The sequence below is a fragment of the Struthio camelus genome, chromosome 2, assembly GCF_040807025.1.
Source record: "Struthio camelus isolate bStrCam1 chromosome 2, bStrCam1.hap1, whole genome shotgun sequence".
NCBI classification, from domain to species: Eukaryota; Metazoa; Chordata; class Aves; order Struthioniformes; family Struthionidae; genus Struthio; species Struthio camelus.
In genome coordinates, this window is record NC_090943.1 from 50324532 (window position 1) to 50871649 (window position 547118).

General features: G+C 42.8%; 16 protein-coding genes, 3 long non-coding RNA genes and 1 other non-coding gene across 54 annotated transcripts; 9 read left to right on the plus strand and 11 right to left on the minus strand.

Moving 5' to 3' along the window:
• Positions 1–2477: 2477 nt before the first annotated feature.
• CDV3 (CDV3 homolog) lies at positions 2478–20633 on the plus strand. Of its 10 annotated transcripts, XR_011139724.1 has the most exons (8): positions 2478–2720; positions 4652–4731; positions 6246–6382; positions 7489–7648; positions 7939–7986; positions 8856–8905; positions 9037–9121; positions 9288–9507. XR_011139724.1 is itself a non-coding variant. In XM_068935626.1 (7 exons), the coding sequence occupies exons 1-7, from the start codon at positions 2478–2480 to the stop codon at positions 9302–9304; spliced, it is 735 nt and encodes a 244-aa protein (XP_068791727.1). In that variant the 3' UTR covers positions 9305–11161. The 10 variants fall into 10 exon arrangements, 8 of the variants coding, with proteins under 8 accessions (XP_068791727.1, XP_068791728.1, XP_068791725.1 ...); XM_068935626.1 differs by lacking the exon at positions 9037–9121 and having other exon boundaries at positions 9288–11161; XM_068935627.1 differs by lacking the exon at positions 9288–9507 and having other exon boundaries at positions 9037–9179.
• Positions 20632–47122, minus strand: TOPBP1 (DNA topoisomerase II binding protein 1). Of its 3 annotated transcripts, none has more exons than XM_068935608.1 (28): positions 47050–47122; positions 46623–46710; positions 45662–45796; positions 44942–45085; positions 43971–44152; positions 43619–43812; positions 41736–41915; positions 40541–40710; positions 39906–40069; positions 39150–39397; positions 38543–38862; positions 37573–37745; positions 36047–36258; positions 34528–34823; positions 32900–33073; positions 31809–31918; positions 30610–30733; positions 29927–30076; positions 29334–29442; positions 28572–28764; positions 27444–27670; positions 26271–26437; positions 25204–25318; positions 24520–24683; positions 23493–23633; positions 22230–22319; positions 21623–21784; positions 20632–21281 (listed from the first exon to the last, which is right to left on the minus strand). In XM_068935608.1, exons 2-28 carry the CDS (start codon positions 46701–46703, stop codon positions 21138–21140), a joined length of 4569 nt encoding a protein of 1522 aa, XP_068791709.1. In that variant the 5' UTR covers positions 46704–46710; positions 47050–47122; the 3' UTR covers positions 20632–21137. The 3 variants fall into 3 exon arrangements, with proteins under 3 accessions (XP_068791709.1, XP_068791708.1, XP_068791711.1); XM_068935607.1 differs by having other exon boundaries at positions 46965–47104; XM_068935610.1 differs by having other exon boundaries at positions 46896–47050.
• A 1572-nt stretch (positions 47123–48694) lies between these two features.
• On the minus strand, positions 48695–56204 carry LOC104152487 (C-C chemokine receptor type 5). 2 transcript variants are annotated; one of them, XM_009687829.2, is made up of 3 exons: positions 56048–56204; positions 52900–53093; positions 48695–52240 (listed from the first exon to the last, which is right to left on the minus strand). In XM_009687829.2, exons 2-3 carry the CDS (start codon positions 52913–52915, stop codon positions 51168–51170), a joined length of 1089 nt encoding a protein of 362 aa, XP_009686124.1. In that variant the 5' UTR covers positions 52916–53093; positions 56048–56204; the 3' UTR covers positions 48695–51167. The 2 variants fall into 2 exon arrangements, with proteins under 2 accessions (XP_009686124.1, XP_068791735.1); XM_068935634.1 differs by lacking the exon at positions 56048–56204 and adding an exon at positions 55825–55979.
• Positions 56205–65473: 9269 nt separating this feature from the next.
• Positions 65474–75928, minus strand: LOC104152489 (C-C chemokine receptor type 5). Of its 3 annotated transcripts, XM_009687831.2 has the most exons (4): positions 75814–75892; positions 73694–73951; positions 69693–69807; positions 65474–69048 (listed from the first exon to the last, which is right to left on the minus strand). In XM_009687831.2, the coding sequence occupies exons 3-4, from the start codon at positions 69706–69708 to the stop codon at positions 67976–67978; spliced, it is 1089 nt and encodes a 362-aa protein (XP_009686126.2). In that variant the 5' UTR covers positions 69709–69807; positions 73694–73951; positions 75814–75892; the 3' UTR covers positions 65474–67975. The 3 variants fall into 3 exon arrangements, with proteins under 3 accessions (XP_009686126.2, XP_009686125.2, XP_068791734.1); XM_009687830.2 differs by lacking the exon at positions 73694–73951 and having other exon boundaries at positions 75814–75928; XM_068935633.1 differs by lacking the exon at positions 73694–73951 and having other exon boundaries at positions 69693–69841; positions 75814–75846.
• Positions 75929–77183: 1255 nt separating this feature from the next.
• LOC138066350 (uncharacterized) lies at positions 77184–93035 on the plus strand. The gene is made up of 4 exons (XR_011139730.1): positions 77184–77425; positions 78218–78289; positions 88276–88387; positions 92916–93035. It is a non-coding gene; the product is annotated as an uncharacterized lncRNA (long non-coding RNA).
• On the minus strand, positions 91644–109414 carry LOC104152486 (C-C chemokine receptor type 8). Of its 2 annotated transcripts, XM_009687828.2 has the most exons (5): positions 109379–109402; positions 108667–108746; positions 101842–102199; positions 95842–96050; positions 91644–93596 (listed from the first exon to the last, which is right to left on the minus strand). In XM_009687828.2, exon 5 carries the CDS (start codon positions 93585–93587, stop codon positions 92532–92534), a length of 1056 nt encoding a protein of 351 aa, XP_009686123.2. In that variant the 5' UTR covers positions 93588–93596; positions 95842–96050; positions 101842–102199; positions 108667–108746; positions 109379–109402; the 3' UTR covers positions 91644–92531. The 2 variants fall into 2 exon arrangements, with proteins under 2 accessions (XP_009686123.2, XP_068791737.1); XM_068935636.1 differs by lacking the exons at positions 101842–102199; positions 108667–108746 and having other exon boundaries at positions 91689–93596; positions 109379–109414.
• Positions 109415–126175: 16761 nt separating this feature from the next.
• Positions 126176–133868, plus strand: XCR1 (X-C motif chemokine receptor 1). The gene has a single exon (XM_009687827.2). The coding sequence runs from the start codon at positions 130175–130177 to the stop codon at positions 131201–131203; it is 1029 nt and encodes a 342-aa protein (XP_009686122.2). The 5' UTR covers positions 126176–130174; the 3' UTR covers positions 131204–133868.
• A 7950-nt stretch (positions 133869–141818) lies between these two features.
• Positions 141819–198556, plus strand: FYCO1 (FYVE and coiled-coil domain autophagy adaptor 1). Of its 3 annotated transcripts, none has more exons than XM_068935637.1 (18): positions 141819–141891; positions 151406–151590; positions 153139–153245; positions 154349–154474; positions 158030–158136; positions 159029–159172; positions 159952–160045; positions 160750–163380; positions 164465–164557; positions 165674–165792; positions 167221–167388; positions 167828–167977; positions 169463–169668; positions 170053–170197; positions 190611–190706; positions 192550–192760; positions 194118–194227; positions 194673–198556. In XM_068935637.1, the coding sequence occupies exons 2-18, from the start codon at positions 151536–151538 to the stop codon at positions 194746–194748; spliced, it is 4638 nt and encodes a 1545-aa protein (XP_068791738.1). In that variant the 5' UTR covers positions 141819–141891; positions 151406–151535; the 3' UTR covers positions 194749–198556. The 3 variants fall into 3 exon arrangements, with proteins under 3 accessions (XP_068791738.1, XP_068791739.1, XP_068791740.1); XM_068935638.1 differs by lacking the exon at positions 141819–141891 and adding an exon at positions 142686–142995; XM_068935639.1 differs by lacking the exon at positions 141819–141891 and adding an exon at positions 143260–143281.
• Positions 174993–181501, minus strand: CXCR6 (C-X-C motif chemokine receptor 6). The gene is made up of 5 exons (XM_009687824.2): positions 181166–181501; positions 179773–179886; positions 179555–179633; positions 178272–178336; positions 174993–176519 (listed from the first exon to the last, which is right to left on the minus strand). Exon 5 carries the CDS (start codon positions 176494–176496, stop codon positions 175462–175464), a length of 1035 nt encoding a protein of 344 aa, XP_009686119.2. The 5' UTR covers positions 176497–176519; positions 178272–178336; positions 179555–179633; positions 179773–179886; positions 181166–181501; the 3' UTR covers positions 174993–175461.
• Positions 198557–200489: 1933 nt separating the features above from the next.
• Positions 200490–224258, plus strand: LOC104152482 (uncharacterized). 4 transcript variants are annotated; one of them, XR_011139731.1, is made up of 3 exons: positions 200490–201175; positions 209800–210034; positions 219736–224207. It is a non-coding gene; the product is annotated as an uncharacterized lncRNA (long non-coding RNA). The 4 variants fall into 4 exon arrangements; XR_011139732.1 differs by lacking the exon at positions 200490–201175 and adding an exon at positions 201781–202124; XR_011139733.1 differs by lacking the exons at positions 200490–201175; positions 209800–210034 and adding an exon at positions 215878–216125 and having other exon boundaries at positions 219736–220196; positions 221061–224207.
• On the minus strand, positions 203348–210478 carry CCR9 (C-C motif chemokine receptor 9). The gene is made up of 3 exons (XM_009687959.2): positions 210382–210478; positions 207180–207239; positions 203348–206186 (listed from the first exon to the last, which is right to left on the minus strand). Exons 2-3 carry the CDS (start codon positions 207195–207197, stop codon positions 205023–205025), a joined length of 1182 nt encoding a protein of 393 aa, XP_009686254.2. The 5' UTR covers positions 207198–207239; positions 210382–210478; the 3' UTR covers positions 203348–205022.
• Positions 224259–226117: 1859 nt separating the features above from the next.
• Positions 226118–236974, plus strand: LZTFL1 (leucine zipper transcription factor like 1). Of its 5 annotated transcripts, none has more exons than XM_068935643.1 (11): positions 226170–226281; positions 226611–226747; positions 227841–227965; positions 228467–228661; positions 229149–229209; positions 230061–230129; positions 231563–231628; positions 231752–231829; positions 234481–234654; positions 235130–235233; positions 236021–236974. In XM_068935643.1, the coding sequence occupies exons 3-11, from the start codon at positions 227889–227891 to the stop codon at positions 236037–236039; spliced, it is 843 nt and encodes a 280-aa protein (XP_068791744.1). In that variant the 5' UTR covers positions 226170–226281; positions 226611–226747; positions 227841–227888; the 3' UTR covers positions 236040–236974. The 5 variants fall into 5 exon arrangements, with proteins under 5 accessions (XP_068791741.1, XP_068791742.1, XP_068791744.1 ...); XM_068935644.1 differs by lacking the exon at positions 226170–226281 and adding an exon at positions 226322–226376; XM_068935640.1 differs by lacking the exon at positions 226611–226747 and having other exon boundaries at positions 226118–226281.
• A 6750-nt stretch (positions 236975–243724) lies between these two features.
• SLC6A20 (solute carrier family 6 member 20) lies at positions 243725–256959 on the plus strand. The gene is made up of 11 exons (XM_068935645.1): positions 243725–243943; positions 246982–247122; positions 247334–247425; positions 248286–248513; positions 250146–250256; positions 250436–250677; positions 251023–251185; positions 251888–252092; positions 253392–253551; positions 254899–255064; positions 256176–256959. Exons 1-11 carry the CDS (start codon positions 243823–243825, stop codon positions 256323–256325), a joined length of 1779 nt encoding a protein of 592 aa, XP_068791746.1. The 5' UTR covers positions 243725–243822; the 3' UTR covers positions 256326–256959.
• Positions 256960–257555: 596 nt separating this feature from the next.
• SNRPD1 (small nuclear ribonucleoprotein D1 polypeptide) lies at positions 257556–264306 on the minus strand. Its single transcript, XM_068935646.1, has 4 exons — positions 264068–264306; positions 263414–263490; positions 260228–260419; positions 257556–257732 (listed from the first exon to the last, which is right to left on the minus strand). Exons 1-4 carry the CDS (start codon positions 264079–264081, stop codon positions 257656–257658), a joined length of 360 nt encoding a protein of 119 aa, XP_068791747.1. The 5' UTR covers positions 264082–264306; the 3' UTR covers positions 257556–257655.
• A 1462-nt stretch (positions 264307–265768) lies between these two features.
• On the minus strand, positions 265769–297354 carry SACM1L (SAC1 like phosphatidylinositide phosphatase). Of its 5 annotated transcripts, XM_068935651.1 has the most exons (21): positions 297005–297129; positions 295404–295442; positions 290132–290229; positions 288358–288432; positions 285978–286105; positions 284605–284754; positions 281851–281910; positions 280192–280225; positions 276815–276916; positions 275892–275977; positions 275608–275694; positions 275085–275153; positions 274923–275002; positions 273022–273120; positions 270547–270685; positions 270246–270315; positions 270084–270156; positions 269576–269669; positions 269382–269474; positions 268640–268697; positions 265769–267868 (listed from the first exon to the last, which is right to left on the minus strand). In XM_068935651.1, the coding sequence occupies exons 5-21, from the start codon at positions 285999–286001 to the stop codon at positions 267732–267734; spliced, it is 1455 nt and encodes a 484-aa protein (XP_068791752.1). In that variant the 5' UTR covers positions 286002–286105; positions 288358–288432; positions 290132–290229; positions 295404–295442; positions 297005–297129; the 3' UTR covers positions 265769–267731. The 5 variants fall into 5 exon arrangements, with proteins under 5 accessions (XP_068791752.1, XP_068791748.1, XP_068791749.1 ...); XM_068935647.1 differs by lacking the exons at positions 295404–295442; positions 297005–297129 and adding an exon at positions 297227–297354; XM_068935648.1 differs by lacking the exon at positions 295404–295442 and having other exon boundaries at positions 297005–297269.
• A 269-nt stretch (positions 297355–297623) lies between these two features.
• Positions 297624–297696, plus strand: TRNAR-ACG (transfer RNA arginine (anticodon ACG)). Its single transcript has one exon. It is a non-coding gene; the product is annotated as a tRNA-Arg (tRNA).
• A 1419-nt stretch (positions 297697–299115) lies between these two features.
• LIMD1 (LIM domain containing 1) lies at positions 299116–340665 on the minus strand. 2 transcript variants are annotated; one of them, XM_009687956.2, is made up of 8 exons: positions 339159–340665; positions 327311–327412; positions 312255–312322; positions 310852–310914; positions 309274–309404; positions 307611–307662; positions 306846–306914; positions 299116–305877 (listed from the first exon to the last, which is right to left on the minus strand). In XM_009687956.2, exons 1-8 carry the CDS (start codon positions 340525–340527, stop codon positions 305740–305742), a joined length of 1992 nt encoding a protein of 663 aa, XP_009686251.2. In that variant the 5' UTR covers positions 340528–340665; the 3' UTR covers positions 299116–305739. The 2 variants fall into 2 exon arrangements, with proteins under 2 accessions (XP_009686251.2, XP_068791756.1); XM_068935655.1 differs by having other exon boundaries at positions 306842–306914; positions 339159–340527.
• Positions 340666–351307: 10642 nt separating this feature from the next.
• Positions 351308–445650, minus strand: LARS2 (leucyl-tRNA synthetase 2, mitochondrial). Of its 6 annotated transcripts, none has more exons than XR_011139737.1 (23): positions 445472–445650; positions 442160–442415; positions 440152–440280; positions 427749–427840; positions 424413–424473; positions 417084–417173; positions 413136–413279; positions 401545–401652; positions 400385–400544; positions 396830–396934; positions 393972–394087; positions 392670–392953; positions 389976–390074; positions 387074–387211; positions 378099–378202; positions 376909–377091; positions 373275–373444; positions 372120–372197; positions 370394–370505; positions 362888–363015; positions 356078–356446; positions 353794–353840; positions 351308–351580 (listed from the first exon to the last, which is right to left on the minus strand). XR_011139737.1 is itself a non-coding variant. In XM_068935654.1 (22 exons), the coding sequence occupies exons 3-22, from the start codon at positions 442391–442393 to the stop codon at positions 356267–356269; spliced, it is 2715 nt and encodes a 904-aa protein (XP_068791755.1). In that variant the 5' UTR covers positions 442394–442415; positions 444282–444522; positions 445472–445620; the 3' UTR covers positions 355272–356266. The 6 variants fall into 6 exon arrangements, 2 of the variants coding, with proteins under 2 accessions (XP_068791755.1, XP_068791754.1); XR_011139735.1 differs by lacking the exon at positions 351308–351580 and adding an exon at positions 353263–353510; XR_011139734.1 differs by lacking the exon at positions 351308–351580 and adding an exon at positions 353263–353510 and having other exon boundaries at positions 355866–356446.
• A 53049-nt stretch (positions 445651–498699) lies between these two features.
• On the plus strand, positions 498700–499957 carry TMEM158 (transmembrane protein 158). Its single transcript, XM_068933816.1, has one exon. The coding sequence runs from the start codon at positions 498855–498857 to the stop codon at positions 499779–499781; it is 927 nt and encodes a 308-aa protein (XP_068789917.1). The 5' UTR covers positions 498700–498854; the 3' UTR covers positions 499782–499957.
• Positions 499958–500026: 69 nt separating this feature from the next.
• LOC138066351 (uncharacterized) lies at positions 500027–511593 on the minus strand. Its single transcript, XR_011139738.1, has 3 exons — positions 510432–511593; positions 509781–509908; positions 500027–501873 (listed from the first exon to the last, which is right to left on the minus strand). It is a non-coding gene; the product is annotated as an uncharacterized lncRNA (long non-coding RNA).
• Between the last annotated feature and the right edge of the window lie 35525 nt (positions 511594–547118).

Genomic DNA, 547118 nt, shown 5'->3' on the forward strand with positions numbered 1-547118 from the left:
ATTACCTTACCTGCTATAAAAGTTGAAGGAAATATTGTCTGCTTAGTTGCATATCATATCAGTGCTGAGCCTGCAAGTCACGGCATGGTGCAGTGCAGAGGTATGTGAGCTTCCTGGACAGTAATGGACATAAATGCAAGGGAAGCCATTGCTTCAACAAAAGGAGTGTCAAATAGTCTTCCCTACTGAGCTGTCCAGTGTCATGCTTTCCATGCATCCCCTTTCTATCAACTGAACAGGACAATGTGAGTAAGAAGAGGGCCCAGGTGCCCCTAAAGAGGCACAGACAATGAGATTTAGCCGCTGAATTTGCTCTCTATTCAGGCAACCATACCTGTCACAAAATAGAAAGCATCACTAACCATGCAGTGTTTTCAGCATTACTAGATGAATTGCTCGGCTTGTGGTTTTTAGTTCTCAGGACCTGCTCTGTGCAGGACCAAATCCTGTAAATGTACTGAATGTCAATGACAACAATAAAGAGAAATACAGGGAGATCACAGCATGACAGTCATATAAAGGGGACTGTATTAAGCTACTCAGAAATACAGAACACTTGACTACACTGATTCCGTTACTACAACTACAAAGAAGCTTCACCAAGAAAGATGTAGAGTTACTTGACTCTCTGTAATGTGATATAGACTCCTACTCTATTTCTTCAAAGAAACTGAGAATTATGGATGGAAAACACTTATTAAAGAATAATAGCATTTTCATGGGCACAAAACAAGAGACTGTCAAACATTATTCTCCAAAGTTCAGGAACACTTTCAAGCTTATATTAATGTATGCACACATACCTAATCCTTCCGAGAGAAAATATTGCAAAGCATAAAACGATATTAAATAAATCAGAATATAAACATCAACACCTATGCTTATTTGATAGGTAATGCTGGTTTGAGCTCTCACTTCAGCAGCAGGTGCACCTCCTTTTGATGGCTTACCAAAGAACAAAATCATTCTTCTTAAATGATGTTTCATATCATTACTCTTTGACACTTTTAGGCTGCTTTTCAAAATACCCTAACTCAAAACTTCTGACAATGCATTCTGAAGTCATAGTGAACATTTTTTTGGTTTAAAACACTGGTTGTAAGTCTTGTCAGAGCTGAATTTCACTACACTACCCAAAGCTAGTGATGACATTGTGCATGGAGAAGACTGTGAAGTCTGTCTTCCCGGAGAATATTCCCTAGGCTTCACTACGAGCCGGGAAAGCAACTACAAAGTTCATGCCAACAAGTGTCCAGACGTCCCAGGATGATTCGTGTTTCATGTCTCACCAAGTTACCACATCGCTTTCAAGTTGACAGAATTTACATTGTCTTCTTGCGCCGTATACAGTTACAGTGTGGATGTATCTCCCTTTCTAGTGGGCAGCCAGACAAAGGCCTAGTCATCTCTCAATCCAGGTTAACAGGGAAGGCCGCTTCACCTCAAAGGCCAGGAACTGGGTACCAACCGGGCTGCACGTGTGCAGGCGCAGACGCCTCCTGAGCCGGAAGGGAGGCCGAGAGCGGCGGCGGCTCCAGGCTCCTTCCGGCCGCGCCACAAGCGGCTGTCGCCGCGCTCCGGGGTGACAGCCCACCCCCCCCCCCCACCCGGGGTGCCGATTCTGCCCCTCTGCTACTCCGAGGCCGGCCCTGAAGGGAAGAGCCTGCCGCCGCAGTGTAAACGGCCAACAGTCAAGGACCCTCCGGCAACGCCAGCCCGGGCCGGCCGTTAACGGCCGCTGAGGCGCGGCGCCCTCTGGGGGGAGGGTGGCGCGTGGGCGAGGCGGGGGGGGAGGGGGGTATCCCGGCGCACGCGCACGCACCCTCAGCGCCGGGCGCGCGCCAGGCAGCCCCACGCGCCGCCGGCGCTCCGCCCCCAGCGCCCCGGCGGCCCGCCTTAGCGCGCACGCGCCGTACCGCCTCGGCCCTCCCACTTCTCCACAGGGCAGGGGCTCAACCGAACCCGGCGCGCCTTCCCCCGCTCGGCTCGGCCAATCCCCAGGCCCGCCGCTGTCCCCCCCCCCCACCAACCCCTCCGCTCGCCACGCATTCTCACGTGGCGACGTCAGCGCCTTGCCCCTGTAGACTTTTTGACCGGCCGCCAGGCACTTCCTACCCCGCGAGCTGATTGGCCGAGGGGCTGGGGCGCATGCGCGCGGGGCGCCACAAGGTGGGGGTGGCTCCGCCCCCTTCGCCTCAACCAAACGCGGCGCCTCCCTCCCTCTCGGGCCGTGTCAAGCGGCGGCCACCAACGTGGAGAAGCGGAAGCCGCCTCCCTGCCAGCGTCGGGGCGGCCGGGCGCGCGCGGGCCTGCCGAGCCGCAGCCGTTAGGCGGTGCCGCTCGCGCTCCGCGGCCAGGGGCGGCGGGCCCCGGGAGGCAGCGTCGCCGCCGCCGGCCGGCCGGCGCCATCGCGAGGGCTCACCTGTCGGCCGCCGCCCCCTCCGTCCCTGCCTGCGCCGCGCCCGGCCGCCGCCGCCATGGCTGAGACCGAGGAGAGGAGCCTCGACGACTTCTTCGCCAAGCGGGACAAGAAGAAGCGGAAGGAGAAGAGCAGCCGAGGGGCCGCCGCTGCCGCCGCCTCCGCCGCCGCTTCCTCCTCCTCCTCCTCCTCCTCCAGCGCCGCAGCGGCGGCCGCCGCCGCCGCCTCCGGGGGACCCCGCCCGGCCGACGGCAGCGGCTCCGGCGCCGCCGCCTCCGCCGCCGGCTCGGCCAAGACCAAGGTGCGGCGGGGAGGAGGGCACGGGCCGGGGCTGGAGCCGCGGTGGGGGAAGGGTCACGGCTGCCTCCGCCCGGCCGGCGCCTTCCTGCCGGTAGGGGGCGCCGCCGGCCCGGCCCGGCCCGGCCCTGCCCGGGGCAGCGGGGCCGCCCGGCCTCGCGGGTGTGTGCGCGGCGGCGGGGCCCGGCGCGCCGCCTCCCCTGCGCCCTGGGCGGTGGGGCCGCCGCTCAGCGCCGCGCTCGGGCTGCGGGGTCGGGCAGCGAGCGGCTGGGACCGGGCAGTCGCGTCAGGTGCCAGCCCTGAGCCGCCTGGCTTTGCGGTGCGCGGCCTGTGGGCCGCAGCGGCGAGAGCCCCCCGGCGTGCGCAGGCAAAGCGCGCCCGGCTTTTTGCCCTTCTGTCCAGAAGGGTTTTGCTGCCGGTAGTTCTTGGTACCGTGTCGCAGCGAAACGGTTAGAACGCAAGGGAAGCTTAAGGGCTGGTGGTGCCGTTAGTGCCGGACAATTGGTCGTACCGTGTATTTGAAAACGAGTTTTGAGAAATACTGTGCCGTTTCCTAACATCGTTCAACACGGGGAGCTCAACGCCCTCAGGAGATAATCTTTCAGCCACTCTTCTTTCTCGTTCCTTTATAAAACAATATCTCATTTTACTGAAGCTTCTACTTAAATTAGAAATAAAGATCATAAAATTAAACATGAGAGGTATGTTAGTTTGGAAAATAATGGTGTTGCCCAAGAGGAGGTGATGTAAGACATATACAACGTTTTAGAGCTGTGGAGTTGCATTCTTCGCAAAAGACTTGATTTTCAGCAGCCAGCTCAATAACATGTGATTGCTCTCTACTTATGCTGTTACTCTAAAGCAGGTATCAGCTTCTAGCAGGAGAGCTTTTAATGTAGGTTAATGTCATCCTAGGACAGTACCCCTGAAAGAAGTTGTTTCCCCATCTGTTGAGCAGGAAGGAGATCATACCATTGGCAGGCCTTGCTTGCAAGGGCCTCCTCTTCCAAGTAAGAGAACTGCCTTTTGTGTAAACTGTAGGAAGTATGTAAACTACTAATTGGGCTGTGTGTGTCTTAAAGCTGCTTCTAGGAGCAAAAGAGGACTCCTTATCTCTTCAGGTCCATTTTTGGCCTAGTTTAATAACCTTTGGATCTGCTGCTGATTAAGCAGTAGAACAAAATTGGCTCCCATTAGGTGGGCCCCTCTTCCCCCAAACACTTTTTCAAATTCCCAGTGACATTTATAGCTTTATGTGTTTTTAAATAGTGTTTTATGACAAAATGTATTTTAAAAAAAGTTAGTTTCACAAATACAGCAGTTTTAGTATACAAAAACAGTAGACAACTAGCCTGTGGAGTATGTTTCTGTAAGTTTTAAAACGGAATTTGATAAAGTTAAATATACTAATATTAATTTTTGTCGTAAATCTACCATAAGCTACTCTGAATATTCCTTTACTATTGGGCTCATATGGAGTAGGTAGTTGAGAAAGCTAGGCTAAAGCTCGCATGTGCATCCAAGCGGTCGTAAATGCTCATTGTCAATGGAAGCGAGAGGTCTTGCCTCTTTCCTTGCTCTTGATTGCATGATCCTGTTCCTTACTTTGTGTTATCTCTCGACTTTCCTCTGGCTTTTTCCTGAGCTGATTTGTTTTTTTCACTTGAATGATTTTTTTTTTTTTTTTTTTTTGGCTGAGGCTTTTTTTTTTAGCTGTTCCAGTGAGTTAAAATCAGCTCACAAGTGCATTGTAGATGACATGCAGTAAGCTAGGGGAGGTGTAAGCTGAATCCTTGCCCCTGTTGGCAGTGATGCACGATAACTGATTTGCCTTAGAACTGCAGCTTCTCCCTTTGTATTACCTTTGCTACATTTTCCATTCTGCTTTTGGTGTAAAGATGGTAACAAGTTACAATTATTTTTTTTTCCTTACAGGAGGAGGATGATTGGAAAGAGTTTGAGCAAAAGGAAGAAATTGATTATAGTGGTCTTAGAGTTCAGTCCATGCAAATAAGGTATTACTTCTGTTTGTTTTTTATCTCCCAGAATAACGATCATTAATTCTGAAGGTAGTTTCTTTCTTGGTGATCTACCTCCATGGAATCCAATTAAATAGTCGTTTATATGTTTCTACCGATATAGAACTCTTTGCTGCAGGGTAATTCAGATTTTACATTTGTCTTCAGATGTTTTTATTTCCTGAATCTCTCATGCTGGTATTTTGGCTCACTTGCATGCTCTCTTTTCACACGCGTACATGCATACACACACTCATATATATATGTGTGTGTGTATTTGGAGAGGGGGGGAGAGTACTTGGGGAAGTAAATGTCTAAACAGTTGCATTTTTATTTCAGGAGTGTGAAAATGTAGTTGGTAAAACCAGTGACCTCTGACAAGAACCCTTAGGACTGCATTTATGAGTCTCATCCAACAGATAATCGCATGTCTGAATGACACCTTAAGCAACAAGTGGGGTGCTTTACTAACTTAGAGGTCAAACTTACATTGTTTGACTGAAAAGCAAGTTTCCAGACAAGAGGCCAGCATTTTGAATGCTTTTACTGCTGTAGCATATTTTCAGGCGTGTGGAACTTCTTGCCATAGGCTTTTATAGCTGCTTAGCGTTTGTGGATTCAGGGGGAGACTGGACAAGTAAATGAAAGAAAAAAAAACAAAAACAAAAAAAAAAACAAACCAAAAAAACAAGTGAGGGTTATTAATTAGGCAGACATCATGCCCAGCTCAGGAGATCTCTGCTGAAGATAGCTGGACACTGGGAACACAAAGAGGAGGGGGGGAAGATTGCATATGCTTTCCCTGTTCTTGTTGTTCTGTAGACATCTGCTCATGGCTGTACTTTAAAATAGGTTATGATGTGTTTGTGCCCTTGATCGAGCTTCGTATGATTGTTCTCATTACTATCAAAGTTAGTTGTTAGTTTGTTGTTATCAAAGGCCATTTAGTTTTCAGAAATGACAGGCTTTTTTTTTTTGTAAGACTGTTCTCTGATCATTGCTTTTCCAAAAGACTTATCCATTTTTGATTAGTAGGATTCAATGCTGTGTAATTTTCTTCTGTATTCAGACATGCTGCAGCTCTTCTGACCAATGTTTTGGGTTATTTAACCTTACCCTCCTGTACATCCTGACCCAGCCTGACCTTCCATGTATATCCTAGTATACCACATAGCTTTCTAAGGTAGCTATCCTTGGCTAATTATTTCTGAGTATCTGACTATTTCTAGTAGGGGTGAAAGAAAAGCTTTGACTCCTGTGCCTTGGCCACCTGGTACAGTTTGAATATGTCTCTTTTTTTTTTTTTTCCTTGGTTTTTCCACTTCATTTTCTGAATTGTGTGGTGGTGTGGCAAAATTGTTCTGAGGGAAGTAGTAACATGGTGGTTACAGAACTAAATCTAGTATCTTCTGTACAGTAGCTGTGAAGTCTGTCCTTGGTGATTGTGTAATCTCTGGCAAGTCTTTGACCTATATTTTTGTAAAGTGCTACTTATCATTTCTCTTTTGTAGTGAAAAAGAAGATGATGAAAGTGAAAAAAGAGAAGAACCAGGTGACAACTGGGAGGAGGCTGGAGGTGGTATAGACAAATCATCTGGTCCTTGGAACAAGTCAGCTCCTGCACCAGCACCTGTTGTTGAAGCAATTGGTAAATTTAAGTCAGGTTTTGGGGGGGGGGGGGGTGTCTGGTGTTTTCTTCAGTCCAGGGATTCATATCTGATTGAGTTTCAGTTGTTCATAGGCAACTGCCTAAGAAGCAGTTCCTGTCCTGGCACCTCGTAACATCTAACGGCTTGCTTTACACATGTAGAAGCAAATGAGAGAACCTTCTTTTGAAGGAACCTGAGGAACTGAATCAATAGTGCTGTCAGATACTAAAAATAAGCATGCATGAGAAGTTTTGTTTTTTGTTTTTGTTTTTTTCCAGCCCTCAAAAGTAGAAAAAACTGGTATGCCTTCTTTGAGTGAGATCCCTATACTTTGCCATCTGCAAAGAATCTGTTTAAATGTTTCTGCTGATCTAAAAATACTGCTTTGACAATAAGCTGGTGTTCAGTCGGTATCCAATATCTAATATGGCATTTCTTAGGCTGGATTCAGTAATTGGTACACTGTGGATTTTTTCTCTTTCCAAATCAGTTGTGGGGTACAGGAAACAACATTGCAAAATGAGGGTTTTTAACGGGGACAGAACTTCAGGTTTGATTAAATACAATTTCATAATATTACTAGAGTTGAGGTAGCTGTGGTCCGAGTTCAGACTAATCTCTTCCATTGAGTTAATAGGTACATTATTTTTTTCATTAATCAGTGTTATTTCATTGTAGATTGCTACCTTAAGCATAAACTATTTGGATGTTCCCCTCTACATCTGTGGAGGTGCTGTAAATGAGATTTGCAAATACAGAATTATTTGCAAATACAGAGTTATGTGTTAATACCTCAAGTTTTAAAGACAAGCTATTAATAAATTGTAAACAAGATACAGGAAGTTCTGTTCAGTGGTTCTAATGCTCTGAACTTGATGAGGCGCTACAGTAGAGCCATACTTTAATTGACTAATAAGCAGTTGCTAAACTAGATGACACCTGACTTCTTGACTAGTCTAAAATGTTTGCCTCCAGAGCGTTAGAAGGTGCGATAACATACTTATTAAATACAAATCTTAATATTTTCATACTTTTATATCAATCTGTGCTTTTTTGGGATGAGTGCAGACTGACTGACTTGTCTAAAATTCATTCTTATAAATAGTTACAGAAGCACCAGAACCAGTGCAAACTGGTGGTGTATACAGGCCGCCTGGTGCCAGGGAGGGCAGGCCGCGGAGAGCACAGCAAGGACCACCAGAAATCTATAGTGATACGCAGTTTCCATCACTGCAGTCCACTGCCAAGCTTGTAGACAGTCGAAAGTAAGTACATTTCATTAATCCCCTAAGAGACATTTTAACTGTATTCTCTGCATTCTTGTTCTTGTTATAGAGATAAAGCTAGTGTCTTTCCACGTGGGAAAGTAATATATGAGATAGATTATTCTCTATCTGGCAAAGAAATGGGAGAGGTCTTAACTGTATTTTCCAACTCTGTGGAGGGCTTCCCATGAAACCACTTTCACGGGACGTAGCCCAGTGAGATAGCCAAACAAGACTGACAGCTATCTTATCCATTTAATTGACATACTGAAGGATTTTTCCTAATCTAGAGTGTTTCTGCTCCTGTCAACATGCCGTTCGCTGAGACAGCAACCATGGTGAGGCTCTGTGCTGTTACCTATTGGTAGAAATGAACAGAATATTTTGAGCCTTCTTGTTAGAAATACAAAGGTGACTTAAGTGGAAGGATGTGATTTTAATACGAACATAAATTCAAAAACTTGCTATGTGAGCCCTAGGTTGGGAAGATGAGCCCTCCAATTTTGCTGAAGCCTGCCGTATTTTCTTGCGTGCGAGACTTCTGTCTCACACTGCCTGAGAGTCCTGATTTTCCTATAGTCTCATTCCCTACAGAAGAGATAGCTAGGCTAATACCCAATTCTTTTGTGTTTTATGACTTCTCAGTGTGGTATTGACTGACACGTTCTAGCAGAAGCTTTGGGTTTTTTTTTTCTATTGCTGGTCTAGTTTTGTCTCTCTGGTAAATGAGACATGCTGTCGTTGATGCTTTAGGGCTTGAATGGTGTAAATTGGGCTAAGATGAAAATCTCTGAATGCTATTTTGACGTAGCACATTAAGTATGGTATACCCAATTACATATATTCTTCTGATTACTGACTAGCAGTCTAGAAAGTGAATGGACTTCTCTCTTCTAAAACCTTTTTTCATTAAAGTGCTTTTAAAATATACGTTAGAGAACATTAATATTGAAATTTAGAACATAGCCTGAACTGTACAGGAAGATGAGCTTGATTGTGGAGAACAGTTTGTGTGTGTGTTTTTTTTTTTTTTTTTTTTTTAAACAAGATTTGCTTGGGAGTGTTTGGCTATTCTGTTAAAACTCTAGACCTTCATGTTTTGTGTTTGTAGTAATGTTTTTGTTGGGATGGGGTGGAAATTGGCTAGAAATTCACAAATCACAAGCTAGTGATAAGATATTTACTGATTACATTTATTTTCCCTTAGGGATAAAGAAATGGAGAAGAGCTTTGAAGTAGTAAAACACAAAACTAGAGGTAGGGATGAGGTCTCAAAAAACCAGGCACTTAAACTTCAGCTAGACAACCAGTATGCTGTGCTTGGGGATCAGTAGAGCTGCATACACATTACAATTAAGGAATGCTTTTTTGGTAACCCTTCTACTAAGGTAACTAAACTACAGCTAACGGCTATGATGAACATGCCACCTTATTTCTGCTGGATCTACTGCAGCAAGTGCAGACTACTTTGACGTAAGTGATTGGTTCTCCTGCACTATGGAAGCATAATATGTTACAACTTCTCCATTGGATATGGGGCAAATTAATGTAAATGATTGAACAAGAGTCATCAGTGTTCTTTAATTGCTCAGAAAGATACCTACAGCCAGTGGTCATTTCAAAATCTTTTTATGTTCAGATACTGAGCCTTCGTAAAGGTTGACTACCTCAGACTTGCTGCACTCATTGTGGACACCATGTGGATCACAACTTCTGGAAGAGAAGGTTACAGCTGTTTTAGTGGCCATCTGAAACTTGAAACCAGCTCTACTGGATTCCTGTCAGAAATCCTGCAGAAGTCAGCCATTTGGTTCCAATTTGCTATAACAAAGATTTAAGTGACCTTAATGAGAAACCTATTCTGTTCCCCTTCTGAGGAATCCTGTTATGTGTAGCCATAGCCTACTAGAGACTTCTGGAGCATACCATACCACTCATACTATCCAAGTACAACACAGAGCTGTAGTTTGTTTACCTTTTTAGATAGCTGTACTGAAGTAACTGCAAAACAAATTAAAACTCATTCAAAATCAGATTTGAGGAATTATGGGTTTGAATGGTCTGTTTGAATTAGCCATTTTCACAGTTGTCTGTTTAAGCATTTTTCTGTTTCCCCACAAAAATGCCTTCCTTGTTTCTGGTATCAAATTGCAGCATATTTAAGTAACAATGTGAGATGTTATAGTGAAATAAGGTTTATTTTGTGTTTGTTTCTTTTTTTTTTTTTTTTTGTCATGAGCTTGGTCTTTCTCACCCTAAAGCACTAAAGACATATAGAGCTTTGATTTAACACAGAGATATCCAGACTCTGACTATAGTCTTCTGAACTTATCTTTTTAAAAATGCAAGATACATGGCAGTAGCAATACTAGATAAAACTTCTCCAAAAATACATATTTGTTTGAAGGGCAATGGTTACTTTATAACCAAAATGACTTTGTATACTACAGAAGGATAACTAAAGCTTGGTAAGCCATGTTTGTTTGGCTACTTTTGTGAAGCATGCAGGCTGAGGCAGAAATCCTCTAAGTAAAACTCCTAAATAGTGTTTTTTCCAAAGTCAGGAGTATTGGTAATAATAATGGAAGGCAGTGGCTTCTTTAAGTTAGTCTCATCTCTGACTTAATTTTGTGGAAGTAGGCAAAACGGCACTTATACCGAAAGTACAGGATGTTGCCCATAGCTTTGGTTCAGTGAACAAAACCTGACAAGTACCAAAAGTGTCCTGCTGTAACTATTTTTCTCTTCTCTAAACTCTTACACCAGAAGCGAAATGAAGTGGCGTGCTCCAGTGTTGAGGTTTCTCAGAATAAATGCCAAAAAATAAGAGTTCCAGTGGCAAGAAAAACAAGGGAACAAAACAAAATTTGCTCACTTGTGTGGGAGTACTGTGCATCTGTAGAAGATGAGGATAGTGCGGGAATTGCATAGTTGGGTTCCTTGTGACTAACTGCTCACTCGCTTTCAATATGCTTCTCTGAGGTCAGTGGGAATTGTTGACTTCAGTGGGCCTGGGGTTTCACCTGGTTCTTTTATGCACAGACTAAAACTGGCCTTGCCCTTGCGGAGTTAACTGTCTTTAAAATTTCTCCTGGAAGCTGCTATTAAATAGAGGGCTCAAGAGACTATCCTTAAAGTTGGAGACTTCCTTTGGAAACAAAACCCCACTGAGAGACTGATACCAATATTGTTGACTCTGAGCCATGTATCTTCCTTGAAAACACATTGTTGCCAGCGAAACTGTTGGTTTGTCACTAAAGATTTCTGTGGAATTCATGGTAAATGGACATGTCACCTGGTGATGTAGTAGAAATGTGAAATCTTAAAACACTTCTCCTGATGTTTAAAGAGATTGAAATTGTCAATGCACACGAATCAAGTTTTAATCTACTGTATGAAGGGTAGATGAGACTGTCCATTGTACCTTCTTTGAGTTTTTGGGCATGACTTCTGGCAGTTCAAGAAAACCCTGTAACAGTTGCAAATCAAATAAAATGGACATATACATGGATCCTGGAGTCTAATGAATCTTTACCTTTAGTTCCAGTTTATGACCATGCAACAGCTGAGCAAATGCAGGGTATTTGGATCTCTTAGGGACAGACCATGGAGTGGGTAGTCAGCTTTATAGTCAGGTGAGCTATGTGTAACAGCTTATAGCAGTGCATATTAATATGGCTTTTATTTGAAGATACTTAGTTTATTACCTGTCAGTGTGATTTCTTAGCTCTGCAACCATATAAGACTGTTTTGAGTCTGACTGTTTTGAAATATGGATGAAGCTTTGATTTGCTTTTCACTGAAGGTAGCTCTGCTGAATTACAGGATGAAAAACTCTGGAGGGTTTTTGCTGTTTCAGTAGCTTTACAAAAGTCCATCTGCTGCTGGTAGCTAGAGATTGTATTTTGGGGGGGACTTTGCTTAATTGCATCATTCCAATTCCTTATCTGAGGCTTAAAGGAAAAAAACCTGAAATGCAGCAGCTTTCCATAGTACAGAGTGTCTTTCACAGGAAAGTTGCACTGTTTTAAAGTGTTTTGGGGTTAAATACACCAATATTTATATACCAACCATAGTTCCTGGTGCCAGGAACTATGAAAATACCCGTTGTCAGTATCTTCCTTGTGACAATTAAATGTTCTGCATGCCTGAAATTTTGAAAGTAGTTTTTGAAAGCTCAGTATGCCTTTGAGACTCTCAAGTCCAACTTTATCTGGGTGGTAGTTACGTTCATCTGAGGCATGCTAAGAATGCCCATTCCATTCCTTCCGAGGCTCGTTTGAAGCCTCGTTCTATAAATGAAAGATCGTCAACTGTAGAGATGAGATTCTTGATGCCACTCAGTGAAACCTAATTCTGTGCTGTATCAGGTAAATTCCTATGCTGTAATATAGTTAAGTTTTTATGGAGACCTTGTTGTTAATTTCTGATTTAAAGGTTCAGTATTACTTTCTTTGGCCTCAAATGCAAGCATAAGATATAAAATCAAGACGTTGCTAGTGGAACATCCAGGTGCCCAGAACGTACTGGAAAGGAAGGGTTTGGATGTGTTCTTGATTTGTATGGTCTGTATCTAAGGAATCTTTAAATGCCAAAAACGAGGTAATTGTTACAAAGTTGGACTTTCGGAATGCTGGCTGTAGGAATGGCAGCTATAATTGCTAGAGTTTGTGATAAATCTAGAAGAGCATTAGTTTTTTTCCATGGCTGTAGCTTTGTCAGGTTTCATCTCGTCTGCAAGTGAAGAGGAACTGACAACTAACAGTGACGACCCTCTCTTGCTACTTCAATTTTTTCAAGTTTTTTTCTTTGTAGCTAGCTTTATCAATCATGTGCAAGGTAACTGTCTTCAGAAAACTTATGAATAAATGGAGTTTGTATTAGAAGTCTGTCATCATAGGGACTTGGTTTTTTGGTATTGGACTGCATCTTTTGGCTCTTTTACCACAGCATGGCTGAGATTTCTATGCTGTTTAGGTCATGGAAACACAGTATAAGATTAATAGGACCGTATACTTAGGAATTTGCTTATCTGAGCATTTGCAATAAACCTTTTTTTTTTTTAATCCTCCTAGCCTGGCCGAGCAATTTAAAACTCGTTAGTGGCTGTCTTTCAAATGCCATAACTAAAATGGAGGCACTCTTTCTTATTTAGACTAATATGGTTTCATGTGATAAAAAGGTGCTTGTTTATACTCTGTAGGTAGTTACATTACTCTTTTTAATACTGAAATAGTCACAGAAACCTCATATTTCACATAATTACTTTGCTATTTGTCTCAAAGGCCCAAGAAACTCAACTTTTAACTGAAAAACCTTGACTTCTTTAAAAAAAAAAAAAAAAAAAAAAGACCTTGTGAACAGCCGTGATCCAGGTTTAGTCATCTGACTGTAATTTGCTTTCTAAAGTGCCCCTTCCTGTTCTTCAGCTTTTAATTTCACAAATGAGTTTCAATTGTAAATACATGCTGTGTTTGGGAGGTTAAGAAGCTTTTTTTAAATTTCAGGTATATAAATTAGGTGCATACAAGGAAAAAAGTCCAACACGTTTACTGATAAATTCTTCAGGAATAATTTAAAAGCTTGCCTGGATCCAGGTATAGTGTGAGAACTTACAAGGTCTAGCAGATGGAAAAAGAAATGACAGCAGAAAAGAAAACTGAGGAGTTTAATCCTGCTTTAGATAAGTAGTAATTATTGTGTATTGTGTTTTTGAAAACAAACAACAAAAAAAGGGAAAGTGGCAAATATGCAAGTAAAACACTGGGAAGATGAGAGTGGGAGGGAGTAGGAAGGCCTTTTGCTAAATGATGGTGTTAAACGTACGGTCTGAGGCAGGGAGTGAAGTGTAAGTTGGAAGGAGGAAAAGTACTACAGAGATAACAAGTACTGTTCCCAGCAGTGACAGGTCTGAGTTTAAACCAGCAAAAATGTTTGAAGTTCACTAGTTGGGGAAAGCATCTTATTGCCTCTTTTTTTTTTTTTTTGGCCTTTTAGAAAAATAACAAAAGGGCGGGGGGAACTCTCCAGAGAGAGGGTAGAATTTCTTATGGGTACAAAGCAATCTAACCAATTGCTGAAAGAGAACCAAGAAAGGACAAATGATAAGTTAGACAATCTCATTATGAAATAACTTATTTTTTTTATTTAAGAGTTCTTTTCATTTCTCTATGGTAAAAAGTGAGACACTGATTTAAATTGCTTTGAAGACCTTTCCTTTTTTGGGAAGCAACTTCTGATGGTACGTATATCTTGATTTTATGTTCAGTTGCTTAGAATATGTATTATATAGCAAGGTTAATGAAGTTCAGTGGGCTGCTTAGCCAGAATATAGATGTACCACAGTATTAATAAATCATGAAGAAAAAGCAGTGGATTTGAGTACTAGATTGAAAAATATCATGTAAAACAGCTGTGTGCAGTGAAAAGAAGTGTGCGTGTTCCATAGTAGGAGCATAGGACAAGGAGAGTGGGATTTTGCCTTGCTTTTTTCACTGAGCTTCTGTGTTAATGTCCAATAATCTAGTTTCACTTTGCCTTAGTTTCTCTAGCTGTTTAAGAATTATAATAATTAAAAAAAAAAATCCTACCTCACAGGGTTGTTGTGAGGCTAAAGCTGTTCTTTGCCAAGTCCTGGGGCTAACGGAAGGTGCAATAGAAGGACAAAGTCTGAAAACCTTTATAAAAAGGTCTTTACGTTAGCTTTCATTATGATATTTTAATACTACTTTGGGGAAAGCTTATTTCTGCAGAATGTAATATACGTTCTGTTTAAGTACTATGTAATTAGACTGTATTTTAATATGTATGGGCAAGGACAACATTCAGGCTGAGCACTTCATCTGGCATTCCTTCTTTTTGTGATCAGCTGTGCAACCCGAGTGGTGTATTAACATGAGGCTTTTTGTTTTTATGTGGAATACATTAAGATTAATAGTACTCTATTTTGTAAACTCCATGACTGAAATAAAAGTCTGCTCACAGTTCATAGCCATCTGTTATAATGTGGCTGTCTTAAAGTTTGTTTAGAGTCTGTGAACTAGTGATACTCACTCGTGATGAGCGATCATGATTATCTACTGGATGCAAGTAGATAATTGTGTCAGGATACTAAGTGGTAGCTTCTAGTAGGAATGTAGGTTTCTTCCCCTCTCTGCATGTAAACAAACATTTGTTTTACTGTTTATCCCTGTCCTTATTTAAGATGAAGTAGCATCCAGGTACGATGGAAATGCTGGGGAGAGAGTAATCTTGTCTTAAAATCAGATTTAAAAAACTTTCAAGTTAAGCTGTGGAGGAAGAGGATGAAAGGAGGAAAACAAGACAAAGGGGAATAGTTGTATTTGAGGTTTCTTTGGAACGTTAGGATAATGGAAGGGAACGCTCAGAAGATAAAGCTGAGGGCAATGAGCGGAGGGATGGGTAGGAAGGGAGGGAGAGGAAGGAATAACGATGCAGAGAGATGGTTACACTGTTCACTATTGTCTGCTGTTCTATCAGTTAACTGCAGCTGGAGGAACACAGAAACAATTTTTATGAATATGCCCTTGTGTGCTATTGCTCTTGATTTCAAGGTTCATCCCTCGGACTTTGTAGCAGGCCTCCAAATAGAGATAGAGAACATGATGGCATGGACGCAGACAAATTAGAGCTCTGGTGGGTACTGGACAGGAAGAGTGATGAGGCCTGGCAGTTAATTTCTCTTGCAGATATTTCATCATTGCAGCACTTCTAAGATGGTTTTTAAGATGTATCAGTCATGACAATTCTCTGTCAGAAATGATTACTGTTAAGTTTCAACAGACTGTTGCAGTTGCTTTGTAGGAACTGTTTAACTAGCTGAACGCTGAGCATTAAAGAATAATATAGGGGGCTTTTTAGTCTATTTATGGTGATAAGTGATGTTTTTCATGTAGCAATGATATCAACAAACTAGTAGTTGGCTTAAAATGACCTTGAGGAATGTCTTGTTACTTGGCTGGGTGAAGAAAAGGGTCATAAAGTACTTCTAAGATATCTATCATCTATTCCTTTTTTTCTTCCCCTTCAGAAATAAATTATCTTGTTCTTACCATCTTTCCAGCTATGAAGAGCTGCTTCTGCCACCTCTGATCATTTTCCTCCCTGTATTTTCTAATATGTCTCTTTTCTTAAGGTGCTGATGAAACAGCAAATATTCATTAAGGATCCAAGAGAAATACGTGCTGTAATATTTTTCCATATTGTTCTGTCTTTAATACAGCCTAACATCTTATTCGCTTTCTTGACTGAAACTACACATTGAACAGATGTCTTCATCAAGCTGTCCATGGTGATGCCTAGATCGTCCCCTTGAAAGATCACAACTAATTCAGAATCCACCAGAGCATGTATGAGTGGTTTAAAGCCTTTCCAGTATTCATTGCCTTGTATTTTTTTTTCTTTTGACATTCCTTTGCCATTGATTTGCTGAGTTTACACAATTAGGTAGCTTACCCTGGCAATCACCATCTTCCCCTGTGCTGACACATCTAATTTTCTCTGGGCATTGGCTTTTGCCATCCTATATACTCAGTTTTTCATTTCGTGTATATAATTCACTCTCCTTACCAGTGATTAGCATGGCATGCTCCTATTAACTTTTATTTGGATCTGACATTTTCTATTCTACTTCTTGTCTCCTCTCTTCTGTGCTGAATTTTATTTCTAGCTCAGTTTTGATAGCATTGAAGTCACTGAGTTATAACTGTCTGCTCTATTTGAAATAATTTGCCTACAGAAAACTGTTGGTTAAAATGCTGTCATAAGTTTTCTCTTTTAATTAAAACAAACCACTTATTTTGTACCTCTTTCAGAATATATACAACCATAACAAAATGATTCAAACCATAAAAACAGGCTGATAAAGACAACAAATGCATTGAGAACCAGGTAAAACATGCATGACTCTGATCTCCTATAACCTCACTTCATTGGTTTCAGTGGAGTTATTTCTTGTTTCTGTCACTTGAGATCAGTTTCATTAAAACTTGAGATCTCATTAGAATTCTAGCTATAAACAGCCAGAGTCAAGCACAAAAAAGTCCCATAGCAAAATCTCTTTAAATTTCTGCGTTATTCTCTTTGAATCTGGCAGAGATGAGGCAGATGTTGTATCGGACAAGCAATCAGATGGGCTCAGGCATACTTAATCTCGCATAGCTGTAGTAATACTTGACATTCAAATTTTAATATTTGAGAAGGTGAGTGCAGCAACACTGGGGCCAGGCTTAGTCTTTTTGTGGTTTGTTTCATCTCTCTACATTCTCATCTTATACTTTTAGAGATGGTACTTCTGTAAATAAGATTAAGCCTTTAAATGTTGATTGCATTGATGAGTAATGCCTTGTTTATAAATACAAAGAAGGTGTCTTAAATGGTAAGCTATACGTCCCAAAAGGCTTGAGTCCTCCTTTTAAGAGCTGCGTTGTCTCAGTATTGGAATATCACATTATACAGAATAGCTGGGTTTGGTACTAATAATGGTATGTGGTTGAGAGATTATTATACCTTAGATTTTGCATCCAAATAAATTATGTTAGGTGTTCTATCTGTAGCACTTAATTGTTTTTGACAAAATCCTAATGTGGCTGCTGGGGATTTGTAAAGGTTGCAAATATGAACAGAGAGGTGGTTTTTCCCCCCCCCCCCCCCCCTTCCAAATCTTAATTTTGGGGGTGAGGTTAGAGGGGATATGAGAAACTTTACCCTGTACTTGTCTGAATGTGGGATTTTTGTACCCTTTCCCCTGTGTCTTAAGACTCAGCTATGCTGCTACCACTCACTGAAGGCCAGTCTTGCCCCTGTGTAAATCCTTTCCCCGCTATATATTTACTAACCACGCAGTACTCTTTGAGACTGACTAGTTCTCTCTGACTGAGGACTGTGTGTTTAAACTGGGAATTAGGTAAAAGGCTAATTGGCTCCTCAAGCCAATGTGACAGTGTTTTCTAGCTAATTGGCTCTGTTTGTATTTTCTGCAACTCAGAAGCAGAGCAAAAATTATTCACTAGCTTGAGCTGTGCACTGTTAAGTATTGGACCTTTCTTCACTCCCTGGTATTCCCTTGTTCTTTTGCTCATCTACATTATTACCATGCCAAGGATCCGTTCAAACACAGATTGTAAAAAGCCCAGTATCCCATCCTTCCCCAACAGGTCACCAGTTCTTTAAGCAAGTTGCTTAAGCAAGAACAGAGCACTGCTGTGTTCCTTCGGTCAGGGCTCTAGCTTCACACACCTGGTGCCATTTCTGTTGCAAAATGCTTAGCAAATAAATGTAAGTAATTGATTGATAACCCTTGATTTTTTTTTTGAAGTACACTCGTTTGTTACATTTCAACCTAGATTCTCGAAAGCTATTCAAATGCCTCATTCCCACTGGCTTTGAGCACCTTGGGCTTAACACTGCAAAATGGAAGCAGTAGCAGTGGTCTCAGTACACCACAGTTCAGCAGTAGACCCCTATTCCTTTTCACAGGTGGAACCTGTTAGTGCAAACACAAATGTCTGATTTAAACAGCAGCATGTACCTAGACTATAGGAAACCTTTTTTTAATGACTATGAGATGACTGGGTGAAGCAGAGTAATAAGAGGACACCTCTATAAAATGAATTTGCTTCTAACTGTATACTGGAATGCCTCACTACCAAAGTTAACCTGAAGAAGTGATGCGAAAGCCACTGGACTGCCTACAGTAGTAGGGGAGACTGATACTGTCTGTCTGGGAAAATGTGGCCAGGAGCCCATTCAGTGTAGCAGAAAGTGTTTCAGCAAAGCCAAATACAGTATGATCAATTTCTGAGAATCCCTGTGTGGTCCCCACAGTTTACACAGGAACCTAATGGTGCCTGTCTATTTATATAATTACATATGTTTATAATTTAAGTTCAAAACCTTAATATATATATTTTTTGTCAGTGGATATTTTTTACCCTGGTTTACCTATCATGGCTTCTGCATATGACAACTTCTAAATGTGCAGTAGTTGTTCTTTCTCCCCATGTTAGAGTAACTGTATGAAACTCTGTAAAGCACTTTTGTGATGTTGCCTGTGAAGAAAGCTGAAGAAAATAAATTTATCTTACAGCAGCAAATGAATTTATACCTCCACAGTTGTCTCACTGCTTTGTTGTGTTTACTAATCTGCTCACAGTGATGCTGAGCAATTACAACGGTTACTGTGCTTGAGTGCAGCATGCTGGCTTTAAGCATGTTGTTCTAGGAACAGTGTGAAATCTGCTGGCTGTGGCCTTGTGCTCTACATCTCTGGCTGTAACAGCTGCTTTCTTCCTCCTCTGCTTCCCTGCTGGAGTGCTCCCAAAGGCCTCTTTTCCTTCCCTGTATCTGCCTAATGCCAGCCTCACCCCTGCATTACGACCCAGGCTCTTTCTCTGTTGAAGTCCGCTGGGGCAGGAGGCAGTGCGCACAGTGGGGTGTTTGAGACTACAGATGTATGCATACACCAGTGCTGAAACACTGGTGGTTCCACTTCTGTCCTGTCACCGAGTCACAACAGCTGCAGGAGCTGCATGTCTCTTGACACACCTCCTTCTCTAAAGCTTAGCTAAACAGTCTCAGCCTAGTCAGTGGTTTCTCCTCTGTAAAACAAGAAAAGCAGCGCTACCCCCTCTACCATGGCATCTGCTGATGACAAAGAGCACATTGATGCTTACTTATAGCTCACCTGGTAATACACCTAAACCAGAGAGCAAACGTAACTGTAAAGCAACATTCTGCAAATAGAATAGGAAATTAATTTTGTATTTTAATGGCAATTAAAAATGTGATTTAAGGCATTAGCAACAAGATTATTTTTCACTGTTAGCCAACCTCTAATATCATCAAGCATGCTTTTAAGATCAAGAAAAGCAAAGCAAGGGTAAGACTTCACAGTCTAGTCTTTACAATTCAACAGTGACACTCCTGTCACTAATGAAGCCTAACTGCTGCAGGACCACAGGTTTCTGGGGCAATGCCTTTGAAAGAGAATCGACTTCCCTGCAGTCATTGACTTCTCTCTATACTTCCTGACAGCCCTGTCAAGGTCATCTGCTTGTCAGTGTCTTTCAGAGCTCATCGTAACCCTAGACACAAAAATAGCCACTGCATTAAAGGACGAAGCACATGCACAAGAACTAGCGTCCTGTACATAAAGCAAGCTGCATTCCTAGTCTTTTTCATGTGAAAAGGCCCACGTGCCTCAGGCTCCTTGCCCCTTCACACCCCCCCCCCCCCCTTTCCCCTCTAGCAAAGGGAGAGCTCTTCCCCAGGTTAGAGCAAGATCTGAGCAGAGCGGGCTCCAGGTCACACTAGGGCTTGGACACTTGCTTTCTTGTTTCCACCACGTTAGCGATGCAAAGGTTTTCTAAAATACACATTATGTAGCAGCTAGAAAAAAAATAGAATATGCCCTCTCTGCCCCATATGCACAACTTCTTGAAAACAAGCAACTGCCAAGCACTTTTGGTTCTCAGAGGTTTAAATTATTAAATAGATTTTTAACTGTTACATACAGTCCCCCAGACAGTTCCACTTGCCCATGCAACTTCAGTTTTTTTCTTCCCTGTTCAAACAGGCTGCAGCCATTACAGCTGCTTAAACACAGGCTGTTAGAGAAGACAGCACTTCTGCTTTAATAAGCACACAGATATGCACTTTCACCCAGGCTAGCATGGTATAACTGACATACATACAGAAATTTCTCAGTGAACAGAGACCCACATCCCACAGTTACTAAAGATTAAATAATTTGTCAAGTACTGTGGTAGCCTAGCAAGGAGCAGTTCCACGTGTTGAAGACTAACATCATTGTTGTGCCTCTGTTTTCTGTTGCAGACTCAATCCACCAGGAAGCATGGTCAGACATACTTCATCTCTGAAGTAGTCTCCTCTTTGTAAAATGGAGTTGGTTCTATGGTTGCTGATCAGATTCATTACCATTCAAAGGCAGAACCTCAAGCAGAGCATTTTATAGAAATAATTTATTACAGTCACTATGTACACCCATTATTTGTACCAAAATTTATAAGCCAGTTACTGTTGTTGTCTTTTTCCCTGTTTCCCAAAATTAAATACCAAAAGAAGAAAAATTCATGTAAAATCTGTCTGTTATTCTGTTGCAAATGCAAAAGTATTTTTACTACCTGATCAGATATTCCCTGCAACACACAGCTGGAAGATGTGTTAAGCATCTCACGTTTCTTAACTGTTATAGGATGGCGGCCCTAAACAAGTCAGTAACGTGACAGTGATCATAACACTGTTGAGACAAAGTTTTTTTTTTTTGGATGAGTGCTTGCCAAGTTTTTAGATACTACCAATAACCAACCTTTCCTATTAGTATTACGGGAAACTTATTTTAATCTCAAAACAAATTAAAAATGAAATTCAAAGCTTTTAATTCATGTCGTGAGAATGAAAAAATATAAATATGAATAAAAAATGTACTAACTAAAAACAGGGAATTTTCTCAGTGTATTCTGGATCGTTTGACTCTGCTCATTTCTCCCACTGCTTTTCTTTTCTGGGATAATCCAGTTCCAAGTTCTTTGTTATTCTGAAGGCAGGACTCAGCTTCTGGCAAGCAGTAAGACTCCATTGGAGGTGGTGGCTCCTTCAATAGGGGGGAAAAAAAAAAAAAAAGTAGTCAAATTTTTGATGGAAAGTAAGAAAAAGCACATTCCACACCAACAGTTTTGAGTACATTTTTACAAGCTCCCTAGCCTGCAACAAATCCCATTTCCAACACTGGAAACAAGGCTGTCACCTTATGGCAATCAGCATTTGAAACCAAGGGCAAAAATACTCATAATTACTGGCAAGACGTCACCAGCATAGCAGTGGTCGGTTTCAAAAACCTCTAATGGCTTGGGTCATTGCAGGCAATGGGCACAACCTGTTTCATCTCTGCTGGAGGTGCAGAGTACTCCCTGAGAGCGCCGTGGGCATGCACACCTGGATGAGGTAGTCAGCGATGTACTCTGGTTTCAAGCAGTTCACTCCTTGGGCTGCTGCCTCTGCTACGTTAACCCTGGTGTCATCTGGTTTCAGCTTACTGAAGTCAGCAAAGAGATGAGTAGCTTCTTTAAAGAGAGACACAGAATGACCAGAAAACACCTGCAGATTAAAACATGACAGACAAAAACTAGTTTATTTTTGTGTTTCTTTCCCAGGGAAGACAAATACATTTGTTGGCCTAGAAAGTCACTCATCAAGTTAACTAACAAACTGATAGGAAATAAAATGCCATTCACAGCTCAGTTCTCTTACTATCAAATACATTTCAAGAAGGGTGATCCTTCTCATCAGAGCAGGGCCCAGATGTTCTATCCTAAATTCCCTCACCACTACTGACTTGTGTGTGGCATGTGCAAAATGAAGACATCATAGCTTTTTTTCTCCCACCCATTGACCATGTCTCAGCTACTCTGTGTAAGCAATTTTGTTTAAGACCTTTAACTAGCATGGACAATGCTCAGCACCCAGGTTAGAGATTGTACCAGTATCTACAGAAACAATGTTAGACAACATATTTAATTAGTTTTTAAGAAAAACTACATACTTTTGCTCCTCCTGACTGAAGAAGGCGCCTGAATCCTGCTTCCTTGGTTTGATCAACATTTAGGATCACTTTCCAGCCACTGAAGGCCCCCTAGACAAAAGATTCAATTTAGCCCAAAGGATGTCCGTGCTATAAAATGTTTAACATACCTACAATCTACCCCTCCCAGTAATATCTGGCAGATCAAGATTTGCTGTCACCTAGTTCTGTCTTTTTAAATGTAAAAGGCAGACAAGATGCAGAACATACAAATGTTGGGCCACCACCATAGAGTCAGGCAGCTTGCCACCAAACCAGTGCTTCTGCCTTTCAACTGCTTAGCAAGATGGACAAACCAATCCATTCAAAAACACTTGGCAATGGGTTTTCTAGTACAGCAGACACTCATTTACTGAAATACATCTTCAAGAAAAAGTTATTTGAAAACAACTTTTTTTCTTTTTTCTTTTTTTTTTTTTAAAACTTCATACACTGTACCATCTACTCAGTTACAGTATTGTAGTAGCAATACAGCATCTAGGACCAATTGGTTGCCTCATACAAGCACTTACTGCTGTTTCCAAATAGGTAAGGTGTACAAAGGACTTGTGTTACGAGCATTCATTTAAAAACATTATTGTAAAATACATGCCAATCAAGTATTACCCGGATGTGATTGAAACACTGGCAGTGTTTCTGCTTTCTATCGAATACTCTACCCCTTTTGCAATGTCTGGTTTGACAGAGGAGTTAAAAAGGACTTTGGGAGCCCAAGTCCCATTTTCAAAAATCTCACTGAAAGGCTATGGAACTTGTACTTTAAAAAATCACACAAGGTGCTTTTGGAAAGGAATACACTTGGCCAGCTGAGTTGTTTAAAGTACAATAGTATGCTCATTGCTGGAGTATACCAATGCTGTCCAGAGTGCCGTACTGTCACAGCACCAGATTTGGAACTGTTGCCGCCAGTACCAGTTGTGGTCCCCCCCCAAAAAATGAAGTTTGAAAATCAGAGCTCTGAAGCATAAAAACCATCAGCTTAATGGCTGGAGGACATTTACATATACTAGCAGCCACATTCTAGCTTTTCAATCACGAACAGTGGTTCAAGAGAAGATTAAGACTTTTACTACTAATATACCAGCACCAAAAGCCTTGCTATTTTCTTCTTAATAAAAAGGCAGATCAACTTTCCCTACCAGTTAAGTTTCTGGGTTTGCTGGTGACAATTCCTGCACTGCCCACCCATACCATACCACTTACTCTGCATGAGTGTCTAAATACCTCAACAATACCAGTTTCTTGCCTCCCTTTATGAATTTTCTTCCTCCATCTCATGGCTGCGAGTGCTAGTTTCTTCTGGTTTACATTGATTCCAGACAAAACATTAAGTATGGAATTACTTCCCCACTCATAATCTTCTTCCTAGAGCAATCATAAGCTTGAATTACAAAGGAACCTTGCCAAATTCACCAGCAGAAAATTAAAAAACAGAAAAAGTTGCAGTTCACTCTAGCTTTGTATATTGATTCTACCTGGCTAAAGCAGCTCTACTTAAAATGAGAGATATGGCTCTTAACTGAATATATGCATCTCTTCCATGAATACAGAGACTCTGGCTTTCCCTCCTCCCAGTTTTAAATCAACTCATGTTTTCAGTGACATCAATCACACTGTACACAACCAAATTCCTCTTGCAGTTACCTAAAACAAAATTCAACAGTGAGCGCAAAGCAACTCACTACTTTGAACATCATCTAATCTGCATTTCGACAGTTTCTTCCAAAACAACGGAAGTTGTTTTTATACATAAAGATATGAATCAGCCTACTGGCATTATTTTGAAGTTAGCCTGGTAAATGTAAAAGAACTGCTAGACCCAGGAGAACTGTGAAACAGTTATGCAGGGAGGTCAGAGATTGGAAGAGATAATGTTCAAAATGCTTATGTACCCGGTTATAGAGTTGTATCATTTAAAATGATTACGTTCGTTAACTGAAGAGATCAACATTTAGTTTCAATATTTAGTATGAAATCCACATGACTTCAGTTGACAGTAGTGACAATTTACCAAAGGTGCTTAAACTTCAATTTTCAGAAGAAACTCCTGAGTATGGGTATTTCATTTGTCCTGCACAAGAAGGTTGCTCAAGAACTGGTTTTCAGAGAAAAGTTGGCCAAAAAAAAATCGCACCCTAAACTGCTAATCACTTTTGAGAAGTTATTCCTTTCCTAGCAGTGCAAAATGAAAAAAAAAAAAAAAAAAGGTGAAAGGTGTAACATATCACTGCTCAATAATAAGGTCACATGCCTGAACAAAGCAGCCAGCTCTTCTACATGCCTCCAGGTAGGAACGATGAAGTACCCACTTCCCAGCTGCCATCGAGGCCAAGAATTTTTCATTTCGTAGAGGATGTCCCACAACAATGTGTGTACAACTTGGATCAAAGCACTGTTTCTCAAGCACTATTCCACCTTGGAACAGAGGAATGAATTTGATTCAAATTAATTAAAGGTCAGACAGTACCTCAGAAAGGATCCCGCAAAGTGGGAATTATTTGAATTTAGACAGAAATACACTTACTTAACTCAAATTTACACAGAAAATATTATCATTGAGGTGACATGGGCAAAAGCTGGCAAGGAAGGAGTCAGGAAAAAGTGGCTCTGTTAAAAAGTGCCACTGTAACAGAGCTAGGAAGAGACATCAGAGCATAGTAGTTCTTAGACACTTCTGCAGTAAAGAATGAGGCTGCTGTGGAGATGACTAAAAGAAAGTGCCAGAAGACAAAACCAGTGCTGTTTTATGACAAAGCTGGTAACTCACACTAATAATAACAACATATTCAAAGAATAGCTCACAAGCACAGAAAGCCATAAATTTGAGACCTCAAATCTGGTGAGTCATTAACAGAAGCCCTTTCTTTTCCTAAGAGTCACAGCTGACCAGCTTACAGACCCACACTACTCTGTGCATTTCACAAATATCTGGTACCTAATTCCTCAATCAGATGGCAGTAATCAAATCGTTCTTGAGGATTAAGAGAAGACAGCTGAAATTTACGCTGTTTTTCTGGTTCTTCATCAGCCTTTTCATCTTCTGTAATAGTCTGGAAATACAGTAACAGATTTTGAAAATATGACAGAAAGATCAGTTTGACAGCTGACTATTTCTCTGCCAACTTAATATAAAAATAACCCAGAATGTTTTTTCTTTTAGCTAGGAAAAGCAGAACCAAACCTGCCAATCACTTGACAAAGGCTTGGATCTTATCAAATCAACATCAGGCTCCTACTTAACATCCTCTTGGTTCCCCTTTTCTTCAGGGCACAACTACACCAATCTGTCATAAAAACTAATCCTTCATTCATATTGACTGAATGCCTAGTTAAACAGATGAAAAAATCATCATCCATCTATCACATTGCCCTGTTCATTCAGTCTTCCTGTAAGTTTGGAGGCCTTTTATGTATTTCCACCACAGCTTATCAACACGATACTTTATGCCTCTGAAGACACACAGCTGCTCAAGGTTTGAGCATCAACTGATACAAAGTGAGCAAAAGACTAAAAACTCATTTTCCTAGCCCCTTCCAAGTTCACTCTAAGATGGGATCATTTTAAACCAGGCTTTTGGCAGAAAGAAATTCAGTTTGCACTTAAGCACAAATTCCAAGTATCTCTGAGGAAATTAAGGCCTAATCTTTTTTTCCATCATCATAATTTGGTTGAAGGAGTTCTGGATAATACAGACAGTAACTCTCCACTCCACAGCACACCTTAGCATCCCAACAGGAACTATTTTGGTTACAAAATATTTTGGGGACAAAACGCATAATGAAGTAATAAACGTTTCAGTCCCAAAAACATTATCTGTTCAAAATCGTGGGCGAGGCAGGGGAAGGTGTCAGAAATAGAACTGCATGGAACTAATCCACCTAAGTATTTTAAATGCAGATATTCACCTATTACACATTACTTTCAGGTTCAAAACTTTTTAGAGAATAGTTACACCTCTCAGAAAACACAAACAATCACAAACATTTCTGTATATGACACACCTTCTCTTTGGGTTGTGGTGCCACAGGAGGGTTAGCCAGTGGGAAAGCAATGCTGGGGGCCTGTGGAGTGGGAATAAAGTTATCTTCTTTAATGGGTGTTTCAAGATCTCTACATACAGGATTCTTTAGACCTTCAATCAAATCTCCATCCCCAGCCTCAGGAACCTCTGTGAACAATAAAGTGGTATTGCATGACTTGTCTTTGGCTGAATATAGTTACGGGTAAAGCTGAAAAAAAGGCAGCTATCCTAAACGGACAAAAAACAATTGCTGCTACGACATCCACATTACTTTTCTTCAGGATGCACTTCCCTGTTACCACAAAGCACCAACCGAAATATTGCAGCCTCATGTTCTTGCATGTCCTGTTTTGGAAAGAAGAAAAAACTCAAATGGCCTAATTTCTTAGGCTAAACCGCACTGATTCAGTTAAACCAAAAATCAATTGAATACACTTAGCTGATTTTCCCCCATCTTCTCTACAACAGGGTCAGTTTTCAGGAAGACTGTTGCTGCAAGCAGAAAGGGAATTCTGGGGCAGGGGTCAGAGGATTCCGCTATCTCTCAGCGGGCAGAAGTGGGAAGAAAGCAAAACCAGACACAAACAACACAGGTGTGTTGCTTCCTTAGTCCTGGCCACAGAATAAAGATTTCAAAAAGAACAGGGAAGATAAATACAGGATCTTGACTGAATCCTGACCTAAACGTGCACATGCACTCTGGGATGCGTTTTGGGGGCTCATGGGTATCATCTTACTGTCTCCCCAGTCTTCACCTATGATTATTTCCACTACAGTTAAAAAGATTCTGTTACAGGTATCCCTATTTGAACTCCACTATACCAGCCTGAATCATTATCTGGAACCCAGCTGGGGTTCCAAATACAAGCCTGAAAAACATTTCCTAAAGCCGATGCAGGCTATTTTTAGACAAACACTGCCTTGGTGGCAACCAGATAGGAAAGCTTCTCTTAAAGAAACAGCAACACATAACGGAGCTCAAAAAAAGATGCAAAGTTACATTTTTGTCATTCAAGAAATGCCAACAAAGCTTACTCTAATCTTTTTAAAAAATAGAATTCTGAGCCATAACACACACCATTGTATTTTAAAAGCCCCAAAGATCAGACTGATGCCGTAGCAGAGAACAAGTCTGTTGTATTTCTGATTTTACCTATACCAGCAATCTCGGCATCAGCTAAGGAGCCTTTGAAGGCAGACTCATCCACGTTCTTATTGGCGTTATTCTGAACTTGCTCAGTGTACTGGGAAGGACTATTAGGCCACTGAAAGTTGCTGACAAGTCTTGCTCTCTCCTCCCTTGCAGTAGGATCGTCCCAGATGATCTGCTCACTCTGTGATGGCTCTGTGTTTATGTCGGTAAGTGCTTGCCGGGACTGCCTGTGGAATAAAAAGAATGGATGCCTTAAATATTCCTTTACTTTACAGAAGACTGAAATACCTGAGGACAATGTGTTAACGATCACATCAACAGTAGCGTCCTCATGACTTTATTATCAGAAAGCATGGCCAGGAAAGGATAAAAGCTTCACTATAAAAGCAACGCTGGCAGCCTGGCTTTGCGGGCCTAAGCATTAGCACGGCTGAAAAAAGGCAGTCAAAGTACCATTACAGGATATTTATATTATGCTTCATGCTGATAAATTATTTCATGATCAGTGTACCTTACTCTTTACTGAACCTATTAATTTGCCAATAAAAAACAAGCTAAAGGAATAATTTTGCAATATTTCAATTACTCCCTCATTGGAGCTCAGCATTGTCAGAAAATAACGCTTACAGGAGCTCAAATCCTATTCTCTGCATTTGATTTAGAGAGAAAAGAAAGAACAAATATGCACAGGTGCGCTTTGCAGGAATAACTATTACTTGCATACGACCTATGCAATGAAATACTGCTACTGAACACTGCAGCACTGTTTTCATCAAACCCATAACGAAACCAGCTAATCTCAAGTGGCAGGGGGAAGCCAAGGCAGTTGGCATAAGTCAGTTCAACACCAAAAAAGCAACCGCACTATTTTGTTTGTTTGTTTTTAAGCACAGAAAAAACAAGGTAACAACCCAAAAAGATACCTACCAAGGACTAAGATAACATTCTCATTTTAACTAGGAGGTCTAATTAAACATTCTGAATTGCAAGAGAATAAGGAACCGAAGCACTTCAGCGGAGAAAGATAATATAATACTTGAAAACCTTGGAGACTTACTCCTGTTTCAGTGACTGTCTAAGTAAGGGCAGGTAGGACAAAATAAGATACTTTGAAATGCAAATCAATACCTTAGAGCTTCCAAGACCCTACTGCGGCCATTTCGCACAGATCTCGTGCCATCAGGGGTGGTTGGAAAACCATCAAAACTGTTCCTTGAGAGGGATCCTCTTTGTCCTTGTGGTTTCACTATTGATGTGGCAGACATGATCTCCTGCAGCTGCCTTTGGAAATTCTCTCTCATTTCTAGGGTTTGAGTTAACACTTCAAGAGAAGAAACAAAACCCACAAAATCAAGACTGTCGCATTGTAACGAGAGAAGAGTAATAGAAAACTGAGTCAACTTTTCTCCCTATCAGGGCAAATACTTTAAGGAGAAAACAAAGGTCTAGAAAAATTTGCTTATGCCCTGGGTCACCAATTCCTGAACACAAGCAGGAATTCACAGTTGGATCACTTTCAAATTTGCTCGGGTACAACTAGATCTGGCTTATACCCATAATTCTCCTGTAACACGTTTATCTACATAACACGATAACTTACACTCTAAAATAATGTTATTGCCATGTTTAAGATGAATTTCAGTGTTTTAAAAACAAAGAAGTAACAATGAGTAAATTGCAATGGATGACCACCATCTTCTCATGGGCTGTCAGAGTCTTTAAAATAGAGAGCAAAACCTTTTTCTCACTTCCAGCACTAAAGAAAGATATCAGTATGATAAGTAAAGCTTCCAGATCTTAATATACAGAATAGCACCTGAAACTGTAAGAGGCTTGTATAGCTTGACATTCCACAACTATTTTGAAAACTAAAAAATGATTTACATTTACCTCCTTTGGCTTCACTTGCTACAACTTGTTCTCCCTCCGTAGGGACCGTTTCCTTTATTTGGTCAGTAGTTGCATCATCTTCAGCGTCATCTTCACCCACTGGAATAATCTACAAATAATTAAAACGAGTAAAATTCTCAAATTAAGGCTAGAATTTGTGGGTTTTACCTTGTTCAACACTTGTGCAAATTCTGAAGATTAATGAGGTTGCCCTAGAATGATCTAACCTTTCTTTTACCACAAGGACTGTAAGACAATGAGTAACAGCATCAGTGACATCTATTCTGCAATGTAAGTAGCTACTAAAAGACAGTTCACATACTGGATCTCTTGTTCACCTGCAAGAGAAGGCAAAGACAGGACGACACTGTTTCAAATTTGAAAAGCTCTTCTAATCTTAGAAGGCCTGGGTTTCCCTCCATCCCCCTAGAATAAGAATATTCCACATGCAGAAAAAGTGCAGGAGCATCTGGGATAGCTACTGCTAATTAGTAGCTAAACCTGATTCACAGCATCACTGAATAAGCATCAGCATTATCTACTATTATATTAACGTAACAAGTAAGTGAACTGAATAACTCATAACACTATACCTCATTTTCCTTGGCTGGTTTTCCACTTGATGGAAGTATACTAGAGGAAGAGAATCTGGCATCGTGCACTGCACTGATGTCCAGGCTCATTTTGGGATTGTAAGTGTGAGGAAAGAGAGATTCGGGAAGCCGTTTATATTCTTGGGCACTCTGTAACAACATTAATTAACATAAGATAGATAAGAAACTGGGTGAAAAGTAAGAGAAATTCTAGATCTAAACATGGGAGAAGTGTAATAAAGACATCACTGCAAGAAGTACTTTACACAAGAGAAAAATAGGGCACACATTCTGAGAAACACGTAGCAAAATGCTAAAAGAAAGAATATTTTTTCCTCAAGGAGAAAGTCTAAACGTTTACATTTGCCAATGGGACAATATTCATTAAGCTACCATTCAGAGAAAGCTCAATCAAAAACTGTTGAATTAGTAGCAGGGTTTTTTTTTCCCCCTCCTCCTTTTTGTCAGTTTTCAGCTCCAGTCTTTTATGAGGCAAATCGGTGAAAATTAATGGCTCAATTTAAAAACTCAAAGCAGTATGCAAAAACATCAATTTCTCTATGCACTCAGTAGAAACTCAAACAGAAATCAACTGCCATATAACTGGTTTTAAGTTTCCATTTCCATTCAAAAGGAAATGGCAGCTAAGTAACACTTTTGAAAAGGAAACTTCTGCTCCATACCTCTAAAAGCCAGTGTTCTGAAACAATGTGTATACCCCTTTCCTTAACAGATCTGTACTCCTTGTTGTTGTCGTTTTGTCCTCCCTTGTAGATGAAGTGCGTCACTGTTTCATCAAAGCACCATCTGGGAGGGGGGAAAAAAAACCCTAAGTACAACTTAAAGATATCACTTCCGACCAAAAATTGTAAGAAAACCCTCACAGAAATTGTTCTATTCCATATTCATGTTAAAGTATTGTTTTGCCCACTTTGTTATAGCTAAATATAGGACGAGCCTGATTTTTTTAATCCAAAAAGACTGCGTTCTGTTTCAGCATAGTGCAATTTCAAGATTTTTTGAAAGCATTCCTGAAGTAAAGCATTCCTGAGCTATTTTTTTTTTCTTTTCAAGTAAATGGAGTTCCAAATCTAACAAGAAGATATGTGACCTAAAGCAAGGTAACTTTTTCTTTTATTGACATATTGAGCTGCAACTGGACTACTGACCCTTCAAGCTCAAAACAAATAAAATGTAGGCTTCTAACACTTAAACCGATTTAAAAAACTGTATTTGTTATATAAAGGAATAAGCTGTAACATTTCTAGGCTGCTACCATACGTGAGGACAACATCCTAATCCATGAGAACACTTATCATGGAGTCAGTGACAAACTATTTAAATCAGATTCAGTGGGAGCAGAATTCGGTCCTAAGTCACAAAGGCTAGTAGTTGCTAGTTTCTCCTACCGAGAACCATTTTTCTTTTAAAAAAAAGTTTTTGTTTCTTTGCTTAATAAAGATTTAGCCATGCTTACAACTGGTAAAACAGTTAGGTTTGAGTAAGAGGTTCTCCCCCAAAAAATAAAGACAAAAATCTACACTAAAAGTCAATTTTAATCTACTCAAAACTCAAAGAAGTTTCATAGCTTTTCTTCCTTTCTTTTTCGAAGAACATTTTTCTGCAATTCTGGAAAACTTCAGGACAAACACACTTTCTAAGACAGACTTATCAGGAACACAGAGACAGGAGAAAAGGCAGCCTTATTTTGCATTAGAAACAGATGGCCTTATTTTGCAATAGAAGTTGATTAACATGGTGAAACCTGAAGTTTAATTACAGCGAAAGGTCATCTAGATAAGGATATTAGAACGCCAAGACTCTGATTTATTAGAGGTCACATCAGGCCAGAAGTTCAGAAGCTGTTTGCATCAGTTGATACCTGTAGTCTGCCCCAAGAGAAGCTGCTACCGCATTCAGTTCACTTTGCTTCTTGCTAAGTTTTTTACTAACACATATAACAACATCAGCCAAAGGCTTGGAATCTTCTTCCTGTTCAAGTAGAAGAGAGAAATAGGAAAGAGTCACATCTGGAAGACTTCTATGCCAATAGCTTTATATAACAACAAAACTATGATAAACAAGTTCTCCCTGTTTTTGCTGCTGCAGCCTCCCTGGTCAAAAGAAAGCACTATTATCACTCCATGCACTAGGAATCAAAAGACAAGAGATGCATCTCAGCCAGTCTCCCCAGAACACATTCCACTCTTTCCTTGCAGACTGAGCCCCAGAAACGTGACTGACCAAGTCTGTGCTGGCGTAGAAAGGATGAGATTAAGGAGCTACAAAATAAGAAGTAACAGCCTTCCCTTGCTGAATGCTATCTGCTTTCTTATTCCTCCTCTATAGGATACAGTACATTAACATGGCAAGCAGTACATAAACACTTCCATTTCTTCTGCTTCTTTTTTCTGTTTTCTCTCATTAAGATAGGTTAGGCATTCATACAAGAAAGCAAGCAGATGAGGACTGACGGGGGCAAGACAACTACTAAAAAGATGAACATAACACGCTTTATAAGGGGGTAAGCAACTGACCCCCTTGTGCCTGCTAGCAAGCAGAAAAACAGCACCTTACAAAGGATAGGAAAAGATGCATTGAAAATGAACTCTTAGTCTGAGACAAAATATTTAGTCCTGCTCACCTCCCATCCAGATACTAACAAAATCTATACAGATACATATTTATATATCACAATTCCTAGCAACTGCTTAACATCGAGGATAGTAGAACAAATAGTAGAATAAACTTTTAAAATTCTCCCTTGCCTTCCAGGAGGAAATTCTTCTAGCTTACCTTCCTTTCATTGTCACTGAAGAACACAGACTCACATGGATTTTTGTCCAAACAGGTCGTAAAGCAGTACAAAGATTATCACAATTTGCAAATTCCTTTATAACTTATAACCGCAAGATTACAGCATTTTCTTAACTAAGCCTATGTTCCAAAAACTCCAGAAACAAAACTTCCTACCACTTCTGGTTGTGCAGCCTTCAACCGAGGACTGGTAGTAAGAGCTACTGTATGCCGTGTGCTGTTTGCTAGTGCCAATTTCAAGTTTCTGCCAATGACTTCAGAGAGAGGTGTACTCAACTTCCTGGATTTTTGACAGAGACCTCCCGGAGTTTCCAAAGCTGCCAGAGCATCCTACCAAGAAAGAAGCAACCAACTGAGTTACATGAACGCACTAGAACATTCTCACTCAAGAACAAGTTTCACATCTATAGTCTGTGTTAAGTTTCCATACTCATAAAGCACAACTCTGTATTACAGTAAGCAGTCAGCAAGTGCAACTGGAATCCCATTGCATAAAAACAGTACAAGACAATCTAGATCTTACAGTGTGAATAAGCAAAATAGCAAGAGGATGGGAGGAGATTATTAGTATCTCTCCATTATGTGAAAAGAAAACACAGACGAGCTCGAGCAAACTACCTTAGGTAGAAAAGCCAGCAGGCAAACCCAGGAATTCCTAGACCCACACCAATACGTTACCTTTTTAATACCTCCCCCCAGAAAAACTGCACATGAATATGTAATTATATCTGCACCTTTAAAATGCTGAGAGCTATCATCCTTCTTTTTTTAAATCAGAAATTTTGGTCTAAAATATCTTGTTTTGGGAAGTTATCTATACAGGGTAAACTGACAGATATCCAAAGGGAGAGATCCGTTTTCATGAAGCAGAACTAAGAACTCTTAGGATTTCTTAGGCTTTGTTCTCATGACAGAACTCATGTTCTGTTTCGCTGAGGAAAAAAACTCCTTGCAGAATTCAGTACTTTCACCTTTCAGTTAAGGCCTCCAAAAATGAAAAACAAACTGAAGACTTCCCATGCACACCTGAGTCATTCAAGAGGTATTCCAGCACAGACATTTCTAGTGTCAAGGATTTTTTTTGCCTTTTTTTTTTTTTTTTTTTTAAGGCTAATAGTTTCTTTTCTCTTTCTGAAGCCCATGAAAGGCTAAAACAACTCAAACACCCAATCTGTTTTTCGACTTGCAACCTATCTTTAAGACAAAATAGATTTTTTCCACCTTCTCACTACATCTTTCAGTTTAAAAGTATGAAAGGGAAAACATCCATGATTCTCTCAGTCACTGACCAATACAGTAAATGAAGTCTAATAACAATCATTTGCAAAAAGAAGAATAAGGGAATGTCTAGGGAGAAAAATAAGCATTTTGTAATCGCTATAAAGCTATTAAGTTAAAATGTATTGTGAGAGAAGTACTTCATCACAAAACAAATAAGCATTTGTTCCAATATCTGGAGGAACCATAACTCTTCTAGTTACGTTTCTCAGGCTTTAGATGTAAAGAGATAGATTGTGCTGCATGTGAGGTGTAGAATGCATGAGCATATGTGGCAGTAGGCACAAAAAGAGAAGAAGAATATTATAGCATCCACCAATCAATGTAGTCCACGTGTCATTAACTAAAGGTATGTATAAATAAATGGAGCCAGTTTTCCTGGCTTTATTCAAAATGGAAAGGCTACACGTTAACAGCATAAAAAGGCTAAGCGTGGGTTTCTGTGCTGTTTTAAGCTTATGCATATCTTTAACCCTACGGGCTAAAAAAGCTGCAAAGAAGTTCACCTTTACATCAAAAGAAGGCTTGAATAACTTGTCTTTGGAAAGAAATTTGGATGGTGTATCAAGGTGTAAAGATGGTTCTTTCTGTGGCAGTACCCCTTCTGCAAAAGGGGTTGTCTTCTTCCCAATATGATGAGAGATTACAGTTTGGAAAGCTTTACTCTGGAACCTGTTGATATCAAGAGGGGTCACAGCTGGTTTTTTTCCAGCTTCAAGGAGATAGGTAGGTTGTTCTGGAGAATCTGGAGATGGAACAGTTGCAAGTGTCTTGCTAGGCCGAGTAACAAAGCTCTCCTTATCTTGAAAAGGAAAAAGGCGAGGATAAACATAAGCAAGTAATCTAATTTTCATTTTGAACACAGATGAAGACAGGATTGTATTTTAAGAGTCAGTATCATAAATGCCTTTTCTAGCATATACTAGTCTGAATTACATTGCTACCGAGCTTGACCTTGAGCAGCTAAAATGAAAGAGCAACCTCTGTCCCACTCATACTATTTCTAGCTCTGTAGGTACATATACACACACAGAGTCTATACAGCACCTATCAGAACAGCAATTGGTTACAAGCTTGGTTACATCATTTTACAACTACTGGAATGTTATTATACAATAAACCCTTCCCTCTCAACTTAAAGATAACTCCTACTCCCTGGTTCTTTACTTTTCATGCAATATAATTTTCCTTTATACTCATGATTCTGAATTACGCCCCCTTAGGCCACCACATACAATTCCAACTTCGGATCAATGGGACCAGATTTAGCCATGAATCAGCTCTTAAAGCTTATGCATTGCAAACACTAATAAACACAACTCATCTTTATGGCTTGTTCACAAAATTAGTTACAATGGCTTTTACATTTTACTGCTCAATCATTTTTCTCCCCACTTTTTTCCTGGAAAAGCAGTATATAGGCAAGACATGCTTGTGTCAACATAACCTTTTATTCTCTGATAACCCATGTAATTAATTCACAAGCACACTGGTAAAACTAATCGGCTAACATTCAATATTCATCAGTATAGTCCATTTCTCAATATGAACAGAAAGTTGCCAAATGAAAGGCGTGAAATAGCCGGCAAGGGGCAGAAGCATTAGTAGATGAAGCAGGCGTGAACGACGGAAGGGAGGGGCATCATGTAATTGCAAATGATGAGTATTAAGTTCTAAAATGGATCCAGCATCAATTTCCACACAATCTGCAAAGTGGCATATGGGTCAAAGGACAAAGTCGAGTCACTGAGCTTGATTCACAACTAAATGATAACCACAAGTCTCTGCTGACTCCAACAGACTTACAGCCAACGTGCAGTATCATTTCTCTAATCACAGCTCAGGGAAAACAAAAACAAAAAAACCCAAAAAACCACCAACAACACACCCAAACCTTAGAAAAATATCTTTTAGTTTTAATATTCTGAAGGTTTTAGGGATGAAAAACAATTACAGTGTACTAGCTTTCTTGAACAGATTGCACAATCATACATGATAATTTTCCCTTACTTGCTAATAACCCACCTTCAGCATCTGTGTTTTCGACTAAAAACTTGCTTTCATCTGCCCTCTTTCCTCTCCTTGCAGACTGCAAAAGCCAAGCTACAGTGACTGCAGGCAAATTCCACTTCTTTGCAGCTTCATACTTGGACCCATCCGGCTCTTTCACCACCAGATGAGTACTAGCAAACATTCCCTTTTTTGCATTGGCTCTTCGCACAAAAAATTCTTGTACTCTAAAATCAGATCAATAAAACGTTGACTTAGTCATAAACACGATTAATCTAGGGGAAATTTATAATACTATAAAATACATTCAAACAACGGAAGGAGAATCAGTAGAATTATCTAAGACTATGCACTTAGCTTTTCACAAGCTAATCTACAAGCAAAAACAAAAAAAAAACCCAAACAAACAAAAATACGCCCAAACACTCCAAAAATAACAACAACAAAACCCTGTTGAACAGTAATGTTGTGCTTCAATCAATATTGAAAAAGTATAATTTCTCATACTCTGGATGTCCCCACGCAGGCTCAGCGTATGAATCAGACATGAGAATACCATTCTTCTACAGGAATGATGGGACAAGCTAGATTCCGTTCTTGAGCCAAAAAGCATCATTTCCAAACAAACAATAGTTTTCTTCCTGTTTAATTGCAATTTTCTCCTGTGATGAGGGAGCTAGCTAATCCTCCAGATGACAGCAGGACTGAACACAATGGCAAAGAGTTTAGTTCAAACAGACTGCAAATCAAATGATACTCTGTAACTAAGTTGCACAGTTTTTCCACTCAAGAATGTATTAAGTTGGGTTTTACTAATGTTTCTCAGAGATCTTGCAGAATTAGGAGCAAATAATTCACCATCCCAGCTTTTAAGAAATGGTGCACTATCTCTAGTTATGAGGCTGGACTGGAAATTACTGAACTCGAGGAACAATAAATGGAACTCCTAGACCATTCCATCTAACCTCCTGCTACTTCAAGCAGCAAGATTGCTCAATACCCCTTTCACAAACGTATCGCCTCAAACCACCTGGCCTTCTCATCTCAATTACATACAGCTTTAGGAAAAGACATCATAAAAATAACCCTAATTCCTTAATCAACTGCTTGGCTCCACTTCTGCATCAAAAGCACAGTCTGAGATACGCGGTCCTTGTCCAGCAGCCTAAATTCTACCTAAATGCCTGCGATTAGTTCAAGGAAAGAGCTCCATGGCTTTGAAGAGCAATTCAGAAGGCCTGATAACTAGAGGAGAGCAAACAGTTACGGAGGGTCAGACAGCGGGAAATACAAAAATTGGGGTATTTTGGTAGAAATTAGGCTGTGCGAACACAAACTACAAGTTTCTCTAACGGAGAGGCAAATAAAGAACCACATGATAACACCTCACTGCTTCACCACTGGGTTTTGTGAGTAAATAGAATCCAAAAGAGCTTTAACTCTAATTTTTGTTAGTTCTGCAAAAGAAGAAATAAAATGAATAAAGGATTTAGTCACAGTGGCTGTCAGAGAACAAGACTAAACCGCAACAGGAGACGTACCTTGCTCCTAGCAATCCTGCCAAATACACCAGGGAGTCTCTCTCTGCACCAGTGAACTGGCTAAATGAAAGAACACAATCTTCCAGGGGAGTGACTCCTTCCATTACTGGGACTGGTGTGAACAGTGGACTGGACTGGGGATCTAAAAGGAGCTGCTGTTCCACACATGTTATCTTAAAGATGACGAAATAAATAAAAATGAAAATCAAGCCAAATAACAGCAAAACCTAGCAACGTTTCAGCAACTGCATCCCAGCATTTATGGACTTAAGAAGAAGCAATCCTGTTTCTACCATCACACTTGAGACAAATTATTTCACATACAATCAGAGAAATTCTTTTCTAGATAATTTTAAGGTTTGATGTACTACAGCTTTATTCACACTTTTCAGTTAATGCTCTTACAACTCCGGAGGCTCCCTTAAAGTCTCTGAGGGTTTGCATAACTTAATTGTTTTTCAGTGCTAGATAACTGACTATGAACTAAGTCACTGAACAGTTTTTAGTCTATGTCAAATGCATCCTCTTGCTAAATATACTTAATTTTTTTTCCTTGATTTTGAGCTGGAAAGCTGACTTGCTTTGCTGTCACAAGACAGAAAAATCTGTGGAAAGCAGGAAGCATGAAAAAGTAAGCACAAAGATATCAAAAAAAAATCATTATTAGTCAGCTGCTCCTTCAATAGCTCATTATTTAGCGAAAATGCTGCCAGGGCCTCATACGAGAAGCCTTTGTGCCATTAAAGTCCTATTTAACAAGCCTGTACAAAATAAGTGAAACAGACAAACGATACTTTAAAGAAGCAGAGGCATTAAAGCACACTTTCATTTAGTACGTTTCAGATGACATGAGGCTAATTTCTCAATATCTCATTTACATATAAGTAACGAGAAACTCTTCAGTCTGACAAGGCATATTTCTAATGCAGATACTCATTTACTTGCTGAACTGAAGGCTTAACTCTCTTACCAGCCATGTATTAGTAACAACCTCTCCAACAGTTGGCTTCACAGTGCACCCCAACAAGGGTACCACAGCATAGTCTGCAATGGTTCTGCTTTGCGGCGACACAATTTTCCCAGCATTCTCCTTTATAAGATCTGCAATGCAGGACTCCTCCTCTTCACCAAAACCCAAAAGAAGAAATCTCTTTCTGACAAATAAGTGTCCTTCAACCGCTGCAGAAGCCTCTCCCAAGGAACCATTATACACAGAAGATTGATTCTCTTCTTGAATAGACAAGCGAGTAACATCTTTGAAGTTACTAGATGTTAGTTTTTCACCTTCAACTGAAAGAAAAAAAAAAAGTCTGAAAAAATGGCAGACAACTCAAAAATAGTTTCACAGAGAAAACAGAATTTTAGTATTTTGCTGTTTTCAGCTAGGCTTTAGTTAAAGCCTGTTCTACATGGGCCTCTTCAAATTTGGTTTCTAAAACACAATACAGAAATAAACACATTAAACGCAGCTAGCTTTAAGGAGTAAACACAACAAAACTCAAGTTTAAATTGCTATACAAATAAATTCTAATTATGAGCAGTGAAACTTTCTATGGCATACTTAGTCGAGAACCTACCTAACGTAGAATCATTATTTACATATTGAGAGAGGAAGTCATCTTCATCAGCTTTCTGGTGTTTTACAACGTTCACAGCTTCTTTCTTCGAGAGACTGTTATTTTTGGGAAGAATTGATTTTATTCCAGGTTGCTCTAAAATTGGATTTTCTATCATCTGGTAGTTTAGAGGAATATATTGCTCCACTGGAAGTAGAAAGCCTTTACTGAATGACTCCAGTAACCATTTTGCTGTCACTACATGAGGCCTACAAAATAAAGCGTTACACAAATAAGTTACAGCAGGTTTCAGAGCTATGTTTCTTCTTCCCCACTCTGCAAGCTACTATTGTATTTAGGAAGTTTGCAACTCCAATACTAAGCAAGCTTTGTGCACTCTACAAAACTGAAGACTTCTTATTTCTTTTAGTCTGAGACCACAGAATTTCCTACAACATAATTCATATCTGCTATTGCTGGGTCACCAAATCCTTCCTCCACAACATATTACATGATACTGGGGACAAAAAGAATTAACATATGAGAATATTTATTTTCTATTCTTTGAGATGATTCACGGCTAGCAAAAAACTACAGCACTCAAGATCACGCAAGAATAAATAGGCGAAGATGTCCTCGTGAATGCAACTTTAGCAGCCTCGTCATTTAAGTCAAGAACTGCTTAGAATTTTCAAAACAATACATGTTTTCTTGTTTATGGGAGCGAGGGAAGACAGACAATGCAGAAATGGCCCTGGGGCAAGACGCTTAACAGACCTGTGAGTTGTCTTGTCCAAGAAGCGTTTCAGCTCATCCTTATGTTCCCCTAAAATGACATGGGTGACATCTTCATTAAGCTGATTAAATCGAAAACCACCACCACAGTTAATAAGTCTTCTCATCTTATCTAACTTCCTGCCACCAAAGCCACACAGATAGATCTACAAAGAGAAACAAAGCAACAAAGAAAGGCTTTTAATTTTTTTTTTAAGTAGGATATTTCGGTATAATTCGTTATGCCTGCTGCAGAACACACCCACAAAAGTGATGTAGCTTCTGAGACACAGCAAAAAACAAAGTAATTATTCCAATTCTAAACGTTTAGCTTTGCACATAAACAAAACTTGGACATCTACTAAGCCCCAGCCAAAGGTTATACATGGAAGTTGTATGACATGAAAAAAAACAAACAATTCTTGAATATATTCACTATAGTATTTAAAATATATACATATAGACATAGGTACATACATGCATCTTGAGCTACACTGTGTGACTTGAAATAAATCATGCATTTGCTACTGATAAAGTAAACAACGTAATTTACTCTAGCAGCGACTGCCAGTGCCTCAAAACTAGCTGCTTCCATAGGGTAAGAGTGAACATTTCAAAGTGTACATTGTTAAACATACTCGACACCCATCTAGTAAATCTTCAGGGGCTTGAAAAGAACTTATATCCAAGCTTTCCAGCTCATCGGAAGAAGGATCCAGCCTGCTGCTCATAGCAGAACTACATGCAGTTTCATTAACACCACTCAAATTGATATTGGAAATGTGGCTGACGTCCGAAAGAGTATGATCTTTAAATAAAATTAAAATAAAAGAGATTCATTAGTTTTTGCTTGTCTCTCTCCGCTAGTTAACCAAATAAAATACAAACTGTCACATAGGATTTTGTCATGCTAGAAGGAAAGGCAAAAGCTGAAAAACAAAATATTAGATAAGTATACCCTTGGTTAAACCAAGGGTTTTATTTACACAGACTCAATAGGGTTTTATTATTAGCAATTGCGCTTACACAATTTCCATTTCTTCCCAAGTAGATATAATCTGTGAGATAACAGCCACCAAGACTGGCCAACTGCAAAAGCTTTTATTCCTCTTATCGAGTGTTTTGTGCCCACATATCATTAGAAATATTCATTTCATATAAATAGGCCTCGCTAGTAAAAAAAAAAAAAAACTCAACTTGAAGCTTATAGATTAAGAGAGTTTCTGTAGTATCTGGCTTGAATTCCTCATGTTCTATCGGTAGCGCTAACACAGCGCTGCCATGTTGGCTACTTCCTGAAGCAGTGGTCCAATAACAGGTGTTTGTAAAGACATACTTTTAAACCTGTCAGTGTCTTTTACGCTACCACGTTTGTTTAGAAAATGGTTTTTAACTTTCCTGTTATTTGCAGCATGCAATAAATAAAAACAAATAAATAAAAATCAGCATCACATTTTTTTCTTTCCCTTTGCAGCAGGTGTAAGATTTAATAAGACAAGCCACTTGTTTTAAATTGCAAAGGTATGAACAGTCCTACTTTTTAGAACTTATTAGTCACAACCACCCACCACTGATTCCTAGGCAGACAATAACATACCTAATTCAAGCACACTTTCTGAAGTTATTCACATGCTCAAGTCTACATATGTTGGAATATTCGACACCCATAAAATCAAGCAGATGTGTTTTAAGCATAAGCAGAATCAGAACCCAAGTTGTCAAAATATCAGCACCGTAAAAGCAGGCAGCACCCCACAAATTTGAAATAATTCTTCCTTTTTACCACAAAAGCTTCCCACCTTCCTTTCATCTATTTTAAAAAGTCTTACTTACTATCGGGCTTGCTGGCGTGACTTGTAGGTGTTGATGTACTGGGTGTACTACTTAGTTTTGATCCAGCCTCTATTTTATATATTGTCTCATCCTGACAGAAGCCTTTCTCAATACTGTCAGAAAACCACTGCACAGACACACAATGCACGTTCCATTTTTTGGCACATTCGTATTTCTGACCTTTCAGACAAAAAGAAAAATCACAAGTTACTAGAACATGAATGCTTCAAAATGATCGCTAAAGGATAGACAGACACTTAGAAAATTAAAGGTTCAAATAGAAACTGATTTTGGAGAGGGCAATTACCAAATTAAGTTTTGATTCTAGTTCCAAGTGGCAGCTCATACTGCAGTCATAAAGTTAGGACAACGTGCAAAGTTGTATTATCTTGTATTCATTTGATGAGCTGTTGGGTGTTGTTCGTAGATTTTTATTACAATCTGCATTTGCCAAAAATCAAACTACGCTAATTTGTCTAAAAAGCAGCTGGTTATTTACTGCCAGCAAAAACAAACCCAATGGCCACACACAGAACTAAACATTCAAAGATGCTGCATTCAACTATTTGTTGTCTACTCTTTGAAAGAACTATCCCAGATCTCTAGTTTCCATTTGAAAGACAAAAAAAAGCAGCTGGCAGAAGAATCTGCAAGATGTGCATTTTACTTGTTTTCTGTATTTAACTAACAATAACAGCAATAGCACCACTTCTCATTTACAGAGGATGGTATAAACTCTTTCAGTAACATATTTCACTGCACTATTACAGGTCAAACAAACTGCTGTGCAGAGTCTACAGTCTTACGGTTCTAGAGCTGGTTTTGTTTTGTTTGTGTACAAACACATACTCTCCTTTATTCACTGTTAGAGCAAAAAAAAAAAAAAAAGTAATGATAGCTAGCTCATGGGTACAGTATCACAGGACAGTGAAGCAGCAAAGCACAAAGGAAAAAAAAAACCAAGTTACAATTTTTACAGCCCTTTAACCAAGATTACCTTTCCACTAACAATATTGCTAAGGGTATCTCATCTTGCCATACGCTTAAGTTTAAACCCACCTACAAGAAGGTTTTACTAATACTGCCATATCAAACAATTAAATAAATCAAAAAGGGCAGCCCGCATCACCACATCTTAACATGCAGAAGTCAAATGCAACTGTCCTGTCCCAAAATTTTCTTTCTGCGAGGCTATGAAAGACAGGTATTTCATACTGTTCTTATTATGATACCCAAATACCCGGAAGATCCTTCAACTGAAGCGTCTCATTTTTTGATGCACTAGAAAGCTCCATAAAAGAACTGTGCCAAGTCCTTCTGCCATTAAAAAAAAAAAAAAGTGACCGCATGACATTTAAGGGCTTTAAACCAGAGGGAGAATTAAAAAAAAAAAATCAAGATATTATCCCATAGAGAAAGGGACAGAAATTGGAAGGGGAGGGGGAAGTATTCCCATTCTTCTCAAAACACAACTACAACTCTTTATCTTTTCCAAGAGGAAGGAAAGGAGTTTTCATTCCATTTTAGCAAATGGGAGCTCAGGAGGTTCAATAAATAGATAACTTTAAAATCATAAGTTTACAACCCAATTTCGATCAAAAACTTGTTTTTCTTTATTCTTTCATCCCTTTAGGCTTCTCCCTTTTTTCCTCCCTTTAACACCATCTGGGTCTTCATTTCTTTCCTCTTTTGCTCTCCTTTCAAATGCCTTTAGAGCACAGTAAATATGCAGTGTTACTCTTCCCATTGACAGTATTTCCCTAAACAGAAACAGTAAAAGCAACACTGAAACAGACACAGAGATGTTCAAATCCTTACACTTAGGCATAATTGCACTGCTTCAACTCAAGAGGGGAACACAGTATTTTCTCTTTAAATTCTACCTTTTGGTTCTTGAACTATGAGGTGAGTACATTCATTCATCTTGAGCTGCCCTGTATACTGCCCACCATGTTCAGCGGTGAGGCGCTGGACTTCCTTCCTGTCTGAACTACTTAAGCCAGTTACGCAAATTGTACAGCCAAGGAACACAGGACAGGCGTAGTCTTCCATGTTAATATCAGTATATCTAATTATGCTAAAGGAGAAAAAGAGGGAAAAAAGAGAGAAATAAAATATCTTTTTCTTCAAAGTAAAATTACCTGCAAAAAAGTCCCTATCTTCATAAGAATTAGCACCAATACAAAACAATACAATACAAAATAAGAGGGTTTTTTTTTTTTTTTTTTTTTTTACCTTTGTTGAGACTTATCCCACAGTGTCTTAATCCAAGAAGGCAGCAAAATAGGTTTTTTTAGAGAAGCAGCTACTAAGTATTTCTTACTACCAACTTCTCCAGCTATAAGGTGAGTTACTGACACATTGAGGTCTCTGTACACACGTCCACCCATCATCTGCACATATTTATGAACTTCTTCCTGGGTGGGAAAAGAAACTATAGAAAATCTTCAAGCAAAAAGAACCTACATCATATGCAGGCTCACCTTAAAAAACAAACAAACAGAACCCCGTCAATTTCAAATCTCTATGGTTTCTCCTAAAAATCTGTTTGGAAATCCAAAAAATCAATATTTCGGGAAGCCATTAAAAATACCAGACATTAACTCCATTTTATTCTTGATAAGCTGAATATAAAAGATACCCTTAATAAAGAGGCTACAACCATATTATATCAGTGAAAATGTACTGATGGTTGGCATTTTAGGTAGTATAAATTAGAAATAGATGTTGGAATAAATAAAAAGGAAACTTTTACAATGAAGGACGTGAATTAAACTACTTGAGATAAACCACGGCTGACTAGATATTAAATCTTTACCGTGTAGTTTGAGTAACCAGAAATAGAGTACTTTGTCTGCAGCATGACAGCCACAGACAAACTAGCAAGCTAAGTGATCCACCTAAAGATGAAGTCAGCTAATAGAATCCCTAAAACATACAATTAATCCTACAGTAGCAAGACTAATGTCTTACAATTTTATATGCATTCTTATGTAACATAAATGTACATATACACACTACAAAGACATGTATACATACCATATATATAGTAAGCCTATATACAAAAATTTACACACCATCTACAGAGCCTATATATAAAAACAGGCAGACTTTTACGTTATATAGTAAGACTATTGGCTTAGCAATAAGCCATCTGAAGCAAATGTCACAGAAAAATTAGCTGAACAACCATTATGGGCCATTACCCTAACATCTTTTTCAAGGCTGGTACAGGATACTGTTACATCGGCCATGGTCATGTTATACACAGGATATTCAGCTCTTGGGACGCATCGCTGGGACTGCATACAATATAGGACTGCCTGTGGTCCAACAATTCTACAACCGAGCTGCGGTAAAATCAAAGAAAAAACAAAGATTAGCAGAAAGACACACCGGTATAAACAAAGCTTTCCTTGTCCCAGAACACTGGGGAAGGAGAGGTCATTGTCTGCCCTCCTTTAGCAGCTCCAAGTAGTTGAACATTTTTTTTCATTTTCTGATGCAGATTCTCAGTACCATCCTCTCACGTTTTCTGGCCTTGGTTAAGGCAGTGGATGCTACAGCTGACATGCCACAGAATTCTCGCGAGCCTAGCTTTGTCTGCTGGCATTATTTCTTGGAGGTCAAACAAAATTACATTACTGGGGGAAGCAAAAAAACGCGAGAGCCAGCTCACTGACTACAGCAGAATCAGAACTGATCACTGTATTTATTTTTCCATTTGCTTCAAGATGATTGTTACGCTTTGTCAGCCCTCCTCTTCCCTAAATACAAATGCATTGGAATTTTTACTATGGACTACTATATTCAGTAAAGAAAGAGAAAACATGCAGAGTATAATTATCGACATGAGCATTCCTACAAAAGACAGAGTATTCCTACAAAAGAGAGTATAGTTAAAAGTAAATTGATGAGTAGCAGACCTTTTTGAGATGACTGAAAACAACGCCTCTAAAAGGATCGCAAATGTAAAGGGATTTATCATTTTCGTTTATACTGAGCGCTGCTTCTTCTTCAAGGATCTGCAGATGTTCTTCTGACTGAAATTCTTTTATGGACTGCAGGAAAACAGTGCACACAATTACACTTATTTAATTCACAAATCACAAACAGTTAAACCTGTGGAAACTACAAAAGCTTGTCTACTTAAAAGAGCTTACAACAAAACTATATAAGAGCATATTAGTAGAAAAGAAGGCTAAAGATATCTCCTGTTTTTTTTTCCCCAATTCTTCACAATATTCAGAACTATATGTTCAGCACACAAACCTTCAGGACCTCATCCTGCCAGACAGTGCCTTTAACTCCCACTAACCTCCAGGAGGAGGAGAAAAATGAACTGTCCTTACTAAATCTTCAGTAGTCTGGATGAGTGACCACCATTTGGATTTGCCAAGCTTCCAGTTTACTTCATTAAACGTTAAGAGGTTTTCAGAGGAGGCTAAAACCGTTTATTCACTCCTCCCTCCCCTTACTCCCTCCTCCCCTCCAAGAGAAATAGTACTTCCCATGGTACTATTTGCTGTACTGGACAGTTGCTCTTTGCAGAGCTGATCTCCAAATTTTAGGCTCCTCAGTACCTTTAGCAAGACATTAGGCCCACAGAATCCCTCTTCTGTGAGAATCTACAAGATGTAGAAGAGTTTTCTGAATGGAACTATCACATTACAAGTAATAAATAAACACAATGAAAAAGAATTGCTTCTTGATCTAGGAATAATCATGCAAAACAAACTTTAATAACAACACTGAGCATCTCTATCACTGAAATGTGTTATCTACAGATGCGTACAAACGCACTACATCCCGAGACAACCACAGAAGACGCTTACATAGAAAATAAATACGGCAACCTCACTGAGAAAGGTCATCAAACCCACCTACCTCAAGAGCTTTAAAAAAAAACTCCGAGTTTCCAGAAGACTTTATGAACTTCACAAAGAACGGCTCCTTACTACCTTTCATCCTTTAACTGGAAAGCAAAACCACACAGGTTTCATGACTCTGCCACCTTCGTCCGGAGAGACACCTAACGCCTGCAGCCAGCAGCCGCCAACACCTTCCCCACCCCCGCCGCAGGAGCTGCGCAAACCGCCTCGGCCCGGCCCCGCACCGCGGCCCGGCCCCGCACCGCCCAGCCTCGGCAGCGCCACCAACCTCCGCAGGGGGCAGCCCCTTCCCCACAGAGCCTCCCCTCCCCCGCCTCACGCAGGCCACTGGCACTACCGCCGCCCCAAGCGCTCCCCGAAGGCCGGCTCGCTCGGCGCTGCCGCCCCGCCGTTGCGGGCCGCCGCCGCCGCCCGTCACCCACCCCGGGCCGCCTGCGCGGCTGGCGGGAAGCGCCGAGCCCCGCACCGCGCAGGCGCAACATGGAGCCCGGGCGGGGCGGCGGGGGGGTGGAGGCGCACGCGCCGCCGGAGGGGAGGAGCGGCGGCGGCCGTTGCGCGGCGTCACGTGCCCACGCGGGCCGGCCGTTGGTGGTGTTGCCGGACGGGCGCGGGTGTGGGCTGTGTCGCCGCCGCCGCCCTGTGGCGGCTGAGGGGAGGGGGCCGGCTGCCTCGCGCGCCCCGCGCCGTGGCGGCCCCGCCGCCCCCACTGGCGCCGCGGAGGGGCAGCGCCCCCGCTGGCCCTTGGGGTTGCTGAGGCGCTGCCCGGCTCCCGCTGCCTGGCCTCTGTGGAGGGCCGCAGCCTCGGCCTCTGCCGGCCCCGCAGCCTGGTTGTTTATCCGTGCTGTCTAGCCAAGGAGCGCTCTGCGCTGCTGTCCCCTCTGGTTCACGCCAGGGACAGCTGGAGGAGGCCTCTTCCCGCTGCTCGGGGAACGGTTACTGCCATAAGAGGTGGTAGCAAAGGCGGCTTCCCTAGCCCTAGCCTGGCCCATGCCTGGCATCTGCCCTCCAGAGAGGGTCAGGCCGTCACTCTGTTCGCTCTGAAAAGCCTTAGGGTGCTGGTGCTGCCACCTTGTGCTTGAGAGCGGCGGGGGAAGTACGGCAGCTGCCAGGAGGGCTGAGAAAGGTTGGAAGCGTGCTCATCCCAGTGCCATCTAAGTTGTGCTTCCGGGGGAAAGAGCGTAGAGAGGGTGTTCTGTTTCGTTCCTGTGACTTCCAAGCTATGCATAGGAATTTGAGGTGCACGCCTTCTGGAGCAGAGGACAGCATGAGCATGTGGAAAACTTGTTCAGAAGCTAATCGAGCTTCACTCCTCCCGTATCGTTCTGTATTGTTCTCCCGTATCTTTCAACTGCCTGAATCATCAGAAGCTGGCAATGCCCACTTCTCCGGCAGGCCGCTAGTCCTAGGTGCTCTGAGTGTTTTCTAAGGCTTGCTGCTGTCTGTGTAATATTCATGCTGCCTGTAGTGGAGGAAGTCATTTCGATAGAAGAGCATCTTGAGAAGAAAAAAGTTTTGGGAGAGGAAGAACACCAAAACCACTGATGAAAGCGAGTCTTTTAAGTGGCAGTATGAAACCTTACAGTGTGGCCACATGATGGCACCGTAATGTTAAAAACTGAAGGGACTCTGAGTAAGCGTGTGTGCAAGTCTAATTGTTGGAGGTTATCTCTTCAGTGCCTTGGGATAGATACTAAACATCTTTAAAACTCTTTCCTATGCTTATGTATTTTAAAACACTTAGTATTCATCCTCTTAGGGTCAGAGTGAGTTATGGGCTAAACCTCTTCCGTGTGTAAAAATAAACAAAAACAAGTGTAGTATCAACCAAAATAGGCTATTTAATAGACAACTAGTGACAAGCAGTTAAGCACAGGGATCATGTCTTGATGGTCATGTGTTATCTGATGATGTTGGTTCTTTGTCCAGTTGTTAAACTCTCATTTTTTTCTGCCTGCTTTTTCAGCATTATAGCAACCTGCTATAAAGAGGAATTTCTTCTTTCTTTTTTAATTCTATTGGGCTATCAAAAAGAAGAGGGCAGAGGGGAAGAGAGAGGATCAAGAAATCTAACACACAAAAGTCAACCAACTTTAATGGATTGTATAATACAAAATATTATTACAGTCTGTTGGCAGAGTCCTTAATTCAATGTACCAGCAGTGTTACTGAGCACTTATTTGATATGTCCCCTCGAAGCATGGTTCCCTGCTTACTACAGTGAGCAGCTTGTTCTCGCTTGCTGAAGCATGGTCCCTTCTCAGTGAAGTGAAGTAATAGAAACTCTTGAGAGCTGCTCGTTCACCGCTGATCCACTGGACCACAAAACTCTCAAAGTTCCAACTTTGCCTCTTGGAAGTTGCTTGTCACTTGGAAAGATTCTTGCTATAGGAGATAATACTGCAAAGGATCAGGGCTCTTCTTTGATACACCTCTCAAAAAAGCATGCCCCTCTCCTCTTCCGTGTTTGATTGTCCTTTTCTTCTGCAGGGATGGTTATGTACTGTGTATGGCACTGAAACCTAGAAAATAATTTCTTAAAGGCAGTGTGCCTTGGGGTCCAAATGAATGATTTTGTCGAGAACAGAATAAATCACAAAAAGATTTTCATAAATGTGATCTAGAAGAAAAAAAAAAGCCAGCCTGACAAAAGTTACTGCATGTAGCTTCCTATCCCTTTAAAAATGAAATGCATATATTTTGCATTTTATGCTGAAATTACCTGATTTCTACTTATAGTGATATAGTTACCTGTTTTAAAAGCATATACAAAGTCCAGAAGGTGACTGATGCAACAATGCCTTAAAAAAGGATGTGCATCTCTAACGACTGTGAATTAGAAGACATAGTATAATTTTCTTATACTTCCCATGTGGATGTAGTCCAAAAGTGGTGCTTAATACGATAGAATAACTTGAAACAAGTGGTCTGATGAGCAAAGATTTCCCTATTGCACTTCCTGTTTTCACAAGCACTTAGCAGTGTAAGATTTCTTTGGGGCTGTTGGAAACATTTGCTTATTTGGAAATATTATCTAAAAGGATATTTAGAGGAGCTGGGAAACAGAAATAACCCTACCAGATAAGAACAGCAATCAGAACATTGTTTTTTTATATTTCTATTTCCAGAGTTGGCCAAAACCAAGTGTCTTAGGGGAAATGTAACAAACACTAGGAAGGACAGTTTGGCATGAATCAAGTAATCGTGCAGATAAGGTATGACCTTAAGCACGTTAGTATCCCCATTCTTCAATTTTTCTGTGTGTTCAAGTGCTCTGCAGGATCTGACCTTTAGCAAAAGCCCAGTCATAGATGGCCGTCAATCTTACTAATTAAGAAAGCTTTTATTATCTTTAAAACTACCAAATGGCATAAAAATGGTCGTATCATTTTTGGTAGCCCCCAAATGATACCTACTTGTAAAACCAGGAAGTGCCCCTTGACTTTGTGGATCAGTGAATTCTTTCACTTGTTCCTATGTTTTGATAACTTAAAAATTCATGGCATATGCTTATCTCTGTAAACATCTGGGTCAACCCTATTTAGAAAACGTTTCCACACCTCTAATGCTGTTGTGTTTTTGCAGCCACTACCACTGCATTAATTTCATATTTTAAGTTTTTCCCTATAACTATGCTGGTTAGCAAAATGGCAAAAAAATCACTGCACTGAAAAAAACAAAACCCTATTGACTGATAGTACACATTTGATCTACCCTAGTTAAAGCTCCATGTGTAATACTGTAATGTTTAAATGTTGCAAACACATTGCTTTGCTGATCAACGTTAGTCCATTGTATATTTGATTAGCTTTTCAATATGAGTAACATATAAAACAGCAATTGATTGAGAGAGCCTCCTGAAATACCCAAACTCTTGAGTAACTTAGGTATTGACATCGAATAGTTAAGACTAACATGAGAAAAGACCCAAAATATTGGTACTTGACTGTACACAATGAAACAATACCTTGAAATATTAGAAGCTCTTTTAAATATATAACATTTTCCCTTATCCCTTCTAAAGATTCTATATCACAGACCTCCATAATTTAGCGTTATCTGCACAAGTACACAATTAGGCTGGTAAAGCGTGGAGCTGACACTGAGTTTAAATGAGTGAGATATCTTGTGTAAGGTCCAGTCAAGAGATGTTTCCAAAGAACCAGTATCGATTTCTAACCTCCTTTTGAATTAATTCAAAAATTCTGTGTATGAGCCTGCTAGCTTAGTGTACAGAGAAAGCCTCCAGTCTTTGGGAGTTTTAGGTCCTTCAGGATAAAGCTATGCTTTTACTTTCACAAAAAAAGAGAATACTTCTTTCCTTGCAGAATCCTACATTTGCATATCCAGCTAGCTAATTTGATCCATCCTTTTCATTTATGTACAAATACCCATATGAATGAACAAGTACAAGGTTTGGTAGGCGTATGTGCCGTGTTCTTCTGTGGCCACCTTAGAGACAATATCCAGACAACAGCTTTCGAGGCTTCTTTCACAGAACTGATTTCACAAAAGTTAATTCCACTTTTTCACTAGACACAGTTTACAATGCAGCAGAAACTTCTTGCTCTCCAGTGGACTGTGTGTAGGTGGAGCTAGCCCGTTCAGCTGTGTCAGCATAGAAAACTGGACAATATTTAGAGAAGCGGGTTGCAATGTGCTTTCGGAAAAAGCAATGAAGGTACTTCCTAAACTTTTCTCCAGCAAAGGCATAGATCACAGGATTGATACAACAGTGGATCATTGAAATTGTTTCTGTCACTTGGATGGCTTTCCCCAGTTGACCATTGATTTCACAAGTATTGAGGGATAATGACACTTGAAAATCACGCAAGAGAATAGTGATATTGTATGGTGCCCAGAAAAAAAAGTAGAAAATCATGATGATAAAAATGAGCCTGACTGCTTTATGTTTCTTCTCATTCCTACATTGCAGTAATGTCTTTATAATTTGTGTGTAGCTGCAGATCATAATGAGCATGGGGACAATAAGTCCCAGTATGTTCATCTTTAAGGTCAAGAACTGCTTCCATGCATTTCTTTGATCTGGTGGATAATGAGCACTGCATGTATAACGTGAATATTCCTTTTGGCTTTTGTGAAAAAAGAAGCCTGGGAGAGAGACTGAAAGAGCAACAACCCACGTGACAGTGCTGGTGAGGATGCCATAGGTAACTGTCCTGGCTTTTAAAGCAAACACTGCATGCACTATGGCCAGATACCTGTCTATGGTCAACAGGATTATGAAAAAGATCCCACTGTAGAAGCCAAGGAGGTAGACGCCTGAGAGAATTCTACAGAGTGCGTCTCCAAAAATCCACTCCTGGGCGGCATAATAAGCCCAAAAAGGGAGGGAAAATATAAACAGCAAATCAGAAATTGCCAAATTGAGCAGGTAGATGTCGGTCATGCTCTTCAGTCGCTTGTATTTTACCAGGATAAGGACAACAAGCACGTTGCCGATGAGGCCGAATATCACCACCAAGGAGTAAAGCGGTGGCAAAAATTTTCCTGCAAAGTGCCTTTCCTCGGTATTCTTGCATGCTGTTGCAGCACCATAGTCAAATTCTGTTGTCAGTAGCAAGCTGTCTAAGTCGGTCGTGTAGTTTTCCATCTCTAGAAAGGAAGAAAAGGAGGTTTAGCGGCAGGAAGCTCCATAGCCTTGCGTTGAAGGGAATGAAGCACGTTGCTGCCCTCATCTAGATTACTTATGGCTCTTGAGCATATAAGCCTTGCTTATGCTAAGGTCTAGAAGAAAATGGAAGTTGCAGAGCGTGCGCGCGCACACGCACGCACACACGCGCAAATCTCTATAGCCATGAGTCAAGTTGCTGCATGTTAGAAGTGTGCTACATGCTATTTTCCACATGTGCTCTGCATGGTCCGTTTTTCCTCCCCTGGAGAGCGTATCAGGCTTCGGAGCCAGCTGGAAGCAGAGGAACGATGAATTGAACACTAGCAGTGGTTAGTTTGGGGCCGTTGCGCTCAGCAGTGGCTTTCAGAAGAGCCAAAGAGAGACAGGAAGGGGAAAGCGCAGTGGCTGGCATGCAGCGCGTGGCCGTGCTTCTCCTCAGCAGCCCGGCCACGTTCACATCGTGCAGCCCACGCTGCGGCCCTCACCCAGGGAAGGCCGGGCGCTGGCAAAGGTGCTCTGGCACGAGTGAGAGCTGACTGACTGCTGGGTTGTCCATGCCTTGCTGAGAGCCTTAACGTCAGTGGGAATGAGATCGCTGGTGGTGTAGAAATGATCTTGCTGCAGCACCAAGAATACTCACCCAGTGAATCTGCCATCCTGGCTGCTGCGGAGCTGGCAAGTAGGCAGTGTTGATCTGGGATGAAAAGGCAAATGTTGCACAGTTCAGGTCAGGCGGGGGCCATGAAAATGTGCTGCTTCTAGGTATATGTGGAATGAAAGCAGGTTGCAGTCATGTCCCCTGGGGAAGACGCTTGGCGTTTTTCGGCTGATGATCTGCATGGAAATTCACAATTGAAAGAACAGGTAGGCAAACAGCTTCTAAAATGGCATAGAAGATTTCAATTTCTGTCAGCGTGACCTATAAATCTTCTACCCAGTAAATGGACAAGAGGTAGTGCATTTTTAGCACACCCAGGGTTTTATTTGAGCGTACTGTTCAGGGTTTTACCAGAAACTACTCTTTCATCAAGTTCTGAATTTTATTTTCTTTCAAAAGGCATTTTTTTTGACTGATATCAAATGTGGCATCTTTCTGACACTTGAAACGTTTCCTGCTGTGCAAGCATATGCCATTCAAAATGCTGGTGCCCCCCTCTTAGTTTGTATCACAGAGGATAACATCATAAAACCTAAGCCTGAGATCCTGGAGAAGGGACTGGTTCTTGGTAGGTCTGTGTCTGCTTGTTTATGACCTTAAAAAGGAGTCAGTCCTGACCTGCCAGCTCCTGTGGAGTTTCTTTTGCAGCACAGTGCAGCTGGGAAGCTGCACAAAAATCAAAAGATTTTATTGGATAAACAAAATCTGCAGCTTTTAAACACGAAAGAGATACTGTTTTTGCAAACCTTTCCCCCACCCCTTCCCTGTTTTCTTGCAGAGTCTGGCTGTTAACTCTGTTCCCAATATCTCAAGAACGAGAACTTCCATGTTCTGGTATAGCTCTGCTGTATTGTCTTTTGGAGATCAAAGAGTAGGGGAAAACTGGCAAGTTTTAACAGTTCCAGTCTCAGCTATATCTGAATACAATTTCTTGGGGAAAATAAAAGTGCAGTCAGACTCCTCAAAGAGGATTGCCTTTCAGGAAGCTCTGACCACCTCTGTGAAACAGTTTTTTCCATAGCTGCACTAACTACATAGTCATTGCAATACTGAAATCATGATTTGGTTGGTAAAGGAAGTGGCTGTGGCTCAGGTATGCTGACAGTAAATAAGCTAATTTATAAGCTGAAGTATCTAAGGGGTTATACTTTTTTAAAACTCTCAGCAATTCTCTTAGAAGAAAGTACCTTGATAAAAGAGACATTGGTCCAAAACGTTAACTTGTTCATTTCACAAACATATCAAGAGTTGGGCACTGCACGAGTATTTAAAATCCCCTTCAGCTAGATCTAGATTGCATGCTCTGACATTACCAGGTGCTGGAACTGCCTATAGCTAAGTATCCCTATTTGTGATGTATCAGCCAGTACACTGGCACCACAGGATGAGGGATTGATTGCAGCCTCAACATGTCCTGGGATCATGGCCAGTTTGACCCTCCTTCCTCAGCTGGCTATTCATTCGGGAGAGCACCAGTGGTTGCTGAAAACCAAAAGGTCGTCTTGCTCAGCAGAAGCAAGTTCCTTAAAATAGGTGTTCTGCCAAGGTGGAAGGATTTGAAGCCAAAGCCCAGAAGAGCAATTGCAGCCACAAAGCAGGCAGGAGGCCATCTAGCACATCAGCGGGCTGGTAGCACATGCTGCACCCTGCAGTGGGTATGAAGGGTGTTGCCCATCTTGATAACTCTGTCTGGATCCTTTTGTGCCCGCATGATGCTGATATGTAAACATGGTTATAAAAAACACCTGGGCCATAAATCCAAAGTGGGATTTCGTGAGTATGCAACTGTTTAATAGGATACTTGCAAATGTTATTGCAGAATGCTGCCTTGATATTATTGCAACAATTTCTTTCATGACAGCCCCTTCTTCCTGCTAACTGCTGTCTCAGTGCCTTCCCTCCTCCTTGTCCTTTCCTCTGCCCTCTTGGAATAACTCCCAAATATTTTCTGCACCTTATCTTCTTGCTTTCAACCCCTTTTGCATGCTTAAATTGTCATCTTCCCTCTGAGTGGTTCCTCCCACTAGCTGAGCCCCATTCCTCTAGCCTAGTCTTTGCTTCAGAAGCCTCTGTCTGCAAAAGTACTTATTATCCTGAGTTGTGTACAGTATCCAGTGTTTGGTGATAATGGAAAATCTACAGATACTAATTTAGAAAACAGATAAGGGAGTCGTCAAGTGTTTATGTGCTTTATCCTATAGTCTCGCTATTTTAGGAAACAGATTTGGCCACTGACTAGAATTCTTCACTGGATTAATAGACCTAGAGTTGTATTGTTAATTAGTCCCCTGCTGGGCTTATGTTTCCTGATCATTAGGGGAAAACCAAAGATAATCCTGAAAGATCTCTGAAGGAAGAATATTTCAAAAAGAGGTATATATTGTTCTGAGTACAGCTTAGATATAGTCAATTGTTCTAGAAATCTGCAATCTCCAATACTAATTTTGTTACTCTGGTTGAAACTAGCAGTCATTCAGTTTTCAGGTCAAAAAGCTCTCCATAGGGAAGTTGAGCAAACACAGATGTTAACTGTTTCATGCTGAGTTTCAGGTCAAAACTCTCTGTTTTCAAAGAGAAAAAGGTTTTATTAAAGTGAGTGTCAGCCACAGTTCATTTGCACAGCGCTGTAAAATGGTAAGAATTAAGAATGTGTAGTAAACAGAGCTAAATGCTATGCTATGTAGCATGTAAACAGGTGTCATGAGAAAGAGTGTTTAAATTGCATCAGATTTTCTATAGTCATCCTGCAAGAGGAATAAGTACTCTCCACACAGATAAACTACTTTGTCTTTGCAGTAACAATTTTAAAATCAGAATTTCCATCATGATATATCGTCTTCAGAGAAAAATGTTGATGTATATATAGCCTGTTAATCAAAGAGACATATTATTCCATTGCATTCTTACCCAGATCACCCTCTATGAATTTGTTTTCCTGCTTGAATCTTCTAGAGGTTCTGTCCTTTAAAAGTAGTTCATTCCGTTTAACATATCCTATGCTTTTCTCCAGGGTACTTTTTAAAGATGAGTGTGCTGGCAAGATTCCACAAGTGTTTTTCTCGTGCAGCATTAGACTACATAAAGAGCTACTAAATCCGCAGATGAAAAAAAGAAGGCAAAAATGACTTACCATATATCTTACAGTTCAAGTGATATCTTAGATTATCACACCAAGAGTATCGCTAAATCGGTTTGTTACTCAGTAGAAGAAGCTCAAAAATACCTCTTCCGGCCTGAAGAAGGGTGTACCAGTTTGCAGACTTCTAGCAAGCAAATCTGTTTTCATTTAAAAAAAAATCAAGGAGCAGTTCTCTTTTTTCTATAAATGGGTCATCAGATGTTACTTTTCTAACTATGTGAGATGTGCAAGAAGATGTTGAAATATGTGGAGGATCCTCCTAGTAGCTGAACTCAAGGTTTCACAATCTACAGCTGTAGCTATAGAAAAAGATTTTATATTGTTATTTTTTTCTTTTTCTTTTAACTAACCTCTTTAAGACAAGAATAGTTTATGTGAGGTCCATCCTTTTACATTTCTCAGCCATATTTCTTCTATGCTATTCATCCCTTAACAGAAAGTGGAAAAGTTAGCTGACACTTTTATTAATTTGTATCTACAGAATCACCTGTACTTTGTGTTCACTTGCTCTGCATTGCCGTCCTTGAATCTTAGGAGATTTGGTTGATTCCCTCAGTCTCAAACTTGGTCTTTTGGACCATTTTGCTTAATCCCTTTCACGATTCCCTGACTGCAACTTAGTCTATACAGTGAGTCTCAGCTTCTCTTAAAACAACACTGTTGCTTGCTGGTTGGAATTAAGCTTCAGAAAAGCCTAATAGAATCTGATTTCTGATCGGTTTATTTCCTATAGTTGACTCCTGTGACTTTCAGACAGAATTAAACTAAAGCTGCAGCATGAGCAGAGGTCCTTCTTAGACATCCAAGAAACTGCATAGGAGGTAGGAAGAGCACAGAGAAAGAAAGCAAGTGAGAGCTGATGCCTTACCAGATGCCTGAGAATCCCTGAGAGGGAAACACTGACTATGACGCCTAATAACGTGCAATCCCCTGTCCCCACTTGACGCATCCATAGCATCTTGCTTTGGAGGATTCCTGAAGGGATGTCTTTCCTGTGCTTAGCCATCTATTTTCACAAAAATTAAGGAAACTTTGTGCCTTTAAAGGATTTTAAAATGCTAAAAGGCATTTTAAAATGCTAAAGGACATATCTTGCTTTAAATGCTGCCATTCATTAATGGAGGTCAGGGGAATCACAGCTTCTGAGTTACACCTCAGATCTGGAGGGAGAGAGTGAAATGGAAAAACTTAGCCTGTCTCCCTTGTCGGTTCTTGTTTGCCTGAGGGGCTAACCAAGGTCTTTATTCTCGAGGATAAATAAATTTTCCTCTTCTTTTTTGATCAGCTCTTCCAATGAGCTCTTCAAGGGCTGGAGTCTCAGCATCAAAATGAATGGCTGCTGCAGTTTATTCTAAGGGTATATTCACCCTGTCTTTCTTGATGGACTGTGTTAGGTTCACTGTACAGTCAGTGGAAGGAGCTGCTTCTAAAAATGGTTCCTGTGCACCTAGATAAAGATCCTAACTGTTGTAACTTGGCTGACTTGAATCACGCCTGAAGAATCATGCCTACATCTCTCTACTGATGAAACAGTAGTGGGGAAGATGAAAGAAAAATGTTAATTTCCTTGCTGAACTATTAGAGCTTGCAAGACTAGGCCAGATTTTCAGATTATGGTCCATAATCCTGCCTCTGATAGTGGTGAAAAGTAGGTACAGGAAATGCTGCCTGAGTTAGCTGAAAAATATCCTAGCCACACAGAGAATTTCTTCCTAAACCTCAGTCACTGTAGGTGGGTTCACATTTCTCACCTTGAATTTATATCCATTCTAAACATTTTTTTCTTAGTTTCTTATTTTACTTATTTAACGTAGCAGTAATGAAACACAGAGAAATACACAGTTCAATGTTTGTGTCATAACCACAAGGGGGCAGATTGTATGTGTCACAGTATCATGTCAGTTATCCAGCTCCATGGGGATCTCGGATTGAAATTTTTTTAACACAGGCCTACTACTCAGTGTGTGAGCCGACAGCCACCTGTACGGTGTGAGAGTGCGTGGTTACCATCAGACTGTAGCAGGGCTTTACAGCCACAGTGCAAGCTGACACAGGAGCACACACCGCACTGACCAGATACCACTGGGCTAAAGCCTCCTTAATCCTCTCCAAGTAAATCTGTGACTGCATAGCTACTGCAGTTCATCATCTGAGCTGATGAACATGGTATGACAGGAGTTCATGACATGTCTTCAAGACATGAAGAGGCAGACCGTGACCTGGAAAGAGGGAGATTGCTCTGGTGGGGGCTGTCTGGGTCCAGAGGACATTTATTTCTTCGTTTCAAAAAACTTAAGGAAGGACATAATTTCTTACGCAAGTTACAGATGATGTCAAGTGAACTCAGCCATTTTTTATGTCCTTAGCTGAAAATAAGAAAATGCACATAATTTAGCTGGGCTTTCTGTTACACGTTTTCTATGCTTATCCACCTACAATCCCTCTCCTGGAGGCAGGAGAGCAGGAGCAGCTCTGCCCTACAAAATCCTATGGGCTGCTGCCAGTGAATTTGGGACAGGACAATTTTAGAAACAATTGTAGCAGGCAACATCAGGCTGTTACAAGGCTTTGCTAGCAGGGAGATTCTTTCACCATTTTGCATCTTCAAATTGTTTCCTTTTAGTCTGTTTATCCCCTCTTGCACATTGTTTGGTCCCCATCTCACTTCACAGTTCCTTGTTTCTCTTCTCTAGGAGAACCTTTCAAGTTATTCCATTTTTGTTTGAGTTCCTCTTTACGTAGTGGCTGAACGGCGCACAGGAGCAAGATATCCCATCTTCCAGAAATACAGTACAGTAGAGACTAACAGGATGTATATACACCTATATTTTTTGCACACTGTTGCACATAAAAATGGGGCTGGAACTTATTTGCCTTCAGAGAAGTGAACCGTCTAGTTAGTTTACAAACCAGCAAGGCAAAGACTCTTTGCCGAGGCTTTTATTTTCTGGTTTTGAACTGGAGCTCTGCAGAGCAGTTGAAGTGGAGCTGAGTATGCAGATTAACGGGAGATGGAGGTGAGGAAGGCAAGCAAGTAAGGGGGATGCCAAATGGTCCACAACATTTCTCTGTTGTCCCCAGTTTGTGGCATGGACACTCGGTCATCACGGCTCCCAAGCCAGACAGGCCAGTGTTACCTGCAGCTGTGCAAAGATTCTGCACTGCATCATTCAGGTGCATTATTCAAACCTTCGGGTTTTTTTTTTTTTTTAAGTAAAGCTACATATATGGCTATAAATATTAGAACATAGCATGCATTCACATAAGAAGTAAGGTAAGGAAACAGCAAAGATTATGAGGCCGTCTGGATTGTGGCTGGGCTCTGCTAAAAGCACTTGTGAGTATTTATTTACTCTGATGAGGTATCAAGCTGATTTTGCATAGCAGCTTCTATCTGCTCGTGAGTTGTCTCTTATTATAGAAACAAACTAGCTTGCCTTGTGACATTAAAACATGGAGCATCACTTTCCTACAAGCACTTACTATGTTAAATTAGTGGTTATATTTGTATTACAACAGATTAGCACCAGCCCACACTTTGCTTCTAACATAATCTTTCCTAAAATTTCACAAAAACCTGCTCTCTTATCATGAATTCTTATCATTCTCAAATGAAGTATTATATCAAATTGATGTTTTCAATGATTCCTAAACAGTCTACATATTGAAATAAACAACATTTGGGGGATTTCTTTCTGTAGTGTGTCTCATAGTTCTCCTCGCTTAGTTCTCCCCACGCAGCGTTGTCTATTACATGTTACTTAACCTACCTTTCTTGAGCTCACTTTATATGAAGAAGGGAAACAAACTCAAATCTGTTGTTGAATTTGCCAGTTTCTTGTTAGACTTTTCTTTCTGAAATATCACAAAAATAGTCTCAAACATTTCAACTGAAATCAACAACTTAAAACTAAAATCTGTGGTAAGCTAGTCTTCAAAAGTAGTCCTTTGTCCTGCAGATTCATTGGCTTTGCTAATCTGTTCAGTTTCATTACCACTTCTTATTCTCATACCTCAATTTTATCTGATCAGCGATTGTAACTGAATATTTCATTGACTGATTACCACCGTAAGACTGCAGGGAGTGTCGGACAGTGATGGAAGGCCACTGCTGTTCATAAGCTGTTGCAGCTGACTGAGGGGAACAGTTTTGGTCTGCTCACCAGCTGGGTCTTAAAGGAGATGGGCAAGAGACTCCCCACAGAGTGAGTAGCTATAGTACTTCAGAGCACAAATGCAGGGACATGCTATGGTACCAGACACCTGGGCTGTGACTTTATTATCAGCACCTACAAGATAGGTTCAGTTGACTCTACATCTGCTACAGATAAGCTGAGCTGCAGTAAAGTCAGATTTGATCAGATCTTGCACATTGCTGTAGGCAAGTTAGGGCCCCTCGTGTTGTTTCCCAGCTGCTGGGGCCATATTGTGGTGTTGTGGTGTGGCCTGGTGCTGTTGGCTCACAATTTCCTTTCCTTCCCTTCTCAGCTCCCCTACTGCCCTTTGCCGCTCCTGAGACAGCTCTGCAAACCCTGCAGGACTCATCGTCCCATCCAGCCAGGGGCTTTCTCACATCTGCTGGGGATAGGCCACCCCCACCACCACATCTCCTCCTGGTGCCTTAAAACTGCCTCCATCTAGTGTGTGTCAGCACTGAGGTGGGGTCAATGCAAGTAACAGTCTTTGTTACAAGGTTAGTTTTTCTCAGCCCCTTGCCCAGCAGTTCTTTGAAAAAGTGCACTGCAGCCATGCACACTGTCGCGTCAAACTGTGTTCATCAGTCTATTCTATCCGATGACTAATTTTATGGTTCATCTTAATAGCCATCAGGCTCTCACGCTGCGGCATCCAGTTGCTTCATAGCTCAGTGGTACAGCACTCCCGCAGGGACCTGCAACCATTTGTGTGGAGCCTACACCAGTACAGAGGTATCCGCTGGAATGCGTACTAGATGCACACATACCACTGTGGTATATAAATGTCATCAAGCAAATTATGGGTACAGAAATTGGAAAATGCAACTAACAAATTCCATTCTATTTGATACAAATGAATACCATCCAAAAAAGGAAAACTGGGGGAAAAAAAAGTTCTAATACAGAATGGCAGGTACCTTTTGTAGAGATACACAATATGATAATGCATAATATTCTTAACAAGGGCTATAGCTACAGCAAAACAGATCATCCTTCCCATCTGGAGAAGGGGTCTGATGAAGACATGTAAACATGGACCTGACTCATTTCTTGTATAGATGCCCCCAAATACATCCCATTTTCTTTCCTGTTTTATTGACAAAGTCTGCTTCCAAATTAGGGTTGTACTGGCATATTCTTGATCTCATTAGTTATATTTAAATATCTTTGTTTTGAAGAAGCTGAATTAAAAGACATCCAGCTGAAACTGCTTTGTTGCTTGGGATTTTTATCTTATCAGTCTTTTTTGGCAGGCGCTCAAGCTTTTGTGAGTAGTCTTTTGCTGCCACTGTACAACCACAGCATCTAAAAAATCAGATAAAGTATATCTAACCTTGCCTAGAGCTATCAGTGGGGATCACCAAAATATAAAAGTAACAGTGTAAATGAGTGAAGGTGAAAGGTGGGAAGAAGGAAGCCAGCAAAGTTCTTAGGGACCAAAGGGACCAAAATCCCTCTTACCCCGGTAAGGTATATTCCTTTGAGGGAAATAGAAGAAGGTAAGTTATTTACCACATCCTAAGACTTCTGTCATGGAGACTAGTGAAAAACAGTTTTACACATTTCGCAGCTTGGGAGAAGCTAGGTTACAAAAACAAACTCTGGAGTATTCTCTGGAGTATTCTCTAGAGTGTTCTGTAGAGTATTCAAGTATTCTTTATCTGGATTAATAAACTTCTTCACACAATTGTTTATTGGCAATGAGAGCAGGGCACAGGGGTTCCCTATCATTCTTCTGTTTTCTATTTGTTTCTCTCTTTTAAATGTTGTACGCACGTAATTATCTATTACAGCACATATTAATTCCATTGCCATGGTATTATTTTTGTTTGGGCTTTCCCCAAGCCTCTCTTACTCAACTAGCAGCGCTCTCTGAGGCAGTGAGGAGGAAGAGAGCATTGCTCCTTCTGCTGATTTGTTCAGGCTTCTGATGTGTGCTGCCTTATTTTATATATAAGAGATTGCCAGACTGGAATAGATTTTACTTTTGGGCCATAGCCATGGGATTCACAAATTTTCAGCTAAGAGCTCCATTTTTACATGGGCCTTTAAATCTCACTCTTTGCTGTTTTCAGTTGCATTTGTATTACAGCTTCTAGGTCGATGTGTGCTGTTTGTGGCTGTCTAAACAGTGAGTGAGGAGTAGTCCTCAGGGTGTTTTAAAGTTCTTGTCCCCTGATCAGCCAGCCTGGGAAAATTACACACCAAATTTCTTTCCACTGAAAAATGTGTCACAGAAAGGCTGGAGACATTCTGCACAATGGCAAGGTACATGGCAGGACCCAGGAACCAGAAAGCCCTCCTAGATGCTAAAGATCAGATGTTATATATAGCTGTCCATACCTCAAGACAGCATCCCTGTAGGTAATACCCAAACGGCTCCTTCACTTCCATCCACTTGCTTTCCATTCTGTTCAGAAAGTGTGATATCAGGATAGATTCTGATGCTAGCATCCTACTGTCTACTGGCATAGCTTCATAGACAGTTCTGCGAAGCTGATTCTCAGTTGAAGGTTTTTCCAATTTTGCACGTTGGCCTGTTTAACCAATAATGTTACCCTTCTCCAGTTCAGTGCTGTGGCCCTACCTTCCTTAAATCAGTCATTTCAGATTTCAGACACTCAAACCAGGATTGCCCTCCCTGTCATAGGAACTACAGCACTGGTTGGCAGTTCCATAACAAACTTATACAACTTTTTCCCATCATTCCACTTTCTGAATGAAACACAGTTCCTACTAGGTAAGTGTCACTAAAGTATGGGTGCAAAGCAACGTCTTCGCCCCTTATCCTAAACAAACATCCTTCTTTGCTTTGACCCGACTGTTTGCTGTTGATATTCTGAATGTGCCTGGGTTTACTGGTTTAGTTCTGTTCTTAATGCTGTCTTCACTTTTTTCATTGCAGTAGTAAGACCTAATGCTCCTCAGGCCACTGTAACCACAACAGGCACTAGGAGAAAGTCAGTAGGCATCGGTGATTGAAAGCAGCAGTAAAATTAAACTTCAAAAGGCAGCAAGTGCCTTTTGTGCTGTTTAATCTGGTAAAGTTATCCTTACTGGGTAAAGTTATCCTTATGTTCTTTGTGTTCAGGACTGTTCTAATTTTCACTGGAAGGGGTGATATTTATTTCTGAGCTACTTGACTGAAACAGTCTCTGCTACTTGCCTAAGTCTTGTAAGGTTAGGATTAAAGTACCTATATGTTTGCACTCTGATCTCTCCATTACTCCACCTATTTATTACTTTATTAGCCTCTGCTAAGGCTAATAAAGTCATTCTCCCAATTCTTTCCACTACTTTTCCGTATTCATCTGTTTTCATCTGCTCCCCTTCCTATTTATGCCAGCTACCATTATGTTATTTAAAGTATCCTCACATAAGGTCACAGTTGGGTTAAAAAGAAGAATGTCTTCTAACAGGAACATCCCCGTGCACTGGTTACCAGAAGTTTCACTATTTCTATTTTGTCCGTTATATATATACCACAGAAAAACCAATGCCAGTGATTATAAATCTGGTGGTTCTTTGTGGGTAACTGCTCAGCATTCACTAATACCACATATGTACTTTTCTTACATTTCCTTTTGCCCTGTAGAAAATATCTGCCAGCGACAGTCTGCACAGTTATCTTTTGCTGTGTGAGGCATTCCTCCCCAAATGCTTCTGAATATGTGGCAGTGGCATTTCCTAACATGAAAGTTTGACTGCATCCTGTCCTGTGCATAAACTCATCCATTTGACTAGTTTCTAGGCTGTGCACAGACATTTATCAACGGCATGTGGACATTCTTTTCATAAGCATGCTATGTGGGTTAATAAAATCCTGTCAACTCGCTTTCCCTTGAGAAGTTCAGTGTTGTAAACCAACAGTTTACTTGCAGCATTCACAGGGGTCTTGCCTTGAATCTTGTTAGTTTTCTGGTGTTACTTGCACACTCTTTCTAATGCATGCTTTCATTTCCTCAGTCTCTTGGCAGAGAGGTTCAGATGTCTCCCAAGCATTGCAGGAGTTCTTAGGTTCATTTTGCTGTAATTACAGTCCTGGTGTGCCCTGCCATTTCCTTGACTTGCGTTCTGGTTCATCACACAGTTTCTGTATCTCTACCTGCTTCTCTAGCTCTTATGTACACACTGTATCTTCATCTCAATACTTTTCCTTGCAAAACCTGAGTTGTGTAATATTTGCCTCCCATACATAAACGTTTCCTCCATCTTTCTGGAGAGCTGATTTGTGTTGTCTTTCCCAAGTCCTGGGGATCTTGTTAAACCTTCCACGTGGGTTAACACCATCTCACTGTGGCCAGACTGCTACAAGTCCTGCTGGTCTAATTTAAGGCTACCTGACCTGTATCTGCACCACGCTGCAGCCACATCTGACTGACCAAGACTCAGAATCTGCCACAAAGTCGTCTAGAGCCCACTAACACTTTACTTGGCTCAGTGCAATAACTACAACAAAGACCTAATCCTGATTGACCAGTAACTGTCCTGGCTGAGCACATAACATAATAATAAGCTGATCCTTTTAGGTTTGATGGTTTTATTTTTCCTGCCAGCACAAAACATACGATGAAAATTGGAAAATGAAGCACTGCATATATAATCTAGCTCACTCTATGGTAGAGAGATAAGAAAACAGCGTGCAGGGAAGAGGAGGAGACCAGGACAGTAACCTGGGACAAAGGGGTCAGGACACTGGATCAGGGAGAATGACACGTGAAAGCAGAGGCATATTTCCATATTGAACTTTGAATGTTTAAACCTACCTACACATAAAACGTGGGAGGTAAGGCATGCCACTTGTGGTCACTCTGTGATACACTTGCGGTACAAGGAGATCTGAAATCAGCTATCTTTATCCCAATGCCAACAAAGTGTCATCTTTTATTGCTCTTTTTTATTCTCCACTTCCTCCTATTTATAACATATACAACCCTATTTCTGCTACCTGTCAAATTTCACCCATCTTAAAATTTGTGCCTCCAGACTTTTCCCAAAGTCCATCATAATGCCCTCTTCTTAAGCTTCTTGGTGGATAAAAGCCATGCCAACTGCAGTAGCGTCTAGACTGGGCAGACAGTTTTCTGCTTGGTAGGTTTGGTTTGCCTCAGAGTGTGGTATTCAATGGTTTTAGGTCTGTGGCTGCATCTTTTTGCCACCTCCACTCTGGGATCAGAGCTGATGCCCTCTTACTCACAAGTAGAACATGGGCTATGGGGTATACATTATATTTCAGACACTGATTTTATTAATATCACTGCATTAACATTAAAAGAGTCAAGAGTTCAAAATAAAATACAGCAATAGAAATAACCACAGTTACAGCAGTATTTGTATCACACTGAGCTAATTTATGCTTTAATATTAAAAAGTGCTTTCCCTTTAGTGCAAAAAAAAAAAGTACAAAAGAAAGGAAAAGGTCATTTCCAAGCAAGAAAGTTTACTGCGAGGATACTATCTTTCCATTGGTAGTTCTTCAGCTATTAACCTCATAGGGGAGTTGCCAGAATGTCATATCTGATAGGATAATAGATAGCAACTTATATGAGCAGTGCCTTGAATTTGGAAAGCTAAAAGGAGAATAGTATTTACACAACCCAAACTGAGGCATGTGATGCCTAAATTAAGAGGCTGTTTTTTCTACATTCCTTCCATGGTCAGAGAGGTAATCTTCCTGAGAGTCCATTTAAATCAGGTTTCTGCTTCTGACACAGACATTTCTTTCTCTCAACTGACTGCTGAAGGACACTGAAGAGATTTGCTGCTAATGTAGGCGTGTAAGCTGCATTCCTAATCCTCTCTTCCATCCTTAAATTGCATGCAGGTTAGTTGCCCTGCCCCTGCAGATTTCTCTAAGAGCGAGGCCTTACATATCTGAGTGGTGCCCTTTGAAGGCAATGGTAAGAAAGTGAAGGTAATGGGAAAAAAGCAGAGGGACAGCACACTTGCATAAGGAGCGCTTGCCTGCACTTCCTTACAGTTTAAAGCAAGGACTTCTCCCCCAAGCACGTCTCCTCTTTGCTAACATCATGTCCCCAGAATAGTGCTTTCTTTTACAGGGAAATTCCTGATAAAGGCATAAATTTATGTCCATCAGACACTTGTAGAACAGAGGAGAGACAGTTCTGAATGGTGAGATTCTAGCTGAACGAAACAGTTTAAACCATGTGAACCTTAACAATCTTTTCTAAGGGACACTGTTATCCCAGCCTCTGTTTTCCTCATTGCACGCTCCTTTAGTCCTCTGGTAAGCGAGGCTTCAGACCATGCCTTCAGTGGCCACCTCCAGGGGCCTGCTGGAGTGCAGGACACTCCAGCTCGTGCTGCTACTAATGGCCCTAAGTCTTCAATAGGATTCATTTTTGATTGTGGCACCAGTGGGTGATGGAAACTGTTCTGGGAAGGTGGAAGGGAATATGTCTGTTCTGCAGTTAGTTGCTTTTCCGAGTTCAAGGCTACTGTCTGCCTGGCAGCCTATCTCAAACCTCAGACTTATATGCTCTGAGCATGTTCGTATCATGCGGAAGCCTAGCCTGATACAGCCATCGCATCTGCCATGCCCTTTGCACATGCAATTTATCTGTCCAGGACTAGAGAGGCCTCCAGTCAATACTGTGTTCATGGTCTCCAAAATCCTTCAGAGAGTCCTGATGTAATTTTCATTTTTATACAGAATCATGCATAGCAAATACCAAGGCAATTTTCACTGCTTCTTTGTGGAGCTTTGCTGATGTTCTTTTCCTTTATTGGCTACATGCTGTTGTCCTCAGAGGGATATGATTTGCCAGGAAAAAGCTTGTGAGTTTTTGGGGTGCAATTTTGTCTTGTTGTGCAGTCAGTAGCCTTGGTGTGTTCATTTACTTGTAACCTTGCACCCACAAAAATCATAGTGTTGCTCATTAAAAGCCCACTTTGGAAGATATTAGCAACTGAACATTGATATGACAGGCATGAAATTACAGAGCTAAATCAAAATGCTGTAATTTAGCCTGTAGTCGAAAGAAAAAGATTATGTTTAAAAACAGCTACACTATTAGATAGTAGATAAAACATTGGGTGAAATGGCCCAAGAAGAAGGTCAGTCATCTCTGTCGACAGAGGAGAGATATTCGTATATCTCATATTTATCCTCAACCTCATTTTAATGGAAACATCTTTTATTCATGCAGGGAAAATAAGGGGAAAAGGGGCAAAATGAAGAGAACTAAATGCTTGCAAATAGCTAACTGTGTTACAGAACGAACACTGTCACTTCCAAAAGCCATCAGGATTTTAGGTTTCTCATTAATACTGAAAACTGAACAAGCGCATGAGTCCCCAAAATTTCCTCCAAGTGTTTATCTTACATTGTTTGCATAACTGTTAATGGCTCTTGTGCCGTGACACATCACTCCTTAGTCTCTTCAATATTATATTCCCTCTACGTAAATCTCACTAGTATTTATTCACTGGATAAAATGTGGGTCAAGCACCAGAATCATACTATTCTGGTTCCCATTCAAAATTTGAAGTGATTCAACTATGGCATTTTTCCTGGAGAACTCATCGATTCTCTTAGTTTAAAAAGGAAGAATGCTCTAATCCCAGGGAACAGTTAACTACAATAATAGGGGGTCATCCAGTTTTTAGTAGTGATTGCCATACAGATCTTAAATAATACCATACAGCCCTTAGGGCAAAGAGGGTGATGCAAAGTTTACTACCTAACATTTCAAGGCATTTTTTACAGTCCAGTCGAGATGTCATGCTCTGCGGTAGACGGTGTGAATGTGGAACTAACTCTTTCTAATTTTTCACGATAAAGAGCTGGACATTTTTTGCAGATGTGGGATGCAACATGCTTTCGGAAAAAGGCATAAAGATATTTCCTAAATTTTTCTCCGACAAATACATAGATCACAGGGTTGATACAACAATGGATCATTGAAATTGTTTCTGTCACTTGGATGGCTTTCCCCAGTTGACCACTGATTTCACAAGTATTGAGGGAAAATGAAGGTTGAAAGGTATACAAAAAAGAAGTAATATTAAATGGTGCCCAGAAGATGAAGTAAAAAATCATAATCACAAAAATAAGTCTGACTGCCTTCTGTTTTTTCTCATTCCTGCATCTCATTAACGTTTTTAGAATTTGGGAGTAACTGAAAATCATAATGATCATGGGGACAATAAGTCCCAGTATGTTCATTGTTAAAGTATAGAAGTATTTCCAATTTATGTTGTCACCTATTGGATAATGAGCACTGCATGTATAACGTGAAATCTCCTTTTGGCTTTTGTGAAAAAAGAAGCCTGGGAGAGAGACTGAAAGAGCAACAACCCACGTGACAGTGCTGGTGAGGATGCCATAGGTAACTGTCCTGGCTTTTAAAGCAAACACTGCATGCACTATGGCCAGATACCTGTCTATGGTCAACAGGATTATGAAAAAGATCCCACTGTAGAAGCCAAGGAGGTAGACGCCTGAGAGAATTCTACAGAGTGCGTCTCCAAAAATCCACTCCTGGGCGGCATAATAAGCCCAAAAAGGGAGGGAAAATATAAACAGCAAATCAGAAATTGCCAAATTGAGCAGGTAGATGTCGGTCATGCTCTTCAGTCGCTTGTATTTTACCAGGATAAGGACAACAAGCACGTTGCCGATGAGGCCGAATATCACCACCAAGGAGTAAAGCGATGGCAAAAATTTTCCTGCAAAGTGCCTTTCCTCGGTATTCTTGCATGCTGTTGCAGCACCATAGTCAAATTCTGTTGTCAGTAGCAAGCTGTCTAAGTCGGTCGTGTAGTTTTCCATCTCTAGAAAGGAAGAAAAGGAGGTTTAGCGGCAGGAAGCTCCATAGCCTTGCGTTGAAGGGAATGAAGCACGTTGCTGCCCTCATCTAGATTACTTATGGCTCTTGAGCATATAAGCCTTGCTTATGCTAAGGTCTAGAAGAAAATGGAAGTTGCACACGCACGCACACACGCGCAAATCTCTATAGCCATGAGTCAAGTTGCTGCATGTTAGAAGTGTGCTACATGCTATTTTCCACATGTGCTCTGCATGGTCCGTTTTTCCTCCCCTGGAGAGCGTATCAGGCTTCGGAGCCAGCTGGAAGCAGAGGAACGATGAATTGAACACTAGCAGTGGTTAGTTTGGGGCCGTTGCGCTCAGCAGTGGCTTTCAGAAGAGCCAAAGAGAGACAGGAAGGGGAAAGCGCAGTGGCTGGCATGCAGCGCGTGGCCGTGCTTCTCCTCAGCAGCCCGGCCACGTTCACATCGTGCAGCCCACGCTGCGGCCCTCACCCAGGGAAGGCCGGGCGCTGGCAAAGGTGCTCTGGCACGAGTGAGAGCTGACTGACTGCTGGGTTGTCCATGCCTTGCTGAGAGCCTTAACGTCAGTGGGAATGAGATCGCTGGTGGTGTAGAAATGATCTTGCTGCAGCACCAAGAATACTCACCCAGTGAATCTGCCATCCTGGCTGCTGCGGAGCTGGCAAGTAGGCAGTGTTGATCTGGGATGAAAAGGCAAATATCATGTAGCTCTGGAATGAAAGTTGGTTGCAGGTCTTTCCCCTGCAGAAAATACCAGACACATTTAACTGGTGACCTGCATGGAAATTCACAATTGAAAGAACAGGTAGGCAAACAGCTTCTAAAATGGCATAAAAGATTTCAATTTCTGTCAGCGTGGCCTATAAATCTGTTGCAAAAGAAAAGGAAAAAGAGGTAGTGCATTTTTAGCACACCCAGGGTTTTATGTGAGTGTACTATTCTGGGTTCTACAAGAAACTACTCTTGGGTCTTGGTACTTGATTATTTCCAAATTTTATCTTATCTTCTGTGAAAATGCAAATTTTTTGACAGGTATCTGTGGGGCATCTTTCTGACAATTGATACACCTCCTCAGTGCTGTTTTGATTAATTGGTTTGGTTGATCTTTAACAGCCCTGATTCAGTAGCTACAAAGTTTACTTTTGCTCAGTGTCTTCAAGGGAGAAGAAAGCTGAAAGGGGAATTTAGCCATCACTGTGAGGAATATGCACTAACATATCCTCACATGTGTCTACTTTTTGAAGTAGTCCTTCATCATTTGTAAGTTACCGCTTCCAACAAGAGGACATAGTAAATGGGGATGTATAGGAGTTACCCAAAATCTCTACATCTCCAGTTTTTGTTTGTGGACGGTAGGAAGAAATGAGTTTCCCTGGCATGAAAAAGTCAGTGTGGAAGGTAAGTAGCAGGGCAGAGCTGTGAACGCCTTTGTGCAACTTCTGTTATGGTGTGAGCAGGTAAAGGGTTGAGAGTTTGATGTAAACCCACATCCCACCCCACCCCAAACCCACTGGTGGGACTATCAGCCAGATGCAGAAGCATAGCTTTATGTAATTTCATCTCCAAAAAGTAAGGAGAAATTTCTTTTCACCAACTCCTGGAAAAAATGGAAGAACTTCTATGGGTTCTGTGGGAAGCAGGGAATAGGATTTTGTGAAGACAGGTGGAAGAGGGACCAAACTGCTTCTCAGTCACTTAATGGGAAAGTGAAAACAGTGCATTTGGTAGCTACTCAAATAGAGCAATTTGCTGAAATCTGTATTTCTGTCTGGGAAAAATTTGCTCCTTTTTCCTCCATCAAAATGACTGCTTTTATCAGGCATTGTATTTTCATGGCGGATGGATGGCTGTTCTCTTGATGAAGGCAGCAGACCGCTTCCGACTCAGGAGACTTCAGGCACTAAATTTGCCCCAACTTGTTCTAGGATCCCTGACAACTCATGTAATGCAGTAGTGCTTGCTCTTTTCCTGTTTGCAGCCCCCTAAACACTTTTTCAATGGGGTTGTATACCCTGTACAATGCACTTATTTTTGCAGACCTCTTTGGCAGAAGTTGTTGCTAGGTGGTTAGGAGTTCAGAGGCCACTTTCTCAAAACCACCATGTCACTCTCTGTCCACTTGAGTTCTGTAAGACTAAATGTAGCTGAAAAAACTCAGCTAATAATTGAGGTGACATACAGGCATGCCCTTAGCCTGTGTTTTGGTAGAGGCCAAACATAATAACCACAGTGGTCTATTTTGATCTACAGCATGTAAATTTTCTGAAGCATCTCAGTTTATGTCTGGCCACTCAGCTGTTTGAGGAAAGGACTATTTCCTGCTACGTAATTATAGACCACTCATGACAGGGAAAACCAGTCTTAACCTAATCTGCGCCTTTATCTCAGTGGGGAGAGAGATACGTATATACACACACACATATATATATCATACAAATAATCTTAATGAACAAATTTTACTGATTGCACAATGTTAGGTACAGTTTTCTGTGACCCTGTGTGTATACACACGCACACACACACACACACACACACATATATTTTTACACACACACACACACACACACACACACACACACACACACACACGCTCATTATATACATAAATAACAAGATAACAACAATCTTTATTACCTGGTTTGGAACTTAGTTTGAGAATTACAATCCACAACAAAAAAAACTGTAGGAGTAGCAGAGCTAAGGGTAACTGATTTCCTACTGATTTCAATTCTTTGCTGCCCAGATCTTTCACCGTCTCACTACTAAAATCAAGCTTCTTCCCTGTACAAGCCACATTCATGTGGCTCAGAAACACATCATGCGCTGTGGTTGTTTTGTTTGCTGCCTGTGACCTGATGGGAAATCTCTGAGGATCTGGTTGGAGTAGAAGTCAGATTTGCTCCTTTACAACAAACACAGAATAGGAAAATATTTTCTAAAGTGCTTTCTAAAAACTTCCTTATCTTACGCACATAAACATAGTTAATCATGAAGAACTCCAGAAAACGGATCTTGCTAACAAATTCCATAGGAAACCACTGTTTGCATCTGATTTTTTTAAATTTATCTTTAATCCTCTTTCCAGTTTTCATTTTCATGCAGAGATGAATGTTTTCTGCTAAAACTGCAGACCTTGACAAGGAATCTGGTTTGGCTCTAAAATAATCTAGGTATGAACCTTCAGAAATAGGTGTGTTAGTAAAGGAACCTCCAGATTTATATACTTTCTTGTGCTGTAAGTATATACAGGCTTTTTTTGAGGTGATTCTGATTTGGGGACTAGCAGTTATATGGCTTATTTACCTCTTATTTTTCTTCTGAAATTACAAACCAGTCTTTGGGGAATCTTAAGGATTTTCACTTGCAGGGCTTTCTTGCTGGCTTTACAACCGCATGAGGCTATCAGTGCCTCACAGTCCTGCCCACACACCCACAGTTAGAACATGCACAAGCTAGCTTTGGTTGCTAGCAGAAATTCTGGGCATTCCTTCTGCCGTAGGGGGCAACCGAGTCAAACCTAAACTAGAAACTTAAGGGGAATTTTCTCTCCTTTCTCTTCTAATTTATCCTATATGTTTATCATGCAAAAAAGTCTAAACATATGACGAGTCCAACAGACAGCCCCTCTCATTTCCTCACAGTGGACTGGTTATGTTCTGAGTGTCCAAGAAGTTCATTCAGTGCACTGTTGCATGGCTTAGGCCTTTAGTCCTGTTTGTGCGTTGGGCCTTGCTGGGAGCCAAATGCCTGCACCCTGTGAAATAGCTGCAAGGCAGACCAAAAAACTGCTCCAAGCCTGCCAGTGTTGCCCATGGCTATAAGAGCACATGCTATGGCCTTATTTTGATATGCCTCATCTATCATTCATCTGGTCATATACTCAACGTTCCCCTTGTGATGGCAATCCTGATACCTACTGCCGGTCTTCATAGCTTGTGTTCATCAGTACACATACCTACAGGGCCATAACAGTCCCTCCCACAAAACAATAGATTAAATTAGAAATGTTGGCCAAATCTTTCAGTCTTCTTTTCTGGTCCAAATCATTGTTGAACCTCAGGGATATTCTTTCTTGAAACCTATTTACAACTGATTGAAATTGGAGAGATGAAACTGAAGTTCTTGCAGGGAAAATTTGAGGTTACGGCTTCGAGGGGAGAAAATGTGAATTTCTTAACAAGTTTAATGCTTTGAGCCAAAATGGATTTACTTGGATTTCATTGCGAGTTATAACAAAGCTGCGCTCACTGCAACATCAGAAATTCTTGTAGTGAAGATGTAGCATTGAATCATGACTTTTTAGATTTCTGCATTTGGACATTTGGGCTTCTTTGAGAGATGTCTTGTTAGCTCTTGAATATTGGTTGATATCTACAGGGTATCATCTTTTTCTATAGGCATGTCTAAGGGCTGATATGACTAAGAGACATTCCCATATTTCTGTAGTTCAGTCTCAGGGACCCAGAGGTGCCACACTGACTCATTCAGGGATGGCAGTCATCACAGCTCATTGCTCAGTGAACCTGCTTAGCCCTAAAGGGGTTCTGGACAAAGTTTTCTCACATAAATCAAGACATTCAATAACTACAAGACAGAAGAACAACCACACATTAATGGAGTCACTTACCTCAAAACTGAATGACCCCAAAAGTTTCCTTTCCCTTTTCAAGGTCCAAGATAAAGTTTTTCTTTTCAAATGTAAAAACAGGTAACACAGAGCTATCCCCTGCACTTGCTCTCTTCCTTTTCATAAATGGCAATATTTGTCACGTAGAAGAAGAAATGACTTAATGACGTGTAGTCAGTTTAAAAGTATGTGTCAGTGGCATCTAGGGCACTTTATGAAGAGATATGGACAGAATGCAGCCCAGAATAAAACTGAAACCTAAATAAAGGAAAATAATACCGTAATAGCAGATGTTGCAAGAGAGATGCCAAATGTTTCCTGCCTATATCTCTGTCCCATTAACTTTGCCTTGGCTTTTCCAGAAGGAGTCTCTGGACAGGCAGAACTACAGAAGAGACTATGCATGGACCAAAGACAGCTTGGGGACCAAACATTTGCTCACGCTTTTCTTGAGTTACCAACAAAGCTGAAGGAAAAGATAGAAGTATAAACTAAATGCTGTATGTAAGACTCTGAGGTGATATTTTTCCTCAAACACATCTTTTTATGTGGTACAAACCAAGCCTTTCCAGGATATGGTTAGGGAAAGACAATCCCTTCCAAAATTAAACCTCCCTTTGAAAACCTCTTCTTCTTTCATAACAGCTGGGCTTTAGAAACACCTTCTCTTCAGATTTGCTTACCTCCCACCTGATTCATTTTTACATTGCTGCAGAACTTTCAGGGAAAAATATGTTTGGGGCTGGAAAAAATACAAACTTAATCTTCTGTAAACCCTTAGTATCCTGTTGTTTCTGTTCCCATCAAAAGCAGAACAGCAGTCTTGCAAAAATTCTGAGCTTTTCTGCAGTTGAACAGAGTCAGCCTATGTCATCACAAGACAAAAGAAGTAATGAGTATTCTTATCTAAACAAATGTAGTGTAAGATAATGGCATAAAGCACTTGAAATAAGCACTCTGAGAAAGAGAAACTGAGACAGAAAGACATTAAATTTCTCTTCTCTTGTGTAGGCTAAGTCCTGTGCTAGTATTGCTGTTCAGTTTTTCTTCAAGCAACTGCTTCAAATAAAACGTTGAACTCGGAATAACTCAAACAATAGTTGTACTCACAACTGTTCCAGGGATGAACTAGCATATAATAAAGACAGATAATGGCCTGCAGTGGAGATTCCCAGCATATGTCATACGGCCGTGGCCATCCTACCCTTCTTGCTATAAGTGTCTCCGCACAGAGAAGTTTGATTCCACTGCTTTGGCTGTGTGAATTGTTCCTGGCAAATTACAGTGGAATTCTGCTATGAAAGCAAATGTTGCTGCTGTCGCATATTTGATATACTGCAAAATAAGATTCGTATTCTTAGACTACTACAGCTTTTTTGGTAATACCAAAGTGGCAAGTTTCATTTATCCAAGCAGGAGAACTCACCTTTCCATGTGTGCAAGAATGGTGCAGTTTCAGCATAGTACTGATGGATTTTATTAATCCTCACTAACATGAAATTGCAAGCCAGATCATGATAGGCCATAAAACTGATATTCCTAGTTTGGATATGGACTACAGACTTTCTAATGTGATGGCCCTGACACTAAAAAAAAAAAAAAGAGGAACGAATCCCAGAGCACCCTTCACACCAAGATAATGAACCAGCACTTTTAACGTATTAAATGCTGGAATAATACAAAGAAACTAGGCGAGGTTGTGATGGGTTAATGATGAAGGACATCTGCCATCTGCATCTGATACAGCTAGATATGACTTAGATTTGCCAAGGTTAGATTAAATGCGAATAATTTTATATCTAAGTAGTTTCTATCCTTAGAGGAAGATGTTTTCAAGTAACTGACCTGGAACAGTTTCAAATCCAAGGTCCAGGAAGTTTCTAGTACAAAAAATTTGACAATTTTCTACACCATTTGTCCAGTTTAATTCTCAGCTCTAACACTTACCTTAACCTGGGCTCTAAGCTATTTACAGAATCCAGTCATTCTTAAAAATAGTGTCTGTGCTTAAGTGGTAGCTCTCCTGCCACTGTAGTTAGGCATATGCACTTCCCCGCTTAATTAATCTATATCCATATGTAAACATTTACATGTAAAAGAAAGAAAAATGAACTACTCACTCATTTACCAAGCCTGTTTTATCTGACCATGTCTTCTCTGTGACTGAACATGTAGTTAAATGCTATCTTTCAAAGTAGGAAATAGCACTTCCTGTGTGATGTATTACAAAACTTTTACAAGAAGCAAGAGCATGGTTCTTCTTTTCTGAGAACGTTCAGTTTCCAGGTTGAGTTCAGAAGTGAGGGATGAAGACTTTATTATAGACATCACTCTTTCTATTCCAGCTGGAATTTAGTATCTAAAGTAGCACATTTCTCTTCAGAGTTAAGACCGTTAGGTTCAATTCAACAAAATTATGTCCTTGGATCTATAAGTATTTGTAACTACTCTGGATATTTCTGCAGCTCAACAGAAAGTAATATGAAATGTTTGACATATAGAATTTGTGCTTTAGAAATTAAATTCAGATCTTCAAAATAAGTCCACCACGGAATTTTTCATATTCATGGTTTCTGGCTGACTTTGACATAATCTGAACCTATCCCTGATTCTTTCTTTCATCGTTAGTAGTAAAAAAGAATCTGCAAGCAAAATTAGAATATGTTTATACCCTGCAAAGCAATGTAACAGCATCACACTTGCCTCTGATGTTGTAAAGAGAGACAAATCAAAGTCCTGAAAGGAGCTCAGCTATATTAACATAGAGATGTTTCAGCACTAATTAGGTCTAGCAGAGCACTGTGCTGATAAAGCTATCTTCCTTGCAGTTATGAGATCAGCTCATGCAGTCTGCACCACAACTATAGTGCATGCTGTAGGCCCCTCCTTGAACATCAGTATAATTTTTGCAAAGGCATTTTTAATGGTTTGGCAGTTCTAAGAAGCTGTTGTATGCGGTAGGCTGGAACCACAGTTCATTATCTTCCTGATGTGGTGACATTGCAGGATTGAAAGCAATAGAAAGAGATGAAAATAATGGAAAGTAGCTAAAATATATTTTTGCTTCAAAGGCAGGAAGTGTAGTTGAGTGTACAGACTGGTATCACACATTTGTTTTTTTTAAAACAGTTGCCTCACCAATGCCTTTGGCACTCCGGCTTTGGCAATCTCCAGCTGTTGGAGTGGCAATTGATGCTTATATAAATGATCATTATAAACCAGAACTGGTGAATAATTTGACCATTTATCTGCTGCCATAAAATGTTATAGTAAGTAATAGCAAAGCCATATTTTTCAATTTTGCCTTTTTTTTCATCTGCAACTATTAACAATTTTCTCTAAGACTGGCTGGTGGTTCACTGCAGTATTCCTGGAATAACTGTTAGGCTGGCTTTTGCTACACTTAAGCTGGGTTTTGTCATTTCCTGGAAAATCTATGTGGAGTTTCTATAAAACCAATGATATGTAACCATGTATGTTCCAGATATGTAACCGCGTATGACCACGTATGTTCCGGGGAGTATAAAAAAGACTTGCAGAGCTGTGAGCTGTAGCAGAAGAGGCACCTGAGCAACAAGAGGAATCTCTGAGATGACTGAAAGAAAATAAACATTTCCCGTTGATTTGGGAGGGACTGGGTAGATTTTGCAGCAATACAAACTGCAAAGCACTGGAAGGCTTCAGTATGGGAAATCAAGCCTGAGCAGAAAGGACCTTCCCTCGAGGGACATGGTGGGTAACAAGAAGACGTAACCCCCATTTTCTTTTTAACCATCCCATCTCCTTCTGAATTGCTGCCTAAATTTGAAAATTTCTTTCTTTCACTGTTTAGGACAACTCTTTTTACTCAATGTACAGGTTGCTAGTTTGGTCGCGATAGATTTTTGCACATTGATGTTTACAAGTGTAAACTTTGTGGACTGCTATGCTTGATAAAGAAAAGTGTGGCTTGCAGGATCAAAACTGCTGCCTAAGGCACCCTGCTTTTGCTGCCCTGTGGGAAAGAGTGGTGGTTACCTGTGGAAGGTGGTTGTCTCAGCTCTCAAGAGCCAGACTCCTTTGGAGCCGATTGCCTGGGGCTATGGGCAAGTGTAATTGTCAGGGTCTACCAAAGGGTACCTTACCCCCTTCTCTCCCTGTGCTATGATGCCCAGGTTTACCTCTATGTTTTTTGGAGACTTTCCGGAGTTGCCAATCATCTCCTTCATGTTGCTTTATCTATCAGTTTGCCCAAGTAAAGAGCAGTTACAGTTAAAACTGGCAGAGCTAACATGCAAATGACATTAGAATTTGGTTTTGGAAACTTAGCAAGTGCAGTACTTTGGGCTTGACTCCTTCCCATGCAGAAGGAGAAAAAGGCCTAGTTGTGTGGAGAGTAGACTCTGTAGATGGTATGTTAAAGATATGTGGAAAAGAAATCTATACAAACCTGTAAGCATCCATTGATTGGGGATATAACTGCAATAAACTTTGAAATCTCTTGGGAATGGATAAATTCGCATTTTCACTTTCTCTTTTACCCAGACCTGTCCTTGGAAAGAACACAGAAGAGGTCATCCTTGGAAGACTTATGTACTAGTTTCATGACTCTGTGAGGTAAGCAGATGTCTTGGGTTTGGCATAAGACATAGGGCTGATCCTTGCGATGTGGACTGGGTGACTCATGGTTCACTTCTCATTTGAGAAAGAAAGTACACTTTTGCACATGCTGTTTTGAAAGAGTTCTAATTCTTTATGCCTCTGATGTGAGATTGAAAACAAGTGGACAGTGTTTTCGGGCTGCCTGAGCTCCCATGGCTCTGACTCATGAAAATTTCCCTCCCTTCCTCCCTCTCTCTCTCTCCTTCACCCCCTTCCCCCTCCTTTTCTATAGCTGTAAGGGACACTTCCAAATGACATAATGTAAACTGTGTAGGTTTTAAGATATGTAATATTTTACATATATAATATATATAAGACAGTATGGGATATGTATTTGTAAGGCTAAGTAAATACTGTATTATAATTGCAATGATATAATATTGGTGAACAAAGGCTATATTGAATTAATAAACTGTGGCGTCCTAAAGTTTTTCATGAGGCCACATGTACCATGCATAATTAATCAATGTCTATATAAAGAAGATAGCTTGGAGATTAAAGGTATTTTTCAAAAAAGCTCCTTATGCTGATTTCATATTGCTTCTGCTGTGCAGGATTGGGAATATCAAAGCACTTGCTGAGATGTTTTGTTCTTAACACTAATTTTGATTTTCGTAGTAGTTTGCATCTCACTTGGCTTTTGCTGTGCAAACAAAACTCCCTTTGTGCATGTTTAAATGATTGTTTAGAGATGTGAACTTCACTGCTATAATAAAGCTGAGAAGCCTAAATGATGCGTTTGAAATGTTCCTGAACAGTGCAGAGCTCTGGCTGCGGCTGTATGTATTCTCTTCCTCCAGAGATCCCAGCCATAACTGAAAAGTAATTGCACCACATCTCTGGATGTAGCTACAATAGCCATTTGCGTTGTTTCCTGAAACAAAGCAGTGCTTGCAATAATAGCGGCCAAACTGCTCACATCCCAAGAAGGAGCTCTTCCAGTCTGAAACCGTGGCAGTAACAATGGTCTCCAGGTCCTTGGCTTGCTGTGGAGCTGGAAGAGTTTTTTTGTTCCTTTACAATAAGCCTTCTGACGTACGAGTACGTGACTCAGCAGAATTGGATGAAGTTCAGGAAGACTAAGGTGATTTATACCCAGGAGGCCAGCAGATGTGGGACAGCTAGTCGCGCCTGCCTCTTCTCTAACGAGCTGTGCCAGAAGCCACTGTAGAGCCCTGGGATTCCGTAACCCCCTGGTCTGGGCAGTTCCTCACCACTGCCAAAGCACAGACGACAGCCGGTCCTGACTGTGGCTGACCAAGGCCCCAGATTGGGCAGGATCCATACTGTCCCTTCGCCACCTGTGGTCTCACAAGGATCCAGCCTGTTGGCAAAAGGAATGGATAAAAGCCATGCCAACTATAATAGCCTCTGGGCTGGGCAGACAGTTCTCTGCCTGGTAGATGTGGTTTGCTTCAGAGTGTTGTACTGCACAGGGTTAAGTCTATGGCTGTATGTTCTTGCCACCTCTTTCTGAGATCAGAGCTGATGCCCTCTTACTCACAAGGAGAACCTGGGCTATGGGATGTACATTGCTTTTCAGATATGTTTTACAAATTCCATTGTATTAACATGGAATAGGATGCCAAGATTAAGGAAAAATATATTGCTTTGTCAGCATCCATAAATTTTGACTGCAGTTTAATCAGCAAACCACTTTTGGTTGTGACGTGATTTTAAAGCTCTCTGTAGTAATATATGTTAATACTGATTGGCTAACTTTTACTGTATGCTTTTGTAGGGTTAATTCAGGAATTGTCTGGAAAGGCTTCCTGAAAAGGGATATGAACCCTGATCTGTCCCTCTGTGTCTGAGGACATAGGCAGCAATTCAGTCTGGGCTGCCATAGGGCAGAAAGAAGTCAGGTTTCCCTGCCTTTTTTCTTGCCTTCTTGAGCATGTCAGTGTGTGTGTTTAAGTCTGGGATCTAAAACGTCTGCTTGAAGGGAAGCAGAGATTGTTGCAGAAAGGGCTGTAGGAGAGGCTATTTGGGAACGGACAAGAACTTGACAAGTTTTGTAGTTTTTCTCAAGAAGTAGGAGGATTTTCAGGAAAATGCAGTTTCATGCCAACCAAAGCTGTTTACAAATTCAGGTCAAATAAACTGTTCTCAAGAACACAAGAACAAAATGAAGAGCTGGATTCATAAAACAAGCTAAGGCAGCTCCACTTTTAACTAACCACACAGTAACGAAGTCAGTCACCAAAAGCAGGAAACCTAGCTTCAAATTCTTCTGCTACAGGACATCAGCTCCTATGCCTCCAGTATGCCCATAACCATCAGGCTGCAGCAGAAAGTATTCTGGGATAAAATACTCTTTCTTCTGTTGATGCTAGTCTCCTTTGGATAGGACGCGTACATATTTATAGGCCTACTGACAAAGAGCGAAGGAGCATGATTCTGCAACAGAATTACCCCAGTTGTAGACCAGACTCTGGATCCACCCCATGAGGAATTTCTGCCTAGGTTCCACTGGGCCCCAGCCATGTCTCTTGCATGTGAAATCTCACATTTCTTACCATTTTTTAGGGCACCATGGGGGCTGGTGGCTCCCCAGGGCCAGTATCGGTGGGGGCTCCCAGTGGCAGCAGAGCTGGGCCTCACAGACAGGGCCCAACTCACTACTCCACAAGGGAGCAGGGCAGCTGGGGGCAGCTGTGGCAGCCCCAGCCCCAGGCACTGGGCACTGCTGGGAGGAGAGGGACAGGCTGAGGCCAGGCCAGGTGGTCGCCAGGTGGGGCTGGCAGGGTCCATGGCCGGGCAGGGGCCAGGCTGCAACGTGGTGGGGCTGTCTGGGAGCCTCTCCCCATGGTTCCAGCAGGAAGAGGGCAGCCCCCAGGTGATCTGGCTCTGAGCTGGCCCTAAACCCCAGCACCAAGCCCCCTGTGGGGGGACATGCTCAGGGCCCTGACACCCTTTTCCTAATTTCTTGAAGAAGTCTCTCACCTTTCCCTGCCATGGAGAGAAGGGGAGAGCTGGAGACTGCATGTGAAAATTTTTGTAAAATTACCAGGCGTTTCAGTAGAAATAACTGGGCCTTGCTTGCATGCCCCTCAGGCCAGGGTGAGGATTAAGTGGTGGCCTTGCTGTCTATCTTGTATTCAAGGCTCCCACATGGAAGGAGAGATCCTGGTTTCGGTCCCTGCACCAGAGCATGTTTGAGGATTTCAGGTAAAGTGGGATAGCAGTAGGAGGAAAGGTGGGTCCTGATGGACCTCCTTCTCCCCTCTCCATTACCTCTCCATCTCCCCTGGAGCCTTTCTTTTTACGATGAAACTGAATGAAGTAGGTGTTTTGTGTTGAAAAAAATTCAGTAAACGTGTTACCAAGTCTTCATGCATGAGAGTCCTCATGAGAGTCTTCATCCCCAGTAGTCCTCAGCGGACGTTTCACTGACTCTCCTCAAACTCACAGAGACGAGTGTGTGGCAGCTTCAACTGAGCACAAGAAGGAGAACACAGGAGGACGTTGCAAGGTCCTTTACGAGATAGTGGCCCCTGTTTCAGATTTACTGTAAAATACTTGTTAGTATTATGTTGATAATGAAAACCCTGTACTGTTCTTGCCTTGTACAATGTTATTCTCTAAACCGCTGTTGCGTTATTTCCACATGGACATGCATGAATCAGCTACAAAATTTTATCTTGAGATCTCCAACAGCTAAAAAGTGTTAAAGCAGCTACAGATTATAACAATCTTTGGAGAGCCCTGTTGTCAATTTTTTTCCTGACTCTCACAAAAAACTTCCTTGTATATAGTTCTTTCCCCTTTTAGATAAGTGGGCTGGGCTACTTGCTGAAAGGGAAAACAGGGACAGCCATCTCACCTTTGTCTGTTTCTGCTTTCCTTTTCTTTATGCCAGACTCCTTCAAACTAAAATTTGTAGGTAGTAGGAGTCAGCTCTCCCACCTTTAGCTATCTGTAGCCTACTGACTAGTTAAGGGCTCCCTCTGTAGTCAATGGACAGAGGTAAGTATTTGCAGAGGGTAACTACCTCTGCCTTAAGCTACTCCACCTTAGGCTAGAATGAGTCTCTTTCTGGAGGGGTCTCTGTTCATCTCTGTAGCTATAGAAAGAGCCTAGGCAATGAGTTCAGACTGCACAGCTAACACTTAGGCTGATAACATTGGGTTAGATGAGTCCCATTAAAAGTTTCAAATAACCTGAATGAAATCCTTGGAGCTTTTGGTGAGGAAAAACAATTATTTATTTTGAAAAAAAAAATGGTATTTGCTATTCCTTGGGGCTGAGGATGGTGTTTGCAGCTGAGCCTGATAATTGTGGCTACATCCTTCACTGAAGAGGAAGATACCCATGCTTATATCTGAAGGCCTCAGTCTCACTGATGACCCATGTGGGTGCAGAAACAGATTTACTGACATACTGTGAGGACTATACCCTGCTTACACTCATGAAAACTGCATGTTCTCCAAGTCGTGTCACAGAATTGAGGCTGTGAAGGCCCTCTTCCTATTTCCCTACATCCTCAGAGCCATGCAGGTGTTCTGAAAGGACACATATGTTTTCTTACTATGTTTTAAAATAATTAGGAAGATGCATAAAAACGAAACAAAACCCAGTTTCTATTAATGGAATATGCAAGTTGCATTATGCTGGGACAAGGTTCCCATCCATTAGAACTGTACCCTGTACTTCCTATTCTTGGTTTTCACCTTGGGCCCTGGGACATGAGGACCTCAGTCACAGAGGCCACCTATGAAAAGCTGAGTTTAAGTGGAACAGGAAGCTGCCTGATTTACATACTAGAATTAGATGCTTGAAGTCAGGTAGGATGAACTGAGGTATATGTGCCTAAATCCCTTGGTGGATTTTGTGCCTTTCCTATGCTAGGCTTGCAGATTCCAAAATTATTTGTGACATGGTATTAGGCAGCTCTGAAATGTAAGTTTTCCCCAATTTGCTTCCTGAGTACCTGCAGGGCTCTTCAAGGAAGCTGAATATTAAAGGTGCCACCAACCCCAACTGTCTTTCGTCTATTGAGGGACTGGTCTCTGTTTGATTCCTCTGCCCTTGTCTGGTGAGGCCAGCTTTACCTGAGAGAAAACAGTACCCCTGTGTGAGGGGTTAAGCAGCCTGAAGCCAACCTAGTGGCCATGCTACACCGAACTATAGAAATACTGAATCTGACCCTAATCATCTTCTGACAGGTTTTATTTACATGGTGGAGACACCATTTCCTTAGCAGATTCTGTAGAGAAAAATATAAGAAAACACTATGCTTTAGGTAAGTCAGTAAAACCTGCTTTCTCACACTCTATGGCAAGCTAACCACACCACAGAATTTGTAATACCACAGTTTATGCATTCTGCTCTCCATCCCCAGCAACTGGGGATCACTGCGGTATCTTCTGTACTACGGCACAGTAAATTTTACTGCGTTCTCTCTCTTATTTTTAATCACTACTAATCTGCTGTCCCATAGCAGGAATGGAAGAGCTGGTTTGCAGCTGTATGCACAAGTGAGATATTTTACAGCAACTCTGTTAGCTGAGCAGATGTGGATAAGTTGTTTGTGCCACAGTGCAAAACAGTATCAGTGTTAGCAAGTACGCTATGAAGGCAAATCCGTATGTATTTGAGAAGCTCTCAGATTACATTGCAATCATTGTTTTGTGCAGGTTTATTTAGAGCATGCAAACCAGCTTGCAGTTCTTGGAAGAGACTGTGTGTTGAGATGAAAGCAAGCCACAAATAAGTGATAAAATAAATTAAAGAGCTATCTGAGCAAGAGAATTCAAAGGGAAATGGCATTTCTGGCCAAGTTGTAGTAAAGTATGCCAGGATTAAGTCTTGTATAAAGCTTTAAGTGAATCTTAGCAAAACATTTATTTTGCTTTGCCTGCAGTGCGCTTGGATTCACCTGAATCTCAAAACCAAAACTCTCTCTGGCATGTTTCTTTGGGAAATTAATAACTTACACTGATGTTCCTTCTTACAAGGCTTTAAGTCATAATATATTTTCAATACTATTAGCAGTTGTCTTTGGATAATGGAGAAGTTTACTTACTTTTTTTACACTGACTAGAGGCCATTTCTTATCTCCTAAGTTGTTCATGTGTTAAATGCATTAAACATTGAATACCTACATCACAGATGCTTCCAACTGCCAGCCAGCCTCCTTCCTCCACCCAGTTCATCCAAGAGATAGGCCAAGAGGCAGGCCTAAGCCCCACAAACCTATGCTTTGTCACTGAAATAGGGAGTCTCTCCTGAGATATATCCAAACATTTTCTCCATCTTAGAAAAAAGTTTAGACAAATGAGGGCCAAAAGTTCTGGACACCAGCCACAATCTGAAAAAGCTGTATCAGAAAGCTGTAACAGGTGAAAACATAATTTATTAGCTACCTTGAGAATCAGTGAAGGAGCAGAAGAACAGGACCTGTTAGGAGAGGAGATAGACTGGTCAGCTGCCACAGATGTGCACTGGGATGGGTTAGAGAGGACACCTGGTTATCTCCTCCGGCTGAGGAGAAGGAAAGGAACCAGTGACATAGAGAAATAAGGCAAGCTTGGAAGTCATCTAGGGGCCACCAGAATTTCAGCAGACATCTGAGATTTTCAAGTCCCTAATGAAAGCTGAAGTCAGGCAAGTTAAGAATTTAGTGGCAAGTATGAGGTCATTTCAGTAGAAAATTGCAAGCCTCAGGAAGTTTTGTATCTCACCTCTGGGATCATTTATTAACGCATTTGAGGTTTATTAGAATGTATTTCTAATTATGAACAAAACCCACACCAGATACCTGAAAGAGGACAGTGAGGTGCATTTCTGTAGCCAAAGTGGTAATGTAGAACTTCAAATAGTTATAGTGAATGGCCAAAAATGACCGATTTCATTGGTTTGGCTGGTCCAACTCTTCTTGCTTATATCTTTATCTTTAATAAGAGTTAAAGGACATAGATGTAATGTCAATCTTTTTAACACTGATGGCAATCCCAGAAGAATGATACACAAACCATCAAGTCCTGCCACACCAAATTCAGTGGTGGATCCCAAACAGACAGAACCTGACTTTAAACTGATTATCATGTACAGATCTGTCAAATCTCAGGCCTTCAGGGTAAGGCACATTCACTCATACCTATCTTGGGTTTCCCCAAGGTGGTGCCATATCTCACACAGTTGCAGTGCAGCAACCCAGCCTGTTTCCTGGGATACTGGATGCTGCTAGTTGTCGTGGTCTGTGGGGGAAGTGTTATGCTCAAAATCCTATTACAGGCAAAAAGGAAACACACCTTATGCATAAAGCTAAGAATTTATTGTTAGTGTAATTGAAATCTTAGCAATGTAATCCAAGAATCACTATTAGTCCAAATCTAATTATTACAGAAAAAAAGGAAAAGGAAAAAAATAAATAAATACTCTTGGACAGAAAAAATCTCAATAATCATACTGATAGTAATGGCAGTAATGCTAGAGGCTCCTGAAACTGGGGAAATAGTCCTTAGCGGTGGGAAGACTCATAAGTGCTCCAGAGGAATGAAAAAGGGATAAGGAAAGTGAAGGCTGAAGAGTGTATTACACAGAGTTGAAGTTTCTGAGTAGGAGAGTTGCTAAAACAGTTCCTGGAATTAAGAGCAGTGCCAAGTCATAACTTCTTGTTTCCTCCCTCCCACCGAGAGATGAGTAGGTTGATCTTTTATCATACAACAGGCATACAGACTATATGTAACACATGGATTTTATGCACTTTAAATGAGAAGGGCAGCTGCAATAGCATTAAAAGAGAATGTGGAACAAATGGGTGGGATGTAAAGGTGAAAGCACAGCACCTGAGCTTGTAGAGAGGCAGGAGGGGAACAGAGGCAGGAGCTGTCATGCTGTTTGCAAGCAGGGAGAAGCCCAGGGAGATCCTGCCCCTGGAGGGACAAAGTGGCAGCAAGCTGGGGTAAGGCCAGACCCAGAAATGAGTATACATGTGCTATGTTGTATTCAGGTAATTTGGAGCCTTCATTTTGGAGCATATGTTCTACTTGACAGTGAGGAAGGCAATGATTCCAAAAAACTGCCCCTGAGACTTGATGCTGTTCCCGTGACAGGTCTAAGGAAATAGATTTGAAGAAGGGTAATTTTTTTCCCCTCAGAACTGCAAATGCTCTTGTTGAAATTTGTATATCTTTATTACTAGCTGCCCTAGAGACATGTAGCATGGATAGAAACACTTAGGTAACCACCTCTATTCCTGTGTTTGTTTGTGTGTAAGTATCTGTGTGTGTACTGCCAAGTCTCTGCTCACACCAGCACTCTGTGGTCGCATAGGAGTTTGACAAGGGACTCGGAGCAATCTCTGGTTCGTTTTTAGCATGCCCTTGGTGTAACAGCCACAGGCCATCTGAGGTTTGACCTGAGTGCACTGACTTCTTGAAGCACCTACCTAAGAGAACAAGTTGCGTATTTCTAAATTTAAGAATAAATGTTATTTGTGTAATTAACCAATAACTACAAGGCCTGTTTTCTTCATATCAAAATATGTATGTATGGTTTCACTCCTTCCCAGGTTTGGCTCTTCCTTCACACGTTCCTTTTGGCTGCTCGGAGGGGAGTGATGGCACCCACAGGTCACGTGTGACTCCCCTCTCCGTGAGCTCTTCTCCCGTTTTAGGGAAGTGGCGACTCGACTCTGAGCCCTTGGTGGTGACAGCATCAGATCAGTCTATGCACCAGTTGCATCTGTGCGTCAGTGCCTGCAGTTTATTTAGCATAGATGCTGGGCACGTACCACTCCCTACGACCCAGCCAGCTCAGGCAAGTCATTCTGAGGGCGTACCACAGGCTCCTGGACTAGCTTCCCTTTTCTCTGGGCCAAAGCAAATGTGGCTCCCAAATTCATTTACTTCAAAAGCAATTTGAGAGGTGGCTCAGTGGTTGCCAGGAGCCAGTTTCTCTCGCTGTTGTTCCAATTACTTCTGACATCCAATGTTTTATTACCATACCCTTTTTAGACACCCTATACTGTGTTCCCAGGCAGCTGATGGGACTATCTGGCTTTGTCCCATCTAGTAAAAAATCTTCTGTCCCAGCTACGCAGTCAGGGCTTTCTTCACATCTCTCATGTCCTTACTGTTACAGACCACTGATATCCATGTCCCTGAACCACCAGCAAATCTGAGTGACTTCCCAAAAGGCAGTCCTCAGGACATTTTTGGTGCATAGTTCCTAATAAGTGGAGAATTGTGTTTACTTTGTGGAGTACAGAGACATACAAGCTAGGTCGAGGAGCAGCAATGAACTTATTAGTCATAGCACTCAGCTGCTAATTAGCCTGAGCTCAGCAGTATGCTTTTTTGACTTCATAGTCAAAAAAGTTTGACTTCATAGTGTGAAGTGATCTCCCTTTGTGATACTGTGTAGGCACGTTTCTCATTTTGAAGGTGACTTTGTTTTCTCTTCATGGCTCTGTACTGCCCATTATCAAAATTGCACTGGAAAAAAAAGCGATTTCTAGCACGTAAAGGACACTTTTTCTAGGTCTTTACTGTCTGGTATGTGAGCTAACCTTGATACTGTCAAATAATCTATAATGTCTTCAGAGTTTCATAAACTGGTTGCCAACTATTGCAACCTGTTGAGAGTTTCAGGGCCTGAAACCTGCTTGGAGCTGTCAGTGACAGGAGTCTGTCAAGGGGCCAGTGCCATCATCATCTAATTGGCAGCAAAATAAATCTGATGGGAGTGAATGAACTCTTTAGCTTTTCAGAGACAAATAGTATTGGTTTCTCAGACTCACTGAGAACGCTAGCGTAGGTAATTTAGTATTATGAGAAGAAGTTTAACGTGATTTTCTTCCAGAGCTGTATCATCCTGAAGTATCTCATCATTTCTGATATTGCTTCAGCAGGTAGTTTCTATGGGTTGATTCCCCCTCTTTCATATGCCTTAAGCATCTTAACTGAAAGTCCTACCTGTGCTTTTCTCTTTAGTTTTAGTCCAGCAGCTTGCGGAGATGCAATCAGAAAGCTGAATACGTGAAATTCCAATATTTAGTCAGAAATGAACATCCAGTTTTCCTCCCCAAAACATGGAAAAACTAAGGTAAGTAAACATTTTCTACAAACTCTGTGAGTTGTCTCCCTTGTTCTTCTGTCACTGTTCCGGTTCGGAGGCCATAGCTGCTTAGCTAGGTCACAGAAGTCAATGCCTGCTGGAGTATCGGGGCAAATCCGGATGAATATAGAACAATCCAGCGCTCTTCCCTGCTCTCAAATGAGGTACAACTCTTCATTCTTTCCTTATGGAAAAAGTGGGGCTTCATGGGGCTGAAGAGAGAGAGCAAGAATGGGCACAACCTCAAAATACCATTCTGGAATAGACAGAACTTAGCTTTAAGATATTTTTCTTCCTGGAGAATAATTTCCCATGTTCACTCTTTTTTATCTCCTGAGAGGTCCAGCTGACTTACTGAGCCCTCATCAAAACGTGTTTCTCATGACCTCAGCTTGGGGAGGTGGGCCAAATGGACACATCTGAAATTCAATCTCCCTTCTTCCTGCGGTTGGGCTGTCCCATAGCAAGCCAATATGATTGAGGAACATTGCAAATCCTGTGAACCTTGCATTCTCAGGCTGGAGAAAAGCCAGCAGTATGAGGCTTCTCTTTCCTAGTTCTCCTTTGCACCGCTAAACAATTTTCTTACACTTTATTTATTAAAAAGATCTGGGAGGTGTTTTTGAGCAGTCACAAATTTAGGTGTTTTGTTGTACGCTGCCAAACGGTCTTGGAGAAGAATAAGATCAGACTTTCCTGTCAGTGTCATAGGCTTTATACTACAAAAGAGCAGAGAAACATGAAACAGGAAAGTGAAGAATTATGAAACATGTTAAATGAAAATCAAGAGGTAGAAAGTTCAAGCAGATTCAGACACACTTTAGAACTAGCTAGCGAAACGTTACCACATATGAAAAGTCATACTGAGCACTTTAGCTGGCAATCTGATACCACTCAGGTACGCAGTAGGTGTGACAGCTCAGTTCTTGGAGAACATTAATTGCTGTAGTTGTGCAGCATCTAATTAGGAGATTGTTCTACTCACAGCAGTAATTTCCTCATTCCACCCCCTTCCCCAAAATAATCAACTTTCCACTGGAAACAATGGATTGAGATTGGGCCAGATATCTTTGGCATATATATTCACGTTACCACCTGCAAGACCAGGAAATCCATGATATCAAATTTGAAAGTTCCTCAGTGCTTTTGCAGTGTTATTTGCAGATGCCAATATCTCAGCACAGGAAAACTAGCTGATTCCAGCAATCTGATTACAAGTAGATTACAAAATTCTTCTACTAATTTTGCTTTATGTCATAACCCTTTAAAATGAGGAAATAGCCCTTCTGCTACCTGTTTTATTCCAATTGTTTCAGGACATAGAAGTGCAAAAACTTTTGAACTTTGCTAAGCATCTACCTAGGTTCTTTACTTGCTGATGATAAACAAGAATAGCATAAAATCCTGTGGACTGACAAAATTAAGAATTAGATTGCCCATTTAAAGAAGAGGCACAGTGCTTCTGAGAGTTCTGCTCTGTATGAGTACTTTTGGTGCTGATGGGTGTTTTTGTGCCTCTGCTCTGGTAGCTCATACAATAAAAGGAGCAAAATAGCTACTTGCATTACTCCTTTTTGCAGCCACATTAGACACAGAAAGACCCTTCTGAAAGGAAAAGGCCTAAGAATCTGTCACCTTGAGAGACTAAAGATCAAGGGTACTGAGCTGTGCTTGAGCAGAGGATGGGGGTTTCGATCTACCTTTGGGGATTCTTAAATACTGGTGCTTCAAATGCCACAGTGGAGGAGGAGGAAGAAGAAGCTCTACAGTGAGCTCAGCAAAACCTCCTTTTTGCCTTCATCATGTAAAGCTTCACCTGTCGTTTAGGCTAAATTCTGCTACTTCTCCCCTCCCTGCTTGATTTCAGTGGAAGCTATACAAAAGAGTAATAGAAACCAAAGAGTTTGGTCCTTGTCTTGTCTTTCCTAATCTAGTGCTGGAAACACTGCTGTTTTAATGATGCAAGAGTGTCTGATGCATTTGAGGTTCCCACTTGCAAAATTTCCTGATGGCAGTGCCTGATTCTGTTTTGGTTTTTGTTTTTGGGGGGGGGGGGGGTTGGTGCAGTTCTTGACAAATTGATCAGGGTAAATTGTTTGCTATTTCACACCCGCTCAATTTCAATCAGGAAAAAAAAACTGCCAAAAAGCTGCTATTTAGGACCCAATCCCTTCCTAAAATCTAGAGGCAGGACACTCTCCACGGATACTTCATATCTGAAGGCAGCTCGTTGGTCCGGTAAATCCCATGCAATCCAGATAGGACCAGCCCCCCCCTCTTTGATCAATGCTACCTTACATCTTTTCCAGGCAGCCAGGTAACAAAACTTTTGATTGCCAAGCGTTTGTGGTAAATAAACTGCAGTGACACAGCTCATCAGGGTAGTGTGAGTGTGTGAGAGCTGGCCAGAAAACTTTTCCATCCTCCCTTCTTCCCCAAATACCAAATAGGAAAGAACATAGGTAAAACTTCTGTTTCTTCTCCCTTCCATTTTCATCTAGAACATCAACAGATAAGACAGTAAACTTCACTACACATTTTAAACAGAAATATTTTTGTCCGAACACCGAAAGAGTCACAGGAGGAAGGTATCTGACCTGAGATCCTGGCCTCGGTATCTTTTTAATCATTAAAGTGCCTGCACAGTAAGAAAAGCAAAAATATGTCAATAGAGGGCTTCATTTTCTAAATACCTAACAGTCTTCAGAAAAAAAATAATAAAAAAAGATAATTAAGTTGCAGTGCATTTCTTATGCATTTGGGGAATAAAATTTACAAATGTTAACCATCTGTTACAAATGAAAGAAGTAAGTCCTTGCTACCTTTCTTTATTTTTGAAAGTCTTCGGAGTCATAAAATAAATGCACTTATATTTTCAGAAGAAAGGTAAACCTTTTCTTACCCTAGAAAATACAATCTTTAACACTACTTAGGCTGAGTATTTCCCACAGTTTCAGGTACTCTCTTGTTCAACTTCTAAAACGTTAATTGCAGGAATATCACCCCAACATAAATGTTATTTTTTCATTGTGAATTTTTGTCGGTATTTTGAGAACAAATGCTGCGTAGCAGGAAAGTGGAAACAAGACTTATTTTACTGGAAAGCTCCAGGGTACCTCTCAATTTCATCAGATGTATTTTACAGGATACAGCCTGAAAAAATCAGAAGAAGCATCCTTTCTTTATCTTAATCTAGGATTGCAAGTCACTGGAAAAACTTTCAGCAGCCAAAACGTACAAAGATGCAGTCAATATGTTTTATTCAAGAAAATATTTCCAAAATGGCAGAAAATAACATATGGAGAAAGAGACTCTGAGCTGATATGATACATGCTATTTTGTGATATTTACATTTGACAGCAAATGGTGAGGGCACAGAACTGGAGGACCACCTCTGCAGACAACACAGACTTGCAGACTGTGTTGGTGATGACATATTCAGCTTATATAGGCTACAAGTGACTGGTGTAGGGGACACACTGGAGGTCTTGATCTGCTCTTTTTGAAGGCATTGCAGTGAAAGGCTGCTCTGGGCAGCAGTGGCTTCAGGGACCCCCAGCCGGGATCTCCAGGAGCTTTCCACAGAGAAGTGACAAAGGCTTAAGCTAAGTCACCCCTTTATTTGGGAGCTGAGGCAAAGGGGGCAACTGGTGATGGTGGCTGAGGCGATTCTCTCTTTGCAATACAAAGTAATCCCATATCTGTCCCCTTCCCTGCCTCCCGGAGGGGTGTCCCATTCCTGTCACAGGGATGTAGGGATTCATGTATGAAACAGCTCCTGCAAGTCAGAGCGTATTTGGGAAGGAAAAGCAAAAGCAATACTTTCATCAGAGGAGAAAATAAGTACTAGAGGAAGCACCCTGTTTGCTTAAGTATATTAAAAATCATTAATTAAAAATTAACTAAAAATCATTCTTGGGCAAGCTTGGAGGGTCATCATTTTACAAGTGCGCTGGTGGTCATAGAAAATTACCTTTGTGGCTGGCTGCGCAGTATTTCACAGCTCATCCCAAGAGGAAGCATGTGCATGCTGGGTCATTCCAGGAGGATGCCACAAACATGGTATAGCGTACAGGGCTGCGTCAGTGCTTAGGGCAACTATTCCCTCCAGAAGAAGGCAGCTCAAGGTGGTTTACAGCACCCCTGTGCTGTCAGAGCAGCCGGAGAGCTGGTTGGGTGCTGAAAAGGACTGACTGGATGCAATGCCTCCAGCAGGACTTGAGAAGAGACGAACACAGGACTGAAATATTCCTTTAAGATGGGCCTTGAACATCACCCCAGCAAACGCATAGATCACGGGGTTCAAGCAGCAGTGGATGAAAGAAATGGTTTCAGTCAGCTGTAGGGCCAGGGCTATCCAGTAGCTTGCTTTGCAGTCATTGATGACATACAGGCTCTGCAGGGAATCTAGGAACAGTACAATGTTGAAGGGAGCCCAGAAGAGGAAGAAAACAATGACAATGATGAAAATCATCTTGATGGCTTTGATCTTGTTCCGATTTTTGCATTTTTGCAGGTTTTTCAGTATCTGGGCATAGCAGTAAACAAGGATGCTGAGGGGAATCAAGAGGCCCAAGATATTGGCTCCAAACTGGGAAGCGACCTTCCAGGTATTGCCACCCGGGGGGTATGTGGGGACGCACTGCACAGACTGCTCAATCTCCAGCTGCTGATTGAATACAATGTTGGGTACAGAAGCCAAGCCAGCCACCAGCCACAAGATTAAACTGATAATTATGCCACAAGAGGCTGTCCGTATCCTCACGGCATAGACAGCATGGACAATTGCTATATACCTGTCTATACTCATGAGGGTTATAAAGAAAATACTGCTGTAAAAACCTGTATAATAAATGCCAGCTATTATCTTGCACATGGCATTGCCAAAAACCCACTGGTCTGAAGCGTAGTGGGCTTGGAAAGGGAGAGGCAAAACGAAGAGCAGATCAGAAGCAGCAAGGTTCAGCAGGCAGATGTCAGTCATCGTGGTCAGCCTCTTCCTGGTCAGAAGAACCCAAAGGACCAAGGAGTTTCCCAGAAGGCAGAAGACGAACACAAGGCAGTAAAGGATTGGCAGGAAGAGGGATTTAAACCTGTGAAAACTATTTCCTTCATTGCACGGAGCAGTGTTTTCATCATATGCATAGTCATATTCCGTTGTGCTGGGGAACTGGCTCGTGGGATTCATCTCTGACACCTGTGCAGGAAAGAGTGAGAGGGGAAGGGCTGGCTCTCCTGGCACGGGGCCTCCCAGGGCGCCCTTCAGCCCCGCTGCTCTGTGCTGCCTCAGGCCAGCAGGTCGGCAGGAGGGGAACACGGAAGGTGGTCTTGGGCTCACTGGCTAGGGCAGTCCTACCACCCAATGGCTCCACTGCAGTCACTCCTGTACATGCATCAGCCTGAGCCCCAGGATGCTCTCGGTTCTCCCAGAACTGCTGCCTTGCCAGTGGGTTAGCCCCTCCTCATTGTAGTGATGGGGAACAATTTTTTTTTTCCCTTGAATAGTCATAACAGTGCAAAACGGTACAAAACTTGCGTCTGATCTAAGAATCTGGGTTTCCTTGAACTCGGCAGGGGGAACAGGACTTTCTTACCTGTACCACAGAGACCCTTATAAAAGTCTCCCTCTCCTGACTACGGTAGCCATCGTCCGTCATCGTAACTGCAGTTTTAGCTGAGCTGGTCAGGGCCAGCTGCCAGGATTGCAGGGATATGTACGTTATTTTTCCATGAGCTGGTGCAGGAGGGCGTCCAACAGCAGCTGTGGCGGTAAAGGAGTTCACGGGACTACATGGCGCTGCTTGCAGAGCTGAGCGCTGTGCTGCCGAACGAGCATGCTATTCGTCTCCAAGTTAGCTGGTGTATGGCTCAGCTACGTCTATCGACAGCAGTTTCTAGCTCCTATCTCTTTTGCCCAATTTCAGTTTTCTAGTTTATAGAAAACCAATACAATTTGGGGGAGGGGAGGGATGTCTTGCTTTGTAATTTCCAAAGAATACAATGAATACAGCTTTAAAATATTCTGACATGTTTTCCAAAAGTGAGTCAGTGCTTTAGCCACCCTTTTTTCAGATGGCACCTCATGGCCACCGTAAAAGGGGATCTGATATGCAGAGTTAAGTGTTTGCGTTTTAAGAAGTACTGACTCTTTCAAAAGACAGAATTTCAAAGGAGTTTTGCTTCTCGCTTCTAAAGAATTTTCATGTTTGCAGTGCATTTCACCTATGTTACGCTCGCTCTTAGAAGAACTTAAAATACCGGCAGACAGAGAGAAGCATTATTTTCACAGAGTCTTTGGTAATAATTGTTGTTAGTAGTAGCAATAACAAGAATGAGAGCGATTACTTCATTAAATGTAGAGCATGTGCTCCCTTGAGTTAAAAACTGCAATTAGACTGCTCAGGTGAATGAAAAGTGAGATAACAGTGAATATGATCTCACTCAAAACTCATTTTCATGTTGAAAAGGAAGGAATCGGAATCCACCCCTTTTAGCTGGGCTGAGCCACCTTGCGCAGGGAAAAAGGAAGATCCAGATACGCAGGAGAGGGATGCTGGGCCCAGTATTTGTTCCTGCTCCGGGAACTGATGCTGCTCATGCTGCACTGAACTGCCTCAACTTTCCCTGCGGCACCAGGACTGTTTCCACCAAAGTCGGTATGCAGTGCAGAGAAACCTGTTACAAATACAGCCTTCAACCCTACAAAGTTCTTCGTTTAGGAATAATGATGTGTAATGGGAGAAAAGCAGTGCTGCAATCTACATTGAGAATATAATCCTGTGTTCAATTTTCAGCTATACGTTAAGCGTGTTATTAACTTCAGTTTTGTTTTGATACAAAATCCCTAAATATCAAGATGTTGAGTCACATGATAATGACTGTTTATACAGCAACAGTTACGGGTAGAAAAGTACTTACTGCTAACGCTTTTCATCTTTTTTTTCCATGCATGATGGCCATATACACTGCGACTGTAAGCCTCCCAGCAGTAGGCTTGCTTTTCTGAGTTACTTGTCAGAAATCCCTAAAAAGCAGTCCATAGGTTCACCAGCAAAAATTCAAAAATGATCAAAATATAATGAATATTGATATATAGATGGAATAGATATATATAAATCTATAAAAGGTGCCTCTGAGTTTGGCATAATTCAAAAGTGATTTTCCTGGGCTGCACAGAGACTGGAGATGCTCCACCTCAGACTTTCAGAGTGCCTTCACGCTGTTGAAGACATCTCTTCCTTTGACAGCTTACTCCCAGAGCACAGTCTTTTCCATTTTTCCCCTCTCCACATCAGCTGGCCAAAACAGACAAACTGAAAAAGCAGCTATCCAAAGGGTATCAAGAGGGACGTAACTGTTGCAGGTCTCTCTGCAGATTACCAAAATTACCAGAATTAGCCAGTTACTTTCAAGGCAGCACATTAAATACAAATGGATGTTACCTTCGACTTGGCAAGATGCCGTCACTCTCTCAGCTGGTCCTGGTCCCCTCCTTCTCCCGTGTCTTCTGTCACCCTCTCTTGGGCTCGGGTATCTGCACGAGGTTTATTCCATTGCTTGTGGAGGTGGTTGCGATGTGGTGATTTGCAAATGTTGAATGGGCAGCTGTCAGTTACAGAAGAGTTCTTGAGACAAATTGAGGGCTTTATAGCTGAGGTAAACAGGAAAAGAGATGAAAGGGCTTATAAACACATATGTGAAACAAAAATCAAATAGGATTTTCTTTGAAGACAGTAAAGATAACACGTGAACAGGTGCTCTCCTTTTAATGTAAGTTTGCTTAAAACCTCCTTCCTCACAGCCACCCCTAATTTAAGTGACAAATAAATTTAAAAGTTCCTTTGTCTCCGTCAGAGAACATGTACGGCTGGCCACATGTAATGCTAGACCCTAATAACTTTGTATAGATCCATTAAGTTCAGTGGCTTTGCAATTTTTTTCAGCAGCTAGTACACAATTTCCAAGAAGCATATTTTGGTTTTTTCTTTTCTTTCAGCTGATATCAGCCTCTATACTGTAGTGTGGTTATATCCATTTCTATTTGTACTGCATTAACTTTCTGAGCAAACTAAGGACTAATGGCTACCTATACGTCTTTCCAGTCATATTTTGAACAGACTTTATTTAAGTGGATATATTTCAGAGTTTCTTTGCTCCTTTTTTTTTTTTTTTAAATACCTATTAGTGCACTTAGGACACATGGTCAGGGACAAAATATTGAAACAAAGACAAGCTTGAAATTTTTTTCTTTTCTATAATTACTTGAAATTATTTTATGTGATACTGGAAATTATGATGATGATGATGATAAGTCAGCCAAATGATATGCTTTTCGTACATCAATCTCAATAATTGGTAAGCATCATTTTCCCAATTTGTAGGAGCACAGAGAACCCAAGTGATTTGCCTAAGAGCTCCAAATAAGCATGTGGCAGGTCCAAAGTATGACTGCTATTAGTTATTAACCGGTTCTCTGGTAGCAGCTAGCAGCTCCAAACAAAAGTAGCTTTCCAGCCTGCTGGATGTTGCATAAATGACCAAGAACAGAAGAACGAAATACTTCAGACAGATCAAAAAAAAAAAAAAACAGTGAGAAAATGGACTGGGAAAAAAAGAAATAACTAACTTATGAAGGACCTGGCACCAGTCAGTAGCAGTGTCAGAAAGAGAAGCCTAGTCCTTTGAGATACTCAGAAAGTTGCCAGTCACCATGGCGGTGTCCTGCCTCCAACCACCCAGTTAGTTTATTACCTATGAGAGACCAGTTCTACTTTTTTCTTTTAATTTTGTGCAGAATTAACATTTGGAACGTTGTTTTATCAGAACTTTGTTTTATTTTATTCTCTGTTGTGTGATGAATAGTGTGCCAATAGTATGTCCTGGCATACAGTACCGTGTAATGTAGCTACATTATATTTACACTTACGTTTTAAAAATCAGTAAGGTCAGCTGTCTTTATTTCTTCTTATGACTGAAACTTTTTATTTTCCGGTTAAGGATGTCCCTTTTTAGTTGCTTTTGGAGGCTTTGTGCATTAGTTTGGCTGGCAAGTTATTAACACATATGAAAAAAAATTAAATGATAATTTGTCACGAAGCCTATGAAAGTTTCTATTAAAGCTATATCTGCATGTTAAAGCACTTATACTTGTTATAAATTGAAAAAATCTTATTTTTTCTTGAATTATTTTTACTGAATTTATGATTTTTGCAAAAAGATTTCAGTGTAATCAAAACATGCTTTTTTAAATCAGAAAAAATTCCAGCCATGTATTTTCACCAGCTGCACTTCTAAATGGCTGGGCAAAATGGAGCATGAAGCTGTAAGAGTAAGTAGGGGTAACAGCAGAGGAAATGCTATGTGTGTTGGAGAAAGCTGGAGCGAGTGAGAAGGTGGTATGAAGGAGATACGCAGGACCGTGAAGGCAAGGCAAAGCACCAAACTAAAAGTGAAAAAAAAGACAAGATACGCGTGAAGATGGCAACTGCCATGGCTGGAAGAAGGCTAATCACTGTACTTTGGGCACACCAGAGAGGACTGTAGTATGGGTACGGGTAAGAATTTGGTCACAGGGAGAGGAAGCTCCTCCAGCAGCTCCTGGGGGACAAGCCTCCCTCACCATCGTGCCAGAGATATGCTGCAGAGCCCTGTGGCTCTCGGTGCACTGGTGCCCCATCCCACTTGCCTCTCTACCGTGTGCCGAGCCCCAGCCCACCCCCTCCCACAGGCATCCTGCATGCCTCCTTACAGCGGCTGGGGGACGAGTAGTTTGGGGTTGAGCCTGGGTGCACAAAGTAGCGTTGGGCCAGAAGGTGTTAGCGATAAAAAAAAACCCCACCAGTTTGTTCGCAAGTGTGGGTGCTGAAAGCGGTAGGTATGCTAAACTTGCCCTCAAAGGCATTGAAGAGGATATTTGAGGTGGTGGGTGCACGTTTCTGATTTTTTCCACTATAAATCAGGCTGTAATGACCTAAATCCCTGACAGTTTTTTTAGTCTGAGTGGTATTCACAGTATACAGAGTTACAGAAGGGCCACCTAGGCTAACAGGGATTTCTACTGAGCTGATAAACAGCCCTTTGAAGTTCATCTGAGGAAGATAAGAAAGCAGAAAATGTGGTAAGCCAGTAAGAGGTAAGAGGTGGTAAGAAGCAAACACAGAAGTTAAAGGTTGCCTGTACTTGAAAGAGATAGATAAACTCAAACGGAAAGAGGTGAAAAGGGAGGTGGCAGGGCAACAGGAAGTGTAGAGCCCTTTGGAGAAGAGTGGTAGGGAAGAGCTTGGTTCAACCTAGTAAAGCAAAGCTGGAGAAGGGATATGTTTGCTATGCACAGGCAATCCAGGGAAGACACAGCCAGGGGAAAAAAGGAGAGACACTTAAGCTGATAGAAAGCATTGGCATGACAGCAATATTAATACAATAAGCATTATTACAATAGAAGCAATATAGGTTGTCCGTGAGTGCCCTTGGACGGACGGTAGCCTGCTAGCAGGACGCTGGGGCTGTGGAGCAACCCTCCTGCCAGAGGAGAGCAGGCCAGTCGGTGTAAAACGGACCTTCATAAGTGTGTGAAGGGGATGCCTAACCAAGGGCTCTTACAACAGGGGATGGGACAGCAGGCACCACTCCCTGCCCGGGCCTCGGGGTGCTCCTGAGGCGCTGGGTGGGAGCCTGAGGACAGGGAAGTCTCAGATCTGCTTGCTAAAGCCCACCTGAAATACACCTTAGTGCACCCTCCTGCAGCAGCCTTTGCCGCTGCCTTGCAGCCTCATTCTAGTTGTGCTCAGCTGACACAAGTATCAGTATTTGCACCTTCTCCTCATACTTTTGAGGGCTTTCCTGTGAGACAGAAACATCTCAAAGCAAAGGCAACCAAGAAATGACAGAGACTCCCGTGCTGCAACCTGTGGCCAGTTTGCATGCAGGATCCGTGCTGCATGCCGTGCTCCTTGCGCCCACAGCCAGGTGTGTAAGGTGCAGGAGGAAAGAGCAGTGCGACATCACCATTTTAGTGAAACACCCAGTGCACAAGCATATAGTCACAAGTCGGGCTGGACACAGGTTAAAAGCACAGGGGAAGTTTCACTGTAAGAGGAGCCTTCTGGTTTGTCTCAGGCTTTCTCAGTATCATGAAAGCCTGAACCTCTGGGCAGGCTGCAACAGCCACAGCTGCCCCAGGCAGCTTTAGGGGCAACGGCATCTGGCGCCATGTGGCTTTCTGCGCCACGGTTCACGCTTCCCCTTTAGCTGTGCCTGCTGCTCGTGCCTCCGCAAGAGTTCATGTATTTAAGCCTAAGCACTTTGATACTACAGTTCTGCTGTTTTATCTTCTGTCAGAATAGTCATTTCAGTGGAGAAAACCCGCCACACACAACACTTCGTGTAGCTGAAGACTATGCCTGCCTACAAGTGACCACCACGTCACAGTAATAATACAAACTTCCACTCCTCCAAGCCACTCCGATGCCCAAGGTCAGAGATGTGAAGCAATATAGGTTGTGATATAGATGTGATGCTCCACCGTAGCCCCATTTTAAAGGGAAAGGTTGTGGCATTTGCTGAAACAAATCTTCCAGTGAGGGGGTTAGCAGGGTTAAGTCCTCAGCTACTACAAACAGGCATATCTACTGACACGGAGGGACCACGGGTGCACACTAGCTCTGCCCTTGACATTACTCCGAGGCATTTTTTTACCTCATGCCACCACTGCAACTCCTGAGCCCTGGGGTGACTGCCAGCTTAGCTGCTGCAAAAATGCTATGTCTTCTTTTGTCGAAACCTCTCCTTCCTCCTACAGATCATGTAGGCAAGCTGAGCTTGAACGCAAAAAGGAAACTGTGGTCATGCCAGAAGACACTGCCAGCAAGAACTTGTTTGTGGCCTCCGGAGTGATTGCTTGCAAGCCCTGGTATGGCTCTAGCTATTTGGTCAGGCTATTGGGAGGCACCTTTCTGACACCATGGTCATACTCAAGGGCTGGTTTAGCAGCAGCTGGGAAAAGACTAGAATAAAAACAGAGGAAGATATCCTACCCTGTGGGGGATTTCCCAAGACAAGACTAAGTATTTCCCAAATCAGCCTGCTCTCACAGCACCCAACAGCCCTTGAAGCGATGCTCTGCTGTCACCAGTCTCAGAACAGTGGTAAAACAACCCATTCAGGTGCTCTTGTCCAAGAATAGCACTTTCCTCTGCCTTTACTTGACAGTGTACTGAGAGCAGCTTCTTCGTCAAAATGAGGGCTTTCCCTCTTAAATCAGCTATCCTTTACAGCTCAAAAGGCGGCTGAGGGCTTTCTCTGTCATATTTGAAGAGGAGTGAAGAGGTGACAAATATGTCAATGGAGGGGAAAAAATCAGGATTAACCACAGTTGGGGGGTGTGTGATGTTCAAGAGCGCTGGGTGGCTCAGCTAAAAATGGGCTGTAAAATTCCAGCAGTCTTTCCTGATTACGGCAAGAAAAACGTTGACATTTTGGCTTTGCAGGAGAAGGCAGAGGCCGGGGGGGTCGGACACCAGCGTGTGCTCCGCGTGGCAGCAGCGTGGCAGCGCCGTGCTGGCTCAAGGAACGGTGTGTTCACCCGGGCACATCTCCCATCCCAAATTCCTCTTCCCTGCCATCTCTCTCTGCCCCAGCACCCGTCTCCCAAGGGTCCCTACGGCTGCCGTGGGCCAGCAAGCGCCCTTTCTTGGCAGAGGAGGCAGCAACACCCAGGACTGGCAGTCACCCGCAAGGTACGGGAGGAAACTCCGCCTGAGGAGCTGCATTTTGGGGAATCATTGCCTATTTCAGTTAGCAACACAACACTTGGCTCTACCATCATCAGCAATTCGACATGCAGGGTTAGTATGACGGCATCATTTCAATCGGAATTGTTTAATCAGCCCAATGCCCAGTGTGGAGGTAGAATTATGTACAAATATGCCATACAGCAGAATGGCTTATTTCCCTTTCTTAAGGAGGATAATTCATATCTGTGCACAAAGAAGTGGGAGAGATTGGGGGGGGGGGGGTTGGGCAGTGGTGGGGTTTTTTCCTCAAAAGGATATATTTAGACTGATTAAAATATTTCTGAATGTACCAAACTGTTTGGGGGGAATCTCCCCCTTCATGTTAGAGGAACAATTATGAAGAAGTCGTAACATTTTATTCTGACAAGTTCCAGACAAAATTTTGCCATTTTTTATTTTTAAATGTGTCATTTTAAAATATATCAATTTTTTATAAATAACCTCTTCTTCTAACCTTTCTTCCTCAAAAAGAAAGAGACACCAAAACTTCAAAAAATTTCCAGTAGAACTAAAATGTGTCTGTTTTGCACTGATAGCAGATAGAATTTTTTTTTCCAGCTTTGTCAGCAGAAATATTGACCTAGCTCCAGTGTTACTTCAAGTGGAGTTGTATTACTGTAACAGAGTACTTACGTGTGCAGATGAAATTACCTGAAAAGAAAACCCTATTTGGCATTTCTCTGCCTATCTTCACGGCAGCAGATGCTCAGTGCAGAGAAAAAGGTTGCAAGCCAGCCAGACGTCCAAAAACTGTCCCTGAGTTTATTTGGGAGAAGCAGCTGGAGCCGCTTTGTTTGGTTTGGATCACCTCACTCTGCTTCCCACTCTGCCTTCCACTGCTGGCACCAAAGCCTTGCGGATGACGGCCTTGACAGCTGCAGCCTTGCACAATCGCTTAGTTTCACCGAAGCAGAAATCTGTGCGTTGCAAAACTTCCAGCACAGTAACTCATTCATGATAATGCGAGCAGAGAGCAGGATTTTCTCACTCCTGTGTTATGACAGGATAACTGTGGAACAGAAATAAGTGAACAAATACATCCCTGGTATGTGACATCTCTGAGAATGAGAATCTTCTCTATTCATCCCTAACCTGATACTCCTTTTCTCACACTGAAGCACTTAGGTTTTAAGCTTCTGCTCTCCCGCATCTTCTGTACCCCAGTGCATGGGTGCCTCTCAGGTTAGCATCTTGCACAGCTTTGCCTAAGGGTGGAGAACTGTGAAGGACGCAAGCAAGAAAGAATAAAATAGTGAAATCATAGAAAATGAGGCTGTGTGAGACCTCATGAGATCATGTAGTCCATTCCCTGGCTTGAAGGCAGGGTCAGCGTCCCCCTGTCATCCCTGCCACACGGTTGTTAAACCTGCTCCTGTGACCCCTGGCATTGAGCGTCATCCTTACAGTCCATCCCAGTGTTTTTCTAGCCTCACTCCTAGAAAATTTGTCTTAATCTAAAACTCCTTTGGTATGATTTAAGTCTGTTACTTGTCTTATCCATGGTAGATCAACTGCTACTCTCTTCTAGCTACTTCTACATATTTGAAGATCATGTTCCTCTTCAATCTGAAGAGCTCATGTTCCATCATTTTTTTCCTTTTAGGTCATGTTTTCTAAATTGTTAATCATAGCCATTGTTCTCCTTTGGCAGCTGTCCAGTTATCCTTAATCTTTTCGTATTAGAGTGCCCAAAACTAGACACAGAGCTCCAGCTGAGGCCTTAGCCTAGCAAAGCCGACTGGAAGAATCATCTCATTGTGGGAGCTGGCTTTTTTTGCAATAGCCTAGCACCGTTGATTCATGCTTCTCTCATGCTGAACTCCAGTCCCCAGATCCTTTTCTGTAGAAATGCTGCCTTCCTCATCCTGTATTTGTGGTCTTTGCTGAACATGCCCAAGTGCAGAACCGGGCATTTGTCCTTAATGAACTGCAACCCATTGTTTCCGAGCTATTTAAATTGTAAGGTTACTTTGAACAACCATCCTGTCCCCCAGTATGTTTGTCACCAGCCCCTCTCAAGCTGGTGACATATCCAAATAAATCAATAAACATATGCACAGCCCTTCACCCAAATAATTCCTGACCAAATTCACTAATACCAGGAGACAGTGCAGCCCCAACTGCAGAATCCTTTTCAGTGCAGCTCTCCCATCTGGCAGAGACCGCCGAGAAGATTAATTTTCTAACCCCTTGCACACCTACCTGCAAGTTTCATTCAGGTAACTTATGAAACGGACACATTAGAAACACTCAGAAACTTCACTAATTCATAGATATATGAGGTCATTGCTTTGCCCTACTGGCATGAAGATGTAAATTAGACTAATTTGACGTAGCTGCCTCTTGACAAATCTGTATTGGCTCTTACTCTTTTCTGATTTTCTTGCAGGCTGTTTACTCCTTCTAGTGCTTTTCAGGAACTGAAGTTAAACTGACTGGGATATAATTCCCTACTTTTCCCCCTTAATCCTCTTAACAGTTACTGTTTGCATTTTTCCTACATCTCACATCGAGGGTAGATGCTAACAGTTTCAGCATTGCTTCAGCCAGCCATCTCTATGTCCTACAGTGAATTTCTTCAGGCTCACCTGATGTGAAAACAACTAACTTCCCAAAATACTGTCTTTCTTTTCCCCCTCTGTCATAAACTGCCGTTTCACTGCCAGACCGTCGAGGCTAGCTGTGTCAACGGGCTGGCCAGCACCCCAGAAGAGCATGGTAATGGCCATACTGGCGCAGAGCAAAGGGCCACCAGGCCCAGCTCCCTGCCTCAGGAGGGGCCAGCGCTGGTTAGGGAAGAGTGGGAGAGCTGAGCCCAGGCAGAGCGAGTCTCTTCCCGCTACGCCTGCCAGCCCCTGCGCCATGCGTCATCAGCGAGAAGGATGCCCTTTCCTTCTCACGCCAGCAAGGGGTTGTGCAAGGCTGCCCTTCACCCACATGAGGAGAGGACAGAAGAGAAGGGTGGGGTGTACTGCCTTTGCCTGGGTGAGCACCGGCTCCGTTCAGGCAGCTGCTTGGTGAGCTGAGTGCTCCTCGCCTCCAGCGGCTGCTTCCCAGACGTGCCCTGTGCTCCAGCAGATCTTGCACATGGAGCGCCATCGCTTTCCCAGCCGCAGCATGGCTCTGCCCTGGGCTTCTGGGAGGTGGCGTTGTGGCACATCACGCTTTCAGTCATCAGAGACCACTGAAAAAAATAACACGCCTCTGAGACTCAGCCTGCCCGCCAAAGCTCAGTGCTTTCTTCTCGGGGATTTTTGACCCTCCAGATGTGAGGGGATAGGAATCGGGCAGGATTCCTCCCACTGCAGGGACGCCTCATCCACCACCAGCTGTGTAGCACAGTGCAAAATCTTTTGGCTACACAGATACAGGTCAACCCTACAGAGCTGGGGCCGGGGTGATGGCACTCAGTCATCTGCATGGTTGAGGACTGGTTCCTGACCTGGCTTTGGCTTGGTCCAGCCTGCACTCTGCGCCCGGCGGGAGCGCCCACACGGTGCTGTGCCGCGCCGCAGATCCCCGCTGCGTTCCCAAGAGGCTGCTGCGCCTGCCCAGCTCTGCGCACAGTGCCAGCGGCCTCTCCGCGGAGGATTCAACGCTGCGCTGATGTGATTATGCGGCTTCTGTTTCCAGGCCTGCCTCGAACCTCGCTCACCCGGCATCTCTGAGGAAGGAGGAATCTGCCATCCCGCAGGGCTGCCCGCTGGGGTGCCCTTGAGGAAATCCCCCGGCCAGACAGGCACGCTGCCTCTGCCCACAGCTGCCTTTCGGGCACCGCTCCGCTCTGGCCAGAGCAGCCTGCTGGGGAAGCAGCTCTGAAGGTTTGTCAGGTCATAAAAGGAAATTGCTAGGGTTTTAATGTATGAAACCATGCTCTGAAAATGGGGAAGGTGGGTGCAGTCTGTGGCTGAAGAATTGCCCGGTGATTGAAGAGACCTGGAGTCAAACCCACTCTCTGCCCCAGGCAGCATGTCCCTCTTGGAGGGGCCGCAGGGGCTGCAACGAAGCCTCCCCAAGACAGGCTGCTCTGCTGCCTCGGTTTTGTTGAGCAAACCTCATGTAGCAAAATGTGGGGAACGGTCCCATCCCATCTAGACTGCAGTCACTATGATCCCAAAGGAGGTGTGTGCATAGAGTTGTCCAGCCTTTCTGGTCTTCTCTGAGGCCTCTGCACTCCTTGGGGACGTGAAGAACAGCTTTAGGTGAGTGACACACATGCCTCACATTGCTGTTGTCCGAAAGAAGATGTAAGGAGAAGTTGATAACACTGTTGTTAAATCTGTGCCTGAGCTGCTGGTAAACAGGAAGTTGCTGAATAGCTATATTCTTTTTCTTGGTTTTTAGATTCTTTTGGTCTGTTTTTCTTAGCTTTTCTTTTTTTGCTTACTTCATCTCAGGAAACACATTTTCTGCCACCTCTTGCAGGAAATGTGCAAGATACAAAGTGCTGAAAACCTCACGGTTAGCTCAACCATGTACAAGAGAGCTGGTGAGTGAGAGCCTTGCAGCGAAAGCACGGCAACCGTATCAGCCTAAGTTAGAAGCCCAAGGGTCAAGCTAATAACTCAAAGTATAGATTTGGCTGAGCAGAATACAGATGCGTATGCACTTTTATACTATGATTATACATTACAACTCAAGAGCTTTTCACCAGTATCAGAAAGAGCTTTCAAATCTTTCTGGTCAAGAGCGTCAGGGACACAGCTCTGGTTCCAGCATAAGGCTCTCGGGAACTTATTTTCAGTGTCAAGGACCCATCCAGAAGTTTGCTCTCAAACCAGACTCATCCACCATCCATACTAACGCACACAGGTGCAACTGCTTGAGCCCATGCTCAGAGCTTGCTGGGGAGAGGGGTTTGACTGGACAGATTAGCAAGAGGCAAGACAGATTTTGCTATTGCTTAGCAGATACCCTAGGCTAGTCTTTTCCAAGGCCCAGCACAGGGTTCTCACTTCGTCCAGGCTATAGACAGCAGTGTGGGTAGAAAACCTGCAGGCATCAATGTTCACCATGTTTAAACCTGCTCCTGATCTTGTGTTGTGCGTCTTGAGAAAACCAGCCCCTGCCGCTTATGGGGAGTCCCTCCAGGGCCTGCAGGCAGTGCGTGCCTTCAGTCCCCCGTTATCGCCGCAAGGGGTGAAGATTGCCAACATCCAGCCGAGGAAGTGGGAGCGAAAGGTAGAGCCGGCCAAGCTGGTACGCTCCAGCTCAGAGGAGCATGCTGGGCATGTAAGCAATACCTGCGTCATAATTACGACGCAGTTACGATTCGGCATATACAGGTTAAAGTAAGGCGGTCTCATGGCTGGATATGATGAGGTTACACTTTCTCTGCACCTTACAGGTCCTGACCCTGCGAGGCTCTGGCCCCAGTTGGGATGGGGTGAGACCATGGGGCCGGCCAGCCTCCCACCAGAGCTGGGCTGTGAGGGCAGCTTCTCCACTGGCTGCCACAGACTAGCCTGGGGTGCACAGGAGGCAGTTCAGTTCACCTCTCAGCCTTTCCTACCCCTTGTTCGCCTGTGCACTGAGGAGGGTCGCTGAGGCCAACGAGGGCCAAGCAGAGCTCCCACCTGCACCTCCCTCCTCTTCTGCTGGCATGGGCTGGACATGCACAGCTTGGTTAAAATTAGAGATAAGGCCCAAGATGTTCTGAAAAATACCGGGTCTGACAAGAAGTCGGTTTGAAGAGGAGGAAGGGTGTGTTTCCAGGGCACAAATGCCCGGGGCAGGTTTCCTTCTCATTACCAAACTTCAGTTTCAAGTTTTTCTTGTGTACTGAAAGCACAAGAGGGGTTCCTGTGGGTTTCAGATGAGTGTGACCAAACCGAGGAACTTTTGCCACTGAACAGGTAAAGTATGTATTTCCTTTTACGAAACAGAGAATTCTTTTTTGCTATCTAGCTCTTTTCAGATATGCCCCAATAATTTAAAAAACCATCAAGGTTTCTTACCTGCCCTGCTCAGAAGTTTATAAGCAGAAGAGTTAAAAAGTCAAAAGTTGAGTTAACCTTTTGAAACCGCTAGTAGGTGTGAATGTGTCTTTCTGGCCAAGACCAAAACCACCTTTTATGTACAAGATTGATAGTAATATGTTCGCATTTCTTGCCCATAGCAAAGGATATCCAAGAAATCTGGAAACCAAGAAACGAACTGCAATGCTTTAGGCAATCTTTGAAGAAAAAACAAAGTTCTTCCTGAATCGGTCTCAAACAGTATTGACTATTCAATAATAAATAGTGCATAATGAAAAAGATCTGATTTTGGTTTTTGTGCTTCATTTACTCAAAATGCCATTCTATGGATTTCGTCTTTCTTCTGTCAAATACGAGCAAAGCCAGACAAGTTCCAAACTCTGAAAAAAACCTTTCTAGTGTGAAAACAAGACCAGAAAAGCTCCACTATAATACACTAAAGTAGTCCAAGATAACAAAGTGAAATCACATCGCCAAAAAGATGCACAGTGTTTTGGGGTTTTCTTTGCCTTTTGAAATGGAAATGGTTATTTTGATAAGAATAACATCAGACAACTGTTTACCACATCTACCACAGAAGGTTAACATTTAATGTACTTCCAAGTAATGCATGCTATTCAACAATATCAGCGGGTCCCCAGCATGCATTCATTTATCTTCTCAGCATTTTACTCTCCCAAAGTACAAGAGGAGGAAGCAAATGCATAGAGAAATTACACAGTTGTTCCCAGTCTCTCTAGAAACCTGTGACAGAAAAGGGTAATTACTCCACTTGTCATGTCAAAAATTTAGCCCCTTCTGCATCTGGGAATCATTCATTAATTCATATCCAGACATGCTTTTAGTATAAAGTTGTGTTTTGGAATATCTTAAGTCAATGGTTCCAAACTAAGGTCAAAGGATGCTGCAGGCCAACAAGATCATGTAAGTGGCCTTCGGGTGTCAGAGAACCGTGTCAAAAGTAGCCATTACCATCTCCCCGTTAAAATGCTGATCCCAAGAGTGCTTGGCAGTCCTCCAAGAAATTCTTACAGAAATAAGTTCACATAGCTTTTGGGGCATGCAAGCAAGCAACAAACCGACTCAGAAGCTAACTAAGGAATTGGGAAAGCACTCAGACAGTTTAGCCATAATTCCAACTAACGTAACTACTGCTTTTAAAGGGGCACAGCATGGGTGTGCTGCTCCGAAACATGCTTTAGAAGGGGCACAAGAGAAAGGCATGTCTGGTCCAGCTGATATGAAAAGAAAAGGCATTTAACCTGCCAGTAAATGAAAAGTTTTCAGCAGAATCAGCAAAGCGCCTGGCTCACTGTATGGCGGTACAAGCAGTTGGGCTGGCACCAGGCACAGCGTAGGGATGGGCAGCACGTGGCAGGGAAGAGCAGGATGTCCCTCTCTGGTGACTGGGCTCACGCTACCTTACACTACCCAGAAATCACACCCCCCAGCACGTTGCTGCAGCAAAATGCAAGGTGGGCTGAAAGGCAGAACTTACCTGCGACAAAAGTTCAGCAAGATGGGAATTTCCATGCACAGAGAGAAAAATCATGCTCTCCTAAAATGTGTCCAGCTGTCCTGGCAGGCAGGGATACGCAGGGTTATACAGAGTTCCCAAGTTTTGTCTGAAGCATTTCTGCTGATCTAGCTAGGTGAGAAATAGTAAATGCTTCGGCTGTGCTGAAGCGTGAACTTGTGCTGCTTGAGCTGCAAACGTCCCTTATGACTGTTCCCTCCCTAGCCTACCTGTACTTCAAACCCTCCTTTATCTCAGGCGCAAGCACTGGGGACTGGAGTTTATGAAAGGTGACAAACACCGAAGCACTGACAGATTCACCAGTTAATTGTCACTAAAAGCCATGGGCACAAAACCCCAGGGATCAGCTGAGAGGATTGGGGACAACTGAGTTTTGGTGCAGCTGCTTCCAAAAAGACCATGAATGCAGCTATGAGAGGAGGAGACTTGTAGCAGCAATTACGTTTCACAGAGTTCGAAAAATCAAAAGAGAGCAGAAGAAGGAAAATGACAGAACTAGCACGAGGCTTTTCTGAGGATAAGATACTGCCGCTCATCCCTGGTCAGTCCGCTTGTACGTTAGTACAAGGTGGTAAGGGGTTCAGGCAGCCCGGGCTCGGACAAGTTTTTCCCAGCCCTGGGCAGGTAAAACAAATTTCCACTCCATCCACCCCACTATGGCAAGGCTACCTACCTCCGAGCTCGGTTCTGCTTCAGCCTCCTCCTCCTCCTCGCCTGGCCAATGCAGGTTTTGGCGCTGCCGGAGCCCCCGCCGGAGCCACGCGGGAGCCCCCGGCTGCCCGGGGCTGGTGGCCGGCCGCCAGGGCCGGGAGGGGCTGCCCGCCAGCAACAGCTTTTCGGCTTTCCCGCGCCTGTGTGCCGGCAGCAGCTGCTGGCTCCTGCAGCGAGCCGGGAGGGCTGCCTCGCGGGGCCGTCGGGCTGCGTCGTGCCAGCGCTCCCCCGGGATGCGGCCGGCGTCGGGGCGGCCGGGCGCCTGCTCCGGGGCAGCGGGGGAGCACAGCCTGCAGGCACGCGGCAGGTGGCAGCCGCCCGCCCCCACAAATATGAGGCAGTACTCAGATATTGGCCAGTTTTATGGGAAGAGAGCCTCCATACGTTTCTATATGTGCAGGCTGTTGTCTGACCGTCCCCCCCCCCCCCTTCCGGATGCACATTTAAATCCAGGTCTGATCCAGGCCTTGGACCTTGGTCTCTCTCTGCCTGGAAGCGAGCACCGACCTGCTGCTTGTCGGAGAGCCCGGCTGCAGGGAGCTGCCGCCAAACGGCAAGGGCTGGTGCCACCGGGGGATGTCTGGGCGCGGGTGCCCCAGGAGGACAGGCAAGGGAAGGGATACAAGAACAGGATGTGTTGATGGCATCCAGTTGTCAAGGCCTCAAAACCTGCATGTGCAGCTTTTCAGGAGCTGCAGATAGGGGAAGGGAAGGCTAACGGGAGGGAGCACCTCCATGCAAACTAAAACAAGGACTCAAACCATTTAAAAATGAGGGCAGGAAGACAGAGAACAGGGCAGGAGCCTGAAGACAGCTAGATAAGGAGACAAAGGCCAGTGAGCAAATCCCAGAGGTGGGACAGGAAGGACAGACAAGAAATCTTAATGACTGTCAGCTCCTGAAGGTACAAAAGGTGCATCCAAAACCAGCATGTGGTCCTCAACATAATAAAACCCCAGAAGACATGAGGAAGACTCAGCAGCCAGCATCCAGTACCCTCCATGTCATTGCCAGGAGTCAAGGGAGATCTGGATCCAGTACCCCTGGATACAGATGTCTTGGTACCCACATGCTGGACATACTCCTTGGACACACATCTTGGTGGCTGTGGCTACATGGGCCTGAGAGTGTGAGGGAGCAGGAAGGTGCCTGCCGGGATGGGAGGCATCCCGGGGTGGGGGAGGCTGTCAGGCTGCGCTGTGGACATGGGCACATCTCAGTCTTTCTTACCTCTGCCTTTTATTCGCCCCCCTCCGTGCCACGCGGTAAGGCCGAGCCAAGGGAGCTGAGATATGCTGACAGGGATCTCACTGGATACAGCAAGGACGATTTGCAAGTGCCTGAGGCACAACATGCCAGAAAAGCAGTTGTCGGCAGGAACTTGGATGGAAAGAAATCTTGCTTAGCCACAATTCTTGCATCAGGTTTGGAGTTTTCTCATCAAAGGACCCTCTCTCTGCTCTTTAGAAAGTGAACCTGGCATGAAGTGAAGAGCAACTAACAAGAAAACAAGGCATTCTCCTGCCTGTGCTGCACGGGGCAAATGTAGCAGCAGACAGATGCAAGACATGAAGTTGTCTTCATCAAACCTACCTTTTCTTCTTAACAAATCACAGAAACCAGCACTCGGAAGGAGTTTCCTAGGTAGCCTCAGCAGTCAGTGAGGACTGAATGGTTGCAGGAACCCTCCACTGCCTCGTTTTCCACCTACGCTGGTTGAGAGCAGCACAGTGGCGTGGACATCTGTCATCTCAGGGAGTTGCTGACCCAAGCAGCACTGAGCACTTTTGGAGGCATGAGTGACCTTGTCCTTGCAGGGGAATCGGCGTCCCACGGCGTGACAATGAGCTGAGTGCCTTTGCAGGAGGAGCAGGGTGATGGGCTCAGATCCTCTCCTGCCTGGGACTGTGGTGACCTTTGGCAAGGCTGATGGGAAGGAGCAATCCCAGCCTTCAGGAGTTTGAAGAGCAAAGGCCAACATCCAGCCAGGACTGTCCTCGGGGTGGCCAGTCGATGGCAAAACGCAGCTGAGACCTGCCTCTCCTGTCTGCGGCTCTCCAGCAAGAGGCATCTCTGCGGCACTGGGTGATATCCTAGTGAACACCGCAGTTCCCCATGCCAGCCCATTGCCCCTTGGAGAAAAGAGGGTTTGCATGCATACACCTACTCAGCTGCCTAGATTAGCATGGGTTTAGCAGAGGAGCCAAAGGTATCTTAGCTCCTGTTTTCAATCATCTGGTAGAACACATTTACCAAGAATTTCAGACAATCAATTAAACACATGCAAACAGCTGAGACAAGCAATGAACTTGAATTGCTAGGAGCACAAGATCAAGGCACAGCGAGGGAGAGGTCCAGAGATGAAAGGAGTAAATGTCATGCAAGTCCTTTAGCCCTGGTCATGTTTGAGCTCCCCCCTCCCCCCACTCCGTAAGTGCTCCAGCTTCTTCAGCTTCTTTCTCATCTGCTGCACTGATTTGATCTAAGGAGCCAACCCTGTTGCTGGTTTCACCAGCTGAATACAGAGGTAGTGTTCTGCAACTGACTGATGCTTAACTTTACCTGGTGTAAACTGAGAACAGAATCCAGTCTAAAAGCATCAGGTTCTGCTTTGTGCAAAGCTTATTTGAATATGTGACTCAGTTCCCACTTTTGGCATCACAGCTGTGTAGCTATCCGGCTTTGCAGAGCACTTGCTCCCCGCAGCCGGTGGCTGTACTCCTACACATCTTTTGCTGTGCTACCAGCTCTCATCAGCTCCGTCTCAGAGGCCTTGCAATTGCTGTTCCATATCCCTCCAGAAAAAGAGAAGAAATTTTCCAAAACATGCACACATTCTCCTACCACCCTGTCATGCTCCATTCTCTGTCTACTATCACCAAAGCTCTGTAGGTAAAGTACTCTAAAGATCAGGCTTGCACATGAATCATCCCCAGCAAGGATGGAGGACCTGGATCAGCAGTCTCAGATGGGTCATGGTAACCAAGGGATAATCAGTGCTGTGTGACTGGCAGCACGGAGCAAGCCAAACTCTTTCCTTCTGCTTTGGACCTCAGTCTTTGTCTCCTGGCCCTGCACCTCACTCCTAGCCAGTCATTTTGTAAATGGCACCCTTAACACATGCTGGTTTCTCCATGCATATGTTAAAAAGCAAGCCAAAGTACCTCAGGAAGAGATGAATTAAGGATGTCTTTGCATGAGCTTTGCTTTCTGGAAACAGTTTCAGCTCATGCCTCCCCCCAGGGCCCATGCACAGCCATGAAGAGGAACAGGACACAGAGGGGCTCCAGCTGTGATCTGATTTCCAGGGGCACGAATTAATCGAGGAGGAAGAGATGGGAGAGCCTTGGGCAACTATAGCTACACTGTGCTGTTGAACTCCTCTTATTTTGGAGAGTCTTCCAGAGAGCCAGCAAAATTCATTTTCCAAGGTAGTGCAAAACAGCTGGATTTGGAGCCAGCAGCTGACCTGACATCTTGACATCAACAAATACCCTTTAAACATCCTGAACGCTCACCGTCACACATTAGACCCTGAATGTTATCTTAGGGCTTTTAGTGTTGCTGCACACAGTGCAACAAGGAGCAGAGGTTACAAAATAGCATGTATGAAGGAGACTTCCAGCCCTAAACTTGGAAGTGACACAGTGGCAAGAGGAAGACGCGTTAAGGCTCAGATTCGCTCCGCCCACCCTGCTGTCTCTTCTTCTTTCTGTAAAAGTAAAAACAAAAAATATATTTTTGATTGTCACAGCAGGACTCAGAATTCAGTCCTATGTATTACCTTCTCCATTTTCATTTTTTCCCCTTGCAGCTCAGCAGGGTGGAGACCCAGAGGGTCAAATTTGGTGACATGGGTGCAGCTCCACTGACCACAGTGGGGTTGCTCCAAAAAGCCCTGGATGAACTGCTCCGTTGATCTTTCTTTCTGCCTTATTCCATCTGCCCACCCCTGATGCAGATTATTTATACTGAAACCATTTGATCTGAGCAGAGGGCTCTTGGGGCGACTATTTTCCTGAAACAAAGTCGCAGAGTGGAAACACAGGGAATCTGGGAGCTGCCCTGTGAACTTGCTGCATTTCCCCACAGCAGAGGCAAAGGCAGGCTCATGGATTCGATTCGTGTCCTTAACCCACATGCAGAACCCACTGCACCCCCAAGGTCCTTTAAATGGCAAGTGATCACAGGTGAGGCTTCAACTTTGACGTGTTCATTGGGAGACAGTGACCAGCTTTCCTTGCTGAGGATTGCTTTTGTTTTGCAGTCTTTTCAGTGGCGATTAAAGTGTCCTTCGTGTCCTGTGATCCCAGACCCCCAGTTTTTGACCGGCTTGCAGAAGAACAGAGGAAGACCCTGTGGTGAATCTCATTGCTTGAAGCATCTTCTGCAGCCCTGCTTGGGGAGGTCTAGACAAACCCCCAATGTCACTCCAAAGGGACTGGCCAGGCGCTCGCCCTGATGGCCTGCCCCACAGGGAGCAACTCCAAAGGACTGGGGCTGGTCAGATGCACAAGCCCTCAGCATCAGCTCGTCCCATCCTCTGCCATGGGCTCCGCAGGCCTTGGACAACCTAGGCACTTCGGAAAAGTGGACAAGTAGGATAAATGGGGCAATAATAACATTTCACTGGAGTCTGATGTGTGGTTTCACAATATGTTCATTTAAAGTGCAAGAAGCAAACAAAAAAGTACCTGTCCCCACCCCAGGAACATGTTGTGACACTTTGACTCAGTTCCTAGAAAAGATGACTAAGGCACTCTGTCTTGAAGTCTGCTTAAAAGCAGATTTTAAAGAAACTTGTATGCAAATGGTTACTCTGAATCTGATTTAAATATAGCTTATATTAATTCAGCTTGCTTTGATGGGAGGATATGGAGTTGACAGATAAGTGCATATAAACAGACTTAAATCCAATTGAGATTTCACTTGGATGGTTTTGAATTGCTTTAACCAGGTCAGCTCGCAATCACCCATTTCAGGCTCAGGCAGACAAATCTTCACAAATTTTTCTGCAGCAGTTCACATTACTGCCTCCGATCTGTGGTGCTAAAGCAACAAAGCAGGGTGCTCGGCGTCGGCGGGCAAAGGTAGGCGCTAACTTCCAACCCACCTTCCTCATGAGTTTAAGTGGTGCCACCAGACCAGCACAGCTGTGTCAGAGGCACGAGCACACGTTTCGTCCCACCGTGGGATTTAAAGCCTCTGGCCCAGGGCTGGCCACAACCGGCCCGGCGAATGCAATGTCCTAAGCGCTCCGCCGTGACGTTGCATGAAAGCTCCCAAGAGCCAAACCTGCTATAGCCCTACCCTGTTTCTCTCTCCTCACGCAGAGACTTTGCAAGAGAGCTGCAGAAAGCTTTGTGTTGCGTTGTTTGCTTAAAGGTTTGGGTCTATTTTTGTCTAGCTCTCTGTAGAAGCAGCAACCTGGCTGCTGTTTTATTAGAGTTTCCCTGTCTTGCTTGCTCTCATCTTAGAAATACCAGGATTGAGAAGTCCGGCTGTGGCAGCAGTGCTCCCTGCTTCCTCCGGCTCAGGGCCTTCCCGGCCCTGGACTGGAAAAACTTTCACAACTTTAACAAGTAGGTTTTTTTTATAAGTGTTCCTTTGGCATTTGAGGTAGAAAGATAGTAACAAAATCAAGCTATAAACATGAAAACCACTTCCCATCTCTATTAGTCATACTACGTTTGCTGGGTATCGGAACGTCTCAGCTGCAGAGTATTTCAGGAAAACCAGAAGACTCCAACCTAATACGTATTGTGAACACAGGCAGATTTTTTTCCCCTTGTTTTTTATCTTGTATTTAAATTTAACTTCCTAACATATCACCGAGATGCAAATACAAGCCAGCGCACAAACATCATTTTTCTCCCCGTCATCACTAGAAACAAGCAGACGTTGCTCTTTCAGTATGAAAGGCCAAAATTATACTGTGTTGCCCAGATGCCTATGGGAACTGTCTTATAAAACCCTAGATGAAGAATTGAAACAAAAATATCTAAATTTCAAATAGTGCTTTTTTTTTTGCATTACAAATTGAGATCAGTTGTGTAGCGATAGGATCATAGTAAAAAAGACCTGAGCAGTTCATCTAATCTCACTTCCATTTTAACTCCAGTTAGCTGTAGCAATGTCATGGCACCATGACCCCCCCATAGCCCGTCCTCGGTGGAGAAAGCCTTAATGACTGCAGTTCTGACAAAGTCATTTTACCGCCTTTTCTGGTTTCTGCGTCCTTCTTCACCCACCTCGCAGGGATATTTAAGAATAGCTGCCGTTAGCGTCTGTGAGGAACGGGGGTGCACCCAGATGGAAGCCAAAACACTGCAAAGTATTGCTGCATCTTGAGAAAGAGCACGTGGAAATCTGGGCGCATCCTATCACATCAGGGGCTTTTTATCAGATAAAGTGTGCAAGCAGCCGTAGGTGGGAGCGGGCTGGGAAGCACATGCCGTTTTCTCATCTAAAACTGGGGTAAAATATAACACCTTTGTGTTCAGACTCTGCAAGTCTTTTTGGCGGTGCCACAGCAGTGCCGTGAGCTGGGAGACGACCCCAATGGGCACCCTGGCCCCCGAGGGGCTGCTCTGGCCTCCTGCTGCCCTCTCTTGCCGGGCGCAGCCCGTGCCACACCGTCTGCAAGCAAACCGCAGGGATGAGGCTGTCCCGCGGCTTCCCTGTGGGTCATGTCGGTCAGCTGGCGGGGAGAAGAGCCAGAGCAGTTTCAAACCACCTCTGGTTTTCTGTGGGGCTGCCATGAAACCAAAACCCCAATAATGAGCTTTCCTAACCAAGGCCACCTGCTCTTCTCCCCGTCTGAGCAAAGCAGAAGCTCACATCCCCCCAAGCAGAGCGTGGCGAAGCAGAGCCCCGGCTTGATGCTCACTTTTAAAGAGCCATTGGAAAGTCCTTCTGCCTCAGGTAAGACACTGGTCCCAAATACATGTGTTTCTCTTCTCTTCTCTTCTCTTCTCTTCTCTTCTCTTCTCTTCTCTTCTCTTCTCTTCTCTTCTCTTCTCTTCTCTTCTCTTCTCTTTTTTCTCTTTTCCCTTCTTTTCCTTTCCTTTCTTTTCTTTTTTCTTTTCTTTTCTTTTCTTCTCTTCTCCTGTTTTTTCACTTTCCCTTCCCTCCCCTGCCCTCCCCTTCCCTCCCCTTCCCTTCCCTCCCCTTCCCTTCCTTTCCCTTTCCTTCAATAAACAAACCTCACGTATTTCCATTTCAAGTCTACCTGAAAATTCGTTGCTGTGGCTGAGGTTTTAGTTTAGCTCAACAAACTGAGCCACGAGTTATTCCCAGAGGTGAGGTCGGAGCTCAGAGCCCGCTGCGCGCTTTACAGGGCCCAGGCGAGACAAGGCTGTTCAGAGAAGACCTCAAGGGAGGCGACGCAGCGGGAGGGTGGCCTGTCCCCAGCAGATGTGAGAAAGCCCCTGGCTGGATGGGACGATGAGTCCTGCAGGGTTTGCAGAGCTGTCTCAGGAGCGGCAGAGGGCAGTAGGGGAGCTGAGAAGGGAAGGAAAGGAAATCGTGAGCCAACAGCACCAGGCTGTAACACCACAACACCACAATACGGCCCCAGCAGCTGGGAAACAACACGAGGGGCCCCCGACTCGCCTACCGCAACGTCTCTTGCGAGGTCCTTTCTGGGCAGCCCCCGGGGAGCAGCAGCCGGCAGCCCGGTCCAAGCGTGCCACCTGTCGCCGATCGCACCCGCTGCAGCCGCCCGCCCGCCCGGCCCGCTCTGCCGCGCCATGCCGCCCATCTCGCATCAGCCCATGTCGCTGCAAGAAATAGCCACATCTCTGGGCCCGCAAGCCCTGTCGTTTTCTCCAACTCTTGTTTATAGATCTAAAAAAAATCCACACGCGCTATAAGTCTGCCTGGCTGCTTCTTTGGCCGTGCAGACACGTCCCACCCGTGCCTGCCCGGGGACGGGCAGTGCAGCTGCCGAAGGGCCCACAAGCCGGCCCGGCACCTTGTGGGCCAGGCAGGGAGAGGGGGGCTCCGGCGGGCTAGTGCTGATCCACCCAGCTCTCAAAGCAAGCACAGCCTAAAAACCTTGACGGGATGCTAGAGGCTCTACTGCAACGTGCAGGTGGTCTAGGGAAGTTCATCACTACTTGATGTCCAGGGAAGCACCGTGCCAGCTGGCTTTTACACTTCGTATTTTTACAGACACAACAGGCAATGCTCTGTTCTCAGCAAGCCGCACACCAGGACAAGAGGCGAGAAATAAGTATTGCAAGGAATTGTTTTTCCTGGGGGAGAACCGCTGAGTTTAGGGCTCACATGGTGCAGGCAAGCACCAGCGCCGGCTTGTGAGAAGGTTTTGGTGACAAAGGTGTTGCCATCACTCATTTCTACAGAATTGTTTTTGATTTGCGCCCGATTCAAGTGACTCGACTCCCTGATTTTTTTTTCCCAGCACAAAGATAGCAGAATATGAACATCATCATAAAAAAGCCAGTTTGCCAGCTGCTAGAAGTCAGAGTAGCTCCACTGAGGTCAGTAACACGCTACCAATTTACATCGGCTGAGAAGCCCCTGGTAACTGCCTCTTAATGGAGAAACCGCCTCAAAGTTCCTCCAAAAGCTGCAGTTAGTTACTACAGTTAGATCCATCCTTATTAATTTATTCCCTAATCAAGGCTTAATTTTTTTGGTCCTGGCCAGCATCTTCCACAGGCTGACAAAGTTTTTATTAACAAGACTTTACCGGTAGCAACAGGTAGTATTTTTGGCTAGAACAAAAGACATCACTGGGAAAAGAGAGAACAGAGTGCCCAGAGAGCTGAGCTCTTTGATGTCTCAAAGACAGAAGAGGCCTTAAAACCAAAGGACTTTTTGAGGTTTATCTATAAAGCAGGTAAGCTCTCCAAGCATCATGTTTTTTCAGTCTACATTAGCTGGTCTTTAAAACTTCCCTCTGCCAACCTTGCCTTGCTCATATTAACCACGGTAATGGTATTGCTAGTTTTATGCAACAAAGCAGCAGCAAATTGCAATAGGATTTGGCAGAAGTCAGGCATTTCTGTGCTGTGGGACTTTCTGAAGTAATAGAAAATTGCATTTTGTTTCAGAAAAAGAAGTAGTAATTTGTGGCAAAAGAGGGAGGGAATGCAGAAATTACTCTGAAATAATGCAGGTTTCAATTCCGGTTGTTGGGAGATCAGACTTGGTTCTGTGGTATTGGCTTCCGGGAAGCCAGAAATCCAGAATCACTGGGATCCAGAGCTGAACCATCTGGAGCTTGGATGCGCAGGGTCCTGAGGCTCAGCATGGGTGTAACTATCATGAGAACTGAAACAAAGCTCAGAAGCACTTTATAAAGTTTTTTTGTTTACTTCATTTCATGCTACCGTGAAAGTGTGCTGGCATTCGGCTGCATCTTCAGTGGAAGAGAGGCCGCCTAAGAGCCGCAGGCACAAAGTGCTCTGCGTTGCACATGTCTTTCGTGCACAACTGCTTCGCACCCAGCGAAGGAGCTGCCTCTTCAGGCTCGCCAGGCGGTTGCACAAATACACGCTCAGTTGCATGGGCACCACTAGCCCTAGGAAGTGCAGGCTGGCAGAGAGTGGTGAAAGCTGGTTCATTACACAGTCGCCCTGACACGGCCTTGGAGATGGGGTGCAGACAAGTGTGGAGGTACCACATGTCCCTCGGGGTGCTGGCTAAGCTCTGTGGCAAAGTCTGTGAGCAAGGTCTCTGGGTTTTAAAGTCTTTGCTGGGGAAATGGAAAGCCATGGGCTTCCCAGTTTAGTACACGTGGGGTTGTTCCTTCGCACAGAGAGAGGGGCTGGGTGTGAATGCGCCCAGCTGGTAACAGTGGGTCCTAGCTCTGAAGAACAGCAATATATTTATTAATTCTGTGTCCCACACTGATTGTGTCAGCCATGGATTTTTAGCCTGAATCTGCTTCCTGATTATCACCTACAAATGTATTTAAAGTCTGGCTTAAGTAAGGAACAATTTGAAGATGGTAAGTGTGCAAGCAGATGGCTTTGTAGATCTTCGGGCCTTTGGACAAGCCTGGAGACTGATGCTAACAGCTACCCAATTCCATTCCTACCTTTAGCCTCTCAGATTTTTACTTTCTGCCCTGTAATTTGGGGGGAAAGTGCTGGCCAGACTTCCTAGCTCACAAACCTGATTTTCCTAGTGTGAATCAGCACTGGCTGTTTAACATGGCCTGCTTCTCTGCTGGTCTTTTAATGCTCCTGGAGAAGAAGGTTATCACTGAAGAAGAACGATATGCCTCTGTCAAGTGTATTGAACAGGATAGATGACCTGAGAGGCTGGAGCTACCTTAGAGTCCTCATAATGTGGTCCAGGACCTAGAGAGCAATTTTGGGGAATAGCATGCTACCCCTTGTTGCATAAGGTTTTGTTTGCCATCTCTGTGTTTACAGCAAGATCTCGCCAAAGGACAGATGGCCGGAGATGTTATGAAATGTTTCAGGAACTGGAATCTTAAGATTTTGTCTCGGTTCATCCACGCTTTGCGCACAGAGCCCCTTATGTTGCCTCCTGCTGTGGAATGTGTGTTACATCTGACTTTTTGCTAAATAATGGCTTTTCTTGGTGGACTTTTGCCGCTGTTGGCCACCTGCTTGCTCATACTTTATTGTTGAAATATATGTGCACATGCATGGCATGTCAGATGGAAAAGTGCAGATGTTTTCTGCCAAGTGCCCTGGCTGCACAGGGGTAATGCATCTTATAACAATGGCGAATCTTCACTATAACCAAATAAGCAAAACATTAGAGGACAAGGTCTGGGAGTGTCAAAGCAAGCCACATCTAGCTGGTTTTTATAGGCCAGTAAGAACAGCAGGGCTCAGTCTGAATGTTTCAAACCACTGTATTTCAGCCCAGACCTTTGAAAGGAGCAGCTGTGCTCATAAGAGGAGCCAAGAGAAAGGATTTCTTCTCTGAAAAGTCTATTGAAAACAAATACTGAGTCTGTCTGCTCTGAGGCAGGTCCAGCACAGCTGCCCACAGCAAGTGCAGCTTAGTGCCACCTGACAAAATCACCACAGGATCAGCCGAAGAAGCCGCTGTTTCCACACTCATTCTTAAGAATTGGGGGAAAATATTTAAGGGGATGGGTTCCCATTTTCAAATGAAGCTTTTGTGCGTGCACCTTGAATGGCATGTGTCTATGGCCTGCCTTTCACAGCAATGAGCGCACATGCCACAAGAAGAGGAAGTGCTGGATTTTGAGGAAGTAGCAGCTAAAACAGCACAGAAGGGTTTGGGTTGTGGTTGAATTTTTCTAGTGCAAGTTATTAATTGCCTCATTGTTAACATAAACAGTGCTCAGAATGTAACTATGGTGTTTTTTTCATTAAATTAGAAGTTAATGTGGTTTATCTTGCTTTAGCTCATCAGCCCATCTAACAGTGAGTTGAGCAAGAATTACTTTGCTCTGGCAATGTCCTAGCACAAGGAAATTCCTGAGTTCTGCCTTTCATTTGTAGAAAACTTAATTTTGACTTTGAAAAGCAGAATCATGTTTTCCCAAGGTCTGATTAAGCCCCAGACCCCACACCCTCCCCATCTGAAATGCCCTGAGATTTTCAAACCGGCAAAGCTTCAGGCCATTTCACTTGCCTGCTGCACCTTACAAATAGGTTGTTCTACAAGCTGTTCTGCATTTGACCACCCTGCATTTTTCTCTCTTCTCCATATCCAAATGTATTTTGACCACCTAGTGAAGAACATCGATCTTTTGGTACTCTCCAGAAACATATGGCCATTTTGTGCAGTGAGCATTTTTTTGTACAATACTATCTTCTGCAAGACGCAAAGGAAACGAGCGGTCAGTGGTGGGCACAGTGGTTTCTCTTTTTTGTTTTTTATTGTTTCATCTGGTTTTCTAATGTCGCCCTCTTAACTGACTGTAACGCTGAGCAGTGACTTTGTGGGTCCAATAAATGAGTAACAGGTGACAGCAAATAGGGTCACCAGAGCGGCAGTGAAGTGCCCTCAGATGCCCTCTGAACCCACAGCGCTGGCAGGCCTTCAGGTCCGTGACCTCAGGTGATCTGCACCAAAGGTAGATAGTCGCCTTGTCCAAATCTCTGCCAGACCACAGAGCAGCTGCCACCCTGAGAGACAACCGTGCACACACGGCAACCAGCAAAGCTAACCCCCCGGTAGGCGAACGCCCTGCCATGACTTGCCCAACGGTCAGCTGGTTTCTCCCTCCCTGCCGGCGAGAGGTTGCTCTGTGTTAAAGCGGGGCCTTGGCAATCTCGGCCCAGCTCAAGACTCAAGAACTTGGGCGTGATCCTGTGCAGAAGTGCTGGTGGGATGTGGATGATTTACCCGAAGCTTTAGGTCTTGGTCTTCAAAATAGCCGTGGTGTCTCCATTCAAAAGAGTAATTAGCATTCAGGCTGGCCATGATACAGTGGGTGGAGAGGAGGTAATGATGATGCTTAATTAAACGTCCTTGAGCCACTGATCTGGCTACGATCCCTCATTCTTCTGCCTTGCTTCTCCTTCTGTAAGGGGCTCCCTATCGCTTCGTCCCCCTGCTGCAGGCACCAAACGTGCAGCACCGTGCGCAGCAGCTCTCCTGCCCTGGCTGGGGCCACGAGCCCTTTCCTACCACCCCCAGCGTCCACTGGGAGCCACCGACTTGCACTGCAGTAGCCGGCCTCAGGGAGCTCCCGCTGTTGCCTGCACGTGGAGGAGGCGGCAGCCGGGACCAGCAAGGGCCAGTGGTGCGAACGAGACAAGCTCGTTCCCACCCCACTCCATGGGAGGGGTGTGGGATCCCCCCTTGCAGCCCATGGATCACACCAGTAGCCATGGGAGCAGCTTCCCCCTGTGTCAGCACTGGCCCCGCAGGAACGAGCCCAGCGGCGACGCTGGAAATCCCAGCGCAGCCAGCGCTCCGACAACGTGGCGCAGCCATTCCCTCGAACTCAAACCTCGCGAAGCAATTCAGCGTAGGCCCCCGGATAGCATAGCAAAAGCTCTCCCCACCCAAGAAGTTGTACGCAGGTCCTTTAGCCATCTTTTTTGCTAGAAAAAAATATAAATTGGGTGCTTACAGCTTAACCACACCGGTAGCAATGGAATCATATAGAAAAATACAGCTGTGTTCTTCAACTTGTCCAATAAAAAGCCATAAAAATTAATTCATGAACTTTATGTGGAGGCGTTAGTTTTGCTAAGCTTAAAAGGGAAGGCACGTAGTTATTTTTCCCAAGGTAACATACACTCTTCAGTCTTGATCGTCGTCTTATATCATGATTGTAAGAATTTGTGAGACAATATATAGAATGAGCTTCTCCACACATGTTTTACTTTAATAGACTTTTTACATAACTTTAAGACTGCTAATAGAATACATGATATGGTGTTGGGTGAGTGCTTTTACGTACAACCCTATCGTGCAATATATCATCGGGTGTATGTATGTGTATCTCCACAACTAGAGACAACATGTGTGGGGGTAGCAACATTTTATTGGCAACAGAAATCTGCAGATACGTTCTGCTTCACTCATAAAAAGACGTTGATTTGCTTGATTTAAACAGCCAAAAACCCTAGCTATTAATAACCAAAGTGATCTTTTTGTGGCTGAATAACAGAGGATTTATATTCTCCATGGAGCAGATGGGAAAGTGATATGTCATGGCACCACTTTCTGGCCAGCGAGAAATTCTCGGTATCTGATGTGTTGTCAGAGTCTCGCTACTAAGAGAAATCACAGACACGTCAGACTCACACACTGATGCAATCTCTTTGTTGCAAAATACCACTTAAAATCTCACTTGTCCACTCTGGAGAAACAAGCTGACATTTTCCTCATGCAGAAAACCTCAGAGAGCTCCAGTCTGCGGTTTCCTCGCAGCAATGCAATATCAGAAGGGCTCCTTCTCCTCACCCCCAGGGTGCTCACTGGAGCAGGGAGCGATGCTGCTGTTTGCAAATCTCGGCCAAATTACGGGGCTTGACCGCTCCTTCCCCGTAACCAGAGGGAGTGCGGGCCATGCATGGGACGCTGACGCAGCCTGTCCCAGGTCCGGGAGAGAGCTGCCCCCATCTCCGTGCAAGTCTGTTCAGCCCAGGCTGCTCCAGCCTCAACACTTTGCTGGGGAGCTGCTGCCGCTGCGGACAGTCTCAGCACCAATAAAACCTACTGAACCAGTAGGCACAGGGAGCAGTCATGGTTGCTGTCGTAACACACCATGATCCTGCAAACCTGATGATACCCAGCCACTGCCCTGGCGGGATGGTGGGTGCCCTACAAGATGGACCTGCCAAAAGGCCGCGTGTCCTGCTGATACGCAGGCGAGCTGTGGGATCATTTTTATTTTATTATATATCCCTTCTGCCCAGAGGCCCGTTTTGGCTTGGTAATAAAGACAGCAACCAGTTCAAAACCAGAGTGCAAATACCAGGTTTTTTTCCAGAACTCTAGAACAGAGGAAGCTACTGTGAAACTGTTTTAAAGGGCCCCGAGGGTGTATTTCTACATCCTAGGAAAGGAGAAGTTGGAGAGGGAGAGAAAAAAAAATAACCTCTTCCTTATTAAAACAACTGACTTCCATGCTAATTTTACCCCTGCGGTAACTTTGGATGAGGGAAAAGCTTGCTGCTTCAGCAGTGTTGTGGCAGCCCTTCAGCTGGGACTAAAAAATATCATTCTTCATACGGCAAGTCCCACAAGCGTTAATTCTGCGTATCTACATATATACCGTAAGCTGTTCCTGCCTTAGCTGTAGTGCTGCTCGGTGTGTAAATTTGAATATGTTTAAGTTTCAGCAGCGAGGGTCAAGCTCTCAATTAGAGATGCTTCTGCCTCCCTATGCTTGGGTTTTGACAGGGCTGACGGCCGGGACTGAGTCAGAGCACTGGGGGGAACAGGGGACCACTGAGGAGCCGGGTTTACCACATGGGTTGTAACTACCTTGCTAAAACTGTGCAGCGACAGTCTCAAAAAATGACCCCAACTCAAGAGCAGATTTTCTTTAAAAATAGGGCAAGAGTTCTGATGACTACCTAGGCTTCTTGGGTCTCTGCAAAGTTGACTTTGATGAGGGAGATCCCACTGACTTTTCATGGGAAATAGGCTGAGATTTGTAAATGATCTTGGTGCTCAGAGGAGCGATGGGAAAACTGGACAGGCCAGTACTCAGAGATGCTATGGCTTGCTCCCCATAAGCTTATGGAGGAAGGTCAGCACAAAGCTCAGGTAGGTCCCGTAAGACGTTGTCTGAACACGTTCTAGGTTTCTTCAGAGTACTTCACTCATGTCCTAAAAGGATTTGTTATCATGTCGAAAACTTCTCTAAAACAGACAAAAAGTCATGTCACCTAGCAGCGCAGACCATACTGTCAAGCGTGCGTTTGTGCTTTGAGGCCTAGAAATTAATGCAAAATCATGACCTAAAAGTACAGTTTGGCCGAAGTCTACATCCTAATTATGACTTCAAAGACTTTCCTGTCCATCTCCTACATATGACTCCTCGGGAATGCTACTAGATTGACTCCAGTGATAGTTAGGGAAGAAGAAGTATTATTTAAAGTATTTTAAATTCCTTTAAATAAAAAGGCTGGCTCCATAAACCTGTCTGAAATACTGAAATCTCTTCCTGCCAAAAAACTCACATTTAGGATTTTTTTCCTGTTCCAAAATAAAAAGGCTGGCTCCATAAACCTGTCTGAAATACTGAAATCTCTTCCTGCCAAAAAACTCACATTTAGGATTTTTTTCCTGTTCCAAACTGGAACAAGTGATTGTGAAAAGGATGGGTTTGGGGGGATACTTTGTGGGAGGGCAGGGTGGGGGTAAGCACAGGAAAGTAGTTACCAGAAAAATTCTGGTTCAAGAGAACCAGAGTAGATTTTCTGGCTCAATCTTTGCCTGCCTAGGTAGCGAAAGAGCAAACCATCCGGCAAAGCCAACTAACTGTTTTGTTTTGATCTGTTTGGTTTTTCCTGAGAAGCCTGGAGAACAAGCTGTGAGGCTAGGAGGCTCTCCAAGCACGTGGACAAGGCACTCCGGAGCTGGCGATGCCCTGCCACGCTGGTTGGCAAGCAGGAGGTTGAACACAGTGAGCCAAAAACACCCCAGAGAGAACTCCTGTCAGCACACACCTTATCGTAGGGGGCTTCTCTGAGGGCCGCTCTACTATCAGCCCCTTCTACCTCATGGGATTGGACCTTGCGAGGCGTCTCAGCAGTCTCTCTGCTCGGTGAAACGGCCAGCGTAGGCCACGGCGAGGAGCCCCGTGGCTCTGCCGGGGCCTTTCTCCCTTTCCTTTGGCCGCAAGGGGAGCGTATACAATTCCTTCTTGCCACTCTTCAAACTTCTCAGTTTAAAAAAAAAAAAACTGATGAAACATAGACATCTCTAGCTGACAGAGGAAGTCGAGCTGAATCTTCAAAGAAAAACAAAACTGACTTAGGACACCTCTAACAATAGCACTTCCACATTTTTGTATGAAAAAACTTTTTCCATGATGCTCCAAGACAAAGAATGGTATTGCTGAAAATGACAACTTCTGGAAAAGCAGAAGTTTCTTATGGCAAAAAGTGAAATGAATTTTGTATGCCTTGCTGAGTGCTCCTCACAACGGTAGGGGTAACTTTAAACTGTATGGTGTATTTTTGTTTTGTTCCTATTTGGCCTGACAACAAAACTAAAGGTAATTTCCATCTTCCAGCCAACTTCTGCTCTCAGTTGTACCATTATATGCTGAAAACAGTTGCATAGTTTGTATTATTTCCTGTGTGAGGCTAACATGTTCTTAGCCTGTTGATTCAATTACATCAAGTATTTATCTCCCTTGTACATGTCTTAACTGAAAGTCCATGCACAGTAATGCGTTCTTATCGACAGAGTAGAAAGAGCAGAAAGGGGAGAGTTAATGTACAAAAGAGGAAAAATACAGGTTTTGTACCCAGGAGTTTTGTACTGTACGTAAAACAAGAAGGAAGAAGTCCAAGCGCCTTAGGTTCCTGCAAGGCACTCCTTCTGGTCACTGGCCTGACAGAGGGCTTCCCAGAAGCTACAACAGCAGTGTTAGACATCAAACCACACGCTCATTCTCGACCAGCCGTTTGGGAGGTCTGCTGCTTTGTTAGGCTGGAGCTTTTGTCCGTAATTATGAGCAGAAGTAAACTATTGTATAGATTAGCTATGCAGTGCAACACATGGGTCAAACATGCTGTGCAAAGCTGGATTTACTCTGTGAATGATAACACATCTCTGAACTACCCTGTGGAAATCCACCGTGAGCTGGCTGAATGCCTTCTGCATCTGAAATGAGAGGCCCCACTCACAAAGGTTGGCTCAGAAAACGCTCACGACTGGAGACTGGGACAGTTAGAAGCAAGGTCTCTGATGTAGGCGTCCCCTGCACCGAGAGCACAGTGCTATGGTACTGCATGCCAGGGAGCCTACAGCCAGCGTGAACAGCAGTAGTGTAACACCCGACTGTGTCTGCTTCCATGGTGAAAAGAGAAGAGGAGCTGGCATCATGTGACTTCAGATTCCTCAGCGGGCAGGAGGTGATGACCACAGCTGAGGACACGGTTCTTCGAAAGATGCAGAAAAGAGTGCAACGGCAGAGGGAGGAAAAACAACAGCTGAGGTAAGTGGAGCCATTGCCACCTCTCAAGCAATGAGCTTATGACGACGAGATGTGACCAGGATGACTAACTGCGGAGTCAGTGGGCCCTCAGAATTTGAGGACACTGCAGTCCACCTCGGCCTTCCCAAGGCTCCTCAGATGCCAGCAGGGTGCTGAGATCTTGGTAACAGGGACTACATCTTCCAGTGTAGCTTTGTGCAAATGCATGGTGGCTGTCCGCTTGACAATAGACTTGTCTTTTTCTGACTGCTCGAATGCCTGCTGTCCAGATTTATTGCTTTGGCAGCAGCACCCTCAGAGAACATGACTCCAGCCTCAGTGGGCGAGAAATCCAAGACAGACAAATAATTTTGTTTTGTGTGTCAAGGCATTAATCAAAAGCTAACCTTGCAGCATTAAGAGGCAATTGTGAACAAACTACTCTGTAGTTATTCACAAAAGCATTTTTCCACTTTCTCAAGAAATGCCTAGCACAAAATCAGAGGGAAGACTTTGAATTTTTTGCGCTGACCCCATATAACCGTTCCTCTGACTCCTCCCAGAGTGCAATACTGCACTGTGAGTGAGCTGGGCAAAGTTCCAAGGTACAGAGAGATGCAGAGCTGGAAACAGCTGGAGTTCATAGGAGGATTTTCAAACTCAGCTACTCAACTGCCTATCCGACTCGTGTGCCTGCACACTCAGCAGCAGTGGTGTCAAGGACAGTGAGCACAGGCAAATGGAGTCTGTTCAGACTTTAGAAACAGTTTAACACCTCTTACACGCAATTTGGGACAAAAAACAGATGGGTGTCATGTCCGCTTTTTTAAATTTAGCACTTAACCTTTATCAGACATTGGTCTCAAAATACCTTTGAAGACTGGCTCTCTGCAAGTGTGGCTCAGCATCGGATGGTGAGCAGGAGGGAGAGCAATGCTCTGCAGCACTTCCTTGGTCTCCAGACATTGACTGCCCTTCCAGAGGGATGTGAAGAGCAGAATAACAGAGAGTGAAGAAGGAGCGGGTATGCACATGTCCAAAGGGCTCCCAGGTAAAGCTGAGCAGAGACCTTCGCTCTGAGAGACTATCTGGGTACAACAGCCCAGCAGAGAAGTGGCCCCATCCAGAAGCTCTGATGGGCATGCAAGACAGGGAGCTCTAAGGAAACAGGATTTTGTTTCCAGACATGTTTTGCTCTGGGTTTTGTACATTTTTGCTGCTTGCGTGTGAAACAGCACAGCAGGAAAACAAAAACCCTGCAGAGAGAGTGATTTACATTCAAACTGCAGCTGACACTGAAGCATCCTTCTTCCTATTTTGTCCTGACCTTGTTGCAGCCCAGGGATAGGAGCAAGCTACTAAATGCTCGAGTAAGCGACGAGGGAGAGATGAGGGAGGCCTTTGTGAAATGACTCAGGTGCCAGCAGCAGGAGCAGAGCCAAAGAACAGCCCTGCAGCCCAGCTCCGGGTGGGCGAGTGGGCCTCCTGCACACAGGCTCCAGCAGTGGATGAAGATGGTGGTTAGCACAGTCATCCAGCGGCACAGAGGGCCCTCACTTTCAGGAGGAGTCCTAACTCTAGCCCTGTCTGAAACAGGACACGATGATGGTCAGGACATCCATCTATTCCACGCGTTGCTTAAGTGTCATCTGCGCTGCCAGGTGCAACCAAAGATGACCATGTCCTCCGTAGGGAAGTTGTTCTGCATGCCTGAAGATGGCAGCATGGTGTAGTCAGAGCACCACAGGCACAACTTCCAGCAAGGCCTGCGCCTCCCCTGATAAATGAATCATGCCAGGGCCATTTGCTGTCACAGGCAGCCAGCTGGTACCAAATGCCACACCTCCCTGTCTTCCAAAACAGGGTGGCCACATGCAGACTGATAGCTGCTCCCTGGCCTGTGCTGACCGAGCCAAGCTCTAGCTGGCCCAAGGCACCTACCAGCGCAGACGGGATTAAAAGCCAGCAGCCGCAATGCTCCCTGGCACTGCTTGCTGGTGTTGGCATAATCTTTCCGTCCTCCTACAGAAGCGTATCTTGTCCCGGTGTGGCAAGCAGATTCTGCTTTTGCTAATCAAAAAGAAAATGTTACTAGCACAACCTTGGCCTGAGTCGTAGACTTGCTTTGTTGTGATTGTGCTTCCAAGGAAATTAGTGGCAGATTTCCCACTGGCTTCAGTCAAAAATGTAGTGCTTCAGGTAAGCTTTCATCTGGGGTAATGTTAATCTGGACTTTGAACCACTGGTTGGAGCCTTTATTAATTTTTCTGCACCCGTATTTTAGCCTAATTTCATAAAGAAGTGAGATTATTTGAGCATGCTGCCCTTGGATGTTTATCTGACTGTGTGTCTTTTTCTGAGTCTCAGTAACTTTTGACACTGTCAGCCAATTTCAACCATCAAGTTGGGATTAAGTTCCTACCTGTAAACGGGGAGATAGGTAACCAGCAGCAACCCTGAGGAAAGGGTGCTGTTCTTATTGCGCACCTGAGCATCAACAAATGATAAGAGATACATAAGCACCCAGCATGGGAAACGCTTCCACCCAAGCTAGCAGATTTTTAGATATCAACCAATCTCAAGACAAAATTCTGTAGGAAACACAGCTTTTTCCGTTTTTCATTCTCATACTTGTTAATATCGGTATTGCTCAGCTTTTTAAGTTTCTGCAGTGCTGAAATGCTAGGACAAAGAATCATATACATGGTCAAGTGTTTAGAAAGTGTTTGGTAAAAAATACCATTGCAGACAACCTAAAAACTAGTATCAGCTTTGATAATCCTGAGATACTTAGGTTAAAAACCAACGCACCCTCCACCTTGTCGTAGGTAGAGGTTTAATAATTAGCAGTTGTCACTGACCATATTGTTTTAAAAACCTCTCAGTTTCTGAATTCTTAGTTATTTAAGATCTCAACATTGCTTTGAGGGTAAATCTTTAATATCTACCTCTGGATGACGTAGTCATAAGAGGATACGATCCCTTTGTTTCCCGAAAACAGGAGAAGAGTTAGTTTCACTGCTTCTTTTCATAACTTCAAACAGAATCATCCAGAGTGGAAGTCTAGTAATTGTGTTGATTTTCACTAAAAATTTGCTTCAATCGCTGGTTGCGTTTCTTTGAAGCAGCTGCTGGGGAACTGTGTGAGGTCTGCACAAACAAATGGATGAAGAACATTACCCACCCGCTTCAGATGAGAATTATTCATACGGATACTCTTTTAATGAAAGCAATGTCTGTGAAATGGGTAACTATTTTGTATTTTACACCCATCTGACTACTGTCCTCTACACTCTGGCATTTTTACTCAGCCTGCTAGGAAACACTCTAGTGCTATGGATCCTATTCAAATATGAAAACCTTGCATCTTTAACAAGTATCTTCATCATAAATCTTTGTGTCTCTGATTTAGTCTTCTCATGCATGCTGCCTTTCTGGGCAGTGGAGCAGTCCTTCGGGTGGATTTTTGGTGAGTTCCTCTGCAAAGCGGTAAATGCTGTTTTCTCTACTGGCTACTATAGCGGTGTTTTCTTTTTGACTCTCATGACTATTCTGCGGTACTTGTCCGTAGTGAATCCCCTTTCAACTCTGAGATCCCAGACACAGTGCTGTGGTTTTCTGGTGAGCTTGGCCATTTGGACTTGCAGCATATTAATTGTGGTTCCTGAGGTGATTCACACCACTGTGCAAGAAAGCTTGGACGGCATCAAGACCTGTGATTACGCTGACTGGAAATGGAAGAAGATGGACATTTATCTGAGAAATATCCTTTTCCTGTTTTCCTTTGCAATTATTGTGTTCTGTTATGTCAAGATATTGATCATTCTGCTTGGAGCCAAATCTCGCAGAAAGCACAGGACTGTGAAACTCATTCTGATTATTGTAGTGGTTTTTTTCCTGAGCTGGGCACCTTACAACATCCTCAGTTTTTTGATTACTTTTCCACCACCTACCTGTCAGTATGAAAAGGATGTCAACCTTGCCTTTCACATCAGCCGTAAAATTGCTTTCTCCCACTGCTGCCTCAACCCTGTGCTCTATGTATTTGTTGGAGTCAAGTTCAAGAGGCATTTGTTACACTTACGCAATCAATGTTTACCATGTGGCATCGGTCGAGCCTCCAGCCCCGGCATCTGTTCGCAAGGTAAATTCCACTATGAAGACGCATCCAGCCACGGAAGCAAGGTCTAACTATTAGTGCTCCTCCTGGATGAACTTTCAGATTTTAAAAGCCATGGATAATCTCTAATTTTTAGAGACTCTTCCCTGAGCAACAGATAAACAAGCTTACTCTTTGCAAACATGTTGAGTATGGAAAATAATAAAAAAACGTATTTGCAGCAGGATGGAGTAGCTGAGAAGCTACTTCATTCATCTGTAAGTCACTTTGTGCTTTTTGTATTCCGTGAGATGGATTTGCTCTCATTGATTTTTCTTTTTAAAAACAAAACAAATTTTATTTTTAAACAATTTTTAGCTTTAGGTGCTAAAACATCAGGCTTTACCATAAATGGTACTGCATGTTGCTTTCTTGTCTGACTTAAAATACTTGGGTTATATATAGCAATGGATACATATGTATTTCTTTAGCTTTTAGTGCTTTACAGTGGTGAATATCAGAGCCGAACTCATCAGTTCCCTCTTTTTGGAGCTCTGAAGACTTACTGGTCTGACAATAGCTACAAGATCTCAGAATCTTTGAAGTCCTCAATATAAATGTTCTTTTAACTGTTAGTGGGTAAATGTATATACTAGCTTAATATAAAGGCAGTTTTCTGGCTCTGAAATGGGATGTTTGGGAGAGCCGTGAAAGGAACACAAGTTGTAACGAGATACTTTGGTTGCTGGGTTATTTTTTTTTCTCCTGTCACTGCTCCTGCCCCAGGCACCTTCCATTCTCTGAATAATGTCCCTTCAGGCTGTTGCAGTGGATCTGCAGCCACTCTTCTGCGCAAGGCAGGAGCATATTTACCCCTATTCGCTGTCTCCCTCCCTCTCTCCCTGTGCCATGGCTCTGAGAAGAATTAAGCTTTATAAAAAGGTTACAGTGCAGAACAAGCGGCTTATTTCAATACCCGCATAGAAATAGTTGCTTTGTTTGTAAAATTAATGTTTGGCCTGTTTTATTAGGAAGCCAGAACAGCAGATTTTAGCCCATATATTTGCGTGCTTGCTCCTTCACCACTCTTCTTTTAATGGCTTCACAAGGATGTTGAAATCTCTGCTTAAAACCTGGTCATCAAAGCCAGACATGTGTTTGTTTTTGACCTGCCTCATGTCTAAATACCAGATATGCTCATACCTGGCCTAGCCAGCTTTCTGGGCAGATGCAGTTCTTTCATGTCATGGATGCATTTTATCTGCATAGGCAAGTGGGAAGTAAAGTGCAAATATTTGCACGAACTTGATTTTGAAAACGTTGCTAAAAGGCCTTGTTGTGATAAGTGCAGGAGTATTTTTAAATGATTGCTAAAATATGATTTCACAACTAAAAGCAAGCTGAGGGAATCCAGTTCAACATCTTACATTATTGCAACAAATCCAAAGACATGGTGATTGCAGCAGTCAAAAGCAACATTTTTTTCTCTGCAGGAACTGATATTCTTCATGATAGCTCATGAAAGTAAAAAACATGTACTGCCCACTCCTGTGTAACTAAATTAGAAAGCCTCTGGAAACTGTAATATTTCATTGCCTTGTGTTTGTATAGAAAGCCGAGGCAGCTTTGCAATGGCACCAAACTTTATTTTTGTGCTAGGTAGCAATTTGGTTTTTGTAGACAACCATCTTGGATGGTCTCTGTGTTTTTTCTATACTATTTCATTTGATCTCCAAAGATCACCTGCAGCAAATAACAGATTCTTCTGAGCTGCTATGCAGATTGTAAGAAAACGGAAACTCAGTAATGCCCATACTGAAGCAGACTAAGGGTCCGTCTAATCCAAAACCCTAGTTTCTGATAGAGCTTGCCAGTAGTTTCTAGTTGTGCTTCAGCTCAGCTGCCAGAACAAAATGCTTATATCTTGTCCCTTATCATTAGAGGCACCTTTCCAAACGAGTCAGTTCTGGTATTATAATACTACGATTATTGCCTATAGCTTATTAAAAAAAAAAAAGTTACTCATTAATCACATAAGGAATGGACTTGTGTTCAGACAAACCATGGAACGATGGAACTTGTCACCAGTCTGATTTGTGGTGAAGTCCAGCCTCTGGCTCTTGTCTCTTGGTAAGAGGTAACAGACATGCAAAATGAATGTGATTCCTTCCATATAGTTCAAGAGACTTTAGACTGGGGACTCAATACCTTCAGCTATGAAGAGGCAAGCTACTAAAGGATATGAATCCCAGTTCTTTGGATGTTTTGGTAAATCAGGAGCACTTCACTGATGCCGGCAATGCTCTAGAAGAGAAAAATGCCAGGAAGATGGCCAAAATAAAGTCTCATGCATCCATATCATTTCAACAAACTGTCATTCAACTCACTGTTCTAGATCAACATTACTCTCTAATTTGTACTGTCAATACATTTCACATTTATCTAAAAGAGTCAAGCAGTATAGCAGAGGCACAAGAGATTTAAATGATCCTGCTCTGCTCAGTTGTTAGCAAGTTATTTAAAACTGTTTGTAGCTTGAGCGTATTTCGTTAGAGTATATCTGAGCGTGTAAAGGGAATGCTGAAAGGAATTGCTGAACATTACCCAATTGTATTGCTGCCTACTCTAACCAAAGTAATTCAGCATATGGAGATTTCCCTTCCTGGTATGATGAAGCAGTACTAATAAACATTCAGAAATTCAATGGAATACTACGCTGTGACTACTGCTCTCTGTCTTTGATAACGACCTATTAAAGCTGAGGTATTTTCAATTGAACAAGTAATTGTAAACTTTCATAGACTCATTTAGATGAGAAGGGACTTCTGGAGGCCATCTTCTCCAACACCCTGCTTAAAGGAGGTCTAACTTCCCAGGCTGATCAGATTGCTCAGGGCCTTCTCTGGTCAAGTTCTGAAAACCGCCAAAAATTGAGATTGCACAGCTTTTCTGGGTCCCTGTTCCAGTGCTTAAACTCTCAGAGTAAATGTTTTCCCTTCTACCCGAACAAAATGTCCCTTGCTGCAACCTGTGGCTGCTGTCCTTTGTTCTTTAAATGCACATCTCTGAGAAGAGTCTGGATCTGTTTTCTCTATACCTCCCCATTACATGATGGAAAAGAGCAGTAAGATCTCCCCTGAGCCTTCTTTTTTCCAGACTCAACAAACCCAGACAACCCAGTCTCCTCATACGTCACACACTCTGGCTCCCTAACCATCTTGGTGGCCTTCCACTAGGCTCGCTCTAGTCTGTCCATGCCTCTCTTGTACTGGGGGCCCAAAACTGGATACACTACTCCAGATGTGACCTCATGAATGCTGAGTAGAGGAAAATAATCATTTCTCTCAACCTGCTGGAAACGCTCTTTCTAATGCAGCCCCATATGCAGTTAGTTTCCACTGCTGCAAGGGCACACGACTGAGTTGTGTTCAGCTTGCTGCCCACCTGAACCCCCCAGACTTTTTCTGGCAGTGCTGATCTCTAGACAGCTAACAGCCTGCACTGTTGCAGGATTTTGGCCATCCCAGGTGCAGGACTTTGCATTTGCCATTGCTGAACTTCATGAGTTCCTGTCAGCTCATTCCTCCAGCTTACTGGGGTCTCCCTGGATGGCAGCCTTGCCCCTCCATGTATCGACTCCTCCATCTTACTTGGCGTCATCCATGAACTTGCTGAGAGTGCACTCTGTGCCATCATCCAGGTTGATAATGAAGATGTTAAACAGGACTGGCCTCTGTACTGGTCCCTGAGGAATACCACTGATAACTAGCTGCTCATTAAGACTTCAAATCAGTGACCACTACCCTTGAGCCTGATGGTACAGTCAGTTTTTCATCCACTTTGTAGTCCACCTGTTCAGTCCATATCTCCCCAATCCAGCTATGAGCCTTGGTCAAAAGCCTTGCAAAAACCAAGGTAAATGACGTGCACTGCCCTCCCCTCACCGCCAGAGCCAGTCAGCTGATTGTAGAAGACCGTTAGGCTGGTCAGGTACCATTTTCTCTTGGTAAATCCGTACAACCCTTTTTGCCCTGCATCCCTCTGGTAACAGCTTCCAGGAGAACTCTCTCCACAATCTTCCAGGCAACTGGGATGAGGCTGACTGGCCTGTAGTTCCCTGGATCATCCTTCTCGCCTTTTTTGAAAATGAGCACGACATTTGCCTTTTTCTAGTCATCAGGGACCTCCCCTAACCTCCATGGCATTTCAAAGGCAATAGACAGCACTTTGCAATGACATTGTCGAGGTCCCTCAGCACCATCACGTGCACCCTGCCCAGTCCCACAAACTTCTGCAAGCCCAGACTAAGTAGACCCAAAGCAATCCTCCTCTGCCATGGGTAGTACCTCTCTCCCCAAACTCTGCTAGTAGGCACAGAGACCTAAAAGGCACTTTGAGCTATATCTACTGTCAGGAGAAAATATTTTGGCATAGCTTCCGTCTTTGTTTATACACACAAATCATTAGATATGCACAGAGCCAAAGCCACAAGATTTGCCCAGTGCAGGTCTGTGGACAGGCAGTCTGTGCAGCTCAGCAGTTTCCTCACAAAACAACCAGCTGTGCTGAAAAACTCTTTCCTTCTGGTAGCTCCAGGTGCATGGAAAATACAGGCTTGCTATGCTTAAACCATAATGCTCAGGGGACCTTGAATCTTTAATTTCACTCATTCAGTCAACTATTATGTGGTCTGAACAAATGCAGAACTGAGACAAAGAACTCTCTGAAGTGAAAAAGGAGAAATTAATTGCTTTTGGAAACCACAGTCTATTGGGGGTAGGGGAGCAGCTGAGTAGTCACAACATTACAACTGCTGTAGAGCATCAGAAGTGCCTTTACGCCAAAGGCATGCAGGATGGCACCTGTAACCTTCACTGCAAGTTACAGTTACACGGACGTGCTATTGTTGTTCTGATTACGTTCTTATTAAGCGCCGCTCAGGGGGAATGGGAGAAAAAACAGCTTCTCCTGGAAGCACTTAGCAGGACTGGGTCTGTCTCCCTGCCTGTCTCCTTACCGCAGATTAACACAAAGCAGAGCATTGCTGCTGTAAGCTGTCAGAGCTCCCGACTTCCAGGCAGCCATGGGAGTTATATCAGTCCATGATCGGACAGTAGGGAAAATCCTCACTGGCAAGAGGTGAAGCACCTAATCTTTTCCATTGCTAGTGTACATTGTCTTGAGTAAAACAAGAAAACTTAAAATCCACATATTTAAGAAAGCACCCTGTTCTCAGTGAAATCAATGATCATTTTGCTTCTGATCATAATCGGAGCAATACTCAGATTCTAGAGTCAATGCAAGGTATTGGACAAACCATAGCATGCACTGCTTATCGCCAGGAGCGTTTTCATCATGAAACACAATTCCTCTGTCTATAACTCAGTACCCTGAAAACACCAACAGTGTTATTAAAATTATAAACATAACTCTTATTTCGTTTTCCCTTATGGTTACTCAGCAGATCAAAGTGCTCTTACTCTTTAGTATTGAAATTGGAAGGGCCCGTGTTAAATGGAGAGAGGTTCGACTGATGTTTGCTGTACTATTTTCACAGCTGCTGAGCACTAGTGTAATTGCATAGAAGCCCCGAAAAAGCCCACATGTTCTTCAGGAAGCAAAACTAAAGTGAGTACAAAAATGAGAAAGGAAAATATTCTGTTAGTTACCTGTCAGTCAAAATGAGAAGAGACAGTGAGAAGTACCAGTAAAGATGACCTATGAATACTAGCTACATATGATCAAAAAGGAGGAACATAAACACAGTAGTTTACATAGCAGCCCAGCGCTGTTTGTGAGATGAACTCATCTGCTCCTAAAGCACACCAAATGTTGACAGTGAACCTCAAGCCCATTAACGCACATTAAGAATCCTATCCATGTTTAATATACAAAGAACAATGAAGTCATGTCACAGACATCACCCACCCATAGGACAGGAGAGCAGCTAGCAGTCTTCCTCTGCATTTCACCTTCTGCATATAAGAACGTGACCATGGTGAAAGGTTAGGGAACCCAGTAAGGCTAGCTAGATGGCAGACCATGTGGGGCTTGCAAACGAGACCATTGCTTATTTCTTATTTTATTTGCAAAGACTTGCATCTAGGATGGAAAAACAACATAGGCTGGGGGGCAACTGTCTAGAAAGGAGCTCTGCAGAAAAAGATCTGGTGACCCTTGAACAAGTGCCCTTGCAGCAAAGGCCAGCCACATCTCAGGCCGTATCAGCAAGAATGCAGCCAGCAGGTCCAGGGAAGATATCCTTCCCCTCTATTTGGCAGCGGTGAGGCTGCATGTGGAGTACCTGACCAATCTACAGCTCTCCAACACGAGAAAGACATAGACGTACCAGAGTGAGTCCAGTGAGGGCCACAAAGCTGGCTTGCGGCAAGAGCACACGATATACGGGGAGCAGCTGAGAGAGCTGGGCTTGCCTGGCCTGAAATAAAGAAGGTTCTGGGGAGCCCAGATTGCTGTCTGCAACCACTTAATTAAAGGAAATAGAGAAGACAGAGCCAGATTCTTCTCAGAGGTGCACAACAATAGGACGAGAAAAAATGGACACCACCTGGAACATGAGGTATTCAACTAGATTTAAGGATTTTTTTTTTTTTTAAACCTTGAGGGTGATAGTATACTGGGACAGGGGCCCAGAGAGGCTGTGGGATCACTGTCCTTGGAGGTGTTTAAAACTCAGTTGGATACAGCTTTGAGCACCCTGATCTGATTAGACCTGCTTTGAGCAGGAGGCTGGACTAGAGGCCTCCAGAGGTCCCTTCAAACCTAAACTAGTCTATGATTTTATGACTTGTGGCCTGAGCAACATTAAACCAAGTAAACATTGCTGAAAGATTGCTTTAGGGTAGAACTTAGCCTGAAGAACACAGTCTTCTAACAGAACCCAATTCAAAACTCAAAATTGAAAAGTTGGGTTTTGCTGTCCAAAGCCTTCACTGAACTGTGCAATTAGCATGCTATGGATGTGACTTCCTATGTGAGATTATGCCTGTTAAAAATGGCATAACTTAAAAGGTCTCACGTTGCTGTTGTATGCAAGTATGGAAATGGCAAGCAGGGAATACAGTTGCTGGAAGGGTTCATCCATAGCTAGCTAAACAAGAAATACCTGCCGCATATTAGACCAGTATGCTTTATTGCAAAGGTTCAGTACGTACTGTATGCAGGGGAGAGCTTTGGAAGGAAGCCAGCTCCTTCTGAAAGATCATGGCTGTTTTTAGAAAGAAGTTTTAGTCTCTGTACATGTCCAGTGTATACATATATCTTCCGTTTTTAAATCAGAAGGTCAGTTTAAGACTGATGATCCCGCTGGAGTGAACTAAAGAATGGAGAACGACAGGGAGAAGTGCAGGGAGTGGACTACTCCCTCCATATTCAGGAACCTCTGAGATACTGAATCTGAAATACTTTTGATCAGATTGTTTCAATCTTCCAAGCAATGCTGCTTTCTGAGATTAAGTTCTATTTCCTGATGGCTATATCCTTCCAGACACCTTAACCAGCTCCTAATCTCCAAAGGCTTGGTATGCTTTTCATTCCTCTGCCATACATCCATTTGTATCCATATGGGAAAGACTCCGGATCATTTAAAGCATACAGCCCAGAGTCTACATTCTGGCCCTCCCATGTGATTGCTGTTTCAGCTGACCTAGCAGTGAACCAGTTCAAAATCTTGGCACCTCATTTCATCCATGTAGGTGTGAAATGCAGGCAGCTCTGAGCAGCAGCAGCTCCTAACCCCAATGCATTCAGGGGGAGTCAGTCTCAGAAGCTGACCTTAATACACAGAATATTCACCTAAGCCCCTTAGCCACCTTGCCCAAAGTGCCACATTTGCATTTTTCCAGAGCTCTGCTGGTTCTTTTTATGTTGCCTTTCTCTAGCTCTATACCTATTGACAGTTATCTTCTCTTTGTCTACCTATTCAAACCAGAATGCAAAGCAGAACGCAAACAAATGCAGAAAAGTGCTTCCAAAGCTTTCTCCCCACAAACAGTCACATAAGGTCTCTGATGATGAACGACAGCCTGTTGTTTGATCTAGCTACAATGGTATGTTAATCCGCGGAGGGTGACCAGGGAAACTGGGAGCTTGCTACCCTCATAAAATTCCTCAGGTGCCTAGTGGAAGCAAAAACCTCTCTGGTTATCACATACAACCAATTACCTCTTTTTAACTCTTTCAAAAGTAGACAACTAATGTAGCACATGTAACGATAATATCAGACAGATAGAAAGAATGCTTTCTATGGACACGTGGTCAAAACCTTTTTCGACTTTGAAATATTCGCAGGATATAATAGCCATAGGAGAAATCTCTTCTGTTTTTTGATGGAGCCCAGTTAGCTAATAGGGTTTACTCAAGACCTGCTCTAGTCAATGAGGCACCGAATTATTGTTAGTATGAGATAATTGCCAGCAGCATTTTACTTCACAATGAGCTAGACAGAGAGCATGTAGATTAGCATGTCTGAATAGAAGAAACGGCTCCCAAATAAAAATAGAGCACATTTATGCATCGCAATAACAAAAGTATTCTATACTTATTTGCAAACTTTGTACAGACATGGCTTCTACTGCCCCTGAATTGCAAAAAAAAAAAAAAAAAAAAAGGAGGGAGAAAAATCACATTCAAACTGAACTTTCAGAAAAGCTCTGTCTACAGGAACTGCAGCTGGCATTAGATCTAAGCTCAACTTCTGTTACCAGAAGTTGATTTTACCTTTTATATATTTTATCTTGGCATACATTCTAGTAATATGAGATAGAACCTAAAGGACAGAGCATGATCTTGATCTAAGGAGGAGTGTAAGTAATTTTAGTTGATTGTCTACCTTTATGGAGTATGTTTATGATAGCAATCACAAGGGCAATGTTTCATAAACAAGTCAAAAGATTTTTCCAGGTGAAGGCTTTCCACTTGCTAGAATGACTGACATTACCTTTTGTGCGCTAATAAATTTGACAATAATTCCCATCCAGCTCATCTTAGTTTATGAAGAAGTTGATTAATAGCTTTTGCCAGATTAAAAAAAAATACAAATAGAGCAGAATATGCATTTTGTTCTAGCGCAGCTTCGAAAAAGTAATCTTGAAACTTTTGCTGCTAAGAAATGTGACAATAAAGAAAATTCTAAGGAAGTGTTGGTCAGCTGAAGACTTATTGGAAACAGCATGTTTTCTCCGTAGACACTGATCTCTATAAATGCACAATAATACAATAATTAGTGTCAATAATTAAATATTTCTGAGTTTGTCACTACATAATTGAAAGAAGGAATAATCCATTTTTATTGATTAGTTTTGACTGAGAAATAAAACCGCATAAAGATTTCTTTGAAAATATCTTTTTAAATCTACTGCAGTCAAATTGTGTAGACGTTGGTAGCGTATCGTTATTTGCAAGTGATGACACTGCTGTTACTTTTGGAAGACACTCAGTTTTTTACGGAACAATGAAAAATAAACATTTGTTTTCAGCAGATGACCCTGACCCTGCACTACATGACAGAGCAAAGCACGCCCCAGAAAAGTCATCCTGACGGTTGCTTCACAACTTGTAAGACATCTCATCTCATGTTGCTGAGTCTTGTGCCCACAAGATGGTTAGCCCTATAACCTACACTTAATAGGGTATTACAACGTTTTTCAGTTATTTTAAGCCTCACTTAGGTGAAGCTTATTCACCGAAGTCTGATGGTCACCCAGTCATTCTTAGGTTTTGAGGATGAGAAAAATTAGGATGATGGAGACATGTCAGCGACGAAGTAACTGTGTGTATTTCCTCAGTCTTAAAAATAGAGGACACTTTGATGCCTAAACTGAAGTTTATGACACCAGTATAGCCAAAAGCAAAGAATGATGGCAAAATGTTTGGTCACGAGTTCTAGTCAAAATCGTTTATCAGGGCAAAGCAGAAAACAGGCAAAGGAACGTCATCGGCTTCCAAGCCACGCTCCAAACACGAGACCATCGTAACCAGTTCCAGCCGCTATGGAAAAACGCTGTCTTTTCAGAGACATTACGGAAGGGTTAAAATTGAGAGGGGGGGAAAAAAAAAAAACAAAACGGAAATAGCTTGTTGGTAGCAAGACCCTTGGGGCTGGGGGGGGGGACGGGAGCCTGCGGCAGGTAGCCGCCCTGGGAAGCGGGCCAACGTCCCAAGTTTCGCGCAGCCTCGAAGGGCGCGCGGCCTCCATCCGCCCTGCCGGGCCGGCGGCCTCCTCGTCGGACACCGGCCGCGCGCCAGCTGCGTCAGGCCGCAGCTCCAAATTCCCTTGCGGGCGCCCCTGCAAACAGGGAACTTTCTGAACTGAGGCTCCCCGCACCGCCCCCACCAAAAAAAAAACCATATATATAAGTACCGAACTGCACTAAAAGCCATAATCGGCACTATTTTTAAAAAGTTAGGCTTCCTGACGGCTGACCTCTGTGCTTGAGGGCAGCAGAAACAGCCCTCCAAAACCACCCAAAGCCTGAGAGGCGCTTACGCGGCTCTAGAGGGAAGTAGCGATTATCCCCGCAAATATTGTTAAAAAAAACAATATTGTTTTTTTCCACCCCTTTCCATCCTTGTTTCCACCCCATTGCTCCCTGCCCCCCCCCCGCCCCCAACCCCGCCAGCCCGGCCCGGCCCGGCCCGGCGGCCCCCGCGGCGGTGGGGGGAGGGGGGCGCCGCCAGGGGCCTCATGGGAGTTGTAGGCGGCGGGCGGCCTCCCCACGACATGGCCGCCGCCGCCGCCGCCGCCGCCGCCGCCGCGCAGGTAAGGCGCGGGCCGGGCCGGCCGTGGGGGCGTCGCACTTCGCCGCCGCCCGCCCCGGGGGAGCGCGGCCGAGCCCGGCTGGGTCAGGCAGGGGGGAAGGAGGAGACGAGGGGGAAGAAGAAGGAGGAGGAGGCGGCGGCGGCGGCGGTGGCGCAGGAAGGGGGGGGGAAGTAACTTCGGTGGCTCCCACTTGTTGCCGCTGTGCTGCGTCACCCCCGCCCCGGGGGCAGCCGCCCGCCAACGCCACGGGAGCACACACACACACACACACACACACAGAGCCCTTGGTGGGGTGACAGACCCCCCTCCCTCACAACACACACGCATCACACACACACGAGGCGGGGTGACAGACATCCCCCCCCAACCACACAGAGGCGGGGTGGCAGACCCCCCCCAACACACACACACACACACACAGAGGTGGGGTGACTGAGCCCCCTGCCCTCACAACACACACACAGGCAGGGTGACAGACTCCCCCTGCCACAACACACACACACACACACAGATGGGGTGACAGCCCTCCCCAGCACACATACACCACATGCACACACACAGAGCGGCCTGCTGGCCCCCGTGCCTCGGGTGGCGCTCACTGGTGTGCTGTTGTCACCGCGTGCCGGTGACATGCCATGCAACTAGTAACCGGACCCAGTGAGCAACTACGGTTTTTTGGAAGCATCAAAATTGTCTGCTGTCTCCCTCCCCCCCGGCCAACCCCAAATAAACCGTCCAATGCCCCGGCCCTTGGACAGAGGTCAGCGCGGTGCCCAGCGTCGTTTGGACAGTGCTAGAAAGCAGAGAGCCGCCTGCGTTGGTGCCCTCGCCGGAGAGGCATGAAGCGCTGACACATAAATATTTGCGGCGGCCCTAATCCTGCTGCCCTTGTGTCGGCAAATCTCCCGCGGATGACGGGGAGAGCTGGGCTGGCGCTCGGGCGGCTGGGTCTGTCTGCAGACCAGATGCCGGGCTTGCAGCTGCCCCTCCTCCAGCTTACGCTGGTCCCTGTAGTACACAGCGAGCAGGAAAAAGCCGAGTTTTTATGAAATGGTCGTCGGCTTTGCGTTTGGGATTCTGCCTGGGTAGAGAGGTGTTGTTGCGGTGAGTCTGTGAGCGGAGGGGCTGCGCTGTGTTGCGGAGGCTGGTGGATTCGTCGCTGCTTAGGCGACGCAGTCGGGATTTGGGGGCCTGAACCTTTTCCACGTGAGTGCAAAGCCCGTGTAGTTCCGCGGAGTCGGCTGTGGGCGTTTGTTCGGCGTACGGAGTTGGCGAGCGGTAGGCGTCACGCTTTCAGTTCACCCTTTCCCTTGAAATGGAGTTCGTTTTCACGTGTGAACGATGGAAGAGGAGAACCAAGCCTTTACCTACTTCGTTTTAAAGAGTGAAAGTGGGTGCTTGATTTTATCCAGCCCTGATTTCATGCGCTCGTGGAGGCAGCCTGTGATTAAACTTTCAGGGCAAAAGATGGACTCTTGTCTTGCTGGACAAGGCAACCTGTTTTCTGTAGGTGTTTTTATTGTTGTCAGTTGTGATATTTTGTAGCAGGATGTGCAACAGAAAGGATAAGCCCTCTTTGCAGTAGGGCGTGTTATATTTTCAAGATATGATTGTGTACAAGGCAATTTCTTGAAGTTTTCCAGTGGTCCTCGTGGGAGCACTTAAATTTAAAAAACGTTCCAGATGTTCCAGTGTTTCCAAACATTTCTCTTTTGAAGAAGAATGTACTGTTGTTAAGTTATATCTGAGATGGCTGTGGCTGAAAACAAGTAGAGAGAGATTTTGCTTTTCTTCTTGTCATGTATATATTTGAGAGCGCTTCATGAGAGTTAGTTATGGAGCCTGATTTTTGCGCATACAGGAGCCTCTTTTGTACAATATCTGACAACAGTGAAAGGGTGTATTATATTTGCAGTCACTTTCTCCACTGCTAGACAGTTACATAAAAGGAATGGGAATCTGTCCTAGCAGCCTGAAGGCCTAGATCTGCTAAGTCTTGGGCTGTGAGGGATCAAGACTTAATAGAACAACTAGTGAGAGAAAACTTTGAACATCTAAAGAAAAACATTTGTAAAATTGTAGAAGTTATCAGGGGAACTCAAGGAAAAATAGGGCTGAAAATGATTTTTAACTCGGATTGCTATTTGTTTGTTTTCTTCACATTTAAAAAATTGCATTCACATTTAAAAATTAGCATTTATTTTAAATATAACGTTAACGCACATTTAAAAATGAACAATGTCCTTTTGAAAGAACATTTAAAAATGAAAATGTACCTGAAAATGAAAATTAGGTGAAATGAACCCTGAAGCTTTTCTTTCTAGTATTCTTTAGATTTTGTTTAGATTATTAAACTGAAGGGACTTGTAAAAACCCAGGTGGTTTTTATTATTACATATTATTTTGTATTTATATACCATGTGTTTATTCGTGTTTGATTTTGCCAATGGGTAACAACCAGTGGGGGTTGTTTGTGCCCAGAAGTGCCATAATAATAATAATAATAATAATAATAATAATAATAATAATAATAATATTTTGTCCACATATATTCCAGAAGAGGCTTTACATTTTGAAACATTGTTGCAGGTACAGACCCTTTTAAATACGCCATCCCAATCTCACAGGTCATAGTGCTTGGGAGCTGTTGCTGCACACAGTCTTAACTCTTATACCTTTCCCTTTGATTTAATATTTTTGTCCATCACAGTATTTTGTGGTTGCTGATGGTATAGTGGGCTAAGCAAAGCCACTTGTAAACACCAGTTATTCCCAGAGTGTGTCCAGCATGGCATTTCATTTACTGCTGGGAAGGAGGATGGGTGCACAAAAGGCATTGCTACTGCTGCAAGGCAACTTAGGTTTTGAAAACAGACAGGCTGGATCGGGGTATCCCTGGATAACTGGGCTCAGATGATGCCCGGCTTGCATCATCTGTGAGCCTGTCTGTTCCCAACAGGCTTGGTGACAGCAGTCTCAAATAGGCCTCTCTTCCAAACACTTTTTACATCTTTGGGTTTTGCCGTTCAGATGCTCCTTCTTCTCCCCAGAATGGTGACCTTCACTGGGAAACCCATGGGAATACTTGATATTTCCTGCTATGGAGGAAAGAAAATATGAATTCTTGCTCTTGACTCTGGAGTAGCATGATTCACTTAATAGCTGGTCAGTTTGGGTTGTCTCAGCTTGGTCTTTGCTTAGAGAACTTGCCTGCTATTTGATCTGCATGTGCGTCACTGGGAACTCCATATAGGCCAGGAGTTGGCCAAGGCAGCTACCAGTGCTGTCAGCTGGATAGAGGACAGCTGGAGCACTACGCACGGACAAATCTCAACCCTCACCTGCTAAACTATCAGTTGGAGGCACCCCTTACTTCTGGAATCGCAGCTTGGAGAGAGAGTGTGGAATGGTAGACACACAGGTAAAACTCCCGCTAAGGAGAGCCCCATTCACATGGAGGCAGTTCAGAATTATGATTTAGTGATTGTGGGTTTTTAACTATCCAGAAGTCTCAGGAGTGCCTGAGAGTCAAGCCAAGCTTGCTGAGGAGGTTAGCACAGCTTCCGTTTCTCAGAGACCAACTTTGGAAACCTGAAAAGCAGGTGAGTTTTGGAAGACTCCAAGCTCATACAGTGAGTGAGCAGAGCATGATGAATCACTAGCGCTCCTTTGACCTGGAAGCTCCCCACTGTGTCTACTTCTGTAGGCATCTTTATGGCACTCCTCAGCGTGGTATCCACGCACCAGGTCCCTGGCTTGAGGAACATGTAAGTGATACATAAATAGGTGGGTGAGTTACGGAGAAGAAGAACAGGTTTTGTATCAGGAAGGGTACCTAGAGACACAAGGAAAGTGGTTTGGAAGAATGAGAGTGCGAAGGTGAAAAAAAAGTTCTTTTGACTTTTGGTTGAAACTTCTCTCTTTAGCTCACCGTACAGGCACTGCGGTGGCAGGGGTACGTGTCCCCAGGGGAGTGAAATAGGAGGGCAGAGGCTGAGTAGAGGGAAGTCTCTGGGAGAGTTAGGGTTAGGTTAATTTGGAGATGTTAATGAACACCGTGTGGCATTCCTGACTTGGGGTAAGGAGAAGCGTGTCCTAAGAAAAAAGGTTAGATAATTTTATTAATAGTGATACTAGTGCAATTCCCGTTATCAGAAGAGCTCTCTTCCCTTTGTGAACTGACTGCTTCCTCAATAGGCAACTTTCTCATCATGACACAGGGCTGTCTTTGTGAGATAAATACAAGCTCATCCCTGTTTTGTTGTTTGCGTAAATGGTCATTTCAGTTCATGTTTAACTTTTATTAGTATGAGGAATATCAGAGACAAAGCAGTGTATTCACCAAATAAAGAAACTGAGTCTCTGATCTAGTGTAGTCTTGCCCTGTTTGGCAGAGGTTCAGTGTACCATTTTAAAAGGTTTTAACTTGGATGTTGGTGTGGTGGCCTGATTCAGTAGGTGCAGCAGTAAAAAAGAGTTGAGTTGCTCACTTTCCCCGGTCAGTGTAAAAATTAACTATATCTCACACAGTTCTTATCATACCAGTTGTATACTCATATCTGTTGCTTACTTTTGATCTTTTCCTAAGAACAATTTGCAAATACGGGGAATAAAATAGGGGGAGAATGCAGGCCTGTCTTCCACAGGATAGGAAGGCTTGCATAAAGGTTATGCAAAACTTAATTTTATTGTGACAGTCTCTCCTTTCAGGTTAGGGTTGCAAACAGGATTGTGGGATTGTGGGAATGTCATTAGCTTGTGTTCTTATGCTGTACAGCGCAACTATCCCTAGAGTGCAAGGGCCTGTCTACAGAAGGGCTCCACTGTAAGGAATCATGAGCTGTAAACATGCTACTCTTCTCCCAGGCATCTGGAAAAGATGTGAATGTTTTTGTCCACTTCACGTAGTTACTCTGTTTTGCTATGCTGTGTTACTTAGTAATTTTTTTTTTCTGGATGTGGAATTCTGCAAGACACATTTTATTACAAAAGGTGTGTATGCCTCAACACTTCAAAATGAGGTTTGTGTGTATGTGTGTGTAGGAAATTCAGTATAGGTGTACAGTTTGGTCTCCTGTAACCTATGTGAGGTACTAAAAGAAGCAAAAAGTCCTTCAAAAAATGTATATTTGTAATTGGAATGTGAAGATCTCTTGGTGTGGGAAACTAAGGGGGAAAACTCACTTAGTGTGAACATTTCACCTCTCAGAACAGAACCAAGCTTTAGAACTCAGAGAAAGGAAACCTTAACTGACAGTCAGGCTTAGCCTTGCCTTTTAATTGCAATTGTCCTGTTTCATGTCATCCAGTGTGTCTTCTTAAGGCTCACATGTCTTTATATACTGTGTTAAAGCACAAAGGACTGAGTTGCCTACTAAAAACATGCATGTGTGCATAAGAGAAGAGTTGTAGTAGTGTCTCTTTCTCAGTTCGGCTGAAATCTTTAATTGCAGGAAACAATTATTTAGCTTTATGAATGTACAAGTAGTTGTACAGTAAAAAATGAGACAAGCTAGCAGCACAGCTACAGGAAGATCTGCTGTGGTTGTGTGTTTCTTGCAACATCATACTCCTTTTTCTAGACAATTACTGGAGCGCAATTATTTAACTAAATCTATGATATTACAGCCTTGAGAGGTATAGACTTCCTTCTTTCCCAGTTCTTCCTTCAACTTTGCAGTGAGATTTGCATTCAGTTTTTTTTTTTTTAATCTGTTTCTTGTAGCTATTTTATGCCTGAGTAGGTGGGTTTTCTGTGTTACATTCCAAAAGCAGCCATCACAGTTATCGGTTAGTATCTACTTTTAGATACTTTCTACTGTCCCACATGACAAATCGTGTTCACATTACTCAAGGGAATAATACAGTTAAAATTAATGTGACTCTTGTGGACATAGTATTTGGCTCTGTATCCTCCTTTGCCTGTTTTTTTTTTTTTCACATAGAGTGTTGTATAACAGGTATATAATTGCAGGCATTAAATAATAAAAGGTCTTGTGATACCAGTGAGGAACATTTGATAAAGTGTCCTTGTTTTGTACGGCTAGAGCAGAATAGTTATGTTACTGCAAAATACTTCCATAAGCAGTAGAAAGTAGAGGAGCTTGGTTTCCAATGACTTTTTCTTGCAGATCTGAGTTACTTTTTAACTGAATTGTGCCAGGTGTGCAGTGTGAGCTCTGTTCTTAGTAAATGCCAAAAAATGCGCTCGGCTGAGGAATGGATTCTCTGATATCTAGTCATAACTGAGGTCCTGGTACAGAGTGTTTCTCAGCAGCTGTCCCTTCCTCTCAGCTTCCTGTTGTGATTGCACATGGAGGAGCATAATGTTTTCAAGACCTCTACATTTCTGTCAAAGTTGGTCCAGTTTGACTAGTGAATTCCAAAACTGTAGCTGTTGGAGATGCCAGCAAGCCCACAGTCACACAAAGAGAAATTTTGTGAAATCGTATTAAAAATATGTCACTGCAGCTTACCCCACTAACCAGTCTAATTACAATCATTAGGTTTGGTTTACTGTTTCTTATATGTCCCCCTCCGTTTCAGGTAAATCTTTTCTTTTCCAGTGTGTGAGCGGGCTGGTCCCTCTCTGCTGCTTTCTTTAATCTCCAGGATATGCTCCTCCATAAAGCAGATGGTCACCCACACCCTAGTGTTTATGCCAGGAGGAAAGGGAGGAGCCACCTTCAGACCACAGCAGGCACAGCCCCAGGGAGCTAGGAAGGACTGATGTTATGCCTTGTCTTGCTTTCTGTGTCCTACTCTGTGCCAGGTACTTAGGGTCACTGCACCGATTTCATTGCATTGTTGCAGTTTTCTGGTAGTTGATGCCATTGGCCTTAGTCAAAGGCCATTTTATAGGAGGTAGTGCAGCGTCACATATAAAAGCTTAAGGCCCGAAGCAGGACACTCATGCCTGACACATGTGTCAAGGCGTTTTGCTGTTCTCACAAGGCAGATAATTACAGACTTACATAACAGGATAGGAAATGGCAGAGGGAGCAGGGCAGTGCCCTAAACAATTCTGGGCAAAATGGTCTGTGGTCCGGAAGGACCAGAGAGATATTTACAGAAGTTCTTCCTGCTTTGACGCCTTGGGGAACCAGTTCAGGTATGCTGATGACTCTCTATGGCATAGTAACTGAGAGCTCTGCACCCTTCCGTGGGCTGTATTCTGTTTTCTTGCAACACCTCGGGAAGGACTAGGGAGGGGAGGAATACCTTTCTCCCTGTTTTGCAGAGGAGAAGGTAAGCAGAAGTTTCAACATGTTCTCCCCTTGTGAAATAGCCCAGGCTGAACGATTCCCTTCACTTTTGGGAAAAGAAGGGAGCAGCTGGGGAGCTTATGGGGTGGGGGCTGATGCAAGGAAGTGAGACCCTGCTCCCACTGAAAGGGGAGATTGGGGAGGAGAAGGAGGAGAGCAGTGGGCTGCGCAGCTATGTGCCTGCAGCCGAGTTCTGTGATATGGGGGTGTCTGTGCAGGGCTCCTGTACTATGCCTGGGAGATCCTGGCAAGAATAGAGGTGCATGCCTCTGGCTGCTTTGGCAAAACAAAATCAGCCCGTTGACAACATGCTGCCAACCCTAACACTGTGCCATTGAACTGTCATCCACACAGTGGATATTTATCTGCGACTTCTGGGTGAGTGCAGTAGCCTGCACAGCACTAACGGGGGAGTAGAGAGGCGCTAAAGCCTCCTTAATCCTCTGTCCCAACCCCAGTAAATCTGTGCTTGGGCGTTCCGCCAGGGACTAGCACTTCCGCAGTCCCCTGTTGCTCCTGGCTGCTGTAGGATACTGCTCCCCACTGGCTGCTGCAAAATAAGGGCTCAAGGTCAGTGTCCTATCTCTGCCATCTCTTCCAGGCCCTCTGTGCCAGCCTGCAGTTGGCAGTTTGCTCGTTTTCAGGGCATGCCTCGCAATCATAACTGCTCTAGGTGTGGGTCTCGCATAGTCTTTGTGCCTCCTGAGTCCTGGAAGTGGGACTTGTTCTGGCCTTCAGGAGGGAAGGGCAGGACTGCCTCGTTGGCCCTTGTTCTTTTCTCCCCTTGTGTGAGGAGCAGCATTTGGTTTGGCCATACGTTTTGACTAGCCATGGCCCACATTACACAGTCTTGTCTTTTGACTTCTGCTGCTTCCCATAATGGTTGCCAAACCGAACGGATATGGCTGATATTACTGTGTGTGCTTAGAAAAGGAAATGTTGACTCATTGGGTTTGTTATTACTGCCTTTTTTCATTGGTGTCCAAACTCAGCAATTTACCAGAAAATGTGATATTTTGTACGAACCCTCAGTAGTATCAAGACAGGAATCTTGGGTATGTGATACTGTTGATTTAAGGTGAAAAACTGAGTTTGACAACACAAAAAAGTCCTCTGCTCTGTTCTGTGCTGGCCTTCTCTCCCTAAGGCAACACAGGTGTGGAGGGGATTTTGCAGGCACAGGCCCTTGTCCAGACAGCACGTGTCGTAACATGCAACTACTGCCATCAAAATATGTAAATGGGACTAGCAAGTAACAAAACATGGCTATTAAGAGAAACACACTAGTAAGCCTAGTTTCAGCCTTTTCTTTCTATTTAGTACCTTTCTGCCTCTCTGGTTTTGTTAAGGTTTTGCTTGGCTAAGGTTTTGCTTTAAACCTTTGAAGATTGATAAATTCCCTATGGATCGTCTATAAGGTTGTTTTGCAAGTTTGTTCCCAGGTTAATATTTGAAAGTTTGGATCCTAGAGCTTAGGTATTTCAGAAAAGTGTTTTGAGGCTCATTTATTAATGAAAAATTCTCCGTGTGTGTGAGGTATAATTCACGTGTCGTTGTTTTGAGGGAGGGAGCTGGGTGCTCTAATGCGCAAAGTATATTTATCCAGCCAGGGATACTGTAACAGAGCTTAAAATAAAGTGGTATCCTCTTACATGTATTGGGAACAGGGGGTCCTGAGGAAGGAATGAGAGATTTTTCTCATACTAAAACCAGTCTCAAGTACTGAATCTCTTTGTAGTTCTTATAAGTAAGAAACATCCTCCAGTGCCAGAGAATCAAACCTGGATCATTTTTTGACACCTTAGCCCATGCCTCGTCTGTGTCTTGAAACTCTCTGAAATGGAAACATCCTTGTATCATTTTTCTCTGCAACTTGTAAGGAAGGATTGGGCAGATGGTTTTGGTACAGGAAAGTCCAGTGTCATCAGAACCTCCCTCACAGTCACAAGATCAGTTGCATTAAATCACAGCCTGAGCTGGGCTATAAGACTAATTGTGTTGTAACTCCCAAGAGAGAAGGAGAATTGCTATTGAGATTGACTCAGTAGTTTTGAAAGGTAGAAACAGAAAGGACTGAAATAGAAAGTGAAGGAAATTTATATTAGAAGGAAATATAAATAAGGTTTCTGGAAAAGAGTTGACATTATAGGAATTCATTACTAAGCAATATTTAAAATGCCAAAGCACCTCTGTTAAATATGTCTGTTCTGAGATGATAAACCCATTCGTTTTATTTTTATTTTTTACAGAATTGCAGGTGTCACAGATAATTCTTATCTTCATCAGCCCAAGGGTCATCAAGGATATGAATTCTGCTCTTTTTATCTAAATGGATGAAAAGATTAACAGCCCAGACTGGGAGCTCCTTTGGTTTTCAAGATGGCAGCAACTAGTGGTGAAAGCCAGCTACAGCGGATTATCAGGGACTTGCAAGGTACACTGTCATGCTGACAGATTCATTTTGTAGGCTGGGCTGCATCCTGCATGTTTTAAAAACAGAGAGTGGGAGCTGTGTTTTTAACTGTTTAATACTTGTGTATAGCAATTGTAGCAATGCAGTTCAAGGTCTGCCATGTGCTCCATCGAGATGTGGCTGATTTTTTTCTGTGTGAGAGAAGATGTGCTGTACCTTTTGCAGGATCTTAAATTCTTAAGTCCTGCAAACTTAAATGTACAGCGTTAGGAATTGGTCTTACAATTTAAAGACATTTTCTGCAGGATTGTTCTCTTGTAGGATTATTCTCTTGCGCAGTATGAGCTAGAACTTTTTTCACATGAGTAGAGCTGTGCTGTTATAAGACTTCACATGAGAGAAGGAGAACATCTGATCCCCTTCTCCCCTGAGCTGGTGTCAAACTGCTTTTAATGTGGGAACAGGCAAAACAGGAGGCCAAACTAAACTGGAGATGGAGAACCAAAGGAAGAGGACTGGAGAATTGGATCTGCTCCTCTTGCTGCAGTGGAATGTGCTTCCTACACACCTGACTTGTTCTCCACTAGCAGTAGCCAGCCTCATTTTCCACAGCTATGTTGCAGGCAAAATTGGCAGCAGACCTATAACCGTTTTCCTGCTGTGTCTCTGTCCTAAACAACTGCCTTTACCAAAAGCCAGGCATTTTTCCTTTTCATTTTTGTTGAATATAAGGTATAGTATGCACCAAAGCTGGGAATCTGGATATTCCTGTAACGTAAAAAGGAGACCTATGTGCCTGCTAACCAGAAGAGATTTTTATCTGTAAAGTGGAGGAAGCAGTACTAGGAGGTAAGGCTCACTCAGGCCCTTGGAAAGAATATGGAACTAGGTGGAACCAGTAACTTCTGGTGCTGAGAAGAGAAGTATGCTCTTCTGGGTCAAGAGGGCCCAGGTAGAGAGCAGAGTGTGCTTTGACATGGGATGTCCTCACCTACTGTTGGGACTAGGTTTTAGGGAAGAGGAATTGCTGTATGCTTCTTGTTATGTGATTTTTTTTTTCCATTTGCATTTTGTAACCAGCACAAGATGAATCTTCCAGAGTAAAGCATGGAGAAGATAAATGTGCTGACTGAATGACTCTTCTTGTGTTACTGATCCCCTTTAGCAGATTATATGTTCTGTCCTTTCTAATCAGAATTCTCTTTGGCTGGTTGCAATAGAAGACCCTTAATGGGCACATGAGACAGTGACAAGTTATTTCTCTATCCTCTAATAAGGATCAAGTTAGCAATTGTCTGTTACCGCTTTTTTTGCGGAGTTTCAGGAGAAGGTTTTGCTACTTTTAAGGAGAAGAGATAATAAATCAGTATGACAACTTGACATAGTTTGAGCTCCAGTTTTTGTTACAGGTGTTCTTAAATTACAAGCTACTAGCAAGCTTTTGCACTGCCATTAAGACATTTGTACTGGAAAAAACCAAATGGCAAAAACTGATTTACTTAGTTGCTTAAGGATTCAGTGCTAAATATCTCTTGCATTAGTTATTCATTCTCATGTCTTATTTTAAAGATGCTGTGACTGAATTAAGCAAAGAATTTAAAGAAGGAGGGGAACCGATCACAGATGACAGTGTCAGCTTGCAAAAATTCTCCTACAAGCTTGAGTACCTTTTACAGGTAAAAAGTGATATGTGTTATTCATAATCCAGTATCAAAGCTGGGCCTTTTTTTTCTGTTGCTATCCCTTCAAAATGTGGGGTTTAATTCAAATGGTAATGATAACTATCCAATTAAGTCTCTCTTACTTCAACAAGTGGGCTGAATGTGTGCTCCTTAATGCATATATTTCAAGTGAAAGCAAATAAATGTAATCAAAAGGCAGTGCTGGCAGGTTGGCTGGAGAATGTAAGGCGTTTCCCATTGATCTGGCTTGATTCTGAAGAAATATACTCCTAAATTATCCTGGAATAAATGTGATAATGAGGTCTTGACAGCATTTCAATGCAAAATGAATACCACTAAGTAGCTCACGGTGCAAATACAGCGGTCTGAGTAATGTACAGACTTCATTGTGGAAATTCATTTTTATTGTATGGAAAACTTAATGCAAAAGGCTGAATTTGAATCTAGAATGCTGCTTTTGGCCTTCTCAAAGTTTAAGTAAAAGAAGACGCTTTGCTGGGCAAACTGGAATTCAGTTTGCGCAGTCTGTGTCTATACATATTGTAGTCATGTCACTGACTACAACACAGACATCCTAATCTAGCCTTAATCTAGGCAAGGTAGCTTTAAGTGAGTTGCACAGGCTTCAGCAGAAGCTGAAGAAATCCTTTGGGATTTGAGTGGTCCAAGCTGCACTCCATACCCTTGCTGCATCACCACTCTGCACATGATCTAGCTAGAGCAAGTTGTTCTGGTATGAACATGTGCGCTAATGGCACATTTCTGATTGCAGGTCCCTCCTCAGGGGCTTGCAGTTCCTTGCTATTGGTAAAGAGCTGCTGAAACTGCTGTAAATCTTAATGTTTCAGAAGTTTTGAACGGATATCTGTATTTTAACTGAAGCAAGAACATTAAAGTCTTTTACTGTTTGTAAAGTAACTTCTGGGTTCACTGAATTGCATTGATGCAGTACAGTCTCTCCCACCTTTGTGAATACGTTGCCTAAAACTAAGAGGAGTCATGGAAGTTGTGGAAGAGGAACAGAATTCCGCACTAGCTATGTTTAAGTATATTTATATTTAAGTTTCACTGATGGGTTTCTGTTTTCCTTGTTTAAGTTTGATCAGAAAGAAAAAAACACATTGCTGGGAAATAGAAAAGACTACTGGGATTATTTCTGTGACTGTCTGGCAAAGGTCAAAGGAGCTAATGATGGAATCCGCTTTGTTAAGTCTATTACAGAAGTAAGTATATCAGTTAAACATCACAACGCATCCTTTGTGTTTTCGTTTGTCCTTTGAGAGAGCGGTAGCACCAAATTACGTAAGGTTAGATAGCCTGAAGTGTTATATGGAGAACACTTACACAAATGAATGATCTTGTTTGGTCTCTGGGTTTGCTCTGCTTTTCCATTAAATCCCTGACATTTGCTCTAAAAAGGAATGAAAAATTAAGTCAAGGACAGAGCCGGCCATCATTAGCACTGCTTCCTTTAAAGCAGGACTTGCTCTAAGAGAAAAGAATCGCCATGTTTGACCTTTCTTAACACTTTCTCAGTTGTCAGTAGAGTTGAGGAGGAGTCACTGAGAGCAGAACTTCATCTCCTGTCTCTGTGTTGTTCCTTGATGTCAAAAAATATGATGTAGTGGTTCAGAACGGTTGCCATTGTTCCCTCAAGTAGGCTGATATGAACAGGGCAAAAAGCTTTATTATTTTTTTATTAGATTTTAGTAATAAAATCTTAATCTCATAACAGCCATGTTACATCTGTAACTAGATTAGTGGATGATATAAGTGCTGCAAGAAGTTTACTATGCTGATCCTGGCTGAGTCTTTATACTACCCAGAATCATTTGAAGAGGAACTTCCCTATGGGGAAAAAGAGGTCGTGGTTTGGCAGGGCCAGGCAGTGTTGTCCTGATGCCCAGTTTTGTTATCCCTGAGCAATGCTAAGTTGTATTAGCAAGTTACTATTTACATCAGATTTACCTATTCTCTGAGCAATTCCTCCCCCACAGCTCCAGCTAATGTTATCTTGAGCCATCTGAAAGAGAACCATGAGACTCTAGCGCAGGTGGGCTCTATGTTCCCTAACTCACTTTCTCCTCTCAGCAGTTTAGGCAACAGTGAATTTTGCTGCTCCAAGGTGGACAAGCCATGGCAGACACTGGGAAGGGAAATAGGGGAGAGCCCTGGCAATCCGGCTTTCCTTTCCTGCAACCCCTAGGAAGACCAGAAAAGTAAGGACAGTGCCTGCCACTGCAGAAAAGTTCCTCTAGCAGTAGTTACTGGCCCATAAACTCTCAGCCGCAGTAGCCAACCTGACTTCTCTGCAAAAACAACCATGCTGTAGGCATCAACAGTCTATTCTGTATGGTAACACCATGCGCGTTACCATGTGTTAAGGCAGCTCTGCTTTTCGTCCTTCTTCAGTATCTGTCACCATTTAATGGTTTGCATGCTACCAGAAATTATGGTTTGGAAGAAGAAGAAGAAGATTTCCTGTTTCACTTTCTTTGCAGCCATAGAATTTGGCTTGTGGAAGATTTCTTTTAACTTGGTTTGTTAGCTTGTAGTTTAGGAATATGAATTCAAAAAAAACCCATCAGTCAACCATTTCAGGTAACTGAGCTGTCAGTTGCAAACCTAGAAATGAAATGGAAATTGCAAAGAAACATATATTGGGTTGTTCCCCTTCAGTACACGTGGAAATCAGCAGCCAGTATTTGAACCTAGCTGGATAGAATTTTAACATTTCCAAATATCATTTGTTTATTCACATAGTGGTAGATGTTGACTTTCCAAGCTGGAAGTGAACAAGGAGGAAAGAGCAGTGCCAGTCAATCTTTAAGAAAGGTCACTGAGACTTTTGCTTACCTGCCGCGCTTTAATATTAGGGTGCATGATATGCTAGAGAGGTGAAGCAAGATAGCAAATAGGAGTACTCTAGAAACTGCCCTGCTGTCAATTAAACAGAGAGCCTTGTCCTTGATGGCATGAGGTGAGTTGTGGTCATTTCTCTGCACTACAGAAGTGATTACACTGAAAACACATCATTGCAAGTCTTTGCAGCTGCATATTCTGTTTTTAAAAGCTATGCCCAGCCATACTTCACACACACTACCACCTTAGCTACAAAGCCTGCAGTCAACATGGAGCCTGCCTTGTTGAACTCTGGTAGGCTCTGGAAGGAGGTGGCATGGTTTTGTTCCCAGCTGAATGCTCTTTGGCTACTTGTAGCTGCACACATGTAAATATTTTCCCCTTCTTCTGTTGTCATGTATATTTGTTCTAGTATCTCTGTGCATAAAAGAAACATGGCTGTTTCGATTGATAAACCAATGGGAATAAGGATAGAATTAGCTCAGTAGCTTTCAGGGGGTTTCTGGTTATTCTTAAGGGATTCATTAAAAACCCCCAGTGAGGAAAAACACTTGTCAGTATGCTTCTGTGCACAGGACTGGGATTGCATCTCCCTGGAAAATATCCAGGGATCTGCTTGCTGAAAGAGGATGAAAATTGGTAAACAAAAGAAATGGGCTGGTTCTGGGCTACTTACCCCTTGGGGGTCATGTTGTTTCATACTTTCTGTCATGTAGAATTCAAAAGAGGAAGCAGTAAAAAGTTTTGCTTCCTTTGCTTCACGTGTCTTCATTCCATTTGTGAGGAACATTTTTGTATATAATGGATTGCTGAGATTTAACAAGGGACCTGTTCCTTGAGGGCAGAAGCCCAGGGACAGCAAAATCAAGGAATTTTAGATATAAAGCATTGCCCTTACTTCATGACTGTGGAGTATTGATCGAATGGAGAGACAGCTTTTGTGGCCTTTGCACCTTCTTCCACACTGACTTTTCAAGGAAAATTTAAAGTAGCCAGCTAATTTGAACCTCAACCCTCTGATGTTTTCCTGGCCTCCATTTTCTCATGATGAACAGATTCCATTTGTTAAGTAGATAGGCAGTTTGTTAGGATATAAAAAAGCATAGCTGACTGGTGAGAAAATCTTTTCATCTCTTTAATTTTCCATTCCTGCATTACTGATTTTGATGCCGAGTGGTAAGAAAACATTACTGGTTGCCTTATTTTGAAGGGCAGCAAATAGCTCAGATGTAAAAGGCAAAACAAAAGAAAACATCAATTCCTCAACTCAGTAGCTGTAACAAAATTCAGTGCTGAGTTTTTTGATTCCTCTTATGTTGATTTATTAGTTATCTTCATAAAAAGACCTACTGATTTCAGTCATGCAGCTGATCTCGATATGAAGAAAGAATTAAGTTTTATCAACTTAAGGACTGAGTATAAAGAAAAGCTTTTTGCATGGCCTAGAGTTATTGTGTCCTTGGGGATATATAAATGTATATATGTACACCTTTGTGCTATGGATAGATCTGCCTTCAAGCAATCCCAGCTGTGGCCAGATGCAGCTTAAAGTGCCTAAGCAGTCATCCCTGGCTTTGCCAGGCATACTGGGATCTTGCCTTATATTGGAATCGCCCTTAACATAGTCTGTACCCACATACTAAAAATATTTGAAGATGCGTTGGTGTTTTGATGCCTTCTGTATTATTATAAAGTGGGCAACAACCAGCTACAGATGTGAATTCATCATTGATAAACGATTCCCCCCAGTAACATACTGGGAGAGGGTGTGTCTCAGTGGTACTTCTTATTACTTCCTTTACACCTAGTGGCTTACTGTGTTTTTTGCATATGTATGTAGTCTACCCTGGTCATATCTCTGTATGTGTTTATAAATGGTGCTTAGAATTTATTTTCTCGTGGTTTCTCCCTTCCAGCTACGAACATCTCTTGGGAAAGGAAGAGCGTTTCTTCGTTACTCCTTGGTTCACCAAAGACTAGCAGACACCTTGCAGCAGTGTTTTATGAACACCAAAGTGACGAGGTAAATAGCAAAGTACCAAGGGATGATTGTTCAGTGTGAACAAGCAACGAAACGAAAGATTGACAGAGTGGCCATTGGAAGAAATTGAAACTCTTCCAGAGGTTGGCTTAGAGGGCTGGTAATAGTATATAAATAAAAACAGACCTTTTGGCCTGGGTTACTGGTTCATACCTATCTCAGACTGCTAAGTGTTGAAAGTTGTTACAGTTGAGCACATGTGCATTGGGTGGCTCATCCAAGTCCTGATGCTCCTGTGTGGGTTATGAAGATAAACTTTTCATAAACGTTGAAGATCCTGGGTTTGTCTTAGGTGCTGTACATTATAAAGGAAGGTGAATTTGGTTGTGTTGCACAAAGCCCCGGAAAGGGTTTGCTACTCTGTGGAATATCACGCAGAGGAACAGCTTGTCCCTGGCCAAGGAGCACCAAAGACAGGTTATAGTTAGTTGGGAGGGACATAGGTAGAGCTTTTAGGAAAAGCCAAGCGTTTATACAGTGTATTTTAACTGCGGTTGCTGCTCTTGATCTCTCATTCTTGAGGTACTAAGTGTGTGCTTCATATATTTACTGTGTGATTATCCAGTGTATGGCAAATATTTTGTCTTGCTAATCTTTTGCCCAAGCACTTGAGCAAAAAATGTTTTGTGCAGGGGCTTCCTGAAAGATATTTTTGTAGGTTTCATTGAATCGATTTGCCTTCATTCATATCAAAGGAGTGAGCTCTTCACTGACGGGTTTGGTTGCTTTCATTTTGCATTTGGAGTAATTTTGCTAGGGTAGAGTCAATGTTTTAGAAGAAAAGAGCAAATTAAAATGTTTTATTCTCTTGCAAGTGAAACCCCTGCTCCTTTTTCACTTATGAATGAGTACTACTTTATTTTTTGTTTTCAAGTGACTGGTACTACGCGAGAAGTCCATTTCTGAATTCCAAAATGAGTTCTGACATTGTGGGTTATCTCTATGAGCTCACTGACGTTCAGTTTGACCTGGCATCAAGAGGCTATGATTTAGATGCTGCGTGGCCAACATTCGCCAGGTAAGATGGAAACAATTTGTTGCTTTGTAGTACCATGGCCATGGTACCTACCTGCAGAATTTGTAAAAGCTTTTGCTTTTGACGGTAGGAACACTTGTGTTAGAGCAGGCATACAGTTTCTCCATGTAATTAGTCTATGACCAACTTGGCCTTTTTTCCTTCGATATATTGCATATCAGAGATCAGTTTTGATGCTCACAGAAGATCATAATAGAGTCCTTCCACTAACTGCAGTTTGGGCTCAAATCCCAAGGTATGTTCATCTTCACAGACACAAGAAGAAATGTTCTTGGCCCCTTTCTTCAAAGATCTCATGCCCCTAATGACTGAATGGCCAAAGAGTCTGCTTCACTCGTCGCAGAGGTAGACCTGACAGTGTGCGTTCACTACAGGAGGCCTGATCCCATCTCAGAGAGGGGAACAACAAACACTGCTAGGTCTGATCCAGGTCCATGTATATCCGTGGAAGATTTCCAGGGCTGCTTGCTGCCACCATGTGGTTGAGCACTCAGCACACAGCAGTGCCGTTTTGTAGATCAAAACTGCCTTGGATCTTGTGAATGTGGGAAGTCATGGATACCAATCCCATAGTCTTCTATCAGCACCTTTAATATCCCTGTTTTGTTTTCCATCAACTTCAGTGACTGTTGGCCCAGACAACAGACGCAGTTATGTCTTCTTGTTTGTGGTAGTTATAACTAGATAAGACGTAAAGATAGGAATAGAAAAACAGGTATGTATGTGCTTAGTCTTCTCTTGTTCCTTCATGTGACTGATAGGAGAACACTATCCTCCCTTGGATCTTCAGCTTATTTATGGAAGCCCCCAAGTCGCAGTTCCAGCATGAGCAGTTTAGTGAGCAACTATTTGCAGGTAAGCAAATTCAAAATAAGTGTTTGAAAAGAGCTATTACTTTCTTCGCACAGTAGATCTTTAGTTAATGGCATAGTTTCATAGAGCTTGATAGTTTTATGATGCTTGTGACTCTTATAAGAGTAAGGTACGAAAGAGATTTTTAATTAAAAATAAAGAGGATGATCCAGTAGCTGATTCAATTGAACATGCAAATCTTTTAAAGGAAAAAAAAGATACTTAAAAGATAGCATAAAAAGAGTATGTGTTCGTTTATGTTTTGTGAAAATAACCCTTTTCTCCTTTAAGTTCATGTTTTGTAGTCCTATGTACACAAGACACAATGTCACTGTGCTTTAAGAAGCTAAATTCACCCAGTGATGTCATTTGAACAAAGCTTATAAATGCATGTTTAAGTTCTCTTGAAGCTGTTACTAACAAATAGGAATAATTTAAAATCTGAAGTGCTTAGAGATTAAGGTGGTACGAACTATAGAAAAGCCCATAAATCAGTCAGTCAAAGAGGATATCAATAACTCGAATTCTTAGTTGCTTTTTTTAATCCTGACAGGATCTCCTCAATGTTCTTATCATTATTATCACCAGTAGCCAGCAACAAGAAGCTAAGCCATCCTTATTTCTGAAACTTTTTAATTTTTTTGTTTGAAAAATGCAACTCTGAATTAAATTTTAAACTCCCTGCTTTTCCCCTTCTGTTCATTTAGGCCCAAGAGTTTCCCTCCAGCCCTGATGCAAATAACTCGCTAAATGTTGAACACATTGAGGGCTTTGAAGAGATGCGTGTAGAACTTGACCAGGCTGAGCTGAGACAGAGAGAGCTTCAGGATCGAATTCACCAGCTACAGATGGAAAACCAGGAGCTGCAGGCAGCCATCAGCCTTCAGAAAGCGCAAGCACAGGTAGAAAAGGAGAAGAGTAGTAACTACAGCGAGGAGAACTCCCGGCTGACAAAGATGATCACAGAGTTACAGAAGCAGTGTGAGGTCTCCCATTCCACTCAGAGCACTGTTCACGATCTGCAGAAGTGCCTGCAGTCCCTGGAACTGAATGCAGTGGAGCAACAGAAAGAGTACTCAACAAAGCTGGAGCAGCTGGAGACCAGCAAGGAGAACTGTGCCTCAAAGCTGCAGTTGTTGAATCAGGAGCTGGAGGCCTCTAGGGCTTTGGTCACTATGAAGGATCTTTGCATTGATGAACTTAAGGCCAAGCTGAGTTCAACGAAACAGAAGAACATGGAGCTCCTGGCAAAAGTTGATGCCGCCTTGGAGGAGAAAGGACAGCAAGCCACAGCCCACTGTGACTCTGCCATACAGATACAAGGACTGTTGGAGAAGCTTCAGGAGAAAGAAAAGGAAAAGGCAGACATGCAAAAACTCAATGACGAACATGCATCTCAGCTAAAAGCAGCAAGAGAGGAGCTACGGTTGAAAGAAGAGGTGCAGAAGGAACTGGAATCCAGATACAATCGCCTCACTGCTGACTCTAGGGAAGAGAGCGAAAAGCTGCTTGGGAGCCTGGAAACCATGGCAAAGGAAATGGAAGCGCTTCAGAAGGCCCTGACCCTGAAAGGGAAGGAGGTGGCTGATCTCCAGACCCAGGTAATGGGGTCGCTGGCTCAGGTGGGGTCACTGGAAAAAAATCTTGAGGAGGCAAGGAAAGAAAAAGAGAAACTTGAGGAGGAGTGCAGTAGGAGGGAAGGAGCACTGAAGCACAAAGCCCACTCTCTGGCAGAGCAACTTGAACTACAGGAAGGTCACTTAACAAAGGTGAGTCACACTGTGCATAGCCTTGAGGAACAAAAACAGAAAATCTCATCTGAAAAAGAGCACCTCAGCCAGAAAGTCAAGCAGCTGGAGGAGCAGTTGGAGCAGCAAAACTCTGCAGTGAGTGAAAAGGATGAGGAGAATCAGAAGCTGAAATCAGAGAATGCAGATTTGCAGCAGGCCAAGAAAAAGATGGAAGAGAAGTTGAAAAATGTGGAAGAGTCCAAAGCCTCCCTGGAAGCAGAGGTGGCCAGGCTGAGAGCCTCTGAGAAACAGCTTCAGAGTGAGATAGATGATGCCTTGGTGTCAGTCGATGAAAAAGAGAAGAAGCTCAGGGGCCAGAACAAACAGCTGGATGAAGACTTGCAGAATGCCAGGAGGCAAAGCCAAATTCTGGAGGATAGGTTAGACGCTCTGCACTCAGACTACAAAGAACTGAAGCAAAGAGAAGAGGCAACCAAGGAGTCTTGTGCTCTTCTTGAAGGACAGCTGAAGAGAGCCAAACAGGATTGTTTACAAATGGAAAAGAGCTTGGGCTCCTTGAAAGAAAGCGAAGAGTCTCTCCGATCGCAGCTCACAGAGAAGGAGGCAGAACTGCAAGGCATGGAGAATCAGTACAAGCAACTAAGAGCAGAAGCTGAAAGACATAGGAAGAAAGCAGAGATTCTTGAGGTGGAAAAGCTTAGCATGGAAAAGACATGTCTTCACCAGACAAAGCTGATTGAATCCCTCACAGCAGAGAAGAAATCAGTGGAAAAACACCAACTACAGCAGACAGCTTTTCTGGAGAAAGAGGCAAAAGAGCTGGCCTCCAGGCTGATTGTGAGTGAAGAGCAGCTGCAGGTCAACCGAGGAGAAGTGTCTAGGCTGCAGGCAGAAGTCCTTGACCTGCGAGTCAAGCTTCAACAGACCACTGTTGAGAGAGAGCAGATGAGAGGTGAGCTGGCAGTCACAGAGACTGTCTTGGGGGAGCAGAAAGTGCATGTCCAGCAACTGAAGGAGGAGAGTGAGTCGCTCAACAGAAACCACATGCAAGAACTGATGCAGTATAAAGAGAGAGAAGAAGTGCTGAAAAAAGAGCAGGAGAGGGTGGCCCATCAAAAAGCTGAGCTGGAAAATAATTTGCTGAACCTGAAGGAAGAGCTATCCAAGGTTAAGCAGTACTTGGAAGCTGTTAAAATGGAAAATGAAGAAAACAAAGATCTCCTCCACAGGACCAACACTGATATGGCTGAACTGGGTATTCAGATTTGTGCCGTGACCTCTGAAAAGGTAAATACAGAAGAGAAGTTAGCCAAGGCCACAGGGAGGCTCAAAGAACTGGAAGAACGGACTGCGGAGGAACAGGAGAGGCTGAAGCTTGACATCTCTGCTCTCAGGCAGGAGAACAAGAGCCTGCAAGAAAAATTGGAGGAAGCTCAAGTATGTGCCGCGGCTGTCCCGAGTCTGCAAATGCAGCTGGAGACAGCAAAGAAACAGGCACAGAGCTTCCAAGAGACCAGCCAAGAAGAGCTGTCCGCAATAAAATTTCAAATGAGCACAGAGATTCTAAATTATCAGACAAAATACAAGGTAAATTAATGTGATCGTTTATACCTCAGGGAGCTGTGCAGCATTTCCCCTGCTTCATCTTCTGCTGCAGAAATTACTGGGTGAAATACTAAGGTTTGTGTTGCTGAGGCTCTGAGAATAGCAGATCACAACTAGCCTTAGCCTGAGAATCTGAAAATGTCTCTACACTCACAAGCTGGGTGACTTGAAGTAAAATAACCCTCTGGAGTCTTTTGAAGGTGTGTAATGTGGCCCTGTGAACACAGTGGAGGGGCATGTGGTATGGAAAAGGCAGCCAGTAGTGGAGAGGGTGATAACTTTTTATTTTGGCTTCACCGCTAAAGGTAGCATTTCCTTGAGTTTCACCCTCAGATCACAGTCTTGATTTTTTTTTGTTTTTGTTTTTTGTTTTTCTTGCTATGAACGTTGTGAGACCTGGCCCTCGCCATGGCCCTAACACTGCTTCCCCTGAAAACTGATTTTGGTGAAAGCAAATTTAGACTGAGACCATATGCTTTTGCAGATAATTCCCTCATGTATTTTTGTTTTTGACTGCTCAAGGTAACAGCTGAGAAGATCAAAGTTTTGCTTCCACAAAAGCATGAGTCAGCCCTGTGTATGTGAAGCGGCACACCTGAAGGCTAAAGATTTTAGTGTGTTTGTTCTGCCATTCTGAGATAGTATCTAAGACTGGCAGCTGATCAGAGGTTTGTGCCACTGGGTATCCAGAAATCCTGTGAGTCTAAGAAAATTGTGTGCATTCAGTTGTGTTTCTTTTTCATATGCACTTAAACCTTAACATGACTTGGCCTATCTTGCTCTTTTGAGCCAAAGCAATTAGCAAGCAGCACTTTCTTTTTGTTGAAACCTATAATAGCCCATAGCAAGTTTCAGTAAAACACAGCTTATCTGCCACCACAGAAGAGAATTTTCTTGAATCCATGAGTTGGGTGCCTCTTTAACTCTGTCTTTCATGAGCTTGAAAGGGGTGCTACGTTTATCCCATATGGGACAGTAGAGCACTCATGATCCACAGCTGGCAGTTTCTTAGATGAAGGGCTGGCCACTAGAGGAACGCTAACTCCTGCCTCGATCTCTCTGCTAGGCTGTCAGTGAGGAGTGCAGGAAAGTACAAGAGCAACTTGAGGAGCAGAAGCGACAACGGTGTGCTGCAGAGGAAGAGATTGCAGAGTTACAAGTAGGTGCTTGATCCAATTAAAAGGCAGAGGTGTTTGTGTAAGCAGACACTAGTGTTATAATCAAGCAGGCAGCTGGCATTTTTGATCACTGACTGTGAGCCTGAGATTGTCCTTGAACAAGTACGGGTGCTGCAGCCAAAATACTTGAGAACGTAAAGTTAACCACTGAAATGGAGATGATCAAAGGCACAAGCAGCACTTAGGATTTGTCCTGCTTTGAAAGCCAGTCAGGTGTTGTCTAAGACCTGGCTGTGTGTACGCTTCTTAAATGGGGGCACAGTTTAAACAATGTCTGTCTTAGGCCCTGTATTGCTATCCCATACAATCCCGCATGTGGATCCAGCTGTTTGTAGACCGCAAGAGACACTGAATAAGAACTGATATGGCTGAGAAATAGCCCAGCCAGAAAAAAAAATATGCGTGCGTACATACATAAATGTATGTATGTGTGTGTAGATATATATATATTTTTAATGCATTTATCAAATAGTTGGGTTAAGAAGGCGGAACTGAGGTGTCAATAAAAGGTCGGGAAAGCAGAAAGTTAAGGTTAAGGAACCTGGCCCTGCCTGCTGATGGAAATACATACACCTTTAGAGGCCTGAATACAGTTTAGGTGCGTTAACTGAGGGTCAGCATTTGGCAGATTTGTCTGCAGAGGCTGGCTGTGGAGTAAGTTTTTGTTTCCGCTGTCCATCATGTTCCGTATAGCTTTAATGAACAGGTCAAAATCTGGCTATTTAGCTCTTGTGGTTTTTTTTTTTTCTTCTGAGGCTTTTGGATGGTGAAAAAATCTTCTAGAGCTTATTCTCTTGCCATTGTCCTTAAGAGATTCTCCTTGATAAGGAGATAAAAGCTGTTTACATGGGCTAGTAAGAATTATAGACACTGTTTAATGCTATCTTACTTTAGAGTTCATCCCTTATTCAGTGTGACAGAAGTAGTCAATCATCAGTACACAAATAATTAGTGTCCGCTTGTACAATAAAATCTTGATTGATGGCTTGGCTTTAATTGGCTCTTTCAAAGCATTGTTTAGGTGCCTCAATAACTATGGAATACTTGGTAAAGTGCTGTTTTTCGATGCAAGTAAATATAATTATTTATTTTGCTAGGCTGCAAACACAAGTTTGTCTAGCAAGCTGGATGAAGCAAGAGAGCAGCTGGCTGAATCTGAATCTGCTCGGCTGCAGAAGGAAGAAGAGGTGATGTCTCTGAAAGGACTTTTAGAAAGGTGGGAATTTGGGTTCTCTTACACAAGCTGTTATCTAGAAGCCAAGTGAGGAGCCAGTATCCAAAGCCTTATCGCAAATTGCTATGGGATATGAAGCAGCATGTGCCACAGGATTTATGTAAGGGAAATCGTGCAGAGGCGCTCTCTAGGAAGATCAGATTGATACCTCAGAGGAGAAATATGTAAATTACGCAGCACTCATGAATTTGGATCCACGGTTTGGATTTTACTGCTTAATGTCGCTGATGACTTAAATTCATTGTCTCTCTTCCTTTATGAAACTGCAAGGCATTTCATAACCTCCTATTACCCTTATCGGTTAGTCACAAGATTTAAATAGCAAAACTGGCTTTTGGTTTTCTTTTTTTAAATAAGGAATGGAAAATTTGCAGTTTTTTAATTTTTTTTTCTTTCCTGTCCAGGATGTTTCAGGGGCACAATAAGATTTGTTTGAATGGGACCACATCCTGCATGTCTTATTCAGCAGATTTCTTACCAGTTTTAAGCATCTAACTCAGGCTATGTTTCCAAGGTCCATAGTGTGGATCTGTACACTGCAGATTATCTAGCAGTCCAAAATAGCTCTTCATGAGGCAGGAGCACACACAGTACAGATGAGCTAGCCAAAGCCTATGTCACATTTATGTTTTTGTGCTAGTGCCATCTTTCTTTGTGGGAAGACAGATGATGCTTGATCTACAATGAAAGTTGGCAGTAAAAAATTTAACTCACCAAAACATTTGAATTCAGCTGAATTGGCTGAGTGCGTTTAGAGCAGCTTGGCCCTTTGTGTTCTTTTGCCTTAGTGTTGTTCACCCAGTGCTAGGCCTCATAGTACTAAAGTTACAGTAGCATACAGTACCAGGACCTACATTCTGTGAAGTTTTCTGGGGACACTTACGTCCTTGCACTGATTGTGCAGTGAACTTTGGTTCTTAACGTCTACTTTTTGAATTGCATCTGTGTTAGATGTTAGAAGAATATACTGAGAAACTTCTTTCTTCCCTTTTGTGAATATGAAAGCTGTGGAGGAATATGTATTAAATGGCCCTGTGTAAAACCTGCAGATGCTAGGTAACTTGCAGCTATAGGACCTTACCTGCTAGCTCAGTTTGCAGCAGCTAATGGTCTTGGCTTTGAAGGACACTAATTTTATTTCCAGTGTGGCAGCCATCACAAGCCTAGCTGTAAGCAGGGGATCCAAGAAGCTGCTGTTTGCTGACTGGGTTCACTGGATAACAGATCTGTGTGTAGTTGCTCCGATGCAGAAAACTGAAGAGTTTCTGGTTAGCTATGAAAATACACACACTAAGAAAAATTTCATTGAGGCTACCTGTTTATCACAATGGATGACCCCATTCTCCCTTAGAGAAGACTTTAATGCAAATGAGTTTTAAAAGGTTCTTAATTGCATTTGTGTTTGATCAGGACCCAAAAGGAAGCTGATGAAGCAAAAGAGCAAGCCCTCGAATACGGTGAGAAGCTCGGCAAGGTGGTAGCAGAAAAAGATAGCAGCGACCAGAAGTTGTTTGCCGAGCTGGATGACCTGACGAGAACAAAACAGTTCCTTGAAGAACGTTTGATAGAACTTATCAGGTTAGCATCAAAACAAACAGCAGGAAGAAATTAAAATCCTGTCTTAGGATTTTAAGGCATACTGCCTAGATGTGCCTAGATACTGCCTAAAATCTTATATGCCTGAGTTGAAGGTACGGATAATGGCCAAGTTCATCAGCAGATGAAATTTTGCTTTTCCTTAATGCAGTCAAAAATATAAGACCGAAAGTGATCTCTTCCTTAATTTCCTGTCTCTTTTGCAAAAGCAGTGTAGTTCTGTACATGGCATGCATTTTTCTCCCTCCTTCCCAACAGTAGTTTTCCTGACCCATCTTTATTCCTGAAAGCTCCTTGGAAGTTACAGCAGTGCGGTTTATACTGTGAAACTTTCACCAGTGTTTAGTTTGAGGTTGGTTAACAGCAAAGCAGTATCGATACTTCCTATGCATTTTTCTTCCCTTTAACTGTGTCTCTGCAGAGATAAGGATGCCCTGTGGCAAAAATCAGATGCTCTCGAGTTCCAGCAGAAGCTTAGTGCAGAGCAGAAGTGGCAGGGAGACACAGAGATTAACCATTGCCTGGACTGCCAGAGAGAGTTTTCGTGGATGGTGCGCCGACACCACTGCAGGTCAGTTTGTGGACTCTTGATATGCTATTCAGAAGGAAAAGCCAGTATGCCAGTTTACGTAGAGAAAATACTTCTTCAAGTTCACAGCCAAGTTGTCAAAAGCATTGATACATGACAACGTAGAGGGGAAAAGAACAGGTGGGTTCAAAAAGGGATAAAGACACTAATGGGGAAAGGTCTTTTGACATCTATTAACACAAAGGTCTGGATGCAACCTCGGATTTGGGGAGTCTTATCAGTTTCTGATTTCTGGAAACCAAGAGATTATACTAGAGAAAGAATCACTCCTTACACGCCATGTTTCTTACAGTCTTTCCTCAAACTGACCACTGACCTGTGCATACTGTAAATAACATTCACTAAAATGGTTTTGTTATTGTGATTAGAATATTCAATAGGTATTTGGAGAGATAATTACCAATTGCACAGTAATCTTTAAAAGAAATAAAAAGTTCTTATTAAATTAGTTGCTCTACCGTTAGCCTGCTTGGAGTCATTAATTACCTGACTAATATTTCTTCAAATATATTTAAGTTCAGATAGGTACGTTTCAGTGCCTTAGTGAGATGTTGGCTTTGGCTCTTTACTGTGCTTTACCCTCATTACCTAATTCATCATGTAAGGCATGTAGAGCTGGGACTGTTTCAATTGCATGTTAATGTAGGGAATGTTCTGTGGTGATTAGTGAATAATGAAGTCATTTCCAGCAGCAACTTTCAAATTACTCATTTCTACTAAAACCTGTGAAAACTGTTCATGTTTCCAGCAATACCTACTAATAATTCAAATAATTATGAAAACAAAAACCACTAAGACTTCACAAATGGCAGTAATCCCTGCTGGGTGCTTTTCTTCATAAAAATGTGAATGTGTTCATTAAAATGTATTTAACGGGTTTAATAATGACAGGCTGTGGAGGGCGGGGAGGGCAGGATCAATGAACATACATGTATGTCTCCGATATTGACTGTTCTTCCCTTTCTGAAGGGGGTGCAGGGGTAATAGAGTAAGTAGAGGCATAGAGGCTTGTTCTTATACTCATTTTAATCAATTAGAGTTTTGCCCTAGCTGAATATGAGATTTGGCCTGTGTAATATTATTAAATGCATATTCTTTATATGTATTCAATATAAGTATTGTTTATTTGTATTGCATGTTTGTGGGTATTTAATTCTTTTTATGTATTTCTGTATATTTAAATGCCTAGTCTTGCTTTTTTCCAATATTTTTATGTATTTTCCATTTTCCCTATTTATTAAGAAAACAAAGATCGAACGTGCATTTCTGTTCCCTGTTGACAGTCAAGAAAACTTGGTTAATCTCAGAAAGCAGCACAGTATGTATTATGAGTTTCGCCATGGATGTGATGTTCAGGCTTTTACAGTGAGCAAAACCATTATGACAAAGCCCCAGGTTCTGTCACATACATTAGATCCACCTATAAGTGGTGACATACTTACACCTTTGTTTTTGAATCATTTCTAGAATGTGTGGTCGCGTTTTCTGCTATTACTGCTGCAACAACTACATGGTGACAAAGCATGCCGGGAAGAAGGAGCGTTGCTGCAGAGCTTGCTTTAATAAGCCCAGAGTGGTTGTGGACTATACAGATGACTCTGGGTCCAGTGCCAACCGGGAAGGATCACCAGCTTCATTGGAATCGCCAGTGTCACCAACAGAGATGGCTTTTGGTTAGTGTACTGTTTCACATTCTGCTGGGAAATAAGTAGAGTTCTTGGATGTTCTCCGAGAAACCGCATGGTCACCTCCTGCTTCATGAACCTGCATGCTCATGGAGTGTTGTCAGGGTGGAATAGGTCCCATCACTGGATTTTGTTAGTATTGCCACAAATCTGCATGTAAATTAAATGAGGATTAATCAGCCTGAGGATTTTAATTGATTCTTAGTAGTTGCCTAGCGCTTCTGTAAAGGGAGAGGAACAGCCCAGTCTTCCTTCTTAAGTGTTTTCTGTTGGTGGTGGTGATTCGTTGCTTGTTTTTTGGGTTGTTTTTTTTTCCCATACAACCACAGATACTTACGCCGATGTTTCTTTTGATGTTCTTTTATGGCACAGTTGCAAGTGAAGCCTCTAAACCACCAGATGATGCAGTGTTTGATATAATCACCGATGAGGAGTTGTGCCAAGTACAGGAATCAGACTCGCTCCACAATGAAAGTCAGATGGAGGGAGAGTCTCTGGATCAAAGTGTGACAGATCTGTGAGTAAACAGTGTTTCAAGGAAAGGAGACTCTTCTGGGTTTCCTTTAGTGCTGCTTTTTGCCCTTAATGGGGATAGCCAACTTCTATATGAAAAGAAACCACTTCTGTTCCCAGCCACATGTTCCGTAGACCAACATAAAGTAATCTTGGCTGTTTCCACAGTCATCATCAAATCTAGTAAATCCAAACAGATCTGTCCTCTCCCTCTGCCTGCTTCTCCACAGTACAGAGAATTAGTCCCGGTTCTATGCTGTCACCACTAAAGTCAACTCGCAAGCCAGAATAGTTCACTGGTTGTTTGCCCTTAATCTGGGGTAGGAGCTAACAGGTACTCTCCATCAGACCGATTATTACTGTGGGTGTCAAAAAGAAGCAAAAATCCTTTCTTTCTTATGACAGACTTCACTGAATTGAATGTGAAGTAACTGGTCTATCTCTCTAGGATTCCTTACCACTTTAAAGAAACCGTTAACAGAACAGAAAAAGAACAGCAATTGCATAGCTAGATCTGCCACAGCTTCACTTTTTCATCAGAAAATGAGAGTAAATGCAGATTTCAGTCTTTATTTTAACATTTGTTTCTACATAAATTAGTGATGAAGAAAAACCAGAGTCTACTGAATACTTGAGTTTGCAACCTTTATGTTGTACTATTACAGTTTAATGCATATCTGTGTTTATATAAAACTTTGTTTTACTTTCATTCAAATATTTTTAAAATTCTCTTCTGTAAAATGCATCATGTTCCAATAATGAATAATTTTTGCTAACAGTCTTACTTGACAAAGCTGCAATTTTAATATATTTGAAAATGAAGAGCAATTTCACCTGAACTCTGTACTTGTTTTTGCTTCTCAGCACAAAAATCAGGGTGATAAATATAAATGCTAAACTGAAATTAGCTACAGGGTAACCAGCCTGCTATTGAGAAAGCATAGCTAGATTTTTTTTGCCCTGAGTAGGCCCATTTCCTGCATGAACCACAGTGACTTGCTATTTAGATAGAAGGCAGGCTGTACAGACTTGTTTATTTGGAAAAAAAAACCTTCTCAAAACTCGATGTTTTTTTTCTTGGCATAAAAGTTCTAGGTGTTCTGCCTATTTTGTATGTCATCCACACTGACAATACATTTGTGCTTATCGTGCATGGGGCAGGCATGAACGTATTAAGCTTCACAATGCTTTTGTCAAGTTAGTATTACCTTTGTTTTACAAAGATCCGGATAGCTTGAAGTCAGGGATTTTTATTTTTTTTTTTAGAGATTGTATAATGTACTGCTACTTTTAGTTAATGACTTAGGAGATTTCATGCTATCTGCAAAGGTGACATCAGAGGAGAGTTGTCTCTGGAGCCTACAACCAGGAGAAAAGAATGTGTGCCTGTGACTAATTTTTTGAGGGTTTTTTTAGGGTTGGGCTGCATTCATCTTGACCACAAAGTATTCAGGCTGGAAGGAAGGATTGCCACTAACACTGGAAGACTGTCCTTGAAAGGCTGCAAACTTTTAAAGGTTATCTCTCTCCCCTCATTCGTAATACATAAGCAGCAAAGCCAGAAAATAAGTGTTATATTTGGTTATTTTACCCGTTTTTGGTCTTGATTCTTGAGTATTGCAAGCAAATCGTGAAGGGGTCCTAGTATAGTCATCCTTTGGGCTTGGGCATACTTTGCAGAGAACGCAAAGCGTACCTGCCCTTCCCCATGGCAGTTGTGAAGTTTGAAAGCTCTCGTAACTCAAACACTAACCTACCATGAGAATGGCCTTCTTGCCGTGCAGATGACTCGAGCATTTTGTGATGTTTGTGTGGTTTTGTGATACAGGAGAGATGCTGGGATTGATATATGAGTCAGATGATGGTGTGACACCTGTGGTACATGCTTAAGAAAAAAAATTACGAGCAGTATTGTCTATTACAGCACCGATGTTTTCACATTTTATTCTGTGGTGAGGAGTGTATGTGCGCCCAAAGCCTGAGTGTGGCTCAGGACATGAGCAGGTATGCAGCATGTGATATACTATGGGTGTTTTAGGGTAAGCACGCCAGAGCCACTGCACTGGGTCTGAGCAAAGGTTCAGCCAACCCCCTGTCCTGTCCTTGACAGCAGCCCGTAGCATATGTGCTGATAATTTGCCAGTATGTTCTCCCCCCTTCCAAGGATCTGCAGTTGGGGGACTTTCTGAGCTACTGGTTTTGGTTCTGCAAATTTCTTGGCCATACTAGGCTGGCAGGCCACCTTGACTTCCCACAGACCTTTGATAATTTTTTGAATAGTATCCAGCTGATGCTAGTTTGGAGACTTCAAGTAGTCTTGAAATACAAGTAATAAACCACCGTCATTCCAATAGTGTTCTCTTTGCAAGAAATTCAGTATATGGGGTGGAGTTTGCTTTGCATTGTGCCTGGGAAAGACAAAAAGGATCCAAGATCATGCTTGCTGGCTGCATGTTTGATGATTGCGTAAAAATAAATAAGTTACTAGGCCAGACTTCTTGACTGGAATTCTGCTGAAAACAGTCCAAGCTATCCATTTTTGACAGTGATTTGAACTAGCTGGTCTAGCTCTGAAAGCGGGGGAGAGGAGTGGCCAGGAGAGGTAGGGGAAGGCAGGCTGGCCACTCCGGATTGACAGTGAGAAGGCCTGCCATAGGCATCCTCTGTTGACAGAGTTTCTTATGGCCTTACTCTGTCTGAGTGCCTGGGTGAGGTGGTGGCGCTGGCCTTACCTAATTCTGGATGTGAGTCCTTGCTGGACTGGAAATGGGAGCTGGTACTCAAAGTGATGAATTTCTTCAATGACATTCTGATTTCTGTCTGTCCTCCTGTACTACTTATTATGCTGTTTTATTTTTGGCTTGTTTTCTTCACTTAACTGTGCCACTGTCATTTTTTCCTTGAAGTGACATGAAATGATTACTGTAGCATTAGTTCATAACAGCAGATTTTGAGAGACTGCCTTTATTGGTGCAAGTCCGTTCAGAATCGAATAAAACTCCTCTTGGTCATGAGCTACACAGGTATGTAGGAAGGTAAGCTGCATGTGGAGCCCGCATTACCCTAACTGACGCTAAAGCAGCTCTTTCCCTCAGGTTAGGAGTAAGTAACAGTCTCCTTGTGTTCTCAGTTCTGTGATGTGAGTTTGGAGCAACCTGGTTGAAAACTTAATGTGAGAAGGTGAGATAATCAGTTTTTATTGTGGTTGCATCGCATTACTTCAAGGCTGATGGATTCTCTTTTCAGGTGTTATTTTTAAACTGCTTTTATTTCTAATGTGTTCACATTTGCAGATTATGTCCTAAAGCAAAGGTCGGGATGCTGTTTAGCACTGTGTCAAGGGCCCCGGAGTAAAGCAATACACCGTGTTTTCATTTCAACATACTATAGAAATTACATGCCTGGAATAAGTGCTGCAGCAACAGAATCAAGATAGTAGGCAGTAGAAGTGTAAAAAAACAAACAACAAAAAAACACTACCATTGTATGAGGAGCAAAGAGTTTGTTCACAGTTTGGTACTGCTGTTAGTGGTAAGGACATCTCAGCCTGTCTGCGCTGCGGTCGCTTTGGTTTGCGTTCTTTTTTTCCCTGATGATTCATGACATTCTGTCCTGACCTAATTACAACTCAGGTGGCCAGGCTGGTTGTCACCATAGCCCAAAGGGCAAACTGTGTAGCAATACACTGCATATGGTCTGAAGCATTTGCTGCTTAGGCAGAACCAGGTGAGAAGAGTGGGGACGGGAGCACCTCTCAGCACCCACCCGTGGCAAAACCTGCCTCTTGACTATGTGCTGAGACGGCAGTTTTACTTGCCACACAAACATGAAGGTAAAGTGCGTGCCTTCCTGGTTTTGTTTTTAAGGCTGTTGCACCATTTCATTATGCGAGAAATAAGAGCGGTTGTGTAGTAAGGGGAGGACTGACTAAGCAGCTGTTTTCCAAGGGAAAAAAGTGACATGGGCATGATGGTGGCAATAAGGGTCAGGTGCCACTGAGCTGGAGAGATCTGATCGGAAGGCCTGAGTGTTAGTAGGGAGAAAAGGAACATACAGAGTGACAACAGTTACTGCTAAAATGATTTGAACAGGTCAAAATCGGTATTTCAAAGCTGCAATGCAAAGGACTTCCAGCCTGTGGGCTGGACCCAAGCTAACTTAATCATAGACAACCTGCAGCCACATAAAGCCCTCCCTCTGCCCATCTCCAACCTCCCTCTTCCTTTCCTTTCCCCATTCCAGTCTCTACCTGTGCTCTGTTTCTCTCTGCAATAACTTATGCACGCTTTTTGCCTCACCCTGCACTGCTCCCTGCCCACCTTTTTGCCTTCCACCGGCAAGTGGAAAGGCCAGAGCTGGAAAGCGGTGGCAGATGCAGGAAAGGAGAGCAGTGCAAGGATCCATGACTTTGTGGCACTGGGAACCCATGTGCCAAGGGGGTGCCAGGAAAAAAGTCTAGAATTCTTTTATGCTGCAAAGACTGTGTGGGAGGTAGAGGGAGAGAGTTCAAATTTCAGGAAATACTGCTGAATGTGGAGAACCCAGGTGTGGTATTATCTCTTGCGCTGAAATAAAGTCTAGTCATCTGGCAACAAGGGCTCTGTTTTCCGAGGTGAGATATACAGGTGTGTATGGGAGATGGAGTCCATGGACCTGATGTTTGATGGGGGAAGGCAGATGAATATGCCGTTTTATTACGGAATTTTACACCACCACTAAAGAAGTAGGAGGAGTGTGGAGACCTTCTACCCAGCATGGAAAAATACAGAAGGAAAAAACAAACAAACATGAAACCCAGATTGAAATTTGTACATTTTTAATCCAAGAATTCTCATCAAATGAATGAGCTGAACTAACATCTGTAATGTCTTTGAAACAAAACTCATAAATGCTTTTGTTAACAAACGCCCCTCATGGAAAAGCAGCAGGCCAGAGGTTTGACTGGAAGTGCCTCCAGCTTCTCTGGAGTCATGAGGTCCAAGTCAGCTTTATTTCATGAAGAAAGGAGTTTTATGTCATTGTTGTCTATACCTGTTGAAATACTTCTGCATAGTTAACTCAGTTACCAGCTTTGTTTTAGGATCAGCTCTGGATCCTAGAAAAAGTAGGAATCACTGAAGTATTATGATTAAGATACATTGCCTTGAAGCAGATCTCACATCTTTGCTAATGGGACTCTCTGTCCCCTTTCATGAGTGCTAGCTATCTCAGTATTAACAAAAAAAAAAAGAAGAAGCTGCAGATAGTTGCCATATTCTCTAGGCAGTTTTATAGCGGATACATGCTTGTTGCATCTGCATTATTTGAGGCAGTAAAAGTTTTAGAGCCTTCATCTTCAGTGGTTTGCCCTTGTCTAGCAGTAACTTTCCATTTGATGCATCTTGACTTTTTAATAATTTTCTGGAAATTCTTCCTGAATTTCGCCCCAATGAAGAAATACAGAACAGGGTTGAGGCAGCCATGGAAATAAGCAAAAGCTTCTGTCACGACGATTGCATATTCAAAGTTGCGGTTCAAGTTAAAGCTCCAATCTATGATCTTTATCAGTCTCAAGAAAGTATAGGGTGACTGGGTAAGAATAAATGTGCCAACTACAGAAAATATTTTTTTCAGAGATTTGTGCTTCTGAAAACTCCTGGCATGCAGTAATGTTTTAATGATTAGTGAGTAGCAGGTGGTCATGGTTAGCATGGGGATGAAATAGCCAAGGGTCACTTGGATTACTTCAAGAACCAGTTCTGTGCGATGGTTTGGGTAGTTTTCCTGACATATTGCCTTATCAATACTAAATGCCTCACTAAAAATAAACTGTGGTGTGGCAAAGGCTAGTGAAATCACCCAGATCAAGATGCAGATTAATTTGCCCCATGTCATTCGTTTGGTTTGGCACGTGTGTGCTTTGGTGGCAAAAGTAATAGCAATAAGCCGATCGAAGGTTATAGAGGTTAGAGTTAACATTGATGTGTACAAATTCAGAGTATACAAGCCCCGTATAGCACGACATGCCACAGTGCCAAAAACCCACTCCTGAGTGGCGGAATATGCCCAGAATGGCAGTGTCCAAAGAAAGATCCAGTCAGCTACAGACAAGTTCAGCAAAAACACGTCTGTCAGCGTCTTCAGTTTCTCATAGAAAACTAGTATGATAAAGACCAAAGCATTTCCTACTAGCCCAAAGATAAAAACAAATGAATACATACAGGGCAGAAAGATTCTTGTAAATATGTGAAAACTGTCACTTCCAATTTCATTGGGATCAATGGCTGAGAAGTTATAAAAGTTATCAGCGTCTGTAGTTGTCATGTTGCCTTCTTTTTAAAAGCAGCCTGTAAGGAGACACATTGAAATTTTTTTTACTCGGCACATAACTAAATCCTAACGCATCCAGGAAATAGACAAAATCCTAAGTGCCAGCAGAGAGGAGATGTGGGTGTAAAACACCCACAACAGATAAGCAAAAACAAACATATTTGCTGGAAGACGGGTGTCTTGACAATGAAGACCCAAGCACAACAGCTGCTGGATTTAAACGCATCGTTTGTTAGTAGATTTATACTGATGGGGACTCAAAAGCATAAACAAGACAATTACAAAGAGGCTTCTGAAAACATAAAATATGAATTAAGCTTTCAAATACATCAGTCTTTTAGAATGTTTGGACCTAGGGATTTTGGAGAAACCCATAAAAAAAGTAGGATTCATTTTGCAAAATTCAGCCTTGCGGCTCAGATTTCACACTCCCTAAGCGTCGGAGTTGTTTGTGTTGTGCTTGGGTAAGACCTATCTCTAAAAGTGGGGTTTGAATCTTAGTAAGCGTACATTTTTGGGGCTTGTGGTTCACCCTGAGCTTGTTAACGTAGACCTTAGCTGCATCAGAGGGTTGCACTTCTTCCTGTTGCCCTCTCAACTGACTTATTGCAAACGTGGAGTATTTTCATGAATGTCTCTTTTCTATTTGATTTTAAATAGTCTGTTTCAAACATTTGTAGCATTGTCATAGAAGTGGCCACTTCTGTGTCAAATCCTCTCCATCACACCCTTTCTCTAGAGTCGATGCAGTATAACAGAGTGAACTCTCCAAGGCAAAAGAGCCTGTTAGCTGCCATGGCTGTTGTCAGTACCTATGAGTAACAGACTGCAGTAACAACCAGATTTGCAAATAAAGGGCCTGACTAAATGTTGCTGCTGTTATTTGTAGGATTACATTACTTTTTCTGTTTGTGCGTTTGCATTACCTGAACGCTTGGCCAATTTTTATCAAGAAGATTTTTCTCATACCAGAACTGCACTGTTAATTACTTGTTTTTCAAAAAGCAATTTAGTCCTATGCTCGGAAGGCAGAAACCATGTAAAAACCAGAATACCAGTGAATACAGTGAAAGCGTACAGTGTAGGCCGCCTCCTACAGGGGAAAGTGCCAGAATGGGTAAGTGCAGAAGGGTCAGGCTCTCGCTGAGACTCTTCTTGGTCAGTTTAAACTCTCTTCTAATTTGGCACATCTGTGACTGCCTTTGAAAGTGCTTTCTGTAGTCTTGCCTGGCTAGTTTAGCTGAATAATTTGTAGTCCCTGGTGTTAACAGGCTGTTAGCCGTGTAAATAAAATCCTTTGCGAGGCAGCTTAATAGGGTTTTCAAATATTTAGTCTAACTCCAGATGTCTCCTCTCTTGAACCACAAAGAGCGTGTTTCTGTGAGACTGACTAGTCCAACTACAAGATATTACTCAGCATAAGGTTAGCAGAGTGCAGCCCTGAATCATTTGATCCCTTGGGCGGGCTGAAAGGCTTCTCCTGTACGAGCTGTAATGTACAGCAGAGTGACTGTTACCAGAAAACGTAGTTTCAGCAATGAGGCCGAGAAACAAAGTCAATGAAGTCTACTAGTCACCAGAGAGGTAATATAAAACTGTGCGCCCTGTTGAAAAGTTACTGGTTTTTTATAAAATCTTTTATTTTTTAGTTCAAATGATGGCTAAGCACGGGATGAAGATAACCAGCCAAAAAAAAAAAAAGTTAGCCTTACCAAGGTGAAGGCAACATATACTGAGACAAATGGAAAAGCTTCATTCAGTTTACATACTTTTTGCGGCAGCAGTCAGCTGATGTTTCTTGCCTCTTTCTTGGGAAGCAATGCTTTCCTCTGAGCTGGAACAAAGTAATTCATCATGTACTCAGTTACATAATTTGACACCATAATACCACCTTAGTAACGCTGCCAAGGTAATACAGTTATTTCTGGTATCTAAGCTTCCTGGAAAATAGTCTTTAGGAGAGTCTTTTCGACTCGTCTAAAAGAAGTATTTTTAATATTTGCTTTAATTTGTAATAGTTTTTTGCCATAATAAGATGCAGCATTCACTATCTGGGCAGTCCAAGATACTTAAAACCTAACCAACTTCTTGTCATGTTACATTAGTGTTCTTTGCTGGCATTTCCAAATTCAGGCACTAATACCCTAATATGGTTTTGGTGAAAGCAGGTGGGAGTTTTACTACTGTTTTAATGTGGAGGCCAGGCTAGGATAATTTTTGAACTCCAGATGTGAAAGATTTTTGTTTAAGTACAAATGGCTTTCGCTAGTCTTGTTTCCTCCACGCGCTGCCTTTGTACTGACGTGAGCACATCTGCATGCTGATGGAGAACAGATACTGCAGAAGAGATCTTTCTAAATTAAAAATGTTTTTTAACATGCCACGCTCTTTACGTTTTTCAGTTGGGCTCTTAAACTCAGGGTGTACGGATCATGTTTTAGCAGAGAGGCTGGGTGCCTGACACCTGCAGACAGATAGCAGAGGTTTAAGGGACGTCCTTTACTTTCACTTGATATTTTAAAAACTTTTTAACTTTCATTTCATGAAAAGGCCTTAAAGACCTTAGTGTTCTTTCTTTTCCGTGTTGTTCCTGTCTGGATGTGGGCATTTAAGTTCCTTCTCCTTCAGGAGAAACAAGGTCGTAAATGCCTGGCTGTTTACTATGCCCCCGCAAAAAAAAAAAAAAAAAAAAAAAAAAGGCCTAAGTGCATAAAAATAGGTTAACAACTGTACACTAATTTTTGAGGTGAGGTCAAAGTAAAAAATTCTAAGCCAAATCTCTTTTTTGCTAGAGAGCAATAAGGAGCTGTGAAAGAGCTGCTGAAGCTGAAAATATTTTTTAATCTCCACCATTGTGTTTCTTATTAGCTGAAGTTATAGTTCTGAGTTGTTCAGTAAGGCTCTCCTAAAGGCTGATCCTTTGTTAGAGGCTGAGCTGTTTCTGGATCAGTTCACCGTCTCTGACAAGTATTTCCAAGCTTTGCTACTGGAAATGTGCTGCAAGTATGTATAAGCTGGTACTGAAATGAAAAATGGAGGAGCAGATCCTTACCTGGTGCAGACCAGCCTATCCAGTCCAATGGCATACAGACCAGTAAGGTTTTTTTATTCTTTTTTTCAATGAATGGTAACTTGTAAGAGAAAGAAAGACTAATAATTTATGGGCTTCATAAAAAATTTTCTTTGATTTATTCATGATGCATTGTTATTATTAGAGCTGATATTTTCTTCTAGGCGGAAACTCTTAAAGTAGTACTGCCTGTTACTTACACAGCTAAGTTAGAATCCACATGATGTGATGTCTCAAACTTCGGCGTTGCTATGCCTTGTTGAGGGAGGTGTTTCAATTTTCCCCAGAAGAAAGAACGGTAGTAACCTTTCTACCTGAAGTGAAATAGTGGAGAAAACATTGTATTAGCTAGATAGGGAGGGAGGGGGAAGAAAATTTCCATGGTCGTGAGGACAGTGAGCAGGATGAGTTTTTTTGCAGGAAAAGTTGTTGCAGTCTGTTTGGACAGAATTGTGAGAGTAGCAAACGGAGGAAGTGTTGCTTATGTAGGTTCTAAAAGGATCTGAAATTTTACTTTAAACTTTCTTTGGATAGGAACAACATAATGGATAGAAAAGTATACTGAGGAGAGCCATATAATGTCCATTGTGTTAATACAGAATTTGTTTTGAGGTCTGGTTCTATTACAATTAACTTTCAAATTAATGAAATGGAAATGCAAGCAAGTAATGGAGAGTCAGAGCATGCTGCAGGTTATCCCTGGCATAGATAGCTCTACTGTCACCAAAAGAAGGCTACTTATCATTTCCAGCACTCTGAGCATTTAAAGTACCTGGGCCTGAGGAAGCCAGGAGCAGGTAGGCTCACTGTTAAAGGGTTTTTTTGCCATTTGGTCTCAGTGACGTAATTTCTGTTGTGCTGGTCAGCTATCCTGCTTTAGTAGCCTCATCTGAAAAGCAGGGTGTAAAGAACAGTAATGACCTTGCCAGTTTATCATTTCTTTTTTTTTCCACAGGGTTCCAAACAGAATAGCTGATACAGACCACTCTTTTTTAATAAATGAAAATAAAAAATATTTTTAGTCTATAGTGTAAGAAGACAGAATGATTTGCCATGACTATAAACATAGACTATATACAGAAAAATGGTCAAATAATGTTTGTCAGCATCCTAGGATGTGCCTTGCTTAAAATCATCCATTTTTACTGCAATTGATTTTGAAGATTTTAATCAGAAAAGGGGAATTTATCTCATATATATATATATATATATATATTTGTTGGAAGAGAGAAGAGGTTTTCAATAAGTACTAGTTGGAAAAACAGATTCTTGAGCATAAACAGAAAGAAGGAGATAATTAACCTCTGAGTTCCAGATATCGAAAAAATTTATCTAAAGGACTTTAACAAATGTAAACCAAAGAACTCCTGCGGTGCCAGGGCATCCAGAAAGATTTAATAACAAAGCTAATGCAAAAACAGCATCTTCACTAGTTTGAACAAAAAGTGTATCCTTTCTCTTAAATTGTACCTCAGGATGGAGAATATCTATAATACTAACAAACTCTTTTCAAGCTGGAGTGTTTTTAAATGTTAAAATCTTTTTTTTTAACCCTCTACCTATTCACCTAAAGTCAAGAAAACAGTCACTTACTAGAGGATGTCACATCTTGGGGGAATGCAGCCATCTATCTTTCAGAGGAAATCTGAAAGCAGCAGTTTGTTTCATTTATCTGTGATGAAGCCTGTGCTGTTGCATCATGACACTTGTAGATGTTGACGAAAATAACATGATGTGAAGTTACTCCTCTGTTTTGATACGCATTCTTCAGTGATACTGCTACAGAAATGATAGTACAAAGAAGTTGTGCTCCCAAGAGCTGGTGGAAAATATCTGTGTTTCTTTTGCATGTGTTCATTTTACTGAAATGGCCAGAATCAAATTGAATCATTTTTTGAAAAATTATTTACAGATTTAAAAATTAATCTATGTCTACCACTTACCATTTTTTAACCACTTGTGCATGTTTTGTAATAGCTACTGGAGAATACTGTTTTTTTCTAAATTATTTTTCTAGTTTTTCTTTTTTTTCTGGTGGAAAAATATTTCAGTGACAGTTTTCTCTCAGGTTTTATTTTTGCCCATCTGAGGTGAGCAGAACAGAGACGGCTAGAAATATATTGTGCTAGTGACTGTCCCCAAATGAGTTTTTGATCAGGCCTAGTTAAAGTTAGTGCGCGCTCTAAATTTTATTTCAGAGATTACTAAAGAAGCTGGGAAGGCCTCCATACATTTAAAATGTTTCCTAGATATGTTTATCTGCAGTGCTTGCTCCCTGAGTGAGCCTCACTGCTCATGATACCCTTGGGAGACTCCTCTTCAGAGGAGGGCAGTTGGGGAAAAAAGTAGTAGCCTTTCTCACATACACATTTGGAAAGAGAGGATGACAGTGCTCAGAGCAGCTAGCCCGTGCAGTTAGATCTTTGCAGAGGCTGGTGATATACAAGTGCTCAAGGGCTTCTGGGGCTTGATCCTGTAGAGCCATACACTTTTAGATATACCTCTGAGTACTTGAATTTGATATCTGCAAATGTGTATAAAAAACAAGCAACAAATATGACTTAACCTTACGGATCATCTCCTGAAAGAATACTATTTGCACAAGACATGCGTGGCCTCATAATTTTTTTTAAAATCATATTTAGTTTCTCCTTGCTCTTCATAACATGCGGTAGCAATTCCTCTGTCTCGGAGAAACAAACCTGCAGCAGGGCTCTAAATATGCACAAAGTGTTCCCATCAAAAAGGAGAACAATAGGTGGTAACACCTACCTGGGTTTTATCAGTTATTTTCAGATGCAGGATAGCGTATGACCGCGATAAAGCAGTGGCTAAGTTACGTGGTAACATTTGTACCCCTGTAATGGTGTGATTGTCCTAGTCCGCCTAGAGAAAAGAAAAGCTTCCCACCGTGTTGCAGAGGGCCAGCAGTCAGCCCTTTCTGCTAACCAGGCCCACTGAAATGCCTTCAGAACAGAAAGTGCTCCGAGTCCCTTTTGAAATGTCTTAATTGGGCACTTAGGGAGACATGATTTGAGCTAATCCGTCAACTTAGTTTACAGTAACCATGTTGAACCTGGTGGCCCCAGAACAAGCAGAGATGTTTCCTTCTCAGACAGTATGCGCAGACATGGCCTTCCCTGGAGAGCAGGGCCTTCCCTGCCTCTGCTCGCCCAAAGCCATACATGAGGCACCCTGGGATCAATCATCTATTTCCCTGTAACTGCTAATAAAGCCGTTACCGAAGAAGAAAGCAATATCAGCATAACATCCAACCTTTGAGCATATGTTGGGAATCAAAAGAAACTCAAAGATGCCGTATTTCAGCCAGTTAACCTAACGATAATTTGACCTGTTTCCCACTATGTTTCATAAGCTGTGTTTCCATAACATATTTTTGATGGCCTACTCTAAGATGCTCTCTCCAGGTAAAAAGCATGGGATAAATGAGGGCTGCTACCATGTGCATCTGCATATTTATGGCTCTGTGAGACCGGGTGACCTTCATTGGTTTGCCTGTGGGATTCCCTAGCATGACTGAATTATCACTGTAACCCAGGAATTTCAGTAGAGCTATGGTTGAGTTGCAAAAGATGATCTCAGGGAGAGGACTGTGGAAGTGGCTGTTGCAGAGGGATCAATCATTACAAAGAGTATTGAGTTGTACCGTTGTAGGGTCCCTGCGCCTGGTGCACTTGCGAGCCCTGGGGATGGAGCAGCCCCCACAGAGGTCCCGGCTGGGCAGCAGCTCTGCTGCAAAGGCCTTGGGACAGCAGGGCAAACCTGGGCCAGCAGGCCCTGGCAGTTGCCTCTCCTGTACCTCTCCAGTATTTCTGTCTCCGTGGTACTGTAATGTTCTCCAGAGAACTGGGTAAAGAGAAAATTCAAAAGTATTGTGGAGAAATCAGCCCACTTTTAAGAGCAAATACCTCTCAACTGAAGTCAGCTGGGATTACTCACAGAGATGGCTCTAACCTCGGTGACTGTGTAATATTTAGGATCTTTAGGGGCTTGCCTATGTTTTGAGTGCTGATCTCATGTTTGTCTGTTTGCTGCCTCCTACTGGGGAAGGGGATCAGAGGCACCCTGATAGAAACTCCCAAGTTGCTTATTTTGAAACCTGTTTTCTGAACCTCTTGAGAGTGCAGCATTTGGCTGACAGTTGAAAGCTGTCTTTATCTCAGAGCCTTCCCTAAACCTCTTCCATAATCACAGTACCTACTAAAAAGTTCTCAAAAAATTATGCGTGCTGGCACTTGGTGCACAGAGATACCCCCTGCCATGACTGATTGTTTACCCAGCTTTCTCTGTATGCACCAGCTGCCTGTGGTCTTACAGATGGATTGCAGCCAATTTTAAGGCAGGGAACAGCCTTTTGCTTTGTCCGCACGTGATGCAGTGTAGTTAAATCCTACAATTTTACTGAGAAATAGCTGGGATTTCCTAAGTACCAGTACAAGAGTCACCCACAACACATACTAGAGGTTCCTCCTGCCCATCCCTTCTTTTTCATGAGGGATCTGCATGACGCTTTCCATCCCCACAGGGTCTGTCCGAGAGCCTTCCACCCCCCTCCCACTCATGCATTCTCTTTCATACAAGATACCCAGTTGTACCCTGCTACAAACTCAGTGAGCTCTGTTATCCCCCCCGCTCCATCCCAAATCATGCCTCTCTTCCTGCCCATTTCAAGGGCTGGCTGTGCATCCTATCTTCCAATCATCTGCTGCTCTCTTTCTTTTTGTGGGGTGGGGAGGAGGGGGCTGACCAGTTTCAGGTGTCTGGGATGAGACTGACCTGATAGGTAGCAGGAGGGCCCAAGGAAGCATTTGTGCACTCTAGCATAACTGCTTTGACTGTTTCTTGGTATTAGAGATGTTTGCAGAGGTGCTTGCTGGGCTAAGCACCTGTTAGGGGCTCCGTATAGCCTCCAGTCTGCATTCCAAGTTTCCAGCTCTCACAGAGTTAAGTACAGTTCTGACCCTGGATGACTGATGTTCTGTTCAAAAATGGTTGTGCTACTGGCAGGCAGGCAGCTTATGAGCTTTCAGTGCTCAGCCTGTTGAAGCCAGCATCTCGGATGCTTAGCTATGGTGGCCTGAGCTCAAGTGCTTGGGAAAAAAAAAAAAAAAACTGCAGAGAGCAAAGTTGAACCAGCTTTTTTCACATGAGAGTTCTGAAAGGATCCTCTTATTTCTAACCCCCAAAGCCTCTCGTGGTGTTCATCCTATTTTTAATATCATCTATCAGAAATGCTTTCCATATGTAAGAACAGCCAGACTGGGCCAGGCCATCCAGCTGAGGGACAGTGACTGACAGCAGGTTTCTGAAGAAGAACATAAGAACAGGACAAACATTAAGTGATACTCCTTCAAAATGCTCTTCCAGCCTCCAAGAATCTGTCTCTCAAGGACTTTCTGAACCAGAAGTGCTCTCTTCTTGTCATAGTGCCTTTTCCATGCTTCAGTTCTTCCTGCTTATCAGGCTTATGGTCTCTTCATTTCATTTAAACAAAAAAAAAAAAAGCAAGAAGAGAAACAGTCTGCATTTTCTTAGCTGTACCTGAGGTGTATATAATGGTGCATATACAGTCTAGGGGCCTTGTAAGCCATAGGAGCATTCTTAATACTGTACAGACCGCCACCTAGCATGAACAAATGCCAGAATAAGTTCTCCTGTCAGCTGGACTCAAGAACTCCAGTTAAATCACCAGACTGTGTTTCTTGTGCTTTTCACACATGCTTCCAGACATCAGTTTAGACCGTAGGACTGAATAGACTATCATAAAGGAAAGGAAGATTTGCTCTATTATTGTAATGCACTTGGATTTAAGAGACAAAGTAGGAACTTAGCGTTCCCTTAGCCTAGGGGGATTAGGTGCAGTGAATTTGCTGGTTAGGGCAGCAAGTGGCAAACTGAAGAGGGACTCCAGCTCTCTGGGACGAGCTCTCTGGGCTGCCCTGGTCAGAGGGAGTTGGGGCTTTTGTTTCAGGTGGCTCCTGATTGGGTGGGTCAAGCACCCTTGTGAGTCACTGCTAGGCAGAGGCCTATATAAGAGCCAGGCCTAGAGCGCAGCTCCCAGAGCGCAGCCAACAGAGGCAGTGAACAGACGCAGCGGTTCGCGCAGAAAGGCACCTCTCCATTTTGCACAGTGGTGTGTCCTTCCCTGGGGCAAGGTGATGACACGCCACAGAGCACGTTCCCCCGTGGCTGCTGGAGGTGCTGCATTGGCTGTGTCTGAGGCCTCAACCCAGACAGACCCTCAGACAGCAGATGCAGCTCTGCAGGTGTCAGGCTGCAGGGAGTGCCTGGGGCCTCTCTGTGATGCCTGGGCTGACAGTCAGCTCTCCTGTGTGAGGTGTGCTGTGGTTGACCAGTTGCGTCACCAGATCAAGGAGTTACGGGAGGAGGTTAGTAGGCTGCGTAGCATCCGAGAGGATGAGCGGGAGATTGACAGGGCGTTCTCGGAGACTGTTCAGCTCCGGGAGTCCCCTACCCCCACTGCAGCGGAGTTGTCAGAGGGCTCAGCACCGTGTGTAAAGGTGCATCATAACGCTGTGGAAGAGGGCTGGAAGCTGGTGACCTCTCGTAGAAGGAGAAAGGCTCTTGCTCCTCCTCAAGACTTACCCTTGAAGAACAAGTTTAGCGCCCTCCAAGCCGAGGAGGAGCTGGGCATGGCTCCAAGGGAGGCAACTGGCCTGGCAGACCCTGTGCCGTGCAGGAACCCCCGGAAGAAGCGGCGAGTGATTGTTGTGGGTGACTCCCTGCTGCAGGGGACAGAGGCACCTATCTGCCGACCTGATCTCTTGTCCAGAGAGGTTTGCTGCCTGCCAGGGGCTCGAATAAGAGATGTCGTGGAAAGACTGCCAAGGCTTGTCCACGCATCGGACTACTACCCTCTGCTGATCTTCCATGTGGGCGCAAACGACATGAAAGGCAAACTGGAAACCATCAAACAGGACTTCAGAGCTCTGGGAATGGTGGTGAAGGGTCTGGGAGCCCAGGTCGTTTTCCCCTCAATCTTGCCTGTGAGGGGAAAGGACAGGAGGAAGAGTAGACGAGTTTTCCAAGTTAACAGCTGGCTGCGCCGCTGGTGTTGGCAACAGGGCTTTGGTTTCTATGGCCATGGGACCCTGTTTGAAGATCAACAGCTGATGGGGAGCGATGGGATCCACCTTACCAAGCGGGGCACGCGTGTCTTTGCCAACAGATTGGCCAGCCTGGTACGGAGGGCTTTAAACTAGGCAAGATGGGGGAAGGGGAGTGGTATAGTGGCAGGAGAGTCAGTAAAACACCGCTCAAGTCAGGATGCCTCTAGCGGGTGCATACAGCCAGGGGAGACAGCATGCAACATGGCTATGGAGGCTTCTCTTGCACCTCTCCTGGGAAGCTTGCATGCTTGACTGGCTCTCTGAAATGCCTGTATACCAATGCACGCAGCATGGGGAATAAACAGGAAGAGTTAGAGATCTGTGTGTGGTCGCAGGGCCATGATCTCATTGCAGTGACAGAGACATGGTGAGATAGTTCACGTGACTGGGATGCTGTCATGGATGGCTACGTGCTTTTCAGGAAAGACAGGCCAGGAAGGCGAGGTGGTGGAGTTGCTCTTTATGTGAGGGAGCAACTAGAATGTATGGAGCTCTGCCTCGGGGTGGATGAAGAGCAAGTTGAGAGCCTATGGGTAAGGATTAAAGGGCAGGGTAACATGGGTGACACTGTTGTGGGGGTTTACTACAGGCCACCTGATCAGGAGGAAGTCATCGATGAGGCCTTCTACCGACAGCTGGAAGCAGCCTCACGATCACAGGCCCTGGTTCTCCTGGGGGACTTCAACCACCCTGACATCTGCTGGGAAGGCAGCACAGCTAGGCACAAACAGTCAAAGAGGTTCCTGCAAAGCATTGATGATGATTTCTTGACTCAGGTGGTGGAGACACCAACGAGGAGAGGTGCAATCCTAGACCTTGTACTAACAAACAAAGAAGGCCTAGTTGGAGATGTGAAGGTTGGGGGCAGCCTTGGCTGCAGTGACCATGAGATGGTGGAGTTCAGGATCCTACAAGGAGGGAGCAGGGCAATGAGTAGGATTGCAACGCTGGACTTCAGGAGAGCTAACTTTGGCCTCTTCAGGGACCTACTTAGGGGAATCTCATGGGGTAGGGCCCTGGAGGGAAGAGAGGTCCAAGAAAGCTGGTTAATATTCAAGCATCACCTCCTCCAGGCTCAAGATCAGTGCATCCCTCTGAGGAAGAAGTCGAGCAAAGCGGGCAGGAGACCTGCATGGATGAGCAAGGAACTGCTGGCAAAACTCCAGCAGAAGAAGGAAGTGTACAGAATGTGGAGAAGGGGACAGGCCACTTGGGAGGAATACAGGGACGTTGTCAGAGCGTGCAGGGATGCAACAAGGAAGGCTAAGGCCCAGTTGGAATTAAATCTGGCAAGGGATGTCAAGGACAACAAGAAGGGGTTCTTCAAATACATCAATAGCAAAAGGAAGACTAGGGAAAACATGGGCCCGCTGCTGAATGGGGCGGGTGCCCTGGTGACGAAGGATACAGAGAAGGCAGAGTTATTGAATGCCTTCTTTGCTTCAGTCTTCACTGCTAAGGCCAGTCCTCAGGAATTCCAGACCTTGGAGACAAGAGAGGAAGGCTGGAGAAAGGAAGACTCTCCCTTGGTGGAGGAGGATCGGGTTAGAGATCTTTTGTCCAAACTTGACATCCATAAATCCATGGGCCCCGATGGGATGCACCCACGAGTGCTGAGGGAGCTGGCGGATGTTATTGCTAGGCCACTCTCCATCCTCTTGAAAAGGTCCTGGAGATCAGGAGAGGTGCCTGAGGACTGGAAGAAAGCCAATGTCACGCCAGTCTTCAAAAAGGGCAAGAAGGAGGAGCCAGGAAACTACAGGCCTGTCAGCCTCACCTCCATCCCTGGAAAGGTGATGGAACAGCTCCTCCTGGAGGTCCTCACTAAGCATCTGGAGGACAAGAAGGTGATCAGGAGTAGTCAGCATGGATTCACCAAAGGGAAATCATGCTTGACCAATCTGATAGCCTTCTATGACGGAATGACTGGCTAGGTAGATGAGGGCAGAGCAGTGGATGTTGTCTCCCTGGACTTCAGCAAGGCTTTTGACACTGTCTCCCATCACATCCTCCTAGGTAAGCTCAGGAAGTGTGGGCTAGACGAGTGGACAGTGCAGTGGCTTGAGAACTGGCTGGATGGCCGAGCTCAGAGGGTTGTGGTGAATGGCGCAGAGTCAAGTTGGAGGCCTGTGGCTAGCGGTGTCCCCCAGGGGTCTGTACTGGGTCCAGTCTTGTTCAATATATTCATCAATGACCTGGAGGAAGGGACAGAGTGCACCCTCAGCAAGTTTGCTGATGATGCTAAACTGGGGGGAGAGGCTAACACACCAGAAGACTGTGCTGCCATTCAGAGGGACCTGGACAGGCTGGAGAGGTGGGCGGAGAGGAACCTCATGAAGTTCAACACAGGCAAGTGCAAGGTCCTGCACCTAGGCAGGAATAATCCCATGCACCAGTACAGGCTGGGGGCTGACCTGCTGGAAAGCAGCTCTGCCGAGAAGGACCTGGGAGTGCTGGTGGACAACAAGTTGACCATGAGCCAGCAGTGTGCCCTTGTGGCCAAGAAGGCCAATGGTCTCCTGGGGTGCATTAGGCAGAGCGTTGCCAGCAGGTCAAGGGAGGTGATCCTGCCCCTCTCCTCAGCCCTGGGGAGGCCCCACCTGGAGTACTGTGTCCAGTTCTGGGCTCCCCAGTACAAGAGAGACATGGCACTCCTGGAGAGAGTCCAGGGGAGGGCTACCAAGATGATTAGAGGGCTGGAGAACCTCTCCTATGAAGAAAGACTGCAAGAGCTGGGCCTGTTCAGCCTGGAGAAGAGAAGATTGAGAGGGAATCTCATAAATGTGTACAAGTATCTGAAGGGTGAGTGTCGAGAGGATGAGGCCAGCCTCTTCTCCGTGGTGCCCAGCAACAGGACAAGAGGCAATGGGCAGAAACTGAACCACAGGAAGTTCCATCTGAACCTGAGAAAAAACTTCTTCACTGTGAGGGTGACTGAGCACTGGAACAGGTTGCCCAGAGAGGTAGTGGAGTCTCCTTCGCTGGAGATATTCAAAACCCGTCTGGATGTGATCCTGGGCAATATGCTCTAGAGGTCCCTGCTTGAGCAGGGAGGTTGGACTAGATGATCTCCAGAGGTCCCTTCCAACCTAAATGATTCTGTGATTCTGTAAATATCACTTAAAGAAGCACTAACTTATTTGGAAACTCTCAGCATTTCTTCACTAGCTCTCAAACTCATTTCTCCTCTCTGCAGCCAACCTCTCTGTGCCCCAGGACTATAATTCGTAGTTGGTGCTACTTCACTGCACACCCAGAGTTTTCACCCCTTTCAAGGTAGGGAGTGGATGGGAGGTTCTTCCATTTACTTCTTTCAGTCTCCTGGACACATGATGGTGGGGAGGAGGCATGCAGCTTTCTCATCCTGTAATAGCTTCTGCAGTGTACTCCTATTTGAATCGTCCAGTATTTCTCATATGAACAGAAGATACATGATAGTGATTCTACAGCCATAATATGGATTCATGGATCAAATCAAGGACCAGCGTCACATCCCTGTATGGATTTTTTATTAGAGAAGAGCCCAGACTGTGTTTCTTGTGTCAGCTGTCCATCAAGATTTCTGCCTGTCAGGGAAGCTTTAAAACCTGGCAGCATCTCAACAGGGAGTTCATTTTGAGACTATTGGAGAGATGTTCTGAATGTGTGTATTTCTCTTTGCTCATGAAACCAAGATAGAAACTGTTATATATATTTGCACAGCAGTTAGCAGAATGGGGCTGCGGTTTTGCCCAGGGCAATTTTGTCACTAGAACGCACAAAATAAATTCTAGAATTTGGCATCATGACTACCAAAGCATTTCTGTTTTGGGAAGACATCAGCAAGTAGACAATATTTGATCACAGACTACCCAGAGAATAACAGCTTTTCTTTTCTCTTGTCCTAGGAACAGCACATGTAATTCTTCAACCTTTGATGAATCAGAAGAGTGGCAAGTTGCTCAAGATGCTGAGATATGCTTGTTGAAATCAGGAGAAATCATGTAAGCAGAACAGTTTCGTCACTCCCAGGCTGAAAGAATAAAGGCTGAACTAAGATATCAGCTATGTGAGCATAAGTCTTGCAGATTCCCACAAGAGCTGATTACTTGTGTCCAATGGCAGAATTTCCTCTGAAGAGCATAAGAGAGATTGAGATCCTTGGTCCAAAAAAGGAGAGAGCAGAGATTTTGGATCAGAAAAACTTCCTTCCTGTTGCTATTGCAGGAGGTGCCATGAACGAGAAGGGGCTTAGGAAGAGGACTGTGGACTTGTAGTAATCTCTGGAAGCAACTGCAAGGGGAAGTCAGGGAGTTGTATGCTAGTCATCGCTCTGCTGGGAAGGGAATTCATAACCTGTTATTTATTAGTGGCCCTCACAACCTCACAGAAACTGTTCTGCCTGCTCTGGTTGATGTGTGCATCAGTGGAAAATGTTCAGCTGAGCCTCAGTGGAACTTCTGTGAACTGTGTGCGCACAATTCTCTGCATATATACTGCTCAGAAGCTAACAGTTGTGTGCAGTGGTGAATCAGCCTGTCACTTGCACAGCCACGGGGACAATCTAACACACCAGAACTCCCATGACTTGGAAAAACTCCCCTGTGTCCTTCAGGCCTAGCCTTGGATTTTCGGCGTAATCATGGGCACTCATGGGCTTAATCGTTTTAAACTTTACTGCGAGGAGATAATTGGTCCTTGTTTCAATTTTGTTGCTGCTGTTCAGAGAACCAGGCAAATGAAGCAGAAACTAGAATCATAGCCAGGCAGTAGGGCAAAAACAGGGGTAATCATTAGTTTACCAAAGCCAAAGGTCACCTGAGACATGATAGCAGTCATTTCACCTAAGCAGAAAAACTAATGAGATAAGTAAAACTTCATATAAAGTTTCCTCTTTGACCAGAGTACAATAATTATCCTAATAGATCAACTTTAATCCCTAAGCACTGCATGGTAATGGCTGGAGACTGAACTCGTCCTTACTCTAGAACAGGAAATCATCATGGTAGCTGTGCCTTATCTTCTGGCAAATGTGTGGATTTTTGATAGCTGCTGACAAACATATCGCAGTACTGTGATTTACAGTGAGCTCACTGCTGGGGAAACAATGTATCTGGTCTATAGAGTCATATGTTATATAAGTTTTAGTTAGGGTACCGTAGGTGAGATCCTCCACTCTAAGGAATTGCAGGTTTCCCCTGAAGAAGGCAATTCTCCTGTTTAAGTGGCTCACTGCAGTCTGAAACAGGTCCTCCAGTTGTGGAGGGATAATAAAATGCTGTGGGACTCAGCAGTGTCTCGGCACTGAGAGCTTCCTTTTTAATTGGAGGTGCTTTGACTCAGCTTTTATGCAGCTCACTTGGGTAAAGCAGTCTGAGCTCTAGCATTAAGTGCTCCAAAAAATCTAGAGAGAAGTGCTGTTCACATTCAATCCATCTATCCCCCTTTTCCCTCTGCTCCCTATTTCCCTACGATATCTGGAAAGGTAAGTAAATTAAGTGACAGCAGTTTGTGTTTGAAAAGAACAATAGAGGGCAGCAGATTTTTTTTTTTGTCATGGTAACTCTTAAAAAGCTTAAGTCAAGCACTAGCTTTTTCTAGTCAAAATGGAGTAAATAAGTGAACAAAGTCCACATTTTCCAGAGCAATGAAATGCTTGGTATCAGTCATATTTTCTGTCGTTCTTGCCTTCATCCAAGGCTCACTTTTGCTGCATCATGTGGCCTTGCCTCAAAGTCACCGTAGAGTCTGCCTTATATAGATGGAAAATAAAAAGCAACGTTTATTGTTTCTGCCTGAATAATTAGGTTGGATCTCTTCAAGTGATTGTATTTTTCTCCTTTACAGGATGAAATTGCCCCTTACAGTGGAAGACATCCTAAATTTTGGGGAAGGCAACAGAGAGCTGTTCATTAAATCCAGCACTTACAGTATCATTCCCATCACTGTGACAGAGACAGGTCTAACAATTAGCTGGATATTTTCATCAGACCCTAAAAGCATATCCTTCAGTGTTGTTTATCAAGAATCAGAAGAAGCACCACTGGATCACTGCAAAGTAAGGCCTTTATTTCCCTGTGGGTTTTTTCTTTCCTTACTACCGTGAAACTGTAGCACAGTACAATCAGGTGCCTGGTGGAATCAATCGGTATAGCTAGTAGGTCTCCACAAGAGTTCCAGTTCCTATTGCATCTTAGGAAGTTGTTTCTCCAGTTAAGTTACAATTCTCCTGAAGGCAGAGATACATTTAATCGTTTCATGTTGCCTGGGAAAGTTGAGTTGAAAAGTACTCTAGCTTTTGTTGTTCATATTTGAAATTCACTCGCTATTCTTAAGCAAAAAGAAATGTCCAGGCTGCAAAAATCTTTTTCCTCCCTCAATATTACTTAGTTTGCAAGTTGCTTAAGGCTGATCTTACCAGGCTTTTAAGCAGATGCCACAAGGAAATAGATGAATTGATTGGGTTATGTATGGTTTTTACAGTAAAGCACATATTTAAGTGCTTTGGTGGAGTGCTCGCCTGTTGCAAAATCACCCTGCCGGGGCCCAGGGCACCTTTTTTTATATGCATTGCCTGTATTTCATGAGAATTGTGCATTAAGTGAATTTGCATTACTCAACTCATTGCAAAGTTTTAGTGGAAACAGGGCAGCTGTTGGTTCGATCTGCCATGTTAGGGGGTGTTCTAAGGCTGTGATTTCACTCAGGGGAAAAGGTCATTTGTACAGCATGAGCTGATTCACTGCGGGATACCTAACTGTGTAAAATCTCTGTTTTCTTCATGTGAAGGCCTAATGCAGACTGAATAATGGTCTATCTTGAAGAATTTATTTGATATAGCTTTGAGTTGTATAGGAGTGACCTTGATCTATGTCAGCTGTTGTGCTGAGGTGAACACCTCCTGGGTTTTGTGCTTAATACAGTTTTACAGCAAGTTAGCCACCCTAGGTTACACCCAGTTTTGCTATAAATTTCGACAAGCAGTTAAGATTTGCTGAGAAAGCTGGTTTTTATAGTACAGGGAGTATAAAAGGACGTCATAAAAGGCATACTTAGCTAGATTCTGCTCTTGGATATACTTGTACAGATAGATCTAATGTACCACTGCTGATGTTAGTGAATTTGCATTGATAAGCAACATAAAAAAGGTCAGGACTTGATTCTCTCTCTCAAGCTGAGATTTATAGCCATAACTTAACATTGGAAGAAGGTTGTCAAAGGAAAATGAATGTCATCCTATGAGACTTTAGTTTGGGTGGATTTTTAATGCTAATCAGTAAAAATAAATACAGTTTTGAAGGCATTTATGCACTTTGGGGGTTTCAAGATGTCTCAGGTGTAAATATTTTTTTCAAGGCAAATGTCAACTTCTAGAGCAAATTACAAGTTTCATCTTGATTTGTATTTAATTCCAGGTTCTTATTCCTATGACTCGCTGCAGTTCACATAAGGAAACTATCAGAGGCCAGGTGAAAGTCAGAAATTCTGGCATCTACATGCTAATATTTGACAACACATTTTCTAGGTAGGTCCTAGCTGAGTGTAAAAGGTGAAATAAGCTTTGTTTTACAGACTGTGGAGCTGATGAGATATATTGTTATTTTTACTGCTATGGTTTACTTCCATTAGGAAGTAAGGACCAAAGGACCTTCAAACCAGCGTTTGGGTTCTTGTTCTTGTTTTTCCTTCCTGCCCCCATCATAGCATAATTCCTCTCTTCAGTCTTGACCTCTGAAAAGGTAAACAGAAGTAAGCAAGTAATTTGTAATTCTTTTCAAGTCAAATTAGTCAGGATTGTCATTTTATAAATAGCAGACCTGACAGCCCTCCTGCAGGCAAAACTTTTCTTCAGCCACAAGCAGAGGTTTTTGCCTGAGTGTAAACTGAAAGATTGGTTACACTGTTAAGACTTTCTGACTACTTGACTTCAGCTAACATGATCATCTCATCCTGTTTTTTTTTCTCAACAGATTTATCTCAAAAAGAGTATTTTATCACTTGGCTGTCGAGCGACCTGTCATCTATGATGGAAGTGATTTTCCATAGCCTTGAATATACTGTGTTATTTTTAATTCAATTTTTAAGAAATGCTATTATTTATGTATATGCAAGCAATATGACTACCACTGTGTTTGAAGACTTTGAAACTATGCAATAATTATAATGCGCTTAGAGAACATGTACACACTAGGAAAAAGAAGCCGTTTTAGGAACACTAATGGTTCTGTACTGTGTACAGATTGCTCAAAAGCCATGTTGCTTGATTTAACAGGTCAAATAATGTTCCAATTAAATTTTTATTCAGTGGGGAGAAAAATAAATGAGGGGCTGTCTAAATGGAAACTCAAATTCTCTACTCAAAACTGAATGACTTTTCTTCCCCTCAAAAAACTTCAGAAGGAAATTTAAAGAAAAGTGCTTATTTTAGTTGACCTCTTCAGTGGAGAGTAGACATACCTATTTCTGTTCTGCTCTACTGCTCGTAGTGTCAGAACAACTATGCAATACTTCAGTCTTTGCAGGCATATATTGTAATCCATCTAGAATTTTTTTGTCTTTTTCAAGTTTTCTAAACAGCAAATATAGGGGTTTTTTACATTTTCGGCTAAGATTTCGTATGTCTTAACTGGCTTTTACCAATGCTCTACTGTTCAATACCAATTACAAAACAATAAAACATGAAGCACCAACTCCTTGCACTGCTGCTCACCATACTCTGTAAGTTGATCCATTGAAATCAGCACTTAAAGTGAATACCAGTGGCAGAATCAGGAGTATAATTTGCAGCATAAAGTACCACTCACTGTGTGATATTAGGAAGAGGAGCATTTCTTTTTCCTGCTTTAGCACCTTAATCATCGGCATTCACAGGAAAGCACAGTCTCTAAGGAGGTCTTCCTCTAGACCAAGTGGAAGGTAGCAGTAACGTTTGAAACAGTCTCAAAAAGTCCATCCAAAACTGAGTGCATATCCAGCCCTAATAAGCTCTCCATCCTGTATCAGTGTATTTTGCCCATTTCTTAAGCCTTGTTTTCATCTCTGCTTCTCAGTATTTGCTGGGCCATAGCAAACTGCTAGCTTCCCATCTCAAATCTGGGGACAGAGCTGGCTGTAAACATATTGCCATTTGAGGGAAGGAAGACTGGATTTCTATTTATATAACGTTTCCATGCAAACTGTCTGCTTTCTATATAGAATTTCAACTTTTTGTGACAATATCTGAAAGTAGATTTTCTGTTAAAAAATTCTGTTTTCTGACAGAAAGGCAAAACATTTTGGCAGGAGAAAGGAGAAAAAGCACTTTCTCCCAACCAGGCTTCATCATAATTTTAGATATGTCTGATTTCCCGTGTTGTTCTTCTCCCAAGGAAACTTCAGAACTTCAGACCCTGGGAGGTTTTAGTGCACCAATTGATAGAAGACCAGCTCAGCCTGCCAGAAAGCCTATAGACCCTTGGTGGCAGTTGTTGCTGATATACATACAAGGGTCATGGTGGGACACAGAAAATAAAACATGAAGGAGAAGAAGAATAGCAAGTACATGCTGAAGCAAATGATTGAGGGATGAGGAAAGGAAGTGCAGAGGCAAGCTCATAAATGCAAAAGCAGGGGCAGGGAATGGAGGGATCAGCTCAGCTCGGGGAGGAAGTCTGGAGGATCCTGCTGATGTTTATATATTGCTGGTCCAGTTCACTACCCGTAGGGGATCTCACTCCAAAGCAATAGCCTGGCTGTTTAAAAGACAGAGATCACAAGATAAATGTTTGACATTTAAATATGAACAGCTGGGACAGAAGGAGATTTCTAATCATAGGAGAGAGAAGAAGATAATGACTGCAGATAAAACTAAATGCTAGCAGTCATTCGTGCCAGTCACTAACACGATAGAAATATTCTGATCTTGAAGAAATGGTGGAAGAATGACTCCCCTTCGTGGGCTGTGTAGATTTTAGGTTGTGTGTATGGGGCTTTCTAACAGAACAACTTGCACTCGGGGTGGCACCAAGCTGAAGTCAGGGGGCCTCCCCAGCTGAGATGTCTGGCCCGCCAGCGACTTTCTCTTCCCTTTAGATGCCTCTTCTCCGTATTTAAGAGGTGCTGTGCAGCATCTGCCAAGCAGAGGTGTGCTCTGGAAAGGAAAGGTGAAAGCTGCTTTACTTCTTCTCCTGCGGGGTCAGGACGCAACACAGTTAAACCCTACCTGGCTGCATGTGTTAAAAGGAGATGGACAAGAGACTAAGTGGGCAATAAACAATGCACTGATCAGTTCATGAATTATGGCATATTTCAGTGTTGAAGCTATGTTTTATATTTAATTAGGCAATCAGAGATTATTTATTGCTTAAAAATGGAATACTGTGTACCATATGCTATGCAATTTCACTGAACCGTAGCTGAACTGAAGGCTGCTGCAGTTTTCCTTAAGCTTTTAGGTGTGATTTTTGAAAGTATTTTGCTGTTGTTTTAGTTAGAATACTAATTTCACTAGGATATCTTTCTTGAAATGCCAAATGTAAGTTAAAGGGACACTGTCAAATATGTCAGGTCAAAATATGACATTTCTGCTCAGAAGTACTTGAATTATCTCTACTCAGAAGTGTTTGACAGAGTTGCCTCGGGGCTTCCTCTCTGCATCCTAGCTCTTAACATTTTTGCATCCTGTGGCAAATATGTTTAAGCTACGATTTATGTAATTCTTAAAGTAATTGGCTCTGTCCTGTTCAGTACGCGGGAGGGGAATAAAAACACTGAGTTTTTTTTATTTAGCCTTTGAGTCTTTAGAGTACCTTTTCCTCAGATTTTCCTGCCCTGTGAGAGTAGTTTTATGGTTTCTTTGCTTTCTGAAAGAGGACTAAGATTGAGAGCCAGAGCCTGTACTTTAAAAACTAAAAGCAAATACTTGCTTCTAAACAAGGAAGGGAGTATTTAAGAAAAAGTTTCAAAAGAGGAAATATTTGAAATGGTAAAGCACAACAAGCGAACAAGAGTCGGTGAAGAACTTGTCGTTGCCAACCGGCCTTTTTTTTGGTTGTCCCAAACCATTTACTAACGGAGCGGCAGGAGCCCGACACGGGACTTACCCCAGGGACAGGTTCCTACCAGAACCGATCTCGTTCAAGCGCCTTGTACCCCAGTTCAGAAAGAGCGTGTGCACGTGAGGTGTTCCAGTGACACTAATATATCCGTTTACCTACGAGTGTTCGGGTGCTCTGTTGACCTGGGCCCTTTATGAACTGACCATCCCTGGCAGTGCGAATAAGAGAAATATTTTAAATTAATCATGACATTAATTTAAGGGGATGTTACGTTCACGTGGCAGAGAGAGTATATGTTGTGGGCAGCACAAGCGACTGGGTGATTTTTCCTGAGAGCTAGAAAAGTGGCGGGTAATAATTTTTGGTATTCAGAGGTTTATGCAAAGGAAAGAGCATAGTTGCTTTGAGAAAATGACAGTGTTCCTTTAAATTTCTATGAACGTTACTCCACATCGGTTTAGGAAAAAATCACTGGCATGTATTGCACGAGAGTTTACTGCGTTACAGAGTAGCAAAGCTGCAAAAGCCTGACTTTGCTCTCTCTTTTTTTTTTTTAATTTAAATTGCACTATAGTTTTAATAATGCTCAATCATATATATCGTAACTTGTTCAGAAACATCTCTTGGTCTTACTTGCCAAAGGATTGCACAGCCTGTTCACATCAAACTTCATGTTCCAGAAGGGGGAAAAAGGATTTATGTATGCCAATGTTTGTACAGTTACAGGGATGTAGATGATTGTGTACTGGGATGTTTTTTGATGGTTGTTTTCCTTTTTTAACCTCAGGAATTAAATAAATAAAAATCTGTATCATTAAGAGTGCGTGTCACTTTTCTGCCTTGTAGAGATAGCTTTGCCTTGAACATAAATCAGGTGATTGTGTGTTCTACTTCCGAGCAGGAAAAAAGTCCTAGAAAATAAGGATTATTCCTCTGGTTTGTCACGCCGGTGGAGTAACGAAGGGCACGTCTATACAGTGCAATTCAGCAACAGCAGAGATCCTTCAATCAGCGGTAGGTGAGCTGCTCCCCGAACTGGAGGCGGCGACGCCGCACGCTCGCGGCAGGCTGGGGCTGGGCTAGCTGCTTCCCAGAGGCAGCGCAGCGCTGCGGTCCCAGCCAGCGCCTCCCCAGCAAGCTCGCGTCCGCGCGGCTGCCAAACGCCTTCTTCCCCTCTGAGCTAGAAACAAAGCGTCCCGGCGGGCAGAGGTTACGCTCTTCCGTGATGCAAGCAGCGTTGGCCTTCCGCCCACGGGGATAACCACATCCACCTGCCTTTTTTTCAAAGCTTGTCCCGCAAAGAAGTGGACACCCAGCTCTCCCTCCTCCCCGGCACTGAAAGCCTATTTAAACGTGCAGGCTGGGAGTTAGGGCCCTGACCTGATTTTCCCCAAACCTTTCCCTCGTTTCCTTATAGAGCAGGGTCTCCTCTGCGTCCTGACAGGGCTCATACGTCCCGTCTGTCCTGAGCGGCTGTGGGAAATACGTCAGGGCTGCGTGAGCCACGGACGCTCTTCCCTGGTCACACCTGGCCCCGGGGCTGCAAGGGAAAGCTGGATTTGCCAGTATAGTCGCAGCCCCGCGGCACGTGGCAAACGTAGGCTAATCTGAGCTTCTGGGCCCGTCCGAATGGGGTGCGCTCTGTCAGGAGTATAACAGGCTCTGTCACGGTGGGTCATCACGTCTTTTTTTTTTTTTTCTCACCTGCTCCTTATTTCTGTTTCCTCGGAGGAGTTTGCTGCTGGGTGCGGGCTGGGCCGCTTCCGCTCCCCACGCTGCAGCGGGAGCAGCGCTCCCGACTCCCCGCTCAGGACAGCTGTCTAAAACAAAGTCTTCACTGAAGTCTAGCCTGGCATACAAGGGACCGGCAAAGACTGAGTTTTGTACTGCCAAATACGCACGTGTAAGCGGCTAGACTTTTGCTGCCCGCAGCTCCGCGAGGGAGGTTGTAACTTGGAAGTCCGTATCTACGTCTCCAATAACTGACATATAGCCCTGCTGATCAATACCTCTGTGTTCCTCGGTGTTAGGGGCAAGACTCTCCCAGCTCTTGTTCCGTCTTACATGGGGTTTTAACCCACCTGTTTCATGGCGTGTGCCCCAAATCCCGACCCTGGCACGCGCAGTAGGGCAATCTGCTGCATGGACTGGGCACATCTAAGGTACGAAGTGCTTTCCCCCAACTTTTCTAAGCCCTTACTCCTACCGCAGGGTAGCAAGGTAAGTGGCTGCATAGCTGCTATGAGACAGCAGTAGCCTCTCCATTAGTCTCTGAAACGTCACAGGGACTATTCGTAGTCCAAATCTAAGCTTTCAGAATTGGTATGGGCCGAGAGGCTTGGAAGAGACAGGCAGCCATCAGGGCACTGGCACTAAGGCACCCGATCAGTTAAATCACGTGTAATTGTTCTGGAGTGTGCTTGGACACGATGGGTTTATGCACACCAAGCTCAGCTAGATGGATCTGGTTTCAGACCCAATACACCTAGGCTACCATGTTTACCGTGACTTTGCTGACGCTTGCAGCATCCATAGCAGTTCTCCCACACCTTTCCATAGCTTTTCTGCCGTTTGGAAGTGGTGCTTTTGCCCAGCACGCCCGCGTTTCAGCTCATCAGTTAAATGGGTTTGTCTGCAAAAAGTGCAAGTTTCTCAGTCAGCTGTCTTAACTTCCTCCTCCCACACCGCAAGCAGGTCAGGACGGTGCTACGTGACTGCGAGTCCCAGCTGCCTCCGCGTCCTGTGCAGCAGCAGGGCCGAGGGCAGCCGGGGCTGCTGCGGGGGTACTGCCCGCGCCGGCAGCGTTACTCCCTCGTTCCTGCCGGGCTGTCTGGCGTAGAGCGATTGAAGCGTCGAGAAGCCTGTCGATGCTCCTAGGTTAGTGCTAAGAAGTTCAGCAATAGGAGCCGCTGACTGACCTCTCACGCCGTGGCCTCTGCAGTCCCCTCGGGCCTCCCCCCTTCCCCACCAGCCCGCAGCTGGCAGAGACGGGCTGCGGCTAAACAGCCTTTAGCAGGAGCCAGGTTTCCTCGTGCTGTCACAGGGCTGCGAGCGGGGTGGAGAAATCTAGCATTGCTTTATTCAACTGGCCCGCACTCGGCTCCAGGGGTGCTACCAGGTCTCCAGGTGGAGGGAGCGCCGAGTAGCCGAGAGGAGCTCCAGGGAGCCCTACGCGTAGCTCTGGGGCTCAGCAAACTGCACCCGCGGTGGGAAACACAGCCGCCGTTTGTGACCTGTTAGATCTGAGGCCAAAGGGAGTCGGGCCTCAGTGCCGGCGTTTTGCACCTCCCTCCTCGCGCACCCGGAGCGAGTGGCGCCGGGGCCGGCGGGAGCACTGGGCGCTGGTGCTTGCCCGACGGCAAGAGCGAGTTTGCCGTGCCCTGCTGACCCGGCCCGGAAGAGAGGACGCCGCTCTTCCCCGGCTGCGTGGCAAGCCGGTAGGTGCTGAGAGCTTTCCTAAAGCCTTTGGGCAGAAGCAGGGACCCGCGGCTGCAGGCTGGGGACGCCCCAGGGCTGCGCCGGCGGGAAGGGGGAGGGCGACTTCGGGGGCATCCGGGCCAGATAGATACGTGGCAAAGCGCCCGGGCGGAGGGAGAGGGGAAACCCTCGCAAAGGAAAGCCCTTAGCGCAAGGGAAAGAAAGAGGTGCTACCCAACGGGGGCCAGGTGGACCTCCCCCCCCCAGCAGGTCTCGATTCAGAGAGGCTGAAGCAACCGCCCAGCCCGTTGGGCGCCGTGCCGTGGCTCGCCGCGGCAGGCCCGGCACCAGCCCCCAGGCTCGGGGTAAAGCACGTCGGTTGCCCCCGGCGCGGCTTTGCCTCGGCCGGCGCGGGCTGCCGAGCCCGCTGGGCGAGCGTGACTCAGAGCGGGACGCGCGTGACCCGCTCGCGACCCCTCCGCCCGAGCCTGCGAAAGTTCATCGCCGTTTCACAAGCCTCAACAGTTTCACTAACCAGCCAGGCATGAAAATTTCCCACCGCGTATCGCACAGCGAAGCAGCCTTTACCTTTATCTAAAAGGCGCTGAATTTCAAAGAGCGGGAAGAGGAAAAGCAGTATTGAAAGTCAGACATAGGGCTGGGGGTGCTCCAAAGTGCCTTTTTTTTTCTTTTTCCCCACTACATAAAGCTCAACCGTGAGGAGCAACCCTTCTCCCAGGGCCTCCTGCCCAGCCCGGGTCGCTCTTCCGGCGCGGATTTTTCTTTCTTTTACTTATCGACGGTCATTTTTGGTGTGACCGGTGTTAAACGCCCGCTCCCTGCTCGAGAGCACGGCGGGGGGGAGCCGGGGGCTGCGGGAAAGCTGCGCGGCGGCGCGGCGAAGAGGAGCTCGCCGCCGGGACCCGGACCTCCAGGCCGCCGGGGCTGACCGGCGGGTCACCGACTAAGGTTGGCACGCTTAATTCGGGGGGCTAGCAGCTAAGTACGCAGCTTGGAGGGGAATTAAGGCTTCTGTTTGGAAGAGAAATGGTAGGAGAGGGGTGATTTCCCAGTTCCTCGTCTCTGTCCCTTCCCCTCCAGGCAGGTAAGTTCAGAAGGGAATTTTTTAGAAGACTCTGCTCTACATATTTGAAGCTGTTAAAAACAACCTGAAACCCTAGATGACTGTAAAGGAGCGATGGGGTTCGCACTGGGCGGGGAGCAGAGTTTGGCATCCAGGCGGCAGGACTGCCAGGCCAGCTCCGCCGGCACGTTTTTCCTCCCCCAGAGGCAGCCTGGACCGTGGCAGGATCACAGCCCCATCTCCCTCGGTGGAGGTCTGGGGCAGGCCCAGGGTCCAGCCGCTTCCAGCCAGGGGGACGCGCCGGGGCTCAGCCGCCACAGGGAAGCACCTACCCAAGGGCTCCCCCCTCCTCCTGCACCCCCAGAAAGTGGCTCCCTCCCAAAACTGTGTCCTCCCCTCCTCGGCAGCCGAAACCCGCTCCGGTGCCTGGGAGGCCCTTTGGGTGGAAAACGAGATTTCCCCAACCCAGCCTTAGACGTAGTTGGTGGAAGAGCATGGAAAACCCTACTAGCAAAGTTTTCCTCTAGTCTTTTTGGTCCAAGGCCAGTTCTGTGTTTGCGTTTGCCAGGTGTCAGGGCCACGCTCTTATGCCCGCACACGAGGCAATCACATCATTGCACCGTCGCGTGCGCTTTCGGCCTTCGTAGCTGTGCTGGGGTGAGGGAGAAGGCTTTGCCGCAGTGCAGGCTGGCTACAGATACGGCCTCCAGTTGCAATCTCTTTCCTGACATTTAAATTCACCCTTCCAGTTCCTTTCAGTGACGGGCTCAGTGAAGGTTAAGAAACTTCCTGGGAACTGTAAAAATAAGAAAGGTCATTTGCTCTTTCCAAACATGGATAAAAACAGGTTATGTGTATGGCTGCTAGATCTAAAATGGGAAAGGAGAGGTTGGCAAGAAACAATCAATTCGTCCCCTCAGTACGTGTACTAGTGCCTTTATTTGTTGGGATTTCAACCTTCATTCAAACAGAGCTTGGCATAAGTCTCAAAAAAAAAACTTTATTGCACATATAGTAAAAAATACATGCAGCTTTTAGCATTTCCTTCCCTAAGGAAAATGTGAAAAGCAAAAATCTTAATAAATGTATATGAAACTATAGCCCCTTAAATACATCTTACATATACAGATTTAATGTATTAGCGAAAAAAAAGTGCTAAACCTAGTAGAAAGCTCATGTCTACCAATCTACTTTAATGATTAATATACAATGAAAATAATTTTTTCTCAAAGGAAATAATTACCAAATGCCAAACAAGATTAAATTGTTTTTTTAAATGGAAGCCTCCTTTATTATTAAAACTACCAGTGCAAGTCCCTGAGGTGTAGGGTCCGGTTCGGCAGCACAGGCAATACAGTTTCCTGAACACGGGAAGAGAGATGGGCAACGACCATGCAGTGCCATTGTGGCCTGGAGTCATTTGTGACGTTATGGCATGAATATTGGCCCGTCCAAAGACCTAGAGAAATTGCTGGGGGTTTTACAGCACTCCACTTCTAAGAAACTCCATCTTCACTAATCTGAAGAGGGAAGTCTCAATCAAAATTTAATTACTGCTAGGTCTGACATTTAATTATTCTGTCTTACTGGTCCCAGGCTAACCATACTTTCCAGCCTTAGCAAAATGACCAACTTAAAGTCAGCGTTCATTCGTTCACTGGTTTGGATTTTGTGTTTCGGTTTGCTAGGGCTGCTCACCATAGTACAACAAATCTCCTTGGGACAGAAAATTCAAAGCATCTGATCCCCTTGAATTTTTATTGTGAGGTGTGATTAGCTAATACAGAGACCACACAAAATTCCAGTTCCAAAATACATGCTGCGGCATATAAATTGTACCTGGTTTCACGTTACATCAAACAGCTAAAGTTGGACAAAAATCAACCTAGTTCTACAACAACCACTTTATGACCAGCAAAGATCAGCTTTCCTTTGCAACAAGAACTCTCTCTTCAGCAGAACAAGACTGTGCCTGCACACACATAGAGAATATCATTTGCATATCAGAGACTGAATAAAATATTGCAAGAGCTAAAGGCTCTTCTTGCTTACGTTGGAGGACATCTGGAGCCAGTCTGGTGCATTGAGGGGCTATTTTGAATGTTAAATGATGCAGCTGAGCACTGGTCTGAGGTGATTATGGAGTTGATCGCGACTCTGACTAGACTCAAATGCAGACTTTTTTAGAAGAGACCCAGTGAAAGGACCTCAGCATTCTTCATAAGGAAGCAATGTAGGAACGGGCTTTTGAGTTCAACCACCTCTGGACAAGACCCTGATTGAAACAGCAAATTAAGGCAAAACTCTTTCCTGCCATTTATTATGGATGGGACTGATGGTTCATCCTGCCTGATGTGTGGCTGTTGCCATGGTAGCCGGGCTCATCGTTTCCATGAGAGGCTTGTTATTTCAGGTTGTGGTTCAAGCCACAGATGGGTTGGGTATTTACAGCTGTCACAAAGATAGCTTTTATCCTCTTATCAGTTCTGCTTACAATTAGTATCTCTCCGTTTTGTTGCTTCGCGTTCACGGTTTCACTTCCCTTCAGCTAAGAATCCAGGGCTTGGTCCTGCAAGGCACCAACGGGGCGTGCGGGGAGCCCCGAACGCCCTCCGCTCCCGCTGGCGCCGGTGGAAGGCCCATGTGCGCTGCCCCTTGCAAAACCAAGCCCTGAGACAGGGTGGCGAGTCTCTCCTCTGAGAAAGTCTTCGGGGTATATGTATGGTGTCCAAAGAGCTGGTCTGGGTACTGCTCAAGTGGGGAGCAGGGGGTACTAACCTAACTTACATGAGGGCTTGGCAGGAGGGGGGCACGACGGAGAAGTTCAAGTGGGTGCTCAGGGTCAGAGAGCTTCTTACCCGTCGTCTCCCCAGCATCGCAAAGGACCAGTGTGAGCTCTGCTCCTGGCTGTCGTATGCAGAGGAGCATTGCTCTTGGCCCCTGCTCAAGCAGCAGACAAAGCTGTGCATAATCCTACAGAGCGCTTTCCTGAACCGCTCCCCAGCAAAGACGTAGAGGAAAGGGTTGAGGCAGCTATGCAGGAAGGCAAGGCTCTGGGTGACCTGCAGCCCGATGTCCATCCGGTCGGCAGCCTGACAACTGTACGTGACGCTGGTGTACGTGTTGATGGTTTTGACCAGCAAAACACTGTTGTATGGGAACTGAGAGAGGAGGAAAGTGGTGATAATGGTGGTGATGATCTTCAGTGATTTCTGCTTTTGGGATCTTTTGGCTTGAAGGAGGGTGTTGATGATAAGGGTGTAACAAATAACCATGACAAGGAGCGGGAGGAAGAATCCTATTGTGATTTTCAAAGCCAGGACAGTAACTCTGAAGGTCCTGTTGATGGTTGGTGGGTATGTCATTTTACAAGCTGTTATGTCACCAACTCGCTTACTTTCACTGTACACAATTTCTGGGATGCACAGGCTCACAGATGTCAGCCAGACGGCCAAGCACATGAGCTTGCTGCGCAGGAGCCTTTGTTGCTTAGAATTTTTAGCTTTTTTTGCCTGGACAACAGTGATGTACCTGTCAAAACTGATGCACGTTAGAAACAAGGTGCAGCCATAGAAGTTGATCTTATACATGCTGTTGACAATTTTGCACATGAAACTCTTAAAGACCCAGCCATCAGAGGCAGCTTTGGCCCAGAAAGGGAGGGTGAAAAGCAGGAGCAGATCAGCAATGGCCAAGTGTAGCAGGTACCGATCTGCAATGCTCTTCCTGAAGCGGTATTTGCAATAGACAAGCACGACTAAGGCGTTTCCCACCGTGCCCACAGAGAAGACAAGCCAGAAAAATACTGGCAGGAAAGCTCTAGCAAACTGCCTGACCTGCCTATTGTCACACGTGAAGTCTGTGCCGTTGAAAACGTTTCCAGCCAGAGACATCACAGTGCTGTCATTCTTATAATAATCCAAGCTGGTCCTGTCATGGTGGGTGACCTGTAATGGTGCATCAGACAAATTTGTGTTGAAGAAGTGGTTCAGTAAAGCCTAAATGTGACCCTCTCCATCAGAAGTAATTTAAGATCCCCAATACATCCTATTTTAGCTAGAAAGGCACAAAGGCTCCTGGTAAAGTGTAGTGCATGTCAGACTGCTTGAAATGTGCCTGCACCCAACATCTAAACATCTAAAACTTGCTCCAAAGAGGTCGAAATACAGCTTGGTCTTTCTCCAGTAACAACAGCAAACAAATAGAGAGTCATCGCCTGCTGATACAAACTGGTCTGCTTCACGGCCGTCAGCAGAGTTGGGCCCATGCAGCAGGCCCGTGGAGGTCGCAGAGGTGTTACGCCACCTCCGCTTGCAAACTCACGGTGCGGCCTTGTGGCCTGGGGCCTGCCGGCAAGGGAGCGACGCAGGCTGCGAGGGCGTCAGCAGGAGCCTTTCCACCAGCACCATGGGCTGCTGGAGCAGACACTTGGTGGGGAGCGAACTTTCTACCGAGCTGCTACAAAACTCGGCCTTAGAAACAGCCACATGCTGTTTTCACCTCCGACTAAAAATGTTTGAGTTTGGCTTCCGGGGTGGAGTCCGATGCTCTAGTGCACTGACTGTGACTGCTATTACTGACGCTCATTATTCATCTGCTGCTTTGGGTTTGTTAAGTAACAAACTCTTTACAAAAGAGCTGCTCACCACCTCCAGCCCACTTCAAGCATGAAAATAGCAGGTGGTGATAGCCTTACCTGTGTCAGACCATTTGCAAGGCTGCTGGCTTGGCAGCTCGATTATGTGTTTTCCGTAACAAAACACATAATCCCATCCATCATCTCATAATCTTGGAACGAGGTGGGGAAAAGGCTTTGTATTACTACTACAGCAGAACTGCATTGTCGGCTCAGGAGAGCTAGAAAACTGATGAGGGCCAAAAGGGGGGAAAGAAAAAGTAAGATTACACAACAATACAAGCGCAGAGAAGTGTATACTCACTAGGCTTGTAACTGCCATCTTTAGCCAGTCTGCGCTCAGTCTTGAAGAAGGCACGGTAACCTAGAAAGGGAAGATGGAGGGAAAACGAGTGATTTGAAACAGCTCTGAAATAGAACTGTGACTTCTTTTTTTTTAATGTGAAACCTGAGGAGGACTCACAGCAAGCTTTCTGAACTGAACCTTTGTGTCAGCTCCCATGCCCAGACCTGTCCCTTGGAAAAGAGCCTGGCAGGCTGAAGAACGAACCAAACTAACGCGTGCCGCTGGTCTGAGTTACTTAGATGTTTCCATTTTGCTAATAGGCTGGCAGAAAATATCCTTAATGTATTAAAGTTAACATCTAATGACATGATCTTCAGCAGCTTCTCTATGCGGTGCTAATTAAGTCCTTTGACTTTGGCTAGAGTCACTGCAATTTCATTTTTAATAAGATGTAGAGTCCCCAGTGCACACATTAAAAAAGAAAGTCATTTGAAAGCACCAAAATTTTCAAAAGATTCACGAGAATAAATAAAATATATCTCTCAAATTGTCTAGCAGCTAACAAGGAAAAGTACCTGTCTTCAGTAGGAATTTGCAGTTTTAAAATAGTTGCATCCTCCACAGTGGCTGATTTTCTCATCTGCTCTGTTCTGCCTGCAATACCTCTTTGCTATTTTGCATTTAACCGCCACGTCCATCACTGCTGGTCGGCATAGCAGGTCATTAGGCTGCAGTAAACAAGAAAATCTGGGTTTTCTTTTTTACTGCTGCGTATGACTTTGAATTCAAGCCAGTCTGCCACCATAAGAGGTAGATGAGCCTGCTGGACATGTTGTTAAGTTATACACTCATGCGTATTTAACAAGCTGCGCACCAGTTTGCCCGTGCCAATGGCTGAGATTCAAGCCCAAAGAGAAACAAGATGTCGGCCCCCATCACTGCTCTCAGGGAGCTTCTCCAGCGCTTTCCCCAGCCCCTGGCAGCGAAATGCCTGGATTCGGGCAATTAGCACAGGACTTTCCCATTTCATTTGCACCTGCATCTTTGAAATCAGGTCAAATAACCCAGAGGTCGCCGTGCAAAGCTGAACCTCTCACCACAGCGGCAGTTGCACTATGAACTTCTTCCAAGGGGAAATGGCCAACGTTCATGTTCTGGTTTCCCTTCAGTTTCTCACGTGCACTGACTAAAAACACCTTCCGCCAGTGTTATTCGGGGTACGAGTTAATCCAGCGTTCAGTTCACCTCCACCTCCTACGTTATTGTTAACCTGTTAGCAAGTTCACCAGTCCTGGAAGCAGCTACTTTTAGGGATAGCGAGCGTGTTTGTAGATGTGTGTTTGTGCGTTCGGTACCCTCTGGCCTGAATTGCCTTGTATCTCTGTGCTTGCTGTGGGTGCCGAAGTGAATGTTTGCAGCAAACGTGTGCAGTGTTTTGGAATCCAGCAAAAAATGTTAAAGTAATTGTTTTCAAACATTCAGAAATGATTTTATTCCAAAAGCACAACTTTGGGGGGGGGAGGGGGAGGGGGCGCTAATCCTTCCACTGTTTATCTTCAGGAAGCAACTTTAATGAATATGAATTATTTAGGAGTAAGGTTTGCAACACGAGTCCTTTGCAATAAAAAAAAAAAAATCAGTCTAAGCACAAACTATTTGCTTAAAACTAAACAAATAAAAATAGTCATAAGTATGTGCGCTATTAATTTTTAAACTTTCTATCAAGATACAAAACTATATGCAGAATTATGTCGGTCTCTGGAGTTTCAAGTACAGATATAAACGCAGTACTCTGCTTTTAGCATGACATCTGTACACTGTGCATAGTAGTTGAATTTGTAATATGCAAAATTCAAAACATAGTTTCATTTGTCTTCTTTTGAAACAAACGACCAAGGAAAGTAAACAGCCAAACTCTACTAATGCTACAGCGCGGCTCGGCAAAAATACGTAAGCAGACTGAAAGAAATTGTATAAATCAGATGCACCACAAGTAAATCCTAAAACGTAGAAATTAAGGGCAATCACAGCCACGAAAACAGCGTATGCAAAGGATGTTTGAGAGTTTGTGGAAACCGGTGGAAAAGGCCCCTCTGTCAAGCCGCCGGTCGAGGTGACGAAGCCTGGGGCAGCGATGCCCCTGGGAGGAGTTTCCTCGCCCCCGGGGCCCCGCGGCTCCCGAAGGGGGCGACCGAGCCCCCCGGACCGGGCACTGCGGCAGCGTCTGCCCCGACCGCTTCGTAACACCCGCTCTAAGCCACATCACAGCAAATCCAAATGCTGCCGAAAACGCGAGCGAGGTGTGTGCCGCTGCGAAGCACAGCGTCACAAAATCCTGCTCAGTTCAGGGGGTGCCGCACGCGAACCACAAAGGCATCGGCGCTTTGGGGTTTTGCTTGACTGTTGTCTCTGCAGTTGTTACCGGTTACATTAACAATCACCCTAATTTGATTTTAGATGGGGTGGTCTTTCATTTCAGATGTTCTAGCGAGGATTTGATTTTTTCCTGCTGGGACCTTGACAGCGCACTAGAAGTTGACAGGCAACAGACTGTCCTTCGAGACACGGAGGGACAGTTAGTTAACCAGAATAAATCTGATCTCTTTTTGCTTCTCTTTTGGGAATGACGTGGTTTAAGGAATCAGTGATGAGCTAAGGGCATGAGACTCGTCCTTCTCAGCTGCGAGGCAATACCAAACCCGACAAGCTCCAGCTGCTGTAATTCGTTTGGTTCAAAAATTCCTCAGCGAGCCAAAGTCTCCCTTGGGAACCGTAACTGTCACAATTACCCTGCGACAGGCAGCGCCTCAGCTCCGGCACAGCAAGGCAAAAACCATCCCCTGAGACTGAGACCTATCACCTACAACTGAGTGGTGAGTGCAGCCAGCGGCACGCGGTTATCTCAGTACTGGTTCGTCTCCAGCATCTCTTTCCAAAATGTTATTGCAAAAGCTCGCTGAAAGGTGCGGAGCCAGTGGTTTTGGGTCACTGTGAGAGCTTTGCACGCCTCCGCAGCACTTAGGTTATTTTCTTTTACTCTTCAGACCCACCTTAAATTGCACTAGAAAAAATTCAGGCTAGTGGCATGAGTTTAATGATGGATGAGCTATTTTTGCAAAAAAGGCAATGTGCAAGCTGGATTTCTTTCCCCTGAAGCTGTGTATGGAAAACAAATAGGGACAGGCTTTAGGTTTTGCAGAAGAGGGAAGCAGGCACTCACCGGGGACCGTGGCTCCAGGGAAGTCAGTCCAGGTGTCACTGCCGTGGCTGCACCGCTGCACAGGGCGCTGTTCTTTGCACCGCTGGTTAAGGTTTGGGTTTTTTGTAGGCTGCGGTGGGTGTGGGCTCCCAAGACCCTGGCCTAACTAAACCTCTGACAGCCTGTTTTCTCTGTGGTTTGCATGGTTTAGGTGTCTCAAACACAGATGGCAAAGTTATCTTTTTAGTTTCTTTCTTTTTTTTTCCTAGTAAGCTATTTCGAGAATGAAGGGGAGACCTCTCCGATTCGAATTTTTCTGCTCACGTGCATGGGCTAGCACAGGGCAAATCAGAGGCTGCTCCCAGTGTGGCCGCGTCCCACTGAAACACGCTTCCACTGGGGAAAAAAATCACAGAACAAAAAGGGGGTCTCTCTGGGAGCTGGCAGCATCGGCGGGGGAGGCTGAGAAGGGAGCGAGGAGCTGGCACCCTGGCCCTGCTGCCTCCGAGCTGGCCCACAGGCGTAGCCCCGCGGCTGCTGAACACAGGGATTTAATGCAGCCTGGCGGTGGTACTCACCCACCAACGCTGCAGCTCCAGTGCACGTGCCTGGAGTTAGAGGGGCGGCTGCGTGCGTACAGGATCGGGCGCAGGATGCGCTCCGTCCCTCCGCCACCAGTTGCAGCATCATGAGCACCTGCAGGTCAGTGGAGCTACTGGGGTCTACAGGCTGCTGCGGGCCTCAGCCCGGTGTTGGCTATGAGCCCCGGGGCAGCGCTGAAGGCCCATAGCAGGGTCAGAAAATGCACGGCCAAATCCTTACTGCACCGCAGCTTCCCTACACGAACAGGCCTTGGGATTGCAGTGTGGCTGTGCGATGCCCCAAAACACTAGGCGCCCTGCAAGCAAAAGCAAAGCAGAGTGGTGGGATTAACACCACCGTTGTGGTATTAACAGCGGTTCTGCCGTGGATGTACAACCGTCAAAAAAAAAACAGCGGGTCCTTCCCCGTGGCAGCCAACTCCACCAAGTCCTTGCTCCAGCAGAGTTACTGCCTCTGGAGGCTTAAATCTGGCTGCCCAGAGTCAGGCTACAGCTTCTCAGGAGTTTAAGCAAAATCAAAGTATGGCACCTTCAAGGCAAAGGGCCAGACTATTCCTGCCTTCCTGCCACAGAAACTGAGGGGGAAAAAAGGGCAGGACTGAAGCTAATAACTGTAAGTCGTTGCTGGTGGTATGTCTCATGTAACAACCAACTAGAAGAGTGCAGCAGGAAAACTCTTGAAGAGGAAAGCAATGAGAATTTATAATACATATATTAACTTGCACCTCATAGTCTTCTTCCTGGCAGGCTGACATGGAAATTGCAATGATTTAAATTCCCTTCTCTATAGGAAGTCAAAACACCATGTTTTTTGTGTAACTGCCATTCAGCTGTGACTGGCGCTGGTCCGACTCAAACGTCAACATTATTTCAAAATCACAGTTCAGGTTCAGTTCTGATTATCAAGAAAATAATGGTTCAGACCAGGTTTTGTGTTGGGTTTGGCTGTCTTTGGCACAACGCTTCAACACTGGTAGCACGGTATTGTGGCTTCAGGACTCAATGCAGCTGAGGGAAAGGAGTCAAGAATTATCTCATGCCACTTCCACATTCAACTGCAAAATCTGCTCTAAGATTTCTGCAATAACCAGTTGTCATTCTGAAACTCTTCCTGAAACACGTGCAGATTTGTATGAGGTGTCTTTGCCTTGCATGTGGTCTCTTAGGAAATGGAATATCTTTTTCTCTTATCTCTAGAACTGCCGCCAGAGTTTTTACACCCGATACGCTCCTGCTCTCTAGTTCTTTTGTTTCATTTCCTAGAAGAAAGGCACCAAGGGTAGGAAACATGCTATTATTTTCTACCCGTGCTTTAGTTTCTTTCGGTGGTGTTGCAGGGATTTGCCAGCCTTCTGTGAAGCAGAGCTGGTGGTGGAGAGGTGGGTACGTACTTCTAGAAGAGGCTGAGGCCACGTCGCCGTAAGCCTGTCCCCGCTGCTCGTTCACTCCTGCCCACCGCAGCTAGCACGGGTTGGAGCCAGTGTGTGGGCCCCGGCGTGAGAGCTGGGCACAACTGTCCGTGCAGGCAGATCTTTTCACTACAGCAAATATTCCCCAACTATTGGGAGAACCCCCAAGTATCCTCCGCCTCTGACAGGTGCCACCAACCCCTGAACTTTTTTCACTAATTCATTCTCCACATATTTTGTTTGAACCCTGCTGGCCCTGACCTCTCCAGTCTGCTTTTGATGCCCTCTGCAGAAATAATTTATGTATCTCCTGGGAGTTGTTCCAGAGTAAAGGAACATCCTCAAGTAGAGGTGGGTGACATGCTCTCCAAGGCACCTCCTTGTGACTTGGCCAGCCCTCCCGCACGCTCCCCTGCTGTACAGGAGCCCTTCGCAGAAGCTGGTCTGGCCGCGAGCACTGCGTGGTAAGACAGAGCTCCCTGGGGAAGTGAGGAGCCTGGCCCCGAGCAAATCTCCCTCCTGCTCCTCACGGAAGAACACGCTCTCAGCTCTGCAAGTGTCTCTCCATGGCTCCATGAGCACCTCAATGCAGTCACCTAACTAGAGCAGGAGAGAGGAAAAGCTGGCCATGAGACCTTCCATCTCACCACAGTGCTTTCACACACAAAATTTAGCCCCACATCTCTCACTCCCATGAATAACTACATTAAATCACTAAATATAAGAGATAGCAACATTTTTATAGCAGGTGCCTCTCTGAACACGGTGGCACCCACCACCATGGGCTGTGCTCCAAAATGCTGAGAGCACCCTCTTCAGTGAGGAGCAGGAGGGAGATTTGCTCAGGGTCAGGCTCCTCACTTCCCCCGTGAGCTGTCTTGCCAGAAAAATCCAGGTATTCCTAAATCTATCTTGCATTGTTATTATCAGATATTTTCCCTTTTTAAATGTTTTATTTTCTCTGTTCATCCCATCTTTGAGTGGCAGCAGTGACTTCCAAAAGGGCTCTACCAGTGTTACAATTGTAATTGATTTCAAAGCAAAGGGGAAAGCTTACACTACTCTCTGCAGCTCCTACAGGAGTCAAGGGCAAATTTCATTTTGCTTTGGCTTACAGAGTCGGAAGCCTCCTTATTAACTGCTCAGGGACACAACCTCAGCTCCCTCAGGTCTGTAGAAACGCACTGTAATAAGGCAGGAGGTCATGCTGGAGGAGCTGACTCCAGCTAGGCAAAGCAGTTTCTGCTTTTACACTACACGCTTTGCAGAGTAACCCTGACCATTTCAACCACATCCAGACTCAGCTCTGGGATTAACTGGTTCCTCCAGGCTTTTGACAAAGCGCTACAAAAATCAGCCATCTGCACAGAGTGAGTAAAGCAAAGGGCGATGCTTAAACCTTGGTGCGTTTGCAAGGCAGTGCAGAGCTGACCTTCACAGGAAGAATGTCACCCATGGGAATCCCCCCAGTTTCTCCCCCTCTCTGGAGATGGAGTGATGGAGTCCTTATCCCCGGGTACACAGGCTAGGGGAGGTACAGCAGACACTGCATCAGCTCCTCCTTCCCATTTTGAAGGCACCAAGTGAACCCAGTGGAGTCAACAGCACATTTACTGTTTTTTTAGGGCTTTTTTTTTTTTCCCTCAGCGAAAGCCTGGAGTGCTGCCAGTCCATGCACCAGCGGCCTCAGAGAAGCACCTTTCAACCTCCTTACCCCAGACACAAATGTATTCTATAAAGATGAAGAACTTTCCCTGCAGGTGCAATGATAGGTTACTTAATTTATCTGATTCCTCTTCCCAGGGGCATGTTGGAAAATTACTTTGAAACAACAGGAGATGTGAACTGGAGAGGGGTGGGGGTGTTCCCCTCTGGCCTCCAGTTACTTTTCTTGAACTTCACCATTTATTTTGTTGCCCTGGTTGGAACCTTTTGGACTGTCGGAAAATCAATCTGTTTGGCCTGCGGACTCTCTGTGCTCAGGGTTTCTGAAGACGCTGGTGCTTCAGTTCTCCCTGTCCTCCTGCTGTGCCCCAGCATCAGCAACCCCTCGCAGAGGGAAGGCCTCCCCAGGCTGGGGACTCACAGTGGAGACAGCGTTCAGAAAGTGTCTCTGCGAGGAAGAGACCTAGGAAGGGGGTTTCCACAAGTGAGGATTTGCCGTGGTGTAAGACAGACTCTGTTTGTATGGCCATAGCAATCTGCTGCCAAGTGCATCTGACCCCAGCAGCTGGCAGATCAAGCCCTTCAAAGGGGCTTGAGGAGGGCTGCGTGTTTCACGAGGATAGCTGCAGTTCCCAGCTGAAACCCAGGGCTCCTATTAAAGGAAAGCATTGCTGTAAAAGCACACATGTAGCCTCTGGGCTCAGGCACGCTACTGTGGGCTAGCAAATGACTGCCTGTCAGCTGATTCGTGGTAATGATCCCTAATTCGAGTTTGCTTGGCCCTTAGTGTAAAGCAAGGTAATTCAGAGTTGGGAGAACTAAATTAACCGTGGCAGTGTAAAGGCATGCCCATGGACAAATCCTCTGATACAAAATATCTTGATATCCTGTGATATCTTGTTTATGAATCGGGGCCCTGGGGTTCTGAATTTAAATGACCTTAATTAGATTTTGCTTAATTCTCCTTAGAAGCAAAGTAGTAGATATAATTTAGCCTACCTGGCTTGCATAGTCTGTTCCATTTTCCAAAGGGTCCCCAGGCAGGTGAAAGCTCTAGAGTAGAACATAGGTGGCTGTTAATCCTGTTAATTACTTTTCTGCCATGTGCCATGTATGAGGGGAGTGTCCTTGATAACAATGGCGTTCTTGCCCACACCAGTGGGAACAGAAGCAGGATTACAGTGCAAACATTACAAATCTTCTTGACGAATTACTGCCTGCTAAATTATTCCCTGTTTGCATCCATGCTTAATGCTGTCCATGGTTAATTAATTTCAAACCAAAACTAAGACTACAGTGTGGTCAGTTCTTGGGATTCTATCACACATCGTGCAATAATTTATGATTTCCCTCTAGCTCACATAATTATGAAATTGAGTCTCTCTTTTCCTCGCAAATATATTTCTTTCATGCTAAGAGAACTAAAAAGTGTAAAACTTACACTTTTAACACAAGTGGGAAAACAAAAGAAACTATCATTTCTTATGCCTTTTTTAATATCAAGACATTTAATCTAACGCACAACTTAGAGATGATTTTTTGAACTCCTCATTTAGTCCATGTACTAATGGCAGAGATGTACTTGCTTTGACGTGCTAATCAGGTGCTACAAATATTTTGCCGAAATAGAATAAAATCTCCAGTTACACCCTCTTCTGCGGCTGACCTAGAAGTTTCATTTTTTACAGTGCTTGCACTGTGTTTGCACTAAACCTGACCTAAAATATACCCCCATCTGGAAAAAATACTTATTTTCCCCTTTACAAGTAAAAGACAACATTAATCTGCATCTCTCTGAGCAGGCTGTTTTTGCAGATTTAACAATGCCTTATTTGGTCGGCTTTGGAGAGGATGCAACTGCGATTGGTTTGCCATCCTCTGTGAGGAAGATATTTGCAATCTGTGAGATCAATGTCCTATTGTATGCAACCAAGTTACGTCATCTAGGAACAGCAGACATCTGCTGTATGGATCAAAATACATGAGCCAAGTCGTAGAAGTGTAGGACTGGAAAGAGGCAAAAAAATCATCTTGGCTATTCTCTTATTCCCCCAAAGTGAGGCAAGACAAAGTACCTGGACTACTCCTGGTGAGTGTTCTTCTATCTTGCTCTCCATTTAATAGGATCTTATATCTGAAAGAGAGAAAAGCATCTTTTCTCTTTTCTTTTCTGAAAGAGAAAAGATGACTATGTAATATCATTCCCATCCTAGATATTCCCAAACGCTTGGGAGTTCCCAAAAGCATGATTCTGTAGAGCTTTTCAGCATTTCTTATTTCCCCCAATAGTGCAACTTCAGTCAGATTACTTGCTTAAGTAGACTATGCATGTGTTGGCACAGTCCATGGAATCTAACGCTAGGATTTATTTTTCTCACCAAAATCCATAATTAATCCAAATGATTGATTGATTAATCCAAAGAAAAGAAAGAGATCTAATGAATAATGAGTCGTACTAGGAGTCTGGAGACCTGGATTCTGTGCTGTCCATTGCCTCTTTTATTTTCTGTTTGATCTTAGGAAAGCCTCTTCATTTTTATGTGCCTCAGTTGCCCCTGCCCCTGTAACGCAAGAAGTCTACCTCTGCATCTGAGCACTGCACCTGGTTCATAGCGCACACTCTGAGCCTTGAAAACAGCAGTGACTTTCTTTGTGAGTGTTTCCTGGGATGTCCTTACCATGCAAACAAAAGGGCAGTGTTATTCCCACTTTTCAGCTGGCGTACAGAGTAATGAAAATGATCAAAAAACGTTTGTGAGATCGGACATAAATTTTGAGATGTTTAAGACGTGCTCGGTTCTTTTTTAAGGGTACATCCTGTTTTTGTAGCTCTCCTTCCCCCCACCCCCTCCGCAATTGGGTTGGGAAGCACACTCAGTGTTCTATAAATCTGGTTCCAGATATCACAGGCTGAGTCTGTAGAAAACAAGATATGTGCAACCAGAAACCACTTAGAAACACACTAGTTTGTCTCTCTCCCTAATTCTCACAGCAGTTTGCTATGATAGACGTGAGGCTAGACTCTCCTACGGACAGCCGGAGCTGCCCTGCAGTTTCTCTCTCTGCCCTGCAGTTTCTCTCTCTGCCCTGCAGTTTCTCTCTCTGCAAGCCAGCATTTATTTCCAATTTTTACTACAGATGAGGCAAATATCCTCCTGTCAGGGCCACCTCAAGGCTTCTCAGCAGCCTAGGTGAAGCTGACTATTTTCTAACCAAGACTGAGGAGGAAACGACAATAGCAGCAGGCAATCTTAGCCCCCTAGTACTTTCCGCTCCTTACCGGCACTGAGAAAATGTGCTAAGCCAAGGCTGCTCTGTGAGGAGGAGAGAGAGGAAAGGATGGGAAGGACAGGCTGTTTTCAGCTGCTCACTGTTCAGCCAGTGACCTGCAGGGCCTCCCTCTACTTGCTCCCCCAGGACACCCTCTGCTTTCTCTGACACAACAACCTTGACACAACTTGACACAAGTCAGCCTTGGCACCTTCACCTGCCGGCTTCACGCACTGCCCACCTCAGTCCCTCGTATGCACTGAGTAAAACAAGAGTCTTGTGGGAGGAAGAAATAGGTTATTTCATCCAGCTTTGTTCTGAGCTCAACTAGCACCTTTTTAAATAGAGCAAGTTGAGGATTCAGTGTGGAATGCCATCTCAAAGTGTTACTTACTGAAATGTCCAAAAGAAACACTTTGACTAATTCAGAGCTGTATTTTCACTGAAAAAAGTCAGTCAAGAAATGTACCCTGACTGACACTTTCCCTGGGGAAAGTTTTGGTTTACTCTGAGCTTTACTCTGAGCACTGTCATAGTATGCAAATATGCAAGAAGAAGAAGAAGAAGAAATGTCCTCCCTCTATAGTATATCAGATCTGGCTAGTGTCACTGTTGAAACCTAGTTTGTATGGTTGTTTAGTAGGTAATGATCCAGATCTGGTCATATCTTTCAAAGTAAGGCTGTAGAGAGGCGATAATTTTACTAACAGCTGTGCCATCTCCAGCTGTTGCTCGCTATTCCTCTCGCCTTGCCGTGGTTTTACTTCTGGAAGAGGTTCCAGGAGCAGTCCCTGTTTTCAGGCCAAGACAGCCAGTTTAGATTAAGCTGCCATTGCAGGTAATGTGAGCTAGCTGACTCTTCCTGAAGCTAAGGATCACTTTTACCCTCCTTTATCACTCTTATCATCCTTACACCATTAGGGCTGTATGGAGATAATCCCTGGGCTGTGACTGTCAACAGACAGGTCTACTATCATCCCCAACCTCCAATGCTGTTACCAGAAAACAATATTTGCCTATGACCTAAAAATCTCTACCTTCTTTATTTTTGCTTTTTAACACGAAAATGTGGGACTCCTCGGCTGAGAACTAAGTTCAAGAAGCCATCTGATGACTCACTTCAGTTGTTACCACTTTTCCTAACGCTTAGTCAGAATTGTACTCCTCTGCCTCTGCCTGTGCTTTTGACCCCTGAAGAAGTGTTTCCTAGGAGCTCGGACCACTATTATGTCAACGAGTAATCAGATAAACTTTAATTGAAAAAATAAGTCAGGTCTCAGAGAAGTTCAGCGTACAGAGACACAGAAGAGCACACGTGTTCAGAGACAGCTTTGGAGGTGCAGGTGGTGCCCTGGGTGAAGAGGTAGGTGCAGTCCTCTTTAGGTGTTATGAAGCATCATAAAACCATTCCTCTTAGTGGGACCCCTGCCAAACCTCATGGAAGATGTGGTGGCAAACAAAATAGTTTGACTGGAGGCTTGTGATAGGATCCCCAAGGAAAGACCCAGCCCTGACTCACTGATCTGCACCTCACAGCAGTTTTATGAAGGGATGCCTTTCAATCAGTACAATACTGAGGTGGATGGGGAATGCCCCATGCAACATTTAATGGGAGCTATCTCCAGGAGAGAAAGCGTTCGGCCTGTAAGAGAGCACACCTAGCAGGAAAGCAGGCACTGCAGCTGCTAATACGCCACTTCATAGGATGCTGTGGGTCACAGTGTGTCTGTGCCTTCATGCAGTCAGGAGTACGAATAACCAGAATTATGAGGTGGTTTCTTGTTCACACTCGCAGCCAGTTAAGAACTAACATCAGGGAGGGAGGGACATCAAAACACAGATTTGGGGGTGGGGGGAGGTTTTCTGCCCTATCCCTTAGAGCAGTTACTTTCACTAGGACAGAGTACAGGCCTTTGGTTTTCCTCAGTGATAAACCATATCATTTAGCCTTTGTGTAAGACTTAGGGAAGGTGTCGCAGGTGGGGGGTACCTGAAGGGGCTTTATCCTAAATTTATTGGCCCTGTCACACTGTGAATGATGAGCTACTCATTTTCTGAAGGGCCTCGTCTTAACACATTAATGCTCAGACTGTGATCCAGACTGGCAAAGAGCTCATAGGCTCCTCTAGGAAAAGTCATCCTCTAGATTAGAAAACATGTCAAAATACAGGACCAAAAGCCTTTTGAATCCCAGAGAGGGGAAAAAAGGAATCACCAGAAAATGCTGTTAAAGTAGCTAGTATTATGAATGCAAAGAACAGCATATTTACTTCAGGTAGCTGAAACCCCTGGTCGGATCAGCCCAAGCTTCCCCACCCTTGGCTGCTTGCTCCCACTTCCATGCCACAGTTGCCCTCTTATTTCTTTTTCAGAGAAGCTGACACTATAATCCAGATCACCGAAATAACCCATTATTTTTCTCTTTGTAGTGTTGCTTTTATGAGAGGTCATCACCTTCTCCTCTAGCCACAGAAAGAAGTAATTGAGGTGCTTGGGAACTCCCAGATAAAAGGACTGAGCAGTATCAAGAGCAAAGTTTGATCTGTGGCTGCAAATGGCTGTAAGGGCCAGCTCATTCTGCAATTCATCACAGGTTCTTCTGTATCCTCCACCCGCTACAATAAGCCACACTGCGGTTACAAGATACAAAGCTTGTGAAACTCCCTGTGTTACAGGAGGGAGAGGAAAGAGGTGGAAGGAAGAGCCCCATTAACAGACGAAGTGCTGCTTGTTCTGTTCACACCATCCTGCAGATCCCCAGTGTATAAAATCGACATTTTGCTTCACAACGCAGAAATCTTCCCAAAAGCTTCTCTCTTGGCCCAAGGAAACAGGCCTTTGCTTCTTAGGGTCCCCAGGAATTTGCAGGACAAGCAGTATGGCTTCCCAGGTACATCTATATGTGTATCTACTTGTGCCCATAAACATTCTTTAGTGTGCAAAAATTAGTCCGCAAACTGTAAAGGCAAACCAAAGAGCCAAGTGAGACTGGACTGAGAAGTGAGCTCTCCTTAGGCTGTATCTGCAGGCTTGTTGCCATTCTTTTTTAACATATCTAAATCAGGCTAAAATGGTATAGGAGGATTGTTTCCATCTATGAGTGGAATCAAATTTGGCATCCTATGCCATCCTACCAAACTCACTGTAGCGTCATGGGAACAATCTCGCCCTGTACGCCACAGATGGCTGTGAAGAAGTTTCCAGTGGAAAGCCAGGGAGAAAATGAGCAACGTTTTCACAGTACTAGAAATAAGTGGTACTATTTTGACTTCACCCTCTTAGCAAGCAGTACTTTCACAAAAGGCAAAGCTATTTTGAGCTCTGAAATAGAAAGAGAAATCTACTAAAGAAAACCTGTTGCTTCCCAGCCACAGCGGGTTTTTTTCCCCTCGTAAGGAATTATGTGACCACAGAACTATACAGAAAGACTAAAGCCTGAATACGACTTGCAGCGGTGTTGGCCTAAATGGAACACGGCTGATTCAGGCTAGGAAAAGCTCAGCGGATTGCCTCTGCCTGGTTTACAATAATAAATCGTGTCTTCTGGTAGCTTTTCATCATTTGCATTGGCTGTGCTTGCAGCTGAATCAAATATGGAGACAAATGCTTTTGAAAGAAGGTACTGTGGGTATTGTTAGGCAAGTGATTAATCGGGGTGAGGGTTGCAGTTTTTTTTCTTTTTTCAGCTTGTATTGTTCTGCTAAAACCGTTTACTGGCTTTTAAAATGGAAACTTAAGGTGATGTGTCTTACAGGTCCCAGGACATTAGTGTGGGGTGTGGACCCTAGCGAGTGATCTGTGCTGTGCAGCTAGCTACCTCCATCCAGCCCTACTCCAGGAAGCCTCTGCGCATGCTGACATTGGACAGAGCCAACCTCTGGCAGGCAGAGAGTGTGTTTCTGCCACCTGCACGGGAAATTGAGGGTGGTCAGGAACGGCTCAGTTCAGGCTAAATCTCCTAGCAGTAGCTGACTGACACAGACACAAGCTGTTGAAGATGACGTGACCTGGGGCAGCGCAGATCTGGTCTGAGCGGGTTGTATACTTCCAGTGCAGAGACAGGCAGGCACCATAAAACCTCCTGCTCCAACCACTTTTTTGCCAGACCCCTCTGCCAGCTGGCTTTCTAGTGTCTGTCTGTAGCAGAAGACCTGGTACAACCCTTCCCCATTTCCCCCATCTGCAGGCTAAAGAAGGCATATACCTATCCTACTACTATCAGGTAAAACGCAACTCCCAGGAGACTCTTAAGAAGACTAAACCCTGCAGCTAAGTATTTTTACAGCATCAATAGGCTATTGTAGCTGTAAATGATATTCCCACAGTTCATAGAAACATTCTGCCTTGCTCTGAATGTTTCTAAGCTTCTCATCTCAATAGCATTTTATAGCAATGAGGTCAGTGGGCAATTTTATGTAAGAAAGCTTTTCCACTTATCAGCTTTAGATCTGCTGCCTCTAATTACATATAGTATCCCCATAGTTCTATATTGTGAATGCTTGATTCATTTTTCTCTACCTTTTGTTATTTAATGTGCCCCTAATATGTTTCATTTTTAATTCACTTATTTCTTTACCAAGTGCTCTTTTTAAGTCTCCCTTCATATGGAAGCAGTACCAAGGTTATGTTCGTTTTTATTGCCCAGGTATGTATTTCTAGCGTAATTTATTTGAGATGGGCTGACTAAATCTGGATTAGATAGACTACACAAGGATACACTAATGTTCTGCATAGCAGAATTAAGGTAGTCTCCCTGATGTTCTCTATTTTCTTTCAAATAGTATATATAGTATTTTTTAGCAACTGCTCTACTCTGTTTCATTGAACCCGTAAGAATGTCTACAGCTTTTTCTGGAAAAATTAAAGCTGCTGTAGAATTACGTATTTTACGTTCTTTCTTCTGCTCTTGGCTGTCCAGCAATCCTCTCTGAGTTCTGTCTCACGTTAGGTTGCCCAACCACCGAGTTTTGCTCGTTTTTTCTAAAATTCTAAAAACGTTCCTTTATAACAATGAGTAATGGAAGTAATTTCATATTATGTAGAAAGCTTGTCCCTTTACTTTTTACTCATTCTTCCTAGGCACTAATGAAAGTTTTGATGTGTCAGAAATCTTCACTGTCTTCGATATTGCAATTGAGAACCCAAAACTTACACAAAAGCAGTTCAAGGCTAATATTAGAAGAATTATCCTACAAGCAAATAGAATGTCATAGGCATCTAAGCGAGGAACAGACTTACAGTGATGAACTGATATCATATAAATATATTATTGGTTGTATGGGTCAGGCTTTGTCCACTGCCAGGAACAGCACTAGTGAAAGCGCATGTAGCCCGGTGTAAACCATCCACATCCTCACTATATGCAACACAGGTTGCCCTTTGGCACGTCTATCCGTACATCCTAAAGGTGTGGCCGCAAGGTCCTCTGCCCTAAACTCAACCAATATGTAGTAGGCGCATGCTGTGACACTGCTATGCAATCCTATAACAGCATGGCTATGTCCCGACTGGGGCATAATCCACCTTCAAGGTGCAGCCTGCCCGACTGCTAGCTAGCTTGCTCTTTTCCTTCCACGTCAGGCTGTGGACACACGGCATATCACTCTGCCTTCTGCTCTCCCTCCATTAGCTCCTCACCATCTGACCAAGAGCCTGGACGCATCTTCCCAGACAGAGCCTGCAGGCTTGGGGCAGAACAGAGAAACAGATCATGAGAACAAGAGAACGATTTAATTATGGTGTGGATTTTCATAGCCAACTGCAAGCCAATTTAAAAGCTGGAAAATAAAAAGTGGAAAACAACAAAAACGAAGAAAATGTATAGAAGCTGAGAAAGGGAGTTTTAAATTGGGTTTATTTAAAAGGTCATCTGTACAAAAGCTTCTTTAATCAGCACACCTATGCCTTCTGTCATGCTGAGACACAGGGCTCAGGCAGTTGCTTTCGTTGCACTCTCTGGGGGCAGCTATATTCCTTTGCTGCTGGCAAGGCACCTGATGCTGCAATAAGCTTGCCACTTCAGCCCAGAACTACGGCGTTATCGATAGGAATTCCTTTGCAGCACAGAAAGGAAGCCAAAATTCCTGATTACATCAAAATTGTAAAATATATAGGCAGAAATCTCCATAGTAGCACTTTGCTACTGATGAGCCATAAGATGCTGTGCGTGTACAAAGTGCTTTTGATCCAAGAATCTCAAAGCATTCTTGTGAATTCAGTAAGCTTCCACACACCACCTCTGCTGAGTGTCTGACCAGAATCATGCCTATTTTACAGGGAAAAAACTAAGGCAGAGCAATTTGTTCAAGGTGACGCAGCAGACAATTAACGGATATGAGTATATGAATAAAGATTCCTCACTTTTTAGTTCGGAATAGGTGTGTCAACAGCACGTGGGAAAGGAAACTCTCTGGCACTTTATGTAGTCTTGGGCAGGTATTTATTCCGAAAGTATCTTAATTGCTTGATCATAAAATTAAAACAGATTAAAAGTACAATCACATCAGTGGACCAGAGAATTCATGATTATAATGTATTTTGAAGATAAAACTATTGCAATAACCGCAAAGGCACTCAGATGAATCTAGCAAATTTTACATGTAACTAACAAGTGTTGGTCATGGGCATACGATAAACAATTAGGCTAGAATATGTAATATCTAGTATGTACCATGTTTACCAAAAAACCTGTAAAACTTGTATATTTTACTGCTTTGGTGAAAAGACATTGAAAAAGATATTGTCTAACAGATTATCACTCGCAAATAAAGCCCATTAAAGTTGCTTTTAGAGCCCTAATATAAATATGATCCTACTTCTGTTTTTTAAAATATGTTTCAAACGGTATTAACTCTTCACACTTCAGTCCACATGCACATGTTGTGGCTGGGAAAATACTGTATTTGCTTTACCATTGTATTTTAAATCTGGTTTTAAAGATAAATATCATCGTGATTTCTGTTTGCCGCTTTGGTTTTGTGTGTTTGCTTTATGGAACACAATCTAAACTAAACTTAGGAGTGTCCAGGTTTCAGTTTTATTAAGCACTAACCAAAATGCATGTCCAATGCTATAGCACTATAACACTATAAAACACTATGCGCAAAGATCTTTAGCAGTTTCAGGTTCCTTCAAATACGTGCTATTAATCTATGGCTGTCTGAGCCAAGAATGCACTGTGGCATCTACCAGCGGCTATTCCAACAGGAGCTCATTCTTCACTCTGTTACACGAGTGAAATCAGAATATTGTGCTAGAAAATTGGAAGCATTAGGCTTCAACAGGATTACTTCAGTAACGTGAACGTCAGATCGAATGTTTGTGTGTCATGCCGTAGCGCTGAACGCAATAATTGCGGTGCAGAACAGAGCTCTTAAACCAAACTGGTTTACCGATTATCAAGGTCACAAATGCTCACCTGCTTACCTTTTTTATTATAATTTTAAGAGGCCCCCATTCATTTTACTCACTTCCATCCAACTGCCAGCATTTTTGTCCCCAGTATGCTCTACATGCTTGCACAAAGGGTTGCTGTGGCCTTCAGCACAGCAGAGGCTATTGATACTAGGCAGATATGAAATCGAGAGGATGGAGGATAGGTAGAGGCGGTGGCAAAACGGTACATGGCCAAATGTACCAGCTACAGACAGGAGAGAAACCTGGTGACGGGTCCATCTTCTTGCTAACAACAGCCTCCCCTTGCCGTTTCCCGCTGCCTACCAAAGATCTACCCTTCTTAGCTGTGTGCTTTAACTGAGATGCAAATCCTCCTCCAGGAGGGCTGCAGTGATAACCATTTTCGCAAACCTCATCACCGATGGTGCTTATTGGGCAAGATAAACAGCTCTACCTCAAATTCATGCGTGCCAGGGACCAGGCTCCTGTCTTCTTCCTTCGGGCAGGAACATGCCTAGACCATGGGCCCATTGAGCTACTCAGACACAGCTCTGCCGGCTGAGAGCCCTCTGGGAAAGCCTTTCTACCAGGCCATCCTCCCTGCCTGCCTGTGGTTTGGGACAAATGGAGTAACCTTTACACGTTGCTTGCCAAGGCAGCAGACCCTTGCAGCCACTGAGCCACTTGCAGCAGAAGAGAGCGCTACCGAGGAAGGGACAGGTGGCACAGGTTTTGATCGAAAGTGGGATGCCGGGTCCACCCTGCTAAGACTCGGTATTGCCAAAACCCCGGACTGCCTCAGCTGTGTTTCCTCAGCCCTTCAGAAAGCAGGTTTCTTAAATCTCGATTAACACCCGAAGTAGCAGAGGGAAAAGAAATTTGCATGCTTAACCTCTTTTCTTCTTTGCTATCGAGAAGGCTGGACTGGAAACTCAAAACAGAGGAGAAGCGAAGAATCCCAAAAGCAGAGCAACTCTTTTTATTTCCTGCCAGCTTAAAGTCAGACAGAAAACACAAAACACCAAACACTGCAAGAAAGGAAGAAAGAAAAAAATATACATATATTCGCATAACCTCCAAGCCCTGCCTGCTCCGGCCTCTGCCTGCCCCCATTTCCAACGAAGTGAACGAGGAGCCCCCAGCGGCTACAGACCAGACAGCCCCGCTCTCCACCCCCCACCCCGGGAAGGAGCACGTTAAATCCCCCACAGGAGACCCCAAAAAAGACAGCCCACCCCCTGCCCACACGCCGGAAAAGGCGGCGCGGGGCGAGGGGTGCCCGCGCAGACGTTGAAGCCGTTGGGGGGGGGGGCGGGGAAAGGGGAGGGGGCGAGGCAACGGCGGTTGCCCCGGGAAACGGCCGCTGCCGCCAGCCGAGGCGGAGGGAGCACCAGCGACGCGGCGGCGCAGCGCCGAGGGGGGCGGGGCGAGCGCGAGTCACGTGAGCGAGGCCCCGCCAATAGGAGCGCGGCGAGGAGGCTCGCGAGGCTTCGTTCTCTATGGCAACCGCCAGCCCGTAATCAACCGTTAGCTTCCCGTCGCCCCAACCGTCTCCTTAGCACCCGCGAGGGGCCGCCATGGTGAGTAACGGAGCCGCCTCTGGGCGGAGGGTGACGTCTCAGGACGGTCTGTCGCCTCTGGGGCTGGGGCAGCGAGGGCAGCCCGGCCAAGCCCTGTAAGGGAGGGAGATGCGGCCCTTTGTCGTGCACGGGCCGCTCGGGGGACTTGCTGCTGCCCGCCCTTCTGGGCATCACACTCGCCCCTGTTGGGCTCTGCGGAGACTAGTGGTATTTGAGGTTTCTGCAGGATCCGATGCCACAGTTGCTTAACTGGAGATCAGCGTAACTAACTTAGAGATCACGTATGGCTTTGGCTTGACTTTATTTATTCGTTTCATTTGCCTTTTTAGCTACTCTCGGGAATCTGAGGTTCCAGCACTGGCATTAGTGTATTTCTTTCTTTCTTCTTCCTAACTATAACGAATACAAACTTTTCACGTAAAGAAAACCGAGCAACAACAGAGAGAACACAAATAGAGCTTCTCAGGTGATTTCATTTGCAAGTAATGGGACTTTGTGGGAGATGTCAGATTTGCAACCGCATCACGAGTGTTCGTTGTATTAACCGCTATTGCTCTTTTCTAGACCGCCTTTAATTTCCAGGCGGTCTGGATTTGTGCTCTCATGTTCAATATTATTCATCCAGGTTTGGAATATTGCATTTTTTACTTGAGCTACCCTGAGCAGTTGTATTAATAAGGATTAAGTGATCAGATTACTTGTTTTGGCTGAGTTGTTGTCTTGCTGCCTCCGGCATCAGCAGCGCTAGCTCAGTACATTGGAGTCAATAAAAGGGACTTCACGTTTGGTTGCGCCAGCTTGTCAGGGGCTGTGATTATAAACTCACATTCGTGCCTTGTGCAGGTCGTGCCTCTCTGTAGCTAGTGCTACCTGCACTAGCAAGATTTAGTCTAATGTACTTTGCCATGCAATATTCCTTCCTCTAAAATGCAGACATACGTGGAAGTGCTAATTAGCTTGACCTGAAAAAAAAAATTCTTTCTTAATTTGCCCTGAAAATCTTTGCTTCTGGGCTGTAGGCTGATAAGAAACAAATTTGGATTGTCACTTAAGAATACATGGCAATTCTCAAGATTTTATGTATCAGCTACCAGAGAAACATAACTTACTTTCCTCTGTATTTCTTTTAGTGCCTCTTTAAAAGACAAATACATAGCTCAGCTGGGTTACACTTATGTACATATAATACAAAGAAACCTTTTTCCAAGAGCTTCTTCTCCCCTACAGTCCTTCTGATTTTGTTTGTTTGTTTTTTTATAGCCTTTTCTCTCTGACCTCTGATTGTCTGTGCCCCTGATTTTGTATGACTTTTCTGAAGGTATTGATTTTCTGAGGACTTGTTTTGAAGTACTGGTACTTTTAAAGGGGTAGCACTTACGTGAGATATGTAGGGGTTACACATGTGAACATATGGTTATTTTCTAACATGCTAGTTAACATGATAACCCTTTATGAAAGCAAGCAACAAAAAATAGTTGGAGGGCAAGTCTTCACAATACTAATGTTCCTTTTCACTTATTTCAATGTGTGAATCTTTATGCTTATCTCCTTGTCCGCAGGCAGAGCTTGGCCTTAACGAGCACCACCAGAATGAAGTGATCAACTATATGCGCTTTGCTCGTTCCAAGCGTGGCCTGCGTCTAAAAACAGTGGATTCTTGCTTTCAAGACCTTAAGGACAGCAGGTACCATGAGGAGGGTACTGTATTAAGCTACAAGTTGCAAGGAGCAAGAATTGATCAAAAAATGTTAGTGACAGTTGTAGGTTTCATGCTTGATGGGGTGACTTTCTTCAGACAGTTTACACTTACATATTCATACTGAGGAAGAAAGACCCAATAATTTTTCTGGAGGTTGTAAGTCAAGCCCTTTTAAAACTGAGTCGTTTAAATTCTTAGGAGTTAGCACAGAAATAGACAGCATGACATTGATTTACGTCGTACTACTTATGTCTGAATTTGATACAAGACTCTAATGCAAGTTATTTTTCTGTTTGTAACATTTCCAAGATAAAACGTTAAATGGTGTAACAAAATTACTTGTGGCATCTAATAACTACCGCCAGCAGATGTTTTTAGAAGGGCATTGAGTTATTTGTAAGTGATACCTGGTGTCGTGAGGTCTCTCATAACAATGCAGAATTGTTACCTTTATCATATATGACCCCTGTTGACTTTTCCGTTTAGACTTGTTGAGGAGACCTTCACAGTTGATGAGGTGGCAGACATGCTGGATGGACTGCAGACTGTTGTACACAGTGAAGTGGAGTCAGAACTCATAAATACAGCTTACACCAATGTTTTACTTCTACGCCAGCTCTTTTCACAGGCTGAAAAATGGTACCTTAAGTTACAGACAGACATCTCTGAGTTGGAGAATCGGTAACATATATTGGACTATAGAGAACCTCTTTCAATAATAAGAAAACTTCAAACTGTTGATTGCTTGTATTCTTTTCCTAACCTTAGAAAGTTATTCCTCTTCTATTGTATCAATGGTAGAATAGTTTCAAATCTTCTGTCTATGAAGTAGTGAGATAAATGATGCTTTCAGAGTTGTCATGGAAAATGTTTTATTTATGAATAATATTCTTACTGGAATTAATCAGTTTAGAGCAAGGGACAGGACATGATTAATAAACTCTTATTGTCCAAGTAGCTTCTATGTAAATTGAAGACTCAGAATCTTATGATTTTAATGCATATACCGTGCATTAATGGACACTGTCCATTTGTTTATTGTATTTGCATGCAATTTCATCCTGTCCTTCTAACAAGAATCCTATATGCAATAAGGAGCCTGCTAGAATGTGTTTCATGACATAGCTCATTTAGTAAATGAATGCCTCCCTTTATTTTTCTCTTCAAGAGAATTGTTGGAACAGGTTGCTGAGTTTGAAAAGTCAGAATTCACATCTTCAAACAAGAAGGTAGAGTTTTATTTTAAAATATCATAATCAAGTGCCATGTGCAGTCAGCAGTGATGTTTGAAATAATTACTTAGTACTGTCTCTGTGTGTTCTAAGAGAAAAAATACTTGTTCAATATAACCTTTAAAGGTCTTCAAAAAGTAGCAGTTTACAGTTCAGCACCAAGGTTCACGCTGAATTGCCTTGACTATTTCCAGATTGGGGATTCTGCACACTGCTAAGCCTGATCCTAAAGTCAGCCAGACCAGAGCTGTGTTGGAGCATCTGCTCCTGGGTTCCCTTCCCCTGTAACTGTGGTAAAAACTGTGGTAAAAACTGTGGTGCTTGGCCAGGCCTTGTCCCAACATGAAGCTGAGAAGATCCTACAGTACAGATATAGCTCTAGCTTATCCTGTATGATTAACATTGAACCTTATTTGTTTTGTAACTTAAATGTATATTTAATTAATACACATAACATTTGAGTACTTTTAAAAAGTTAATTATTTTGGACTATGTACATTTTTTTTTGACTTGCAATCACGTAAATATTTTTTCTTTTTCTCCTAACTCTTTTGTCTTCTGGTAGTTGCAGCATCAGTGATCTTTTATTATTTTGAAATTTCTATCTGTGTGCAGGACATCTATTTAACCTTGAGCTGAAAGTGAAGTATATAATGTGGCTATATATAATTTAACGGCCAAGCTACTGGTAAAAATGAACTCAGAATAAAAGATCATTCATTTGCTTTCCAAAAGAAAGCAGAATTGACTGCTGAGAGTTATTTTATAGACTAAAAGAATACTTTTCTTCCTCTGAGCAATTGTACCCCCCCCTTTTTTTTTTTTTTAAACCTTTATCATTACTTTAGCCCAGCGCAGATCTTATTAAGCCCAAACTGGCTCCTCTAAATGAAGGTGGATCAGAGCTGCTAAACAAGGTAAGAATTTGTCCCTTTATGCAGTTGTAGTTGATGACTGTTCTGCTTATTCAACTGAACTGGAAAGCTGTACGGTAATATTTGTGTAATGTATCTTTCACTTTTTAGTAGTCAGTGTAATATACAACAGAATGCAAAGTAAAATGCTAATAAATTAATAAAAATTCTAAAGTACCTTTTATTTATTGCTTGGTTATAGCCTCTAGCGTTTATTGCAGTATTAAACTTCCTTTTGCAAAAACATTTTGACCTTTGTAATTTTCTGCTTTTCCATTTAATGACTGAAGTTAGTCGAATTGGTATTTAGCTATGTTTCATGAGACTGGACTTTCTACAAGGAAGTAAATTAAAATATGTAGCTGGCTGAAATGATTAGGGTATCAGGGATTTTCTGTATTACTGGAAGTCAATCCTATTGAATTCCATCTTACGGGGTTTTGTTTTGTTTTGTTTCTCGTAGCTTAAGTTTCTCCTAAAGAAACAAGAACTTAAAGAACTTGAATTTTACTAATTTTGAAAATGCCTAATCTCCCACTTGTTAAAGATGGTTATAGTTGTAAAACATGTTCTAATACCTAACATTTTCAGTAGTTTTTATCGTGGATTGAACTTATTTGGCTATTTAAAAATGCCACACGTCTTGCAATACATTCTTAAAGCATGAGGAATCAAGAAGTTATTCAATGAAGAGCTACGTTTTCGGGTCTTCCAGGCTGCATTGCCAAAGGGGCCTGTCAAGAGCAGTGTCTCAGTCATAACTGTTGTTACCTTTTAAGATGATTAAAACATTCACACTTTTGTTTTACTTATAGCGCAATATAAATATTTCCTGAAAGTAAATTCAAAATCGGTTTCACAACAGTCTTAGTTAAATAAGTGCATCTGATACCTGTTTGTCTCAAAAATAATTCAAGGTTTAAATGGTGACTAATAACACATGGTTATTTCCTGTGACACAGAACACTATAAGCAGTAGCCTGATATTTCTCTTTTAAGTAGGAACTATGAATAAATTATTACCTGCTTGTTATTGGAAAATAGAGGTGATAAACAGCAATGAGATTTGTATCTCATAACATGCAATTTTGTTATCATGAACCATTATACTGCAAGATGGTAAAGTTACTGACTCTGATTCAGTAAAACAAGCGTTAAATTTAAGTGAGAGGTCTTACAGATTACAGTATAACTGCTCATATGTATTTAAAGAGACTTAAATTCTGTGCTAACTGAGGCAGAAGATGCAATAATTTGCACGTCAGGCTTATGAAAAAATCAGTAGTCCGTATCAGCAAGGCCATCTTTACAAGCATTTACAAGCATTCTTGCTTTCCTGAACTGTAAGGCTTATTTTCTTACCTGAAATATTTGGAAAATTAAAAAGAGTGCAAGAGTGTTCACAGGCAAACTATTTTTTGTTTATTTACCCAAAGGAAATTACTAGACTTCAAGAAGAAAATGAAAAATTGAAGACTAGACTCAAGACGATAGAAACACAGGTAAATTCACTGTGAGCTTGGATACCTAATGTTGTTTAAGTATTAAAACTATCCAAATAAGAATATCGTTGTTATTATTATCATGTTTTCAATGAAAATATACTTATGAGTTTTTTTTTACAGGCTACAACTGCACTAGATGAAAAGGCCAAACTAGAGAAGTCACTGAAAGATTTACAGATGATTCAGGGAGATCAAAAGGTAAATGTAACTGTCAAGATTTTTTTCCTCAGTATTTAGCCCTAGTATGCCATAAGTTGGTTCGTATGGTATGTGTCTTTTCGGGCAGACATAAAGGATCTGCTTAGTATTGTCGTGTTCCTGTTGACATTGTCGTGTTCCTGCTGGTCTGTCAGTCAGCAGATAACCTAGTATGTTAGTTTCTTTTATGACAAATTTTGTGCCACATAGGCTGTGATAAGATACTATCAGAAAGTATTGTTCTAGAGTTCATATTTTCAAGGGCAATATTTATTTTATATTAACAAATGCAAATTTATGTTTGTTTATTCCTGTTTGCTAATAAAGCAATGACATCTAACCTGTTTTTTAAAGCAACAATAAAACACTTAATCTTTTCCAGCATTTATCACACCTGCTTGATGCAGACGTGCACAAGCCAGACTTGCTTCTTCTTGATTCAGGTTTTAAAAACCTAGATGCATACATTTATGTCCTGATCATATATTCCTAAACGTCAGTTGAAGTTTTGCCACAAACATCAGCGAGCATGGATCAGATGACGAATGTTTACTTTTAAATAATCCTACCCATATCAATGTACTATCAAAAATGCTTCGCCATGTATTTTTACTACATGAAGTTCTTAATCTTTTCTGTAAATGCTGGATTCAAACATGATTAGCTGTTGCTACTGAAAAGAACGTTAAAAGCTAGTGCTCCAGTAGACTAACATAGGAAAATCTGTTCTCGTCACCTTAATGTTTTTCTTTAAGCCTGTACCTTTATTTTGTTAATAATAAGAATTTTCTAGTTTGTTCATTTTTGATTTTTTTTTTGTCTTGGATTTAAAACATTTTAATTGAAACTGTTAGCAAAATTACAACACCTTCATCCCGTTGTTTTGAGAAACTGACATTTAGAATTTCTGCAGTATTTACAGATTTGAAGCAAGCTTTAAGGTTCACTATTTCCACTTTAGTTTTCATGTTTTAATTATGATTTCTTTTTATTTTGCTTTCTAACTGGGGGTTTATGGTATGTACTTGGCTTTCTTTTCTAATTGTGTCTAGTAACTTTCAAAATCTGTATTCAGTACAGTACTATTTAGTAGGGAGTTTATCAGTCATGGCAAATATTTCTTCAATAATTTAAGGCTTAATAAAATAGATGAAGGTTTAATATTGAAGGGTTTCATTAAATGCTGGATTATAGTATTTGTAGTTTAAAAAGATTGGAACCAAATCTCATCTTTTTTTTGTGATTAAACATGGATTGGCCTGAATATCAGGGCTGCTATCTGCAGCTTTCATTTCCTAATTTGTTATCTGTAACCTATCACCTTCCTCTCCTGCTCTTACATTTTTTTATTTATAGGCGCATATATATGTGGTTAAAACTAGCTAGTAGATACAATGTTGAAATATACTACTTTATTTAATCACTGAATATATTAGTTGCTTGAAGAAAAATCTATGTTTCTTCTGATTTCACTCTATGTTTTTGTAAGATGAGTGTCAATAAAGTCATATGAACCCAGCTGCACATTAAGCAGTAGTTTTCAAGCTCTTTGGACAAACAAATAGCTGCTAAGTCACAACAGGTTTTTTTTAAAGAACAACTCTTTTCTCAGTAATTTCTAACTATTTTTCTTTATAGCTTAAATATGGTTCTACCGAACAAATGTAGACCACAGTTTTGGAGGAACTGCTCTGATAGATCAGTTTAACTTGGGGATCTAGAATTTTAATGTAGTTAACTTTTCATTGTCAGTTCAGAATAGACAGTGACCATTTTTCTAATCTGAAACAAATTACTCTGTGGTGTTTTTCAGCACTGTAGCTTTGGACTAGGAATCAAAATTCAAAATAAGCTTTCCTTCTGTGTAGGTACTATTATCAGTTGTATTCCTGCACTCATCACCTCCCACACAGAAAATGGAGCAAAGCTTCCTCCGTTTTAGGTATTTGTTGTTTTTAAGGTGCCAGTAATTCAGCCTCATCCTGAGTCATTATACTTTTACAAGGGTGTTTGTTTGTTTGTTTGTTTAATGGAAATCCATAGAACAGTTACGTGAATATAATGTTCTGTAGTCCAGGGCTGATGGCAAAAAGAGTTTGGGTTGTTTCCTCTCACAGTTATGGAAGATGCCTTACAAGCAACTGTGGAGACTTTTTTTTTTGGTGTCTCATCAGAAAACAGTGCAATATCAGTGCCTGATTGATGACATGATCCTTAATGCTGTCATCCTTTCCTACAATGCAGTACACTAATGACTTTTTAAATGGCTGTGATAATGGCTTTAAAAATGGATATTCTCATCTTAAACTGTGATTTGCTATTTCCATATGCTAAATAACTTCTTGTGTTATGCTTCACTATGTAGTTTCACCTAATTTCTATAAAGAAGGGAAGAACAAGAACTTGATATCTCAAACTGGCAGAAAGAATGCTCTAGTCATCTTTAAAATTCATTTATTAACAATTTCTAAAGCTAGAAGTAAAATTTTTTTCAATATTCTGTAGTGTGTGGACTTTCTTAATTTAGTTAAAAAAAACTTTTAGTTTGGGCTTTACAGGAATAGTGTGGACGTGAGTCGTAAAAATTAAGACGTACCCATTTTATATGGAATTTTGCATTTGACATATTTTAAATATTTCTTCTTTTGAAGGCTCATGTAAACCAGGATATAACTGAACTGGAAAATAAAGTGGCAGCTTTGAAATGCCAGTTTGAGAAGACCTTGAATGACTCTACTGCAAATCAGAAATCCTTGGAAGAGAACTTGGTGACAACAAAACATGACTTGCTTAAGGTTCAAGATCAGCTATGCATAGCTGAAAAGGTTGGCTTTTTTGTAATGTAAAGATGGGTTCCTTGCTCGCTTCTTAACGGATTAGTAATTTAACAAGCATGCACCAGAGTGCATGGACCGCAAGTTTACTAGGGTCACATTGGTGCCAGCATATTTTTATGTCTGTGGAAAAACATAGTTATATGTAAAATAGCAAATACACAGCTCACTGCATGAATTATAACTAGATGAATGATTAAATATTGCCCGTTACCTGAACGCAGACAGTATTCCCAGTCTTCAGAAGATTTTTAGCATAACTTTCTTAGAAAATAAGCTTGTCTTTCTATCTTTCTCTCTTGATAATAACGTTTTAATCTCTTAGCTGACTTTGGCTAAATTTGAATAGGGAATAGTTAGAGAAACTAGCGTCCTGAAACCTAAGGAGGAAAAAAGTCAAGTTAAAAGGATATTACCCTGGTTCTAATATAGATGTAAATAATATGTTGATGTTATTGCTATGTAGGAATTAGAGAAGAAATTTCAGCAAACAGCTGCCTACCGCAACATGAAAGAGATTCTTACAAAGAAGAATGAACTGATAAAGGATCTACGTAAAAAGCTTTCCAAGTAAGTGGTGCTGTTCTGATTGTCCAAACAAGATGCATGATCTGCTCCCGTTTTGTTTGTATAAATGTGGAAGTATCTAAAACAGACTCTAAACTTTACTCTAAAAAGATTTTCTGCTAGGCTGTTTCCTGACTTTTAATCGGCCAGTCCTTTTAATGGATACTAGGTGAATAAGATTGGTGTGTGCAACAGCAGCTATTGCCTAGCAAATAATGAGAATATGTAGTATCTTGAAAGGACCGTGGGTGTGGTAGTTAACACCTCAAGTGCTACACACGCAGATACAGAAGGGAGAAGTACCTGCTGCTTTGGCATTATCTCATTTCTTAACGCATTTGTTTGAGAGAAGTATGCAGTATGTAAGCAGAGTTAGGCCTGTATTGAGTAATAAAGATACACCCTGGCCCTTATGAGAGGTAGAAGACTATCATTCTGTAAATGACAAGTGATCTTTGGCGACGTTGATTCCTTAGAGCTATGCTATGGAAGGACAGGTGTGGAAATTCAAACTGCTAGTTAAACTTCTCTGCCAGTATTTTGGGATTTGTTCGTGGGCTCCTGTTCATTCCCTCATTCTACTGTTTGGTAAACTAGCCAACTGCAAAAAGAGAAAGTAGTCTAAAAATTACATATATTTGTCTGTGCCCTAACTCATATAGTGAACGCTGACATGAACTTATTGCGAACGGCAGTAATTCATTACTTCAGTTTTGTATTGTCTTTAGACACAAACTATCTTTTAGGTATTTTCTGCTCTGTTTTGATTTTTTTTTTTTTTCCTCCTCAGGTATGAGCCAGAGGACTAAAATACAAAGAACATCTGATCTGTCAGAAGCTGCCCTAGAAAGAAAATGTAGACTTGGTGTTATTTTTCAATTGTTTTGTTTGGTTTACTTTCTGCTTCTAGTGCTTAAAATAACTTTTAATACTAATAAAATGCTTAAACTTCTACCTTACTTCCTTCTAAGCTTAAGTCATGGATATTAGTTTCTGTAGTAATGTTCTAATTGTTAACTTTGCGCGTTCCCTGAGAAATAGCAAACAGCAGTTTATTGAAGAACTGAGACAATCCTTTACAAAGAATGTTTATTTTTATTAAGAAAAGAAAAAAAGATAAAATAAGCATTAGTTTTTTTTCTTAGATTTCTCTGAGGTGAAAACTGGAGTTGTTACTTTCATTCACGTGGCCATGATGTGGCATTGTCTGTGAAAATTACATCAGTGGAAGAAAAGAGCAGGAGGAAAAAAACCACTCTAATTCTGTAGTATTATTCACTCTGGATGTCTGATCCCTTAGCAGAATTTGATCAGTAACGTTTTACTAGATGTTATTTGTGAGATAATGAGGTAAATATACTGTATAGGGGAAGCATCTGGCCCTCTTGAATAAAACCATTAATTGCAGTTATGCTATTGCCCTTGAATTTATTTGAAACAAATTTGAACATTGGAATTCTAACTCTTTCCAGTATTTCTGATGTTAAGATGACAATCTGAAAAAGTCTAAGTAAGTTGCTAATGAAGCAGGTTTCTCAGGAGATAAGTTATTTTAGAAGTTTTCACCTCCTTTATTGTTGCAGCCTCACTCAAAAGAGGTTTTTTTTCCTCATATCTTGCACTTGAAATCCTCTACCTTGGATTCATCTGGCAGCCTGTTTATAGTGCTTTTTACTTGCTCGTCTTTCCTTGTTCATATGTATGTTGTATATTACTCCAAATAAAACTATTATGTTTTCAAAAATTTCATCTTTAAGGAGCTATTTTTTTTTATAGGAACATTTTATATAGCAGTTTTCTTACGCCTGTTGGAAGTAGTGGCAGGTCAGTAAAGGATATTGCTAGAAATACAAACATGTCAATTAGAAACTCATGCCAAAGGCCACACCACTCCATAAACAAGCTTCCCATTGGCTGGGCTGGGAAAGGCTTGTGTGTGTGCTGGGGGCTACAGAAACTGGCATCTTCGACAGGAGCTTGTCTCTGGAGCTGCTTGAGACCATTTTTCCTCACCCTTTCTCGAAAGGGCATAGCTGTTAAAATTTTCTGCAGTCTGTGGTTGCGCTTTTTCCCCCATTAATTAAATGGGGATTGGATAAAGCCCTGTGTCTGTAGCAACTGATTATTGCAGTAGCACAACAATAGGGCTTTGTGGGATTACATACTCCACATGCAGCGTTAGATTACATTCATGAAAAGGTGGTTTTTTGTTTGTTTTTGTCTCTTGTACAGTCACTAAAATATTAAGTTCTGAACACAGATGTACCAAAGAGTTTCTGGCCTGTGTTTGCTTAGAGTCGTTGTGTTGACATTAACAGGACTACTTGTCTGGGTGAATGCTGCAAGTGTTTTTCATTGAAACTCACTTTAAGAAGACCAGTTATTGTTCAAATGTCAGGTGAACAGTTTAAGAAAGGCAGAGACTCTCATGATTTCTGCTGGTTTTATCTTTTATGACAAATCCTTGGCTGCTGACTTATCTACAATATTGAATCTCTGATAGGCCTTAATCATCTGCTTAGACAGCATTTCAGTATGGAAGTACACTCTCAACTTCAGTATACGCCTAGCTCTCAGTGAAGTAGGTTGGTCATAGAAAGTGTGGTTACCGACCTTGCTATGTTGTCAAATGCATAAGGCAAGCCCTACAGAGAACTCTAAAGTGCAAAAGTGAAAACTGACTTTGATTATCTGTTTTGCAAGTTGCCAGTGCAGAGAATGAGGTTAGTGTGATGTGCTCTCATTGGTTTGTACTGCTGAATGGTTAAGGTAGGTGTGTTTTGATGGAACTTCTTATAAAAACATATAATCTGTTTGCCTGTCAAAAAAGACCTGTGGCAGTATATGATAACGATTCTCCTTTTGTTGAGGGAGGTACAATGTTCTGGAGATGACATTTGAATCTTCTGATCACATGATGTTTTTAAAACTGCACTTCTCTCTCTAAACTGTAAATTCTAATATTGTACCTACTAGCCTTTGATCATTGCAAGTTCATTACGCTGCTCAAATAAACACCATCCATTTCTTCCACTTGAACTATTAACTCCCTAGTTATGCCAACAGGAAACAGAATTTCTCCATAACTAGCTGATCTGCAGGAATCAAATAGCTTTCATGCTGTGTTTTTGCTTGCAAAGTGAAGCATGTTTTCCTGCAGAAATGAAATTTGGGCAGCTCAGCTTCATTAGCATTGACTGTGACAGCCAAAAAGCACCCCTTCACTGTAACAGTTACTAGAGTTCAGCAGCTGGCAACTAATAGATGAGCCAGTAGTACTGCTACCTTCTTAATGAGACATTATATAGCCTAACGTTTTTTCACTGTTCAGCCTGTTTTTCTCTTATGAATAATAGCCATTTTCTTTAAATGTCATAAAATGAATACTCAGTCCGTAACTCTTAGACTGCAAGTGATCCTCTTTCATTTGACAGACCTGTGTGAAGACAGCTGGAATTTGCATGTTTCCCACATACCTTGCCTTTTGGGAATACACAGTCATCTATCATGCGCTTATATTTTGAGCCAACCAAAAAGTTGTTGAGATTCCTCAGTTCGTCTCTTTGTGGTGTGTTTGGTGGTGTCTTAGTGTTGGCTTGTGTGTGATACCAAACGCTGTCAAACACAGACAAACGATTCTTATCGCCCCAGGAAACGACATGAATTGTCTTGTGGCGCCAGGTGGCCGAACTGATCAAGCTCAAAGTTCAAGCTGTTCTAGGAAGACAGGCCTTTTAAAACTTATTAAGAACAAATTGAATATAATTCGATGGTGAGTCTGTATGTGAGCAGGTAAGAATTACTGCTATGAATGCTTTCAACTGGCTTTGAGTACAGAACGTGTCCACAGGGGTCAACCGATGATTGTCAGTTTTGACAATGGCACAGTGAAAGCATTGCCCTAGAATTCCTGCCCTGTTCTGGCCACCTACACAATTCTCCCCAGAGGCCCTCTGACCTGCTCTCCTTCGCAGACGCTCTGGGGGGGAAAAAAATCTGCTTTCCAAGTCTTATTACATCCGCGCAGATGTATCCTGAAACATTAGGCAGCATTTTGGGTGATATTTGGGATCCACTGTCCTGCAAATAAAGGTGGGACAGTCCATCTTAGCAGTCTCAGTATCTTAATATCTTAATTTCTATTAAGATACTAATAGGTATTACTCTCTCTTTCTTTCTTTTTTGTGGGAACCAATGAAGAGTATCTCAGTATATCTATTACAATAGACAGTGGTTGGTGTTCAGGAGGCTGGTGCAATCTTTAACCAGCTGGAGGCAGCTGCTAAGCAGATGGGAGGGGCGCTGGAGTAGCCTTGAAACTGCTTTTTTAGGTAACCAGGAGCCTGGGGCGATGGCAAGCAGCGCTTGCAGGGCCCTAGTTCTCTGTTTAGCCCCATTTCAATCCACCGCAGGGCTCTGAAAGGGGAGCTCAAGCCTGCCAGCTGCTGGTGAGCAGGAGAGCAGCACAGACGGTAGGCAAGCTTTGCCAGAGAGGGAAAGCCCGAGCTGGCATCCGTTGGTGAGCAGAGGAACTGACTGAATAGGCCAAGTATCCTTTCATTTTTAGTTGTATGCCAGATTGAGGCTCTTTGTTTGGTTTTACGCAGGCTGGTTCTGAGGTCTGGGTGAATTGGGAGCAAGTCTCTGAGCTGCACTGAGTGCACCTCTGTGGAAAGAGTACCCTAAAAAGGACCACAGCCCGAAGATGGCTACAGCTCTGGTGCTTAAAAAAGGCAAAGAGAGTGAAAAGAGCAGCTCTTTCCAGGCATGTTTTCTTAGGAAAACATAAGGATGCTATGTGAGACTCAGGTAGTGCAGACCAGTTTTAGGGTGGTTAGGGGTTTTAGGGCAGTTAGGGGGCTGAATATAAGAGTTCAGAGTACAGATCTCAGGGGCACCATCTACAGTGTGGAACCAAGCAGCAAGTGGCAACAAGGAGGAATATCTGCAGTCCTGTAATAACTGCCAGTAACTGTTTAAAGGAGTACTCCAGCTACACATGGAGTAATCACCCTACAGTGAAAGGTCTGGAAATCCAGCTGGGTTCTTTCCGTATCCTAAAATAAGGAAATACGGAGCTTAAAGCAGTGACTGTGAACAGTAAATCCAAATAGAAAAACACCATGGCATCTGCTACCGTACAAGGGGAGCTGCTGCCCTGGTTATGTGTTCGTGCACGTTTTCGTCTGGAAGAGAGTATCTGCAGGAATGGCAGTTATGAAACACCAGAGCTGGCTCCTGCTGACACTTTGTCCTTCTCCCACCTGCCTGGCTCATCAAGGAAAGCACACCACAGAGCTTTTGTTTTTTAAATGTAGGGGGTCATAGCCCTAAATATTGGCTGTAGCTTAATGAAGTCCAGGATACCTACTAGAATTATCTAGGAGTTGTCTATACCAGATGTCTTCCACTGCTTATTACTCCTTCTTCCCTCATTTCCATTTCTTTCAGTGACAGAGCTCTTAAGTTTCTCTCCTACCCTCCAAGTATAGTTCCCAACCTGTTGCTAGGACCCGAGACTCCCTTTCTGGTGTGTTTTAAGTAGCTGGGAGATGGACTTGGCATCTTACTGTCCAGGTATCAAGGGACAAGCCCAGGATTTTCAGTGGGTGCCTTCACCTAAGTGCTTCCAGTTTTGCCTTGGTGAGGAATGGGCTTCCCTGCTTTGGATACCTACTGCTGGTTCAGTTTACAGAGAGCAGGTCTCATTCTGTCCCATCATTCCCTGGTTTGCTGGGGAAAAGATGGACCCCCCCCCACTCTTTCCCCCCCCCTCTCCTAGCCCCACACTCCAGAATTTGGTAGGTAAAAAAGGGGAAAATTTCCTCTTAATCCCTATTTGAAATGACCAGTGTAATGATTAAAAGTCCTTGTGTGTGGAAGCTTAGCTTTGTCCCTCCGCATGAAGCCTGAGTCTTTACCCAGCCCAAAGAAAGTGAAACTCTTAAAGGAGATAGATACAAATCTTGAATTGCACCAGGAACAGCATATCTGAGGGGTGTGTGTGCACGTGGAAAGTCCTGTGGCAGGGATTAGTGAGTGTTAGATGTTTAAGTACCCTTAAGTATACTTAGAGCTCATCTCTTAAGGTGGATGACACCCGGATGACAGGCACTGTGCTAGGTGCCTGTGTACATGACTGCCTTTAAAAATCAACAGCAATTTATGATCCAAGCTGTTTATAAGGCTAACGTTTATGAGGGAGATAGATAGTGATTCATTTCACTGTATCTGAACTTCCTGACTTGGAAGTTCAAGTGCACCTGCTCCAAGTGCACCACACCTCCTTGCCTGCAAAGTCTCCCCCATCCATTAGTAAAGTAGTTTGAAATGTAATGGGAAGGAGGTACAGAGCCAAGGAAATTTTTAACTTGAGTGCACTCATCAGTAGTAGCAATCTATCCACACCCAGGCATGACCATTATCCCAAGTGCTAGCTGTGTGCTATCTATTTTTAAGGATCTCCTGTCTGTGACTTACTAAATGCTGTGAGCTATTTATACAAGCATATGTATATAAGCATCATTCTTCATAAATCCCAGAGGCAGTGATGGATATTTAACTTAATAATTTACAAAAGTTTTCATGGTGTGGGACAGTTAACCGTATCAGTAGCTTCTCAATATGCATGTCCTCCAGGTTAATAGCATATGATGGCCCCAAAATTGGCATTGCCGGGGTAGCTGGCATGTTGCAATTCTGCTGGTAAGCTGGGAACGGAGGTGAGCGCCCTCAGAGCTGTGCTATGGGAAGGTCTGGCTACCTGTGATGTCATCGAATGCCAACCTCCGTTTCCAGCCGCACTAAAACGCTGCCTAGAAAACTAATTTCACTTATGCAAGATACATAAACCTCTGACTCTATAGTCACCTTTCCCAGCATGCCAAGTAGGGGGCTACTTCTGTCCCACTTTGTGACCTTGCTACTACATGTGGCTGGTCACCAAGTCACAGATGCAGGCAACTGTCTACACCCAGCATGGTGGGGGTGGGACATTGCACGGCGACCCTCTCAGGGAAATTTAACGAGGAGTCGTTCTGCCGGTGTCAGCAATCCTGCCCAACGTATTTGGCAGCTTGGGCTTGTGTCCACAGAGCCTCTAGTAGGGGCTCTCGCTCGTGTGTGCAGCTGGACAGAATCACAGAATCACAGAATCGTTTAGGTTGGAAGGGACCTCTGGAGATCATCTCGTCCAACCTCCCTGTTCAAGCAGGGTCACCTAGAGCATGGACACTCATCTCAGCCCTGTCAGTGGCTGAAGGATGTTGGATGCTGGAGCAGCACACGCAGTGCTGGCAAGGAGCAAACCACTGGTGCTGGAGGTGTGAGGATGACAGCAGCTGAGCGAGTCTCTTTCACAAAACGGACCTGAAAGGTGCCTAGTCCTGGCCTGAAAGGAGCCATGGTTAGACAGAGGAAGAAAGCTGAGTCCTTGGACTCCTTAAGCCCCTTTTTGTTGCTGCAGACACTGCTGGTAGCCTCCTTCCCGGGGAGACCTGTCTGAAGTGGTTGATGTCAAAATGTGCCTTGGCAGGGGCCCAAGCACAGCAGGTTGGCATCCAGATTTGACATCTCAGTGTGCATTCGGGCAACCTAAAGGCCTTCTAGGTCCTTCTGCCTCCACACTGGGCTGCAGACAGCTTCCTTGGGGCAATGGTACGTATTTATTTGATCCCTGCAACTTAAAAATGTTTTAAAACAGCAACCCCTCAGAAAGTTCAGCTGCAGCACTGGGGCTGAGCGTGAAGGTTAGTGGAGTGAGGCACGGCTACCTGCTGCAAGGTCGGTCAGCCCTCCTTGCGTTGCATGGCTCTGCGTGCATCTCACACACATGCACACTGCATGGCGGGCCAAGACTTTGGTCTTGAATGACTTTGGTCTGGTACTCCTGAAGGGTCAAACTCAAGTGTTGGACTCAAGGCTGAAGCAGGCTGGGGACACATGTGTGCGGTAGGGGCTGTTTTAAGGCCGTTTTTGGAACAGGGAAGCGTGCTGGGCTGCTGGGGGTGAGCCTGGCCGCACCAGGGTGGATGTGTCAGGGTGCCTGAGGACCGGCTTAGGGCAAGGGACGTTCAAAATACAAGGCAGCTCTGACAACCACTGAACCCAGTCCCAACAGTGTGGAAACCTCTTCTTTCTGTTACCAAATCCAGGCTGATGCCTCACTCACGGAAATGCAACTCCCAGAGGCGAGCGCCCTGTGTAGAAGGATTTTCTAGTTTCCAAAACCCAACTGCTGCCCCAGTGTTATTTCCTTCCAGTGTGAAGTCAGCATGTGAGCAGAGAAAAAGCCCTAGCTTCACATCCTTCCCAGAAATGCCGATCAAAACCCAAGCAGCTATTCACCCAAAGTGCCAATTTTATAGTTCTGCGTGTGTGTGTTTCTATAATCTATTTACCAGCATTCCTACTTCAGTATGTGCCTGTTAATAAGATTAGTAATTAAAAAGCTTGATAGGAACTGGCAAGCATACCTCCTCCTTTCCCTCCCCTCCAAGCCGGGTCGGTGTGGCGTCTGAGGCAGGGCTCGCAGAGTACCTGCAGGAGGGAAGGCAGGAAGGCTCTGCTGAAATCTGTGCGCGCAAGTAGGAAATGGAGAAAACCCGGCCGCTATGGGACAATCCCTTACAGTTTGTTTTCGCGTGCATTTCTTATGCCGTGGGGCTGGGAAATGTGTGGAGGTTTCCATATTTATGTCAGATGTACGGAGGAGGTAAGTGAGGTTTATGTTTCTTGCTTCCCGCTAGGGAGGAGTGTTGCAAGCTTTAAACCCAAAAGCATATTGTCCATGATAACACCCTGTCCACCTACCAGGGTCCAGGGCAGAGCGGGAGGTCAGATTTGTGTCTGTACGTGTCGGGAAGAAAGTTCTTTGTACCATGCCGGCAAGGGACCTAAAATACACCCAGCTCTAGCTATAAATCTCTTATGTCGCTGTTTTAGTTCACATGTTCCTTAGCATAAGGTTTTTACCTGACAGCTGCCCCAACACAGTAACACTCATTTCCCAGAAGTGCGATGAAGCGGTGGGAGGACCCCACTGGCAAAAGGCTTGGAGGTAGAGGCAGGGGGTGGAGGTCCATATGGTGTTGATTTATTATGGTCTCCCCCTCTGTCGAAACACTCTGAAGGCATCAGAAACTAGTTCAGTTCTGCGTAGGTTCACATAGGGGGACTTGACTATATTAAGGAGAAGGGGAGATGTTTACACTGATTTAATTGAAAGAGTAGCCATAGGTAGTCAAGCTGCTATGTCTTTGTCTATACAAAACCTCATTTTAGGAGGTGATAATGTGGCTGCAAATCTGCCATGAAGTTGGCTGAAACTCCTTAATCAACAGGAGTTTCACAGCCAAAGCCTCACAGGAAGCTTTGAACATGGGGCTTAAATTGGTCTGGGCTCAGAAAGTGCTCTTTGAACGTCTACCTTTCTGCCCAGTCCAAACTAGAGAAAGAAGACGTCTATACCGTATACCTGCCACAGACGTTCTTCCATAGGAATCAACACTCAGTTAATCAGGTTAATTAAGAACCAAAAACAAAAAAAACCCACCTCATCTAGTATGCAACTAACATTGGTTAATGACCATCTTTTAAAGAATCCTTAGCAAGAGCTCCTCCAAGACATCTCAGCTTTATACCGCTTCTTATGCTGCGTCTAGTGTCCTGGTGTTGAATTAAGTGGCGTGATTAGAGCCTCTGCCTCATTCACGTCTTGCCTGCTTCTGCCTTGTCTTCTTTTCAAGAGGAAACGCACTCCGAGATGTTTAAGTGCTTGCAGCTTGTTCTGTGCAATGGACGTTGGCTTGCGTGTGGTAGGGATCAGTGCGTGCTGGCCGTCGGGAGGCCAGCTCGGAGCCGGGGGCGCGTCGGAGCTGCCCTGCGGGATCGGGTCAGAAAAACCCGGAGAATGCAGAGGGTGAAACTGCAATGGGAACTAGCTACTGCCATGGCTGCAACTTGTTTTAGACATTTCAGACAGCAGAAGTGCGAGTTAGAGGTGCTGCCTTTCTTGGTGTATCCCCCCTCTGCAGACGCGCCTGAGGGTGAGGACTTCATGTCTGATGCTGAACTCGAGCGCAAAGCTCACGGCGTCAATGTTCCTGCAGGCAGTGCAGCCGCAGGCGGTCGCTTCACCGTCAGGCGTTGAGTCTTGGCAGACAGCCTGAAGGACAGCAAAGTCGAACGGGCACCGTATCTCCTGCCGTGCTCTTCTTATCTGGCATCGTTAGTGTACTGGGAAGTGTGAACTCGCTGAAATACAAGCAAAGACTGATTGGTGACCAGCAGTGATTAAAATAAAACGAAAAGCACATTCGAGCAGGAATAGTTTTTCCACTGTTTTTGTGCCCCCCCCCCCCCCCCGCCCGGTGAAGTTTCTCAGCGGAGAAGCAGCTCGCCCGAGTGTGAATCTGTAATTGCTGGCGGTAGGCTTCGCTTTGCTGCTGTCTTTCAAAGCCCTCATCAAAAAAAGTATTTAATGGCTTTTTTTTTTTTTTTGGGGGGGGGGGGTCTGCAAAACCCATAGTGACAAAACCTTGTTTCAGGAGCTTACAAGCTGGCTATGACAGGCCCGGGGCTTAGGGGCCAACGCCAGGAGCTGCTCGCTGGCCTCCCCCCTTGCAGAAAAGCAAGAGGCAGCAGCCCCCGTCCCGCTGGGCAGAGCCAGCCCTCGTTGCTGGCGGCCCTAGCAAACCACCTCTTGGCAGAGGTGCAGCCCCCCCCCCCCGCCGCCTTGGCCTGGCTCCCCTCCCCAGCGCAGCGTCGGGCGAGCAGGGCTGGGAGGCCGGGGTGGGGGGCAGGTCCGAGTTTCGGGCGATGGGCACCTCCCGGCAAGGTGGCAAAGAGCGACCGCGGGCATGGCATGAGCGGGGCCGGGGGAAAGCCTCCGCCGAAAGCCTGCCGCTGATGCCTTCACCCAAGGAGGTGAAGCTCCCCCACTCCGACCACTTCCCCGCCCCCCCGACTCTTAAGTCTCCCGTCCGGCACAGGGAGTTATCTAAGGGACTAACAAAGGGGCTGTTAATAAAGCTGTAGCTGGAGGTAGGAAATTAATTCCCGGATTGTTTCTTGGTTGGGGGGGGGTTGTCTGTGTCTCCCCCCCCGCTGCGAGGAATGTTAATGCCACGGGATTACGGCCGCTGCAAGAGGCGTTTACGGAAACGTTTTTTGGGGAAAAAAAAAAAAAACCTTTGCAAACCCCCAGATTTGGCTCAGCCAGCTCGAGCTGCAGGACAAGGATTTGGGGGGTTTTTTTGTTTGTTTGTTTGTTTTATTATTATTTTTGCTTCCCCCCCCCCCGGTTGCCCAGGGAAAAGGCCGCCCCCCCCACCCCCGGCTTTGGGGCAGCCGGACGTAGCTGTTACTTTTTCATCCGGCGCTTAGCCGCTGCCCAGTCGGGGGGGGGGGAACCAAAAAAACCCTGCCGTGAAGTAAATCTTTCCTTTGTCCCCTCTTTCTCCCGTTACCCTGCGAGAGGTCGGGGCAGCACTCAGTTACCCTTTAACAGCTCCGGCCCCGTATGGGGCTCACCCCCGGCCCGCCGCTCCCCGCCGGCACATTTTAACGTGGGAAATCCCAGCGCTGCCAAAGGCGGCCGCGACGCGGCGGCCCGGGGGTGGTGGTGGGGTAGTTTGGCCTCTGGTGGTTTTGGGGGCCGGGGGGGGGAGCGGGGGGGCGGGGAGAGCATCGTGTGCGCGCATGGCGCTCGCGGGTTTGCTAACAGGCATCCGCCTGCTTTGGGCTTTGCAGGCGGCTTTCTCATCCCGTACGTCATCATGCTGTTCGTGGAGGGGATGCCGCTGCTGTACCTGGAGCTGGCGGTGGGGCAGCACATGCGGCGGGGCAGCATCGGCGCCTGGCGAGCCATAAGCCCCTACCTCTGCGGGGTCGGTGCGTCCTCCGCCGGGCTGGCGCTGCGGGCCGGGGCCGGGTGGGCACCCAGGTCGCCCCGGGGCTGCCTCAAACCCCTGGGAAATTCAAGGGGTCGGGTCATGGCACGGGGACGGGGACGGGGGGAGGTGAGGCCAGGAGGGTGGGGGGGGGACTGAGGGGGGGTCCGGCTCGGCGAGCGCTCTGCGAGCGCCCGTCTCCTCTCCCGCAGGCGTCGCCAGCGTCGTGGTGTCCTCCTTCCTCTCCATATACTACAACGTGATAAACGCCTGGGCCTTCTGGTACCTCTTCCACTCCTTCCAGGTGGGTGGGTGCTCGCCCTGCCGGCCCGCGGGGCAGCTCCCCGGGGGCGGCCCCGGGGCAGAGGGGTCATCCTCGGGGGAGAGGGTCATCCTCGGGGGAGAGGGTCAACCCCTGGGGGAAAGGGTTGGCTGTCCCAGAGGTCAACCCAGAGGGAGAGGGTCAACCCTGGGGGAGAGGGTCAGCTATCCCGAGGGGAGAGGGTCAACCCTTGGGGAGAGTGTCAACCCCTCGGTGGGAGGGTTGGCTGACCTGGAGGGAGAGGGTCAACCCTGAGGGAGAGGGTCAACCCCTGAGGGAGAGGGTCGGCTGTCCCGGGGGGAGAGGGTCAACCCGGGGGAGAGGGTCGACCCCTGGGGGAGAGGGCTGTCCCAGGGGGAGAAGGTCAGCCCTGGGGGAGAGGGTCAACCCCTGGGGGAGAGGGTTGGCCGTCCTGGGGGAGAGGGTCGACCCCTGGCGGAGAGGGTCGGCTGTCCCAGGGGGAGAGGGTTGGCCTGGGAGGGAAGGGTGGGCTGTCTCAGGGAGAGGGGTTGGCCTCGAGGGAGAGGGTCGACCCCTGGGGGAGAGGGTCGGCTGTCCTGTGAGGAGAAGGTCAACCCCAGGGGAGAAGGTCAGCAGTCCCAGGGGTAGACGGTCCACCCTGGGAAAGAGAGGTGACCCTGATGGAGAGGGTTGGCAGTCCTGAGGGAGAGGGTCAGTTCCAGGAGAAGGTGGTCAGCCCTGGGGGAGAAGGTTGTCCCCGGGGGAGAGGGTCGGCAGTCCCAAGGGAGAGGGGTCACAAAGTCCGGACGAGGAAGCCGCCCTCGCCTCCGTTTCCTCTGGGCTGCGTCTATCGCCGGCACTGGCCCCTTCCCTCCCGCCAGGACCCCTTGCCCTGGGCCAGCTGCCCGCTGAACGGCAACCGCACGGGCTACGAGGCCGAGTGCGAGAAGACGTCGCCCACGCAGTACTTCTGGTACCGGCGGACCCTCAACATCGCGCCCTCGCTGGAGGCGAGCGGCGGGCTGCAGTGGGAGCAGGCGCTGTGCCTGACGCTGGCCTGGCTCGTGGTCTACCTCTGCATCCTCCGCGGCACCGAGTCCACCGGCAAGGTGAGCCGCCGGCACCGCTGTTGGGTCTGCTTGTTTGTTTGTTTGTTTGTTTAATGGCTGTTTGGAGAAATAGCGTGGGCATCCAGGCCTGCCGGGGAGATGCGGTGAGCATGGCCCATCCATACTGGAAGCACCTGGAAAAGTTCCCCTTTGGCCACGCTGATCCATAGGGTGCTCCATTAGGCCACAACTAAAGCAGGCTCAAGTAAAAGACCAAGTGATACTAATTTTGCAATCAATTAATTAATTTGCATAATTCAGAAGAGCCCTTCAATGCAGCAGCCTGTGCTCCTGGGGCTGAATTGCCCTGGGAGAAGCTGTTACAGCAGAGCCAACCCATCTCCCTTGAAGCGGTGGTGGGAGATGTCCATGCTTTCTGTGCAAGAAAAAAAAGAAATCAGCTGAGGTCTCCTGGGTGTTTTTGCTTCCTTTTTATTCACAGCAGGAGTTAGGAGGAGATGGGGGTTGGAGGGCGGGGGGAAATCTCCCAGCTGAACCCGCGCTAAGGACGAAGCCAAGGGCCGTAATCCACAAATCGTATGAGAGAAACGCAGGAGCCCCAAAAGGCTGAAAAACTAAGACCAGCCTTGTAAACTCGCCGCAGCTGCTGGGAGGGAAAACAAAACAAAACAAAAAAACCCAGCAACAACAGAAAAAACACGTGTAGCCAAGGCGCGCTGAAACGGTGCGGTGCGCGGGGTGGTGTGTTTCCCGAGGGGGCCGCGGGGGCACCGCAGCCGGCCCGGCTGGGAGAGCAAATTCCCACCGGGCAGGCGGGGAGTCACGCTCCGGGCCGCCCGGTCTCCGGTTCAGGAGGGTTTTTTCCCTCCTCTGGGAGTCGATGCGAATCCGAGGAGTGTTTTGTAACCGCTGATCTGATGGGAAAATGTTTGGGGTTTTTTTTTGTTTTTTGGTGAGTTAGTTTTTTATACAAGGTTTTGGGTGGATCCTCTGGACAGAGGCGAAGGGGAGTCGGTTGGATTCTGCCTTTTTTCCACGTGTCTGCTTGTAACGGGCAGATTAAAGATTTAGGTTCGAATTCAGAGGTAGGATCACAAGCCGGTGGAAGGACAGCCGAAAGATTTTGCTTTTTTCCCCCCCTTCTAGCTGGGTTACAGTAAATTAAAGTCTTTTAAACTTTTGAATTAGAGTATTTTCATTCCAATTTGATTTTGATCTTTTAGGAGCTCTGCTTTGCTTTTCCTTTGGCCAGAGGGTGACGCTTGACTAAACTAATCCTTTACGGACCGTTTCCAACCAATCTTACTCCCTTAGATGCTGCAGAACATAGGTTGGAAATACTGCCAACGTTGGAAACGGTTGTTTTTCACATCGAACCGAAGACCCGGGGAGCTTTAGCACAGGTCTCTAGTATTAACAAAACTTGTTTCTCTAAAACCGGGATCTAAACCTAAGCTGAAGTCTGAACGGATCTGAAAATACCTGTTTAAAGGTTAAAGGTTTAAAGGTTAATAGAAGACAGCAAACAGGCCAAGGCTCACGTTTTAGGCAAAGTAAACGGAAACAGAGAGCTCTGGCTGGGCGAGACACGGCTAGAGGGGATCCCCTGTAGTCCTTACGCCAGAGGGTGGTCTGGCAATTTCTCTTCCGCCTCTCCCTTCCTTTCTGCAGGTCGTCTACCTCACCGCTTCCTTGCCCTACTGTGTCCTTATCATATACCTGATACGAGGATTGACGCTCCACGGGGCTGTGAACGGGCTCGTTTACATGTTTACCCCGAAGGTACGGAAAAGTACACAAAGATGTTTGCGGTCACGGCAGGCGTAGGGCTTCCCCCTGAGTTTTAGCGGCGGTGGCTTCGGGCAGGGAGCCAAAATGGCCGGGGGAGCGGGCCGGGAGGGAGGGGGCAGCGCCCGGCCCCACCGGCCCGCTCTCCCCCCCGCCCCCCCGCCATTTTGCAGCTCGAGCAGCTCGCGAACCCCAAAGCCTGGATCAGCGCCGCTACGCAGATCTTCTTCTCGCTGGGCCTGGGCTTCGGCAGCCTCATCGCCTTCGCCAGCTACAACGAGCCGAGCAACAACTGCGAGCGGCACGCCATCATCGTCTCGCTCATCAACAGCACCACGTCGATATTCGCCAGCATCGTGACGTTCTCCATCTATGGCTTCAAGGCGACGTTTAACTACGAAAGCTGCGTAAGCAAGTAAGAGCCCCGGCGTTTCAACTCGTTTTTTTCCCCCCCTTCCCCCCCCGACCCTGACGGCAGCAGGCCGCGGGGCGAGCGGCGCCCCGAGCCCCGGCGTCGCTCCCATGAGGGCGACGGCGCTGTGGGAGGCGACGGAGGGGCCGTCGCCGCGGGTCAAGGGCTCGCCTGAGCGCTGGTTTGAGCAGAGCGAGGGCTGAACCTCCCCGTCCCCCGCTCAGCTACGGTCACAGCCGCCCGGCCCGGCCCCGCGGCAGCGGTCGAGCCCCCCGTCCTGCGCTCGCCGGGCTCGCGGACGCTGAACCGAGGGTTCAGCTCCCTCGTTTTCCTCCCCCCCCCCCCCAGGGTGATACTGCTGCTGACCAACGCTTTCGACCTGGAAGAAGGCTCCGTAACGGCGGACAACCTGGGCGAGACGAAAGCCCACCTCCTGGCGACCCACCCGCACCAGTACGCAGAGTTACTACCGCAGCTCAAAAACTGCAGCTTGGAGGCCGAGCTGGACACGGTGAGCTGCCGCCTCGCCGCGGCCTGGCGCCCGCCCTCGCCTCGTCCCGCCGGTGCCATGTTTAACCCCGGTCCTCACCCGCCGGCCCTCGGTGCCTCCTGCCCGAGCGCCCTTGGGTTGTCTACCTGTGAACCTGGGAGGTGCCACCACCCCCCGCCGCCCAGTCCCCAGAGCTGGCTGATGGCCGAGACGAGACCGGGCGGCAGCTGGATTATCGAGTCCAGCCGCGGCTCGGGGAGGGTCGCATGGGTTTCGGGCCGACGTTTTTTTGCTCCAAGCGGCGCTGGGTCGGTTTCTGCGTAACGTAAAGGGAGCAGCAAAGATCGCGGCTGACTCTGCTGCGCGGACCCACCGGGGCATGTTTGCTTTGCCGTGGTGGAGGATCAGCCGCCTCTGTCCCTGTTCAAGCAGAGGAAAACTTCAGTCCCTAAACAGCCACAGTTGAAATCAATAGACCTACTTGAAGAGCAGGCTCCCAGTCAGCAAGAGAGAAAAAGGTGCCCTCGATTTTGCTAAAACTGTCGGCTATTAATGCCCTTAATTGCAAATTGTGCCGTAAGTGAGAGAGATTGAAATCTCCCCAACCAAAAGGCATTGAGGTTGGGAAGAATTTCAGTCTCCCCCGTTGAAACGATTCCTTATCTCGTAGTCATGGCTGACCTGGTGCAGGGCTGACCATAACTCCCTCCTCCTTGCTGGCAGGCTGTCCAGGGCACAGGACTAGCGTTTATAGTCTACTCCGAAGCAATCAAAAACATGGAGGTGTCGCAGCTGTATTCGGTGCTCTACTTCGTCATGCTGTTGACGCTGGGCATAGGCAGCATGCTGGGAAACACGGCCGCTATCCTCACGCCGCTGACCGACAGCAAGTTCATCGCCACCCGTCTGTCCAAGGAGGTGATCTCAGGTAAACCGGCACCGCTTGGTAGCACAGGCCGGGCGAGGTGAGAGCGTCGGTGTAGAAGCTCTGGTGTCCCACAGTCTCTGAGCGTCCCTCTCGCTCCTCACGCGGCGCAGGGTCTATCAATCAATCAGACGTGCTGCCAGAAGCGTTCGCCTGCTCTTGAGAAATGATGTCCGTACACAGCGCTTTCCATTGGGAGAGCTCAAAGCGTTAGGACAATGGCGGCTGTGTCTTTACAGGGCTTCCCAGCACACGTCAGACTGGTAGCTACCGAAATTCAAACGGCCAGGAGAAACGTCAAGCGGCCCTGTAGCCAGGGACGCTTCTGTTTTGCGCTCACACCAGCAGCATCCCGACTTTGAGCCAGCTCATTCTGTGGCCGGAAACAATAAACGCTCCCATGAGAGCGTGGAAGTCCGCCATCCCTGCTTAAAAACTGTTTTACCACCGTTAACCGGCACGCAGAATTCAAAGGGTCCTTCACGCAGAGAAAAGAGCCCAAAAGAAGCATTTCAGGTCTTTGCACGCGTCAGCCAGAGACCCGGAGTGTTCTGCATGAGCACCCACGTCGCAACTGAGTAATTCAGTAACACAGACGCACGCGCGCGTGCCCGCCCGCCCAAACCGCGTGCCCTGAAGCGGCAATAGCAGCGGGTGCCTGCGCATACGCTTGGCAAAGCTATAGCTAGGACTCGGTTTCGGGACCGTGCGGCGAGGCTGCGCTGTGACAGCGCAGCGCGAAGAGCGCAGGCGCGCATAGGCGTTCAGGGATATGCCCGTGCATACACAAACACACACAGCCAGTTCTTTGCCCTAAAAAAAAAACCAACAAAAAAAACCCCTTCCTTCTCCCCGGGGGTTTTGCAGCCCTTGCTCCTTGGCTCTTTGGGGAGATCGTTAACAGGAACAGACGACGGCATGGACGCTGCCGTGTGGCTAAATACTAAAATATAGTGCTGAAATTTGATTTATTGGGAAAGCCTCAAACTCTGACCTAACTCCCCAGACCCCACCTGAGTGCTGGCTGACCTACACAGGGAACTGCCATATGCCACATTCCTTAAATGTGGCCGTGAGCAAGGTGCAAGATAATTTCCATGGTTTCAGGGTGCAAGTTCCCTGCAATAACGACGCTTAGCATACAGCTGCTCCAAAGGGCCTTCCTCCAGCCTGGCCGCTTCTACAGCAGTCATCCCTCCAGTATCTGCACTCGTCGTAGCTATTGCCCTGGTTGAAATCAGTACAAGGTCCGCTAGCGTGATTTCCAGGCGTGACGATAGCATCTCTGTTTTATCCGCGCAGGTATTGTGTGTGTCATCAACTGCATCATTGGCCTGACTTTCACCATGGAGGCTGGAAATTACTGGTTTGACATATTCAATGACTACGCAGCCACCCTCTCGCTGCTGCTTATCGTGCTGGTAGAAACCATTGCTGTGTGTTACATTTACGGGATAAGAAGGTAAAAGCTGGAAAGCTCCTTTCTTCATAGCGTGTTTGCAAGCAGGATAGAGGGGATGTGACCCCCCCCCCCCCCCCCCCGGCCAAGATGAACAGTGCCAAGAGTGAAAAATACCACCTTGGACAACATTTTTCTCCTATGCGATGGTATCAGTCAGGTGCTTGGGGTCACACCTGCCCTACAGGGCCTTCCTGGGGTTTTGGGTACACGGGGCGGCACAGCCCAGGCTGGGCAGCCTGAGCACACCTGCGCCAGCAGCAGCTCCCACGCCTGCCCTCCTGCACTGCAACCCGCTGGCCTCGCAGCTCTGCTCCGACCCTTACATCCAGCGGATTTGTGCCCGCGTGAAACTACACCCTTTTCCTGACACTGTGGGAACCCCCAAGGGGCACTACCTCCAGAGCTCTGAATTTAGGGATTATCTGGCCTTACTACAGGGGAAAAAGCCCGAGGCTGCTAGCTCCAGTACTGCAATTTCTAATTTGCCCTCTGCAAGTACTGTGCCTGTAGCCTGGGCAGCGCTAATGAGCTGTACGCGCTGTTCCCTTCTCCCTCCGTTTCTTGCCTTTGGTCGAAAGAGCATCTTCTGCCAAAACTCTGCTTCTCCTTTCAAAGTAGTTCAGCACAAGCACCGTAGCACTGCCAGGCTGCTGACAGCCAGCCTGGTGGCAGGGCTGCTGCCCTGGCGCCACGTTGCTGCTCTCGCAAGTCACCCCAGGCGCCCTCAAGGGAGTAACCGCCAGGCTGGCGGGTAAAGGCGAGCGCTGGCGTCGGGGACCGTTTTACACAGTGCAGAGAGGTGTTCACGCTCAGGGCATCTAAAGAAAGGAAGTTTTAATATTTGCTTTGTCCATCTGCTAACAACGCGCACATGCAGCCGCATACATTGCAATTATGTCCTTGGCACGTCCAAAGCCTTCAAGTCACGGCCAGTTTTGCTGTGTGATTTCAAGTAGCGTATCCAGCATCAGGATTTCCCCAAAGATAGCCAAACGGCAGTGATGAGAATGTCTCAGCTCCACAAAGATGAGCAGTGTGTTTTCTCCGGGCCACTTAAGTATAATCTCTTTTGTCAGCCTATTGAACTAATGCTTTGAATTTATTTAAGGAGAAATCGGGGGGGGGGGCTTTCTCTGCTATATATAATTCTAGCTACTGCTCTGTATTTTGGGATCCTGTTGTAAGCCCTGCTATCGTTTTACTCGCTTTCAGCCTCACCGTATGATTCTAGTGAGCCAGTTTCTTTTTTTCCCCTTCCTCTGCCCGCATTATTTAACCCTTTAGGTGTTTGTAAACACATATGGAACTGTTCTCCAGAATATATACTTTTTTTTTTTTTTAACACAGATTTGAGAAAGATCTTCACGCAATGATTGGACATAAGCCAAGCTGGTATTGGAAAATTATGTGGGCTTTTGCTAGTCCTTTGCTAATAATAAGCCTATTTATATTTTACATCACCGACTATATCCTCACAGGAACACTGCAATACCAAGCATGGGATGCCACACAGGTAAAACAGCTTTTTTTTTTTTTCTTTTTAAATTAAAACCACTTTCACAAATCCCTGCAAGGATATAAGGACACAGAACGTTCCTTCCTAACTCCAGCCTCCCACCAAACTGCCTTTTCAAAGTTTGCAGCTGGAACCAATGCCATTTCTTAGTTTTGTGGTAATGTAAAACAGGGAAAACCTGAGCTTGTTGCAACAACACAGTGGCTCTATAAAATGGACTAATTTCCCTCTAAAATTCTTACAAATTGATGAATTCAAACCAAAAAATGTTAGTAGTGTTCACTGAAAAATCAAAATATTATCTTAAAAATACCCTTTAACCAGAAGCATTTACTTTCAAACAGTAGTATTTTGAATAAAACCAGTGATATTTTAACACAACTGAACTGCTGCTGGAATAAAGCAAACTGTTTTCATGAACCACTTCGGTTTTGATTCAAAACTTCCAGCTACGTTTTTCTTTGTGGCCAAAATAATTTTGTAAAAGTGCTGAACTGCTTATTTATTGCAGAGGAATTACTACTGCATAAATAATTACTAGCTTCATAACCTTTTGTGGAAACATTTCTTGCACATAGAAAAAATAAAAAAAGTACCCTGTTTTCGAATCATCACTAATTTGGGTGCCTGTAAAGGGCCTGGCTTGCTGACTGGGTAACAGCAGGAGCCCACCGGTTCCAGGAAAGGAATGAAAAGACCTTAGAGAGGTCAGTGCTGAGCAACCTCATTAAGGAAAGACAGGCAAGCCAAAATCTGTTCTCTTAAAGTAGACCAAAACTTCAAGAAAAAGAATTGTCAATATTTGTGTCACGTGAATTTACCTATAGCAGGGTATTTTAACTGTTTACAAGGACAGAGCTACCGTAACAGAGCTACCTTCAGCTGGTGAGGTTGGTCCAAAAACCACCTTTAAGGACAGACATGAGCTGCTCCAGCCCACAAAGCACAACTGCTTCCTGCTTTTTTTTTTTAAATATGTATGTGGAGCTTTGCTAGAGCCCTGCCTGACTACACCACTGCAAAACCCGAAGATCCAGCACTTCAGGCCAGTCAGGTGCAGAGGGCCTGCACAAACTCACCTGTGCTAACGATCTTGTCTTGCTTGCAGGGGCAACTGGTGACAAAGGATTACCCCAGCTATGCCCTGGCTGTGATTGGGCTGCTGGTGGCAGCATCCACCATGTGCATCCCCATGGGGGCTCTGATAACTTTTATTAGCAGGAGGCTGAAGAGGAAAAACATTTGCATGGTTGCATGAACACAGACCAGGGGACTCACGAAGACCTTTCCCGCAGTGCCAGTGACTGGGCACTTCTGGAAGACCACAGCAACCTTTATTTGCAGCAGCCGTTCATAGATTGAGAACCTCGGGTGCTGTATTTACCAAAAAGTGCTCTTAGGAGGTCCCACAACAGTTCAGAAAAAAAACAGAAAAAAGCGCTTCTGTAAGAGATGAAGCTTTAAGATGGCCTCTGTAAGGGGGGAACGGGGAGGGGGGAAGAGAACAGCAGCTCACAACATGCTATTTAGCACAAACTAACCAGCATATTGGCTAATTATGTAACATTAGGTTGTTCTTTTCCACTCTGCCTCTGTGGAAACGGGAGCAATGAACTAAGCATGTTCTTTCACTGAAGTATCGGTATCCTTACCCTTCCAAAGAGCCAAACTTAACATGCATGCTATTTGAAATGACATCTATATTTAATCTGTTCAAGTTTTATGCTGTGAATGTAATAATTCCTTTTCTAGAAAAGGAAAATCACCAGGAAGGTATCAGAGAGAAATACAGCCAATACTGCTTCTTTTATATTTCTGCCCAGCAAAGCAGTTTTTATATAAGCTGCAAACATTCTAATTTCAAAAAAAAAAAAAATAAACAACCAATTCCAGTATGTAATTGTGTACTGTGCTGTTCTTTTTTTTTTTTTTTCCCAAGGGATGCACTATACACTAGAAAATACCTTCTTTATAAGCCATGCCCAAAGAAGAGTGTCATGCCACATAAGTAGTTTTAGCAAAGTTCCCATCCAAGGATGTTTTAATTTTAACCATGAGATGCAACAGTCCAGCAGTTCGATAGAACTGATTAATTTCCCTATGTGAATGTTCTATAAAGAAAGTAACACAGAAATTTTTTGAACTTCACCTAATAGAAAACAGTAAAATTCTGTCTATGAACTTTAAAGAGGTCACTCTGAAAAACATTAGACATTCACAGGACATTGGTTCTTAATATAGTGTCTTAATTATGTAATTAGAAGATGACAGTTGCTTTATAAAATAGGGATTCATTTCAAACAAACATTATTACAGTACACCAACAACACAAGCATCAGCTTGAAGCAAAGAACAAGAGAGAGTTTTACAGCACTTGGGGGCGGGTAGGATCTCGACAGGGATAACCAACACCAACAAGACATGCTTAGTCTGCCACAGCCTCTAGAAATACTCTCTCTGCAGGCTTAACTAACAAAAGAAAGACAACTTTGTGACGTTTCTTTTTATTAAAAATGGACACCGTAAACAAGACCTGTACAAAAACTATCCAAAATTGCTCAGAATTTGGTAACAGTTGCAGTGAGGAGTTATCGTCTGGGACCACCTCTTCCTCTTCCACGGCCCCTGCCTCTCCCACGGCCTCGGCCACGGCCTCTTCCAGCAACTGCGCAAATAAAACAAAAAGGATGAACCAAGTGAGATCTAGAAATACTTAACTTTTGGCAAAAACATTCTTTTCAAGCATAAACAACATTATGTCTCATCACATGCAAGCTGTAAGTCAGATATGAAGTCTGGTAATTGTCAGTATATCTCAGACAGTATTTTCATATTTCATATTCAGTTTTTCAGCATACAACTTCCATAGACTACGGTTTATGTTTGGCTTCACTCCAGATAACAAGAGGCTATAATGGCACAGTTGGCTGTTTCCAAACAATATGATAGTTTGACAAAGCACTGATTCCTCTTTTCTTTTGACAAAATCTAGTTTTTCAGAAAACAAATAGAACATTACTGCACTGAGTATTTGGTTCACACAGCATCACAGCATCACAGCATAACAGATTTATTGCCACAGCTCACACTGCAGGGTTTTTTTAGCGTACTGGGAATGGGAGATGCACCTTCTAATACACCATAAGATTTCCAAGTGCACTCCTTTTCACTTACCCATGTGAAACGGCTGCATTTCTCAAGGATCTGAGCATCAAACAGTTCCTACCGTTTTCAACGATGCCTCTACCAATTTTGTATGTGATTATCAGGCCAACATCTTGGCTCTGTGCTCCTTCCTTGTAAATACTGCTATTTCACGGTACAGTAAAAGGAAGACAGAATCACAGAATAATGTAGGTTGCAAGGGACTGCTGGAGGTCCTATGTTCCCTACGATGACAAAGTGTCATTTTATTCTGATTTCCTAAGGAAATAGTCATATTCCATCAGGTTGCCAGCTCCCTCTAAAAACTTTTGAAATTACTTGGTAATTTCAAACAAGCTCGTCAGGGTAGGGCTCACAAAGATATCAAGATGCTTAAAACTCTTTGCAAGTGGCTGGCTGGGTAAGAGACACACACTAGCATCCACACTGAAGAAACGGGCCATAACAATTATTCTGTTCTGACAGCATGTAGGCTAGAGACACGGTAAAGACATGAAGGAGCAGAGACACGAGACGAGACAGAAGGTTGTTAAGAACCACGATTTCATTTGTTTTGCCGATAAGAGACCCTTTGTAAAATACACTCAAGTATCAAAGCCTGACTAAATGACTACAGCATCTACATGCATCAGTAGACAATTGTGTCCACTGAGAAGCACCAGTGCACTCAGGCCCAGCGTGCACGTGCCCCACACACCTCTCAGCCAACATTCCTGCCTTCCATCAACATTTTCACTCGCCAAGGACAGACCATGCGTTAAAACTTGTGACGCCCAAAGCGTTTACAGATTAAGGTAAGGTGCAATGCAATGCAATACAGCTGTGGTCTGAGAGTGCTTCAGCATAGTCAATTTGCAAGCAGCAAGGTTCAGAAAAAAAGCAGTCCAACCATGTTCCAACTTCACTAATGTGGTCAGTTTATTTTTAACGGACGCGAGAGGAGCAAAACCCTTCCAGGAGCTTCATACTTGCTCTCAATAAAGACTGCAGCCACAACAACTTGCACTTTGGAAAGCACAGACCTGAAGGTGCCTCATACCATTTCAGTAAGACAAACACACTACCTCTGACCAAATTGTAACGTACACATGGGTCAAAGACTGCAGATCCAAATACAAATACCCAAACATTCATTACAGGAGAAATCAGAAGACATTATTTTAGAGCTTAATTAGCTTTCACTTAAAAAAAAAAAAAATTTTAAAAACACCAAGATCAAGCATTGTGCAAAATTTATACTGCCTAAACACACATCTACAGATTTTGTGGGGTTTATTGTATGTTAAGTTTTAATAGTGTGGATTTAAAACTGAAGTATTCTCCACACTTATGTTTGTAAGGAAAGGGTTTTGGTCAACAGCCTTTGGAGAAAAACTAAATACAATTCCCAGGAAGACCACATACAGTGGAATGCTGGAAAACTACTCATAGGAATATAGCGTAGACTTGCTGCGATTCTCAATTCCCTCAAATTCAGTTATCCTGCAGTTTATTTTTATCCACTTACCAAGCAATATTTCAACTAAGCAACCAGCACTGTTCAAGGTGCCATTTGGTACTTTCTTATTAAGCTATATGAAGTTCCCCATACAAAAGTAGAGAAATGTAGCAGATATTTTGAGAGGAGGAAACGCAAGTCTTTTTGGTGCCACCTCTGAAAATGTGATAGATTAAGATTTCCTCAAGCTTAAAAATATTTGCCTTTTTTTTTTTTTTTTTTAAATGCAGACATATGATGAGCTATATACATCATTTCACACAAAAGGAAATTTTATAGATGCTAAGAAAGCAGACTTAGCAGCATCCATATCAAACCATCAAATAAAGATGAAAGAACTAGCTGCCAAATGCAGAAATTAAAATATTCTAATTAGATGTTTTACAGGATGACTGCAGAGTCAAAGTACTAAAACGCATACGCTAACCCGAAGCCAGCCAAAACCACTGTTGTGTAGCGCGGAACAAACAAAGGAGACTAGGGAATCACAAACTAACCTGCTTCTCTTTTCTTGGATTTGACTTTTGGTTCAACATCCACTAGCAAGGTATCCAGAGGCAAACTGTCTGGCAGAATGAAGTAGCGAATGTTATTCCCTCGAATACTCAGGGTCTCCAGCTGTACAGGCTCTCTGTTCTTCAGCGTCATTTTCACCGCTTTGAGATGCGTATTCATACTGACATCCACTCCTGAAACAATAAAAGTCTCATTTCAGGGATGAAAGTATACAAGATGATCGCTCTTGGTACAACTAGCTGTTTTTTAAAGTATATACCTGCTTCTAGATGTATGCTGTTCATTAACACTCACTTCTGGATCTATGCCATTCACTAATTAAGCATCCAAGTGAATGTAAACACATGTCTTTTGTCTCTTAAATTATGCTGGCTCATTTACGAGTAGCTGTCCTCAACAACTCACCGCACATTTTTTGATGGAAGAACCATTTACTGCTATCTGTACAATATCATTAGAAATCTTTATCTAGATTTAAGACAGGCATAGCAGTTTTGTAAATGATTAAAATGGTTCCTTTGCGCAATAAACAAACTACCACGTATTACAGAAGTCTAATATTAGCCTTTTTACTTTAAAAAAGGCAAAAAAACCTCTGACGAGGAAGAAACTGATCATTTCCTCTTTCTGTAAGCTTTGAAAGAAGTCCAGCTGTCAAAGCATCATTCATTTTCTGATAAAATACATCTTATACTTGTGTACTGTCTTCTTTAAAAGTATGTAAAATACACGATGGTAAGGGAAAAGCACTGTGGTTACTAACTCAGTGCTGAAGAGCTGACGTACAATAATTGTTTGCTCTCCCATGGAACCGGTACTGTATCCACAGTAACATGCATCATCCAAAACTGAAAAAAAATCTCAGTTGGGTGCATCTACTGAGTAACAGCCGTAAGAAGCACCATCGCTCAATTCCTACATTAATTTTGGTTTTGCACATCAGAAGCCTTGCATGGGATTTGATCTCTAACTACAATCAAAGAGAGATCTTAATTAGATCTCTAATTAAGATCAAAATGAGAGTAATTTTTTCAGAACAGAAAATTCAGACAAAAGGTAGAAATTATAATTTACAAAAAATCCGCTAATTCAGTGACAAGGCACCCCACATGAGCAAAATTTTAATGTATTCAAAGTGTGTGAACAAACAGCTCTGTGAGGTAAAAGCAACTATTGTCTCATTTCAAAAATATGGAAAGATAAAACTGAAAGACAAGTGCTTCATCAAGGCAAATAATGTAAACGAGTAGCAGACCAGAAATAGGACCACTGTTCTGTGCTTATGCCTTTAAATGGTTTCATAATTTTATGAATTCAGCCTAATCACCAAAGGAGCTTAGCAGAGCTCCAAAGTTCACAAAAAATGCACTTGTGACCTCCAAGTATTTCTTCCATCCCCCCACCCCAATCCTAGATTTTACTTAAATAAAACAGTTCTCCAACATCTGTAATCCACCTGACCTGTCCCCTTATTTGTGTAACGTATGCGTAGCATAAAGCTCGCCCCTTCAGCATGCTTGCTCTGGCCAAGCATCTCCTGATACACCAGGAGATACTACATTTTGCAGATGTCACAGCAAATATTAACGTGGCTCATGCAGCAGTGTAAAGGGAAGAGTGTCATTTTAGAAACATGGGTTCCATTCCAAGTTTTTACAGATTCTTAGCATGACACAAGGCTTTGCTCAATAACTAAGCCTGCAAGAGCACCAAGGTCAGACGGAGACGTTCTTCATTTCCCACCTAGTCGGGTTCAATAGAGCATGCTGCAATCAGAGTATCAAGATGGTACATTCAGGTGCTAATCAAAGCTGATAGACCTGGCAGCAGAATAATGCCACGTTCAACAGATTTTAACCCTGCCAAACTTCAGCACATTGCTACTGACCAAAAAGGAACTTCAGCAATCGCCAGGAATACAGCTCTGCCAAGCGTGAACTTTGCTACAAATAACGTCAGGGCAGAAGAGCTTCTAAAAGCAGTCTAGGGTGCAAAGGAGACCAAGAACGTTCCTCAACTTATCCGCAAGGGTTTGCTTTAACAACAGCACACCCCATAGACCTGATTGCCTCTGAAGTAATTCTAACACAAATATTCTCAGAGCAACACCAGTCTCTGACATTATGAAAAAAACAAAACAGTCCATGCGTTTTTAAATATATAGGAAGCTGAGTTTGAAAGGCTTACCCCACAACTTTCAGTTCGGTGACATAAAGGAACGCATTCATTTTATAAACTAGCACGTTTTATAGATTTACCCCTCCCTGGACATTAACGTTCACAAACTTAGATTATTACATGATAAATCATTGGCAACAGCTACGAACCAGATTCTTTACACCAGGATTCCTCTCTGCCCTGTATCCCTCATCAAGCTGTGCGTTTTCAAATCAGTTTCAGGAAATTAATGCAAGCGTACCTAAAGATGCATTCCTATATAAAGTCACCTTAAACAGAGCAAAGCTACACTCAAAATAAATAATTTCCTTCTAGATTAAAATCATCTACAGCGTACTTGGACTGACTGAAGACTACGTGAATGCTTAACATTTGCCATTTACCTACTACAGACACAAAGAAATCCTCTGCTGGTGGCTCTACTATAAAGTTCTTACATGGCTATAGTATACCAGTTTGATAGGGAGCTAGAATTAGCTCACCAACATTATCATGCTGCTAAAATTCTAAGACTAGATCATTCTTGCATCAGATTTGCTCCACAAAACAGTCTGCGTAGGTTTACTTCGTTTTCCCCTAAGCCTACTTGTAAGCAGAGCCCACAGGACCATCCGACTTGGAGGCTCCCAATAAGTACTACAATCAATCCACTATCTCCCAGCAGTGCTTATGAACAGATGGCATATTACGCTGTTGATATAGTTTGTAAGTTTGACTGCAGGTGAACTGGCCCTGATACCAGGCCAAAGATGATGGTGGTGTGTGGTAAGCCGACTGGTCAAAGCTCTTCACTGTATTTTTAGTAGCTCCTGCAAACGCCCAGACTCTTCTGCAAAAAACACACTTGATACTCGTAAAAGGATACGAACTAGAGGGTCATCATAAGAAAGAGTACAAAACAAAAAAGCCCAAGCCAAACCACAATTGCCAATTATGCGCAGAAAAGGAACAGCCGGTATTTTGCTCTAGTCTTTACCACCATGTCATACCTGTGATAGTTCCATGCACCTGCGTCCCATTCTTCAGCTCAATGGTCACAGTCTCATGACTGAGTTTCATGAGAAACCTAGAAATTAAAAAAGGTATTTTTTTTGTTTTTTTGTTACTCCCACATAAAGCCAACATGGGTTATCACATAACATTCTCTACTAGAGAACACTGATGCACGTCAGGGCCCACACCTCTCACGTTTACCAAGAAAACGCTTCCAGATCTCGCGGGTTCTACCGAAAACGTTTATTAAGGCACTGCACGAGCGCAAGACACAAGAAACCAGACGAGGCGCGACCCCTACCCGACCGGGAGGAGCCGGGACACCGCACAGCTGCTACCGACTTCAGCACCCTGCCCCGGATACTGCGCTTATCCGGAACAAAGAAGGAAACGTTTCAGCGCTTCTCAGTACCGCCAGAAAATAATTTCTGGCTTTCCCCCCCAAAAATCAGGGCTTTCTGAGCACTCCAGCCTCCCCCCACCCCACCCCCGGCATTCAGGTCACGGCGGAGCCGCCGCCCGGCGGGGGGAGGGGCGCCCGCGAGGCGACCGTTAGCGCGGCGACCGTTAGCGCGGCCCGGCGCGAGCGCGGCCGCTTCCCCGCCTCCGCCGCCAGGCCCGGCCGCCTCCATCCGCCTCCATCCGCTCACCTGACGAGCTTCATGGCGGCCGGGCGGCGCCTTCAGCACGCAGCGGCGGCCGCCGCGCGGGGCAGAGGAGAGGCCCTGGGCGGGAGGGCCCGGGCGGCGGGCGCGGCGGAGGCTGCTGCGAGCAGGCCGCGCCGCCACTGGCGCCAGGAAGCGGCAGCCGCCGAGGAGAATGAATGAGCGGAAGCGGCGCCGCGCAGGCGCCGGAAGGGGCGGCCCCGCCCCATCCCCCAGCGGGGGAGGGGGGTCAGCGCATGCGCAGTGCGCAGGGGCGCGAAGGCAGGGAGCGGGCGGGCGGGCTTAAATAATGATTATTATTTTTGTAACATTAAAAGAGGCCAGGATAACAGTCTTTTCCAAACCAGCCGGTAACAGGGCTCGAAGCACAGCTCGAGATTTTTCCCTCTATGCAGTACCCACTGCCACGATATTAAAAAAAAAAAAAAATCACACACACACCACCCTCAGCAAAAACCTGAGGGTTGAGGTAAAAATACATTTTTATATAAAGTGTTTGCTCCCATAAAGTGACTGTTTATGCAACATTATATGACGCAGGCCCTAAGGAGCAGCTGGGGGGCAAGGGAAGGTTATGCTGGGTGGTAGGATTTCACCACAGGGAAGCCAGGAAAGAGCAAGGGCCGTTTCTTTCCTTTTCTTGATTTTCCTTTTTTGCCTAACAGTTTAATGACAGGGGGAGAAAAGAAACAAGAAACAAGAGTGTAAATATGAAGAAAAAAAGAATTAGATTTAAAAAAAAAAAAGAGCCAGATGGAAGTAGATTCACAAACAAATGCTGCTGAACTTCACATTTTGTTCTGGGCCAACCAACCCTACTTGTAGGGCACGGAGCTCTGCCACTACATTTGCCTTACCTTTCAGGCAATTATTTCAGTATTTTCCCAAGTTGCTTCCCAGTAAAGCTGCTCTAAACTTAAAAGTCTACCCCTCTCCCCCCACAAAAGATGACAAAGTTTAAAAAGAAAAAAAAACAAGTTCTTTCAACTAATGGCTTCAGGACCAATTTTGTTATACCAGTATACAATTTTACTAGCAATCATCTTATATGATTGTGCACACCTAGTCATCTAGTGAAGCTTGATCCTATTTAAAATGTCAACACTACACTCAAACTATTATTTCATTAGTCATTCAGAAACAGCTTGTTCAGAACCTCTGCATTTAGACAAGTGCATTTGACTGTTTCCAACAGGCCAGCGGGTTGCTCTAGCAAACTGCAACACAAGCATGAAAAAACAGACTTAAAAAAAAAAACCCTCATGCCTATCTGCAGTGAGGGAAGGAAAAAGGATAGTGACTTGAATTTTCACTTTGAGGGGCTATTATTGTCCACACAAAAAAAAAAACAACCCAATACAACAAAACAACCCACCAAACTAGTGTTGGGAAAGTACGAGAGCCTTGAACACTGAGAAGAGGTGAGGCTTGCGCTTAATCTCAAGAAAAATCCACCCGTAACAGTTCTCAGAAATGTAAGATCCAGAATTGGCACGGAAGAGCAGAACACGATGCTAATGAAAATGCTTGGTGCTCAGTGCAAGATCGTCAATATTTAAGCACAGAAACAGCAGGATATTTACCTGCTATGAACCGCAACAAATCGGAAGCATCTTTCTGGTGGAAAAAGACCTTGAACCATTTGGAAAAAGTCCACTCAAAGCACAAAACACAACTGACAGTATATAGAAAAGTTGGACATTTTATTGTCATTTATGAGTACACCATTTGTGACTTTAGAAATACAGACTCTTTGCAAAGCACTGAAATACAGATGCCCTCCAACTTTGAAAACCTACGTTAGTCTATGTCTTACAACGTGTTTATACTAGCAATTCAAGTTTGGTCTTTGTTGCAACGGGTTCTTCACCGAAGACGCAGATATCTAGTTACAGACTGCAAGACAACTGAACCAAGTTTCAAATGCCACCTGCCAGTGAGCCATTTAAAAAAGAAAAAATACCCAAACCCCCCAAAACAGTACTTTTAGATAGTCTATGATGTTCTTATACTTTATATCCATTATGGAGTTCATGTTTGAAAATTTTAAGTTAGAGGATTTTCCAGTTAACTGTCTCAACTGGTATTTCCATTACAGCATCTAAAAGCAAACAGATACTTTGCAATTACTAGTGCTTATGAACAGATTACCTTTAAACAAAACCCAGAGAGGCCTCCAGAAACATTCAAGGTTAAAATGAACAGTTAACAATTGCAAAAATCTGTACATATTTTCAGTCATAACACAATGAAACACTGCAGTATCAGTGTTTTGTGTTCTCGCTTCAACAGTGAGAACTGTGCTAGCCCTAGTATTCTACATGTTTCTCCCTTCTCCCCATTTAAGCTTTATAACCGCAATCCGAATATACAGCTGTACTTACAGGAAATATTAAACAATGCACAGCGCCCAAAGCAAGTTTCACGTCTGGTTTTGAACAAACCATATAAAATAAGTGACAAAATAGTTTAAAATTGGTCCTTGATTAGGATTACTTATTTTTATACAGCTTGGAAGCACTAAGTTTAAAGACACACATTCATGGTTAACCAGCACAAGTTATTTTGTAGCTTAGTTTCTTGTTTTTGTTTTTAAGAGTGTGTTACAACATCATGCACGAAAAGCAAGCTGTTGCTCCCAAGTGCAAACATGGGGTTTTGCCTAACGCTTTTCTCCTCAGGTTGTTACTCCTTCTTCCATAAATTATTCTAACATAACCAAAAAATATAGAAGCAGCTGACTAGCAAAATAATATGAAGTTCATTTTTTTTAATCTTGTGACCGTTCTTAAAATAATGGTGTACTTTGGACCTTTAGCATAAGGAGGGTTCAATAAACACTGCAGAGGAGTCTACATTCTTTGATTTCATTTACGTCTTTAGAAAGAAGGTTATATATTTTAACTCACTAACTAATGAATCATCATCTAAAGACTGCAGTATTGAAACAGTGCAAGACATTTGCAATTTCAGAAGCATCCAAATACACTGTCCTTTCACCCAAACAATGATTAGTAGAATATTGCATCAGTCCTAGATAAGACAGGGTGCAAAGCTTATTTTAGAGGAGAAGCATTAGGATTCAACAATCCTTTATGTTTAGTGAAAAATACATAAATATGCACAAAAAGACTCCTTAACGTGGACTTTAACAAATGTAATCCAGCTGTAAATCTAAGAACAAGTTACTGCTATTAAGCCATATTGCTCAAAGAACATGATTAGACCCCTCTATTAATAATACTCCAACACCTGGATAGGTTGACACATGAACAGAATGAGGGCTCTCTCCTGTCAAACCAGAGATCAAAAATTCAGATGAGACTACCCAGGTGGACTGCGAACTTACGCAGTCCATTTATATCTTGTAACACTCCAGACGCCACAAAGCTGGCTTTCATCTTTGAATTATCTTGGTAAGGGTGGAGCCTCCTCCACTAATGCAACATTCCAAAGATCACTGCAACCAAGACTGTAGAGTCAGATCTCAGCTGAAAGCTACCACGAAAGACGACGATTCACTTTCTCCCCGTGCTGCCAAGGATGAACGTTAAAAAGACCACTATTTGGTGTGGAAAGCAGGTCAGTAGAGACTCCAGGTGTGGCTTGAGGAATCCTCTGTACCAAGCCGCTTTCCACACACACAAATTCAGTCCATCTTCTCTTTCTGGACCAGTTTGGGTGCATCTACAAAATCCTTGCCGTTGTAAAGGATGATAGCAAAAGTTCCAAAGCTTGCACTTCCCCAGAACAGTACATAGGCCAATGTCTCAGTCCATGTATCACCTGTTGAGAGTCGATAAACACTTCATGTCATTATCTCTCATTACCTATAAGAGTATTTTAATACAAAAGCAAAATAGTTGCCCAAGCCCTCCCACAGAGATCTGCCATCAAACGTTGAAGTTGAAAGCACGTCCACAGGTACTAGGGTCTTTTGTTATACTATGTCATACCTCCTCTCCTAGAGGTTGACAAGCCACAATTATTTGTTCTTAAGCTAGCATTCTGCTGTTTGCCACACACAACTCCAACAGCACTTTAAACACAGCTACAGAGGTCACGGAGTCAAGTACTCCATTGGCACTCATGTTATAAAATTCAAGGCAAAGGCAAAAGGCGAGAACTCCACAATTTGTCACATGGATTTAGATCAAGGGGGGCTTCTTTCAGACCAAGCTTACACCAACATCTGCCTTATCTGGATTGACTTTCTGCTCAGAATTAGGTAGGTATTTGTGAAGGGATTCATCCAGCCTATAGCAAAGCCAGACATCCAACTGAAGTGCAACCGACTAAATGTTGGGGCAATTAAATGACACCTAAATTACTTCTACTAATTTTAGCTTCATTTTCTATAGTACCTCAGGTTTTTCACATTAATGACGTAGTGCTGACCCTCAGTCTCCAGAGCCATGCTTGGAGACCTTTTAGTATGACTGAGAGGCAAGCAAATATATACTAAATAGTTTCTAACACCCATTTATTAAAAGAAACAAACAAAAAACAATATACAAGCAAGCTAATTTTGTGAAGTCAAACTAAATAGTGACTTACCAGCCATTAGCAAACAAATAATGCACATAGAGAAAGCAACCACCATAATAATCGGTAACTGAAGAAAGAGAAAAAGAATAATTACATGATATAATAGAACATGTATTACTTAATATCCTTTAAGATTGGTTGTGCTGCAAAGCTATTTACTTGTCTTGCAATAAGGTTACTTCAATTATTGAAGTACAAGTGTAAAATTTTGGATGACTTAAAACTTGTAAAGGTGTGTTCAATAATAAGTTCAGAACTAAAAATGTATCTTCTATTATATTAGAAGAGGGGTGAACTTTTTTTTTTTAAATATAAATACATGAACCACCAATTCAACCTCTAATATCCCCACCCCATTTCACTACATGATATACACGGGGGAGGACGGCAAAAAAATTAAGATTTCTTCATGTTACACTCTACGCTTCTGTATGAAGTAGAAGATGAGATCTTCACAAGCTTCTTCTACTAGTCCCCATCAACAACTGTTTCCTCCTGCAGAATTTCTCCCTTTCCACTTGATGAAGCAGATTTAAAAAAAGCAAGCAGTTTTTCAATACCTCAAGGACACTCCATTTTCTGTCAAGGGAACAGTCTGGGTTTAGTCCTATAAGCGGGTATCATAGAAACATAACCGGATTATAGGGACGCTCCATTACTAAACAGACAATTTCTACTTAAGTCTTACTGAAGCAAGTAACTAAAAGGTTACATCTGTTTCTCCAAGCATGAGCCAAATCTCCATACTCACAGCTAAGAACTTCCAATCTTTCTTGACATGTAGAGGACTAGCAGGTTCTACTTCATCCACTGAATAATTACCAAGAAAGAGATCAATAGCATCCTGGAGAAAAAAATAAATAAATAAATAAATAAAACCCACAAGAATTTACAATGCACAGCAATGTTTAAATATATTTCCCCATAGTTAGAAGTTCAACTTACTTGTCTAAATCCATCAGAAAAGTTATTTTTGTAGTAACGTATTAATGAGTTCCAGCCATCCATAATTAAGCCCCACTGAGTTCTTTTTCCAGTTCTGTAAAAAGAAGTTTTGAAAAACACTTATAATACAATTATAAACTCAAGAAGAGAATTTCAGATTTATAATTCTTTTATCATTCAAAAGTACGCTAAGTTTAATGCATACCTACATGAAAATACACTTATCCAGTGCTGCCTTGGCATTATTACCATACAGACTTAACCCCTCCCACAACACAAGTGTATCTCGAATGGGCCCAACTTTCATGATTTCCAGATTGTCCTTTCTTTAAAATTACAGTGAATAATAATACTATTCTGTAGATTTTAGTCTCATTTTATCAGCTGAACTATTGCAAAACTAATTAACAGGATGAGCCCAAAATAGATCTAGTCAGATATGAAGACTTAAAGAAATCTTCAAACATGTACAAAAACAGAAAGCCATTACAGGAAAATTCCGACTTGCCTCGTGTAATCTGTCTTTAAGGCACCAGTTCCAGCATACTGTTTGGCACAAGCATTAGCATTATCAGCCCATGCTGTAAACAGGAAAGTGTTAAAAAAAAAAATTAAGGAGGTTACACACTCTATTTCAAAAAAGAGACTGTTTAAACTCTAAAGAGCCTACCATTTTTGTAGATTTTCTCAAAGTCTGCTTGCTCTTCAATTCTCTGTCCAACATGCAGGACACCTAGCCTCTAAAACAGAAAGCATATTGCAGCTCACTAGAAATTTATTAAAAAAATTAGGATTTGCTTTCAAAAAGAGTTACATTCATGGAACTAGAATCTGGCCAACGGATTTCAAACAAGACTAAGTATTACAGCAACTCAAGTATGCAAGCTCTTACTGAAGTATTACTTTTCAGTTCCAAACAGAAAGCCTTCCTCTTACAACTTGCTGACCAAACAGCAGAGTCACATACTGACCTGAAGCTGGGCTTGAAGAGATCGGCGTGCTAACAAGCTCTGGATGACATTAGTGCGATCAAGGCAGTCCATGCAGTTACTACGGAATATTCCTTCCTGCTGAGTCACAATTTTGCCATCGGAATCAACTAGAAAATAACTAACACATACAATCCATCTAAGTATTGGTAGATAACAGTCAATATAAAGTACATGTTTTCCACAAGCACATATTCTAGCAGCCAGAAAATGCAGTTCTCTTGAGTGTATGGTGAGTTATTTGCTATGCCTTTGAAGAGTGATGCCTCCCTGAATTCTTTCCCCATCACTCTTTTCCTCACAAAGGCACTGAAAAGTGGCACTGGGATACGAACATTTAGTTTTCTCAAAGCAGAACTCACTATTGTTATTTAGATAGCCAGACAGCAAAAGTGAACTATGTGTCACGGGGAAGAAAGGCAGCCTCTGTTGCAACATCAGTTACTTAAATTTATGTTTTTCAGCTCCACAGTTAAAGATCAGAGCGTAAAGCAGAAGTAACCAGATAAACACCTGGTCACCAGCTTCAGTCCAGTCACCTCTATATAGCCATATATGTTGGTAGTCATACTTCCTCTAGAATGGCATTCAAATCTTGTAGGTCACAACTAAAAATCTGTTACTGATACTTCTTAATTTTTTTCCCCCGTGTTACATGAACATCTGGGGGAAATGCATTCCCCCTGCCCTTGCAGCTGCATATGCTCAACATCACCTCAATCTTTTTAAGATCAGCTAAACCAGGCATTTCTCCAGTAATACTAAAAACAGCTCAAATTTTAAATACTGAATTGCATGCAAATATTCTGGTACCTGAGCTGGCAAAACAAATAGGGAGATCAAGTTATTAGTTGATTATATGAATGGAACAGAACTGTACTAACCCTTCTACCATAGCATTAAACTTAAGAGTTCCAGTTGCCTAAAGATTTACAGATCATATTCTCTAGAATAAGTTACTCTGTTATGTAGTTATGAACTCTGAATTTGGTCTAGCACATTATCCTCTATAATTGTGTAGCATCTCAAGATAAAAAAGTCATTCTAAGAAGTCATGCCATATTAGATCAAGAGCCTTACAACAGCATAGGCACTTTGATTAAACTTGTGTTAACAAGACCTGGTCTCATTCTTGGAGAATGAGTTTTGTTAAACCATGTTTTATATGGTCAAATGAATCAAGGAGACAATAACACTAATGGAAACTTGATTTTCCCTCCTCTCTCAAGTCTGGCCTAGAACTGATACCAGGACAGTTAATGTGTAATTGAAAAGCGGAAGTATCTCGTTAATAACCTAGCTTAAGTGACCAGTCTCCTGTAACTCCTCTAAAACAAATAAAATTAAAATTTAAGAATAAGAAAACCAGCAAGCCAGCTATAAAAGATCCGGCAGAAATGATGTGTGGATTCAGTCTTTAGCAAATAAAGCTGTTTAGTTGTCTCAGGTCTGCAGGACTATTTTCAGACTTTCCTGGTCCTATTTAAATAATGGCCACTCTAAACAAAACAAGGCAAGGTATAGCCAACTTAATCTTGAAAAGGAACCTTTGCTTTTGTATCTTGTTTTGACACCTCTATTTTTCTTTTGAAGAAAACTTGGTTCTGTTTTAAGTTTACAATGGCAGTAGACAGTAAACAAGTGAGATGGTTCTCAGTATTCATTCCAAGAATAAAGGATCCTTGCCATATAGGAAACCTAAGTACTTAGGTCTCCTTCTTTAAACTGACTCATGAACGCTTCATTCTTCTGCTTTTGGGGTGTTTTTTGGGCTCTTTTTGGTGGTAGGGGAGACTGTATTCACTATTCACAAGTAGCAGAGATCAAGAAGTGCTTAAAGCAACCCACTCACAGGGTGAAACAAAAACTTAAGCTGATATTGACTTTTAGTCTACTTTTATGAGCAAAAAGAAACATGATAGTTTGTTTCTTTGGGGATTACTTAAGTCAGCAAGGACTAACAATTAGTTCTAGCACCAAGGTTTGGCACCACAAACGAGTGTTAGAGACCTAAAAGTGTTTGGCACCACAATGCAGAACAGATTGCTGCCACCAACACAGGGAATTACTCTTGGATGAAAAACTATCACCTAAGGAGATATGCAGTTTTTATAACTTCAGTTGTGTGCACACTTAGTTCTTCATCTAAACTTTTACCAAAAGATAGAAAGTCAGTTCCTGAGTAGCAACATGGGGTTGCCATGATTCTTGGAACCATTCTATTAATATAGGAAAAGGGGTCTATGTTTCAGGCGCAAGGTTAAGAGACTTGGTTGTGGCTGATACCAGCAAGAGATCATAAATTTGCAAGTACTAAGGCATATGAATATTTACTTTGTGAAAGATTAAGAGTCTGTTTTAGCATGCTTTAACTCAAGACAACAGAAGCTGTAAGAAAGTGGTCTCATTTTAATAGTACAGAACTACTTGAGATCTGCTGAGCAACCACCACCTTACCTAAATTCATCTTGCTGCTCTGCCAATTGATCCATCAAGATTTGAAGTCGATCCCACCTCATTCGACTGCACTCTTTATGGAAGTCAAATGCTATATATCTATTTAGAGAGAAGCATCTTTTAAAGTTACAGACATTCTACAGTAAAGATCTCAAAAAAAAAAAAAAAAAAAAAAAAACCAAACCACCAGGGAAGAGCTGATGGCACTGCAGAGAAGGCAGTGACAGAGGGTTTCCCCCCTCCCTTCTTTAGAGGGGGCTTCCAGCAGATATCAGTGGATTTTTATCAGTGCGCTGTAATTTTCCTGAGATTGTGCGCTTAGTGTGCATGATGACAGCTTTTACATTTCTTTACATGACGCCACTAGTCTGAGGAAGCAGCCATTCAGTTCCAAGTTATTCATTCTAAGTTCTGGCTAATATTCCCCCCCCCCCCCCCAACCAGAAAAGCACAGAGGGGGAAATGCATCCAATTTCATTTCTGCTTGTCCACCAGGATTCTGCCACCCTCCCCTCCCTGAGGGGCAGCATCTTGGACGTGTCAGTCGTCTTTCAAAGAGAGTCAGGCATTAAAATGCAACATTCTTCTCTGGCATGCAGCATAACCCCCTTTGATGGCTCTCTAGAACTTGAGACAAGTTCTGTTTGAACAACTGAGCTATAAGGGCCATCAGAAAATCCAAATGGGCCATAAGAAAATCCAACAGCTACTGATAGGGAACAAGATTTTAACAGCCAATTCATTTCTGGCAAAAATTGCTCTAGGTGAATGGTATCTCATTCAGCTTACATATATAAACATGCCCTGCAATTCACTGCAAATGAAATTCCTGCCCTGAAGTACTTGTAACCCAGAAGTTATTGTTTGCCAAGCTTTCAAGACTATTTGTCTGAGGAAGGATGGCATATATGCATCGAAGACTCAAATTATTTAGCCTGGCAAGTAAACGCCACCAAAATTAACACGCAGCCCACTCCCCTCCCCAAAAACACAGGACAACTTTGGCAGCATTAAGACAAATTTTGCTAGTCCTATTTTAAACAGACACAGAGCAGTAAACATGGCTAATAAAAAAGCCCCACAACCTAAAAGAATTTTAGCATGTTTCCACTAGATGATTTTATAGCTGTATCAGAGATGCATATAATCCCACAAGCTCTGTACATCTTTAAGATATCAATACCAGCCTAGAGATAAGGGTGGTGGAAGAACTCTCCTCAGAAGTGGTTGTATATTCAAAAAAAAAAAAAAACCACACACTCTCCCCACAGACACCATACGCCTTTAAGCATAAAAGGTAGGATTTTGTCCTTGGACGTGTATGAGATGAACACCACCATCACACAGCAAACTCAAGGAAAAGACAGAGATATGGATCTGTGGGAGTTTTACCCTCCCTACGGAAATCAGGCAAAGCAAGCCCATTTGCTCTGAGGTCCACATATTTAAATTACATGCTTCCCTCTCCTCTATCTCCAATACCGTTTGCCCACACTTAGCACTCCCTTACTAACTCAGCAATGAGAACAACCCTTTCTACCAGAAACTAGACCTACGGGGTCCGATTTCTCTTTCGTGAAAACAGTCTCAGTCTTTTGTATTTCCAGCATACTATTATTCCAAAACTACATGGCATCATCATGACCCTCAACATCCCTTCTTTATTCCGCCTGGCTCTTCTCTTTGCTCCATCTTCTCTTCACAGGCTTACTTCTGTTTAGAATGGAAACTCTGAGGTAGGGGCATTGGTCATATGCAGGTTACTTCCTAAGAAATACAATTCCGAAACAAATCAGGTATTTTGTTCAAGGCCTCGAAGCACTGTGATCAGTTTTTGTGGGTCTCAGAGGCAACACCCAACTTTTAACACAGGAATGTATCATTCCACTACACATACACACCTGACCATTCCATTTGCCATGCTGTTCACCATTTTTGCAAACGTTTGCTCAAGAGGCTTCTCTGAACCCTTCTGGTTAACCTATGAGGGAAAAAACAGATAGTGTTACTTGCAAGCCTGCTTGAAAGAACAGCTTTCTCAAGAAAAACATATGAATGCATACCAAGTTAACAATCATTTGCTTTCCATAACTAATTATTTGTGAGTCAAAATGTCTTTGGAAGCCATCCATCTAGAAAAAGAAAAAAGGTGATGATACATTTATGCTCTACTATTAAGACCTGCACTTTATGAAAAATCTCTAATCACTCCTTTGATGAAATAGCACAGGCACTTTTATAGCCAATGAAGTGTTTATTGTTCTTTACTGTGCTAATACATTTCTACTTTTATCCCCAAGTCCATTCAGCTCTCCTTAAACAATCTGCATATGCTCAATAGTGTGCCACTACAAGAACTACTACAAACAAGAACCAGAGAGAAACTACACTCATTCACACTTGGATTTTTTTCAGAATCTGAACTCAAGTCTCAAGGAATACAAAGGCTTCTTGTTGCTACCGTTTAACAATAAACTTCAACCTCGTACTGCTTTGACTCTTCTGATTACAGTTTGTCACCCCTTCATATCCACATAATCCCATAAATATATTATATCCCCAAAAATGCAATGAGCAGTCACATACATGATTTACTGACTTGCTGATCTGTGGCTTTGGTTTATATTTGAGGTTTGGTCTTTGAGACCAGAAAAAAGGAATTGATCCACGGGTCTGCAAGAGAATGGAAATAGTTTGAGACAATAGGTCTTACAAACACACTTGACAAAAAAAAGACGGGTTTAGTTGGAACGCTCCCTTTTTGCATATGCTCCAACTTGACCAATTGCAGATCAGCACAGCATTGCAAGACAAAAAGACAACCAACCAAAAAACTTCAGCTAGTCAGCAGTTCATTATACTGATCTTACCTGAACAAATGATGCTTTGCTCCCCTTGTAATGCACAATTTGTTCTGTTTCAACAAAATTAGCTGCATGTCCTTCTGAATCAATACCTAAGTAGGTAACAGAGCGAGGGGGGGGGGGGGGACTTGTTATCCAGCTCAGACTGGCCACAGAACAACAACAGGATATCAGCAAAAGGTTTCCCATCCCTCCTTTCCAAGTACTCAAAGCAAGAAAATACCACACAGTTGTCAAAAGATGGTAAATTAAACAAGCCTTTGGCAGAAGTTTAACATTATCTGTGCCAAATTCAACTTGCTGAAGAAGCACAGTTGTGCACAGCAAAGGCTATAAATTCAAGAACACTTTGATAATTATAGTCTGAGAAACTGAGTAGTTTCAATGCAAAATAAGATATGAATGTTTTCACACTGCAGTATCCACGTTTCAGCAGCAATGGTACTGGGGAAATAGAGTGGTACTGTCAAAAGCATGCATGCTGGCTGGGGCTAACACACAAAAAAAACTAAGTCTAACTAATTTGTTTCAGGCTGAGAACTAAATAATCAGAGAAGACTGCTGTTCAGTTTCCCCTCCTCCTAGCTCCAGCAAAGCTCATAGCTGAATTCACTGCTGGTCCAAAAGAGCTGTTAGACATTTGCAATCAACTCCAATCAAAACTGGAAAGCAATAAAAATGCCAGCCTACAAAACATTTTCAATTCTCTCTAGAAGGAATAAAGAAAAGTCAGTTTAATAAATACCGACACACTTCAGTTCATCATACAGGTTCCTACTATTTTCTTTGAAACAAGGACCTCTTGACACAAACTACTGTTTTAAGTATTTTCTGTTAAAATCATTATACTAGCAATTTATCTTAAACATAAGTCACATACAAATGATGCCAAATTCCAGCAATGTAAGTTAAATAATTTGGTAGCTTACCTCTTACATAGTAGCGTACACCAGCTCTGAAACAGCTTCTCCTGGAAACAAGCAGCCAGTCAAAACACTTCCCATTAATAGAACAAGAGTGCATCGTGATAACTGATGAACAATACACTAAGGAAAAAAAACACAACTTGTCTTTGTGTGTGCGTGTATATAAAGATGCACACACACATATTTACACACACAGAGAAAAGACCAAGGAACCAAACGGCCACATTCAAAGAAAACTGTAAACATTTACCACATCAGTACAGTTAAAACTTAAAGAGAAAGTAACTTAATATTAGGATCAGCATGTGCAACACAAAAGACAAGGTACAGGGACTGTCACTGACAACAAAAATAAAACTGCTATAATTTCAACAAAACAGGACTCTACAGAATATTAATCTGGTTTCATGGTCCTGTGCACATCTTGAACACTGAACAGAACTTCAGAGATCAGTCCTTTTATCTCGTTCAAAATTTTAATTGAACTACCTTAATGGATTCTTGCCCCCATTGCTTTTTATTAAAAAGAATACTCCTTTCTCTAGGCTTTCAGAAGAGTGAATATCTTGCACTGTTGAAGCTTTGCTCTTAAGTGCAGCATACATCACATTTACAGATTGCAGGACTAGCAGTAATGCAGACTGGGTTTCAAATCCTTATCCCAAAAGCAAGAGCATGCCTTAAGCTGTTTTTGGACCTCTTCTTTGAGTGCTTTCCTTGCTTCTTCAAGGCCTACTGTTTTCTTATCTCAAAACACAAATGTCTCAACCTGTATGCTCATAAAAGGAATCTCTAATTTCTGTAGGCCAAATTCGGCCTCTGTGTAGGCAGCCTCCTTGAAAGTCTCCAGTGGGAGCTTTTTATCCAAGTATGCTTTTTCGCTCAGACGAGGTACCCAAAACGGTGGATACACCATAATCCAGGACCAAGCTTAAGCAATGAACAAGCAGAAGTCATTAACAACTGTTTTCAGTTTTTAAGTCTTGTTCTGTCCTGTTTAAAGTTGTCTTTAAAAAGGCATTTCTCAAGAATAACTTCTTCAGGTAGATTCATAGACTTTCATCCTTTTTCACTAACAGACTAAATCCACAACTTTTCAATAAGCGCAAGACTGAAACGAGTAATTCTACAAGCTGCAGTACTGGCATGCTGCACTCTGTTCTTTTCTTTGAAGTCAAGATACTTATTGTCCTATGGTTGGTTAAAAGCAAAGTGGCACATTTTACAGGAAAATCTATGTTCTGTATTTTCTGTCAAGGACTCAAAAGGACTTAAAGCTGCTAAGCTACACATGCAAGCATCTAAGCTATGCTAAAGAACCCACTGACTGCATACATGGAACATCCTGGTTTATTTCTGAGTTTGCATCACTGTTTGTAAATAATTCCAAAAGCTAAGAATTTGCCAAGGAAAAATACCTGTTGGCCCTGCACAGTCCAAAGTGTTCTCAGAATTCATGAACTAGGATCTTTAAGAGTCTTTTAAAAAAAAAAAAAAAAAAAGTCTTTTAAGCAGAATAATCTTCAAGGATTCTTCTGCTTTCCTGGAAAAATACTGTCAAGACCCACAACGTTTAACCTAACACACTTGTATAGCCAGTAATGTCCTATAAGAAAGGTTACTGCTAAACTTAGCTGCTTAGCAGCATTCTGCCCAACCTACAGTCTCATAGCAGTTTCCTTCAGAATATTTAAGAATAATAAGAAAAATTTGTAATCAGACAACACTCTAGTTTCCTCCTATGTCAAGGAAGGAAGGAGAGAAAAATGAGCTCTTCTTTTTGGAAGCAATGACTAGAATCTCAAGCTCACTAGAGCACTAGTGAGCTTGGAAGAATAATGGAAGAAAGGAAAGCTATCACAAAGCCCAAGCAATTGTAAATATTAGTTTCTTCCCCTTCCTAAGGATTTGACTCTTCAAGACCGCAAGGCAAGAGTTAGAGGTCCCGTTTTATGGGTCTTTTTTTTTTTTTTTTTTTTTTTTGAAAAAAAGGGAAACATTAATAGTTTAGCCTTTAATTGCTAAAAGTCTCAGTCACCTAAAATAGTCCATTACTTCTCATCGCTGCAAGACCAGGACCCCAGTCCAGATAGTTGAACAAATTATATTTACATTTATAGAGCAGAAAAAAGAAGTCTTTGATTTTACTGAAATAACTGCCAGTGGCACTACTCCAGTGCTGCTTAGGGCTCTGCACCTCTAGCAGCTTCGTCACTAGAAATGCAATCTTTTAGAATTCTTGCGAATGGGTTATCTAAGGCACTTGGTAGTATTTGAATTACAGCAACACCTACATTACTCATACTAATTATTTATGTAGTGAAACTAGGACAGAGGAAGGTGTTAATTGCAGTCTGCCAATTACTAATTGTAATCCACCCAACTTCTTCCCTGCAAGAGCTGCAAACACAAGATAAGATTGGGTAATTTTGACAGATCCCTTTTCCCATCTTTCCTTGCATCTTCACCTACTGCCACCACGTTTTCCATTATATGAAATGGCAGGACGGACCGGAGGTCTGCGAGCGATAGTAGTCCTCCCAGGATTAGTGGTCCAGTCTGCACACCATTCCCTGACCATGCTACCTGAGCAGCCTTTGTGATGGAGCAGCTAGGAGGAGCGCTGTGTGAGTTACTCTGTCCAGTCTTAGCTATCTCTTTTCACGCTCCGAATTCAGGAGCGCCTGGGGCTTACTTTTGCTCACTCACTGCACGAAGAACAATGCTTCCAGGGAGCATTAGACTTACTGGCAAGCATACCTCCCTTCTCAAAAATAAACTCATGAATGCTTTGCTAAAAAGACTGTTACCCAAAGTAAAGCGTTGGTGTAGCAAAAGCAACTAGCCAGGAGAAGCATCCAAGGAGCTTTTAGCAGAACTCATCCTTCTGTGCATCAACAGGAACATCCACAAGCGCTCCTTCAAGTTAAAACTATTCTCCCTTATTTTAAATTCAAAGGCCTTGATAATAATTGTTTGAATTATTTACTTAGTAGTTAGCTAGTACAGACCACTGTGTTCATTTAGAAATCAGAAAACACTAACTGAGGGTATCCTTATAGCAAGATGAAAAAAAATACCAAGACTGATGTAAGTGTTTGCCATAATCATCTTTACCTTTACCTGCCTTGAAAGACAATCATGCAAATCATGCCTGTAAGATGAAACAAATTAAGCCTTAAAAGTAGAAAAATATTCAAATGAGTTAACATGAAACATTCATAGCTCACATGCATGTTTTTCTTATATCTGAACAAACTACAAACTAACTCTGACATTATGCTCTATGTTATAGTTGCCAGTATAGTTTACTCTCATCAGCAAACTTTTTGCCTTAGACTACCAAATTCAGCACTGAGCTTTACATCATAAAAGGATACATCCATGCATCACTGGCGTAGCAAACCTATGGATCTGAAACAGAGACATAGAACAGTACAATTAAAACATTAAACACTAGTAGCCAAAGAGAGATACATAACCTAATTATGATTTGTCTAGGATTTTTTAGATAGTTTTATATACTCGATATCCTTCTTTAAGATGCAGTAATTCTCCCTGATAAAAAAGTTCACAACAAAAACAGAATAGTATATGTAACCCTTACGGGGGGGGGGAGGGGGGCAGTGAAATTCTGTAAGCAATCTTAAGTGACCTTGGCAAAGAACAGGCTGCTTTGTCCTAAACAAGGCATTTATTCCTCTACAAACACACTACTTATAAACCAGAATACATTGAAAACCTTTTGTTGCGGGATTTGCTGTATCTCAACAGTACGATGTAAGCTCAGATAGTAGCAACACAAGTCTCCAGTAGGAAGAATTCTATGTGAATAATCCTTGAAGTGCTTGTTCTACAGTTTCTACCATACTGTCACACCTGAACTACTTGGTCTTTCCATAAAGTTTAAAATTAAAAGTTTCCATGTCAGAAATTCCATGTCTGGTTACCTACAACTGTTACTATAGCAAGTTACTTTTAGTCAATATTAGGTCAGACTTCCCCTTATATCAGTTATTTCCCTTTTGAGCTTCTCTCTTTTGCCTCCTACTACTGTTTTTACTAACCAACCACACTTGACTTTATCTTTGCTGTTCCCATCGCTGCTTCTCTACCTCCCCAGCGTAGTTTGTGTAGCACCATCCCAACCATCTACCCAGGCAGCCCCAAGGCTTCCTTCTTCCCTCTGGAGTACGCACAACAGCCCTTTGTTAACTCGGATCGTCACATTTCAAAAAACACTGCACGATACAACACTTTGGAACAGTGCTATCTCATGTAAAACGTCTCCTCGGGTTACTGCGACAGAAATAGAAACTGTGTCTCATTCACTTGGATAAATGGAAAGCACCCATAAAGAGAAAAGGTTGCTGTAGTGAAGGCAATTCAAGAAATTTAACATGCCTCTAAAGTCTCTGGTAGGAAGGAGCTCAGATCAGCCTGGCCATTGATGTACATAGCTGTGGCTCCTGGACATGCATTTTTGAATTCACTGCGTCCAGCAAATATAAACATATATTGTACTAGTACACATTTCAAAAAACCAGAAGACTCTAAAATGTCAGTCTTACTCTTAATAGTCAGCTCCACAGCCTATTCACTAGACAACTGTTTTTAAACTGCACCCATGAATAAAGATGATTTGAAACCATGAAGTAGTGACAAACCACATTCTGCAAATACTAGGAATAAACAAGTAGTTAGACTCAAAAAAGTTTGAGAGGCATGCAGTGTAACTTCCACTTGAGTTAATATTTCTTAGCATGGTATCAGCGCCGTACCTTCAAACGCAGACACTTGCAAAGAGTCAGCTTTACTATGTACTACTGAGGACACTGGTGTGTAGTTGGAAGCTAGAAAGCAAAAGGCTATCACGTTGAACTGTTTTACCTTACGTACACAGTACTTTTGCTAATCAAGAAGAGGAATAACCAAGTTATGCCAGATTCTGACTGCCTGAAATAAGACAGAGAACTATAGGAGAGCACTGTACACTTTTAGCACAAAGTGTATCAATATAACCACTGCACAGACATTACCTCTGGTTGAGCAGCAAATTCTCTAAGAAGATGCCCATTCCACACAAACCGTGGATCTGCCTGCAAGAAAAACAAACAAAAAGAAATGCTCTTAGAGGTTTTAAGCTCTGTTGAATTCAGCATAAAAAAAAGAATTATAGCACCCAGGTACTAACACAAGTCTAGGTGAATAGATATACTTTGAGATGGAGTACCTTTTCATCAGTATCACTCATGTAGCCTCATCTAGAAAGCTAAAAAAATTAAATTGTTAAAAGAAAAAAGGATAACGTCCTCTAATCTTCGAGGGGGCTGCCTGACACTTCAGATAGGCTAATCCATTAACAATTCAGCTGCAATATCAGAACATTCTGCCCTAAGTAAACAAGGCTTGACAAGATCATCAAAAATTTCAAGAACAATAGCATGTTCTCTTGCATGGGCAGAAGGTAAAAATGGGCAGAAGGTAAAAGTGCAAGGGGTTTTGTAAGTAGTAATCAACAATTAAGAACTGAAAGTTGAAAAATATTCATAGCTGGAGGAAAAACCAGAAAACAACAAAAAAAGCACACACTTCAACAGCAACATACATGATCCTCTAACTCTGCGTATTTCCTATTCTCGGTTCACCCTAAAAACGTCTTGAGCAGGGATTTGAGCACATTCCAAAGGGCTACCAGGTTATAGTCAAAGTGGCAATCCCCGCAGAGTGCAATGAAAGCTATGGAAAGGCAGCATAAATCTCATGACATGAGGCAGGCAGACAGTGCATTCGCTTTGAGGAGGAGGTTAATTCTCAGTGTTGGAGCAGTCCTAAGCCTACTAGCAAGCAGTCGTACCTATTGTTTGCTCTAAGTCAGTCTCACACTAGATTTTCACTAAAACATCCCCCACAAAAAACACTGATATACAACTACTTGTCATCTACATTAAAGGAAACATGAACTTTTCTGCCTTAGGTCCTGAGGAGCACTTACTACATTGGATAATGGATTATCCTAAAACAGCTTTTAGAACAAGTCGTCTGGGTCTGTTTACATCCTTCTTTATAGGCAAATCATACTGCAAGTAGGATTTGAACTAGTGGAAGAACATCACACGACACTCTAGTATGCTTATATTAGCGCTGTTTACTTCTGCCACTCCCATCAAGAACAAACTACAGACCAAGCTTCTCTTGTATAGGTGGAAATACCTGAAGTTATCATCAGGCTTTTGTTATGCCATTATACTGCTACCACAGGAACATGAAGCTACATTAAAATGGTTCTAACCAACAAACATCTCTATTTACTTTAAAATGTTCCTTTTTTTTTTTTTTTTAAAAACACTTTGCCTTTCACACAGTGCTCTGAAGTGCCACAGTTTTAAGGCAAATGAGTCATTCCATGTCAGCAACTGCTTTCCCTGGGAATAGTACTGCAAGAAATCTGTTTGATAATGCAAAATAGTCAACTAAAACAACTAAAAAAAAAACTTAGACAAAAGAAAAATTGCACTGCCTCCCCAGTTTAGACAGTCTCCCCAACTAAGAGGCAAATTCTTGTGACTCCACTGTCATCTCTTTTGCAAAGGAAGAAGAGGTGCTGTTCACTTCCAGGGTTTCAGTGTTGCAGCAGTTCAAACCTTGCTCACGTTGCAGTGAGCAGTAATTTGCCAGAATAAGGATTCTGCAACTCTGAAGCACAAGAGAGCTTTTCTTAAGCTGAATTTGAGTTTGGCTGTTGTCTTAGACAACAGAACCACACAGCATTATAATAAATTCGTAGGTCAAACATAAGGAACACTCACAGTTTAGAATACAACATTTGAGGGCCAAAACCCATAAACCCACAGTTCTGTTCCACGTTATTTTGAAAGAGAATCTGAACAAACTCAAGAGATATTTATTCCACCTTAAGAAAAAGCACATCATTCCTCTGACCTAAATCCAGGGGGAGAAGAGGAAGAGGACAGGGGAGTTCTCTCTAGTTCTTGTTGCATTTAGAAGTGTTTAATATTAAAGGCAGAGGTAAGATTTCCCCCCCCCCCCGTCGTCTTCTTCAACTCAGTTAACGCAGACCTTTCAGAAAGGCGTTTTAACCTGTCTGATCTAAAGTGTAGAATCACTTCTAAACAGATTTCTAAAACTTGTCATTGCTAATAAGCTATAAGACTAAGGAAGGGTGGGCTAGTATGCTTAGTCAATCCCTAACACTTTAGGTAGAGAATGTAGCGCTGCAGTACGGACTAGCTAGTTCCAACCTTATTCTAAGCATATAAGGAAGCAAACTCAAACTGTAACATGACTCTGTCTACTTTACACACTTGCTTGGTTGCTTCCTTTTCCTCTTGTGGTCTCACCTCCTTTTTTCAGAGAACTGCCCCACTACAATTGGATTGACAAGATCACAGAGATAGCTTAACTACAGAGTTCAGGAACACAATGCTGTTTTTGTAATGATTCGCATCTAAGCGACAAATGTAAATCCATTTCATTAACTTATTGATTAAAACAGCAAAATCATTTTTAATTTAATAGAGGACTATAAACTCTTTAATGCCATCTGCAACGGTTAGTATACCGACTTCCAAAAAAGTAGAAGGTTTAAAATGAAGTGTACTAGGAGCACTACTTTTCAACAGTATCTTTCTAAACTTTGTATGAAGCTTCCCTTAGGCTGTAATCATTTGTTTGACAGCATTGGAACACCAGCTGCATAAACTAAACTTATACCAGACAAAACTGATTGACAATGAGTTAGATGAGGATATAAAGCAAAACGAAGTCCTTACCCTCTCTAGGAGGCTCATTTCCTGGAACTCTGGGCTGGTGTTGGCTAACCGTTGCAGTGTGTGTGTTAGGTCATACGTTGTTGAGAAGTAAAATCCATCCACGCTCAAGACATGACTAAGCATTGATAAAAATACCTTATTGTCCTGCAACTGTTGGGAAGAAACAGCTCATTTATTAATGTCAAGTTATCTTTTTCTTTACCTATCTCTGCTTTCTGAAGTGATGATCTGAACTTTGCTAGTGCTCTAGCAGCACATGAGAGCATCTGGAGAATAAGAGAGCAAGCAAAAGCCTGCAGTTTTGATATCGGTGCACTGATAACTTGCAGCAACTACACTAAAACTGAGTTCAGCAAGTATGGTAGACAGCAGAAAACAGTGCTCCTCCGAAGTAGTTACCTCGGAGATTGGGCTACTAGAGCTACTGAAGTTACACTGACATTGATGACTTTCCAACAAAAAGGAAGCCATCGTTTTCCCTGAAAGCCATTCGGTCAAAAAAAGAGACGGAACGGCAACACAAAAGAAAGGATCAAACTTAACTGTCAAGATTACGCCAATAACTAGTAAGTGCTGTAGTTCAAGTTTTGATTAACCTCATTCTTCTCCTGAAGGAGCATCAGATTTGCCTTCAGCTTCACTGGGCAGACACCCTTGCCCGCTCTGTATCAACCTACAACACACCTGTTTTTAAAAAAAAAACAAACTTCATCCTTTTCCTCCAACTTAAATTTCAATTTGTCCCAGCTTGGTAAGTATATACTGGAACAATTCCATGTATTAAGCAAGATAGATAATTAAACAGCAAGACAGCTTATTGTAGGGGCTATCAGAACAGTAACGCCATGAGAAAAATTAAAAGAAAGGGTAGTGATTTTGTGGACTGGCTCAGGAAGACTGCTCTGTAACAGACTGTGCAGAAGGCAACGTTACAACACCTCTGAAGTACACTAGTTAATCAAGTTACCTTGATTAAGGCCTTCAAAGGAGAAAAGATGATACTGGATTTCAGGACAAGAACAGAGATACAGCAAGACAGTCTCCTCTCTTCCCCATTGAATCATCTTCAAAGGGGGAAGTACAACATGCACTTCAAACTCAGTGTGGCCAATAGTCCAAGTTGCATGATATTAATTTATCTTGAATGATGTAACTTTGCATGCATTTATACCTGAATAGTATGTCAATTACAGTAGTGTGAATGAATCAGAGAGGAAAGTATAGTTCACATAGCTTCTTTAAAAAAAGAAACAAAAAACCCCATAGTTTCGTCATTACAATGGGACCTAATTTGATGAAGATTAGCACTAAAAAAACCAGAAGAAAAGCAGTCAAGTGAAATCTCCCCCTGCTGCAAATCAATCCACTCTTACCTGAATATCAGTTAAATGCAGCATGGTCTTTTTATAGGAGAGGATGTCAAAGTCTGTTGCTTTCCAGATCACATGACTGAAAATCTCACCTACTTTTTTCTTTTTTGTTATGACAATGAGATACGTGCCTGTAAAACAGAAAGATCAAAGTTAAAAAAATATACATATTAGATACACGTATCAAGAAAAGCAGCCTAAAACCATTCCAGAAAACTCAAAGGGATAGGAAATGGAGAGGTTTCTTCAAGTCCCACTCTCCATGGGTTTCTAAGTAAGACAGGTTGCTTAAATTCACAGGCAAAAAACATCAGCAGCACTTAGGACTATGTTGTTCATAGGAATGGTATATTCAGTCACTCAAAGTAATTTATCTTCGGGGGTGGGGGAATGACAACACACACTCATTTCTAAGTCTATCTCATTTCATAGGCAACTTTCGGGAGGAGACTGACAGAAAAATTTTGCTACTGACTGAATATCATCCTTCATACATCTTAAAACCATAAAAAGCTTAAAGAAGTACAGAAATATCAATGTCCAATTTAATAAAGTAATCGCTCTTCAAAAAAAAACACCAATCGAGTATACTTTTAATAAAAGAAATGCAAATGTTAAGGCAGAAATTGTTCACATTGTGTGCAGTAAGTTAGTTTTCCCATTATTTGTATTTACTACTATTTGTACCTAATATAATGATTGACCAGTCTATAAACACTGGTATATATCCAGGTATCTAATGCATACAGTTAGTCAAAGAACATTTGACAACTACCACCCTCCCTCCCCCCACCTTTAAATTTTAAGTTCTAGTTTTGTAGCATTTACTTAGGTCGAATATTCAAGCACTTGAGATGGAAACAGGATAGAGCATTCTTAAGTTGTAAGTACTGCTTTTGGTTGGTAAGCAATCAGACACCTTATAAGAAGATAGTACACCGTGTCCACAACTACTTCATAAAGATGTTGCTCAAATAACTACATTTAGTCAGATGTGAATGTTCAATATCGTCCTTTCCTATTTGGGTACACAACATTTGGTCTGAGATTTCAAACACTTGAAGATATTGCTTGAGCAGTTCCCCCCCCCCCCCCAATACTGTAATAGGAAAACGGTATTCATGCTTTTTTAAGAGGCTGCTTTACTAGATATGGAACCATTTTTATTGTTAACAGACAGCAGTGAAATGCCTAACAACGCTCAGCTCAACATTTACTTAACTGTTATTATCTTTAGTTGACAAGTATACATTAAAAACTAGTGTAAGGTTTTTGGAGTAGGGGCTGGAAGGGGGAGGGAAGAGAGACAGGACATTGAAGAAGTTACATATTTTGGTTCCATATTCAGTCACATGAATGAAATGCATTACCAAATCTGTAAGCTGTTAAAAACCCACTTCGGAGCAATGCACTTTTTAAACAACCAGAGCTTGTCAGCTACTCAAGACAAAGATGTCCATTACATTGCTTTTACCCTGCAAGATCTAAAATTCTTGTTTAGTATATCAGCATATAAAGTTTGGCAATTTAAGACCCTATCAGAAGTCATTGCATTTAACACATTGGCGCTTTGCTTTAGTTTAGTACACCGCAAAGAGCGTCACTGAACTTAAATCCTTCCTATGTATGGAGATGTTTATTGAGTATGTACGTTCCCATTAGATCAGTTTCCAGACCGCATTAGTCTCAAACTCTAAAGTCCACCCACAGAAGCGTGTGGGGTGTTCTCCTGTTTGGCCATGGATTCTTAGACTTCAGGTATCAGGTTTTATCTGTGACAATGCCTACTCATATCCATTTCAAACATCACGGAAATATTTAAAAGAGTAGACAGCTTGTTCTTACCTTATCCTGTAACTCCCTAAAAATTTTGAATTGTTCCTGTTTGTCTCTTTTCAAGTGTTGAATTTCTCCATATTGGGAGAATAGTTTGAATACAGCTATTACTTAAACAGCCGCATCCACTAATCTATCACTCTGTCTCTCCCAGGTATTTGTATACCAACGTTACTGATTTGAAGTCAAACTTCAGAAAACAATACTTCACTGTTACATCTTATCCTGCAGCTGCGATGAACACAGTTAAAGAATGAGCAGATGAAGTTCTTTGCATGCATTTGAAATACATTCTTTAGAACCTAGGAAGCTGGCAATTAACCTTACCTTTAGAACAGCTACAGGCTTAAGAGGGACATGAACATCCATGATTAACTATGTTTTAATACCGCCATCCTGTAGCAACCAAAAGGAGAGCCCGTAAAGTGATCATACTGCACAAAGTGCAACCTCTGATACCCTGCAAAGACTACTTTTGATTTTAAAGGTTCTTTAGCAATATGTTTTGCCTAAACATTTTTAAAGAGCACAGTTTTGTTTTCCTTACCTGCCACCAATCGGATTGTTCCCAAAATACCATATATAGGCCTTGTAACAGCTGAAGGGGGAATATCTTTCTTAACTGAAAAGCAGGTAAAAAACAACAAGAAAAACAGTGTCAGAATGTTTATTTCATGACTATATCACAAAATTATTGCACTGTGAGTTGCTCAAAGCTTCTTGGTCGAACCCCAGGCTTTGCTGGGGTCACAAATTTAGGAAGTAATGCATCAGAAATTCAGACTGAATGGGGTGGAACGGGGTGTGTGTGTGTGTGTGGGGGGGAAAACGTAGACGCGTTCTAACTCAATTTTTTATGTTGTTTAATCAAAACAGTCATCCCATAGCATAAATCCAAGCTCATTTCATTTACGTAACAGTCTGGCAGGGGACTCCTCAGTAACGCGTTGCCCTGCCAGCATCCAGAAGCTTTTTGTTTTGAAATCATCAAGACACCAAAGACAACAAATCACAAATACTTGGGCATCCCACTTTTGATTGCTTCTTCTTAGCCTCAGTCTACTTCAATTCCAATAACCTGAGTTTGCTCTTCCACCCATCTCTGCAAAGCTACCAACTGCAGTATAGACACAGTAAGGAATATAAGCAGGGTCCAAATAACAATTGCAAGTGCTAACATGTTAAACTTTCTTCTCTCTACAGATTTCTAGAGTAGCAGAAGGGATGCGAATGACAATTTATAAAACAAAGTTGGGCATCTTCCCTGATCGCTAGTTGAGTTCGGAGAACAGAGAAAGATGGGGCTTGATTTTACCTTTGCTTTAATCACCTCTGTAAAGATACAGAGTTGCAAACTAAATATATTGATCTAGCAGCAGCAGGTTCAGCTGATGAAACGTCACAGAGGGGAAGAGATGGTAGACTAACAAAAGCCGGGGGATAGTCATCCTTACAGTTTTGAAGGAGCAACTTTGAAGGAGAAATTGAAATACTATACCACAACACCAAGAATAGCAGTGGGATGAGCACATTGTTCTTATATGAGGTACAGAACAGGTCTAATAGAAGAGGAATGACTGCTTTTAATATTAGTGTTGCTAGTCTCCAGACAGACAGAAGTACCATAGTAATGCTAAGGTACAAACTCCTGAAGCATCATGAAGGAGTTCATCTTTGCCTTAATTTCAAGTCATCATAAGTTTTTTTGATTTCTTTAATGCACCGAATTCACATTCTTTAAAAAGACCTATTAAAGAAAAATTAAAGCTTTGAAGACCTCAGTGCCAGCATGACTATTTGCAGTGACTTTCCAATCCAGATTCACAGCTAACAACTCATAGGAAAGGTTTTTTGCTGTTGTTGTTTTAAGGCTTTATGAAAAAACCATATTTCAGTACCAAAAAAATAAAACAGCATCACTGAGACAAGTCAGCAAAAGCTGCAAAAGCCCAGCGATCAACTTCTTCCATGACTGACCTTGGACTTGCAGCATCAACCCCAAAGAGTTTGGGCAAGTCAGTTTTTACTGTTGTGACAGAGTTTCACCAAAAACAGGCAAGCATAATCCCCCTTGTTACTCACAACATCAATTCTAGTGAAAAAGCATTACATGTAAGAAGTTTTTTGCCACATAAAATACAAAGCACTATTTTAAAAACAAACAGCCGAACAGCAATTCAAGATAGCATGTTATCTCAATACCAATTTAAGCTTTTGAAGATCTTCTGGGACTGCCTGGAGCAAAATAGTAGACCTGGAGCAAAATAGCAGACCAAGAGACTGCGGTGGCCTATCTTGAAAATTACTGGTGAAGAGAGTACCTGTAAGAGTGACTTCCGTGGAGACTCTATCAATAGCAAGCACATCATCAGCTCCATCATCACAAGCTTCCACATAGAATTTCTCTGGTGTTACATGCCTTTAACAGAATAGATAGGAAAGAAAAAGAATTTGTTTAGCAACACTTACTTTGGGTGGGGTTTTTTTTTTTTTTTTTTAAATATTTAGGCTTTTTAGCACTTCTAGATAAAGTAATCAATTTTAAAAACTTATTTTGGCTGCAAGAACAAACAGAATTCTCACTGGATTGGTACCCCACCAGTGCATAACAGAACCGGTCAAACTAATCAGTTACTGCAGAATCTATGGCTTCTTTACTAATCCTAATCCTTATTTAGAATACTGGAAGTAAAAGACATGAAACTGAGTTCATGTATAGACCATTTCCTTTAAGATAAGAGATACTTAATGACGCAGTGAAGTGTACTGGTCCATTGTATAATTAATGTAAACTTGAAAAATGTCATTTCAGAAGTCCAATAAGCCAAAACCAAATTATAGCACTGAGTTAAAAAAAAACCACACACACACACTTGAATACCTCAGAAATTAAGAATCACATTCCAGATGCAAGTTTAGGGGGGAAAAAAAGAAAGGATGTCTGAAGTGATGAGAGCACCTGTTTCACTTTAGAGAAAGTGTTCTAAGCATTGTAAAAATCCACCAGAAATGACTCATAGGAAAAAAATGGAAACAGTTAAAGTCACACACAAGTTTAAGGAAACATATGTCTCAACGTTACGGTTCCTCAGAATTGTTAGCTAGGTCTGCATCCACATCATCTAATACATTAGACAATCAAACACTGACATCCTATTCAGACTTCATACCTATCCTTCTTCAGAAAAATTGCATGCAGTACAACATTAGCTGTAAAATAAAGCAGTCCTCTGAAACATTCTTAAAAATATATACCAGTTGAGATACTAGCAAGAACCTGGACAAGTCATACTTGTGCAACAAACAGCTGTTATGTAGAACTGATTTGTCACTGTACATATAAAATGCTAAACAAAAACAAACAAACAAACAAAAAAACAAAACATGCTTGAACTAATGCTCTCAACTATCCAATGATTTTCCTCACTTTAAAGCAGGGTCAACTTCAAAGTGAAATCCAACTTGAGAGTTAAATCATGATTCTCAGGGTGAGTTTTGACTCTCCCCAAGGATGGGGATTTTACAACCTCTCTGGACAACGAGAGAAAAGCCAGAGAAGACCAAGTGTTTAACTGGAGGGGGGGTGGGGAAAAAAGGCAAAACAAACAGCAGAGCAATCTATGAAGTATCTGAGGAAGAGTTACTGAACTTTTTCATAGGAAAATTAGTCTACTTGTCCTAAAATATACATTATTGTATGCACCTTGTATAGCAGCCTTCTGGGCACTTAATGCATATACATGAAAGATTAAGGAGTCCTTTATCTTCTAAACTAAAAACATTGGAGTAAGAAGTACAAACACGCAGTTCCTTGAACGCTGAAGCCTTAAAATCCACAATTCTCCTACTTCACTTCTATTGCATCTGGTTTTGATAGAGTGCAGAAACCAGGGTGCCAGTCTAAGAAGCTGAGGGAATTTAAACAAGTACTTCTAAGTTGGAATCACAATGAAAGATTGCCTAAATACCACTTTACAGCACACCAAGCTGAAAAGCCCCAAATCTTGCAGAGTTAAATCCTTGCTTCAGAAGGATGGAATACTGTTCTTCAGAGACATTAATAGAAGGATGCTTCACTTGATCCTTGCTTCATTTGTTTAAATAACTGAAAGTTTTCTAAAATAAATTTGAGTTGAGGAAGAGGCCAAGAATGAAGGAGGTTTCAGCCCAAAACATGATTTAGAAACTTATGAATTACCAAAACTAAGCTTGTAGTCTCATTTTAGTTGAGATGACCTTTTCACACTTAAGTTTGCTTTCATTAAAGATGATCATTTTAGAAACCTGTGTAGATTGCTGCCAAGAGATAAAGCAACTCATTCAGTAGATTTAATTCTTACAGTTCAAAGCTGAGAGTAAGTATCTGCAAGTGATTTAAAGAAGACCTAGAAGGAAACGAAGGCACAGTTAGACATATGGCATTAGTTTGAAATATATATATATATATACACACACACAATTTTAAAACAACAGGTTCTTTTTCATTATTTCGGCTTATGTATCTGAAGAAGCAGTCAAAAGGAGAACCTATATAAAAAGGGTGCACAAAGTCTACAACTAGAAAGGGCTTTCAACAGTCTTGCCTTTAAGATACAAAAAGAGTATTCAGCAAAATTGCTACTAAGTTAGGCCTTTTGATTCATTCCTTTAGTTCAAGAACTACCTCTCTTGTGAAATCATTCCCGGCACTGACATAAGGGAGTACATCTAGTGCTGTAACAAGACAAGAAAAAACTAAATGGCTCCATTTAAGTTACAGTCCCTATACTCTCCCTATATTAGTCCCTATATTAGCCAAGGACTCACTGCTTTGCAGCATAAACTTCAGATGCAGGAGACATTCCTACTGCCCAGCTCAGAGACAGGCCTGCAGGGGAAGGAGGGGAGAAAAAAGGCAGTGGGGAGAGCATCTATGCTCAGCTAGAAACTGAATGGAAGAGTTAACTACGTATCTCTTCTTCTTATAGTAACTTTAGTGGGCTCCAAGTCCTGCTTTAAACATAAGACCTTCCCAGCATTTTTAGCGAGTATGGCATGTCTGTACAACATGGGTCTTATGTCAAGAGCACTTTCTCCCCAAAACTTTCCAGAAGTTCCTATTAAAATAGATACTTTGAAGTTAAAGGAGTTTCACAGCTTTTGCATTTGACTTTCTTAGGAGCTATTCGTATTACAAAAGATTCCCTATTCCTCACCATGAAATTCAGGTTTTTCTGTATTCCTATGTTTCAGTAGGAGTGAACACAGGAAGTCATCCTATCTCGTAATCGTTGTGTTGTAATTTACGGTTTTCTAACAAAAGTGGGTTGTTTTTTTTTTTAAACTAGCTGCTTTCATGGATTACTTTTCTTTTTAAGCAATTAACCAAAACAACAAGAGTCATCACATTTAATAATCCAAGTCACAAGATCTCTTCATAAAAAAGCGTTGATTCCTGATATGTCTGAAAACCAGGAGAGACAAAGAAAAACACCGCTTGCTTAGATCAATAACAGAGTTAGCATCATTTAAAGTTAAGTGAGATACTCTTTTTTAGTTTGCGTATTTGTTTTGAAGTTTTATTTGCTTTAGTTATAAAGTACTGTTGTGCATCTGAAGATGAAGCAGAGCTGCACCCCACGCTTTAATTAGGCTGATCTTACAAAAGAAAACAAAACTATTTTCAGATACAGCAGGAAAGAAAACCCATCATGCTCTAATAGCAACTAAAGATAGTACTTCACTCAATATCACTTAAGCCTTTTAGACCTCAACAGCCAAGCCTTACTTCAGTCATCGATTATTTTGCCATAAATACTCAACATTACTCTAATGCAGGAAACTCTTCGATGTCAGCCTCTAGGTACTGTAATAAAGCAAAATCAAAAGCACATACTGCACTGCACAGCAACGCATTTGCTGAACTCAAGGTACCAAAGTGGTCTGGAGTGAGATATAGGTAAGATATCAGCATATGTATACCACCTCATGTGGTATACATGTGTGTTAAGCAACAGCGCTAACACACTGATAGTTTCAACACTCCAGAGATTCCAAATTTTCTAGGTGAGCAGGTGTTCTAATTTTACATCTAAAATAAATATTACTCCTTGAGCAGAAAGAGCTCAAAGAGCTGGAACATTTCCCATGGAGTCGTAGTTATAGTAGGGAGGAGAAAGGGAGTATAAACCCAGGTTAAACATAAAATAAAACTACTAATGGAAATACTATTAAAAAAAAATAAGACAACCATTAAAGGGATACCATCTTAATAATATTTCCAGTTACATTTCACTCACTTAGGATGGCAAATAATTTACTACGTAAGTTATGCCTTCCTCAGTGAAAGGACAGACTTCATCATGACAGGCACTTCAATTAAGTAGAAAAAAAAGATGCATTGGGGGGGGGGGTCTTTCTAGAAGTATTGCCCAAACCCTGAAAACTTGGTGGTTAAAGCATTAACCCCAACTACAGAGAGCCAGAAGGCAGTACCTTTGCATAGTTACATTGGAAACACAGCTAGCAGCATAGCCTTCTGACTATCGTGTGGGCCTTTGGCATCAGCAAGATAAGGTCTTCTGCACCCGAGTAAGAAGAACAACAATAATTTCTAGTGAGCAAAGAACAACAGCCAAGTTTCTCTCTATTCTGCAATCAGTTTTTACTGATCAATTGGATTGGTCAGCTTCACTACCATCCACTAGCTCATTAGCTATTTGCAGTAGTGACATTAATTTTTCAGTGAGTTAACTTTCTCAGGTAGCCTCAGAAAGAAAGGACAGTAGAGACTTAGATGACACAACTAAGCATAGCATTCTTCAGGTTAATAACTTTCTCCAATGTTGGCATAACTCAAGGAGTTACAACGGTAACATAGACACTAGTATTTTTATTGGTATAATTTAAGCTTGACTGACGAAACTGTAGTTAAAATACAAACGGTTTTGTATCGCTATTTTTGATAACTTGAGACATAGCAAGATGCTTGCATTCAGAGCTAGAACCTACAGTTATACACAAAATGAGAACCTGGAGAGCAGACTAAAAACCAGTGAAGTTCCATACAGGGCCACTGGACCACCCAGAACAGGCAGTTAAAAGTCTGGCCTTTTCATAGCTGAGAAGTAGCAGTCAGCTAAAAAACAAAACAAAAACCAAAACTATTACCACTAAAACCCTGAACTGAGGCGTAGCCTAGATTTCTTGAAAGATCATTCTGCCTTGACCTTGCTAAGCCAGCAAGTTTAACTCAACAACCAAGTTGCGGCCCTATCTTTTAAAACGTTTAGTGTGAAGTCCGCAGGCATTACCACAGCTTTTTGCAGTAACAGAAAAAGAAAACCCTGTTTGTCAGAACAGAAGACAACTCTATTTTCAAGTTTATAATTTCAAGTTTATAAAGAGCTTTATATTAAATTATTCTTGACGCAGCCTTGTTCTAGAAAGATCAAAGCCTACTTTTTAGTTAAGATTAGGTTTTAAACTAAGACAATTCTTTACTACCTTGTATGTAAAAGAAGGAGCCTTTTTTTTTTTTTTTGGGTAAAAGCAATCTCTGTAAGAAGGACTGCGTACTACAAATCACACAACTGGTACGCTCTCACAACTCACCTTTTCTCCTCTCTGCAGGTAAAAAGATCACAAGTTCAGCTTAAAGAAAGACAGATATGGTTTAAGTGACAAGAAAAAAAAAAAAGCGTTCTGCCAAATAAGCAAGAGTCTCTCAACCGTCACCGATTATCTTAGCCTGCAATAATACTTATTTACCTCCAATGTCTGCACACCCTTATATAACTACTAATCAAAATAAGGAAAGAAGCCCATTTAAACAAATAACAGCATTACAACAAACTGTTCATGCAGATATCTAAAGAGAAATCTGTGTGTTGGCTCTGAATCCAAAAAATGAGTATCAAATGAGATTTAACACAGCATTAGTCACCGTCAAATCAGGCTTAAAAACCACTCTCAGATGCTGATGCCTCAAAATGGCATCAGCAAGTCAATTACTGGGTTTCACACTAGTATCTGGAGGTGAAGAGCACAGGAACGCTTTAGGGCACACAAGGACATTCCACCTTTGGCTTAAATTAACCATGAACAACAAGATGAGTCTCATGCTCAGAGTATTTTTTTCAGGATTTTCAACCATTCAGTGTGAGAGCTTGTAATGGAAACAATTGCCTTTTCAGTTTTACCCTCTTATTGTGTTGGTTATGTAATTTCTTTTACAGTATAAAAGGTATCAAGCAGTATCTGGGATACGCAAGTTCAAAGAGCTGAGCTCTCGCCTAAAACCTTTGTTTTTATGAAAAAACAAAATACCACCAGAAGGTTAGAAGAGTTTATGGAAGAGTCATGCTAGGCACTACGAAAGGGTCCCAGAAGTTATTTATGTTGATGAAATCTGATTAATTGGCACCAAAACCACTAGAAAATACTTACGGGCAAGAAACCTTAAAAAAAAAAAAAAAAGAAAAGCCTTCTCCTGGCAAGCAGCACTGCAACACACAAAGTGCTTTTCAGAGCTTTACTCTTAAGCATCACTACTCGATTTTTCTAAGAAAGTTACCTATAAAAAAGCTAAAACAAAGCCTAGGGCTCCCCCCTCCCCCACTCCACGCACCACTTCCTCTTTACAGACACAGCAGTTACACCAAAATTTTGAGGGCAGAGAAGCCAATCAATCATTCAGCCACGCAACTCTCCTACCGGGCAGGACGAGGCAGGCACCGCAGGAAAACTGCGCGCACCAGCCCCTTTTGTGCACGCAAAACGGGAGAGGGACAGACACAGCCACGGCCAGCAGCGCCCCTACCCCGACCCGCGCTGTAAGCAGAAAGCCTCATAGCGATCGGAACCGCATCCACGGTGTCTGCGGCCAAAGATCCTCCTCCCCCTCGCCCCGGGGCTGGCGCACGCCGCGGCTACGGCCCAGCCGCTCCGCGCCGCCCCGGGGAAGCGGAGCGGCGAGGCGACAGGCGGCCCAGCCCCGCGCAGCCCCCTCGGCAGCCTGGCGGCGACGGGGCGGCTGGCCGGGGGCCGCAGCGCGGCGGGACCTCGAGGGGCTCCGCCGCGGGGAGGGGGGGGTGAGGGGCGGCGCGAGACGCGCCGCTTCAACGGCCGCCACCTCCCCTCAGGCGGGGCCGGTAACGGCAGGTGACAGAGCCGCGCCCTCCCCCCCCATCCCCTCCCCTCCGAGGGCCACTCACAGCTTGAGGCTCGCGTAGGCCGCCGCTGCCGCCGCCGCTGCCGCCGTGGTCGCCATCCGTCCCCCTCCGGCTACCTCCAGCCGTTGCCGGCGCCGCTTCGCGTCTCTCTCGCCCCCTCTGACCCCGCCGCTCCCTCCCTCCCTGCCAGACTGACGCGTTCCCCCCCTCCGCCGCCGCCGGCCTTGACGGGACAGGACGGCACGTCGCACAGGACAAACCTACTCAAGCACGTTAAGCGCGAGCGATCGCGACGAGGCCGGGCACCGCCTATGGAGGACGGGGGAGGGCCTGGGCTGACTTGCCCGCTCCGCCATTGGCTGGGCGCCGGCGCTCAGATCCCGCCCCCCAAAAGCGCCTCGGGGCACCAGGGCGCGGCGGAACAATGACGCGCCACCCGGCCCGGGGAGGGGATGTCAAACGAAGCCGAAGGGGATTGGCCAGCGCTGGTAAGCCCCGCCCCCAAAGGAGCTGCTGAGTAGGCGTGGTAGTGGGGAGGTCCAAGCAGACGTTGGATTGGCTGACCTCCAGTTGGCCGCGCCCCTTGCCCGCCCCTTGCGGGAGTGCGCCGCGGGCGGAGAGAGGCGGTGAAGGGGGCGCGGTAAGGAGCTGCTGTCGAGCGGGGCCAGTGGCGCAATGGATAACGCGTCTGACTACGGATCAGAAGATTCTAGGTTCGACTCCTGGCTGGCTCGGCTGCTCACTTTTTGTTTTTCTCCGCTTCCCCAGTGCCCAACCAGGGAGTGTTGCCTGTATCTCCTCCAGCATCCCTCCCGACCTGGGCAGCGGCCTGCACACCGTTTTCATGCACAGCCACGAGGGGGTCTGTCGGGGGGCCGAAGGCAAAAGCCTCAAGCCCCTCCGATCCCGATGTTGGCACAGGATGGCACGAGCTTGCGCTCTTCTCCCACTGCCCTCCAGCTTCGGGGTACTCTGGGTCACTTTTGAAGAACTTTGGGGTACTTTGGGGGTTTCTGCTGGTCACCATCACAGAATTTTCTGGGAGGGACAGACTCGAGGACTAGCTCCACCTGCCCCAGGTTTGCCCCAGCTCGCCTGCCAGGCCATGAGGTGCGCTGCTCTCAGCAGCTGCGAGCACCCAGGGGAAGGGGCCGCCGCAGCGGGGGCTCGTCCCCACCTGTGCCCGAGCGGTCCTGGCGCCCTGCTGCTGTCCCCAGCCTGCTCCCATCCTCAGCCCAGGCGGGTAGGTGCTGAGGGGTGGGAGCAGCCACCTCCTAGCCCCACGGACCTAATTTCCAGGTCTCCTTACCCACCCTTTCGGGGATACCACCCGTGTGCCCAGACACCAGCGCATCAACACACCGCCTCTCCCTGCAAGCCCAGGTCTCCCTCTAGATATATTGCCCCGTTTTTTGCAGATTATCATGCCCTTCACATCATCCTGCCGTGGGCCCCGCAGCCTGGGAAGAGGAGTGCCAGCCTCTGCCGGCCCGTGCCCTTGGCTTCTTCCAGTTTGCTCCGCAGGTCTAGGACGCAGAGGGGTGAAAACAAGATGCTCTTTACCCTTCACCCTTTCCCTGCTCGTCCCCACCGAGCTGGAACCCGAGAGGACACCTTCCCGCAGACGGGAACTGAGTAGCTACTTCTGTCCTCTGCTGAAGGTTCAGGTGCTAACTGCCCTTGCAGGGCGGACGCTGGACGAGGCAAACCAGCTGTGGGATTTGGCATTGCACCACTCGTGTTTGCAGCCGGCTTTGCACAATGGAAAGGTATGGGGATTTTGCAAATGTTTTGGGGCAGGGCTTTAAAGAAATTTTTACCCTGAACGGGGAGGGGAGCTCTAAGGTGTAATTAAAGGTAATCCTATAGGGAGCTTTTTTGCTTTGAGTTGATAGCTCTGTGCTTCATGCTGCTGTGCTGCTGCTCAGCTATTCCCATCAGCACTGCCCAGAAAACGGTCCTGTACGGCACCGTCCCCCTGCCCATGCCGCTGCCCTGCCCCGGGGCCCTCCGCGGCAGGTCTGAGGGGCCAGCACCGCTGCTTGCGGGTCGCCTGCACCTCCAGGAGGACTGTCCTCTGAGGGTGGTAAGGACACTGGAGACCAATGAGGTAGTCATCGTCACTTGAGGAAAGACCTCATACTCAGCACCGCTTTACTATATTGTTTTTAATCACAGAAATCACAACAGGCCAGGAGCGTCGCCATCACTACAGGCCGTCATCCTTTATAAATATTTAACAGCATAGGAGAAAAGAGGGTTATATTCACATGTGGCTAAGGTTAGTTACACCAGCAGAAATTCTAAAATACTCTCTCCTGGAGTGGAGTTCTTAAGGAAACAACAACAACAAAAATTAGTACCATTGAGTTATTGCTCGCCAGGCTCGGTGTGCTTTCTGGATGCGGAAAGCCGCAGCTCGTGGGTGCGCGCGCGCCCGAGCCCCTGCGTGGCCGGCAGCGCAGACCTGCTGCGCTGGGAACAAGGGTCAGCGTCGGCACCGTCTGCACACCGCAGCCTGGTTATCCATTCACCAGGGCGCTGGGGCTGAGAGCAACACCAGAGCTGCGGCGCGTCGTATCGTCTGCCTTCATGCGACTCTACCTTACACATATTCACGTGGGTCTAAGTTCTTCCCGACTCTCGTCTTGCCTTAGCAGGCCAACACGAACTTCTGGCTGCCCTGCGAGAGAGCAGGACGAGGGGTTTTATTGCTAAGGAATGCTTAATTTGCTTCTCCTTGAACACAGGCCAGTGAGCGGCTCTGGGAGGGGTCTCACCGCTCACCACAGGAAGAAGTCTACCCTATTGGCTTCATTAAGTACACGTAATACCACTGTATAGCTAGAAACGACGAGCAGCAGGATGGAGAAACAGAAAAGAAAAATAAATGTACAAGTTGCTCTGTGATGAGAGAAGGAAAATCCCTCTGGTCTTCTCTCAGCGCCTCGGTCTTGGAAGAAAAAGGGGAGAGGACATGTATTTGGCCATATCTCTTCCCAGCCCATGGAGGTTTCACAGAGGTTTCACAGCCACGAAGCCAGACGGACCACTGTCAGCTAGAGGCAACTTTTTCTCATGTTCATTCACAAAAGGCATCTAAAACTACTTCATGTCAGCACAGTGGTGTCTCAGTGGCAGAGAAAGCAGCTTGGCCGGATGCAGCACGGGTCACACATCTACAGTCACCTGCTCTCCTTTCCCTAAAACCACTGTATTTTTAAAATCATATCACTTTCCCTATGTGCCCCTACTGTTTTACCACGTAAGTTATTGAACAAAAAGTCATCAGTACATTTTAGTGATGATTTCATGGCAACTATTACACTGCAGCAGATTTATTTCCAGGTGTATCTTGCCTGTAATAAAACCAACTCTGACCTTGATCCAGCACTGACTTATGCACATATTTACTTTCATCTGTGTGCACAGCTTTATTGGCTTCAATGGGACTGTTTATGCACTTGAAGTGAAATGCAGAGTCCTTCACGTGATTTTCTTAGCAACAGGAGCAATCTCAGAGTGCAGAATCGATCAACAGCAGGCTGATATTCAGGTTATTTGGAGGATCGGGTCAACAGGTTCAAGTAAAGATGTATGTGTAATTTTTTTTTTTTTAAGCAAGGACCCAGTTCTGCTGTTGCTGCCCTAATCGAGTGACAAAATTTCCAGGGAAATGCAGAAGTGCAAAACAGGGACTAAATTCGTTAAATTAACAAGAAAGAGCCTCCAGTTCTCCCCCAGGGCTGTGAACTCATGGGAGGGAGAAGTGGTGGTCTCACCAGCTCTTAGAAACAGACCGAAAAGACAGCAAATACCGAAACCGATGCCAATACTGATTGCAAAATATTTGCCCGGTGCTAAAAATCAGCACAAGAAAAAAGGACAAGAAAATATTTACTCTCTTGGCAGCCAAAGAGACCTCTTTCTTTTAAGCAGCTAACCTGAAGCACACCAGCTCTTACCAGTTTAGCTTCCCCCTTTCAAGTCTGCCGTAACAAACCTGACTGCTGATGTAACTCAAGAGTTTCCAGACCCAGGAGCTATTCACTTTGTAAAAAAATACTGACAGAACTCTGAAAGACTGGGAAAGCGTTTTAAAAGGCCCCAAATGACTTAGAAACTGAAGACCCCTAAGACTTGTGGCTCATCAAACACTCTTCCCTTGGGTGTTTTAAAAAGCTACTCTCTTTGTTTAACATCAAAGCAGTTTCGTGAAAAGTTTTGACCCCAACCACTTCATATACTTGAAAATACATAAAAATATCTGCTTCTTCTACAGCTGGAGTTTTTCTTCTGGCTTTTAAGCAAAAATCCCTATTTAAATGAGCTTCCATATTCTAAACAATAGAAATTTAACCTGAGCCAAATATCTTGTTACACTCTGGTTCCTGAAAGCAAGCTTTAGGGAACTCATTTCAGTAACTATTTCCACCTGAGTTACTAATTACCACCACAGTGGGACTTCCAAGCATCCCTTACCCTAAAATAACTCAAAAGAGCAAGCTGGTTTAGGAATTAAGGACTAGATGAACTTTTCAGAGCAGCTGACGGTTTTTCATATCTCAATAAATAAAAGACAACAAGGTTCGTGTGAACAGCAGAAAGCAATACGTATAGGCCAGGCGATGGGCAGAATTTGACACGCGTTTTCTGAAGTTCTTCTGTAGAAGCAGAATTCTGAATTGCCCAGTTAGGCCTTGATCTTCCTCTCTGGCCAAAATGACCACAGCAGAAGGCCCAGCGAAGACTCTGAAGTTGAACACAAGAGGGGCTGGCTCTGGCTTGACACTTCACAGTGCTGAGAAGCGGGAGCGGGCGCACTCGCAGCCTTGCACGTTCCCCTTCATAGTCACCTCCACGTTTGTCAGGGAGTAAGTCAGATAGGGCTAGAAAACAGACCTCAGATATTAAAGCGGATGAGGAGCCACCTGTCTGCGGAGGACAGGAATAACGAGCTTAAATTAATTCAAACTCTCAAAGATAAAAGCAGGGCAAGTTCAAACACATAAGCAACGTAACACATAGGTGAGCAAAGCAGTATATGCTTTAGCTTCAAAACCACGGACTCAGACACTCCATTTTCAAGAGCTCCACACTGTCATTTCTAGCTCTTAGTAAATAAACCGAAGGTGAGCATTCACACTGCCTTAATAATTTATCCAGGACCTCAGAACTGAAAGTAGGACAGACCTTCGTTTCCTCAGTGCTGAGGAATACAGGATGGCTGATAGGTGTAATAAGTCACCATGTGAAAACAAGAGGCCAAACTTTCCATTGATTCAAAGGAGTCTCCTGCAAGACAGCTCAGAGCAAACCGGCTAGTTGAGGCTTTCCACAAAGGACAATTTTCAGCCTTCCCCTCCCCTTTCTTTCCTGCTTATTTGGGTGGGGGGATTCTGTAAGAGTGAAACAATAGCTTAAACCTCCCATGTTAAAAGCTGGTATCTAGAGATTAAGCTGTACTGTACTTGGATGTCATTGGAAAGTTTTCCATGGGCGTTTGTAAACTGTCACGAGCAGATTTCTTGCGAGAGCATTTCTCCTCCTGCCCTGTTGCTGCTCCTACATTAGACGTTGCCCTAAAACAACGGAGATCATCTTGTTCAAAAGAGTATCAGTCCTGTTAGTGTTTTCCAGTATTCCCAAAATGAAGGCCAGAAAACACGTGCATAGAGACCGCTCTCAAACAGCTAACAAAAGCTTTAGTGACGTAGTAGCCAAGCTCTCAAGGACGGAGCAACCCACCAAGGCTGGTGTTTCAAGTTCACTTCCAGAAGCCACTTTCTTATCACACTCATGCGCTGTCTTCACTGCCAAAGAAAGCTCAGTGAGGAACGATTTGCCAAGGATTAGCTGAATTATTTACTAGGGATCATTCAGCTGGCATTATTTCCCACCTCGGCAACTTGAGATAGTCCTAAGATCAGTCAGGGCTTAAACCCCTCCTGGGCCTAGCTGCAGATGCAGGAGACAAGTGCTAGGTCCTCACCTGCATCGCATGCTGAGATGAGTGCACTCAGCACCTTGCAATACTGGCCCTCTGTATTTTATTGCACCTGATTCATGCTGTCTAGATGTAGCACCCCTTATATGCTGTGTCAGCTCCCACCCTTTTGTTATTCATCAAACGGAGGTCCAATTAAAGGCTATAGGGAGCTGACACATTTGGGGTCAATTTCACCTCCTCTAAAGTCATGAGTAAAACCCTCCATAGCTATATATGCCTCAGAGCCACATATACTGCAGAGGGATATTCCCCTCCATGTGATTGCTAACTCCTGATCCTCGGTAGTGTTTCGTGGGGTTGCAAGTCACGTGCAGAAGCAGTGTTTCAGAGCCAAGCTACACCTAGGTTAACAATCTTGCCTGTTTGCCCTGCAGCAACACTGTCAAGCCTCGTGCTGGTTTCGCCATCCTGAAAAGCAGCAGAAACAGGGGCAGAAGTGCTCATGGATGGAGGGGGCAGCAGACTAGATCATGTGTTGACCTGACCAAACTGTACGCTAAAACCACTGAACCTGGGAGTCCTGAGCAATTTTAGGCCAAAGCACGGTGTTCGCATTTCAGTCGCAACAAGCTGACACACACATGCAGAAGGCTGCTAACAGGCCGCTATCCCCCATCCATCTTAAAGCAGATGCTTGTGCCTCTACTTAAGCCTTAGCATAGCAACTGGCCCCACATAAAACAGAGAGCTGTGGCATTTATTAGCACCACAAGAGAGAGGCTGCTTCCTGCACCTCGTACTTGCAGGAAGGAGAGGGCAAAAGGTTTGCGGAGGTGGCTGGAAACGCTGTTGGTTTGGCAAGGAAAAGGTGAACTACTGCTCATTGGGTCAAAATGCCTTATCATGACAGATATAAAAAAAAAAAAAAACCCAAGGCCGAGTCTGGACCTCCTTCCAGCTGAGAGAGGGCGAAGCAACTCACAGGGCATGCTTTGCAAGACACGGCCCTTTCTGTCCTGCTATGGCAGCGCCCAGTTAAAAAAAAAGAGAGAGAGGGAGTACAGAGAAGTACTACTCATACTGGTGTTCAAGTGCAGGCCAGACTTTACCACTTCACAGTAATTAACATTGCAAGTCTGCCATTCAGCCCTGAAGGACTGCTTTGAGAATTAAAGGTACTCCTCCATGTGAGTACATGAGGTGGGATTTGACTACACGGTATGAAGTTCAATCATCTCCCCAACTATGTTCATACTACGAGGAAAGACGCTAGGTTGAATCATGGTGGGTACTCGGCTTAGGCTTATTTTTGGTGTGTAAACACCACTGCTCAACTAATTTACCATAGTTTCCTCACTAAAAAGATCTTCAAGAATGTTATCCCACTCCACTATCCATCAGAACTGAACTGAACTTTTTAGCGTGGATGTAAGAGTATTTAACTAGTTTCCCACATAATATGTGCTGAAAAGGGCAGGCAAGACCTCAAACTGCATCTGAGACTTTAAATTAAGAGCTTTTTCTTAAACAAAAACTTGGTACCTGTATACGAGGGTCTGCATAGCACTGGTACAGGAACAAAGACTGCAGGTACGTCTATCATATATGTAACACATACTGGGGGAGCAGAGTCCTTTGACTACAAAGCAAGGGGGTTCGAAATGGGAAACAATTTGCCTTTCTGCTTTCCTCAACAGAATAGAAAATAAGGGCCAAACTCCCTCACCCTTTGCTCAGATAAGCTGTTATTGTTCACGTGAGCATCTGTTTATACCAATGACTGGACTCATTTGAGTACAGGTTGCGGAGCTGGGCTCTAAATCCCTGTATAACAAAGCCTTCATCACGATCCTGAGTTTGTTCCCAGCACTCTAAATAAGCACCGTTACGAAACGGCTTTGTGCTGCGTAAACACTCTGGAAAGGAGTGGCCAGGCTGGGGACTGAGTTGCGGGGAAAGCTCAGACAAACGTCTGTGTGCAGAGAGCTTTTTTCCAAAGTGATTTCTGCAAACAACAACAGAGAGAGATTTCCCCACTGTTCACACTTCCAGCATCCAGGTCCTTCCAAATATAATCTGCTATTCAGACCCCAATACAGCAGACTGGCCCTCGCATATCATGCTGACGCACAAGCCCAGGCCCAAAGTCACCACAGTAGCTTAGCCTAGCTTGTTCCAGTTTTTTGTTCTGTTTGAAATGGGATGTCAGCTGCCGGCTGCCAGTCAGCATGGCTGGTTTGTGCTTGGAGAGTTGGTGCCTTTTAAAGCCAGACTGGTATCGGAGTTCTGGGAATTAACCAGAAGGTCTGAGCATGCTATTTTGAACAGAGCTCTTTCTTTTCTCTTCCTAAAGAATTAAAAGGAGAGAGAGATTGCCTAACAATTGGTATTAATAAGTTGATATCCTTGGGGGAATTTGATGCAACGTGCTTGTCGGAAAACACTTAAGAGACTGAAGGAACGTTCCCAGTAGGCAGGCAGGCCAGCCTCTGGCTTTACGATCTGAGTTCATAGACATGACAGCAAGTTGTGCTTTTACCGAAGAATCTTCCAAAATGAGCAGAAAGGAACCTCCGGAGAGCAAAGAAAGGCACGTAAAAACAAACTGATCAGTTTGGGTAACATGCCACATTCTCGGTCATGTAGACAGACACAGCTGGAACTCAGAAGCATATAAACTCTGAGAATCCAGCAAAAAATCTCTTCTATCCTGTTACGGGAAAATTGGTGATTGGAGAAAAACATGCACAGGAAATCAGCTGAGGATGGGAGAGGGAGATCATGTAACAAGTCTTCCGTCAAGGCTTTCAGGAACAGGCCACACTGGCTAGTAGTGATGCTGGTACACAGGTGCTGGGGTTGTGCCGTTCTCTATGTGTTTCAGATGACAGGAGTGACAAAGCAAGTGTTCATCTAGCGGGTAACAGCGATGTCCATCTTCGTCATTGAGTTCCATCCCACAGTCCTGCAAAGAGAGGCCGCGTGAATTCTTAGAATATGGGTTTACCCTCCAGTGTCAACTGAGGTCTGGTTCCCAGGAGGAGGATTCTGGGACAGGGAGAGAAGACACTAGCCAGTAAGTCCTTAGTACTTATACTTGTCATGAGAAGGAAAACATCTGCCATAGGCATTTTGAAGGGTAGCCTTGTATGAATTTTTGAGAAGTTTTAATTAGAAAGTTTTATCTCACAGTGATATCCCTTTGTATTTTAAATATATTCATGTCTTCCTTATACCTTCAGTTAGGCTTCACCACTTCACATTAATTTAATTGCAGTTGTACTGATGTGAAACTGGCCTGTTGAGTCAGGGCCTCCTTCCACTGCATTGTGAGCACAGTGATGGAAGGCATCTATTTATTTTAACTCACAGTGCAGAAATATGAAGGCTCTCTGGAAAACCCTGCAAAGAGTCCAAACAAATGTTTAAAACATGACATTTCTTGGGATTTTTTCTGCAGACATAACCTCCCCCTCCTCCTGCCCACAGATCAGTTTCCAGGAGAGTGAAGGAAACTTACACCGGATAGGATTAGTCATCACCTGAGCATTTTCGAACAATCTGACTTGGAAATCAGATACCTTAATGTGATCTGGAGCTCAAGGTTTCTAAAAAGCAGCAATAGAACCTTACTCATTCACCACATTTCCTTCATTAACAAATAAACTGCCAAGTTTTAAAAGCAATAATTAATTCTTTGCCCATAACGTTATGGACAGCAAATCAAATCACAGTTCAGAGGGACTCTGGAAAATTTTTGTCCTCAAAGTGGAAATTTCTCAAGCACTGATTAACAGGCAGTAGGGATCTCACAACGCAAGCTCTGAATTGCTCAGCTACTGCCACTGCGCAGAAGAGGACTTACTTTCATTTCTAAAACAGCACTAGTTATGGTTATTAAGCGCCCATTCCCTTAGAAAGCCACTGACCTACCTCGCAGTGGTAGCATTCCACGTGGTAATCCTTGTCCATAGACACAACCCGAATGGTCTCATCAGACCCCTGTGAGCATTCAAGCAGAAGAGAAATTACAGAGCCAGAGGATTACAGGAGGATCAGACTCTGTAGATTGCTTCCTGCAATAATGTGAACGTTGAACAAATGCATTTGGGTTGCTGGCTGGAAACCACAAATAAATCCTGCCACCTGCAGTTATTTTTATAGTAAAGCTTCATCATCAACAGACTGCAGACATCCCTTATAACTTAACATCCGAAATGTCAAATCCTCTCCATTTACCAGTCACACGTATCCCAAATTACTCATTAATGATTTGGTGACTTCAGTACATCAGGTGTCTCAGCATTTTAAATTGGTTTTGCCAAAGATGCATCTCTTCCAAGTATTAAAATGAGTCAGTCGCAGAGGTGTCACAAAAGGTCACTCACGAGCATCACACCAGCTTTTATTGCCACGAAGGAAAGGTATTCCAACATAATACTAAAAGCAGCATAATCTTGCAGGAGATGAAGAAAAGTAGCCTGGCCTAGTGGGAATAAGCTGCATTACTGAGCAAAAGAAGGGTCATATCTCCAGCACAGTGTACGATCCTAGGCCAAAAGGCTGCAATCTGGAGGAAGCTGTCGCCTCCCAAACCGCAAGGACACATCTCTTGACACAGGGTCAAGAGTGAAGGAGAGCAAGACCTTAGATAAAATGCTCCCCACCCACAGGGAATAAGAAATAAAAGGCTCTCACCTCAGAGGGCAGAATGGGAAGTCCACAGGCTGCACATTTTGGAGCTAAAACTCTGGAAAAGCAACGAGAAATAAAAGGCAAGTTACAAATCAACATTAAAGAAAAAGCACGCGTGTTCTCAGTGATAACATGAAAAGCTACATCTGTAAATAACTCATCTACAGGAAAGCTTTTGATCCTAAAAACGCAATTTTATTTTAGGATTGATTGAACATCTCCATGTCTGTCTCCAGTTAGTCCTCTGGGTTGTTACTGCGGGGGAGAAATCAAGGACAGGTGCATGCACACAGGGACAGACAAACGCACCCAAAGGATGACTCTGCAGGCCTTGTGTTTCCTAAAGACATCAGATGGGGGGGAGGGGAAAAAAAAGATCCCAGGGCTGCCTTGATCATTTTTAATTCATCAGTGCAATAGTGTTCTGTTTACAAATGAATATTATAGTTGATCCATGACTAACTGCTGTTTACATATTCCGCTGACCGACACAGAATTGACTACTGGTCAATAAGCCCAGACCTTTCTGTATTGGGTCCTGCCCCAGCCTTGCAAACAGCTCTCTATGTCACTATAGATACCTATGCCACCTATAGAAGACCTGTTTTTTCCCAAGTAACTAATGCTTAGCACAGATTGTTAGTTAGGCAAAAATAGATTTTACATTGAAGCAGCCCCAGAAAAAGAAAATCACTGTAAAATTCTTAGCCGTTACTAAGCAAAAACAACTTGGTGATTTGGAAGACAGAATGGGGAGACACTGAGCAGGACCGTCCCTCCAAAGAACATATTAAAAGAACCAGTTAACTGGTTCCCCTGCACTGGGGCAGGATCATGCTGAGAGAAAACACCAATGCACTGTAAAGCTCCTTAAGGCTTTTTAATATAATAAAAATAATATACTATAATTGATAAATAATTAAATTAAATTATAAGGAAATGTGTGTCCTTTCAGAACAACAGTGACACACAAATTGAATTAAAATTTTAGCACAATACAGAACAATTCCAGGGAGTCCTTGAGCAACATTTCAATACTCTGCCTGCTCAGAAAACGGAGCAAGGAACACAGTGAGCCGAACAGACACTCAAAACGTATGCAGCTCTAATATCATAACTACTAGCTAAGAGCAGCACAGCCCTTTTATTTTCCTGTGTAAAGGCCAAGTGATTTTTAAGTGGATTTATCAGTTGTTTAAATAGAGCTGGATAAAAAATTTGCTTTGCATATCCAGCAGTGATTGCTATTAACATTTTTGGATCTTTAGAAGTCAAACTCAGCCCTGCAACTTCTCAAAAACAACTTGCATTGATTTCAGAAGGGATTCAGAGTCTTTACTTCAGAGCGGACTAACTTCTGAACTCACTGAACACTTTACGAGCACTATTTGACTATCTCACGTTCTCTGTGAGACCAGTGAACACTATCTCCACTTTGTAGAAAGGGTAGCTGAAGCCCAGGGGATAAGTGACTTCCTCATGGTTATACAGGAAGCTGGAGGCATGGCAAGGAGAGACATCAGGAACTTCTAGGGTCGAGTGCCATCCTCAAACTTCTGGCTTCTAGTCCTGCCTCTGTTCTACTAATCCACACGCTGTAATTATTTGAAATGTTAACGTAGAGGCTTGTTGATTGGATCAACTCTGCTGTTGATTTTGTCCTTACTTGTGATAATCCCTGACACAGTAGATTTTGTTTTCAGCATCTACAGTGAATGGCACGCCATCCAGACACTCATTGCAGACCACACATCGGAAGCAGCCTGGATGATATGACTTCCCTAGAGCCTGCAGGATCTGCAATAAAGCAAGAGACAGGAAAAGAATGCATGAACAGGCATTAAAGGTGAAAATAACATACTCATAGTATTACATCAGCAGTGCTGTGCCTTTTTTCAGGCACCTCATCTAAAGAATGCGTTACCAGGGATACAAAGGGCAGCTGGACTCTATATATACCGTCTGGTTCCAAAGAACAGAATTTTTAGCATGGGTAAGAAAACAATTTATAGTCTTAGACAAGATATTTAGCACTACAAAGGACAGAAGTGACAGAATTTAAGGGGAAAAATAATTTCTGAAGCCAAGAGGTGGAGATTACTTAGCATAATCAGAAGGCAAGACGTACCACACCAACAAAAGGAAATATATCTTTACATTCTCCAAGAGAGGCTGAAACAGTATTTTAGCTAGGTTTCCATAACTTCTTAGATTTCTAGGAGCTTTGTGCTCGGTAGCCTGGCTTTCTAATTAACCATGGCAATTGTGTTGAGCTCAACAGCTGTAATTCACTGTTAGCTTTGGAGCAGCAAATAACGGGCGGAATTACATGGTCTGTTAGCCTTGTGATCAGACTTCTGAGCATGAAATAACGTTTCCAACTTTAATGCTTTCTAGCGTAACCAGGCAAGCTAAGTTAATTAACGGTAAGCATTAGAAAACCTTGGATAGAGTGTGGTAAACTGATCTCCTAGAAACTCATCACTTGTTTGCCTCAGCCATAGTTTTACACCTTCAACTACAAGATTATGAATTTATCTCCCTCTGAATGATCCACAACTGAATACTGCCTGATGCTGGAAAAAGGATCAGATGACCCTTTGAGATGTGACCCACTCAGTGCAAACCCTGAGCACGCACCTGTTGTAGGCTAACGGGAATTGCCTGCCTCAGCAGGATGACAACAGATCTGCTGAGCAGTTTTCAAGGACTTGGACTAATCTGAGGCTCGAATCACATACTCTAGGCCAAACCTATTCCCCAGAATATCAGTCCAGTGCCTTCCAGCACGCACAAGAAGCGGCAACAAGGCAGCAGCTTCATTTGTAAGCTATATGGGAACCCACAGCTTGACTAAGAGAAGACAGGCTCAGCAAGGGAGCACTGCTGCCTCACAAGCAAGAAAGTACTGCAGAACCATTGCACTTTTGAGCAGGAAGTACAGGCAGCATTACGAATGCACTGTCCAGGGAGTCCCAAAAGGGGATGAAGGAGCTGCAGGCTCTGCTTTTCAGCTTGCACCGAAAACAGGAAGAGCAAAGGCTCTGTACCACACAGCTGGGTGCTGGCTTCAGTTCCTTGCAAGGATGAACAAACAGCTTAGCAGATTTTCTTTCTCCCACCAATCTCACACTACGCAGACTAATATGAAAATAGATAGTACTGGATATGAATATATTTTGCTCTTGATGCAGTCTTCTAAAAAGCTGGGAGATTTCTTTTTCCTAACGCAATTATCACTTACCATGTCCATTATCAAGTGACCACAAATGAAACACCTGTCAGCTGACTGCTGGAAACCAGAATACTGCAAGGACAAGAAAGAATTGGCTTAAAATTTCACAAGGCTAGTAGAGCGCAAACAAAAGCACATTGTGGAGAGTTATTTGTTTGGTCTTTTTCTGTTCTGCTTGTTTCGTCAGTATATGAAGCTGTAGATGTGGCCCCAGAGGATATTCTATAAAGATATCAGACCCTCAGTATTCAGAAGGAGCACGATTTCCTGTAACTTTCAAGTCCTAAATTTAAGTATAATACATTTTGTAAGTAAATACCATAAGCGCACATGCAAGTAAGGTATTCACTAGTAAGATTTGCGGGCTTATTTGACGATGTGAATCTACAAGCTAGGAATTTACTTGTGTTTATCGCATATTCCTATCATGACACTTGCATATATAGGCTTGAAAAGCTAAATTCTACCTCTGGTTACACCGTTATAAGTCTACTGAAACTTTTCTGAGATCGGGGTATTGTCCCAGCTCTCTTCTACTTCGGCCTAGATCACCTTTTGGTTGCTGTTGCTAAGATCTAATGGTAAGGAACTGACTGTCGCATATCCAGTGCATACCTCAGGCACAACGTACAATCTGTCCAAGGTTTCACTCCTGTCTGAATGATGGAAAGACAAACTGGAAACATGAAATATTTTAGAAGCACTTAACCAGATGTTCCCATTTTCATCCTGTGCAGAATATACTGGCAAGAGAAAGATGATAACTGACTTCTCTCTGACAGAAATCACTAGACCTCCTCAGTAAGTGGGCAAATATAACTGCTCAAGTCTCAGTGAAGTCTTAGCCTGTGAGGGCTCTGTGGGGGCTAAACAGCTTTTTGCAATTTCTGTATAATTAGGGTAGTCATGAGTTTCTCCAACAGCCAAGGAGAGGACTGAGGGGCTGCTCCATTCTCAGGTACATTCATACAAAACCCACTGAGGGCAATGGAAGGACATTCAGGAAGATGCCCAAGCAAAAAGAGTTAATTGGAAAGGGAAATTCACTCACCTAATCTTCTCTAGCCATTCATCTTGCTCATACCTCCATGGCGTTTCTACAAAGACTCATTTTGAAGGAGCTATCACAAGTGGCTACAACTTTGAGTACAGGCTCTGTACTGCAAAACCACGGCCTCTCATTCCGCTACTTCCACTACCACACATGGGCAGCCACCAGATCACAGATCCGGCCAACTCGCTGAGCCTGGTACATGGGTTAACAGGGGATGCGAAGGGCCAGGGAACTGTACTAAAAACACATGAAACAGGCAAAGCTGCAGTGAAGGGCGCGAGCCTCCTGTGGAGTATGAGACGTGACAGCTCTGCAGGAGTCGTGCTGCCGAAGGCACAAGGGTCAGCTGTGTGCTCACCAGGAAATCTTCTTCACAGAACACCTTTCCATTGACAAAATAAAAGGCTTTTCCTCTCAGCTTCCGACCTAAGGAAGAAAAACACAAGGAGATGAGAAAGGTCAGTAGAGAGCGGGGAAAAAAGGTGAGCAAAAACTGGTGGCTGGAGATGCCTTTGGACACAGATCACTTAATCTTGCAGCAGAAAGCATCACAAATAACTGAGGCGCTCTACAACAAGGACATCAAAGCACCATGGCTGTACAACTGAAGACCAGCATCCACCTCCAGCACAGGCCTTCCCAACCTCCAGCATGTCTTCTCTGTCACAGACAGTCCTCAGTGACTGCTGAAGGCTGATCACTGGATCCTAACAACAAGAGTCTCACCTCTGGGCAGCAAGGAGTTAGGCTGACGAGCCTGGACCACCTCCTAGCAGATGTAGCACAACATGAAATAACCTTGCAAGAGAGGGTCCAGTAGCAAGTGAGGGCCATCCTGCTGAGAGAAGAAAGGGTGCCACACTAGCCCTTGCTCCTTAAAAGTTTCACACCAGTGCTGTTCCATTGGAAGGTACTTTGCCTACTACTGGCAGCTGCAAGATAAGATACTGTAATATCTTATCCTTCTTATCATCTGATCTGTCGTAAGTAAAATTCAGGGGTGGAGCGCTGAACACGCTCATCTCTGTTCTCCACCAGCGCATCCATTATCATGCCAGCAAGGTTTAAAAGCCTGACTGTGCTTTGTACTCCCCCTACCCCCTCAAACCAAAACGTCCTAACAGAGACAAGATGACAGAGTTCTCCAAGAAACAGCTTTACATACGGGCAAGATTTATATTTACAACAGCTTTTGTATTTATGCCTCAGATTTACTATCTGTTTCCAGTTCCACATAACTATGGCAACATGTGTTTACACTGCCTCTGCTTCTTCTAAATGGCCTATCATCCTTCTGGAAAAAAAAGATTATGATTTGTTTATTTATAAAATGCTTCTTCTACTGCTTTGTAGCCCGTTTTCTCTGTTAAACCAGGGTTTTGAAACTACCAACTAGCACCTCAGCGGACGCCCTGCTGTGCTCCAGTAAGAAACCCCGAGGTGCGCGCCCTGGGCTGTGCCAGCGGCAAGGGGCAGCAATGCAGCCCAGGCACAGCACCAGGACGTGCCACGGGCTGGTTTCGGGGAGCTGCCAGAGACCTTGGGAAGGAAGTCCGAACCTGGACACTCGATGCTTGATACACTGCACGTGGTAAATGTCATTAAAAAAATTATCAGCAGTGTCGATTTCTAAATAGGCAAAACAAGCTACAGGTCTAGAAGGCAAAACAAGCTACAGGTCTAGAGCTCACCTCTGGGTGTTTTATGGCATTTAATCTACTTGACAGCCTTCAACAAATAATCATACTGGCTAGAAAGAATTAAGAAAATGAGGAAGCCAGGTAAAGCTAATTCAATAAATGAAATCTTTATCATCCCCTGTGTACACCAGAGGGCACTCTCAGGCTAGAACAGGACACATGCTGCTTCTCAGGGGGAATTAAAGGCTCCAATGAAGCTCAAAAGTTTTACCAGAAAATTCAGTCAAGCCAACATTTCACCACTAGTCTGTACTCAATCTAATTTTTAGCCATCAGGGCAATGTTTCTTGAAAAATAAGCCCTGATGCGTGTGCGCAGCAACTTCTTGGATAAGCTGTACGTGCTACTCAGCTGAGTGTTTACTGGACTACATACAAGCCAGAGCACCACTCTGATGTGCTTTCCATCTCCGTTTCCCTTTTAATCTCCACAGGGGACAACTGCATGACCATTAGGTGAGAGACGATCTAAATGCAGCTATCTACCACAGCTGGACTGCGGCCTTGGCTCACAGTCTGTTCAACAAGGTCAAATAGTTTCAGCCAGTCCGTCATGTGAAAAGAGACATTAGACTGGAGGAAAACCCGAGAAACCAAAAGTATCACAGTGTCACAGCCCGCTGCTTACTGCTCCTCAGTATATTCGATGTATATTCTTGCATACGGACCCAGATTTCCATTTTTGGTCCAGGGAGAACTTGCCACGGCTGCCCCCAAGGCCATCCGAGCCAGCTGGGCTGAGCAAACCCAGCGGCAAGGAGGCCGCACATACACACATCGGTGGTGTCATGGCAGGGCACAGGATGCCCCAGACATTGCTGCCAGCTCCATCACCCACCACCCATTACTTACCATCGCTCCCAGCCCTCCTTCCCTCCGCAACCTTGGGGATGTCCCCATGGATGCTGGGAGCAGTGTCCCTGACGGAGCACAGTGCCCTCGGCCTCATGCCCTACCTACTGGTGCAATCAGCAGCTCTTTCAGAGCGTTCTCAGCAGGGTGCAGATCCCGCCAGGCAAAAGCATCCAAGGAACAACGTACCCCAGGGATGCAGGCTTCCATGCTTTCGCAAACCTAATCAAAGCACAACCAACACGACAGGCAGGCAAGGGTCGCACGATGGCCTTTCTGTACCCAGACTGGCACCTCAGATAACAGAAGAAAATGTAATTTGCACTGTGCACGTTATTTCAGCGTCTGCTCCCAGGAGGATATTCGTTTTAGGCTAAAACATTCTGCCCTGATTTATCTCACACTGATATTCTGCCAAGGTTACTGACATCAAAACAGGGCCCTGAGCCCAAAACAAAAATATCTAATCTTGGACTCATTAGCTTTGTGGCCAAATAATCCAAGGTGCGTCTTCATACAATAACCCCCCCTCTGCCTTTCCATACAGATAAGCCTGACACGTTCTCCAGCATTAGCAGGGAGCTCAGGTCCCTGGGGAGGGGAAGGCGCAACACCAGGACGCAAGGGATTTGCAATGCCGTTGTCGAGCGTTGGAGCAAGAGGCTTACCAATAGGCCTAACGCAGCAAGCAATACTCATGCAAAACTCCCACCGATTTATATACGGCACTGGGATTTGGCACTATTAAAAATGAAGAAATGAAACACTGAACTTGTATTTATTTTAAGTTACAAGGTAACATGTGCTCTAGCTCAGTAAAATATCCAGCTGCCCAAGCGACTTTCCGTCTCTATGCAATGCCTCTTCATAAAGACAAACCAGCAATGGTAAGGGAAAAACACGTGCATCATAAAATTAGGACTTTTTTGGATAAAGGCCCTGACAGGTGTGTGAGCAGTATCCATTCCAGCAGAGGGGGGTCACACTTCATGGGTTGCCACCAAATCATTCTTCTACAGTGACAAAAAAAAAAAAAAGCACTTAACAGGTATCCTACACCAGGTATATTTTTAACCCGTTGACATTAGCAGGTCAAGATTGATTGCAACAGACCCTCAGAGGAGCTGTCACAGCGAGCACTCTGTGTCTAGGGTTTTGCTGTAAGCTCCTTTAGCAGGGGGATAAACCCCTTTAAAAAGGATTTATAATTTGGCTGTTGACTTTACGTGGGCACATGAAGAAGAGGTGCTAACACAAGAGGACTTTGAGGAGGGAAGGGGGGAATGCTTTATTATTTTCTTGAGGGAACAGGTGGTCATTTTGACTACTTTTAGCTCCATACCTCTCCATGACTTTCTCTTCTTAAAGCACTTGGCAGAAGCACAGAAGAAAATTCATTAGAAAAATGAGTAACCAAGTGGCGCTCAGGAAAAGCCCATGGAGCTGCTGAAGGAATAGAGCCCAAATCAGGGAACCAGAGCTTGCAAACAAAGCAGATTTCTGTGTTTGCCCCTCTCAGCCTCCCCTTCCCCACACACAGATGGATTTCTTACACCATCCCTCTGAGGTAAGGAAACATCTCCCCATCTTGCACATGGGAAACCAAGATACAGGAAAAGTTCACTTCCCCGTGATTGCACTGGGGACTATCTCAGTGGAGCTGGGAAACGGATGTTCTGGCTACGTCAACAGCAGTAAAACAAACGAGGCTGGGATGGCTTCACAGCACCAAGGAGAGCAGCGCGGCAATGGCTCACGTCCATACACTGGTCTCCCTTCCCTCCTTGGATGGCGTAGCCTCATCCATACCACCTACCAGGATCAGCCCCTGGCTCGTGTTCTCTCCCAAACCAGGTACTGTCTGGGAGATGCTAGCCAGCGTGGCAAAATCGTGCTAGTAAAGAAGCAACATGAATGTGCATGGGACAGTGCCCAAGCCCCTGAGCCAGCCCTGTTTGCTAGCGCAGAGGTAGCCACCGGTCCCAGCTCCGTGGGCAGCCTGCAGGGCTGGTCTCTGACCCAGTGACTTGTGTTTGCGCATGCAAAAGTAAGGCTTTGGGGACCAAAACGCGTGCCTATTTCCCAGGCTCCTCAGAAACAGAGAGCTTCAACAGCAGAAGCCAGTGCTATTTACTTTTACAAATTTGACCTCCACTTCTTAGAAAATGCCTGTTTTCTTTTCTGGTGTCAACAGCAGGCAGATGCTGTGCTGGGCTTCACTAAATAGCGAGAATCCTACACATACTTTCAATTAGACAAGTCCCCTCACAGTGATACTTCTGACTCGGGGCCGGCAGAGACTAGCACGGATTTTGTCTGGGCACAGACATGCTGTCATAATTTCACCAACAGGAAGCATCAGGCTTCAGCTGATCCTTAGACTACAGTCTAAGGATCGACTACAGCTAAGGAATCAGACTGATCACTACTTAGTTTAAATATGCATCACTTTGAGATGACTGCAGGGGTGACACCCTTTGATAAACCTAGGAATTTTAACGCACAACTTGCCACTTTCAGGACCAATTGCTCTAATACATGTCTTAAACTACTGGCTCCCGATCACATTTTACTTTCATTTCACCCTGAATTTAGTTCATCTCCGATCTGCAAGAATTCAGACAATTAAAATTCTTGGGCATTTCAACCCTATCATCTTCACTTGTTGTTACAAGATTTCATGTTATTTTCCCTGACAGGAGGTTTGATCCTCGTGCTTTTTTGTACTGCTCATCCTTAACACGTCTGTCTAATCCATTTAGCTGTGGGACCTCCAGGATGACCTCAAGGTCATTTAAGCACCAGTTCCAGAATATTTCAAGCTTAGTCTGTAGTGCCTTTGTGCTAAAATAAACACGCTTTGCCTAGCAGCTGATAATAGGCATACCACCAGGCTGCACTCCCAGGACGCTGGTGCTCTTGTCTGTATCATTTTCTCAAATGGCAGCTCGCTCCTTTTGAAGTTCATATAGGAGAGAGGTTTACTAGGAGCTTGCAATGGCCCAAGGCGGATGCTGGGAGCTCTGTCATTTACTTGCTGAGGAGTTGGACCAAACTCTCTCTTTTGAAGCTGCTTTTCCATTATTTATTAAAAGGAGGATGAGGTGACAAAAGTCATGTTCAAAGGCAGGAGGTTACTCTCAGTGCACATCATTGTACATGGCCATCTTCAGACCGCAGGGCCCCATGGGGATGGTATGACCAGGAGCCCTGCATTGCCGGGGGGTGAGCACGGACCCTACCCCACCGACCTAAGCACCGCAGACTTCCCTGGGGTATCTGCATGGTGGATGAGCCAAAATTACTGCACGCTGGTGGCTGCTTCTGAGGTCCCTTTTGGGTTGAGATTCTGGGGCCTCTGTCATTATAAAAATCAGTTCTTAAGAGTAGTGCCACAGCTATAAGACGAATTTGGACGTGCGGCTGCTAATGACAGATCAAAAAAAATTATTTCAGTTTCTGGAGTCAGTGGGTGTAACCTCCTGACACAGTCAGGAGATAGCAGGCTGGAAGCAGTAACCTGCTAGGCACTGAGGATCAAATAAAGCTCCTCCTCAAACCTGGATGGCTCTAGCTCAAGCCACAGTCCTTCCTCCGTTTCTCATTCTCCCATTGTAAAGCTGCAAGGAGGTTTAGATTTGGGTTTGTTTGCAACCTGTAGGTGACACAACAGGTACATGCAGGGCGCAGAAACCTCAGCTCCCCAGTCCCCATACAAAACTCCCTGCTGCCCGCTGTTCAGCGGCACTTGAGACCAAGCAGTCCCCAGCTGGCAAATGCTTTTTTTGGAGCCCTCTGTGCATACTGACTTCACTGACCCGCAGCATGGGGTCCTGCTGTGCATGGCAGCCCAGGCACAACATCAGAGGACTCTAATTGATTTCTGGTATCTGTCCAATTTCTGCTGTCCACCATTGAAGCTGGATGCAGTAGCAAATCTGATGCAGAACTGCTAATATTTCCAATCCGCTCTTAAACTGGGGCTGGATGAAAGAGTCATTGAGGTGCCTGAACATACCCCAACTCAGGTATATTCGGACTATGATTAACAGGCAGATATGTCAGTTCAGATCAAAGTCTTGGTGAAACAATCGCAGAAGGATAGGGTATCTCATAAAAGCAACTGCTCTAAGACACAGCAGCTCCATTAACATGTGAATTGTTCAGCCTCTCTCACTTGACTATAGCAGTAGTATTGTACAATTGCAAAACACCCTCTGTGCTCTCACAAGCATTCAAGGCGGTAAAAACAAAGCTCTGAGAAAGAGATCTGAGGACTGGGAGCCCAAAGCGAGCTCTGGCTGCACTGCACATGCCACAAATGGCCAGCCGTGCTGAACAGCAAAGCAACCACAGGTGAAGGCAGGAAGGGCTCTAAAAAGGGAACATGGCAACACCACAGTAAGCCACATCACTGAGCGACATCTCTCCTGTGCTAATGGTAAGCTGTTGCAAAAAGCTCCCCTGGAGATTCAAATGTTTTTACTTTTGAGGGACTGTGCACCAGCACCCCAGGAGCTTTGACACTGAGAGATAAACAGCCTGGCTCAAGGCAGAGTTGCAGTCAGGGAATCCCTGCTGAGGCATCCCGTTTTTGACCCAGTGCTCTATCTCCCTCCATGTAGTTACAGGGAGAGCAGCTCCGTTTTCTCATGCACCCAAACCTGAACACAATCCAGGATTGCTCTGAGGACGGAGAAAGCCAGGCTTACACCGCCATCACCTGCCTGACCGACCCCGAAAACACTCTCGCTTTCAGAAGAAACGGGAGGGGGAGGTAAGCTTTGCTCCCCCCAAAGTGCTCTACGGGCAATGCAACCAGATAAGAAACGCTTAGGGAAAGTTTGAAGTTGTAATTGGATGAGGCTTGGAGAAGGAAAACTCTGAAGCATTCCCTTACTTTTTGCTGTTGTTGCCTTCATCACGAAGACCAGCAGCAGCAGACCTTCCAGAGCTGTTAAAATTAAAAATACTGCTTCTCGCCCTGGCCTTAGAACTAACTGAGAGATCAATTTTTAAATTTATCCTGGTGTGGAAAGCCTCAGGGCGTCTCAAGCTAGTCCCTAGAAAATTATTCACAGAAATCACTTACAACTTTGTAAGGAAACTCCTACGATTCTTACAGTAGAATTAATCTTATACCCGCTCTTAAAAAAAAGCGGCATTCTGAAGATTACATTAAAACAACAAACAGACCAGAGAGGCTGGAAATATAACCCCTGCAGGTTTCAACCTCTGTTCTCATTTTGTCCTGATTCTCACCCAGCACAAAAACACATGCAACTGATAAAACGCATTGACACAAAACACCAGGCATATCCATAAACCCTGACTGCTTCTGCTGTCTACCAGCTGCAGACTTGCACCTTTCCAGCAGGAATATCTACTGAGGATGCTTGGACCATGCCAAAACTCCTTCACCTCAGACCCCAAAGCAACTCTGCCCTCAAACCTGTCTTTTCCTGCCCCAGCCAGGAGAGGAACAAGTAGTGTCATCCTACTATGAAAGCTGCCCTGCCCTGATGTTTTCGCACGCAGAGCAACCACTTCTTGTGGCAAAGCGTGGAGATTGCTCACCAGCAAGCTGAGAGACTGAAGACAAAAAGTAAATAAGACCAAGGCAGCAACTGAGACGGGAGCTGAAAGCATCCATGGATGCTTTCCTCGTCTCCAAACTGTCTGTAATGCCAGGCACGTCCAGATCTTTACTGAGATGACTTTTTTCACAGATACTTTGTTTATTACACAGACTCGTGCATGCTAATTTTATTAAAAGGATGCTGCAGTATGATTACTAGCTAATCCTCAACACTGCCCACTTTGAAGATCTGCACATTTCTCACACATGCAGATCAGCTTAGTGGTTTTATATTCAGAGTTTGCTCGAGCCAATTACAAGAAATAAATCCTGCCTCCACTAGTGTAGCTGCTATTTTTTGCAGTTGAAGATAACGGCACACATACCTGTGCTTACCAGGTTGCTGGAGGGAAGTTCCCTTGACAAGGCCGTCTGTCCTTCTGTCTGCAATTAAGCTGCACTTGCACAATAAGGGAACTTTCTGCTTGCAGTGTAATTTAGCAGTACCAATAAAGACCGCGGCCTTGCTGTTCTGTGGGTTATATACCAACACGGGGCATGTTCATGCAACACAACTAGCCCAGATATACTGAAAGCTGCACAGCTGTAAGTAGCTGCGCTTTATAATCACAGCAGCAAGGCTAATTAGCCAACCAAAGGGGCTATGCTAGCAGTTACACTGCTTCCTACTTTAGCTACCTTGTTTAATAAATGACATTTGATACCTCCAAACACCAGTACCCTGTGAAATGTAAGAAAATCCCTCAGAGTAGCAAAACACAGTAGCAGTAACACGAGCAAAAATCGTGTTATTTCAAACTCTACCACTGGCACACCAGCCTGTTACTCTTACATAAACATCAACGTTATCTGAGTTTTAGAGAAAAAAAAAAAGGGACAGGTAGACATGTCAGAGGTTGAATTCTGTAATTTGGTGAACGTGCCGGATTCCCACTTCTTTGCAATATGGGGTCAAAATCTAGTCCTTCTCTGAGATTTTCTGCTTTAGTTTAATGCCTAACCCTCCTTCACATCACCTTGCAATCAGTTCTTTCTCTCTGACTTCCTTCCTTGCGTACTAATTTCCTTCATAGTCATCTCTGACACTTCCCTTGCACTTTTTTGGCCTTTAGATTTCCTCCGAGGACCAAGTGGCTCAAGTACAAGAACCTTATGCTCTGAAGTGCAGCAGTGGCACAGCTAAAAAGATCTATTTCTCAGACAACCTGCAGCAGTCGGATACATGCCCAGCTGAGTCCTAGAGAAAAATGCTAAAACAATACAGCAGGTTAGATAGATATCTATCATTTATAAGGTCTCCTTAATAGTGAAATAATAAATACTAACATCTGGAAATAGCTGCGTTTTTTTTGTGTTCTGAGGACATATCATAAACTAAATGAGCTCTGATTATTTCTCAGGTAAATGAGAGTACTAGTGATTTCATAGGAACCTAAAAGGTTAATATGTAACAAACTATTTGATAACTAAAAATGTTTGTCCAACAAACTGAAAAAAAAAGACAAGAAGCAAATAGATACCTTGAGCTTGCAGGAGGTATCTAAACGTGTATGTTTTAGAGGGTTCTTCTTTAACTTACTTCCATGGCCTTCATTTAAGGCAGATATTTTTACTGAAATGGCAGAAACAGCCCAGAGTTTCTTTTTTTCCTCTTGCCCTCTACGAAAAGCTACCCTGTTTGTATGTCTGCTCTGAAAAAAACAAGAAGATAAATGAAATATTTACGCCAAAGTAATCATTCTAAATCTGTTGTTTTGACCTCTATGCCAAATTTTCTTCATTGCATACCAGTGGCTCAGATAAAACAGTAAATTCTTTTTCCGGACAACTCAAGCCTGTACTGTATGCATAGCTCTGCTCAACAAATTGCTCTCGTCTATCATTCATCTCTGAATATATGTATATTAGAAAACAGAGGATGTAGGAAATTCAGCGCCGTGAGGTATCAATTCCCACCCCCACCCCGTTAGGCCCTCTCAGCTTTCTGTATCTGGGAAACCAAAACAGCATTTGGATGCAAATTCAAGTACAAACACAATTAGGAATCCTTAGGAAAATGAAAATGGCAAGAGAGCAGATATAAATATCTGGATGACAATATGCTTTACCTTAATAGGTAATTTTGTATATTTTATTTATTGGAGTGCAGATATTCAGTGTTTGTTCCACCAGCACAGAAATTTTGGGATTGAAATCACGAGCAACCTTGACTTCTCAAAGACAGTTTGTACTGGATGGTGTCCAAGATGAACTCCTCTTGACCTTAAAAACACAGCCTAACTACTCACTTTTCAGAAAGAAACCATGCTGCTCAAGACATGCTTTGCAGCTAGCCAGACGATACTGTCCAGGCAAATATTTATTTTTCCGGCAGTTAAAATAGTCTCCTCATATTTACCCCAGCAGTATCATCGTACAGATCACTGACAGCCTGCGAAAAGGCACATGCTCCCCGTGCTAATGACAGACCTGCGTGCGCTCCATCTGCATTGCAGCTGATGTCCTGAAAGGCAGAGAAATAACCTAAATATGTAAAGCAGGGAGGGGAGATTCTTCTTAGGTACATTCCCTCCATTACCTCAGGGCAGAACAGTTCGTACCATCCTAGACATCAATTAAGCAGCTGAAATCCTGTTTAATCAGAAAGTCAACTCAGCTATGCCTTTACAAACACAGCAAGCCAAGCCCCAAAGCACACTGCTGGAAGGGAAAAACGCAAACTCACGCCCCACAACTCCTAAGCACCTTCCAATGCAGTTTTCCTTCAAATATGAGGAAGTCCTGCAACATCAGCACACACCTTCCTCCGGATCCACCTGAACCGTCCTTGCAGCCCCAGCCATGTGCATCTGTGGGAGCAGCGGGATGGGCATCCCCGGTCCCCGTCCCCAGCAGCCTCCGTCACTGTACTGCAGCTCCTGGCTGGCTGGTGCACAATCTGGTGTTCTTTCATCACCCAACAAATCAGAACTATTCCTGATCTTACTGTGAAACATGGACACAGGCAACAACAGGACTGCTTCTGCTTAGGTCATACTCTACAGAGTTGAGACATGGTTTGGTCCAAGCACCTACCTGGAGCAAGGAGGTAAGAAGCGCTCCCGTGTTCCTTCGTACGGTCAGGCCACTACACAAGTAAGAAGGGCTTGAGCTTTCTTAATTAGCCTCCTGTTAACTAGCCTGTATATAAGAAGCCAAATTATGCTCTCATTTGTACTCCTGTAAGCGCAAGCGAAGCTTGTGGCTTGCCCGCCAGGTTCACAGAGGGTTATCTGACGGCAGCGCGTTTTAAATCAGCCTCTCTGGAGCTCCTCGCTGGGAGCTTGGCCTTGAAACGTTACTGCGAGAAGAAATGGGCCAACAGCAAGCTTCTAAAATAGGCTGAAACACAGCAATGACATTTACTGTTAGCAACGTAAAGTCTTTTTCTCAGTTCTAATATAATTAGGAAGGATTCACAAGAGATGCTAACAAGCTAGTCTAAACATCAAACCAACAAGTAAACAATAATACTAATACTGTTGGACTGCTGTGACGGCTAGGGCCGGAAAGAGAATGGAACAGTGCTCCCAGAAACGTGCAACATCTGAAGTACATTTCCTTTTCTCTTTTACCAGCAAATCGCCTGGGAGCGGAGAGGGAAGGGGAGAAGTCATTTCCTTGATCTACATAGTATGGCCCTTTTTGTTATTGTTCGCTTGCCAATGATTGGACTGAAAAGGAAAGAAGCAAACACATCCTTGAAGGTATAATATGCTTATTACAAGCAATCAGAAGAGATGCTCGGGGGGGGGGGGGGGGAGGAAAAACAATACCCGATATCCCCAACAAGGCTCTCCTGAAACCCACTCCAATGTGGTCACCGGAAGGAAAAAGAGCCCGATTCCCCCTGAGCCCTGGGAAATGCAGGATGTGCGCAGCAGCTTGCCAGCAGCACCTTGCCTCCTGCCCTCGCCTGCTGCAGAGCCCAGTCAAGTGGGGAGACTGTTGCTTCGCTGCCAGCATACGTTGCCCAAGAAGTGGGTTGGCTTAACGCTTCAAATCTGCTAACTGGCTCCCCTCCGTTTGCTCTGAAAGATGTCAGCATTTAATTTCTTCCAGCAGAGCCCCTGACATCACTATTTTTCTCTATTTCAACAGGGCCCATCTTCCAACAGCCTGTACCTTCAGGGACGGCGATGAACTGGGACCCACCTCTGGGTAAAAGGATAAAATCGTCCCTCTTCCACAGAGGGGAGGTCACCAAATCTCACTCCTGGCAGCAGGACCTGCGTACACACAAGCATGACTGAACAGCCACAATCCCTTCCTGGTGCAGGACGTGTCCTGGTGCTGTTCGAGGGAGGCACAACCCCAGCAAGGGTCGGGCCAGCCCATGCACACCACTCACGATCGTGCATCAGCCACGTAAACCGCCGCCCCAGCGCGGCTGGCAGAATTGGCCACACCAAGGGTTAGGCAAAGTGTCTCACTGCAAACGCGTGGATTTTTAGAAATCTGCTTCTCCCTGGTTTTCTGACAGTAGTCGTGGTTTTTTTAACCACAACTTTCGAGGGAGTGGAGAAAAAGCACGATTTTTGTCCGTCCCCTGAAGCAGACAACTTGCCTATATACATTTTATGTTCAACACATGTAAAACGGGAGACTTAGACTGATGGCTTTCATTCCCCTTTTCCTCTCTCATATTGAAATACAGTATTTTCTATCATTACTCCCTTTTTTTCACCAGTAGCTTTCCATTTCAAATCCTTTGCCCCAGCACATTTCCAGAGAGTCTTCATTTACTAACTGGGTAACAGGGAAAAAAATCAGCTTCACCTTGCTAAACTAAGCTTTTTTCCCTTTTTCCAGTCTCGTCTAAAACATAAACTTTCTTGTCTTGCATTGGAAAACTTTGGAAAGGGTTGCCTTTTAGAATAAGCAGCTGCTAGCTGTTCTTTCAGTCCCCACCAATCCACTTCATTAGAAAAGGGATTAAGCTGTCTTTTAACCAAACACATACAAACATTAATGGAAGTAAATACTTACACCTCTCTAGTGCTGGTCTCCAAATAGAGAAGGTAAAATCAGTTCTAAAATGAGGATCTAGAGCATTTATTTCTAAAGCACCAGTTGCACAGCAGAAATTTAAAACAGCTTGAACTTGCCGTTGAATTATTTGTAACAGGAGATTGGTGTGGAAGGGCAATTTGGAGGCTGCCTGAACACAAAGGGTATAAAAAGTTCCTGAAGCAAAGCCCTGGGTGGAGCTGCAAATTCTCTCCACAGGAGAAGATCTCAAATTAATTTAGGAGGGACAAAAGAGCAAGCTGCTGACTTCTGAGCCTCTAGGAAACTGCCGTCATCTGCAAATACCCCTTTTCTTTCAGTTTTCCTGTCTTCAGTCGGATGACAGGGAAGTGCTCTACTGAAAACATAGGTGAGGGAAGGCAGGCAGCGTTAGACAGCTGGGAAACAAGCAGAGTTCAAGGTTCCGCTATCATCAAATAGCGCACACACCTTTCTATATTTGTTCCCACTTTACAGCTCCAAATAAAACACGTTCCCTTGCAGTCTTGATGAGTTTACAATTCTAAATACAACACAGGAAAAAAAAACAAACCCCAAAGTTCATCTTGGAAAACCAAAGTGATATATACAAAAACACCAGATGGATTACTATTATTTTTACTGCTGCCACATATATAGCTACATTTCTAAAAATAAGCTGCTAGCTCCAGGGTTAACACAACAGAATACAAAAAACACCGTGTTGCAAATACAGCCAGGACGTGGTCTCAAGAGACCTGGGTGCTCACCCTAGCTCCATCACAGACTTTCCTTGAAAAGCCACTTGGGAGAATTCGTACACTGGAGCACACTATAATTTTCAGCAAGCTTCAGACTGTGTCTTGGGTATGAAAAACAGCATGGAGCTTCACCAGGCTCTTTTAACTATTCAGTAGGCTTTGTAGGCAGATTTTGCAGCACCTGCCATCCCTGCTTCTATTCTGATACCACTAGCACAATAACAAGCTGAAAATAAGCAGGCAGAGACATGCTGTTGGTCTCCCCGTGGCTCAGTTTCTCGGTCTGCGCAGCTTACAAAACAAAAAGCAAGATGTGTAACCTGGCTCATTCACGCTTTGCCAGAAAGTGCCTCAGAAGGGCAAGGCTATTACAGTTCGTAAAAATCACGTACGTAGTAAAAATGCAGTGACAAAAAACTGTACTGCTACGGGGGCAGCAAGGTGAGAAGGGTGGGTAGCACATGAGCAATGTCTATAAATAAAACTATTGTCATTCTCCCCTTTTACCATGCTCTCATTTTTGGCACCCGGCGAGGCAGTCAGTCATTTCAGCGACCAACACGTTTTTCCAGGCAATTTCTCTAGAGGCAGTGTTACAGAGATACAGTTCAGACCCTCCCATCTGTAGCACATGCTACACACATGTCCTACACACAGCAGGACCAAGCATGATATTCACGTTGGAGACATGGAGCAGGACCAACTTCACCTATGCCAACTACAAAATAGGCATTTCATCTCAGCTGTCTGTCCAGACTCCCTTTGGAGAGAAGGGGCCACATCCTAAAACCGACGTCTAAGGCAGGCAGATGAACTACTCTCTGGACGGGGCTCTCAGGCCAGAGACAGCATGCTAGACTAGGCAGCAACTTTTCAGGTGGCTTAAACTAGCTGAGCTGGCTTCCACTGCACAGTGACTTAGCTGAAACAGGAAAAATGAAAGAGAGGAAGATTGTCTCCTCTTACAAAAAGATGCATCTTACTTTCACAGAGCTTCTGCCACACGCATCTGGCAAGCCCATACAGACAAGCAAGGTGTTCAAAGCAGTGTCTCTCTTTTGGATTGACAGACTGCAAGGGCTTTAAAGTCTGACTTGCCAAATAACAAAAACTAAAACCTAAATGCCAATTACAGCATATTTACTGACACTTAAAAAAAAATAATCTCATAAATAAGGAAATGTGGCTACACTGAGACACAAAGGAATTAAAATAACTGTCCCTCACATCAGAAAGCTGAAGGCAGGCATAATCCAAAATTTCTTTTCTAAATGCCTTGCAAGAATCTATTCAAAAACAAACAGTGAACACCACCACAAAGACATACACCTGAAACAAAGTCCATCTGGTAGATAACTGAATAACTGCAATTTTTTTTTTTTTTTAACCAGAAAAATGTTGATCTGGAAGAATTTGTCACAGAGCTCTACTCAAACGTGGCAGCAGAGGCAAGCCAGGCAACAGGGAGTACTTACTGCAGGCTCCACAGGTGAAACAGCCATCGTGGTAGAGATTTCCCATGGCCTGACAAGCCTGGTTGGCTCCATACACACCTTTGTTGCACTTCACACAGGTTCCTAGAAGAGAAAAGAGACAGCAAAGGTCAGCAGTGGGATTTAATAACACAGCTGGTTCACACAGGAGAAAGAGGCGAGCTGGCTGCGTGGGTAATCACACCTGCAATTCACACTGAATTTAGGACCGGACAACCCAATGTAACCACAAGATGTAGGTGACATCAGCGTTACTTACCCTGAGAACTGCTGTTAACAGGGGCCACTGGTTACACACAGCAAAAGCATTTTTTGCAAATTAAGTGATGAGAACAACGAGCTCAGAGCCCTATTTGCCTACACTTACATCCCCTTCTTTCTCCTGGCCATTTTCAAAACTTTCATACACATTCAGAAAAAACTTAAAGACCCTTCCAAAAGTCTGGGTGGTAGTAAATGGTGTTCAGGGCTGTTCACTGACAAACAGTTTCTCCTACTTAATGCATAATATAAGCTTGCCGGTTGCAACCGACACGAGAAAGATACAATTCTTAGACCCTTTAAATCATATTTCAGACTCCCGACCCTTCTGCTGAACGCCCCAAATCTCTAAAGATTTCTTACTAAACTAGAATGGGATTGATTATCTGAAAATCTACCTCTCTTCTCTCCCCTAACCATGTCAGAAAAGAGAGCTCCAACACAGATGCTACCTACAGAATAGCGTATCGTGCTCCAGATGTTCTCCTAGCTCCTTGCAGGATAACAGAAGAAACAAATCAGTTTTAAAGAGCATGTATTTGCTGGCAGCAGCAGTGCAAGCTATCTTGGGCCTGGTTCTCAGAGAGCCCATGGGATGAAAGAGGGCCAGGGCAGGCCCACACAGATCAACTTTTGGAGCCCCAACCCCACCTGCAGCTTCTCTCTGATGGAAGCGATTGTAAGCACAGCTCAGAACTGCGGCAGCCACCCAACACTCCTATTACCCCACCAGGGAAACACAACATGGGGATGGGATTCTCTTATTTGGGAGTGGCAGAGAAACATTTGCCAAATGCAGTTACTAGGGTGGGGACAGGGGTGAAATACGCCATAAATAAATAAATAAATTTAAACCACGGTGAAATAAGCCATGCCCTTTCCAAGGCGCCTGTGACCTCCTCTTCTCCAGGAGAGAGCTCAGGCAGCAGATGGCTGAAGCACAGCACCGCTACACTGCCTCTCTGGATACACTGCAACCCTGCTAAAAAAACAAAAAAACTTCTGAAGAAGGCTTCTGTACAAAGAGCGCCATGACTGCTGTGTGCAGACAACGATCATGTCACAGCCCCATACTAAGGCAACTGCTTGTAGGAAGCCCCGTCTCTTGGCACAGCCAAGCCCCCTTCCTGCAGCACCCCACCCCAGACATGGGGATCACACCCATAACCCACGCCAGCAGCATGGACGGGGGGCACTAGGCTCATAGGACACAGCGCCTTTAAGCCTGATTTGTACCTCATCAAGTAGCCCCTGGGACTACCCAGGTATAGAGCTGCCAATTAGACACAACAGGGCAGCTGCATGGCAGGGGCAGAGGGAAAGGAGGAGCAAAGCTGCAGCAGTGATGGTTAACTGAGACCCTCTAAAAGCTTAAAGCAAAAAAGATCTGCAGAACAGTTCAGTTCAGGGCCATGCTCAGACTGGTGGTCAGATCTGGCCTCATCTCTCAAGAGATAGCTGGCACTGTTTAACAGGTAACAAGACAAAACCCACAATGGATTTACTATGCCATCCTTCTGTGCTTACAGAATAAGGCCAGCTGGAGCCATGCTTAACGATTAGAGACCACACTTGGTTTACGCAAACGTATTTCACTTCCAAGAAAACCTCTTTGGATAACAAAGTAAGAAATGACAGTAGAAATTCACTTCCTTGAAGGCACCTAGGAGCAAGACTTGCCCCTCCCACTCTTCAGGGAAGAGCACAGCAGCTGAAGACGCTGGCAGCTCTGCACCCAAATGGGACCATCCCCTGGAGAGGCACTGCTATGTCCTCTGCTCTAGTCGCACCAGTGACGTGGCGGGCGAGCTGCAGAGGTGAGCCCCGGTCACCCACCGTCAGGGAGGAGAAAATCACTGCTATCTAGTACTTCAGCGGCTTCAGAGCCGGCACCCTCCTTGCTGTGCTCAGACCACGCCGAGGAGAGGCGGAGAGGGCTGCCAAAAACCACCACCAGTGGCTGGGCAGAGGAAGTCCCTGTCTAAAATGACAGATCAAGCTAGTTTGTTTACCTTAGGCATTACCATGCAATTGTGATAGACCAGTTTTAAAGCAGAATCACCCTTTAACTATCTCTAAATTAGCAACTGACAGTTGCTTTAATCCATGTTTACTTCAGCTGTCTCTATTTTACCCGAGATGGGCGGCGTGAAGGGCAGATAAAAAGATTGTCTTCTCTCGCTGCTCCACAGCAAACTTTCGGCTATAACTTCACCTCCTGGTCTCTCCTTCCACCGCTGTTCAGTCTGACTTACTGCGACTGCTCGGAGCAGGGATTGTCAGTCACGTTGCACTGGCCCAAGACAAGGGAGAGCCTGATCTGACTGGAAATCCTTAGTCATGCTGTGGTTAACAAAACTGCACTTCTTTCAGGGTACCGCAAGCTCCAGAGTAATCAGAAAGGTCTCGTCCACATTAGGAAAAAAAACAATGTACTTAAGACAGCCCTGAAAAGTCACTTCCAATTCTGGCAGAACCACGCGGGCAATCGAAGTTTGAGAACAATTTCCTCCTGCTGCTGCTGATACCTATGACAGTCAGCTTTCACATTACAGTGCTAAAAACGCTCAAGACCCATTTATGGTGGTACATAGATGGCTGCTGAAAAGCAGACACTTAATTTTCCCAGCGCAGACTTGGCTTGCTTTGGTGCAGCTGTATATGTGCATTCAACCAGAACGCTGAAAACTGTCACTAACGCGGCTCCAAGCCCCCCTGCACTCAGAGCTAGAGCCCAAACTGACAAAAACCTAAGGGAAGGCTGAAAAGAATAAGCAGTCGTCTATTTTGTCCAAAACTGACCTGAACTGACATGCGAGCTTGGCTGCAGGCCCACCCCAACAAGCAGATTGGCACAAAGTTTAAAAAAATAGCTGGTTCTTCTCAGACCAAGCAGATTTAACTCAGTTACTTATTGAAACAAAGATCTGAAGAAAGCAAACGTGTTCACGAATTAAAGATAAGTTATGCAGGCATTTCAAAAAAAAAAAAAGGTGCAGATAAGAAAATTTGACTTTTCAGATGCCTATGTTCTCTCACAAACGTGTACATTCTGCTCCAACCCAATATATTGTGCAATCATCTGACATAAACACTAAAGGCTGGCTCATAAAATTGCCTATCGACTGCAACAACGCACAGTGGAAAGTTCTGAGAGCAGAAAAACTGCAGATTTTCCTGCTTAAAATCTTCTTTCCATGGCATTCCCAAGGTTTTCCACAGAAACTATGTATTTACTGTACTGAAAGTGCCTACGTTTTTCCCTTCTTCATGCCAACGAGCGGCTGCTCCAGAAAATCACCAGCGCGTTCCAATTTCCTCCTTTGCAGAAAGCACCCGGCAGAGCGACGACACTGAATATGTATGAGTAGTAACATGAATTAAGAGGCAGAAGGCACAACCAGGGAAGCCTGCGTGCCTTTCTCCTTCCTGTCACTGGCAGGTCTCCGCGAAAGGGGCACTAACCCAGCAGAATGCTGCCACACAACGTACCCCAGCAGCAGGATCGTTTTCCCGCAGAAGCCTGGCTCTAGCCCAGAACAAGAGCAAGAGAAGAGAAGAGAAGGCACCTTCCTCTGCCCTCCATCTCAGAAAAATGCAAATGCCAGATGACCCATCTCGGGAGGAATATTAAAACGCCACTGTGATTTGAGCAGAGCGTTGGACACCGTGCTGCAAACGGGAAGAGCTCGGCAGCTGACGACAGCCGCTCCCGTGTGCCGGCGTAGGCACACCGGGCCAGCGCCACAGCCGGCACAACCCCAGCCAGAGCACAAACACCGGTGCCCTACGGCTACAAACACGTTGACAGGCATCAAAAGCCACTTTAAAAACATCATAATGCTAACGCCATGGAGGGCAGAAATTGCCCTGTGTTTCCATCAAGGGGCTATTCCTACCGGATGTTGCAGGAGCTACCCTAAAAAGGCTCCCTGGGCTCTCAGAGCCATAATCATCCTTGCCTCCACCTCCAGACCCCACTACCGCCCCATCATTCTTTCTCCTTTCCTTTATCTCACAGTACACGTCCTATTTCATCTCCTGCTTAACCCTTTCTTTCTTTAAATATTTCAGCCCCTAAAATAGGAAAAACAGAAAAAAATCATAAAATGAAAGGGCTTTTAAAATAAATTGATGTTGTCCATAAAGACGTACTACCTTAAATTACTTCCCTATGTACTAACCAATCACACTATAAATATTTATAAGTGTCTTATGGTAAGTTTATAAAGGACAGGTTGACAAATGACAAATGGCGTTAGGGCAAGTCTGTGTACGGTTTATTATATTTTTTTGTTACATCTGCTAAATCTTACGTAAAAGCCAATTAAACCTTGGTAGTAATTGGCATTATTCTAGAAAGTCTTTGCTTCTTCCAATTTTAATACTCCACAGTATTCTTAGCAACATATTTCCGCCTTCCCCTCCGACTTTCAGCCCACCGCAGCCTGAAAGCGGAAAAAAGGTGATTTTTATTGATTTTTTCCTTTCCGCTTTTTTGCAGCTTGCTCCCTGTTGCCACAATGATCCTGTTCTTTTCAGTTCAGGCTACGCACAGAAAAATACCTGTTGCAGATGCCAGCCAGTTGCTGAGCGCAGCAACACGAGTGCTACGCCAGCCTGATCAAAGGCAGACCAGTAAAAGCAACATCCAACCCCAATCCATTTCAAAACTGTATTTATGCCCTGCTCCATGTCAACTCTAACTACTATTTTCTGAAACAGTGCTGAGCATGCTTTCTACTAGCCAGTGCTTAGAGTTAAACATCAATACAGATGTACATGCCACTGATGCTAGTCAGCAGCTCCGGGTAATTTTCTTGGCATAGCGCAACTTTATTAAAAACTTCTATCCTCTGCTTGCAGCACATGAATTCTGAATGTGCACGCCTTAACTAGCTGCCCGATTCCTGCAGCTGGTTGCTTTATCGCACAAAATGGGCGCTTATGCAAGTGCCAATTTGAGCTGATATTCCCTGTAAAAATAAGGCCTTTAACCTCACATACTGTGTTAAAACATGGGGAAAAAGGTAAAGTTTCTCTTTCATCAACATTACGACAAGCCTGAAAAACTGCACATGCGCAGCACCGGTAAATTCACACTTGAGCGCACGGGCAGAATGGTAGCCAGATTTGGAAAGGGGAAGGGATGTAAACTGCTGATTTCAGTTCAATTTCTGCTGGTAGGGCAGCTTGGCCCTGGACAACAAAGAAATCTCTGTTCATTTAGCATCATGTGGCATCATGTGGAAAGCAACTGCCCAAGTTACATCTGAGCTTCTGAACAATAGGACCTTTGGGGCACAGCTGGGACTGAAAATATGCCTTGTAAGCTGTGTCCCAACTCTTTATCATACTGGATTTCATCACTATAAATCACAAGAAACACGGCCACCGGAAATAGCCTTAGCTCACAAGATCAAACAGGTCAGAAGCTGTCTTCGAGTGCTGTCAGAAATGGAATCTAATCCGTCCTTCAGTCTGAAATGTCAGTCCCACCCTCAGAATTCGGCAGCCGGATTTCTATTTACCACAGATTCAAAGGCTCAAAAGACATTTTTTCCTCTAAGTGTTATATTTGACATTCACTGGAAGGAGCTTATTTACGTATTGTACCCCACTTGCTAGGAATTCAATGCAAAGAATGCCGAACAACAGCATTTTCTACATATGATTTCTTTCTACACACCAAACATCATCTGTCTACAAAGCAAGAACAACACAGTTTCTTCATTCCCCTCTTCTTCACAGAGTCCAGAACGGTCAAGCTTTTCTACATGTGTTCCTGGCTGGGTTTCCTAAGGACACCACTTAAGCTCAGAGGACCAAACGTGATGGTATGAATACTTCAGTGTCAATGACAGGCCACGTTTCCTTGTTACCTCAATCCAGTCCTCGGTAAGAGGAATGCACTGGCAGGTCGAAGGGTAGATTCTAGTGGTATGTATTCGCACACACAGCTAATCCAGAAATGGCCCTCAGAAGAATAAATCTATCCTACTCCTTTTACTTAACTACATACAAGGCATGTTCCCATAATCAGCTTGATTCTTCTCCAGCACATGTAACTGCAATACCTTTTACAATTACATTCCTTATGATTTGGAAAGGTTTTGACCCCTCCATACTTGAGACTAGATTTACCCTGAAAAATACCCAGCTGCATACAGAAGAAACCCCCAGTCTTTTTATGTAAATACCTCCAGTATCATCGTTCCTATCTGCCTAGACATGCACACAACTAATCTTGAAGTACACCCTGCTTGCTGCCTCTGGCCTCTATTCCAGCTTTTCTCTTGCCTTTGTCCCATTTCATGCTCTGACCAGGAAGACACGCATGAAGCTACTCTTGAAGACCCACCTATTCCATGAGAACCTAGTCCTCAAAAAGACTGCCCACTTAAAATGACTTCATCATGTCATACCTAACATGGTGTCTAGTTCCTTCGTTTTTACTTCAGACCTTCCCCAAAACCTAATGCAATCTCCTTGTGGCTCACCTTAACCAAAACACTTCTACATTAAACTCTAAATTTAGTGTGGCCGGGACATAGCCTTTCTACATACTGTGTACCTTGGTGATCTGCTGTCCATTACTGTGCAACCACAGTTCCAAACAGTTGATTTCAAGTAGATGTGTACACCTGTGTGAACATCGAGTGCCCGGAAAACGTGGCAATCTGACTCCATTCATCACTCAATATCATTCATATCAACCCCATACTGTAACTCAATGACAGCAAAGATGTGCAGGTATTTCTCTGCCCAAAGAATTAAGAGTTGATACATGCAATTTTTCGGTACTCTTTTTTGTGCGAAACATTCTTGACCTCTCAACTTTGCTGCATTGCAGACAGTCATGTACACAGTACCAGTGAAGTGTAAAATGCCATCAGGCTCACATCAGTGACATTTTAAGTACCTTACAGTGATAAAAGAGATTATGTTAACTCCAGTGCCAAATGAGTCAGGTTCCTTGTTACTTTCAGTCTCCACTGCAATGGTCTTCTGCCTGAAAGACCTACTGATCCTCTGCCTGCGCTCCTTTCTTTTTCTCTCCTTTTAGAGTGGATTTTTTCTTAACTTGCAAATCCAGCTGAGCTTCCAAGAGCCCCGCGGGGGAAGAGAAGCATATACCGCTTTAATCTTAAAGAGCCATATCCCAGACAAATATTTACTTGCTTGCTTCCTTGCAGTGAGATAAGCTTTGCATTCTGTACACATGCACTAACCCACGTGCTGCGATCCTTCCAGCTTCCCCCCCCTACACCACAACTCCCCTCTCCCTGCCTGCCTCCTCTCCGCTGCACACAGGTCTCCTTCCAGCTGCCGCCTTCTCCCAAAAACATGCAGAGAGCAATGTGCTCACTTGTTCCCAATGGAAAAGATGCTGTTATCATCACCCCAGGTAGAGAACAAACCTCAGAAAAAACTCTAATTTCGACCAGAAAATTCTCCACTCCGCAGTCCTGAAATTACCCTTTGGTGCATGGTCATCAGTAGGGTTTGGTAAGGTCCGCAGGCATGTACAGCCTTAAAGTCACATTGATTGCTGTCTCAGCAGCGGTAACATGCTCACTTCTCTATGTATAAGACTTTGAAACAAAGCGCCACTGGCCTTTGAGTTAATTATACCCATTCATATGTGCTAGGGTTCCTTGCCTCAGCTGGGGTTAACTGATCCACCTGCACTTCTGCTGCTGTGAAGGGGAAAAGAAATCGGAAAACTTGATGAGATCTTCTCTGTTTGACTGCTGGGAAGCATCTCAGCATTTAGCTGCAAAACAAGATGCCTGGGGCCCCTCCTAAAATACCTGCAGCTTATCAGCTCTACTCTAAGGAGTAAGGAAGGAAGCAAGAACTTAACACCTAACACATACTTATAACAAGAAACACAGCTATGAAAATTGTTTTAAGAAGCTCCTGGTAACAGTGTAGTTAGTCTTTATCAGACTGAGATTTCCATCTATCTATATGAAAGAAGCACTGGTAAAAAAAAAACGTGATTCTCTACATTACACATGTAAAAATTTCAATCTGTGCCTGCAGATCAAGGAACTGTATTGCACCACCGGGTTGATCCTGTTCTGCTAAAGTGAATGGTAAAACTTCTATAGCCCTTGCTTGCCTCACAGTCAGGCCTGCACAAGCACGAACCACATTCCTGTATTAGGTTACTTCTACTCGGTCCAGGCTGACGCTCAATTTAGTTGCGCACCTGCTCAACTCTCACCTGAAAACTAGTCCCTTGCTAGTCCTTGGGATGGCACCACTTCATCTTAACTGGAAACATTTGCATTGCCCTGGGTGGTGCTGGTGCAGGACTGACAACTTCCCCAGACACTCCTATTTAATTAATCTTCACATTCACTGCATGGAAATCAAGGCTGGTACATCCAAAGAAGCATAAGGAATTCAGGCAACCATGGAAAATCAGTGGGATTCAGACACCTCGTTCTTGGATGTTCCCTGGAAACTGTACACCAAAAACTTGAATACAATCAAAGCTGGTTTCCAGAGGCACCTCCCAGGGATCTGGGGCCCTTTCTCTACTGCAGTGGGAATATGCTTCTTCAAAGAGCAATTTAAGAATTTCCCTCTCCAAGCACAAAAACCTGGGTAATACCTGAGACTCGCTATGTCCACCTCCAAAAGCCCACATAAATCAAGACAGCACTTCAAAAGCATTCTTGGAGAACCCAAATTCCTTTAGAGACACATGCAGTAGACATGATTTATCCCATATTGCTCACACATATGCCATGATTAAAAACACAGAAAATTCTTGGCTTTGTTTGCTTCTTTCCTTTCACTTATCATACACACTCTGAGCAGACAGATGTATTGTGTACAGTGAGCTCGTGCTGACAGATAGCCAGACTGTCTGTTACTCTTCAACAGAGCGTCCTACCTACATTATGTTTAGTCCCTAGTCTATCCTTTCTTAGGTTTTACAAACATTTGTTTTCACACAGTGAAGGAAAAAACAGCTCCTTTACTGGGTTCAGAATTGCTCAGGATTAATATTGAGTCCAAGCAGAGACAGAATGAAAGACCAAGCCTTACTAAGATACATAGCTCTATCTTAAAAAAAAAATTAAATCTATTTGTCACAAGAGCAGCACCCAAGATCAGGAGAGCTGAAAGCATTTTAGATAAAACAGTTTGGTCATTTGCACTTCAATCCTAGTTTCACTTCCTGGCTCTGATGCACTACAAAGCTGCTGCATTAGAGTTCACAGAAATGTGGGGGGACCATCTGCAGAAAAACAACTGGTGATCCTTTTTATCACTATCACATACAAATATTTATTTGCCATGTTGAAGTTTAGTAACTTGAAGGCATAGCTTAGCAAACATGGATGTAAAAGATCAACTTGGTCCTTTATTCTTCCAAAGGAAGTGAATTGGAGTAACAGTGAAAAAACGAAAATAAAAGATAGAAAGAAGGGGGGAGGGGCACAGAATTACAATACCTCTACACTATCCCCTTTTCCTTGGTCATCTGCAGGGTGTCTGCGGAGTCTCCTTCCACAGAGCCGAGACTTTACTAAACTTTATTTCTTCCTTTATCATGATTGCATTTTTCACTCTCCCTGTCCTTCTTCACTCTCCTCCTTTCCCACACATTGCTGCACAGCAGCTGAACTAAACATACATGGGTATAAAACCTCTTGTCAGGAATATGCCCAAAGATCTCATGAGGAATTAGGCAGCCTCCATTTCTTCTCCCTCCCCAGCTTTCTGATTCAAGTAATTCAGTGGGCTGTGCAGCAAGACTTTCCATGTGGCCAGGATTACTACTACCTCATTGCAGACTTCCTGAGGGATAAAAGCATCTCCCTGGTGCTACCACTTATTTTGTGACTAAAATGTAAAAATAATCTAACCACCAATTACATCCTGTCAGCTTTTTCACCACATTCCCATGCACACTTTGTACTAGGGACTGAAGGGTTGAAGAGGAGTTATAAAGTTGAGGGAACTCCTGAAACCTATCCCATGGAGTAGAAGGCTACCTACAGTAGAATATTCAGATTTTGAACACTATCTCCAAAATGATTCCTCCCTCCCCAAACTCATGTTCCTAATCAGCTCCTTTTCAAAAGAGTGCAGCATCTCTTGGGCTGAGGTTCTCTGAGCTCATTCAAGCTGCATGCTCCCTGCGTAGTACATAAAGCATCAAACCACATTCCCAGGCTGAAATGATCCAAATAAAGCAACTTCTCAGGTCACTGTTCAGCAGTAAGTAAAACCGTATCTGCCCTGTTACAAGGCTAAATTCAATCTCAAATGTTAAGCTAAGTAATCACAGCAAAGCCATCTGCAGGGGAATATCACAACTACAGAGGCGGTCGGAAACATATTTTACTACGGAATTTGCAACTAATTACTTAGAGGTCCCTTCAACTACATTAGTGAAGCATAATGTAAAGTTCAAGGCAGCAGCAGTTTCTAAGGGTCACTGGTGTATGTGCAGACCACCGCTGGCTTACTTGGCAATCACAGCAGACAGGAAGCAAAGGGACTATATGCAATGGGACCTATGCAGTCTGAGATGCAAACAGTTTCTCTACCTTAGGCTGAAGAGCTTAATCTATTCCTGCTTCTAGTTTTGTGACTACAGATCTAAAATCATGAGGAAAACATATACTAGACCTGCTCCTGCCATTATTTAAATTAACAGCGGAATTCTCATCCTTCCTAGCAAAAGCAACACCAGGTTTCCTTTTCCCGGAAAACTGAACGGCTGAACTATCTCCGCTGCTGTTACAGTACAAAGTGGCCACGAGAGACAAGGAAAGAAAACACCCCATTCGCCATCGACTTTTTGCCATTCTGTGACACTAAATCAGTTAAAGCCAGCAGGGCATTTAATTTTCTCATTCAGATATCCTCCCACGTAAGCAGGCACTTTTCATCATAAATTACCAGCGTTAACATCTGGTGCTGGTCAGGATTACTTGCGGACCTGAGATTTAGAGCGGAGCGTATCTATTGCCTGTTTTCTGGAAGTATTCAGGATCCACTCACCCGCTCAGGCTTGACGGGAACTGACTCTTGGGGTGGGGGGAGAAAATCCACGTCAGTTTGAAAAAAGAACAACCTTTACATCCTCAGTCAACACCTTTTTAAGAAAATTCACAACCGCACATGGTTAGGTCCTCAGAACCTACTCAAGCTGCAATTTCTATGCAAGTCACAGAACCCTGGTCACGACAGCATTTTCATTACACCTGCCACATGTGGAATGTGCCGTATGTTCAACTACGACAGGCTCTGGGGCGTTTCCTGTCAAGCGAAGTCCACCACAGCTTCCTCTGAGCTGAACCGCGCTCTCCAGTCCGTAGGTCCTTATGTAGGGTTTGACACCATCCAATTCTTCAGCAGTCTAGAAAGCCATCTTCCTATTCAAATATCTTGAATAAAAACATGCGAGTAACTGAAAAAGGATAACCAAATAAAAGTACCAGGGAAACGCAGCCCTGAAGGTGTGAATCCTGCAATACATAGTCATGAACCATACTCATAACAATTTTTAATTACACCTTTCTGCAATGACACTTACCAAAGTAATCGGCCTTTGGACGAGCATCCATCTCCTGCTCCAGACGCTGGGTGAGTGCTTCTAATTTTAATTCAGCGGCAGACGGCCCTTGCTCCTGTGGTGGAAGGAGGGTCTGGCAGGGTAGTTTTACTTTCGTCGCCCCGGAGTTTTCCTGGTGTCCAGAGTCAGACTGCAGAGTGCTTAGGCCCTCTCTGAAAGGTGTCTTGGGAGCATCCAAAGTCACTGGCCCGCGTGAAGCCGCGTTGGAGGTGCTCTGCTGAGGGTTTGCACCACTGCTGTTGGGCCTGTGATTTTGCCCGTGGGCGACAAAGTGGCCGGCGGCACTGGGATAAGCGCTGGCTTGCTGATAGTCCACGCTTGGGGGCACAGGCACTGGGGCTGAGCCAGGAGAAAAGGATGGAGGACTGTCGTGGTACCACCGCTGGCCACCATCCCTAGTTTTGTCTGTGGCTGGGATATCCACTCCGGCACTCGGGCCACGCGGGTCGGAGAGGCCTGAAAAGCCCGGGGCGGGTGGCGTGGATGGGGCTGAGAAGGATGATGACCGCTGCTGAGGGAGACCCACTTGCACCCCCTCCTCAAACCCGGCAGAGGAGGCCAGGGGGCCTCGCGTGTGCGAGAAGGAGGAGGACCTCTGCCCCGCTGGTTTGTGCTCTTGGCCCTGGCCGCTCCTCTGGCCTTCATTCCTGTTTTCCCAGCTCCCCTCTGAAGACCGGTGCTGGTGCAGCCGGGGCTCACCGTGGGCTTTCGTGGGGCTCCGGAGCACCTGATCGCTGGGACTGATGTTTGGCCGCCAATTCCCCACAGCAGGTCTGGGCACGGCAAACCCGTCTGGATCCCCGTCCCAGCCCTGGAGCGCAGCCGGGCTCCCTGGGGCAGGGCAGCCCCCAAAAGAGGCAGGTGGGGAGGGCCTGGGGGTTACCCCGTGGCACCCGTGTGCCCCCGGGACGCTCTCCCCGCAGCCGTACCCAGCCGGGTTTGTGGGCTGGCTGGGGAAAGCCAAAGGGTGCGGGGGGCCGGCCGCAGCGCAGGCCAGGGGCGGCTTGGCCACGCTGCCTCCCGCCTGGGCCCGGCCGCCCTGTTGCCCACCCCGGGGCCCCGGCACGCTCGGCCGCGGGGCACCGAAACCGGCCCCGCCGTTGAGGGAGCCCGAGGCGGCCATCAGCAGCTCCTCTTGCTGCTGCTGCTGCTGTTGCTGGAGGTGGATTTTGGCCATTTTAGTGGCAAAAACCCGCCTGGTCTCCTCAAACTCGGGGTTGTTGCCGGGGGCTCTGTCCACCCGAAAGAGACCGTCTTTGGAGGCTTCGTACATGTTGAGGTCTTCGATGAACTTGCTGGCCTCCAGGCCCAGGTCGTCGTACTTATCCATGGCCGCCGGCTGGTGCGTGCCTCCCTGCCGTCCCCAAACGCCAGGCCGATGCCCGCCCGCCCGGCAGGGCCCTCACGCCTGCCACAGCATTGCCGCGGGCTCCTGGCCCAGGGGGAGACCGGGGGGGGGGGGAGGGAGAAAAGGAAGAAAAAATAAAACCAGAGGAAGAGAAAGCAGCAGCTGCTGTGCGCCGTCGGGGCCGGGATCAGGAGCGGCGGCGGTAAGTTCCCCTCTCCCCTCGGCCGGCGGAGGCGGCTCCGCACGTGGCGCCGCAACGGGCACAGGCGGCACCTGGCGCCCGGGCCGCGCCCGGGACCGGGGCTGGGGCTGGGGCCGGGCACCCCCCGCCCGCACCGGCAGCGCCGCCGGGGCCTAACGCGGCGCCGGGGTCGTGGCGGACTTACCGGGCGGTGCTCAGCGGCCAGGCGCCCCGCTCCGTGCCGGGCCGGGCCGGGCCGTGCCGTGCCGTGCCGCCGCGCCGTCCCAGGCGGTGGCGGCGGCGGGGCCGGGGGCGGAGGCGGAGGCGGAGCCCGGCGGCGGCAGCGCCTTCGCCGCCCTGCGACGTGTTGGCGGCGGGGCCGGCGGGAGGCGCTGCGCGGCGCGGCGCGCGGCGGCCGTTGGGGCGGCCGTTGGGGCGGCCGTTGGGTGGGGCGGCGCACCCGGGCCCTGGCGGGCAGGGGGCAAAACCCACCCCCCCCCCCCCATCACAAAAGCGTCGTGTTTGAGGTTAAACCTTTTTTCACCCCCCCCCCCCGCCCGAGATTGCTTTCTGATAATAGCCTGCACTCGGTATTACTGTTCGTGGAGGCCTCAACAGGGCCGGGACAGTGCGGTGAGGGAGGGATGGCAGGAATCATATAAAGGGTAAAAAGCAGGAGAGATAATTTTGAGAGGGGATGGGGTGGGGGTGGGGGGGTGTGGCGGCCAAACAGGCGTTGGGGGGAGTGGGGGAGCGGCCAGCTGCACTTCTGACGCCCTCCCATAAGGTGCACGGAGCGGGTGCGCGCTTCAACTCAGCAGCAGGTATGTGTAAAAATAAAGAGACCTATAAAATAGACAGCGCGTCCAAACGTAGAGATTGAAAGGCAGGCAGCGGGCACGCAGGGTGTTTTGTTTCGGTAGCGGCGGCGGTGTGCCCGCCCGGGCAAATAGCACAGCCGAATTTAAACAGAACCGGGGTCATGTTACGACCGCAAAAGTCGTAATTTGCCCAAAAGGCAGGAACTGGCTCTGGTGACGCAAGCGAGGACGAGGTTTTGTTTCGTCTCCTCCGAACAACGCTGCCCAGCTACTGAGCGACGTTAATTGCTATTCTTGCACCATGTTCCTCTGAGTAATCACCTGCCTCTAGTTCTGTACCAGAGACGATCAAGTCGGGGGGGGGGGGTTCGCCTCTTAGGGAAATAGTTGAGGTTCTTGGTGAGAAAGTTGTAGGAGCGTGAACGCAGGCTCAGCCGCCCTGATTTCTGCACGTGCGGAAGGCGTTGAAATGCAGACCGAGGCTGAAGCTGTGAAAAGCTAGCCGCGCTCCCGTGCAAGACCTGCCAGGGTGCTCGGTGGTGCAGTGCCGCAGGCAGAAACGTCTCGGTTTCTGGCTCCTGCTTTATGGGGTCGCTGTAGGACTCCAGAGAGAGGCAAGGGCTGGAGGGAGCTGCAGTGCTTTTTACTAAAGCAACTGGTAGAGTTGATCACACAGGCCCAGACATGTGTTCTCAAGATTTTTTTTTTTTTTTCCAATTCTCCCTCAGGGTTCAGGAGATACGGCCAGATGTTAAGGAATGTGCAAATTTGTTCCCTTTAATAATCACGAATTGGGCTGTGACCAAAAAGTGTCAGAAATAAAAAATCCCCTCCCTATTTTAACAGTTCCCTTACAGAAACACTGCTTAGCAACTGAGACAGTTTGCCAGATCTGAAATAGTACAACTGTTCCAGCAAGTTTCAGCCTAACGTGTTTAAAAAGTGCAGCATTATAAACCCTTGCAAAAGGTGCATATCTTCTATAAAAGAATTCACAGGCTCCAAACAAGAGTTAGATCTTATTTCTATGACCGCCAGATGCTTGAATTTGAGCTCTGATAACCTTTAGACTTGCAAAAGTTGATTCAAACATAAAAACGATAAGAGATTTTATTGTTTCTCAGGAGGAGTACGGTGCCGAGGCAGACTGCTGGGGCACAGCGGGTCCGGTCCGGCAGTCCGATACGCGGCTGAAACGCAGCGTAGCCCCGCTGATGCCGGGAGGTGGCTGGTTTTGGACCCCAGAAGGGGTTGCCACCAGCCCGTAAACACCAGCGTGCTGCAAGTTACTCAGTGTGGGAACTTTGGGGCCTGCCAAGTTTTAAAGTGATCTACAAAGCTGGCGTTTTCATATAGAGAAAATAATCCTGTCCATCAAACCTTTTTAAAACTGGGTCCTCCGTGGGGGCGGGGGAGGGAAGGAAGGTGAAGCGCGGGGCTTACTCAGGCCGAGCGGAACAAAGCCTCGTTTTGCTTTTGAAGAATCTGGGTGCCTCGAGGCTAAACCCCGCTTTGCGCAAGCCGCGACAGCTCGGGAGGCGTTTCGCTCATGTCTGGACATCTGTCCTGCAAACACAGAGCTCCCTGCTCCCCCTCCCCTCCCGGTCGGTGGATATGCGCAGGAGGATTTCACTTAAAAGCCAAAAAGGGGGAAAAAAAAAGTTGCCTGTCTCCTTTTTCTGAAGAAAAGTATAGCAAGGGACTGGATTCAATAAACCGAAAGGTGCCTTCCGGTGTTATGTTCCCTTCTGGAAAAGACAGCACCGAAAATGTGAACTGATAAAATCTGTCACTAAGCATCGAAAGAATGAGGAGTCGGATCTCTTGAGAGCGATGTTTTTCACGGGATGCAATTGTGTCACATAGAATAGCTGACGAGGAACAGGGGAAAACTGCCTTACCAGAAACGCTAATGAATATGTCAGGGAAAAAAAAAAAACCCTATCAACGTGTGGCCTAATCCTTTATTCCTATCATCTCTGCTAAAGGCTGCGTTGTGCTTTGGCCACGTTCCCCATAGCAACCGTGGGAGCCTTTTTGGCTGCGAGGGAGAGGGCTCGCCTTGTGTTTCGACCCTGGCGGGCCAGGCGGGTGGAAATCACACGTCTGCATTGCCTGAGGACGAATGACTCTTCCTCCTACCCGGGGGAGAGGGGAGCAGGTCGGGTGCACTTTCGCCTCTGCATTGCGCAGAGCCGCTATGGCAAGCGGGGGGCTCCCGGTACCGGGGGCAACTCAGACGCCGGTATTTGTTTGTTTTCTGCTTGCATTTGCCTTGCTTTCTGTTTGCGTTTGCCGGCCGGCCAGCCAGCCGGGGGTTTCCTCCTGCACACTTCAGACACACGAGTTAGCACCGTGCAGGTGCAGGCTTGAGCCCACAACTGCCTAGGAAAGTAACTCTTTTGAGGGACTTAGTCAAATCTGCCTGAGCCTGAGCTCAATTAGGGCAGCTAAAACCTAAACTGAGTTTCAGGATCTAACCGGCTTCCTTTTAACAGGCCGAGGCAATGCAGGTTTTAAAAATGGGGACTGCCCAGTGCAGAGGAGCCACGCGAGCAGCAGAGGCAGCCGCTTGTGCGAAGAGACCATAGGGGCGGGCACGAGAACCTGCAGCGTCTCTTGCCCTTCATGGTAGAGAAACCTCAAACAAAGAGCAGTGTTGGGTTTGCTTCCCTTATTTGGCTTCAGCGAATGAAAAATTTCAAACACAACCAAGAAGATGTCTCTCAGGGCAGGGCTTGTTTCTGCCAGGAGAAGGGAGCTAAAATGACTGGAAACCTGAGCCCGGAGTGGCTCACTTTGGCACGTGGCACCCTCCCTCAGCTCAGGCTTTGCATCGAGTTTGGATCGCTTTATGATGGTAAATTCTTCTTGTCCTCAGGGCTGGGCTGGGAAAGGAGATTTAAATAATCCAATAACTGAGTGTCAAAGAGGATAATTTCACAGATTCTCAAAGCAGCTTCTCCCAGAAGAGCTTGCTGAATTTGCCTTTTCACCATTTGGGGTCAGGAAGGCAATTCCTAATTGTGATATCTGTGGTCAAGGAACGAGGTCAGACACAAGACTTGGATGAGACTGTCAACAACATTTTACCGTGGGCTCCAGGGCTGTCCGGGTGCAAAGCTGCAAATTCCCAGGTTCCAGAGCTATCAATCCAAGCAAACAATTCAGGAGTTCAATACTTTTTCCTTCCTGCTCCTGGGATGTCACACTGGCTTCAAAGTGCTTTTGGAAATGAAGTTAGAAGCAATCTTAAGGGCCACTGCTAAAAACAAGCGCCAGCAGCAACGTGAGTATTACATGGAGTGGGGGTATGTGAATGTTGCACTGCTTACATTCAAAATGGGGAGAGTCCAATGTTAAAATTAAGACCCACAAAGGTGGTACTGAACAACAGATTCACTGAATCCATATGTGTGTGTACTGAGAGAATTGCAAAAAGCAACCAGAACAGGTAAATAGGGTAGAAGCATAAATCCCACTGCTTCACCCACAGGAGGAATCTGTGATATAAGCAGGACAAAGAGCCATCAAAAAGGAAGTTACACCTCACTCTCGTACCTTTTCCCTTCTCCTCTCACCAAAGGATGTGAAGTCAAGGCAAGCTCCTATCCAGCGTACCAGAGACTTAACTAATATCTATTGTTTTTTTTTTTTTCTGCAAACATACCAAGATGAGGTTCTTCAGATCTCTAGGAAACAAACGCTTTGGTGGGACAGAAATATTTTGGAATAGATGTATCTATTTTCAGCTTTCAAAAACAAAACAAGGAAGAATCTGTGACTTCGCTCAGATCATTGCCTTTTCTGACTTTCTTTTTTAAGGGTCATACATACATTTTCTGCTGGTACTTTTTATCTGTAATCTAACATCTGTAAGTTGATTTACAATTGGACCTGCAGGAGCTCTCCATCTCTGGAGGAAGCAGCGTTCTTGCTGAATTTATGCTCTGACACTGCTGACCTTCACCAGCTATGTAAAGTACATTTCCTTCCTATGCCAAAGGATAAAATCAGCTGTGTGAAGAACAATACATGCACAGACAACATGGAAAATACGGCTGAAGACCTTCAGATACTGAACTGTAAAGCCACATTTGGCCTTGATCCAGGCCCTGCTGCATGCGCACACACTGTGATTTCAAGTGCCTTCCAACAGGAATCATAGTCAAGCAATTCAAAGGCATTTTGGTGTTTAATTCACAGCGGTTTCCATGCATGTTAGGCAGCAAAATACCTTTGAAGTGCTGTGCTTGCATTTATTCTTTCTGCGAGGTTTGGGACAAGGATATTCCCAAGCAAACAGATGATTAACCTGAACTTTCTACTGGACTGGAGATGTTGCACCATAGTGACTTGTACAGCATTATGCTGCAATTAGATGTGGTCCCGAACTTTTTTAGTTCCTGCGAGTTTTACAGCCCACGCCTGTAAAGGAATTAAGGGCTCCACAATTGCTGTCGTAGTGTCAAGTGTCCACTCGCCTGATGGAGCCGAAACCTATGTCTTTAAAATCTCTCTGGTATGAGACGGCCAGATGTATGAAGGTTTTTGAGGTGAGAGTTAGATACCTGAATGCACCTTCACACCTTTGGACCTCAGTCCCTTTGAAAATGAGCCACGTTGGCCTGTTCTGCTTCGGGGCTGCCTTCGGCGCCGGCCAGGGTGAGGAGGAGGAGAGCAGAGCCAATCTTCCAAGTCCGTGCTGGCTCGCGGCCCTGCTCGCTGCCAGCACGTCCTGGGCGCCCCGCACCTCCCCGAAAACCCTACTACCACGTGGGAGCACAGCCCACAGTGACGTGTCTGGAAATGCTGTAAATAAAAAAAATGTCTCTTCCTTTCCCTTTCATCACATCAAAAGAGCCAGAAAATGTTTTCCCCTCACCGCCATGGCAACCGCCTGCCACTTGAAATCTCTTCCTCCTCACGAAGAAGCAAAACACCCACGTGAAGCGCCCTGGAAACCTACGCAGACTTCAGCGGCGGGGAAAAAGAAGAGCGCTGCAAAACAGAGAAGGCTTTAGAGACTTCAGGAGAAATGTTGCGTTTCAGCCGTGAATGGACAAACGCGACCCTTTCCTCGCCAGGAATCCGAGGAATTTCCCGGGTATCCTGGAGAACATCTGAGCGCCCTTTTACGGCCCCGGCCACCCCCAGGCCCAACCGAGAGGTGCCCGCAGTCCCAGCGAAGTGCAGCCTGCGGGCAGCCACGGCGAAGCCACCTGCCCCGCCAACGGGGACGCCGGCAGGAGGGGACTTTCCACCACACTCGGCTCTGGGCTCCCATTGTGCAGAATTGGAGAAAATGTAGAGAAAGGCCCCTCCAGTGAATTTTCTGGCTGGGAGAAGACGCCCTGAGATTTTGAGACAGTACAACAAGCGCAGCTCTGCGCTGTTTACGGAAAAAGAAGATTACGGGGTGTCTGGACGAGAACGTGCAGACTGACATCCTAGAGCACTGGCAGTTACTCATGGTACCTGTTTGTGGCCAGCACTGCAGGGAGACCGAGCGGCCGGCAGCGCCCGGGCCGTGCGGCAGTTTTCCCTGGTGCGGGTGACTTGCTGCTGAAATGAACCATCCCGGGAGGTGTTGGAGCTGCCAATCCTTGACTTCCTCAGCTCGATTCTGAAAAACGTACTTTTGTCAAATAAAAGTTGCTGAGGAAAGGTACGGGGAAAATAGGAGGGGATAGTAATGCAGGGGCAGCCTGGCTAGCTTAAGCAGTTGTCCTTGCAGGCCTTAACTACCAAAAATAGACATTTATGGACCTGGCGCCCTATCCATGGCTCTGATTTCAGCTCCCCCTTCGCTGGTGCTGGCTCAGCTCTGCACTGCCAGCCGCAGCCATGGTGCTGCGGTGCCGCTGCGCGAAAGGGTCGGGGGCAGCTGCAGCAATGAGGGCCTGAGACACAGCACAAGTTCGAAGGCAAAATTGGCATTGGCCTTAGACCTTTTCTAAAAGTCTCCCGTTATTTTCTTTATGGATACTTTACGGGTTTCATCCCTTGTGTCTCTGCCTACCTGAGGCTATAAATACCTTAGGCAGCTCATTTCCTGCAGGAGTCTGGACCATGCATGTCACTTGGAAATACCTGAGATACGTGCTGTGTTTTAGCCGGAAAGCAATAAAGGCCTCAGTGCAAAAATATAAACAAAACTGGCAATGTATAACGCAGAAGGATTTGCAGGGTGGAGCCTGGCTGTTGGTTGCTGCAGGAGTAAGCGTACCTCTCCGCTCTAGCAAGGTAGCGCCACAGCATCCACTAATCCTCCCCCTCAGCCTGATGGCCAGGCTCTAAATCACACAGGGAAATTACGAATGCTTCCTCCAGCTCTGTAAAGGGGCTTAAGTAAACGTATAGTTTATCTACACCAGTCAGGGGTTTTCTACGGGGAGGATAATACAAAGGGCTTTAGGGTAAATAAGAATGAGGCCTCAGTAGCATTAAAGCAAGCACTGTACAGGCCTGACATAAAACTATGCTCATTTCTGCAGAGAGAGAAACCAGATGATTTTTTCCCACCTTTTTTGGAAGTCTCAGACCCCTCCAGAGGACAGTGCAGCCAGAGCCGGGTGGCTGAGAGGACACTGTCACAGTGGGGAGGCCACATGTTGGCCTCTACCTTTAAGAGGCTCTGCAGGAACATAACATGATGCAGTGTTTGGAGATGTCGTTCCTCCCCACGGCTGCCCTGCCCAAGGGCCTCCGCATTCCTCTGGAGGCCTGGCCCAGGCCGCCTCCTCCCTCCTTCCCTCCAAATTTAACCCCCTGAGCAGCGCTAGGCTACCGAGGGCTATGCTGAACGCAAGGCCTCCAGGGAAGTGCCGCAACCCCCCTGGCCGGTGCAAAGCCCACGGCGCTGAGCTGGTGCTCTGGCATGAGGACGAGGCAGGGCGCTTGTGAGAGCTGGGTCCCACGGCACGGCCGGCTACGCCGGGAAGCCATGGCACCGTGCTGTGACGGTGCAAGGCAGCTGCCTGCTTGGGGGCGGGTACAGGGGGGTAGCAAATCTCTCCCAGGGACACAGGGCTGAACTCCAGGGCAGGTGAACTCTTGGGCTTTTTGGGAGGCAACAAGCCAGGCACCTTCAGGAGGCAGGTGCTGCCACGCTCTCCTTCGCTCGCGGCCTGGAGGAGGGCGAAGGCAGAGCAGCAGCAGCTCCTCCTGGCGTGCCAGGGAAAAGGAAAACAGCCAGGACCACCGCGAGCATGGAAACCCACAGGACGAGCAGGAGCCCCAACCTTGCCACAGAGGCGGGGGCCCACCGTGGCCTGGCCCGGTGCCACACAGGGGACAGAGCTGTCCCACCTCCAGGGTCCTTTCCCCTTGCTCCCTCCACACCTTCGCTGCGGCAGCCCCAAGACAGCCCGAGGGGAAGGGAGGACAAGGGTACGGCGGCCGTGCGCAGGCAGGGTAGGGGGCAGGAGCTGGGGACAGGCTGGTGCGCTCCCCTATGGTCCGGTACAGCCAGGTGTGCAGCCTGGGTGCCTCCCTCTGCCCCACACTCAGGGCAAAAATGGACATCCCCCTCCCCCCCTTTGACTTTTTGCTTCTATTGCAGCAAGACTGCCTAGGTTGGGCCTGACCTCTGCAGCAAAGTACACTTAAGAGTCATTTATTTAACACTAACAGCATGAGAAGGGCCGGGGTAGAACTGGGACAACTTTCTGCCCTTCCTTGTTGGGGTTGTGTCAGCACTTTACAAAATGGCTTTCAGGGTCACGTTCCTTAAATAGCTACACCCTGCAGCACGAGTTCAGTGGAGATGCTGTAGGCCCTGTTCACAGGTGGGTCAACTGAGGCACAGAAGGGTTAACCAGCATGGCACATCTAGAGGAGGCGAGACAAGCTGAGAGGGAATCACTGAGATCCCAACCAGGAGGCCAGGCAGATGCCAGGAAGGAAATCGCTGCAAATCCCAGGGTATGGCCAGAGCCGCGGCGGACCCACGTCCCAGAGGAAGGCCAAAGCAGGGCACCAAGCGGTCGTCTGCTTTGGCCCTCATGTTGCTGCGGGGTAGAGAATGCCGTATGCGTTTCTCTCTTGGATTTCCCCACGTGCCATCAGCAGTGGTGGGCATGATTCTGGTCTCCCTTCACTGTCGGTCCACCAGGACAAACTCTTGCAAAATTTGGTGGCTTCCGTTCTACTGAAATAATGCAGGTGGTTTGGTGGTCTTGCTCTTCCCTACCTCTCCTCAAAAGAATAGGGAATAACCTGTTTTCTCTGTGCTCTACTAAAAAGATGCTTTTATCGGGACAGTAACTTCCCCGGAGAAATTGCCAATTCCTTTTCCCTGCCTCTTTTTCAGTGCATTAACACAAACAGCATCATGATCTGTTTAATCAACATACATGGCCTTTGGTAATCCTACGCGGAAAGAACACTGCAAATCAGATGATATCCTGCTATTAATCATCGACTTAGTATGACTTGGTGGACTTCAAGTTGGACTTACCAGATGCAGTGAACGCGTCTATCCATTCTTCCGTGCATGGCCTAGAAGGATCTCTCCGACCAACAGATGTTTTTAAATGCTCTTTCACATGGGAAATTTGTGAAGTACATATTTTTATTGCACCCTTGCTATTTTATCCAGCCATGTGGATCTCCAGGGATGGAGACGTACTTATGAAAAGTATTTGCTTCTAAAAGCTTCTACAATTTTTCGCAATACCTTCTTGGCTTAGCCAGCCCAGCAACATACACATATATTTCTATTTTGCAGCAATTAGTAAGATTATACTAATTATACTACTATGTATTTAAAGACAATTCATTTTTTTCTGTAGCAGAAAATTTCTGATTATGCCAATTCTCCTAACCTTCGTCAGAAAGAAACCCAGGCTGTCCATGCCAGTCATCTGCTGGCCATCATACTGCTTTATTAAATTGCTCTCTTTTCTGCCCCAGTTATTTGTCCTGTGTTTATCATTCCTGATCACTGCATTGGATCTTGTACAGCTGTTATGACTGTATGTGTTTAGCTCCACATATTGCTGGCACCAAGCATAATTATCGGAGACCAACTCCCCATTGCTCAGCAGCTTGTGCATTTCTTCTGTAAGTAGAAGGTGGGTGTGCTAGGAGAACCTTGGACCTTTTGCACTCAGTTTAGGCATGTGTAAACAACTACACATAGAAAAAGGAAGTTCAGAGCCCGACTACTGGCCTTTCCCTTGCAACCAGCCCAAAAAGCACAGTTACAGGGCTTCTGTTACGCTCGAGCGTTGCATAGGACACAACAGCCTGACCATCGGTGGGGGACTGGAACGTGGGCTCCAAGATGCTGCAGGCACAACGAGCTTGCATCTCATTAGCTCCAGGCATGTGCAAAATTAAGACTTGTGCACTCATCCAACAGGGCAAGCACCAAGGCACACATTTCTATTCATGTGAATGTATAAATGTCTACCTAGAATTGCTTTGAAGAAGATCAGGCCCTTAGAGTAAAAAACCTCCAGAGACTTCTTGTACCTCAAGTATCTCAGGCCGAGTTTCACAACTGCAAGCAGAAAGAACGTAGATATTCAACAGACAATTTTTAAGCTTTTCCTGTTTGCTTGCTCCTCTGCTGAGTGAGCAATGAGGCAGCCTAAAACAGATTGCAGATCAGCATGGTGCAGGCAGATGAACATACAAGGAAGCGTCCTGGATATTCAATACAGGATATTTTTGATGGGGTTCCTGTGATTGAAATCTCTAACAGATTTGGGCCATCTTCACCCAACAACAAATACAAGCATTCATTTGACCTTCGTATATTTATAGTCTCTCATCGCCAACATAACGGCTTGCAGAAAGAACAAAAGCCATCAGGATTTCTGTCTGTAACTTTGCTACACACTTCCTTCAAGTTATTTAAACTCAAATTACTGAGAGCATTCACTGAAGCAAAGAATTTCACTTTTTGAAAGCCCTGTTTAATTAAGGCCCAGTTTTCAGAGCACCTGGAAGTCCACTGCTCCAAGAAAGTACAAGCACTTCAGGTCCTCGGTACTGGCTGCAGGTCAGCTCTCCATTTGGGTACCTAATTGAAAGGCAAAAATACTCCAACTCAGAGGCACCAACGACTTACAAACCCAGGAAAACGTTATCTTTCAGCTGTTTAAACTCTCTAACTACACATAAAAGCTGGACCAGTTTTATACAGATGATGCCGGATTGCAACTCTCCGGGGTTAAAAACAGACCTGGACTTTTCCAGAATAAAATTTGCCCTGCCTGACACTAACTTGACTGAGAAAAGCGCCGCGAGACAAAGGCTGCGTGTGACTTTGGGGCTCCTGGGACAGATGGGGTTAGTGAATTGTGGAATGTTATGTGGTACCGGAAAGACAGTTCATCCAGGAAGGGGAAAAAAAAACATCCCACCTTTCCTCCTCATGTCGGGCAAGTTCTCTTTTATCATCCGCATTGCAGATGACAGCTCTGATCCTGTTCTCTCCTACATACAGATAATGCTCCAGTTCAGCTCTTATTCTGCTGTGACTGGGACACGTACTGATTGGCTTTCATGCTTTTTCTTTGGGACATAAGCTGAGTTTCCATAAAAATAATGTGGCTGCAGTTCCAGCAACATTGCTTTAAATCAAAACCTGATGATCAGAACCTAGACTACAAACCAGTGGGTTTGTATATTCCCCATTTGGGTTCTGATGAGGTACCCGGCTTCGCAGGCAACATTCCTCTTACAGACAGTCCTGATTTAAAATTAGCTCAGATGGTAATAGGAGGGGACTGAAGAAATGAAACAGCAGAAAACACACCCAGCAAAAACAGTGTAGGCAACAGTCCAAAAAGGTAAATATATGTAAATAAGACTAAGATACTGATCCCCTTTCTGCAGTCTGTAATAAGTATTACAAAACTAGAAAATGAATTGTAATTTCCCCCTCTCCTCATCTATAGCAAAGCTTTTAGAAAAACACTGTATATGGCAAACTTCCCTAGGAATGAATAACCAGCAAAGCGCTCCTCAACACTCTTTCTAGTTTACGTTGATTGTAAAAAGTTTAAAGAAGAGGAATGGCTTTCTGGAGGCTTTACACTAAAAGACAAGAGATAAACACATGCACTGTACGACCTGCATTGTCCATGAAGAAGAGAGACAAACATATGCACCGTGTGACCTGCATTATCCATGGAATTTCTCCTTTCAGAAGGAACAAATGGGCTTTTACAAAGGCAGATTAAAAATGCCATCAGTAACCAGATGCTGGTTCTTGAGGCATTACTTTAATCTGGTAACTACAAGAGAGATCACCGATTTAATTTTTCACCAAATCTCCATTTTTAGATTCAGCTGAAGGGCACTGAAAAATAAACGCTTGTTCAGCAATGCCCATGTATGCCTTTTTGTTTGAAGCGTAAGTGGGACAGCCTGGCTAGAGAACTGTCTTAGCTAGTGACCTAAGCTGTAACATTGCTCCTTAATGTAATTTAAAAAGCTCTACTGCCTCATTGCGAAACAGCATTGGCATGTCATGTCAGTTGTTGGGGACAACTATGAAACACCCATGCCTAGTAACAAATTCCTCAACACTGTGGTGGCTTACAACACATGCCACTGCCACCATCGCTCGAAGTCCAAGATCCTTCTCATGAAATCAACAGTGTTAGAAAAGTACTCAGTGGCTTTTTTGGACTTGCTAATTTTTCGTTTTCCAGGATCAATGTTTGAAGGCTAGATTTCTTTGGAAATGCAGTTACACGAATGATTCTGGGGGCAGAAAGTGTGCCAGTGATTCTTTTTTTATTTTACTACAAATAGAAACATGATACAGACTGGCTCAGTGCAGTGATCATTCTGGTCTTAGTCTCCCACCAGAGTGAGCGACAGGATGCAGAAAACGTCCTTTCCATGTCATGGATCTGTTTCCTTGTTTCCCTGCAGTAGTCTGTCCTGGGTCTGTCCCACTAGGTTTCTAGCAAGTCTCCCACATCTTCTCTGGCTCCTAACTTGATGGAATAAGGACAGGGTCACCTTATACATTTTAATGTGTATGACTAATACAGTGCAATTCGATTGATCAACGTCAGTGCTTTTCCTTCCCACGTCTCAGATAACCCCTCCCAGATTTAAAACTCCCATATGATTTAGACCCTGAGCTCTCCACCCATGACATCGTCATCCATGACAACGTCTTATACCAACTTCAGAACAAAGATGTAGCTGTACCATAACACAAAAATCAATTGCTAAATAAGTGTAAGACATCTGCAATAAAAAGTCATTTTAAACCTTGTTGTGTAGCAGTCTACAGCCTGTCCTGTCGGTATCAGTCCAACCTAGGCACAGAACAAACTTTAAGTCACAATTATCATAAAACACGTAGCAGTCATGCTTCAGATCCCGTCAACATTATGAAAAATTTCAACAGCTGTCAAGACAACTGCAAAACTCCACGGCTGGCAGCTCTGCCATCTTTCAAACAAACTTACTTAGGGGATTAGGCTCTGTCAGACTTTCCACGTCTTCATCTCTCACACCCATTTTTCCACAACCTTTTTTGTATCCCCTAGACCACACTGAACTTTGACTTACAGTAAACACGCTGGTGTGACTTCTGACTATACACTTTTTGAGCAGTTGCTAATGATTACTTTTCCCTTTTTAGGGTGCAGAAGCCCACTCCTTATTTTTATTTCTGCCCGAATCAAAGTGACATCTACAATTCACTGCTTCATCCTGCAAGAGCAAATACACTCCAGTGCTAACAGCAATAAACACTGTGGTCTGCTGCTCAGACCTGTAGTGACTGCAGCTTTTGTTAAAAGGCACCATAGGGCCAATGGGCTTACAACATCCTTCTTCATTCTTGTAAACTGTAAGAGTTTTTATTTACACCAAACATGTCAACCTTCCCCCCAAAGAAAAACTCTGCTAAAACGGCTCCATAGTGTGTGTTAAACTTTTATATGGAAAAAAGCAGGACTGTGCTGTGTTGCACATTTTAAAAGATCTCCTTCACAGCCCTTTTAGGGGCTTCTGAACGGGAGTTTTATGAATTCATAACAACATATATGTCAGGCAGACATTGGAATTCAGATTATTTTAACTTCAACTAAAGGCCTATGTTTAAATGTCTGAATGCGTTCCTTTGTGGCTAGGATTTTGAGAGTGTTAAAACTGCAAAGACCGTATCTTCATGATAAATATTCCATTCCTTAGTCATTCTTGCGTCAAAGGACTGCTGAAGAGAAAGTCTGCACTAGTGTGGCCCAGAAGGAAGCGGAACCAGAAAGTTTTGTTGCAGAATTAGGAAAGCGTACAACGAATCCCGCCCACTGAGTCTTGTACCTCTATTCTGTATTCTAAGATCTCTGACACCAAAAATGCATAAAAGCAATAAAATGAGTTTTTGTAGTGCTTAAGGATCTATTGGCCTCACGTACTGTTAAGCGGGAGATTTTTGTTGGTTTTTTTTCAGTGTAATACCCAATCCGGATGACTGCTGTGCTCAAAGTTTCTCAGACCTCTGTATTTGCCTAGCTGCTTGTTTTTGTTGACTTCTTAACTGTCAATACGGCCTGTAAGCGCCTGGCTTACTGGACTACTTAGTTTGATGGTTGTTAAGGAAAAGACATTCTCATACAAAGAACCCTGTAATTGTCTCTTTGGAAAACCTTTTTCAAGCACTTGCTAAATACACTAAACGTCTCCATGCGGATATAACAGCAATGCATTGCACAAATAAAAGGGTTGCAATGAGGCATGAGAATGGCTATGTGTTTTATTGAAAGCATGGATGCTTTTTAAAAACGTGACTGCTATTTCTACTTAATGAACCCCTCAGAAAAACAAGAATTTTGATTCAAGTTTTATGATCTAGGCACAGTAAGAACTAGGAGTAGAAGCAAAAAGCATGCTGTCTGCCTTCACCATTGCTGCATTACTAGTAGCTGACTCATCTCTTTCTTGAATCCCCCTGAAATTCTCTGAGATGGCTTATGAATAGAAAGCAATTTCCATTCTGTTCTGTACATGAAGAACTGTCAGCAGTCTGTGGAATTTGAATTTCTCATGTGTAAGCTGATAAAAATACGACAGCAAGTAAGGAGGACGCTGGTTAAGGCAGGGCTCAGCTAAATCATTTGACTGTTCCTCAGTTTGCCTCTGAAACGTATATGAAGTACGTCAGACAACCCCATTCTGGTTATCTGCCATGCCTGAGGCCCACCAGCCAGTATTAAGCAAAGCCTTTTAATTAACACTAAATTGTAAGAAAATGTTACTACAGAAAATGTTGATTAACATTATGCTACCCAAACATGAGCTATAGGGAACAAAGTTTGTGACTGATTATAGCTCACCTAATATTTGGTGTAGCAAGTACTTGTGACACTTGTTTAGCCCTGGAAATACAGTTGTCTCTGCATCCATCCAAGCCAGCTTTCCAAGAGTACATATTCCTGAGGTTAACACTAAAACCCATGTGTAAAATTTCCATTCTGTTACAGTCATTCAGTTCTTCTGCCCTTCCTTCTCATTCTCCCAGAGAATACGTGGACAAATAGCATCTTACCTTCAATAAGAAGCTTTAATTCTGTGCTTTTCTCCATGTTCAAATGAAGATTTAGCAGCGACCCAATTGATTAACAACATCTCCTTTCCCCTGACATTATATGAGATTTAAATAACCATAACTGATATTTTTGAATTGGTTTCATCTTGAAGGATTCCAGTCCCCTTTCATAGCCCAGCAGTGCCTTAATTATTCTTGCACTAGGAAGTTGATAAGGGCAGTTCTTGGAGAGAGAAAAGCCTTTTTAATGGTTCGTCCCTGGAGATGCTTGATTCCAAGTTCACTTTGAAGAACTAGTTCATGGACTTCTTCAAAATTGCGGGCTGCTTGCTGAGGCACACTAACTTTGCCACAAGCTTTGTTATTGATCTGAAAAATAGACATGACAACAAGAAAAGGGAGAAGTTACTAGGCTGATTTATACAATTTCATCTCCCGAGCCTAATCAATCTTGGAACATATGGGGGAAAAGTGGATCAAACTCTCTTTCCTCTTACATCAATTTCTAAATAGAGGATAAAAATCTCCATGCCTCCTGTCCTCCTGCCACACAGTGAGGGAACAAAAATCTGATTCACAATACTCATGGAAGCTTTAAGAAGCAGCAAAAGGAAGTTTTATTTCGGAACACAGCAAGCGTCATGGGACTATGCAACGCTGTGATCTACGTCTGAAAGCAAGATGGTTGCACAAGCTGAATAAAGAGTCAGCGAACGTAATGTCTGTCAGGTGAAAATTTTGATTTGCACACGCTTCTAGATTGCATTTTAGATTCTTTACAGCTAAGTGATTTGCCATAGAAATGAAAATGCAAGGTCTTTTAAAGTAAAAACCATTTGTGGTTGAAAAGATACATCTGAAGGAGACTCATCACAACCCGTTTTTATAAAAACAGGCATTAACTCATTATGTGTTGCATTCTTAGTAAAAGCATGATTCATAAAGCTAACACCACAACCACAAAGAATACAACCCCTCCAAGGTAATGCTTTCCTGTGTTTGGTTGTTTTTCAGAGCAGCTTCCATACCGATTTCCAATCAGCAGGGCAGAATCATATAAGTAAAACAGTAAGGCTGCCACTGGGAAGCATCTTAATTTGTAAAATAGCCTCATGAGCGCATCACTTTTCTATCATCCAATAAAAGCAGACAACGGGTGGAAAGTACAGAGCCCTACTGAGTACCTTTCTGGAATTAACATAAATTCATTAATTATCACAAAAGCTTTCAGATTTATATGGAGTATCTTCAGTGGATTAACGAAGGACATCAAACCCTACATTTTATCAGATTAAACAGTTTGATATTTGTATCCAGTTCAAATTAGTTGCGGGCATAAAAAGCTGCTGCAAGTACTGCAGATCTTTGCCCTTTAGGCACCCTTGTACCTATTTTTCAGTCATCTAAATGTAACGTGTTGCTTCATACAGCTTGGACATAAAAACGCACACAGCCTGGTTTTCCCCTGAATTTCATCCAAGATACATATACATGATGTGCTCTCCACAAACAAAAGAAATATACTTCACTTCCTGGTTTGCATTTTATTTTAAATAAAATAATCTGTGCCATTCTCAGAGAGGAAGATGGAGAGCTTTTTAAGGAACAAGATGAAGTCTTAAATGCAGCTGGGATGAGTCATTTCTGTTTTTTGACTAGTCAGAACACTAATTTGCAGTGATAATGTAGGTAGGCTTTCAACCATTCTTATATGCATCCATAACTCAGTATCACAAAGGGCTGTGTGTTAAACCTTGCCTTAAGTACCTTCCTGCAAAGCAAATCCTTCAAAAAAAACCACACACACGCACCACACTTCATTTTTATAGCTTTTATTAAAAATAAATGCAATTGATTAACAAAAGTAGTTCTTTTTGACAGGGTGCTTCAAGGAAGAAGTACTCCACAGAAAAAAAGTAAAATCAAAACTGATATGGTTTTAGTAAGCATATAAAGCAAGCTTATGAGCTTGCTGCTGGGGTACGCAGCTTCTAATGCAAAGCTATGCCTGGTTAGTTAAAAAATGCCATTCACTGTCCTCCGTGATACAAGCTGATACGGCCCACTGGACAGATGTTGGCAGGGGGGAAATTGCCACAACTAGCATATTTGGTGCTCGTCTCAGTAACCAACCGGTCTAAATCAACACAGCAAACACACGACTCCTGGCAGTTGTGTTTTTCTAGAAAGGCTGAGGAGCTGAGGTGACCTTGCACTGTGCACCTTCCCACAGTAACCGTCCTAATCTTCCCACATCCCACTGTGGGCAGAGTCTGCAAATTGAACCAAATGGCAGACTGCTTATGATTTCAGCATATGCATTTGCAGAACGGTTTTCCTTATAACTCAGGTGTCCTGATCCAAAGTCAAGTGCATCGACTCCATTCTTAAAAAAAAAAAGTTATCGGCAGATCTGATGATGCACCATGTGTGACAAGCGTCCCACTCGCATTTGTTTTTGAAAGGTGAAGATTCCCATCAGGACAAATGTCTTCTACTGTCTTCATCTCTCTCTATATCTCACTAGACCAGCATATGCCCTCATCAGCTCCAGCTAAAAGTGCCAGTACAAGACGTTTGGGTCCTATTAGTCTTGTTTCTCTGAAAAACCTCCGTGCCAAACTGCAGGAGGAAACACAAATGAGGCTTGGGTTCTTCCCTCCCTGGGGAAGGAAACTGTTGACTTCCCTTCTGTTTTGTTTTTTGTTTTTTTTTTAGTTTTTTGATTAAACATTTGACATTCTAAACTACTTTGGCTCTAGAGGGATTGGAAAGCTAGAGAAACTAAGAAGGATTAAATGAAACTACAAAAGACTGAAAAATAAGCACCTGGATGTTGTAGAGAGGAATTTTTAGTTGGACTCAAACATTTTTTAACAGCCTCAATGAACCATAATCCCGCTGAGAAATAAAAAGGAAAACAAATCAATATCTGTGCACTTTTAGGCCTTCCTCATACTCCAAAGCAACAAAAATGACATGAACTCAGTTTATTTTTTTTTTTAACATAGTTGTTAGACAAGGGTTGTGAATAGTTCTGCACAGCCTAAAAAACTGATAAATGCTGATCACAAGTGTGTTCATAGGATGAAAGAGTACACTCTTCACACTACATTTATGTCACTTTTTTTTTTTAACAGCAGCAACAATATACGGTATGATGTGATACAAGGGCAGGCAAATTACAAATATTCAACCTTGCAGTAACATCTAGAATAGCAGATACATACACATAGCCAGTGAATTTAAGTGTTTTTCCTGTAGGCAATTTATATTTTATCAGCCAAGGATGCAGTGACTTGGTTTCTTTTGCGGCTTGGGTTAAAAATGGACAGACGCAACTCCAGCATAGACAGGAAATAATGAAGTATCTTGTGTCAAGGGAAATAAAACCATAATGTCTCAGCAGGCAAACTGCTGGCAGCCTGAGGCAGTTTGATGTCTTGAGACGAATAGGGCTATGGCCCAACAGACTCAGTTTCACTGCGCAGTGTGAAGAGACATTGTCTCTTTTCAACGAACCAATTCCTCCTTATTTTCAGTGCTTCTTGTTTTAATGAGGGCAATTTATTTTTACAGCCATAAAAACCCTACAGTTTTCACAAGGCTTTAACACTTAAAAATATTCATATTTACAGTGATTTTTCACTGCTTTTCTATATTTCCCTTTTACCCTACTCCTACAGTGGAAAGCCAGGCACTCCCACAGGTGCTATTTTTAAGAATTCCTCCCAGTTCTTAACAGGAATTATATTGTATCAGCCAAGGATGCAGTGACTTGATTTCTTTTGCTACTTTGGATTAAAAATGGACTCTGGTCTTTCATTCACTTGCTTCCTTGGGCCTAAAGAAGGTGTTTATATACATCGTATTCTCCCATGAGTAGACACTTGTTTGAGCACAAGGGGCTGCTCTTTTTCTTAATAGAGGACTTTTGTATACAAGACTTTAGCTTAGAAGCTTTGACATAAAGTGAACTAGGAAAGAAAACAAAAAGAATTTTCATAAGGGCTGTTTAAAGCAAAATTAATTTTTAGTTTTCTGCTCTCTTCCTCAGAAAAGGAAGTGTTAACATCAGCAGGAAAGTAACAGTGAAATGTTTAGGCATTTTTAACACAGAATCACAGAATGGTTGAGGTTGGAAGAGACCTCTGGAGATCATCTAGTCCAACCCCCCTGCTCAAGCAGGGTCCTCTAGAGCACATTGCCCAGGATTGTGTCCAGGCGGGTTTTGAATATCTCCAGGGAAGGAGACTCTACAACCTCTCTGGGCAACCAGGTCCAGTGCTCAGTCACCCTCGCAGTAAAGATGTTTGTCCTCATGATCAGATGGACCTTCCTGTGTTTCAGTTTGTGCCCGTTGCCTCCCAGTGGCTGGGCACCATTGAGACACCCTCCCTTCAGATACTTGTACACATTGATCAGATCCCCCCTGAGCCTTCTCTTTTCCAGGCTGAACAGTGCCAGCTCTCTTAGCCTTTCCTCCTTAGGAGAGATGCTCCAGCCCTTTAATCACCTTAGTAGCTCTTCACTGGACTCGCTTCAGGGAGCTCCATGTCTCTCTTGTACTGGGCAGCCCAGAACTGGACACAGTACTCCAGGTGAGGCCTCAGCAGGGCTGAGTAGCGACCCACCCGGTCATCCCATCACAGAAGGCTATCGGGCTGGTTAAGCGTGATTTCCCCTTGGTGAATCCATGCTGACTACTCCTGATCACCTTCGATAATATCCTTCACATGCATGGAGATGGCATCCAGGATGAGCTGCTCCATCACCTTTCCAGGGATTAAGGGAGGCTGACTCATCTTTAGTTCCCTGGATCCTCCGTCTTGCCATTTCTGAAGACTGGAGTGACATCCCAGTTCTCAGACACCTCTCCTGATTGCTATGACCTTTCAAAGATGATCGAGAGTGGCCTAGCAAGGACATCCAAAAGCTCCCTCCCTTTTATATTCAGTTGTGTGGTCTTAAAAACATTCAGTTCAGAATTTCCCCTCTATTACTGAAATCTTTAGTTTAAAGATATATTTAATAACAAGTTTCCTTTAACCACAGTTGCAGAGAAGTTTCTAATTACACAATATCTCAAGTTTGTAACTTCCTCAAAAACTGAACACTAGAATTTAAAATGCTTCCTAGCCAAGCTGGAAGGTGAAGCATTTTTCTGGAATATATATATATATATTTTTTTTTTTTTTAAAAAAGCTCGAGCAGTCTGCTTATTCCTGAGTGAAGATTTTGGTGGATATACCCCTTTTCATTGGTGTAAAAAATTTTAATCACGTAAAAAACAGCAATAAAACCACAGTGAACCACAACAGCACACAGGCTGCTGTTATCCCCCCAGCTGGCACTTGAGTCCTTCTCCTTGGTTCGAGAAAAAACATCAGCAACTGAAAAATTCCTCCAAAAAGACATGTTCTGTGGCCTCTGCGAAGGATATATGTCGACTGTAAGAATTTAGTGTTCTTAGCAGCATTTCTCATTCTGCTCAAGTGGACTAAATAGGGGGCTCTGGCAGGATAGGGGATCATTTGTATAGCAACACATCTTCCCCTAAAACTAACCAGTCTCTTCCCTCCTCAAAAAACCCAGCCGAACAAAAATAACCAAATAACCCTACTCTTTTTCCCCCAAAAGAGCTAACAGAACATCATTTGTATTTCACATGCACACAATGCAGTTTTACATGACCAAATGTCATTTCTTTTAGAGGCCCCATCTCATACAGCGCACAGGATGGCCAGAAACACAAAAAATGCCATTTAAATTTGGAATATATGTGCATGGTATATTAAAAGGTTATTCACTGGTGAGCAGTGAATAAGAAGAGTCTCCTGTAAATCAAACAGTATCCAACTACATAATTACAGACTATCATAATGCCTGAGAACAAAGAACTCAAATTCAAGTGGAGCAGGAGCCAGTTGATGGAAGAACTAAGACACTACTCGTGGATTTCACTGTCTTGGCTCAAGGCTCTGCAAATCCTTTATGGCCTAGAGCGGGCATGCTGCTACTACTGTGCTCCATCTAAGCTTTATGACACCTTGCAGCATGCCAAATTCAGACTAGATACTTAGAGATGACGGAAACAAGACGGTAAACTATATTGCGCATGCACACATACACATTTTGGAAACCTACAGCTTAGCCAACTAGCTAAGTAGTCAGCTTAGCAGTTAGATTTCAACTCTTCTGCTGAACTGCCAACTCTTTCCATAAACCGCAAAGGTGCTAAAGCTCAAAGAAAAACCGGAATGTAATTCTAACATTAGCAAAGCTACCTGTTTTTCTCAGCCCCATTCCTGGAAATATGCTTTGCTGAGATTCGCCAGAAGTTCAGCCTAAGGCAGACAGGAAACTGAGTTTCACAAAATCATACCAACTAAATCATACCAGCTTATAACAGGTTGTATTAGGCAACTGTACCATTACGGGTAGCACAAGAAGTTTCACCTAATGACACATGTTTTATACAGGGCCAAGACCATGAATGGACTGACAGGTAAAAAATATGGAGGGATCTGTATTTTGATCATAGTTTGGGCTTACAACCCTTGCCCTCAGTTGTTCATTGGTCAAATCTCTCCAGGTAATAATACTGACAGTCACTCAACAAGATTTATGCTACAATTTTTCATTTAGGACACCATTTTAACAACTCAACAAAATTGTAACTGCAGCTTGCATCCTCTTCTGACCTTATGCTGAGCCATGTAAGAAGGGAACTGAATTCCACAACAGCAGAAATTTTGTCATCCCAGTACATTAACAGACCACCACTGAAAATAAATGAAACGCACTTACCAGAACAGACATCTCTATGACATCTGATGGCTGAAGGTATTCTGGGTCTATTTTGGGCCAGGACTGATGCAGCACATCAGCATCCCAGTTATGATGAGGACAAAGTTTATTCTGCATATGTGCCAAACCTGGAACATGAAACCAGTTAACTGTTCAGCTGTACTGTAACCAGAACGCTCAAATCTTTACAATTTGTTCAATAAATAAGATCAAAATAAAATTTATTTTAAAAGCAAATCCCTTAGGAGGAAATAACATTATTTAGATTAGCATACAGCACATTATAAACAGAAGGATACACATTTTGGAAAATGCTTGTTTTATACTAAGTGTAAGGACTCCCACATGAACTTTGTGGGTACACTTTAGATTAGGATTAGCACTCCAAAACATTGCCAGAAACACAGAAGACCACTGTTTATTGTTTTAAAACGTTATACTGCTACACAAGCTGACCTCTAGTTTTAGAAGTCAATCATAATACTGTATTCACTTCAACAGCGATACCAATTGGATTAAAATTTTACTAACAATTCAGTCAAAATGGGAACATTGGTTTTTAAAACATTACTGCTTATTATTTTACCACCTATAATATGCTGGATAGTTTCTAAATTTGCAAGTCAAGCTACGCACAAGATTTTCTCACGTTTTGTGAAGTACCTATTTTCTCACAAATTAAAGTATGTATAGCATGCACCGCTTGCTCTCTCATACGACATGCGCTTTCTGAAGGGCTTTATCCTTTGATTTTATCTAATAACACTGGTAAAATGGCTATAAATGATCTCCTTGTACTAAATAGACTTTGCCCTCCCTAGAGACAATCAATTCCTAACTCGTTTAAGTAACAGAAGAATAGGCTTCAATTCATTCTGTAGCCGAATAAAAACTTCTGAGTGGAACTTATGTTTCTACTTACTCTAACTGTAGGGCAAAATAAAAGATTTCACTTAACAAGAAGATTTCAAATGCGATCAATAATTTAATTGCTACTGTGATTGTTTTTCACCAAGCCAGTGAATTTGCATATTAAAAGTTAGATGCATATGAATAAGAATACAGACTAAAACTTTTTTAAAGCATACGTTTCATTCAGAATTGCAAAACTAACAACTGAAGAGGATCTGAAGATTTATCTCGTTTGGGAAAACTCAAGCAAGAACATAAAGAAAATGCATCAGCACAAGAGTCACTGTTCAGACCGAGGCATCTGAAACCGTTCGCAACACAGCCCAAGGACAGACATATCAGCACAAACGCGCCACGCACGATACATAAATGGATCTATCCAGTCGGATTGCTTACACTAATACTCTGCGTAACAGCAAACAAAGACAGAAAGAGAACGCAACTTCCTCCAAAATGAAATCGGCAAGATGGTTGTCAGGGCTTTTTGAGACAAAGCACTCCTATAAATGACACACGCAGACTTGCTATTTTCTTAATGATTCAGAAGGGGACAGGGTGGTGGACTGGTGGGAGTTATTTCTAACGGCAAGCAAGAACGTGCATGTGTTTCCTAAGAGCGACAACTGAGTTACAGTCTCGTTAGGTAAATAACTGATCGAACACTTCAGTAGATACGGATTCCTTCTGTATTTTTTCTCTTGCAAGAGTAGCTCAGGCACTGAAACAGCAAAAGATAGGAAACTGAGCAGAAAATAATCTTCACATTGGTGATTCATTTTCACGTCGACTTTAAAGAAAACAGCTGCTAAATTCTTCCCTTTTTGGCTTTTGCACATAGAGATGAGCTCACTTCTTTCCAGCTGATCACATGCCTTGTGGCAGAAGCACGCACGCTAGCCGCTCCCCATCTTCCTGTTGAAGGGGATTCTTCAACCTATTTAAAAAACTTTCTGATCTAAGTCAAGAGTTTCTACCTACAAAGGCAAAACTAGGGTCACTTTTAATCCCTGCGAAGGCTGTCAACCCTAATACACCGTCCAATAAAACATATGCAAACACATCCTGAAGCAGATAAAGCGTGACTACAGTACAACGTCAATCTTTTTTAGTTCATTTTCTTGCTACGAAACGAGCCATGAGCTCATCCACATTGAAAAAAAGTGCAAAAGTCAACAGAGCTAGTTTCAGAAAATACAGTTTGACAGGAAACCAAAATGAAGGTTTTACTTATGTTGCCTGACTGGTTTCCTGTCTTAATTAACATTTTGAGAGCTCTGAAACGCAGAAAACGCAACCATGATTTGTTTCACATTTCCCAAATAAAACAGGCAAGACCAGACACTTCACTGTCGTTAGCTGCAACTGCTTCAGCGCTTGAAAGGATCTAGACAGAACCCGCGCCCAGCCTTCCCACTTGAATCTGACACGCTGCACAAAAGCCCTGCTCGACAAGTGAAGAACCAATCACCTCACAGACCTTTCCTGTGAAAACATTAACATCCTATTTCACTATCCATCTTACCGTACTGGAGAACACCTAGTGAAGTGGGCATTATGAAGCAGGAGGTATTTGGCTTTGTATTTTTTTCACGTGTTTGGCTTTTATGGCTCTACATTGTCTTGCAGAGCCGGGACAGGGAGCCCATCGAGTGCATCTCTGCTCATTTTACCACAGAACTTATGTGCACAGTAAGCTCTAGGGACAGACCAAGGATAACTCTTGCACTCAATGGGAAGCCCTGATGCTGCAACTGGAGCTGCTCGAATGGACTTTTACTGACCACTGAGCCAATACAGAAACAGTTTCCCTAACCAGTAACTCACAGGATCAGAGCCTAAGCTGAAACACAGTGCTATATTATACTACTGTAAATGAGTTGCGGTGGAGGGACAGGAGACAAGTATAACAACGTTTAAGCTCATGGCAATGTTTTATTAGTATTACTCGACTCATGAATGTTACATAAAAATAGTACTTCCCCAAGACGCCATTTTAAGGGAAGAGCAGATTGTCATTTTAAAGAGAGATTTAAGGAGGAAGATTTGGAGGCAAATCCTGTATCAAGACAGCAAGGCAATTCCAGTCTTATGGACAGAGGCATCAGAAAAATTTATCTGTGAAATTCTAGCAACGGTACAGCTAGTCTGATGCCACCCTATGCAGGCAACAGCGAAGGATGTGTTTACAGTGTGAAGTGAGGAACGGCTGGCATGGTGAGGGACAAGGGCCAGCACAGAGAAGTTAACTGAGCAGAGGATGACAGGAGGGAGGAAGTCTTAAGGTGAAATAAAAGGAAATTAATGAAGGCATCTGAAGCAAAGCCCATGCAAGAGCTTAAGACTAGAGCTTTTCTAACAAGAGCTATAAGAAGATCAGAGAGGAGCAGTACAAGGAGACTATGAGGGTGCATTGTCAAAATGTTGATTACCCTTGGATTTAGCAAAATCAAAATAGAGATCTGAGTTAAGTAAAAATCCATTATACTAGAAGACATGCAGGTAGAGCTTTCAAACTCAGAGTAGGTATTTCTAACCGTTAGCGGAGTTGCATTCTGGATCAGTATCTTATTGGCTTGGCAGCTTTTTCCAAGTACAGGATTGTTATCCTGTTACTTTGTTCTTGATAGACTTTTTTGCTACTTTATTTAATGGATCTTTTCACTGGACGGATTCAGGCAAGTGGAATATCAGAAACACCTTTTTGCAGTCCAGGAGAAATATGTTGGTCAATTATATGTGCAACAGCCTGCAATATCAAAGAAACTGCAGCAATATAACCCTAGCTATATCCAAACAGCTATGAGAAAAGCTATGTGCTGCTACTGGCAGCAAGCAAGTGGGTCAAGAAGGCGTTAATTTACATTTACTGAATACAACGCTAGGAGATTCGTTTTATACGTTCCTTAGTGACAGATCTGGAACATCAGAGGGCTTCTGAAAAGCCCGGGTTATTAGAGCTAACTCTAGAATGTGTTTGCAGTTTAGCAAAATCCATGTGAATCAGGAATTCCTTTCAGCCTTCAGAAATTGATCTGCCTTCCTCCATTCCTATACATTGATTATCCTTCATTTTAGATTATTTTCTTGGAGGAAAAAACAAGTTTTCATTCTGAATCAGGCTTCTTGTATTTGCACAGGACTTCTGAATTCAGATTTTCCATGAAGATCTGTAATGTTAACTAGCTTCCATTCAGCTCTGCTCTTCCAAAAAGCCTTCTCGAGCAAAGACTGCATTCAAACAAAGGCATTCTTGCAATAGAGCTATTGTAATGACAGTTAAAATGTTGTTAAGAGAATCATACCATTACAAATACCAACAATTATATTTCATTTAAATACATCTTTAAAATGTGTTTATCATCAGTACATATCTTTCATGTGCCTTCTCTAATAAACATTTAACATCTCACAATAAGCAGTTTCGTATCCTTGTCTGGACAGCACAATACTGTACTACTCAAACAAACAAACCAAAAAAAGTCCCAAATGGTGTCTGTATATTCCTCAGATACAAGGTTTCAGGAAGGAAACAGATTTCCTCATCCTGTTTCTGTTCACAAACTGCCAAGACATCAGCCAATGAACTCTCCCCACACTGAGGGGCTACAGTAGCTTTTTATGCCATGAAGCTATAAACGAGTGAATATACTGCATAACTAAGACCATTAGGTCCATGCACCAAAATACTGAAAAGCATTCCTCCTCTAAGCAGCAGAAAGAACCACTTCACACACAAAATATCAAAGCGCTCAGCTACTATTGTTCAGCTGCTGAAAGGTGAGGCGCTTATGAAACAGCATTCAAGCAGCCTTCCTCTTCACTCAAACTGGAAATATTTCCTGCTGGTACTTAAGTACGCTCTTCAACCAGCACAGAAAAAGACCAAGTTCTTCATTTCTACCTGGTGCATGAAAACAAGATGGTCACATATAAACTGAATCCCATGGGATAATAATTTTTCAGCTGCAGAAGAGCAAAAATTGCTGTATCTTGAGTCAACCTAATTTTACGTTACACCTTACGCTATATTTAAAATCTAAACGTTACATCAGAAGCATCCTTGAGATATCAAACTGAAGTTCTGAGTTTGCAGATCAGTGTTCCTACTCAACTCTAAAATTATCTGCCTGATAGTTAACTATTAGGGCTTCCATATTTACTACCTTCCATTTTCCCTGTATAGATAAAAATGTTCCCTATTTTCATCACTAAAAACAAACAGAAAATAAAAGCTGTGTACAAGATATTTTAGAATGAAATGTCAATATTTAATTATAAATATGTTGCTTATGTGTTGTTTCTTATTTGCGTTACAACAGCAGACAAAAGCTTCCATCAAAGCTTTGCGGTCTGCTGCTGTGAGTGCTATTTATAGAGTCAATAATATATAAAGTCCTCTTCCTGAACAGTTTACACGACAGGAAGCAGCACTATCCCTCCTTTTTAGATGTAAAGCCAAGGAACAAAGACAGAGATTATTCTGGCAATGTATGGAGAACAGAAGCACCAAGAAAGATTAAATGCAGAATTTAGCTTATTTTTTTAAAGTTACAGTTTAAAAATACTTAAAATAAGAAAAGATTATTACCCACACATAATAAAATTTAAGAAATTGGCTATATCAGATGATCAACAACACTCAGTGGAACCAGAATGCAAATTCAGAAACCTTGATCATAAAAAACATTAACTCGGGGAAGCTGCCTCTAGCATATAGTCGGACATTTTTCCCCAGAAGTCCTAATCCCAGGACAGAAGCGTTAAATGTTGGCGCCTTCTAAATAAAATACTCTTCTTACCACAAAGCAGTAGTTAAATGTACATACGTTCTCCTGAAAAAATAGTTTAATAACGTTAATGAATTGTAACGATGATTGTGTTAACAGAGAATGTGTTTTTCACATTCTGTCATAAAATTCTCTGGTCAATAATCACCACAAAATGTTTTAGTATACTAGCTGCACTGAATGTCAACGTGCAGTCTTCAGATCACACAAACAAAATTGTATCTTCAGACGTGGCCAGCGGTAGAGGATAGTACAATCCCAATTTTTATTATGCTTCCTTTTAATTCTTACATCAGAGAGAGATCCAGAAAATGCTTAGCATTCTCATTCTCCAGTGATGTTAGTAAAACGGGAAGACATTCAGAATGGTACACGATTAAGCTTTATGTTTGACAAACTATGTTAATTCAGATATCCTAGCGAGCATTGTAATTTTATCAAACATACTTGATAATTCTGTATTCCCTAATACATATTTGAATTTCACAGTTCACAAGGCACTGTGTAAGTAATTAGCCCTGACGACCCCTGCCTCCATCTCAACCAAAGCAGAAGACAAATTGTGGCAATTACTTCCGTTTAAGTATAATTTTAATTACATGATACTTCATATTGTAACAGAATATTGACTGAAGTCAGCATTCTCCAAATGGATCATGTCTGATGCCATGCTTTATTTTAAATAATTAAGCTTTCATTAAAGCATCTCAATATACGGTTAATAAAAACACAGAAAAAAAATACTTCCCTAATACGTACAGAAATATCTTGCTGTTTCCAGAGATTGTGCCCCTATGTTATTGCCATGATCAAGAGCAACCTAGATTTGGCAGTTGGTAATATTATACTATCATGTACAGCTCTGAAATCTAAGCCATTTACTAGCCCTGCTCCGTCAAAACTTGAAAGCACAAAGATCTAGGACGATGATCCTGAGAAATAAAACTTTTAAAATGGCATGCAAAAGCTAACATTAGGTCCAAAACCACACAGTTAACTTGTGACCCGTCTTAGCATAGAATATACTCCTATCCTCCCACATACGTCTTGGGACTTCTTCCAACAAAACTGTAAAGTAACTGCTGAACTGCGGCATGTACCTCCTCTATTTCACAGGTTGTAACTGCAGCAGCGCCACACAACTTAGCCCACATGGGATTCAGACCTCAAGGTTTACAGCTGTGACAGATCTTAAAAAAAGATTTCCTGTCTGCTGTTCCCACTCTCCCCTGAGAGGTTAATTCACAACATACTGTCCCTCGGCCTCTGGAGAATATTACCAGAATAGTATTTGCATTTAACACTCTTTTATTCTTTTTAGTACACAGTCTGTGACATGGTCCTCTTAGCCTGAATTCCTGAAAGAAAGTACTTTTAGTCCGAAGACTCTAAAACAGTTCTCTTTAAAAAGCCCGAAACCTCCTTTCATATGAAAGGACAGCTAGCCACAGGCATATACATTCCTTCCTCATGCAGGTCCTCTCTTGACTTTTTCTTCCTTCTCCCTTCCTCTGCCTACTCTCAAAAAACCTCCACTTTTGGATGCGAAGAGAAAGAAACTAAAAGCAGAGAGATGTGGTAAGACCACAAGTTTCAATTTTTTTTTTTTTTTTTTTTTTTTTTTAGGAATTATGAGTAGATGACGGGCATTAAGACATTACAAAATCTCTGTCTTTGAAAGAAGGTGACAAGACAGATGTAGAGCTGAGGTAGAAGTGACATGTATTATTTTAAAGATATTTTTGCAAACTTGCCGTCTTTTTTCCCCCTGCAACATAGATAAAAAAAAGTGTATTTATATAAATACCTTTCCACATCTCTGATGCAACATGTGGAGCCATAGGTGCAACCATAATGCAGAGCGTAGCCAAAGCATCTTCAAATTCTGCACTATGGAGAATAAGAGGTTGAGAAGCTTGCTAAGGAAAAAAGCAGAAGGAAAAGAAAACGAAATGTAAATGTATATATTCCTGTGGGGAGAGAGAAGTAGGTTAGTTAAGAAGGAAACGTAGTAAAAACAAAAATCAATGTCTACGTTCAGAATAGTATAATTTCACAATATTGACCAAATCTGAATCTTAATTCCTTTATTCATTGTATCATAATAGAAAAGATGCAGCACTAAAAGCAGCTGAAAAAGTTTTTTCTTTCTTTGCCTCTGTTTTGACCCTGAGAGATCACACCCCATGATAAGGGCAGTTCAGATTCTGTGTTTATTTTGTCATTTGCTTCTCTAATGAGACAGAACGTCAATACATGTCAGGTAAGGAGAATTATTTGGTGGGTGTGATGGACACCAGCTCCTGTCTACTAGAAAGTTGTCTAAAACCAGTGATTTGTTTGACGCAGACTACAGAAGAGCTATCAGATGGTGACTTGTCATTGATACTAATGAGGTCAGTGCAAACTAGATTTGAGTAAGTTTTACTAACTGCTACCTGTCTTCTATTTTTAAACGTCATCCACCTCCCCACTTCCTCCTTTCAAATGGGCCTGAAAGAGGAAGTATCAACATGTTATAAGGAAGGAAATTTGTTCTTGAAATATGAGGAGATAGTACAGTGTTCAAACATTTGGCTGTCTGTATGACACTGATCTTTTAATGTTCACTCATCACCATCTACCAGCCCCAAATGCATATGAATCATTGAGCTGGAGATAAAAAGAAATCTGTGTCACCTTCCCAATAGCACACAGTGCCCTAGACTTACAATTACAGCACTTGTGCCTGTCCTACTTTATTTTTTGTTAAGTTCCTTGAATTTGTCAATATCTCCTTGGAGTCTACAGGGTGTAAGATGCTATTTCAAGACAAAGTTGGAAAATCCTAATTTGTAATTTGATTTCTGGTCTAGATCGTATTACATTCATATATCTGAAGGAGTGCTCAATTAGATCTAAAAGCAGTAATAAAATACAAGATAACAGTTTATTATATTTGATCTATCACCTCTGGCTGATAAACAACATAATAGCCCAAATTAAAAATACTAAAAGCTGAAGTTATTTTTACGTTTGTTTTAAAAGGGGAGTTTGCAAGCTCTATTACTAGCAGATAGTTTAGAGGTGAAAGCCTTCTTCTTCGAAGAATGTAAGATTACGTGTGATTTTCCATGCAAAGAATAACCTTTTTAATCAATATGTTTAGTAAATCTATAACGCACTACTATATGTAACTACTTACGCAACTTGTTTATGGACAAAAGTGTACAAAGAACAGAACAAAGCAAAATATATCCTTTTGAAATTTCAGGATGCAGATGTAAACACCAGAACCTAGTGGCTCTAATACTTCCATGCTCTTCCTGGAAAACACAGTCTGTGCAGGGGTTACAGTGATACTAGAATGTACTTCTTTTGAAATGAGTGATGCAACCTAAGTGCATGAGGCTCCCAAAGTCAGTAACAAGGGTAATGACAGTAAATAACTCTTGGTATGGTAAGCTCAGTTCAAGCAGCTCTCGCTTTGTGTACAGACATATATATGAACAGGGATTGAAAGACACAGACCGTCATTCATATTGCATACTTACATAGAGTATGTTACTGAGGCTCATCAGTCGAGAAATAGCTGCATTAAACAGATGATCCTTTGCGAAATATTCTGTTACCTGGTTGTATTAAAGAAAAAGAAAAGTTCTGTCACGACTTACTTAAAATTCTCACACATGGAAATATTGGGGTTTTAAATGAAAAATCATGTTGGCTAATCAATTCCAAATTGTGAAATATGCCTATCTTAACTCTCCCGTGGAAATCACTTCAACAGCATGTCATCTATCATATCATATCATATATACACCCACCTGTGTGTGTGAAAATAAGAATCATGTAAAAAATTCAGTTGACCAGCTTTCTGTTTCAAAATGTTAAAAGCTTCAATCAATGCCAATTAGAATTGTGTATTAGGAAACACCCTCTGTGTCCTTCAGTAAGATATCTTCCCTTTGTCCCCAAAAATAGTGTTCATACTTGTAAATCCAGTAGTGCCAGTGAAAGCTCTTTCTTACATAGCAAGATCACAATTCAAAAGTCCATTAAAAAATTTGGAAGGTTCCTGGCCACAGAATTTAAATCAGGATAAGGTTTTATGTGCAGGAAAAAAATTGAAGTTCATGTTACAGGTATTTATGTCTCCTTCTGAGTCTTGCATAATTGAACTGACACTAATCACAGCGTGAGAATTAACACAACAGACGAACGCTTAATTCAATAATAAAATTTTTTAGGATGTGCTAATGTACTTCTCCAACATTTTTTTTTCACTCTGCATGAAACACACAGCATATCGGATAACGAGGTGTGAAACAAGCAGATTTAAACAAGCAGATTTAAAAGGGATGATGCGCATAACTCACCTATAGCTTTATCACTGGAAAATGGAGTTATTTCAAACTCAGACTGAAATCCAGGCATTTTAATGCCATAACACTTCATCCTTTACACGAGGCACACAGCAGAGAAACTTTGCCTATCCAAACCTTACTACTTTGCAGAAGAGCTGTGTCCCATGGAATTTGCAGGCAAATAAAATTACTTATACAGAGACTATTTTAAAGAATATTTTATAAGCTACTCATCTGGGAGAAATGTTTTGCTCCAACAACGCTGTAAGTCAAATGTACAGTTTTAACAACAGCAGCAACTTATTTAGCCATTCGCAAAGTACATAAGTGTTTTCTTTTCACCTCAGAAATCACCAGATTCTTCTGCTCCCAGATCTTTCTGGCTTCAGCCTTCTGTTTCTTACTCAGAAGCTCAGGATTGGGCATGGTTCCCGACGTCCTCGCTTCAATAAGTTTGGTTACTAGGGTCCACAGGCGTGTCTGCCATCTCTGAACACCTGGCATAGCATCAGCTGAATTTAATGAAGAATTGCAAAAACAAACCGATTTCAGTTACAACGAACCAAGCCAAACCTTTAAAGAGAAGCAGAAGGGAAACTGTACCCTGGAGTTTAACATTAAAAAAACCCTATATTGTGCATCAAAAATGTCAATGCAATTACAAATACATTTAAAAATAACGCTGGGTTGCTTTAATGGAAAGAAAGAATTATATAAAACAAAAGTATTTTCTGCAATGACTTCAGAACAGGTATATATCAAAACCATTTGCTAAAACTATAAAATAAGCTAATGTTATGTCAATGCTAGAATATTCATCTTGTGTTTTAATGACTCTAGAAAACAATCCTTTTATATGCTTTCATTTTCCAAACTCATGGAAGAATACATACTCTCTCTCTCTCTATGCACATACATATGTATATACATATATGGATATGGGCACGCACACACATATGCATATATACATACACACATACTCTTCAAGTGGAAAGGTTTCTTCTAAACTTTGCTTTTAAAAACTACATATCCTTTTGTTGCTACAGAGGTGTACCGTGCTAACGACTATAGGCCCTGACCCTTGGGACCATCTTTCTGACCCAGCTTAGCTTGGAACTGAGAGATTACGTCCACGCTGGTCCTACAGGCATCAGTCCTGCTACACGGCTGCTCTAAGAATGTGTTTACGTGACCTCGGGACGGTGGTGGAGAGAGGCCCAAGCTAGCGCTGCTCATGGCCAGTTCCTCCACGTGATGTGGTGCAGAGCTACTTGTGAAGGCATGGCTTGGGGTGGGGCACTGGCATGGCTTTACTGCTTTCCGTTCCAGATGTGTGGGGTTTCTACTAGCCTGCACACCACTACCTCACGCTGCACTGCACACTGTCAACATCTCCTAAAATATTCCAACTGGCAAGAGCCTCCTGTTAGAGAAGGGAACTGTGGCCAACATAGCTGCAGCTTAGCGTAAGCCTGACTCTTGTCTAGCATAAGTGCCTAAAGTAGGTGAGGCCTGCAGGCCACGGGACTGAACTGTAACCCGAAGAACATTGCTGATGACGTGACTGCAAAATCAGCTAGAACCAGCCCTCAAGGATACAGAGCACAGTGACCAGAACGAAGAGAAGTAACGGCTGACCTTCGGATAAGATAAGGTACTGTGGAGCAGGAACAGAGCAAATGTCTAGCAACCGTCTAGCAACCGGCCTGGGATGTAGATGCGAACCAGGGAGAGGGAAAGAGACCACCGATTCAGTAAAGACGACTGGAAGAGACTTTCATTGGCAGGCGGGGAAATAAGACTGTAAAAAGTGTAATTACTTAAGAATTCTTTTGTTCTGGGTCCCTCCCCAGAGGCACCTAGCTCAAGCTGTTGCTTTGTCCTATCGTCATTTGAATAAATAATTAATTTAGCTGTTGTATGTGCGTGAGACTCTGCTCCTCGGAAACCTAGGGTCGAATTGTTTCCACAACACTCCAGTTCTGCTCCAGCAGGTATGCCTGAGAAGATGATCAGGCTTACTACTAAAACTGGGAAAAGTAAAAAACACATGAGTGATTGTAACCTACAGAGATTACCTGTCTGACTGCACTAGATGAAAGACTTCCACGTGTCTGGAACAGCAAAACACGATCTCACTGATGATGTCTACGTGACCCTCATGAACTCTCTTGGGAGTGACTGGCAGTACGATGCACTCCCCAAACTTTCCACCTCCTGTTCACATCAAGAGCTCGTAGATCATTTAGACACGTTGGGCACCACGTAGGTTGGGCATTATTTGGACTATAGCAATGGTGTAGTAAGCTGCTGGGTAAGCTTGGCCACATCTGGTCCTGCACGCTCTGGAAGACTGCTTGCCTGCACCAGGGGAGAGGGGAGGGAATGGTGTGGGACTCTGCTTTCATGCCCACTGTTGAAAAGACAGTGAACCTAGTCTGAACAGCAATCCTCAAAACACTGTCTAAACACACTCAGAGAGGAAAAGGATTACGGTAACTGCGTACCAGTATATAATATTCTCTCATTAAGACAATTTCCTATTTAGTTATTTGATTTCTTCAATTTAAATGTTCATTATTCTGTTACCATAAAAAAATACAGGCCAGAGTTTAAAGCAGATTTATGGAATCCTTCTCATATGCTTTCCTCTCCGTTTTTTTCCCTGGAAATATCTTCAGGCTGCTAACATCTTATTATGTTCAAGTTTTCCAATACTCTTTTATCAAGATGTGACCCAGCGAAATCTTTCTTTCTATTTCTCAGTTGGTAAACAGCCTGGTTTGAAGGACTAATTGTATTTTTCGTAGCCCTACACCTATCTGTGCTTAGCTTTCTTACAGAATGTTTCAGTATAACCACCCAGCTCTAGCAATATTTTACAAGTAACATTTTGTACTCCTGGCTCTCACACTAATTTCATTATTCCGTTTTCAAGATGGAAAAATACAGTAAAAAGATTGTGGATTACTGAATTACCGACTTCAAGTGGGAATTGTGCACCTGAGTATCTTTAGCGATCCAGGAGTTACAGCCTGATTCCAAGCTTAACAAAAAAGCAGTAATTTGGAAATGAACGCACATGCACATGTAAAGGGTGACAGAAGTCAGCTGAAATAATGCTTAGTACAGACTGAACAAAGCAGCAAAAAGACAAAAGAAAGAAGAAATGCATGTATTTTAAACCAGGTATGAAGTGCTTTATTACAGCCCCCTAGGCAACAAGACAGTTGCACTGAAATGTATGCACCAAGTCCACATTAAAATGATAATAAATAGAAATTAAGATCTATTAGTATGACAAACTGCATGATGGCAGTAAATAAGTGTGTACAAGGGTAAAACTTCTAAATAATATCTTGTCCAAAGGCAGAACTAAATTCATAAAAGTATGTCATGTGCGTACATCTATTAGCTACTGAGAATTCTGATTATCTTTTTATGCGATTCTTTCAACTCATATTTCTTAGTCCATCTTATAAAAGCCACTGCATGCACATGTAGATAAAAGAAAATAGTTTAAAATTGCAAAGTTTTATCTGGAATATAACACGATGAAAACAAAGCATCTTAAAACGGAGAAAACAATCTTAAAATAATCATTTTCAATCCGTCAATTATAGTCAATCAGAAAATAAGAAAACAAGACCCAGCCTTTGCATTCTCTCATTATTTCAGAAGAAAATACTGATGGAAAAGAAGTGCTTTTCATACAGCTAGTTTTCGCTTGAAAGAGGCATTGTACCATGCGGTTGATTGCAGTGATCTTGCAAGCCTCCCTTCTTCCTGACAGTTTTGTTACCCTCTCTTTTAGAAGAAACAAACACTAAAACCTTCTTATTATACCAGCTTTTTGATTCAACTGTACCAAAACTTAGGCAACAAGATTTGTATACATCTCCTGGGCCTTGTGTGCATGTGTGTGTGTTTTTTAAAAATACACTAGAAAAAAAGCAACGGAAAGAATCTGACTTACTTTTAGCATCCCACAAAATATCTTGTTCTGGAGGAGCTGCAAACAGAATGTAAAGACGTATGGTGTCAATGCCATACTCTTTCTTTAATTCTTCAGGGTCTATTCCATTGTGCTTAGATTTGCTCATTTTTTCCCAAGTGACTTGGATCTTCTCACCAGTTTTTAGGTGAACTGGTTCAGTCCCTAAACAGTAACACATACAAAAATATTAAAGCAAATTCTGTTCTTTTGTAACAGTAATGGATTTTGTTCTCTAAACGTATTAAGGGACAAGAAATTCTATTCTAGGGGGTAGAAGGAGGGTTTCCAAACAGTTTAAAGAGAAAAAAAAAACAGTATAAAACTTAAAACCCTTTCCCTCCCAAAATGTTCCTGCTTACATATTTTACCATAAATGGCATCCTAGCTTTATAGGTTTTAATTTTGGTACGTTATCCTGATAAGAAACTGCCTTATGTTACACGAATTTAGGAATAGGGAGGGGGATTTGCACTGATACACGTACACCCAGGCAAAATCACCTGCTACAGACAAGCCCTAGCTTCTCCAGAAGAAGACAGGATCACAGGCAGAAAATGTATCCTTTTTTTTCACGCTGGGTTTGTATGCAGGAGAAGAGCGGTGATAACAAGGTGAGCAAGAGGAGTGTTCAAGGGAGGCAAGTACGACCAAGCCCTTCTGGTTGCTGCAGTCCCTCAAACAAAGGCTGCTGATCCACCTTATACTGTAAAAGTGCTGGAAGGAGCCTGAGAAACAGTACTTCTTTCTACACCTGTGATACTTATGCCTAGTATCTACTGCATATACCAACAACCATGTTAGCTGTTGCAATGGTGTTTTTGTAGGCGGTCTGTTTGCTGGGACTACTAGCTGCATTCAGTAAGCTGCTGAGCACTGTCTTAACCAACTCGGATGCTTTGGACTCAGACTACACTGAAGTTAAAATAATATCACAGTACTGCTTCTGTGTTTGGTCACAATTACAAGCCACTGGATTGTAGTAGTGTCTCTGGGGACTTGGCACACGAATTCAAAACTCACAGAAGCCACTTCCCAGTTCAAATATTACAAGGATTCATTTTTCTCTGCTGCGTTTTTCCTGCACTGTGACTTGTATATCCCTTTCGACTGAAGTAGCCCCTGACTTTCCGGGTGCACCTGTGCTGGTTTTCCCACGCAGTCTCTCTTACCAGTGAAATCAATCTCCTCTCTCTTCAGATACTGGCCTGTGGTTGTTAATCTGAATGTTTGATTCTTGATAAGACCTTGAACCAACAGCTTATGGAAAGGCTCCCTAAGGAAGGAAGGAAAAAGAACCCAGTCTGTCAAGAACGGCTGTCAAAAATTCTTTCTATGATAAGCCTCAGATGTTGAGTCAATTAGGCACAATTATTTAATGAAAGAAGAATTTTAAGTTGACTATATATAAATGGTTGTCCCCTGTGAAAGTCAGAATACTTTCTGCATTTATTCATGATGGCTAGCTGACAAGTATAAATATTTATTTGTATTCCACACAGATCATTGCATCCTGATTTAGTACTGAGTTATTCTAAAATCACTTTTCAAATAAAATTATGGATAATACACTAAGGTTTCTTGGCAAACTGTGCAAGTTCACTAACTTTAAACTAAATCTCCATTTGTAAACGTGTTCAAGTTCCTGGCCTCATTTCCTTATAAATGTTTCATTCTAACTTCTCTCTGAGGAGCACAGTGTTTAGAAAAAAAATCAAAATCTCACTGCACATTTCTTTTCATAAACTGAGAAGATACAGTTTCTTGAACAAACATAAGCATTTGTATGCCTTGCCCTTTACAGAACTAGCCATCAAGGCCTAGTTGTAAGGAAAAAAAAGTACACTAGAAAACTGCAAAGCTGGAAAGTTCACATGTCAGTGGACCAATTTATTTAGCATCTGAAACATTAAAACTTAAGTTTTCTAGTAAAATCTGCATCAGGAAGAGCAAGTTATCAGATGTGTCTATGATGGAGATAATAGAGCCTTGAAAGCACCAAAACTAAGGGCAGTAGTGTGCTCAATAAATTCTAAGTAAACACACCGCTCTGGCTGACAGATACACTATTGCTCCCACCTTCTCGCAGTGATCTTACGTTTCTAATTCATTGATTCAGATGGCTGTCATTGTTTTCACTGGAAAAAGTCAATGCAATTAACCTCTAGAGATTTCAGTGCCCACTTGACAGGTCGGGAAGGTGAGGCAGCTGTGGTGGCCACACCAGGAACGCTACTGGCCAGGGAAGAGGTACGGAGCCAGACCCACGAAGCGTGGGGTCTGGGGAATCTTCTCCAGGGATCCTCAGGCGCAAAGGCTTTGGGGACCATCGTTCTAGAGGACTTGCTTATGAGTGGTGGCTACTGCTGACCTCCCTAACACGTGTGCTCAACATTAAATAACCTGAGTGAGCCCCCACTCTTCTACTTAAGGAAGCTCCAAATACCTACCAAAATACACTTACGTACAAAGGATGCATCACTTGTATATTTACATATTTTTTCAAAAAGTTACAATAAACCCATCCATCTAAAGAAGAAATAGTAAAAAGAGGCGCCTACATTTTCCTTCACATATAAAAAGGCATAATCCAAAACACTACTCAGTTTTCTAGTTTTCTAGAGTCAGTTTAGCATTTTACATCATTATGAAATATAGAGTATATGACAATTTATCTCATGATTTAAAACATAGTAATTTAATAATATAGTAAAATCATTATCATTTAATGTATGCTTTTTTTTTTTTAACCAAATTAAAGCAGATACCTTCCAATTGCTGTTCGTTCAATGCTTTTGATGACTCTGAAGTAAGGAGATATTTGAAAGAAAAGCTTTTTATTGGGAGAGAGAAAGCAACAGGCTTCATATGTTATCTTCAGCATACTCAGGCTTGAACAAGAGCTCTCTTCCTTGCATATTTTGCATACTCCTAAATATTGGGCAAGGAATGGCACATAGCGATACCATTCAGTCCCCAGGCAGCACAGGTCTCTACAGTACTGCCTGGTTTTATTAACAGTATGGAAAGTAACAATCCAGGCACCTCTATAAACATTTTCTGAACAGTATTTCATAGGCTGCCTGAAAAGTTCTGCTGCTTCGAAATAAATTAAAGGAACTTAAGGAAATGAGAGTCGAAGTCAAGTTTAGACAGTAAAAACAAGAAACAGTATTTTACAAGGATGCGGCAACACAGTCTCAAATATTTATCTTCTGAGGCAACTGCAAAATGCAAACACCTAACCAAAAGCCTCGTCATTCTATTAGCAACAAAATGGGTGTAAAAACACTTACAAGAGACAGCAAGCCTTGTTTTGCTCCACAAACTAAAGAAATTACAAAAAGAAAGAATAAAAAGATTTTTCTCTCCTATCACTCAGCACGTCAGTCTAAAATCTAAAACAGTTATTAAAAGAGCTACATCTGTTGCTATCTAAAATAATAAAACTAATGAAATAGCCAGAACATCAACATCATATAGCACTCCCAACTGGAAGCAATTTTTCAAGGAACACTTATTTTGAATGACAGAGTTAGTTCAGATCATATGCCAAGTTATTAAAAGCTAAATGTAGCAATGAACATTTCCTATTTTTGTTTATGCTGACAGAGGCTACAAAAATGCAATACAAAATACATTACCAAGTATGGAGGGGGGGGAAAAAACACAAACATGTTCCTAGTGGGAGACCACAGAAGAGTGGAGAAATGCCCAAAACGAGAAAGGCAGAGCCCATCTAATAGATACCGGGCTCAGAAACAAATACAGCCCTGAACCGAGTTTCTCCCCATGTGCTGAATGGTTTTGCTAGCGCTGCGATGGCTCCATCTCACGGTCGCACGTAGAGTTACATTTTAATTCACGTTAATAAAACGGCACACCTACAACCTTCCCCCGCAAAGAAACCCATCAGCTGCTCGGCTAGGGAAGGGAAGGGCAAAGACGCCGCAGCCCATCATACCTGACGCAGTTCTGATGCGAGCACTGCAACACAAACCCGTGGCCTGCCGTTATAAGTACCTTCTGAGCAACGCCACGAGAAAGCAACCGAAACTACGCTGTGTTCAGACAGGCAGACTTCTCCAGCGCAGTAAACAAAAGAGGCTGCTTGAGCTTCTTTTTAAGGGCTCGATCGCTTTTCAAACTGTAAGCATGTGGGAACAGGGTACGCCTATAGCCGCCTGTGAGCTGGAGCTGTGTGCAGTTTCTGCCTATGCCGCGTGGCAGGTGGGACCCCACCGGTGCACTCCGACATCTCACAGAAGGATCAGCTGTGACAGCCACGAGGTGTGTAATCCGGCTATTGCTTTTCACTAACTTCCACATACAGGGTTCATCTCGATGATAAATAATCTCTCCACGCAGGAGCACGCACTGGCTGGAGGGGCAAGCGTGGCTGACAGATCAGCAACCCCCTGCTCCGTGCCACGTCCTCAGGCCCCAGGTTCTGCTCCAGGCAAGGCAGGTAGCGGGACTTTGGCTACAATTACAAATGACCTGGCTGGAAGGACTCTCTGCAGCCTGCAACGGTGATAAATATTGGGACTTAAAAGAAGGGCAGGGAACTTGCTGAATATATTTGCATCCCATATCTTTAGAAAGGCTGAGAGAGCCCAGTACTGTGCCCTAGAGTTAAGACCTTGGTCAGGCAACTGTCAGGGGAGTTCAGAAGCTCATGAAACCTGCACGTAGCTCCATCTGCCTGTAAAAGGCCAGAGTATAAGTGATTTTAGGGGGGAGATCATTTTAGGCAGAAAAAAGTTCAAATAACATTCCACTTTTGGATTTTATACAATCCATACATATACGTATGTCATACATATCAGATATACAGCATATCTGAGTGCTTTTTTTAAAAAATCAACACTAATAGTAAAGTCCCCGAAGAACTTACTGAGGCTCTAACATCCTCCCTCTACAGAATAAGATATTTCTGCCGCACAGATACCTTTTATTTTGCAGTGCAGCTATGTAAACTTTCTTACTCAACAGATTTGCTCTCTATCGGAGTCAAACCTGCTGACTTAATAGCAACAATAAGCTTTTTTTATTGCTTTCTAATCCTTCCGGGAGCATATGCTGGATTCCATTTACACTTATTCGTCAAACAGAACTGATTACTAAAGTCCTGAGAAGAGCCAAATTCTGTGTAACTCGTACTTGCAATAATACGGTCGAGCAGGTGTAACTGAGGGTGTCAACGCATCTGCCACGGTGGATTAAGCTGGAAGAGATGATGTAGTTGCTGGCCCCAGCTGCCTACCTGGCCCCTCTCCCAGGGGTGGTCACAACTGGGAGGGCTGGCTGGCTTGTGAATTAATTCCAGAACTGTTGCAGTTTACAATCCAGAATATTAAAACAGGATGACATCAACTTGGGCTTAATGTGTTGTCACGTGTATCGATACCCAGAGGGTGCTATTTATCCTACTTTGTCAGTATTAGAGAAAATGAGCAAAATCCTCCCAAAACCTCCAGTTCGACCCATTAAAAAAAAAATAGAGAGAGAAATTATGCTCCCTATTCAGGGCAGTTTTAAACTACAATTATTACAACTACTCTTATTAACTACTCTAATTATTAAACTACTCTTATTACAATTTCAGATGCCTACAAACATTGCATTTTCAATGAAAGCATGTGCGATGCCTGTAAATGAATGGGTATATTTCTACTATAATGCATATCATTCATGAAGAAGACAGAGTAGGTTGCTTTGAAAATCCAAACTACAGAATTTTGAATTTTTCTTTTCAATCTCATTATTACATTAACAGTTATTAGTACAGAAATAAAGACTACCAGGAAAAATTCCAATAGATTTGAAAGTCAGAGAATAGGAGCTAAATAATGAAAATTATTATGAAGAAAACCTATCAAAATGAAAGACTATTACAGATTTATAGGGGCATCTCTTAAAATTTGTCATGGTACCACGTAACATCTTAAATGGTTGTATCACTCATCAGCTGAGATGTAGCAGATTTTTACTACTTTAATCAGTGAACAGACCTGAGCTACCAGCACAAGATTTAAAAGTCACAAGAGGGGAGCGTTTTCTAACCTTTTACTACGTTCCCCCTTGCCACTGTGGGCTCCCACAGCATGATTTTAAGCTTCCTAACAATAAGCTTGTTGTGTCTCATCACCCTTTTTGGATCTCTCAGACCACTCCCTGAGCAATCCTAACAGAAGACTGAGCAAACGTGGCTTCTGACAAATGCTAAAGCAAATTTCTAACACGTGGTAATATTTATAGAGGACTTTACAATTCCCATATCAAAACAAAACCCTAATTTGACTTCACTGCTTAGAAGCCTCTAATGCTTTAACTTGTGTAGAAGCTAAGGCAAGCAGACAATTTTATGCCTGATGATGTATTTGTTACAGTCATCTTGCATTCTGAATACACACATAAGCAGTACAAACAACAGACCCTAAGGGCAATGCTCTAACATTTCTTCACATGTGCAACAGTTCCTGAGACTACGTATGCGCCCTCACAGGACTTCTGTACAATCTTGCAAACTACTTTTACAGAAAGCAATTTTGATTTTCTCTCCTGTTGTCACTAGACATAGTCAGTATTTCCTGTGTACTTCTGCGATTTACCACACTTAGCCCAGTCTACACCACACAGCTTTCATGGTGCAGCTCTGTCACAGCAGACTGTGAACAATACACGTTCCAAATTAACATAGCTATAAAAATCACCAAGTCTTAAAATAATGTAGGTTGGAAGGGCTCTTTGGTGGTCATTTAGTCTAACCTTCAGCACTCAGCAGAGCTAACTTCAAAGTTAGAGCGGGCTGCTCAGAGCTCCACCCAGGTGGTGGAGCTATATCCAGTATATCCAATATCCAATCATGGAGATCCCATAACTTCTCTGGTCAAACTGTTCCAGGGTCTGACAACTCTGGAATATTTCTTCCTGGAATACTTCTGGAATACTGGAACTCTGGAATACTTCTATTCAGATGGACCTTGCTGCAATCTGTGTCTGATGCCCCTTGTCCTTTCTCTGTACATCTCTGAGAAGAGTCTTGTTCTGCCTTCTCTACGATCCTCCTTTAGGTAGCAGTAGACTGCAATTAGATCCTCTCCTTAGCCTTCTCTTCCTCAGGGTGAACACATCCAACTCCCTCAGCCTCTCCTGGTATGCCACACGCTGCAGCCCTCAACCATCCCTACTGCCCGCTGCTGGACCTTTTCCAGTTTGACAACATCCCTCTCAATGGGGGCCCCAAAATTGGACACAATATTCCAGATGTCACTCCATGAGTAATGAGCAGGGGAGAATAATCACTGCTGGCCATACTTTTGCTAATGCAGCACAGTATACTGTCATGTGTACTGCTGAGTCATGTTCAACTTGATGTCCACCTGGACTACCAAAGCCCTTCTCTGCAGAGCTGCTCCCCACACAATCAGCCCCAGCCCCTGCTGTTGCAGGGGGTTACTCCATTCCAGGTACAGGAATCTACATTTGTCCTTGATGAACTTCAAAGGATTGCTGCCAGCACTTTGACAAGTTGGAGGAGCAAGTCCAAAGTTCTTTGCATGGCAGCCCAGCCATCCAGAGTTTCAGCACTCCCCCCAGCATGGCGTTCCATGAACTTGCGGAGGCTGCATCTTCTTGTATTGTTCAGGTTGTTGACGAAAATGTTAAAACATAATTGGCCTCACTAGTGACCCCTGAGGATACCACTAGTAATTGGCTGCCAGTCAGACTCTGAACCCCTGACAACTACCCTTTGAGCCTGGTAGTCCAGACAATTTTTCCATCGCCTTTGTAGTCCACGCATTCAGTCTGTATCTTTCCAGTCTAGCCGTAAGGATGCCATGGGAGACACTGTCGTAAGTCTTACTAAAAGCAAGATAAATGACATGCACTGCTCTCCTCTGACCCACAGAGCCAGTCATCTCATCATAGAAGACGGTTAGCTGAGTCGGGCACAATTTCCCATGGTTAAACCTGAGGTGGCTGCTCCCAGACACCTTCTTGTCCTCCACGTGTCTGAAAACTCCTTCCAGGAGGATTTGTGTCATAATCTTCCTGGGGACTGAGGTGAGGCTGACTAGCTTGTAAGTACATTGGATCATCCTTCTTGCCTTTTCTTGAAGATGAGCATGACATTTGCTTTTCTCCAGTCATCAGGGACATCCCCTGATCACCAGGACCTTTCAAAAATAATAAAGAGCAGTCTCACGATGATGCAAGACAGCTCCTTCAGCACCCGTGGATACATCTCATCTGGTCCCAGGGATCTGAAGATGCCCCGTTACCTAAGTGGCACCTAACTCAATCCTATTCTACAGTGGGTAGTACCTCTCTCCCTTAAACTCTCCTACTAAGGCACAGACATTGACAGCAAAAGGCCAAGGCAGAGATTGTCCTTTATTACTAGGCCCTCAGTCCCATTTAGCATTGGGCCAACATTTTCCTTGGTCTTCCTGTCAACGTAGCTGCAGAAGCCTTTCTTACTGCCTTCCCATTCCTCACCAGTTTCAAATCTAGCGGAGCTTTGGCCTTTCCTAATTCCATCCCTACTTGTCCAGGCAATGCTTCCACAATCTTCCAGGGGTAGCGTATCCCTGCTTCTACTTTCCATGGACTTCTTTTTAAGTGCTTGAGCTCACTCAGGAGGTCTCCGTTCAGCCAAACTGGCCTCCTGCCATGCTTGCTCACTTTGTTGCACATGAGAGCGGATCATTTACTTTGCAAGCAAACCTTCCCTTCTATGTGGTCTCAGTTAATAATGACAATACTTTAGCCACCACAGTTAATGTTTTCTGGGAACAACTCCCAGAACAAAAGCAAAAGAACTTTTTCTTGTTGTGTGTTGCAGCTCCGCTAGACAGCTCATAGATCAGTAGTGTAAGTCTTTTACAGCACTGATTAGCCTGTAATTGCTTGCAAGAATAAGCTCTGAAATTCTCTCCTACAAGGACTAGTGCCTATAGCAGAAAGGACTGGCTTCTGGAGTCCCAGTTCCTCACAGAAAGAGCAGCCTTCCCGCTGCAGCTATGCAAGCCAGAGATCACAGGGTGAAACACAGGCCCAGAAATCACCACATCCAAACTGTTTCACAGGCAAGAACCAGCAGTGGAAACAGCATCACCTATTTTCATCAAATGACCATGAAATGATTTGGGGAAATGCTCCAACAGCCCCTTTAACTACTCCATCTTTTTCTGGTGCACAGCTACTTAAACTCTACTTGTGTAGCAAAACCACTACATTCAAGAGAACTCAACGCCATTTGTATGTATGTTCCTCTTTCACATCATGCTTTCAGAGTGGATACTAGTAAAGCATGAAAGCATAGGAGTTGCCAAATGAGAAATTACTGAGCAACTAGTCTCATGGAATCACTTGTTTTGCACCTCTGTCTACTCATCTGTCTCTGCTGGTGGGAGAACAGAGCACAGGGCAGTATTTCACGCTTGGGTGGTTCTGACACTAATATCCTCCCAGCTGAGGCGTTCCTGCCATGGCATTTTGGGGTAGAAAGGGCAGAACTTCAGTGGAAATAGGGCCAGCCATTTGAGAACTTAACTGAGAGAACAAAGAACAGGTCAAATGACTCTCCTTCCCGCCTCAAACTTTACCCCTAACCAAAGGAAAGGATTCTGCATTAGCAGTAAGAGTAGTCAAAGTAATCAAATAACAATATAAATAAGCGCATAAACACATTACCTTTTCTTATCAAGAACTATTTTACACTGTTCAGCTCCAATTCTGCAGTGAATTATAGAAGTGCTTAGTTTTCTACATATGCATGGTTCCTCTGAAATGAATGGTATTATTAACTGCGCAGCAAATTACCTAATTTGAAATAATAGCACTATCCAAAATGCCTGAAGTTACTAGTTGATGTAAGCTTTTGCAGGCTGAAAAATCTACAGCAACGTTTTATCACTTGCTCTGAAGCAAGTAATACTCTTATAATACAAACATTACATATGCATACATACAGAAATTACAACAGGCTGCAAGAAACCAAGTATTTAGCCAAGACAGACAAGCAAGGAAATTCAGGCTTATTCGATGTAATGTTCAACCACCTCAAAATTTTCCACTAATGCTCCTGTTACCTGAATGCAGCTTAAATGATTTTTTTCTAGAAATACATAATGCTTACTTGTGCTTGGTCATCTTTAGATCACAGCAAAAGTGACTGAAAAATCTAGCATAGAATAAGTGCATAACTGCATGCTCCTTTCCTCCGATGTACAAATCCACAGGCATCCAGTAGTCAGCCAAGTCATTATTAAAGGGTCTGAAAAACAAAATAATAGAAAAAGATAGAGAAAACACAATGTAGAAAAGAAAGATCAGCTCTACTGAAGTAGCTCATCATACTTGACTGTTCCCTGAGAGCTACACATCTAATGAAACTTTTAATATCAGTTCTTCTTAATTTTTAAAGAAGTGATATGCTCACTAAATTATATACAAAATTGTAATCGCCACTGAGAAACAGATCCAATAAAATATGATTTTCATACCTTTTAGATGTGCAACTAAAATTTCACCTAATCACTTAAGAAAGTGATGAAAACACTTGCTTGCTCTTTAAAGGATTTTTTTCAGAAATAACGTCTGGCCACCATTTGAATTTTCTAGTACTTAGAGATATCAAATTTTGCATAAAAATATATTACTATTAAAGAAGATGAAAGACATGCCCATTTAAGAACAGGTTTTTTTTTTTTAATTGGAGGTTTGCAATGTTGCCATTAGGGGGCAATGTAACATCTTGTCATAACTCCTGTCATTCTGAAGAGTCAGATGGGTACTGGAACTGAAGAATGCTCTATGGATTTACAATGAAGGTTGGATGCCATTTCCAGCATATTTACTAAGTTATTGGCGGTAACCTGCATGGTTTATTAGCATTGCTCATTGCTTCATTAAATATTGCTATGTCTCATGCAACAGCTTCCTGCCTGCAAAATATTATTTTGATATACGTTGTGTTTCCTCAACATACATTTTGCAGTCTCATTCTAACAAATTTACCTGTTTCATTAGCCTGTTTGATTATTTCATCCGCAGTTTTTATATTAGTAACACTTTCTTCTTCACAGATGAACCCAGAAGCAACACTGGATCTGAAATTCTTGTCTATCATGGAACAAGCTAAAACTTACTGTGGTACACAGGACTCCAAAATCAACAGAAAACTTCTCCCCAATTCTAGGTGTTTGAAATATGATTATAGAAGTAAAGGGTTTACGTATATGCAGCTTAGCTTAAAAAAAAAAAAAAGAAAGGAAATATCAAACATATCTAACGATCTAGCACAGAAGTCTGAAATTCTTATTTCAATATAAAACAGATTTAGCTACATTGAGCTTGTGACTTTGACAGCTTGACATTACACCTGATTGTGTCATCTTCAGCTTCTGGAAAAGCTCTTCTTGTCCATGCACAAAAAGATATTTCAAACTGTCACTGGGGAGAAAGCGTTCTGCATAATGCAAGACTACTACAAACTTAAAAGTTAATATGAAATAAGTGTCCAGAGAAGAATTTTGATTTGTTTAACTAAACTACTGCTGCCAGTATCAAAATATAATTTGTCCAGCTATACTTAAATCTCTCTGCATAAATATGAATTCAGACGCTGCTCTGGGAGGAAAAAAAAACAAAAACACAAAAAAAACAGTCCTAAGTGTGGTATCAATATCTAAAAAATGCAGTTCTATCTTTCTCAGACTACATACCAGCACCGTTTCACTAATTCCTCTTTGCAAAAAAAAACCAAGAAAAAGCACTTGTATATTTTACTGTCTTATCTCACATAAAAACAGGCAGCCAAAACAGACAAATGGCCTTCTTGATGTGGCCTTCTCAACAAAGTGTCTATGCTGTATGTATATGAATAGATGTTACTTGGAGGTCATGAATTCTAAAATGGAAATGTCAATAATTAAAATAAAATAGACCCTACCAGACTTATTTACCAACATGAAGCTCATTTTGCATGATTCTCCAGGAAGACGGAAGGCATTTTACTAGACCTTTTCTACTTATCTGGGCAATAACTGAATGACCTATGGAAAATACCCATCTAATTTGCTGCTACCATATTGTCCTACACAATGGCTCTCAATGTGCCCAAGAAATAGTAACGGCTATTCATCCAGTGACTGCAGGCTACAATCTAATTTGGCCAGTGTATGTAAACTGCTTTTGGACAACTGAGTCAGCCTCCGTGCAGGCTGCTTTAAGGCCGTGTTTGACACAACGCCTCAAGGCATAATCAGTAGTGCTAATACAGGCAGACTGTGAAGCAGGTAAACAGCTAAATAACTAATCTGTCTTCCCATGCTCTTTGTGCTGTAGCCGCTAATACGCAGCACAAGAAAAATCTCCTTTTATTAATTATGCATACAGCCAAAGTAACAACACAGCAAGAACTTACTCTGATGCCACATCACTTCAAGTCTGAACACAAGGAAGCAGCAAGATTTATCAGAATTCTAAAAGAGCTAATTTAAGGTGTCGTTCTGGGCAGCTGGATGTTACACCAAAATCCTCCTCTTACCAGTGGAATTGCACCATCGGTCTACACCCTGAAATAGTCAGTCTGTTACTGGGGAGGACACACGCAATGCAACTTACCACAATTTCAGAGAGAAGAGTTGCAGTAGGCTGTTATTCTTGATGGCACCCTCCACTAATAAATTCCTTTAGCTCCTCAGCTGAACTTTTCCTCTATGCCCTGTTTCATACTGCCCTTTCATGCAAACTCCTGCCCCTCGCCTTGCAGCTCCTGCACTTACGTAGTTGTGTCTGCACATTCTGCCCTCATAGATCTCCCAGACCGGGCACAACCAGTGCCTAGTCGACTCTGTCCTGCACTCAGGGACAGACAGTAGGCATGAAATCAGGGCAGCATATGGATTTACACTGCCCTTCTGCAAAGGCAGAAGCTAGAAGCACCGGAGCATCCAGTCTCTTTCTTCCTCCTTTCTTCCCTTCTATTCTGTAGAGTAGATTTGTCCACCACATGGCCCTGGGTCTGGACCCCTTACCGTTCGGTGTTGTGAGGGTCAGTGTACCTCAGGTAATACCAAGCAGAGTCAACAAATGTATCCATGGTATCAGTTTCTCGCCTTGCAGCTGCCTTGCACCTGAGCAAGAGAGAAGGAAGGACGAGACCATTTTTAGATAAGTAACAAGCCTGGCACAAGAACAAACAGGTACAGAGTGGCCATGAAGAAATTCAGAACGAAAACTGGAAGACTGAACAATTAAAGCAGTGATATGTTGGAAAAATGTCCAGTATATGAAACAGGGCCAACTCTCCTTCCCTCTCTCTCCCAAACAAACAAAATCAAAACACAAACCAAAAAAAGCCTAAATGGCTTTAAGATGGATCAATAGTGGAAGACTGCACAACACAGGACTGCCCTCTCAATCCTATGCTCCTGGAATTTTTTACAACACAACTGGCATTAAAAAAAACAAGACTGTGCTTCACATTTTGAAAAAATTACACAAAGAGTAAGCAAGTCTTAAAGCACAGACAAGTGCGCTTTGCCATCAGGTCAATGGGTACTGAATATATATCATCCTCTTTAGGTACCATCAGACAAATCATTTCGTAAACGTTCAGCAGAAGGAGCAGGCTGGTCACCCCTCACGGACTGTCGTCACGAAAAGGTCTTTGAAGACTCCATTTCTAAAACCCCAGAAAAAATGAACTTGGTTTAATTTCAGCTTCTACCGAGATGTATCAAGTCTGTTCTAGCCCTTGTAGCACACTTTTAATTTGTGATTATTGCAAATCAATTTTTGCTAGGAGTTACATTGGCAGCACTGATAAACACAGTTTTAAAATGAGTTCTAGAAGCTCAGGCTATTTTCCTCTAATTTCTCCCTGAATATAAATTATTTGCTTAATGGAGCCAATAACCACATTTGGTAAGTTTCCATCTATTGTAAATGATCCCTCTTTAAAACTCTAACTGTTGAAACAATGACATGTCTCTAATATTAATGGAATTCTGCCACCTGTGACAAACTTGCATATAATATATGTTAATAAAGAGTGGCCGCTAGCTATTTAATATTTTCCAGTTGTACCTCTAGTCTGTGATCAAGCTTGATGGTTGAGCTACAACACCTGTCTGCCTGCCTGATACTTCAGCTTGGCTTGCCAAGGCAAGTTGATGAGAGTATCACCGCTTACAGCATTTTCCTTCACACTGCCTCTGCTCAAGGTCCATTTCTATCAGCAAGTTTTTCCTTCAACAGGAATAACGTAGTAAAGGAATTTCACTTTTAGTCGCTTTCTAATATAAAATAACGATTGTTGATAGATAGTACATATAAGCAGAGACTTGGTCAACATAAAATAGATACAGTATTATATTGAAACGGAATGGCTTTTCAGTCAAAAGCAAGAATACTTTACAATCATTGAACCATAATTACACCTGCTTCATATCTCTGCTGTTGCCTGTACTCTAAACGGACCTAGCTCACCAACATAGAGCACTAACATGGGCATCTTTCAAAATATATGCATTAGGCACAATATTGTAATCTGCTCAGACAGTCTTCAGACAATTAACCTGATTATCTGAACTTGCATAAGAATGAATAATTTATGTATCTCTTTCCATTTATGATTGCTTACATTCCTGTAACTCAAATTTTGAGCTTTCACAGCCTTTTTTATCTTTCCATCTTGTTTTCCTCAGTAATTCCAAATATTAAATGCAACTAAAGAAAGAAGCCTTGTCAGTGGAGAGAATGACTAAAGGAAGGGATGACTTAACTCCTCAGAGCAAGGAAAAACGGGGGATAAGGATGACTGGGCACACAATGGAGGCAATGGTTCAGAAAGGATTTGAAACAAGCAATATTGAAAATACCTGTCAAATAAAGTAACAAAAGTAAAAGCCAAATAAAGGTCAAAATAAAAAAGTAAACCAAACCAAAAAATTTCAGCAAACCACCACCTTTTAGGCTACGAAAGTGATCCTGTATACCATTATTTCTGACTAACTCACGTTCTGCTAGTTCCCTATGCAGAACCTGCAGGCAGATTCCCGGGTTCAGGGTATCTAAGCAGCCCTCAAGACTACATAGCTGATCTTCATGACATCTCTCTCCCTAGCTATCTGATTTAGGCTGCTTCTTTTCTTATATAGATGGGCTACAAACAATAATGATTACAATGTTGACAAGATGCATATATTTACTACCTCCTTCAGTCTGAATCATACGCTGTCATGGATAATTTACAGTGCATATGTTCCTTCATGATAAATACTTATAGAGCAGAGCAAACAATATTGCTGGACTACTGTTAAGAATATTAACAAGATGTTAGTTTCTTTACCAGGAAGAAATAATTCAATAATCATCACAAGCTTTTTATGAACTCTGCTGCTGTAAATGAAGTAAGAAATACTGTAAAGAAGCAGAGGAAAGAAGGAAGAAAAACAATTCGGTTTCCCTATTTTCTTTCCTCCAGCTTAAAAACAGTCAGCTTTGTTTCAGCTTATTTATCAAGAAATAGCAGCAGGTATCTGCGTTGCAAACAAGGATCTTTACAGTGTACATAAAAACAACTACATTGGGTCTGACCGAACATCCTTCTAGAACAGTATCCTGTCTTAGGGTGGTCAGTTGTCAACATTTATGGAATGAGCACAAGAAACAGGCAAACACACAGCGATCTCTCCCAGCCTGCAGTAAATGCAGCGATTGCTTACCTTGGACACGAACAGTTCACCCATTCGGGAACGTTCTCCAAAGGTGAGGCTCCTTTTCCTGAAAAGGTCGTTATATTGGGCAATAGCACAGGTAAGTCCTCATAAGGTACAGGGACAGCGCCACATGTCTGGCAGTGAACGACAGGAATTGGTGTTCCCCAGTACCGCTGTCGAGATATTAACCAGTCTCTTAATTTGTCGCTTGTTAAGTCTCCACCTATTCCTTTATTCTTGGCCTGCTGGGTAAGAGCTTTTAAAGCCTCCTGTCGGGTCATGCCTGTGAACTGATTTTAAAAAAAGAAAAGAAAAAAGAAAAAAAGAGGAAAAAAAGGAAGGACAGAAGTCGAAAGAAAAAAATCATACTTGCTACTAGTGAAAATGCAAAAATAGTCATAAAAGTCACAAATGCAATTTCTGAGAGACAAAGTTTGAGTCTAACATTAGTTTTCCCTTTCCCATTGCTTAACATCCTTCTATGCAAGAGCCATCACATACCCATCAACGCACTTATTTAAACCCTCTTGCTCAAAGGATAACATCTTTGATGGCCTGAACAGGACTGAGAAAGGGCCCTATACATCCCTTCAGCTTTTATTTGCAAATATTTGCATTTATTGCTGATATTTGATTCAGCAGCTGTATGCCAAAAACTTGCAGAATATCACCAACACAAGGCAGAGACTGAGGAAACGTGGATGGCAGACCAGCTTTCCTTCTCCCCTGTGTTTGTCTGAGGTTATTCTATTCCTTGCTTCCACGTACTTTTTAACCACTTAGACCCTACCTGTCATGTAGTAGCAGACACAAACCTCATATTTCTGCTAGAGCTATAACACTGTATATATCTGATTTAAAGATAAGATTTCTATATCATTTTAGGCAGATATGTTTTTACCAGAAAGGCTTACACCATATTTCAATGAATATGTTAACGCATTAGTCCTTTTTCACATTTAGCTTAAAAATATATAGAGACGATAAAAGTAAGAATCAACATTTAACATGGAATCAACTATTCACTTTCCATTATAAAACTCAGACAAATACCACATTTTCTTCTCACGTACAAAAGATTAGGATTGGGAACAAACTAATTTTATTGCTATAGAAGAACCACTATATGTTATCGTTAAAGTTGTTCCTAGAAATTTGATAGCATAGACCTGGCTTAGGTCTTAAAAAACATAAACCAATGAAAAATCCCTGAAATCGTGCAAAGTGTCTGGCATTTTCCAGAAAGCAATTTTAGTTTGCATTGTTATTGTGCGTTGGAGAGGAGGAATTCAAGAGTTGTACACCCACCTCACCAGAATTAATGACTTTCTCCAAACCATTTGGCAATGTTTCAATGACTTCAGTGAAAGAAATACCCAGATTCTTAGCTACTGTGGCGTCTTCTGTACTAGTACTAGGAATTCCTAGAAAGGGGAGAAAAAAAAATTAGCGCTGGGATTGACTGACATGGATATTGATTAGTCATTTGAAAGTAAAATATTTTCTTTCTACGTCACTCCAACTCTTTATAATGACTTGTATTTGCCCCAAAAAATTTAAAAATTTAAGATAAACAAAAATATCCTTCGAGCAGTGAAACTGAAGAAGAAATAATTTAAAACAAGTTTTATCAGTTTCTCTGTAAGCCAAATGTCAATGTCCTACCTCAAAAGAGCCTGAAAATGACCTGGTTCAAGAAAGAGCCTAAGAATAAAACTGTGAATTTTAGATAAATAATACAAAATTAAATATATTATTTAAATATAATTTAGATATGTATGTACAATTAAATTTAATTTATTAGGATGAGAAACATAAATACTAAACAAAACAGCATACATAATAGTCCCCTTGTTTTAATAGTAAATTTAAGCACTTTCTAAATTCATAGCTTATTAAAACGTATTCACAACACTACAGTCTCTAACACCACTATCTCCTTAACTTCTTATGAAAGACATGACTTGTTTTTCATCTGAAGAAAACTCCATTCAAAAGAACATCAATTTTCTATTCAGAATACAGCTACTGAGAGCACTTTCTAACAAGTCACAGAAGTCAGAGTATTCAAGGCCCCTGATGCTGTCTTTCCCTTTGCATCCTATTATTTGGGACAGTCATACATTTTGAATACAAGTTCCTCTTCCAACCCACACAGACTTCTTTTTATTACAGCAATTTGCCAGCATCATAAAATGACACATTATCTTTAAATATTCCTCATTCATATTGATAGATGCTGACATCTTCCCTCTGATTTCGCTACCTGTAGTTTAGTAGTCACTGTGTTCCACTTTGGAGGACTACCTTTCAGGGGTAAGTCAAGAAAACAGATTTCTTAACTGTATTATACAGTTGCACTCTGAAGTACCGCTGAGATACTAACAAATCTATTATGTCACAGGGAGAAACATCTTTCTGCATACTTTTTCTTTTGGTGACCATTTATTTAGTATTTTGAATAATCTTGCACTTTCACTATCGTATTTAAAAGGCAAAGAAGCCTATTCAAACAATCCAACGCAAATAACAGTTTGGTGAAAGCAACACACCAAAAACTCTCAAAGCATCTCTGAGCACGTTCGGATTATTAACATATAAACTACATTCAAAACTATTTTAACAAGCATCTTAGTTCAGGCAATTAAATGCCTGCTACGGTAAATACATTAACTCTGTCAATATATGGAAATTTGGAAGCAGATAACTAATGAAAACCAAACAAGACCCCCCCACAACAAATAACTAGCAAAATAAGGAATCACCCTTTAATCTTTCCAGCAGATGTACTCTCTTGCCATTTAAAGGCCCTATTATAGCATAATATATGTATCTTAATTTGTCAAAGAGCTCTGCAGTCTGCAACAGGTGGCTTCACAATATGCTCTACAAATGGAAAAAGCAGACTCCCTTTTTGGTCTTCCTTGCTTTTGAAAAGATGATGCTATTAATGCACTTTTGCAAAATTCAACAGCTGGCATCCAGAACTTCCTGGGAAGATCTGGGCTGTTTCCAACAGACATAAGGCCAAGGCACATGCCAGTGAACAAGATGGAGGTTTCTACTGAAAAATAAGATTAGCTATCCCAATTATTTGGCTCGTCTTACACCACAAAAGGTTCTGGTTCTCAAAACCAGGTTCAGTCCTGAAGAGTAAGATGTAGGCACATTATAAATAAGGTCTGGTATCCAGCTCAAATGAATAATCTCCAGCCCTGAGGAACATCCAAGATATTTTTGCACAATACTCAGTAAAAGCAGCACCAAGGAGAATGGCACAAAGACACCTAAGTGGCTCTGCAGAGTCAGCTAGTTTTGTTCAGTTCAGTTCAGCCCCAGAAGAGCCAACACTGGCAATAATGTAGGAAGAGGCGGCAGCAGCCGCTTTCCAAGGTAGGAAAGGAGTAAGACAGAAGCAACAAAAGGGAGTGAAGGAATAAGGAAGGTAGCGTAATGGGGAAAGAAGAGATAAAAGAACTTTATTTTATCAGGATTGGCACAGAACACTACTTCAGCTGAGATGAGGCCACAAAAAATAATAATAATTCTAAATTAGGTGCCTAAAGTTACAGGAATACTTTCTTTAGAGATACAGGGTCCACGATAATGTGCCAAGACTAACTGAAAAGAATTATTATCTATAATAAATTACTTCACTGAGCTTAACACAATATAAACCAATAAAAGTCAAGCTTGGAAGTCTAGTGCTTTTACTGAAAGAAATGTTTCTGAAACATTTCTCTGTAAGTATGCATATAATTTAGGTTCATATACAACAGAAATAACCTGTAAGTCTGCATCATTGCCAAAACGTTTATGTCCAACAACGGTAAAGTTCTGTTTCAATTAAGGATGGTGAAAGACCTCCACAGGCGCACACGCTGTATGCAGTCAATCCTCTTAAGATACACAGATTCTCAAGTTTACCTCTCATTAAACTTTCTAATTTTACAATATTTCCATTAATATCATCCTGTAAAAATCTCCTCCCAAACACATTCTATGTAGCTATTTCTCCTTTCCTTCTTCCTTAATGAAGGACAGTGTTGAGTTCCAAAGTCCAGAAAAGAACCTCTAAATGCAAAGATTTATCACAACAGCTTCTGGTGCTCCAGCACAGTAACTGAATACTGCACTATTCCATGTACACATTAATTGTCACATACCTATTTTAGTGTCGAGAAAATTCTCAAAATTTGGTTTTGCTGAAATGACTATAGGAATCTCCTGATTGGTAAGCAAATTCACAGCTGTCACTGAAGTAAGGCAGTCTGAAAACATATGTAAAGATAACAATAAGTAAACTATGACAGCAGATAGGTTAAGAATATTACTTAATATTAAAAGAAAATCTCAGTTTATCTAACTCATTAAATTTAAATTACAATTTTTTTCAAATAAGAAAGAAAATGGAAAACAATCACATTTTTAAGAAGTTGAGAGGTATTAAAAGCTTCAGTAAGTCTGACTGAAAAATATTTGTAACTAAAAAAAATAAGTAACAAATACCTGAATAAAAACAGAGTGAGATTTGGATTAATAATAATAATGTAATAAAAACATTGCAGTCCTTGACCAAAATGAAGGACTGCTATAAAGTGAACTGGTTCTAATAAGGCTACAAGAGAAGCAGCCCTGATTTATATACTAAGAGACACTATCACAGAATTAAGCAAAACAAAAAACAAAAAAACCCCAAGGATTCACACAGAACTGAAAGGGAGCATATATACTATGCTTATGACGTGCTTTCTTACAGAAGAACAAAAAGCATGAGAAATCCTGGCTTGTGTGAAAACATCTACACAACTGATTGATTTCTGAATAAAATACTAATATTCACATTAGAGCTAGGCCTGCGTCACTATCCTGGAAACCAATGTCCACAGAGAAGGCAAGAGAGAAGGGAGAATCAAGAGTAAGGACTGTGCTAAACTGAGATGGATTTATATGTTGTAGCTTTGGGAGTGTGGGAAGAAGAAAGCCCAACCCGAACACTCACAAGTTTTGAAGACTGAAAACCCAGGTCTCAATTCGGAGCTGCTTCTAACTTTTTAGCACCTTTAAGCTCAAAGCAGCTTCAAAACCACTAGGTAAACTGATGACGCTTTTGAAAATCAGTCATGTGCATAGCCACTGCACATCCTACTATGCAACAGTAAAGAGAGCAAGCTTCTCCAGTCAAAGACTCTGCGGTAAGATATCTACCCTTGCCAAATAGGGTGTCAGGATCTGTAGTGGTCAGTCAAAATATAATAGGCCGCAATTTTAAAGATAATTTCAGAGACTCATGCATAGTGGACTAAATCTATCCTGTTTTGCAAGGATGAGGGACAAAGATGGCGTTTCTCGTATCTGACTCTCTACATTATCTTAATTATTATAATGTAGCGTATTTTAATTATTATATAGACCACTAAGAGCTTCCTTCTCCCTATCTTAATAGATAAGCTGAGTAGAGCCTCAGGCTTGTACTGTTATGCACATAAAGTCTGCTTGAAATAAAATAAAAACATTTCGGAGAATAGGGTTACTATATCTCATCTGTCTTGTTAACATAAATGATATATTTATTTATTTCTGATTACTACTTTTCAGGTTTCAGCACCTTCAGATGCCCATTTTGATGCTGTATTATCAATGACCTGGAGGAAATTTCTTCTGTTCAAACCATTGCACGTTAGCTTTCCTCCTCTGTTTAAAAAAGTAGAAAAGGAATCATTTCACTCTTTGAAAGCAACTAAGCAAAAAGCCTCATGAACAGGAAGCTGAGTAGGTAGGACAGTCTGCTTTTAAAAATAACTTCTCTCTTCCCCCAGCAATAACACCAATTTTATGCTGCAACCTGGAATAACAGCTCTTCAGTTTATGAAGGCACTCTTCCCTTTGCTCATACCACTATTATAACTGTAAAGAGATAATATTATAATTACAAACACAAAAGAAAGGGTAGGCACAGTATTCTAATGAGCTAATGAACAATGTAAGGGTCACACTCTTATCTCAGATATGTCACTGGCAAAACTGGGAGACTTACTAGATTCAAAATAAATCTATTGAATTTTGCTAAGTTAAAAATTGAATGTTTGAAAACTGATTACTTACCTTTATTTAAATGATAACAGCTTAAAATACAGAGCTGTACTCCAAGAGTACAGGTATTAGAACTTTTAAGTTACTTTGCCATATTAGTACTTTCCTCTCTGCTACAAAACATATAAACATACCCTCCTAATCATTTAAATGAGAACAGACAACATAGGAGTTATGAGATTATCCGAGCTGAAAAGAGAATAATTAACAAGTAAAATAAATTAACATGTTCATGTTACTTGGGAATTAAAAAGAGTCTGGTTAACGGTGAAACTGTGGTCTATTCAAGGCAATCCTAAACATCTTTTGACTTGAATGTCATTGTTCATGGCATTCATACGTACCATGGCTGAAACGGAAATGTGAAAGTCCATGTAGGACTTTTATTCCTATAGGTCCTCTTATTTGGAAAATACTAGTCTGTGCCTTTGAAATGCTTGAATAACACACTACCAGATAACAGCCTACCTCAGCTGCAGACTATATGTAAATACATTCACAGATAGCAGGAGTACACAGCTGTAATAGAGTTAATATTCTGCAACTGTTTCCACTTGGAAGTTTCCATTTTGTTTCCACTTGAAAAGTTTCTATTTTTTCAATATATTCTGGCCATCATCGCCCCGGTTGAAAGTTTCTTGATTTTGCTCAATCAAAAGGTAAAGTGTGTTGTAAACAGAAACAAAAAAGCTCTCAAGTATTTCCATGTGAAAAAAATATGTAAAATAATAAACCATTGTCCTTTGCAAAGGACGAGATTTGATTTGGCTGAACTGTAGGAGCTGTAATTTGTTCCTTTGTTCCTCAGTAAAAATTCTCCAAGCCATTGCTGTCTCTCCCTCTGGGACAAGGGCTCTACATACGCAACACATTCAAGCTCCATTTTTTTCTGCTACCAAGCAAAAATTATCAAGATTATAGAAATGAATCACTCAAAAATAAAGCAGGTTCTGTGCAATCAGAATATTTTCCCTCAACATTCCTCCTTTTTGCTGTTGGCATGGGATGGTATATACACAATGAAATCACATTTTTAGTAGTGAAGAGAAGAATAAACATTGAATAGCATAAATATTGAACCATAATGGCCATATGGGCTACTTTGAATTTACTCCATTAAAACCATATATAAACTGAGGATTTGTACAGCAGAGTATTACTTCGCTATACATCAACGATCTACTTTACCGGGTATCAATGATCTCTTCCCTTCTCTATATGCCCTATGATGGGAAGAGATCACTGCCAGGACAAGAGCTGGTTCTGCTGTCTCTGTTCTAATGACATACTACCATACAGTGGAGACATCTTCCAGGGGGGTCTGGCATAGTCACAGTTTGACCATTCACTTCCATTACATAAGGCAACGAAAATCCAGTCCGTTACTCTTACAAACTGTAAAGTTTTACAACCGTTACAAAAGTAAGAATTCTAACGTAGCTACCGTTACTCTGCTCTGAAGGAGGACGAGCTGATGTGGTACGATTTGACATGCACAAAGGAATCAAAAGGAACTGTTTCCTCTCAGGAGGAACTGTTCATGCTCAGCTGGGCACACATTTTTTGAAGATTATTCTCTAAAATTGTTACACTTTTAGAAGAAAATGCAGTCTTGAGAAAAATATCACCTTTCCCTTGGATGAACTCCCTCTGAAAGACTTCCTTCAGACTGCTATTCCCGTGCAGTAGTCTGTGAGCTGGTAAGATATATAAATGGGAAGCTCCATAAATGGCTTCAGGTGTATAGGTGTAAGCTGATACCTTCTCTCCTGTTATTTTACCGTTAACCTAATAAAGAACAAAAAATATCCCACATGAGTTTATTTTTTTTCTCCATTAGAAGTGCAGTCCTTCTCTTAGAAGGAGATTTTTCCATACAGATTTTCTGAAGCAATTGATAAAAACAATTTAACTAACAAAATACAACTTCCAGCAGTGCGGTATTCAGAGGAATTACAAAAGATTAAGCTGTCTCAATTTCAGGTTCCCAGAAATTCAGATTTAAAATAAGAAAGCACTTTTCATATATCAGACCAGAGCAAACGAGCACTGTAAAGCTCTGAAGCACGAGGGCTCAACGGCCATTAAGGACTCTGAAAATCTCTTCTGTCACTATCATATCTCAGAAGCCTTTTGCATCTCTTCAGAAGAACTTCAGACTTTCCCATTGTTTTCTAGATAATTATAATTTTCTTAAGGTTTCTCTTTCCTTCCTCTCTTTTCTCCTTCCTTCCTTTCCATTAGGACTTCCCTGTAGTTCCATCACTACTTACTTCTCTATTTTTCATTATCTTAATTATTGTAGTGTAATAAATGAAATAATGGACAAACCTAAATAAAACAGATATTGGAAAGCACAGTGGAGAGATATAAAGTGGCCTGCCTGAAGTCAGCCTGGGTCTGCTGTGCAGAGAAAAGCTAAAGCCCAGCTAGAACCCAGCTGATGGGCCCTGCGCCACTTGATATCTCTCAGCACTGCTCCCCCAAATGTCCTGGTTTTCAGGAATTCTCATTCGTTGGCACGTATTTTGGCACAAACGCACATAGCCAACTTGCGTCCAATGTTGCACTGGAACACACACACCCTTTCCTAAACAGGACAGCAGGGATTATCATTTCAACACACACATGTGGTTCTTCAGGAATCGGTGTGGGTTTGGCTGTGAATGCATAATATTATCTTTTACTAGGTTTCAAGCTCTTTAAGATGTGAAAAGTGATCCCATCATGCTTTTCAAGGGTTGTGTTTAGCCCAGCCAAGACAGCAACACTGAAACTTCTGACTTACCTTTAGCAAGAAGTCAAGAGAGCATCCAGCACAGTCACCTATCCAATTTGCTTGCATTTCCTTTATACCATACCACTCAGGGAGATCAGACAGAGCATCAAACATAGCCTAATACAATAAAAGAAAGAATTGGGACATTTATCTTTTGTAAACATACAAATGGAGGTTAGAGGTTCAATTATAACCGGCAGCAAAATGATGAGGTGCTGGGGAAAAACAGAGGAAGAGGCGTTTTATACTGCTGCTGCCTCACATTCATCTCTGAGAACAGAATTAACACAGCACAAGCCACAGGTATGAATGTGTCTAATAGAGACCCTATGGTTATTAAAAGAGACCTTCCTTCTGAATGGACTAAACCTTAAACAAAGAACAAAACCATTAGGTGAACACAAACACAAAAACATTAGGAATATGTACATTGCAGGAACTGTTAGTGACCTAATGAGCTGAACAAGACTACAAGAGATGTGCTTGCAGGAGTGAAACGTACATTTGGATTAGTCCTTTCTAGACGACAGCCTGGAAATGGCTTTCAGACTAACGACATTTGCATGTCCTAAATTTTTCAAGCTCTGTCTTAAAATGGCAAAACATAGCTTCCAGCTGCCTATCCATTTATTGTACTTCATATTTATATTTTACTAAGTACAGTCGGCTCCAAAATTGAGTGACATCTTCAGCTGACATCATCCTGCACAAATTTAAAAAACCTCATAGCAATAATGGTTCATATTAAATTCAAAATGTGAATTTATTACATGAGCTTTTAAAAACACAGCAGAGAAGAAATTAAGTGTTGGCTCCCTCATTATCCATGTCTTACTCTGCACTATAGCCAACCTGTAACTTTATTTATATAGTTACACTCAGCAAGGGAAATATCTACATATTAATGCACTTTCTAATGTATGGCACGGCAGTACACTGAAGGACTATTCCAAGCAGTTTGTCTAAACAATCTGAACAATATATTTTTAATGAAAGAAAATATAAAAATTAAAGGAGAAGAGGTACAAAGAAATGGATAACTCAAAGCTAATCTCAATTTTCACTTCAAACACTTCATATTTTCATTATGAATACTCCATGACTGTCCAAACTCTTTACTTTGGCAGAAATACAACCCGAGGCATGAGTCACTCAGACAGATGGTGGATAGGCTGAACAATTACACTTAAAATCTAAGAATAAGGCAACACGTTGAATGATTTTTCCTTTAGCTGTATGACTCCAACATCAAACGTGCAAGCTGTTTATCATCTCAGTAACTTCTAACAACCTGCAAGGACGGACAGCACCTATTAGGCTCCGGTCCTAAATTAAATAGTTGGAAGCTGGAAATCTACTGAACACACAGCTCTTTTTCAACTTTCATATTTTAACTGCATTTTAAAACATTTTCAAAATGAGATCCATAACAGATGTTACAAGGATTAAATGCTGGTTACTGCTCTGTTGTGAATCTGTCATTCAAAATATAATAAATGGCATGCCATTCATAAATCACAACATTACATCATTTGAGATTCTTATTGCTTTCTTACATCCGTAAGAAACAAATTCCTTTTCTGATGATTTATAATACAAGAATGCTAAGGTTTTGGAAGGTTCTTAATAACATTGTAACTCTGATCAATTTTAGTCCACAATTGCAAGTGCACTACACCACAGAGAATTCCAAATTCTCATTATTCTCATCAATTTTAGTGCCCCAGAGACTACCGAGGTTTATCTGCCTACATGAATAATCCATGTACACATATATCTACCAAAAAATAAGGAATAACTGAATATATATCCAATACCTATATATATATTCTCTGGACAAATTTTATGCATTATAAAAGTATGAAATTGTGTCAATAAACACAGACTGGCTGGACACATTAGTAAACTTTTATAAAACCTCCGGCTCGGATACTCATTCTAATCTACATTACACTTTGCTGGAAGAAGCATTTAAACGTGCATGTGCTGTACTGACATTGCAAAGTCTACAGCTGCTTGCCAAAACTGTCTTTGCAAAACTTTCTAGAGAGTCTTCACTACAGGATTAATATATGAAGTTCCCTAATACCAGTGTAACAATGGTTTTCATAGGCTATAGTTTGACGTAGCTCAGTGCTTCTGTTGATAACGCAATTGCTTCATGCAGCTAAACACATTATATAAGGCCCAACTTAGTTTCACCTGAGTGAGGATAACGAAAGTAATCCTGAGTGACAACAGAGCCTAGCACAGTTTGCAAACACAAACACTTCACATCTTACTGAGCACATGAACAGTAGACCGTGATAAACAAACAAAAACCCTTAAAAATTCCAACATGGAATTGTGATTCTCTACTCTTTGTGCTCAACATGCTGCTCTGGTTTCTTGTCAGGGCTACAGATGGCAAATGAAGTAGAAAATCAACAACATGCAAAACAAAATTTTTGTATGGTACTACAGAGTCAAAAAGCATACAGCATATATATCGCCAACATGCTAATAAATGTTACTGGATGGTAAATTAACCTATGCGATCCACTAACAGGAAAGTAGAGATGCTCATTAATGCACACACTAATGCACTGTACGTTCAAAATTCATCTGAGCACATGAAGAATTTTTAAAAAATGTTTAAGGGAAAGTGTTTTAAAAGACTTTTCATCTTCAAATCCAACTGCACTACATCCTGCAAAAACATGCATATATAAATACACGTTAAAAATATTTATTACTTTTAGTTTTAAAAGGGAATACTTAACCTACTTAGGTATAAGAAATTCTATGCATGGAAGCTCACCTAAGTTAGCAGAGAGATTCCTATATATTATGAACTTTTTTGAAATATTAATTCCACAAATTTTGCTTCTACATTCCTTTTTTTTTTTAAATCACTGCTGTGTTTGGTAAAGCAACTTTTGAAAACGTTAAATTAGTTCCATGAACTCTGCTGCCAGGTATTATTACTATTTTACAATCACTGCCTTGTGTGATATGTTTCTTAAACAAAAATTCCGACCCTCAAAGGCAAGTACCTAACTCCTAGTCAACCGTGCCATAAAATCTGTTAACTAGGTAACATGGAAAAGACAGTCAACAGGAGACACGAGGATTCCCAAAAAAACTAACATTGTGGTAGATTCTGCAACACAGGAAGACCAGAAAGGCACTATTATGACGCATTAAGCAGAGAATGATAAACTTGTCAAGTAAATTCCATTTTCAAATTTATGACGATGATTTAATGGTGAGAAACTTGGAAACATTAGGCAGCAGACTGTTTCTGTAAGGAATACTTTCATTTTTCATGGCTCAAGAAGACAGAGGAAAACTTCAAACACGTACATCTAACGACAAGAGAAATGACTCCCATCTTGAGGGGAGTCTAAGAACTGAGAAGAGTTAAAAAAAGAAAAATGGGAAAACAGGTAATAAAAAGGCCACATAAAATACTGAGTTTGACTAGTTATAGAAATTCGTCGCACAATTTTAAGACCAAAGAAACTGACACAATGTTCAGATGGTCCCATTTTTGAATAGTCAAAAGTAGTTTGGGGACTGCCTTCAAGACAAAGTAGTAATTTTAGACAAATTTAAAAATGCAATGCAATGAATGAATGAAATGTAATGAATAAAAATTAAATACAAGACAGAAATAGTCAAGGTAAACGACAAATACACTTTTTACTTGTCTTCTAGATCTGAAGATAGACCTGGTGAAAGTTAAGAAAGCTAAGAATGACTTCAAGGCCATTAAACCCTTAGGAAAGTTTGACTGAAGTGCTGGAGAAGTAGGAGACAGGATAAACTAATGTTTCACAAGACTGCTTTATTCTTTCCAAATAACTAGGAAATTCTGGCATAGCTAGGAGGAGAAAGCCAGTTCAGATTATCAGAGAATCACAAAATCAAGATGAGTTTGCTGAAAGCTCTTTATAGAAAATGATGACCAGGTGTGAAACTAGAAATAAGTGTCCTGAAAGTGGCAACAGATCTCACGTACCCAGTTATTAGTCTGTTGAAGATTTATATAGAGAACTTCAGTTTAGCAATCTTTGAGCAGAGGAAACTAAGTAAAGCCAAAGAACAGAAGGGCTTTATACTTCCCCAAGACTCAGTTCCAAACTCCTCAGTTCTCAGTTCCAAAAGATCCCCCTCAATCTGCAGTGCAAAAAGGGAGATTCTGATGAGCACCGAACAAATTCAATCTCTGATTGACTTCGGGAAATACTATTTTAAATATAAGCAATGCCTGACACTACTTTCATACTGAATGAGAACAGTTTCAACATCTCTGAGAGGGTAAATGCAATAAAGTGAAAAATCTAAGCGTGAGCTATAAAGCTAAACGTTTATTCTGCTTTCAGTGACGACACTTTAATGAAGCTTGACAAGTTTGCAACAGAATAACAAGACTAAAATAAAAAGGTCAGCAAGAGGTTTCATTTCAAAAGCATCCAATTCATTAGCAAAACAAAATTTTCTTCTGCCAAATTAAAACAAAATTAAAATAAAAAGCACTGCTGTTAAGGACAAATTTTGTCAAGAGTCAAAGAAATATTCAAGATCTGTTGGGATTAAAATGAAATTCTTCACAATATTTGATCAAGCTCCCAAAAGACTAAACAAATATAAACTAAAGATTAAAGGAGATCACTTACTACAACTTAATATATTTAACTAGAGTACAATAAACTAAAACTGGTCTGCCCAATGCTTTATTTTGCATTCTACTGCACTAGCTCCAACTGTTACTATGCATTGTACCTTCTGCTGGTAGTTTTTAATCTCCTTATTTTGTTATTTCGGTATCTTCAGTAGTTTCTGCCTACACTATCATCAGTCACTTTTGACTCTTATTTCCCATGTGCCAAGTATCCTGAAAACATATGTTAAAAAGGAGCAATAATACAGATACTGTACATGCTTCAAATTCTCACACGTCTGAATTTTCAGTAGTTTTTGCCTTTCTCTATCCTATAATTTATAGTTAACAAATGTCTCTGGTTTGACTAATGTTTGAACTAGGTATAAATGAGGTAAATAAATGAAATCTTGAAAGCAAAAAGTAAATCCATTTTTTCCTCCAGATTTCTTCTCGCTGTAGCAATTACCAAAGAGAAATATTCCCTTTTGGATATACGAAGGTGCACCTCTGGGGAAAAATGAGGAATAAATTCTGTAAATACAAAAGCTCCTAAAACTTTTAGCATTGTGAATTTTACTTAGCTTTCACTATTTCGATTAACTTCATAGCAACAAGAAGTTACATTTATGTTGCTCTAGCACCATGTGTTCCACTGCATTTGTACTAAGGTGCAAAGATTAGTCTGCCCTGGATATATATAAATGATTTTCTGTGCTGCCAAGCTGACATAACAGGTGTCATTTCTTTACTAATGGAGTAGTAAGAAAGCCGTGGAGGCAGGGCTCTTGGTTCCTTTCCAGGAGCGAGCTTTCAGCATGACTCAAGAGGAAGAGTTTCAAAGCGAATCAGGCCCATTCTGCTGGAAGAAGACAGCTATGAGATAGACCCCAAGTGTAGGAAGTGAAAAATCACACATAAAGCATGAAAAACTAAAAAGCCAGCATTTCTATTCTCTTCATAATGATGAGCCATTGCTTCACGCTATGAAATCCAAAGTACCGTCAAGATCCTTAATTTACTAAGATGCAGTACTTCAGTTTTACTGCAGGGTACCAAAGTAGCCATTCTGTTTAAAATCTCAGAAATAAAGCAGAACAAAAATTCAAGAAAAGTGCCGTTAGGTAAAACAATTCCAATTATAGTCAGACCAGACGAAGGGGCTGTCAGATGCAGCGCACACCCAGAAAAAGTTGGAGAAGCACTCCAGCAACTACTACTGATGTTTCCCCTTCACGGACTCAGCACAATGCTAAACATGTAAGTTCCCTCAGTCCGCAGAACGTGAGAAAGATTTGTCTTGAAATGCCAGTCCAGAAAATAAGAAAGAGCAGTGTGGCAGAATTCTGTGTGCCTTGCCACTTTCCGCCAGTATTTAAACTAAACATACTTATACTATCTTACTGTTATGCAAAAAAGGGAGATGATTTGAGGACAAACATTGAAGTTCTAAAGTCGCTCCTGTTCTATGTTTAAGGAAAGATTCTTTTCTTGTTATTTGGATGATTTTTGAAAACTAAAATATGAAAATATATGAGTATTCTATAAAATTAAATTGGGAAGAACAGGGACTATACAATGCCTAACCGTACATATCATGATTTGAAGACTTAGTTGGCTGTGCATACAAAAAACAGTAACAGCAATTTACAGGGACACACAGAAAATACTACCATTTACAGACAGATTTTTTGCACTGAATCTGCCTAGAGATTCAGCTGGGTAACCTTAGCAACTAAAATGTTTTAGCTTAAACGTCTTAAATGCATAGACAACAATTTGAATAATAATACAATCAGTTAAGGCTTTATACTTTTATCAAAGAAACCTGTCAAAAGAAAAATGCTAATTAAAATGTTCTTGAAAAACAGATAAAAATTGCTAGGCTCTGTTTTATAGTTACTTGACAGTTTAAAAAAAAAAAAGAGTCGCGATTACTTTATACATAACCAAAATAATAAATAAAGGTTCCTGCTATGTGTTTAAATAGATTCTTATTTCTGCTCTTGGAAATAAAATATGTTGCCACTGGTAAATGGCCATGTGAGCAAACACTGCTTTGTTTGCGTTTTTATTTTATTTTAAGAAAGGACTACGCACAGGTGCAGCATAAAGTTTGAATAAAGAATTCAAAGCAAATCCACAAAAAAGATGACCCTGGACACAATACACATCGAAAGAATACTGTGTGCCTATGGATGAAACTCATGCATACACGCAACATGACTTCACAGCCCAGTGCAGCAACATGCAACTCCCTGTTGCTAGCTGATAGGTAACAAACATACAGATGAAGATTGCCCTTACTAGTATTTATTTTTAAAGTCCTGAAATACAGAAGACAACAAACAGAAAGAGATAATGGTATAAGAGAAGAACACAAATGACTAGAAAGATGATCAATATACGTTTATATCAGTATAAATGTTGTGTATGTATAGTTACAACAACATAGTTTGTGGATTCTCCAAAGAGAAAATAAATTATATACATTCATATATGTGTGTGCAGATATGCGTGCGTGCGTGTGTGTGTGTGTGTGTGTGTGTGCGCGCGTGTATAAAATCAAGAATTAAGGGATAGCAGATTCATTAAATGCATTTTAAATGGATCCTTATCTATGAAATAGATCCTTTTCCTTGAAACCACGAAAAATGGTTATGAAATGAAAAATGTCTTTTTCCTCTTAGCTGCACAGGAAAGTTACTTTCCCGAAACAGAGCTTTTTTCAACATGTTTTCCTAACGTGCCAACTTAAACAAAACTCAGGGATAACGTTCGGAAGAAATGTGAAACAGATTTGCAGGGTGCCTCACCGCAGGAAAAGTTCAAGGAAGGTGGCGCTTTCTCACATTTGATCCTCAATTTCTGCAACCTTTCCAGAAGAAAAAATAATCGCCTTTGAAGGTGCAAGAGTAAGAAGGTGGCCAGTCAGAAGACTTTCCCAGGAGATACCAAAATAAGATTAAGGCCTCAATGAGAAAAAAGGGGAGGGGAAGAAGCAGAGCATACTTACAGAGTACTAGTCCTGTTAGTCTAAAAGTAGTAAAGGCAAGAAAAAAATATAAATGTTCCCCCAAAGGTGCAAGGATTAAAATACTACCAGATAATCTTTTATTGGCTCCCATTTCAAAATTTCAAAATAAAAAGTAGTGAAACTTCGCTGGATAACAGAGATCTGCAGTTTTTTTAAAAATCTGATCCACTTGGCTCTCTACCTTTTCCCAATGCTAATAAGACCATCTCACACAAGGAAGGAATAAATGTGCTCTGTTCCCAAGAACTTCTCCAAGCTGTGACATATAGGAAACAGAGGGCCAGGTGAGTACTGATATGAATTCTGGCAGTATGGTTCAAAGACGTAATGTAAAATATTGGGTTCCTTTACTGACAGAAAACGTAGGTCTTTGGATCAGAATGACTTTGACCACATCAGTCAGGCACCATCCTGCCATATCTTTCCGGATATCCTGAGAAGCAGCAGGACTGGACAGAAGGTGCACACCACACAGCTGACAGAGAAATAAGGAATAAAGATCTCCAGGCCAGACAAGCGCTGGAAGGGAAAACTGTTTCTACTCATTTTTACAGCAAAAAAGTTAACCATGGGAAATCCCCAGTCTCATTGAAAATAATCTTTACAATGGCCTCCCAGATTTCCCGTTTACAGGAGTCCGGTCATAACTAATCAGCACTATCTAAGTCCAGCTTGGACAGACATACTTTCCACTAGAGTAGTCTGTTGAGCCTTCGGGTGCTTGAAAATAACTGCAGAGAAGACAGTGTACACATATTCACTGTGAGCCCCAAAACAAACAAAGAAAAAAGGGAGATGTTACCCATAAAGAACCCGACGTAGTTTTAGAGGGAGATACTCATTGGCCAACTGTTAGGTAAGGATAAAAAACTATCTGTACTACTCATTTACTGTCAGAAACACAAATATCCATAGTCTATGAAGAGCATAGACTTTCCAGAAAAGGAAGCTGGTACAGGTAGCGGCTCTGGCCCATGATGAAAAGCAGGTACTTTCTGCAAGATAGTCAAATCCCATTATGGAAATGAGCGTCTTGAAGAGACATGAACCCCCTGCTGAAGTGAAGGTATTATCACCGCTAATGTTACCATCCTAATTGTATTGGTGATTAAAGATGTTTAACTGTCTAAAGTCAAAGGGATGTCTCTATCCTCCACAGCTGCTATTAGGACTAGTCCTGTAAAATATGGAACCTCTAATCCAAGACAAAAGATTCTATGAACAGTACAGCTAAATGAATGGCTTTCTCCTGATAAAGCCAAGTCTCCAGGAAAGGGCTCTTGAAAAGAGCTGAGGAAGGAGGGTTGAGGGATAGGTTACGCAGAGCGATTGCTGTAAGCATGGTGTTCAACAGCAGACTGTTTAGAAAGGTAGAGGTTCAGCGAACTCTCAACAGCCTGAATCCAGAGAAATAGGATACAGAAGAAATAGATTTAGAAGAAAGGACTCGCCTCTTATTACACCTTTGAAGGTACTGCAGTGACAACTGTGAGTTGAGAATAAAGAAATGTGTGCAGACATGAGTTTTAGGGAATAATGAGTTAAGAGATTCAGAGAGAGGAACCAAAGTTGTAAATAGGGAAACCAGCATTTAAGATCTGCAAACTGGCTTCTTTAAAGATGCTATTGTGAAGCTTCCTGGTTCTGTCAGCATGGGCACAGAGCCTTTAAAAGACTGAAGTTCTTCACCAGTGTTAGCTCAGAGATGACTCCCTCAGATGGGAAATCTTCAGCGGCAGCTTGCATTCAGAGCTGATTGGCCAAAACAATCTTCTTTGGAAGGAAAGATACAACATCATCCTAACACCTAGCCTCCAGAAACTTGAAAGAAAAATTTAAATACCAAAGAGAATTTATCATCTTTATCTTCCAAAGTATGAAATCCATCAAATATCAGATATTAGATCTGGAATAGTAGAACCTTGTAATACGCTATTCTTATCTGAAGGCTTGCACCACCCTCCCCCCAAAAAAGGAAAAAAAAAGAAAAGTAATTTTTCCTCTCTACAACCAAATGTTTAAAGCCCTTGCCAAAAGGAGCAGAGTGAGACTGTTTAAAATGTGCCAGAACCACAGCAGCAAAAAGGGGAGTCAGTGGAGGGTGAGTAAAAAGGAAAATCCAAACCACCTGCTAATACTTGGTAGCATCTGTCATTATACTGAGAAATGGGAGCACATTAAGGCAACACTTGCCAAAACACTTGAGCTGGAAGCAATATGGCATCATTCATCGGCCTTGCTGTATGAGCTAGCACAGATCCTACAGAATATCAGTCAAGCTCAGAACAAATATTTGGGAAACCTTCTTAGAGATTTGTCGAGCTCGTTATAGAGATCTGTAGAGTAGCCACTACTAATTCTTACAAGGTTTTGTAGATGTTGTTATAAATTGTTGTCTCGTTCATGACACCACTAAGATGATAAGGAGCAAAGATTCACTTGCACTTTTTTCCTTCCTGTAAGTAGAGGACATGGCAGTCTCTTGAGGTGACATCTTTGTTGGGGACATGAGGGAATGCTAGGGAGACACCAGCTCCTTCTGAGCAACAGTTCAGCTCTGAACGGAAAACAACTGCTAAACAAGGACCATCTGATGCTTCAGAGCAATAAGCCTACTTACTAAGGAATGACATTTTGATCATCCCACGAGCCGATGCCTTTCTTGTAATTCCTCACACTTCTTAGGCCAGAGACTCTAGAGATAAAAGATATATCCTCCTCCTTAAAGGAGATGGACAGATATTGAGCAAGTGGTAATAATCCTGTAACCTAATTGTGTTTTTGAGTCTACTGAAAAGCTCCTGTGTCTTGTCTCTTGGTCTTCAAGGGTAGGAATTTAATTTATCCCCCTCTCACTGGGGAATGGATAAGCAGTGATTTGGTGTCTGCATGGATGCAGCCTGGAAATATGAGAAATTGATTCCTACAGCCTCTATAAAAACAACAGACAAAAGATGTAAAAGTAACGGTAGAAACTCTAGTGAAGCTCCAGCCTCTAACAGAGGGAAAGAGGGAGTTGGGGCAGACTCTGAAATATCACAAGGGTAATCATGAAACTTGATGTGGTCCCTGCTATTCAGAGGAACCTCGACAGGCTGGAGAAATGGGCAGAGAGAAACCTCATGAAGTTCAACAAAGGGAAGTGTAAAGTCCCACACCTGGCAGGAATAACCCCATGAACCAGTACAGGCTGGGAGATGACCCACTGGAGAGCAGCTTTGCAGAGAAGAACCTGGGGGTCCTGGTGGACAAGTCAATCATGGGCCAGCAGTGCACCCTCATGGAATCTGTGTAATCCCACAGCAACTAAAATTTGAGCTCTTAAAAAAAGATGCTCAAATATTTTTATAATACTTCAAAGCTTACAGATAATCAGAGCAGAATACGAAATAAAGTAAAATAGAAGGTCCAGAGGAATCCTGAATAAAAAATAGTTAATCTTAAAGAACTACTGGCTCACACACATGTTGAACTCTAGATGACAGGCTGCATTCCACTGCTTATACTGTGAACATAAATCCTATGGGGTGACTAGACTAATAAGTTTCTATTTCAAAAGACTGCACAGCTGCACACTCACAATAGGATACAGATAACCAGCTGAAGGTAAATATGAGATGACAATGAGTGAATGCAGAAGTCATTCATTCATCTCTAATTTTGCTTTCAATTTCTTCAAACCTAATCCCACATCAATTACTCAGAAAGATAAATGAACAGAAAGACTAAGGGGTTAACATTTTCTCTATATATTTACATATGTACACATGCAGAGATAGGACATATATTACTATATATTACACATAAACATGCATGTATATGTATATATAAAAAGACCGCATTCAGCTTGATGAATATTTCCAGATGAGTCACCTCTTTTAACTGTTACCATAATCTCCAAAAATTGTATCCTCCTACCTTTGCATAGGCAGTAGTTTTGATAAACCACTGCTTGAGGTACTTCTGTTCCACTTTTGCTCCTGAGCGCCATGAGCAACCATTGTCATCCACCTGTTCATTAGCTAGAACAGTCTGGTCCACTGGATCCCAATTAACCAAGGCCTAAAAAAGTTGCAAGAAGAAAAAATATTTTCAGCAGCTATTTCAAAAACAATCTTACTTTTCAGGCACTGACAGAACTATTCCTCGGGCCCCCAGGTTTTCTACATTTTGTTAACATCCATTTTAATCAGCAACACGGACTCATCTGAAGATGTTTTGAATGTTTATCTCCTCAGAACTCAAAAAAATAAAAATGCAGTTGACAGCATTTGCCTGGATTGATCACATTAGCAGGACAGACTGACACTTTTATATTCAGTGGTAAGTGAAAACATCCCTGAACGTTGTTCCCATTAACTATACTGCATAACTACATAGACTGATAATTTGTTGTTGTCCATCACTGATCCAAAAGCATTGAGAGTTAGATTAAAAGGCACATATGACTGAGGATCACCAACCCCAATGGACAGAATCACATAAAAGTAATGATAGTGTCAACTATCTTCCAAGTGAAAAAGTTAACATTTTCTGTACATTGTTTTTGACAACACTATGAATTACTTTTGGAATCATGTTTCCTATCAATTAGCAATATACATACATAAAAAAAATTAAATATATGTTGGTGCTCAGCTTTATAAACTTTGTATTTTGAGGGGGTAACTGAAATACCCGACATACCATACTGTGGGAAGGGGGAAAGGCAAAAGTCAAACCCACCTTCACACAATATTGACAAATTTAGCTCATCATTTATCATAAAGGATGCAAGGCCACAGAAGAACCCTAAGGGTAGTGAAATAGTCATTCCAGAAGGGGTACTCATCAGTGAATGATATTAACTTGAAAAAATGAACAGAAGGCAAAAAAAAAAAATCACAGCAAAGATGACCAATTCATTATATTGAGTGCTATTTAGCACTTGAGCTAAGTCAAAGAGATATCAGATAGACTGAAAACAGCAGCTCCAGCTCCATAACATGCTAACACTTTAAACATTATTTGAAAGATATTAAATAAATTCTTTGGGAGCGGGGAGGATTTAGCATCTCAGTCTAAAAACTAATCATGGTCCCTGGGTTATTCCCATTTCATACATTTATCTGTTGCTGATCAGCTTCTGAAATGCCCCAGTTTCTAAACAACTGTTTCGCCTAGTTTTAAATACACTGCTTGTTCTTAGAAGTAGTAGATACCATGATTATTTTATCTAATAGTGAGGACAGCAGAAAATACAGCTGCATGAATCCACTTTAAGAATGCTGTTGCTGTTTTTATCATCAGTGGTTTTTTTCCGTGTGCAAGCTGATTGCCTACATTGATTTACACAGAATTTATTAGCGTAGAAAGAATTAAAGTCATTTTTTGATAAAAACATAAACTCACCTTCAAATCAAGCTCATGTGAGTAGGTCATAGGAATTTAAACTTTATATGATTTGTCTACCTTTCATCTGTCACCTACCAATAATGTCACATTGGCTTGCATAAAAGCCTTCTGAAAATTCCTTGGGAAATTAAAAGTAATTAATATATTAAACTATTAAACTAATATTACAGATCCATTTTTAGACCTTTCAGAATATACACTCTTTTTAATAATGGTACAGCACATTATGAAGTTGGCTCTAAAAATAATAATCTTTTCATTTATAAATTCTGGAAGAATCCCACATCGCTACAAAGTTACAGTAACATCTAAACAAATATCAAGTAGATAATATTAAGAAGTAATAAAACATCAGCTATTTACATGAGGCAATATAAGCATATACTTGTATTAAACTGGCTATGACTCAAACTTGAGAAGAAATAACCGTTTTCTTTTTTGATGATATTGGGTCAAATTTATGATGAAAATTTTGGAAAGTGACTGATTTAGATGATAATAACTATTTCGCATGACATATTCACATGACTCATAACAGGAAAATTTATCTAAATAAACAATGCAAAATGTAAAGCAAATACACAGGTAAGAAATCCATAGCTGAAGGGGTCATGTCTGTGGATTTTTTAAGTTGTACTTTGTCCCTTCCATCTCCCACAGACTTTTGACTAATACCCAGAACCTAGACATTAAGAAAAAGAGAGAGGATTTTGCTGTGGCGAATAAAGATGCACCCTTTATGGAAACTGCAGTACACTACCTCCAGCTCCCAGACATACTGAATCTGTATCTCCCTACCAGGGTCATTTCTGGCCAGACATGCATATACCTGGAACAAAACCTGAACTGCACTAATGCTCTACATGTATCGTCTTTAATGCCACAGGAAGGCTATGAATTATCTTCTTGTACCTGGAATGAAAGTGTAATATAAGAGACTTCCAGCTGTGCAGCAGGACTGCTTAATGTATGCTGCAGGTATGCTGAAGACACGGGATAAATAAATGCTTTAAGCATCTATAACAATTTGAAGAGACCCAGGCTTACATGCTATCTCTCTGCCATCTCTTTCTTGCCAAGGAGCAACTGGTTAATATCCATCAGACACGACATCCCCTACAGGTTGACAGATGCTGATTTAAGTCCTCAAACTGATCCTTGATTCTTAGAGGGAAGCACATCCAATCACTGATACCCAAACGCATTCAGGATCCCACAACACTGGGAGCCTACTTGCACAGAAACGTTGCATACCGTCACTGCTTCTAATGAAACAGCAAGCCTCATGCTTTGCAGATTCACCTGGAATTACTCTTAAAGCAAATAACTCTACACAGGAAAATAAGTCTGTGATGGCAAAACTAAGGGTTAAATTCTTGATTACAATTTGGAAATCCAATTACAAAAGAAAAAAAAAACAAGCATGTCAGGGTATATCAAATACCAAATCATTCTGATAGCTGTCATTTAGGATCTATGAATATAAGTAAATAGAAGAGGGAGCTCAGTAACACTGTGCCTTCCATACACTACGTTTCAGCGTCAACATCTTTCTCTGGATTCTACATCCCTAATTACATTCTATGGGGTTTTCTGGTTTCTGTGGAATACAAATGAAACTTAAAAGCATATTTAAGAAATCTTAGTTTCCATTTTAAGTTAGGGACATTTATTAAATTGCAGCTTGGTTTATGTGCAGCTGTTTAGGTATCTGGAACTGAATTGCCTTTGCTACGCAAAGAGTTCTTCAGAACGTTAGTTTAACATCTTTGTTTTACCTCCCACTTAAGAAGTTAACTGAACTCTTCCCTTTTCAGAAAGCATGACATATGTTATTTATAAAATATAGTAAAGTGAAGAGTTTCTTAATATACCGCTAAATGAACAACTGTGCAATCTAATATTTGTGCAATATTTACAGTGCACAAATGGGGTCCAGGAATTCCATAGTTAGGCACATAATCTGCAGTTCCTGATCCTAGCAGTTTTGAAGCAGTCATAGTATTGTAACATAATTAAACAACTCACTGCTGAAGAGACTCATCATGATCATGCAAGAATCAACAGAAATCTTTCATATCTTCACTAGACTGAAGTTAAGAGCTAGAAAATCTTGATATGAAAGTCACGAAATAAATTAATAGCCACTACGTTCTTATCTAGCACATCAGTGTAAACCACTGGCACCAAACAAGTCTGATTTGACTTGTTATGATACCCGTTGATGTTAGACAGTTACATACAAAATTTAGTTATAGATAAAATTCATTATATTTTGCAGTGACATTATATTTTGCAGTGACATTATATTTTGCAGTGACATAAAACCAAATATAGCAGCATAAATATCTATCCACTTAAGGAATGTGAATAGATGATTTAGAAATACATTACTGACATAATGACTGACTTGACTCAGTGTCAAGACATCAGTGTACATGTATAGTGTAACAGGTCAAAGTTTGTACCTACCTCCTTTTGATAAACTATCCCAGCTTCAAAAAGCTTAAGAAAGAGGTATTGTGTCCATTTATAGTACTCTGGTAGGCAAGTGGTTATTTCCTGTAGAAATGAAATAAAATTAAAATATATGAAACTATTCTTACTATATTACAACTTAAATAATTAACTCAGGATTGCATAACATATGCTAGAGACAAAACAGGTGTCACAACATAAATGCATTTTTGGGTAATGTCATTTTGAGTGATATTCACACGTATACAAAAACAGAGGACTCTGGCTTTGTGCATCGTTGTCATGCAAAGCAAAGCTTCCATGTTAGAATAAAATCCCCCTCCAATATCAATGCTAGTAGATACGAAAGTACAAGAAGAACGGAAACGACCACAGCTGTTGCTCAGTAATGAAAGGCAGGAACAGAGATCGTTGACTGCTCAGAGACAGCTCAGAGCTGGCTGCAGAGGAGAGAGCAGACTGGAGGAACCTACACAGCTGAACCCCTGGATATAGAAAGACAGGAGACGAGCACTGAGAAGCTGAGGGCATTGACTGACAGTACAGGGAAGACAGGAATGGAATATGGGGTAGGACTGTAACCTTCAAGATGTAAGAGCTGCAAAGGATATCTCACAACGAGCGATTACACAAGCGACCATGTGAAAGGCAAGCCAGCTCAAGGCAGGAGAATTCTCTACATCCAAATACGGAGAAAAAGCTAAAGAGTCACCAAAGAAGTCACAAGTGTGGAGGACTGTTAAGAGGGAAACACAGGCAGATAAAAATAAAAAGACAAGATAAAACAGAGGAACAGGAGTTAGGAGAACAGCAGGCAACGACATCATAGACAGCATTTTTTTAAACTTAAAGACATTTTATAGATTTTTACTGATCTCTAATAATTAAAAAACAGCCACCTTATTATGAAGACTGAGACTTTCCTCATTTAGGATTAGTGTTCATGTTTAAAGAAATATAATTTAGAAGTTGCAGAAATGCGGGAATGTATTTCTATAGAAATGGTATTGTAAAGTGAAAATAATAAAATAATCAATTGCTTATAAAGTTCCATATTTTAAAATATTTGTTCTTAAAAAGGCCAAACCGCATTTCAAATAAACATATTAATATGTGAAGTTGACTAAAGGATTAAATGATTACAGACTCTCAGTGCTCCTCCACACAAATGCAGCGTGTTACAGGCGCAACGGAAACACATACGCTCAACCCCTACATTTTAAAGTTTGGCCAAAGTGAAAACAACTATGTAACTTGGTATTTAAACTCTGATTTTATTATAGGTAAGAATAAGCTAATCACATTTCCTTGCTCAGTAACCTTCCTGTTTAACTTGCCTTTGTTTAAAAAAGACACTTTTTTACATACTTCCTCTTTAACTACATATGCCCTTGCTGAAGTGGAAGATGACTCCTACACTGGACCTTAAATCAACAAGGACACATCTTGATTTTAGAACTACTCGGTTGACAGTCAGGCACTGATAACTATTTGCAAACTGAATAAATTTGATCAGCTCCTAGAAAGAACTTCCAAATGTGAAATGTCTTTTTCACCCAGGCTTTCCTGCCATCTAAGCTTCCCACTACAGCTACTCTGGCACACGACATCCGTAGTATCATCTGCTACTCAAAGACATCTGAAACATTTTAGCACAAAAATTTTATTCTTTTTCTACAACTTTATATTCCAGTGCTGAAACGCTGCTCTGAACAGTTAATTTGACCTTTGAATAGATATGCCTCAAAAGTTAGTATAAGAGGCTTTCAAGACCAGAGACACTTGGTAGCAATTTTTCAGCACTGCATGCAAAGATTTAGCCATGAAAAACAGTGGCTTGATTAAATCCATGTGCTCTACACTGAAAAGAACACTTGATAAAAGTCTGATTTCCATCTCTCCAACTATACATTATCCATTAACTCTAAAAATATATACATCTATATATTTTGCCTGCTGCTCCAGACAGTGACATCAGTTCTTCTGCCAGTGCAAAGCCACTAACGGCAACGGAGTCTCATCCCTGTAATATCAGAGGCACGAAAGAGCAGAGATCACTTCTGGTACAAAATAAGATTATGTGAGCAACAGGCAAATATATAGGACAGCTGAAGTGAGCTGTTGAACAAAAATAGTAAAACAGACTGAGATTTGTCCTTGCGGTCTGGAATGGCAGATGTGTGTTAACTGAAACAATAAGAGGTGATACATCACAATCTTAAACAAGCACGTTTAGGACATGGTACAAACTAATTACTCAGAACGGATTCTCATGTATGTGCTCTCTCTGAAGTTATGAATTGATGAGCTTTCTAGAAAGAAAGGCAGCAGAACATAGCACTGAAGAAAATTTGCTCTGCAGTCACTGAACTGCAAAAAAGATCACTCAAGCTCATCATTTATTTAACTTTATAATCATGAAGGCTTCAAGTTACATACGATGGTTAAACTAAAGAGAAATGACATCACTACCAAGTGAAACGAGAAAGAAATGATGTGATTTCTGAGGAGGGCAAGCCAACAACCTCTTGCCAATCTCAAATTGCTCTTTTTTTTCCTTTAGTTCTGATCTCTATTGAATAAGTAATATCCGCTAACAAATTTCCATTAGGTTGCTATCATGCTTAATTTAAGTGAATGTCGAAGTTTTCCATATACTTTACGAGCCCGACAAAGATTTGCAGTACGTTAACAGAAGTGACTTGACTCAGAAATCCTGAAAAGGGTTCATAAAGAGGTTCTGCAGAACAGCATGATGGGATCCTTCCAAAACACGTAGCATGCTGCCGCCTTGTGAGCTGAGCACTCGCGCTACAGCCCAGGTAGCACATACAACCCATAGCACAACGCAGCTCAGTGAAAACACGTAAGCAAGATTTTAGCATATTTCCGTCTAAGATAAAATGTATACTAAATACAGGAACCCTCGTTAACACATATGAAATATGCTGCCCCCGCCCTCTGCCCGTGCTCTTCAGTGCTCCGTGCCAGATTCCGTGGCAAGCCACCACCGCAGCGTTCCAGACGGCACTATGAAACAGGAGCGAAAGCACCCCTTCCCCTCAGGTTGCCCTTTTCCTTTTGTCAGCTTGCTTATAAAAAAAAAAACCCAAAAACTATTATTGTCACCAAAATGCATCTTTATCATTGATTACTGCTATTCCTCCTTACTCCTATGGAATAACACTCATTAAAACCAACTACTTTTAAAAACAGTAGAAATTGCCAAGATATAGAAGAGAAAGTTCCTTATTCATACCAAAAATTTCGTTACCTAAGCCCTTTGCCTCGGCACAGCCATCTGCTCCTACTCGGCATGATGGAGGGGTTAGCATTACAAGCCAATTACCTAAAGACCGATTAAAAGGGCTTTTTGGCAGATAAATTCTCAGTTACAAATTAAGTACTGGCATTACAACTTAGATTTGACAGTGGTGTAACTCAGGAAGTAACCGGTTCATGCTAAGATTAAACTGTACCTCAGTAAGAAACATCCGAAAAAAGAAAAACCCCAGCTACCAAAAAGAAGGGGAAACCCACACTACAGGATCCTGGATAAATACAAATACAAAGCAAATTCTGAATGGAAGATTCTGTTCATAATAGAAGAACATTAATTTTCAAATATCTTATAATTCATTATTCAATGTTCTCAATCTGCTACATTCTTACAACTTTCTATTACTTAGCTGTGAACCTAAAAGGTTGTTTTGTTTTGTTTTTTTTTTAAGATAAAGGTTATATTTGCACAGTGCTTCCATGGTTCTCATTTTTTAACATAAGTAATATTCACAGCCTGCATAAAAGCTTCTATTTGCTGTAAGATCCACTAGGTTTTGTGAATAATACATAACTAGACTAGAGGGAAGCCACTTCCTAGTTTATTAGTAATCATTTTATTTCTAGCACACTCAGGTGCTATACTGGAGAAAGTCACATTGCACTTGAAACTCATTTAAAAAGGTGAGAAGGAGAGAAAGACAGTCTGAAAGGATTCTTTTCACAACTATTTGGGAAGATTAAACAGTCTTTAATCTACTCCTTGTCTACTTTGGTATCATACGGCATGTACCACCTAACCTGGAAGTTAAAATGATCCAGTTTTCACAGAGATTTAGAGCTAGACTGAACTACATTTCTAAATTCATTTAAATATTTGTATTTCAAAGGCACTTAAGAGTTTCACGCATTATTAGCTACATATACAAACGTCATGCAGCGCTTACCCTTTAGAACATTTTTCCTGCAAAAAAGGAGCCTCATATCAATGGTTTCCTTTTTCTTTCAATTACAAGTAGTGGCTGATTATCAGTGATAAGTGGACGGAGAGGAAAATGTAATAGGTAGCGCTCTATCTAGCGTTACCTTTTTAGGATTGCTCAGACAGTGCACAAGAATAGCAACTTCAAAATAAAATATACAAGTATCTGTACGAAAAGTATCTACCGAAGATTTCACCGTTTTTAATGCACGGAGTAGAAGAGGAACACTAATCTTACGCAAAACAAAGGAAAAGCGTTACGTGCTCTCCCTCCCTTGGTGCCGATGACACCAATCTTTGCGCAAATCATATTGCCTAATTCCGCTGAAAACAATCTTTAAAAGAAGTGGTAGGCAGTTTGCCATGCTATCTAGGATAGTTTTTAGGAGAAACTTATTATCAGGAATACCCAAATTACTGACTGTTACCTTAAAAATAAAACTTAACTACAATTTTTTTTTTTTGACTTTTCAAGTGACTTAAATGTCTCAGAGACAATTTTTCCTTCCTCAGAGGGCAGCTTTTTAACCCTGGATCTGACACAGAAATGTGTGCTTGCATTTAGAGAACAGAAACATTCTACCTCTTACCTAGTACTTTTTTCAAATCCTCTCCTTTCCCCCCAAAACATGCCCCTTTCAAAGTCTTGTATAAACTCCAGTTTTACTGTTTGAGGCGCTTAAAAAAATTTAGACATTCAGGAAAAAATAGATCACTATTAGTATTCAAACCTACTCTAAAGCAAGCTACTTAGAGAGAGAGTTTATGCATTTAATTACATGTTTAGCTGGCTTACATTTTACATTTAAAGGAATAATTTTCAAGCATCTTTGTAAGCTAGCTTCCTGAAATAATCTCATTACCTTTTAATAATGCCTTATTTTTTGTGCTTTACCGGTTAAGCAATTTCACTGAGTACAACAGGCAAATCAAAATATAAATGTGTTTTTGAGACAGAACAATGAAAAAACCGCAGATAATTAAAAGAAAACTTCTAGTATCCAGATGCAACAGAATTTCTTTACAGTAATTTTACCGAGCAAAACACCTACAACCAGTCTTCGTTTTCCTCGACAGGACTTTCCTGAACACCAGAAGACTTTTCCTATTTTGCGCAACACTCGTGGTTATTTAAACTAACCCGTGACAGAAGGCCTTTTTCTACCCTTTTCCACAGGAGTCACCATCATACTGTTGGGGTAAGCGCTTACATTATCACAGTATTGAGTAAGCCACCAATTTAGTGCCATACGAGTACAGAATTAAAAAAAAAAAAACCCTCCTCACCTCTAAGAGCTCGCTGTTTAAGATGAGGACCTGCCCGGGGCAGGGTGGCACCGCGCCGGCACGCCCGAGCTCCGTGCAGCTGACAGACTAAGGTGCTCTGCCCAGCCTCATCAGCCCCGCGCAGAGGAGCTGCCTTGGCTTTATCAGCCTGGCAAATACGCTCTGCTGCAGCTTACCGCTGAGTTTCCAAAGGTGCCTCTGTCACGGCTAGCTCAAACATCTGCGCGTTCAGAGGTCATGTAAAACATTTATTTCAGGCACCATACAACTTCTGCATTAAATAAACATATCTCTATTTCTGAAGGATGCCGTTCGGGTCACTCTCACTTCAGCTAATTACCTCGCAGACCAGCAGCGCGGGCTAAATAAAATGAAACTAAACTAATGAGCCAAGAAGTGACAATCGGCCAAAATTTATTGCGTTCCAAGCAACACTTTCTAGCTGTTTTTGAAATTTACCTTTCAAAATCACAAACTAAGTGCCCTGTATACCTACGCTTCTCATCATGGTTCTCCATACTGCCAATTCTCCATCTAGTCTTCAGAACGTAAGGGTTGAAGAAAAATCCAAAGACAGAGATGAATGTTCTCAATGTTCATATTGAACATTGCACATATTTTACTATTTTGAACCATTGCTATATTACGTATAGAAAATCTCTGAGATACGAATGCTTACAAACATAAACAAATGATTGTGAAGAACGTGTGGCGTGAACCTTCCACTACAGTCCTTTTATTTTCAGGAAGAAATAAAAGGAAGAAATCCTTTTATTTCTTAATTTCAGTTATTAAGAAAACTGAAATCTTACTAAAAAGGCTTATACTGAAAAGCTTGTCATATATATCACAAGACCAAGTACAGTTTTTAGACGTTTAGACATGCATATAAACAACTCTTCCTTCAGATTAAGGAAAACAGATGGCAGATCTCATACTGCCAGAAAACTAATGCTTTTTATTTTCAGACCTACAATACTGCTATAAAAATCCAAGATAAGGATCCCAATCACTCTCGGCAGAATCATATTAAGGTGGTAAGTAATGATTATTGCTGAGAATGTAAAGGTAGGGACTGACTTTGATTCACTGATTCATGAAATAACCCTAGAGTACGACTGCTTCAGAAATTGATGTCTTTCATTTTTATCTTGAAGACTACATTGGCTTATGGCTGTCTGTGTTGGTAAAGTTTTTAAGGTGAGCAGCTGATTCTCAAGAACTTGAGTTTTAAATAAAATATCTAGTTTCCTAGTGATCATGACACAAACAATTACAAAAATGCAGTCTTGCCTTTCATATTTAAAAGAACATAACCAAACTAGCCTTTAAAGTTACTAATTTTAAACCCTGGAGTATATTATGAAGTGTACACATTGAGAAAAAGCATTCCTCAAAATATATACACCTTAACACAAAGGCACCCTGTTTCATAAACGGCTGTTGATCAGAATGCCTGAATTTTCATAGAGAAAACTGCTACTTAGGAAGAGCTGAAAAAGCAGACAGAAAAGTCCAAGTGCAAAACCAAAATTATTTTAAAGAAAGAAAGATGCTCCTAAATCTTGAAATCATCAGATGATGTCAGTATGTCAAAATTGACAGAAGTTTGATAATTACATTTCCCACTTTTTTCAAGTGTAATTTTGCAAATTAACAATTTAAATTGGTCACGTTCAAAAGCTTCTATATTGCCATAACGAAAAAGATAAAATTCCTTCTTGTTCCATCAAAGAGTAAAAGAAGATAGCATTCCTTAAAAGAGAAAATCTTACCCTTTCCCACGTAAAAGACAGACCTAGTGCATCAAACTGTTCTCTCATGTGTTGAATATTACTGTAAAATAAAAAAAATTTTGCATCATTTAAAAAGATTAACGTCATGTGATCATATTTACAATCAGGTGCTTCTAAAGTTCTCAGAAATCAAGAGCACTAGTTAACCTCTAAATCCTACTATCTCACTAACTGTCACACTCCAGGAACTCTTACAATACTTATCTTAAATACTCATTTTAAAACTCCCTCATGCATCCTGGTTTAATTCAATGGCTGTGTATTCAAGAAAATTATTTTTTTTCCCTCTTACTTCAAGCATAACTGAAAAGCAAATATAGCACTTCTGGTTGAGGGAAACGTTCCTGAAACATCACTTTTCATTATTTTTAATTACCTTTACTGCAAGAGAGCCAAAGAGCCCTAAGAACTCTTCATGATGCACTAGGATGTGCCTTCATGATCAGCTTATGACTCTATCCTGGCTGCACGTTCTCTATCCAGTCTCCAGCAATACCATCTCTCAGAGGAAACACATGAAAGATCTCTCAACGTGCAGCTCCATGAAACAACCGAGCTTTCAAAGCCAGAAGGGAGTATTAACAATTACACTTGACTTCTGCATAGCACACATCATAGAATACTGCAGCTATTTAGTAATCTGCGCATTTTTGGAAGCAGTTTTCAGATGCACTAGCGATTCCCCTGGGTACAATATGCACTCCTTCTAGTATTTCTATGACTGCACAGCTCTAGTTACACTAGGAGAGGTTTGACAGCAGAGTCATATCAATACAGGTATATCAGGAAATCCTCTTACGGAGTCATAACTTCTGCTGGAAGAAAGAGCACTTTCAGTAGAACTGCTTACACCAATTCTAGACTCCAAGTGTATCAACAAAAGCATTTCAAGTTTGAGCGTATTTTTTACAAGGCTTCTGTCACTATATATATAAAATATGCATGTGTGTGTGTGTGTGTATGTATATATATATATAAAAATCAAAAACAAATGCCAACTGGCTTTTTACCAGCAAAAACTTCGGTGCTTTGTATAAGTAACTCTGGCTTCAAAATCTTGTGGTTTTTTTCCCTAACTTTGAGAATGTAAGAAGCAGCAATCAACTAGAGCTCATTCTAAATAATCTCTTCAGAACATGACGATGATCTGAAATTTGGCTGGTGACTCCTGAACTGAGTTAGCTGGCGCTTACTAGGGGGCTGTGTGCCCCCTTTCACAAGGGTGGCTAGCTCTGCTCCAGGGATAACTACAACACGTCAGGTTGCTATCACAGCATCAAGTCCAGAATGCAGCAGCATGATACTGGTGCAGGTTTATTTTTAATTTTTGAGCTACAATTTATGTCAGCTCCACGCACAGTTCAGTCATCCCTGCTGCAGGCATGACAAACATTCAAGACAGGGTCAGAAGAGAAAATGAGAGACAGCAATTACTTCAGCGATCAGAATTTAATCTGCCTGTATGATGAGTCATCTACCTTCCTTAGCACAATCAAAAAATTGGGTACGTAAATAATTTTCCTGTTTGGATGTTACTATAATCATTCCCAATAATGATCTGCTAACTTGTCTAAAATCAGCTACGTTGTTATAATATCTAGTTTTAAGAGTTAAATAGTCTAACGATAATCCTTTTTCAGTACTAAGGAAATTTTCAAGGCAAAATTTTCTTCTACTATAAAACATCTTGTACCTTACTGTTTTAAGTGTATGAAAAAATATGCACCTATTAAAAAAAAAGGGAGGCGGGGAGAAAAATACAACAACATAGAAAGTAGCAGAAGAAAATCAGTTCAGACTGTGCCCTGCCACACACTTTTTGATATAACCCTGCAAATTGCTTAGGGTACAATTAGATGAAACAGGCTGAGCTGATCCGGCAGGATACTACTGCCCTACGTTCTCACCGCTTTTCTATGGTGAGCCAATTCAACTCATTAAATTGGCAGAACGGCTTTCTTCTGGGTTAGCAAGCTGAATCAGTTTGGCAAGACCTCATGAGTGCCAAAGCTATCCAATCGGTGCAGAGGGACCACGCAGTAGGGAGAACGACAAGAGAGTTAAATATGAGGCACTTCGATATGACAGACGCCTAGATTTGTTTTAGAAGTTAGCTACAGTAGACCTATTGAAGGAAGACAGAAATCATCAATTTACTGTCCATATTCCTTAGGAAGGAAATAATCTCCAGTAACAAAGGCAGCACTTTTGCCCAGAGCAAGACACTGGTAGGAGAATTTTTGCTAAGAGTCTGTCAAATGTTTCCACCTACCCAGAGGTTTCTAATTTCCTTTTAACTACTGTCACATACAGTATGTTTGGTCCACAATATACTGTGCACAGTGTTTTTTCTGACTGTCTCAAAAGAAAAAAACCAAGTTTTTTGTATCTTGAGGGTAACTAGTTCTCACCCATAGCCTCATCTAAATCATACAAGAAAAAAATTAAAAAAAAAAACTCTAGGATAAACAAGCAATAATTTGTGTAGAGGGCAGCACATGTATTCTCCCTAACTGAAATCATTTGTCTGCACGTTCTAGTAGGGAAAGTATAAAGTGATCCTAATACAGTATCAGAAGCATGTACAAATTTAAAAGAAACAGCACTATCAAAGGAAATGGATCAGAGTACAAAAAGTTACTACAGCTAGGTTATTTCACTCAGAGCACAGTAAACAGCATCACTTAGAAGAACGCTTTATGAGTCATTTATAGAAATTAGCATTTACTTAGGTAACTGTCTACTCATTTTAAGGAATACTAGGGGAACATAACACCTAATTTTGAGGTCTAAAGCCCAAAACTTCCACTGAAATGAGCAACAATAATGACTACTTATCATCTTCCAAGACCAGGTCTCAGATGAAAAAAAAATGTTCTTCCTCTTTCACATGCTACTGAAAACTGCTAGCAAACCTAATCACGTATCTCATCGTTTTCAACTGTGTAGTCTATCCTAAGGTTTGACTCACCATAAAAAAAAATCTGATTTATTTCTTACTCCCTTGTGCGTTTGGGAAATGTCACTTTTACAATATCCTACCCTTTTAAAAGTTAAAACTAATCAGAAAAAGTCCTACCCTTTTAAAAGTTAAAACTCATCACAAAAAGAACCTTGAAAATTACATTGATACATTAAGCTTTTGAAACTGAACTAACTGCACAGTCCCATACAACATTAGCAAACAGCACTAGTTCTTTCTGTCCTGTCTTTCTCCTGCTTCTACTGGTTTGGCTTTGTTTTCTTTTTTTATGAGGGCCAGAGTACAGATATTCACAACAGAAATGTGACATTACTTAAATCCATTAAAATTACCTTTGTGTCCAGCTTGCAGGGTGCAGACCATGCTCAACTGCAGCATTTTCCGCTGGTAACCCAAACGCATCCCATCCCATTGGATTTATCACCTGTTAGCAAAAGATAAAAAAATGATCTTATGTAACTTTCTGGAATGGCATCAGTAACACACACAAGCCTCAAAATAACGAGGAGTTTTGCATTTCAGCATCTGCTTTGCCTCATTTGAGCCTCTTCAAAGTATGCCTACTAGGGCTGGTCTGTTTTAAAGGAGGAATATGAAATACACTTGCTGTCTACAATTTGATGTGAGAGGGAGCTTAAAGTATTATGTAATAAATCCTCCTGACTCTTTCAATACTAGGTTAGCAATGACAACACCAATCCTTTGCAATTCGTGTGGTGGTCAAAGCTCGCATTTGTCACTACCGCTCAGCGGAATCAAACGTTCGCTCCCAAGGAGAAGAAAGCATACAAAACCGTTCGAACCAAGAGCTTTATAACTGTACCTGATGTGGAGCCTACTAATTTCTTTTTCCTTTTCTTTAATAAAAAAATGAAAAATACCTTCTGATTACCCTAATTCCTCCAGGTAATATGAAGAGAGTAGGGGAGAAAAGTCTTTGTCACATTTTACTGAAAATGTTTTTGTAAATTTTGGCTGAGGATCGACACAACATATTTCAGGGACATCAAATAAATGACAGAGGAAAAAATGTTTACTACAAAATACAATAGATAAACTCTGTTGAAATATATACACCTCTTTCCTATTAACATGCAACTTGCTGTGAAAAATCACATATCTAGCAACACAGTGGGTATTCAAAAGAACAATGTAATAACCAGGAAACGAATGGTCAGCCCTTAACATGCTGTCATTAAATACAACACCTATGCACTGGGTACCGGGTAGAAGTAATGCCATTTCTCAAACCTACAAATGTGCTATATACGCAGTCATTATGTTTGAAGTTTAACAATAGCAAAACATGACTGAGTAACATTTAAAAGGTTGTAAGAGATCAAAATTTTTGCCCCTTAAAAAAAAACACGTATACAAAGAACTTGTTCTCCGTTAGTAGCATGTAAGCACAGGAGCAACAAGAAAGAAGGCCCATAACATTTAGTCAACAAAGTTCAGAAGTCCAGCAATATTTATCTCATAAGCTATTTCAATGCAGAAAAATGTATTTATTTCTGAAGCATGAGCAACTTTTGTTTTGAATTATTTTTATTCTTTTTTGCCATAACCCTCCAATCCTCTGACTTCAATGGATTCTTATGCAAAAAAAATGTATAGACATATTTATAAATGTGCCTTTGGCATTAACTCGGGGTAAAAGCAACAAGGTTTAACAGATGTGACTCCTCAACGTTTTAGTTTTTAATACTGAGCTTTTTTAATACTGCTGTATTTCATCATTCTGCTGGTGCAGGAGTATAACCAAAGGCATTAAACCATGTTGCTGATCAACCGTGACTTAAGCCAGTATAGTAAGTGCCCAAGCACAGCACACTTCTGATGTGTAAATCCAACAGAAATAGGAATGCTGTTCTGTGTTACAAATTTTCCCCATTATCAGCTGGATTATTATTTTTCATATCACAGTGTCAGGAAATATAAGACTCACATTTCAATTCCCCACTTCCTCACATTATAAACATTTCATGGAAAATCTCATCTGGAACCTAAACTACTCGACAACACCCTGTTGAAGCTTGCCTCTCTCCAGCCCTTCTTCTCTCCCTTCCCCCATCAGTAGTCAAAACTATTAGTATAAAAGAGAAAAAAATGTAAGCTTTACATAAACTAAAATTCTCTTCAGAATCTTTAAGGACGCACTAAAATATTAGCTTCTGCAGCTAAACTCTTCTTGACCAGTATTTAGTGTTGACCACCTGGCTCTGGACAGAAATAATGAAATAAATCGGACTTTTTTTCCCCTGTAGAATACATATCTTCCCTTTTCCTGTTTCTTTAGACAAACAGACACATCCCTACAAATACCTTCTTTTATTACAAGCTGATGCACATTAAGTGGAATTCAAAAAATCACTCTTGGCTAATTTTTGTACATTTTGGCTTTTGAACATCTGCTGGGTAATAGCAGGGCAGCCAAAAGCAAGGCATGGTCTCATTTCCCATGCTCATGGGCAAAAGGACGTGGGACGAATAGCTCCTCTTCTGGCTACAGACTCCCAAAAGGGCAGAACGATGCACCAGTCAGCTCACGTGCAGACATTTTATCGCCGTACCCTCAGTGTTAGCAGGAGTTATCTGCTCACACAGATCTTCCCAATTCTAGCATGTCCATTAAAAATATTATAGACTAGATTTACTTAATCACATTCAGAAAACAACTCTATTTAGCAACCAATGGCATTCTTCAAGCGAAAGGGCTGAAGAAACACACGAATTCAAGCTTCAGCAAGAAACCTGAATTTAAAGAGACATATTAAAAATATCCTCAAATTAATCTCCAGGATAGATCTATTTGTGTAGTTGCCATAGAGATGAATGTAACATGCACAGTGGGTTAGAGAAAACAATTTCAAGTTCATTGTCTCCTTTACTTCTCTACTGCAAATGGATTTGAGAGGTTTGTGAAATGCAATTGTCTAATCAATAGGTCAGCTTCTTCCGGCTGGATTGTGTGCTATGTATCTACAGTTAAAATGCCATGGCCCCCACACAGCACTTGGCATTACCTCTTAAATCTACTTAGCCAACATAAAGCACAAGGCTGAGTGTAACTACATAGTTTTGAAAAAAACAGCAAAAATCTCAAGAGACATGGAAGAGCGGAAGAAAATATAAAACTAATATCAGAAGATGGCTGAAATAATACAGGAACAGTTCGTCTGTCCTGCTTAAAACAGAAAAAATAGGGAGAAAGCAATTTTGAAGAGCAAAGGGTATTCCTTGCAGTTCATTGATGGCTTGGTGATAGGCCACAGCTAGCTGAAAACACAGCTGCCTCCTCCAGCATTACAGATGAGCAAAAGAAAAGGAAAAAAAGTAATCCATCTGCTTGAATGCTGACTTGATTGCTTCTGACAACAGTCTCTAAACCTTGGATGAATGAGGCATCAATTCTGCTCACTAGAGTGACAGTTCTTCCCAGCATGGCTTCTCTGTACAGGCAATATTTGCTCTCTAAGTCACAAAGAGAAAGAAAAATTAATAATGAACATATTTTGTAACAAAGGAGGCCTGCATAAGTCTGAGGATGTCTATCCCCATTAAAAGAAGGCAGATTACAGTTTCAAAGGCAAATTAAGACAGCATAAACCAATACTGTCACCAAAGGCAGCCACGTGTGTCTGAAATCACTCCTTTCTTGCACGGAACGCTCCCACTGGATGGGCACATGAATCTGTGTGTCTTCAAAATGAACCGGAAAGGTAAACTCTTCCTGGTTAAAACTACTCAGTTTTTTTGCTAGGTTAGTCTTTAACCTAGAACACCTGGCTTAAGAGCCTTAAAAGTGCACATGATGAGGCAGGATCAACCATGAAAGACTACAGTTTTCTATCACTGAGCATGCGGTGTTTTACACAACACCATAAAGCTGCAAGGAAGCGATTCACTAGTACCTTGGGAACAAAGTGCTTGGTAACTGCCACACTGAGTGGTCTTTTCAGGAGCAGATTATTGAAAAGAGCAACAGTTGCATCTTGAAACACTTTAGATCATAAAGATTCAGACTTTGTACTAGCTCATAGCATAGCACAAAGAATTATTTCACAGCATGGTCAAAGATCTCTCACTAGTGATGGCTGGAGCTCTTTACGTGACTGTGGGACTTAGTAGAGGAAGACATGGTAACTCCATTAATTCTTTTCTGAGATCTCAGCTCTCCCCTGCAGAAGGTTTTCATCTTTTCACTGCCCTAACAACCAGCCCGTCACACTGACATTACTAGGTGAGATCAGTAAGTGCTATAAAACACAAAGCTGACAATAATCTTGTAACACTCAATTCTACAACTCCATCAACGTGACTGGAAAAAAGACAATTCAACAAGCTTTTCTTAACATTTGAGAGGAAACAAAGAACTTGTTCGCTCTGCTGATGTGCTCCGTATGCCTCAAATTATGACCAGAGATCTGACGTCTCTCTTTTATATCCAGATCTCAGTTTTCTGAAGGACAGTACAATGAGTGTCAAAGAAATGCCTGTAACTAAATATACTATTTCAGAGGAGTGTGAAAAGAGAGAACAATCGTAAATGAAAACCAAGAGGCTGGATGACAGACCAGTGATATGAACTATAGCAAAGCCTGCATTCCCGTTTCTGAACACAATCTCACGACACGCTTAACATGAACTAACCACAAAATGCTGACAAAACGGGTGATCTGTGGTCCTGAGTTCCAGCTTCTACAAAATAGCCCTGGCCCCACAGGCAACGTTCTGGCATCTTCCTCTTATTTCATCTCACAATTGTGCAACCAGACAGGTAGGGCCGGTGGCTGAAGAGGGGAAGGGAGAGTAGCGCTGCTCCTTCTGCCGGCTGCCTGAAATTAGACTGCACTGAACACGCTGAAAATCTGATCTGTAGAGCTACTGATACAACGACATTTTTAAAGCAGGACTTCCAGGTGAACGTGGCCCAGACTGCCTTGTAAGTGCAGCAGTTAATAAACACTGCTATGCAACAGGTAAAAATCCAGCAGGCAAGGCACATCTGGAAATAGATTAAAATTATCAAATTTTGACTGGTGTGAATAATTTAGCCAGCAGAACTGTTTCAATGATTCTGTGCAATGATTCTGCACTGCCTATTAGCACTCTGATAAGGCGCTTTTCAAATTAAAAAATAATCAAGCCACACAGATTTCTATCAAAACACAATAACTCTGCTTCCATAACGCTCTCATTTATTTCCTGTTCTCAGAAGACACAAAATATGAAAAATTACTCTATGTCCGCCCAGTACCACAAACGTTCAGAAAACAGGCAAGTCTCTCACCTCTTTAATCTCTCACATTCTTACCTACCTTAATTGCATTTAATATCACATTTGCTCCCTCTTTCTTTCTAAATGAAAAAAGTGAGCTGGTTAACACCTTCAGTACTTGCTTCCAGAACACTACATTCAAGTAAAACTTAGTTCACATAAGATATGTGTAAAACTTTCCGCTGAATTTGATCCATAGAAAAAATCTGGCAAACGGGCAATACATCTTCATGAAAAAATGGTAGTGATAGTTAATGATGATCAGAAACCCAGCCTGTACTGAAATAACATATCCTACTGATGAATTCATTGTAAAGTTTTAATTAAAGGCTCTTCAGGTTGTTTTGGGATATTGTGGAAATATCACTGAATATATTCCGATCCCATCTACCAGGAACAGTGTAAGTATAAATGAAGAAATTCCAATCACAACATACAGGAATTTCATCCTGAATTGTCCAATGATCATTCTTATTTCTGTACAACATGACAACCTCACTGTGCTATCAAGTTCAATCCATAATTTTACGAAAAAGATATTACAGAAACTATTGAACTGGATCACTCTGTGCTTACTGATTGCCACGAGAACTATTCTTAGTCCTCAGACAAGCATAAATCATCCACTCTAGAATTTATTAAAGACACGGTACTTCTTCCCAGAGCAGTGGCAGACAATAACTGAAAATCACCATGAATATCTCCATAATTTGTTTATGGCACTCTCAAATAATCAACAGGACATGCCTTAACTTCTTCCAAAACTTGTACATTTGCATTCACAACATGCATGTAAATTCATAAGAAGAAAACACAACCAGAAACTTCAAATTTTAGTTCCAGGTTGGTTCATTAACAGATACAAAACTGTAATTTAAGATACACAAATTACTACTTCAAATTACTTTTAAAGAAGTATGCAACAACATCAGTAACTAGAATTCTCCACAGGAAAAACTCTATTTGCCCTTCAAGAAAAATACTAGACTAAACATATTCTGGAACTGCATTCATGCTAAGAAACCTATACTGTTTACAGGTCCTATGCGAAGACTTTTTCTTCATATTTCATTTTCAGTAACTAGCATGTAAACAAGCTATCCTGTAACAGATGTACTCCTGAAGTCATTTACCCTTAATTCAAGTGCCCGATAGTTCCAATTTTCTGTACACTGTTGTCCGATATCTGAGGAATACTGGAACCACTGATAATGCTTCACTGGTCAGATCTTAAGATAACACAAACTGGACTTCATCACCAGTTTGTTCAAGGCAATGTTCTGACCCCGCATCAATACACCTCCGATGATTACCTCTGCACTGCAAACCACACATACCCGCACCTTCTACTGAAAATACTGCAAAGTTTATCACTCATCAGCACACTAAAAAATGCCACTGTGTGTTGAGAGGTTACTTGTGCATTGAATCCCATCCCCATACAACATTTAATAAATGACCAGCCTTTCATGTATTGCAGAAAAGGCTGCTGCTTATTAAGTCATGTTTGCTCATTTTCAGTGTCATTTGTCATTCACATCAACTGCAACTCCATGTTCAAAGCAATCCTTCTTCCAAAAATGTAAGAAAAGCAGGAAATATAAGGAGCAGCAAATATTTGTTTTCATATTTGAAGCGTTGCTGAAGTACAGCTTTCTCGCAAATATCAGCAGGTTTGAATGCACATTACCTCTCTAGCATATTTTAATGAAAAAAAAAAGATTCTGTACTGCTAGAAGTATGAAATACTAATGTTGCACTTTGGAAAAGCATAAAAATGCATCCAAATATTCAACCCCTTCCCAGTTAAGATATCATACTACCTCTTACATGATGGAATTAAATGAATGCATTTCAAATTATGGATCCAATTTACTAAAGGAGCTCTAATTCCCTTGTGAAGGCATGCAAGCTTATCCTTAAGTATTATATCAAATAAGCCAATTCCTTGCTTATTCAAACTAAATCAATACCAAACTAATTTACTGTTTTCTCATGAAGGCATTCTCTAAGTAAGAAAAAAACATCTCCACTTTACTCTTACTTAATATATACACTATAATGTACAAATGACCTTGCTTCCCTGACATTTTCCTTTATTGTATGTTAGATAACAAATACACTTTTCAGTCAGAGGTTCTCCCTGGGAACTGTGAGTCTGAATATTTTTGCTGTATTTTTCACCGTAAATACTTGTAATTCCTCATTGTCTAACACATATTTTCAACACCTGCCTATAGTAGTTAGGTAGCGCAGTTATATGATTTGTCAACTGCTGTCAGTTCTACATCTCTATGTAGAGATATAGCCCATAAGATTATTTTCAATGGATCTTCATTTTTGTTCATTTCAAAAGGATAGAAACAAAGCTTAAAAAGACATTATTACTTACAAATCTTTAATCCTAGATTTGTCTTGAGTATTCACATTTAACACAAACGGTCAAAGAGGTTCCTGCAGAGCACTGATGATAATTTCTTGACTCAGGTGGTGGAGACACCAACGAGGAGGGGTGCAATCCTAGACCCTGTACTAACAAAGAAGGTCTAGTTGGAGAGGTGAAGGTTGGGGGCAGCCTTGGCTGCAGTGACCGTGAGATGGTGGAGTTCAGGATCCTACAAGGAGGGAGCAGGGCAATGAGTAGGATTGCAACGCTGGACTTCAGGAGAGCTAACTTTGGCCTCTTCAGGGACCTACTTAGGGGAATCTCATGGGGTAGGGCCCTAGAAGGAAGAGAGGTCCAAGAGAGCTGGTTAATATTCAAGTATCACCTCCTCCAGGCTCAAGATCAGTGCATCCCTCTGAGGAAGAAATCTAGTAAAGCAGGCAGGAGACCTGCATGGCTGAGCAAGGAACTCCTGGCAAAACTCCAGCAGAAGAAGGAAGTGTACAGAACGTGGAAAAGGGGACAGGCCACTTGGGAGGAATACAGGGACGTTGTCAGAGTGTGCAGGGACGCGACAAGGAAGGCTAAGGCCCAGTTGGAATTAAATCTGGCAAGGGATGTCAAGGACAACAAGAAGGGCTTCTTCAAATACATCAATAGCAAAAGGAAGACTAGGGAAAATGTCGGCCCAGGCCAGGTGCCCTGGTGACGAAGGATACAGAGAAGGCAGAGTTGCTGAATGCCGCCTTTGCTTCAGTCTTCACTGCTAAGGCCAGTCCTCAGGAATTCCAGACCTTGGAGACAAGAGAGGAAGGCTGGAGAAAGGAAGACTCTCCCTTGGTCGAGGAGGATCAGGTTAGAGATCTTTTGTCCAAACTTGACATCCATAAATCCATGGGCCCCGATGGGATGCACCCACGAGTGCTGAGGGAGCTGGCGGATGTTATCGCTAGGCCACTCTCCATCCTCTTGGAAAGGTCCTGGAGATCAGGAGAGGTGCCTGAGGACTGGAAGAAAGCCAATGTCACGCCAGTCTTCCAAAAGGACAAGGAGGAAGACCCAGGGAACTACAGATGAGTCAGCCTCACCTCCATCCCTGGAAAGGTGATGGAACAGCTCATCCTGGAGGCCATCTCCGAGCATGTGGAGGACAAGAAGGTGATCAGGAGTAGTCATCACGGATTCACCCAAGGGAAATCATGCTTAACGAACCTGAGAGCCTTCTCTGATGGGCTAACTGGGTGGGTAGATGAGGGGAGAGCAGTGGATGTTGTCTCCCTGGACTTCAGCAAGGCTTTGGACACTGTCTCCCATCACATCATCCTAGGCAAGCTCAGGAGGTGCAGACTGGATCAGTGGACGGTGAGGTGGATTGAGAACTGGCTGGATGGCCGAGCTCCCAGGGTTGTGGTCAGTGGTGCAGAGTCTAGTCGGAGGCCTGTAGCCAGCGGTGTCCCCCAGGGGTCTGTACTGGGTCCAGTCTTGTTCAACGTATTCATCAGTGACCTGGAGGAAGGCACAGAGTGTCTTCTCAGCAAGTTTGCTGATGATACAAAACTGGGAGGAGTGGCTGACACACCAGAGGGCTGTGTTGCCATTCAGAGGGACCTGGACAGGCTGCAGAGCTGGGCGGTGAGGCACCTCATGAAGTTCAACACAGGCAAGTGCAGGGTCCTGCACCTGGGGAGGAATAATCCCATGCACCAGGACAGGCTGGGGGCTGACCTGCTGGAAAGCAGCTCTGCCGAGAAGGACCTGGGGGTCCTGGTGGACAAGTTGACCATGAGCCAGCAATATGTCCTTGTGGCCAAGAAGGCCAACGGTATGCTGGGCTGCATTAGGCAGAGCGTTGCCAGCAGGTCGAGGGAGGTGATCCTGCCCCTCTCCTCAGCCCTGGTGAGGCCCCACCTGGAGAACTGTGTCCAGTTCTGGGCTGCTCAGTACAAGAGAGACATGGAGCTCCTGGAGAGAGTCCAGTGAAGGAACTGGAGCATCTCTCCTCTGAAGAAAGGCTGAGAGAGTTGGGCCTGTTCAGCCTGCAGAAGAGAAGACTGAGAGGGGATCTGATCAATGTGTACAAGTATCTGAAGGGAGGGTGTCAAGAGGATGGGGCCAGTCTCTTCTCCGTGGTGCCCAGCAACAGGACAAGAGGCAACGGGCACAGACTGAAACACAGGAAGGTCCATCTGGACATGAGGAAAAACTTCTTGACTGGGAGGGTGACAGAGCGCTGGACCTGGTTGCCCAGAGAGGTTGTGGAGTCTCCTTCCTCCTGGAGATATTCAAAACCTGCCTGGACGTGATCCTGGGAAATATGCTCTAGGTGACCCTGCTTGAGCAGGGGGGTTGGACTAGATGATCTCCAGAGGTCCCTTCCAACCTAAACCATTCTTTGATTCAAAATACATTCATTTCTACCTACATTTTTCATTGGAAAAATTAGGAGTCCCTAAATTTTCAAGCATGCAAAACTAAAGCTGAATTTCCAGGGCAGGGGGAAAATTGATACAATTAACTTTAAAATGATGCGCACTGAGGGATTTAAAAGAATATTCTGTTCTTTTTTTTTTTTTTTAATGTATATAAGAATTCCAGTAAAGTTCACATGAATACAGAGAAATAATTTTTTCTTGGAGATTTCAAATGTTGTGTATAATATGACAAACATTTCACAGCCTATAACCATCACTGTAAAGAAACCTTTAATAGATTAGATAACTGTGGCCATCTCCAGAGAAAACATCAGGAGACAGATAAATTAATTGGGAGGAGAAAATCAATTATGAAGACATTAATTCTAACTGATGTAGGAATTAATATAGCTAATAAAGAAAAGCTTTTCTTAAAGTAAAAGTAAGTTTAAGCAAGTAAATGTACATCACTGACACAATAGCTCTGAGTTTGACATACTTGGAAAATCATTTGAGAGACCTTTTATATCTCCCTAATGGTACATGAATGTTGAATTCTTTGGCTGCCCACCTTTAGTCATAAATAGATGTGCAAAGTAGTTAACACAAAGGAAGATATACTTATTTATAGCAATTCAACATGTTCTACAGGCACTCTAATATCTTTTAAAGTCATTTTTACATGCAACGTAAAAAGAAGCTGGAAGGCAAGATTTAAAACTTTGTATTACAACTTGGTTAGAAAAAAAGTCTTTCTGAATTTTTCCAGAAAAAAAAAAGCAATTGTGGAAATAAAAACTTGCTTTCATAACAGCTCTTGCATCACATTGCAACTGTATTATTTTTTCATTTTCCTCAGAGGTTTCTACTGAGGGTGCTCCCTTCCCTTGTATTCAAAAGCTAACACCTGCAGTATCCTACTGGAGGTAGACAATTTATTTTCACTTTATTTATTTCAGCCAGTACAAGAGGGAACATATTTTCATCTTCCTGAACTGAAATCAAGTAGATATCTCCACTATTATTGATAGGAGCTGACCTACATGCTAAAACAACATCTCCAGTGGCCTTAACTTCAAGCAAAAATCTAAAGTCTCATCAACAACCCCGTCAGCTCAACAACCCCGTCAGCTCAATTTTTAATGGCATGTAAATTCTAGTCAATCAGAAGGGTCAGTATAGATTACTATTACTATATATGTGTGTTCTATATGTGTGTATACACTTTTAAAGAGAAAAAGCAAAATCAGTTATTCCCTTTTCTGGTAATTTTAAAAGCATGAGAATGCATTTCGGTAAAGCAGCAGCACATCTTTGGTGTATTTATGCCAATGATGAACATACCATACATAATGAGTATTTGGAAAGGCAGTACACTGAATAATTCAGGGACAATACTCTGGGACAAAAGTTTCATGGAAGGCTATACATCCAGAAAACACTATACATAGGCAGCATTTGTGGCAAAGAAATTGCACTTCCTAGCATGACCACCAACTAACATTTATTTCTCAATTTCATCATTTGCTTTCTTTTGAGGTTCTATTTCCTATATTCCTTACTGAGCTGCTCTGTTTTCCTCATACATCAGAAATAATTCTTTTTTGAGCCTCCTGCTAGATTCCTACCCATTCCTCTTTCTTTTTATTTGTTCCCTGCTCCAAAATATGGTATCCTCTTTCCACACTCCTTCCAGCTCCTTTTCAGATTCTTACTATTTCTCCCCCTACCAAATGTTCTTTTCTCCCCGTCAGCATGGTAATGACCCAGGCCACAATTCTTCTACACCTTGACTACGTCCTTCAAATTTTACCCACCACCCTCCCAAATGCAAAAAGCCAATTAGGTTCCCATTCTCAGGCAGCAGGGACATGGCTCTCCACTGTGTCTACTGGAGAGAGAGAGGGGAGCGAGGGAGGAATGAGGAGGCTTGGGGAGGACTGCGAAAAGACAGAATGCAGTAGGAAAGCAGCACTCCTTGCAGAGGCAGCCAGTAGTTAGTCCTAGCCTACCTCATAGACTTGTGCCCTCAAGAAAACAGGGTTTCACATGTATGAGCAAGGCTGAAACAGGCAAGCCAAAGGCTTATGCAAAACAGAAGCTTCTGCAGCTATACCCATGTGACATGCCCTCATTCACTTGACTTACAGCCCTCCTAACAAACAGTTCCCCTCCCTGCTGGCACAAAGGAGCAGCGAGTTCCTCCAAGTCTGACGAAAGACAGCAACAGGCTCTCCGGAGCAGCAGAGGTGAAAGGCATCTGGATCGACTTCTGAGGCATCTCAGTTTTAGGCTAGCAGCTACAGGATATTACATTTTTCTTCTGTCATATAAAAATTTCCTGCCCAGACAGTATTAGGGTCGTGAACCTCCTCTCACAGAAACAGTGTGGCACCCACCTCATTGATATTCAGGTGGTCACATTTCAGACTGTTTGTAAAGCTCTGTTAGCAACAGTGAGTTCTAAAGATCACATCTCTTAAAAAAGTCTCAACTTCTAATACCTTCACAAGCTCCACAAGCCATCGTCCTATGTATCTGCAGCATATCTTCCAATCTAAGCTTTCACTTGCACAGATTTTGAAAAATACTAATTACCTGACCAATTGTGAAATTAAAATACCAGGAAAACAATCATATTGCAGTTCTTTTCTTACCTGCATCCCTCTCATTTTCTGAAACCGAGCTACTGCATCACTGATGGTGTAGACACGAAGATGGCCCATGTGAAGTTTTCCAGAAGGATATGGGAACATAGAAAGCACGTAAAATTTTGGCCTTGATTTCTAGAAAGGAATTTTATAAAGTTATAACCACATGAGTTAGCACTTAATTTGAATATAACATGTGCACATTACAAACTCTACAGTATCGTTAGGTGAAACGAGGTTCTGCTGGAACAGATCCACATGAGCACTGAATTCCTAGGATCAAATTCTTTGGGGCGGCAAATGGAGACCTTTCACCAGATGTGGCTGCTGTCTCTTCAATCGATATTGGTATTTACATAAAATTTGAAAATTATGTTTTTAATCAACTTATTCAGCTGAAGATACATAATCGCAGCCTAACAAATCACTATTCCTTACTACAGCAGCAGTAACTGATTATCTGTGTGCTCCTTATCTGTCCCATCAATAAAGGAAAACATGGCAGATTAAAAGATCCTCTTCACAGTTTAAATAAAATGCTTTACTTCGCATTTCCAATGAACAAGGAGCTCATTCATGGCCAGCTGCTTTTTGTTAGCTGAACTTTGGTAACTCACTGAATGATAAACTCAATCACTTGTAATTACATGAACACTCACTGAAGTGAAACTGTTCAGTTCCACTACGCTGTTAGACAGAAACACACTATCTGCAGTGACAGGATCTTGCAGTGAAATCAGTGAAAAGAAAATAAAACATTTTCATTTTGGTAGGTTTGAATAAACTGATATAATTTTTCATTTCCTCTTTGTAACTTTTATTGTCCATAAAAATTACTCCTAATACGACATCTTAATTACCATTGAGTTTATCTTTGATACTTATCTTCGATACTTAAGTTCTTCCTTTATTTTTCTTTATTTATGTTAATAATGCAAAAAAAAGCTACCATAGGTAGCTTTTATTATTCTGAATCATACTCTATTCGCATTAATCAAAATTTTTTCTTTTTTTTGCTTTTGTTCAATAGCAAGCTTAGGAATAATTTGAATACTTCATTGGAGCACTCTATACAACTTGCATCCTAGTAAGAGATATTACATTTATTTCAATGGTGAGGATAAAATAATAAGCATTAGCATTAAAAATCCCTTTTGGAATTTAGCAAATGCATGATACATATATGACTAATACATACGTATGTGTTGTCGTCAGATATTAATAAGACACAGGCTTAAATTAATGCTTTTTCTGCTATGCGTGTGCATACACACAATCTTCATCTCAGTTTTCTTCTTCAGAAAAAGCAAGGCCCTTCTCTCTGACAATTTGATAGAATCCATTTTCTGTTGGAGATGGCACATTTGAGGGAAGAAGAAGAGCAAACAAGAAGAGGAAAAAAGAGATTTTATACCTAAATGACTGAGCGTAAGTATGAAGGGAAAAGAGTCAAAGACAGAGATTGCAATTGTTTTCAAGGTTCTTTATTGTATGGGAAAGCACTTTTTTCTGCAAGTCACTCGTTTTTCCTAAGATGCTGTAAAACAGAAAAAAATCTTTAAACTATCACCTTTCCTTAACACAGATTTTAGAGAGTAACACAGTGTCAAGCATAATTGATTTTGTCATAATCACTGGGAACAACCTGTTTAGAAAACTAATTATTTACAACATTTCTGAATGCAAAAGATGTTTGTTTTGTTACTTTAAATAATTAATTCCTGAAGTGTGGTACAATATTGGAAGAAATTAATGATTATTTAAACACTTTCTAAATTTCCAAGTTGATACTTTTCTGCAAAGCATGCTTTTACTTAAGAAAGCTTTTCCACCTATTTCAACTGTTTTTAATGATCTACTACCACACAAAAATATTATCCTCTGTAGTGCAGTATATAGCTCAGCACTGTAAGTCAACTGTATTAAATGTTTTCAATATTTTTCTGCTTGAGAAAACAAAAATATCAAATTTGCAACATCAATATGCAATTTCCAAATTTCTCATAATGCTTACATCAGTTTCTGAAATTCTGCAGAACTGATCCTTTATTCTTGGGAACCACCAATTTTCAACTCTTTTTCTTGTCTCCAACCCATAGCTTTTTTCCCATTTCCCCGTCTCACTGTAGATAGCTCTGACGCATGCAGGATCCAGTCGTGTCTGCCATTTAATTAATCCCAAGAAGCCATGTAGTTGTTTATTCAAACACGAGGAACAAGTGCCAACTTTCTGACAAACTGACTGCATTCTTAAGGCTATGCTGCGTGTTCTGAAAAAGACAGAAATATATATTTCAATCTACAACATGTAACTAGAATTCCGTTGTTATTATGATTATATAGTAATTTAGTAGCTGCGAAGCACATTTTACCTTGGCTTAGATTACGTAGCTGCTTTCCACAGTATCTGCATTCTATTCCCACGCGTTAGAGTTATAAAAACACTTATTTTTTAGTTGAGAGAACTAACAATGGCCCTCGCACAGGACAGTAAAACTGAGCAAGCCTATTAGATTAAGTTCAAGTTATGTTAGATTTCTTCTCTAATAAGATGCAACCCGTGTATTCAGTCTCCCAAAAGAGCAGATTAGTCAACTGAAGGTTCAAGAAATCAGGCTGACTGAACGGAAGAAGGTGGCTAACAGGGTTTTACTAACAATTTAGAGTAAAAATAGGAAGAGGAGGAAGTTGGATAAAATTATCTTGTAAAGCTACCAAATCTGTCATCGCTGTAAAGAGATGGAGGTGGATGACTATAATTAGTAGATTTCAAATGGTACCAGAGGATATTCTAAACTAAGTATTTTGCTAAGGGCTTCCCTACCAGTATACTTTCCTGCAAGAATTATAAGGCAAATTTTTAAGTATACTGCTCAGAAAAGGGTACGATATAACAGTTCAAGCAAGACCAATTCTGAAGAGATCCAATTCTCTTTCAACTAAAAAAATCAGTCAAAAAACCTCCTTGCCTGCTTCAGATTAAGTATTCTCAAGTAAAAGTACTCAAAGGTGAGAAAGATCAATTAGTCTGCAAGTTCAGGATAGGTCTCATTAAGATGTTTACTGATTTTATCAGATTTTCTTTCTTATAATAGGAAATACGACATAAAAAGAATCTACCATGAGAAGTTTTCTTTCCCCATCTCCACGTCAATTTCCCTTTTTAAAATCTTGTTTATTTACATCAATATTTCCTACCCTCTACAGGCTCCTTCTCAAATATTGACCTATATATTTCAATGCTGTCGCAAGCTAGCTACTTCAGTTAGATTCATAATTTTGCATGGAAAGAGTCACGCTAATAAAAGCCCTGTGAAGAGAAACTCTGTATAAGAGAACAGCTCTGCTACCCTTCCCATACAATAACACCACTATCAATAGAAATCATTTTTAGGTCACTTAAATTACATACCCGCTATAACTAATGGGAGTTATAGTCCTTCAGTATATACCACATATGCATACATAAGCCCTCCTTCCCTGCACCATTACGTATCTGCATCAGAGATATATTTTATCTGTTATTTATCAAGCAGGCTCTTTTAAACATTCTCCATTTACATAAGTCATGCCAGTGCCTTGAATTTTTTGTTGCTAATCTCTAAAACCTCTCTTATTTCTAATAACAAGAAATACAAAATTGAACAGAGGTTTCCGAATGCAAGTGCACAGAGTTATTCAGGAGGCACCTAATTTCTTCCCCTCCATACTCTGAGGCTTACTCATACAGCTCAGAATTACCAAGGACATTCGGGTGCTATACTGTTTTACTTTTTATTACTTACTTTCTTATTACTTATTTCTGTTACTTCTATTAGTTTTATAACAAAAACAAGTACTTTTCCTTCCTTTTGGCATTGCTAATTTGTTAGCTGCTTTAATTTGCTTGCTTGCTTGTTTGAAAACATATATGCACATGAATCCTTCGCTCAAGAGACAAAGGAAAAGCACAGGCAAAACCCCAGGGGTCTGTGTCCAGCTCCAGAGAAGCCTGCCTGTCAGTGCATCCCCAGGAAATGTTTAGATGACCTCACACCCCTATAGGTCAGACGAGCAGGAGTGACACGTATGGGAAAGGGGCTGCAGTTTGGCTCAGGTAGACTTAAAGCACAGCTCATTTAAACATAGGGACTCACCAGATGAAAAAGAGATCTAGAGTCTCTTTCTTGCTCCCACACCCGCTTATATACAAGATCCAGATGACCAGCAAGTCACACATTAAGCCAACTAGTGACACGTAGCACAGACGTTAACAAAATATGAAACGTGGTGCTAAAGAGTTTTGCCTTCCCATGGTTAGGTGTACAGGACTAGGGCGCTCAGCATGCCCTGCTTCGAGAAACCCCAGTGCAGCCTAGTGCAGGTGTCGGTAGGAGACTGCAAGGCAAGAATGTCAAATCAAGGCAAGAGGGCAGTAAGGCGCTGGACAGATGGAGGAGACATTAACCCAGGTTGAGATCTTGGTTTGGCAGGAGGTGGTAAATACACAGAAGAAGGAGGAAGCCTTAACTAAATTAAGGTATTGAAAGTTGCTTTGCATGGGCCAGTACATTTCACCACTCTTATCAAAGAGGCCAAATGAGAAGCCTCAAAATAAGACTTTTGTAGATAGCTCACATCATAACCCCATGTGAATCAGCCATCCGAGTTTCTGAAAATATCATGAAACAAGACTTCCACTGGCTGAATACACTTCTTGGAGGTCCTGCTGTTGAGAAACGTCTCCCCATTCACTTCCTCCTTCAGTATGCCTGCCTCATCTGTTCAGATGGAGAACACCCTAGGGGCAGGACAAAATATTCTTTGACAGGTAACAAGCAGAAAACATAGCAGCTGCCCCATGTCTGAAATCCAGTGCATGACACCTAACACATCTCTGGGAAAAGCAAGTAAGGCGGGTAATTAGATTTCTTTTATTTTCTTCTTTTTCCCCTGAGAAGCTCAAACTTGAAGAGCCTCTCAAAACCCTTTTTTATTTCCTCTCCTTTTAATTATTAAGAAAAGCCCCGACGGGGTGGCACGTTGCTGGAGAAGCAGGCGCAGGAGCAGGCAACTGCCTCCAGAGCGCGGAGGAGAGAAGTGACGGTGGGGCAGAGCGCCGAGGACCGGGAGCGGGTGCTGCGGGGCAGAGGACCGCTGCGAGACCTGGCTACCGAGCGGGGCACCGACGGGGCGCTGTGAAGAGGTGGGGGGGGGGGGGCGCAGCTGCAGGCTCTGGGGGGGGGGGGGGCGAAGGCCGGCACGTGCTCGGCGGGCGGCGGTTAGAACCGTTGGGCTGAGGGGAGGCAGGCCGGCGGCTCGCGCCCGCCGACGCAGAGACCGTTACCTGCGCGCGGGGACACGCTGCTGCGCCTCACCCGCCCTCAGCTTCCGCCCCTCTCCCTGGGCGCCGCCATCTTCGTCTCTTTTCAGCGTTGCCGGCGCTGGCCTCGCCGGCTGGCACGGCGCCTGCGCGGCCTCCGCCCCGCCTCTCGCGCACGCGCAGCAGGGCGCTGTCCCAGCCGTTAAGTGGGCGGGGCGGGGCTGCCGTGGGGCGCAGCTGCCGTGGGGCTTGCGAGGCTCGGCTTCCTGCTGAGGCCCTTGAAGGGCATCTCCCTTACGTGTGTGGAGTCAGCAACTACGTGGGGAGGGCAGGGGAAGAGCAGGAGGTCGGTCTTTCCTCACGCATTGAGCCCAGGCCTAAAGGAAAGCCATTGTGTGAAGCTGTAAATCTTAAGGTTAAGTTTCGTTTTTTAAACCTTGGGCCTCAAAGTGCACAGAATGGGAGAAAACTGTAGTCCCCAGAAACGATTCATTTTGCAAATGTTACTCAGGTGAGAGAAAAACTACCCATGCTTAGATCAGGTTCACTCGGAGCCTTTGTTTAAAACGTTCCTGGAAATAAAGGGCAAAATTTGAATTTTAACAGTGATAGAAAACTACTTACTAAAGTGCTTCCTGGCTGCAGCCATTTTAATGAATGGCTTGAAGTATAATTGTACCTTTAATAAAAACAGTCCTTCTACCCGTGACAGAGTATGTACACTGCATTTATATGTTATAAGAGCTAACCAAAACTGCAGCCTTTCTCTTAGAAGCGGTGTCCTATTCAAGCTAAGGTCTTTGGCCCCAGTCTTGCAAACCTTTCAATAGGGATGAGGCTACTAGCACGAAAGCAAGTTGGTCACCTGAGTAACGTACAAGAGTGTTGGAGCAGTCCTGTCCTAGGCAACGTGAGACAGATTTTATATGTTTGTATTTGAGTTATTAAAACTGCAAACCAAGGAAATGAACAGTAAAGAGAATGAATAAATTAAGAGGGATTGAACCTCTGTGTATGTTGCTCAGTGCTTGATTAATTTTGGTCACCTTCACAGCATGTGCAAATATGCTGTGAAGCGACTTTACAGTTTAGAACTCGAGTTTGGTAGCATTTTGCCTTGAGTAATTTTGCTTCCCTTCTGCAAATTTTTTTTTTTTTTTAATTAGAGGCAGGTTCAGAAATAAAGCCAATAGTTGTTTTTGTTAGTTCTTTTTGACTAATGAGGAAAAACAAACAAAAGTCAATAAAGACAATCTAGAGCAGCATAATTAATTCTACCTCTGGCTGGAAAACAACATCTTACCCAGTTGTCAACACTATACAGTTCAGAGTTGTTTTTAATTACTGCAAGTTGTTTGTAGTAGCCTCCAAGGAACACATTTTTTTTTTTTGTGTTGATGGTGCCCTTTTGCTGCTGGCAACCATTGATTCTTTTTTTAATCTTTACCATTGTGTTTCTAGTGGACTTTAAATCAACACGTTCTGTTTATGTAATGCAATGCCTACAGTAGAGGGAACCTTTTTGTGCTCTAGAGATAGGGGCTTATTATATGAATAAAAATTATAATTTACTGAATATAAGCTTTCTGGTTGTGTATGCTTGTCATATATGTTTAAATTACAACCTTTTTGCCACAAAAATGAATTGAGAGCAGTTCTGATATTTATGCTGGTTATAAGCGACTACAGTTTCATCAGTACTATGTGCATAATTTTGATTTGCTTTCCCGACTTACCTTCTAGCTGTCAGTAAGCAATGATGACTGTAGTCTAACAGACTTTTCTATCCTGGAACAACTTCTGAATAAGGTGCTGTGTCAGTCCTCAGGCTGGGTGAAGACTGATAGGCACCATTCTGAGGTGTAGGAAGACAGGTAATGCAGTCCTTGAGTGAGACTCATCACCAGGGTAAATGCTGGGCTGTGAAGTATGGCAGCTAACAGCTCTGATTCACGATCACTGTTGGATTCAGCTCTAGCACCTGAAAGGTTCCCACTTCCAGAGAGAAAGAGCCCGACAAGAAGGAGCTGGGCATCCTTCCTTGCAACTAAAAACTTCTTTACATTTTGTGTATAGTGCTTTTCACCATAACTGGAGACAGAACATGATAGAGCAGTGTGAGTAAAGCTGGCAAAATATGACAGAGTTATTTTACATTGTCTTTAAAATGTTTTGAAAGGCCTAATTGCTGCCTCAAATTTTAATTTAGAATTATGGGTGATTTTAAAAATACTTTTCAATCTCTGCACTGTTAAAGTATCTAACCCTAGACATACTGACCTGTATTTCCCAAGCCTTGTCATCAAGATTATAGCTGATGGAGCAGTGAGACCTTTGTCTTATCTTTTTAATATGTTCATTTCACTAAAAATTGCTTTCTCTTCCTGACAATCTACTTACATATTTCATTTGCTTGAAGCTGTGGATAATCTGTTTGGAATAATATGAAATTAATCAGAATTTTAAGCATCTCCAAGGAAGTTAGATGGACGCCATACACAAATGCAGATTGGCCATACCTTCACCAAATTATGCAACATCTCAATCTGGGCTCGAGTCAAGGTCAGAGCGCAAATCTAGCCTTTGATAACTGCTGAAACAGGAGCTGCTAGAGAGGTTTATAAAGGGGTGGAAGTTCTCTTAGCACCACAGGATTCAGCCAAATCTTGGTTATATGTGCCACTCGGCACCCACTATTTCAAAAAAATAACCCAGAAATGAGGAATATTGCTTTTCATTACTTATTATTTTCTTTTGGGAGAGTTTGGTGGTGTGATTCTGATTAGCTGTTAATAAAAACAAGTCAAAAACATTCAACACGGGTTTGTAATATTTGAAGGTGTTGCTTCTGTCAATAGAAGATACTCCTGTGAAATTCTTCTAAGAATATAGTGACCTCTTCATTAGTGTTACTTTTCTCGTTGATTTTACTGAAGTTCAATCTGCTGTCTGTGGATTCTGATAAGAAAGAAAGGTAGCTAATATCAGATGAAGCTAAGCAAGATGCAAGATCATTTGTAAACAGAAATTAAAGCTACGTGAGAAGAATTGAGACTAACCAGAAACAGACGCAGAAAGAAAGAAGAGCAATGGTAGTTTTCAGTGCCTTGCTGAGTAGTGTGCTAATTCATGAAGATCAAAATAACATGCAGGTATACGCTGCTGTTTGATATTTGGACTTGTTCATTAGTTTATTCATGCTAAGACGAGTAGTGTGTTCCCCGTCTATTAAGCACTTCAATTGTTTGGTATCGCCATTTGAAAATGTTTCTGCCAAGATCCATTGTCAGCAATAAGTCTAAGAGATAACAATGGGTGATTGTCCTCTGGTCTGAAGTGAAAGGCCAAAAGCACACCAAAGCTTTCCTCCAAGATCTGACGTTAACTTTTGCTGTAGTCTTGCCCAAATCTTTTAGCCTATCTGCCTGCCGTATTTTCCCCATCTGGCAACAAGAGGCCAGATTTTTCTGTCTGCTGTGCCCCATGTGCATGTTCTGATGGATGGAAAGTTGGCTAAGTTATGAAAAGCAGATAATTCATCTGCTATATGACAAACAATAAAAATCAGGGAAAATGATGAAATGCAGTTATGCTTTTTTAAGTGAAAGGGAGCTTGGATATCACTGAAAGTTATAGAGCGCTTAGAGACTACTATGTTTCTGCTTTATTCTTTAATTTCTGTGTGAATGAGTTGAATAAATGAAGTAGCAGAGCTTATACCAAATTTATTGCTACATTCAAGACCATCCAGATGTCCTAGGGGCTCAAGCTACAATGAAACTATGAACCCCTCGCATAGTGGGGTGTACTGTAATGGAACAAATAGAAGTCCTCAGACTTTTCCAAACACGGGACCTACCTTGCTCTCCCATTATTCCCCCCTTCCCCATGTTGTTCTTTTCTGGTTAATCTGGGCTGTTTGTGTGATTTTATTTTGTTATAAGAAATTAATTATATAATGACTTCGCTATTTGCCTTAATACTAACTTTGGTAGTAAACTGTTTTCCATTCGGCCAATATTCTCCTGTTTTCTTTTTTCTCTGAAATTGCGTAGACTTTACCCTAATTTGTTTTTTTGCATTTTGTTAATAAACACAAGGCTTGGAGGTAATTCAGTAGTTGGATAATTCATTAGTTCCTCTTTGAAGAATCTGCAGAAGTGCCCCAGTTGTCTGTCACTTAAATAGTCATGCTTCCAAGATTTCTGTACAAGTATAATTTTGCCTTTGCTGATAGTTACCAGAATTGGTGCCTGGGTTTCCTGGCATGCTCTTTTGCTCCTATATCAAAACCAGTATTGTTTTTTTTTTACAGCCTCCTACAAAAAATAGGATTAAAAAGCAGCATTTGGAACGCCACATAATTTTTATTGCCTGCATACTTCAAATTCCAGCCCAATTTCATGTAACTAAAGAGTTTACTCCCCCCTCCCCCCAGCCATTAAACTCTTTTGGAGTAGCTTTTGCTTCTGGGTTTTATTTTCCCATGCACATTTGCTTAGTGTTTTAGCTTCAAAACACAAGGTCAAACAAAAAATGCAGGTGATTGGACTGCAGTCATGTAAAGAGTAGCTCTTGAGAATATAACAAAGAGCAAGAAATTAATAAATTAACAAGAAAAAACCCTTAAAAAGCCCCATCCCGCAGCTGAGCCTAGATCTCAAAAGGAAGAATTTTGACTGACTTTATGAGGATCAATAAGAGCTTCATCTTTGCAATAGATTTTATTTTAAAAGCACTCTCATATTATGGCAATGCAAGAATAAAATCTTGAAACAGATAGAAGTAAAAGTTAAACTTTTGGGATAGCAGGGAATGGATCTAGGCAAGAGCAGTCACATTATTAGGAATGGAGCATGATCTGTTCATAAAAAGGATTAGATGGTATGATTGGTTCCCCTCCAGCAGGAGACTGGCCTTGAGGACAGAGGAGGTTTTTGTTATCCAGATCATTTAAATTGACACAGATTTGTCATTTCCTGGTTTTGCAAAATGAAGGAAAACTTACACACCGAGGAAATGGAAGAAGAGAGCAGCTGAAAAAGAAGAAAATACCACCCTCCCATCCAGGAGCCCATGTTAGGTGACCAGAACGGCCCCATCTGGTGGGAAAATCCATGAACTTGTCCTGATCAGAGTGTCTCTCATTAAGCCACTGAATGATACAGAGGCGCTTTGAAAATGTTCAAGAAGGAGACCTGGAGGGATTGTATTTACCAACATTATTTTAACAGGCTGACACTGGCCTCTATGCAGAGAGCTGGGACAGGGCTCTGGCTTCTCTCTTAAGTCCTAGGTCAGCTTCATTCTGAGGGGATTTTATGTAGCACCTTTGTTGTGGTGGGTGTTTGCAGGGGGGTGCATTTAACCCAAAATGAACGTACTTGTTGTTCCAGACAAAGGCATCAGAGCAATATCAATGACAGGTAACAGCTTCTTACTGATTCAGACTAAAATCTGTGTGTAGGTGTGTGTATGTAGGGGAGAAGATGGCAAAATCAAGAGTGAAATCAAATTCACTCTTTCGCCCTTCTTGAACAATCCAGTTGATGAAATTTTCAAGCAAAGCAGTCCATGCTGTTTTTTCATCTAGGCCATCTTCCTCTAACTCACTAGCACAATTCTGTTGTTGATCAGAGCTGGTTATAGACAAATTACATCTCTGCAGCATTCAGAGCTCTACATTTTTTGCAGTAATCTGGAAAAAAAAGTTAAGGTGTTTTTACGATTGTTTAAAGTTATGAATTTACAATCATGGGGCTAAGAGCTCCTTACTTGCAGATGGGTGGACTCTGGTTGTGTTTACATCATATTGTCATTAAGTTATCCACATTTCAAAAGCATCCGGGAATGTTACGTCTCTTTATTATATATAGGAATGCTAATTTTAGACACCTGGGTTTTCATTCTCCTCTCTTTTTTGAAGCCTGTCATTTGACGTGGCAAATCATATGTGTGCCAAGAGGCAGATGACTCCAGGTGTTTGAAGTCAGTAGCAAAGGCTACTATGGTAATATCACATATGCCCTCTATGATTAGGGGGTGGGGGGAGGAGGATCTCCTATCTAGATAGCCCTTGAGAGAAGCACTGCGCCCCTCTTCCCCCCCACCCCCCGCCTTCCTCCCCTCCCAACCTCTGCTCTGCTCTCAGCCGGGAGCTCCTCGCAAACGCCAGCTCCCAGGCTCATTTGACCCTGTGCTGAGTTGACTGTACTCATGAAACGGACAGAGGAGTAACCCAGCAAGACAAGGAAATGGTCATCTGTCAGACTAGTGAGGTGAATTGGCTCTGTGGAGGGTTCGATGGGCACCAGAGGCAGCGCAAAGGAAGGAGGGGATCACTCATCTGAGAGCGGTGGAGGGAGATGCTTGGGGTCGAAGGAGAGTTGACATTTGCCCCTTTTGGTGTCCCTTCTGGAGAACGGTTAAATTGTCCCTGCCCCATCACATGCTTTCACAGTAAATCAGGTATTACAAAAGCATATGCTACTGTGTCAGAAAAGAAAGAATAATGAGAAACACACTTGTTAATTAAACCACTAGCATATGTTGATGTTTCTTTCATTAAGGACCAGGCCAAAAGAGGTGGTGAATACACTTCTTCCATTCAATGTGACTATTAAAATAGCAAAGGCCAAACGTCATCATAGCAATTATGCAACAGCTTGATTGCACTTAAACCTTTCTAATGATATCTGACTGCAGGAAACGGTTTGAGTGCTGGGTAAGACCATCCTGCACCCTGGGTCTATCTTGCTGGCTGTCAGTTGCATAGCCCTATATTATCTAATCCACGAAACAGAATAGAAGAAGAACTGGAATAGGATAGGAGGAAAATATTTGCGAGCTTTGAAATGAATTAACAAACCATGATCTTTATGATATGGGAAAAGTTATGATGCTAATATTTACTGAAAAGCTGTGTGCAGATTGGAAACTGTTGTAAATGTGTATATATATGTATATATATGCATATGTATATATATGTATATTTGTATATGCATATTTTGTAAGTATGTACATATAAATATGGCTCAGATGGAAGTAAGGGATATATCTCAATTTTTGTTCTGTATTTCTACATACAGTATAATTACTAAAGGAGAAAGATTGGTTAAATTATTCTTTCTAGTTAAACAGAAAGAAAGATGAAAGGAGCCTGGGTTTATCAAGGGAACATTGTGCCAGAATAACCTGAAAGCTTTCCTTAAATGTGATAATGGATTTTCCGAAATAGAAAATGTGGTAAATCTCATTTGGACTTGATACAGTGCTAAATGGAAAAACATTAATGAAGTAAAGAAGATGGAGATTAACAGAGGGCATGGAAGATGGGGAAGAACTGGCTAATGGAAGAGGGCAGAAGAAAAGGAAGAAAAGAGAACAGTCAAGAGGCAGATTACTGGAAGAGGTCCTGAAGGGTCAATTTTAGGACCAGTGCTGGTAATATTTTCATTAACCACATTAACATAAGAAGGAGATGTGCTGTTGAAATCTGAAGGTGAAGGGACACTGCTAGTACAGAAGAAGACTATAATATAGGAAAACCTGTTTGACTCTGACAGGTACAGAAATGGGATGAAATGTTTGATTAGAACTGAATATAAGGGCATGCACTTCAGGATTAAAAAGAAATATCCTCTGCAAGCAAGAAGAGAGATGAGTCAGGCAGAGAGAATTCTGGGTGTCCTAGCTGATCACAGGGTGACTATGAATCGATCATGGGATGAAGCCATGAAAAAGGTGTATGTGCTCATAGCATACATCAGACAATGTACTTCCAGCAGAAAGAAAAAGTTTCATTGTAGAAGGCATGGATGAATCCACATCTGAAAGACAGCATATAACTCCTGTCAGCCTTCTGCAGGAAAGGTGAATTAATCTGCAAGGAGTGCAGAGAGGCACCACAAAGCATGTCATATGAAAGATGATATAAAGTGTTGCTTAGTCTAAAAAATAAAGGCTATGGTAGGAAACTGATTTCTTTTTGGGAATATGTTCGTGGGTTAATGTCATAATTAAGAATAAAAAGCCGAGTAGCCATAATACACTTAGACTGGAAAGCAAGACTGAGTTCTCACTCGTGGATCAGAGAGGCTCTGTAACAACCTTCTAAAATAGTGGAGACAGCCTCCCCCTCCAATAACCCTAGCAATTTTTAGCACGAAATTCAGTCCATTAACAGAAAAGATCACATGGCAAGATCTCTGTGGAGAGCAAGGGTCTGGTCTAGGTAGTGCATGTGGTCCCCTGAAATACTGTAACTAGTCGCTCAGGACACCTGGACAATTTCACCTGGACAAATGCTAAATTATCTAGTGAAGTGGCATTTAAAATGGGAGCCTTGCACTTTAGCAATTAGCTTTGAATCGCAAAGCAAGGCAGATAGAGCTGTGCTGTAAATCCCACAATACATTCTTAAGTGTGAAACTTGAATGTCTCATAGATGTAACGCAAAGCTGACGTTTCTGTAAATCATTTTCATCTCTCCCTTCAAAATGTATTATGCTTAAATAAAAATGAAAATTTACCTTCAGACAAGTGGAAGGTTCTTGTGCACATTTTTCAACAAAACTACCTGCACACCTTGCTAAAGAAGTACCAGATAAGCACATTCAGCGTTCCTTACTCCCATTGAAATGACTTCCTGGAGACCGGTCACAGAGGCTGTTCCATGCCTTGCTGTCCTAAAAAGGAGATTCAAGCAAAGCATTTGCAATTTCAGTGGAGGATATACCTTGATTCATACTTCATTGACATAAGAAGATCATTTGTTCATGCAAGAATTACTAAGTCCCAGGAACAATGGTCATGAACAGGGACTCAGCCCCTTTCCCTATCTGCATTTTGTTAACGATAGAACCATGGCAGCTCCTTGCTGTCGTGGTGGTATGGCAGGTAGTATGGCAGCAAAGGAAAAGTGGACTGTTCTGTTGTGCCAGGACATCGTGCCCGTTTTATGACTAAGGTAGCCAGATTGTGTGGGTCAAAGTGAAGAGCTGCATGTGCAAAGAACTCCGTGTTCCTCACAGAGCTCTCCTTATGTCCCTGAGGAGCCCATCCTGGTGAAGAGGCTGGAGACAATGTTCAGCAGGGCCAATTTTTGCTGAGGAAGGCTTTCCTCTAAGGAGAAAGGTTCATCCAGTGGCAATGCAGGGTACCTAGGTCAGACTAGTGGTCTCTCCATAGACTACAAAAGGAGCAATTAAGGCCTCCCTAAAGATAGTTTTTGTGAACACCTTGCTAAGTTATGCCCTCTGGGCATGATGGATTGTTATAACGATGTGAAAGCTGTGGGACATCTCTGCATTTTAAAATCAATATTTTATGTTCCTTTACCAAACTGCTGCCTCTTGTGATGCCAGAGGGGAAGATAAATCTGCAGGAAGGTCAACAGTGCATAAGAACAGCCTGATACTTCATTAAAAATAAAAACAGAGCATGGAGTTTTGTCCAAATGTGTGCCACACGCTGCTGACACGATAAGGCTGCTATAACAAACATGGAGACGAAAAATTGGAAAGTCCTAGGAGGAATGAAGTTGCTAAGAGTCTGCTGTTAAAAAGTTACTCTCAACCCAGATAGCAGAGCACTGAGGGGAAATGAATGGCAGGCTGGAAGCCCCAAGACCTAGAAAGGGTTTGGACCAGCAGTGGAGTCTCTGCGGCTTTCAAAAGCTTGAAAGCCTCAAGGATCCCAGATTTGGGAATGGTGAGGGCAATTTAAATGGGGGAGCCCAAGCAGGAGTACCACAGGAGGAGCTAGATGCTGGACTCAGGAAAACGTTATGTCAGGGTTGGTATGCACAGAGCAGAGAGGACTCCAGCTCCCTGTCCGGCAAAGAGATTGTCGTACTGCTTTAACATATTGCATATATTACAGCTGAGAAAGCTGTGATGCTAATACGATCTCCTGCTGTCTCATGCAATTACAGATACCTTATGTTCTTCATTAGCATTATTTGCAGGTCTGAATCCTGTTAAAGGATTTTTTTAAATTTAATTTTCTTTGGAAAGGGAGCAAAAAAGATTGGTAAAGCATTGTGGGTGTTGTTTGAAACGTGGAAGTCTCTGCTAATGATCATCTACTATGAATTAACTTTTGCCAATTATTTTTTGCTACTGTTATTAGTTTATTAATATTATTACCAAACAGATATATTTTAATAGCACATAGACTAGGGGGATATTAAGTCCATTACATAGAACGATCTTGGGTGTTAGCTATAATGCATATGCTATTAAAATCCTTGGTACTAGATAGAAACCCTCTTGCTTCCCAATAGTTAGATAACTAATAGGAGGATTAAATGCTCTGGACTGCAATTCCTAAATACCAATTAACACCTCATTTTCAGGATTTGATGCTATAAAGCCTGCCACTCATCTTCTCTTTGTAGCTTGAAATGTAGAAAAAGATGGCACAAATATTGTATAAGAAAGTGGAGTAAACTGCTGCTTTATAGAAAATGTTCAGGTTTTATATGATGTATCTAATCAAGAAAATTTATTTTAAATGTTAAGTCATTATATTTCAACAATATAAGACTTCTTACATGAGTGCCACTCTTACCAGTTGAGCACTTCTCTGGAGAGTAAGGCTCATCTACGATTCTGTTATCATAAATAAACTCAATAACGCCAAATATATTCTGGCCAATGAATAGCCCAATTTAACCCAATACTTATATTGTGTCTTACGCTAACTTAAATATTGTTTTGTATTCTTTAACATACTAAAGCCCACTAAATGAGTTAAGACTAGAAGGCAGCTTGACACCTAGAACCCTCAGTTCACATTAGCACTGCATCACATGGAATTTATGCTAAGATATCTTGAGGCCTATCAAGGATTTTTAGAGCCTATGCTCTATGAAGTGTTTTGCTGCAAGTGGAGAAAGAACTGGCCCATTATTTTTATGAAGAAGTACAGAAAAGTTGAGCAATATTTTTTATTCACTTTCAGGCTGCCATTGATTTCTCACTTCTGTTTGTTCCAAACCAAGGACTTTTCCCATGTTGCTGAGGTGTTAATCCAGCATAGGGTACATTGTGCAAGATGCTGGACAACCATTCAAAAGCCTTTTCGGGACCACAGAAGGCACTGGGATTCACGGCACACTGAGTAGAAACAACGCTTTCTACACCAGTGAGATCCACATACATCCAATGTCACAAACATTTGTGTACTGAGCGTATTTCACGGTGGGGATCCCATCATGATGCCAGTGCAGGATGACTAATGATATCTCCAAAACTTCTTCCTAATGCAGTGGAGTTTCGGGGACTGTCTCTGTGTGCCAAGGCAGCCCGGAGCTAGGGAGGAAGGTGGAAGGTCATAGTACTACAGGCACTGGCTTCACAGACCTGTTGGGAGATGGTTACCATAGGCTGGTGTAAGTCTGTGGCTTACCAATTTGCTGGTGGGAAATCAAGTGTCAGTGCTTTGCTGACAGAAGTCTACCAAGTGACGGCTACTACAGCTTATTCACAGGTTGAAAGCTGATTAGGCTGTCTCCCTATCTGTCAGAGCTTAGATGAAACTGGAGAAGACCAAGTGGAAAGAGAAACTTACATACCAGCAACTTTACATAAATCTAGAGGGAGTGATAGAGAAATAGGAAGAAAGGTACACGGGAATTCTGCAGCATGCCTTTAAACATGCTACTAGAGAGAAGAAAAGTAATTCAACTTATGATAAAAGTTTAGAAACTGTAAAATGGTCTGCAGTGCATATGCAAAAGCTAATTCTGGGGCAGTGTTAAGGCTCAACACCTTGTAAAGTACCACTTGCAGACTGAATGCTTTATATCCCATAGGAAAGTAGAAAGTCTGGGCTCTCTAATGATGTAAGACAATCCATTCCTGCTTTACTGCCTTCAGGGATTCCATATTTTAAACAAGACTCTGTTTCAGGTTTGTAGATGTGCTATTTGTGAGGTGCAGGCAAGTGTAGTTTTCAAGACAAAATTTACCTTTTTGGGAAAGAGAAAGATTTGTATGTCTGGCATGTTGTTTTGTGTTTTAAAATTGTAGTTGCTGTTTGGGAAATGCTGGTGTGAGAGGCAGCACTTGTTGGCACTCAGTGGTTTCCCAGGACAAGTAAGGAGGCCAAAGGTACATGATAAATGGAGTTCATGCATGTAGCTGATTGACTAATGATCTGCTTACTGAACTGAGAGTAATAGCACCTTTTGTTCCAGTCTGCTGGATGCTGCATGGTTAAAACTGACCACCAGGCTCTGTGAACAATTAGTCATGAAATTTCTGTTGTGGAGGATGTTGTTTTCTTCATCACTACAAATTTATTTTGTATATCCCTTCTTCTCTTCCAAAATGTGGGAGAAGCAGCAGATTTTCCTTACCTGAGATCAAGCAATTTAGCAGTACTCCAGAAACTAGTAGGAACGGTAGGAACTAGTGTGGAAATCAAAATGCCAGCCAGTCTCCTCTGGAAGTCTGGGTCCTCACAAAAATGAACATGGAATGTTCATTTTGCTCTTGCCCAAACCTGGCAGAGTTTCTTTCTTGTTGTTCCTACGCTGCCCAGCCCTCGGACTGCTGCAGTGAAAACTGTTCTCCTCTCAAGTCATTTTGACAACTCTTTCCTTCTTATGTTCATGATTAAAAAATGACAGGAACATGCTACCTTACAACAGAACGTGCCCCCCGTGAGTTACCTTCTCTAGCCATAAACAAGCAGTGATGGTTTCTTCCCCAGAGATCATAACTAGACAAGACAGACCAAAGGGAGCAGTGGTAACAATTTTCCCATTAACAAATCTGCATCTGCAAGAGAGAGGCTTTACAAAGTTTGCCCAAAGTTTGCACAGAGGAAATATCTAGCAGACCTCAGAACTGAACCCAGTTCCCTTGAAGTCTAGCCCAGTAATATAACTATAAAAGCACCTCCACAGTCCACTATTTCTTTACAATTATTTGCAAACATAGGGGTCTAAATCCAAGTAAGTAGTGCTGAGCGCTGGAGCACTTTCAACTCCTGCTGAAGTAAATAGGACTCAAAGGTGCTCAGCACTTCACAGGACTGTGCCATCAGACCTCCCTGTGCCAGCCCTGCTCTAGGTAAATATTGATGCAACCCCCATCACCTTCCGGCTTTGTTACCTGCCTTCATCTGCCTTCATTTCTTATTTCTAATATGTCTAATCTACCAAACACACGCGTAGGAGTAACTATATTAAAAATAGAAACCCAGAAAAAATGCTGTGCAGTTGGAGAGCTGATTTGCAGCTGAATTATTCATCCCCATGTATCCCTCTCATCCTAGGATGATAGTACTGAGGCTGCGCAGGTGCAACCTGGCTCAGGGAATGGTGATGCCAGTGAGAGATTACAGCCTTGCGGCTGTCTGTTCCCTGGGTCCCTTGTCAACAAGCAGAATTCCCCTCTGGTTAGCTCATCTTTTTTTTTCTACCAAATATCATGAAAACACCTTAAAACGCTGCCCTGCTCCCTTCTACAGCAGCTCCCTTTGCTTATCACCCACTTGTGGGAGGATGCGTGGACTAGCGCAGATCACCTCTTGCAGACCCAAACAGCTGAATTAGTCTAACCTTTTAAAAGGTTATTGGAACACCTTGTCCCATTAACACCAAACCTTAGTGGAGAAATACAGGAAAAGTGCTCCAGTTTTACTGGGCAGGCTGTGAGCAAGGGTGCTTTGGTATTTCACTGGCACACTGAATTACCATTTACAAGAGACCATGAGTGATTTTCCCTGTGTATCTGCAGGGGTAGTCCTTGGTTTTAATCAGCGCTCTGGTAGCTGTGATTGCAGTGAGCATTAGAAAATTTGCTAGCAGTTAATTGACGCTTTTTTGCAAAGAGTTTTTGTAAACAACATTTTCGTTCCCACAGAGAATTATTAAATTACTAGAGCAACCATAAAACCCTCAGAACTTTGAACACCCTGAGACATGAAAGAAGGACAAAAACACAGAACCTAACTTCAAAGTAGTCTTCGCAGCTCCTGGCTGAAATCCTGGTTCCCTTATGCAGCGGGCTATACTTGGTGGTACGGCGTGGCCTCCCTCACTGCCATGGTGCTGCACTCGAACCCCTCTCTGTCCCCACTCAGTCATGCTGGGCCCTGCTGAGAAACTCACTTATGGGTACATTAAATCTGAAGGAAATACTAATAAAAAATATTGGGGATGTGGTAGTACCTCTTTGCTTTTGGCAGATGAAAGCTGATTTAACTGGTAACATGGGCCAAGATTTTAAAACCTTATATCATGCAAAATACAGCTCAAATCCACACTCCCCAGGATTCCCACTGATGGATGATTTCCAAGTCTGTGTGCTTCTTTCATGCCTTTCCTTGGGCTCTCCTGTCCATGTGATCCCAGCCCCTGGCTTTCCTCTTCCCCCCTTTCCAGAAGATACCTCCATGGGGGCCACATTGCCTTTCCAGATGTTCCTCCCCTCCTTTCCTTCCAGGCTCTCTGGCTGCTCCAGGCTCCTGGGAGAGATCCCAGCTGCTCCCAAGTTGCTTCCAGGCTGGCTTCTCCTCACTGGCAGGTATTATCTGAGAAACAGGTATTTTCTAGGTGCATCTGGTCCAGCAAGCACTGCAGAGGCAGTCAGCTCTTTGCAGATGGCTGCCCAGTAATTCCCAGTCTGTAGCAGGGAAGCTGCTGTTGGGACTCCTTGGGCTTTGGCTTTTCTCCAGACTGTCTCGTGCCCAAAATCTGACGTTGCACACCACCAACTCATTGACAGTCCAGCCGTGACTGTCCTGGAGGTGCGCTAGCTACTTAGCATGCTAACATACCCACAGAAAACCGCAATAACTTTATTCTGGATTACAGTAAATTGTAGTCCTCAGAAACACAGAGATGAGAGCTGGAACTGTGGAAGGCTGATCCTACCTCACTTGGCTACTCCAGCCATTCAGAAAGGAAGTTAGCAATGGCTACAACAGCATCTTCCTTTCCTCCCGGAAAAGATGTCCAGTATGTCTTTTCAGCTTCCACCTCAGTCAGTGGTGTTAATACAGGTGCAGCAGAAGGCCAAATTTGGGTTTGGGTGTTAGCCCGGGTGACCGAGAGATGGCAGCGACCGAGACAAATGGAAAAACGTTCTTGCTCAGCAGCTGTAAGTCCAGGGTTGTTCAAAGAAGCCCCTCCTATTTTGATAGAAATGCTATAGACTCTGGCATAAGTTTCTGACCTATTCCTGGAGCTCAGGAGTACAGGACACTGTGCCTAGATATCAATTTGGGTGTTTGTCTCAGGGCTTCAGCTTCGTTTTTTTCCCCCCAGTTTTCAGCAGCATCAGCCCTTTGCTGCAGGGACCCGTTTCCTCACTGGTGGGAGCTGCTGAGACCCTCTGTATTTCCTGCAGGGCTGCTAGTCCTGGGCAGGGCTACTTATCCCAGGCATCCCTGACCATAAATGCCCAGGCTCAGGCACTTCCAGAATACAGCCAGAAAGAAGTCTTCTGGTTTTCACAGCTCTCTATCCCTTTCACTAGATTTGGTATCGCCTTGTCTTTAGCTGGTAAATCTCAGCTGGGAGGCAGCTGTTCACGAACCACTGAAATGGGGCCAGTTTCTCCAAAAAGGGCCATTCAGCGACAGTCCTGCTATTTTTTGTATTCAGGCACATCCTCCATACACTTTATTTTTGCAGCTAAACATTAACTTCATGGGAAGATTTGCTGAGCAGTGAAAGATGACACAGGCTATGAGGGAGGAGAAGAGAGTCAGAGAATGCTATTTGTTTGAGGCCAAAAGAGGACCAGATTTTACTGTTATCTCATGACATGCTGAAAGGCAAGGTGAAAAAATGTAAATTTGTTAGAACTGATCTTAGTTCCTCCCTGGCTGGACTCACAAAACAGCAAGGACTGTGGAGAAGAGAGAATTCTGAGTAGCACTCTGCTGTATATTTAAGCATGAATCATCCTCTATCTATTACAAATCCTCTTTTTTTTTTAATGTAGTTGAATTTTCATGAAGAAATATATGAACTTTGGCTACAGCAGATGTCATCCTGTACATGACATCTTTTTTTTTTTTTTTTTTAATATCTGGCTGCAGCCTCAGTATAATAGGCAATACTGGGCTTTCAGCTTTCACCACTATTAGCTATAAAATCCAGAACAGATGATCATTAGCATGCATTACTTAAGAGAGGTACTGCACTCTGTGAGTCAGGATACAGACCAAGAATTATTTGCTGAAAAAATTCAAAAATAATCCATTGAAGAACAGACACATTTGAGAACGTCACAGTCTGTTCAAACTCAAAAGAGCCAATGCACAGTGAAGATAGCTATGATAATTTGTTCACCTAGGCTTAACTGGAATGATGCAGGAAGAATTGGTCTGTATTGGTATAATATAGATGGCGAATGGGAACATGGCAGGGCTCAGAAAAGGAAGTTCTCGTAAATTACTGGGACAAGATGATACTGTGAGGGTAAGGTTGGACAGTGGCAAAACCCAGCTCCAAGCCTGAATTAATTGCAATAGAATGAGGAGCCACACAGCGAGCCAAAAGTGGTGGAGATGGCTACTGGAGAAGGTTGCTGGAGGTTGCTGGAGGCACCTTTTACTGGTTGCTTAGCAGCTGGCTTCAGTTTTGACAGCCTACCCAAGTGCGCTGAACCACCTGCAGCAAGGTTGTCAACTATGGGACTTGCTTAAAGCATATTTGGAAACGCAGTTCAAATGGAAAAGTGCTGTAAAGGCAGTATGGTCCGTAGCAGCACCCTTAGCCAGGCAGCTGGCACCTCAAAGGGCTGGGACTGCAACAGAGTTTTTAGTAACTCTCTGCCCGATGGCACCACTGAGCTTTCCTTCAAAACATTTAAAACTCTGCTGAACAACTGTCTTCATGGCTGAGTCTAAACTCTGCTGCGCTTTCTGGAGGCTAGAAGTTCTCTGTTGCTATTATTATTCCCCCTGCCCTCTATGCAATGCCAGCACTGCCGCTGATTTGTTAGCTATGTTTCAAGGGCCTGTTTTGAGACCCCAGTTTGCCACGAGACTAGTTCTCACTGGTTTACGTGGGCTGTAGCATATCAGGCCATTAGAGACAGAAATGGCCACACAACTGCCCTCAACTGCAGGCTGCATAGCAAATTGCATCGTTAAATATTTATGAAAGAGCTGCCCCAGAGTTCTGGTTTTTGGGGGGGATGGAGACTGTTTCTCTGGTGCATGCTGAGTAATTGTAGATAGTCCAAGTGGCTGGGATTTCTTGCCACTTTCTTTTAAAGCCTTTTTCACAGATTAGATCATCAATTTGTAACAGGAAATTCTTTTTGACAATCTATGGTCATTTCTTCTGTTAAATTTCCACAAATAATTCCCAAATCTCTCCTGTTCTGCATCATGCATGTACTCTCCAGATGTGCAGGCAGTGAAGTTTCTTTTGCTTTCATCCTTTTCGTAGCTTGTGCAAACCATAAAAACCAAACCAAACCAAAACTATCTGTGACTATGCTGATTTAAAGCATGTGCCGTTCAGATTCTGCCATCTCGTGCTCGTACCTTCAAAAATCCCCCCCGTCCCCCCGAAGCTGGTCAAACAGGCTGCACATAAGACAAGCTCATGAGCAGATCACGTGCTAGAAGAGCCAGCTGGGGTCAGAGTTTGCCTTCCCTTAGAAGACTCCCCGCTGCATTGCTCGTAGTCCACATGTGAAAACTTTCCCCTCTTTTGTTTAGTAGCTTGGCACTAAAAGATGCAGGCGGGTAAGAACGACAACTTGGAAAATGGGGATTGATTTGGTCAATATGCTTCCTGCATTCAGAAAGCGGAGAAATACTTCACATTGTGTTCTTCTGGGAGCACGGCCAGTTAGCTGAGACAGAAAGAGGACTATATTTCTTCCATGGACTTTGTGAAGCACAGGATAGAAGTTACTGGAAATACTTGAATGACTCTTGACTTCTTGACAGAAGTAGGATGTTAAACGGTGAACTGTTTCTGGGTTATCATTTTCAAAAATTATAATTAGTCTCCCTTTTTACTAGCTTTTTAAGAGGTTCCTGCCCCATTTCTGCCCTGTTCCTCCTGGCCACAGGTCTCGGCCTTCGTGGTTGTGCCAAACATTGAAGGAACAGTCTTTTTATGTCTCTACCTGGGGAGACACAAAACTCCACCGCTTGCGCGGCTGTGGGAAGGAACAATAACTGGTAGTTACTGTTTGCGTGTTGCCTAATGTATTACTGCTTGAGCAGCATGTACAAAGCTAACACCCCTGTCTAAAGCTAAAACAGCAAGAATCCCATTGCACTGCATTGCATTGCATTGGTAGCAGGGGACAGGTGCAGCTGTGAGCTTGCTGAAACACACTGGAAATCATCCCTCGAATCGGTGATGGCTGGTCAAGCTTTTCTAGCAGCTTTTTCTTCACTCCCATCAGTTTCTTTCCTGTGAGCTAGGGAGGGATTATCTTAGATGAAAGTGCAGATCGAGTGCAGAACAGAAACAGAAGTGACAATTCTCTTTTGTGCCCTGCAGCATTTGTGACATGAGTGGTCTGGACAATAGCGACAAAACCCCTGTCATCAGAGCAAGCGTATTAAGAAGTTGGTGTCACTTTAATTATCCCTTGGCAGCGAGAAGACCTATTGCTAAGAGGGAGACAAGAAGAGCTGTCATATGTTATTTCACTGATGATAAGCTCTGATTTACTCCCCTGGTTAACAGTTTACTGCAGACTGAAAGTCTGCTGCATTATTTGCAGGAAGGATGGAGGCTTCGTCACTTGCCCGGCTTGGTCCTGCAGAATAATGAGAAGGTCTGATCTTGCCTTCCCCATCAACTGCTCCATGCTGCCGTTCCTCTCCCCATCTCCGTAGCTTGCATCTCTGCACTGTTCCCTACCCTTTGCTGTCACAGATGAAGGATTTGATGAAGCCAATGAAGCCCTGCCATGGCCCCAGCACTGTTGTGGGACCAAGTAACAAAAGCTGCGTTTGGGCCGTGAGGGGATTAGCACCCTGCTCCTGCACCATGGTATTTGCCTTACAGAATAGACACAGATGCGGGTTATTTTCTGCTACTAACTAGAAGGATTGTTTTAAAGCTACATGTCACTCTCCCATTTCACTTTTAAGAGACAGTGCTTATTTTTAGAAGCAATTACTCACAAACAGTAGGTTTTCCTGGTCATATCCGCTGATAGAAATGTCTGTATTGCAGATGGCAGCATTTCTAATCCTCTTGAGACAAATTTCCTGGAACTGAACAGAAGACAAAGTGTGAATATCACAGTGTCATTTAAGTAACTATGCCTGTTTAGAGGAAAATCAGTCAGCAATACAAAACAATTTAAAAAAAATGTCTAAGACATCTATTTTAAGTTACATGTAAACAGCTCAATTTTTCTTAAGCCAGTTGTGGCTGCAAAAGCTAACTAGGGTAATGAAAACAGTATTTTGAACTTAGAATTAATGAACAAGTTACTCACTAATCATGGACATGTTCCTTCACTGTCAAATCTCGATACCCTCTGATTTCTTTCCTTTCTTGAACCCACTATGGTAACGAGACAAAATGAGAGCTGTTGTTTTCCCAGGAATCATTAGTTTGGAACTAGCTTGCAAGCCAGAGAATAGAAGAAAAACAAGGTTCTGAGGGGCCTTCTGTCAACCTTCTCCTTGTTTAGGCTGAGCGGACTGGCTACGAGCTTTCATTGATGGGCAATCAAACAACCAGAGGAAAAAACTACAGCTCTAATACGACATGCTTATCAGAGAAAGGTAATGCCTGCTGAACTACATTCCTCCAGATGATTAGTCTTTCCTGTATAAGTATACTGTTAAAAAAAAATTGTACAAACAAGTTGAGAAAAAAAGTAGCAGAGAAATGAAATTAATTTTTTGACTATCGTGAACCTTAATGCTGCTCTGAAGGACTTTCATATTTACCTTTTAATGTTGCTTGATAACTACAAACTCATGAAGAGTGGGAACCAGGAGTACCCAAGCATGACCAGTGCATTTGAAATCCAAGTAACAGCCCAGGCGATGCTTTTCAACATGATCTACTTTCCAGAGGGAGGTGTGTGTGTGTGTGGGGGGGGGGTTACTAATGCAATAAAAGGGGAACATTGTAAAAATTATGGCTTAAGAAAGTATTGTTCATATCTCTAAAGATCCTTGTTTCTAAAGCCATTCTAGAATATAGATAAGCCCATGAAGAAAGAAAATAAAAATTGTTTAATTTTTTTTCACCTTCTTTCTTTATTTCTTCCTCTTCTGCCCTTCTCACCTTCCCTCCCTGGCTAAGTCCAAAGAAAAATAATCTGCCCATACTGATAAAACTCAGGTCAAGGCAAAAGCCTTCAAACAGTGTTGGACCCACCAGCAACCACCAACCAAGGTTGAAGGAGCTTTTATACAACATAGCTCAGCACAGGATGATGGAGTGAAAGCTTCACTTCTTTTCCTACCTTTACCTCAGGCAGGTTGGGAAGCTGCCCTTTTATCCAGCCTGAATCTAATGGAAGGGGGCTCATATATTTCTTCCTCACTCATTCTTCTTTGTGTCCTTTCTCATCCTGGAAAGCAAAAGGTATTTGGGATACCATAAATGAGCAGGACCTCTCACAAGCCATGTATGAGAACATGCTGAAAATTTAGAATGTGGCAGCATGATCTGCCAGCAGCAAAAATAAAATTAATATGTTTATGCAAATTAATATAGTCAGCACAAATACATGTATGAGCTACAGACACTTTTAGCTCTTCTAGGTTTAGCGTAGGTAGGTGGAAGGTTCCTCTGTGCTTGTGATAGAGCAGAAGAAAGACTAATGAATCTGAGAGAGAAGGGAGGTAGGATGGACTGAACACAGAGGATGAATCACTGTAGCGTGGCCATGACGAAAACCTGCTAGTGGTGCGGCAGAGACCTGCTTATACCTGGGACAGAAGCTGCTATTGTTTCTGTTACCTACCTTGATAAAGGAGCTTAAGGACTTTGTATCACTTTTTAAAAATTATTTGTGTTGGAAGTCACTAAACAACAACTGGACCCCTGTGGAATATGCAGGAATTGTACAAGGCTGAAGTTACTGCACCTTTATATGAAAAATAATTTCAACAAGCCTTTGAGAACAACAGTTTGAGTTATTTCCTCTGCCACTACAGCGGACTGGAAATGTAGGTATATATCTCTCTGTGTATATCTCTGCATAAATATATATTTTTTTCATGTAGAGAATCCATCTTCTGTCACTCAAAGTGAATTGGTGACATTCAACAATTCTGGCTATGGACTCAGACTAGAAAGCTGGTGAATGTAAGTCAGGAGAAGAATTCATACTTATAAGTATGAATCCATCTTCTGGCTGTTTTCTTGCAACCCGAACTCAGGAGTTAGTTCTCTATCACAGGAATATCTCACATTTTAACATCTTGTATTCTCAGTTAGGTGAAGGCTGGGCAAGGGGACGCAAGAGAATAACCCCTTCTGTGTTTGAACAAGTCACAGCACCAGTAACACAAAGGATGTCTGTTTTTCATTCTGCATGCTGGTTTTCCTGGAAGAAGAATATGAAGTCAGCAAACCAGTGTCTCTGAAGGCACGCTGTCAGCCCACACCCCTAGCATTACTCCAGACACTTTAACAGAAAATATTCCATTCAACCCTTCTGTATTTCAGATACAGAAAAGGATCTCTTCTCTCTTCACAGTCTTCCCAGCGCAATTCATCGCCATCAGAAAAAAAACCATATGAAGTCTTGCCTGGATACAAGCGCCAACTGTGTAGCCCTTTGTAAAACTTTTCTTTGTGGCAAAAAGAACAAATAACCTCTTGCCAGTCCCTTGTCTCACACTAGCTCTGTTCTTTCCACCTGCCTCTTTCCCTGTCCGTCCTCCAGCAGGAGCTGGCGTAACACAGCGACGCCTGCACTGGCCCACACAGAGCTCTGCGGTGGGCAAGTTCTCGGAAGGAATTCCTCACTTTGGTAAAAGTGATTAGTGAAAAGAAGGGGGAAACAACTCTTCATACTATCTAGGAGTCTCCGGGTAGACTGAAATCATATTTGCCCCTGCATTTAGCTCTTCATCTATCTACACAGTAGACCCATTTCCATGTTATTCTAGTTATTTTAAATTAAGCTCCCTCCTTTACTTTCCAAAGGGCTTATGTATGCAAATAGGCTGATGTGTGTGGAGAATAATTTCTATTCCAGCTCAGAAAAAAGTCTATTCTGGAAGGCTGCTTTCCTGCAGCCTCACCTCTGCTCTGCATGACTCCTCGTCTTCAGGGTGAAGGGCTCTGCTTTGCCCACCCTGCTGAGAAGCCTTATGTCCCCTCTCTTCACAATTTTTAATGAGAATGGTGAACTCAAACAAGGGCACTTCTGAGGCCAAAGTGTTTCACTGGTGCTGTATAAATGAAGTATAACCAGGCACTCTTTCCAAGGGAATAGCAACGCAGCTCGTCCAAGGGTTACCTTACTATGCATTAATCATCAGTGCTTAAAATCCCCTGGGCACTTTATATCACTATGCGGCAGCCTCTGGGAATGAATCCTTTAGTGCCAAAGCAGCTCTGAGCAAACCTCTGCGCTCCTTCGCTGCATGAATCTGAATGCTTAGCAAGAAAAGTGACTGCAGAATCGTTCCCAGGCCCCACCTGCTACTGCAAAAATTAAATAGGCAGCAAAAAGACCCAAGACTAATGCCGCACATAGTTGCCATAAAGATAATAGTTGGCATTTAAGTCTCATTGGCCAGTTAAGGATCGCACCCAGGGAGGGGTGCCATACCAGGCCTAGCATCTGAAAGCAAGATTAAAAGCAGCTGTTCCTTTATCAGTGTAAAGATGAATACAAATGAAGCTCACAGCATAAAAATAAAATGTGACTGATTATCACTTTCCTCAGAGGCCATAACTGACTTTGGTGGCAGCTCCAGCTTCGAGACGTGGTGTTATGCGCCTGAGCTGTGTTTGCAGAGGGATCTTGCAAGCAAGTCCTCCAGGCCATGGCAGCAGCCGCCAGATGCAGCACATGCAGCAGATGTGGGGGAGCCTCTCCTCACCGCTGCCCGTGGCTCCTGGGGGAGCGAGTGCTGGATATTGGGTGGCTGCGTGTGGGGCAGCTGCCCCTGCAGCACGGCTTTGCTCGGCGGAACTGCTCTTCTCCATCAACAGCTGCCCACCATGGCTGGAGCTGGGGGGAAGTTCACTCGGTTGTGTTTTATTCTCCCAGTGTCAATTTTGTATTGGAAAAAATCCATCTAGCTTGCCGTTTGGGGGGAAGCAACTCTAACCTTGCTTCTAGCCTCCTCTTTGGAGGTTGTCAGAGTGGTGCCAAGCCGCTCTGCACCCGTGGTGATCTCCCTGCTGTCATGAGCCTCACGGGAGTCCCCAGCACCGCCTCTGCGATGCCCTCTGTACTGCTGAAGATCAGGCCGTATGGGCCAGCCCAGCCAGAGCTGCTTTCTAGAAAAACAGAAATACAACTGTCCCAATGGAAACACAAATTGAACTATTAAAAAATAGCAGAATTTAATGTGCCTTCATACAGGTGAGCTATTTTCTGTAGAGCATAATAAACCGTTAACTGTTTCTACAAGCCGTCTCTGTATGAAAAGATGAGAATAGAATAGAAAACTCAGGGAAAATTTTTTGAACACTTAGTCCTGTTGCCCCAAACAGGATATTATTAAATGCTATTAATAATTTCTGCAAGATTTATTAACATATTATCTGCTTAGAAAAATCAGATTGTTCAAACCAACATTATATAAACGTTGCTCTTCAATGAAAAATGTTTTCCATCTGCAAATATATCAGATTACCATAATCAAATTGCACAGTGGAGCACTTATTGTTGGCCCTCAAAATTTGAAATCTTGAGTTGAATGTACGGTCTTACTTCTATGCCTTAGCCTGTATTGCCATAATTGTTGCATTAGCCAATACCATTGTTAATCCTATAAAACAGTATGCTGTTACAATGCTTGCTACAAACACATGAAACTAGACATGAAACTAGAATGATTATATATATCTAAAAGGAATCAGCTTCAGGAGAAGACCAAGCAATGAAAGTTTCATCCCCAAAAGTGATTGTATCAGAAAGTTTTGAGCCTGTCAAAACTATGGATTTTAATGGAAACTTCCTAAACTACAGGTGCCTAATTTGTTTTATATACAATTTGATCATCTGCCTTGAGAATGTACCACTGCTAGTCATAAGTCATAAATATTTAATTATATAACTGGCGAGTGCTGTTTTTTAGAGAACTCAATTAATTATTACCAGATTTCTAGGTAATTGACTTTCTTTTAGCTGGCACTTAGGTAATTTATTAAAACAAAAACGGCAGGATTATGTCAGGTAATTAAGAGCACGATACTTAAATTCTCATTTTGGTTCAGTTCTTATACTGGCCTTCATTTACTTTACTTCTCTTGAAACGTCATCTAGTCTTGAGTTCACAATTTTGAATATACGTGAACTGACATGGCTAAAGTTACATATATGGCCGTTGTGTAAAACTTTGGAGTGCTCCGCTCTGCCACTGTTGGACAACCACACACAAAAAAAGAAGTATTTTCTATAAAATAATGGAAAGCTGTATGGAGTGTTTGTTAAATCTGTGGTTCCGACCATCAAATCGGGCAGAGAATCAAGCAGAAAACAAAATGAGTGAGGAATCTCAGTCACTTAATGCTTCACAGGCCCTTTCTTGCTTGTAATTTAGATTTATCAGAGTGTCTTGGTACATAAAATACAGCTGAAAGAAGTCTCACAGCTGGATCAGTCATTGATTCCCCCCCTGCCTGCATGGGGGCACGCTGTCTTCTAGAAAAATTCATGGTGCTACTGGAGAGAGTCCAGTGGAGGGCTACAAAGATTATTAGGGGACTGGAGTATCTCTCCTATGAAGAAAGACTGCGAGCTGGGCCTGTTTAGCCTGGAGAAGAGAAGACTGAGAGGCGATCTCATCTGAAGGGGGGGTGTCAAGAGGATGAGGCCAGCCTCTTCTCCGTGGTGCCCAGCAACAGGACAAGAGGCAACGGGCACAAACTGATGATACACAGGAAGTTCCATCTGAACCTGAGAAAAAACTTCTTCACTGTGAGGGTGACTGAGCATTGGAACAGGTTACCCAGAGAGGTTGTGGAGTCTCCTTCCCTGGAGATATTCAAAACCCGTCTGGATGCGATCCTGGGAAATATGCTCTAGAGGACCCTGCTTGAGCAGGAAGGTTGGACTAGATGATCTCCAGAGGTCCCTTCCAACCTAAACCATTCTGTGATTCTGTGATTGTAATCTTCCTTACTTTCTTATTGCTTTCAACTAGTTATAAAATCCCAACCAGAAGAACAGGACCATTACTGAAGGAGCAGCACATCTGCTGCGCTCTTTTCAGCCATTATAGTAACTGTGTTTGTTTATAAGTGCCTGTAGAGGTATCATAACAAGAAAGAGAGCGCCAAATTTTGCCTGCCACTACTCAATTCAGTGACCTTGTGCAGTTTAAACAAAATGAAAATTTATTCGTTTTGTATGCACAGCATGTTCAAAAAAACGTATCACAAACCAGTTGAACTGCTGAGGTTTGATTACCACTTGCATATTCATGCAGATCACCCTGATGGTTTTGGTGGAGGTGACACAAAGCAGAAAGGTTTCTTATAGTTCATCTTGGAGGGAGAGGGATTCTGGGCTAAGCAGGCTAAGTCAGGGAAGGTATCGAGGCCCTGGCTGACCCAGGAGCATATAATCTTTCCCATAGGACTGTGCCCTTCATAAACAGCCCCTGCGTGCTCTTTATGTGGAGAGACTGGATTTCCCTGTCCTAAACAGCACATTTAACACCAGCGTTTGTTTGGAGTCGAGGGACCGCCAACTCTATTCTCTGCTTTAGCTCCTTTCCTGCTAGGTAGACCTGTATATATGAGTGACACTTTATATCTTAAAATAGTGTGGGGGAGATAGTGCCGCGCAGCACTCTCCAAACATTAGCTAATTGCCCAAGCAGCCCAACACAGCACATGCCTGAGATTGGCACTCTGCACTGGTTAGAAACACTCACATCTGGGGAAGAGTTGTGGGGAGAAAGACAGCAAGAGGCAGCGGCAAAGAAGATCAAATCAGACAGGCAAACAGAGAGAGCACAAGCGGCAGATACAGTTAGGAGCATCAGGGATGAAGGCATTTGCTCCCAGAGGATGCAGGAGTGTTACAAGCTGGAGGACAGCAGATAGGGGTTGATCTCTCAGTCCAGAGCACTGCCTACACCAGCTGCAGTGTGGTGCTCCAGCCTGTCTCAATGTGCATGGTGGCCACTGAAGCAAAAGGCCAGAAGAGAACAAGGCCAGTGTGTTCTGAGACGATAGCCCACCCTCAACCCCAAAAGAGGACCTCTAAGCATATGAAGACTCTGCAGGACCTCAGAGAGAAACAGATTACCCAGCTTGGGGGAAGAAAGCAGGAAAAATGACAAATACACCTGGACAACTGCAGCGGCAGTCTAACCTGGACACAGAGCCATGGCCAGTCACCTGCCTTCATGCTCTGCCCTCCGCTGCGGGCAGAGACCCATCGAGGAAGCCTTCAGACACGCCACACTTCGCGTGTACCTCCTCTCCAGGCTCAGGAGTTGTGGCACACACGCAACAGGTTTTCTTTGGCCCAGATTTAGGGCTGACGTTTGTAGAGTACAGGGTTGCCAGATCTCCCACAAATCAGTTTGCTGCACATCCATCCCACACCCGCTGCAGCATGTTCCAAGCACCTTGTTTGAGACTCTCCTCTCATCTGCCTTGCCTAAGATGTGCCATGCTGGGCCTGGAAGTGAGGCACAGCTACATATACTCCTAGTGTTACATACTGGAGTAACCAGACTTGCACTAATAAATATATTAAAGTTAGGTAAGCAGTTAGCATTGAACAGGGGCGCAACTCTCAGCCTCTAGGCCTGTGTTTGGTCTATTTCTGGTACCTAATACTTGGATTTTTATTTTCTTGAAAAGCATGATCACAAACTCTTTGTTATCTTTTTACTGAGTAAGCCATCATTTTGTTCAGGTACAGGCACTGGTACAGACATCAAGTAGATGTCTGTGTTTCCAAGCAGCTTGTCCTTTAATCAGCGTCTAGAAGAGATAAGAGGCCTGAACGCCTAGTTCTCCTCTAACATCACATTTTTTGAGGAGCCCTGGTCAATTCTGCCTTATTACAGTGTTTTGCAAGAGTGACATTAGATCGCATATGCACGGTGGAGCAAGGAAGTTCTAGCTTATTAAAGAACTCCCTCTCACACCTCTTGTAGAAATTGAGAGAAAAAAGTCTTGTAAGAAATGAAATCTGAAGCATGACATCATCAAAATACTCTTGCTCACTCACATCAGCTGTGAGCAGGTTATAGTTACCTAGCAACTACTGGGAGCAGCTTATTTCAGTCGCGGAGCATTAGGGTTTAAGTGGTAGCTGTGTACCTGGCTCTAAAGCCTGGCTCTACTTACCAGCAGAATCTGGTGTTCAGGGGCAGAAATCAGTAAGAAATTAGAAATATTAAAGACTTCCATTATAGCCTCCAAAGCCAACCTCTTTGGAGTCCCAGCCTGTGATAGTACTGCATGGTGAATGACAGGCTTTTTCGCCAACAAAATCAACTCTGAAAGGCAAGCTGTGACAAGCTGATGGGACAAACAGGTAAGCGAGAGCAATGCAAATGATTCCTAATGTAAGAGTCTCACAGACTTTCAAGGGTTGCTTTTAGATTAGACTGGATGTTGCTATCCTTAAATCTCTCTCAGCTACTCTGTATTGATCCTCCTTGCTTGCGTTCAGCTAAAGCATGCGTTCTGGGAAGGCAGTTAGTTTTGATCTGAAGCCATCAAGAACGGAGGAGTCAACCATTTCCTGCGTTCTGTACCGGCAGTTTCCCTGGGAGTGACTGCGCTGAACGACCTGCCACCTACAACCATGGCAGAGGCAGTGACAAAACCAGTGTGGAAAGGGCTGAATGGATGCACTAGCAGCGTAAGCAAATAGTGTCCCGTTGACTTCAAAGCTGCCTCCACTGACTCTGTCAAGCGAGTTCTGTACTTCACCTTTGCTCACCCAGAGAAGAGCTGAATCTACAGCTTCCTTTTCCAGCCCATTTTGGCATCTCCTAAGCAATTTGTCTAGGCTGCTCAGACCTAGTCTTTCTCCTTGGTACCCAGGAGAAAATCCTGAACCATTCACAGAGTCACGATTTCACCCAGATTTGCCACATGTGTTGGTATCCTCAGAGAAATAAGACACATCCGATTTCTACTTGTCAGTGTCCAAACTGTCTCATATACAAGAAAACTAAAGGATAGTCAATGGTCTGCAGCAGATAAGCGGTGAACTGACAGCAGCCTATAGCAAGTAGCAGAGGAAACATGAATTGTATGACCATGGTGTAATGCAATATATAATATTATTTAAAATCTCATCAGGCTTTCATGCTTTCAACTGCTTCCTCTTCAGATAGATTGTCATAGATTGCTACATGGCAGGCACAGCTTCTATTCAATGTTAAGATGCTTTTGGTTTTTCCATTTCAAACACTGCCACTATTAAAAAAAACTCATCTGTCACTTAGGTGTCCAGTCCTTTTGATGGGCTGATCTCAGCCAATCCTTTCATTAAAAAAGAGGTGTGATGTGATATTCCTTCTATGCAATATTTTCATCACACACTCCTGTCCTACAAGCTTATCCTTTGCTACCGGATATTGCAGCCTCAAAAAAGATAGGGCCACAATGGAGTGATAAGTACAAAGACAGGTAAATTCCCGTGTTTGATATTGTAGGCCAGGCAGCCCCAAGGAGGTGCGGTAGGGTCTGAGTGCTGTACAAGAGGTCAGTGGAGTCTTGGAGGAGGGTGTTAGTGGCATTTCTGGATGCTGAAGGGAGATGTAGTGGGGGCCTGAGGATTGACAGGCTCGACTGGCAGTGGGAGGAGGTGCAAGGGGTCTTCATAATCGCAGGGATCTGACAGGGTGGGCTCACCTATGGGTGCAGAGCTGAACGCCCAGCCCAAGGAGACCAGGGGCAATGCTGGCTGGACTGCCAGCCCCTTCCCAGGCCAGGTCCCAGAGCAGGGCACAGCAGGAGCCCTGTGCACAAGGCCTGCAGCTGCTGGGGCACCCGCTGACACCACTCCTACTTCTCCACAGGCCTCCAGGGCTGCAGAACCTGTTTGAAGATGTGGTATATCATTAAGGGGCTTTGGTGGACAAGTTTGAGGTCATGTAAAAGATGTGGATGATGAGGAAGGAAATCATCCCCAGATCATGAGACCCAGCAGACTGTACATCCCTTTCACCACAGTCAACTCACACCTGCATTGCTGCTATTCCAATGTCTCTTTCAGGAAAAAAGCAGTTCATCTATAGAGGTTATTCCTCCAACTACTGCTTTGGCATTAGTGCATCTAAAAAAGCTTAGACTCAAAAAAAAAAAAAAAGTTACAGGTGTATATGAACAGTCTGAGGTTCCCTGAGCCAGCTGAGCTATTCATGAACATATTGGCTAAACTTTACTGATTTCTTCTAGTTAATAGCTACATATATGAGAACGCAGGAACCACTGTCATGGGCCAGGTGAACCACTACCTTGCCACTGACTGGTTTCATTTCCCAATATTGTAGAGGAAAGTGTTGAAAAACCCAATAGTAAACAAAATATGAGAATCGCCTGCTAGCAGGGAAGGGAGATGTCTTCTTACCCAGATGCTAGCAGTTTGCTTTCTCTAGAGTCACAGAAGCTTATAAGCTTACAGAAAGAAAATATTAAACATATACTTTCACCATTTATACAAATGTCTAATCCTTTTCAGAATCTTGCTAAGTTCTTGACCTCTGTAATTATTGTAGTAGGTTAATTGTACTCTTTGTAAAACTGATTTCTTTTATTCTGATTTCAGTCTGTTGCCTTTTACTTAACTTCTTGTTCTTGTGTTATATGAAAGACTAGAGACTATCACCCAGTTAATCTTCTCCATGCTATACAATCGTGGGGAGAGGAATGGACAACTCTGTCATGTCCTTCTTGTCCTTGCCCTCTCCAAATTCAGTTTTGCTAATTGTTCCAGCCTCTTTTTCCTGCAAACACCAATTCCTGTCTACCAATGTAGTCTATCAAGACATAAGATTCCCTTTCATCTGCTATGGCTTTTTTCAGCACAGTGATCAGAGCTACAGGGCACTGAGGGAGGACATGCGGAGACAGGCCTCATGCTGTTCAAGCGCTGCAGCTCATTGCCATTGGGGTGGCCATTGGGGTGGCTGTTTTCCCATTGCCCTCACCTGGTGATGCTGGCCAAAACCATGCTCTGTGGAAGAGCCTAAGACTAGGCTCCCCTAACACAGAACGAAGTCAAAATGAATGCCGGTGAGCTGTCTAAAACCTTCGGCAGTCCTGGTGCGGGAAGGGACTGATTGTTCTTTAGCCTTCCCTTCTCAACAAACTGTTTCAAAAGAGTAGGAGCTGCAAGAGAGAGAACAAGAATAACAAAAATCCCTGCAGCACAAGATGTGTGGAGGCTCGGCGAGTTGTGGTACCATCTGTGCCTGTCTATTTACAGCCAGAACAACTAACGCCCAACTAATGGTGAAGAGAAGCGAAGCATCATGTCATGGAGACAGCTCTCTAATCTTACATAAAAGCAGCTTTCTGAAAAGCCTCAAGTGTTCATATGGAGAGTGGTACGGTCACAATTTACACTTAGGAGGGTTTATTTATGGAATTGCATATACCTCTTTGTTACAGAGATATCCTTTGAATGATCTTCATCTGAGACTCACAGGCGAGTTTGTTCAGAGATTTTTCAGCAACACAAAGTTTAATAGACACAAAACTTGGCATTACAGATAGATCCGTGGTTACAGCCAAAGATCAGTAATGAGGGGGAAGCGAGTTAAATGTGAAAAATAGTCTGGTTGTTTTGATTTAAAAAAAAAAAGTTTTTGTATTTAGTGCAGTTGCTGTGTGAAAAGCATAGGTATTAATCAAAGGGAATGAAAGAGCTCTTCTGGTCATACTTTCAAGTAAAATATGTTTTGAAAACATATGCTTTTTTTAAGCTGAAATTTTTTTAAAAAATCATCTTTGAAATATAAGGAAAACGCAGAGTTAAATCTACTGTGTTTACCTCAGCGGAGCTGTCCTCAGGGATGATTTTAGACCCTATTGACTCAATTTAACTCCAACAGGGATAAGAGATTGGCCTGTAAGGAGGGATGATGTTCAGGTGAAATGGGTCCAGGCGGTTATCCACCTAAGGAAAGAGCCTGGGACACGGCCTGTGCTGAAGTAGGATATACACCCAGGGGAAAGGAGAACCTCGGGACAAGAGAAAGTCCCAGATGAAGAGGACAAAAAAGCAAAACAGAAGGGAAAAAAAGAATTCTAACTGGAAAAATCCCTTCATGAAGGAAGAAAAGTTCTCTTGTCTTTGATTTAAAAAAAAAAAAAAAAGTAGACAGAAAAATAAATTAGGTTTCACTGAAAGCTCTTCTTCAGAACTGATACATGTAAAGAAGATCCTGCAAAGCAAAGACTTCTTGGATTCATGAAATGTATGAATTTAAGCACTCAGCTTTTCCCATGGAAAATTTTAGATGATAATGATAAATAAAAATCCATCCAAATGACATCTGAACGGAGAAACAATAACAGAAAATGTGCTAAATTTGCTCCTCTTGTCAGGAGACATTCATTGACTTCAGCAGAGCAGGGAATTTCTCTCTCTTTCCCTCTACATATTTTTTATTTATTTACTTCCAGATATCTAGACCTCTAAACATACACAAAGCTGAAATAAAAAACACAATACAAGAAAGAACAAATAGCCACAGCTGGGACTAGGTACGCTCAGATATAGTCTCACCCCAGTGAAGAGAGGGAGCATGCCATCACCATTGTCTTATCAAAAGTTCTGGAAGAAAAGGTGAGCTTTTCAAGTGCTATGTTTGCTTAGAGATATAGGCTCCTGCAAGATGCTGATCTTTTTCCCTTTTGACTGTCAAATTTCCAGTGATGAAGGAAAAATAACTCATTTTGCTGATAAATTGTGAGGATAAAAACATGTTCTGTGGCCATCCAAATTGCTGCCTAGAAACATCTCTGGAGGCTTCCACCAGTCTCTCACTACCTTTACATGTACAGCCCAAACCTGCTAATTAACAAAAGTGCCTCTAAAGATTATACCATCAAATAGATGCAAATTACTCTTCTAATTTCTTTCTTCATTACATTCCTTGTTTCCTTTGATGCTCTAACACCTTTTTCTTCCTATCACAACACACCAGTGATGACTGAAAGCATCTTGAAAATAATTGCATTGAAACTAAAATAATAGCATTTGAAACTTTGTTATTTATCAACTTTGGTCTTGCAGGAAATTTTCATTGACCATGTCTGGGGTTGCTTCCTATTCCTTCTTCTTTCGCTTTCTCCAGTCCTCCAAGAATTTTTTCCTCTTTTCTCTGCATTCCAGGACTTTGCTCTCATAGTCTCCTCCCTGCCTCCCACACCCCCCTTTTTTTTTTTGGTTTTGGCCAGCCATGACAAATAGTTGTCAGACCAAATTATGCTATCTGTAAATGATGGAATGCCACCAAATTTAGTGGAGTTAAAGCATGGCTTAGGGTCTCATTCCATATGTTCTGTGAGGAGTTCATACCCAGCTCCTCTGTGATATTTTAGGTACCAAATTCCTATTGATCTCAAAGTTGCCCAAATACCTTTGAAGAACTGGACCTCTGGCAAGGATGTCAGTGGAGCTAGGCTGGACTGAATCTTAAGAAAACTTCTGTTTGTTAGAAAAAGAAATGGAAAAACAATGAAATGCCCCAGCAGTTTGTCAAATATTAGCTTTTCTCTCTGTATTAGGAGATACATAAATATTTGCAAATATATATGCATATAGATATGGATATTACAAATTCCTATCGCAATAATATCTCTTATATCGTAATATGTGTCCTAAAGTTGTTATGTAACAACAGCATTCTTTTCTCTCATACCATTTTACTCAATCCAAACTCTTCTTAATAGAGGAATTAAGACACCTGGAATAATTTGCTTACATAAGCTATGATAAGTTCTGATGTCTTTAACTGTTCAAGTGTCCACATTTTACATACGTGGGTTCTTGGCAGTAATACATTTGGCATCCAGCAAATTTTATCTGCTTTTGGCATTTCTTGGTTGTTTCTCCTATTGCAAGTCCCAGATAATGATAGTAAGCAAAGGAAAAGATTTGTTCTTGTCATTTGTTAAAGTTCAAAATTAAGCTTTTTCCATGAAAACAAGCACCAGATGAACTGTTCTGGCATAGTTACCCAAATCCAACATGGGATTTTGATCAGTGGAACTGAACATCCTACGTTTGTGGCTACGTGGGCCAGAGCTAAGTAACGTGTTTCAAATACAGACAATCAAACAGTGCTATAATTTGCCTGCGGAAGAGGATGCAAAGGCACTCCTTTGTTTATAGACCAGAACATATCAAGGATATGTTATAAATCAGGTAACACTGATTTTGGTTCCAGTGTACTGCCAAAAATAAATATGCCAAGTACTCTTACAACTGAGAATAAAAATAGAAGCTAAACTTAATCTGATGATAAAATGAGATATTACTGAATCCATCCAACTTAACTATTTAATCATTGAATAAAAGCAAAAAGTAATTAGTAATGTGCACCATAAATAAGTGTTTAGGCACACAGAAAGGGAGAAGTCTTGTTACAGCAATGCTCATAAAAAGCGATATTTGGACTCCAGAAAAGCATCATGAAATTGTAAAACGGATCCATTCAGCAAATCCCTTTAAATATTGGCAAACAATTCTGGGATCTGCAAGTTTTCTGAGTAGAGTCATAAACATGTAATATGACATAAGCATAAATCTCTCTCTTCTGGAGAACTATAGAAAACTAGTTACCCTACAGCACTGAAATCACAAAGGAAGGTTTTCAACTCAGCACAGCCAGAGGAAATGGGTAGGCTAAAAATAATAACCAAATCCTCCTTTCATTCTTCAGACATCCTGTAAGAAAGACATTGAGGGCGAAGATCTTTGTCTTTGGTTAGAAAAACAAAATAAGCTCCTTAACCCTTCTGCACAGTCATGGTGGACTGAGTTTAAAGGGGTCTTCTTTAGAAAAAGGATCATTGTTTTCCTCTGACTGTGGCAGAAGTAACCACTTTATTAGGAAACTGAGATGAGCCTGCTCACTGTAGACTGCAGTTCATTTATATTCTAAAGGAGAAATACACAAGCTGTAAATACATATATGTATCTATTTATAAGTATACAGGCATTCACTTTGCAAACAGCTATACCATCTGGAGACAGTACCATTCCTAGCTGCCATCACCACATCTGTGCTGGAGGTTACTGCTGCCACAGATCTGCCAGCAGAAGGGGCCTTGTGAATGCTCCCTCATCTTCTTCAGGAAATAATAATAATAATAATAAAAGAGCTGGTTCATCGTAACCTGCCTTCCTTTTAAAGATGAATATGAGTCAATGTGATTCACAACACAGGTGAGGGAGTGCTGTGGGCAGATGAAGAGATACCTCCAGGTGGTAGGCAGTCAAGAGCCCCAAGAGAGCCCTGAGCTGAAACAATGCTGTGTCAGGTGGCACAGCTGGAGCCAGGGGAGAACATCTGCCCAGAGCCACTGTGAGGATCACTTCTTGGCACAGGAGACTGCAAGCTCCCTATACAGCTGGATGCAGCTTGACCACCCGGCAGTAATGACCCTCTCCAGAAATCTTCTCCAGGCCAACAGTACCTGTAGTATCTGCTGAATGAAGCTCCTGATCTGTCTGTGAACAGAGACAGAGAACTTGCTTTCACTTCACCAACGATTCTGAATAAAAAGAGGCAATATCTAATATGATACTTCACCCAGGGGGAAAAAAAGGATGTTATATAATTATTGACATGTTTTTTTCAAAACCAAGGTCTCTACAGCCTCTCTCATTGATTTGCAATTCTTTCATATTTTCCCTTCAAGCAAAATCAATGTAACTTTAGATTGGATTTCTCCGCTGGATTTCTCTGTTTGTTTGGGTTTTTTTTTTTAAATCCACTGTTGAATCACAACATGTGTTACCACTATAAATAGAAAGATTTCCTTGCTGTGTCCTGTGCGGTTACTGTAACAGCTCCAGGTCTAACGCTTGTTACTGTTACTTGTCTAACGTTGTTACTGTGAACTTTGATGTAAATACACAACAGGAGAATTGCAGTGTAGGAAAAATCTAGTTATGCCCATAAATAAATGCACAAATATAGGCATGTTCAGAATTAGACTATTTCATCACTTGTCATTCAGACGGGATACAAGCAGGTGTGCCCAAGGGCAGATCTGACTCTGTGTGTGGTATACATATTGTTTCTCTGCTGAAGAAGTAGATGAAAGTTTAGGAGTGGGGCTAGAAAAAAGAATAATCAAAGAATGGGAATGAGAGCCTGAATTCAATGAGAGGTTTGACACTAATTTCAGTAAAGTGAAGATTTTCTTAGGTTTCCCCTACTCTTCCCAGATTCCAAGACTAAAAGTAGAGACTTCATAAAGCCACTTGCTTGTGAAAGTCCTGCAAACATCTGTATGTCTTTGATCACATCCCTTTACGAGCTTTACAAGAAGTTTCAGTTTCAGAAGTGCTCAAGTCTAAAAAGTGGAACTAAATTGATCACAGATGACACCTGCTGTTTGCTCCCACCCCTCGAGTTTCACATACCTTCAGGTAACACTATGAAATTCTTAACCAGTAAAAACAGCACAGTTTTAGAACAGGTTTTCCTTAAAAGATCTGCCTGCATGGAAATTCCCCCTATGCTAGACTCAGATCAGCAGAAAGCCTCCCTGCTCTCTGTAAATCTGGAGCGTGAATACATCCTAAACTTGAAATGACTTTCTGAGGAAACAGATTTCAAACTAGCTCAGCTACAAGAATAATTTCAAGCAAAGCTGATCTGGGATGAGGTTACAGCCTCCACCCTACGAGAGGTTATTTCCATCCCCTTTCCTTTGCTCACGACCTGCCAAGCCTCATGCGATTGCAGAGTGGAGCTGCCTCGCACTTCACCTTCTCCGCTGAGGGCTCAGGTAATGCCGCACCTCCACAGCCTTTTTGCATCTTTGTGATACCCCACACAACATGCCCAGGTTTGGCTCTGCAGAGCTGTTGGCTATGAAAACCCCATGCTGGCTCCCGGCCAGGCCAGGGCTGAGCTGCGACTGTGGGCTCAGCAAACTGAAAGCCGAGCTCACTCGTGGGAGCGGCAGAACATCAGAAATGCAGCAGGAGCCCACAAGTATTTAAACAATCCTCAGAAATCAGCTACTAGAGAGATGTAGGTCTTTTATTTGCAGCGGGGATAGGGTTATGCTCTATCATCTTCTTCCTCCTCTCATGCTGACAGCGTGACATGAGGGTGCCTCGTGGTGTCACACCTGACTCATGCTGGCAGAAGTGGCACAGAGCTATGCCAAGCATATATAGTAACTGGTAGTCGTGTGAGCGGCTTTACTGCCACTCAGCCGCTTCGGTTTTCCTGTTCCTTTTATGATTCCCCCTTCCTCAAAGCGGGAAGCAGCCACAGCCCAAAGCCTGCAGGTCTCGGACCTCGAATAACTCCCTCTTGACAGACAGAGGTGTAGGGGGCTCTTCAGCTCCCCAGCCTTTTCTGTCTGACCCCTCTGCAGCAGTGAAGCAATCAAAGAAAATGAGGCAACAGGAACTCATTTAGCTTGTGAGAGCTGATTAGGAAGTTTAGGAATAATTTGACAAGGGAAACAATTTGATTGGATTTAAAACTCTGCACCATAATGGGCTGCGTGGAGGTGATAATTGCTCCTGAACAGTGGGGAAGCAGCCAAGTGTGGAGAAAGAGTCCAGCACAGACACAGGTATTTCTGCTTCCCGTGTCTCCTGGGAGGTGCTCAGTAAGGAAACCTGTTCAGCGCCTCACGCAGAGCACACACATGCTGCACGTCACTGCTGCTTTGACAAGGAGCTCCTGTTGCAGAAAGGAGGGAGCAAACACCATGCTGACTGCACATGCCACAGCTGCACTTGCACATTTTCCATCCAGTTATGGAAACATTCAACATATAATGACTAAATGCCATCCTGATGTCTTTCTTTCTGCCCAAGAACTAAATAGCTGGAGAAAAACAAACTCGCCAGGCCAGCCAGCTCAAATTATTCTGTCATTTCTAGGAGACCTCCTGCTTGTCTGAACTAACTGCAAAATAAAACAAATAAAATAGCTCATGGTGACCACTTTTTTGACATGACTAGTTCGTTATCCACCTGCCTAGGGCAGAGGAATGATGAAAGAAAGAAGAGATCCAGATATTTTCTGGATCCTTCCTTGAGATAAATTACAGCTTTAATTAAAAATGCTGCCTGGGAAGAGGGCTGAAGTGCAAAGGCTGCAGTTATGTTGGTGCCCAGAACTGAGAAGTCTTTCTCCCTCAAAGGAGAGCTGTGTGCTCGTAGTCTACATGTTGTCTTCTCTGTCTTTACTGGAAACAGTAAACTGGATTCTTATTTATTTATTTATTTATTTTTAGGGAGGAATTTAGGACTGTGCCTCCCATTCAGAAGAAATGCTGCTTGCGTTTGTTCATTGTTGGTCAGCCATGGTGGATATTTCAGGTGCTGGGAGGAAGCAGCACTATTCCACAAACAGCACCTATGTCACCAGCTGCTTTTGGCAAGGCCGCAAGTCGAGGCTGTACATCTTCCCTCCCCCTGCATATTCACCAGTCCCTCCTGCTCCACCGCTCTGCTTGCGGCTGGAGCAAAGGCCTCATGCCGACAGGTAGTCTAAATCATCCTTTAGAGAGGTCACCTTGAGCAAAGAAAGCAACACCTAGTTTGGGGACGAACTAGCCACTTGGGCAGATTGTACACAGGGTGCAAGGAGCACCCAGTGATTTCATTTCAGTGCAACTCCCCGTTTAAGCAGTGTGCAATATATGTATTGTGTTAGGGTTTTTTTTTTATTTGAGGGTCATTTTCTTTGCTTATACATGATATTTCTGGGTAATATGGGAATTCCTGGCTGGGAATGGAGAAGGGGGAGCACAGTCCTGTTCACTTTGACTGCTGGTTTCAAAGACTCAAACACCACTGTCATCCAAACGACATCTGAAGAAATGCAGGGCATTCAAGATGTGACACCCTAGATTGATTCCCTCTGCCTGTACTAAAAAGTTTGCTCATCCCAGGCAGTAGTGACAATCTTTGCAATAAGAATGCTTTTTGCATTTGTTTCTTTTGCCTAGGAATGTACATGCCCAGTCACTGCAATACATGCCTGCAAATCCTCCTTTGTGAGGAACCACTCATGTTCACTAGCCCTCCCATCTCTTGAGGCTCACAGAATCCACATCCAGCAAAACATTGCTATTATAGATGGTCCCAACTACAAAGACTGACACCATTTCTCAAGCAACTTGGTTGACTAAAATGAAAGTTTAAAAAATAGGAATTAAAATGTTGAGCTCACCTCCTGTCTCCTGAGGTGCCAGGAGCAAGTGCAGCATTGCACTGTATTCAATTGCTTGGTCTGACAAGTAAGTGATATTTAACCTGCTGGATCTTCAAAAAGCTCAGCAGTTTCATTCATATTCAGTTCACTATGCTAAACATGCCAGGAGGACACAAATACGTGACTTACGACCAAATCCAGGAGGCTCTGATACTGAAGGCTGTTCCCCACTGTTGCAATTGCTTGTGTATCAGCATAGAGGAGGCTCCAGCAAGGAATCTCTTCTGAAGGCCATTTCAGCAAGCGGAGGACAGATACCTCTGAAGAAGCAACAGTGACATTAGGATTCATACATTTCTGACACATTATATCCAAATTGTCAACAGATCTGCTTTATTGGGATGTCTTACAGAAAACTGACCCAGCCTTCTTACGTTTACTGGTACAAACTACAGCTTAAGTGGGTCATTATCAGCACCTTAATGAGGATGCATTAAGTCACTCAGGTGGCATTAGATTATCTAGCCTTCAGTGTTTAATTAAGTACAAAATCCCAAGTTTTTTATTTTAAATACAGAAGGTGCCACAGATTAGAAAGGGTAGAGTGGGGAAAATCTCAGTTCAGCAAAATGTGACTTTCCAAGAACAGAATTTCATCTTGCATCTTAATCAGTACGCTATTTCCACTTCATTTTCTGGCTTTTTATGCTACTTAAGACAAAGAACTGGCATTTACTCATCTTTGAGGTATCAGGTTATCCATAAGGTGATTCAAGCTAACAGAGTCTTTTATACTCCATCAGGCATAGCTATTCCAGTGAAATATTGCTCTATCCTGTTCTGTAAATCAATAGCTCTCTGAAAATTCAACAGCCAAATATTACATATTCTCTGCCCTCTTTTCAAAACACTGACTACTACTACTACTGCTACTACTGCTACTACTACTACTACTACCACTACATACTTCCTTTAGACAATAAAAAGTGAAAATAAGAGGAGGCCAAAAATCTTGAATTAGGTAAATTGACTCGGGCTGAGAAAGTTTTAAAGCCTTTCGGTGCCCTGGATCACTAGCTAATACCAAATTAGAGATAGGGAACAAATACAAAACTCAGAGCAGAGTTTGGGTTCAGATTCTCAAAAACACTTCATTCAGCCTCCAGAGTTCAACTCTAATAAGCTCAGCCAGGAAGGGGGCTGACTGACTGAAGTGTTATGGAATAACATAAAGAGCTCTGCCCTTAACCACCCCTTTGTATTTTGCTGACAGTTTTAATTTGGCATAAGACACAGATGACCCTGCAGAGTGGTGGGAACAGATACTGGAAAAATTCAAGCCTAAAGGGCCAAAGTCTTTTCTTGGGATACAACTCTGATCATGCCAAAAACCCTTTACAATGGTAGAGCTCTAAGATGTAAATATAGACCATATACCTTGAATTGTAGTTTTAATTGACTTTTGGTGAAGAAAAGTCAAAAAGCACAGAGCAGAGAGTTCTTATTGCATGGGAAGAGATTCCTCCCTTCCTAATTGCTGCCTGCAAAGAGGCTCTTCCCCTTTTCAGTCAGATACCTTCAGCCTCACTGAGAGATGCGAGTGTTAAAGGCCCCTCCATTCCTTCCCATCAGACTCAGACCTTTGAACAAAGCATCATGTGACATCATGCTTTGAAAGGGCAATAAATGCCACTTGACACATCTGAGTGACTCTAAAAACAGCGTCATCTTCCTTAGTTGATTAAATGCAGTTTTCAAAATGTACACTGAACAATGCTGTTCCTAGCTCTGCCACGCCACTTCAGTGCTTGCCCTTCATATTCTGCATTCTTGAGGTAAAAGTAAGTAAGAATAAGTCTGTTGTGGTTTGTCCATATGATAATTACATGAGCCACAGGCGAAGGGTGCAAAAAATACAATTTCGGGAAAGTATTTAAATCCAGAAGAAATGGGACAGCTTAGATCATGTTTCTGGATGACCTGGGAACCATTTTGCAGCCTCCACTGGGATAACAGCTCAGTTGCCAGCTGCATAATTCATTTTTATCCTGCCCAGATGTATGCAAAGGTTAAAAAAGAGATAATTAGTCTCCTTCTGTGTTCCCACCTCTGGCCCACACAAACCCTCTCTCTTATTCAACCTGTCATTGTTAGCAGCGTTATCCGGGTCTTCTGAAAAGAGACAGCAATGAAAAAAATATATATGGTAATTTAATTCAGAATGATCTTTCTTTTGTAGTTTGCACATTACTTTTGCAGATATGTCTATTAATAACCTGTGGGAATCAGCTTCTATTTACGTAGCACTTTTCTTCCCAAAGGATCTCTGAGCACTTTGCTAACCCTTGGGATCATTTTATCTGTTCCTGACAAGAAAGGCTGTTTCGCCTGTACGGCAAACTTCAGGCAAAGGACAGGGAGCAAGGAGTACTGAGTCAATGTACTCCTGCGGGGTCCCCCATGCCCAGAGTGGGCTGCTAGGCTCCAGCAGTCTCCTGCCCCACACAGGGGTCCTTGCTCCAGCACCTGAGGCACGCTCTGCCCCTCTCTCCCTGCCTTTTTGTCCTTTGGGTGCACACAAGGAGTGTAGGTACTGAGGGGGCTCCTGCTGTGCCTGCTCCCGTGTGCTGATATTCCTGGCTCCCCCTCCATCTGTCCCTTGAGCACCCTTTTGATCAGTGTCCATGGTGTTAAATGAATCATTTATTCCATTTAACAAAGAAGTACTGGAAGCCTCTGGGAATGCTGGGGAGAGAGATCCTGTGTGACTCCTGTTATCCCTCTATATATTTTGGACTATAGGGGCACCTACAGGCACCAAGATGAGTTCCTATTGTGCCAGGCACTGCAGTGGTATCTCAGAGGTATCCAGTGAAAGGACAAGAGGAAATGGACACACATTGCTATAGAGGTAATTCCATTTAACCATAGGAAAAAACTTATTTTACTATGAGGGTGGTCAAACACTGGATCAGGTTGCCCAGAGAAGTTGTGAGTCTCCATCCTTGGAGCTATTCAAAACTCAATGGGATGAGTCCCTGAACAACCTGCTGTTGTTGACCAGCTCTGAGCAGGGGTTGGAGTAAATGATCGCCAGAGGTCCTTCCAGCTTCAGCTGTTTTGTGACTCCATACACTCACACACAACAAAATTCAGGACATTCCCAGGAGCCTGCAGTCACATATCGAAGTTAGAGAAGCAGTGGCAGAGTGAAGTGGCCTGTTTCGTCCACAGTTATATGGCAAACTAATCAAAGAATTAGGATTCACTCCAGGGCCTATTTTGATGGTCCATCCACTAGACCATGCTGGGAACAGAATATGAAGGGCCAACAATTGCCTCCCTTTTCAGAGCTCTGTTGTTATAATAGCTTGAACATTGCTTGGTGCATGTCTGACTTTTATAGAAAACTCCACTGCGACATAAAAAGGAAGGTTTCTTATGAACATAAGAATATTTGTGATGGATTGAACCCACCTCGCGTAATTTCCTGTTTCTGACAGCGCTCCATAACCAGTACTGATCATTTACAGGACATATACATGTATATATGTAGAAGAGCACAGACAAGAGTTATCATCCAGGAGTTTTTCTAGTGCCTTTTGGATCTCGTTTGCAGTGAGCTGGATGGATCCAGATGCAGTAACTCTAGAGGTATAACATCTGTGGAAACAATGATCTTCGGTGATGAGGTCCTGGAGCAGTTCATTTATTGCTCACAATCCCTGTGAGATGAAGCAACAATTATTGTCTGTGATTCAGTGGATTTGATTTCAAAAGCAGTTTCTAGTGGCTGAAAAAGCTGGCTCAATAAACTACTACTGAGATTACAGAGAACACCTTTATTTCAGCAGGTGTCTGGCCGAATTTACGGTCTCAAAGACTCTCCACTCTCATATGCCTTCATCAGAAGCAACGCTGTCAAAATCAACAAGATGATGTCGGTGTAAATTCTGGATTAAGAGGAAAAGCTAGCCTTCTGAATCAATCGTTTATCATTCATATCCATATCCCTTTGTAGGCTTGGCACGCTGGAAACAGTGTATTAGGAAGGCTGGAAGAATTTGAGCATCGGTGAATGACTGAGAGTAAAATTTCTACAAAGGATTTTTCTAACAATGCTAGTAATCAGGACAGTGGGAGGTGTGTAAATGAGCCAAAGGCATAGTCTGTAAAGTCAGTACACATTTGTACCACAAATGTGGTTTTGTTGAGATCAAACCATTCTGTATGAAACTGTCACTTTCTAATTCAGTTTTCAATTGCAGAACCCTCTCACCCTTTTAGTTTTGTTGTGATCTTGCAGAATGCTTATTTTAACAAAATATAAACATTTTTGATGTTATTGTTTGATATTGGCTTTCATATATATTCTATATTTTGTGTTAAATAATACTAGATAATATACAAAACAGTTTTGCAGATATATGAAATTTGAGACATTAATTTGATATAAAATCTAAGCAAAATCAATCATATAATACAGCTGCAAAAAGTAGTTTTTGTTATTGACATAATAGCTGACTCTTTGAAATCCACACCATAATAGTTTGGAAACAAATTTCTTTAGAATTTTATTTTCCTGAGGAATTTTACTTTTCAGCCTGTGGAAGAGGCCCAGGGCCAGGCCACCTCTCATTATAGTAAATAAGAATTTTCACTTAAGAAGCTCCACTGCCTAGAAACCATTTTGGACACCACCTTTGAAGATGCCATTTTCAAGCATACTGAAGGATATCTCAAGCTCCTCTCTGTTGTGAGTAGTGACAGAAGAAATCTCAGTTCTGCTCTCATGTCAAATTTCCTTGTAGTACAAAGGACTGTCACAAGGTCTTCCCTGTCAGTTAAGCCTCAGATTTGAGTTACATGGGGAATCTTGTTTAAGTTAAACCATTAGCTTTTCCACTAGAGAAATCTTTAGAAAATGTCTTGTAAATGTTTGATGCTAAAGACAGTACTTTGAATAATAAAATAATGCTAAATAATTAACCATATTCATCTTCACTGATCAGCAGAGCTTCAATAAGTCCTGTTTATTAAACTCATTTTTGTTCCTTACATGTGCTCAAGGGTATAACATTATGAAACAAAAATAGCATTAGCATTTGTAACATCTCTAGAGAAAACCAGCTACCGGTCTACTTGACAACAGGGAGAACAGCTGGAGAGTCTACTACCCACCTCCTCTAACATGCTAAACCCAAAATTTTGGCAGACTGCGTAAAGCTCCTGTTCCATCCTTCTTCCTAATTTTGTTCTAAAATGTGATTTTTCCTGTATGACACATATATCTTGATGTTTTTTATTTCTTTGGTTAACAGGTAACAGTAAGCTCTGTATTTTCCCTCAATGCAATTACCAGTATAACAAGCATCTACCTTCACTCAACGTTTCTCAGGCTTCTTTCTTAACCACCACAACCACCATCAACATCCCAAACCTCTCTTCCTATTTGTGGGCTAGAAGCAGGGAGAATAGAAGTGAGCTAAAATTTTCCCTAAGCTGAAACGGTGCTCCTTGTCTCCTGGGACCAGCCATCCAGTGTTTCTGTTTAAGCGGAGCTGCTGGCAGTAAATTAAATTAAACTACACTGGTCATTTTACAGATAAGAGACATCTCACTTGAAGTCCCAGTTACGCTGTTCTGGAACTAGCAGTAGACATCAGAGAAGAGGAGGACTGGCAATACTGGCTCAGATACTGCAGGCAGAACATTCCTGCAGCCTGAGGAAAGCTTTGTAACCTCTAAGCATGTGAGTCAAGGTCTTGCCCTCTGAGCAAGGATTTAACATCAGGGCAGTGGAAAACCAAAAAATGTATTGGGATGATAACTGACAGAAGTAGAAAACAGAGATGGAAGTCCAAGATCAATTATGTTTTCCTGGAAAGCTTCATTACTATATTTTATGTATTACATGGTGCTGTACATAAAACTCAAGGCTCTGACATCCATTTAAAGAAACCACACAACAAGCCATGATCAATGGATTAGTATCTATCACTTTGTAGCACAGAGAAGCCATCTGATTAACTGTAGGTAGGAATATGCATATCAGCAGACATCAGTGTGAAGAGATATAAAACAAAATGAAACAGCAAAAGCATGAAAAAAAGTTACAAAGGAAAGGAAAGGAAAAAAGAAAGACCTAAACCAGGAAATTCATGTAATCCTGCAGACTTCTGAGTAAGCTGCTTCCCTGCACTGAGAGAGAACGATGCTCCTTTCTCCTCTGGCATTGCACTTACATAAATTTAGTAAAGCTGGGAAAAAAAGATTCTGATCTAACCTGCCTGCAGTCACTATTGATCTGGCATGAGAAGGAAAACGTAGCCAGTGAGTATTACATGGCAATGATAAAAGCTAATTCAGTATTCACATAGACAGACAATAGCAGCAACATTCTTGTAAGGCATTAATCTAATTAAAATACTATAATCTCTTCATCAGATTATCCTCTTTATTCCAGTGCTCCACTTATGTCAGCATCCCTGACTGTCATTGCACAGGGAAATCCCACAGAGACTAATTAAATTTTACTGACTTGCAATAAGAATACAGGGGATTATTTTTAAATCCTATTTTTACCTCTGTGGTTTATCTAGCCACAACAGATGTGACCAAAAGCACAGACATGCCTACTGTCACCTTCTTATAACTGAGTCTTCCTGTAAGGGTTGGGAAGTGTACGCCAGAACCTGGAAACCAGGGGACCATGGCACTTCTACCAGCACAGTTTGTGGATTGCAGCAGGATTAGTCTGGATATACCACAGCATATGGCTACAAGAGAGAAGAGAAACAAAGACTTCATTCATAGCTAGGACTCAGAGAAGATCCGAGTCTGAATATGGTTATGACAGACTACCGCCTACCAGTCTTTCTGAGAAGGTGAAAAGGCAGTTGTCAGCTCTAAATGCTCCATAATGACATGGTAAAAAGAGCCAAAAACAAATGCAATGATGTGGGTGATGGTTTCACATATAATATTAGAAACAGTAACATTTGATGCAATAGCTTGTGCAAGAGATCCCACAGACACGCAGCTTAGGGCTGATACGTAGCCCTCTTTAATTTGCGGAATCAGGATACAGTAAAACGCAGGCATGCCTTTTAAACCCGGTCAGTTGAGTGAAGAACCAGGCACGTAACGTCAGAAGTTACACTCTTACTTGCTTTATGGTTATTAGCTCATGGAAAGAGTAGGTAATGCTGACTGAAAATCAATCTGTTAGAGAGCAAGCTGTTCGTACAGCATGTATTTTCTAAGCATCTCCTTCTGCTTTAGAACATTGGGAACATTTGCATGAAAATAGAAAATCTTTGTTTCTGAAGAGGCTGTGTGCTCGCTCTGCTGCTTGTTCCGTGCATCAGGTTTCAGGGCTGAAATCCACATTCATTTATACTTGTGTAACCCCACATTAAGGATTCAGTTCTTGGTATCATACAGGAAAGCACTGATGAGTGCAATGCTCCTGCTGAAAGCAATCAGTGGCCTTGTTCATATACTGATTTTGCTCAATTAGGACAAGGGTGTATCGCAACTTGGAAACTGAAGCTCTGATTCCCTTGACTTCCAATGAAGTTACTGCAGTTAACAAAGGTGTAACATAGATTAAATCCTGGCTTCAGTGTTGCGTTTGTGAGCTCCTCATTATCGTACAGGCAATTGCTGCAATGTCCTATCGACTGTGGCCGTTGCCGGGAAAATTAGTAGTGTGAACTGGTGAGGCCCCCTAGAAATGAAGAACATGTTTTTTTCCTTTTAATTCTGGATCTCATCTAACCTAGATAAAGCTGACAGTTTTTTCGGATCTGCCAGTTTAAACTCAAACTGTCTGCTGTTTTGCACATTCTGATGCCGGACTGATCAGTGGAATGGGAAATGTAACCACCTTCTCTTTGGCATGTTAGGACTACTTCCCAGTTCAAGGAGCAGGTGGGCATCAGGCTGGTTGCATGAGCTTGAATGACTCAGCCACTCTCACTGGCACTGATGAGACCAGAGTTGCAGCAGTTCTCCTGACTCACTGAAGCCCATGGATGGGCTGTCCCAAATAGATATATGGCAAAAGTGTATCACAGGAGGAGGGACAGCAGGCAAGGATTCCCAAGAGGGACATGCATGATTATGAGTATGCAGACCAGCAGAACTGGTACCTGAGCAGTGCCTGAAGACACAACGGCCTCTGCTTGTGCACACCAGCAGGAAGAAATAAGACCCAAAGAGCTCCAATCTAAGGTGTGGCTGCACAGTGCACAGGGCAGGGAGGAGTTCAGCATTTATTTCTAATTTTTACTGATCATATTGATACTGCTGTGCTTTAAATCTCACTGATTTGTCTCATGAAGCCTCTCCAGTATATTACAATTCCTCTCAGATCACTACACCAAAACTCTTTGCCAAGGCCTGTGCATCTTCCCTATTGTAATCTCCTCTCTGGCCAGAGCACCTTGGAACTGTCCCAAGCTCATTCATTTGGGCACATCACTCTGAGTTTTCCACAGTCCTCTGTCATTTCTCCTCTTCCACTGCTCCAAATACAAACTCCTCTTTCTCACTTTCAAAGCCCTTCACGATCCCACCCTGCCTCATCCCAGTCCTGCCATCTGAGCTGTTACCTTAGCACAGGGCCACATCATACCCTCTCTTTTTGGCTCTGCTTCTCATCTTGGCCACTTGTTTTCTGGAAAAGTTATTTGGGATACAGACCATCATTCATACTGTTTTGTGTTTGTGTTATCTTCCGTGCAACGGCAATACAACTCTTTCCTGACCTATGAAGTACTTAGTCTTCCTCTCGTGTCGAACAGGAGTGCATCACAGTCCAAGCACCTCGTAACTTCCTAGGGAAGCAGAGTTTTATATTTTGTAGATGGGTATTAAAGCCACAGAGAGACTTAGGCCATACTAGAAGCACATAGGAGTGCCAAACCCACGTCTCCTTAGTGCAGACCAATACCAGACTTCTGCACCTGTCTCCCTTTGCTGTAGAGTGCTAAATAATATTATAGGCAAGCCCTGGGACCATATTCAGAGAAGCTGGGAAACACTCAATGTATTTGCAGAACGAAATGCTTTCCAGGGAGCTATTTTTCAGTGTATTGTTACAGTAAATGTTTAGATTTTCTGAAGACAAACTCAAAAAAGAGTCAGTAAGAAATGCTGTTTTATGTACAAATATTTTGCAGAACTTAATATATAACCACATTAAATGTCCTTGCACGCCTAGTATCCTCGCAGCATCAACACTGAACAACTGCTTTAGTTAACATCTCTTCAAGAAAGATTGTGACATGTCAGGGTTTGCCCAGAACCACAGGGGGTCATGCAGATGTTCATACTTAACGGGGAGGTATAGGTTTGTGCCTCATGAACGCACAAAATTTGTCAGTCAGTGAAAATCACCCTCCAGCAGGCTTTAGCAGCCTGGTAGAAAGTAGTCCCTAGTCCTGCAGGCTGTACATTCAGGTGGCAACAACGCTGTTATATTACCCTGAAACCCTATCTGAGGTGGCTTAAAAATGACTGAGGCCACAGGTCTCTCCAGCCTGCCTGTATAGATCTTTTCATTTGGATTCACTGTCTTTATAGACACAGTGGATCCTAAATTTGCCAGTTTCACCCCGAGCTCCAACACTAGATAGGTTTGCTGACGAAAGAAATAAGAGGCGTAATAGGGTAGATTTATATGCAGGGTCCCAGCAATAAAATTTAAGACGAACAAGAATTGATAGTTACAAGCAAAAATAAATGTTGTCGCAACTATAGTCTAGGGCTGAATCTTGCCTAAACTTCAGAAGTTCAGGCTGAGGCCTTCTCCTTCAACCTCTAAGTGGGAACTAGGCAAGAGCACGAGTCCAGTCCTAGTGGAACACTGCTTCAGAGCAAATCCCATCTTAAAAACCTGCATTAGTATAAAATCGAAAAAAAATCTGCATTTGTCACTCCTTGTAGGCAGACTAGATCTAACCAAACTATAGTCTATTTTTCCTATTTTGTGATTACCTCAATGAGATTACCTTCAGCTGTGGAGGTGAAAAGTCTCTTCTTTGGGCCACTTCTCTCCTACACTCATTTCCACTAATCCTTCTTCCCTCGTCATTTCTTTTTGACCTAACTTTGGCTAAAAGCCTTAGTCTATAAAGCATGCTACAAAAAAAAGCTATGAAAGCTTAATACTATTAATACATTCCTTCTAGCATTCTCTGCATGTATTTCACACTTACCTTTAGATTTTAAGCAGTTTTTTTAGTTTGTGCTAGCATAACGTGTATTCTAACACAGTTTTGGACTTGAGCTCTAGGTACCACTCAAAGCCTACAAAGACCTCATCCTGCAATCCCTCTATCTTATCGATGCCACCTGATGTTCTGAACAATGTTTTCCTGATTTCTAGTAAATGTATTTGCAGCTGGATTAGACTATAAAGGCAATTGACCTTGACAACTCTTTTTCACTACTACTCGTTTTGGATTCCTGATGGCAGTTGCCTTCTCTTGGTCCACAACCACTGTGTGGCCTGCACAGGGTGAGAGCCCCACTAGAGCATGTTTTGACATGTGCTGACTAAAATAGCCCCAGTTATGCCCTCACTGCTGAAATTGCTTTCTTACCTTCCCTGCCATCTTGTCTCTTTCCTTCAGTTATGCAGGTACAGCTTTTTACAAGGGTGTGTGGTGATCTCAGTAAGGGAAGTGATTGGGGTTAAAAAAGTTTATGATATTTTAATGACAGGTAGCATGTATATCAGATACACTTCAGAATAGCACTGTTATCTGCCCCAGCTCTTTGACACTGGTCATTTTATGGCTTCAGGTACAACCTGAGAGGGTGGTGTGGAGGTAAATGAGGAAAACTGCTGCTGATAGAAATGCATGTCAAATGATGCGCTTAGTGTCTTTGCTGAGATTGGACGTGTTGGCTTCTGGAGAGATTACACCCTTGTTCTCAGCCTGCTTGCCAACTGGCTGTTCCCTTTGTCTGGCCTACTGATACTCATATAAAGTGTGGTACAAAACCCTGGCTTGTTCTGGGCAGCGCATGATCTCTGTTTCCTGCAGATAAATCTTTCTGACAAAAGCTGTAACAAACCACTTTGTCCAACCAGCTTCCCTCACACCTATTATCAGTTTCAGGGGCTTCAGTGGCTTTTAACTGTTCCATCACAAATAATTTCTGACAAATCCACAAGAATACCAAGAGAGAAGAAAGTGAAGGTTCTGATATACTGTGCTCCCAATCAAAGTAGCACCCCACCGGGCAATAAGAAAATATCTCAGCTCCCTGGTCAACCAGCAAACTACTGACTATCAACCACTGTTCAAAGAGTGTATTCCACAGCCATTACAAGACTAGCTCACTTAATTTGTCTATGAGATTCTCCCCCCACATCTGATCTGAAACCATTAGCAAGCCCTTCTAATTTATATCACACATACACTTTTTTCTCAGCTGGGAATACATAGCTCACTTAGAACAATCCCCAGGATGCTTGGATCTTGCTCCTTTCACAGAACTGAAACTGCTCTTTTCTGAGAGGAGTCAAGTACCAACTTCTTTCTCTTGACCCTGCCTCCCTCTTCAGCTGTTGACTGTGAAATTCTCCTTATTTACCTGGCACTTTCACAGAGATCAGTAATGCACGGCTGTACTTACTTGCTCCTAAAATTTTACTTTTTTGTAACTGAAAGTAGGTGTCTTTCCATATCAAAGCATTTCTGTAATGTTACAGATGGGTATCCAACCCTTTGCTCTGCTGCTTTCCTGTCTTCTCTCCCACATACAAGTTCTTTCAGAAATGACAACCTCAAAAGGGCATCCTTTATGAAGAAATGTTGCACATTGTTATTCCCTTTCCTCAGTGTAAATCAGTGTAAGTTTGGCTGACGATCACCAAGCTTTTGACTTGAACGCAATTATTGATTTGCTTCTGGAATCTATACCTGCTTAAGGTCAATTTCCACTAGCTGCAATGAGACTTCAGGCTCTAAAATAGCATCCTCATGAGATGCAATTTCAATAGCATCTGGGCAGAAATACTTACTTTTGATTTCATCTTATTTGAAGTATTTCATAAGCAGTACTTCAGTAGAAATGTCATTAAAATGACTCTCAAAGCTTCTGATTGTCCTTTACTATTAGTCTTCCTTTTCCCAACAACTCCGCACTGTCTCATGAAACTCCTACTCTGTTACTTCATTATTCCCTTCTAAAATTTTATCATTATAGCCCACTTCACACCTCCTCTACCACACTGAAAAATGCTACCGTGCCCTATGGTGCATACTGTACTTCTAGTTATATCTACAGAATCAAAACTCCAAAATCTACATCCTGATCTGCCTCTGACTTGCCAGTCACCTCTGGCCATCTCCTAATTTCCGTAGGCTTCAGCCTCCTCATCTATAAAACTACATTTGAGATTTATATGTGAAAAAAACACAGAATGGACCTATATACTGGTACTCTGTGTATGACTGACTCCATGCAGAGATTAATGACATCTGATAGACCTATCAGTGAAATATGTGTATAGTGGCTGAACAGTGGCTATCAACCAATGAGCTAACATACTTTCTTCTTCTTGTACCCACTTGCTCAATTATTCCTGGATGAATAGATGTAAGGCACCCACACATCTTCAACCTCACATAAACTGTCCCCTCTTATTTCTTTGCTTTGTTAGTCTAAATGATGTTAAATATATTTAACTTTCCCATGGCAAGTTAACCTTTCCAGGAAAAAAAAGATTAGCTCAACCTTCCCTCCTCAAACTTCTTTACAAATATCTCTGACTGTGTTCAGGGTGGCGCTGGTAGATCAGACCAAGAGAACCGAAGCTCTCCTTGAGAACATGTGTGACCCACGTATTGCCATAGTGTTCAGGAGCTAATCTTATTTATGCCATTTTGTTTGGTCTCCAGTTTTTTGTGCCAAAGATCCCAGCGGAATGCAACTTGTACACGAGTGGTCACACTGTTTTAGCATTATTTGCTATACACTCGTCCTCTCTGCATCTGTTAGTTCCATGAACACGTTACAACAGAAAAACTTATGGGTGACTGTGGGTGGAAAAAGAAATGAAAATTGTGTTCACCGTACTGTAGCATCTGAGCAAAAACCCAGAATTGTGGAACTGGACAGCTTGCTTTGAACATTTCATCAGGCCTGCTTCTCTGTAATAAGCCAAACCAAAAGCCTAGCCAAACTAAACATCTGGTAGATAATACCCTTCGGACTAATTTGGGCCCAAATAAAAGTCCATTTTGCTCAGGTCTCTCTTGAATGGAGGCAAGCAACTCGGTTTTATCAAGATATATTTAGGCAAGACTTTTGAGAGAAACCCAATTCATTACCTACATTCATACTGAATTACAGGAAATCTAAAATTCACTCCCTACCTTCATTCCCTACTCTCACTCAGCTGAAATAATTTGGAGTAATAATTGCAATAACTCATTCTCCCGAGTAAGAATGTGCACATGTGGCTTTGTTGTGACTCTGACATGGGACCAATGCCAACCTCAAAGGAGTGTCTTGCGGAGGTCAGTTCTGTCATTTACATAAACTGTCCCGTATTCTTGGGAAAGCCTAGTTTTTGTATTCATATCCCTCTTTTGTGGGTGTATTTGTCAAAAGAGGGCTGCAAAGGCAAAAGAAAGGATCTCAGTCTGGATGCTTGCCAGGGAAACGTAACTCTATCTCACCCGCTGACCAATGAAAAGACTAAGAAACTTTCATTATCAGTGTCCTTTGTCCTCTCCGTTCCGTCCCTCCCAAGGCTCTGTGTGTCAGACTGCAGCACAGTGAGCCTCAAGCTGTGTCAAGAGCAATACTATAGCCATCACAGCATCATGAAATAACCTGGGGTATCCCATTTGATTATAAAGCAGCCTTTTGAAAAATCCATATAAATCTCACTGCTAGCACAACTGGAAGGTCTATGCTCCTTGTAATCAAGTTTTCCTGTTTAAATCTTCTCTGTAGGGACCGCCTGCCCCCCAACAGCTGACCATCACTATGTATCATTCCCAGGAGGGTGCCTCAGCACAGGCCAGGCTGCAGACCCCCGCCCGTGGGAGCTCTCGGGACTGAGCCCACTGTTCCAGGGCACACATGGGAAGAGCCCTGCGAGCGTGCGGTGCCTGGCAGTTTAAAACCCCGTCCTCGCGTGTGTCTTTCTCCCCCACGCCGTCCCTTTATTTTTCCCCCCCATGAAGCCGAAAAGAAAGTGTGCCAAGTCGATTCCTAGACGATCTTCCCTTCCGCCCCCGCCCCCAACCCGAGGGGGCCGCGGGAGCGCGCCCCCCGCCGCCAGCCCGCTGCCTCCGGCGGGGGCCGAAAAGCAGCTCGCACCGCCCCGGCCGCCCCGCCCCGCCTCCCCCGGCGGCTGCCCGCCGCGGCGCTGCCAGCCCCTCTCCCCCCGCCGCGGCGACGGGGCGCCCCGCGGGCACGCAGCGCCGCGGCGGCCCTGGGCCCCGCCGCGGGGACCTCGGCTCCCGCTGTGGGCGAGGCGGGAGGAGCCGGCGCGGCAGGGCGGAGCGCTGCGCCCCGCCCTCGGGGCCGCCGCTGCCGGCCGTGTCTCGGGGGCAGGAGCCGCCGCTCGCCGCGGCCGAGGGCTCGGGGCTCCTCCCGCCGGGGGAGCGGCCGGGCCGGGGGCGGAGGGGGCGGGGAAGGGGAGCCGCTGCCGTCACCGAGGCTCCCGGCTCTCTCGCCTCGCCGCCGCGGCAGCCCCAGCCCCGCTCCCACCCCCTCGCCTGCCCCCACCCTCCTTCCCTTCCTCTCGCTCCCTCGGCGAGAGCAGTGTGCTGCCTCTTCCCAGATGGCAGCCGGCAGCGCCATGCAGCCTCCCCTTCCTCCTCCTCCTCTCCCTCCTCTCCGGCTCTAAGTCAATGCCATGCTGCCGCTGCTCCTCCCGGCACTGCTGGCCGCCTGCCTGCCACCCTGCCAGGGCTGGAGCCCCGCGGCGGCTGCCAGCGGGCAGGAGGAGCAGGAGCAAGAGCTCTTCTTGCCTCCTGTCAACTCCTCCTCCCGCTCCTTGACCAGCCTCGAGATGGACCTGGAAGGGGCAACCAGCAAGGAGGAAGGCGGCACCACCAGCCCGGGCACGCCGGCTGCCCCTAGCCAAGAGCCTTCCCCCTCCGCTCCCACTTCCTCCGGGCAACAGCAGCAGCAGCGACCCCAGCCGCAGGGGCAGCCGCAGCCCGCCGAGGACCCGCACTGCAATATCAGCGTGCAGCGGCAGATGCTGAGCTCGCTGCTGGTGCGCTGGAGCCGCCCGCTGGGCATCCAGTGCGACCTCCTGCTCTTCTCCACCAACAGCCACGGGCGGGCCTTCTTCTCCGCCGCCTTCCACCGCGTGGGGCCGCCGCTGCTCATCGAGCACCTGGGGCTGGCGGCCGGCGGCGCCCAGCAGGACTTGCGCCTCTGCGTGGGCTGCAGCTGGGTACGGGGCAGGCGGGTCGGGCGCCTGCGGGGCGCCGCGCCCCAGGCCGCCGCCGCCGCCGCCGCCTCCTCCTCCTCCTCTCTCACCTACCCGCCGGCGGCCGAGCCCGGCCAGTACTGGCTGCAAGGGGAGCCGCTGAATTTCTGCTGCCTGGATTTCAGCCTGGAAGAGCTGAAGGGCGAGCCGGGCTGGCGGATGAACCGCAAGCCCATCGAGTCCACGCTGGTGGCGTGTTTCATGACTCTGGTCATCATTGTGTGGAGCGTGGCCGCCCTCATCTGGCCGGTGCCCATCATCGCCGGCTTCCTGCCCAACGGCATGGAGCAGCGCAGGAGCACCACCACCACCGCCGCCGCCTCCGCCGCCGCCGCCAAGTAGCCCGCCGCGGCTTCTCCGGGGACCCCCCCCTTCTTCGTCGTGTGGTGTCAAGGGTGGCGGGCGGCCGCCGCCCGCCGGACTGGACTCTGTAGCGCTGCCCGTGCCGTGTTTTTTTCCTTGTTTCAAGCGTGTCAAAGGGCGTACCGCCGGGCGCTGCCCCCCGGCCCCCCCGCCCGCCCGCCCGCCCTCTCGCGCCGGCGGGCGGCCGTTGGGCGCGCGCGGGCGGCCGTTGGGCGCGCGCGGGCGGGTGACCGTTGGGCGCGCGGGCGGGGCCGGCCGGCCGAGAGGGAGGGCGAGCGCCGGCAGCCCCGGCCCCACAGCGGGAAACGACCAGATCCTGTGTGCTCGTTTTATATCTTTAATACCCGTTTTAAACGAACGTTTTGGTAAAAAAGAGAAAAGCCCCAAAAAATCAACGCAGGAAATAAAAAGACCACCCCCCTCAATCGCATTGGTTGTAGTCAGAGTAGCTTTTTGTATCTGAATACAGCTTGAGCGTTTTTTTTTTTTTTTAATTATTATTTACGGAAAGAGAAGGCTTTTTTTGGCAGGATTAAGAACTGAAACAGTATATATATTGTTATTGCTGAAGTTGAACTTTAATGAACCTTTTACACTGTATTTACCCGTTGAGATAGTGTGTATTTATTATTGTAGCTCTGCGTTCTTTGGCTTTTAATACAGAGGTTTTCTTTCTGGAGCCACCTTAGCCTTTTGTGGGTCAAGTTTCCGCCAGGGTGGAGTGAAAGGTTTGGCCAACCCCCCTGCCTGCAAGCCGGCCGCGAGGCCGTGTTCCCTGGGTCGCTGGTGGAAACGGGCATGCCAAGCCCTGTCTGAACGGTGTTTGTCCTTTCCTGGCCGTACGCTTAGGTCTAACACGAAATGCTGCCGACATCGGGGCGGGACGGGATGGAGAGCTGGTCCGTGCTGGAGATGCGCCGAGGGGATTTGGTTAGCACTGCCCCACCGGCTGCGGCTCTCGCGTCCGCGTGAGGTCGGGTGGTGGCAGACTTGGGAGGATCAGGCCCACTCTTTGAGATACTTTAACAGCGGTGCGGTGGTGGGTCCTTGACTCCCACAAAAGCGCATCCCTCAGAACCCACTCAGACGCAGTATACTTGTTGAAGACTTAGTAATATGGTGCCTCTCTTCATCTACCAGTCGGCAGGGTTGTTTGTGGAAAGGCTTTGGTGTGGCGAGAAGGGAGGAGCTGCAGGTCCAAAACTAGATCGCAGCTGCCACTTGGCAAGTGTGCAAGAAAGCAAAATTTGCCAGATTTCTACTTTCTTGCTCAAACAGACAGTTGCATAGCCTGAAATACCTTTTGTTGTATACTTCCAACTCTTTAGCCTTATTAAAAGCTGTATCGCTTGCCTTAGACGAGATGAGTCCCGCTGAAGTTACTTAAACCAAGGTGTGAGCTAAGTGAGAAAGATTTGCAGGAATGCTGATTCCTGTGTTAAAATCAATATATTTCATTTATTAGGAACACATGAACTTGCTCGGGGGCTTATTTGATGTATTTGTAATGTTGTTTTCTTCCCTATGGTTGGTGGAAATGAGTGGATAAAAAGTCTGGAAGGATTAAATTCCATTAGGAATTAGGTAGGTCAAGGGCTTTTTTCCTTTTTTTGTTGTTTTTAATTCGAGGAAAATAAAACAAGTGCTTGCTGGATGTGTATGCTGTCTGGAAGAAAGCGAAACAATGCCGAAAGAAACAGACTGGCAGCAGAAATAAATGAAATCAGGATTTTAGAATCGTACATCTTACTGCACTATCACTACATCCACAGACTCTCCCATTGACTTCAGTGGCCATGTCACTTGAATAAACATTGCAGTAGTTTTGTTTTTAGAAAGCAGAGGAGCCAGTCACCCTGAGAAATGTTCATTTAACCTATTGATCTGAAGGGCATGTTCCTCTGAACAGTTAACGTGTGCAGTCCTATTTTGCTTTCCTTGATGTGAGGAACGTATTGTCATTTCTGCCTTGTAAGAATTCTTCTGTGCAGAAGTGAGACGTGTTCGAAAGCAGTTATTTGCTTGATGTGCCCTGTGTGACAGATAAGCTTCTTCGCGCTGAAAGGCAAGGCTACCGAGAGAACATAAAGCTAATGTTAACACCCTCCCCAAAGAGAAATGTTCTGCGTATGAAATAAAGAATCTGTGGAAGAGCTACTATGCCAGGAAAGCATTTCTTGTTAACAAGATATTTTTGGCAGAGAGCTAGCCACTTTTTTTGAAATTTTGCTGGCTTCGTAATGTACAGTACAGAGTACTTGCTTTAATCTAGCAAGCCTGTGCCTGGGCTTAAATTAAGCTTAAAACTTCATTGGATTCTTTTTCTTCTCTATGCTAGTTTTACCAGTGATGTGCCATTGATTTCTCCTGAATTGTATCAAAATAAGCAAGAGGATTAAGTTACTATCTGAAACAAGCACATTCAGTTCTTAAAGAGTTTTCATTTGCACTTCTTACAGACACCTGCCCAAAACAGTCAAACTGGTACAAAATCCTTCAGGGGTGTCTTCTAATGTCTACCAACATCGGCTTGAATACAAATGCCATGAATAGGCAGTGCCACGTACGGAGTGTTTTGCTGCTTCACTTAGAAAGTATGATAGAAGAGAGGGATTTGCATACAGATTTTCTATTAAAAGGCTTGTAAGTAGAGCAACTATTAAAGATGGGTTAAAATGTAAAATACTTAAAAAACAGGGAGGGCATAAAAAACCCAACGGGGCAACAAGGGTCTGGAACGCAAAAACCAGCCATGTGTTCAGGGAGTACTAGTCTCAGAGACAAAGTGCAAAGAGCACTTCCTAGATGGGGAAGACGTTTACTTAGATTGCAGTGATCATTAGAGGTAAGCATGTTCCCTTCGTAGAGAGGACAGCCCACATTTCTGCCCCTTGAAGACGACTTTAAAGCACAGCGCAGGGCACGCAGATTACCCCAGGTACAAGGTTTAGCCTCGAGCCTCCCAGTCTAACGACCTATCTCCCTGAACCCTGGGGTTTCGGTGAGATGGCAGCAGGATTTGTCCTGTAAAGAATACAGTTGAAAAGTTTGGCGTACTCGTGTATTCTGGATTTTCTAATCATGCTTGGCCTGAGTTAACGGGGAAGTAACTCCCAGCTCTCACAGGCTGGAGCGGTCGTGGTGGAAATGCACTATACTGACCATGAGCTTTCCTCAGTCACTCCTGCATCTGCTCTGACATCAGTAGCTCTGCTCCCCCATTGCTCTAGGTGCTGCTATAAATCTAACTAACTAACTGATAATTTTAAGTAACAAAAGGTGGTGTCCTTTATGCACAACTTCTACCAATTTCTCTGAATTAAACCCAGATGAATCAAGCCCAGAGCAATACAAAATGATACATCTCTGCATCAGCTAGTTTTAGACTCCAACTTCAAACACTAACGTGTCTGTTTATTTTCTCTTTCACTAACAGTGGCATTTTGTTGTTTCCTTACTGGGGGATTACTCTAAGCCAAATCTACTCATTTAGATTTATTTTTAAAACCAGTTGTTAGCAGGGGCAGCATGAGAGGAGATCCATCATCCATATACAATCCTTCATATACCCAGGGAGGGCATATATATATACATATATGTATGAGGACTTGTGTATAACAGAAAGTTAAAACAAAAGCAAGGGAAAGAAGGGTGATAAATAATACTGGTTTTCCTTTGCTGAATATTTTTTTGATCATGTTTCCTGGTAAGTCATCCTGACTTTATTTATGTACATGTGTTTGTTGGAAAGCTAGGAATACTTAAAAACAGAGGGTAGTTCTAATGCTAAACAGCATTAGAAGGTACCAGGCTTGTATGCTGGTGTGAGACTGGTACATTTTTTGTTCCATAGTCAGACTTCAGAATTGGATCTTCCGCACATATTTGCTTAGTTGTGCTTCGCAGATTCATTAGAAGCAAAAGTATGCAGATGAGTATACTGTCTTTAAAAGTAGTTTTAGCATGGATACAGTTTTGCTGTTCCTTGGTGCCATACTGATTCCCATAATAAAAATATACAATAATAGCACAGCACAACAGTAACTGCATACTCTGTAAGTACACTAAAGTTCAATAGGTTATCAGCAATCAAGAGCAGATTTTTGGATGTCAGGAGGAACATGGATATGTGGGGCAAAACTGTCACACTCAGATATATGTGTGAGTTGTTTTTTATTCAGGGCTCAGTTCATCAGTGCTTTCCATGATTAATATGTATGAGAGTACTGTCAGTGCAGTAAACATTACTCAGTATGAGTAAGGGCTACTGAACAAGGCCCTAAAAAAAATTCAATGCCTTACTTGGGTGAGGGAGTAGTCTTCATTGTGACCACAGCGTGCTGAATAAAACTGTCTCTAGGGCTAACATTGCATGATCCCAGGGGCTGAACAAAAAAAGCCCAGTGAAATCAAATAGTTAAGTTAATGGAAGTTTTGTATGACTAAAGATCAGAGAATCTATTTCCAAGATATATATCCGGATGTAATAGTAGATAGTGCATTGTTGTTCCTCTCTCTTTTTTATACACATAGGTTATAAATCCAAAGCCAGCATTTCTCGGTCCAATGCTGGGGCTCGCTAATTTGGAAACCAGCTTCTTTCTGAAGCTAGTTTGAAAGTGACAGTTATTTGCGATATAATTTTATTGAATAAATTAATTTTTTCAGCATATTTCAGGGAAAGATACTGATTTTTCAAGAAAAGTTTTTAGTGATTCTGGGAAAATGTGTTAATAAAAATTCCAAATATTCAGATTTCAAAAGAGAAAAACTTTTAAGAAATATTTTGGTTAAAATTTTAAAAGCCTATTTTAAAACAAAGAAATTGATTTCCATTTTCCCCTCAAAATTAGAATATTTTAACCAAGATGAAAACTATATTTGAGAGTTTTACTCTGAAAAAGTAATTTTGTGGGAAAAAAAAGTCAGCATGTTTTTTGACTAACTCCTGCTGTTTTTTGTGTGATGTGTAGCAGTATTTTAATTATAGAGTTCTTTTCCATGATTTGGAATCAGTAACAATTTGTGACCAGTAAGGAACTACATTTATTGGCCTTCCTTCGTAATAACGTTGATTAAGTAAGTTGTTCAAAACAATTGCAAATAAGAAATAAAAAGAAATACAGCTTATCCAATTTGTTCTCTTTCTGTTCTATTATGTCAAGGGAGAAGCCTGTTATAAAGTCTGGGAGATGAGAGGTGTTTACTAGAAGTATCTGGATTGTGTTTAATTAGAGTTGTAGCCAAATCAAATCTCACAATCCCGACTTCTTCCAACTTTTTATAAAGTTTGGCTTCATAACTGTGCGTAGACGTTTGATCATCTATATAGCAGTCAGAGGAGGCTCTGGACCTGAATGCTGGGAAAGGCAGGATCTAAAACATAATCTCTTATTTTAGCTTTCTTGTTATCTCAACGGGTTACTGATGTCAGAGCAAAACTGGAAGATCCAACTATCCTGCTGGACTCTGTGTGGTTCACTGTATTTGACATGTACTTATCTTTCATAGAAAAAGATCTGATTAAGGAAGCAGGAATTCTAGATCAGTGTTGTTCTGAGGAAATGAAGTCATTGGGAGTGTGAAGCTAAAATTATGTTTTTGTTCACTGTGAGGTGAGATTTGCTAGAAGCACTGGGACCTTACCTTGTTGGTGTCATTCTGGGTGTTGCTAAGCAACATGAAGTGGTTAAAATGGAGATACAGAAGAAGAACATTGAAGAATAAAAGCAATAGAGAAATAGAAAAAGCATAAGGGAAAGAGAGTAAATGTGCCAGCACATTCTACAAATAAGTTGAGAAATATCAGTTATGGAAAAAAAACAGTGATTAAGATCATAGAGAAAAAAGACAGCTGACATAAGATGAATTAAGAACTTGATTCCGTACTTCAAGCAAAATTTTCAGTGCATTGCCCGAATAACTGACTGCAATTTTGGCCCCAAAATGGCAAAAATGGAGGAGAAAGAAAATAAGAGCCTGGAAAGAAATGGGAGGACTGAGAAAAATTTGGAATGGGACTACTATACCCTAAGTAAAAAGAGAAAAGAAATCACCCTACATATTTCTGGAAAGCAATCAAGCAAATGGCAAGGCATTCTTTTGTATATACTATCCAATCTAATTTTGCTTCAAATATTCTTTGAGGTTGTAAAGAAAACATGCTAAAAGTTGTCCTTATTGAGTGGATATATGGAATGAATTCTTCCACTGAATCTGCTTTGATCCATGTCAAATATACATATTTCTCATTGTCCAGCACAATAATGTTTATCAGAATTGTATTAATTAAGCTAAAAAGTAATAATGCTGAAATAATGCTGATGTATTTCCCATTTTGGACCCCTGCTGTTGACAAGATTATGTGCTGGTATTCTGTTTACAGCCTACTGATACATATTGACAATATCTTCTCATTCCTATATTTTAAAGACTACCTACTTAATCTTCCTTTCTTATTCCTATCTTCATTGTCTCCTAAGTTTCGCTTCGTCGCTTCGCTTTTTCTTTTGTTACTGAAAATTAGTCATTCTTACGATTTGCTTCCCTTTACAGCCTCCATCTTCCCTTTTCTCTTTCCTAACATGTTTTTATCTTTCTCAACATTTTCTTGCTTCATGTTTCTCACCTCTTTCCCAGAAATACATCTTTTATTGCCACGCTATAACGAAATTGTACTATCAGTACCTTCTATTTTTTCACTCTCCTTCCCACACATTCAAACCATAACTCTCATGTCTTTGGCCTTTGACGCCTACAAGCCAAAGACCAACAGGAAAGCTTGTGTTCATGGCAAAACCCGAGTGAGAAATTGTCTCTCCTCTCTCACCAGCTAGTGGGACTCCTTCCACACTTCTGTCCTAGGCACTGTTCTCGGGCCCTAAGTTACTGTGTCTTCTGGTAAATGGCAAGCAGACCCATTTGAGGAGTTTCCTTCCACCTGAATTCTTCAAGGTCCTGTCTCTGTATAACCCTCCACTCATGCGCCTGCTCCAAACCCTTTCTGGTGAAGCGTGGGAGCCCCGACACACCGCCTTTCTCACACAGCCTTATTGCAGTGACATGGCGCGTCTCGCCTCCTCTCTGCTCTACCCGAAGGTAGTTGTCTCGCACCCTGGGGAAGCTCGGCGCAGCCGGGGAAGCAGGCGTCTCACTTGGGAAGGGAGCAGCAGGTCAAGTTGCACTCAGTGTATCCAGGTAACTGTAGGGTTAAAAGCACTACTTTTCAATTAAAGCTCTAATTCTGCAAGCATCAAAGGCCTTTGCCTGGCAGATGGCACATAAAGGAGTTGAACAAGCAGACTGGCCCGTGCGATTTTTCAAGTACTGGGCTAGTAGCATTCTGGCTTCATTAGTAAATAACTCAATGGCCAGGACAACTCACCGCAGCTCTGGTTTTATAAGATAATAAACACATACAGCGCATGCTGGAGCCTGTGAGTACTCAAGCCTTCTGAAAACACCTTATCTGCCTGTGTCTCTGCTTCTCTAGCTGCAGAGGAAATAATATTTATCCTTCTCATACTAGTAGTGAAAGGATTAATGAGCTAAATCCCATATGACATTTTGAGCATACAAAGCACAATAAAAATGCAAAACATGAACATGATTTTATTCCTTCTCTGCTCTTTTTCTCACTGAAGGGCATGGTTTGAGCCCTACATTGTTAAATTAAGATATTTCACACAATTTTGGCCAGAACTTAGCCAGGCAAAAGCTGTACTCTGAAAATGCTTTTCCCATTGAAAGGTGGTGCTGTGAGCTGATATATTAAAAACAAATTATTACTAAGAAGTGATGAATGTTACTGAAAGAGATTCTCATTAATCCAAAAGTATATGGAAGAATCCCCCAAGGTATAAGAAATGCTTTCTAGGAGGTGAATACATGAAACAATTGGTGTGGAGGTAGCTGGTGGAGATTTAATCATGGAGCTTTTTCATTTCTTTTCTTGCACTACTTGTTTCCACACAATTTCTCTGGGGAATATGAGCTGTGCCTCATTATGCCAGCAATGTAGTTGCTCCTAAATGGAAACTGGAAACTACTTTCTTCAGGCAATGCTTACTATGAATTCTTCATTTTTTTTTCACTTCCTCCAGGACATGGAAAACATTTAACAAAGTAGGGGCTCATCCTTTTCTTAACCCAGGGAAATCCACTTTTGGGGCATGTCCTATGATGTTTACCTCACTGTCTGTCCAGTGCAGCCTTGCAATACCCCATCCCTTCTCCAAGATGGGGATTTCACGTAGTGCCCCAATCCACACTGTCTAGTTGTAGGATCATCTGGGGGCTAGGAACAAAAAGGCAGAGGCTTCATGCTTCTGCGCTGTTCACCAGCCATATATGACCTTTCCCTCTATCCTGGGAGCACTGTTAACAGTGGATGTTACTGTGAATACATTTACAGCAGGCCCATGCAAGTAGCAGTTTCTCACAAAAAATAGAACAGCTGCAGTGATGGTGAGTTTCTGGAGAGGACCTCTGCCAGCCTACCTCTTGCTCCTCTCGCTCCTCCAGGTGGCTGGCAGCACTACCCCACGGGGTGCTCCAGACACAGCTGGGACTTTCCCCCAGGCCCTGGCATGGGAAGCAGGCAGCTGCCCATCCTAACTCTAGGTGGTGCAGCAAAGGGCCACCACATTTGCAATCTGGGAAACGAATGAGGCTCTAACCTGAAAGTCATTTTGAGCTGAAAAGGTCTTTAACTGATCTATTCAGGAGTGTCTGTGCACTAAAATAGCTATGGACATATGTCCATATGTCTTTAATGTATACTTAGCGTTTCCAGGCCTGTTGGGTTTACTTTATTATTTTTTCAGAGTTTAACTAGGAATTGTTATAGATACTGCCTTGGGTACTCTCCTTTGCCATGCCTATAAAATTTAACTCCAGAGGCTTTGCTCTAACCACCCTGGTGTGAGAGTGGATTGCCCATGACAAGCCTCTTTCTCCAAAATGTCACTTATTTATCTCCAGTTCTGAAATGGGGACTCATATCCTCTCCCCATGAGATTGCCATCATAGCACTTACCGGCACCAGCCCATGCTGAGTTAAGACAGAAGAAGACAACTCTCATTTCCCTCCTACGTCTGGAATGTTTCACTCCTGTGACAATTTTGAGTTCCCTGAATTCAGACAGTGGGAATGATAATGCTGCTGCCCAATGAGAATTGAAGTACCGTGGGTGGAATGGGTCATAGAGATTTACTCTCTTCCCACATGTGAAGTGCTGAAAGAAAACAACTTTGGCTAATCTGTTTTCCTACATGTGCATAACACAGTGGAGCAGAAATCAGTGGCTTTACTAGCATAAGAAAACAAAAACCCTGAAGCATAAACTCTGAACGAGCCAATTCCTTAAAAACAGGAACCATATCTGTGCGTATAGCTCCTGCCAACTGCCATGAGACCAACCCCAGTGTAACTGTATAATTGAAAGGTCTTTTACCATAGTGCCAGGAATATGATCACTTTTTTAAAATTTCCTAGTTAATTTCATCAAATTATGTATATTTCAACAGAAACGGCTTTATTTTTAGTATCTTCATGGCTATCAAATTCTCTCTCTTGCTGTCTTAGATCTTCTGTTACATATAAAAACATACCACAATGAATAATGTAGGAATTAGTGATGTTTCTCACCAGAAAATTTTTTAAAATCCCAGTTAAATCATTCTGACAAATCCAGAGAGCTAGTAAGCTGGAAAACATGAAAGAATTAATGCACTTCTGTAATATGTTTAAAATATCAACATCTTCAATGTTAAGGACTGCAGGTTGACTAGGAGCACAGCAAGTGCCCAAGCATATTGTGCCTGCTATTACTTGGCAGATAACAGTTATGCTTAGCTATTTCCTGATTTCATTCAATCCCAGATCCATGATAAAACCAATTATTAATGACAGTACACATCAAATATTTTCAATCTACTGTTCTGAGGTCCTCAATGATACAAGCACGCTTTACTTACCTATGAGCTTGCCTTGAGCATTAGGGTTAAAAAAGTCCAAAATGTTTTCTGCCTTGGATCATTTTCCTGCCTTTATTTTCTACAGCTGCCATTCTGCTTTCGCTTGGAATGCTTATAGTTGTGGTTATCTAGGAAGTAATGTAATATGTGAGCAATTCAGCAAAAACTTGCTACAGACAATACAATCCTTTAGGCCTGGAATCAGCACATGAACACAGGGTGCTTAAGTTTTCCTTAGACTGCCTGTAATAAAGGAGGGAAACACACGCCTTCAGAAGAGAATTAAATCAATGTCTTCATCAAAGATTTTAAGAAATTTATCTCTGTTCATCACTAACAAAGCACTGAGCAATGAGAGTCTGGACAAAGCGTAAGGAAAGGAGACTGCATCCGCTCCTCTGTTTTTACATAAAGCTTTTACTGTTCTTAGAATTTGATGGATTTAAATAAATGTGTTGGGGGTGTAAGTTTCTGTGTTACTCTTGCGGGGGGGGGGGTTGAAATTTCTTTTGTTTCTGAGTTACTTCATAGAACTGAAAGAAGGGATTGCAGGAAGAACGTGCCTAATGGAAAGTAGCACATGGCAGCCCAGCTTTCCATAAATACCCTGCACTCGCTCACCACACAGTACTGAGACACATGCCAGCTTACCACACCAAGCTGAAAGAGTGGAGCCATCTCTCCTGTAGGGAGGAGGGGGAAGCTCCTGAGAGAAGGCAGGCCAGCAGGCTGCGGACAGCGGGCGCTACGGCCCCTGCAAGGTGTCGCCTGTGCCCCCTTCGGAGGCGAACCCGGCAGCTGCGGGCACATGTGCCCAAAGCAAACAGCCTGGGGCGGGGGGCAAATCTGAGCAGCTGTTTTCCTTTCAGTTTCTTTTAACTGCAGGTTGGCGAGAGTTACCACATCCGTTGGGTGGGTATGGCTGTTCCGATGAGCACTGCTTCAGAAAAAAAGGCAAAATCACCATTATTTTGGACTGATCTAAAGAGGTGGTTAGAGCTAATCTGACTGGCTCCAGTTTCAAGGTACTATAGTAATGCTTTCTTCACCTTTGCCTTTCTTCACTTGTGAAAGTAGCTGCCCAGGGAGCTGCTTAGGTGTTTAATGAATATTAATCACTAAAACAGGGTCATTTAACAAAGTCATTGCTTTCGGTGTGTCAGCTAATCTTGGCAGCCAGAATTTTTGAAGCAGCTTTTCTTGTGCTGGATAGAGTTAAGATTTTCTGCAGTTGTTTGCACCTTAAGGTGCTGTGCAAATGGAATCCAAATGTAATGGCTGAAGGGCATTTGTGTTGGCGTTGTCAGTTTGAATAATCCAGGCTTCTTGCATTTTCAAGGTTTCACACTTCCTTCCATAATTTTTCCCCACTGGCTGTTTGGCTTCTAACCTTCACCACAACTCTAAAGGTTTCCTCTGTTCCCTGACCCGTATATCAGAATACACCATGCGCAATGGTCTCGAATAAGGGCATATTCATTTTGTGTATTTCATTGCATACCCTGGATTTTCTTTTCTCTGAGCTCTTGTTAGAAGAGGAAGAAAAAACAACCCAACTACCACAGTTCTTTTCACAGAATAATGCATCCCTGGCCAACACTGCAACTTAACTCTGGATATAATACTGTTATGTGAGAGTTGCTTATGCCCAAAGGTCTGAGTGATTAGTGCTAACATGGCTGGTATTTTATTTCAGCAGTGCATTTGGTTATAGTCTCTGTGCATGGGTATTTATGCTTCATGTTATTCAGAGCCAGTCATTGTGTCTAATGAGGTTATACTTACGTGTATAACATACAGAAAATGGCATTTACAAAACCAGGCTATGCCTTATCTTAAAGGTCAAAGTTGTAATCAGATAACCATGTGCATATTAACAAATGTAAAAAATAAATGCAATTTGGAGGCAGTTTTAATGAAACCTGGGTCCCTGTGATGAATTATACAATATCTAAATGGTAGCAAGATTCAGAGACAGAATTGCTCTCTGACCAACACTTTGAGAGGTTCCAGACAGCATGCAATTTTACTGCAGACTTTGCAAATGCTAGCGTGATTAGCTAGCTCTTTTTACAAACATAACATTCAGCTAGCCCATCCCGACTTGTTGCAGTCAGAAGTCAACATCTAAGGCCATGGCCACAGTGGCCGTTTGGTATCATACTTGCTCGCAGCTACTGATTAGTTCCACTGAGTTTTCAGCTATAACGCACTCTTGCAGCTCACGTACTGCAGTGCAACGTAACAGGCACCACGCCATTGCTTTGGTGGTCTGCCTGGCTGTCTCTAACTGACTGATCATCCATGTTTCTCCAAAGGATTTTGACTAGTCAAAATACTGGGGTCTTTCAGAGCCCAAACTGTGTGTCCCAGGCAGGCGCGCTGTAGTTGATCAGTGGGGCCGCAGACTGTCTCCTGGGAGAGGTCAGGCTGCCCTCTCAGCCCGACGGGAGATGGCGTCGCTCGACCCCACAGCGTGGCTCTGGGCTGCTGTTACGCTCCAGATCTTTGCTCTTGGCCATTGGTTCAGTCTCCCGCTTTTTGGTTCTGCTCCTACCTCTGCTCTTCCATTGCAGGATTTTGTTCCCGACCACTTTCCCTGATCTTGCTCTACCTCTGACCACACCCTCCCTTACCTTTTGGAAAGATTCCCTGGCTTCCTGGCCTTACCGTGCCTCTGACTTGACTCTGGGAATCCAATACATTTTTCAGATGGGAGATGTGGGGAAAATGGAAGGATTTGTTCCTTTAGTGCGGATAGCTTTTCTTTGTGCAACCTCAGAATGACTCGTCATAGTGATTCATTTTGGATGTGAATAATTGACTAACTTAAAAGGAGCAAACACAAAGTTTAGGCAGGCTATTGTAACTAAAATGAGTGAGTCTTGTAAAATAAAGTGCACCAGAGAGGAATGGGAGTGAATATAACCTGTACTCTCAGGGAACATGAAGACTCACAGACATACAGGCATTTACAGGGCACATCTATGTTTGTTTTACACATTCAGAGGTTTGCTTCAATAGCAGTGTGATTTATGATATAATCACACTGTCTAATGATGCTATCAAATACTGGCCTGTAAGATAAACAAAAATGACTCACTGGCAAGTTAAATAGCAGAAATGGAATTGAAATGCACATTCACCAACCATCCCATTAATGCACAGTGGCATAAAGCACTATTAACATCTGAGTACATCCAGGCTAAATAGACTTACCCAAATTAGTTTTATTATCTCAATATGTGTGTGCTGTAGCCTGAAGACCAAATCACAGTTGCAGCTCTTCCCTCCCTGTGAGCAGAGCTGTGTCCCACCGTGGCTGCCAGCTGCTTCCCACTTCACTCAGCCAGGCTCCTGCGGCACTGTCCTGCGTGGGGCGCTCCATGGGCGATCCATGCTGAAGGTCTTACCTACCTTACCTACCACCAGTTGCATCCCATCCCCAAGACAGTGAGAACAGTTAGGCCAGTAGGCTGGTGATTGGAAAGTATCACCTATTTGTCTTTAAAGACCCACTCCTGAATTGTGTATAGCGAGTTAGGAAATGATAAGTGTTTAAGTGTGTTACAAAGCTATTAGCCCACCAGAAAGGGTGTTAAATGGGGCCATAAATTATTTAATATGCAGTTTCTTAGCCTCTAGAACAACCCACATCAAATGCTTCTTTCTTTAGTGAAATGCCTTTCTTCTCTGAGTGACTCTTTATAACATAATTAGAATCAGATCCTCTGCGTGATCAATAAATAGTAAGGAATTGAGTCTCTTCTTATAACCAATTTGGCCCTAATGCTGTAACCTTAGTGTTTCAGCATAGTTTCTCCTGATTTACACTAGGAAAGATGAGGTCAGGACTTGTGTTTCTCAGGCAGGTAAGAGAAAGCTCTTCCAAAGAGAAAATAAAGTGCCCTCCACTGTCGCTAGCAATTGCTAAGAAACTAGGAGACAAACTGGCCTGACAGACCAGGCCTGAGAAGTTAGCAGCATGTGGCAGGCTGGGAGACAGCTCTGACCATGAAATCTGTGGGAGAGTAAGCTGGTAGGCTCCTACAGACAGATATCTGTTATCCTCCCACCCCAGGAGCTGGATGACAAAGAAATAAGGCTCCATCCACAGGCTGAAGAAGGACTAGTGACCGTATGAAATTACTCTGAGGTGCAGACACACCAAGGACCTGCCCATGGCTGTGCTATAAATTAGTCCCTGCAGCCTGCCAGCATAACATGCCTGATAACAGCTTATAAATAAGTCAGCTGTAGAGCAGGGGTAATATTTACCTACATGTCTCAGATGGGTTGCACGCTGAAGATGGAAAGTGTTACAGAAGCACTGGAGTAAGTTGTCATTAAACCTCTATGCTGGCATGTTTACTTACCTCTAATAGCTTACAGAGGTACAGAAATACAATTAAACCAGAAGACAGCTATACCTGCCTGCCTCCTGATAACACCTCATCTTCTCAGGTATTGATTTAATGCCTGTGCTGGTGTTGTAATATATGTTTACCATGCTTTACAAGTACCAATGTGCTGACCTGATTTCTGTGTACTGACCCTGCCTATTTCTTTGTTCCTTTCATTGGTATTTATTTATTGTTTTGACAAAGCATACAGAAGCTTGCCAGAGTCTCAAAGGCAGGGTGGCTTACATGTGGCTCCACGGTCAGAGTGTTTCTGTAAGTAAAATGTGCTAAGAGATTGGACTTTCTTGGGCAGTATACTCCATTGTACTTCGTCAAGAGATCATTAAAATTAGCCTTTAGCCTTTTGGGGTTCTGTGGTTTACAACAGAAGTGTGCACAGTGCTGTCATTTCCATTTGCTGTAGCTAGAGAGGTTTCTTCTTTCCTCATGGTACAGCTGTTGCAATTTACTTTTTTCTCTAAAGGCAACAAAGATGTACAAATGTGCACCTTTATTACTTTTCGCTGTTAGCCACTACAAGCATCCCTGCACTTTTGATACAGAGGTTATCAAAGGAAAAGAAACAAAGAGCAGATAAGTGTGTGTGTGTGTGTGTGTGTGTGTGTGCGCGCGCACGTGCACGTGCATGTATGTCAGCGCACTGCAAGGAATAAAATTTTGCTGATGGCCTTTCACATGGGTAATAATGGAATAAAGAATTACATAAAAGGAAAAGGAGTGTTTGTAGAACAGAGCTCAGTATGGTGGAAAGAAGGTATTACTTTGTGTGATGCAGTGATTTAATTTATTGCCCTCTGGCAGCATAAGCTATAATTTTGATGGGATTATATAAAACCTGGTCATCACACACTAATTCCCCAGATCTGCAAAACAGTGATGCAGCGCAGGCATCTGTGCCGTGCAGTCAGCTTGAATTGCAGGAGAAAACTCCTGTCTTTCACCAAAGTGGCATTCCCTCTTTCTATTCCCCCGTTCTCCTCCTGAAAAGATCCATAGGATGCATAACCCAGAGCTGATTCCCAGCACATGATGGCAGCAAGCAGGGACATTTATATTCTGCTCACATATGGAGCCTTTCTAATATAGCCATTAGGGCTCACAGTGATGTGCTGCTACCTCTAAATACAGGCCTGGGGTCACAGCACTGTTTGGAGGTAGCAGTTCACCCTGCTCATGGATCTGTTCTTTATCTTAGCAAATGAGGACAAGCGGGGTTAGCAACCCCTGGTGCAGAGTCCCACAAACACTGCAGATTCTCAGACTTTAAGCTTTAGGGATGTGAGAGCAGGGACCAGTTTGAATGCACTCCGTAGAGGAAGCAGGCTTGCATTGTTTTGGATGAGAAGCACAAGGTATTGTAAAAGCATTATTTTAGAGGTCTGTTTTAAGATGAGATGATCTGTGCTCAGTAAGTGGCTATTCCTTTTCACTGATATGTAGGAAGCCTAGGTGGGGGTATTTACATGGTAATGTTTACATGTGGTTAGATGAATCCCTCCCCTAATGCCAAATCTAAGTCTCCTCACGTGTAATTTAAACCCATTACTCCTTGTACTTCTCACAAAAACCAAACCAAAACAAACACCCCACCAAATATTCACTTCTTGCTTACTGCTGTCTTTAAGGTATGTGAAGACCCTTCCCATGTCACTCCTCCATGCTCTCTTTGACTAAACAAACACACATCCTTCAGTCTCTCATTGTTTTCTAGACTTCAGGTCTTTTAAATTTGTGTCTTCAGGGCTCTTTTCAGCAAGCTGGCCTTTCTGAGGCAGTCTGCCCTTAGGCATGGCAATACCTACATGACTTGCATTTAGCAGACCACTGCCTATTCAGACCTTCTGCAAGGCTGCACTCATTTTGGTACAACAGACGATCTTGCCACTCACTCTTTCTGTCTTGTGGCCACTGCTGGTGCTAGAGTACCTGAGGAAATCTTTCAATCTTGACTACCAATGCCCTTCTCTCTCTCTCCATGATGTTTACTTTAATATAATTCTAGGAAGAATACATTAGGAATAGAATATAATAGGAATTATGTTCTATTAAGAATAAATTGCCTGTTGCAAACTCCAGATGGAATTCAGGAGCACGTTCCATGGAAATATATCTCTTTACAACTAGAGTAGGTTCATAATCAAACCCCTAAAATGCAGAATGTTCTATTTTTGAAGCATCTAACAAAAGTGATGAACTACATTTTGACTGGCCAAACTGTATCTTTTCCATTCTAAAATAGCCTACAGCAAAGCAATAGAAAATAATTGATTCAGTAGATTCAGTTTCATGTTATATTCAATTCCAGTGTTTTCTGGAGAGTCTTCAGCTAAGAGTATCTTAAATTCATACTGATTACTCAGAAAGGAAGGAGCTAGGAAAAATGGTGTCCTACTTGAGTGACATCAGGCAAATATCAAATTACTGGACTCTAGATTTTTGGATAGCTGTTGTTTGATCCATGAAGACTTGGAAAAGTCATCCTCTCCTCTGACAGACTTCACTGGTAGAAGCAGGAGCCTTGTCCGTACCTTGGAAGTAGCACATATAACACCTTTGTTAAACTAGTTTCCATGGTAACAATTTTGTGTTCATTGAACATCATTAAAGAATGTAAGAAATACTAACTTTTCAGTCAGCTTGTCTTTAGGTTTGTATTGACCTCCCTTTCTGAGTAACTGTTCTCCTGGGAGATAAGACTCAGGGCAAAACACGGGATAAAGAAGGTGAACTATTTTTGCTGTTGCTTTATGAGCAACCCTTTCCTTTGATTTTTCATCCCAGGATTTCAGCACAAACTCCGTAAATATGAGTAGGCATGGGTGGGTGGCAGAGATATTTCTGCCTCTAACACAAAAATAAGTTAAGTGGCTTGTCCAGGAGGGGGAGAGGGGTTAAAGGAAGCATGAGGAAGCTGAGAAATGTTCTTCTGCAGTGACCTGACTCCCCCACTCAGCATTTTTGCCAGAACACTATTGTTCCACTTACTGTTAAAGCTGGATGAAATCACTGTCAGACCCTTCTGCCACTGGCCCATCTGGCACAGCAGAAAAGATCAAAACCCTGGCAAATCTTGACATCCCTAAGTAGCTGAACTGTTCATACTGGAAGCTGTAGCAGTAAAAAGGATTGATATGTAGTAGCAGGAGATTTCAGTTGTCTGTGATTTTCTATATGCACTGGATTTCTTTAGCTTACCTAGTTAACATCTGTTTTCTTATCCAACTATTTTTCATGTGCTACAGTTTCTTCTCACAGGCAGTGTGTGTCACTAGTCCTAGGGCAGGACTGCAGCCCCAGAAATGTCTTGGTTCTGGTTTTAAAATCACGCTGGCTTATATTTAAGGCTTTTCCAGCAGCCTGAAGGTCTTTTTATGGCATGTCACCCGTAGAGACTTTCACAGCACTCAGGAAAGACCCTTGAAAACTACTGTTGAGAAAGTAAGTTAATAAGGAGTACTCTGGGGCAATGCTCCTGTGGTTTTCCAGGCACTGGGCCTGGTTGAAAGAATTCGTAAGTGCCTTCTCCTCTCTATGACACAGCTGCAGCAAACTGGGAAAGGTCCTTCAGGCTGGGAGGAGGGCTGGGGAAAAATAACTATGGGCCAGAACCAAAAGCACACATCCAAATATTTTGCATTTTGAGAAATGCAGATACGGCTGCAGCCAGCCACTGTTACTCTAGTGTGTTAGGCTGGGGCGTCAACTATATCCAGAGAGCGCATAATGTAGATTTCAGAAGATGAATGGTCAACAAGTCAGGATACACATTCAGGACGCTAACATCCTACAACAAATAGTGAATTGCTTGCTACTGTCAGCAGGATGCGTGCACAGAAGTCAAAGGGTTTCATTTGTTTCTGGTGAAAAGCTATTCCAGGGGGGACTCAAATAATGCACTGTATATTATATGATTGTAACACAATAAAGAGAAATCCAGTTTGGAGTGACCTGAAATCAAATATTGTTTTTCACATCAAAGGAAAGGCTGTGAAACTGTGTTTCAGGTTAAATGAAAATTGTTATAAGAACATTTCACAGAAGCCTTCAGCAGCTTCTGATGCAACCTTAGAAGAAGGAGGTGAAGCACAGCTGGCAGGGAGCAAGAGGAAAGGTGACTTTGCTGTTTCTTTAAAAATTTCCAGAATGATTCACATCCAGGCACAGCATTGCACATTTTGTTCTGAGTACTGAAGACAGATGTGGTCATGATATTCCTTCCCTCCCTCCCACAACAGCCTAGCATTTTGGGTACGCAGTCAAGACATGGGAGAGCAAAGTTGGACTTCCTCATCTCTGAAGTGAATGCTCCACAATACAATTCATTAAATATATATTAAGAGGCTTAAAACTACACTGAGCCTGCAACTCTGTAACCTGATGATCACATGCTCAGTAGGAAAAGGACATGTAAGTTCTAGTTTCTCACTCATTGAATAGTAAGATGTGGATTTTCCCATACCACTGCCCAATATGGTGAAGGAACTGACACCACCACGTTTTCCTTTGTTTTCTTTCACCTTTACAATGCGTCAGCAGAATGAAACACCTCAAAAACTCAGAATAAAATGATTTGACATTTCCTAAATATTTGTTTCTGCCCAAACTATTCAATTAATATAGTGGCTCCCAAAATGCCTCTCTGACACAAACACTATTTGTTGCAAAAATTCATATAGGCACCCACTAACACTGAATGAGACATGAAAAATCTGTTGCATTAATATTATGAAACTGGAATTTCTCCCAAAAAGGAAATTTAAAAAGTAATTAAGCATTGGATGTTAACATTTTTAAATGAAATTCTGCCTGCTGGGCTGAAAGGAAATCCAGGAGCAGTGAAATAATGGAAACCTCCGCCACAATCTCCCTTGCAGCTTTAGCTGAGCCCTGTGTATTCATGCAGTCATAGGGCAAGTAGTTGCCCAGGATATTCCACTGTTTTGGGCAGTCCCAAGGTCCTTCCCTGGCTGAGGCTGCCTGATGGAGTTGTCCCAGAGCTGCATGCAGCAGGGGCCCTGGGGTCCTGGCTCTGAGACAGGCTCCCAAACTGGTTAGTTGGCTGAGCTGATAGAAATCCAAGGTGAAACAGTATACATAGAAAACTTTTAGATTTCAATTAGAAAAACATTTTTCATCTGACTCCTTCCAATGACCTTTAATAACGAATGCAGCCTTCTCGTCACATTGACTGTCAGTGAGAAAATGTCCTCACCTTTAAACCTACCCTGATCTTTTTCTTGCACTTTCTTTCTCTGTGTCACTCCTGCTTTCAGACCTTAGCAACCTTCCAGTCTTTCTCCTTCTCTTGCAGTAAATCCCAAATCTGAGCAAATATATGCCTCATTCCATCGGAATGACTGGGGGACACTGTCATTAATGTGGACATGAACTACTGTGTCATTCAACAGTCCTTTCAGATGAAGAAGGTGATGCGAGGGGGGTCAGACTTTCTGTGTTGTTATTTCAAGTGATGTACATTATGTTGGATGCATTTTATTGGTGCTTAAAACATTCAATGTCTCTACATAGGCCTAAAAATTACAATTCAAACTTCTTTTCTACTTTGAGGAAATTAAAAGCTGTGACTCAGGCTTGTCTCTATCAGCATCTCAAATCATCCTTTAATGAAGAGAACAATGATCTTGCCTCTGTGTTTTTACACAGGCTTCAGTTCAAAGCAGCTTGCTTGAGGATAGCATTTAATTGACCTCTGCGATGGAGCACTTCCAGTATACCTTCTGCCTAGCAACAACAGCCAGGTAGGAAAGCTTTAATAACTTCTCGGATTTGGAAACTGGAAAACACTATCATGCAGCAGTGGTGGCTTCTGAGCAGCCCAAAAGTGAGTCACCCTAATACAACTGAGGCTGGTTCCCTTAGACTGGGAAGGCTGGCTCGTGGGTCATGCACCCCCATGTTTTGCTAGCTACCCAAACACGGTTCCACTTCTTGGGCTGTTGTGTGTGTGGCAGCAGGGCTGTTGCGGTGCAGGGGCACATGGCATTGCTGGTTGCATGGAGGAAAATTGACGCAAGAGGTTGCCCTCGGATCCAAAGGCATGCCTCGCCTGGCTCTGTCCTGCAAGCCCTGAGTAACACAGTTAGCCTTCATTTGCAAATCACTGCCGGGGCTCTTTAGCTCTCTGAGGGATGTAGTACAGGTGTTGTGGCTTTCAGCTTTTTATAGACAGCTTCTAGGTCATGAAAGTTGGCTACTTTACCCATATAGTTTGCAAAGCAGTATGAGGAAGCTTGAAATTTTAGGTGGTAAATAGAACCATACCTCTTTGGCACCCTGCCCTATAATGTATGCTGAGTGACAGACCAACTGAGGCAAAAAAGCAAATGGAAAAAACAGACTGGTACTTAAATTAAGTGTATCCAAACAGAGTGTTTTCTCTGAATCTTAAGCATTTTTGGTTCCTAACAGGAGAAAGAATTTCCCAAGTTTCTTCCTTGGCTAGTCCCTCCTGGCACAAGGGCAACATGCTCCCACTGTGTCCAAAACCAGTCTTCTCCTGACTGGCTTTTCTGGCAATCCTTGCAGAGAGGGCAGATGTCTTGTGATACAAATTATACTTCAGGAATGGAAGAGGCAGGAGCATCAACTTTATCCCTGCCAGCTAACAGACAAGGTCTTAACTCCAGTAAGCTAATGTCCTTCAGTTCCTTGCACGGGGGGAACTTTGGGAAATGCAGCTGACAAATAGAACGCAAGAGAACAGTCAGTGTTTCCATTTCTCCTCATTCCAGGTACAAGCTTAATTTTGGGCTTTGCAGAGAATGCGCTGCAAGCAGTCTGAGCGCAGCCAACAGAGGCAGCGAACAGACGCAGCAGTTCGCGCAGCAGTTCGCGCAGAAGGGTGCCAGAAGGCAAAGAAGGCACCTCTCCATTTTGCACAGTGGTGTGTCCTTCCCCGGGGCATGGTGATGACACGCCGCAGAGCACGTTCCCCAGTGGCTGCTGGAGGTGCTGCATCGGCTGTGTCTGAGGCTTCAACCCAGACAGACCCTCAGACAGCAGATGCAGCTCTGCAGGTGTCAGGCTGCAGGGAGTGCCTGGGGCCTCTCCGTGATGCCTGGGCTGACAGTCAGCTCTCCTGTGTGAGGTGTGCTGTGGTTGACCAGTTGCGTCACCAGATCAAGGAGTTACGGGAGGAGGTTAGTAGGCTGCGTAGCATCCGAGAGGATGAGCGGGAGATTGACAGGGCGTTCTCGGAGACTGTTCAGCTTTGGGAGTCCCCTACCCCCACTGCAGCGGAGTTGTCAGAGGGCTCAGCACCGTGTGTAAAGGTGCATCATAACGCTGTGGAAGAGGGCTGGAAGCTGGTGACCTCTCGTAGAAGGAGAAAGGCTCTTGCTCCTCCTCAAGACTTACCCTTGAAGAACAAGTTTAGCGCCCTCCAAGCTGAGGAGAGGTTGGGCATGGCTCCAAGGGAGGCAACTGGCCTGGCAGACCCTGTGCCATGCAGGAACCCCCGGAAGAAGCGGCGAGTGATTGTTGTGGGTGACTCCCTGCTGCAGGGGACAGAGGCACCTATCTGCCGACCTGATCTCTTGTCCAGAGAGGTTTGCTGCCTGCCAGGGGCTCGAATAAGAGATGTCGTGGAAAGACTGCCAAGGCTTGTCCACGCATCGGACTACTACCCTCTGCTGATCTTCCATGTGGGCGCAAACGACATGAAAGGCAAACTGGAAACCATCAAACAGGACTTCAGAGCTCTGGGAATGGTGGTGAAGGGTCTGGGAGCCCAGGTCGTTTTCTCCTCAATCTTGCCTGTGAGGGGAAAGGACGGGAGGAAGAGTAGAAGAGTTTTCCAAGTTAACAGCTGGCTGCGCCGCTGGTGTTGGCAACAGGGCTTTGGTTTCTATGACCATGGGACCCTGTTTGAAGATCAACAGCTGATGGGGAGCGATGGGATCCACCTTACCAAGCGGGGCACGCGTGTCTTTGCCAACAGATTGGCCAGCCTGGTACGGAGGGCTTTAAACTAGGCAAGATGGGGGAAGGGGAGTGGTATAGTGGCAGGAGAGTCAGTAAAACACCGCTCAAGTCAGGATGCCTCCAGCGGGTGCATACAGCCAGGGGAGACAGCCTGGAACATGGCTATGGAGGCTCCTCTTGCACCTCTCCTGGGAAGCCTGCATGCTTGACTGGCTCTCTGAAATGCCTGTATACCAATGCACGCAGCATGGGGAATAAACAGGAAGAGTTAGAGATCTGTGTGTGGTCGCAGGGCCATGATCTCATTGCAGTGACAGAGACATGGTGAGATAGTTCACGTGACTGGGATGCTGTCATGGATGGCTACGTGCTTTTCAGGAAAGACAGGCCAGGAAGGCGAGGTGGTGGAGTTGCTCTTTATGTGAGGGAGCAACTAGAATGTATGGAGCTCTGCCTCGGGGTGGATGAAGAGCAAGTTGAGAGCCTATGGGTAAGGATTAAAGGGCAGGGTAACATGGGTGACACTGTTGTGGGGGTTTACTACAGGCCACCTGACCAGGAGGAAGTCATCGATGAGGCCTTCTACCGACAGCTGGAAGCAGCCTCACGATCACAGGCCCTGGTTCTCCTGGGGGACTTCAACCACCCTGACATCTGCTGGGAAGGCAGCACAGCTAGGCACAAACAGTCAAAGAGGTTCCTGCAAAGCATTGATGATGATTTCTTGACTCAGGTGGTGGAGACACCAACGAGGAGGGGTGCAATCCTAGACCTTGTACTAACGAACAAAGAAGGCCTAGTTGGAGATGTGAAGGTTGGGGGCAGCCTTGGCTGCAGTGACCATGAGATGGTGGAGTTCAGGATCCTACAAGGAGGGAGCAGGGCAATGAGTAGGATTGCAACGCTGGACTTCAGGAGAGCTAACTTTGGCCTCTTCAGGGACCTACTTAGGGGAATCTCATGGGGTAGGGCCCTGGAGGGAAGAGGGGTCCAAGAAAGCTGGTTAATATTCAAGCATCACCTCCTCCAGGCTCAAGATCAGTGCATCCCTCTGAGGAAGAAGTCGAGCAAAGCGGGCAGGAGACCTGCATGGATGAGCAAGGAACTGCTGGCAAAGCTCCAGCAGAAGAAGGAAGTCTATAGAACGTGGAGAAGGGGACAGGCCACTTGGGAGGAATACAGGGACGTTGTCAGAGTGTGCAGGGACGCGACAAGGAAGGCTAAGGCCCAGTTGGAATTAAATCTGGCAAGAGATGTCAAGGACAAGAAGGCCTTCTTCAAATACATCAATAGCAAAAGGAAGACTAGGGAAAATGTCGGCACCATCGCCAGGTGCCCTGGCGGCAAAGGATACAGAGAAGGCAGAGTTGCTGAATGCCGCCTTTGCTTCAGTCTTCACTGCTAAGGCCAGTCCTCAGGAATTCCAGACCCTGGGGACAAGAGAGGAAGGCTGGAGAAAGGAAGACTCTCCCTTGGTGGAGGAGGATCAGGTTAGAGATCTTTTGTCCAAACTTGACATCCATAAATCCATGGGCCCCGATGGGATGCACCCACGAGTGCTGAGGGAGCTGGCGGATGTTATTGCTAGGCCACTCTCCATCCTCTTGGAAAGGTCCTGGAGATCAGGAGAGGTGCCTGAAGACTGGAAGAAAGCCAATGTCACGCCAGTCTTCAAAAAGGACAAGGAGGAGGACCCAGGGAACTACAGATGAGTCAGCCTCACCTCCATCCCTGGAAAGGCGATGGAACAGCTCCTCCTGGAGGTCCTCACTAAGCATGTGGAGGACAATCTCATCAACGTGTACAAGTATCTGAAGGGGGAGTGTCAAGAGGATGAGGCCAGCCTCTTCTCCGTGGTGCCCAGCAACAGGACAAGAGGCAATGGGCAGAAACTGAACCACAGGAAGTTCCATATGAACCTGAGAAAAAACTTCTTCACTGTGAGGGTGACTGAGCATTGGAACAGGTTGCCCAGAGAGGTAGTGGAGTCTCCTTCGCTGGAGATATTCAAAACCCGTCTGGATGTGATTGTGGGAAATATGCTCTAGGTGACCCTGCTTGAGCAGGGAGGTTGGACTAGATGATCTCCAGAGGTCCCTTCCAACCTAAACGATTCTGTGATTCTGTGATTCTGTATGCTAATAACTATGCAATTCCTGCATTTGTCTCTTTCCTTTCAAAAATGTCCTTCTGTTAATTTTCAGTAGTTTTTAATTATAAAATCCAAAGCAGTCAAAAATGAATATTACATATGTGTGTGCACACACCTGTGTGTTTGTATGTGTATACATTATATGTGTTGCGTGTATTAGCCCCCCCACCCAGTTTGATATCATAGGCACATGCATCTTTTTGATAGACTTTGCAGTCTCATCCTCTTTCTACACTTTCTTCCCCCAAATCCACTGCTTTTCTTGGTGTAAATCTTCAAAGCAGCTGTGATACCTGGCAGCGTAACCAGAGTCTAGCAAATCTGATGGTTACTTTTGTACTCCTAGTCCTATTTCTTTCTTTCCCTTTTCCTGAGCATCAGCATCCACTGCCATAGCAAGGATGAGATGAAAGGCAAGGGAGAGTCCACTTGAGAGGCAAATAGAGCCAAGCCCGGCTAGCTGCTACTGGTCAAGAGGAGGGGATGCAGATCTACACCAGCAAGGACTAAAATGATCTTTTGGGGTGGGCAAAACAGGCGGAAAAGGGAATCGTTTGGACAAAGAGCAGCAAAACCAGAGGGTCTCCTCAAGTGCTGAAATATCTCACTTGGGCTCTGTTTGCCCCCCTTGCTGTTTTCCAGCTAGCACCTTGCAGCAAAACCTGTGTAGGCCAGGAGTCTGCCCATTTCTTCCTTGCCATAGTCAAAGTCTTAGACTATAAATGCCTCAGGACCAAGATTTATTTCATGTTGTTAGTCAAGCATCATCCATGCCTGGAGTTTTGTACTTGCAAAATAACCATACTGGATATCTGCTTTAGTGTTGAAGCCACAGGCCCCAAGAACAGGGACACATGCCTCAAACCTGCCTTATCTGTTGAGGAGTTATATCCCACAGCTAGCTGTACCTTTGTGTTCTCAGACAGTGGAGTCTCACTAAGCCCAAGCACACTTTGTTTTATCTTGGGTCGGGATAATCTTATGGGGAAAAATTAAATCCTGACTCTCTAATGTCTTGCTCTGTGCCCTTTTCCTGACTTGTGTAAAACTAGCAGGAAGTATCACTCTTCTGGTCTGCACTCATTTGGTCCGTTTCCTCTGGTTGAGCTGCACTTTCGCACTGACAAGTCCTGAAGGGGAGGAGGGAGAGATTGCTGAACCCATCTTACTCCCTGGGGCACAACAAAGGTTTCCTAGCTTCTTGTCTTTTTCTTTGTTGTGCTTTTGTCTGTGAATGTATCTACCCAGTCCTTTTCAGCCTCACCTGAGTGAGCTTGGCCCACGCTCCGAGAGTCCTCTCTGAGGCAGAAAATGGAGACCTGCGGTCAGTGCAGAGCTGAGTCCAGTGCAGAAGCACTATGAGGGGCTGTAACTAGCTCAGGTCCAGCACCGCACTAACCCACCTACATTATTTCTGCCTGGCTCAAAGCACTACCAGAGCAAGCTGACTTTTCTGTGCAAAAAAGCACATAGACATACCCCTGCTTTGTTAGCCCAAGCCAGTTATGGAACACATATTTTTCAGGAATGTCTAGGTTAAATCTGGAGTAGCTCCCCATGAGATGACATTAGTTTCTTGAAGCATGTTCCTTTTAACTTGACTCTGAGGAAAAAACAGAGGAGCAGATTTTGACCTCTGCTGCCTGAGAAGGAGTTGCAGTAACATCATGGACAAAAGTTGAGTTACTCTCCATTTACACCAGCATAACTGAGACTTGAACCTGGCTTCCAGTCAGACCACTAGGTCTCATGGGATCTTATCTACACTATTTTTAAAACCTATTTCTTAGGGAAAACAAAGGCAGTTCCCTTAATCTGTAGTTCATAATGTTTTCAGTAATCAGCTACCCAAAAACAAACAAAAAAAATTTCCATTATAAAGACAGCAAATAAAATACAATCTTTTCCTGATGCCTTGCAGCTCTATGAGAAGGACCAGCCCTATTTTCTTCAGGAAAGGGCAATCCTTCATGAGAATAGCTTGTACAGTGCTTGGACATTTTGTGCAGTTTTAGACTCATGAACTGGACCTGCACCTTTCAGCCATTTTTTGTGGGTAACTCAGCAATACAACTGCTGTGCTATTTTGTGATAATAAAAAGTTGGCGCCTAACTGGCTACATGTGGAATCCATAACAGGCTGCATGTTATAAATGTCCAAACAGTCCATTTTCCTAGTAAATAAAGCTGTGATACTGGTTGTTGAATGTTGTCAAATAAAAGTCCTGTAATGACAACCCTGTAACCTCGGGTGCTTGGTTGTATCCGTACAGCAGGTATCTGCACAGAGGATACAGTGCAGGCTCAGTGCATTCTACATCATCAGGATATACCTCACCAAGAAGGGATGACTGAAAGGAAAGCTGGACTTGTGTTCAGCAGATTCAATCCCTGCTCTCGCACAGACTGCCTGGTCAAACTTGGGCAAGCTGATCAGCATCACTTTGCCTTCATTCCCCATCTGTCAGACGGGATTGTAACTCTGCTCAGGCGCTACAGAGGTGGGGGCTAGACAAGAGCCTGTAGCAAGGGGAAGGCTCTCTGATCTTGCAGCTCCTGACATCTGTGCCTACACTGGTAACAAAAAGGCCAGTGGTGTAGGTGGCTTTCTGATGTAGAAACTGAAAAAAGACCTGAAATGAACTGAGACCACCTGCTTCTTTGTCTTAACAAAAGGCAATTGAACAAAAGGAAGAGCCTTCTTATTTCTAACAGGTCTGATCTGTGAACACAAATCCTGGTCCCTGTGGGGTTTGGATAATCGCTTCTCATTAACATTCATGCTACTCCTCCAGAATACCTTCCCTTGCTTTTCTCTTGCTTGTCTCCTTTCGTCTCCTCTCCCCTCACTTCCCTATTTCTCCCCCCACTGCTCCTGCTTTTCTTTTCTTCCATTCTTCAGTTCCCTAAGTTTTTTCAGAGTAAGGCTAACTTAGTAAATTCACAGTCTTCTTTTACAAACGGTGGTTTGTGCTCTGTGCTCACACTTTAACCCAAATTTATTTTTCCCCTCTCACCTCCAGCTGGTTGAAATAAGCAGAACACATAAACACGTTGAACACATTTCCAATGCATAAGAAAGAGGAATTAAGGAAAACCAATGGCGCAGAGACTCCTAGGATGCTGACAGGGTACTGCTTCTTTCCCAGGGTGCTGCTGGTTCTGAGCCATCTATTCTCTAATCAGGTGCCTGGGCTTACACTGATGTAATGGTGGCTATACTCACACTGTAATCAACATCCACTTCCTGGCTACATTTAAATTAGAGTAAGGCATGAGTTTCCTTCTCACTTTACAATCAACATTACCATGAGCAATGCTTTGTTAGTCAAAGCAGTCTGAGCGATGCAGAATAGAAAGCACTGGATCTATCTGGAACCATTAAAACAGTGGAATAGGTGCATTGCGGTAACAGGAAATCTGTTTTGCTAAAAACTTCCTGCAGAATCATTATCTGGAGACCTGCTAATGCTGTAAGCTTTCCCTCAGCATGAGGACCCTCTCCCTCTTCAGAAATAACTAAAGGTCACAGTGTCCTGGTTCCGAGTATGAACAACCTCTCTTGTTGGTGCTCTGATGCATGCAAATCCCCATATAAGCACGACCCTTCTCTGTCTGAAATGAGAAAATGCAGACTGAGCATTTTGCACAGAAGTTCCCTACTAGGGCAAATTCTCATTTAAAAACCTCAGGGGAAAAGATCAGCTACGTGTTTGATAGCCTCCTTAATTTTTTTTTAACTAAAGAGTTTTATCTAAGTCAACCCCAAACATTCCACAGAGTGAGAGACTGAAGTATACGCATAAATCAATAGTACCTCTTTGCACAAAGTTGAAGTTTTACTACGATATTTTCACATGATTTTCAGAAGGAGTTATTTCTTCTCAAGGAGGGTGAGCTTACTTATTTTGATACATGTGCATGAACTAATGAATTTCTGCTAAACTCATCAAATGATTCCCCCATAGCAACTTTTACAGTGTCTACTACTGGGCTGTGATCATTCTTTATTATATTGACTAGTCTTGATATTTAGAGAATAATTTAGGTAAACACACTTTATCCTGGAACTTCTTCATAAACTTGTTGCTATGGCTATCATTATGGGCATCATAAACTAGACCCTTAAAGTCTAGGAGCAGATACGTCTTGATATGAATGAGTGAGGGACTAAGCTGTAGCTTTGCTTCCAGATATTTAGACAGTTTGTCTTGGGTCAAGCATATCTAGGCTACCAAGAAGGATTGTCCTGACTGCATACTGGATCACTCCTGGTGATCTTGTCTGCCACGTGGAGTACTGAAACAGAATCAAGAATCACAGAATGGTTGAGGTTGGAAGGGACCTCTGGAGATCATCTAGTCCAACCCCCCTGCTCAAGCAGGGTCCTCTAGAGCACACTACCCAGGATTGTGTCCAGACAGCTTTTGGAGGAGGAGACTCCACAACTTTCTTCTCTGGACAACCTGTTCCAGTGCTCTGTCACCCTCACAGTAAAGATGCATGTCCTCATGTTCAGATGGACCTTCCTGTGTTTCAGTTTGTGCCCATTGCCTCTCATGTGATGGCTGGGCACCACTGAGAAGAGTCTGGCTCCATCCTCTTGACACCCTCCCTTCAGATACTTGTACACATTGATCAGATCCCCCCTGAGCCTTCTCTTCTCCAAACTGAACAGCTGATACCTGAATGTTATCACAGAAACCTCATTTAGTTTACCTACCTTTCTTGACAGAGCCTTGGCACTAAAAACAAATAGAAAAATAATAAATAAAAATGCAAAAATGGGCAAAGAACTGTTGGACAGTCAGACTTGCAAAGTAGATAATGAAGAGCCTTGCAACACTGTGCTGCTTATCATGATTAATCCCAGGAGACATGTCAGTTAAATTGGATACTTTTGATGAAGCGGCATTTAGTAAATAACAGTTGGAGGAGGTGGAATCAGAATGGAAACGCTTTATCAAGTGGATATTTGAGCGTGTTAAGCAATAGAAGGGAAAACAAAAGCCAGGCAAGTGAGTAATATCTGTGGCAAAGCAATAATCTGCAGAAAATGAAAACTCTCTAAGGGGAAAGGCAGGGATGAAGCTGGGACTGCACTCTGCAATAATGGGGAAGGAGAACCTGAAGTCAGGGTTTTAGTTTAGCACTCTGCTGATCTTACTTAACATCACAGCTCTAACACAAACTGCCTACATGATACTGAGTTTGTCATTTTGGGCAGTAGATTGCACTAACCATGGCAAAAAATATCTTGATTTTTAAAAAGTGTGAGTGTACAATTCAAGACTAAAGAGCACTTTAACACTACTTAAGAGGGAAAAATGAGCCCCTGAGTTAATCAGGGCTAAAACTGTCACACTTTTCATACCTGCTTATCAGTGTAGCGCCCTTTTATATATCACTCCTCTGATAGAACCTGTTTCAGGTGTTCTCAGTCCTTCACCTGTAAATTAAGGGCAGTAACACTTCTGTAGCTATCCTGTCTCTTTTGGTACAGCAGTAGCTTCCCACTACATTACTACTACCCAATGTTCAAAATGGGGTGATATGCAGCATTACTATGGACATGTTTCTGAGGAGATATTCCTCAGGCAAAGGGTTTTTTGGTGTGTTTGTGGGAAGACTTCCCCCATCCAAAGTACATGTAACAATACCAGGAAATCACCGCTCAGGCTGCAACCCTGCGGGTTGGTTTGGGCACCTTTTCATCTCCTAGCGGCTGGGTGGCCTCTCACAGTTGTGCAAGGCAGCACCGGCTGGATTGCAGCCTTGCTGAAGTCCCAGCTCAGCAAGAGCCACACTTCACGCCCCACAGCTCTTACTGGACACACCATTCACCCCACTCCAGCCACCCTGCAGAAAATGGCACGGACTCCTGGTGCACAGCACTATCTGCCAAGGGAGAGAGACCCTGGAACTCCCAAAAGCAGGAGCTCACCTTGGTGAGCAGCAGGGCCTGCTGGAGCACAGCTGAGGACTTCAGAGACCAGATGGAGCTGGGAATCCTTCAACCTAAAAAACCAAGGTTGTCTTCACCAGCTCCCGGCCAGCCCTGCCCACCTACCCCTCACTAGAGATAGTGTCTTTCCTCCAGAGCAGGCAGCTTTTCCAGGCTCCAGAGCCTAAAACCCAGAGTCCTGACTCATTTTCAGTCATTTGAGAACTATATACACACAAACTTAATGTAACAGGGCCCTGGTCTTCATTTCAGTCTTTAGATGCTACTATAATATATTATCTTAAAAGTAGTGTTGCTGCAAACCCAGGTCAGTTTTAGTATTTTGGATATTGGATGTAACTTGTTATCTTTAGATTTATTCATACCATATTTACCAAAAGAGAGAACAACTGTTGTCACAGATACCAGACTAAGTAGAATGCTCATCTATTATTAAAATGTCAGGGTAGAAGCATTACAGGTAGTGAAATATTTGAGAAGGTTTCGGTATTAAAAGAAGTGGAAGTAAAAGTTCTCTGCACCATGAGATGTTATTTGAAACGCAGTCTTTCAGGATTCTCCTTCCCAAAACTTGCAAGCAATCCTGTCAAACAGGACAATGAAGCACATCTCTGACTGATAAATGACGGGCACTGTCTCTCATTTACTTTATATGAATTATATAGATAATACTTTTCACTTGCCACTAAAAAGCCTACCGGCTCCTAACAAAATATTTATTTTGAAAAAAAAAAAGCTATCTATTAAAGACACGTCCTTAAATTTTCTTCTCAAAGGACATAGTGTCTTTAAATAATAAGCAAAGGGCTTTTTTGCAGGAAAGGAATGATTTCATACCAAATTAGTTCTGAAGTGCCAGTGCTTTTTGTGGTATAGTTCTTTAGTATCATTAGGCATCTAACAGATGAAGAATCATTCTTCCGATCCTGCTGAAGAACAGGGTTAGTTGTAACAATTATACTTCTGTAAAGTTCAGCTTTTATAAAACCCTAACCCTGAGGTTTTGAGGTGCTCTTGCTGCTATGACATTGTCAGGAGCTTTGTGCCACAATGAAAGGCATTTAGCTGAGGACTGATACAGTACCAGAATGACACCATCTCATAAAGACAACTGAGACCTTGGGAATACAGACAGGCACACTTCTCTCCTGACAAAGGATGCATGCTGCTGCTAGAGAAATTCTGATTTTCAGAGCAAAGTAAGCACCTGTTAAAAGGACCAAGGACTAGCTCTATCTGCCACTGAAGTCAAAAGAAAAGCTTTTTTTCTTTTCACATTAAAGCATGTGTTCTGGCCACACAGGAAAAAGTCATTTTTACATCTATTACATACTTTTTGCTAGTGTGAACTGGCTAAAGAAGCTCTTAAATGCCTATCAGCAATACAAATGCATGCTCTTTATCTTTTGGGAATAAGTAAGAGAAAGAAGGATGCTAGAATTTGAAGGGAATAGTGTCTTTTATATAACAGCCTGATGTAGAGGCCTGCATGTATCAGCTGCACCTGAAGAACTGGAGAAATATGTACAAATAAAAAATCCTCAGCCCAATATCCGTTTGAATTTTGAATAAATTCACTCTAGATGTGCTTTTACATCTTTTGTGCTCGTTTGCTTACAAACGTGGGAAATCACGGTTTTCAAGTTCAAATAAACTCAGAAGAGAATTTTCAAAGTTTGTATGCCTGACTACTCCAAAAAATAAGCATTATATTCACATTTAGGAATGTCTGTGCTGGAAGCAACTGCAGGCTTAGTCAGCCAGAGAATGAAAATGACAACACTTCATCTACTTGACCAGCCATTAGAAAACAATCTGCATATTAATGAATGTGAATAATTAATTAAATTTAACATTCAATCTACAGAGTAGTAGAATCACTAAGATGTATCAAATAAACTTAACTAAGGATAAATTCAAAATAAATTTGTGATCTGGCAGTTATATAAATGGGAGAAAAGAATTCATTAATTTTATAAATTATTCATTTTTAATTATTTGCTCAGCTGTAGTTAAGTATTGATAATTTTCTGTCTCAGAGAGGGAAAAAAGTCAAACAAATCACTTGTCTATTCTACTTATCATGGCAAAATAAACAAAATGAGGAAATAAACTGAAAAGTCTGGGAGCTTTTATAAGTACACTATGGTTGTTCATCATTTTTTCTTCTTTCGGTATCCTTTTTATGCTCCTAAAAAGCATTAGTGAGCCTTTCTAACAGACATATTTTTGAAAATTTGACTGATTACATGTTGCTTAGAAGAAGAATTATGTAAAATAAAGCAAGCTTTGATTCATTGAATGGTTAGATGATAAATGGCAAACATTTCATTCCCTACAGAAAGTACATGTATGCATGGCTTCAAATAAAACTTGCACTAGATTCATTAGCCATTTTGACCCTCTGCAATATGAAAGTAGAAACACTGTATGCTTGAAGGATAAAAGAACACACAGTAAAAATGAATTAAGATTCTTCTACTTTACTTCTCAATGTGTAACTAGTTGCCGATATGCAGCTGTGATCCCTAAGCTTCTGAGACCTCTTTTCTGGAAAAGTTACTCAACTAAGGGGACAGGATGGAGGGTGCTCATTCAAATAACAGCCATTCATTCTCCTGCTTTCTCCATGTTGTTCAGTGTGAAGCTTCATGCCTTCCTTACTGCACGTTATTCTGAAAACAGAGCTCCTGATCTCTTCATGGGATTTTCTATGGTACTTGTTTTGGGATCTGGTTTGTGGAAATTTTCAGATAAAGCAAAGATTAGTCAAAAAATATTGGTTCTTTTACCTGAAAGACTGCTAGAAACATTATATCTTTCCTTAACACTGTTGCCTTGTCTCCTCTCTTCTTCCCTTTCTTGTGTCACCTCTAGAGCTTGTCAGCCATCAGCTGTGTTGGTTCAGCTTTTTCTGTTTTTTTTTTTTTTTTTTGAAGGGTCAATTTTGCAGTCAGATTTGTGAGCTGACTGTGAAACTAGAACCTCAGAGGTGATGTCCTGCTGCTGAGGACAAAGCAGCAATCTGAAGAAACCACATTAGCCTGCCTTCAACCAAAGGGCAATGGAAACTATAGATCTCAAACCCCTTGCAGTCACCTTCCTGGGAGCATGAAGCAACTGTACTAAGGAACTGGCAGCCTTATAATGGCCTTCTGGTATCACTAGTGAAACCAGTAAGGACATTGATTTCACTACACAGAATCAGCAACAGGAAACTGTTGGACTGCTGGAAATTTTGGAAAATCGTAGACAGACAAACACTCCTGCACACAATTTCAGTCTGGGCTCCAAACCATGTGAAAAGCAGAGTTCTTCAGAAAAAAAGGTCACTACATATTTTTTAATGAGCTTAGCATGTGTAATAAAATCAGTTTTCCCTCACAGGTGTTAAACACAGTTGAATCAGTTTGGCTAGAATTTCCTTAAAAAATCAGCTCGAGGTAGATAGTTGACATGAAAAATTTCAGCACAAAGAGTAATGATAAACTTGCAAACAATCAAAAACAATTTTAGAGTGGGAAGCATCAGACAATCTTAGGCAGAGTTGCCATTCCCAATCTACAATGCATGAACACCATATATCCCACTGCATGCTGCATACGACATTATGGGTCTCTCCTGTGGTGCAGAGCTGTTTCCTTGGATTATCTCTGTGCCGTACAGTTCTCAGGACTGGCTATACATATGTAGTATGAACTTCAGATATTCGGAAAGACTTTTATTGAAGAAGCACTATTCCTCCATGCAAGAAGTACACCCTTGGCAAACCCAGCTTTAGTTTGTACAACCTGTGTAAGGTTGTTTGTTTACTTCTGCAAAGGAACATATATCCCTGTGAACTGTCAGGCACTAATAATTTTTTCTGTTGCAACTGTTGTATAGCAAGAAATGAGAAACTGGACTTCCATTTAGCATATTCTTCTTCCAAAATGAAGTAGCCATCACTTTATGTAAGTTCCCTCTCTGCCAAAATGACCTGAAGGACACTCAAACTCCACAGTGAAGGCAGTATTCAGGAGAGCAGTAAGTCTGAATCACCCACAGTCACAGATCCCCTCCAAAAAAACCTGCAGGCTTAACTGATTTCCTGGGGATGTTGTAGAAGGAATCACAGAATGGTTGAGGTTGGAAGGGACTTCTGGAGATCATCTAGTCCAACTCCTGCTCAGAGCTGGTCAACAGCAACAGGTTGTCAGGGACTCGTCCTGTGTTTGAATAGCTTCACTGGGTTTTGAATAGCTCCAAGGATGGAGACTCACAACTTCTCTGGGCAACCTGGTCCAGTGTTTGACCACCCTCATAGTAAAATAAGTTTTTTCCTATGGTTAAATGGAATCACCTCTATAGCAATGTGTGTCCATTTCCTCTTGTCCTTTCACTGGATACCAGTGAGATACAACTCAGCAGATACCACTACAGCACCTGGCACAATAGGAACTAGCTCAAGCAGGTTCACCTGGAGTGTGTTGCCTAGGATCGTGTCCAGGAGGGTTTTGAATATCTCCAGGGAAGGAGACTCCACTACCTCTCTGGGCAACCTGTTCCAATGCTCAGTCACCCTCACAGTGAAGGAGTTTTTTCTCAGGTTCAGATGGACCTTCCTGTGTTTCAGTCTGTGCCCGTTGCCTCTTGTCCTATCGCTGGGCACCACGGAGAAGAGGCTGGCCCCATCCTCTTGACACCTTCCCTTCAGATACTTGTACACATTGATCAGATCAACTCTCAGTCTTCTCTTCTCCAGGCTGAACAGGCCCAACTCTCTCAGCCTTTCTTCAGAGGAGAGATGCCCCAGACCCCTCATCATCTTTGTAGCCCTCCGCTGGACTCTCTCCAGGAGCTCCATGTCTCTCTTGTACTGAGCAGCCCAGAACTGGACACAGTTCTCCAGGTGGGGCCTCACCAGGGCTGAGGAGAGGGGCAGGATCACCTCCCTCCACCTGCTGGCAACGCTCTGCCTAATGCAGCCCAGCATACCATTGGCCTTCTTGGCCACAAGGGCACACTGCTGGCTCATGGTCAACTTGTTGTCCACCAGGACCCCCAGGTCCTTCTCTGCAGAGCTGCTTTCCAGCAGGTCAACCCCCAGCCTGTCCTGCTGCATGGGGTTATTCCTCCCCAGGTGCAGGACCCTGCACTTGCCTGTGTTGAACTTCATGAGGTGCCTCACCGCCCAGCTCTGCAGCCTGTCCAGGTCCCTCTGAATGGCAACACAGCCCTCTGGTGTGTCAGCCACTCCTCCCAGTTTTGTATCATCAGCAAACTTGCTGAGGAGGCACTCTGTGCCTTCCTCCAGGTCACTGATGAATACGTTGAACAAGACTGGACCCAGGACTGACCCCTGGGGGACACCGCTGGCTACAGGCCTCCGACTAGACTCTGCGCCACTGACCACAACCCTCTGAGCTCAGACATCAGTTCTCAGTCCTCCAGAACAAAAATCACTATTACATCTGCTTTAATTTTATCAGAAAAATCAAGCTCTATTAATACAGCATATCCATCATAGCACTCATGGGACACCTGTCTGCTGTCTAGGGTGGCTGAGAGAAGAAGAAAAAGTTGAAATCTCATGACTGCCTCAAAAAACATGAAAGGATGTGGGATTTTTGTTGCCTGCTCGGCATACAGCCCCGCACAGTTTTCTGCACATTTGTGAGAATGCTAGCCATATGATCACATATGAGCTGGTTGTGTTTTACAAAACATAATTCAGTTGCATGGTTAGAAGCTGGGAATGAGATAAAATAAGTTGTATTTGATGGGACCCCAACCCATTGAAGGCTAACCCCACTGTGAGACAAAACTAATTCCACCCGATATGTCCTGACCAGTTCCGGTGAGTCACTTCTTGAGGGAAGCAACTGACTCAAAAGGAGCAAGGGAAAGGAGCATATATAAATGCCAAGGTTCACTAAAGTCAGGGCCCTGCTTATTAATTTAAGTATGCACTTAGATAATTTCATAATCACCATTATCGATGTTGTCCTGACACTGGCCCTAGTTCAGTAAAGCCTCTGAACACCTGATTAAGTCTATCCTTCTAGGATAGATTATTATTTCCCAGAATAAAGTATAATTGTTTGCTCATACTTAAATTCCACTACTCTCAAGTTGCACATTTGTTTAAGGTTATCCTTGAAAGAAGAGTTTCCTGCATTTAACTGTATCTGTGCTGCAGCTGTAAAACACATTTGTTTTATTTGGGAATTACTCTATTGCAATGATTAGTGAGTACACATATGATGCTAAATAAGGAATGCAGATCTGCATGATCTGTCCTAATATACACATTATTGATCATAAAAAATGGAGGAAAGAATAAGGCCTAGTTATAATAATGATGCATGGAATATTTTCAAGTCAACAAAGTAGTCTGTCATAGATTTAAGTCATCCGGCATATAATTTTGGTCAAAAGCTTAATTATTTCTATGTTGTTCATGGTGGCTAGATGAATTGTAGCAAGCATAGGGACTGCTTATGGCACTTGAATAGAGATACAATTAGTTTTGGAAGACAAGTGAAATTCAGCAAAGCTTGAATGCAGGGCTTGTTACCTGAACATACACACACAAAGGATCTGAATACCTTAAAAACTTTTCTCCAGGCAAACCATTTTAAATGCTTTTGGTGATGTCTCTGATTTGATTTGGCAGATATATTATACAGTGACTGCAGAAACATTTGTTACAGCTTGTTCATGATCTTATGCCACCATGAAAGAAACAATCCCAAGGGGACTCAAGTTAGCCTTTGGTCAATTAGTTAGTATGGGGCTTTTTTATCATCGCAGCACCGTAAGGAAATGCTGAATTATACCCTTGTTATTAGACAGTCATGCTTATCTTAAAGATCACAAGTTTTATGCGAGGATCTTATCCTGCAGTCTTTTGTCTTTTGCTTGAGATTTCACAAGATGGGCTGGATGGAGCCGCAAAGTGGACAGGAGATCTGAACAGCTGCTCCCCATTACACTTTGCATTGAGCAAAGAGGTGAATCACAGACTGCTTGGTAATTTTGACCTTGGTCAAACTACTCATTCAAATAAGGGTTACTCATTTATGTAAAAAATATGAGCAGGATTTATCCACAAGCATGCTTCAATAAATAGATAGCTTGCAATTTTCTTGTGAAACTGGGTGTGAATAATGTGTTGTTGTTATAGTAGCATGGGAGATAGATTGCTGCCTCCAATATGTTTCATTTGTCTTTGGCTTATACTTATTATCTTCTTCTTGCTTACATTTTAAAGGGAGCCTATCCAGGAAAATAAATAGAATCTGTACTTCACGAGGGAGTGCCCCCCTTCCCTTTTGTGCTATGCAAAAGGCAGAAGGAAAAAAAAAAAAGTATTAGCAAGCAAGAGTGGATTTTTGGCTGTTATATATCAGTCACTGCTTCTAGGTGGTGATCAGACCCAGCAGTGGTTCAGCATAAGATGTACTGCCTTACAACATGAGAGATTGTAGCTTGAAAGGAATAACCCGCCTGTTAGTAAGGAAACGGTTATCATAAATCACAGAGATAGGCAAAGCAGAGAGCAGAACCATTCTTGAGACTTGGACACTTGTGAGTCTCTGGGAAGACACCCAATTTTTTGTCAGAGATAAGTTATATTCCATCATCTTTATCCTTTCTCTAAGTGAAATCATAACAAACCAGCTTACCAGAAAAAACATTCCTAGATGCTTAAGGACTGGTTATTTACTGCATACATTGTTGTCTGATTGTCAGTTTATACAGACATCTCTGGTACAGATGTTCAAATACTAATAACAAAAGATATAAATAGTATGCTTGGTAAACAGCTTGAAGAGTAGAATAAGCTACTACCAAATAGCATATATGCCTATATATATATACTCTGCTTCCACAGAGACCGTATGAGTCATGTAGTGGACCCCATGGACAGACCAACACTTCCTCATGGCTCTCACAGTGATAAGTATGTAATAGGTCCTTTATGTACTGGAGCTATTAGTGATGTGCCTGTATTTATTCTGATAAAAAGATATTAAATTTGGAATGCGCTCGAGACTTTGAGGTTCCCTCCTTAGCTGTGCATATTGTCTAACATTCCCTGCCTTCAGAAATGTCTACAGCTTTATTAGAAAAGCAAATCATGTACATACTGCATAATGTTTTGTCTTTAAAAGCAGGTCATGGTAGATACTGAAACGATGCAATTCACAAAGACACTGATTGTCTCTGGCACTGACATTGACAGTCTTTCCACTGCAGATTCATAGCTCTCAAGAAGGAGGGGTTGCATTCGAGGATTTCCCGTTTTCATTCATACCCAGTAGTGTTCTGGCAAAATATTTGACATTTGTGATCGACATGTGACAAAAGGTCTACGTCAGTGATTAAAGACAGTTGTGGACTTTTATGGGATTTTGGGGTGATGTGTAAGTTAGGTGCAGTTATAACAGGCTGTCCAGGAAACTGAAGCTAAAGTTCTTATTCCACATGTAAAACTTCTAAGACTTTCCTGGAAACGCTTAACAAGTAAGAAGCAAGCATATGCTGAAGCTATTTTAAGCCATAGAGAATGTAGCAAAAAAGAGATATTCTCCCTAAGAGGATAATGTGAAGTGTTACAGGCTTTTTGTTTTAACTGGAAAATTTGCAGTTAGATCCAGTGTTCACCAAAGTCTAGGAGACTTGGACATGATGCTCTGATTGTGTTGCGTTTACATTTTGATTGCTCAAATAGCTCCATGGCAATGGCTCCCATGCTGTTGCAGTGATTCCTGGGGATTCCAGGATGCTAAGCCAGGGAGCTTTCATCTAGATTTGAATTCATCTTTCCAGAAATCTGAGGTATTTATGTCTAGCAACCTAACTCAGTTTTTAAGGAACAAAATGTGATATTAGAAAGCCTGTTTAGGAATGGGAGCAAATTGTCAGTCCTGACACTTGGCAGAAATTAGTCATCTGCCCTTCGTTTCTGTTATGTCCTCCCCTATGTATCTCACTAGCTTTGCTTCACAAAGCTTTCCAGCAAGGCTAGTTAGCCAGGCAGAGAACTACGCTCACCGGGCTGTATTTGTCCTTGCATTACCTTTTTTACATCCTGCTGGTCCAGAGCTGCATTGTGTCATACAGATGTACTTTTAGCCTCTGTGTACCTCAGTTACCTAATACTTAACAAGGAAGAATAACAATACCTTTCTTTATCAGTGCTAAAAAGATTAAACCCATTCAGAACTGGAGTGTGCTCAGATGCTCTGGTAATGGAGATTGTATAAGTGCAAGAAATTTTACTTTCAGTTGAAGTTACGGACTTCAATATGTCTCTTGTTTTCAAAAGAAGCTGGAGAAGAGGCCTCTTTGTCCTTTGGTGAGAGGAGCCGAGTTTCAGAAGAGGTGAACCCCTCAGAAGAACCCCCCTCATAAGAGAGATGGATGTTCGAAGGCACAGATCAGCAGAAAACAGACAGGGAAACTTCCTGTAAAACCTTTTAGTGTGGAGAATGTAGAGTCCTGGGGCAGGGTCTAGTTCTACTGTGCATCTGCAGATCATGTCTTTGGGTACTAACTTAGTAATGCTACAGATGCAATAAATTAATGAACCCCGAGCTTACACATCAAAGGACAAAACCCAAGTGAAAGGCACGGCAGTGGTCATTATTAGAAAATCAGTGTTTCTCAAAAGATATTGGGCATAGATTTCCTATGGTGATTATAAAAATACAGTGACATATGCGAATCAGAAAGCATTTAATTGGCATAGATGCTGGCTTTTCCAAGGGCAAATAATGTTTCCAGTACAGTTTCTCAGAGGCCTTAGAATCCTAGGATTTTAAAGCTAAACTTCAGAGAACATCTACTTTATACTGAGAAGGCTTATCAAACTCCTAGAAGGAATAGAGTCTAGGTAAAACATTACTTTACAAATATCCAATTATTGGACAAGGAGAAAGTGCTGGGGAAGGCAGGAAATATGAGATCCTTCTATATGAAAAGGTTCAACATCTGTTTCTTTCCTGGTTCCTGTCTGTGCATTCAAGCTCAGCAGAGGGCACCGAGCCCTCTCAAATGAGGCTTTACAGCCTGCTACCTTCTTCCTGACAAAGTTGTACATAGAACAGGAGGCAAGAGAGTATACTGTCTAGGACAGTACATCTGCACAAAGAAGTAATTGTAAAAATCAGTTGGCTCATGTTCCACATTTAACAAAACATAACAGATCTTCCATCTGAGAGAAATATTCTGCAAAAAGTAGATGCATCATGTCTCCATTCAGTTCTGTAACAGGATATAGTGTAAGTATTTGGCATATGGTTTAAATTATATTATTTTACCTGCTTGATTTCATTTTGGCTTTTTCCTTTGTGCTATCATATATTCTTGCTGTTTTAAACAGGTAGAGTCAGCTGAACATAAATGTCACCACTGCAGAGAGCTCATACACAAATCTATTCCCTGCTGGAATCTCAAGCCTCTCTGAGCTTTTTACATCAGTGAATTTCACGTTCATTGAAGTGAGTAGGGGCCGATCCTGGCACAGTATTTACAGCCTATCCCCTGCTTAGGTGCTTAAACCTTCTTGACTTCAAGTTCTGCACATTTGATTCTGAAACACATTCAAAAGAGAGGTTACAGGCAACATGAGCCAACATGGCTAACAGGTGCCAAATTCTGTAAGCAGTAGGACACAAGGAGCTGCTGCATCTCTGACTCCTCAGAGAGAACAACAGAGTAGCCAGGTACGTACAGGTCAATTCAGGAGAGACGTTCCATGCAAGTTTGTGGGGACAAACATAGAAGTGAGACACCTTTGCTGGCTTGTTTTTGCAGTGCCCTCCCTCCCAGCAGTATGCATCAAATGTAAAAAACCTCCCTAGGTTTAGAGCTGGGAAGAGCAAATTCAGCTGAAAATCCTAGTGAATCTTCCTGAAGATTAGCCATTTGGGAGCATTCAGTACATAAATACTAATTGTCTCCTGAAATAGTCTCCAATATCTTTGTGCTATCAAATGGCTTTTTTGTGAGCTACATAAGAAATCACAGCTTACAGCATCCTTTTATGTCAGGTGTCGTGACTATACAGTGAAAGGACATAAAGAACAGGAGAGGTGCCTGAGGACTGGAAGAAAGCCAATGTCACGCCAGTCTTCAAAAAGGACAAGGAGGAGGACCCAGGGAACTACAGATGAGTCAGCCTCACCTCCATCCCTGGAAAGGTGATGGAACAGCTCATCCTGGAGGCCATCTCCGAGCATGTGGAGGACAGGAAGGTGATCAGGAGTAGTCATCACGGATTCACCAAAGGGAAATCATGCTTAACGAACCTGAGAGCCTTCTCTGATGGGCTAACTGGGTGGGTAGATGAGGGGAGAGCAGTGGATGTTGTCTACCTGGACTTGAGCAAGGCTTTTGACACTGTCTCCCATCACATCCTCCTAGGCAAGCTCAGGAGGTGCGGACTGGATCAGTGGACGGTGAGGTGGATTGAGAACTGGCTGGATGGCCGAGCTCAGAGGGTTGTGGTCAGTAGCGCAGAGTCTAGTCGGAGGCCTGTAGCCAGCGGTGTCCCCCAGGGGTCAGTCCTGGGTCCAGTCTTGTTCAACGTATTCATCAGTGACCTGGAGGAAGGCACAGAGTGCCTCCTCAGCAAGTTTGCTGATGATACAAAACTGGGAGGAGTGGCTGACACACCAGAGGGCTGTGTTGCCATTCAGAGGGACCTGGACAGGCTGCAGAGCTGGGCGGTGAGGCACCTCATGAAGTTCAACACAGGCAAGTGCAGGGTCCTGCACCTGGGGAGGAATAACCCCATGCCCAGGACAGGCTGGGGGTTGACCTGCTGGAAAGCAGCTCTGCAGAGAAGGACCTGGGGGTCCTGGTGGACAACAAGTTGACCATGAGCCAGCAGTGTGCCCTTGTGGCCAAGAAGGCCAATGGTATGCTGGGCTGCATTAGGCAGAGCGTTGCCAGCAGGTGGAGGGAGGTGATCCTGCCCCTCTCCTCAGCCCTGGTGAGGCCCCACCTGGAGAACTGTGTCCAGTTCTGGGCTGCTCAGTACAAGAGAGACATGGAGCTCCTGGAGAGAGTCCAGCGGAGGGCTACAAAGATGATGAGGGGTCTGGGGCATCTCTCCTCTGAAGAAAGGCTGAGAGAGTTGGGCCTGTTCAGCCTGGAGAAGAGAAGACTGAGAGTTGATCTGATCAATGTGTACAAGTATCTGAAGGGAGGGTGTCAAGAGGATGGGGCCAGTTTCTTCTCCGTGGTGCCCAGCGATAGGACAAGAGGCAACGGGCACAGACTGAAACACAGGAAGGTCCATCTGGACATGAGGAAAAACTTCTTGACTGGGAGGGTGACAGAGCGCTGGACCTGGTTGCCCAGAGAGGCTGTGGAGTCTCCTTCCCTGGAGATATTCAAAACCCGCCTGGACACAATCCTGGGCAATGTGCTCTAGAGGACCCTGCTTGAGCAGGGGGGTTGGACTAGATGATCTCCAGAAGTCCCTTCCAACCTCAACCATTCTGTGATTCTGTGATTCTGTGATTCTGTGATTCGTTCTCTTGAACAGAGATAAAGGAACATAGAAAGTTCATCTTTACTCAATATTAACCTGCTCTCTCTTAATATCTACTAGGATGATGCAACTACCATACAATAGAAACACATCACTTTTATGAAACAGAGTAAGTAAAAATAGCTTACAAATAATTGTGATATTACATATATCCATGCATACCTCAGTAAAGAGCTAGCATATTCAGTATACTCCAGCAATAGGCTTCAGATAGTGAAAAAATTATGCCTGAAATTTGCTAGGGTTCCAAAAACATGGTATTTCCTGTGCTCCTGCAAGAGATATTGTGCTTCGCACCATTATCGTAAAATCCTAAACCAAACTTACAGCATGGGTAGGCAGATGTTGTGTGTCATCACTTATCCTCAACCACAGACGACAGCGTCTTGCTGAACAGCAGAACCTGAGAGTCAGCGCAGAACAGAAACTCTGGCACATCACATCACAGTAAAGCACAGCTGCATAAAGCCTAGTTCAGCACCTACAGAATTGGCTAAGACATCGAAAGCCCTGGGTTCTATTCCCTGTACTATATCCTTAATAAGCCTCTTTTGCTTTACGCACTTCTGCCACCCTTTGCCTGTGTATTTTTAAGCTCTTCAGAGCAAAGCTCTCTCTCACTGCTGGCGCGAGTGAGTTGTGCATATTAAGTATGGCCTTTCTGCATTACTTAGTGCTAGCAATGTCATCATAAAGCAGCTGCTCAATCCAATCATTTTCAATAACAGAGCAGATAGAATATTTACAAATTCCACTAAAATACTCAGTGAGTATCCACCTTCTCAGAAGTGTAGGCTCCTGGTCCAATGCTCTTTGGACAGCTGCATCAGTGCTACACAGCTGGCTGAAAGCTGGTTTGGTTTACACAACAAAAGCAAATGCTATCTTACAGCAGGTGTGTTTCAAGCACAGTGAACTGCATCTTGATTCCTCTCTTCAATGCTACATTGGCCTTTCCACCACCGGCCTCATAGACAACTGCATTAAGTACACATCCGATCATTTCTGGATATGCTGGTTTTGTTTTGCTGTTTAGAGTTAGAGCATGGTAGAAACCACCAGCTTAAAAATTACTCAAGTGAACTTTCTCTCATTAGTACATTTAAATTGCATGTCTCTCAGTGTGAGGATATTGGAATATTTTCTCAGCAGAATTTTCCCAAGGGTGACTGTAGGGGTCTGTGCCTATGTACTGTATATGGTTATTGCTTTAACAATTTCACTACAGAAGAAAGGAGTAGAGAACGGACTCTCATTAGCAACTTTATTGGTAGGAACAGCGCTGGCTCATTCTTAGGCTGGTTCATTTAGCTGTTAAACACAGTGAGTGTGCAGATAAGGAAGCTGAAGTGAGAGACGTGTCCCTCAAAAATATTCTGATTTATAATTCATGTACTTTCATTTACAGCTGTTCAGTGTTTTATTGTAACTTGCTCTGCGGAATTAATACTGCATTTCCAGGCAAAGGATTTGATTCCTATAGGCAGAGAGAAGTTATGTTGACTAACCCACTCACAAATGTTTTTTCATTTTATCCCATTATTTATCTCTTCCATGTCTTCCCTTGCTAAATGTACATTTTCAAGAGGATTAATTCTAGTTCTTTTTCAGAAGTGTATTAACATTACTGTGGTCATCAGGTTAGTGAAGGTCACTACTGAACAACAATACATGGCCCATTGGAAACTGCTTCTACAAAGCACTTTAAGTTTTGTGGAAGAAGGATACTACAAAAATGACAAAAAATGTTAATGATGATTAAACCTTCTGGCTTTCCACACTGTTCCTAGCTGTACTACGGCACTGTGCATTAAGCTAATGAGAGGTGAAAAACAAATTAGCTAGTTTTGATGGAAGTTTCATTGCATGCAGGCACATTCTTATTGCAGATGCAATTATTTCACAATTACTGTGAAGTCTGACTTTCTACCCATGCACTTGCATGCCACATTAAGCTAACACAATAAGACTGGCCCAGATCTGATCTAGCTGACTCTTGTTCTCTTCTGAGAAAATCACTGTAGAATATGGAGGAGGAAAGTAAAATGACACGCACTCTTTTTCTCGCCTCTACTCTAAGCTCAAAGCTAGAGCTGCCTGCAGGATGGTAGTTCTGTTTCACAGACACTTTCAAATTTAGGAAAACTGGTTTTACTCCACATTACAACCAAATCAGGATCCTTCCCATCACTGTCAATATATAAGCATAACCAAAAAAGAGGAAAAAACAGAACTCTCAAGCATAAAGAATGAAGAGAGAGCCAATTAAAAAAAATATTTTTTGTCTTCAATTAAAAGACTGAATTAGGGAATCACTTATCAGCTGCCATTAGCCAAAATGGACATGTGGACAAATTCTCAGCATCACAAGAAGGTTCACCTTCTTGAAAAAATACTCTTAAGCAGAAGTCAATAGCTATTTCAAAGGAAATTTTAGGTGAATGATGTATGAAAGGAAGAGGGTCGTTTATTTTCCCCTCTATTTTCCTTCTTTCTTCATTTTAAAAACAGAGCTGAAACAATTTAAGCAATAGCAATGCTGAGTAAGTTGCTGTTGTGCTTAGCAGATCAACTCATGTAACCAGAGTGACGATTCTTTACCTCTGATCCTCACTCTTCGCTGACAGACAGAGAAAAGGTTGATGTTAAAAGGGTACCTAATTAATAGAATTCACCTTCAGAGCACTCTTTATCACTTCCTGGATGCTGGAGCATCATTACAGAGAATGATACACTTCCATCATTTGTGCTGTATTCTGCCGTCAGGACATTTTGGGGTAGACACTTGGAAGAGCTTGTTAACTTTAAAGCTGCCAGTCTCCCAGAAGTCCACTATAGAGTACTGGCATATCTAGTCAAAGGTACTGATGGAGATTGACTCCTTTTTCATCTACAGCAACCAGGATTGTGACTATCATAAAAAAGTACATTAGCTGAACATGTCTTAGTAAAGTCAACAGAAAATGTCTTCCTTTTTTTTTGTTTTTTTTTTGCAGAGTCAAGTCTACAGAGGGTCAATGTTTTTTGATTTGGGGTAGTTATTTCTGCGTGCTTTCCCATGCTAAATATTTTAAACATTTTAATCCAGCTAACTACACTGTTTATGAAACAGTAAGCATGCAAATCCGGTAGGAAGCCACCCTCCTAACTAGCCAGTCTAGCTATCCTTATTCAGCCCCCTCAACGCTACAGAGAAACACTCGCTCCCTTGTCACCTTGGGAAAGTCATTAGAACTGTTTGTCCCTCAATCCACCATCTCTAAATCAGAAGGAACTTAACTTAGCTGTTTCACAGAGATGTCATAAGACTGATTATTAGCTAATGTTTATAGAGTTTACAAATTATATGATGTGCTTACTTGGAAATGCGGGAGACTAGAGGAGATGACTGAGAGAATATAAGAATAGCAAGACTGAAGGTGATTTCCAGTCCTATATATGTTCCTGCATTACAATTACAAATGATATAAGAGTGTTAAGAATTGTAATGAATTACAAGCAAAGGGACAAAGCAACATCCATTACAAAGCAACATCCATTTTAAGAAGTCTACCACGTTTGGGGTTTTGAAATGAAAAAAAAAAGAAACTGTAGAGTAACATAAAGCTGACAAATTGAAGCCGAATTAACTTCAGTAGGAACGTATTGGCCTTTCTCAAGATCTGAAATATGAAAGAGTACAACTAACATAAGCTAAAATTTGTGACTTGGCCAAAAGTCTTCCTGTTTCTGCAACCAAGTTATATTTGTTTTGCTTCATAGAAAATTAAAAGCATAGTGCTTTCCTCTTTTCTTATGTCAATGAAGTGGCATCAGAACTGATCTAAGACATTATTCTGTTCCTTCTCATGACGGCTGTGAACACTCCTATCCATTCATTTCAATGCAGTCATATAACCAGCCAATTTCTTTCTTATTAACAATGTCCATTTCTAGTGACTGATTTTTTTTCTCTAAGCATTTCCTTTTAGTTGCATATCATTCATTATGATGAACTGAGTAAAAAGCCTCACTATACAGACGACTACTGGACAAAAATTTATGAAAGAGGTGTGAAAATTTCCTGGAATAGCCAAGTGCTGTTATTGCCAGTTGAAATCAGTAAGAGCAAAGGGCATTCAGAATTTTCTAAAGCTTGGTCTTAAATCCGTAAAAGTTCTTGAACTTCTGACATGATTTTGATTTTTCTCCTTCTTTGAACATGAATATTCCTATGTATATGTCCATGCTAACCAAGTGCCACTGTAAGCCAATACAAGGGAACATAGCTGGTTGGTGCAACAGTACTGCCAAAGAAACAAGT

Excerpts from the sequence above, each read along its gene's own strand:
- SLC6A20 (XM_068935645.1), top strand. The coding sequence starts at position 243,823 with ATGGAGAAAACCCGGCCGCTATGGGACAATCCCTTACAGTTTGTTTTC. Across the intron at positions 243,944-246,981 it reads ATGTCAGATGTACGGAGGAG|GCGGCTTTCTCATCCCGTAC; the intron begins GTAAGTGAGGTT and ends TGGGCTTTGCAG. Across the intron at positions 251,186-251,887 it reads TGGAGGCCGAGCTGGACACG|GCTGTCCAGGGCACAGGACT; the intron begins GTGAGCTGCCGC and ends CCTTGCTGGCAG.
- CXCR6 (XM_009687824.2), bottom strand. The coding sequence starts at position 176,496 with ATGACAACTACAGACGCTGATAACTTTTATAACTTCTCAGCCATTGAT.
- SACM1L (XM_068935647.1), bottom strand. The coding sequence starts at position 297,318 with ATGGCGGAGCGGGCAAGTCAGCCCAGGCCCTCCCCCGTCCTCCATAGG. Across the intron at positions 281,911-284,604 it reads AAATGAGCCTCCTAGAGAGG|GCAGATCCACGGTTTGTGTG; the intron begins GTAAGGACTTCG and ends TTTTTCTTGCAG. Across the intron at positions 270,157-270,245 it reads TGAGAAAATCTACAAAAATG|CATGGGCTGATAATGCTAAT; the intron begins GTAGGCTCTTTA and ends TCCTGTTTACAG.
- TMEM158 (XM_068933816.1), top strand. The coding sequence starts at position 498,855 with ATGCTGCCGCTGCTCCTCCCGGCACTGCTGGCCGCCTGCCTGCCACCC.
- LZTFL1 (XM_068935640.1), top strand. Across the intron at positions 229,210-230,060 it reads TCACATCTTCAAACAAGAAG|CCCAGCGCAGATCTTATTAA; the intron begins GTAGAGTTTTAT and ends TCATTACTTTAG. Across the intron at positions 234,655-235,129 it reads AGCTATGCATAGCTGAAAAG|GAATTAGAGAAGAAATTTCA; the intron begins GTTGGCTTTTTT and ends ATTGCTATGTAG.
- LIMD1 (XM_009687956.2), bottom strand. The coding sequence starts at position 340,527 with ATGGATAAGTACGACGACCTGGGCCTGGAGGCCAGCAAGTTCATCGAA. Across the intron at positions 312,323-327,310 it reads TTTCACCTGTGGAGCCTGCA|GTCGGAAGCTGAGAGGAAAA; the intron begins GTAAGTACTCCC and ends TTTCTTCCTTAG. Across the intron at positions 309,405-310,851 it reads GTCACTTGATAATGGACATG|ATCCTGCAGGCTCTAGGGAA; the intron begins GTAAGTGATAAT and ends GCTTTATTGCAG.
- TOPBP1 (XM_068935608.1), bottom strand. The coding sequence starts at position 46,703 with ATGAAAGGTAGTAAGGAGCCGTTCTTTGTGAAGTTCATAAAGTCTTCT. Across the intron at positions 26,438-27,443 it reads TGCCGAGATTGCTGGTATAG|AGGTTCCTGAGGCTGGGGAT; the intron begins GTAAAATCAGAA and ends TATTGTTCACAG. Across the intron at positions 21,785-22,229 it reads TTCAGTCAGGAGGAGCAAAA|GTGTTTTCTGGTCATTCTGT; the intron begins GTATGTAGTTTT and ends TTTAATCTGCAG.
- FYCO1 (XM_068935637.1), top strand. The coding sequence starts at position 151,536 with ATGGCAGCAACTAGTGGTGAAAGCCAGCTACAGCGGATTATCAGGGAC. Across the intron at positions 164,558-165,673 it reads AAGAGATTGCAGAGTTACAA|GCTGCAAACACAAGTTTGTC; the intron begins GTAGGTGCTTGA and ends TTATTTTGCTAG. Across the intron at positions 194,228-194,672 it reads TTTGACAACACATTTTCTAG|ATTTATCTCAAAAAGAGTAT; the intron begins GTAGGTCCTAGC and ends TTTTCTCAACAG.
- SNRPD1 (XM_068935646.1), bottom strand. Across the intron at positions 260,420-263,413 it reads GGTGCATGGAACTATCACAG|GAGTGGATGTCAGTATGAAT; the intron begins GTATGACATGGT and ends TTATTGTTTCAG. Across the intron at positions 257,733-260,227 it reads ATCCAAGAAAAGAGAAGCAG|TTGCTGGAAGAGGCCGTGGC; the intron begins GTTAGTTTGTGA and ends TTATTTGCGCAG.
- CDV3 (XM_068935624.1), top strand. The coding sequence starts at position 2,478 with ATGGCTGAGACCGAGGAGAGGAGCCTCGACGACTTCTTCGCCAAGCGG. Across the intron at positions 6,383-7,488 it reads ACCTGTTGTTGAAGCAATTG|TTACAGAAGCACCAGAACCA; the intron begins GTAAATTTAAGT and ends TCTTATAAATAG. Across the intron at positions 7,987-8,855 it reads TCGCTGAGACAGCAACCATG|GGATAAAGAAATGGAGAAGA; the intron begins GTGAGGCTCTGT and ends ATTTTCCCTTAG.
- LOC104152486 (XM_009687828.2), bottom strand. The coding sequence starts at position 93,587 with ATGAATCCCACGAGCCAGTTCCCCAGCACAACGGAATATGACTATGCA.
- LARS2 (XM_068935653.1), bottom strand. The coding sequence starts at position 442,393 with ATGCAGTCAGTTTGTCAGAAAGTTGGCACTTGTTCCTCGTGTTTGAAT. Across the intron at positions 413,280-417,083 it reads GGATAGTTTATCAAAAGGAG|GCCTTGGTTAATTGGGATCC; the intron begins GTAGGTACAAAC and ends CAACTTTTTTAG. Across the intron at positions 370,506-372,119 it reads GCCTCAGTAACATACTCTAT|CAAGCTTCTCAACCTCTTAT; the intron begins GTAAGTATGCAA and ends TTTTTTCCTTAG.
- XCR1 (XM_009687827.2), top strand. The coding sequence starts at position 130,175 with ATGGATGAAGAACATTACCCACCCGCTTCAGATGAGAATTATTCATAC.